The sequence below is a fragment of the Heloderma suspectum genome, chromosome 3, assembly GCF_057233095.1.
Source record: "Heloderma suspectum isolate Gila_16-S chromosome 3, 16-S_ref, whole genome shotgun sequence".
In the NCBI taxonomy this organism is placed as follows: Eukaryota; Metazoa; Chordata; class Lepidosauria; order Squamata; family Helodermatidae; genus Heloderma; species Heloderma suspectum.
Genome location: NC_139460.1, coordinates 111595709 through 112162037, shown reverse-complemented (window position 1 = coordinate 112162037; position 566329 = coordinate 111595709). Strand labels below are relative to the sequence as shown.

The window sequence follows — 566329 nt, the reverse complement described above, 5'->3', positions numbered from 1 at the left end:
AGAATGGAGAAACAATCCCAAAACAGAAAGTTGTCTTGACGGCTTGCTGATATCAACCTGGCACTCATCCATCTTGTATTGCTGTTGTAATGGTGAAGCCTCTGACACCTAGGTGAAGTGGTCCATAAAATTCCACCTATGAAGGGATCAAAGTTAATTAGAATGTTTGGTGGCCTAGCCTGAATTTTTGGCAATTTTTTGAATTGAAAAAATTCAATTTTTGTTGAATTGTATGCCGAATATACTTTTGAATCATTGTAAAAATGAAATTAATGAAAAAAAAGGAATATGGGGATTACAATATAAATGGCCTACCTGCATGTGTAAACATTAAATCTGTGTTTCTAAGGGTCTCAGTCATAATTAGATTTTAGTAGAATCTTCCGTTTCTTTCTGACTTAGTTGTAGCGTCTAGGTTTTGCTGAAACTGCATGTCTCCTTAGTGAATAAAGAACAATCGTGGAAAGCTTTCTTGATTGGGCTTGAAGTAGGTGTACAGAATTGCCTTTAACAGCTGCATGAAAGGCAGTGCTGGAAAGGTTCACCTGTTGACTTTTTAGCTCACTTCCAGCTGGTAGTCGATATACCTCTTAAGAGAACACATCATGCAAGACATTCATCACAGAGGAAGAATTGGAAGGAAGCATAGAGGAATGAGGGGAAAGTGAGGGTTAAAAATACAATCTACAAGATCTCATCCATTTCAGGGAGAAGAATTAACCATTCAGTCCTGCATTCAAACCTTTGGATACTGAATTAGCTGGGATAATTTGGGGCTTCAGAACAGACAAGCTATTTGGCTCCCTCAAGGGAAAGAGATTATCTTGTACTTCAGGTGTAATAGGAATGGGTGTCCACAGGTGGGTGGGGGGGGGGTTCCCCCCACAGAGCCTAAATGTATTTATTTTACTGTACACAGACGCACACACATCCAGCTAGTCAACAAGAGATTTAGAGTGATCTCTGAGATGACTCCTATTGAGAGTGTCTGCCAGACTCAAAATCTCAGTACTTTTCTGGAGAAAAGCCTTCCTGCCTGGCAGGCAGCTCAGATGAATGCTGCTTGTTCTGATGTAACATTTGCAGAAGCAGCGTTGTTACAAGATTTGGAAACCCTAGAAATATAATGATAATATAAACAAAGGAATTATGGTGCCTTTGTGTGATAGGGTGAGGAGGTTGGGGGTGCTGCTAAACCCAGCCCTGGTTTTTGAAGGGCGGTAGCTAAGAATAAAAGCCACCATTGTTTCTCGTTGCTTCTCTTCAGGACCATGCGATGGTGCATGCGGTTCAGTTGTATAAAGACTGCAAATAGTCAAGTCAACAACCTGTAGTTACGAGTCATAGACCTTGTTCCCCTCCAGAATTATTTCTGCAGACTTCCATGGTAAGAGGAAAGAAAGAAGAAAAAACACACCATCTTGATTGACTAAAAGCAAGGCAGAATTTTCCACGCAGTTTATCACATTGCCTGACCATGCAATGCAGAACAGGTCAGTATTCTGTTAAATATGTACTTCCACAATATTTATGTGCATGTTGTATTTCGGCTTCAATGACTCATACATCAGATATAAATTGTTAAGATGCTTCCCAATGACCTGCAATCCTGATAATTAGTATATGTGTATTCTCAGATACCCTAATTACTAGAAAAATCTAGAAGGTGGACACTTCCCCATTTCCTGCTTTTCCACTACATAATCTCTAGGTGGCACTGTGCTATGGCAGAATAACACAATTACACAAGTAGGAAATACGTTTGCTTTAGCTTTCAGAAATAACACTGTCCATTCTAAAAACAACAACAATGGGGAAAGTGCTCTTAAAAACAAATGAAACTAGAAGGTCATGATGTTGTCTAAAGGCAACATCTTTATGGGTGTACCCATAAACAACCATGAGTAAGGAATGACAAGCACATAATAAATGGGTTGTGTAGGTAAGTTTTCTGATAGGACAAGAACTTTTCCCAGCTCTATATGGCAATGCCGGAAATTAAACCTGGGTTCTTTTGCAGGCAAAGCATGTAGTCTACCACTGAGCTGTGGTAGAGCTGTGGTACCCTCCCCAAAACAAGCTTCAAAAGTGTAACCTCTCCCTCAAAGCTACCCCCACACTAGCTAAGATGTGAAATGTGGTCCACCCATAGTCAAAACATCCAGATGACTATGAAAGCCTGAAAAGGGACATTTGTATATCTCCTTCAAAACAGGTAAAAGAAGTGTGTAATCCCAATGGTAAAGTACTTCTGGCTGCCCAGAAAGCCAAAATCTAGCATATACACAATATAAGGCACTCTGATTGCAAATGTCTTCCTTGCAGACTTTTCTAGTAAATCTCTCCCAAAAAATGGTGGGGGGAGGGGAGAGAAAGGAAAAAGTGGATGCTGAATTGGTGACACGCCATCAAAAAAGCAGAAATTTGTGAACACATAGCCCATACAATGCTAGCTGTTAGGGAAGTTTGAAATTTTTTTATTTTTGGCCAAGCCACGGGACATGAAGTTAACCTCATAAGAGAAAGTGGCATTCTAGCACAAAGTAAGTCTGGCTGTATGTTGGGCAAAATATTGTTGGGTTTTCCCACTGGTTATTCACACACTTCAATCAGACTACCATTTTGGAGGAGGAGGAACTTTGAGTGGCAACTACTAACATGCACTTATACTTGAAGAATCCAAGTTTAATTTTATTAGTATTACAGGAAAGCTCAGCAGCTTGCTGGCAGCAACCAACCGCACTTCTTTTAAATATAGCTGCTGATATCTTTCGGAGACTGTAGATTCACTTCTAGTCATAGAGACTGTCAATTTGAGTAATTTCAGATACTTTGTGTGCCAATAGCTATTAATGGACTTCAAGATCGCCAGTGTGATAAATAATTCATCCATGAGTCATTTTTACTGCATCTTCATTTTTTCTGATTTTACTTCTCTTCAGTGATCATATCAAATCTAAGTATCTGCTTTAAATCTAGGGTTTCCAGTATCTTGACTTTAGCAGAGCCGCAGCCTTTCACAACATACATGGATCTTACTACACAACATAGAAGTGTAATGTATATGCTTGCTCTAAAAAATACGAGATTTTGTTTGAGATCCGCATTTTAACACAAGTTTGAAACGGTGGACCGCTGACTTGTGTGACTGTAACAGCCTCCTCAAACCTTCTGCCCTCTTGATATTTTAGACTTCATCTCCCATCAGCTCCAGGCAGCATGGCCAATGATCAGGCATGCTGGGACTTCTAGTCTGAAATATCTGGAGGACACCACGTTGGGGAAAGCTGAACCATAGGATGTTATCGTTCCAATTATATTAGCATGACTCCTCGTAGAGCCTAATCTGTTTAAGTCTGTGCCTCATCCTCCACTCCATCTTATGATTCTGACCATGCAGACTTCATGACTTCAGTGTCAATCAGGTCCTTCCACTCTTTTCTGATAGGAGATCTGAAGATCTCAAAAGCTTGCCCACAATTTTGTGCATTTTGCTTGCTCCTTGTTAAGGTATTGCCTGACCATGGATTTGGGCTTTATTCTTATGGAACAACAATACAGTTTAATGTGTTTTATGCATTAACAAAGTAGTTTGTGCTGTTGAATATGATTGTGATGGGTAGTGGGAGTGGAAAGAAAATGTCCTCAGTGTCACATGGTAGGGGAACTGATGTCAGTCACCTGTGAGCTTGAAAGTTCTTCATAAGTAATAGCTGGCAGTGACATGGCATCAATTATTAGAGATGGGTTAAAGAATATTTTCTCAAATTCTGTACCTCTTACCTTCCAGTGTCTGTTTTCAGGCATCATATTTTATTAGAGCAAACTCAGCCATGGCTGTACACTCCAAAGTTGCCAGATGTTTTTGCAGAACAGCTTTAGGCAAATATCAAAAATTAGTCTAGAGTACTGCCCCATCATGATAGGCCCAAGATGAAAAGGTGTGTGTGTGTACAGAGGTTTTCTGTTGTCAGCTTTAGATGTTCACCCTGACCAACACCACTAATGCTTTTAGAACAGGGGTGAGGAACCTTTGGCCCTCCAGAAGTTGTTGGACTACAACTCTCATCATCCCTGACCATTGACTATGCTGGCTGAGCTGGTGGGAGTTGGAGTCCAGAAACATCTGAAGGGCACCAGCTTCTCCACGCCTGTTTTAGAATGTTTGAGGGTTAAACATGTTAGAACAGGTGTTGGCAAACTTTTTGGGCTTGTTGGCACATTTAAATAAATAATTTTGTCAATTTGAAAAACTGTCATGGGCACTACCACATAGCCCTTATTGTGTGTTTGTTTAGTGTACATTAGCGTTCTTTTGCTTAAGCAGCTTGCACTTTTTAAAAAGTAAAACAAAGACCAATTATCCTCAGAAAAGGAATAAAATGCCAGATACAACTGTTCTACAGGCTGAAGCATCATGTACACATCCCCATAGAATCAGGAAAGCTTCAGAAGCATTCTACCTTTCAAGACAACACTGCATTGAAAGCAACCTTCTGCCTGGCCTTTTCATTGGCTGTAAAGTCTGTGTCAAATAGTTCAACTAGGTAGCCCTTAATACTACACAGTTTGGCCTTTGCTCTTCTAGCAGTCCAATTATGTACTTTTCGGTATCCATTTCCCATGCAGGACCAAGTGTAAGGAGGAATACGCTAGGTCAGAACATTTGTCTGAAAGGCATCCATTCACTATGGGCTTAATGGCTGCAATTAGACATTATTATTTCTAAGAATCAGCCATAGTTTGTCCTTTGAGACAACAATGTATATTAAAATCTTTTACCTTTCCTTTATTCCTCTACATGTCAAATGAAAAGAGAGAGTGGGAAAACATTTAAAAGGAAGGGAAATAAATCAAATGAGAACTGTATGATGATGATGATGATGAATAGAAAGAAGCAAGAGCAATGTTTTCTCAGCCTACAATATTCTGCTGCAACAGCTACTTTGGAAGCCTGTGAACTGTTTAAAAATTTCATAGATAGTGTAGGCACTTTTCATAAGAGTAGGGAATAGATGGGTTACATGCTTCAGTGGGGATGATATCAGGCCCTAAGGCATCAACAGCACCCCCTGTTATGCTACCTCAGCTGTGCCTAATGTTGCTGAACTCATACCTTGCCCATTTGGCCACTATAAGGGAAAAATATTCCTAAATACGAGGTAGGCTTATCTGAAAATGCTTTTCCTCTCATGTTTTTGAATTTTAGATAACAAACCATGAAACTAAAGCGAACAATTAAAATGCCTATGAATAAAATTAATACTTAATGTGTTGGATTCAGCATTTTTCTGCTGATGGGAGCATCCCTTCAATGGAGTAAAATTCAGCTTCTGCTGGCAGAAAAGACTGGTGACTTTAGCTCAGCCTTCCCTGGTGCCCTCCAGATGTTTTGGATGGCAACTTCCATAATTCCCAGCCAGCATGTCCATCAGGAATTATGGGAGTTGCTGTCCAACACCTCTGGAGGGCACCAGGTTGGGGAAGGTTGCTTTAGCTGATTCTCCTTCCCTCTGCAGACCCAGAGCCACCTTGCCCACTGTTCCAGAGGGCCCCCAAATCTCTGGAGCATTTATTTATTTTTTTGCACAGTGGGATATAGGGGACGGGGGACAGGGGGATTCAGCTAAGGTTTGGATTACTATTTAAGAGTGGTAAATTGTCAAGCACACTTTTAAATCTCCTTAATAGCTAATTCAGGTGACTGAGTGCTGACAGGATTGAAGCCAAAACAGGCTCATTGAGAAACAAGAGGGATATGTCAGCATGTTCAAATGAACTTTGAAGTATGTAGAAGTACAAAACATTTAAAAAAGAAACCGAAAAACAAACACAGGCAACCCTCCTCCTTCTCCCCAAAACAACATCAGCCCAATGAGGACTGGGTTTGCTTTGTCAATTCCAGGAGCCAATGCCATGGAATGCTGAGTGTCAGTTGGGGGCTGTCCTCACAGGGGATTTGCTGCGAATTGGGAGCATTTCGAGGTTGTTGGCAGCAGATGACATCACAGCCAATCTGCAGCCACTCTGGAGATTTCTGGTGGAAAAGCCAGATTTTCTGAGACTAATTTTACTCAATATTATTTCTTTAAATCAGGTTCTCTGCACTTCTGGTGCTGTGTGCTCCTATCCTCTGCATTTACTTCAGCATGATAGCTCTGCCCAGGGGTGTGTCTTTCACCTGGTTGTGACCTCACTGAGCCTTTCCAGCCTTCAGAATCACCCTGCACTCCCATTTCACCAGTAATTAGGCTCTGTGATGATACAGTTCTCTGATGTCTGCATTATTTCACTTCTCTGTTGTTGTGTTAAATCGCATCTCCGATATTGTGTAAAGTCTCTTCTTTGATGTTATGTAAAGTCGCTTCTCTGATCTGGCAAAGTCTTGGGAATCTGTCATTGCAAGCAGGGAGAAAGTGCCCAGAGAAGGAGAAAAGCAGGGGGGTGGGATGGAAGCAATAACTCTGTCAGGAGCGCCCTGGTGGCCTCTTTCAGTAGACTCCAGTAGCCAACTCAAGACACAGACAAAAGGATTCTTTTCAAAGCTTTAATCCTTTTACAACTTAATGACTCTTTCAGATGCTAATCACCAGCGACTAAAGCAAGGAACAGCAGAGTGGCCTATGCTTTGAGTAGGCAGTTGATCCCCGTTTGAAAGAGAGTCACTTGAAGACCCAGAACTTATGAGCTAGGGAGAGATCCTCCCTCTTTCCCTTGGGTCCATGGGAGGTGGCCGTTGCTTGTGCTCCAAATGGGTGCTAAGCTTCCTTTCCGCGCCCTCCATCACTCATCGCTCTCTGCATCTGCGTCGAGCATCTAGCAGCCTCGTTCCCGCACTTTCTCACTGCCAGGATCACTATATATCTCAGGAATGCTGGCAGGAGGAATCTCTGCCAGCTGCTGTGCCTGTGAGGGATGAGCTGGCTCCTCTCCCATGGATTGCTGTTCCTCCTCAGAATCAGAACTGCTCTGGGGCTCTATGGGCTCAGTTTCCACCCTGACAAACTCTGCAACAGTTTGCGGGAATGGGGCAAAATTGGGGGTGGGTAGTGTCAGGAGTGCCCTAGCTGCCTCTTACAGTCCCCTCCAACAGCCAACTCAAGACACAGATGAAGAGGATTCTTTCCAAGGCTTTATTCCTTTACAACTTAATGACTCTTTGAGATGCTAATCACCAGCGACTAAGCAAGGAACTGTACTGGGGTAGTTAGCAGAGTAGCCTAAGCTCCAGGTAAGGTAGTTGGTCCCTGTTTGAAGGAGAAGAGCAGGAAACCTCTGAATGTAGGGGCTATGGAGAGGTCCTCCCTCTTACCCTTGGGTCCTCGGGACGCAACCGTTGTTTTAGCGCCAAGCGGGCCGAGCGCCTCCTCTCGGCGCCCTCCATCTGGCGCCGCTCCCTGTGTCTGTGCCGAGCATCCAGCAAGACCCCATCCCCCGTTCTCTCGCTGCCAGGGTCACTATCTCAGGAATGCAGGCAGGAGGAATCTCTCCCTGCCGCTGTGCCTGTGAGCGATGAGCGAGCTTGTTGCTCTTCCTCAGAATCAGAACTGCTCTGGGGCTCTATGGGCTCAGTTTCCACCCTGACAGGTAGGATGCTCTCAGGGGGAGCCTTCAGATGCTGCACTCGAGAACCAGGGATTTTAGCTTCTCAAGGAAAAAGTGTGCACATTGGGAAAAATGCAGTGGAAGCAATAACTCTGTGGCAGATTGCTGGAATGTGGCGAAATGGGGCTTGGGGGAATGCTCTTGAGGGAACCTTCAGATGCTGCACTGGATAATTGCGGATTTTGGTTTCTTTAGGGAAATCTGCACACATGGGGGAAAATTAGTTGCTCTCCATTCATAATAATGTAGTAGCAGGGGGGAGCCTGGACCTGGGCCGGGACATACGCCTCTTTCATTGGTTGAGCAGCCCCTGCCAGTTTCATGATGTCCAGTTCTACTCCCCCCACGCCACCCAGAAGTATGTTACTTTCAAGCTCTGTGTGACACCTGAAAATCAGATCTTACACTCAGCTTATCTTGCTTCATGTGTCCCTGATGGACCAAAGCCAACTCCATGAAAATCCGGATAATACTCCAATGTGCTTCTCATTCCGTTGTCTTGAAGATCCCCCCTTGGAAAAGAAAAGAAAAATCAGAAAATCATGAGGAGGCAAGTGTGTTCAGGGGTGACCCTACTATTAGCTACAGGTGGCTGGGGGTAATGGGGAAACGGAGGAGAGAGCTGTGTGTGTCATGCTCAGCCAGTCTTCAGCCCCCAAGCTAGCCTGCTGCCCTCATGTGCGGTGGAGTGGAGATGCTTTCCTGTCGCTAGTGTTAAAATCAACAGCTGCTGCCAATCTCATTGGCTTTTGTATGTGGAACTGGGGAGGGCGGGGGCACCCCTTGACCTTCATCTCAAGCTGCAAAATATCTTGGGCTTGTCCTGGCTGCATTGGCCCGCTTGAGTCTCATACAGCTTATCATGTCCTGAAGGAGGTGTATCTAGAGCCTTCAAGTGCTTTATGCTAATGAAACAGGAGGGCATGGCTGATTGGCTGGAACATGAACTCTTGATAGCGGGAATGGGCACACTGCAACCTTCTGTTGCAGGTCCCACTTGTTATGCATATTTTTACAATTAAGTTTAAAGAGATGGTATCATGCTTGGGCCCTTTCATTCTGATTTATACAATGAAATGTTCTGGAGTTATCAAACTGATTTGTGTGTTTACTACGATAAACAGAGAGGTAGTGCAATGTAAGAAATAATAGTAGTGTGCTTTGTCACATTATGTGTCACATATGGACTTGTGGGCACCACGTGATTTGAAGAGCGCCAAGTGTGTGCCATGTTAGTGGGAGGGCTTCAGTTTTCTGCCTTGGGGCCAAAATATATTGGTCTGGCCCTGAAAATAAATTGCCATTAAAATTTCATTGACAATGGAATGGTAATAATGGGATCCGACTGGGTCAACTGGCAGATCCTGAAGTACCCATCACCCTCCATGTTTCATAGAATCATAGAATAGTAGGGTTGGAAGGGGCCTACAAGGCCATCGAGTCCAACCCCCTGCTCAATGCAGGAATCCAAGTCAGAGCATCCCAGACAGGTGGCTGTCCAGCCTCATCTTAAACGTCTCCAGTGTGGGAGAGCCCACCACCTCCCTAGGTAAATGGTTCCATTGTTGTATTGCTCTAACAGTCAGGAATTTTTCCTGATGTTCAGCCAGAATCTTGGCTTCCTGTAACTTGAGCCCATTATTCCGTGTCCTGCACTCTGGGATGATCGAGAAGAAATCCTGGCCTTCCTCTCTGTGACAACCTTTCAACTACTTGAAGAGCACTATCATATCTCCCCTCAGTCTTCTCTTCTCAAGGCTAAACATGCCCAGTTCTTTCAGTCTCTCCTCATAGGGCTTGTTTCCAGTCCCCTTCGTTGCCCTCCTCTGAACCCTCTCCAGTTTGTCTGCATCCTTCTTAAAGTGTGGTGCCCAGAACTGGACACAGTACTCCAGATGAGGCCTAACCAGTGCTGAGTAGAGGGGAACTAGTACTTCCTGGGATTTGGAAGCTATGCTTCTATCAATGCAGCCCAAAATAGCATTGGCCTTTTTTGCAGCCACATCACATTGTTGGCTCATATTCAGCTTGTGATCAACAAAAATTCCAAGATCCTTCTCGCTTATAGTGTGGTTGAGCCGCATATCCCCCATCTTGTAACTGTGCATTTGGTTTCTTTTTCCTAGGTGCAGAACTTGGCATTTATCCCTATTAAATGTCATTCTCTCCAAAACATTAAATGTTTCACTTACAGTTTGCAGGAGTATGTACCTTCCAGTAAATACAGAAGTTAAATGAAAATCTAAAAGCCCAGTTAGACGTAGGTGTTGCTAAATTTAAAGCTATAAAGACAGATGGGAGAGTCAAGACAGGAAGAAATTGATTGAAAATCAGAGCAGCCTGAGCTATTCAATAAAAGAGTAGTAAAGAATGAGAAATGCAAACCGCGTTGGGTGGAGAATAGATACGTGACGCGCACTTTGTTTCTGACCTTTAAGCCCTGTGGACAGTGGTTTTGTTATATACTTTGGAGGGATGCAGTTGTTTAATATTTTATATTAAATGTGTTTTTCTCTCTGAAGTGTTGCAATACATTTATTTCAGCAAGAACTGGGCTAGTTTAGGTGCTTGCCTCTTTGAAGCAGGCACTCTTTGGATGCAGACATACATTCTAATATATATATCTATACCCTTTCCCCAAGTGTGGTGGGATATGCTACTCACGCCTTTAATCTCCTGCATTTTATCCTCAGAACAACCATGTGAGGTAAGTTAGATTCAGAGCGAGTGACTGGCCCAAGCACATCCAGTGTTTTTAAGGGGTTGGGGGGCAAGGACTGGGTCTCTTTAGTTCTATCCAGTTATTTGGCCTAATGAAACACTTAACTGCCTCACCACAATTGCCGCAATGGTATAAAAGGAAGTCTTGTACAAAGAATCATATACACTTTTTAATCTTTCTCTCAAACCAGTTCTGATTTTATTCTGAGAACTGGAGATACTGTTGTTGTAGTTTATTCGGTCAGTCACTTCCGACTCTTCGTGACTTCATGGACCAGCCCATGCCAGAGCTTCCTGTCGGCAGTCGCCACCCCCAGCTCCCCCAAGGTCGAGCCCGTCACCTCCAGAATATCATCCATCCACCTTGCCCTTGGTCGGCCCCTCTTCCTTTTGCCTTCCACTTTCCCTAGCATCAGCATCTTCTCCAGGGTATCCTGTCTTCTCATGATGTGGCCAAAGTACTTCAGTTTTGCCCTTAATATTCCCTCAAGTGAACAGTCTGGCTTTATTTCCTGGAGTATGGACTGGTTTGATCTTCTTGCAGTCCAAGGCACTCTCAGAATTTTCCTCCAGTACCACAGTTCAAAAGCATCTATCTTCCTTCGCTTAGCCTTCCTTATGGTCCAGCTCTCGCAGCCTTAGGTTAATATGGGAAATACCATTGCTTTAACTATGCGGACCTTTGTTGTCAGTGTGATGTCTCTGCTCTTCACTATTTTATCAAGATTTGTCATTGCTCTCCTCCCAAGCAGTAAACGTCTTCTGATTTCCTGGCTGCAGTCAGCGTCTGCAGTAATCTTTGCGCCTAGAAAGACAAAGTCTGTCACTGCCTCCATGTTTTCTCCCTCTATTTGCCAGTTATCGATCAAGCTGGTTGCCATCATCTTGGTTTTTTTGAGGTTTAACTGCAACCCAACTTTTGCACTTTCTTCTTTCACCTTCGTCATAAGGTCCCTCAGCTCCTCCTCGCTTTCAGCCATCAAAGTGGTATCATCCGCATATCTGAGATTGTTAATGTTTCTTCCAGCGATTTGAACTCCAGCCTTGGCTTCATCAAGCCCAGCACGTTGCATGATATGTTCTGCGTACAGGTTGAATAGGTAGGGTGAGAGTATACAACACTGCCGTGCTCCTTTCCCAATCTTAAACCAGTCCGTTGTTCCGTGGTCTGTTCTTACTGTTGCTACTTGGTTGTTATACAGATTCCTCAGGAGGCAGACAAGATGACTTGGTATCCCCATACCACCAAGAACTTGCCACAATTTGTGATGATCCGCACAGTCAAAGGCTTTAGAATAGTCAATAAAACAGAAATAGATGTTTTTCTGAAACTCCCTGGCTTTCTCCATTATCCAGCAGATATTGGCAATTTGGTCTCTAGTTCCTCTGTCTTTTCTAAACCCAGCTTGTACACCTGGCAATTCTCGTTCCATGAATTGCTGGAGTCTACCTTGCAAGATCTTGAGCATTATCTTACTGGCATGTGAAATAAGTGCCATTGTTCGATAGTTTGAACATTCTTTGGTGCTTCCCTTTTTTGGTATGGGGATATAGGTTGATTTTTTCCAATCTGTTGGCCATTCTTGTATTTTCCAAATTTGCTGGCATATGGCATGCATCACCTTGACAGCATCATCTTGCAAGATTTTAAACAGTTCAGCTGGGATACCGTCATCTCCTGCTGCCTTGTTATTAGCAATGCTTCTTAAGGCCCATTCAACCTCACTCTTCAGGATGTCTGGCTCTAGCTCACTGACCACACCGTCAAATCTATCCCCGATATTATTATCCTTCCTATACAGATCTTCCGTATATTCTTGCCACCTTTTCTTGATCTCTTCTGCTTCTGTTAGGTCCTTGCCATCTTTGTTTTTGATCATACCCATTTTTGCCTGGAATTTACCTCCGATGTTTCTAATTTTCTGGAAGAGGTCTCTTGTCCTTCCTATTCTATTATCTTCTTCCACTTCTGCGCATTGCTTGTTTAAAAATAATTCCTGATCTCTTCTGGCTAACCTCTGGAATTTTGCATTTAATTGGGCATATCTCCCCCTATCACTGTTGCCTTTTGCTTTCCTTCTTTCTTGGGCTGCTTCCAGTGTCTCAGCAGACAGCCATCTTGCCTTCTTGGTTTTCTTTTTCTTTGGGACGTTTTTTGTTGCCGCCTCCTGAACAATGTTGCGAACTTCTGTCCATAGTTCTTCCGGGACCCTATCTACTAAATCTAGTCCCTTAAATCTATTCTTCACCTCCACTGCATATTCATGAGGAATATTAGTGAGCTCATATCTATCTGATCTGTGGGTCTTCCCTATTCTCTTTAGTCTGATTCTAAATTGTGCAATAAGAAGTTTGTGATCTGAACTACAATCAGCTCCAGGTCTTGTTTTTACCAACTGCATATATGTCCACCACCTTTGGCTACAAAGGATGTAGTCAATCTGATTTCAGTGTCGACCGTCTGATGAAGTCCATGTATAAAGTCGTCTCTTAGGTTGCTGGAAGAGAGTGTTTGTTATGCACAGTGAGTTGTCTTGGCAAAATTCTATCAGCCTATGTCCTGCTTCATTTTGTTCTCCCAGACCATGCTTGCCTGTAATTCCAGGTGTCGTTTGACTACCCACCTTAGCATTCCAGTCTCCTGTAATGAAAATAACATCTTTTTTTGGCGTACTATCCAGTAGGTGCTGCAGATCCTCATAGACCTGATCTACTTCTGCTTCTTCAGCATCTGTGGTCGGGGCGTATATTTGGATCACTGTGATGTTAAATGGCTTACCCTGAATTCGAATTGAGATCATTCTGTCATTTTTTGGATTGTATCCAAGCACTGCTTTAGCCAGTTTATTATTAATTATGAAGGCTACTCCATTTCTTCTGTGGTCCTCTTGTCCACAGTAGTAGATCTGGTGGTCATTTGATGTGAAGTGGCCCATTCCAGTCCATTTCAGTTCACTGACACCCAAAATGTCTATATTTAATCTTGACATCTCCACAATAACCACATCCAATTTGCCCTGGCTCATAGATCTTACATTCCAGGTTCCTATGGTGTGTTGATCTTTAGAACATCGGATTCGTCGTTCACCACCAGCACCATCGGCTGCTAGCCATCCTTTCGGCTTTGAGCTAGCTGCGTAATCACATCTGGGGCTAGTTGAACTTATCCTCTGTTCTTCCCCAGTAGCATTTTGACCATCTTCCGACCTGGGTGTCCCATCTTCCGATGGTATACCGACATATCTCTGGTTGTACTGATCCATTTAGTTTTCATGGCAAGAATAATGGGGTGGGTTGCCGTTTCCTTCCCCAGGGATCGTATTTAGTCTGACCTCTCTGCCATGACCTTCCCGTCTTGGGTGTCCCTTCACGGTTTAGCTCATGACATCATTGAGGTGCTCAAGCTCCAGCACCACGACAAGGTAACGATCTCCTTTGCTGAAGACTGGAGGTAATAAAAAGGACATAATAGCAATATAATATATGAGAAGACAGGATGATCACTGAATGTGTGTGGTGATAAGCCTAAGAGAGAGGATGAGGGAGCCTCTTCTGGATATGGAAATAACTAGTTACAGCACTGATCTTGATATAAGACTGGTCTTTTATTAGGTTATAGTTAGTGTAGATTAATAGCAAGGAAAATATGTCTAGAATTATTTTAAATTAGATAAAGTTCTAGCATTCATTGCCATATGTTAATAGAAATGCTCTAATTGAATGGCTTGGACTGCTTCATTTTCTGGTTGTTATAATAAATGTGCAAGAATAAAAGCTGTTGGGGCAAATGTCAAAGCACACTCATAGCTGCTGTGAGGCATATACAGAGAGTTAAAGAAGCAAAGATGACAAATATAGCTGACTAGTTCTGCTCCTGTAAACAATGAAAGATCCATTCAGCTACTCTCTAGCCTAGCATTCCCCAACCTGGTACCTTCTACATGTTGTGGACTACAAGCCACATAATCCCTGGCCACCGGTAGTCTAAAACTTCTAGAGGACACTATGTTGGGGAATGCTGCTCTAGTCAGACACACTAATCTACCTGTCTAGCAACAAATTTCTGCCCAGTGCAAGCTACCTGTGGAGAAGCTGCCTATGGAACTGTTGAAAGGCACAATGCCTAGGGCTGCCTTCTCCAACATGGTGCCCTTCAGTTGTTTTGGACTTCAACTCCCAGCAACCCCTGCCGGCATGACCAATGGGCAAGAATCCTGGGAGTTGTAGTCCAAAGCATCTTAAGCCAAAGAACAAAACAGAGTAGCAGTAAACCTAGTTAGCAGGTGTATATTTATGAGGTTGTTCATTTAGTGAAGCACTGAAAATACTCAGAACTGCGGTTGCCAGGTTATGGAAAATGGAGAATGTATTTCTTCTGCTTCTTTCTCTGTTTGTCTTTAACTGCTGGACTGTGAAATTAAACACAACTCTATCCTAGTAAGCACTTAAGGGCGCAATCCTATGTAGCATAGCTGGCTGGGGAATGCTGGGAGTTGTAGGACTTTTTTCTGCCTAAACCTGCATAGGATTGCGCCCTAAGTCAATTAAATTGTGTCTACCAAAACAAATATGTGAGAGAGCTTGTACGATAATGCTTCTGGGAACAGAGTTCAAGGTAGCAAGCAGGAAAGGAATTTCATAATTCCCTCATCACCACTATCCAGTACTCTTTCATTGCATTTAGTAGTATTGGAGAATATGCTCCAGATTAATTTCTTCATACACACAGCCACACCATGTGGCTCTATTAAAGAGAGGTCTGCCTGCAGCCAAACACTAGGGTATAATTACGCAGTCATTGTTAACATGGTAATTATGTCACAAAGCCACCACTTTAGTGGCATGGTTACCATTTTGTAAATGTTATAGCACTGGCCAATATCATGGCTTACCTCCACATGGATTTAGCCCACATCATAAAGACTTTCATATGTAGGATAGAATCTTTGTAAAATATAGACATAAAAATATGTATATAGTATATTCTTATTGTCCAAAACAAAACTAAAACCATTTGAACATATGACTCTGGTTGGTGGATGTGTGAGCTTTACCTCGTCAATGGCTTGCCCCATATTGACACGATCAGGTACAACAAACCTAATATTTCTTCAGAGATCAACCACATCCTGCAAGAGAAACATTCCCCTTTGTTGCAGGGGGGTGGGGTTGATCAGCCACAGACACTAGTATCATCTGTACTGAAGAAAGGCAAAGACATAATCCTGCTATCCACGATTATCCTGCTACTACCACAATACAGTGGGAGAGGAGAGCAGAGGAAGCCACCACTAAGGGCCTGACATGACTGAACATGACTTTATGCAAGTGGTTCAAACATTATTTAGACTGACCATGTCTCTGTCTTAACAAAAAGCAGCTGCAGGGGCACCTACCCCTGCCCCAACAAGTGTGGGAATACCATGTCCTGGAGAGGGATTAACCTTTTTCACCTGTGCTGAAAATGGCCAATACCATCCAAGCTAGTATTTGCACCATTTAAAAAAAAAGGGGGGGGGGCAAATAGAAGCTTGGGAGGATGGTGATTTTTGGGAGAAAAACATTGGGGAAGAGTACTGCCTCCTCCTGTGTTACAGCCCTGTGATGCAAATTTGGGATCCCCCAGACTGCCTTTTGTAAACAAACAGACATTTTATTTATTTATTTACATTTCTAATCCTTCTAATAACCAGTGTGATTGGTCAATCTAAGGGCCGATCTACATTGCGCCCGCCATCGCAATGAATTTGATGTCCCGTCGGGTTAAACGCTCTCGCATTAAAACGTGATTATTCACACTCACCCATTTTCCCTGTTGCAGTGCTTCATCGAATGTGCAAGCTTCAGAACTTTGAATCTTCAAAGATCATACCTGAATTAGAAAAAAAAACATCGTGGAGAAGCCCTGATTCTGCGAGGATAACGCCTTAATTTTAAAAAATTCACTTCTTCCATATAGCCGTGATAGGCTACATAAATACTTACGTAGCCTATCACGGCTAATGCAGGGATGCCATTTGCGTGCCTGTGGAAGCTGTGATAGGCTGTGTAAATATTTACAGAGCCAATCACGGCAAAAATAAGGGAATGCAAATGGCGGAGGCTACGGCGGCCACCATTTTTGTCCCCCCCCCCTTTTTTTGCCATGATATGTAGGCTACATAAATATTTACATAACCTATCACGGCAAAAAAAAAAGGGGGGGGAAAGGGAACGCAAATGGCAGCATTTTTTTTTTCCATGATAGGCTACGTAAATATTTACGTAGCCTATCATGGCAAAATACGGGGACGCAAATGGCGGCAGCTACAGCAGCCACCATTTGCATCCCTGCAGGCTGCCCAGCGGCCGGATGTCCGGCTGCGGGCGGCCCTGGCCGGCAGCTCCGCAGAATCTCTGCGGAGCGGAGCTGGCTGGAGACAATTTCGGGAGGAGGGACGGATCGCCTCCCCCCCACCGCGAATGTCACCCTTTGAAAAGGTAAGTGACTTTCATACATCCCTAAGTAAAAGTTGACCCCAGTTGGGGTACAAATCTACCCCAAGAAATAGGTAGCATTGTTTAAGCCATGACAGAAAGCAAGAGCTTTTAACACATTCTGGTTCACAATTTAATGATGTTCTCAAATACATTTGAGTTACTAAGCTGTGAAGCATTATCAAATAGTTTTTAAACAGATATGTGAAGCAAATATTTTCCAGGGCATTGCATGGCCAGTGAGAGCAATGCATGTGTTCACCCAAGACATTTTGCTGCCTGAAGTGAAACCCAAATTGTGCCACCCCTCTGTCCCATTAGGACCACTACTTTAAAGGTCTTGCTGTACAATTCAGAGACCCATCCCTGTCTTCATCTACACCCGCCCACCTACACCCTACTCTGGTGCCATGGTGTCACCTGAAGCAGGTTGCTACACCCTGATCCATGGTAGGGCTTGTTAACATGTGGTTATGTCACAAATGAAGGCATCTGCAATATTGGCCACTAAATCCAAAAAGGATTTAGAGGGTGGTTTGAGGGAGAAGGTGGGAAGGAGAGATAAGAAGGAAGGATAGGACTATATGCAAGGATAACTGTGAAATTGTTTTGCGCTTTGCATATGATTGCTTAAGAAATTGTTCAATTCAATTTTACTACGGTCGTAGACCAACAAGTTAAAAGACAGTTTCAGTTACAACATTTATATAAACTATCCAATTTTAAAATCAAAAGAAAAAAATAACTAAAAACAAGTTAAAATAGTCTCCATTGCAATGTTTAAACAAAAGGACAAAATCACATATATAAAACAGAAAATCTCATAAACTTCTGCCTGCCCCCACAGGGGTAAAAAAAAAAAGTGTAGCATTTACTCTAGATCAAAAATAAAACAAGAATAGGCTCAGCTACATACTGTGCATTTAACATAATGTGTAAGTTGGCAATGGTGCTCCAGCTTTCTTTCTGTTCCTGCTGGGGATGGCACTAGAATGACAAGTCCCAGGATCCCCAGTGGGAAATGTATGTCAGGCATGTCAGCTTCTACCAGGCAGAAGTCTCTATGTCTGGAGAGGGAATTCCACACCAGGGGACCACCCATACAAGAGGCTGTCTCTGCAGGTGAGAGCGCACCTGGAGTGGGGCCTCAAATGAGGAGCTTAATTGACAGGCATGCTAATGATCTGGCTGCTGTATTCTGGACTAGTTGAAGTTTATGAACAGTTTTCAAAGGCAGAGCAACATCTAAACATTGCAGTAAATACATCTATTATTTATTTATTTCATTGTTATACTGCCCAATAGTTGAGGCTTTCTGGGCAGTTCACAATTAAAACCATAAAATACAGTGAAAAAAGAACCATAAGATGAAACTGTTAAAAGATTAAAAAATACCAGGCTAAACCGAGGTAAAACCCAGCAGCTGTTACGGCCCAGGGAAAGTCTGTGGAAAAGTGTGTTTTCAGGAGGCATTTAAAAGATGTTAGTTTTCTGTCTCCTGAACTGCATGGGGGAGGGTTTTCCAGAGGGTGGGTGCTGCTACGGAGAAGGCCTGCTGTCGAGGTTCTCCATGGCAACAGTCTGTTCAGTTTGGAATGACTGGCAGGACATCCTCTGGAGATCTTAAGCATTGTCTGGGTATATATAAGGGAGGGCGGTCTGCTAGGTATCCTGGTCCCAAATTCTTTACGGCTTGAAATGATAATAACATAACTTCATATGTGGCTCGGTAGCTAACAGGTAGGGATGGCGGAGAATTTCTCCATGAATCTCCGGGAGGCTGAATGCCAACGCATTCGGCCCCCTGAAATTGTTGGGGAAATTCTCCGCCACCCCCCCTCCACCCCCCGGGATGGGACTTACCTCTGTCGAATGTCCCTCTCGGCGGCGGTTCGGCAGTGGTTCGGGGGCGGCGGGGGCGGCGGCCGGTCTTCCGACCAGCTGCCGCCGCCGCCATTTCCCCGTAAAGTTAAAAAACAACAACAACGTGATAGGCTACGTAATGATTTACATAGCCTATCACGGCTAGATTTTCAAAGTCAGCCGTGATAGGCTACGTAAAGATTTACGTAGCCTATCATGGCTGACTTTGAAAATCTAGCCGTGATAGGCTACGTAAATCGTTACGTAGCCTATCACGTTTTTTTTTTTCAATTTACTTTTTTTATTTCGTGGCTGGGGAGACGGGGTGCTCCCCCCCGGCCTGAATTTTGGTGGCGAGGGATGGGGCACCTCCCACCTGGCCTGAATTTCAGCCGGGAGGGGCGGGGTGCCTCCCCCCGAAAGAATTTTGGGGGGAGAAACGGAGCGCCTCCCCCCTACCGCGAAGCAAGCTGCAGGACCAGGTAAGGTACTTTCATCCATCCTTACTAACAGGTTGGCAGCCAGTGTGGTTCTTTTAACCCCAATGCTATGTGAGCGTAGCTAGGTGTCCCTGGGAGCACCCTAGCTGCTGCAGTCTGCACTAGCTGCAGCTTCCAAACCACACATGAAGGTTGCCCAACATAGCATGCATTATCCAGCATCATTATCCAGCATCAAAGCTAGTTCTAAAAGCACACACAAGTTATGAGTGTGGGCATTTATAGGGTATATGGGCAACCTAGTCCAGTACTGATCAAATACCACATTCAAGTTCTGGTAGATCACCAACCAGAAGCACCTCCAATATATTGTACTACAAGTTGGGGGGGGGGTATTTTTTTGTGGGGGGAGGGCAGCTAGAATCTGACAGATTGTAAGCTTTAAGCCTGGACTAAGCTATTGTTTAAAATGACAAAATGTGGTCCAATGGAGAAGGAAATGGCAACCCACTCCAGTATCCTTGCCAAGAAAACCCCATGGAACGTATCACAAGGCTAAAAGAGATGACACCGGAAGATGAGACCCTCAGGTCGGAAGGTGTCCAATATACTACTGGGGAAGAGCAGAGGGAATTTCCAAGTAGCGCCAGAAAGAGTGAAGCTGCTGGGCCAAAGCCGAAAGGACACTCAGCTGTGGATGTGTCTGGTGGTGAAAAGAAAGTCCGATGCTGGAAAGAACAGTATTGTTTAGGAACTGGAATGTCAGATCAATGAATCAAGGTAAGCTGGAGGTGGTCAAACATGAGATGGCAAGATTGAACATCGACATCTTGGGAATCAGCGAACTCAAATGGACAGGCATGGGTGAATTTAATTCAGGTGACCATCATATCTACTACTGTGGGCAAGAATCCCTTAGAAGAAATGGAGTAGCACTCATAGTCAACAAAAGGGTGGGAAAAGCAGTACTGGGGTACAATCTCAAAAACAATAGAATGATCTCAGTACGAATCCAAGGCAAACCATTCAACATCACAGCAATTCAAGTCTATGCCCCAACCACTGATGCCGAAGAAGCTGAGGTTGATCGGTTCTATGAAGACCTACAACACCTTCTAGAACTAACACCAAAAAAAGATGTCCTCTTCATCATAGGGGATTGGAATGCTAAAGTAGGAAGTCAAGAAATCACCGGGATAACAGGCAGGCATGGCCTTGGTGCACAAAATGAAGCAGGACAAAAGCTAATAGAGTTTTGCCAGGAGAACATGCTGATCATAGCAAACACTCTTTTCCAACAGCACAAGAGACGACTCTACACATGGACATCACCAGATGGTCAATATCAAAATCAGATTGATTATGTCCTTTGCAGTCAAAGATGGAGAAGCTCTATACAGTCAGTCAAAACAAGACCTGGAGCTGACTGTAGCTCAGATCATGAGCTTCTTGTTGCAAAATTTCAGCTTAAATTGAAGAACGTAGGGAAAACCACTCAACCATTCAGGTATGACCTAAATTATATCCCTTATGAATATACAGAGGAGGTGAGGAATAGATTTCAGGGATTAGACCTGATAGACAGAGCGCCTGAGGAACTATGGACGGAGGTCCGTAACATTGTTCAGGAGGCAGCAACTCAATCCATCCCAAAGAAAAAGAAATGCAAGAAAGCCAAGTGGCTGTCTGATGAGGCTTTACAAGTAGCTGAAGAAAGAAGGGAAGCGAAAAGCAAGGGAGAAAGGGGAAGATATACCCAACTGAATGCAGAGTTCCAGAGAATAGCAAGGAGAGACAAGAAGGCCTTCTTAAATGAACAATGCAAAGAAATCGAGGAAAACAACAGAATGGGAAAGACTAGAGATCTCTTCAAGAAAATTGGAGATCTCAAGGGAATGTTTTGTGCAAAGACGGGCATGATAAAGGACAAAGAAGGCAGGGACCTAACAGAAGCAGATGAGATTAAGAAGAGGTGGGAAGAATACACAGAAGAACTATACAGGAAAGATCTGAATGTCCCTGATAGCCATGATAGTGCGCTCACTGAACCTGAGCCGGACATCCTCGAGAGTGAAGTCAAGTGGGCCTTAGGAAGCATTAGTAACAACAAAGCTAGCGGAGATGACAGTATTCCAGCTGAGCTATTTAAAATCCTCAAAGATGATGCTGTTAAAGTTCTGCATTCAATATGCCAACAAATTTGGAACGCTCAACAATGGCCACAAGACTGGAAAAGGTCAGTTTACATTCCGATTCCAAAGAAGGACAACGCCAAAGAGTGTTCAAACTACCGCACAATTGCGCTCATTTCACATGCCAGCAAGGTTATGCTCAAAATCCTACAAGCTAGGCTTCAGCAGTATGCGAACTGAGAACTACTGGAAGTACAAACTGGGTTTCGAAGAGGCAGAGGAACTAGAGATCAAATTGCCAACGTTTGCTGGATCATGGAGAAAGCAAGAGAATTCCAGAAAAACGTCTATTTCTGCTTCATTGACTACGCTAAAGCCTTTGATTGTGTGGATCACAACAAACTGTGGCAAATTCTTAAAGTGATGGGAGTACCAGACCACCTTACCTGTCTCCTGAGAAACCTGTACGAGGGTCAAGAAGCAACAGTAAGAACCAGACATGGAACAACCGAGTGTTTCAAAACTGGGAAAGGAGTATGACAAGGCTGCATATTGTCACCCTGCTTATTTAACTTATATGCAGAGTACATCATGAGAAACGCCGGGTTGGATGAATCACAACTTGGAATTAAGATTGCTGGGAGAATTATCAACAACCTCCGATATGCAGACGATACCACCCTAATGGCAGAAAGCGAAGAGGATCTCAAGAGCCTCTTGTTGAGGGTGAAAGAGGAGTGTGCAAAAGCTGGTTTGAAATTCAACATTAAAAAAACTAAGATCATGGCATCTGGCCCCATCACTTCCTGGCATATAGAAGGGGAAGAAATGGAAGCAGTGACAGATTTTACTTTCTTGGGCTCCAAGATCACCGCAGACGGTGACTGTAGCCATGAAATTAAAAGACGCTTGCTCCTTGGGAGGAAAGCTATGGCCAACCTAGACAGCATAGTAAGAAGCAGAGACATCACCTTGCCGACAAAGGTCTGTCTAATCAAAGCTATGGTTTTCCCAGTAGTAATGTATGGCTGTGAGAGCTGGACTATAAGGAAGGCTGAGCGCCGAAGAATTGATGCTTTCGAACTGTGGTGCTGGAGAAGACTCTTACGAGTCCCCTGGACTGCAAGGAGGTCAAATCAGTCCATCCTAAAGGAAATCAACCCTGAGTGCTCATTGGAAGGACAGATACTGAAGCTGAAGCTCCAATATTTTGGCCACCTAATGCGAAGAGAAAACTCCCTGGAAAAGACCCTGATGCTGGGAAAGACTGAAGGCAAAAGGAGAAGGGGACGGCAGAGGATGAGATGGCTAGATAGCATCACCGATGCAATGAATATGAACTTGAGCACACTCCAGGAGAGAGCGCAGGACAGGAAGGCCTGGCGTGCTATGGTCCATGGGGTCACGAAGAGTCGGTCACGACTGAACGACTGAACAACAACAAGCTATTGTTCTCCTATCAATTATTTTCTTTATCAGTAGATGTAGTCTGTTTTAAGGTTTGCAGCTTAAGTGGTTGTTTTTATAGTCTCCAGATGGAACAAAACAGATTGTATAAATTAGGTTTTCAACATATGAACACTACAGTAAAAAAAGCTTAATAAATAGTCTTTCGAGTAAGCTGTAAGAAATCAATATATTCATATGAAAAGGCTGAAAATCAATGTCATAAAAAGGAAGAAAATCAGCCATAATTGCCTTCATTTCAGAAAAAGCTCATTTATCTTCTTATTTTAGCCCCAGAGCATACTAAGCTTTTGATATATTAATTAAAAAGTTGAAATGTGTTAATTATTTTCTTTTTGATGTAGATCATACTGCTCAATTTTCTCCTCTAATCATTTAGATCAATTTCGTTTTGAAATAAAGTCAATGATGAGATGAAATAACCATGTAAAACACAGAGAAGATGGAGAGATATCCTCCCCGTAATTCTATACACTTCAGATGAGGCTTTGGAGTCTAGGAAGTTGTAATCAGTTTGTTTCATCTGTTGTTTATTCACCTTCCACCACACTTGATTCCCAAATCTGGAGGCATATCTAAATAGGCCATAACGTGCTCTCCTTCTCACATTGTCCCCTGGATTTCCTCCATTATCCCTGATTAATTTCCCTGTCTACTACTGTCCCTCTTCACCTTCACCTGGACCATGTCTCCATGACAATGGAAGGAGAAGCAAAGGGAAGCTTACCCAGATTTTTTCAAGGAATAGGCTTTGGTGTGCTTTGGTCCATGCAGGGCTCCACGAGTGAGTGCACTGCTCTAGTATAAGTTGCTTCACAGAACATACTTCTGGGTGGGGTGGGGGGATTGGAGTAAACATCATCAAACTGGCAGGGGCTGCTCAACTAATAAGAAAGCCTCCCCCCACCCGTCCAGGCTCTCCTTTTTCCTTTCTCTCATACTCCCGTAAAGCGATGGATGGAAGCTTAGCCTCATTGACCACAATGAGAGTTACTTCTGAGGAGACCCCTTCCCCAAGCTATGCCCTGGTCTGCCAATTTTCCCCCTCCCCCTCTAAAACCACTATCTCACTTTGTCACTATTGTGCTGTTGCGCTAATGTACAATAGTGACATAGTGAGAGATAGGGGGCATAGCTCTTGCTAGACAAATGTATGATAGTGACCTAGTGAAATTAAAAACCCCTTTGTAGGTGTGATTTTTTTAACCTTCATTTCTGGATGCATTTGCTCACGCAGGTTCTCTATCGTGGGATAGCACAATTGCACGATAGCCAAATGTGTGATAGAGGCATAGAGACATGAAAGAAATCACCCATCCAGAAAGGAAGAAGTTAAAAAAAATCCCACCTACAAAGGGGTTTGCAATGTCACTTGGTCACTATCACACATTTGTCCAGCAATAGCTAGTGGCATAGTGAGGTAGTGAGATAGGGGATATAGGTATTGCTGGACAAATGCAAGGTAGTGACATACTGAGTTAGCGAGACGGAGGGGAGGTGTAGGTCTTGCCAACAAAAGCACTATTTCGGTTTAACACTTTAATTTTTTTAAAGAAGTTAGAGGCTGCCCTGGAGCACACCTATACTTTGTGGGGATGGCCACTGGAGTTTAGTGGTAGGCAAGGTGAAGCAAATGGCACGAGGTAGTGAAGAACTCTGATGGCCAGCGCTGAAGTGGCGGAAACAGCGGGGAAACACAGGCGGGGAAAACACTGGGGAAACACCCCTTGACTAGGGTCAGTGAGGTGAAAGACACACCCATGGGCAGTGCTATCATGCCAGAGTAAATGCAGAGGGTGATGCATACCAAAACAGAAGTGCAGGCAAACCGAATTAAGGAAAATAATCGGACTAAAAGTAATCTCAGAAGAACCATTTTTTTGGTGTAAAACTCCGGGATGGCTATGAAATGGCCACGACATCATGTATCCCTAATGACATCCAAACGCAGCCAGCTCAGAGTAAGTTGCTCATGGAGACACCCCCCTGGAGGCAGAGCCCTTCCCTACATAATTTGAACTCTCTGGCAGGCTATTACTTTCCAGCCATCACTGAGAGCGTCTCTACATGAAGCAAAAATCCCTCACCCTTACTGGGACTTCTTCCAGAGTTTTTGTGGGATTATGGTCAGGACAATACACGTGCTTCCCCCCTTCTTTTTGACCATTTCCTTTGTGGGCAAGTTCCATATGTTTCATTTATACAGCCAGTAGATGGTGCCACGATATTGTGTGATTCTGGAAACGCACAACCTCTTTGATGGTGGCTTAAATTTATAACTGCATTTTCGAAGATTTTTTTAAAAGGTGGAATAAAGCTTAAAAATGACAGAAGAGGCACCAGAGGGTAATGACATCATGAAAAGGACCCACAAACTTCTGTGAGTGACTGACCACGAGTGCATGATAAAAGCTTCTTGTGAAGAGGCCCTGAGAGATTTATTATGGACCCAGATTTCTGGTTCCAGTGGAAAAGGGAGTAGGAACAGTAGGTCACATGGGTTTCCTTTCTAAGAAATGGCATCACTTCGTACGTAGGAGAGATGCACACATGAAACCAATTTATAGGTGTGCAACTTTAGTGATGCCATCTCTTCAAAGGCTACTGCTAGTAGGGATGGGGGAGAATTCTGCCATGGACCCCAATGAGGCCGGATTCCAAGAATCCAGCCCCATTGGGGCCCATGGCAGAACACAGCACTCACCGTAGTAGATGCCATTTGCATCCCTGTTCATGTGATAGGCTACGCAAATATTTTTTTACATGATAGGCTACACAAATATATTTGCGTAGCCTATCACGTCAAAAAACAGGGACGCAAATGGCATAGTGGATGCCATGTGCGGCCGTAAAGCTGGTAAATTAGCCTAAATGCAGCCATTTGCGTCTGGAGACTTAGCACAGTGATACGGCACAGCAATGGCTGCTGGCCATCTCGCCATTCACCAGCGATGCGGAGCTGGCGGCTGGCTCTGCAGGATCAACACGGAGTGGAGCTGGCCTTGACGGATTCCGGGGGGAGGGACTGTCTTCAAGACAGTCAAGGCTGGAGTTCAAGACATCTTAATGACTGTCTTCAAGACAGGTGACTTCAAGACACCTTAATGACTGTCTTCAAGACAGGTGTCAAGGCTGGAGTTCAACAATAGGAGCATATTGCAGAAGGTTGACTGGGTAACTGACCAGATATCGCTCTTGCTATCCTGCACATTCACGTTTTGCTGAATTTTGACCCCCACCTTTGCCTTTGGGGAATGCATTTTAAGCAGTCCATTAGAAACTGAATTGCTTGATCTAGTCTTGCATGTTGCTCTCAGCCCCACTCCTGTGCCTTTCTCCCACCTTTGCTGAAGCTGGGGGTGAAGACGCCTGGCTTTGTGGCTGTGTCTCAAAATGGAGTCAGTTCTGTTCACTCAAAAGAGAGCTACTTCATAACACCTTCTTCCTTGAAGAGTTGAGAGTCTTCCTTCCACTTGATACCATGCCTCTCCAGATCTCTGGGATTGCAGGGTATAGGATGGATCACCAGCATTTCCCTTTGCCCTTCATGCCATACTGTAAATGCAAGATTGTAGTTAATTTGTGGATGCAGTGTCACCATCAAGGGTAGCCATGATTGGACACCTGTTGAGGGCCCACACCCCAGCAGGGGACCACTGAAAAGAGCCCCTGGAGTTGCTCCTCCTCTTCAATATTGCAACCTGCTTGATCACTACTTCTCTCTCTAGCTCAGACGGTGGTACTGAGGAGGAGCAGTAGATGCCCCAGCCTATTTGCTCATTGGCTCTCTGCCTGTCAAGCACATAACTCAAGCCTGTCAAGCGCACAATGATGAGGAAGTGGAGGAGGAGCAATAGCAGCTGGTGACAATGGTGGTGAGAAGGTAGAGTCACTGAGGGAGGGGCCCATTGAGGGTGTCTTGCCCAAGGGCCCTCAGAAGCCTGGAGGCAGCAATGTGTGGATGTATTTATGGCCAAGATCACTGACTTTGCTTGTACCCTGAGTGTCAAGCTGGATGAAACAGCAGCTTTACTGCTAACTCAGTTTGTCCTATTCGGATCCTTAATGCAACAGAAGATGATATTGAGCCCAGGAGGAAATCTAGCTCATTCCATTTATAGAAGATAGCTAGTTTATTTTACATGATGCGTGGATTCTATAAATAAAAGTGTATGTTCAAAATCAAATTACAGGATTCGCTCTCATGTTTTCCATATAAATATAGACTGTCGGACCCCATCAGTGTTGGGAGTTTTCTCAAATGCCTGTTACTGGAGATTTTATTTACCATGTGGACACCAGTTTGGGACGACTGCTTGGATTTCACAGCCACCTAAAGTTGGAGACAAATCCAGTAACAATTGGATAAGAAAATGGGAAAATCATTATGCTTGTTTGTCCCAACTGTCCTAGGTGTAACATGAAACCTATATGACACCTAGCAGAGCTTAATCCATTTACATCTGTTCCTCCTACTCCATTCCATCTTATGATTTTGACCCATACAGACTTCATAACTTGGTTTTCACGATCACCATAGCCCACTGTGGCCAACACCAACAACCCACCCTTACCCGGTTCACACAACATGACAAGCCATAACTCTGGTGGTGAAGTATACAGAAACTGAAAGGACAATAGGTGTGAAACAGCATCCCAGGAACATCTTTTGCTGCTTCATGGAATGTGATCATATCAGCTGGCAGCAGGGGCTGGATTTAGTTAGTAGGTATCAGTGCATTTCAATGTATCTAAAATGGATTTCTATGTCATAAAAGAGCAACCCTATTGCATATCCCAGTCTTAAGGAAAGGTCATGGTCAGTACTATAAAATCACTGTACTTTAGGGATGCTTACGTTTTACAGTCCCCAGAAAGGCATTGTCAATCTTATATTTTTATAGCTTCTTCCCATCTCAAGCTCTGTAGCCTTTCTTATTCATAGATATGGGCAGCAGCATGTTTTGGATATACAAATGTGGTTTCTTTATCATGACCTTTTTGTGGCAAAAGAGAGAAAATGTTGGAGTCACAGGCCCATAACACAAATTTGTATGTGTTTACATACATAGATAGATATGTGGTGTGCACTGACCCACGCTTCGATGCTTTGGAAAACATCCTGCTCAGATCAATTTGGAGTTGGTCCACTTTGACTTGGTACCAAATCGGAGCCAAGGTTCAGAAGGGTATCACGTTTGCCAAACTGTAGGATGTTAGCCACAGGGGGTTTTGTGCAAGACCAGCCTTGACATTTTGAGGGTCTCTAAAGGAGGACACACTTATCTCCCTATGTTCCTTGTGAACTATTGTTCTGAAAATTACAGACAGCCTAGAGATGTCACTAAGTAAGAAACCAGCACAGTTTTAGAAGGATAGGTGCAGCAGTTCATTTGGAAGGGGAGTTCTCCAGTTTGGGGCATGGAGTGATTTGCTTTCCCTTCCCTTTACCCCCCCCCCATGGTTTTTTGATAAATTTGTATGAAAACAGCACAGGTCATAGAGGCTTCCGCAGGCAAGGAACCTGCAAAGTTTCAGATGGGTAAGACCAGGGGCTACGGAATTATGATGCTTGAAATCCCATTTAAGGCTATTTTATAGTGAAGCATGGTGGCATTGAAAGGATGGCTATCTCATGATCCCATCCTTGCCCTTCCCCAAAGCGCAGTGATTGTAGCTCATGGTAAAATGTGCTCTAGGATTAGGAGGTGGATCTGTCAGTCACTCAACCACAGTTCCTCCCTCCTCCTGCAGTGTTTGGAGAAGCTAAACCAAAATATGTTATTTTGACATAAAGTCTGCCTGTCATGAGTCCTAGCTTTCTCACCGTAGGACAGGATGAAAGTGACATAGATTTAGTGACTTGGCTTTATTCAAAGGTGAATCAGGTGACACAGAGTACACTTCAGAAGTCACAGCACTAAAGTTTAGAAGTTATAAATCAGTTACCTCGCGAGCTAACGGCACATGGCTTAGATTAAGGAACAGTCCAGAAGCAGATACACAAGTCATAGTCAGACACTTAACTCTTAGAACTAACTTAGGGATTCAAAGCACTTAGATATCCAGGTTGATGATACAAGATTCAAAAACAGGCTATTGTTCACAATTCAAGAGGAATTATGGTGAGAGCCCCAGACAATAAAGACATTCCCCAAAGCAGGATCTCCATGCTCAGGAGCCCCAAGCTGACTCGGGTTTAGGGTCAAGAATAGTTGCAGCCCCGCTCCTGGAGTAGTTCCTTTGACAGGATTGCTACATGGCAGGGGTCCAAGCTGAACCAAGTGCAGGATTCATGAAATAACCAGGGCAGCGAAGCCCCAGCCAAATTGGGACATTCCTAGATGCAAGGTCCCTGCACAGAGGGGCCATTTAATTGACTCGGAGTCTGGATACAGATCAGGAATATGCTGGTTTGTGCTCCAGGTGTTGCAGATGGGAAGACCTGGGTAAAGGAGTCCTAAACATCAGATAAGGTTTCCCTTAGGGCTTCTACTGAAAAGAGCCCCTGGTAGAACCTGGTCCGGGAGACAGGCCTACAATCAGACAAGGCTAGAAATACATGTACACAGGCAGAAATCTGGCCTAACAACAGAGTCTACATAAGAACTGTATGGCTGTTGATGCAAACAACAATCCCAAAGTCATTAATAGTCCAGACCAAAAGGCATTCTGAGTCATCAAAGATGAAAGTACTTGGTTCATGGAAAATAATAATTCAGGATCTATGAAAAGACCAGCATTGTGCTTCAAAGCAGGTTTTGACAATACAAGGTTCAACAGATGAAGGTCTAGAGTGGATGATGAGTCGGAGGGAGGAAGCACTTTAGCAGCTCATTGGATGGGAAGTCCAGGCAGAATGAGTAGCAGGCAGTAAAGATGGAGCAGCTCTTCCCTGGCAGGGAACCAGACCAGTCCCAAAGTCCTTATGCAGCAATAGCTGCCGGTTTGGAGTTCTCATATTACAATATCCTCTGGAAGTACGAACAAACTAGGCAGAAAGTATTTGCCAAAGAAAGACTATTGCAGATAGGGAAGTGTTGTTGTTATTGTTCAGTCGTTCAGTCATGTCCGACTCTTCGTGACTCCATGGACCATATAGCACTCCAGGCCTTCCTGTCCTGCTCTCTCTCCCAAGGTGTGCTCAAGTCCATATTCATTGCATCAGTGATGCTATCTAGCCATCTCATCCTCTGCCGTCCCCTTCTCCTTTTGCCTTCAATCTTTCCCAGCATCAGGGTCTTTTCCAGTGACTTTTCTTTTCGCATTAGGTGGCCAAAATATTTGAGCTTCAGCTTCAGGATCTGTCCTTCCAATGAGCACTCAGGGTTGATTTCCTTTAGGATGGACTGATTTGACCTCCTTGCAGTCCAGGGGACTCGTAAGAGTCTTCTCCAGCACCACAGTTCGAAAGCATCAATTCTTCGGCGCTCAGCCTTCCTTATAGTCCAGCTCTCACAGCAATACATTGCTACTGGGAAAACCATAGCTGATTATATGAACCTTTGTCAGCAAGGTGATGTCTCTGCTTCTTACTGTGCTGTCTAGGTTTGCCATAGCTTTCCTCCCAAAGAGCAAGTGTCTTTTAATTTCATGGCTACAGTCACCGTCTGCGGTGATCTTGGAGCCCAAGAAAATAAAATCTGTCACTGCTTCCATTTCTTCCCCTTCTATATGCTAGGAAGTGATGGGGCCAGATGCCATGATCTTAGTTTTTTTAATGTTGAGTTTCAAACCAGCTTTTGCACTCTCCACTTTCACCCTCAACAAGAGGCTCTTTAGAACCTCTTCACTTTCTGCCATTAGGGTGGTATCGTCTGCGTATCTGATGTTGTTGATAATTCTCCTGGCAATCTTAATTCTGACCTCTGATTCATCCAACCCGGCGTTTCTCATGATGTACTCTGCATATAAGTTAAATAAGCAGGGCGACAATATGCAGCCTTGTTGTACTCCTTTCCCAGTTTTGAACCAATCCATTGTTCCATGTCTGGTTCTTACTTTTGCTTCTTGGCCCTCATACAGGTTTCTCAGGAGACAGGTAAGGTGGTCTGGTACTCCCATCTCTTTCAGAATTTGCCACAGTTTGTTGTGATCCACACAATCAAAGGCTTTAGCGTAGTCAATGAAGCAGAAATAGACTTTTTCTGGAATTCTCTTGCTTTCTCCATGATCCAGCGAATGTTGGCAATTTGATCTCTAGTTCCTCTGCCTCTTCGAAACCCAGCTTGTACTTCTGGTAGTTCTCGGTTCACATACTGCTGAAGCCTAGCTTGTAGGATTGTACTAGGCAATAAAAGATGTTGAAACCAGCAAAGCTGTCTCAGGTGTGCTTCAGCTTATAAACAGGTGTGGCCATTAGCTCATTATCAGTGATTCTGTCTTGACAAGGGATTTTTGCCCATCAGCAAGTATTATGTTCAAACAGGGCATTTTTGCTGTGTTCTCTTGAGTTGAGACACATCCCTTAAACTGCCCTCTTTTCTGCATGCTTGGTTCCCATAAAAGATTTCTCAGGTAATAAATCAGAACCCAGCTCAAGGCCAGATTCTGCAGCTGCTGATATGACACCTTACTCTTTTGCAATTCACCCCTCCTTTCTCCTGTAATTAGCTAAGAAGTTGGGCAGAGAAGGCTCCCATGGCTGTGCTGGGTTTTACATTATACTTACTAAATCTGTAGCAGACTTTGATTCAGAGGATGTAAAGGCCTACTGGGCCAAGGCAAATCCTGACGCTGCCTGATTGTGCTTGGGCTTTGTCTGAATTAAATACACACACACAGAGAGAGAGAGATTTAGAATTACTAGAATTTATTTACATTTCACTAAATTTAGCAGTGAAATAAGAGTGCCTCTGAGCATATGCAGATTCCTTTTCTCTCACCACTGACACAGCCTCCCCTTCCACGCAACAATCCCTCCTCATTCTTCTGTCTTGCAGCAACTCTCCTCTACCTCCTCCTCGTTATATGCAAATTCTCATTGTCTCATCCTCTCCATAACTTAATTTGTGCTGAGACTTTACCAGGATTCATCCAAGGAGTGTGCTTTCAAAACTAGGACTAAGTTATGGGGAAACTCTAAGCATGTACTAAGTACCTTTCCTTCACCACTAAAGCTAGAGTCCATGGAAAAAGGAAAAAAGCACAAATGACAAAACATGCATAGGATTGGGCTGAAAGGGTAGTCAGTTCAATGGACTAGAATTGGGTGGGCAATTTATTAAGCCTGCAGTACCACACACTCACTACTCAGGACTTATTTCTGAGTAAACATGCAGAAGATCAGGCTACAAATCTCCCTGCAAAAGTAACATGCTGGAATCCTATGTACACTTTCCTGGGATTAAGCCCCATTGAACATAATGGGACTTACTTCTGAATTATTGTATGAGTGAACAGTATTTATTTCCCCTCCACCCCCCAAAATTTAACTCCTATTTTTATTAAGGCTTTCTGTTCATAGGAACATAGAAAGCTGCCTTATATGAAGTCAGACCCTCTTCAAAATTTCATTGCAAGCAAGCTCCCAGCAATGGGCATGTAAGAGTAGAAAAGTAGGGGGAGGGGGAGAGAGAGAGAGAAACAACGAGCAGACCGTGGAAGGATCTCTCCTCTAGTTTAAAAGGCTGGTGCTTTCATGCTAAGGGAGTGAGTCCTAAGGTCTCCTGGTAACTGCAAGGCCACTGACCTCAGAGGGAAGAAGCAAATTTATTAAGGCAGACGATGGCATTGGGGCAGCTCAAAAAATCCATAGCACTGTTCATATGATCTGGGGCGCATGCCCATGTGTGACCTCTATGATAATGCCCATGGAGGGGCGGACCATTATTTTGAAAGAAAGAAATAGGCAACATGTCCCTCCACTTGGAAATCCAAACACATTACACGAACAATTTTAAATGGTTGTAAGTGCTTTAACTAAGCTTTTGAAGGCCACTTATGAAAGTGGGGGGAAATCCCTCACTAAGCCATTTGTTATCTTATGGTTCTTGAACATAATCTACAATGCTTTCTTGTGCTTTAGAAAAGTATTTCCGAAGTACCTAGTATTTCATTTTTAAAGAAAACACATAAAACTAATGGGCATTATCTATCCAAAGTTAAACACTTCCAAGTTTCACTGCTTTCACTGAGAAAGATTTAAGTGCATGCTTAACGCTCCCACTGAACTAAATGAGACTTAAAAATGCTTCACTTCAGTTGGTTCAAGGTTAATCCTTGTGGTTAATTATGATGATACTTTTCTCATACATATTCCCTTCAATACCAGATAAAGGTTTTATATTTTAATTGTAATAACTACACCGGGGGAGGGGGGATATTTTGATTCGGTATCCTCTCTCAGTGTATGGAATTTGAAATGTTGAATGTGTTGCTGGGTTGTTTGTTTCAACTGTATGATATACAAACACACTACTTCTCCATAAATGCGTATTTCTTTTCTGTCAGGGAATGGAAACAACAGACAAAGTAGATAAATTTTGAACATATACCTTCATATTTGAAAATGTCCATGTACTGGTACCAGCTTTAATTGTCTTGACATTTAAAAAAAAACCCTTTCCCTCTGTGCAGGACCTAGGTGCCTCCCGTCTGCCCACCCCCCAGCTTCAGTATTGCTGGTTTACAGTCAGTGGATGCAAAGAGGAGAGGTGCAGAGTAAACTATCTAACATTACTCCTCTCTTCCATTAAACTTCCCTGACCAGGGAAGCATAGAGAGGGACAGGAGCAAGCCTCTCTCACTGGCAGAGCAGCATCTATGAGGTTGACCACGTTCTCTTCTACTAGCAGGACTCCGCCCATCCAACCACAAAGTAAGGTGGATTAAAGTGCAGTTTGACTTGTGAAAGGCAGGTTTTAAAGCAGTGCTTATTCTGCATGTTTTGCTTTGTGTGCTTGGGACGGACCAAAAGTAATTTCATGAAAATCTGGATAATACTAGAAGCGCTTCTCATTCCATTTCCATGTAGACTCCCTCCACCCCATTTATTTAGATTGTAAACCTATAGGCAGAGTTGGGGTGTGTGTGTTGCTGTTTGTTTAATTTCCATGGTCTTTTAAATTTTAGGTTGTTTTCTAAGATATTTAATAAAAATAAAATATTATTCTAGATGCAGTTTTGAGCCCACTTCCTTTTAATATTATTCTGAGGCCTCAGAACTTAAGTCTATAGGTTGTGTGATGGGGTGGTGTATTTAAAGTGCAGCTTAATTCTCTGTACAGCTGAGCACTGATGATGCCTTCCTGGAGATGACATTCTTGAAATGAAGTACACAGACACACATGCACACACACACACACACTTCTCTTTCTTTATCCCTGTGGTAAATTACTTTTGCTCGAGAGTTTTCCTTATCTGGTAGAGGTATTAGACTCTGGTCCCAGGGTTCCCCTTATGGCTTTAGACACTTCAAGGATGCTACCGGAAGGGTAGAAATTTTTCGCTTTGCTAAGTGATCCGACAAAAAACAACCTTTATGGGTTTTTTTAAAAATCCTTTTAAATAGCTCAGCATTTCAACACTGTCCCGGATATTTTGATGGAAGTCTGCAAGCCTGAATGTCAACACTGAACATCAGTGGAAAACCATATTTCTGTTAAGGGGGGTAGGGGAGGACCTCTTCTGGTTTCTGTCACAGCCATTGCTTCTGTAAAGCACTCTAAGCACATGACCTCTTAAGCATATCTTGTTTCTGCCCAGCAGAATAATGAAATATGATTGGTCTCCAAGCACTTATTGCCTTTATTTTTCCAGTCTCAGTGTCACAGTCATGCTATTTTTGTGGCTGTCTCCTTTCACTGGTGAAGAAGTCTAGCTGTTGTTCTCCTGAAAAATATCAATAACAAGGCTGCCTCTTACTGGCCTAATGAAGAGCAGAAATACTGGCTAAATTTCTGTACATCTAAAGATCATGGAGAGAGACTTCACTGAAGAAGAAATCCAGCAGACCCTCTGTCTTCCCTGGGACATTGGCAAGGTCACAGATGAGGAAGAGAAGCAGTTTTGTCAGTGAGTGATAATATTTAATTTTGTAATGTCCTTGTTATGATTTCACTATGATTCTTCACAGGACAATCAATTTGAACTATACGGAAGAACATTCAATACACTTGGTCCCATGTGTTCGTATGTAACTGCTGATGAATGCAACTAAAGATGATGCTCTCATTGTCATGGTGTGTGTTTCCATTTGTATACATGGTGCAACTGTATAATATGTATAACAGAATGAAGAATGAAGTAAAGTTGGTTACTACTAATTTGTGCAGTAACAGTTATGTGTCATGGCAGTGTAACTTAAATATTTTCCTTCCTATCATATGTTATATGTCCACTTCTATGGTTGTTTTTTTGTGTGTGTTTTGCTTTCTATATTAATATGTACAAGATAGTCTATATGGTTTTTAATATCTGAGACAGATGCAGTTAATGCGATAGCAAAGGTGAAGCTGAAAAGGCAGCAGGTTGATATAGCAATATGATTTCAATGTCAAGTTTTCCTTATGTTTTAATTTTGTTTTAAAAAATGGAAAAGAAAAAGTGCAATGCTACTAGAAATCTCAACAGTAATTGCTGATGTCTCTTTTGATCAGCACAGAATATGGCACTGTATTTATTTACTTAACAAATGCACACATACATGCTGATGTTTGGTTTTTTTAAAATCAAAGCATCAGATGTGAATGGATGCACTTCTTAAATAAAGTGAACATTTTGAATTGAGGGGTTGTAACATATTCGCTGCCTCATGTTTTGCTAACATTGCTCTTTGAAATGATCAAGGCATCTCTCTGCTACTGGCAGAAGCACAGAAATAAGATAGATGCACTAACTGAATTTCTAAAAATTAGCTTTTAGAATTCCCACCAATCCCAAATGTATTTATCTGTTGTTATTATTTCTTACATTTTTTTTATCCCATCTTTCCAGGGCAGCATACATGGTTTCTCCCCACTCCCCACAGGACAAACCCTATTGGGTAGGGTAGGTTTAGAACAAGTGACTGGCCCAAGGTCATCCGGGGAGCTTTACGGCTGAGCAAAGATTTGAACTTGGATCTCCCCAGCAAAGCTGAATACTCTGTCCGCAACACCATCACATCCTGAGATAGCATTAAACTAGGTTTTCCTTCAGTGTCTGAACATTTACTTTGACTGCACTGCTTTCCCTTATCTCTACAATAAAGGCATTCTGTAGAATTGTGTGTGTGTGTGTGGGGTGTTAAATGAAAGCCATAAACAGGACTTCATCTTTAACCTCCACCCCCCCATGCCACCCCCCCCATCCCCTGCCACTTGTTAGGAGTTTTTTTTTACCAACCTGGGTAGAAGCCAGCCCTTCCACAATGCTGCCTAGTTCTCACTGCCTTTTGCATGCTGCTCCTGTCAAGCAGCAGATGCAGGGAGACAAAATAAATATAGTAGAGTTTGGAGCTGCCTTGTCAATAGTTTTTCAGCAGTAATAACCAACCATGCTTAGGCATGGGTAAGACAGTAAATTCTTTTTTAACTGAGTGTACAACTGCATTGGGAGCTTCCCATTTCCCATGCAGCATTTTAGTAGTGAGGCAGAAGTAGCCCTGAGAAACTCTCTAGAGATTCTTGCACAAGCCAGAGTCCTCCAGGAGGAAAGAACGTCCTTCTTGTGCTGGAATAATCTATCCGTCTTTAATGTAGATGAGCAGTGGGCTGGACTGTGACTGAGCAGGTACATCTAGCTCTGAAAAGGGTATTAAGTCTAACCTACCCTAGGTAGGTTAGAACTTTTCTACACCAGCCTAAAATCCTGAGTTTAAAACGAGGCTTTCTGCTTCCGTTTTAAATACAGGATCACAATTACTCACTTTTTCACGTGCTCCCCTTCCCCCCTCCTTCTCCCCATATCTGAGTCTTCCATTCCCTTTCATTGATCTCGCTCCTCTTCTTGCCACTTTAACTCTTTTCACAGAGGAAACTGAAGCAGAACACAAGGGGCTAATTCAATAGCTCATTATCTGCGATCTATTTAAAAACGGAACAAAGGGCATTTAGTGCAGGAGGGTCACGGCATCATGTAAAGAGCCCGCAAACTTCCGTGAAGGAGCCATCTCAATCGCAGGATAAAGCTCCGTGTGATGAAGCCCTACGTGCCTTGGGGTACATACACACAATATTTCTTCCACCATCACCTTCTCCCTCCCTGCTCTAGTTTTAACGTTGGTCACAAAAAACAGATTAGAATCCTCTGTCATCAACGTGGATTAGAACTAGCGCTGTGCTGAAACCCCACCTGCCCTTTTGCGACCTCTTCATTTCCCTGCGAAAGAGACAGTCGTTCTTCTGCCTCGTTTGTTGGGATGTTAAGAATTTCTCCAAAATTTCTCAGGGTGCAGAGCTTCAGTGCTCACCTCACTGTAAGGAGATGGCGTGTGTATGTGCGCGCGCGCGCACGCACTCTTTCTTTTACCTTCCCCGCCACCCAACCCCTTCTCTCCTGGCAGCCTCTCCAGCTGCTTGAGCTTCTTCCCCTTAGAGGCCTTAGCCAGGACTTCCTTCCATGGGGATCTCCAATGCTGCTGCCTGCTGGGTGTCTGAAAGCCAAGACGGGCATTTTTTAAAAAATTGCTTTATTGTTATTCAAAGTCTTTTTAACAACAATAACAAGAAGAAGAACAACAACAAATCCTCTCTCAGCTTTGATATATCAAGGGTGGGCAATTGCAGAAGGTTCACAGGCCATTTTTGCTCCTAGATATCACACACACACACGGACTGCACTGGGAGGCAAACTGCTCTATAGCACTCAGTATTGCTAGAAGGGTATATTTAACTTATTTTTAAGCTATATTTGACCCTTTTTGCACCCTGCAGCAGCCATACAGCACCATTTCAGCTGTAAAAAAGAAAATCATGGGACGGGGGTGGCAGGGTCTGCATGCAGCTTGTGGGGCACACGTTGCCCAGCCTGGCTTACATCTACAGATTTCAAAGTGGGATACACACAAATCATAAAAACATAAAAAACAATACATAGAATATATCACATCTACCTATCTGTAAGGCAGTAGGCTAAATGACACAAGGAAGGCTTGTATAAACTGAATCTCTTCGACATGTCCCTAAAAATAAAAAGTGTTGCTGCTCATCGAACCTTAGAGGGAAGATTCCTCCACATGGAGGGCCCCACTATGCTAAATGTCTTGCTCCAAATGTCTGTGGAATGGACCTCAGAAGATGTGTTACCGCCAGGAGGGCCTCACCGGATGACCTCAAGGATTGAATGAGTTAAATGGGAGGAGCCAGTCTTTGTGCTTCTGTTGCACTTGGTCAAGTGCCATTAAGGGAGGAACAGTTGAGCTTCACCAAGGACCCATCTACACCGGGCTTTTACTCTGGGGCGGGTGCAAGCCAAGGTACCTCATGACAGATGACGCAATCGTGGCTTCGCAGTCATCCGTGGTTTTTGCCTGGAAAATGTGGGGTTCTAAGGAGTCATTTTGCTGCGATAGTTTTCATTTGCTATGGGTTTCCCCGTGCTGGCGAGCTGTCTGTCCCTTCCCCAGACCGACTTTGCATTTTTCAGTCGGCGGCATGCTGTAGGCGTGCATAGTGCCTACGTCACTCTGTGACGCCCCTTTGCTTCCCCCATCACTTCGCAGCTGTGCAGTTATAGAGGTACAGAAGGGCGTTTTCATCTATTTAATCACACTTTTGCACAGTTTTGCATCTTCGTATCTTCGCGATAGTTGTGGACTCCGTACCCAAGGGCAGGGGCAGGGGGGTCTTAGGGAAGGACCAAAATCGATCCAGCCACCATTTCAGAGTGATGGCTAGGCACATAGTGCTCATGCTTGTGAGTGTGAATCATCGTGAGAGTCTTGGGCTGGGGAACTGACAAACTGATGGTGCAGAAATGAAGGAGCACAAAACACCCAAGAGCCCTCCAGCCCTGCCCCCTCCATTGTCACATCTGTCACCCTGTACATATGGAGGGCAACAGTCTGAAGAGGAGAGCCTCCTGCATCTGTGGGGACTCTCCATGTGATTAAGAACCCTGTTTTTCCACATGATTAAGAACCCTGGTTTTCTAGTGTGCGTAACTGCACGAAGAGCCCCCATGGATACAGGAGCCTGTCCTCTTCTGACTGTCGCCCTCCATGCCTATAGGACGATAGATGCAACGATGAGGGGAGGTAAGGCTGGAGTCATTCAACACAGAAGAAAGAGTGCCTGAAGAGGACTTCTGAGCATGCTAAAAGTATTCTTTATGAAAAGGAGTTCAGATTCTTTAGGAGATGTAAGGTTTCAGTGAGAGTAAGTGTCCTCTGTCTCCTTCATTCCTCAGTCACATATTGCCAACTATCATCTTGCCTGGATTCAGCTTCATGCTTATGTTGATTTCAAAATGCATTTCCAAAGACAACTTCCTCTGAGCCAAGTTGTGTGTTGTGGAACTGTGTGCTCATCTCTCTGGTGATGAGAACCATTCCTGGGATGAGATGAACACAAAATTGTTCTGCGTCTAAGAGCCAAATTGGATATGACCAATAGCACTCCTGCCTCTTTAAACTTTTGCAAGTAGCAGCTGTAGGAGGGGATATCCGGTCCAGGACTGCACCTTTGAAGGGGTATGTGTGTTAACCCATTTCTCCTTGTGCTTTTTACTAATGAAAATCACCCTCCTACAGCTGCTATTACCTCCATTAGTAAAACCAAACCAAACAACCTAATCTGTGCATGTGTGTTTTGCCTAAGAGGGCAAATAGCTGTGCTGGGGCATTCTCATCAGGAAAATGGTGTGCTCCCAATATCTGGCAACATTTTGTGTTCTTTTTGAAGATCAGATGAAAAGGTTCTTGGATCCTGATGCTGCAGAAACATTTTTAATAGGTATTAAAATTAAATTAAGGAACCAACTCTCTCAGCCTCTGGAGTTGGACCTTAGCCATTTTCACTGTTCTTTTGAAGTTTTGTTTGGGTTTTAGCTGATAAGCAGTTGGGCAGTAGGCTAAAGATAAATATTTGCATTTTTTTCCTTCTTTCTCCTCTTTCTTTATGTTATATTGTAATAAAGTGCATATTTGTATGTGTATGTGTGAGTACACATATAAATCTATTTTTAGATTAAAATATAGAAATGATTTGTTCCTGTTTTTGTCTTTCTCTTACACTTCTCTTTTTTCCCTTTTTCATTAGTATTATTACTATTAATATCACTACAGGATTATTATTGTTGATGTTCCTTGCCGGCTAAACCTTTAATGTTTATTAATACGTGTTAACTGAATAGTAATTTATGGCTAATGGAAATTGATTGTTTGCTTCTATTTCTGTGCTATAAGACTGTTTGGATATTTGGTTTGTTCTTACTGAAGTTTAATATAATTCTGTTTTCTTTTTTTTCTTCTCTTCCTTCTTTTGCTATCCTCCCTTTCTTTTCTTTTTTTTAGAATATGTAATGTGGGAAACTGAAGATTTTGATTATATTGTTGATATTATTCAACAATATATGTTTATTTTATGTTTATTATGTTTATTTTATTTGTAAAAACAAAATAAAAATAGATTCCAAAAAAAAGGGGGGGAAATAGTGTGCTCCCCACCCATGACTGCAATTTGCAAAAGTTTAAAGAAACTGGAGAGCTATTTGTGCATCTCTATGATCACATATAGTTTAGTCCTAAAAGGGGGGAAATATGTTTTAAATTTCCGGCTGACTTGTTGGCATGACTTCTCCTTTCTCTATGGTCTACTTTGTCCTTCTTGTTAGATATAAAGACTACAAAAAAGAGAATTACAAAACCTGGATTTTTTCAGTAAAGGACTGCAGTAAACACAGGTTCAAAGCCTATTAGTATTAAAGAGTTCTATCATTGTATTTCCCACAACTCTGACAAGCCAAAGGATTTTATGTTGTGCAATGCAGGCCTAGAAGTTGAATGCATTTAATATTGCTTTCTTCATTCAGCCAAACCTACACTAAAAAAGCCCCTTTGAAGACAGTGATTACATTTTGACCTTTTAGAGCTTGCTTCTAGAGTAAAGATTTTTATCTCACATTACAGATAATTGCTGACTGAATTTAATGCAATCCTCCCAGAGAGCAGGAACTGAAGAGCTGGGGATGTCTGAGATTTAATAGATCATTTATCTTGCCGGGGAAGGGAGCAGTAACTTAATCTCTCCCCATCCAAAGGCCTCGCAATTTCCCACCTGTGGGCTGTGTTTATTTGTTCATACTCGTTTCTCACAAACTGCAGGACAAGGTATTAATCCTGCTTGTAGTTAATTACTACAATCCAAAGAAATCTAGGCATGACTTCAGTGAGTTAAATTGATAGGGTGGCCAGTTAGGCCTCACCAAAAGGAGGGAATACATCATTTGGCAAAAAGGGACATACAATTTGTATATGTGAATGTATATGTATAGATGAAAAATGAAAAATAATTACTATAATTTAAATAGAAATACAATGCATCACACACCATAGTGGGGAAGGCTGTTACCAGGTGACTCTTGTGCCTATTCAGCCTGCTGTCCAGGTGTTGGGCAACTTCAAGGACCCTGTTCTCTCTCTTTATGTTTCTTATCTTTAAAAACTGGACTGAACGTCCCTTCAAATAGAGGGCTGTCTGCTGTAAAGTACAGCACACGGCCACTCTATTAAGGGGGCCTACCTCTGTTGGATTGTGGATAATGGCGGTAAAGCAAAGGTAGGCAGACTTCAAGCTTGCAGGATTTGATTTTTTTTTTAATGAACCCCAAGATACACCAACCTGAAGATACAAAAGAGTGAGGAGGGGAGGCAAGATCATACACTTGGAATTAAGGAACAGGAGCCTTTTTTCTTTTCAGCACCAGCACTGAGTTCACAGTTCTCTCACACAAAAATCTTCCAGTTTTCTTCATTTTAGCAGCCTAGTTTTTACTTTTGTTGCTATTGTTAAACAATTGTGAGTCAGAAACCCCTGCCGATCAACCACAAATTAGGAAGATATCTGCCCGAGCATTCTCATCAACCTTCTTCCCATCCCTACTGTGAATTATTCCAGGAGACTAATTCTCAAGGGAAGGGTTTTTTTCTTTTCATCAGTCACTCATTTAATTTAGAGTCATCTAAATTAGACTAAGCATTCCATGAGAGGAAGGGCTGCATTTGCAGAAGGTCCCTCCCCCTCATTTTTGGAGATCCCCCCCCACAATTCACCACATTCAGCAGGGTCTCCTGACCCTCTGTGTAGCACTTCAGGCGGCCGGAGGGCTGCCATGGGAAGGAAGGGGTAGGGAAGTCCAATTCTGTCAACATAGAAGTCCACCACAAATCTGGATCTAACACTAATGTGGTAGAACTCTGGATTGTACTAATTCAGTCTTCAGGGTACGTGTGTGTGTGTGTGTGTGTGTGTGAGTGAGAGAGAGAGAGAGAGAGAGAGAGACTTTAAATTCTGACTTGGAATATATATATATATATATAAAGGTAAAGGTGTCCCCAACCAGTCGTGTCCGACTCTAGGGTGTGGTGCTCATCCCCGTTTCTAAGCCGAAGAGCCAGCGCTGTCCGAAGACGCTTCCGTGGTCATGTGGCCGGCATGACTGAACACCGAGGTGCACGGAACGCTGTTACCTTTCCCGCCGAGGCGGTACCTATTTATCTACTTGCAATTTCTTGCTTTCGAACTGCTAGGTTGGCAGGAGCTGGGACTGAAGACGGGAGCTCACTCCGTCACGCAGCACTCGGGTCTTGAACAGCTGACCTGCCAACCTTCCAGTCTGCAGTTCAGCGTCTTAACCACTAAGCCACCGCGGCCTCTATATATAATTTGTTTGTTTTCATCAGCACTCACCTTTACAAAAATAAATAAAAATAATTTACCTACTTCTGCTATTGTTTGCTGAAGATGTCTCCCCTTGTGACAGCTGAAAGCAGAACAGAGCTATTGTCTGGTTTGTGCTTTGCATTCAGAGAATTTGACAAGCCAGAACAGAGTTCTTTCTCAAAGGGATTGATATGCAACAACCCAAAGCTGGAGAAACGTGCACTTCAGTCATTTTACTGGAGTATATTTCCCTGATTCTTGTGCACATAAAACAGTGCATGCTTTTTAGAGGATGAGATTAATAATCTTTCCGGTTTCTTTGCAAAAGGCTTTGCAACACTGGCATTTTACTGCTGGAAGTATTCTTACTGCTGTTTGATTTTCACTTGTTTTGCTGTGTACTTGTTCACACTAGGGTAGCTGTGTGTCCTATGTTACAGAGGACAGTCCTCTGTTTAAAGGTGTCCTCTGTTATCTGAAGGACTGTCCAGTCCAAGTCCCATCTACAGATAAATGGCCTTGAACTTGCCCATCAATAGTTAGCACCTGGACAGCAGACAGAGCAGGCATACAGTTCCAGTGGTCAGTCTTCCCCTCCATGGTGAGATGTATTGTATTGCTACTGAAATTATAGTTGTAAATTTGCATCTATTAGCTTATGTAGATGTTATGCAAATCCAGGTCTTCTTCTTTGTCCTCTTTTTTGGAGATGCATTTCCTCTTTTTTGGCAATACATAAGTGCTCACGACCCACCTCCCACCTATAGCTAGCCACAGTGGTCGCTATTCATTGTTCGGCTGGTGGGAGAGAAGTGTGGACTGAAGCCCCCTAATGATCCCTGTTATTTGTTTGGATACCAGGGAGGGGCAAACAGCACCCATATACTGAATGCATCAGATGCACTGATCAGGTATATCATGCCCCCAGGTTTTGAACTTCCATGGCAATGTCTGAAGTGGAACTTACGTGAGAGATGCCTCCCTGCCTGAGTTCTCCTTTGGGGATTTCTGTAAAAGTGCAAAAGGCAGAAGTGTGACACACACACTTGTTAGTGTTTCTAATGCCACCTGAAGCTGGTCTTGGATCCTCAGCCCAGTAGCCAGGATGGCGCAAAAGGGTGCATTGCCCGCCCCCTGACCTGTGCTTTGCCCCCCTCCCCGGATTTTTTTCTGGGGGGAACAGTGCCTTTTTAATTTGTGACATGACAGTGACAGCCTCCATTTAAAGAACAGCAGCTCGTTTTAAGAACAGAAGTGAATTAGGACCCTCTGAAAAATTCAGTGAATAAGGCTGGGCAAGCGCACAATAGCCTCATCTGGACGAGCCTCCAAAAGTCTGCTCACTAAAGCCTTTCCCTGAATGAGGGTGGATTTTTCATTATAACAGTCACTCTATGATTACTTAAGTGATCCTGAAAAATACCCTGTATAGTAAGATGACCCTTGAAGAGTTAAATATTAGAAGTTTGTATTATGGGCTAGAGTTAGACTCCACCCCTTAGACTTTCCGTCGCTCTGCTTTTCAGTTTGTTTCAGTTGTGTTCTCTACTCAGCCAGCAATAAAGAAGCGTTTTTGTTTGCCTGCAGTAAGAGTTTGTTTATTCTGCAGTTATTAGGATGAGTAGAGTAGGACTGGGGCTGTGTTTCCACCAGTGATTTACTTCAACCTGGCTGTGTGGTGGGGTCTCTGTGTCTCCATGACATCGTGGCCATTCAGCACCAATCTTGCATTTTAACGTGGAAAAAATGCTTCTTCTGAGACTGGTTATAGTCCAACTTTTCCAGCTTACTTTGGCTCCATTACTGACCTGTTTTCACAACTGCACTGGGTTCAGTATCATAGTCCTGCCCATGGTGTGTAGCCCGACCTTTGTGGGTGTGTCGCTCTGACCTCAGTGACCCAACCCTTTCCCTCCCTGTTTTCTGGAATTGTCATCACTGTTTTGGAGCAGGATGCTACAGGACCAGCTTTTAAAACATCATTGAAAATAAGCACCAGAACACAGCCCATGGCCCCAGTCAAGAGGTGTTTTCTCCCATTGTGCTGAATGAGGCTTGTCCTCTCAATGACCACAGAAATATCAGAGAAGCCCCTCAATTGACATGGCACATATCAAAGCCCAATTTCTTAAATGCGATTAAGTGTGATCTCGAGGCTTCGGTCCATTGCCTTAGGACAGAAGTCCTTTACAGCTTCCATATAGAGATTCTGTGCATTAAAATGGGGGTTGGTTTCAGTCTCTTTCCCACAGCAAACCCATTAGTGTCTCCTCAGAAGTAACTCCCATCGTGATCGATGAGGCTTGCCTTTGAATGTCCATATCGGAATTTACAGAGATTGCCCCTCAATTGAAATGGCACACTCAAAGGTGCAATTCCTTAAGTGTGATTAGGTGACCAAGTGGGATCTTGAGGCTCTGAATAATTGCCTTAGGAAGAAAGTACTTCACAGCTTCCTTATAGATATTCTGTGAGTTACAGTGGGGGCTGGTTTCTGTCTATGTGTTTACTGCTCTCTTTCCTCCAACAAACCCATTACTGTCTCGTCAGAAGTAACTCCCATTGTGGTCAATGAGGCTTGCTCCTAAAATGCAGGTGCATCTGGACTTTCAGGGGAAATGAGAAAGGGGGGGAAGGGGGGAAGCCTCTCTTCACAGCAAAGCTGATTCCTTTTTAAAAATCCCGTACTCCTCCATTAGCTTCTCCTTCCATTGTCCTGGAAACACAGCCAAGGAGGCAGGAACACTGATGAGGTAATCAGACCCAACCCAGACTCCACCCAGATGCGACCCAGCCACCAAGAAAATAATTCGATTAGAGCTCAGTGGAAATAGCATAGAGCCTCAGGCTACAGCAATGATAAGCTGGGTCTTAAGGGCTGTAGAAACAGGAAAAGGAGAAGATGCGACTGGGGAAACATTGCAACAAAGTTGCAAACAAAGTGAAGCCAATAGCATGGAAAAACGCCCTGGGTGCTTGTTGTTAAAGGGTGAAATAAAGGGATAACCTAAAGTGATCTGAAAAATATCTACCCTAAGTTATCCTCTTTTAAAGCACTCACTATACTCACAATCATACAGGCTATTTTTTCTTCTTTTTTTTCTTGAGTACTTGATGGCAAAGGATAAAAACAGCCCTAGAGGAATAGAAATATTGCTGTGCATACTGCAGTTGGCTGGCCGGCCGTCCACCTAGGCTGTAACTCAGGCCTAAATCTGATTTTCCCAATATGTGCAGCTGAGCATAAGGCCTTTTCAGGGTTTCTGGGCCAAAAAATCCACCAAGCAACCAGTAAAAACAAACTAACAATTGCTTTCCACAATTAGTTTCCAGTAACTTAGTCCTTTATATAGCAATCAGTTAAAAAGTTTTCTCTTGATTGTCCAACAGGAAGGAATATCTAAAGGTAAAGAACAAGACTAGAAGGAGGGACCCTCAAAGAGGAGTTAAGAAACACACCCTAAAGTGTTTATTTTTTTCTCTGCCCTCCCCTGAACTTGTAGTATGGACATGTTTGTTTTTCAGGTGGAATCTAAAACTGAGATACCTGATCCAGCATCAAAGCCAAACTCAGGAGCTCCCTGTCATTATCAAATTAGTTCAGTTCATGAAGAATTAGAACACAGAGACGGACCACAGGTGAAAGAGGACTGTGGCTATAGGCAAAGTCAAGCATTTGAGTTTGGTGTCCCTGGGGGTTTCTCAAAAAAGGGTGAGTCATAATATAACATAACATTTAAATCACACACACACACACAAGACAATTCAAGAGACTAAACTTAATTCATACCCAAAGAGCAACTGTGCTAAAGTATTATTTTTAGGTGCTATGCATTTTTTCTCTCTCAAAAAAAATTGTGAATCTGCCATTCTGAAAGCTTTCTTGCATGTTTATCAAGCATTTTTATAAGTTTGCAAAAAGAAGTCTAGTATGCAGTCTATTATTTCGCAAAGTTAAGGACTTAATGGGATTTTCTACATGAGGCTTTTAACTCACCACTTTACCGAAGCTTCTGCTTCTGGATTCTTTGTGGGAACAGGATCAGCTCTTTTACACATGGGTTGTTGTTTTTTTTTCCTGAGGTTTGTCTTTCTCTGTCTTTCTCTGCGTTCAATTACACAACCACTAGGTGGCACTGTGGGATAATGGAATTCCACAAATACATCAGGGTTTCATGCTGCTGTCCAGGGAAATACCAGACTTTCCTTGTTAGACAGAAAAATGCTATAATGGTTACAAAGCACGGGACAGCCCTGGAGGATGACGATGTGGTGCAAAGAATTTGCAAGCTATTGTGAATGAGGAATCACAAGGGCACAATAAATGCCTCTGGTAGAAAGTCTCAGTCTCACTGATTTCAACAACAAAGATGTGCATATTGTTCTCAGCACTACTCTCTCTAAATGCTTGACTATGGTTGCATCTTGTAATGCGCTCTTACCCTGTTTCTAAAGGTGCAATCCTATGCATGTTTAGACAGAAAAAAGTCCTACAACTCCTAGCATGCAGGCTGGGGAATGCTAGGAGTTATAGGACTTGTTTCTGTCTAAACATGAATAGGATTGCACTCTAAACCTGTTTTTTTTGTATTGGTGTTGTCGTGATACAAGATTAAAACTGAATTTTTGAGAAAACAAGCTCCACACTAATTTTAAACCTCTTAGTTATAGCATAAGCTATTTTGTTTGTTTTATACCTTTTGTCATCCCCTTGTTCACAGTATCCTTAACATCCTTTTTTAAAATGAAATGACATTCCTGACATTCATACTAAATTTTCTTGTAACTTGACCTAATTGTTTGGTTCGCTTGACCTTTACATAGTTCATTATGGACATTAACACACTCTCTGCATGGAGGAGGAGTGAGGGGGAAGACCACTGCCCTGCCCTTCCCCTGGCCTGGCCCTCATATCCTCTCCACCAGTGAGTGGGGTTGGGGATACAGCTTGGCTGGTGCTATGCACCTCCCCCCTCTCACCAAATGCTCCACCTAGAAATGTGGGTGCCCCACCTAACAAGGAAGGCTGGCTACAAGCTGGCTGTTTCTTTTCTTTCATCATTGTCTCTGAGCTTTACTTCTCGGCATCTTTTCTTCCCACATATTCTCCAAAGCACACTGTATATACGGCTGTGCTTATGAAAATGACTGGCTAAATGTTAAAAACCAAATGCTTTAACAGTACACCCCCACAGTTCTCAAATGCTGAGGTTTAGTTTCATCTGTGATGTTACATAAGTCTTATTTCCAAGCTAAACGTACAAAACATGCTTTTAAAAAATTAGGTCTGTCTAGCAAAATAACCAAAGAACATTCAGACATTATGCAATTGCCAGTTGTTGAAGACAATATTTTAAAATGTATTTTCCCCCAACTCTGTTTGGAGCTGTTTTGAATACTCCCATTTCAAGGATTCAGGTCTGATGCAGCATGGCTCTTCTTATGTTCTTGTGTTCTTAAGTAGATTCTCATTTGTAGTCCTCGTCTTCTAAACTCACTGGGTTGCATCCAATGGTGTCCTTCCATTCACTGGAGGTTTCCACTAATGGAAAGGCAGGAAGTGATTTTCATTGATCTCCCCTGCATCCCCCTATGACACCTCCCTGCCATACTGTTCCCAAGGGTCCAGCACCCCTTTGGAGTAAATTTTCAGAGGGCACAGAGGAAAGGGAGAATTGGCAAAATTGCCTCTCCACATTTGTTAGCAGAAACCTCTGCTGGATCAAAAGCCCTTACATGAATGGAACAGCTTCACTGAATGCAACTCACCGGTATTACACCTGACACGTAATCCATATCAGATTCACTATGTATGTACAGCTACACACACAGTGTATCAACTGTTCACTTTAACATTTTACTAGCCAGCATGTATCTTTCTCTTCTTTGGGAACTCCAACTGTTCCTATGGAGAGAGACATAAACATTAAAGTGTTTTTATCTTTCTTGTTTAGTCTCAGTTTCAGTATTAGAGACAATTAATGATTTTACTGTGGTGTGGTGCACCATTTCTACATGAACATTTGCTCGAGTTAAAACCATTGGTTTTATTTATTATTTAAAAAACTTATATATACTGCCCTCCATCATATCAGAGTGAATAGCCATTTCTAGGGATGTACGAAATTGACTCACGGTTTCGTCTGGGGTCATTCGCGGTGGGGGGGAGGCGCTCCTTTCCTCCCCCCGAAATTCTCCCCAGCTGGCTCCGCTCCATGGTGACTCTGTGGAGCCGCCGGCCAGGGCCGCCCACAGCCGGACATCCGGCCACTGGACTGCGCAGGGACACAAGTGGTGGCCACCGTAGCCGCCGCCATTTGCGCCCCTGTCTTTTGCCATGATAGGCTACGTAAATATATACGTAGCCTATCATGGCAAAAGACAGGGATGCAAATGGCGGTGGCTACAGCCGCTGCCAATTTGCATTCCTGCCTATTGCCGTGATAGGCTATGTATATATTTATGTAGCCTATCACATTTCCTGTTCTTTAAGTAGATAGCAGTCCATAAGAGAACCCCACCTCTCACTCTATGACTGCTACATTTACTCTGGAGCCTTTGGTGAGGGACTTTGTCAACAGCTTTTTAAAACTCTGAGTATATAATGTCAACCAGATTGCTTCTAATTACATGTTGATTACACCCTCAAATAATTCTGAAGGTTTGTAAGACAGAATTTCCTTTTTGTAGAAGCTTGATCTTCTACCTGTTCAATAATTCTGGCTTTAGTCATATTTTTTCAATCAATTTATCCAGGACAGACATTAGGTTGATGGACCATAATTTCCCTGTTTTCCCTTGGAAGACTTTTTAAAGATTGATGTTACGTTGGCTACTTTCCAACGTGCTGGTTAAGAAGCTGATTTTAGAGACTAGTTGCATATTTTTGCTGGAAGATCAACAATTCTACATTTGAGTTTTTTCAGGACTCTTGGATGTAAACCATGTAGAGGGCATGGTGTGAAGTCACTCAAATCAAGTCTGGGGCTCTTCAGTGACTGGATCAGGGCCCACCTGTATACTGCCTTGAGTTCCATTGAGTTTTTTGCTCACCTTATTATGGATTTACCTTTATTTTTACATAATTTCTACTCTTTCATATTTCCTCACGTGGGAAGTCCTTCTACTTTTTAAGGGATGCTATCTTGCTTTTTATAGCTTCTTTGACTCTGCAAATTAACCACGCTGGTATTCTGTTCAATTTTTTGGTCCCTTGAAGTTCCAAAGCTCCCATTATCATCGTTTTGAATTGACTCCAAACATCCTGAAGGGATTTGACCTTCTTAACTCTCCCCTTTAACTTTCTTTTAACTAATCCCCTCATCTCAGCAAAATTTCCTCTTTTGTCAACCTTCTGGGCAACCTACCGTGTACACAGGGCCAGTCCTATTAAGCAGAATGAAGCAGTTAACAAGGGGCAAGTGCTGGCAGGCAGTAGCAAGAGGTTGGAGGAGAGAGGTGTGTGCCACACAGCCTGCCCTGAGCCCCCTAAGTGAGCCTGCTGCCTTCAGGTGCAGTGGAGGATACTATCCCATCATCAGTGTTGAAGAAAGATTCCATTGCTAGTCCAGTCAGCTTTTGTACATTGGAGAGACAGCCATCTTGTTCTTCACCTTAGGCACCAAAATGTCTTGGGCCAGTGCTGCATGTACTTATATGTTGAATTTGATAGCACTGTGGTTACTTGTACAAATCAATTCAACAGCAGTTACATCACCACTCTAGATCCTAGAAAATACTCCGGAATAAATTGAGGGTTGCCTCCCCAGTAATTGCCTCCATAACTAACTGTACATTATTTTTATTACCCTGAAAACAGTCTAGTAATCCTAAATTGTACCTTCACCTCTTCTGAAAATGGAGTCTGATCAAATGATATGCGTTTGGTTTTCTTTGCACTTGGGTTGATGAAGTATCTTGCAAAGTACAGTTCCAATAAATATACAGCTAGCATAATTATAGCCTATTTCATTCAGTTGTAACTAGCCAAAGACAATGTTTGAAGACTCATTTCTCAGTCTATAAACTAGTCTCCCATTGACACATGGATCTATCTGAAATATACATCCTGTCCACATCTCTTTCATTGCTTTGTGATGCATACAATTGCAGAAGGTGAAATGCAGAAAATTGTCTACTTGAAAAAAAAGAATCTGATTGCTATTAAGAGATGAATATGCATTTAATGAGAACTCTTTTTGCTTTTTTGAAATAATTCATTTGCTACAAGTAACTGTATTTCTGCCCTGCTTAAAACAAAACACTTTGGATAGATTACAAATGCAGCTTTCATATCTTCTCAGGTGCCTGGTTCTTGGAATGAGACATTTGGTAATTATACCCCTGAATTTGATTGTGCTTATCTGACTATAACAATGACAGACTGAATGCAGAATTCAAGTAGTTGAAAACCTATCTACATTTGCACATGCTTTCTTGTTAATACAGGTGCACATTGTTTTGGGGCGGGGGGAAAGGTCTTATTTGAAAATGGGAATTTGCTTGGAATATATAAATCAAGATCTGTCAGGCCACAGGGAAGCTCATAAAGAGGCAGCAGCTGGGGTTCTGGTTCCAGAGCAGGCAGGCAATGATGCAAAGGGCCAAAAGCAGATGATGCAGTCAAAGATGAGCTGGGTGTCAAGTTTTGGAGCAGGCAGGCAAGGAGGGCTGGTGATGAGTTAAGTCTGTTCAGGAGCTTCTCCTGATAAGTCACTCAGACTGAGGAGCGGACTCAGTTGATAGAACTTTAGAGGACCTGAGGGGTCTTGATTGGGGATGTTGTGGAAATCCACAATGGAATCAAATGAGTTTGGATTTTTATGAATCCAACCTGAGGATTCCTCAGCAGACCAGCTTTCTCCAACTCACACAGATTCCATGGACTTGCAGATTGGTTATTTTACTTCCCAGAATTTTATGCATATTTAGTTGTAGAAAAATACATAACATTAAAAAAAACAAAAACACCACTGGTTGAAAATGTACATTTCCCCCATAGCCTAAAGCATGAAAATGTGCATTTTGGGGGAAATTTGTGCGTTTTGGGGGAGATTTGAGTATTTTTGGAAGTGTGAATTTGTGCAAATGCAAATTTGCACAAATTAAGGAAATGGGGGGAAATCCAATTTCATCAATGAGTGGAACAAAAGGCACCTGACAATCTGTGAAATGCAGATGGAACAGATTTTACAAATTCTGTACGTCCCTGTTCTTGATGTTCTCAAGGTGACTAGCAATTTTGTAAAAAAAAAACAATGAAAGGTGCAATCCCATGCATGTTCAGAAGAAAAAAGTCCTATAGTTCCCAGAATTGTCTAGCCAGGTATGCTGGCTGAGGAATGCTACAAGTTGTAGCATTCTTTTTTTCTGTCTAAACATGCATAGGACTGCAGTCAAAGTACAATTTAAAAAAAACATTGAAAATAACAAAATAAATCATACAGACTAGCACAACAAACCAAAACAGCTTCCTGTTATGTTTCCTGTTACTGAAAAACAGTATGGGGTTTTGCATGGGAAAAGGTTTCTACAAAGGCCTAAATGGCAGCTAGGAACACATTTCAAGAAAGATAATAAAATCATATATGGTACATCAGAATGCCAATATATACAATTAAGCTGACAGATATTATTGTTATTCTCAAGAAAGATTATATCCCCATGATCTATGACTATTGGGTAAAACTGAAACCTTCCCTAGCAGAAAAAATGATCTTGGTAGCATAATGTGTATACTCTCATATAGAAAACTGGGGGTGGCGGTGATCCTTCAAGTAAACATTTTCACTTATTGGAGAGATTTTGTAAGACTAGATTTCTCTTTGCTATTGCTTTGGGTGTTAAAGACCAGCTAGCGCCTTGGAACAGATAGTCAGCCAGTCGTCAGTCCCTGGAGTAGGATTTTACCTTCAGACTAAAACAAGAAGGATCAGAAACACATACATGCCCTCCGGCACTGGTACATTTAATAATTCCTCCACCAGAAAGTGCAAGCATCCCAGTGGAATCCATTAAACATTTTCTTTTTCTTTAAACCAAGTTATGACTCATCCCTATGTTGTAAATTAATATTAAAAACCTTTCAGTACCATAACCAGAAGCTATAAAGCAACAGCAACAACAAACCAATAATTCAGATAATCTTTCTGTCCTGTGGGTCTCTTGAGAAGGTGACATATGAAGTCTCTTATACTGGGTAACATTTTATACAGGGTTGCATTAAAATATTCTTCAGGTTCTATTCATGGGTATAAACCAGCAATTTCAGTGGGGTAGAATTTCCCCCTGCCCCAACCACCACTTATGTTATGCAAATACTCACTTTTTGGAGAAGTTCTGCCCAGTGCCATTTTGTTTTGCTTGACTATTACTGCTCTGTTGGTTTGTTTTGTGCAGGCATACCTGCTGTTTCTTCCTGTATTTGTAATACAGGGTGATCTCACCAAATCAGAAATCATGCCATGATCAGAATTATGTACTGTTAGTCACTCAGATTTTGGTCTATGATGATGAAGTTGTTACTGAGGAGAAATGATGTCAGGGATAATAGCAATTTAATAAGCAAGCATCGCAGCGAGTGCTGAAAATGGAAGGAATTTTTAAACTTATAAATGTATATTTTAGTTAAAAGTATAGCTATGAAGCAATTCTCTAGAGCAGCCTGCTCTAACCTGGGTCTCTCCAGTTGTTTTTGACTACAACTCCCACCATCCTCAGGAGTTGGTCATGCTGGCTGTGGCTGATGGGAGTTCTAGCCAAAAATGCTTGGAAGAACCCAGGTTGGGGAGAGCTGCTGTAGAGCTTGGTTAAAAGGGGACCAATGCAAATGAGAGCATTTAGTTATTTACATTACATCCTGCTTTTATTACAAGGAGCTCAAGGTAGCATACATGCTTCTCTCACTCCCCCCCCCCAACACACATTTTATTTTCATGACAAAGTCAGGCTGAGGATGGCCTAAAGTCACCCAGTGAATATCACGGTTGAGCAGAGATTTGAACAGGGCTGGCCCGAGATATTTTGCTGCCTGAGGTGAAGCACAAGATGGCGCCCCCTCCTCGTTTCAGGTACATAAGTCAGTCAGCTGAATCTTACTTCAACTCTGGTGACAGGATAGTGTCCTCCACCACACCTGATGCCGGCGGCTAGTTTAGGGAAGCCAGGACCGGCTGCGTAGCATACACAGCTCTGTTCTCCACCAGAGGGGAACAGCCAGGGGCTCAGGAGGAAAAGCTGAGCGGACTACTGCCCCTTCTCCCCAGCATCTGTTGTGTGCAGCAGGAACCTCACTTTAGCTGTTGTTGTTGTTGTTTGCATTTCTATACTGCCCTATAGCTCTTTGGGCAGTTTACAGAAGTTAAAAACATTAAAATACAATATACAAAGTTTAAAAGCCACATAAAAGCATACTGACAACATACACCCAAAAGAGATAACAACTTTGAACTGACAGTCATAACTAAAGACACACCCAGGACTGATGAAAACTCATCATGTGCTGCCAAAAGCCTGAGAAAAGAGATAGGTCTTAACTTGGTGCCGAAAGGATAACAGTGTTGGCACCAGGTGGACCTTATTGGGGAGCTCGTTCCACAGACACGGGTCCATCACTGAGAAGACCCTCTCCCTCATTGCCACCTTCCGAGCTTCCCTCAGAGGAGGCACCCAGAGGAGGACCTTAAATGCTGAACGTAGAGTATGGATGGGTTCTGCCCTAATGGCAGAGCTGGCTTTGGATTTGAATGTAGGTCTTTCTGTCCTAGTCCAACACTAACTCCTACAACACACTGGCTCTCTAGTGAAGGTACAACTAGTAAAGGTACAACTAGTAAAGGTACAACTTTGTACCTAGAAGAGTTACAACTTTGACTATGTTATAGTTTAGTTAGTCAGAGGACTCTCACACAATCCATAGGTATGGCACATCAAGCTACACAATAGGCTGATTTTATTTCACTTGTGCATACATGGGACATGGCTTTCTTTCCTCTACCTATCTGCAAAGGACCCAGTCCCCTCTTCTACCCTCAAGTATAGGTAGGTAGATATGATCTGCTCCTGATGTTTCTAAGAACAACTTATGTGAGACATTTATTGGTCCACTTCTGAAACCTTACCTAGGAAGGTTAAAACTGCTGGAATTGTTTGGCTTAGGAAAAGGGCAAGTAAGGGGAGACATGATAGAGGTGTACAGAATTATGCATGGTGTGGAGAATGTGGATACGAAGACATTTTTCTCCCTCTCTCATAATACTAGAACCTGAGGTCATCGCATGAAGCTGATTGGTGGGAGATTCAGGACAAATAAAAGGAAGTACTTCCTCACACAGTGCATAGTTAAACTATGGAATTCACTACCACAAGATGTCGAAATGGCCACCAATTTAGATGGCTTTAAAAGGGGGTTAGACTAATTCCTGGAGGAGAAGGCTATTGATGGCTACTAGTTCTGATGGCTACATGCTACCTCCAGTATCAGAGGCAGTGAGCCTATGTACACCAGATGCTGGAGAACATGGGTTGGAGGGTGCTGTTGCACTCTTGTCTTGCTTGTGGGTTCTTGGTTGACAGCTGGTTGGCCATTGTGTGAACAGAATGCTGGACTAGATGGACCCTTGGTCTGATCCAGCAGGGATCTTATGTTCTTAAGGTCTATTGGTTTTTAGGTTGTTGTTTTTTATTAGCCAGTACCAGGTCTTATGTTACAGGCATTGAGGGGAAGCTAAATATTTGGTCAGCACTATAAAAATGTGTAGCAAATTGATGGCAGAAAATATAGTATCACTCTGAGTCTATAGCAAATTATCTGAAGCACGTGTGTTATTTTAGTTAACTCTGTAGAGTTTGGCTTGGATCCAGATTTAGTAATGCATACAGTAGATCCATTAAAATAACTGGAACTTAAGTTATTTATGACTAACCGAAGTCCCACTACAGTAAGGGTGCAATCCTATGCATCTTTTGACAGAAAAAAGCCTTACAACTCCCAGCATGCCCCAGCCAGCCATTCTGGCTGGGGCATGCTGTGAATTGTAGGACTTCTTTTCTGTCAAAAGATACATTTCTGTCTATTTTGAAGATGTCCTCTGTTTGAAGGGCTGTCCTGTGCAATTCTAGTTTAAAGGTAAGGAACCATCAGAAGGAAGAGCTAGGCCTTGAAGGTGCCCATCAACAGCATCTGGACAGCAGATTGAGCAAGGCACACAAGTCACTTGGTCACGGTCTCCCTTGTGGTGAGATGTACTGTATTTCTATTTAAATTAGAATACTTATCTCTAAGTTTGCATTTATACAAATAAATTAGCATATGCAAAATTTGCACAAATAGATGCTCTCTTTTGTCCTCTTTTTTGGCAATTCATAAGTGGCCACCCTAGGAGAGGAGCTCCACTGGCAGGAGGGCTGCATCAATCCTAGAGGTCCCAGTAATGCCTGCAGAGCTTTCAGCAGTTGTAGAATTGCTACTGGCTGTGTTTCTGTTGGCAGAAGGGCCTGAAAAAGGGTATTCCAGGGGCAGGACAGAGGTAGCTTTGGATCCACTGGATCCAAAGCCCTACTATTCTCCTGATGGCCCCAGGATTTAGCTCCTCATCCTCACCAGCCTGGAACTGATGTAGCTAATTCCCCTCCAATGTGGGGAGGGGTTAAAAAAATCCCCTAGGCTGAAAATCCTGTTAAAGCTGTTCTCCAGCTGTTCCTCAGCTGTTAATGCTGTTCCTCAGCAGTTCCCAGCCTCTTGCCCTGGCTGGTGTGCCCCAGCAGGGCTTTGGAAGTGGCGTATGATCTTCCACGTCACTCCCACCCCATTTGGGATTGCTCTCTTAGTGTGTTATTGCATCTTTGTATTCTGTCCATATGTCCATCTATCCTGTCGACCACCTTGAACATTTTGGAAAGTTGGTCTATAAATGTTTAAATAAATAAATAAATTTATTTGCATGGCAAAGGATGACAATGGCTGTTTTGACCTTGACTCTAATGAGAATCAGAATAACGTACAGTGAAAAAGTGGCAAGAAACCAGGGTATGGCAAAGGCAACATATTGTCGCCAATGTGGTTTCACTAAGCTAGATCATCATGGCCCTGGGGTGTCTTGCATATTGCAAACCCATCAAGACTATCTAATTCTACTCAATTACTGTCATGTTATGCCTACTACATCATAGGGCATTGGGAAAACTAGTGGTCTACAATGAACCTCCTCAAAATACCTAAGAGGCTTCTCACGCTAAATTTGAGCCCCATAAAAAGTTACACGGTAATTTTTGAAGATAACAGGCTTCCATGACAAACCATATGCTTATTGGCAGTTATGATTAAAATCTAGCATTTTTTATAAATATGTATTATAAATGCTTGTTAATAGTTTGACTTAAATGATGAAAAAAATGTTGCTTCAGAAGCCAGATTTATTAAGCACAGAGATCCATAGCACATCTATAATGTTTCTCATTTAAATAATGCTCACATCCCTGCTTATGTATTTTCAATTAGTGTGAAAGAAACATCTGATCCAGTACTTCACCTTTCACTGGTTTGGCTTTTGTCCCAATTGGATAATAGGACCGCAGTGTTTTCCTCAGTGTTATCATATTGTAGCAAGCACATAAGCCTTCAAGTTCTCTTTCTCCACATTTTAGCAAACAGTCTTCTGGAAAAAGCATTTAAACCTGACAGCACACCTACCTAAATGTGAGAAAATTCACTCCTTTCTTGCATCAGGCAATTGATTGTAATGGAAAAGTTATGTCCAGGAGGTTGTAAATTCCTCCTTGAGAGAGGGAGTGGTGCCTGCCACTTTAAAAGAGGCAGTAATTAGACCACTCCTGAAAAAGCCTAACCCTGGACCCAGAGGATGTTAACAATTATAGGCCAGTGGCCAACATCCCCTTCCTGGGCAAGGTGCTTGAGCGGGTGGTTGTAGGACAGCTCTAGGCACTGTTGAATGAAACGGATTATCTAGATCCATTTCAATTGGGCTTCAGGCCTGGTTTTGGAACGGAAACTGCCTTGGTCACCCTGTGTGATGACTTCTGCTGGGACAGGGAAAGGGGGAGTGCGACCCTATTGATTCTCCTGGACCTCTCAGCGGCTTTCGATACCATCGACCATGGTAACCTTCTGGATAGGTTGTCTAGGTTGGGAGTTGGAGGCACTGCACTACAGTGGTTCTGCTCCTACTTGGATGGTCAATTCCAGAAGGTGATGCTGGTGGATTATTGCTCTGTGCCATGGTAATTGTGCCATGGGGTTCCACAGGGCTCTATTTTATTCCCCATGCTGTTTAACATCTACATGAAACCGCTGGGGGAGGTTATCCGGAGTTGTGGGCTGAGGTGCCATCAATATGCGGATGACACCCAGCTCTACCTCTCTTTCTCATCAAATCCAGGTGAGGCAGTGTCTGTTCTGAATCAGTGCCTGGGCACGGTAATGGACTGGATGAGGGCCAATAAACTGAAACTCAATCCAGACAAGACGGAGGTACTGTTAGTGGGTGGTTCTTCTGCCCGGCTAAGTGGTATTCAACCTGTTCTGGAGGGGGTTGCACTCCCCCTAAAGGATCAGGTTCGTAGTTTGGGGGTGCTCTTGGATCCAGAACTGTCACTTGAGTCACAGGTGAACTCAGTGGCATGGAGCACTTTTTATCAGCTTAGGCTGGTATACCAACTACACCCTTATCTGGACAGAGATAGCCTAGCTACAGTTATCCATGCTCTGATAACTTCTCGTCTGGATTACTGCAATGCGTTATACGTGGGGCTGCCTTTGAAAACGGTCCGGAAACTTCAGCTGGTCCAAAATAGGGCAGCAAGATTGTTAACAGGGACTGGCCTGCGAGCTCATATTACGCCAGTACTTTTCCAACTGCACTGGCTGCCAGTCCATTTCCAGGCCCGATTCAAAGTGCTGGTGTTAACATTCAGAGCCCTTAACGGCTTGGGGCCAGGTTACCTGAAGGATCGCCTCCTCCCATATGTGCCTGCCCAGACCTTAAGATCATCATCAGTGGCCCTTCTCCGTGAGCCCCCGCCAAAGGAAGTGAGGCGGGTGGCTTCTAGGGGGAGGGCTTTTTCTGCTGTGGCACCCCAGCTCTGGAATGAGCTCCCTAGTGAGGTTCGCCTGGCACCTACATTGTATTCCTTTCGGCGCCAGGTGAAGACCTTTTTATTTTCCCAGGCATTTTAGGATTTTAGCTTTCTAAATTTTTAATTTTTGTGAACCGCCCAGAGAGCTTCGGCTATTGGGCGGTATAGACATAATAAATAAATAAATGTGCGTGCTTAAATCTCTCCCACTGATGTCAGTGAGTTTTTAATGTGTTTGATTTTGGTTGGATCATGTTCAGTGATAGTACTGCAACCAACATCCACACCACCATAGAGTGATATGAAAGCATTCTACATCAGTTGTTCAGATTGTCACAGGTAAATGTTGTGGTGCTGTGAGATCAGGGAAAAACCACTGTCTTGGATCCAAAGGAATCTCTTATCTGGATTCAAATGATTGTCTAATTAAAACAGAAATGAACTCAGTTATATTGTAGAATGATGACTGAAAGGAGATAAATCTTATGCCTTGAAGTATACTAATTATTCATCTAATCATCTTTACAGTATATTTGCACATCTTACCAGCACAAGGGGGTAAAGAGGTATTAATAAAGATAGTGAATAATAAAAGTCAGTTTAAGGGTCACATGGCTTTTCATAATTTTGTGGGAAGGGGCTGAATTAAATAGCCTTCTTGCAACATTATTTTTTATACAATTAACATGCAGCTTTTTCAGGCAGCTTAGTAATACCTTTCATTACAAAGTAAGATCATTATTCCTATTAGAGGAGGAAAGGCAGGGTCCTACTGGCACATTTTACAGCTGAGTATTATGACAAATAGCATATGTTTGCCTTCATGTCAATGTATTATTATTTTATCCCAGTTAAGAATATTTCCTGCTGCTATAGCTACCCTGTGAAATGTACATCTGCTGTACTAGTTTTTCCCTACAGTGGACTACCATATGTCGCCTCAGACTGATGGCAACATTCTTAGGTCAATGAGCCATGAAATGGTAGAATTCCATGAAGACTCATATTTCAAAATAGCAAATCACAACTGGTGTTTGAATTGCTTGAAGAAATTGCAGAGGTGGGGTGGAGGCTGAGAAAATTGGCTGCTTAAAAATTCAATACATTTTTGCTACCGATTCCTATACAGCTGTAGCACATTACTAGGATTTTCAAGGGCTTGGAACAGTGGTTTTCAAATGTTCTCCCTTCAGGAAACCCTTTCCTATTGACACATCTGCCAAGGAACCTTGCACATCTTTCATAGGCCTTGTAGAGGATTCTGAGCAAATTCAATTAATACACTGATCAGACCTGCTAGAATTCACTGTGGCCTTGTTTGATTGTGAGCTAGGGTGGCGACTTGTGAAATGCCAAAAAAGAGCAAATGCATCACCAAAAAAGGTGACAAAAGAGGATAGCAATTTGCATAATATTTGCATATGCTAATTTATGTGTATAGATGGAAATTTAGAAATAATTATTATAATTTAAATTGCAATACAGTTATCTCATCATAGTGTGGAAGACTGCATCCAGGTAACTTGTGTGTGTACCTGTTCAGCCTGCTGTCCAGGTGCTAAGTGTTTATGCGCCACAGTTCTTATCTGTTCATTATCTTTAAATTGCAATTGGAGAGAGTAGCCCTTCAGATAGAGGACACCTTCAGAGGACTGTCCTCTGCAAAAGAGGACCCTTGGTCACTCTACAACCCACCAATACACCCCTACATTGCTGAGGAAGACTGGTCTTGCCTGGGAAGCTTTTAGGGAACATTGTTCATCACTACTAAGACTCTGATTGAGTCACTGCTGATAAGCTTCCAAGCAACTCCAAACTAGAAAGGAATTGAATCTGTTTTAATGGCCATGTGAAATTGTGCAGTTCCACTATAACACAGAGCCATCTAGTAGCTGTATAATGAAACATGTAGAATTTACAGACAAAGGAAGTCCTGGGGGGAAAAAAGCCTGTGTTAGCCCGTGTAAGGAGACAGTCTTAATCCAGCAAATAATCCAGATGCAGACACTCCAATAAGGTGCAGGAGAAAAAGCCTGGTGTGGAGAAGCCCTGTGTTACTGTTCCATTTTTCTCAAAAACATCAGACTATCTCAGCTGGGATAAAAGATGGAAGCAGCACTGGGGAAACATGTGGGTGGGATGGTGGGTGGTATTACAAATGGATGATGGTGATATGTGAACCTCCTGTAAAATATGAGTGAACAAATCATAGCTATTCCACATTAAATCCTTGTCTGGAAGCCGCCAGAGTTATCAGGATAGAAGGTTTTCCTCTGTGTACCCGCCAATATGTGAGGAGTTTCAGGACTTTTCCCCACAACATTTCTTTTTCTGGGGAATCAATACTTCTAAAATAACTGCTGATTTTATCTTGGAATCTTTTCTCCAGTTTCTGATGTTCCTAAAGCATCCCACTCACTAGCAATGCTTCTGGCAGAATTGCTGCAGGCAATTAAAGGACATCTGGCAACTCCTTGACAACCCAAGGAACAGGAGAGCTTTGAGTGAGAGCTGCAGTAGCATAGGAGCAGGGAGGCAATCAAAGAAGGAAGAGCCAGAACATTGAAATGGGGCCAGATTATGGGCATTTCTACACCAGACTAAAATCCTGCATTTAAAATGGGGCTTTCTGCTTCCATTTTAAATGCAGGCTCACCACTGACTCCCTTTACAAGCGCTTCCTTTCCCCCCTCCCCTTTCCCCCCCTTCTCCCCCCTATCTGAGCCTTCCATTATCTTTCATTGATGTCGCTCCTCTTCTTGCCACTTTAATACTTTTCACGGAGGAAACTGAAGTGGAACACAACAGGGTAATTTCATAGCTCATTGCGATCTATTTAAAAATGGAACAAAAGGCATTTAGTGCAGGAGACGCCCTGGAGGGTCACGGCAGGGTCACAGCGTCATGTAAAGAGCCCGCAAACTTCTGTGAAGGAGCAATCTCAATCGCAGGATAAAAGCTCTGTGTGATGAAGCCCTATGAAGGGGGTGCAAAGGCAAAAACACCACATTTGTCTGGGGAAGGGGCCATAGTTCAGTGGGAGAGCACATGCTTTGCATGCAGAAGATCCCACGTTCAATGCCTGGTATCTCCAGGCAGGGCTGGGAAAGACTCCTGTAGATAGTACTGAGCTAGACAGATCAATGGTCTCATTGCAAAGAAGGAAATAAAGAATTGCATGATATCCGTGAGCATGTGGATAATAAGAGTAGCAGGCTTTGAATGAAGTGGAGAAGGTCATGAGAAAGAGATCACAGTAACCAAGGATAGTGAAGCCCTCAGTCCCAATTTGGGCAGCAAGAATAAATGTCTCAGACTTAAACATGGCACCAAATCACAGACGTTATTTATCTGTTTGTGAGGATGCAGGCATGATTTCTGGATCAGCAAAAAACCAGCAACATAATACGCTAATTATCTCTTTGGTAAGAGCAGTAAGATAGGTTTGGTTTGAACGTGTGGCTATGATGCACAACACGGGCCACATGCTTGTCATTTTACTAGGTAGGCCGTCGTCACACTTTCTTCTGTTGCCAAATATAAAAATACATTGGTGAGAATTACAGCATACACAGATGAATGCTGGCTGGCAAAGGAGGCTGACTCCTCCTTTGCTTTGTTACTTCACACTGTGAAAATGAGACCATCGGCCTTTTAACATTCTTAACTCTATGATAACATTTTGCTCAAAGGGCGTGCTCACCTGGTGCCTGCAGTTGAGACTGTAGGCATTTATTTTAGTTGTGTCATTGTGGACAGGATCAGAAACACCAAACACCCAGGCCCCATTTCAGATGAGTCGTACAAACCTCACCACCCAGGGAAATTTTGTTATGTGGTTCATTGCTTATTTTAAGGTGTGAACGGCTGCTGAGCCAAAAACACACACTCAGTACCAGCTGCATTTTATCGTTTTTACTAACAGAAATAAATACAAGACAGTTGTAGAGAGAAAACGTATCATGGTTCTAGTTAACAGAATATTAATATCATTAGATACCAACGTTCTGAAGAGAAACCAGAGGATAACAGATTATAGAACCAAAGCCCCCCCCATTAACAACACCTAGAACTTGAGATCAAAGCATGACATACACACTTACGAGAACACAGCTCTCATACTTTAAGCATTATTGCTTTCTGCTCACAGGAGTGGCCCCGCCACCACGCAGTGTGGCTCCTGCTACCCCTGCTCTGCTACTGAATTCTATGTCAGTGAATTCTCCCCCACCCCCCCAAATGATGCTTTTAATGCTATGTAGCACCAAAAGGGTAAAACTTCATTTGCAAACAAGCTAGAATCGACCCTTTTAGCACTACAGAGCACTTTGCTGCTGAATTTTGGTGGCAAACCACCATTTTTTAAAAAAATTGGGGCACCCCATAGACTGCGTGGTGACCCCTCAGAGTGCGGATGATGGGGGCAGGTCTGGGAAGTAAAATGGACCCCTAGACCTCCCTCAGCTACCCACTTCTGGGTTAGTAGGTAACCCCCCTGGTGGTCGTGACCAGCCCCCTTCTCCTTTCATGTATTATTATAATTTTATCCCAAAAGCCAAACTTGGTTATGTTGTCCATTTCAATTATTCTTTTTTCCATACACCTCTTGTGTCCCTGCCTGTCTCCAACTGTTCATATCTCCTCCCCTACATCAATTGTTTATCCCCATGTCTCCTTGTAACTGTTCTACCAACCCCTGCAACTTTCTCTTCATTTGCTGTATCCTGGTACTTTTATCCAAACACCCTCTATCTCTGTATCTCCCAGAGTTCCTCTTTTGTAACTTTCCAGACCACTCTGCACGTATCCTAACCTAAACTCTGCTATTGTTACATTGCTGCAGGTCTTTATTTGCAAGCCTTTATTCCCTCTGACCTAGGCCCATGCTAACACCATCCCACCATCTCAATGCAAAATACATCTACGTGTAGCATATGCATGTGCACAGGTTGTACATACCATTATATTCCCACAAGATGTGTTAGAGCCTTTCTACATGAGGCTTTTATCATGCACTTGTGATTGCTCACTCACAGTAGTTTGAGGATTCTTTACACAATGTTGTCATCCTCCAGGGCCTCTCCCATGCTTTGCAACCATTATCATGGTTTTTTTTCTTAATGGGGAAAGTGTGGTATTATTTTCTGAATGGCCTCTATAATGCCATAGGAATCAATTCTGCTGAACCACAGTGCCACATAGTGGTTGTAAAATGGAACATATAGAAAGGCAGGAAAAGAAACCCCTGGAAAAAACAGGTAGAGGAGCAGATTTTAAACCCCCAAAGAAACCAGAAATAGAAGCCTTCGTAATTTGCTAGTTATTGCTAATTGGGAGCACAATCTATTGGGAAGTTCTGTTGTGCAAGCTCCATTGAAATGACGGGGAACTGCACAAGAGCACAATAATCTTATTTATTTCAGTGACATTTGCATAAGAAAAAAAAAGTATCTGTCAGTTGTGCCCTTAGATCTTATTTCTACATGTGCACACCCCAGTAGCTGCAGACATTGATGGCATTTGTCTGCAGACCCTAGGAGAAGGGAACAGCTATCTAGGCAACCAACTGTGTGCATTAGTAGACTAACCACATTAGACACACTTTCCTCAAATTCAGCATGGTTCACTTGTAATGCCCTATCCACATTTGGTAATACCCTGAGGGTGCTAAGAAAACAATCCATCTTGATTTTTTAGCTTTGTCAGAACTCACTGGAGGAGGTGAGAAGAGGAAGGGCAGCAAGAAAGAGAGTGAGGGATGGAATTTCAGAGCTGCACTTGGATGGAACCCACATATTTAAATATTATTTAATTGTGCTGTCTGCTCTGAGATGGTACGTATATGGATGTGGTATTCTGTGAAGTAGTCTGGATGTTTACTCTAAGAAAAATGGGATGCGGGCAGTTTGCACTCAGCTGTATGCTTCTGAGTAATTATAGCAGTACTGTTTGAAGTTCTAGATGTTGCTGCACATGATATATGAAAATGTATCAAGTATCTACCCCCAAGATGCTCTTCCCCCTACTCTTGTTGACTAGGCATCTTAATGCATGGATTGTCCCCATATAAGTAGGGCAGCTGATGGAGCAAACACTGTATTTATGCAATATTTGCTAAACTTTGAATGCAAAGCTGTGGCAGGGTGGAATTGGAATCATCAAGTCAAATAACTCAGCTAAGCAGGAAAAAATAAGTTGAGGGGGCAGAGTTAAGAAAGCAACAAGAATAACAGAAAGACGTGGAAATGAAGTCTTGAACTGATCATGTAGTCAGCTTCAGTGGAAGCTGGTGGCTCCAATGTCAGTGAGGCTGTGCATCCATGCTGGTATTCAGTCACAACCATTCAAAACACTGAAGGAGCTGTTCAAAGTGCTGAACCTGTTTCGAGGAGAGGGTTAAGCACCTTGGATAGCTCCTTCAGAGTTCTGATTGAAACCCAGCACGTATTCACAGCCCTACTGACATCAGAACTACCATACTCCACTGGCCAGCTTGCTGTTTAATAAAATTTGGGCAGAAGGATGGAAAAAGGCTTTTGGAAAATGAGGAAACAGCCTGGACTGCCTGGCTGGGGTCTAAGTAGGTAAGGTTGCCTAATTATCCCAAATGGTAATTATCTTGCCTAGTTAGTGCAATCCTTTGGCACTGCGCTTGTCTGTTAGAAATACCACGGCTCCAAAACACGGCCCTAGCAACTGGGATTACTGAACAGAACTACAGGCTGCATTTGTAACTTGTTCCTGCAATGTAACAAAGCTCACAGCTAAGTGATAATTGCTTACCAATGTAACAAGCCACATAACAGCTCCATTGACTTGATAATTGCACATCAACTGGCTGGAAGAAGCATTATAAGGGGGCGGGAAATCTCAAGCTGATGAAAATGGAAAAGCATTTCAGGAGAATACGAGGTTATCTGGTTAAGCAGGAGCTGTACAAGTGATATTAAAAGGTTTGCTGAAGATTTTTTAAAGAGATGAAAAAAAATTGTCTTGAGGGTATGAATGGAAGGAACTACGAATGGGCAATTTGGAGATACTGACAAGAAAATGTTGTTAAGGCTGAAGTTCAATAATAAATGGATTTGATTTTTTTTGTGGGGGGAGAAAGGTGGGGAATAAACATTTATGTGAGTGCTTTATTTTTAATTAAGAATACAGAATATCATAAATGGTTGTTGAAGGTCCCAACAAGTTTGGAACAGCAAATGGAAATTGTAGCTACAAATGAATTTTCAAAAGAAGGAATAATGAGAGGCTTTATCCTTATTACTCCTAGTTACTGTACTAACAGTGCCATCCTGTCCCTAATTAATGCCCACTGATCAGAGACTGGCTGCATCTTAAATCCTCATCTGCTAACGAAGTCCAAATATATACTGGCCTAGTGCCCGTAGTGCCTATTGCTGTTATACAGTATTTCTACCAGTATAAGGGGGTAACACTGGTCAGAGTCAGACTGTGTAAAACTTATTTATTTATTCCATTTATCTCCTGGCTTTTTCTCTAAGGAGCCCAAGGTGGTATACATGATCCTCCTCTCCATTTTATCCTCACAACAACCCTGTGAAGTAAGTTAGGCTGAGAATCAGTGACTGGCCCAAAGTCACCCAGTGAGCTTCATGGCCAAGTGGGGATTTGAACTCAGGTCTGCCCAGTCCTGGTCGAACCGTCTAAGCACTAGACCACACTGGGCTGGTTCACACGTCATGATAAACCACCCTGAAAATAAGCTATGGTGGATTAGTAGTTTGCTCTCTAATCCACATTACTCCCGAAAGATGATCAGGCCCTTTGCGGCTTGCCCTGGCTTGTTTCCCCCTTAGTCCCCCCACCCCCCGCTCCCAGCATATATCTCATGGGCCTTTGTGGCACAATCTCAGCAGCCCACTCTGCTAATGAGAGCAAATGCACTCATTAGTGGAGCAGAGTTTAGTTTGTAGAATTTTCTTTCACCTTTGGGGAGATTTGCACATATTTAACTTTAACTTTCAGGGAGATTTGTGCAAATTTGCTTAAGCACAGTAACTACTGCACTCTTAGAGCCAGTCCAGACTGTATGCTCACTCAGGTGTTGGTCCCACCCAAGATGATGGTATAACATTAACACTTGCAAAAGCAGTGGAGTAAGAAAAAGACTCTCATGCTAGAATCAATGCAGAGACTCAGATGACTGTCCTCATCTCCACCTCCCCCCACCCACCGCAATGGAAAACAGGGTTCTGACGAACTGTGTAACCATTCATGCCATGCCACCTCAGCCAGGGGATGCTGCTCCTGTGTATCAAGACCATGGCACAGGTCAGCATGGCTCTGCCTTCATATCCATAGGACTTATAACACACTCAAGTAGGAACCTGGGGATGAGGCACTTAACATAAAGGATGCATTGTTCCCAAATAACAGCCAGGGCAAACAAAATTCATAGATAAGGGGCAAGGGACTAACACTTGTCTTTTGTGAACCCTTATGGTATCATACCTCAAGAATCCAGGAATCAACACCCACCAGGAATCTCAAGTCCAAGTAGGGTGGCCACTTGCGAATCCCCCCAAAAGAAAAGACCCATCAGCAAAAAAGAGGACAACGATTTGTATAAAATTTGCATATGTATAGCTGAAAACTTAGAAATAAGTATTACAAATAGTTGGTTCCCTGCTAACACAGCTCGTGGAGAAAAATCAAATGTAACAAAAGCAGTTATCTTTATGGACATAAATAAACTCCCGACTTTGAATTATAGTGAAACTGGTTGCTATTCATGGAATCTGCATTTCAAGAGATATCCAATGACGTCTGTTTCATGAGAATTGGTCAATGAGAAGGCAGTCAAAAAGGGACAACCAATTAGCTCCCAAATTTGAATTATGTCTAAAAGATAATTTAAATAGAAACACAGTATATCTCCCCCTGCGTGGGAGACTGTGACCAAGTGACCTGTGTGCCTTGCTCAATTTGCTGTCCAGGTGCTGTTGATGGGCACCTTCAAGGCCCACCTCTCCCTTCTGATCGTTCCTTACCTCTAAAGTAGAATTGCACAGGACAGCCCTTCAAATAAAGGATGCCTTCAAAATAGAGGACATTCCTCTGTAAAAGAGGACACATGCTCACCCTAGATCACACACATAGACGCCAGGGAGGTGGCTTGAGCACCTCCTCAATCCACTCCTCACCTCCTGGATGTCCAAGAAAAATGATCTGCAATGAGAGGAAATTGTGTATTGTTTTAACAGTCTTCCCTTATTTATGTTATAGTTGCATTTCTCAAAAAGTGAACAAAGGGTAAGTTGGCTGTGAGGGGGCCACTGTTGGCAACAAACCTTCACATTTGCTCCTACCATACAACAGCAAACAGAAAGGGGAGCACAGCCACCCATGTTGGTTATACCAAAGACTCCATGCCACTTAGTGCCGCTACTCTCCAAACATTCATGACTCAGTTATCTTTGTAAGATCAGATCCAGGGCAGAACAATGGAGTGCAACTCCCTACATAGAGCAAGTGACTATCATCTTAATTTCTACATTGTCTTCTCAAACAGCTGAATCTTAAAATGTTGACATCAGGATATTACCAATGGAGGAGTGTAGAACTATGCTGCAGGATGCAGAACAGAAAAGCATATACTGTAGTTGGCCATACCAGCTACTCATCATCCCTTATGAATGCCTCGGTACAAAAACTCTTTTTGAGCTGCTACCTATTAGTGGAATGGAGCCAAACTTTCATTGGTTCTCATTCTAAAGTATAAGTAATACAAACAATGGAAAGTTTGTGGACCAGCTTGCCAACTGGCATTGGAGTCTTCAGTGCCATCATGAGAGAAATACAATATAGTATTACACTTGGACAGATGTGGGCATCTTAGGTATGGAGCAGTTGCCAAAAGATTTTCCAGTCAGAAGACAGACTTAGGACTCTTGACACACTTCAGTGTAATAAGCAGGTGTATGGGGAAAGATCTTAAAACTGAAACCAATGGGTATCATGTGTCAGCGGTGTCGTAGTGGAGCCAAGACTTGCATGATCCCAGCGCTGAAACTTTGTGATTAGCAGGGATGATGGCATCATTTGCACACACACACACCCCGCACACCTCAGGCATCCTTGTTCCCTGTGACCTTAGCTAGAACCTTGCAATAGCTGGGAAGGAAATGGGTTTTCCCAGCAACAATATATGGTTGTGAGCTATCCCTGCCATAAAGCAAAGTCTGCTGGGGTGGCTCCGGCTTGAATGGGCAATTAAGACTCATCAGCTTTGCAAAAGATCTGCTGCTGGTGGAGATGGAGACTGCTAGAACTGGACATGGAGGTATTTGTGCTTAACATTTAAGGTATGTTAGAAAGTGACATCATTGTCCTACGAACTATTATACAGTTCAAAATGAGTGTCACCAACATCATAAACAGCAGTCTGGGAACCACATGGTGATTTGATGTTTCTCACATTTGTATCCATTAAGCTCAGGGTGGTGTACATGGGTGTTATTTCCTCCCCTTCCCCCCCCCCCCCGCCTCACAGACTAAACTCAGACAGTGACTGGCCCAAAGCTGCCCTGCAGTGGTGGAATAGGATGTGAAGCCAGGTCTCTTCAGCCAAAGTCCAACATTTTTGTGAACCGTCCAGACAGCTTCAGCTATTGGGTGGTATAGAAACAAACAAACAACCAAACAAACCAACAAACCTGCTAACTGGTCCACTGTTTTTTGGCTGCTCACTATTCCCTGACTGACAGCTGATTCTAATAAATTGGTATTATGTTATGTACTGCACATTATACACAGAGAGAGACAGAGAGGTTAGAGCAACACTGCTTTCTACATTTTGGGACTCTGTTTGGGGGCAAGGCTATGGATACTGTCACGATGAGTGCCTGCACTTTAAAATGTACCACTATAACACTGGGTGTTAGGCCGTTCTGCTTATGCACAGTATGTGATAGATGGCCAACAAAGCTTGGATATGTGCACAAAGAGTTTCTAAATTACAAATGTTTCCAAATTAAAGAGCTAATTACCCTGTTGGAAATATTGCTATAAGATGTTACCGAGGCAAAGATTTTAGTGAGCTTTCAAAAATGAATTCATGCTTCTAAGCAATGTGGATCGCCTATATCTGTCGTCATTGTTCAGTCGTTAAGTCGTTTCCGACCTTTCGTGACCCCATGGACCATAGCACGCCAGGCTTTCCTGTCCTGCGCTCTCTCCCGGAGTGTGCTCAAGTTCATATTCATTGCATCAGTGATGCCATCTAGCCATCTCATCCTCTGCCGTCCCCTTCTCCGTTTGCCTTCAGTCTTTCCAAGCATCAGGGTCTTTTCCAGGGAGTTTTCTCTTCGCATTAGGTGGCCAAAATATTTGAGCTTCAGCTTCAGTATCTGTCCTTCCAGTGAGCACTCAGGGTTGATTTCCTTTAGGATGGACTGATGTGACCTCCTTGCAGTCCAGGGGACTCGTAAGAGTCTTCTCCAGCACCACAGTTCGAAAGCATCCATTCTTCGGTGCTCAGCCTTCCTTATAGTCCAGCTCTCACAGCCATACTACTGGGAAAACCATAGCTTTGATTATGCAGACCTTTGTCGGCAAGGTGATGTCTCTGCTTCTTACTATGCTGTCTAGCTTTGCCATAGCTTTCCTCCCAAGGAGCAAGCGTCTTTTAATTTCATGGCTACAGTCACCGTCTGCAGTGATCTTGGAGCCCAAGAAAATAAAATCTGTCACTGCTTCCATAGAGACATTTTCAAACGGGATTGTAAATAATTCTGCTCCAAGATAAACAAAAAACAAAACATCTTTTCCTTCAGGCAAGTTAAAAATTGATGGGAGAAAGAAGAGCATTTCATCTGTGAGCAAGTGATTCCATTTTGTGATGTCTTGAGCCAGCCTCTAAAATGTCAGTTCACCACACTTTATGAAGCATTACACTATGACCTGATTTGATGTGGCACTTCCTTTGTTTCCCCAAGTTTTATGTTCCCATATGCAAGCTAGAGGTTGATATGCTGAGGCATAATTCTCCAGTAGTGCTCAGATAGCAGGATAGGTGTGGCAAATCATAGAGCAAAAGCACAAAGACAAGCTCAGACTTGATTGAGAACTGAATGACATTTCGCTCTTTGAAAGGTTGGTTACTAGAATAACAAGAGAAACTCATACAAGCGATGACATTTTGGACTAAGGCAGGGGTGAGGAACCTGTGGCCCTGCAAATGTTGTTGTACTCCAACTTCCATCAGCCCCACCCAGCATATCTGGTGGTCTGGAGTGATGAAAATTGTTGGACAACTACGTATATCTACAGGGCCACAGGTTTCCCCACCTCTGGATTAAGGGATCAGTTGCAGCATGGCTGTCCTTATGTGGTATTACTATTCTCTGTACCTTTCTATGCTACTAGGCCAAAGAAGGCCAAGGCTCCAGCCTATATGGTCAACATCGGACTAGGGATGTCAGAGAATTCCGCCACAGATCTCGGTGAGGCCGAATGCCAGTGCATTCGGCCCCCCGAAATCTGTGGTGGAATGGCCTGCCCCCCTGCGGATCCCCACCAGGACAAGACTTACCTGGGGCAGATCTTCCGGGAGGCAGCGGCAGTGGCGGCGGCGGCTGGTCTTCTGACCGGCTGCCGCCGCCGCCGCCATTTCCAGGCTTGTGAAAGAAAAGAAAAAAAAAAGACGTGATAGGGTACGTAAAGATTTACGTAGTCTATCATGGCTAGGTTTAAAAAAAAAGAAAAAAAGACGTGATAGGCTACGTAAATCTTTACGTAGCCTATCATGATTGGGGGTGGGTTTAAAAAACAAACAAACACGTACGAAAATGGCGGCGGCTACGGCCGCCACCATTTGCGTTCCTTCTTTTTACCGTCTTAATCTACGTAAATATTTTCGTAGACTATGACGGCGAAATAAAGGGGAACGCAAATAGCGTAGCGGGCGCTATTTGCGTCCCCTTTTGATTCGCCGTTTTAGCCTACGTAAAGATTTACATAGGCTAAAACGGTGAATGAAAAAGGGACGCAAATAGCGCCCGCTACGCTATTTGTGTTCCCCTTTATTTTTGCCATCATAGTCTACGTAAATATTTACATAGATTAAGACGGCCAAAAAGAAGGAACGCAAATTTGCATACATGTTTTTTTGTTTTGTTTTGTTTTTTTTTTACCCAGAGCCCTCCGCGGCCGGAAATCTGGCTGTGGACAGCTCTGGCCTGGCCGGGCCAGGCCTGGCCGGCTGCTCCGCGGAGCAGCTGTGGAGCACAGCCGGCCATTCGAGGATTCCGGGGGCAGGAACGGAGCGCCTCCCCCCCTGGCCAGGATTCCGGGGGGAGGGACGGAACGCCTCCCCCCGCACCATCAACATAATCAGCGAAAGGTAAGTCACTTTCGTACATCCCTACATCGGACTGCACTGCAGCCACTTCTGAGAAGATGTTTTAGTTTCTGGGAGCTCATCAAATATGTAGCCAAGAATAATGCCTGAGTCGGATTTTTTCCTCCTCCTGCCCAATCCCTTTTCCTTTTTTTTCCATGCCTTTTGTTTGGTAAGCCTATTATTGAACTTTATAAGTCATTCTGGGAGCCTTTTTCAGAGGAAGAGTGGGGTAAAAATACTAATACTAATAGAAGAAGAAGAAGAAGAAGAAGAAGAAGAAGAAGAAGAAGAAGAAGAAGAAGAAATAAATAAGCCCTTCAAAATGGTTCTCTGGGAGTCTAGGTAAGTAGCATGGATTCAGATGCTATGGCACAAATTCCACTACAAGTAAAATTCTTTTGCTAGACAAGTGGAGCACAAGCAGAGTAAGATGCAGGTCAGTATGTTGGGGCACAATTGTCCAGTAGTGCTTGGATGGCGGGATAGGTGTGACAAACCACAGAGCAAAAGAACAAAGAGCTTTTCTTCCCCACCCCAATCTCTTAAATAGAATTAAGTAAGAATCACTCTCATAATATTAGAGTTTCCATTTCAGGATCAGAAATGTTTACCATACTCACCCTAAAGCAGTCTACCCCAACCTGGCGCCCCCCAGATGTGGACTACAACCCCCATCATCCAACGCTTGATGGGACTACAACTCTTATCATCCAACACATCTGTAGGGTGCCAGATAGGTGAAGGCTGCCCTGAAATGTAAGCGATGAACTATTTTAATACTAGAGAATGTGCTCATAAAATGCTGTTTCCTTAACAATAGTCGACATGCCTTGTTAACTAAGTCGGTCTCTTACACAAAGAGATATAAAAGAACATGGCTGGCACCTGGAATGCAGCACAGGGCAAAATCATCCTGCAAAGCTTTACTCATTATGACACAAAGCAACTGCTTTGAAGAAAGTCTGAGTAACTGGAAGAATAGGCTTCATGAAATGAATATAAAATTAATGGCTGGAAGGAGATTTTAAAACCTATATTGAGATGGACTGCTTGTCTTTGCATTTTCAAAGCCCTGCTGCAGATTACATTAGAAGCGTTAGTGGAGATGTAGCTTCTGCTACAGCACATTTTGGCTCATTTGTGGGAGACTTTCTGTGGTGTATTTGCTCACAGCTCGTGGCACATGAATCCATGGGCCATCTAACTGGGTCTCCAACAGTGACCAGCCAAATGTGTCTGGGAAGTTTCCCAGAAGGTAATTCCCTGTCATTTGCCTTCAGCAATCACAAGTATCGTGCTTGTGAACATGGTGTTTCTTTTTAACTGCTATATGGGTTAGGAGCACAGACATATCATCCTTCAATTTGCCTTTTTGGTTCTAAAAAGCCATCCAAACTGGTGGCCTTCACCACATCCAGTGGTAACGAATGCAATAGTTTCATCATCCACCTCATCCTGATTCACCATAGTGCTGGACAATGGCTTGGTGGGGTGGGCCAAGGGAATGTGGTGTCACATTGGATCACAGGTGTTCAGTCCATGGCCTCTCCAGTCTTTCCAGGCACTATCTTCCACTTCCCAGAACCACCTCCCCAGTAGCCATAACCGCAGCATCTATTGTCTCTAATGGTGTCATTCCTCTAGCTCAGCAGTGGGCAATTGTGGCCCTCCAGATGTTTTGGCTTACAACTCCCATCAGCCCTAGCCAGCACAGCCAACAGTGAGGGATCATGGGAGTTCTAGGCCAAACCGTCTGGAAAGCCACCCCTGCTCTAGTTGCTGCCACCGCCATCACTGCTGCTCCTCCAGCCATTCCCCCTCCCCCCATCATTACCATGAGCAGGATAAGTGTAAGCAGGAGCGAAGGGGCGCTGTAGGGAAGGCTAGATAGGGTGTGGGAATAGGAGTGGCAGGGAAGTGAAGTCTGCATAGTACTCAATGGTAGCTGAAGGCAGTGAGGCTATAAAAGCCCCCAGCTGTAAATTTAAGCAACCTGCCACTTGTAGAATCCCATCAACAACAGAGCATTCAAAATATTCAGCAAATGTTCTCAGGCATAAAGCGCTGTTTGAGTTCAGCTGCCTGTTCAGAGAGGAGTAAATGACTGAAGTAGTAAGTACCTACAAAATGCCATTTCTATGACAGTGCGTAGATTAATTTTGGAATCAGCCACATTGCTGTGATGATGTATAACCAAATATGTTGCTTAAACCTGGCAACTGAGGAGAGAATAAATGAGAGCAAATTGATAATATTTTCTGCTTGTTTGAAAGAAGCTGCATGGTATTATAAATAGCAGGATGTGGTGAGATTCCCCCCCCCCTTGCTTCTCTGAACTCATTTTTTTTATAAAGATTAATGATGAAAGATTAAACAGATTCACATTATGTGCCAAAAGGAATGGCATATACATTAACATCCCACCAGGATCTGCAGGAAATTAATTTACAATTCCTTTTCAATATGCTTGAATTTCCCGAATGCTTTGCCCTGCACTTTGTTATTCTTCCATGAGGAATATACAATCTCACAAAAGCAAACTAAAATAAATAATCAAGCTCATAGATAGTAAAATCTGCTCCTTTGCATGGTTATGCAGTGTTCATCTTGATTAAAATATATGACTCATGGTTTTGCTGACATATACACCAACTGTTGTATAAAAATGCCACCTTGGTTGTTGCTTCTAATTAAAACTTCTATTTCTGATTCATTTCTTCAACAATTTGCTGGGGTTCTTCTTGAATCATAATGGAATAAATGGTGGGGGAGCAGAAGACATCTGGATCTCTTTGCTTTATGTGAGCTTTTGCAACACAGGAAATAAGGCTCAAACTAAAAAGCAGCTCATACTGCCTGATATTAAAAGAAAATAAATTGTTGTAGACATTTCCACAATGCACTGCCATGTTTAACAGCAGTTGACATAATATTTTGTTCTGTATTGACATATATTTTGTAAGGATTGCTAGAGGCATACATTTTCTTCCTTGGTTGTTTTTGTTTGCTTTCTTTTCTTTTTTCAGTTAAGGAACATAAAAATATTGATGGCAATATGTAAGTATGTAGGAGGGGACACATCATAAAATATTATACCAGAGGTGCTAACAATTACAAGTGGGCTGGAAAGTGAATCTAACAAAGTATCGGATATATTTATTCTTGGAAATGAACTTAGATGGTGAATTAGCCTCTTTTGTATAGTGTATTCCAAAGGTATATTTTAATTGGAAAGTCCCTATGTGACTTTTGCAAAGCTCATCAGAAAGAATCAATATTTAAGAATCAGTTACGGGCGGCTCAGAGGGATCAAAGATAGCCCAGTTTAGTGTTAAATGCTTGAAACAAAGTGGAAAGTTTTAAAGTATAATAAAAGAGAGCTTAACAATCAGGCAGGCAAAATAAATTACCATCTGAGCCGGACAACACTAACCATTTTGGCTGCCACAACTGGCAATCCTGTTTAGATAGGTGTGATTATGCTTTGATCTTCAGTGGCAAACATTCATCACATTACGTGCAGGACTAAGGCATAAGGCAGGTGCCGTTCTCAGGTTTGTAGTGGTCTAGATCAGCCTTCTCCAACCTGATGCCTTCGAGATGTTTTGGACTACAATTCCCAGAATTCCTGACCATTAGCCATGATGGCTGGGGCTGATAGGAGCTGAAGCCCAAAACACCTGGAGGGCACCAGGTTGGCAAAGCAAATCTAGAGTCTTTCTACTATCTTATGTCACATATCGGACTTAAGGCTGTGGTTCCAAACCACTGAGCATAGGAATTGCATTTTCACACCCTGTAAAATTTGCCATTGATTCCCTATGGTGTTTTTTTTTTTTTAGGTGTCAGATCCCATAAGTAACAAGTGTGCAGTGTAGGCACGCATTGCCTACTAAAATATCCATGTGGTACATACCACTAAATTAGAGGTATGGTTCTGTTGACAGAACTTGCTGTCAATTAAAATGTTCTTTTTCTCTTCACTCTTTCCCCTCATCTTTCATGTTGCCCCAACATCTGGTAATGTGATATTTTCACAGGTGCTTATGTCAAAGCTGGCAGTTTGAAGGCTCAGTCAAGAAGAAAGCCAGTCATCATCCCTGAACAGACAGGCTGGGGGAAGTGAACCAGGGCAAGCAGGCAAAAGTAGTCTGAGTCTGACAGCAGCATCGTCTTTTCTCTAAAGGCAAGTGGCCAGGCTTGAGGAGCAAGATCAAAGTCTGAGTGTTCATAGGGCCAGGTGAAATCCCATTGGGTGTCTCTCCTGTCAACCACTGATTCAGAAAACTGAAGTGTCTCCTTAGGAATATAGTGACAAAGTGGCCTATTGGCCCATCTAACACAATCTTGTCCTGACCTCACCACCACCACCACCCAAACCCAGGGAACCTGGGACATTCAGCATACATAATATGTACTCTGCCACAGAACCACAGATTCTTCTTTCCTTCTGGTCAGCTGCATTCTCAGCCCTGTGATAGGGTGGCCTTGTGTTGTCTTTTACAGTCCTCCGTCCCATCCAAGTCCAGTTTCAAGATAAAGAACCATCAGAAAGAAGAGCTGGACTTTGGTGGTGCCCGTCAACAGCACCTGGAGAGCAGACTGAGCAAGGCACACAGGTTACCTGCTCACAGCCCTCCATGTGTTGAGATGTATTGTATTTCTATTTAAATTATAATATTTCTAAATTTGCATTTATACATATACGGTAGCAAATGCAAAATTTATGCATATCAGTGCCCTCTGTTGTCCTCGTTTTTTGGTGATGCATTCCCTCTCTTGCCTATTCATAAGTGGCCACCCTATGTGTGAACCCATCTGCTGGCTAATCTCTGGGGCAGCCTGGGGGTGGAGAGCCATTGGGAGAGGCCAGCATAGCCTGGCTAAGGATGTTTTCCACCCAGGGGTGGGGTGGGGGTAGAGGCTTCCTCCTCATCCTAGTTCCCTCCAGATATTCAAGTTAAGATTGTATTGTTAGTGAGGAAATGGTATCACAATTCAAAATATTATTGATTTATTATTATTCTCCTTAAGCCTATCTCAAGGAGCACCTCCAGCAACACCAGACAGGCTGCTTAACAAGATCAGCCTTGGATGGCCTTCTCTCCGTCTCATCAGCCAGGACAGCTAGACTGGTGAGGACGAGGGAGAGGGCCTTCTCTGTGGTGGCTCCCACTCTGTGGAACTCCCTCCCTAGGGAACTCCACCATGCCCCCTCTTTAATGAGCTTCCGCCACGCACTGAAAACATGGTTATTCAGGCAGGCATTTGGGGTGGGTTAGGGTATTTTTAGAAATATGTTTTTAATGCAGAATATTATTGTTTTAAACTATTTTATTGTTGTACATTGCCCAGAGTGGCTGGGCGACCAGACAGAAGGGCGAATGAATGAATGAATGAATGAATAAATAAATAAATAAATAGTATTTTTATACTGCCTATCTGCAAAATCCACCAAGACAGTGTGCAACAAATCAAAACAATAAAAACATAATAATTAAAAGCAGCAATAAAACATTTATGGAAACATTAAAAGCAACAATAAAAACCACTAAAAGCAATTTGAAAGGATAAGTTAAAAAGATGTGTCTTGACACAATGTCTAAAAGCAGAGAGACTGGGGACCGATCATAGCTCTGAGGGAGAGCATTCCGCAGTTTGGGAGTGGCACAGGAGAAAGCCCTCTCCCATGTGCATTTCAAGGAGGCCTCCATGAGTAATAGTGTCCTTACTAGGGATGTCAGAGAAATCCTCAATGGACTCAAATGAGTCTGGATTTCTTGCAGTCTGGTGTGTGAATACCATGCCAGACCAACATCTGCAGGTCAAGCAGATTCAGCAGACATGTGACTCCCCCCCACCAATTTCTGAAATTTAGTGGGGGGGCAGTACTCTGCTTACCGGAAGTAACATAGTGAGCAGTGTGTGTGTGTGTGTGTGTGTGTGTGCGTGTGCGTGTGCGTGTGTGTTTTCTTTAGAATGAAGACTGCATGAGTCTTTCTAGGCAAGAACCCTTTTCCTCCATGTTTCAAAGAGGCTCAGGCAATCTCCCAGCCAGAAAACTTAGGAGAATGCCCATGAAAGGACCCCAAGTCCTTTCATGGATGTAGGAACTGCATGAACTCGGAGACTTCATTCTAAAGAAAACACACACACACACACACGCACACTATGTTACTGCTGGTAAGCAAAATACTGTCCCGCACAACCAAATTTATATAAGAAGTTGCTTGTTCTGTAACTTTTTTCAAATTCATTTCCATATTTTTCTTGACAGGAAAAAAATAATCCAAGTCCATGGGTTTGTAGACAGTGGACTGGAAAATTTAACTCAATCAGTGGACCTCAGAGGGACCAGATTTAATATAGTCCTAATATAACTAGTCCTTACCAAGACATATCCAATTTATCTGTTCTCTCTAATACTGTTTCATAGCAGAGACAAGCCATCTAGTCTAGAATATTGCAAGGTCAGTAGGAGCTCCTGTAGACTGGAGCCATAATTTTGAACAGAAACATATGAGGACACAAGTCCACTTGGATTTTTAATTTTTTCCATGAAGCTTCCTAGACACTCGCAGCACTCAATACGGATACATCAGGTCTCAAACAGGAGGTTAGGCCAAGGCACTAAAAGAAACAGGGATAGATCACAACAAGTTATTGCAACATCGATTCAACCAGACCAGCTGGTATTTATTAAAAACAGACAGGGCTGATAACCTTAGATTAGTTGTCAGTCTGGTCACCTTAAATGCTGAAAGAACCAGCCAGGTGGCCATTGTTTCTCTGGATGCAGAAAAGGCCTTTGACAAAATTCATGGAAATTTATTTTTACTACGTTGACTAATTTTGGCTTCCCAGCAAAATTTTTGAAATGAGTTAAAATTTTAAACTCAAACCCAAGAGTTAGAGTTATGACCAACACTTTACTTTTGGCTTTTTTTCCCTACTTGGGCAGGGCACCAGACAAGGATGTCCACTTTCTCCATTGATATTCAATGTATGTTTGGAACCCCTAGCATGTGCTATTAGACAGTAGTATTCATGGTTTTGTGCATGCTGGTTTAGGATTTAAAATTATCCTCTATGCTGATGATCTTTTGTTGTTTATTTTGAAACTCCAGTCGTGGCATCTAGCTGTGATTAAACTGAGTAATACTTTTGGTGATTTGTCTAGTTATTCAGTTCTGCTCAAAGTCTGAAATGATGCTGATTGGAGATAGGATATATTCTAGTGTATTAGCTAATTGGCAGACATTTTGACGGTGCCCAGACTTTATTACCTACCTGGGAATACTTATCCCTAGAAATATATCTCAAATTATTAAGCTAAATTGAAGTAAACTGATTAATGATATTTCATGAGATATAGATAGATGGGCATCTTTAAAGCTGAGTTTGTGGGGTAAGGTAAATGCACTTAAGATGAATACTATACCTCAAACTGTTTATGCTATATATGGGATTCCTTTACTTATATCTGGCAAATATTTCAAAAACCTTAATGTTTTGTTTGGCAAATTTTGGGAGGGGGTTCCTTTCCACCAAGAATATCTTTGAAAAGGATGCCACTCCCAATTAAAGAAGGTGGGTTTGGCTTTCTGGATCTTGCTACATATCATTGGGCTTATCTGCTGATCTGCACTAAATTTTTGGTCTTTTCCACTTAGATCTGATTTTCCACCTTGGTCAGTTTTGAAAACCTCCTCTCTGGAGCTTCTCTCCTAATGGATGGCATTAGGTTCTCAGCATATTAGAGTGGATAGGGCTTTTCCCACAATTTTGGTGGTTAGACACGTGTGGCATATAGAAACATAGAATAGTAGAATCATAGAATAGTAGGGTTGGAAGGGGCCTACAAGGCCATCGAGTCCAACCCCCAATATATATAATCACGCCAATTGCAGTTTGATCCATTTAATCATGCCAAATTGACTCTATGGGGAAATTCTGATTTAAAATCTGGAAAGAACACGTTTTTATTGGGACATGGATGAATGATTTTTACTTTAAATCAATAACTGGGTGCTGGTGATGAGTTTTTGCCAGTTTTGGTTTTGCAAGATAAATGTGATTTGCCTGCTATAGCTGAATGGCAATACTTGCAACTGCAACATCTGTTAGAATCAAGATTTGGTCCTACTGCTTTTACCCACTGCCTCAGAGTCTCCCCTTTGCTATTGGAAACACTTATTGAAGCTGACCAGGTACATCGACCCACAATTCATGTTTATAAATACTTATTGTCAGTGGATAAATATGATACCCAGGGTCTTAAGCAGGAATGGAACAGGGAAGTGGATTGTCATATTTTGCCTAATCAATGGATTGCTGCTTTGGCATCTGCATCTGATGTGTCTGTGGATCTTCAGTTATGTCTTATTCAACAAAAATTATTGTTTGGGGTGTATTGGATGCTACAACATCTCTTTAATAACATTTTGTCTAACTCGGCTAATTGTTGGAGGTGTAATACAGTGCATGCTTCTTTTAATCATATTTTTGGACATGGTTAGTAGTTGCCTCCTTTTGGAAGGAAGATATGATATGGATAAACTTCGTATTGGAATATTCTTTAATATTTACTGATGTACATGTTCTTCTAAATTATTTATCTCCTCCTTGGAATTTTACACATGGTTAGCATAAATGGATTTTTCACACCCTTTTGACCACCAAAAGACTGATACTACTACACTGGAAGGATAAATGTTCAACTCCTATAATGCAGTGGATTAACAACACTAACAACACTAGTTACATTTGAAAGCATGGTATAATGGTGCCACTTGCAAATGGTCCTATACATCGATTTTTGGTCTGCTTTCATTGCAGTTTATGTATAATCAATTCTTTTTACTTTTTTACAATTCTGTAATTGAAACTGAAGGGCCGCGGTGGCTTAGTGGTTAAGACGCTGAACTGCAGACCGGAAGGTTGGCAGGTCAGCAGTTCGAGACCCGAGTGCTGCGTGATGGAGTGAGCTCCCGTCTTCAGTCCCAGCTTCTGCCAGCCTAGCAGTTCGAAAGCAAGAAATTGCAAGTAGATAAATAGATACCGCCTCGGCGGGAAAGGTAACAGCGTTCGGGCACCTCGGTGTTCACTTATGCCGGCCACATGACCACGGAAGCATCTTCGGACAGCGCTGGCTCTTCGGCTTAGAAACGGGGATGAGCACCGCACCCTAGAGTCAGACACGACTGGTTGGGGACACCTTTACTTTACCTTTAATTGAAACTGAGATCTTTAAAGTATGTCGCTATATTAGTGATTTGTAAAAAAAAAAATTCTGTTGTTGTTTTGTTTGTTTGTTTTGTTGAAACTCACAATAAAATTGATTAAAAAGAAACGAAAAGAAATGGGGTCAAAAAAGGCCGGCTTGACAGTTCAATCTCAACCGTGATACTGCTCTACCTGAGATAAATTGTGATGCCATTTGTGGATTATGAAAAGATTTTTCCTTGGGAAAAATGTAAGTAAGGAACCATGGAGTGCTACCTGTTCCCCAGCACTGACCTGATGAAGCCCAATGATGAAGTGTTACACCCATTATCTACTAGGTTAGAGCATCTTGACACAAATTAAGAATGACTGCCCTGGCTAACTGGCAGATCCCTAGAAGTAAAGCTGTGTCACACACTGAGTAGATGTATTAAATGAAATTGCTCATACTGTCAACCCACCCATGTGGATTCGGTCCTAATTTATTTCAACAGCTGAATCTGCAGAAGGAAGAAGAGAACTAATCGACTTCAGGTATAATTCAATGGGATTTCATTCAGAGGCCTTACAGAGGCTGATGTAATGTCATTGAAAGATTCGATACTGGGATTAATTGGGAAAATATTCTTTCTAAAATTGTTGTATGAAACAAGCTCCAAGACAAGATGGAATGTTTTATGAACTCTTGTAGCAGAATAGAAAATACATTGCTAAAACAAATCTGTACAATGGATTACATATTTAATTGTATGCCAATTGTACACTACTCGCAAAACCGGAAATATACTTTAAAATCAATCAGTTGGGTGATGAGAGATTATTTCTGGCTAAACTGAAGAAGTCTGATCCTTAACTTGAAAATAAACATTTTAAAATGCCGATTCCTCCCACCTGTGTTTTGAAAGGGAAAGACTCTGCAGGTTTGTTCATTTGTAAACACCTTTCAGAGGTCAATGCACTGGGAGCTAGTAGCTCCAGTCCAGTGGGGCTATGACTCCACCCTGGGTTTCAGTCAGAACTGTAAAGGAACTAGCCAAGGTGCTGCATCTAGCTTGGGGATTGGATTCAGCACCTTGGATAGCTCCATTAGAGTTCTGACTGGTTCTGACTGACACCCAGCATTGGATTTACAGCCTCACTGAAATCAGAGCCACCAGCCTCCACTGGCTAAATATCTTTGGAGTGTCGTGGATTCTGGTGGCTAGAGAGGCATGGCAACTGTGTGATGACATGAGTGGTGGCTATTGCCTGGTGACTGAGGGCAGGGTAAAATACAATTTACAAAACGTCAATTGAATGCTGACTGAGGCTCTCTCTGTCTCTGTCATTACATCCCAGCACTGAAAGATAAATAAATACATCATAATTTCCTGTCTCTTTATCTTTCAGTGTCAGAATGTAGGGAATGTAGAGCTTCAGTCAGTGCAAGTGCAGTTTCTGGCTGGATGAGTTTTTAGATATATAGATATAATTTTACCCTGCCTTTCTTCCAAAGAGCTCAAAGTACCCTCTTTTATCCTCACAACACCGCTGTGGTATGGGTTGGGCTGAAACACAGAGACTCTGCCTCTGTTGTCCCTGGGGCAAGCAAAGGTTGCTGACATCAGTAGTATGATCAGCCAGTAGGATTGACATCATCAAGATATGCACTTTCACAGTACCGCTGAAGCGCCCTGATGCCTCCATTTCTTGCCACCTGGTGCTGAAAGGCAAGGATGGGAATTCCCCTCCCCACTTGATCACCTTGCAGTGGCTGATGGCAGGTTTGCCTTGCAAACTACTTTACCAGTGCTGGCTCCAGGTTTTGGGGGGACCTTGGGCAAGACACCCTGAATGGGCCCCCTCCCTCAGTGGGTCTACCTTCTCACCGACATTGGCACCAGCTGCCATGCTCCTCCTCCTCTTTCTTATCATTGCTACCACTTGCTTGCTTGACAGGCAGAGAACCAGTAAACAAGGAGGCAGGGGCAACTTCTTTTCCTTTTCACCACTGCTGTTGTCTGGGCCAGAGCGAGAGGAAAGTGAACAAGCAGGTTGCAATGGTCAAAAGGAGGAGCATGTCCGGGGGGCTATTATCTGTGGGCCTCTGCTGGGATGTTGGCTTTCATCAAGTGCCCAACCAGGCTTACCCTTGACAGTGGCCCTTCATCTTACTGACTCATAGGAAGGAACAGAATCTTACACTAGTCATAGGTAGGAACTGAATCTTAAACTGAGTCCACTCTTTGGTTTATTTAGCTCTGAATGATGTACTGAATTGTTTTATGTCAGTAAAGGACTAAATGGGAACAAACAGATTAAAGATTATCCAGACAAGAGAGAGGTACTTATGGTCAGTTGAAAGGCAAATACAGAAATAGGGACGATTCAACTGGGAATCAATTGACTTGGATGGCGTTGCACTCCCCCAGAAGACTCAGTTTTGTAGTTTTTGTGCACTCATGGAAACAGGCCTGAACCTGGATGTCCAGGTTTCAGCAGTGGCCAGGAGTGCCTTTGAATAATTGCACCCATTCCCAGAAATGTTAAATCTGGCTACAGTGATGCATGCTCTAGTTATATCTTGTTTTGATGTTTGTAATGCGCTTTGCGTGGTGCAGCCTTTGAAGAGCGTTCAGAAACTTCAGCTGGTTCAACTTCAGAATGCTGCAGCCAGACTAGGAAGCATGTGACATCCTTGTTACAAAACCTTCACTGACTACCAGTTTGTACAATTCACAATTCAAAGTGCCTGGCTGTGACTTACAAAGCCCTATGCAACTAGGGACCAGGGTATTTGAAAGACCACATTCCCCATTATGAACCTGCTTCGGTTTTCAGATCCTTGGGAAAGGCCTTACTGTTTGTCCTGCAAATGTCTGAAGCACATATGGCAGGAACACGAGAAAAGGCCTTCTTGGTGGCTGCTCCCATGCTCTGGAGCTCCTTGTCAAGAGAAGGCCTGCCTGTGATAACATTCTGCCAGTAAGCAGCAATGTCTTTATTTAGACAGGCTGTTAGCCCACATGCTGGCTTACAAATATGTTGTAATTGGCTGTAATTGGTTATTTTTATTGATTTTATTTATGCTTGACCTGCCTTGTTTTTATGGAGTTTTATTGCCTTGTAATTTGTTGCTATTTTATTAGATTTTATTGTAACAACATTATTGCTGTTAGCTGTCTTGAACACCATTTGATGGAAAGGCAGATCACAAATTTAACGCACAATGAAAATAGCTCAGTATTGTCTACGCTAGGGATAGGCAGCCTGGTACCCTTCAGATGTTCAGGACTACAACTCCCAGAAATCCCATCCAGAGTGGCCCAATCATCAGGGATTGTGAGATGGTAATCTAAAACATCTAGTGGCCATAAGATTGCCTACCCCTGGTCTACACTGATGATCAAGGGCTCTCCAGGGTTTCAGTCAAGACTCTTTCCCAGCTCTACCTGGAGATACCAGGGATTGAACTAGGGATCTTTGGCATGCAAAGCATGTACTCTCCCACTGAGCCCATCACTCCTGATGCAAAGAGGCAAAAGAGGAAGAGCTATGGCTCAAGCAGAGTGCACGCTTTGCATGTACAAGGTCCATGGCGCAACCCCCATGGTTCAACACACACACCCATAAGGCAGGCTGAATCCCCCGCCTTAGGTGGCAGATCTGGAAGGTCGGTGGATCCTGCATGCCCTGCCTCATGGGAGGCCAGCCCTGCCACTGCCACTGCCACTCTTTGCCTCTCAGAGTGAGGCATAGGGTGAGCGGGTGCCCTGGAGAGCCCTGCTGGCCACTCTCCTGCTGTGTCAAATGTTGCAGCAGCAAAGTAGGCATTGTGGTTCTCCAGAGCAGCTGCCAATTCCATCCCTCTTACATCTCACTCTAAATAAGGTGTAGGTGGGTGGTGGTTCTGGAGTGCTGCACTAGCTGCTCACCTGCTGCAGCAAAGGTTGCAGCAAGAGACCGCCCAGCGTGGCTCTCCACAGTACCCACACAGCCCAAATGCATTGCTCTGATGACCCCTTAGGGCAAGGCATTAAGCAGGTAGTTTCTCCTGGGAACATTTCCAGCTCTCCACAGAGCCTCCCTGCCCAATTGCCACAGAGTTTTTCTACGCAAGGCCTTTATTGTGCACTCATGATTCCTTACTAATGGTTGTTTATGGGTTCTTTAGACAATGTCATGATTCTCCAGTTTCGCTTCTGTTTTTTGAGAGCGCTTTCCTAGGGGTTTTTTAGAGCAGGGGAAATGGTGTGTTATTTCTGAAAGCAAAAGAAAAGGTATTTTCCTACATGTATAATTGTGCTATTCCATGATAAAACAGTGCCATCGAGAGGTTTTGTAAATCAGAAAGGGAAAAGCTCTTTATGCAGAGCTTGGATCTCAATCCTGCAACAAAACCGAAAGTAGTGCATTAACAGCTTTGTGCAGAAGAGCTTTCACACTCAGGAAGGACCCCTCAGAACAAGGTATGGAAGGGAAGGGGGGAGAGGGGGAGGGGAGGCTCACACTCCTCCCCCCTGGCAGCCTCTCGTTGTGCTCGTCCTCACTGGCTGCAGCGGCAGCTTACGCTCCCCCTGTCCTGGCAGCACCAGTAGCAGGAGGTCTTGCACTGGCCCTGCAGGGCTAGCAACTACCCCTGTCTGGAGAGTTGCTGCCAGTCTGTGTAGGCTACATTGGGAGTTGCTGCCAGTCTGTGTAGGCTACACTGAACTAGATGGGCCAGTGGTCTGTCAGTACATTCCTAGCCTCCTAGGCTTGCCTGGCCTAACATGAGTCCACCCTTTGCTGCCCTCTTTCCGGCCAGCACTCGTGACTCATGCAAAAACACAGGAGGAGCACGCTCCACTAAAGCTAGGTACTTCTTAGGCTTTCACACTCTCCGAGGAAACCTTTTGGGATGTAAGGATAAAGCCTGCCTCCAATTTTAAATCAGGAAAAGGGTGCTACTACTATCTAATACAAGTTTGGGAATCCCTGGTCTAAAAGAGCAAGGAACTCCCAACAGAAAAGGCTGGAGATATTAAAAAGTACTTTCTGAGGGTTGAGACATACTATTTTAAAGAAAATAGGCATGGGCATGCTGGCTAGGAATTATGGGAGCTGCGGTCCAACACATCTGCTGGGCGCCAGGTTAGGGAAGGCTGCTGTAGGGAGTCACATTGGCTCTTTCCCTTTTATCAGTATGCAGTGTAAATAAAAGGCAATGAAGCAAACAAAATTATACAGAGGAACACATTCTTCTGAAAGCCTGAAAATACAAACTCAGTGCTCTCAAATTAAGTGATTAAAAATAGAAACCAGTTGGGATTCTCCTCCGTTGACAGTACACAGACACAATTTCAAGGTCTATTCGCCAGTCCCAAAGCTGCTGGAAAAGCATGCTTACTGCTTTTTATAGTCAGGATGAAAGAGAACAGAATACACACCAATCACATACATTTCTTCTCCTTTACAGGGAAGACAAAATTTACTTTTTTGTTTTTTCTTCAAAAACACTTTGGATCTGCGTAATGCCTAAAACAGCAATCCACTGTTAGCCAGGAACAATGTATTGCTTGTTGTTACCCGTTCTTTCAGTTAACTATATCATAATATTGTGGTTTACTGAGTGAAAGTCATTCTGATTTGTTTTCCGCCTCCTTTGCATGAGAAAAAGGAACTGAGTCATGGCTAGTGAAGGACTTGCGTATATCCTGTTGTGAGGATAAGTGGGATAACCCAATGTAGCTCTTCTGAGCTCTTTTAAATTATGTGGATTACATTCATATCGGTGATTCATTTCCCTGCAGTATCTCTTCTTCCACTCTGACTCAGGCCTCCTAGTCCTACGTCACAGTCATGCTGCATTCTCCTCAAGTGGCTCCATCAACTTAACATTTCCCCAGTGGCACAGGGTACTCCAATCCATCTTCTTTTTCTTTTAATTGGGCTTGGAAGACAACAATTTCCCAGATATATGATGACAGACAATGACAAAGCTCATCAGTTTGCAACTTTAAAGTTATAAATCAGGATCGATTTCAAATGGCATTTTTGTGTTTGAGTTGATAAATGTATCTATTTGCATATTATAGTTAAAATGTTGGGCAAAACAAGCCAGCTCCAGCGGGTGTTGAATTATCCATATAGGGTCTATAAAACTGATGCAGCATCTGGCTCTTTTATTATTATTATTATTATTGTTGTTGTTGTTGTTGTTGTTGTTGTTGTATTTATATCCCGCCTTTTTTCCTCTTGCAAGGTACCCAAAGCGGCTTACATTATCCTCCTCCTCTCCATTTTATCTTCACAACAACAACCCTGTGAGGTAGGTTGGGCTGAGATGTGTGACTGGCCCAAAGTCACCCAGTGAGCTTCCATGGCCAAGTGGGGACTAGAACCCGGATCTCCCAGCTCCCAGTCCAACACTCTTGCCACTACACCACACTGGCTCTATCTATCTGATATCTATCTTAGGGCCAAACTAAACATTTGAGAAAGCACACATCGTGGAGATATGCTGGATAGTTTTCCCTACTCTCCTGTACACATGCACAGCCCCAATTTGGATCAGGAATGCAGTGCTCTGTGAAAAGGAGATTAACCTTTTCCCCACCCTGTTTTTCTGTGAAATTACACACACACACACACACTCCGCAGGGAGGTTAGAGTTGGAGTCCTACAGTAAAGTCCTATAAGCACAGAGGGTGAAAGATACTCAGGCAGTGTTGCACCAATTTTGAAAAAGTACTCAGCCTCTAATTGCTCCTATTCTCGATGTGAGCAGTTGGGTGCTGACCTACTTGAATAATCAGGCTAATTATGAAGGAGCACAGTAGTGTGAATCTATATTTTGGGATGCACTGTCACTTATTTAGCAGAGGCATACATGCACTCATTGTATGGAGACGATCTCTTTCACCCTAAAATGAATTTCACACAGGGAATTGCAATTTCACACAGGGAATTGCAGAGCTGAAATATATTAAAAATTTCATGTTTATGTAGTCTGCTTTTGGGGTGAGTTTTGCTGTTGCTGTGGTTGTTGTTGTTCTCATTACAGTGGACTGATGTGGTAGCATACCCTTTTCCTACCACACTACCCATCCAATTGCTCAATAATTGTCCTATCAGCTGTATATGATCCTTCTATTGCTCATTTGGGGAGCTGTTTATCTACAAGCATGTCACATGATTTGCATGTTCAAGTTTCATTGTCCTTATTTCTTATGGAGTAAATGGTGCACACCCAGTAATTAAGTCATCAAGGGCTATGCCATAGCCAACTAGGATGGATTTGCATATAATTTATATGTAACAGAAATCAGAGATAATAGCCCAGAGGTTACTATTTTTGTCCTTCATTTATAGAATACTGAATACTTACAAACTTGCATTTTAAAAAAATCACATACTCAAAATTGCTTTAAAATTGTTTCCAATGTTCATGGAATAGAGGACTGAAAAGCAACCAAGTCAGTACAATATGCCAAGATCTCAGGAATGCCATATTCACTTGGCACCTAGCAAAAAGAACATCTACTGGAAAGGACTGGGATAGGAAATGGCAACAAGTTCCCATTCCTCCCAACAGGAGAAAGCCTCGCTTAAACTAGTTGGAACTAGAATGAGGGTGGCCACTAGTCAATCGCCAAAAAAGAGGACACACATCACCAAAAAAAGAGGACAAAAGGCAGCACCTTTTGCCTAAAAATTGTGTATAGATTTATATACATTTTGCTGATTTATATGTATAGTTGCAAATTCAGAAATAAGTATTATAATTTAAATAGAAATACAGTACATCTCACTATAGTGTGGAAGACGGTGACCAGGTAACCTGTGTGCCTTGCTCAGTCTGCTGTCCAGGTGCTGTTGGTGGGCAAGTCCAAGGCCCAGCTGTTCTTCCAGAAGGTTGTTTATATTTATACTGGACATGGACTGGGCAGCCCTTCAAACAGATGATGCCTTCAAAATAGAGGACAGTCCTCTAGCGGTCCTTCAAAAAGAGGACTGTCCTCTTTAAAAGAGGACAAATGGAGGAGGGTTGTGAAGAAGCTTAACAGTCAGTCACTTTCTAAATATTATGAGTGGAAGTAACACAAGTTATTCCTAGATCATTATAAAAAGACAAACATTCACAGAGAGTTATTTACAATCTTAAATCTAGAAGAGATAAGCAAGGCTTTCAGGGAATAAGCGTGTTGGATTAAACATTACATATTCCCTTGTTCTGTCAGAAGTGTAAATACAGCCACACTTTACTCCCATATGAGAATCAGAAACTAATTACAGCATGAAGTTGTATGAAGGCAATTAGCTTGATTTCATTGTCTGCCTGGACTGAGACACACATGGAATAACACAGCCATAACTGGTACAAGTTAATGAGCTTAGGTGGGAAAGTTCTTCCCATTGTACATTGCTATCAGTTACCTACAGCAAAGATATTTCTAATAAGGCACTTTTATCTACACAGTCTTCTTAAATGGAAAAAAAAATCATGAACATTGGTTTTAGCTCACTGATGAGAAGCAGTCTCACACAGTCCCTGAGCAGGGACTATGAGCCAGTTTAGTATTTATTTATTTGTTTGTTTATTTAAATATGTATATCCCAAGTTTCAGGGTCTCATAGGCCTCTCGGAAAGTGGCTCCCAATGTCAATTAAAATATACAGCATGACAAAACACCAAGAAAGAGGTGGCCAGTTGAGCCTCCCAGGTAGTTTGTTCCACAGCCTGGGTGCCACAACTGAAATCGCCTCATCCCATATCCCAGCCAGCCAAACCTCTGATGGCAACAGAACATAAGGCAGGGCTTCTGACGACAACTGCAGAGTATGGGTAGTCATATGCAGGAGAAGGAAGTCCTTCAAATATCATGGTCCCAAATAGATTAATCCTTTGCAGGTAATGAACAGTACAATGAATTTTACATGGAAACAAACTGGTAACCCTGAGCAAAATCGGAGTCATATGCTCTGAAAATCAGGCCCTGGACACAACCCTGGTTGCTGACTGGGCTTTGCATAGGGCTTGGGTTCAAAGTGCCTCCCCAGCTTCGTCCCTGATTTTCATGCTGTAAAAGTGGGGAAGCATTTTCCACATTTTTGTGGTAGGCTGGCAAAATTCTCACACATTTCAGGGGTAGGGGGTCTTATGTTTGTAATAGCAATCAGCACATGGTTCTCTTTCTTCATTTCCTTAAAAAACAAAACAAAAAAACTTTTCTATGCAGGAAAGTAAAGAGTACTCTTCTAGTGATGTCCGTGACCATTTTATCCCACAAAGTTTCTGCAGAAAACACTCCATCATGATGTAGCATCCTTCCAAGGGCATTGTTGGGGGGATAAAGCATGGCTGCCCCCAGCACAGCAGTGAGGGCTGCCATATTTTCCCCTCAACAATGGTGTTTCCACAGTGGGATTGTGGGCCAGAATGGTTCTGGACATCATTTTGCCTTTCCAGTGGAAGCAAAAACTGCTTAATAAGGGAGAGAGGGAAGGAGGGAGAGAGAGAGAGGGAGCGGCCTCTGTTGCTGGCTATTACAGGCATAAGTCCCTCACCCACAAAATAGGAAAAGTTTTACCAGCCCACTGAAGATTGTGGGTTTCTTTGCCTCCCCCTTTATCCTCAAGCCTATGAATGTGCTGAAAAAGTTTCATTCAGAACTTTCCACAGACCACTGTACATAGGATGCATTGCAATAATCCAGGGATGCAGAATCCTTGCCCCACCCCACAGCAGCATTTCAGGTTTTCAAAAGCCTCCATTGATACCAATGGCGGATGTTTTCAGCCTAAGTGCTGTGTGGGGAGGATGAGGAGGGAAAGTAGCTGAGGAGGGATGGGAGAAAGAGTAGTGGGGAAGACAGAAAAAAATGGGGGGAAAAGAGAGAGAGAGAGAGAGAGAGAGGCAAAGAGAGAGAAAAGCGGGAGAAGAGATATTGCATGGAAGGATGGGAATTGTGAACAGTATGTGGTTTGTGAAAGAGAAAGAGGTGTGTGGTGGTTCCAGCTCTGTCCACTTTTGCCTTGGTTATACCCACGTTTGGTTCTGTCCCTGCCAATGTTGGCTTCTGGAAGCCAACCTCTGGAAGGTTTCCCACAAGGAACTGTGGCTCTCAAGCTGGTTATGCCTGAATCAGGCCACAAACTTCAGCTGCTGCAGCAGCTTCTGTGCCCAGGGAAGGTCCCAAACTGTTGAATAATACTGGGGTTGAAATCTGTTAATTCCCAGGGTTAAACCTTCAGATCAATTCTTCACTGAAAGGGAGAGAAAATGAAATGAACTTGACGGTGTTGATGTAGAGAACGTAGAAATCAGAAAGCTTTAATTACACCTGTGTCTGACCTTGAAATAAGACTTCTGTATTTTGGACCTACCATGACATTAAATCAAATTTAGAGAATTAAATGCAACACCTATGGCCCTGATCCTGAGTTACACCTAAGGGCTCACCAGAGGGTGCCTGGGGTGACCTGGAAGTGTCCTGCTGAACTCCTATTGCCTTCCATCTGGAGAGAGAGATTAACTCTCACATGGCCAGCAGACCATGGTTCCCCAGAAACAGACAGCTGCAGTGGTAGGAATCCTCCCCACTTCCCGACCTGTGAACAATCCTTATTATCTCACTCTGAGAACTCCTCCTCTAAGTTGTGAAAATGTAGAAATCGGAAAGCTTTAATTACACCTGTGTCTGACCTTGAAATAGGACTTCTGTATTTTGGACCTACCATGACATTAAATCAAATGGGCTGCAGTGCTTTTGACAACACAAAGAATGATGACTGTACATTGATTAAAACCATGGGAGGGCAACTTGTGGCACTTCCGATATTTTAGGCTACAACTCCCATCAGTCCTAGTTAGCATACTCAATGAGGAGGCATCATGGGTATTGTAGGCCAAAATATCTGGAGGGCCACAAACTGCTCACCTGTGGGGGCGGGGTCTTCATGACAATTGAATGAGAAGCATGTTGGAGTATTATTTTCATGGATTTTCATGGATTCGGCTTTGGTCCGTCAGGGACACACGAAGCAAGATAAGCTTAGTGTAGCTTACCTTTAAAATCTGTTTTTCAGCACTTGAAAGCAACATACTTCTGGGTGGGGTGGGGTGGAGTGGGGTGGGGGGAGTAGAACTGAACATCATCAACCTGGCAGGGGCTGCTCAACCAATGGGAGAGGTTTGTTTTCTACTGCTGCCCAGGCTCCCCGCTGCTACTACATTGTGAATGGAGAGCAACTAATTTTCCCCATGTGTAATTCCCTTGAAGAAACCAAAATCCCCAGTTCTCCAGTGCAGCATCTGAAGGCTCCCAAGAGCTCCCCCCACACCCCGATTTTGATGTATCCCAGAAATCTGCTGCAGAGTTATTTCTCCTCTCCCACTTTTCCCCATGTGTGCACTTTCACCTATTGCTTCCAACCCCCCTTCCAACCCCCAACCCCCCATTTCTCCCTTTCTCCTTCTCCCTGCTCACAACGAGAAGCTCCTGTAAACCAAAAGATCATCACTGTGATAAATCAATAAAGCAGAGAAGGGACTTTACATAACAAGGGAGAAACAACTTTACAACAGAGAAACTACAGAACGTCAAAGAAGCACAACATCACAGTAACGATTTAAGACACCAGTGGAGAAGTGAAAGAGCACTTTAGGTTGAGTTACTAAAGTTAGCCTTTAACCCTTTCACTTCAGGGAAGCAAGATTTATTTCTTACTTCTGAGTAAACATGCACAGAAGGGGGGGATATGTTAAAGATTAGAAGCAGGCTACCTAAGGTGATTGAGTGTCCCCACTACTGCGGTAATGTGAGGGGTCCCTGCTGCGCTTCTGGGGATTTTCTCAGTGGGAATGGGAAAAACTACTTCCATTGGGGAAACAAGAGGGAATGGGGCATCCCGCCCCCTTGACCACATCACTGCCAGGTCACAGAGGCATGCCCAGGATTTAATGCAGGGGAAACATGGCACACTGTGGTAAAACCGCCAGGGAGCTGCTTTCAGTAAAAAAGTCAGGGTAAAAGGAGTTTCAGAAAATATGGCTTTTCAAGAGGGAAGCAGCTGGTTGGCAGCGGATTGGTGATGATATAATTTGTCACGAAGGAACTCAAACTGCTCTAACTTCACACTAAATCGCTTGTGAAAAGTATGCTTTTCTATATGCATCACTTGTTGTTTTTTGATTGAGCCATAGAACTTCAAGTTCATCTGCTTTCTCTTTTGTCTGAATCAAGCTTTGTTGGTGCCCATTCTCACTTTCTCAGTGCTTGTGCTGTAATAATTGCTATTATGACACAGCTGTGCATCATTCAATTCTGCAATAACCATGTTCAGTCATTGAGATAAAGTGTTTGACGTTCAGTCTTGTAGTTCAGCCACTTACCAACATGCATACAAGTACATTATAAAACAGCATGGCGGTAATTTCAGTTCCTGCTCCATTTTGTTCACTCATCTATTTTGGTCATTTCTTAAGAGCTTGCTTTTCATACAATCTCATTCATTGGAGGTGGTGATTGAGCAATTACAGGTGTACAGTGAAATAAGCATCTCTGTGCTAATGCAGCCACAGAGGAAATTGCTGTCCATTAAATATTTTTTCGTCACTCCTAGACAAGTGTACTGGGTCTCTCAGGCCCAAATTTGAAAACTTGATCTATCTCTGGGATTCATCCATGCTTAAACTAAGATTTACTTTAAGGGAATGAACTCAGCGCTCTCAAAGGTGTACCTGTTAAGGAAATTATGAATCCAGAATTTCCTCAAGTTTTGCAATTACTGTCACCCCATCTATATTCTGCTTCATACAAAGTGGGGGAAATGGCTTTATTTGTCATATCCTATCCTAATGTAGTTGTTTGGATTAAATTAAAGTGAATGATTCTTGTCTTTTATTAAGGCAATGGCAAACCACCCCGCTATAGTTTGCCATGAAAATGCCAGTGAAAGCGGCATCCCTCTAGGAGTCAGCAATGACTCAGGGCTTGCACAGGAGGAACCTTTCCTTTCCCCCCCTATAAAACACCTTCCAGGAACACCTTTCCTCTTCCTTTCACAGGAAGAAAGGCTCAGTTTAAACAGGGTTTTAAAATTATTATTATTATTACATTTATATCCCACCTTTTTTTGCTATTTCAGTGATCCCAAGGAGGTTTACATGGCCCTCTTCCTCTCAATATTATCCTCCCAACAACTCTGTGAGGTAGGTTAGGCTGGCTCAGAATCACACAGTGAGCTTCATGGCTGAGTGGGGACTAGAACCTGGATCTCCTGAGTCCCCATCCAGCACTCTAACCCCTGCACCACATTGGGTCTCACACGTACACGTGTATGCTCCTGTACCTTTAAGAATTCCATGGGAGGGAAAATTCCACCAGGTCTGACTTCCTGTCACCAACTGGCAGCCCTGTACTCTTAAAGGTACAAGAGCTCTCTCTGGATCTGTACTGGTAATCCAAGACAAAGTGAAATAAATGTTTGGATAAAAGGTTTGGATCTATATGGATCATATATCAATTTCTCCACACAAGGATCTACTTGGGCAAGTCTGGGCTGTTCTCTCATAGCAAACACATTGAGTGAATGCATCCTTAACCCTTTCCCAACAAGGAGGGTTAAATGTAGTTTGCTTGGAGTGTTGTTGTTGCTAGGGTATTTTACTCTATGTAGGGTGGCCATGTATGAATTGCCAAAAAAGAGGACAAAAGAGGACACCAATTTGCATAAAATGTGCATGTGCTAATTCATATGTATAAATGCACATTTAGAAATAATTATTATGATTTAAATAGAAATGCAATATATCTTACCATAGTGTGGAAAACTGTTACCAAAAGACCTGTGTGCCTTGCTCAGTTTGCTGTCCAGGCACTGTTGAAGGACAACAAGCTCTTCCTTTATCTTTAAACCAGACCTGGACTAGGCATGGCCATTTATGAGCTGCTGCCAAGCATGGCTGAAAAACCATCTCCTTGGTGCAGTGGTAAATTCTGAAGTGCAGGAGCTCATTGTGAGCTCTCATTGTCATACCTCCAAATAACATCCATAGCCAGGCCTGCAAGGAGGCAACTGTGTTGACAGGCACACACACAGGTGTGAATTATTCTGCAAATGGCAGTTCATCCTCCCAACTTCACAACAGCAGAGGTGGGTGGAGACAGGAAAGACTGAGAGCCAGGGTGGTGTAGAGGTTGGAGTGGGACTTGGGAGATCTGAGCCCTAGTTCCCACTAGGCCATGAACCTTGCTGGATGACTTTGAGCCAGTCACTGACTCTCAGCTTAATCTACCCCACAGAGTTGTTGGGAGGATAAAACCAAGAGGAGGACCACGTAAGCCACCTTTGGTTCCTTGCAAGAGCGAAAAAGGTGGGATATAAAATGTGATAATAAATAAATAAATAAAAAGCAAACATCCATGCAGTTGCATGGTGATCCCTGCCCCCTCTCCAGTTCCAAGCTCAGAAGAAAGACTGTGGGTTGTTTGTGTGGCTGAGGTTCCTGGAGAGGCTTGGCCATACGGAGTCAAACTAGAAAGAAAAACACCCACACTGATGGTCCTTACTGCTCTGGAACAGGAAAGGTGAGTGAGAAGAGGGGTGGATGCCATTGCTGAAAGGTGTGTAGAGCAACTGGCCACTGTCCTGACCACTTCTTCTCATACAGAAAGGGGTGTTGACCAGTGCTCCTACAAGGTGCTTGACACACCTTCTAGTAGCACCCTTCAACCAGACACTCTCCTTACTGGCCCTTCCCTTGGGATCAGCATTCAAACAGCTCCCTTCTTACAGAAGACTCTGGCAGATGCTCCAGTTACACATGCAGCTTTTGGGTAGCCGCCACTGGCAATTTGTAAATTCCCATTATTATTTTTAGCGTGCTTTCCATCAAGATGAGCTTGATCAAGTTTCCTAATAAAGAAATATTTCAAGCAGGGGGAAAAAACCTCCTTTCCATAGCATACATTGTTGTAACTTTTCCAGAAACATTGTTATGCATTTGTCTATGGCTTCATTTGGAAGGCAGATAATCTGATATCTCATAGCCTGCTATATTGTATAAACGTCTCAGGAAACAAGAAGTAAGTTCCATAGAAATCAGTGGAACTAATTTCTGTCTTAAACATGGTTAGTATCGGACTTAAGTTAAACATGGTTAGTGTTAAGCATGGTTAGTATGTTAAACATGGATAGTATCGGACTTATGTTAAACATGGTTAGAATCGGACTTACGTTTATGCAAAATTTTCCAGTGTGCTTTCAAATCACACCCCAACCAACATGACTAGCTGTACATTTAACAATACAAGAGCACAAAACCATCATAATTAGAGAATTAAACATTCCACTACTAAGGGCAGCAAGTAGTAGATATTTATAAAAGCAAGTTCTGACTTTATGTAGGAAACACACACACACACACATGTTCTTTATGTGCTTTTTTCAAAGTCATATAACACATTGCAGATATTTGGGTTAATCTCAAGGCAAGTTGCAAGGTTAAACTTACATTTTTTAAAATTGTCATGTAATTATTAAAGCATAGAACATTGGGCAATGGTTTTTTTGCATTGATTGCCCCTGTGTCTGCTATATTGACAGAGAGATGCAATGTGAGTGTAACACAATAGCAGCCTTCTGCCTAGGGGGCATCAGTTATATTTTACTTTTCAGCCACACATACAACACTGACAGTGTTGTGGGTGACTTCATGCAGAGAACGGAACTGGATAAACCCAGAAGATCTTGTATTCATGAGTGACATGAAACATTTTCAAGAAAGGACTCTTCTGAAGGCTGCTGCAATCTATCTGGAATACAATGGATCTTAATGATAAGCCATTGGGAATATTTACTGTGATTCAGTGAGTAAGATAATACTTTTGTACTTCAGTTTTTGAGACAATAAATATTTAAATATATGCACATATTCAAGAGCATTGTTTCAAGATACCCACTGTTCTGAGCACTGATTGATAAAGAAGCAAATGATTTATTAGACAAATAACTTGAGAATAATTTGATCTAAGAATTGTGTTAAACTGGGTCTTGCTTCACTATCTCCGTTTCTTTCTACTTGATTAACTTATGTTGGAGAGCATCACAGCAATTCTTTCTCATAGGAATCTTTTTCTGATAATATGTTATTATGGAGAGAACTTTCCTGTATCAACAAATTGTGAATTTCGGTAGCATTACAAAAGACCCAGAAAGCTTAATCAATTTCTTCCAGATTTCATTATACGCTTAGGGAAAGTATTATTTCATTAAGGTTGTGTGTCTTTTCACTATGTTCCAATATCAGCTTCCTAACTGGAGAAAATCATACATTATTATGTAATCATTGGAAATTATTTTTATAAATCTGTTTATGTGTGCTGTACTATACTCTGTATGGCCATTATGAAAGGGGAAACTTGATAATTACTGGGCAGTTGCAGGATTCTGGGGTGAGTGAAAAAATGGTGCTAATTTGTACATAATCTGCACTGTGGCACAAATCAGTATTCCAGACTATAAATTTATGAATTTATGTCTATAACTAATCCTTTATTTAGAAACAGAACTACAGGTGTAGAAGAGGGACTGTTCAAAACTATTTAGAATTAGCCTTACTTTATTCCCTTTGAAGTCAGCTGTACAGTTATTCTCTGATTTTCAGCAAAAAGAGAGCTACATAAATTACTAGTGAAAGTATAATTGTTAACTGGCCAGAGAGCCTTGGCTGTTGGGCAGTATATCAATGTAATTAAATAAATAAATATTCAGATTTTATCTGAAGCTGTTTTCCAATATATAAAATGTAAACTCCATTCTCCTAAGTGTTTTATATACAAGGCATATCCTATGGTTTCCAGCATCACAGGGTCGGAAGGTGAACGTAAATATAACTGTGCACAAGTTAGTTATCTTTCAGAGAAGAACACAGGAACAAAATAAGAAACAAAATTTTACTACTGAAAAACATTATGGTATATCGTCTGTGTGCTCACAACCTAACATGCCAGCCTGACATATTATTAGTTAAGGTCCAGATTATTTTACTGGAATTCTTAAAAAAAAAAAAAAACTTGTAGCAATAGAAGTAGCTCCAAATTTTATCCTGCACAGCAAGCAACAGCAACCAACTTTTGTTACAAAAAATCAAAATGGTGAATAATCACATCATACAACAATTCAGATACAATTTTAATGGCCAGCCTTGAGCCTAGAAATCCAAACCAAACTCAAGCCAATCCCAGTGAATCCCCACCCCCCATTAGATGGTTAAATCAGAATTGAGAATCTATGTGGCTTCTTCTGGAAGGATCCTACCACTCTTGTTCACAGAATTTAGTGCAGCTGTGCTGTAAACTCTATCTGGATTTTTTATTTTGCCCATATTTAGTGAGGGTACATGGGGATACCATACCATATGTGAACGCTTTTCTTTATTTACACTTCTGGGACAGCCCCACACTTCCTGTGTATATGCCCATTTTCACACAGAAAACTCCTGAAGTGTGGACAAATTACACACAGTTTTAATCAGCTGGGTACTTATGTTTGGGGACATAATTGGACAAGTGCTCCAAGTACACATCATCTATTTGCTGTGGAAAACACAGGTGTATCACCAACATATGCGCAGCCCATGTGCATGCTGTGTGATTTGTGGAGTTGTTGCCAGTCTGCTGTTTTCCCATATGTGTTCAACATAAACACCTACATGACGTTAAATCTTCATTCAGATCATCTGCTTTCTCTGCCGTTCTAGCCAATCCTATGCACATTAATTCAGAAGTCCAACTGAGATCAGTGGAGCTCTTTCCCAGGTCAGTTTGCATAGGACTGTACCCTTACAGTCAGGTCAGCAGCAACCCAAATTCCTCTTGCTGGGCCACACCTCTTAGAGCTGCAAGTGGAAAAAAATTCTGCTTGCAAACAGACTGAGGGAGGAGCAGGCAGGCAGGCAAACAAATGGAACAGGACTATAGCCTTAGACTCAGGTCAGCAACCCATCTTTCAGTCTTTGTATTGTGTTTGGACTTTGCATTGCCAGGTGTCTGTAAATGTAATGCAGGGAAGGTTATTTAATCCAGCTCTTGGCAAGCAAAATGAGTTCTCAAAAAATGTTCTTACCTGCCAAACAGGTATGACAAGGACTGGCCTGAGTCCTCTAATAAGTGTCATTAAACCTGATCACAGAGCCATGCATGCAGAAATGGCTGAACAATTACTACTAGTATACTACCAGAGAATTCAGCTGGTTGGTGAAACCACGTCTGCAGTCCTCTTTCTTCACCAGTTTTCAGGGCAAAGATTCTGGATTTTTCCGTTCATGAGAGCAGTTTAACTAGTTCACTTTAGTCTCTATTTGAATAAGCCACTCGTAAGAGATTTGATAGTCTTCGTTAGGATGGAGAAATCCTGATGATGATTGGTTTTGTCGCTGGATTTTCATTAGGGTTTTGGTTTTTTTTTTTTGCCAGAGGCAACATTATTGATAATCTACTCCAAAATTCAGTTTAGTCCAGTTCAGCTATGATCTTTCCTTAGAGCTGTTTGCATTGGGTTGGAACCAGACCTAGAGTGGATCCCACTGAAATTAATGGGACCTATGTTAGTCATGACTAACATGGGTCCTATTGATCTCAGTGGGTCTAGTCTAGGTATGACTACGTCTAGATCCAATCCATTTCTGTTAGCTTTTATTTTGTTACATATAATATACAACACATATGGGAAGTGTACCATATAGACACATTTGCAAAGGGGTCAGGAAGTGTGAGAGAACAGTTTTAACCATTTCCCCCTCGAAAAGAGATACATAAGGAAAGAGAAGGTTAAAAAAATCTCAATTTGCTAAGAAATTTGAATGCTTATTATACGGATGGAAAGGAGTAATGTGGTAGGGTTGACATGAATATGACATTAATTGGTTGCAATCCATAAAATAAATATTTATCATCATAACAAATATTTGAAAGTTACATTCCAATTTATATTATATTCCATTCCATTAAAAGTCCTTCCTAACTGAATTGTTAATTTTATTTGATTCATTGAATTCCTATGATAGAATAAAAACATAAATAGAATAACAATCACAGTTTTTAGTAACTTGCAGCCTTTGCTTGTAGCAGTCTCAGTAGGGTTTAATTTTCTGGGGAGAGTTATTGCCACAAGATTAAAGTTAATTTCCCTGGTTTAGAAAGCAGCAGTATTAGTGCTATGCAGTATACTTATCCTGCTATATCTAAAATCTTCTATGGCTAGAAATCTCAAGGAGCACCTAACTCATTTTTAAATGAACATGCATGATGCACACTGCAATCCTATATGTGTCTACTCAGGAGTAATCCAGTTTACTCCCTGGTTAGTGCATTTAGGTTTGCAGTGTTAAGCATATGCTTTTTCTCCACATATTCTGGTAAACGGTTGGGGAGTAAATATGCACAGAATGCTACGGAAATAGAAATATGAACGCCTCATGGAACTGGGGGCTGGGGTACAAACAGGAAAAGAGATCTGACTTCTTTTTTTCCCAAATTGGTTTGAAAGCAAGTGTAGTGAAAGTTAGGAGTTGTTGATGACTAAATTTTATTTTTATTATTAAATTTATTAATCGCCCATCTGGCTGGTCACCCAGCCACTCTGGGCGATGTACAGCATATAATAAAACAGTTTAAAACAATAAAATTCTACAATAAAAACGTTTTCTAAAATACCCTAACCCACCCCAAATGCCTGCCTGAACAACCACGATTTTAATGCACGACGGAAGCTCATTAAAGAGGGGGCATGGTGGAGTTCCCTAGGGAGGGAGTTCCACAGAGTGGGGGCCACCACAGAAAAGGCCCTCACTAAATGCAAAGTGCTTCAGTTTACTACCACTGATAAAATCCCCCTCCCCAATCCATGCATATTTCCCCTCTTGCATCTCTGTTTTATTGCAAATTTCTATTTATTCAAAGCAATCCAAATTAAAGCAGTATCTTTATCCTTAAGATTACCCCTATGTTATTCCTAAGGAATCCCAAACTGTATTAATTGCACATTAGATTACAAAGTATAATCAATATGGTTTGGGGCTCCTTAGGGATAACACAACCAGATTGGCACATCACTTCAGAAATATATGGCTGTGCTGAAATAGCCCAACCGATTTTGAGGTAGGAGTTATAGTCTGATCTGCTCCTCCCAGTTCACAACTTTCCCATCCTTGCCTTCATCCAAAAGATTGAACTTCACCTGTTATACTTCTAGTGCCTTCACTGATCACTATACATATATGATGTCCCTGGTCCAGAGTTGTGGTTCAAACACAGGCCCCAAAGGCGAAACCTTGGGCATCATGTGTATCCCAACAAAGGTAGCTCTCTCAAAAAGGAGGAGATCATGGATGTGCAGAATACTCACCCTTTAACTCTGATCCTGACCTCACGTGTGCATTCCCAGTGTGCGTGAGTGACTCGAACAGTGGAGAGCAGCAGCTCTGATCTCGGTGGTGCTGTGAATCCACTCTGGGTTTCAGTCAGAACCAGCCATAACTCTAAAGGAGCTATGTGAGTTGCTGAACCTTGGATAGGTCCTTTAGTGTTCTGGCTGGTTCTGGCTGAAACCCAAAGTGGATTTACAGCCCCACCGAAATTGGAGCCCGCAGTCTCTGCTGGACTTGAACCTTTCAGGACTCCACACATCACTTGCCTGTGACTGTCTCTGTATCCTCCATAGCTCTTTGCCTGAGTTTCCAGATATGCCTAGCAGTTACAGATAACTGTAGGAGGTTAGGAACACAAGGTTCCAGGCAGTGGAGGCTGGTGGCTCCGATTTCAGTGGGGCTGGAAATCCACTCTGGGTTTTAGTCAGGATAGCCAGAACTCTAAAGAGCTATCCAAGGTGCTGAACTCTATCCCCAAAATAGGTTCAGCATCTTGGACAGCTCCTTTAGAGTTATGGCTGGTTCTGACTGAAACCCAGAGCAGATATATAGTCCCACCAAAATCGGAGACACCAGCCTCTACAGGTTTCAGGCCAGGGAGCAGCTCAAGCCTTGTCTGTTCATTGCTGGAACAGGGCAGGAGACCGTGGGGGATGGGGCAGGGCTTGGAAAAGTCATCAAAACCTGCTCTCAGATAAAAGGCTTCAGTTGTCCTCTACCTTGTTCAAACAAATCTGCTATAGTATTATGCCAGAGTTTTGTATAGCCTGCTTACAAAGTTTCGAGGCAGTGGGGGGTGGAGGGTGAGATGGGCAGGGGCCAAAGAAAACTCCCTCACCTTAATGCATTTTTCCACACCTTTTCACAGACATTCTTTCAGTATTCAGCATTATTTTCTGCTGCTGCTACGACATCCTTATTTTTTTTTCCTTGAAATGTTTCTTCCCGGCAGGATCTCAGTCACGGATCACATATTGTCTCGCTCAGGGATGGGGAATCTGCAGCCTGTGGGGTCCCCTTGGATTCCTCTAATGGGTGGAAGGAATCCCTACCCCAATTGGGAGGGTGAGTGGTTTTGCAGGGGAATCTTTGCAGTTATTTCCAGTCACCAATTGGAGATAACTGCAGGGTGGCAGGGGACTCGGCCAGAAGAAGCTCCTTCCGGTGTCAGCCAAATCCCTTTCTCTGTGCTAAGAGTGGTGAAATGGGCAGGGCAGCAACATACTGACATACTAGTGGGTATGGCCACACCCACTGATGTCATCCAGCCCACAGAGGGCCTGGTGGGGGGGCGACTGCCCTCAGTCTGAATGAAGATGGGGGCAGAACTGTGGCATTGTCCCCCCTTTTTTTTCAAACATTCCACCAAAGATAATTATTGCATGTTAAATAAGTTGGTGTAACCAGTTTAGGCAGTGATAACATATGGTGTTCCTTGTGTCTGCTTCATAGCATAGTAATATACAGCTATTTTATTCCAGAAACACCACCTCCAGCTTTAATTTTACTTAAACAAGGATAGAAATAGGAATATTTTTTAGAAACATTTTTATTAGCCCTTTTTGCATCCTGGAAGTTGTTTACTGCTCACTTTTAGCGACTTGCATATAAGTGTAAGCACGATCTTCTGCATGGGCGGTTTTGTTTTGTTACTCTGCAAAACCTGCTGGCACGCTGACGCTAAAGGCTATAATCCTATATCCTTCCCAAGCAGAGCAGAATGCTGAGTGGCCTTTTGTAAGAAGTCCGCAGAGCCTCCCCTTCCCTACCAGAGTGACTCCACTCCACTGTCCACAGTGCATCACTGTCATTCCAAACGCATGATATCTCAGCAGGCCTATCCCTCTAAATCAAGGGTGCCAAACCTCTTTCAAGCTGAAGGCCAAATTCCATTTTGGAGATACTTTCGGGGGCTACATTCCAGTGGTGGGTGGGGCAGGGCCAAATATACCATCATGTTGTAGCTAAGTTCTTACTGCCAGTAACTAAGCCTTAGCAGAGACATCTCAACATTTTAGAATGGGGAAACATAGCCCCAAAGCCAGGAAACCATCAAATGAACTGTGGTTGGGGGGAAGGGGTGGGGCCTGAGGAAGAGGGCGTGGCCATATGGGGCAGCCCAGAGGGCTAGATTAGGACCCCAGGAGGGCCAAATCTGGCTCCTGGGGACAAGGCTCTGCAACTTTGCTATCAGTGGAGGCCCCTCCAGCTTTGTCTTAAGGCACCCAACAGCCCAGCCTTTCAACAGGTCCTGGGCATGTGGCTACTGCCCCCAAAGTAGTAAAACTCCTTGTAAAGGACTGGGCAAGAAAGGTCCGTGGAGGATTCCTGAAGGTGAGCTGTAAAAGGGTGTCCATTCTGAGGGATAATCCTGTAGCAGTAGCATACCACTTGCTCACATGTCCTGGTTGGGAACTTTTACTGGATTTTTATGTGAGGATACTCCATATCCTGCTCCACCCACACAGAGTGCAAGACTCTAACCAAAGTCACTAAGGGTTAACACTACTGATCTCTCAGCACCCTTGCTCAGTGACAGAGCACATGCTGTTCATGTAGAATGTCCCAGGTTCAACCCAAGGCATCTCCATTTAAAAGGAACAGATAGCAGACAGTGGTACCATCCGGGCAGGACTCTGGGGCAGAGGACTGGGGCCCCACTTGGCAGAATGAGCAGGATGGCACCCAAACACAGCAAAGCTAGTTTACCACATTTTGAAGGAAGTGAAGTAATACACATGACCATCTGAAGAAGGAGCCATTACATCCATTAACTCCAGAGTCTACTGCTGGCAGGTGAGGGATGTGAAAGATCTCTGCCTGAGATCCTGGAAAGCACAGCTGGTCAGAGTAGACAATACTGGGGTAGATAGACAAATAACCTGAACTGATATAAGGCAGCTTCCTATGTTTCTAAGCCCCCCCACCCCCTGGACTGCCAGTTTGTTCAGAGCAGCAGTAGGGGTGGTAGTGGTAATTTGGTGGTCTAATCTGAGTTTGAGTTTGCACCTTTGTAACACAGGGGGTTAGAAGGTAAAGCATGACTACTGGAAAAGACCACAGACTTGGGTTTTTTACTGAAACCAATCAATAGTTTTATTGATACACAATGCCTGAAAATCATATAATCTTTGTATCAAAGATGCACATTTGTATTATTGTGAATTATCGCGATATACAGTATACAACAGATATGGGAAGTCTACTGTATAGGTACACAAGGAAGCAATCAGTAGGACAACAAAACAATATAAATAACTTATGAATGGCATAATAATGGTTTTAGAATGTCATTGACAAACCAATCAATACATGACAAAGTAATCAGTTAAAGAAACTTTAGCCTTTTAATTCTAACTCAGGATCTATATCTTTTCTCCTGATTCCCTCCTGCCCATCTAGTTTTCAGAAAGTCTTTCTAAGTTTCCTAGCAAATTTGTATAAGGTTATATTTACCCAGTCAGTGTAGTAGGGCAAAGAATCCAGATGTCCCCAGGCCAACCATCCCAAAGAAGAGATGGATGGAAGAAGATGTGGCAGCAACCATAGCAGCCCAAACACCTGATGAGGACAGGACCAGGTTTTGTTCTTTAGTGTCAGTGTTATGTATAACTATGCAAGTGGGCATAAATGTATATCATAGACATCCATCATCTATTTGGTCAATGGGAGAATGCCACACGATCCTGCTGCTGACAAATTTTTTGCAGAGGTCATTTTGACATACTTCAACAATTTTGCCCAGTCTAATAATGTTTATGATTCTGCATTCTCTGTGAACCTGTTGTGGTGCCCATTAGCCTATTCCTAGTTGAAGTGAGTTCTCAGGACCTCACTATCAACCAGAATGCGAAGGCCTAACTTCAGCAGGCACTTAATATTCAGCGGAACTCCAAGCAGTTTACACACAGCTGGATTTATCCACAGTGGGCATCCATCTTAATCCATCATGGCTGCTCTAGACCCTGCAGAATCTAGTGGTCCCTTGGGTCTAGCAGGGCCAAACCAGCAGGGGGAAAGCTATTGAATCCCTTTGTTTCCCCTGCTTTTTTCCTGCTTAAAATCCCCCACACACACACACACACTTCGTTTTCCCCATGTAGGATGTCAGAGAATTCCGCCAGGGATCTTGGTAATGCTGAATGCCAGTGCATTCGGCCCCCCGAAATCTGTGGTGGAATGAAGCCCCCCACCCCCCCACCCCGCGAAATGGGCCCAGAACGGAGTACCTACCTGCTGCCATCTGTGCTGCATTGCTAATGGCGGCCGCGTCTGCAGCTGCCATTCGCTTCTTCCATATACCCATGATAGGCTATGTAAATACTTACATAGCCTATCATGGCTATCGCAGGGATGCCATTTGCGTCCCTGTGGAAACCATGATAGGCTGTATAAGTATTTATGTAGCCTATCACAGCAAAAAAAAAAGGGAATGCGAATGGCGGCTACGGCAGCTGCCATTTGCGTTCCCTTTTTTTTGCCGTTTTAGCCTACGTAAATATTTACATAGGCTATTATGGTAAAAAAAAAAGGGAACGTAAATGGTGTAGTGGCCACCATTTGCGTTCCCTCCCCTTTTTTTTGCTGTAATAGGCTACGTAAATATTTACGTAACCTATCACGGCAAAAAAAAAGGGAACGCAAATGGTGGCCGCCGTAGCCGCCGACATTTGCGTTCACTGTTTTTTATGGTTTTTTTGCCATGATAGTCTATGTAAATATTTACGTAGCCTATCATGGCAAAATACAGGGACACAAATGGCGGCGGCTACGGCAGCCGCCATTTGCATCCCTGTAGGCTGCCCAGCGGCTGAATGTCCAGCTGCAGGCGGCCCCAGCCGGCGGCTCTGCAGAATCTCCATGGAGCGGAGCCGGCTGGAGAGAATTTCGGGGGGAGGGACGGAGTGCCTCCCCCCCACTGCGAATGTCACACTTTGAAAAGGTAAGTGACTGTCGTACATCCCTATCCCCATGGGAGAAAAATGCGTGTACTGGTCCTAATCTGGAGTCTTGAGTTTAGCTAATCCCCTTTTAAAAGCATTTAAATCTAAGCCAATAAGGTTGTATACATCACGCAAAAGACAACACTTGTAAGATAAGAAAACCTGCCCAAAGTAAGGAATGAACCAGCTCCTAGTATTTAAATATTTATCTATCAAACAGATATATAATACAGGAAGATAAAAGTCCACCACATCTGTCTGCATTAGTTTTCTGGTGGATATCTCAAATCGCCATGAGATTGAATTAGCTGCTCCTTGTGCAATGACAGAAGAGGTTAAGTACTACTGTGGAAAAAGGAGATTTCTGTGACATAAATATATGGTTCAGAGTTCGGGACAGAATTAATCTCTGCCAGTTTATACCAGCTGACTAACTGATTTATGGTCTTTGAACTTAGAGCAAGGTCCTCCCTTGCTTTTCTGAGTGTTGAATATAAATAGCTTTGCAAAACAAGAAAGTAATGGCTAGATTTTTGGAATACATACTTGCCTTTCAGACATTCCTGCTTTTTTCCTGAAGGCCCACCAAGATGTTTTGAAGAAGGGTGATGCTGCCCATGTTTATTTGGAAGTGGAGGGACAGTGTGCCTCCTCGCAAATCTTTGCCAGTGTCTTCATCACAAGCCTGTGATGGACACAAAGCAAAAGGGGTTGTGGGCTTCCAACTGTTGTTTGACTTAGGTCATAAAATTAATTTTAGGAATGAAATGGTTTCCATAATCTTGTTGGAGACTGCCAAGGTCACTATTCAGTTGATCCATGAGGAGGCAAGGCAAGGTGCTCGCAAAGAAGGATAATGCCCAAAGTATTAAAACAGGAGCAGGCAGATGCAGGTGAAGAAGCCATTGCTTGCTGACTGCAGATCATAGGCCAGGACTGGGGTGGCCACATTCATAAAGGATGATCTGTTGCTGCTAGCTGACTGGATGTTTAGGTTAGTTGTCCAGTCGGTATCTGGGAGATCCTAAGGAAGGCATGAACTCCCAATACTGACTGAAATCTAGCTAAATCAACCTTCCCCAGGCTGGTGCCCTCCAGATGTGTTGGACTGCAACTCCTGCCATTTCCAGCCAGCGATCTGGACAGCACCAGGTTGGAGAAGGCTGGGTTATGTGGTTAAAGCTGACAGGCTGATTGCATGCAACTCACGTTTCACAAACATGCATCCAAATGCACGTTTGGGGACACATTCCATGTTCTAACCAGTGCTCCTAAGAATATAATAGCTTCAGCTATTCGGCAGTCTAGAAATGAAATGAATGAATGAATGAATGAATGAATGAATAAATAAATAAGAATTGCTTTGCTGGATCAGAACAATCATGAAGCCAGCAACAAAGCTGTGATTTCCTGGATTCCCCTACCGACAAAACAAAGTGCTGTGTTGGCTTCAGAGGAGGAAGGAGACCATAGCACAGTGATGGAAAATCTCCTGTCCAACCCCTGGCATCTCCAGTTAAGAAAGGTGTCAGGATGTAGTAAGGTATCTACCCAAGACCCTTGGAGAGATACCACCAGTCAGAGTAAACAGTGCTGGTGCTCAAATTATGGGGTTCTCAATTGTACCCCACCCCTCCCTGTAATTTGATCACTGGTCTAGAATGACCAATGGTAGGGTTGTGTTCCTTCTGTCATTGGTCTGGCCCTCCAGATGGCTTAACATAGAATTCCCATGATCCCTCACCATTGGCTATGCTGACTAGGGCTGATGGGGGGTTGTAGGCCAAAGCATCTGAAGGGCCACACGTTGCCCACCCCGGCTTAAGAAATGGAAATGATCTTCAGCTCATAGCTTTAGGCTTGGTGAACACTTCAACAAATATTACAGCGGTCTATTGTAAGAATGAATTCTATGCTTAACTAATAACAGCATTTTATATTTATCAATTCAAAATACTTTCTTGATAGGCTGCAATCCTGTCATTTCTGGAAGAGCATCCCAGGGGCCATAGGTGGTGTTTGTTTGTTTTTTTAAAAAAAATCTCTCTGGCTGTGTTTGCATGACAACAGAAGGGTGAAGCAAATGGAGAAATACTGGATTTTTCATAGAATTGGCATGGCTCCACACAGGACTCCACTGACGAGTTCCCCACACCATTATAAGTCGCTGATGGAAACATGCTTCTGGGTTGGTTGGGGGGCTTGGAAATGAATGTCATCAGACTGGCAGGGGCTGCTCAACCAATCAGAGATGCTCCCACCTCCAGGCTCTACTCCCCTTTCTCCTGCCCCCCTGAAGCTCCAGTTAAGTGATGATGCAAAGGATTGAAACTGTCATAAATTACTCCCCAAAAGCCTTGAACCAAACATCAGAGATGCACAGCTTACGAAATAGTGCTTCACAGCCAGTAGGGGAGTTAGTTTGCCTTTCACCCAATGAATACATGATGAACCCTGGATCTACTTAGTGCTCTACTTCCCCAACCTATGCCAGATTCTGCCAGTTTTTTTCCCCTTTTCCTCTAAATCCACACTACTGCATTAGCAGGAACCCCCGAATAAATGCACTATCACGTGGTAGTGCAAATGCATGATAGTGCAATTTCAGGAACAAGCCTCATTGAGCTCAACGGGAGTTAGTGAGAACTCCTGAACAAATGCGCTATTGTGCAATAGTGCTACTGAGCAATAGCGCAAATGTGTGCTAGCGCTATTTCACGATAGAGTGCTGGAGTGATAGCAAAATACTGAGATAGGGGGTATGCGCAAATGAGGATTCAGCAGTAACTACCTCTAGCTCTAGAACTGTGATCTGGCCATGAACTTTGATATGTACACCTCACTCCATGGCTCTTTCAGTAGTGTAAGCCTTAGCCCCTGATAGAGTAATGACTTTAAATGTGTAACATCGATACAGTTGGTGAATGGGGAGTGCTTACTTCTGGTTCACAGTGTAGCACTAAAGCACTGTTTCAGTTTAATCCTTTACTTTAAAAAAAGAGAACTCTGATGGCCAGTGGGGAAATAGCAGAAACATCAAAAAATGCAGGCAGGGAAAACATTAGGGAAACACCCCTTGACCGGACTCACAGTGAAAGGCACAACCCTGGACAGAGCTAGCATACCTGAGGTCAATGTGGGGGTTGGGGCACACAGCAACTACACTGGGGAGAACCTGTCTTGAGGAAAAGAACTGGACTTTAAGCAGTCTCAAGAAATCTGATTTTTCACTGATAAGCTCCAGGGTGGCCATGACGTCATGTATCCCTAACAACCTCCACATGCAGCCAGTTCGGAGTAAATTACTCATGGAAACAGGCCCTCTGTCTTCCCTGCTCTCAGAAAGGGGGATCTGACCTCTTAAGACTCCTTTGTGAGGCTGGGGAAAGGTCTGTAGCTAGTGTACATCTAATGTTGGAACTCTGACATCAGGGTGGGTGGAGGGAAGAGGCATTCTGAGGGCATTCCAGGAGATATCATAGATCCACAGGATCCAAAGCCCTCCTCTTCCCCCAGAGCTGGCCTAGTTTATTTCCCTCCCATTGGTATCAGTGGGAGAGGAATATCTGTAAGTGATGTGGAAAAGGGAGAGAGAAGAACATAAGAGGAGCCATGCTGGATGAGACCAAAAGTCCATCTAGTCCAGAACTCTATTCACACATGGCCAACTAGCTACCCACATGAAACCCACAAGCAGAACAAGAGTGCAACATCATCCTCCTGCTCCTGTTCCCCAGTGACTGGTGTACATAGGCATACTGCCTCTGAAGATAGATGTGGCCTACCATCAACATGTTTGTCTTGTATTGTCCCTCTCCTGCCCCATAGGATTGCTCTGTTAAATAGGGAAAATTTTGCTTGGGAAGTGCCTTGCAAAACTCCCTCTAATATGGGAAATGAGAAATGTAGATGTTAGACAATTGTACTTGCTCCAAAAATGCATGTCTTGTCTATCCTGCCTTTGATTATCTCAAAGCCAGTTATAAAGAATTCACTTCCTTGAAAGAGATTTTCAGTTTTCCTTCTTGGTGAAAGATAGAGATTCTCCATTCATTGGCCTTATTGGTGAAAGACTTTACAGGGGTACTGAGGATTGAGGGGGGCCATCTTTGGATGTCAAAGAGCAGTGAGGCCTGTTACAGTTTCTGCTGTTCTTCTAGGCAGTGGTCCAATTTGTGAAGGTACAATAAAAACCGGTTTCATTAACCTACCATCAAACATTCTAAAGGTAATCCAGTTCTAGGCTCTGTGCCATCCAGGAGTCTGTGCTCAGCAAGAAGAGGAAATCCTTTTCCCTAATCCATCATCATCATCATCTACTTTCTCTACTTTTCAGAGGCACTCTTGTATTTTTTGAAAGCACTACACATCAAACTCCCCCGCCCTCCGCCATCTCTTATGGAAGGCTTATTTTTCTTACTTATTCAATGTAAATCAGAAATCAGAGGCTGCTATCCTATATGTGCTTGATTATGATTAAGTCCCATTGGCCTCCGGAGGGTTTACTTCTGAGTAAATATGCTTGGGATTGCACTGCATGGGCTGTGCATGCTTGGAGGAGCATGTGGTCTGCTCCTAGGGGATCCTAGGATCTCTTACTGGCTGGGCTGCCTCCACTAAAGCTTCAGCAGCATCCTCAGCACAGATGGAGAGCCCATCAAAGGAATGAAAGCACCACCTAAGGGGACTTTTGCAGCTGGGGAGGGTGGGCAGAGAGGTAGGCAGGGCTACTGTTAGTCTCTTGCATGCCATCCTAAGATTCATGTCAGTCCCAATGCTCTGAACATCAACTCAGCCTTGCACTGACCAGGTGTCATAGAAAGGGATCCACTGGCTTGCAGGACTGAACCAGCTGGCTGACAGGACTGGCCCTACCATCAGACAGTCACAGAACAAGTCAGCTGCTTGAGGCAGCTGATTTAGGGTGTCATGAAAGGGCAGAAAGTTGTTAGTTTTCTAACGTATTGTTGCATATTTACTCCCAGGGAGACGTGCTTGTGACACTGTGTGTCTCAGGTGCCAAAATAACTTGGCTAGCCTTGAATACTACACACCTTGACTCGGGGAGTGTGTGTGTGTGTGTGGGGGGGGTGCCATTTGCTATTCTGCTTCAGGCAGCAACAAATCTTGGGCCAGCCCTACTGGCTGTTCAACTCTTCCCTGCTGCCTGCCTCTCACATGGTTGCATATGGTTGTTATAAAAGTTTACAACTGAATAAGGCAAACAGCAACCCATCAGGGATTTTTGCTGTAGCTGCTACCACAACACAGTGCCAAAAAGAAGGGAGGGAGCAGCTGAACTGGCATCTTGTGCCTGGCAGGTAGGCAGAGAGAGGAGACTTTGCTTTCTATCAGTTCAATGTTGTCCCCCCTCCCCCACCTTCAAAAAAGTGGAGTGGTTGCAACATGGTACCACAGGGTTTGGGACTGCATACTGTCCAGGCCATCACTAACTACACCCACTCTCTCTACACACACACACCAGCACTGGAATGTGGTATAAGTGCCCTAACGTGGAATTGCGTGGTACTGCATCTGGAGAAGGTGACAATTGTTGGCATAGTACATCAGAGGTTGGAGCAGTTTGGTTGGAGCAGTTATCCAGAACTTGTTTTTATATGCTAGTATATTATCAACGCTCAGGGCAATGGGACTGGGGCTTAAGCTGTGATCCTGTGAACCATAATGTGTGCATTGGTCATAATAAATTTCTGTTGGATCCATTTCTGTATAAATAAATGTATTCCCCTTTCTCCTATGGTCTTCACCGAGCTTGTTCAGTACTTTGGGGAAGGATAAAGGGCACATTGAGTAATGCAGGGGCTGGCAACCTGATGCCTTCCAGATGTTTTGGATTACAACTCCCATCAGCCGCACACAGCATGCTCAATGGTTGGGGGTTATGGAAGTTATAGTCCCAAACATCTGGAGGGCATTGGGTTGCCTGCACCTGGAGCAATGGGAGACAAATGGGGAAATGAATACCACGGGGATGTAGGAATAATTGTACATACAGAGTTATGTGAGTTTCCTGACTAAACCTTTGCTAAGTAGAAAAACGTAAATATATATTATGTTCCTGGAATTTAATACAATAATGGCTCCTACTGATGGCATTTCTTGGCAGTTAACGATCAGCTGACCATTGACCTCACCACTCACTAACTGGAAATGTCTGACCTTGAGGTTGTTTTTTTCTCTTGTAACTCTAAGTGAAAATGTATTATTGTATTTTTTTAGCTGCTCTTATCAATTGTATCTCATATTCTACATCCTTAGTGATGCAGTGCACTTTGTTATACTGTCCCCCTCCCTGAGAACAGAATTACTGGTATAATAGTCTGTGGAAAAGCAGAGCTTCAGTGTCAGTTTTAAATGTATCTCACTAAATGATACTTGTCCTTTGTCTGGGATTCATGTTCTTCTCACTGGCAGCTCTACTGGAGTACAGACTTCCAGGAATAAAGCCTTTGAAGGGTTTATAACTGCCAATGATATGTAGATATTATAGTCCATGTTGTGGCAAGCACGTCATTTTGTCAGTTTTTTAAAAAGTTGTTGGCCACGTTAGTTGCAATATTGTAAAAACCCAAACAAACCAGGTAATAACAACCCTGTCCAGCAGAATTCAGCATTAGTGTTCCTTGCCCTCTGTTCCCTACGCGCCTGTGAAGTGCTGATATCTTGACCCCAAAACTTTGACAGTGGGACCCAAGCATCTTACTGCCTGCACAGCCACATGGGTTGCCATAAATTAGAATTGCTTGCCTTCCTTTCTCTGTTCAGTCAGTACTTGCTTGCCCAACCTTAACACCATATTTACGGCCTTTCCTGGATCACTCAGTTATGAGTGGATGCAACAAAATGATGTTGGTGCTGCCATATTTATTAGCTTTATTTAAAGACAGCAGGAAACGTCTTAGGTACATAAACTGAGCACGGAGTTTTACAACAGCACTGTTTGGTGCACCAACTGAAAAGTTCAATATGTACTCTTAAAATGGAAAGAAGAAATGGGCAGGAGCCTTTTGCTATTCATTTGTTGAAAAATTCTTAATATTTGTTGTTTCATGACACACACTGCAGTGTCTAATACAGGGTTTAAGACAGCTGGTTAATTAAATACGTATTCCTTAGGAATGAAAACACTATATTAAATATACCAGGCCACATGAATTCATAATCGCTTCCTTGTCATCAAAATATTTCAACTTGGCCTTGGCATTTTTAAAAAGTTTTTTTTATCTTTAAAGAAATAGGTGCACAATATTTACTGAGTGGGAGAAGATGGATAACCAAGGAAACAGAACTGTGGGAGAAAGATTAAGCTTGTGATACAGTATCTAAAGAATTATAGAAAAAGGAAAATGGCAGACTACTTAAAATAGGTGCAGAAATAGCACGCACACGCACATACACACACACACTTCTCAGTTAACAATAAAAGACCAATGAAATTTTTCTCTGGAGTAAATCCAAATCTTTTCATGAATAAAGGAGATGGTACTTATTAACAATTCCCCCTTTATTTTGGTTTCTTCCATTCAAACACCTGTGTCCTCTTAGTATATATAAAAGCAGCTTTCTGAACTATATTCTCATGCTAAATTGCACATACTCTAAATAGCTCTGCTCTAGGAAAATCATGATTTCTCAAAGTCTGTAGTTGTTTTATTAAGGTTTTTGTATGATTTTTTCCCCTTTGGATCACATTCACACAACCATTTTCTCATAGTTGTTATGTGATGTAGTATTATCTTTTGGGCACAGTATCTGTTCTGTGAATGCAACCAGCCATCTTTAACAACTTGAGGATCTCAGTTCACACTTTCCAGAAAGCTTTAAAAATGGCTTGAGCCAGGACACGATGAGCTACGCTGTAGTCTCAGCATATGTTAAAGTTTTCGCTAGACTTACCATCATACCAAGCATAGTTCAGTGAAGGGTCTGGGACCTTTCAGTCTCACAAAGCCTATATTAATATTATTGGTTGAACTATATGGGTTTGGGGAGGATTTATAGTTTAAAATCTTGAAGGATAACTTAATACTACATCAATTGTGGGGTTTCTCTTTTCTTTTTTGGTGACTCAGTAGTCTGGAATCAATCACAGCAGTGCATTTTTCTATTGGCAAGCTGGAGCTTACCCATTCACACTGCAGTAAAACTTTCATTTCTGTCCCTGATGGGTTGCAGAATAAGATAATAAACCTATCATATCACTACTGCAGAAATGTATATAGCCCATTCCCAGACCTAGGTCAGTGTGACACATAGAGAAAGGAAAAAAAATATATCTGAAATTGCACTCCTAAATCTTTTTTAAACACACCTTTTGGAAAACCTGTTGACACTTATAAATTATGGCAAAGTTCAAGTAGTGGGCAAAGTTGTATTGAAATAGTCATAGGGGCACAAAAACATAATCTATCATTTCAAGATCATCAATATGTCTGTAGGTAACTGGTTTCCTTTCATTTGCCATTACCTAAGAAGGGAAGAAGGTGACCACTCGTCCTAGTTGTTGTAGCTAAATGCAGACAGTACAGAAAGAAGAGGAAATATCAGTAGAGACCAGGCATTCTTATTGGTGTCTTCTCCTAACATATGCTTCCCATAAAGCATCTCTGGAATACTTGTGGGATCAAAGAAGAACCTCATTGGATTCTCGACTGTTGTCTGTTATAGTCATGAAATTCATGACTATATGTGCACATCACATATGGACTTCTAGATTAGGGCAACATCCTCCACCAATTTACTCATAAACTAGTTTCAGAGACCACAATGGGACTCTTTCCCAAGAACATATATGCAGGAGTGTAGCCTTAGCTTTTACAAATGGCTCCATTTCCTTCCCCTACCCTGCAAAGTGCAAGATTAACTGCATTAGATTATTATATCACTAGCAACTTCTGAGTTCAGTAGTGACAGTTCAGCAGCAGGGCAACTGATCACTTGAATACTAGTGACTGAACAGGTTATTGGCTGCTGAGTCAGTCACTTCACTGAAAATCCAATGGCCCCTTCAGTTTTGTAACTGCCGGTCTGTATACTGGTTACCCCTGCTCCCTCAAAGGTGTGGTTGGAATGCTCAGGTGAACCAAAGGGTGTGTTGGTGGTGGTGCCCCAACAATGCTCCTGCTTTTCTTTGTGGAAAGACTGCCAAATGTGAAAGGCTCTGAGTCATCTATTAGGGAACACCCTGACCCATCTGCTCATCAGCACAGTGGTACTGCTAGGGCCTCAAAGATCCATCCCTTATTTTGATTCCAGATACTCTTCTCATCATATGATTGTTTTGCCTGGTGAAACAAGGATTGACCTGGTTCGCACACAATGGTGGCAAACCATGAGTAAATTTACTAACAATTTGCCATGGTGCATGCCAAGTATGTTCCATGGCCATTTTGAACATTCAGGTCCTGATAAGACTGGTCAGAAGTTTCTAAATGACATCTGAATCTGGACAGTATTGGTTAGTTGTGGGCTGATCAACCCATAGTTAACCTACAGTTAGCACTTAGGTTAACTGTGGCTTGCTTAACCCACAATTAACCTATAGTGTCCAGGTTTCGACATCATGTAGCAGCCATTAATACTGCAACATCACAAAGAATATCGAAAATGACCATGGACTGCAGCTGGCATGTGCCACTGTTACACGTGAACAGCCCCACTAACTCAGTTCACTGTTCAGTTTACCTTGTTGAAGCAGTTGCATGTTTGTTTCACCACATGCACAGGCCATGGCTACCCAGTGCCAATTCGCTGTTGGAAGGTGCTCATGCATATTTGTGTCTGAGAATCCTTCAAACATTCTGCAGGCTTCTTCAGAATGAATTTCCAGTCCAAGCCTTTGAAGGTCATCTGTCACTGTTAATAGCAATGTCAATCACTGTGGTGTAAAAGGAAAATGTGAATGTCCAATTATCTTGCTGTGAAGTACTATGACTTGAAAGATGTGATAGCACAGTACTTATGAGGCACTGAGAGGTGAGCTATCAGAGAAGTGGAAAGAGAGAAAAAGAATTTAGAGTTCAGTTCCACTTAATTATAAGATGAGTTATGTCATACTTCATGATAAAACATAGTCCCTTTTTACAACATGCCCGAAAGAAGAGGATGTCCAGGCTGAACATTTGCATGTGCCTGTTGGTCCAGTTCTCATATTACATTTCCATACAAACCAGACTCATGTATCAAAGAATAAGACTCCCGCTTTGTCTATGGCCAGCCAAGCTCAATGCTAGAACTCACATCAACTCCCTTGGCACATGCTTCTTTTAGCCTGCTTACACAACAGTTGCCCTCCTTCTGATTCAGACATAATGGAACATGAGAGGGAATGCTGTTTCCAGGAATCAATAGATTAATGTAATCTGATTGCCACTGCAATGTCAACCATCATTTAAAAAAGAAAAAGAAAAAGTGCTTAGTCATTCTGACAGGAAAAACACATTAAACAGGAAGCCATTTGCTTCAGAACAATTTCTGTTAAAAAAAAAAAATCTATATCAGAACCCACTTTTAAGAGCATGTGAAGGTCACAAGCGCCCCCTGCTCTGAACTGGGCACTACTGGTGAATGCATGTATTTCCTCCTATGATGAGTGCAGAAAGCCAGCCTTGGGGTCCGTATATTCTGCACTGATCCTATGTTGGTACCTGCCAGCAATGTGGACTGGAGAGAGATAGGTGTGAATTGAAGCATCCTGCAAGTCTAGACTTTGGAGATGAGAGGCACTTAAAGCAGTGTACCCATTCCCAACATTCAGGCTATCTGGACCTGCCTTAATATTAGCATATTTTACTGTTGCTATGACTCAAGCAACTCATATTCCAAGAATTGATTATACACAGATTGGACACGATCTGTTCAAAGTTGTATCCTTTGGATTTCAATTGGAGAGTTAAGTGTATGCTACAATTTGTCCTACTGAAATTGTGGGCCTTTTTTTTTTTCAACTCAGATTGTATCTGTTACTGCTGTTGTCACTGTCAGCAACAGCAGCAGCAACAGCAGCAGCAACAGTATCACTGCTTCCCCTCAGTACAGATCATTATTTTCTTTGCCATATCAAACCATCACTTCCTATGAGAAGCTTTTTTTTTCCTTCTAAAAATTCACCTCCCCTTCTTACATGGTCTGCTTCATTTGTGCTTTTTCTCACAATCCTTTGCCAGGCTCATTTCTTTTGAACTGCAAGTGTGCGTGCGCGTGTGTACTGCTCATATTTCGACTCCTTAAAATAAAGCTGTATCCAATCACAAATTGATGCTTAATGACATAATATTGGATCTGGAATCAAATTCTTCCAGATCTTTTTACTCATCAGCATCAATGTTTGCAGCCAGCAGCAAACATCTGCTTGACACACGACGTGCTGTCTGTTCACAGCCACAGATACTCAGATAAAACACAGGGCTTCTGCATTTGGAGGGTCAATCTCCAAAGCAGCAATCTTGTGTTTTAAGCAGTACGTTATCACCCATTCAAGCAGTACATTATCACAATAGCAACCTTTTCCTTCCTATGCAGAAAGTAAAATTTGATTTTCAGTATGTCCCTTATTATAACCAAGAACTATAACCAGCCCTAATTACAGAATTATTTATTTTCATTACAAGTCACTGCACTGCCAAAAAAAAAAGGGAGGGGGAGTGTTGTGTTTTGAGAGTGAGACTTCTCTTGAACAAAGAAAGAACAAATGCATTTTTATATATGTGTGTAGTTTTGCAGGCAATCACCAAATATGACAGATGTGTTCAGTTATGACTTAGATGCGAAAAACAACTGGGTTTTTTAAAATAAATAAATAAAACTATCCATAAACAGATGGTTTCTTGATCTTAAATGTTTGTGTGACTGTGAATTCACCTGGCAAGAGTGACAGAGGAGGAAACCTTGTGATGAATCTGACCAAACATGGATACATTTCAATATGGTAAGCGGTATATAAATTTATGAAATAATAACAACAGCAGCAACAACAACAATAACAACATGGCTAGAATTTATTTTAGAGACTATTCTTGGACAGTTGTAGCAGGGAAGAGATCATTTTCCCACCACCATTGTAGCTGCTCAGTGTCATCCAATGGAGCTTTACCAGGTGGCCAGGAGCCTATTTTATTCTGCTCTGTGTGGGAGAGATGGTGGAATCCTTGGCAGCCTGCTGTGATCAGGCTGTGGTACACTTTGCAGATAAAGTCACCCACATCTGTTTGTATTTGGACTCCTCAATTAGGGGGGTGGTTTCTGAACATGCCTATGACTCCTTCTTGTCCTGTTGTTACACATACCTTTGCGTTTGTGCAACCTGAGATGTGCTCAGGATTCTTGGAGAAGTGAGAGGGACTGCTTTTGCTCCTGTCCAGGCTGATTCAAGCTACCAGAGGGGGATTGGCATCTTGGTTAGTGGAAGTTGTAAATTCAGGTTTAGGTGCAGTGGCCACGTGTCCTCTTTTGTACAGGACAGTCCTTCATTTGAAGGGCTGCCAGATTACTGTCCTCTATTTGAAGGCATCCTCAGTTTGAAGGACTGCCCCGTCTAATTCCAGTTTACGTTTTAAGATAAAGAGCCAAAAGAACTGCTGGCCATCAAGAGTTGGCACCTGAAAAGCAGATGGAACATTTAAGCACACAGGCCTCCTCGTCACAGTCTTACATACTATGGTGAGATGTACTGTATTTTCAATTTAAATTATAAATAAGTATAACATTTGCACCTATACATATGCATTAGCATATGCAAATTTTATGTAAATCACTGTCCTTTTTGTCATGTTTTTTAGTCATACATTTCCTCTTCTGGGGTGATTCGTAAGTGGCAACCCTAGGTTTATGAGAGGGTGTGGTTCCAGCATACTTAAAGAAGACTACTGCTTCTGGCCTGGGTTTGGGACTAAAAGTGCTGTGGTGGATGATCTTTGTTGGGAGAAGTTCAGAGGGAACACAATTCTGGGTCTCTTAGCAGTTTCAGTACCGTCACATACATGTCCTAATTGACCACCTATCTGTTACGAAATATGCTTTAATTTACATGAACGTGCATATCACATACATGCCTAAGGGATCTTTTGGCACCTTGAAAACTTGATACCCCCCAAAGTTGAGAGAGTCAGAGACTACAACAAGGTCTCTGAAAGCAATTCTTTGATTTATTAAAGAAGAATTTAAAATGAATAAAAATCACACATCAGGGGAATTAGAACCATACATACATGTGGGGAACTAGAATCATACATTAGCACTCAGAAGGTTAAAGATAAGCATTTAAAGTCCATAGTGAAGCACACTGGGATGCACAGAAAATCGTGTGTGTGTGTGTGTGTGTGTGTGGCTGATCGTGGAGGAAGAGAGGGAAAATGGGACTGGGGAGAAGGAACTTTCAGCTTAAGATTTTTGAATGTGGGAGTAAAAGACTGCTTTGGGAGATGGTGAGAGAGTTTTAGAGAAAATGCAGGTTTTGGGAAGAAGGTGGATGGAGAGGAATGAAGAGCAACAGGGAGTTTTAAAGCCAAGGCATTTTGGAGTTTGGAATGGGATGGAATATTAGGAAAAAAGGAGGAAAAATTGGAGTATGAAGCACTTAGAAGGACAATAGAAGATAACGCAGCAATTTACCTCTCATCTGCTGACTTGTGTAGTGATGGAAAGCTCTGCTGAGTTCCTTCCTGGGAATGAAGGGGAGGGAGAAGGGAGGAAAGGGGGGATTACTTTTCTGAGCAGAAAGGATGAAAGGAATCCTCTTCCCTTCTCTCCCTCGCTGCTAGGGATGTATGAAACACTTACCTGGTTTCGTCCAGGGACATCCACGGTGGGGGGGAGGTGCTCCATCCCTCCCCCCGAAATCCTCGATGCAGGGGGAGGCGATCCGTTCCTCCCTCCCGGAATCCTGCCTGGCCAGGTCCGCTCCGTGGCCAGGCTGCGGAGCTGCCAGCCAGGCCAACCCACAGTGGGGCCTCCAGCCACTGCCGGGCTGCTGCGGATGCAGATGGCGTCCTGCATAGGGGCCATCTACGTAGGGGCATTTGCATCCCTATGGTAGCCCGTGATAGGCTACGTAAATATTTACATAGCCTATCACGGCTAAAGCGGGGACGCAAATGGCATCCCCTACGCCATTTGCATTCCCACTTTAGCTGTCATAGGCTATGTAAATATTTACGTAGCCTATCACGGAGGAAATGGGAACACAAATGGTGTAGGGGATGCCATTTGCATCCCCGCTTTAGCCGTGATAGGCTATATAAATATTTACGTAGCCTATCACGGGCTACCATAGGGACGCAAATGGTGTCCCGTCCTCAGGACGCTATTTGCATCCTCAGCAGCCCAGCAGTGGCTGGAGCCGCCACCGCTGGAGCCACCGCCGGAGCCAAAGCCGCAGCTGGAGCCGCTGCCATGTAGGCTCCGTTCCGGGGGGCTTTCGTGGTGTGGTGTGGTGGGTTGCTCCTTTCACTGGAATTCGGCCCCCCTGGGATCCGTGGCAGAATTCTCTAACATCCCTACTCGCTGCCCGTTTTATGAATTTGGGTTGCTGTTTTTATCCTTCTTCTCTCAGGATTTAGTAATCAAAATAAAACAAAACAAGTCTTTCAGTTAAGATTGTTCATGGATGCTAGAAAATGGATTTTTAGGTGTCAGACATTAAGAAAAGAAAGAAGACAATGCGATTCTCTTTCTTTCCTGATGTGTGGAAAAGGTGGGAGTTGATGGGTGCATATTTCTAGCTTTCACAGGCTGAGATGAGCAAGATAGCCAGGGGGATTTTGGTGATGGTCTTAAACAAAGGTGACAAAAGAATCATGTTTGCATGCTTGCTTACACAGTATTGAGTTTTCAGGGTTTTACAGCTTTAAAAGACATTGAATTATTTATTTTTCATTTTATTTGGCTTTAACAAGAAGGTTAGAAATCACCATAAAATATTGGGGGGGGGGGTTCTGTGGTTGTTGTCCTGAGGCAAGATCTGAAATCTGCAAGCATTAACACAGATGAATAACAGCAATCAGAGCACAATGGCTGGCCAGAAAGTTTATGCAAGATGTCTGCAGCTCCTCTTGGGTTGTGCAAGGCCTCAATATCCTATGGGACCTGCTTTTCTGCCCTCCTCTAAGATCAAAAAACTGTAGTCCCCATCCAGATACAGGCCACATCTTTCCAGATCAGCAGAATTTAGGGGTGTTTCATAACATACCATGCTGGACATACCATGTGGCTCTGTAGGCTTCCTGAAGGCATGGCTGCCAATTTGCTTTTGGGCCCAATTCAAAGTGTTGGTCTTGACTTTTAAGGCCCTGATTGAGGATATCTCATGTTTTTTGTATGAACTACCTTGGATGCTTCCCTCAACGTCTGAGACCCTGTTGATTGTCACATGACTGTCTAAAGTATAGTGGGTGGGGGTGTTTCTTGAAGTTGTGGAATGTCCCCTCTCTAAAGAGACAGATATGTCTACCTTGCTCCTTGGTTTTAAGTCAGGAGCCCAAATTTGGCTTTTTCAGAAAGCCTCTGATGTGAGTTAATTATCTTCCATGCTGTAAAGGTTTGGCTGTTCTCTCTCTGTCTTTCTCTCTGTCTCTGTCTCTGTCTCTCTGGCTTTTAAAAATTTATTGTTCAGTTGTTATTGATGTATTATTTTACCTTTTTGCCATTGTGAGTTGCCCTGTGGGTCATTGATGGAAAGGCAGGATATAAATGTTTCAATAAATAAATAAGTATAGCCAATTGTGTCTCCTCCACTGACAACAAGCTCTTTGAACAGAAGCTTTTGTGAGCAGGAAGGGGGAATTTGCGAAAATTCTTCGCTTTCCATTCATGGAAACTTCCACTGGAACAAAGAGTGTTCAGTTAGCAGAGAGACACAATTGGACACAACCCAGTGAGGCTCAAGTGATGACATTCCTAACATATTTTAATTTTATGCCACAATTGTATGTGCCAATAATATGTGTTGATAGTTTTGCACATTACATGGAGAAGAAAGGTAACAGAGTTTTAATTCCCCCTCCCTTTTTTGCACTGTGAAGGTAATGTTAGAAAAGGAACTTGAACAGGAGCTCTGAATGATGACATAGGTTTTATATTTGCCATTTCCACACCAGCCATGTGAAAACGCCATGCATAGCTCACACTTCTTTTCTTCTGTCTCATGGTCCTGTGGGTAGGTTGGGCTGAAAGATACTCATTTGCCCAGGATCACCCATTGAACTTCATGGCTTAATGCAGATTTGATCTCAGGCTTTCTTGATTCAAGTCCAACATTCAGTCAGTGACAACACCCTGGCTTTTCCCTCTTCAATGAGAAAGCAAAGAATTTGGCTCACATTCTTCTATAACCCTCCTCTATCCACGTAATCTGATGGATTTCTCAGTTCCCTTTATTTATTTTTATTATGCTCATTACATGTCTGTAGTGGAGTCAATATTCTCTCATTATTGTAATTCCTAACTGCTACATTCTGGGAGTATTATTATTTTTGGGTGTTTTGAAATTGCTTTGGCCTGAAACAAATCTGCAATGAAACATCTGTCTTGCCATTTTCATATAGTTTTATATGGAGGGGAAATAATAAAATCCCCATGGTTTCAATTGTTTTCCTAACAAGCTGCCACAGGAGAAAATGATAAAATAACAAGGTGTCACAAAAGGAAAATTTACAAATGAAACTTTGTAATATTTACCCCTTTCCATTGGGTAAAATGTTTGCCTTTGAAATCAAGGCCCTGAATACATTTGCTACTGTTCGGGGAGGGGAAGGGGGTTGCTTCTGTCCATTGATAATGACATGAGCTTTCACTGAAAAGAAATGAAAACATCAGCTGTGTGGTGGTGATGGGGATGGGACTCGGGAGTGCAGGTCTATTCATGTCCTATCGCTTTTATGGTGCCGGCTAGATTGTGACTCACATTCTAATATAACACACATAGCGTATCTAGTAAATGTTAGACTATTCTGGAAAATGTTCATTAAACATAATAACGTATTTCTTGCCACCAAACACCAGGCCAAATAAGCTTCAAATAAATTCAGAATCAGACTTTCATCATTCTCCAGCATTGCTTATGATGGATGGATGAACCGGGATGCTCTTTTGCTACCAGATTTGGCATTCAGAATAGTGTGCCTCCTTTGATGTCAAGAGCTCAACATTGTTTGATGAAGGATGCAGTTCCCCAGATACTGAAGTTGCAATCACCAGACCAATTACTCCAGGATAATCTTGTAGATTTCAGTGGGATTCCTCAAGCATAAGTGATTGCTAGGCCTTAAATTGCTATCCAATTTTATTGCTGCTGACTTCCTCTCTCTACCTGAACTGTTGATCTAGAATAATAGAATAGTAGGGTTGGAAGGGGCCTACAAGGCCATCGAGTCCAACCCCCTGCTCAGTGCAGGAATCCAAGCCAGAGCATCCTTGACAAATGGCTGTCCAGCCTCGTCTTGAACACATCCAGTGCAGGAGAGCTCACCACCTCCCTAGGGAATTGGTTCCATTGTCGTATTGCTCTAACAGTCAGGAAGTTTTTCTGGATGTTCAGCCGGAATCTGGCTTCCTGTAACTTGAGCCCATTACTCCGTGTCCTGCAGTCTGGGATGATCGAGAAGAGATGCTGGCCTTCCTTTCTGTGACAACCTTTCAAGTACTTGAAGAGCGCTATCCTATCTCCCCTCAGTCCTCTCTTCTCAAGGCTAAACATGCCCAGTTCTTTCAGTCTCTCTTCATAGGGCTTTGTTTCCGGTCCCCTGATCATCTTTGTTGCCCTCCTCTGAACCCTCTCCAGCTTGTCTGCATCCTTCTTAAAGTGTGGTGCCCAGAACTGGACACAGTACTCCAGATGAGGCCTAACCAGTGCTGAGTAGAGGGGAACTAGTACTTCCCGGGATTTGGAAGCTATGCTTCTATTAATGCTGCCCAAAATAGCATTGGCCTTTTTTGCAGCCACATCACATTGTTGGCTCATATTCAGCTTGTGATCAACAACAATTCCAAGATCCTTCTCGCTTGTAGTGTTGTTGAGCCACGTATCCCCCATCTTGTAACTGTGCATTTGATTTCTTTTTCCTAGGTGCAGAACTTAGCATTTATCCCTATTAAATGTCATTCTGTTGTTTTCTGCCCAGTGCTCCAGTCTATCAAGAAGATCACTTTGAATTTTGCTTCTGTCTTCCAAAGTATTAGTTATCCTGCCCAATTTTGTGTCATCTGCAAATCTGATCAGCATTCCCTGCACCTCCTCCTCCAAGTCATTCATAAAAATGTTGAAGAGCACTGGGCCCAGGACTGAGCCCTGCGGTAACCCACTAATTACCTCTCCCCAGTTTGAGAAGGTCCCATTGATAAGCACTCTTTGAGTCCGATTCTGTAGCCAACTGTGGATCCACCAGATCCTTGTTTCATCTAGCCCACACTAGTTTGCTCAACAGGATATCATGGGGCACTTTGTCAAAAGCTTTGCTGAAGTCAAGGTATATGATGTCTACAGCATTCCCACGGTCCACAAGGGAGGTGACTTGATAAAAAAAATGAGATCAGATTCATCTGGCAGGATTTGTTCTTGACAAATCCATGTTGGCTTCGAGTAATCACTGCATTGTTTTCAAGGTGCTTACAGATGGATTGTTTTATCATCGGCTCCAGAATTTTCCCAGGGATTGATGTCAGACTGACTGGTCTGTAGTTCCCAGGTTCATCCTTTTTGCCCTTTTTGAAGATAAGGACCACATTAGCCCTCCTCCAGTCATCTGGCACTTCGCCTGTCCTCCATGAATTCTCAAAGAGAATAGACAACGTTTCTGAGAGTTCTTCTGCCAGTTCCTTTATTACTCTAGGATGCAGTTCATCTGGCCCTGGAGATTTGAACTCTTTCAAGGTAATTAGGTGTTCCTTGACCATATGCCTATCGATCTCAAGCTGCAATCCTGCCCCTTCAGCCTGTACTTTGCCTTTGCCAGGGGGCTCATAGACCCTCTTCTGGGAGAAGACTGAGCCAAAGTAGGAATTGGGCACCTCTGCTTTTTCTTTGTCATCTGTTATTGTTTTGCCATCCTTATTTAATAGCTGAACAACCATTTATTTCCTCTGCCTTTTACTATGCACGTAGCTGAAGAAAGCCTTTTTGTTGTTTTTAGCATCCCTCGCTAACCTCAGCTTGTTCTCACCTTTAGCTTTCCTGACGCCATCCCTGCAATTCTGTGCTACCTGCCTGTACTCTTCTTTTGTTACTTGGCCTTCTTTCCACTTCCTATATGTGTCCTTTTTTGTGTTCAGGTCATCTCTAAGCTTTTTGTGAAGCCACATTGGCTTCTTCTGTTGTCTTTCACCTTTTCTTCTTGTTGGAATTGTTTGTAACTGTGCCTTGAGAATTTCCTTTTTTAAAAGCTCCCACCCATCTTGGACTCCTTTCCTCGTTAGCATTGCTTGCCATGGGACTTTACTGATCATGGTTCTCAGTTTATTAAAATCAGCTTTCCTAAAATCCAGGGTACACGTTTGACTACACTCGGCTTTTGCTTCCCTTAGAACCAAGAACTCAAGTACAACATGGTCGCTTTCCCCCAGAGTTCCTGTAACTGCTACTTTGTCCACTAAGTCATCTCTGTGTAACTGCTACTTTATCCACTAAGTCATCTCTCTAAGTCATCTAGGGAAACAGCTTCATGCAGGACTACTTAGCAGGCACTCGAAAAACTTATGGTGCAAGGAGGTCCAGCAGAACTTACCTGCAAAACTGATCTGGAGGAGGGCTGACAGCTGACAGCTGTTGCTGCCTAACAAAAACCCCTAGAACACTGAAAATGGTGCTGTCTCTTCCCACTTGCATGAAGGGTGTGCTTCCACCCTCAGATGTCCAGTGCCTTAGCTCCTGCCTCCAATGAGTAACCTCACTGTCAGCCTTCTCATATTCACTGCCTGATCCGCAGCACACATATCTAGCCTTTCTGTCCCCTGGACTTCGAAACACCTATAACAGAAGGCCTGTCATGCCTGCTTTTAGCATCTCATGTTGGGATTCTTGGCTCCTTCCTTCTATCCAAAGGGTAATGATGAAGTATGTACAGCCTTCTCTCTGCCCCGCCTGCATGCTATTTTGTACTTGCTGAGTTCTGAATTCACCTCTGTATAAAACATCGACCCATTTCATAGGCTACCATACTGCTTTGGTGGCTCCCTTGTCTTGGCCTATACTCTGGTAACATATGCAGTCATAAAATTACATGGGAGACAGGAGCTGTGTGGAGTGCTGGACACCAGTGGTATCACAGACAAAAGAGGTATGGCACTGTGGTACTGGCATTGTGATATCCTCTTCTTGTGATTTTGCTCTTTGCATGTTACCAGGTGGCATGGGATGAAGCCACAGGGAAACAGCAACCAGGTATAATCTAGGCTAGGGAAAAATACATATATTTTACTACTGGGGTATAGTTGCTGCTGAAAAGCTGCTCCCTTATGATCAGGCACCACAATGGCAGCTGGTAACAGCACTATATTTTCAAGTATCAGTCATGTGGTTTGCTCAGATCATTATTATAATTATTATCCTATGCCAGTGCCACACTTGATTAAAGCTACACGTGTTAGCATAAGAAGCAACCATACAATCCAGGCAATTTATAAAGGAATCCATATGGGTAATTTATACTTTACTGATGTAACGTGGAGCCCATGTAACAGAAGTAATGTGTACATAGGCTTAAATGGAATTATCAGATGATAAATAGATGCTGCATTCCAATAGGATGCAGGATTATGTGAATATATTTTGTCATTCTGGGGTACCATACTGTTTTATAAATGATGCTGGTGCTTTTTTATGTTGTGATATGCCATTTAAAAAGCACCATTACAGTTTATAAAATAATGATTGTAGATATTTTTGGAGGCTTAAACATTTATAATTGCTACTGGAATCGCCCCCCGCCCATTTTAAATTTTCTCTCAATTAAGTATTTCTACTTTGTAACCAAGGCAGCAGTTCTTGGAGGAGTGAAAGCACAAAAGTTTTCTATTTCTGGAAAATGGAGAAAAAAAGTTTCCCCCTAAATGTAGCACAATCAATTAGCCAATAGCTTGTATCATTTGTACAAAGAGATGGCCCACTTAATTTTTGTCCATGTATATTTCTTCTTCCATTATCCTGCGATTCTTCTAAGAAGCTCAGGGGAGTGCATATGGCTTTCTCCCATACATATCCTCAAGGATGAGGTAGAGAGAGAGAGAGCAACTGACCCAAGATCACCTACTGAGCTTCATGGTTTAATGCTGATTTGATCCCAGGCTGAGGTCCCCAACATGGTGCCTGTGGGCACCAATGTATCCATGGACACCTCCCTTGGTGCCCACCAGGTTCCCTCACCCTTCCGAATTGTATTTGATTTTTAATGTTTTTTTTTAAACTGGGAGGTTGCCATCTTGCAAAGCAAAGTCCTGCCCTCCATCTCCAACTTTATTTGGGCTCAAAATAGTGATGTTGTGTTTAGGAGCTCAGATCCCACCTCTGCTTTGTAGTTAGGCCCTTGGGCAAGTTACTTCTCTTTTAGTCTCACCAGTTTGCCTTCTGGGAAATGTTTCATGACTAGTCATGCCCACCATGGCAGCCATTTTATGAATAGGCAATTCCACCCCCACCCCACCCTATCCTGGCGGCGCTTTTGTAACTGTCAACACACTGTCAAAGCTCCAGATGTGCCCACCAAACCAAAAAGGTTGGGGACTCCTGCCTCCCTGATCCAAGTCCAACATTCAGTCAGTTACAACATACTGGCTCAGATAACCAGTGTACTAGTTCTCCTATTTGATAAGGTGAAAGCCAGATGTAGAGATAGGTCATGAATTGAGCCTGTCTAGTAAACATCTATTTATTGATGCAAATATCATTTTCTGTATGGTTTTTAAAATTACTTTATTTTTTCAAAGCAGATGGAGTCATGGTCTATCTCTCAGGCCACCTTTATCACACTGCATACACTATAAAGCATGTCTAGTTGGCTGTGTTTCATTCAGGCTGCCAATATGTCACGAATGACCAGCACAGATATGTGGGGGATGGCAGGCTAGTGAAAATATTTGTGAGCTAATAAACTTTGTAGCACTAGTTGCAAGGCTGAAATATGCTGAGGCTGCAATGCTATAACCATTTACCTGGGAGTAAGCCCCATTTAATTAACTCCTGAGTATAGGATTGCACTGTGAGTTCATAACAGGCTTTAGCTAATCAATTTAGCTGATAAATTTGGATAGTATATGTATACTTGTAAATGTGGGAAAAGATTATTCAGCTGAGTTATTTGGGGAAACCATAGATCATGCTTTCATATCTACAGCAATTTTAAATTAAACATTTTGCTTCATTTTGTAGAATAGCATGTAGGATGTGGCAATTCCCCACTGCCTTGCAAATGTTGTTTCTTAAGCATATAATTTTTACTGGGAAAAATTTTGTACATGACACATCACAAAGTTTCAGAGAAATAAAAACTCACACATTAAATTAACACAACATGGTTGTCTTACAAATATTTTGTATAAATTAATACCACTTTTCCAAGCACTTTATACAAACCTCGAGTCCTCTACATACCAATATTAGTTTAATTCTCCATTGTGTGGAGTTATTTGCATGTAGGCTGGCATTCTGAGCCTATTCATACATCCATACCACTATGTAGATGAAGTGATGGAGAACGCCAGTTTAAGCCATTTCTATTTAACCACTCAGCAGTTCCCGTGGTAATTTGTTTGGATACACTGAAGACACAGTGTGCTAATCTGTCTTGAAATCTAGGCTTAAAAAAAAAGAGGGTGATTGGGATTTTTTCTCTCACTCTCTTTTGGCAAAAGCAACAACTTCTTTATATTTCCAGCATGTTTGCCCACATTTAGAACTCTGGAGGGGGAGAAAACAGTAGGTGGTAATTTGAACAGCAAAATGGTTGCCATGGAAAGAGTTAAGTGTCTGTTCCTCATGCTGTTACTCTACTCCTGCTTGTCCCCTCCTGAAGCTGATTTTGGTTATTTTCCTTAAATGATATTGAGGCAAGGTTACATACATCTATATGTAATATCTAGCTTGGCCCTCAAACAAAAGAAAAATCAAGCCATCTGTCAATGCAGAAGTGAGCACATGCATAACCATATAGTGGGAATGTCAAATGCTGTTTGCGCCTAGCAAATGGAGAAAGAAAAAATAGCAGAACATTTTATGTATTGCTTTGAGTTTGCTTTCAGCTTCATTTAGCAATGCTTCATTTGACAGGCTGTGAACTCTCCTGCCATTCTTTTATGTTACACACATTGCCATTTGCACACAGAGCCTCTCAGAAGTAAATTAATGCAGGGATCGCTGCTCCATTCCATGGCTGGTATTAGCCCTCACTCGTACTCAACCTCGAGGCTGGACAAGGATATTGCTGCCATTACCAGAACTGTTCTTTGTAACCAGACTGTCCAAACATTCTTGAAACTGGAGGGTATAAACTTGTTTCTTTCAGGCTGAGGATTATCTTGCTTCATGGCTCCCTTCTGCCTTGCAAACCTAAACACTGAGCAACACATTAGCAGAGTTGTTGTTACAAAGTCATTCTCCTAGTTACAAATAAAAGCAGTGAACCACTCAAGAACCACAAAACCTATTCTGAATAATAAAAAATATATTGATTAAGACAAATTCATTGCAATCTGAATCACTTAAGAAGAATAAAATGCATATAGCTCTTGACTTGGTCTCAGCCTGCCCAAGGATGTATAGTCCAGGGTGTGAACTCAGAAGCCAAGCCTTCTGATACCTAAAACACACACACAAGCTAGGAAACAAGACAGGATTTCATGCTATGGGTAACAACAACAGCAACAATGAGGGTTTTCTTCAAGGCATTTAAATGTATACATATTTGCATTTATGACAGCTGGTTACAAAGAAGAGAGGTGTCCATCGAGACTGCTGCGGACAAAAGCTAATTTCTTATAAATTTGATGCAAGATGAGCTATCACAGCTTTTGTGTATGGTAGATTGCATTAGTTATTTTAGTTTGGTCTCAAATATTTAGGAAGTTAGCAAGTTCTGTCACTTCAGAGATACAAATCAAGACTGGGTTTTTGTTTTTCGCAGTCTTCCTTGCAAATTGTGTTAAAAAAATTATTTATTTATTTATTACATTTTTATTCTGCACAATAACAAAATGTTCTCTACTGGAACCAACCTTCAATCCTGGAGCCACCATTATTTCTTAGGTTGTGTAATGTACAGTTAATTGCAGCCTACTCCTATGAGCCATACGTCCTGATTTATTCCAGTCTGTAACACAAGCATATATTCCAACCTTTCAAAATGATATATAAAATATTTGTTTGGACTAGATTAGCTTGAATAAAACAGACAGTGTTTATTTCTATCAAGAAAGGATCTCTTGTATTCTTTATTAAAGGGTAAGGACCATTCCCACAGGGCTTTAAGCATCACACCTAGCCAGCATGGTCAATGGTGAGGCATGATGGGAGTTGTAGTCCAACAACACCTCGAGGGCCACACATTCCCCACCCCTGCTTTAAACTAACCCAACCATGGAGGAGAATATGGGATCCTTTCGAAATTATTTTAGTTGTGTGAGAGCCATATACCCCAGCAGTTTCCACATTGCTGGGGAAATAGTTCAAGGTCTCAAAGATTCTAATCAGGGTCGAGATTGACTCTGAGGATTTATTTCCATATGATTGGCCCTGTCCATGTGATTGGGACATGGACCATTTCCCCAAGCAATGCAAGTGGCCCACAGGCAAGGGTCACCCACACAGCTAAGAGAGTGTCTAAAGTGCACCTAACATTACCAATGAAAAGCTATAGCAGTGGAAAGCAGCATCCAGGAATAATGTCTTAACCTGCTATCTTACAAATGGACTCCTCAGGGGCCACCAGAAATGGAATGCCCCAATTGCCCCAGGTCTTAATTGGGGCATTCTCAATTAATGGAACAGATTCAGTTTTATGGGCTGGTATTAGGGCTAGGTGGAATTGTGTCCCTTCCTTCACTCTGCTATTCACAGAATGTGGCCACTCTTTTGTGTTTGCGGTCAGTTATGGTGATAATAAATGGGCAGAAGGCATGTGCACTCACACACACAATCCCTGGGATCCAGTCCTTCCTAGACTTGTAGCGGATATATTTACAGTAAATAGGATATTACACTATGTCTCAGTGACAAGTCCACATGGAGTGATTTAAAGTGTCTCCTATGGAGCAGTCGTGATACATGCACTGGCTGTTAGATCCCTCAACAGGTCTGAAAGCATATGATAACATTATGAAGTTAAGATGAAAGCTGTGCACAGATGGTCTCAAAATTCTCCACCTTATTTGTGGGCAGAAAAATTGGGGAGACAGTTTCACCAAATTTCTCCAGGGAGAGGAGAAATTATCTGACCGTTTCTCACAGGTGTGGCTCACCATTGGCAGGGCTTGCAGCACTGCTTCTTTCTTTATTTCTCTAAGGGTTTTTTTTGGGGGGGGGGGTTGCACAGCCACTGAAATTGGCAACAGCATTAACTGTGTTGGCAGCTTTTGCATCCTCCAGAATGCCTCATACCTAGCATTGTTCTGGGGCATTGTGGGGAGGACAGGGAAGGCAGCCACCCAAAAGGGTGAATAGAGTTTGGAAAGAATCCCGCAAAGTGACTGTTTATTTCTATGTGTATAAGAAAAGAAAAATCTCAGAATTTGTGTGAGAAAGATGTCTTCTGAGAAAATTTGGCTTATTTCTAGCTGTTATCCTTCAGGGTTCAGTACCTTCCCCAAGGGCTCACAAACATCAGATTTCTGAGAAGTGATTGTGGATACATCTGATCTCTAATGCTGCTTTCCTGGAAGCCCTGTAGCAAGTGTGAGGGAGACAGTGTTGTGTCCAGCTCCAGGGAAGAGGAGCAGCTAGTGTTGTGCCAAATCTGTCCTCCCATTTCCTGAACATTTTCTTCCATTCCATTTTTCTGCCTCATTCTCAGGGTGTGTGTGTGTGTGTGTGTGTGTGTGACAGAGAGAGAGAGAGAGAGAGAGAGAGAGAGAGAGAATTCTTGATGTTGAATTCTTGGTGAATTCAACATCAAGAATTCTTGGTGAATTCTTGGAGAATTCTTGGTGATGTTTTTGAGCTTACCTAATCACTGTGAAGTGGCTGAGGGTACTGTGTGTGTGTGTGTGTGTTTTCTTCCTACTACACATCTCTCCATTGCTCTGCAGCCAATCAGGCTGCCTACCCTCCCTGATACGGGAAAAAAACAACCCTATGGAATTATCTCATTATGTCTTCCACACTCCTTGGCCATCTTATAAGTAAGGTAAGCACAAGAACTGCAAACCCAACCCATGAGAATTTCTCCAATTTGTTTTCGAAATAACTTCTTTCTGTCAAATTGAATGAGAATGGTTGAAAATAATGTGGGAGAAATTTTTGGAACAGCATTAGTTAAGATTTCTTGTTTAATAAAGCTAGATAGAAAATATTGATACTTGTTTTCTGTGAATGTTGCTTCTCCTCCCCTCACCCCATTCACTGGTGAAACATATTTGGCATTTTAATTAGTTGGAACTTGTGTTTGTGTTTCTATCTATCTCCTCATCATCTAGATAGATATGAAGCTGAAATGCAGCCATTTGCACAACTGACAGGGAATCAAATGATTTCTTGACAGAGCCCTGTTCCCAGTGTGAGGTGGCTGAATGGCACATGAATGGTATGCTGAGTGGCACATAAAGTACAAATTCCAAGTATATCATGTATAGGAATAGCAAATTCATTCTCTGAATGGGGATCATTATGTAGTCAAAACGGTACCATCTACACCAAAGAGGGAGGTATCAGCAAGCTTAAGGAAACTGCAAGTGTTGCAGAAGTGGAAAACATTCTGTAGAAAAAGGGGACAAACCCCACCCAAATAGCCCACTGAGGAATGAGCATGCTGCAAACTTGAGTGCAAGGGGAATGGAAATAAGTGTCTTGGAAAAGGACATGGTTGGTTGGCTGGCTGGAACCCTAAACAGGAGCTCTCCACATTTCAACAATTTTGCTACATTAGTTTAAAATGTAAGGCATTTAAAAACATTTTAAGGATTGCCCGCCCACAACTGAAAGGCATATTTTTTTGCCAACATCTCTTTTTACACAATCCTTGCTTTCCTTTAGTCCTTTCTTTCTTGGACCTATCAATTAATATCATTGTGATCCCAGCTAAAAAAGGGAGAAACCAATGACTGGTGTCACTTCTTTGGAGCAGAATAACATACTTTTCGAGACTTTACTCATAAACTATTAACATTAATGTTCTTAACCTATTATGGCCATCTTGCTTATATAACTGTTAGAAAAGAAATCTTGTTCTATAGCACGAGTCTGTAATCTTTTGTATGTATGTCTTGCTTTTTACGACATGTCATTGCAAACTTAGTTGAAATGTTTCATTATTTTACACCCCAGGTAAAATACTTCTAATGCTAGTGCTTAACAGTCTGCACTGATCAAAGGTCAAATCTCTTTGCCCAAAAGATTCTTTTCTGGTATATAATAGCTAAAAGGTAAAAGGTATCCCCAACCAGTCGTGTCCGACTCTAGGGTGCGGTGCTCATCCCCGTTTCTAAGCCGAAGAGCCAGCGCTGTCCAAAGACGCTTCCGTGGTCATCTGGCCAGCATGACTGAACACCGAGGTGCACGGAGCGCTGTTACCTTTCCCGCCGAGGCAGTACCTATTTATCTACTTGCAATTTCTTGCTTTCGAACTGCTAGGTTGGCAGAAGCTGGGACTGAAGACGGGAGCTCACTCCGTCACGCGACACTCGGGTCTCGAACTGCTGACCTGCCGACCTTCCAGTCTGCAGTTCAGTGTCTTAACCACTAAGCCAATGCACAAGGTGTATTCAGAAAATGTGTTGCCCTATAGTCCATGAGCAAAGACTGTGTGCTTTAATTGTCAAAGGCATGTAGATAGTAAGAAGGTAAAGGGTTGTGTGTGTTTTTAATGTGATGATTCTAAAAATTCTGGGCTTTACAAAATGGCAGTTGCTGGGGGTGACAAACCTCTATCAGCCTGTCTTGAAAGCTGCAGTCCTTTCAGAGGAGCTGTCCAGCAGCCATGGCTGAGGTGATGTCTGCTGATGGCTTCAGGGACCTCATTAGTATGCTTATTCCCAGTAACCTGTCATTAGCTGAGGATAAATGGAGCACAACTTCCAGACCATCACCTGTCTTTCCAAAATGACACATTCCTGTTATTGGCACCCAGGTGCTTTATGTTCCTGCTAAGCCTCTCCTGTAAGTCAGGGTACCCTCACTCAGGAACAGAACCTGGTGAAGGGAGCCTCCATGCTGCCAGGTGAGCATTCCACCTTCTAATGGGAGCTTCCAGTGCTGGCTCCACATTTTTGAGACACCCTCAATGGGCCCACTCCCTCAGTGAGTCTACTTTTTCACCACTAGAGGATGAGGAGCAGCTCCACATCCTCTTTCTCATCATTGCTACCATTTCCTTGCTTGACAGGCAGAGAGCCATTGAGAAAGTAGGCAGTGTCATCAAATGCTCCTCCTTTTCACCACTACCGTTTGGGCCAGAGTGAGAGGCTTGCGAACATGCAGGTTGGAATGGTGAAGAGGAGCAGCAAGTCAAAGGGGCTCTTAACAGTGGGCCCCTGCTGGTGAGTGGGTCCTTGACAGGTGCCCAGCCATGCCTACTCGTGACACCAGTCATGGTAGCTTCTGTACAGATTCCCTGCCATCTTAATTCTTGGAGTTAAGAAGGATAATTGTGGACGAGAATAATTATGCAGCATAAGGGAACCCAGGCATTGGACAGAGGGTAAATATCCAAGTCCCTAGATTCAGCAAGGTCCAAGGTTGAAGTGCCCTTCACAGCAGCTGTAATGAGGTGGCAGAGCTGTGTGTGTGTGTGTGTGTGTGTGTGTGTGTGTGTGCGTGTGCACGTGTGTGCTCTCTCTCTCTCTCTCTCTCTTTTTCAACTTAATTCCTGCTGTGCTGTGCTTTTGCAGCCTCCCTGGCTGCTTGTGCTTTCAGAACTCCTTCCCCCCTCCCTGAGAACTTAAGCAGGACTTCCTCCCTTGGACTTTCCAGTATTGCTGCCTACTGAGTGCCTGAAAGCTGACTGTAGGCAGCAGTACCAGAAAGCTCTGAGCAAGGAAGTCCTGGCTAAGTCCTTTAGGGTGCAATCCTATGCCTGTTTAGACAGAAAAAAGTCCTACAGCTCCCAGTGTTCCCTAGGCAGCATGGCTGGCTGGGAAATGCTGGGACTTGTAGGACTTTTTTCTGTCTAAACACGCATAGGATTGTACCCTTAGAGAACTTTTCAGAAAGCACAAGCAGCTGGGGAGGCTGCAAAGCATAGGAGAACCAGACTTAAGTTGACAAAGAAAGATCACAAGCACGTATACCTTGTAGGAGAACCAGTAAGCACTGAAGCCCTGCACACTGAGAAATTTGTCCGAAATCCTCACCCTTTCCCTCAGTTTTTGGATATGATTTATTTTCACCCCTTGCCCCAATGAATGGTCAAAAATGAATAGATAGAAAACTTGGGCAGAGCGCTAGTTAATATTGGCAAATACATAAGTAATACATAAGTAATATACAATCAGCAGCCATCAATACAATTTGGCTGAACCTACATAGTTTTCATAATTAATTACATTAATTACAGCATGTATGTAACAACATCCTTCAGAAAATCCCTATCGTTAATAATATAAATATAATTATAAGAATTACCATGAACATATATTTAAGAAGATATATAGTGCCAATAATTCTGAAAATGAGACAAGGTAGTTCATTGTTTAATCACAGCACCTGATTTCATTCATCATATCCATGTCAAGAGGTTTTAAAATATTATAAAAGTTCAATAACTCACATGATAGTCTAGGGACTAGTGCATCTAATCATTATTTCTATCCAGCGTGGTTAACAAAAGTGATATAGAAAGAAGCACATGGAGTTTGCATTTGCTGTTTGGTTTCTTGTCCAACCTGAATTAAGGCTATTCAGCATTTCTCAATTAACACCGCTGTCACACACACAAAAATGAAAAACACACACAAAGGTGTACTTAATAGTAACAAAATAAAAAGCTTATTTATGAAAATGAGCTTTTAATTGCTTCTCTGGGACTAAAGCAATTTGGATGTTATGAAAAGTATTTGTGTTCAAACCAAGTTAATTAGTTTTCATCTGCTGTGGTGTCAAAAGTGTAATGAAATTATCAAATACTTTCCCTAGCTTTCTAGATGGATGCAGAACAACAACAAAAATGGCTTGTTCAATTAGAATGAAATGGAGAGACTTTTCCCCCTTTGAAAATGCATTTCTATAATGGCCTAACAACTTCTACAGCATATTACACTCTGTAGAGAGCTATGCCTAGTACTGTTGATTGCCTGGCACATTTTGAGAAAATGCCTTCTGGAATTCTGTTCTTCACTCGTCTATTTGTAGGGGTAGGGCAAGGGTAAGAAAAGTGTAGTTTGCCTAAAATTACCTTAGATATACTTACATTTGGTTTAACTTGCACATGCATACACTTTATTCATTCTCTAAAGGTAAATGAGACATTAGACTGGATCAGGATTTAGGGCTGTATCCAATGTTAGTCAGAGTAGACTAGACCACTGAACTGAATGGTACTTAAGTTAGACTAATACTGGATATGACCCATTTCATATAATCTTTAGTGTGCAGTCCTATGCCTCTTTAGACATACATAAGCCAGCATGGCTGGCTGGGGACTGCTGGGAGTTGTAGGACTTATTTCTGTCTAAACATGCATAGAATTGCACCCTTAGTCATACTTACTGTAGACCCACTGAAAACAATGGGACAAGTTAGTGATCGCTAACCTAAGTCCCATTGATTTCAATATCAATAGGTTTATTCTAAGCATGACTATCTGGCTCCAACTCTCTTCTTGATGGTAACAATTCACCTGTAGCATAAAGCACAAGTCCCTGAAAAAAACAAAGGTTATAAATAGAGCTGTGTGCAAATGGCCTCTCAAAATTTTCCAACCTATTTGTGGGCAGAGAAATTGGGGGGACAATTTCACTAAATTTATCTTGGGAGAGGAGAAATACTCCAACAGTTTCTCACAGATAGGGCACACTATTGGCAGGGGTTGTAGCACAGCTACTTTCTTTTTTCCTAGGGTTTTTGTTTTGTTTTGTTTATTGTGCCACTTCTGGAAGTGGCAACAGCATCAACTGTGTTGAGGCTTCCATTTTTTTGAGGCAGAATTTTGGATTTCTTTTGGTGGTATATTTGAGCTTACCTAGTCACTGCGAGGTGGCCAAGGGTGCCATGTGTGTTTTCTCTCTGTTACACATCTTTCCAGCGCTCTGCAGCCTCCCAGGCCACCTGCACTTCCTGAACGAGAAAAGCCCCATGGGTGGAATTGCCTCATGATGTCTTCCTCATGATGGCTTTAACTGAAGTGCAAGAAGGTGAGGAGGCTACATGTTGCCACAGAGATTACTGTACAACGAGGGACAGGACACTCATGCACACTCTTCAGCCACCGCATAAGTTAGGTAAGCCCAAGAACCCAAAACCCAACCCATGAGAATTCTCTGCGAATTCTCCTCCTTTGAATTTCTTTTCAAAAGCAATTTCTTTTCTATCAAATTGAATGAGAATGGTCAAAACAAATGTGGGAGAAATTTTCGGCACAGCAGTAGTTATAAACAACATCATATGGAACATCATCAGCAACTTGTTAAATTATTTGCTTATGCATGTGTTGGTGTGTCTTTTGTTTCCTGCACTTTTATCCTTGTTAGTTAGGCCTTGAACTTGTGGTAAGAGCCATGGGCCAGTACTGCAAATTAGGTAGCACTTCATCCTGTTGATCCACTAAGTACAAATTATCTTAGTTAAGGCAGAGGAGTCCACCTTCAAGAAAGAGCAATTTAACACCCAATACAGAAAATGCTTTCAGCTAGCATTCGGCATTACAGAATACATTTTGCAGCAGAATGAGCTGCCCAGCATATACAGCTGTGTGGGAGCCACTTCCCTGTGGTGAGCTCCCATGCCACTGGGAAATATGTGTGAATAAAGCAACCAATAGAGCACAATGGGGACTATAAGGACCAATCGTGTGAGTCCTTCCCATACAGTTTATGCTCTCCCTCCGGCTAGGGTGTTGATGGTTTGGGAAAGACCCACACAATTTGCTCCACCAGTAGTCTTGCCACTCACCAGTGGCATAGTCTTGCATCATAAGGAAGCAATTCCAGTATGTGTTGGGTGCATGTGAAGGAAGCCAGAGATGTGGCAGACTACACAGAAAAACTGTTGACAGACTGCATTACTTCAGATTCCCTTCCTCCATGACCTCTAGGTTTTGTATGTGCAGGAAGTTTTATATTTGGGATAGCATTCATTAGCGATGGGTGAACGGCATTCAGTTTGCTTAAAACTTGGGCTATAAAATCTACCCCATAAAAGCAGTCAGAAAGTGAACCAAGCTAAGAAAGAAGACAGAGGTATAAGTGTCCCTCCTTCACACATTTAGATTGTTCTCAGATTAGAGTGGAGGGGAATTTACACTGGAGGTCAGCAAAAGATAAGACATACATGCAAGATAATTGGATGGAGAGATGTGGGGATCCCCTATCACAAACTCAAACACAACTTAGAGGGGGAAGGAAGACTGTTTGTGGTGGCCAGGACATTTCTATCCTTACAGAACACAAGATGTATTTATTAGTATGATATGTACCTTAACTATGATACTGCAGTCACTTTATAGGCGAACCATGTCTGTACCTAAGCTGATGAAATTTGATTTTTTCTGGTATTTGTTTATGAATCAATCCTAAGATAAGTGACATGCTCAGATTCTGTAGTTCTAATCAAATTTGGCATAATTGTAATTATAAATTGATACGGGCAGAATTAAACGGGAAGTTTTTAGATCCTTAGCACAAACATTAAATTAAATGTTATGTTGTGTAATTGCCAGTAGTATATTTGTAAGATGAATGGGTGTTTCTTCTCTGAGCTGTTCAGTGTTGTCACAAGGTAAATAGGCAGTCAATCATTTTTTATTGCTTTAAAGAAAAGAATAGCATGAAACCAGCAGCATACTAAATGTGTGTACAAACGGTTCCTCTTTGTACTATTGTTGTTGTTGTTCAGTCATTCAGTCGTGTCTGACTCTTCATGACCCCATGGACCATAGCACGCCAGGCCTTCCTGTCCTGCGCTCTCTCCCGGAGTGTGCTCAAGTTCATATTCATCGCATCGGTAATGCTATCTAGCCATCTCATCCTCTGTTGTCCCCTTCTCCTTTTGCCTTCAGTCTTTTCCAGCATCAGGGTCTTTTCCAGAGAGTTTTCTCTTCACATTAGGTGGCCAAAATATTTGAGCTTCAGCTTCAGTATCTGTCCTTCCAATGAGCACTCAGGGTTGATTTCCTTTAGGATGGACTGATCTGACCTTCTTGCAGTCCAGGGGACTCGTAAGAGTCTTCTCCAGCACCACAGTTCGAAAGCATCAATTCTTCGGCGCTCAGCCTTCCTTATAGTCCAGCTCTCACAGCCATACGTTACTACTGGGAAAACCATAGCTTTGATTAGACGGACCTTTGTCAGCAAGGTGATGTCTCTGCTTCTTACTATGCTGTCTAGGTTGGCCATAGCTTTCCTCCCAAGGGGCAAGCGTCTTTTAATTTCATGGCTACAGTCACCGTCTGCGGTGATCTTGGAGCCCAAGAAAGTAAAATCTGTCACTGCTTCCATTTCTTCCCCTTCTATATGCCAGGAAGTGATGGGGCCAGATGTCATGATCTTCATTTTTTTAATGTTGAGTTTCAAACCAGCTTTTGCACTCTCCTCTTTCACCCTCAACAAGAGGCTCTTTAGATCCTCTTCGCTTTCTGCCATTAGGGTGGTATCGTCTGCATATCGGAGGTTGTTGATAATTCTCCCGACAATCTTAATTCCGACCTGTGATTCATCCAACCCGGCATTTCTCATGATGTACTCTGCATATAAGTTAAATAAGCAGGGCGACAATATGCAGCCTTGTCGTACTCCTTTCCCAATTTTGAACCAGTCGTCGTTCCATGTCTGGTTCTTACTGTTGCTTCTTGACCCTCGTACAGGTTTCTCAGGAGATAGGTAAGGTGGTCTGGTACTCCCATCACTTTAAGAACTTGCCACAGTTTGTTGTGATCCACACAATCAAAGGCTTTAGCGTAGTCAATGAAGCAGAAATAGACGTTTTTCTGGAATTCTCTTGCTTTCTCCATGATCCAGCAAACGTTGGCAATTTGATCTCTAGTTCCTCTGCCTCTTTGAAACCCCGCTTGTACTTCCGGTAGTTCTCGGTTCGCATACTGCTGAAGCCTAGCTTGTAGGATTTTGAGCATCACCTTGCTGGCATGTGAAATGAGTGCAATTGTGTGGTAGTTTGAACACTCTTTGGCGTTGCCCTTCTTTGGAATCGGAATGTAAACTGATCTTTTCCAGTCTTGCGGCCATTGTTGAGTGTTCCAAATTTGTTGGCATATTGAATGCAGCACTTTAACAGCATCATCTTTTAGGATTTTAAATAGCTCAGCTGGAATACTGTTATCTCCGCTAGCTTTGTTGTTACTAATGCTTCCTAAGACCCACTTGACTTCACCCTCGAGGATGTCCGGCTCAAGTTCAGTGACCGCACTATCATGGCTATCAGGGACATTAAGATCTTTCCTGTATAGTTCTTCTGTGTATTCTTCCCACCTCTTCTTAATCTCATCTGCTTCTGTTAGGTCCCTGCCTTCTTTGTCCTTTATCATGCCCGTCTTTGCACAAAACGTTCCCTTGAGATCTCCGATTTTCTTGAAGAGATCTCTAGTCTTTCCCATTCTGTTGTTTTCCTCGATTTCTTTGCATTGCTCATTTAAGAAGGCCTTCTTGTCTCTCCTTGCTATTCTCTGGAACTCTGCATTCAGTTGGATATATCTTCCCCTTTCTCCCTTGCTTTTCGCTTCCCTTCTTTCTTCAGCTACTTGTAAAGCCTCATCAGACAGCCACTTGGCTTTCTTGCATTTCTTTTTCTTTGGGATGGATTTCGTTGCTGCCTCCTGAACAATGTTACGGACCTCCGTCCATAGTTCCTCAGGCACTCTGTCTATCAGGTCTAATCCCTGAAATCTATTCCTCATCTCCACTGTATATTCATAAGGGATATGATTTAGGTCATACCTGAATGGTTGAGTGGTTTTCCCTACGTTCTTCAATTTAAGATGAAACTTTGCAACAAGAAGCTCATGATCTGAGCCACAGTCAGCTCCAGATCTTGTTTTGACTGACTGTATAGAGCTTCTCCATCTTTGGCTGCAAAGGACATAATCAATCTGATTTCGATATTGACCATCTGGTAATGTCCATGTGTAGAGTCGCCTCTTGTGCTGTTGGAAAAGAGTGTTTGCTATGATCAGCATGTTCTCTTGGCAAAACTCTATTAGCTTTTGTCCTGCTTCATTTTGTACACCAAGGCCATGCCTTCCTGTTATCTCGATGATTTCTTGACTTCCTACTTTAGCATTCCAATCCCCTATGATGAAGAGGACATCTTTGTTTGGTGTTAGTTCTAGAAGGTGTTGTAGGTCTTCATAGAACCGATCAACCCCAGCTTCTTCGGTTGGGGCAGAGACTTGAATTACTGTGATGTTGAATGGTTTGCCTTGGATTCGTACTGAGATCATTCTATCGTTTTTAAGATTGTACCCCAGTACTGCTTTTCTCACCCTTTTGTTGACTGTGAGTGCTACTCCATTTTTTCTAAGGGATTCTTGCCCACACTAGTAGATATAATGGTCACCTGAATTAAATTCGCCCATGCCTGTCCATTTTAGTTCGCTGATTCCCAAGATGTCAATGTTCAGTCTTGCCATCTCATGTTTGACCACCTCCAGCTTACCTTGATTCATTGATCTGACATTCCAGGTTCCTAAACAATATTGTTCTTTACAGCATCGGATTTTCTTTTCACCACCAGACACATCCACAGCTGAGTGTCCTTTCGGCTTTGGCCCAGCCGCTTCACTCTTTCTGGCGCTACTTGGAAATATCCTCTGCTCTTCCCCAGTAGTATATTGGACACCTTCCGACCTGAGGGGCTCATCTTCCGGTGTCATATCTTTTAGCCTTGTGATACGTTCCATGGGGTTTTCTTGGCAAGAATACTGGAGTGGGTTACCATTTCCTTCTCCAGTGGACCACATTTTATCAGAACTCTCTGCCATGACCTGTCCATCTTGGGTGGCCCTGCACGGCATAGCTTATGGCTTCACTGACTTACGCAAGCCCCTTCACCACAACAAGGCGGTGATCCATGAAGGGGCTTTGTACTATTACCTACGTATATACTAATAAGGCCCTGCCAGATTGTGTGAGGACACAATGTTTAGATTCTTACTGGGGCTGTACAGTTTTGCTTTAGGTCTTAACTACACAGATTGAAGATGAGCATGAAAATAAGACTTGGGACAACATCTGCCCCTGTGGTCCAAAAGGACTTTTTTTTTTGGTAGTGTAAGGGCACAATCCTATAGCTGCTAGACAGCAGCTAGACAGCCATAGGATCTGTTGGTTCCCAGAGAACTGCCTCCCTGCCCCCTCCCCCACCGCTCTGTGCTCATAAGAGCAGCGTGGAGCAGGGAGAAAAGGGGTGTTCCTGGAGGTGGGGAAGGGTGGGGAGTTTGTAAGTGCCAATATGACACTTCCTATGTGTTGTCCGGCTTCCCCACCCTGCACTCTGATGTTCCATGGCTAGACAGCTGAAATTGGCCATCTAACTGCGAATGCAAGGTGGCTGGAGTGTGGAGGAGATGATCCCCTCCACGCTCCTCCCACTGTGCAATGGATAGGCGGTCACCTCTGAGTTTGGAGGCAACTAACTATCCCCAAAGGATTGCTCCCTGAAAGGGCTATTTTATACTATTTTAGACTGTGCAGTTTCTGGGCTATAAAGAAAGCTGCACAACTCTGCCTTGACTTTGTTCAAATTAGCATGTCTGCATTTGAAACATGCTCATTTGAAGTAAAGTGAAATGACCAAAGGTGAAGGATGGGGGAATCTGAGCAGAATGCTAGCAGGTTAGGTGAAAGAAAGCTGGCTGAAGAGACTGCTAAACCTAAGGGGTTTAAAACAACGACAACACTCAAATGAACTTTTAGGGAGAAAAAGGACTATACCCAAGGGTGTATCTCCACAGCACAGGTGACTGGAAAGAACAGGAAGTAAAGACTCAGGCAGGATGCAAATCTGGTAGACAAGCAGAAATAATCAGTGACATTAATAAATTCAATGAACAAAAAACTTCCGGTTTACAAAAAAAAAAGAAAAAAAAGTTAAGGCTATACAGTTTTCAACCAAGTGCCAAAAAGTAGGGAAATTGTGATCCAAGGTTCACAAGCTTAAAAACAACATCTTCCCTAAGGAGGCAGAAAGTGCAAGCTTTGTTCTCCCAAAGCAGATAAACTATGTGGACGGGATGGAGAATAGGATATGCAGAAGTGACTGTGGGGTTGTGAAAAACTGATGATGAACAACTTAAGGCCATTACTTCTCTCTCTCTTTAGAGCAGCCTTCCCCAACCTGACACCCTCCAGATGCTGGACTGCAACTCCCATCATTCCCAGCCAGCATGGCCATTAGCATCCTCTTTTCCAGAATTCGGATAGAACATATGCAATTTACCAAGGAACTCCAAAAGAGGTGCAGCATTTCAAATACATTCGCCAGGAACTAGACAGGGGGAGTGTGTCCCTGTTGGTTCTGCTGGACCTCTCAGCGGCTTTCGATACCATCGACCATGGTATCCTTCTGGGCCACCTCGCTGGGATGGCACTTGGAGGCACTGTTTTACAGTTGCTCCATTCCTTCTTGGAGGGGCGGACCCAGAAGGTGGTGCTGGGGGACTCCTGTTCAACTCCCTGGCCATTGGCTTGTGGAGTTCCTCAGGGTTCTGTTTTGTCCCCCATGCTATTTAACATATACATGAAACCCTGGGAGAGGTTGTCCGGAGTTTTGGGGTTCGGTGTCACCAGTACGCCGATGACACCCAACTCTACTTTTCCTTTCCATCTAATTCCAAGGAAGCTGTTGGGGTGCTGAACGGGTGTCTGTTGGCAGTAATGGACTGGATGAGGGCAAACAAATTGAAGCTTAATCCAGGCAAGACAGAGGTGCTCCTGGTCAGTCGAAAGGTAGATCAGGCAATAGGGATTCTGCTTGTGCTGTATGGGGTTACACTCCCCCTGAAGACACAGGTTCGCAGCTTGGGTGTACTTCTGGACTCAGCCCTGAGCCCAGATGCCCAGGTTTCAGCAGTGGCCAGGAGTGCCTTTGCACAGTTAAAGCTCGTGCGCCAGCTGCGCCCGTTCCCTGAGATGTCTGACTTGGCCACAGTGACACAGGCCCTAGTTACATCCCGTTTGGATTACTGTAACACGCTCTACGTGGGGCTGCCTCAGAAGAGTGTTTGGAAACTTCAGCTGGTTCAAAGAACTGTGGCCAGAGTGCTGACTGGGGCTGGTTACAGGGGCTGGTTACAGGGAGCATGCAACTCCCCTGTTAAAACAGCTTCACTGGCTCCCAGTCTGTTTCCGGGCACAATTCAAAGTGCTGGTTATGTCCTATAAAGCCCTATACGGCTCGGGTCCAGGTTATCTGAAAGACCATATTCTCCCTTATGAGCCTACTCGTGCCCTGAGATCTTCAGGGGAAGCCCTTCTCGCCATCCCGCCATCATCACAGGCATGCCTGGTGGGAACGCGGGAGAGGGCCTTCTCGGTGGCTGCCCCAAGGCTTTGGAACTCCCTTCCCAGGGAAGCGAGAGTGGCACCCTCCTTGATATGTTTTTGCAGGCATGCAAAAACTTTTTTGTTCCAGCAGGCCTTTGGGGATAACTAGTCTGGACCTGGGAAAATGTGACGTATGGATACCATTTTTGTTGTTCTGGTTGTCTTTTAATGTTTTAATATCTTTACAATTTTAATATTGATGATTTAATTATATTTTTAACTTTGTTGTATTTATATTTCTGTAGCAGTTTTAACGTTGTAAGGCTGCCTTGAGTCCCAGTATTGGGAAAAAGGTGGGATATAAATATAATAATAATAATACATTATCTTAAACCAAATGAGGAGACAACTTATGAATTTTGAATACCTAATCAAGGTGGTTCTAAGATAGTTTATTTAAAGTGCTGCACCTGCTTGAGAGTTCCTTGGTGGATCCCATATGTTCTATCCTAATTCTAGGAAATTATCAGTTATCCATGCACTAGTGATGTCCAGGCTGGACTACTGTAATGTGCTATATGTGGGGCTGCCTTTGAAGACAGTTTGGAAACTCCAGCTCATGCAGAATGCGGCCGCCAGAGTACTGGTGGGGGCGAGGTGATTTGATCACGTAATGCCTATACTGTGCCAGCAACACTGGTTACTGGTGTGTTTCTCAGCCTAATTCAAAGTGCTGATTTTGACCTTTAAAGCCTTAAACGGTTTGGGACCAAGTTACTTGAAGGACTGCCTTCACCCATATTAGCCTGCCCACACTTTAAGATCAGAGAGGCCCTTCTCATTTGCCCACCTGTGAAAGCAGTCAGGTGGGTGATCACACATGAGAGGGACTTCTCTGCAATGGCCCCACATCTTTGGGACAAGCTGCCATCAGAGGTCCACCATGCTCCGTTACTGCAGGCTTTTAAGAAGGCCTTGAAAACATATTATTTTACCTTGGCCTTCTCTTAATATCACTGCTATTGTTGCTGTTACTGCTGTTATCATTGCTGCTGGTTTTATTGTTAGCTGTTATTGTTGTTTTATTGTTTTTATGTTTTTATCACTTTTAATATATTAACTTTTTAAATGTATTTTATTGCTGTAAGCTGCCTTGGGAGAACTTCTGCCCTGAAAGGCAGCCAAAAAATGTTTTAAATAAATATAAATAAAATGGAAAAGAGGATGCTGTAGAACAGCCTTACCCAACCTGGTGCCTTCCAGATGTGTTGGACCACATCTGGCCATGCTGGCTGACAATGATGGGAGTTGCAGTCCAACACATCTAACAGGAACTGGGGAGGGGAGGAGACTAGTGGGAAGAGAAAAACTGAATGAAATTCTGTTAGTTGCCATGGGAAGAAATGGCTTGCTGTTGATTGCCTTTTCTCAGCTACAACTGGCTCCAGGCTAGAAATTTCCTTGTGTTCCCATAGAGGCACAACTGCAAGGTTTAATATGTGATGATCTCACACACATTCTCAGAAATAACGAATGAATGAGTAGGAAAGGAGACAGATCCTCTGATTTCACTTTTGCCCCAAGCAAGATAAAATTAAAAAGTTCTGGTGAAGGAAATCAGACTTGTTGAGTTCTTTTTTACTATTCCACTAATCAGACGTTTCTGCAGATTGATGCAAAATAAAAATGGCAAAACTAATGTTACTTATCAGTAAACCCCACAGAACACAATGAATTTTTCTTTAAAGTAAACATACATGACTCTAACCACTGTACCTTACTCCCTTCAGTAGAACTCAAGGAGCCCTCCCAGTTCCTTTCAATGCAGGCAGCTGTTCACCTGCCTCATCCCAGACAACTCATACACAGATGGGGCTACCATCTTTCCCAGTTGAATTCCTGCCTGCATTTCCTAGCAGCAACTGAAGGGGTCCCCCTTTTCTGCTTCACAGGAGTCAAGGCTCATACAGCATTATGGCTCTAACCACTGAATCTTACTTTCTTCAGTAGAACTGAAGGAGTCCTCCCAGCTCTTACCAAGTTCTGTTTGGTGGGCTGTTTGTGGGGGTTTGAATCTACTGGGAAATATGGGTGTGAGGAGAGTCTTCCTCATGTGCCAGTTTCCCAGCAGAGTATGGGGGGGCCCTCATCACCACTTCACTTTTCCCAGCAGATTCAGCCTCCCCCCTCCCGCTGCCAAACAGCAACATCTTATCTTTCTTCTTCTTAGCCACTAATAATATGGGATAAATGACAACCCCCCCCCCCCATTCTACATCAGCTGTGATGGGGAGGGAGAGAGAGAATGCTCCTGCTCAGGCTTATCCTTAGTTGCATTGACTATCATCACATGTAAAAAAGCTTATTTAAACAAACAAACAAACAAACAAACTTACCAGGAAGCCAGAGTGGAACAGGCTGCTTGTATAGAGAGTCAGTACCAGTTGGGAAGTATAATACTTGCCTATTATTAGGGCCGGCTCTGCCATTAGGCATAGCAAGGCAACCTCCTCAGGTGGCAAAGGTTGAGGGACAACATCAGTGGTCCCATAGCCTTTCCTCCTGCATCCCCCCAGCCATTCTCCTCTGTTAGAGGACAGAGCTGTGTATGCCACATGACCTGCTCTGCAGCCGCTGAACTAGCCTGCTGCCCTCAGGGGAGGTAGGAGATACTGTCCCATTACCAGCGTTGAAGTAAAATTCAGTTGTCAGGGCAGTTTGCTTCTGTACATGGAGCTGGGGGTGGGGCATCTTTGCCCTTTGCCTCAGCCAGCAAAACTTCTTGGGCCCATTCTGTCTAGAATGGAGAAATGGTCTGAGATTCTGTAAGGGCACTTCATCGGACAGATAGGAGTTTTCCCATACACTGCACTGCAGAAATAGAAGAATCTGCATCTGCCAGATATTTCCTTGCCGTGCGGCCCTTAAAGACACAGACTGTCTTCTGATTATCAGGCCAATTCAAGTTACCATTGGGAGCCAGAGTGCTGAAGTGGGCAGTGTAGAATTTGAACATGGTTCTCTGCTCAGCCATAAAGCATGGCCAAATTTGCCTTAAAGAGGCGTGGGAAAGATAAAGAGATAAAGAATGGTAGAGTGGATTGCATATAGAAAAATGCTATCAAAGTGCAAGTAATTGTGACTTTGGGGGTGGGGGCACAGAAATATTTTCACATAGTAAGGCTGATAATATTGAATATTTTCTTGGACTTGTTGATCTGTAAACTCCAGCATATTGCAACACATCGGCATTCACAAATATCTAAACAGCAGCTTGTGCCGGCTTCCCCATCTCATCAAAATGGTTGTGTGCTTTAGCTCATTGTAATCACAGCATTGCCCCCCCCCCCGCTATATACATGAATGAGTAGGCCAGTGCTCCAAAGCCTGCAGCTAATGGTCATTACTCCCTACTTAAGAGTGACTCCAAAGCATTCTTCTGCATGTCCCCTAAGATAACAGTTGCCATTTTATTTCATATTAGGAACAATGTGGATCAAACTGAGGGCCATTCTAGCCCTGCACTCTCTATTTCTGACAGAGGCGAGATGTTACAAGCAGGGGACTTGCATCCACCAGAAGCTGACGCAAGTATCTGTCACCCAGGGTCAAGTTACACTTTACTTTTAAGCACAGATTTCCAGCCTCTGTTGCAAGCCAGGGGAAGGGAGGAGAGGTTGCTGTTTACCGTTTGGCAAGAGTTTCTGATCAGCTGCTTTTCCTTCGAAAGAGAAGTGGTTGTGTTAAGGCTGCTTTTGGGAAAGTGCGCTTAATGCAAGGTGCACTCATTCTTGCAGTTCCACGCACAGCTTAGTGCGAGGAAGAGCTGACTGGTGTTTATCCTCGGGGCCGGTTTGCAACGATGGAGGCGTGTTCCAGGAGGAAGGGAAGTATTATTACTGAAAGACCAGAGTGCCTCTGAGTATAAGCAAAGGACGTTGCTATCACCACTGAAGATCCACAGCCAGCTGATTAAGAGCTACTAAGACAGGGAGCAGGCCAGATGGTCCTGCCCCTTCTCATCTTAGAGCTTCAGCCCTGCATGCCTGAGGGTGGGCGTCAGTGGAGGCTGGTGACTCTGATGTCAGTGGGGCTGTGAACACGGTCTGGGTTTCAGTCAGAACTCTAACGGAGCGATCCAAGGTGCTGAGCCCTAAACCCCCAATGGGTTCAGCACCTTGGACAGCCCCCTTAGAGTTCTGAGTGAAACCCAGAGCGGGTTCACACATCCACTGACATCAGAGCCACCAGCCCCCACTGGCGGGCAGGCGACTCTAGCAGCAGCCAGGAGGCAGCCGGTGGGCCCCATGGTGCGCGGCGGTTTCTGCCGCCGCCAGTTCCTCGTCGTTCTCTGCGCAGACGCGGAGGCGCCGCGCACTTTTTCGCCCGGCTGACGCTTCAGCAGCTTAGCCCGGAGTCGGCCAGGCCAGCGGGCGCGCGCCTGCGCGCGCAGCCGAGGCGGCGGCGGCGGCAGTTCCCCATGGCGCGGGGAGATGCTGCACGCCCCGCTCCCGGCCGGAGGGGGGTAGCAGCGGCCGCGGCCGCCTCTGAGGCCAGCTTTGTCCTCGGCAGGGGCTGCTGCTGCTGAAGGAAGAGAGCGACCATGCACACACCCGTCTGCTTGCCATGGAGCTGCGGCTGGAGTGAGTGAGCGAGCGAGAGAGGCGGAGCTCCGGCGCCTGCATGGATGGATGTGTTTAGCTTTGTCAAGATCGCCAAGCTCTCCGGGTAGGTGCTTCCCCTCCTCCTTTAACCTCTTTATTAGGTTTTCTCGAATTGCCGCCGCCGCCGCCGCCTCTGTTGGTACCTTGTCAGTTCGGGCGCTTTGCTCTGTGGTGGTGGAGGGACGGAAGGGAACGAGAGGCGAGTCTGCTGCTAACCCGCTTCAACTTCCTCGCCACTCACGCGAAGGTCTTGGGCTCGCTGCCGGATGATGCCCGCCCGCCCCATGGCGTCTGCTTTGGGCTCATGTCATCAGGCCAGCAGCTTCCTCGGTGCACATCGAAATGCCGATGTGCTCCGGAATGGGGGCAGTGATGATGAAAGGTGGCCTGGGCTGCCTCAAATGGGCGAGCGGTGCCGCTTTCGCAACTCTCTTTGGCCGGAGGTTCGTACGGGCTTGCCTGAGCCCCCAGGGTAAGGTTTCTCGGGGGTGGCTCTTTGGCTTGTGGGCAATTTTCAAAGAGCTGGAAGAGCGAGCCTAGGCAGAGCAAGCGCCCCTGGCCACAGCTACCCCCGGAGCGTTAATTTTGAGGCTCAATATTTTATAGAAATTATGTAATTTTTAGAAATCATGTCTGGTCACCTCAAAATATTATCTGGACACCCCAACATGAGTACTGACCGAACTACACTCATTATCAAGCTGGCTATAGCGTGCATTCCCTACGCGCTCCCTGTGCTATATGAGATTGGAAATAGATCACACTGCACACGAAGAGTATTTTTAGAGAAGATGTGAAAGAATTCTCAGACTTTCAGTTCTGCCTTGCATTGCCACCAGGTGATCAGTGACGGGGAGTCAGTTATGTCTATCTTTGTTTAGCGTAGCATGTGCAAACTGCATATTTCCAGTGCATATGAACTTGCATGTATGACAAAGATAGTTTTTATGCAAAGAGCTCTCTTTTCTTTTCCGCCCAATACCAGATGAATGCAGATTTTTTGTTGTAGAAAGGAAACTCATTTAGAGAGAACTTAGGCCTAAGGCTACGCAGATAAATGAATCCACAAACAATTTAAGACTATTGAAAGCCATTTCACTGTGGTTAAAAACAACAGCACAAGACTTTATTGAAGGAAAGTGTTATGGAAAACCACATACATTCTCAAAGAGATGCACCAGTTGCAGGATTAAAAAAATTTTTTTGGCGGGGGGGGGGGGGGCGGTGAGAATAATCTTCCTAAAGAATCTACCTTGGATTGCATACAGTACTTAGGAGTATGTCACATTCTCGGAATGTACTGGTTAACATGCCGTATTTACCACTGGCCTTTAGCTACTTCATTTGTACTAACTAAAATGGTATGTAGTCCAAGAGGAAATAAATTGCAGTAATAAAGCAGATATGTTATTTTTGGGTCTTAACAGGTTGTGTACCTGCCAAATTGACAAATGGTTCCTTTGTAGTACAGTGTATACTAAAGTTGGAAAACGACACAGGTGTGGAAACACGTACTGCCAAGTGTTATCTTCAGTAGCCTACTACAGTAAAAAGAAGAAGCCCCTTGTCTTTATTTTCCCTGACTTCCAAATATTTCTACCCAAAGATGTCAGCATTATTTCCGCATGGGGAGAAGTGATAGGATGTAAAAACATAGTGATGAGATTAACTAGCATGTCTCAGAAACTACTTTTGTACAGTATAAATGCCTTCTGAGAGTGAGCTAATACATCAGATTTCAAGATGTACCCCTCATGCGGTGGGTGGCAGCTACTGTGCCAATTCTCAGCTCAGTTTGCAAAGTTGCTTCACATTATAAGAGAGCATGATCTGCAACAATTGATCTTTTCAGCGTGGATTATGTCCATTTTATGTTTATGGATTCTTAAGTGATAATGATTACAGTTCCCATGTATGTAATGGAATGCCCAGAGAACTTTGGCTATGGGCCGGTATAGAAATATAATAAAGAAATGAATGCCTACATGTCCCCCTCAACAGTCTCTGACAGAGGTGCTTCATTAATAGGGACATTGGAAAATATAGGGAGGGAAATACCGGCATAATTCAGGTCCAAAAATGCATCTGGTATTTCTTATTCAATATGGGAAATATTTTTGGATCATAAAATCGATGATAGTGGTTAATGTTGGAGGGAGTGATGCCATCAGCCCTCAAGGAGGCAGTGATAAGACCACTCTTAAAGAAGCCCTCCTTGGATCCCCAAGTTTTGAACAACTTTCGCCCAGTCTCGAATCTGCCGTTTGGGGGCAGGGTGATTGAGCGGGTGGTGGCAATGCAGTTGAAGGCACACTTGGAAGAAACCGATTATCTAGACCCATTTCAGTTGGGCTTCAGGCTTGGGCATGGGACAGAAACGGCCTTGGTCGCCTTGATGGATGATATGAGGAGGGCTCTGGATAGGGGTGAATGCTCCTTCTTTGTTCTCCTCGACCTCTCAGCGGCTTTTGATACCGTTGACCACAGTATCCTCCTGGACCGCCTGGAGGGGTTGGGCATTGGAGACACAATATTGCAGTGGTTCCGGTCCTTCCTCTCCGGCAGGTACCAGAGGGTAGCACTGGGAGAGGAGGTTTCGGACCCGTGGCCACTTACTTGTGGGGTGCCACAGGGTTCCATCCTCTCCCCGATGCTATTTAACATCTATGTGAAGCCACTGGGCGCTATCATCAGGAGGTTTGGGGTGTGGTGTCATCAATATGTGGATGACACACAGCTCTACCTCTCGTTCAAATCTTCACCAAGGTTGGCTGTAGAATTCCTTTCCAAATGTCTGGAGATGTAGGGATGTACGAAAGTCACTTACCTTTCGCGGATTATGTTGATGGTGGAGGGAGAGGCATTCTGTCCCTCCCCCCAGAATCCTCGCCGTGGGGGAGGTGCTCTGTTCCTCCCCCCCGGAATCCTCTGCGGCCGGCTGTGCTCCGCGGCAGCTCCGCGGAGAAGCTGGCCAGGCCCAGCCAGGCCAGAGCCGGATTTCCGGCCGTGGAGGGCTCTGGGTAAAAAACAAAACCACGTATGCAAATGGTGGCGGCTACGGCCGCCGCCATTTGCGTTCCTTATTTTTGCCCTCTTAATCTACGTAAATATTTACGTAGACTATGACAGCAAAAATAAAGGGGAATGCAAATAGCGTAGCGGGTGCTATTTGCGTACCTTTTTGAATCCCCGTTTTAGGGAAATATTTACGTAGACTAAAATGGGGAATCAAAAAGGGACGCAAATAGCGCCCGCTACGCTATTTGTGTTCCCCTTTATTTTCGCCGTCATAGTCTATGTAAATATTTACGTAGATTAAGAGGGCAAAAATAAGGAATGCAAATGGCGGTGGCCGAAGCTGCTGCCATTTGCGTATGCGGTTTTCTTTTTTTTTTTTAAACCCACCCAGCCATGATAGGTGTCTTGTTTTTCTTTTTTTTTACAAGAGTGGAAATGGTGGTGGCAGCAGCTGGTCGGAAGACCAGCCGCCACCGCTGCTGGAGCCGCCACCGCCCAGAAGATCTGCCCCAGGTGAGTCTTGTCCCGGGGGGGATCCGCGGGGGGACGGGGGGTGGCAGGCCATTCCACCACGGAGTTCGGGGGGCTGAATGCACTGGCATTCGGCCTCACCGTGATCTGTGGCGGAATTCTCTGCCATCCCTATGGAGATGGTGAATGGCTGGATGGGGAGGAATAAGCTGAATCCTGGCAAGACTGAAGTACTTTTGGTGGGAGACAAGAGGAGGCTGGGGGATGTTGACCTGGTGTTGAATGGGGTACGGCTACCCTTGAAAGACCAGGTCCGCAGCCTGGGGGTCATTTTGGACTCCCAGCTCTTCATGGAGGCTCAGGTGTCAGCTGTGAGCCAGACAGCACTGTATCAACTCCATCTGATACGGCGGCTGCGCCCCTTCCTTCCCAACCATCTGCTGCCATTGGTAGTACATGCCCTGGTCTCCTCTCATTTAGACTATTGTAATGCACTCTATGTGGGGTTACCCTTGAAGATGGTTTGGAAGCTGAAGCTGGTACAGAACCCGGAGGCTCGCCTGATTAAAGGCAGCTGCTGGCGAGATCACATCGTTCCAGTGCTGAAGGAGCTGCATTGGCTACCAGTTGTTTTCCAGGCCAAATTCAAGGTGTTGGTTTTGACCTTTAAAACCCTATATGGTTTTGGCCCAGCCTATCTCAAGGAACGCCTCCAGCAACACCATACAGGCCACTAAACAAGATCAACCTTGGATGGCCTTCTCTCTGTCCCATCAGCCAGGACAGCTAGACTGGTGGGGACGAGGAAGAGGGCCTTTTCTGTGGTGGCCCCCACTCTGTGGAACTCCCTTCCTACGGAACTCTGCCATGCCCCCTCTTTAATGAGCTTCCACCATGCATTAAAAACATGGTTGTTCAGGCAGGCATTTGAGGTGGGTTAGGGTATTTTAGAAAATGTTTTTATTGTAGAATTTTATTGTTTTAAACTGTTTTATTGTGTGCTTGTGCATCGCCCAGAGTGGCTGGGTGACCAGCCAGATGGGTGATTAATAAATTTAATAAATAAATAAATAATATTGCATTAATCTGAATTTAAATTAATGGGGAGCCACTGACTTAAAGAAATTGGGCAAAAATATGGAGAAGCTGATAGAAGGAGGAGGAAACTGGTCAGAAGAATGATGGCAAGGTCAGGGAAATGGTAGAAGGGTGGAGGCAGCAGAAGCCTAACAGACAGAGAGGAAATGAGGTAGTGGAGACAAGCAAAGAAGAATGAAGGAAGCAAGGAGTTTATGAGAGGATAGCTGGAAGCGGCAGAGGCCAAAGGAAAGGATGGAGCAAAACTAGCAGGAAACAGGAGTTGTGAACTGAGACTGGCACTTGTTCGTTGATTTAGGAATAGTTTGTTTCTATGGTCCTGGTTCCATATATATTTCCATCATTTGGTGGGCATCTTGTTAGTTACTCCTTGTTCATGCATCACAATTCTAAGCATGTTTACTCAGACATAAATCCCATTAAGATCAATGGGGAGTACTCTCCTGTAAGCGTGCATATCATTGCAGTCCTAGTTTTTCTTCAGGTTTGTACCTGGAATTCAGATGTGAGACTGATCCCACACTATGCAGTGTTATCCTTAGGCTGCTGTTGTACACACACTTACCTGGGAGTAAGTGTCACTGAACTCAATGGGACTTACTTCTCAGAGCAGACATGGATACGATTGCACTGACAGTAAGTACTATTTAGAGTTATTTGGTTTATAATTTCCTGTTTATGAAGCGCCTTAATAATAAAAAGGCTGATGTGAATTCCCTGTAATGTGTTTGTAGAAGTCTTTTAAGGACCAACTGTTTTTCAATGAAAACTCTTCCTTAGCTCACACAATCACTTTGAGTGGTAGCTTTATCTGTCCTTGTTACAGTCTTGGCAATTGAAGGTTCTGCTAATATGTCTCAGCTACCATGGACAGAGTCTGCTCCACATGCAATCTGTATTCATCAATGAGGAGCGAAGCTTTCATATGAACTGGCCGTGTGTCTCTACCTATACAAATATAGATTTAAGTCAAACTGGCCTTTTGTTTTTTTTACCTAAAAATAAAGTTTTTCGGGCAAGCAGTACAAGATGGCTTCTGACACACACCCCAATTTCAGTTACGTAGAATCAGATTAGCTGACTTTAGTGGGACACACTTCCAGGTAAGTTTGTTTAGGATTGCAGCATCAGTCCCTGAATCTGTAAGGCCTTTGACCAAAGCTGATCTGAAATCTTGTTGAGGGTAGTTTTCTACCATTTTGGCTGGAATCCTATGTGCTTACCTGGGAGTAAGTCCCACTGAATTCAGTGGAACTTACTACTGAGTGAACACATATAGCATTGCACTGTTTATGTCCATAATACAGGATGGAAATTGTCTATAGGAAGATGTGGTGATGGATCTTTATTCAATAATAGGAACATATGAAGGTGCCTTATACTGACTCAAACCATTGATCCATCTAGCTCAGAACTGCTTACATTGACTTTTAGTAGTTCTGCAGGGTTTCAGAGAGAAACCTTTCTCAGCCTGACCTAGAGATGCCAGGGATTGAGCCTGGGACTTTCTGCATGCAAAATATGTGCTCTATCACTGAGCTATAATAATTTCTTTATGTATTATTTAAAATGTGTGTATACGGTATATGTATAAGAGAGAATATTGACAACTCAATGCAATTAATGGTTCTGCCCCTATAGAAAAATTTACAATGAAGAATCTTTTATTTCTCTCTCTTTTGGAATCAATTAAATATTTTTTGTTGAGGGAAGACACTACTTTATTCTGTGAGTGAGCAATTTGATTGTGTGCAGATTTCTGTTTTATAAAGTGTGTGTGTGTGTGTGTGTGTGTAAAAGCAACCTGCTGGTGGATGGGATCTACTCTAGAGATATCCACATGGATGTTAACTGCCTTGGTTTACTCATGAATGGGGGTGCAATACTAATACAAGGAATGAAGTCAGGATCAAATGGCATGGGGTCTTCCTGGATGTAGGGTTGACTCTGCCTGAACTCCTTCATTCATTTAACTGTTTTTAATCCTTCATTCAGACATGGGTAAATGTTGGACATATACCACTTTGCAAATAACTCCACAAACTTACTATCCCATACAAATGTGCAGTTGCTCACCTCCATATACTTATGATAGTCATTAGTAGCACAGCAGTGGCTGAAAAAAGAAAAGAAAAAACCTTTCCAATTTAGAAAATTTCCCTGCCTGGCCACTTGGATGCAGTTCTTACCACTGGTGAAGACTAGGGAAGTAGCTGTTTGTAAGCCTGGTTTTGGAGTATCAGCAGTTCAGCAGCTCTCTGTAAACATAATCTATGTAAATTGTAGTGGAAGACCATTCTACTTATAAGTCAGGGATGCGGAGTCTGTGACCCTTCAGATGTTGCACTACAACTCTCATCATCTCTGACCACTGGCTGTCATGGTTAAGGCAGATGGGAGTTGGAGTCCAGTAGCATCTGGCAGGCCACTGGTTTCCCATTCCTGATACTCATTTCAAAGCTTCCTTCCCTATCAGTAGCTCTTAAAGGATTTGTCGTGGAGAAGACTCTTACGAGTCCCCTGGACTGCAAGGAGGTCAAATCAGTCCATCCTAAAGGAAATCAACCCTGAGTGCTCATTGGAAGGACAGATACTGAAGCTGAAGCTCAAATATTTTGGCCACCTAATGCGAAGAGAAAACTCTCTGGAAAAGACCCTGATGCTGGGAAAGACTGAAGGCAAAAGGAGAAGGGGACGGCAGAGGATGAGATGGCTAGATAGCATCACCGATGCAATGAATATGAACTTGAGCACGCTCCGGGAGAGAGTGCAGGACAGGGGGGCCTGGCGTACTGTTGTCCATGGGGTCACGAAGAGTCGGACGCGACTGAACGACTGAACAACAACAACAATAAAACTAACAATAAATAATGGAAAATAAGAGTGATAAAGATCCGGGTTCTAGTCCCCACTCAGCTGTGGAAGCTCACTGGGTGACTTTGGGCCAGTCACACACTGTCAGCCCAACCTACCTCACAGGGTTGTTGTTGTGAGGATAAATGGAGAGGAGGAGGATAATGTAAGCTGCCTTGAGTTCCTTGCAAGAGGAAAAAAGGCGGGATATAAATGCAATAATAAATAAAATAAATAATAAATAAATAAATAAAATGCCCTTAGCATGGTTTACAACCATAAAACCCCAAAGCACCAGTAAAATAAGAACCAACACAGCAATACAGCCAATGGAAACATCAAAAAATAAAATATTTCAAACATTAAAAATATTAAAGAGCCAACAGTAAAACTGATAACAAAGACAGCAAATTAAAGACTAAATGCCTTCCAGAAGAGGAAGGTCTTAGCCTGGTAGTTAAATGTACACAATGAAGACCTCAGGCAGATCTCCCTGGGAAGGGCATTCCATAGATGGGTGCCACTACAGAGAAGGCTGTTTCCCTGGTGGCACCCAGAGAAGAGGCTCTGAAGAGGCTCTGAAGAGGAGCATATGGGAGAAGGTAATCCTTCAGGGAGACTGGTCCTAAGCCACTTTGAATGAGGCTCAAAAACTGATTGGCAACCAGTGCAGTTGATGCAGTACTGGAGTAATATGTTCAGAATGTCCAGGCCCAGTAAGCTACTTTGCTTCTCTGTTCTGCAGTAACTGAAGTTTCTAGACCACCTTCAGAGGTAGCCCCCATGTGTAATGCATTGCAATAATCTAAGTGGGAGGTTACCAGAGCATGGATATTTGTAGCCAGGCTATCTCTGTCCAGATAGGGTTGTAGCTGGGATATCAGGCAAAGCTGATAAAAATCATTTCATGCACCGAGGCCTCTAGTAACAGAGCTGGATCTATAAACATCCCCAGAGTATGAACCTACTTCTTCCTGTCAGGGCAACCCCATTTAGAGCAAGTTGGGTGTCACTTAACTGGACAGACAGATATATCATCCTCTTTGAGTGGTATAAACTATGGGGAAGAAAAGAGGTTTCTAATTAATGCTATGTCTCTTACAGTCTTGGGCATCTGTGGAATTACTAAATAATAAGACTTCTGTCAGATGAGTAAGAAGATAAGGAAAAAGATAGAAGATTTTTCAAAGTTGTAGACAGACAAGACATGAAAGTTCAAGATTTTAAAAAAGTTCTGCTACAGAGAAGGAACATTTAAACACGTTACTCTTTCCATAGTGATAGTACCTTAGAAATATTGCTCTGTGTTCAGAAAGTTACTGATTGTGTTGGGGACACAACACTTATCCCAAACCCAATTTCAAAAAACACCATTTGCTCATCATTTTTTAAAGTGGAAGAAGAGTGCTAGAATGTTCAGCTTGAACACTGATGCTTTGCACATGCAGCATAAAATTCCATGTATTATCCTGTCAATAAGCCTGTATATATTTATCTTTGAAAGATGGTGATGATATATCCTTTCTAGAAGGACAGAGATTAATTGCATTTGCTACAGTTGCTGTGGTAGAGCTCTTGTGGGATATATTTTAACATCTATGAGCCTTCTTTAATTTCTATGTACCACTGACAACAGATATAGTCTAAAGCTGAAAGGGAACATATTATTTGACTAGCAAGTTTGAGTTGACTGTAATGTTACTGCGAACTTTGCATACTATGCAGTTCAACCATAGTGTGATTGAATTTAAATCTAGTCTGGACATTATTACATGTTTGGTAAAAAGCAAAAAGGGTTGCATGGGGTTTGCTGGATTTTATTCAGTGTAGATATGTACTAAGAAAGACTTTGGTTCTATTTAGGATAAATTTGTTCTGCGCTTATCATTGTTAAATTCCCAGGGCATAGTCTGAAGACACATGAGGCAGCCACCTTGCTGAAGCTAAGCAGGTTTAGGTCTGGTCAGTGTAGCCACCTTGAGTTCCAAAATGGAAGAAAGGTGGGATATAAATGTATAAAATAAATAAATAAATAAATAAATAAATAAAATTGACTAAGAAGATTTTAGTGCTAAGGGTGTTTTTCATGGCTTGTAACATGGGGGCACTTTGAGGGTAGGTTTTCTTACCTTATACTATTTTAGGTTATTATGGAAGCCCAGCCAGTTGTAAGTTAAGCCTCAGCCTGAAATTATAAGCGGATTGTAGATATACTCACATCTACAGGAAATAATTGATGTTCTATTGCATTCCCAACAATTTTCTCAAATATGGATTACTGTACATCACAATTTAGCATCTGAGTGATAAAAGAAATAGCAGAGTGGTTACACAGATTTGCTAGTATATCTTCTTGTAAAGATCCATTCTTTATTCTCCTAGCTAACAGTTTGTTACTATTTATAAAATAAATGAATGCAGAACTTCAAATAGGAAAGGGGAAGGAAAAAAGGAACTTGCCAAACTAATAGGGCTACTCTGAAACTTAAGTTTCTTGATATATTTATGTAGAACAAGGGACATACATGGTTACTTAAACAGCGCTCCTCCTCTTATCTGCAGTTAGTGTAACATGGTCAACTACTAAAATAGATTCTAGAGCGGTAAATATATCAGTCTATTAGGTGCCACAGCAAAAGAATCCTGTGGCTCCTAATCCAATTTGATGTGGCATAAATAATGGTGCACCAGAGCTACAAATTGATGTATGAACTGTTATCCTCTTAGGGGGGCGGGTGCGTGTGTATGTTTGCGTGTACATGGCTATAGAGAAATTCAAGTGGGAGAACAGAACACTATGAAGTTCAAGTAGTACAGTCTGGACAGATTTGCACATTGCACTTAAACCATGGTTTACAGCAACATGCATGACACAGCATGCCTCAGGCTCACACACTCCCTCTTCACCATCTTCCTTCTCCTGCACAGCTGGGAGGAGAAGTTCAGAAACTTTACCTTTTGATGTTGCTTTCCCTTAACCATGATTTGGGTCTTCTGGACTAACCAACTGTGGTTATTATTAACTATAGTTTAAAACAAGCCAACTTCAAAGCATGGTTTCAGAAGCTGGCTTGTTTAAGCTAACCATGGTTAATTTAAACCACAGTTCCTGGTTCAGATGACATGGGAAGCTGTCATACTAAAAGCAGCATACATTTCTGAACTCATCTTCCATGGCTACTTGGGGGAGAAGAGGGGAATGTGTGAGCTTGAGGCTTGGTGCAGCTAATGGATGTTGCACTAAAACAGGCTTTGGCATGGCATGCAAACGTGGTCATTGTGACATCTCTCTATATATCTGGAATGTATACAAATTAAGCACAGTGACCATAAACAAGAGCACCAGTAAGCTATAATGCAGATAATCTCTATTTCTAAGAACAACTGGGGGATGACTTGTGTTAGATCTTATACATATTTTCTTCCAAGGAAGTCCCACTAAGATGAATGGGACCGTCTTCCTAGCAAGTGTGCTTATGAGTCAGCTGAAATATAAACTTTATAAAATCTGCTGACTGTTACACAAAAAACCATTGCTAATGCTTTGGAGCTTTGTTTTCCATAACCTATCTTGTGTGTTGTCCTGGTTTAGGAAAATCTGGAATATACATGGTAAATAAATATAAATAGTAGTTGGATAAAAGATATATCCAACTTTATCTTTAACTGACAGAGCCAGAGCATTTATGAACAATAGTAGAAAAAAAAAAAAGACAGCTTAAGTCACACAATGGGCTTGTGATATCCCAGTGTAATCTGTCATATTCTTTCTTTGAACATCTAACCCATAAGTCATATCATAAACTGAGTGGAGTTTCAAAAGAAGTTTGCCAGGGGATGGAATTTTTAAAAAATCAAGAAGTGTCATGGACCAGCACCCCCAACCATCATCCTCAGAGGATTCTGACTGCTCATCCTCAGAAGAGGCTCCAGAGTCAGTAGGAGAAAACTTAGCCCTGGAAAGGCATTGGGAGGCTTCTGTTTCCCCATCACCCAGTTTTCCAGAGGAACCCCCAGGGGGCAGCTCCCCTGCATCCAGAGGAGGTTCCATTACTGTCCTCAGGCTCTTAAGACTTAGGCCATGAAGACACTAGCATGCCACCACCACTCCGATGTCACTGTAGTCTGAGGCTGCTGAAACAGACCAAGCTCCTCTGCCTCTACCTTTGCTTTATCAGTAAATGCAGAGCTGACCAGCCTAAAGGCCAGTAACTTCCTATTTAAGCCTCAGTCTTGCTATGATCTTTGCTGGAGCAGTATGCTTGGAGCTTTTCATAGTGCTGATCTCTTTTTGTTTTGCTTCCTGAGAAACCTAACCTAACCTTGCTCCAGTTCTGCTCCATAGCAGAACCCTACAACCCAAGTCACATCACAGAGCATCATCAGAACTCATGGACGGAATAGTACAATATGTAAATCTGGAAAGCAGAGATGCAGTTTCAACTATCTGCACAGGAAAACAGCAACAGCCCAAAGGCAAAACTTTAGAAGGAGGACAGAAGACATGTACAGTTCCCCTTGGGGCAGTCCTGTTCTTTTGGAGTATCCTGACTGCTTGGGTTACAGTGTGCACTTAGACTGTATTTATACATTTAGAGTATTTTTATCCTGCTCATCAGCCAAAAAGGCTCTTGGAACAGCTTACAAATACTCAGTAAGAGAATACAGTCCCTTCCCACAAGCTTATAACCTAAAAGACACGACACACAAGGAGAAAGGAATAAGAAGGGAAGAGAAGAAAAGACAACTGGATCAATGAAATCTTGCTAGTGAATTCAGTAAACAAGCTGTATACAAAATAGAACCACGTTCACTTTCACTGCAGAGCTGGGTCGAGCTTGCAAACAGTTAAAATCATAACCATCCAAAATCTGCATCTCTCAGAACATCCTATCAATATGACTCTCTACAGATACTTAGAACTGGAAGGGTATTGAGTCCACTGTATTGTGTGTATTCACAACTGGATTTAGAGTATTCAGTAACTTTACTCAGCGCAATACAATATAAAACATCAATTTGCCTTAATCCATTTGATGAATAATTTTCAGCCCTGTATAGATGCAACAGCTGAGGTTGCCCTGTCCCAAAGCCACATGTTAATGCTCTTATTGACATTCCAGGCATCATTCCAACTACAGCAGCGTTCCCCAAGCTGGTGCACTCCATATGTGTTAGACTACAACTCCCATCATCCCCAACCAGCATCTGGAGGGTATCAGATTGGGGAAGGCTGAACAAGAGCATATGCCTATCAATACATGAATGTTCAGGTCTGGGTTCTTGTAGTGCCTTTACTATGTTATGGCTGCCATCCTAAGCACACTTAACTAGAGAGTAAGCTCCCTTGAACTCTATTGGACTTACTTCCAAGGAAATATGCATTGAATTCTGCTACCTGTGACAAACAACTGAATGTTGTTATTGAATACTTACTTGTTTGAAGGAGTGAATACATTTTAATCTTTCTCCTTCCTCTTGTACATTGTTGGACATGTAGCCAAGGAAAGTGAGAATCCAACAATCCTCACCACTTCTTTCCTCATGTGTGGTTAATCTTCAGAACTGTGCTCATTTTATGGTTATCTGCTGGTATGAAAGAAATATCTACCTTCTATGAATTTCTTAACTTGGACACAATTTTTGAGACACCTTTTCAAAAAATGATATTCTCTAAAGAAATATATAAGAAAATACTATCTTTTAAGATATGTTGTTGTGAGGAATAGCTGTTTTCATTCAAAACGCTGTTGAAAATGCAAATAAGGCAAGTGTAGTAAACATACATTATGTAAAGAATAAACTGGTGATATTGACATGACTAGTCCATACATTAAACATTTCTTCATTATCTAATGATTTAAGAGAGGGAGAGTTGGATGCTTTATAAACAGGAGCTTTTCTTGTTAGGCCTTGGGGATTTATAAGTTTCTCTTTCTGAAAGAGCTAGGGAGAATCATTATTCTGTTGACTGCAAAGGAAATTGATACTAGAGAATTTTGGAGTTTCCACAACAGGCCCAAATAATGATTATGAGCAAAGGAAAAACAACTTCCAGGTAGGAAATTGTAATAAAAGCATTGTAAGTTAAGGGGTAACGTGCAGATAATTTCCATTTAGTAGCAAAGCTGTCCATTAGGACCAGCTTCTTACAGGTTTTACTGCAACTAGTGGACTTCAAAAAGATTGAGAGAGAGAGAGAAAACATGTTGTTTTAGGAAATTCAGGTAAAAAGGTGGGGCAAGAAAGCATGAGGGAGTTGTTGGAGAGTAGGACTATATGTTTAGTGGGATAGGAATATGAATCCTATTAACTCCCGCATGTCTTCAAGGAATTGTTCTTTTTAGTCCTGGTAGAAATTATTTGGAACTCTCTGCAAATTAGCCTCCAGAGATTGTTTTGAATAAATTAAGACTATTTTTCAAGGAAATGGTAGATAAAAAATTCAGTATCAGATATACAGTATGAAACTTTAATTGCAAATTTTATGAACAAATCAAAGGAGCACTAAGAAGGTATGAGTCACCATTAACTGGAAATTATTTCTGGGTTGACTTTGAATTCAGTGTGCAGCAGTTTTCATTTATGCTTGTTAAAAACAGTTTCTTTAACTTTGTGCTATAACTTGCTCCAAGCTTTGACTAATAAAATTACCAATTTAGAAATATTTCATTCACTCACAATTCAGTTAAGAATTACCTAATAAATATCTTCTGTTAATACACTCACACTGTAATGTATATCATTTGTATTTTAAAGATGGTCCTATAGAAAACACTCTTTGATATAGGAATTCTGATGAAAATATGGCAAGAGTTGATTCTGTGGGACCCTTTTATTTTCTGTGAGACATCACGTACCTGAAACATCTTCCACAGATCTCTTAATAATTATTCCTGGAAATTCTTCTTCTAATGAAAAGAGATTCCACATTTTCCCTAGGAAGCTTGTCCCATGGCTCTTTCATTTTAGTGAACGAGTGATTCTTGAAAGGTGGACTATTGTTAGACTGGATTTGTCTATTTCTACTCTCATTCTTATATTTCTCAAGTTCTTTCATAATGGTAGGTATCCTGCATTTGGAAACTTCTTGCTCCCCACTATCAGTGCCAGTGCTGGGGGTAGTTGAAAGTTGTGTTCTGCAGATCCTTATATATGTTCATTAAGCAAAGCAGATGCTCCTAAGGATAGTAGAACTCACTTATGAGGGTGGTTGGGCAGCTAACTTCTGAGATGTTATGTTCAAGCTCTTGTAGTCTTAGGCAACTTTTAAAGATGTTTACATATATATTTGTTCTCAGCTGTTACGTGTGGCTTTGCAAGGCTTGGAAGGCTTTACAAAGCTTTACAAATAAAAATGTCAATTATAACATGAACACTACAGTTATAAGGCATCACTTTTTTTTCTCTTTTTGTTCATTAGCAGTATGCCCTAGGAATGGCAGTGTGTGTGTGTGTGAGAAGACAGTCAGTGATGCTCCATTTTGTGATGGTATTTGAGAGCTTATAGTCTTTCAGCAGTATATGATGCTGAAATCATAGGGTTCTGGGTTGAGGCTAAAGGAAAACTGGGGTGGGTGGCAGAAGGCATGTAAAAGGATTCATGGGGTGGAGTTCCTAGGAACATAGCAAGAAGCCTAACCTCTTGATCACTGGAAGCATCACCCAGGCCTTGTCTGGTTTCAGATTCTAAGCAGTATTCAGAAATTGTTCCAACATACTATGTTTTTCTCTGGAAACATAGTTTCAATGGGAACTGAATATTTTAGAAGAATATAAAATATACTGGACTTGATATGGAAGCTTAGCCACTAGCTTTAACTTTGTCAGACAATGTTAATAAAGCAATGCAGGTGGCCTGACTACATAAGTCACAGTGGTAAATAATTTGAAATAATCTTCTAGCATGCTATTTTTAAATAAGAAGATTAGCCATTGTTTCTACTTCACTTTGGTTCCTGTTAGGGATGTTGGAGAAATCCGCAACAGATTCAAATGAGATCAGATTCCTGTGAATCTGACCTGCGGATTCCACAGCAGACTGGCTTTTTCCAAGTTGTGCAGATTCTGCAGACTTGTGGACCATTTTTGTTTTTACATTTGATATGCATTAGCACAAATGCGCACTTGCAAACAAACAAAATTCTCATACAAAAAATCTGATTCTGTCAATGAGCAGATTACAGAAGGAAAGGTGCCTGACAATTCGCAAAACACAGACAGAATGGATTTAACAACATCTGTACTTCCCCAGTTCCTATACAGATTTATATGTATTATACCCCTCATCCTTTTGTTTCTAGCTTCACTTCTGAACTCTTTTCTCTGGATTCCCAGTAATCATTGTGATAAATGCACAGTTAATGTAGCTTTTGTATGTGGAACATTCTTCTGTGTTGCCTGTTTGAATCTAATTCTGAAGAAAGAAAGATTTGGTGTACTATCACTTTTTTCAGTAGAAAGGATTATAATCGTCAAAACTGTACATGGACTATAGATGACTTGAGGGGAACAACTTCATAAAGCTGCATCATACTTGTGCAAGATAAGATCTCTAGCTGAAAATGGAATGGATTGACATCTCTGTCTCTCTGTCTCTGTCTCTCTCTCTCTCTCTGCTGCATCACAATATTTCTGTTATATCATTAATTTAAGGACTTCTTCAATAAGCATGTTCTGTCTCTTCTCCTGATCATGCTTCCCAGGGACAAGAGATCCTTTAAGCATCATGAGATGTGTTTCTTTGGAACGCTCTCGGCCTGTAAACTATTAAAGGGCATTACTATCATGTGATTATAAGAGTCATAATTATATGCATCTGATGATACACAAGATAAAGTTAATGGCTTGTTTTAAAGCTGTTAAATGAGTGAGGAATGAATGGACCTCTGCAGCTGCATGCATGAATATACAATTTTTTAACCTTTAAAATATATTTGTTTCCATTTATGCTGCTAATACTGCCTTGATATTTAAATGCAGTAGCTATTAATCTCAATGAATCAGCCCCCCCCCATATTAATGCTATTTCCATAATAGAAACAGTTGTTTATCTGAACTGAGCATAGTGATGATTGTGTGTGAAGGGGTAAAGATATTTACAGTGGTAGGGGTTTTAAGGGTCTCAGACGTCAAACACATGTTATAATAGGCCTAGTGTCCCAATGAGATAAATTTATCCTACCAGCCATGTATTCTGGTGACCAGAAGCATAACATTCCCCTCTTGATCTTCCAGTCCCAGAAAAGCCCCCTGGTGGGCTGCATATAATACTGAGGGTCAGATGCTGGCTGAGACATGCTGGGAGTAGTAGTCCAACACAGCTGGATGGCACCAGGTTGGGGAAGGCTGCAATAAAAGCTAAAGCCGGATATTCTAGCAAGGTATCTCCTATTTGTAACTTTGAGTTTCAGTTGTTGGACAGCCAAATACAAAAACAAATAATTAATGCTCTCCTCCCCTGTTTGGATGCTGATTTATTTCTGCAGATTCTGATGTCCTTGCATGCTGCTATTATCTGCTCTATTCTAGTTTAGCAATAATGCATGTGCATGCTCTGGTTCTGATGTTTCAGAATGCTAAGTCTGCAACCCTATACGCACTTATCTGGGAGTAAGTCCCATTTAACTAGTGGGACTTGCATCTGTGTAGATATTTATTGGATTGCACTGCTACTACTACAACAAAGTAGTCAGAAAATGGTACAGACATGGCAAGTTGCATTTAGAATATATGATATCCCCTCATCAGGAATACTCCTTTTGAAGGAAGATGCTTTGACCCTGCAGAATAAATCAGCAACTGTACATTTATTGTGAGCAATAATCTAAAAAGACTTCTATCTCATTCATAGAGTTCACAGAGCTATAAAAGTGCACACTGCTTTTATCTGTTTGCTCTCTTTCTTTTTCTTAACTACTTAACTACGTAACTACTTGATTTTCTTCCATAGTGCCCTACTTTGTTTGTCCTTCATTAGTTTTTTTTTTTAACCACTCAAGCAGCTTTATTCTGCCAAACCCTCACTTCAACCATGTTGTGTAATCAGGATAGCTTGTTAGTCCATGGTGTTTGTCATATTAGTGGGAGCTGGAATTTTCTTAGTTGACTAGCCTTAATAATCAGCTTCCCTCAAAACATGTATTCCAAGCTATATATATATATATATATATATATATATATATATATGATTTCATGTGTATACTGTTGGTGTCATTTAGAAGCATTTTTCTTGTTCTATTTGCAAGTTCCAGGTGGAAACATTCCTTCTGCTATAGAAGCTTCCTGGGAATGAGTACTATTGGCACAATCTATTCCCTGCTGAAGGGTTATTTCCAAAAAATTCTCTGCCTAACCTCTCAGGTCTGGACTTACACATGATGCTGAGTTATGTGTAAATTGTTTCAACGATTTTTTTCTGTTGTATATAATGCAGCTGTGGAGGTTGCAAACAAAAGTGAAAAAACTGGTGGGAGTGAGTGGAGTTTTTTTTAACCCTTTCTTTTCATGGTGCTTTTTTTACTAACATTGTCCCCCCCCCCCCTTGCTCCACAATTTATACAAGCAACTGAAGGGGTGACTTTCAGTAGAAAGGGTTCAGTAGAAAGGGTATGAGGGCAAGGGGTTGAGAATTCCCTTATCCACGTGTTGTTGTTTTTTCATTTGCTATTTGCAACCTTCACAGCTGCAGTTGTCAAAAAGAAAAAGAAAAAACCAAACAACAATGACGATGGGCCGATCTACATTGCGCCTGCCATCGCAATTAATTCGGTGTCCTGTTGGGTTAAACGCTCTAGCATTAAAATGTGATTATTCACACTCACCCATTTTCCACATTGCAGTGCTTCATCAAATGCGTGAGCTGGGTTCACACTCGATCGCTGTGCTGTTTCCCTGCTGTTTTCCTGCACGCGCTTGTCTGATCTCGGATGCTAAGCAGGGTCGGCCCTGGTCAGTAGTTGGATGGGCAACCGCCTGGGAATCAGACTTCCTGCACTGAGCAGGGGGTTGTTCTATCCCTTCAAATGAGACTAAGTTTTACCCCCTCCTATCCCCCACTCCGGATGATTTTTTTAAATTAAGGTGTTATCCTCGCAGAATCGGGGCTTCTCTGCGATTTTTTTTTTCCTGATTCAGGCATGATCTTCGAAAATTCGAAGTTGTGAAGTGGAAAATCAGAGCACATTAAGGGGAAATACCAGGATATTAGGATATTGAAAGCGGGAGCACGGAAGTGGGAAATTCTGGTTCCAATTTGAGGCGGCTACTGCATAGTGTGAAAGGCAGGCGGTGAAACCTCATTGGAAGCAAAAAAAGGTGGTAAGTGTAGATCCAGCCAATAAATCCCACGCAACCAAACATGATGTGCCACTTGATCCTTAGCTCAGATCCTAACACCTGCTATATAATAAACCACTGGAATCTTTTACCATTCTCTGTAGTGTAGATGATAAATTCTGTGTTGCCACCAGAATGCAGACATCAGGAATGTTGGGTAGGAACAGCGTAGCTTCTTTCAAGATGGCTCACTACAAGAAAAGCACTTTCATTCCATTTCAGATTTTTCTTCCTGTGATGGTGGCGCACTACTGAATATAGAAATATTATATATTAACATTTGCATTTCTTTGACAGATAATGTGAACTACTAAAAGATGTTAAACTAGAAATATGTCTCTGACACCTGATTGTAATCATTAGCTACATATACAGCATAATTAAGACAGCTTATTATTATTATTATTATTATTATTTGCATTTATATCCCGCCTTTTTCCCTCTTGCAAGGAACCCAAGGCGGCTTACATTATCCTCCTCCTCTCCATTTTATCCTCACAATAATAGCCCTGTGAGGTAGGTTGGGCTGAGAGTGTGTGACTGGCCCAAAGTCACCCAGTGAACTTCCATGGCCAAGTGGGGACTAGAACCCAGATCTCCCAGCTCCCAGTCCAACACTCTTTCCACTACACCACACTGGCTCTCCAATGTAGCTTCTATTGCTTCATTAAAAAAGCCCTAGAATATCTACAGAAATGTAATGTATCACCTATAGGAAATTATCACAGTACTTTTAAGAGAGGCCCTCATACAGGGTTTGCCCAAGACATTTTGCTGCCTGAGGCACAGGACAAGATGGTGCCCCACTTCCACATATAGCAGCTGGCTGGACTAGCAGCTGGCTTTAATATTGAGGGTTGTATTCCAGGGTTAGTCTAAATTAAGTCCATTTCAATGGGTCTACTCTAAGTAGGACTAACATTGGATATAACTCTGAGGATGGAATAACATCCACCACCAAACTTGAAGGTAGCAGGCTAGCTTAGGGGGCACAGAGCAGACTGTGGCATATAGACTCTATTCTCCAACAGTGGGGAATGGCCAGGGAGCTCAGGAGAAATGTCCAAGGGGGCTGCTGCAGCCACCTACCTGCATACCCCAGCATTCACTACCTGAGGAAGTCACCTTACTTTATCTAATGATATGCTTGGCCCTGTGCACACACTCATCCTTGCTTGATTTATACACAGCAGGTAAAACCTAATTCTTCTGTGTGTATTTTGTGTATTCTCCTTTGACCATGGAGGACATTCCAAACTCTTTGGGAGGTGGCTTCTCCCCTGGCAGTAGGCAGAGTCCACTTATGTCAGCTGCTCCCTCAAGGGGAGGGGCTGTTCCCCTCCCCAGCCTCCCAGATTGGCTCTGCCTAGTGGCAGCAGTGGAGAGTTCTAGTAGAGCTCCTTGGTTCTGTACGTTAAAAAAGGAAAAAGTAAGAAGGATTTCTGAGAACTCTCTCTTCATCCCATACTTCAGCAGTTAGTCAGGGTTGGACCAGGCAGGAGTTTTAGTCATCCAGCTTCCCCTCCCTCAGGGCAGGCCTGAGATTTGGGTGCGCTTTTCCCCCTCAGGCATGTTTTAGGCTAGCACTCCATTTCCATGGAGGAAGTGTGTTCTGAGAAGATGCATTTTAACAGAGGAAAACTATTTCAGTACAAACATTCTCTTCTCACACAATTTCGTATCTAGTATTTACTGCATGTTCCACCAAATAGTCCTGTTTTCTAAAACTGTTTAGCATTTTTCACACAGCAGCATACTCGTCTTTCTCTCTCCCGCCCTTTACCTGCCACAGGAGTCTAGTAGCTACAAAAAATACTTTTTCTAATAGACTGGAATAGATAAAAAACTTTCACATTTACAACAGGACAAGGCCAAACAAAATGCCTCCTATTCCAAATCTGACACACTCGAAGGAACATAGCTGTCAAAATATTTGACAGTTTTTACCAAAGGACTTGAAGACTATACTACTGGAAAACATAGCTTCCTGAAAATAGACCTCTAGTGAAGCATATCATTGTAACTGAAAAGTAAGAAGCTGAGCAACTTCCACCCTCCAGCTTTATGATGTTGGAGTCAGTGCAGATAATGAATTGGGATTCTCACTACTTGTTGAAGCCATGTTTTAAACATGATGGATAATTACTTTCAATTTATAATAGAAAATATATCAAAGTTATTTCAGGGGTTTTTTTTGGGGGGGGGGTTTGACAGAAAAGAGCACTTTTATACCAGCATTTATATCTATAGAACAATAAATTGGGAGTAGCCAATGAAACTTACAAATACTATTAGTGTGTTACCCTTTTGTCATCAGTAGGTGCTGGGACAGTCCAGAAAAGGAGCCAACGGACTGTTGCTTCCAGGTCAGGGTTGAAACAATCCTAAATTTCTGTTAGCAGAGTGCAGTTAGCAATACTTAATACTATAATTACATTTATGACAATCATAATAGGTAGTAGGTCATTGAAGATTATGGTTGATTTTACTCTTAAAGACTTAAGTTGTACAGCAACTTTCCCCAACCTGCTCCCCTCCAGATCTGTTGGACCGCCACTTCCCAGTATTCCCAGCCAGCATGGTTAGACACAAGGTTGGGGAATGCTATTGTAAAGTGTAGAAACTGAGTCTGAAAAAAGGAAGGTTTTAATATAGATATGATATGCTTGGATTTTGAAAATGTTCCCTCTCCGAAGAAGACAGGTTCACTTATGGATCAGTAACAAGTTAAAAATTAGAAAACGTTAATGACAATGCCTACAATTCTGTGAACAGCTAGGTGGCATTCTTAATACATTCTATTAAGAATTATGGGATTTGAGCAGCCAAAGAGTGTACAGGATTGCAAGCAGTATTAACATATTCTGTAAGAGCATGACAAGAAAGGCAGTTGGAAGAAATAATTTTATAGAAAATTAAATAGTTTCATGATGTACTGGAATGATAAGTACTAGGATAATGACAAACTATATTAATTATTTTTGCTGCTATAATGGTAATTGTCCTTTATATTGTACTTGAATTTCTGCTTAATTGAAAAAAATAGAGAGAACAAAATGGAAAAATATGTATATTTTTCTTATTACTAGATGCTGGTAATAGCTACAAGTCTTGACTATTGTTGCCATGCCTTGCAATGAGATTCTCAGGCATTTGCCTAGATACTATTGACTGGGCAAACGAACTGGGAATACTGGTCTTGATAGTCTTATCCAACAAGGCAATCCTTAACGTTCTTACTAATAAATGGTGTTTCATTCAACAAATGGAAATAAAGCCTTTGCAGCCAATGGAAGATCCTTCTGGCTCAATCTTAGGATTGTGGTAGGTTGAAATCTCATACCTGCATTCTGTCATCTAAAGTGCTAATGCTGCTGCTGCTACTCTAAGTGAGACTTCCTGTTGCAAGGGTTGGGTGAGTGTCATAAAGCTGTCCTTTTCTTACAATTAGAGTGTCTTTCTGCCTTGCTATGCTACAATTATTAATGTTGTTTCTATTTTTGAAGCAGTTTAACAATTCTGCTGCCCCTCTGCATGAGTCAATAGGTGAGGCCCAAGCCTTTTCTAAACGATGTTCTTAATATTCCATTAAAATACGTTGCCTGTTCATTTACTAGGGAAAGCTATTTGAACTGCTTGTCAAGTGTGGCATTAAAAGTTCATAAAGCCTTGGTTTTATCCTTCCTCTTTTATACTCTGGAAAGCCAGTTTATAAAATCTTCCTTCTTTCACTGCAATTGAACGCTTAATGGCAGCACATGAATCGATAGTTGCCCAGTGGGCTGCTGTACCCTTGCTAAGCCGACAGAGGGCGCATGAGTGAGATAAATGAGCTTGAACTGCTGTCAGGGAGCTCAACCCGGGAAGCTCAGCCTCTAAAACTGCATGCGTATATGTGGATGGAGTAGAAAACAATTAAATTAAAGCTGCTGTGACCGCCATTCTGTCTTTGATATTAGACTGTCTTAGTGAATGTCCTTGGCAAGGGGAGGGTTACATTAAAAAGAGACTTTACATGAAACTTTCTGCCGCTTTGAAATAATCATACTCATTCTCGTGCTGCAGCTGTGGGTTGTTTAAAGCAATGGTGGGAATCCTGTGGCCATCCAGATGTTGTTGGACTTCAGTTCCCATCAGCACCAGCCAACATGGGCAATGGTGAGGGATAATGGGAGTTGTAGCCCAACAACATCTGGAGTGGTACAGGTTCTACGCCCTTGGTTTAAAGCAGGGGTAGGCAAGGTGGTACTCCTGGACCCCTCCCACTTTTTAAAATTAACACATTTTCTTACTGGCAGCTGGAATTGCTGTGAAATAAGTTTCTATTGGTGCTGAAAACTGAGGTTCAAAGGAGTTGTTCAGTATGTTCGGGCTCATATCTCACCTTTGTTATGTACTCAGTCTTTTGGGCAAGTTAAGTTGTCCTGTACCATGCCTCCCATGGCAGATCTTTTGTGGCTGCCATGGGAGCCACAAAAGGCCCAGGACAGTTTCTTAAATTGTCAAATGTGCCCAAAGGCCATAAAGGTTACCTACCCATGAGCAATTCTTGCATTTCGTTTTCCTTGTTTTCATTTGACCGTTATTGTCCTGATGCTTCTGTTCTTTGCCCCTATGCTCCTCTTCGCATGTTTGTACTGCAAACACATCGAGAGAAGCAAAGGGATGAACTCTGTTCATGAACATGTGCTACAACCTGCAGCTTGCTTAAAAAAACAGTGTGTCTTGCAGTGCATGTCTACATGAGGATAAAAACCTTTCAGGAAGGTTAGTAACTCTTCAAGGAGGCAATTACTTCTCCAGTTCAAAATCTAGAATGGGAGCAATAATTGGGGGAAAGATCTGGAACCTGGTCAGACTTTGGGCAGAACCCGTCACATGAGCAGAAGTCCATTTGTGCAATGGGATGTGTGTGTCTCACCAGCTCCTTCCCTGCGCAGCCTCTGGCATCTCCTGAAAATCTGCTCCAGAAGGTACTTGACTCCTCTAGAGCAGATTTTGAGGGCATGAGGGGGCCTGGAAGAGGGAGAAGAAATCTCCCCCTCCCAGTTCTGCTGATGGAAGCAGTTCCAGAAAAACTGAATTTAATTTCGTTCTGCACCAGCTACTCCAGGATGTCCTCCTGTGACATATCCTGGCAAAAGCAGCTGGTGCAGACATACACTAAGAATGCCTCAAGGCAGGAACACTGCTCAGGAAATGATCTACTTAGGGGCAGATTGACCCAGTAAGGTGGCATCAGCAGGAAATGTCAATACTTGCTTTAAAAATGATAAATTCTGCAGAATTTAAAAAGGAAGAAAATCTTCTACATTTTAAAGAGCCTTCAGCTGAGAAATTTCAAAAAGACTGGTTGGCTGTAATCTTCTAGATCAGCCTCTAAGCTTATGAGGAAGCCCTCAGAAACCAAACATCTTTGATAGGCAAGCAGAAAAGCACATGTTAGCTGTTCAGCCTGCACTGCGCAATGAACTGTATAACTGGTCAACACCTTAGAAGAAAAGTCTTTTTCAGCCGAGCTTCCTCCCAAGTTTTCCCCTTTCCCCCTTTCCCTTATCCTCTGTCCTAGCTATCTACTGCATAAGATCCAAACATGCTACTGATACAAGAACTACTGGATTTTCAACAAGTGGGTTCTACAGCAAACAGTTGCAGAATGGAGTGCTTCTGTTCAAGGTGCCAGACAGACAGACATACTCTTTTCCAGGGTACACCAGCCCATTCTCCCCCTGTAACTGTCCGTCAGCAGTCTGTGCCCGCTGAGCATGCTTAGACCATGTTGGGTTGTGTTTGGGTGTGTCCCCCCCACCTAGATCTTTTGTAACTTTTTAAAATACTTGCACAAACCTTTGGGTACTGAAAAGTAGTGCTGCTGTTGCAACCCACCTTTGGTCAGGCTGAAAACTAGTAGTGGTCTTCAAGCTCATGACTTGAAGACCAATATACTGCATTAAGTAGAGTGCTGGAGTCATGGATTTCCAAGAATTCCAACCACATCCTCAGGCAACAGCAGTTGAAACTTACCCAGCAGAATCAGATGCAGAAGTCTTGGATGCTTCCACTTGCTGGCTGTGTAATGGGGAGAGACTTGCTCAAAACACAATATGAAATAACTGTGGCCTTTGCCTTTCCATGAGGCATTAGCTGAAGGAGAAATGCAGTGAGGTGGCAAGCAACGTTTTGTTGACACAAAGAAGCAAGAACTATCAGTGGGATGGGGGAGTGACATCTTCAGGAAGGAATGCCTATGACCCAAAGCATCCATTATCCAAACACTATATGATCTTCATAAGTCAAAAAATGTTTTATCAGTAGGGATCTATGGAGGTGACTTGGGTTAATTTCATATCCTTTGGTACCAATCTACAATGTTACTCAGCATGAAGCGTTGCTGTGGCTGAACAGGACATTGCCTCATTTCACAACTGTTTGCCTTGGAATAGATAAGATGTGGCTTTATGTGATTTGACCAGATATGCTGATACTTTTGCTACAGTAATTTGAAATTAACCATAATAAGGTCAGCAAATAAATTTAGCCTTATGAAGATTTATTGCCTTCAGGCTCAGTAGGATTAGAAGGAATGATGGATTGCCTCCTGTCTTGAGGCTAGCATTTTCAGTACCCATTACTTCACATATAAAATGTGATTAGATTATTTTAAAGCTAAAGTAAAATAAATCCCTAGCTCCATAGATTTGGCTTTGTAGGACTGCTGCAAAAAATTTTATCAGCCAAAATTTACAGTACGAGTGATGTGAAACGTAGGAATTATGGGGTGTATACTGTTATACCTTTAAACGGAACTTCCACAAGTGAATTCAGCTTCTCTCTGACTGCTTTTCAAATGGCAGCTGTACTTGTTCCAGATCAAACGCCATTTTCTTTCTCCCCTATCATATGGGGTGCCTACCTTTTTCTCAAGTGCCTTGCATGTTTATCAGATTGAAAATCCATTAAGAAAAACCGGATGGGGATTCCCCCCCCCCAAGGCCTAAATTCCCTTCCAGTTAACGTGCGGGGGCTGCATGCTGGAGGGGTCAGCCCCTGCAAAGAGGTAGGTGCGGGTCAAAGCTAAAGTGGGCAGGGACACTCAGCCATCGACCTACACACACATTCACACACATCCATTCTCACAACAACATCCTTCCTCTCACCCCCACCCACCTCTCACACTCACATGAAGAACTGCCCCCTCCTCTCAAGCTGCAATTAGACTTGGTAAACATCTTCCATTGAAGCTACCTGAAGGCTTTCCCCAAGCTTAATTGCAGCAGGGGCAGTAGAGGCTGGTGACTCTGTTTTCGGTGGGGATTGTGAATCCATTCTGGGTTCAGCCAGAACTCTAAAGGAACTATCTAAGGTGTTGAACCCTATCCCCAAAATAGGTTCAGCACCTTGGATCACTCTTTTAGAGTTCTCGCTGGTTCTGACTGAAACGCAAAATGGATTCACAGCCACCAGCCTCCACTGAGCAGGGCGGGGCGGGGTGGGGGGAGATATTTTGGGAGGCAGCAGAGTGCACCCTCCCCCAATCATTTTCCTGCACTACAATTGGTGGTGGTGGTGGGGACTTTCCATTGAAACCAATGGAAGCTTTTCCCCCAAGCCTAATTGCTGTGGTGGGGGGGCAAGGATGGAAGACCATGGGCCAGATGCGGAAACTCCATTGCCTGCATTGTCATGATCGCTTCCAACTTGGAAAGCCCTGCAGAAACAGATTTGCCTTAAATGTCTTTTAAAAATGTTAAACACCTTTAGGGAGTTCCACTGACTTAGAGCAAATGCTCTACTGTGTCCCATCACAGTTGTTACCTTCATGATGGCTAGAATTCCAAGCAGGATGTCTAGGAGATTTTAATAATGAGGTGAATACCAGTATCTTGAACTGGGCTGGTAAACTAACTGGTACCCATTGTAGATGCTGCATTATATACTTTGAGGAGTTTCATTTCCCTTGTAAAGAGCCAGGATATGACTTTCTGTTCCAGATGAAGGTTCCAATGTATCTGCAGGTAGTGCCTCCTTACAATATCGGCTGTAGGGGTTACAAAAGTATGGGTGAATTTATGTATGTTGCTATTTCTAGGCCACCTTGCTGCCCAAGGGCTTAAAAAATGACTTACAGAAGTAGTTATTCTGCCATGTTTATGTGTAAATATTTTAAATAATTAAGGGCACACTCCTATGGCTGCTAGTCAGCAGCTAGAAGGCCATAGGATAGGTCAATTCCCTGAAAACCAACCTCCACCCCCTCCTGTGCTGCCTTGTAGGTTCCGCACTCCGTGCTTCTCAGAGGGGCATGAAGCAGCAAAAACGGGGCATTCCTGGGGGCAGGGCAGGGCGGGGAGGGTGGAAATGCCATTCTGATGCTTCCTTTGCATCATCTGGCTGCCGCCCCCCCCCCCCAGCTCCAACTTCCTGCAGCTAGACAGCTGAAATCAGCTGAAGTGCGGAGGGGACGATTCCCTCTGTGCTGCTCCTGCCCTGCATTGGATAGGTGGTCACCTCCAAGTTTGGAGGCGGCCACCTATCCCTATAGGATTGCATCCTAAGCTACTGAATAAGAACAAATAAAATCAAAGGCAATAATAAAACATAGATTAAAAACAACAAATACTGAGCAGTAAGAGCATTATGGGGAAAAAACCCACCAAAAGAAAATCACTCAAGATCCAAACCTCAACAAAATAAAACATGCATTACAGATTGTTGGAAGACCTGTAGGGTGGAAGCCATTTGAACCTCTGAGGGGAAGGAGTTCTGTTACATGGGTGCCACTACTGAAAAGCCCCGGTACCATGTCACTGCCAGGTACATCTCAGATGATGGCAGGGTACAAAGCAAAGTTTCAGCAATCCTTGTTTGCCCAACCAGGTCTCCATAATATAGAGTTGCATCAAGCCTAATGATTAAAGGTTCACACTGGAGAGTTTGGAGAACATTCTCCATCAACCTCAGCCAGCTCACCAGACCTTGGCATAGCACTGCGCTAAATTACATGTTTCACTGTTCATCAGTCTTGGTCTGACATTTATTCTGTCCCTAGAAAAATGAACATTGTGATGGATAGGGGTATGTGTGGAGGAAGAAGGCATGTATATTGTAAGGAGTTGAGGGTGTGTATGCAGCCCCTGAGAGACTCTGTCAGTGATGGCTGGGCTGTAATGTTGTTCTTGAGTGCTGACAACAGGTACAAAGCAGAGTTGATATTTCCTCCTTTTACCCTTCCTCTTCCCACTCTCAGCCATGGGTCTGGAACCAGCTGTAAGGACAATACCTATATGCTCAATTTAAGGAGCATTTGGTTTGCTTTAAGGAGCTGCAGCAAATCTCTCCAGGCAGGGCTTCATGGAGCTGGCTCCACAGATGGGTGCAGCTGTGATCTTCAGGGAAAGCTGCTGCTCCATCTGGGAAGTGGAAGCTCAAGAGCAGAGGCTCAAGTGCATGCAACTCAGTTCAGAGAGACCCACAATAGCTCTTCTAGTCAAGCCAGGCATTTCAAGCTTAAGTAGAGGGGTGCAGGGGTGCTTGTACAGGAACCTTATGGGGCAAAAAGCAGCTGTTGTGTGTGTGTGTGTGTGTGTGTGTGTGTGTGTAGTGGAAAACTGTTGTACAAAAAGGATTAAGCAGCTCCTGTCCTCCCTACCCCACCACAACCATTTCTCTGTGGACAGCAGCAGCCTCAGAACCTGCCTCTGTTTTGTTTTGCTTAGTTCATTTTTAGAAAGAAAGAAAGAAAGAAAGAAAGAAAGAAAGAAAGAAAGAAAGCACAATTCCCATAAAAGATCCAAAGGGCTGTATGTAATGTCTAGTCTGGCCCCTATATGTTTCTGTGCACATGCCAAATACTGCTGATCAGGGCATAAATTTGAATTCCTTATAGCAATCGTAAAAGGTGTTTTGAGCACGCTGAAGGTCGTCTGCATAAAATAGAGCTGCTGGAAAGGATTTGTCTTGGGTGAACAGAATCCACGGTGTTGAATAAGAGCTCAGGATGCTTCCTCAACTAGGTCAGACTATTTGCCTTTATAGCTGAGTATAGTCTACTCTGGCTGGCAGAAGCTCTCTAGGATCTCTTCACATCACTTGCTAAATGATCCTTTTCTAGCTGGAGATGCCAAGGATCGAACCTAGTGTCAGGCCCAGCTCCCTCAAAACACCAGCAACCAAAGATGTTGTTAAAGAAACCCCAAACTCCTTTATTACACCAGGACACAAAAACCGCCTCCCCCCCCCCCCGAAGAGTCCACACATCAGAGTTCTTCAAATAAGCTCAGATAATCCAAACAGGAGCCAGAAACAGGGTATAATTCCAGTGGTATATTCCAAGACAGAGTCCCAGGGCATGGGCTTCAGGGCATGCATTCGTTCAGGGTTCAGGAGTAGTCCAAGCAAACGGAGTGTCTGGTACCAGTGATGCTATATGCACAAATCTCTTTTGTCTCCCTGCCTGCTTTCATGGTGGGGCAGGTTGACTAGAGTCTGTCACTTGTCAATCTAGCCCTAACAGAAATCTTAGCGTGGAGTTAAGAACTATGTCTAAGTGGGTGTCTTTCCTCTTGCCTTTTCAGCCATCTATGTTGCCTAGGCAATAACCTTGGGCATGCCATTTCCTTGGCCAAGTCTGGCTCTTGGCAGCTTGCCAAAGAATGTTCCTCAAGCTGTGATGACTTGGCCATTTTCCCCCTGGATAGCTCTGGCTGTGGTTGAGAAGGAGTCGCTGCATCCCCCTGACTGCATTCATCTGTGAAACCAGGCAGAGACAGACTCCAGCATCCTGACGTTCCATACCCTGACTAGGCCCTAAATCAGACATACCCTGACCAGGCCCTAAATCAGATGACATCTAGGGCCTTCAGCATGCAGATCATGTACATTATTACTAGCAGCAGCAGTAGTAGAATGTCTTAACCACTTTTCTCTTTAAAAAGATTCAAGGTGGCTTACAGCAAAATTGCTAAACATTCAAAATCTAAAATATATAAAAACAATTTCTATTAAAATATCAAAACATAGGACAGGTTCCTCCTGTGCAAGCACCGGGTCATTACTGACCCCTAGAGGGACGCCGCTTGCACTGGCATTTTCATGGCAGACTATAGCGGGGTGGTTTGCCATTGCCTTCCCCAGTCGTGACTACCTTTTCCCCAGCAACCCTCTGATGCATAAAATGTCTTCAGATGCCTGGGAGTAGAGGAAAGTCTTGACCTGGGCCTGAAAAGATGACAGTGTTGTTTCTATATTTCGTAGGTAGAGCTGCCACCATTCATGTGAACAATAATAACTCTTAGCCTGAGCACATGAGCATCCAGGCAAATGGCTTATACATATGGCAGGTGTGGGGAACCTCTTTCAGCCTGAGGGCCAAATTCCATTTCAGAGAAGCTCTCGGGGACCATATTCCAGTTGTGGCCTCCTGTTTCTCATCTAGCTCTGGCTGGGGCCCATTGTGCTGGCTCTCCCCCTCCTAGGGGGTTGGACTCGATGGCCTTGTAGGCCCCTTCCAACCCTACTACTATTCTATTCTATTCTTCTTCCTCGGATGACTCCTTCTCCAGGTAGGGCATGACAGGCAAAAGAGGTGGGGCTAAAACCAGCTTATTTTAGTTTAAAGCTATTACTGCCAGGAACTATGCCTTAGGAGAGGTGTTTCAACCTTTTAGATTATGGGGAAAACTGCAAAAGTGGGGAAACCACCAAATGATCAGTGGTTGGGGGGAAAGGGGTGTGGCCAAGAAAAGAGGACCTGGCCTGTGAGCCCAAGGTTGCCCACTCCTGACCTATGGAGAAGGTTAGGACCATTTTCCAGAGTTTCCTTAATCTCCTTGAAACCATGGTAGAAGGGACCAAATGGCCTAGGTAGGCTGGGTGGGGCCCATCTCAGCATAGGCAACAGAACCAAATCAACTCTAGTTTCTAACTGAGCATATTTATTCCTGAACCAAGAAGTTCAGCAATGTTCAGTTGCTTTCAAAATAAAATGAAACATAAAATTAACTAGCTAAGGCTTTACTTATCAGGAACCTAAATCATTAGAATAGCTCACTAAAGCAGTGTGAGCAGTGTGTGTGTGTGAGCAGTGTGTGTGTGTGTGTGTGTGTGTGTGTGAGAGAGAGAGAGAGAGAGAGAGAGAGAGAGAGAGAGAGAGAGAGCAGTGTGTGTGTAGGGGGGACTCTATGGCATGGAAAATATAGTCTTAACTCTTTGCCAGCTGCTCGAAGACAAAGCAAGATTTCATGATCAAAGATATCTCTGTAGAGGGCAGGAAGCCCCACAGAAAAGTTGGAAATTGAAACTGACTCATCAGTAGCCTGAAGTGACCTTGATCATGCATCCTTCAAGTGATTACTCTATGTACCTATTTAACATAAGGCTAAGTCACAGGACTGGAGTCAAGCATCAGTTGTGAAGTAATACAAAGATGGGTACCTACAGATGTCTGGCATGCCTGGGAATGTCCTTTGTTCAGAACTTGTGGTGGGGAAGGCTGAGTTTGTCTCAAAAGGTGAAATGGAGATGGTTCCTGTTTCTCCACCACTAAACTTATTGTATGAAAAGGGGAAAATTCTAAACGTTGCAATGCATAACAATGCTGATGCTTCATTTCTGTGACCTGGTGCTCAAACTTGGCATGTATCAGAAGTCCAAAGGTGAATGTACAGAAAAGCACTGGAGATGGGAAGTCTTAAAGGAGGATGTATCTAAGAAAAGAGGGAGTTTACCTATATATAAAATCTAATATTATATTTCTGTAGAACAGCCTTTCCCAAACTGGTGCTCTCCAGATGTTTTGCACTTCAACTCCCATCATCCCCACCCTGCATGGCCAATGATCAGGGATGCTGGGAGCTGTAGTCCAAAACATCTGGAGGGTACTAGGTTGGGGAAGGTTGATATAGAATATTAGAATATATCTAATTATTTATCTACAGGCACACATTTCCAGGAGTGCTTTAAAGAATGTTCTGTGCCTTGGAAATTCATGACTTAAAATGTTGTCAGCTCCATAGAAGGAGTAATTATGGCTTTGTTTCTGGATATCTAGTCATTACAATGGCACTTGCTTTTGTTTTGGAGCTAGAAAAATTGAAATTAGCTCAAGACAGCAAGACATCTTTGAGAGTGTCATGGTAATCAGACTCTTAAATTACTACTTCATGGCCGCCTTTTGTGGATGCTGAGCATAACACTAGCAAAGGGGCATTCCAGATGCCTAGAGATGTTTAAACAACTTGAAACAAAAGAAGTGGAAATTGAAGGAGGATAGGGAGCTCACAGCAGTGATGCTTGCTCAACATGTATGTTAAGCAATTGGTGATTAAATTGATACAGAGGTTGCTACCACTGTCATGTATTTTGTATTTGTGAAGAGTGGATGGGTAAGAGGATAAAGGACAGAGATATAAATGTACCAAAAGGTTTCTGTAGCTGGCTGGCTAATTTTCCTTTATAGCGCTAAAATATTGGATTCATATATATATATATATATATATATAGCATTAAGAGGTTTATTGCTGGGCTATGGAATAATCATTATACTGTGTATAATACCAATAGTGCTCTATAGAATAAGGCTGTATTGTACTGAGACTGAGTCTGTCTTGCTGCCTGTGCTGATTGTGACTACAGCAGGGAATCTACTTTGCACCAAAATGTAGTATAGTGGTAAAGGGTGCAGTCCTACGGATTATGCCCTGGGTACTTGAAAGCCCCCAAACTCGGAGGCTTACCAGTATCCTATGCAGAGAGGGAGGTGCCTTGCATCTCCCATGCTGCATTTTAGCTAGACAGGCAATTTTGCCTGCCTAGCAAATGCTTCAGGGGGAGGGAAGGAGGCTAGGGTGGCAATAGGAAACAGCATAAGCCAGCTGCCCTGGCCTCTTGCCCTCCCTGCCTGCAGAAAGCCTCCTTTCTACCATCTCTGCGCTCCATTTACAGAGCACAGGTGGGGAGCAACATGGAGCCATGAATCTGAAAATTCCTATGTCCCACAGATGCTGTCTAGGGGACATAGGATTGCTCCTTAAGTGCCTGAATAAGGTGGCACAAGGAAAATTTATCTGGGACATACATTAAATATTTGGAAGGCCTTCCAATACAAAGACTTACATTTAAATGTACAGATGGGTCATTAAGACAAGGGAAAGGGAAATGTTCTGGCTATTCAGTGGCATTTGACAGACAACCAGTATGATGATTGATGTTGAATCCAGAGCCCCTAGGTCCGTCTATCATGGCATAGAGTACATTCACAAGGAGTATGTGATTTTGCCTTGTGGACACAAAATGGTTCAAGAAAAGTATTCTCCATCACAATGAATACAAAATGTTAGGACGCACTCAGAAGTCCTGAGATCTTTTCTGCACTGGAAAAAATGCTATGTGAGGCAGTGGATTTGCTACTTTTTAGAATGTAGGTAAACCACAGACCAGTGGTTCCAAGGCAGGGATATACAAAGATAAGAGATTTAAGGGTTCTGGGTAGGGCAAACTATTACAAACCTAAGATTTTTTTGCCAATCAGATATTAACCTGGTCTGCATCTAATGCTAATCTATAGTTTATTTAACCCATAGTTAACTTATGGTTTGTTGCCTTGCCCACATTTTGTCTGGGAGATGGTCAAACAAACCATGGCACATTTTCTCAATCCCTGGGTTGTTTGTCTCCCTCTTCCTTTGTGCACTCCTTCCCTCTATCCCAAATGCATTCGCGGTGCTGTAATACTGACATGTAGAATGGCTGGGGGCGGTTTCCTTTACCGCTCTTGCTTGACACCGCTGTAACCTGGCAAAACAACCCATGTTTCTGGGTTCATACATAACAACTCATGGTTTAAACAACCCAGAGTTTTCACCCCAACAATAAAGTATGGCTTCTCTTTTTTGGTTGTTTGTGGTTAACAAACCATGGTTTGTTAGCGCAGCTGTGTTCATGTATCATGACAATTCAACAACCCATGGGTTAAATAAACCATTGGTTACCATTATGTGCTAACCAGCCTTTGTTTGAAATACTTCTTTAGTGGACAATTTCTAAATCGGAAAGAAATTCAATTTGATTCATTAAAGGTATTCTGTTAATTTTAATGTTCTATAAACCAAGTGACAAATCTATTGAAGTTGTGTTTTCATATTCATTAAAAAATGCATGCCAGTCAAAGTTCCTTCTACAGTAATGAAAGGAAACAATGTGTGTAATAGCATGTGAATCTTCAGAAAGTGTTAATAAAATAGATGTGTACAGATAAAAACAAACTCTTTTTTTACTGATGTGTTTTTGATTGATTTGCTTTTTTAATTTTATATTTTGCCTTATATTTTATTGTTGTTAGCTACTTTAACCACTATTTGTAATAGAAAGGTGAGATATAAATTTAAGAAATAAATGTCTGTGAAATGGCTCAAATGTTGATGACCTAATCAAAGATTAACTCTTAATGCTTTCTTGAACAAAATAGATACATATTCAGAAGGTCTTTTCTTAGTGCCTGCTCCAGGATTGCGAGGGCTATTGAGAAAGGTACCCCAATGATTCCCATTACTGTATAAGAAGGAAGCAGTGTAAAATGAAAATTCCTTCATGCCACCCCTGCCCTTCTTGTGTGCTACATGGAAAGTGAGAATGGTAGCACAGTTGGGATAATGGGTGCTCTGCTGATTTGGGGGCTGTAGCAAATGCCCAGCCTTAGTAGCCTTTGAACCTAGTCCTGGCCTCCATGTTGCACTTGAGAGAGAGCCACTCAAGGCATTGAGAGAACATCTGCATAGAAAACACTAAATAATTTTCGTACATGGAGACAGTGGTGTAAGTTTTCTGGAAAATTTTCGCGTATCCCAAATTGGTTGGGTTCTGTGCTGTACTGTAGCAAGTAACTGTAGTTGAATTAATTTATTAATTTCTACCTAGTTTTATTTCTTCAGCATTTGTTAGCATATACAATAAAGTGTGCAGTAATGAATACTGCAAGTGGATGTGGGCGAGCATGTGATTTTCTTACATAAGCTTTACATGTTGTGCCGTTAACTGTAGTCTCTTCTCTAAGGAGTAATGAGTTATTTATCCTGGTACTTGTCTGATGTAGCTTGCATTCTTTAATCTGTATTTGTTTAGACTCTGCCAAATTCCCTCTTCTTTTCTGTGCCAGTCTATCTTGTTTTTTCTGAGGACAATCCCTCATCCTCACTGATGTATTAAAGATTGTAAGGGGCAAGGGTGAGAAGTCTGAACCATTCTGTTTTATACAAGAGCATTTGTATCTATAGGTATACATGATATATGATCTGCAGTTTGTAAATTACAAGCAATATATTTGTGCCATTGTTTAAATAATATGTAAACATGCATATGTGATGTTGAAATGATAGTTCAACAAAGTTTTCTTTGACTTGCTAATCTGAGGCTTTAAATCCGAGTGCATGAAGAACTGACAAAACTGATTTAGGTTAACAGGATCTGATTTATTCAGTTTTCTTCCATCTGTGATCGGGAATCAGAGGAATGAAAATGATGGAGGCACATTTTGTGGTATGAAATAAAAAGCATTTGTTTCCGCTAGGAGTGCATGAAAGCCACTTACCTGGTCTCGCAGCTTTTCGCGGTGGGGGGGAGGTGCTTCGCTGTTCTCCCCCCCGAAGTTCAGGCCGGGGGGAGAGGCTTCCCGCCTCGCCCGGCTGAAATTCAGGCCGGGGGGGAGGCTTCCTGCCTCGCCCGGCCGAAATTCAGGCCGGGGAGGAGGCGCCTCGCCTCGCCCGGCCGCGAAATAAAAAGTTTTTTAAAAAAACCATGCCCCCGTGATAGGCTACGTGACGATTTACGTAGCCTATCATGGCTAGATCTGCAAAGTCAGCTGTGATAGGCTACGTAAATCGTCACGTAGCCTATCACGGGTGACTTTAAAAAAAGAAGAAGCGCGTACTCAAATGGCGGCCCCCATAGGGAGCCGCCATTCGCGTTCCTTATTTGGTCTCTGTAGTCTACGTAAATCTTTACGTAGACTACGGCGAAAATAAGGGCAACGCAAATAGCGTTGCCCTTATTTTCTCCGTAGTCTACGTAATCTTTACGTAGACTACAGCGACCAAATAAGGAACGTGAATGGCGGCTCCCTTTGGGGGCCGCCATTAGCCGTATGTGCTTTTTTTTTTTTTTTTTTTAAGTCACCCGTGATAGGCTACGTGACGATTTACGTAGCCTATCACGGCTGACTTTGCAAATCTAGCCGTGATAGGCTACGTTAATCGTCACGTAGCCTATCACGGGGGCGTTGTTTTTTTTTAACTTTTATTGGAATGGCGGCGGCGGCAGCCGGTCAAAAGACCGGCTGCTGCCCCCGCTCCTGACGAAGACCCGACGAACCGCCGCCGGGACCAGCCGCTGGGAGGGACATTCGGGAAAGGTAAGTCCCGTCCCGGGGGGCGGGGGCGGGGGGGCGGAGAATTTCTCCCCGAAACTTCTTCGGGGGGCCGAACACGTTGGCGCTCAGCCCCCCGAAGTTTCGGGGAGAAATTCTCCGCCATCCCTAGTTTCCGCTCATGCGGAAACATCAGCTGATTTACAAATAATGTATTAAAATGCCATTCATTTACAATGCAATATTGCATTATTAGGCAATTAGTCTTAACCATGCAACTCCACTACTAGGTTTATTGAACCTCCATATGTCATGGCCATTCTGCTATACTTGTGATTACATTTGTAACTGTACTTACTGCAAAGTGGTGATGAATGAGATCTGGTATCTTGATTCAGAATGAGCTGGACTTTCTGAGCCATTTCAGAGGATTATTTGAAAAAAAGATCAGGCTTTTTCTGAGCATTCTGCAAAGACACAGCTCAGGAACTCCTTGCCAGTTAGGATTTTCCCAAAATTCTCCTCATCTGAATTTCTCCCTCAGTTTTGGTGTTCTGCATTATCTCAACTTGTTACTAAAGTAGAAGTAATGCACTATGAATTCTCTGTTCTATTTTTTAATTCTGAATATTGTACAGAGCACTGTGCATGTGCAAATTTTGTGCATACACAGTTTGCGGTACCCCCGCCCCACTCTGCCCCCATTCCACGAGTATTACGATGGTTCATGTGCACATTGTGGGATTGGGGTTTTTTTGTTTGTTGGTTTGATTTTTGAAGGGTTTTTTTTTCAATCTTGAGATGATCATGTGCATGATTGCCTCAAAATTCTCTTTGGGAATACCATTAACAAGCATATTTGACTTGACTGTATGTGAGGTTTGTATCAGTATTGTGTGTGTGTGTGTGTGTGTGTGTGTATGTATGGTTTACCAATGTGTAGGTGTATTCTTTCTACCTCTTCTTAATCTCATCTGCTTCTGTTAGGTCATTCCTTCTTTGTCCTTTATCATGCCCGTCTTTGCACAAAACGTTCCCTTGAGATCTCCGATTTTCTTGAAAAGATCTCTAGTCTTTCCCATTCTATTGTTTTCCTCGATTTCTTTGCATTGTTCATTAAAGAAGACTTTCTTGTCTCTCCTTGCTATTCTCTGGAACTCTGCATTCAGTTGGCTATATCTTCCCCTTTCTCCCTTGCTTTTCGCTTCCCTTCTTTCGTGAGCTACTTGTAAAGCCTCATCAGACAACCACTTTGCTTTCTTGCATTTCTTTTTCTTTGGGATGGATTGAGTTGCTGCCTCCTGAACAATGTTATGGACCTCCATCCATAGTTGCTCAGGCACTCTGTCTATCAGGTCTCATCCCTTAAATCTGTTCCTCACCTCCACTGTATATTTATAAGGGATATGATTTAGGTCATAACTTAATGGTTTAGTAGTTTTCCCCATGCTCTTCAATTTAAACCGAAATGTTGCAATAAGAAGCGCATGATCTGAGCTACAGTCAGCTCCAGGTCTTGTTTTGATGGACTGTATAGAGCTTCTGCATCTTTGGCTGCAAAGTACATAATCAATCTGATTTCGATATTGACCATCTGGTAATGTCCATGTGTAGAGTCGCCTCTTGTGCTGTTGGAAAAGAGTGTTTGCTATGATCAGCGTGTTCTCTTGACAGAACTCTATTAGCCTTTGTCTTGCTTCATTTTGTACACCAAGGCCATGCTCGCCTGTCCCCTATGATGAAAAGGACATCTTTTTTTGGTGTTAGTTCTAGAAGGTGTTATAGGTCTTCATAGAACCGATCAACCTCAGCTTCTTCGGCCTCAGTGGTTGGGGCATAGACTTGAATTACTGTGATGTTGAATGCTTTGCCTTGGATTCGTACTGAGATCATTCTATCATTTTTGAGATTGTACCCCAGTACTGCTTTTTCCACCCTTTTGTTGACTATGAGTGCTACTCCATTTCTTCTAAGGGATTCTTGCCCACAGTAGTAGATATGATGGTCACCTGAAGTAAATTTGCCCATGCCTGTCCATTTTAGTTCGCTGATTCCCAAGATGTCGATGTTCAATCTTGCCATCTCATGTTTGACCACCTCGAGCTTACCTTGATTCATTGATCTTACATTCCAGGTTCCTAAACAATATTGTTCTTTACAGCACCAGACTTTCTTTTCACCGCCAGACACATCCACAGCTGAGTGTCCTTTCCTCTTTGGCCCAGCCGCTTCACTCTTTCTGGAGTTACATGGAAAATCCCTCTGCTCTTCCTCAGTAGTATATTGGACACCTTCCGACCTGAGGGGCTGATCTTCTGGTATCATCTCTTTTAGCCTTGTGATATGTTCCATGGGGTTTTCTTGGCAAGAATATTGGAGTGGGTTGCCATTTCCTTCTCCAGTGGACCACATTTTGTCAGAACTCTCCACCATGACCTGTCCGTCTTGGGTGGCCCTGCATGGCATAGCTTATGGCTTCACTGAGTTACTCAAGCCCCTTCGCCACAACAAGGCAGTGATCCATGAAGGGGCCTGGGAACTAGGGGTGTCAGAGAATTTCTCGCCGAAACTTCGGAGGGCCGAGTGCCAACGTATTCGGCCCCCCGAAGTAGTTTCGGGGAGAAATTCTCCCCCCCGCCCCCGCCCCCCCCCGGGATGGGACTTACCTTTCCCGAATGTCGCTCCTGGTGGCGGGTCGCAGCGGCGGTTCGGCAGGGCTTCGACAGGGGCTGGGGCGGCAGCCGGTCTTTTGACCGGCTGCTGCCGCCGCCATTCCAAGAAAAGTAAAAAAAAAAAAAAACGCCCCCGTGATAGGCTACGTGACGATTAACGTAGCCTATCACGGCTAGATTTGCAAAGTCATAGCTATTTGCGTTGCCCTTATTTTCACCGTAGTCTACGTAAATCTTTACGTAGACTACAGCGACCAAATAAGGAACGCGAATGGCGGCTCCCTATGGGGGCCGCCATTTGCGTACGTGTTTTTTTTTTTTTTAAGTCACCCGTGATAGGCTACATGATGATTAACGTAGCCTATCATGGCTGACTTTGCAGATCTAGTCATGATAGGCTACGTAAATCGTTACGTAGCCTATCACGGGGCGTTTTTTTTTTTTTTACTTTTCTGTTGAAGTTCGCGGCCGGGGAGACGGGGCGCTTCTCCCCGGCCTGAATTTCGGCCGGGGGCGAGGCGGGAAGCCTCCCCCCTGGCCTGAATTTCAGCCGGGCGAGGCGGGAAGACACCCCCCGCTCGCATGAACTTCGGGGGGAGAAGCGAAGCGCCTCCCCCCCCACCGCAAAAAAAGCTGCGGGACAAGGTAAGTCCCTTTCGTACATCCCTACTGGGAACTATAGTTTTAGACAATTGGTTTTGGTCATGAGTTGCCCAGAACTCGCATCAGCAACAAAGTGTAGCATTCTGTCTTCTTTTTAACATTCAAAGCCCTTAACAGCTTGGGGCCAGGTTATCTGAAGGATCACCTCCTCCCATATGTGCCTGCCTGGACGTTAAGGGCATCCTCAGCAGCCCTTCTCTGTGCCCCTGCCAAAGGAAATGAGGTGGGTGGCTACTAGGAGGAGAGCTTTTTCTGCTGTGGCACCCTGGCTGTGGAATGAGGTCCCTAGTGAGGTTCGCCTGGCACCTACATTGTATTCCTTCCAGTGCCAGGTGAAGACCTTTTTATTTTCCCAGGCATTTTAGCATTTTAGCTTTCTAGACTTTTAGCTTTGCTGTTTTAAATCTGTATTTTAAATCTCTACATTGCTGCTAGGTTTTATTATGGTTGTATTGTTATACTGTGGTTTTAATGTTTTATATATTTTATATTGTTTTATTGTGTGCTCTTTGGTTTTAAATTTTGTGAACCGCCTATAGAGCTTCAGCTATTGGGTGGTATAGAAATGAAATAAATAAATAAATAAATAAACTTATGTAAATTAATGCTTCCTTTGTTTCATGTTACTTTTTGTTTTGTGACTAAACGTTACTTTCTTATGCAGTGTCTGGATCAAGCTAGTTTTGCATAGATAACTCTAAAGCATACATTTCTAAAAGAAAAGGTTGGCTGCCTACTTCTAAGAACCTGAGACTACAAGTGTTGAACAGGTAGTAAATGTAATTCCATAAAATTACATTACTAGATTTCACTATGCAGCTCAAGTGAATAATGATGTTGAATTACATAATTATTTTTTTTTTCTTTTGGCATAAAGATTGAGCCATGTTTCTTTTACTTCTCAATCACAAGCTGAAACACTGAAAGGACAGTGATTGTGAACAAGAATCCAGTTTAGGTTGGTACAAATTAAGGAGTTTCAAGAAATGTTTCTCTCAATATTTTTACATTTTGATGGAGAAAAGAATCTGGTCAAACAGAACGTTTCTAGGAACCCACTAATAGGAAGAGGGAACCTTATCACTACTTATGTCATAGTTCTTTACAACAAAGATCAAAATTAGACATTATTTTTGTTATCTTGAATACAGTGAATTCCCTAGGTATCAGGCCACCTTGCAATAAAAGGAATATAATTAAAATGTTGCACATTAACAGCAAAGCAATGATAAAACAATATTAATATGATAGTGGCACATATGAAATATTCTGTTCATCCCAAATCCTTGGTGGAATACTCTAACAGGCTTTCTAATATTGCTGAGAATGCATGAGTTAACACAAATATTTTAATGGAAATTAACCATATAGTAAAACTCTCTATACCACAATAACTTTAATCTTAATTACTGACCATTGCAATTGAAGAGGAATTTTTTCTTAATGATAAGCTAGGCACTCAGATACACATGATACTATTTATTCTTCTATAATAGAATTAACACTTCGTCAACAATATTTCAGTTAAATTTGGGAGTCTGTCTGTTTTGTACCTTTTATAGTTAAGGCTTAAAAAGTACTTGCAGACATCACCAGCCATAATTTACAGTATGAATAATGTTTTTGGATGTATTTTATGGACAGTATCCAACAGGGCTGCTGTGCTTACACATCCCCATTGGATACTGTCCTATGTTTTGTTCTTCAAACTTAAGAGCCGAGTCACATCGGCAAATACTATCTCAACAAGGAAACTGATAAGTTGTATTGAGCACCACAAGATCTAATTAAAAGCTATGTTTAAACTAGTCTGAAAATCAGGGCCAGCCCTACCATGCAGCAAAATGAAGCAGTGTTTTCAGGTGGCAGAATTGAGGGGTCTAGAAGAAGTCCAAAAGTGATGTCTAAATGGTGCAGACATCACGATTTGTGAGGCTTATTTGATGCTCTGTTTCACACAACAAAATATCTTGGGCTGTTGGATGTGCCATGGAGAAACATACGCAGTCTCAACCAGTGCACATTTATATATTTGGATACTTTAGGGTGGATCTCCACAGCTATATTTTTATTGCATTGACTACTGTGTATATGCAAATCAATGCACTTTTGTTTGCACTGCTACAAACACCTTGCAAGGCTAAAAAGGTATCACCATCCCTTATGGAAAAGGGGGGATGGGACAAAGCTTTCCAATAGGGATTGATCACTTTCTGCTTTCGCTGCTAGATAATAATGGTAACTTTTGCTTGGTTTTTACATCATTCGTCAGTGCAGGAGGTAGAGACTGTTCTTCATTTCCCAAAGTGAGGTAGAACTTCGGTGTTTCTTCAACCAAATTCTTCTTTAAGGAGCCCTTCTTCCAATTTTTATAACTGTTGGGGATCATTATTATTGTTACTGTTATTAATTTCATTTCTGTACCTCCCAACAGCCGAACTTGTCTGGGCAGCTCAAAACAATTGCATTGTATTAATAAACTGTTGACATAAATCCTATTCTGACATCATATTACAAGGTGGGAGGGGTGAGATCACACGTGCTGGCTTCCATGTGTTTATTATAAGATCTGAAAAAAGCCTCCATGCAGACAGCTGTACACAGATGTGTGTCTCTGCATGCTCATAAACAGCTATACATGCAGGGACTTCTTCAGAAATGTATGATGAATGTATGCAGGTCGGGCATATGCAAGGTCATATCTGAATAGGCCTATATCTGACAAATACTTTCAGAACATCAATGCTTTGTTTTGTAAATGTGTGTGGGGGTTCCTCTCTGCCAAGATTATCTCTGAAAAGGATGCAGCTTCCAAATAAAGAAGGTATATTTGGTTTTTCAGATCTTGCTGTAGGTCATCAGGCTTATCTGCTTATTTATCTGCTAATGTTATGTCAAGTACACTTTGATCCATTTTCTTATGCTAAATTGACTTTATGGGGCAATTCAGATCTGATAATTGGTAAGAAAATGTTTTCATGACAGGCATGGACAGAGAAGGCAATTTTTACTTTGGATCAACTGGTGGGTGCAGATGATGAGTTTTTTTTATTTTCTGTCTTGCATGCCAAATGTGACTCGCCAGCTATGGCTGAATGGCAGTACTTGCAATTGCAGCATTTGTTAGTATCTGGGTTTGACCCGGCCACTTTTACAGCATCAGAGTCTCTGTCATTATTGGAAGCGCTAAAGGCTGACCAGGCAAAGTGAGCCATGACCCATGTTTATAAATACTTGCTATTGGTGAATAAATATGATATGCAGGGTTTTACACAGGAATGGAATAGGGAATTGGATTATCCCATTCTTCCTAATCAGTGGATCACTGCTTTGGCGTCTTCACCTGTTGCATCTCTGAATGTTAGGCGGCATCTTATTCAACAAAAACTTTTGTTTCATGTCTATTGGACACTGCAACATCTTTTAAATAAAGGATTGTCTAATTTGGCTAATTGCTGGGGGTACAATGCAACTAGTGTTTCTTTTAAATACATGTTTTGGCAATGTGCAGTAGTTGTTTCTTTTTGTGAGGAGGTTATTATATAGATGAATTTTGTACTGGAACAGTCTTTAACATTTGCTGATGTACACATTCTTTTAAATTATTTACCTGCTTCATGGGAATTAATGAATGGTCAGTGTAAATGGATTCTCTGCACCCTCTTGACAGCTGAAAGACTGATATTACAATATCGGAAAGATAAATGATCACCTCCTATAACGCAATGGATTGAAGACCTTATAATGCTTTCAACATTTAAATGGGTGGCATATAAACACCACCTTCAAATAGATAGTTATTTGGATATCTGCTCTGCTTCTGTTGAAGCCTAAGTATAATTGCTAGTAAGTTGTATTTTCATATAAATGCATTTCATATGTATTAATTGCTATGGATATATACAAATCTATGTATGTCTATTAAACTCAAAGAAAGAAAATGAAAAAAAAAACCTGAATAGGCCCATAGGAAGCCATGAACTAGGTGTTTTAACTAATTCTTTTGAAACATGTAGAGCATATAGACTAAAATAAATTTAGTTAAAAGCAACAGGACATTTCCCCCCTAGAAATTAGAGTAGTCTTTTATCATCATCCCTTTGGTACTTCAAGGTAGTCTACTGTGATGATGATGTTTGCTTGGCTAAGTATTTTCCATTACTCCTCCTTTGATTCATCTGAAGTATGAGTTCATCTGTTGGAGTATCTATGATGGAACTCAGCATAAAAAATCAGTTGCTTTGATATTATGGCTTCTGGACCTTTTGATCTGTGATGAGTGTTTTTAGATACCTACTACTTTGGTGAATTGCATCCATATTTATTTGAGAAGCTTTCTGAATGTATACCTCTAAATGAGCTTTTCTATTCTGGTTGTATGGACAGCGGATTCACTGGATATTCATTTTGCTATTCTTAGCATTTAATATTACTGAAGGCCTTTTGAAGTGATATTTGGAGCTCTCTGTTGGTATTTGGGGCAGATTTCTCTGACTCAGTCAGTGGGTAGATCTTCTTTAATCTGAGTACAGGGGATAAACTATTGTGGACATGACTGGGAGGATTATTCTCATGCATTCTGGGTGGCCCTTATTGGAAACACATTGAGTTTGTCTGATTTAGATGATGCCTCTCTGGTGTAGTCACTGCTTCGATTTATGGTTACATTTGAATGAGCGATCATATTTTTATATGTTGGAAAGCTGGCTTGTGAAGGTTTGATTTTAAAAGGAGGCCTAAAAATATCTTAAATACATCAATCAATAGATTTATGTTTAATTCAGTATGATAGAGCTTTGCTAATCAGTAGCCACAATGTAATCGTAGCTTCTAAATTGACAATTGATGCTCTCAGTGTGATTTTGGAGAGAGGAACTTAGGATCCATGCATTTCTACTTTGCCCCAATTTGACTCACGCCTGTAAGAAATTATTATTCCTGGTAAACTGGGGACATGTGAGCCCTTGAAGGAGTTAGTAGACCTTTTTGAAGCTTTTAGGAGTGGAGCACTGCTTGCCCCATGACTGTTGAACAACCAACCATTGTCTTGTGGAAGCTGTTCCTCAGCTTGGCAAGGTACGTCTGCAGACTTTCTTTTAAAATCCCTGGTTTGCCATTCACAACCTGGTTATACCGATCCTGAAGCAGTGGCAACAAGGAAATATAGGTGAGGTATACATCACAAGATGGGTGTTGACTTACAACGTATATCAAATGCTTACTACTGTGAGATATGTGCATTAGGATTTATGTGAACATTGCATTTTATAGACATGGGTTAACTGCCACAAGTGACCCCTGTGCCAGAAGGCATGGGATTAGAATGAAATTTGCTTCCAGAAGTGGCTGGTGCCTGCCAAAACTCAAGATGCCACAACTCCCATCCGTCTGAGCCTCTCGTATCTCACCTTCCCTAAACTCTATCCACCCAAAGGTTTTTCTGTCTGCACCCCATCTCTTCCCATTGATGCCCCTCCAATCAGCCATGGTAGCTAAATGGAACCTCCATGTTTGTATTCACATGATTTAAAATGGGCAGCTGCCAACTACCAATAAGCCTGCCTCTATCATCCCTTCTCCAGTGTGTCACAAAACAGCAAAAGTGCCTGTGTAAGGGCAGTGAGGGAGTGAATCCTCTTGGTTTGCCAGTACATGGCCCTGGCTCAGATTCAGAATGCTCCCACCCAGCAAAAAAATACTCTAAAGAAAATCATTCTGCCTATATATACTGTACAATTTATTTATGTTTCACATTGTACTTTGATTTTTCATTATTTCATTTGCCCCTTTCAAAATTGCAGGCATTGGCACGCTGCCTGCCCAAAATAAGGAGTCGCCAGTAGTCAACTCTGTCTTGTATCCACCATTATCTTCCCCTGCCTCAACTATGGCTCCTGGTTCAGTTCATTTATGCCCTCCCATAGAAATCAATGGGAGACATTAGCTTTTATGAAGTTACCATGGCCCTTTCCACTGACACTGTGCTAATTAATTTTTGTGACCCTCCCAGAGAGCTTCAGCTATTGGGTGGAACTGAAATGAAATGAAACAAAACGAAATAAATACATAAATGCTAGGAGGAATGCCCACACTCATATTCTTATTCTTTACAGCCTCTACAAGGATAAAAAATGACCTGCTGGATACATTTTAAGTAGTTTTAAATATTGTCTTCCATTGGTCAGCTTTCAAGCTGGAATTTGCTGGTAACCACAGCTGTAGAACAGACTGGTTCTGTGAAGCTCACCAGGGGAGCAAGAAGAATCAGACTTTACTTTGAGAAAAGGATTCTTCTTTACAAGGAACAACGGGGAAAAAAAAAACTGATTACCTACAGCTTTTCTTCCTGATTTAGATGGTTTCCCCAAACTATTTGTATGACTAATAAGGGATTATTTTAAAGCAAATATAAAGCATGAAGCCAAATAGAAAAAGAAACAGGGCAGGGTATGTGTGTCCATGTCAGCCTTCGCCAAGTAAAGGATTAAAGCCTTATGTAATAGTTTTCATTTCATATTTCCTATGTTTTCATGAAGATGAATAATTGGTTTCAATGTATAGTATTTCAGTTATCTCTGTACGTGTACGAAAGTGAACACGTTACAAATAAATTTATCATGCTTGATTTATTGCTATTGTATTAAATACCAGAATGATTATCTAAATAAGACTAGCAAGAAAGAATGCTTTGACAGTGAACTGACAGAACGTTCAAATGTTCTGCTGAGCTAATGTCATATTATATGACATCATTCTGACTCTGCATATCAGTGCAATTACTGAGCAGTTTTGCGAGGCTGTGTGATGTTACTAATCTCCAGTAGATTATTAGGGCACAGAGCAGTCAGGACATTAAAAAAAAAATCCTCGAAGAAGACCTAATTTCATTTTTGCAAAAGGTGTGTGTGTGTGTGTGTGTGTGTGTGTGTGTGTCCACTGAGATTAGAACATATGGTTCTCAGGATTCTTGGGCAGGTTGCGTATCCTTAACTGAGCTGTGAAAATTTAGGATGAAACTTCTGGTTCTACGAATACTTTTGGTAGCTCTTGTGGATTCAGCATAAATCATGGTATATGCAGTAGTTGAGCACTGAGCAGTGTACACTTTTGTACAGAGTATGAAATAGCTGCAGAAAATTTGAATGTTTAAGTTAGCATCTTCAGAAAGGAAAAAAGGAAAGACACTGATACAAAAATGAAGAGAAAGGAGACCTCAAAGGTGCATCAGCAAGTTCAGTGGACAGTTCTAGTTTTTTTAATGGCTTCAAAATGGATTGCCCCTGTGGAAGAGTCATAAGACTTTAAACATATTGCACTAATTAAGCATTCTTTATGTACCTTTGAGGTCTCCTCTCATCACTTTTGGCATCTTCACCAACAGGGTATACATATTTCATTCATACGGCAGATACCAAAGAGCCATTGAACAACATGCCATTGCATCGAGTTCCATAGTATGTAGTCACTTGCATGTGAAAAGCATGATTCAGTTGCCTAAAGTCAGAATATATTTGGTTTTTTTCTTACTTACTGATTCCTTACTTACCATATTTTAAAGTATTTCTTTGTAAACATGCAGTTCAGAAACATTTTTTTAGAAAAACTGAGTGCAAACTGAGATTTTGGAATGGAAGGATCTCCAGACTGCACAGGACTGTCTATGGTTACTGGCTGTATGTCTTGCCCAACTTTTAGGCTAAATTATTTTCCTAGCCCCTTTTTGAAACCAAAGCTCTAAGTTGTATATCACAATTGATGGAAAACACCTTTTTTTGGTATCTTAATTTTTAGGAACTCTGCTGAGTAAAAAATGAACTACTTGGGATCATACAAGGGATTAGTTTCATGAGCCCCTTGGCTCATGATCTTGGCCTTTATTTTTCAGATAAAGATTGTTCTTTCATTTTGGAAGGCTATGTTTATCTGAGGCTTTTCAAAATGGAAACAAATCTCAATAATTCATCTTTGATGGTTTTTTTTACTGTAAATATTCTTATTTTAAAGCAGAGAGTTGGTTTCCTGCATTGTTGTACAATAATTGTTCTGAAACACTTAACTAAAGGAACCTGTAGAAGGAATATTGTTTTTGTCCTCTGACCAGAAGCCCCATTTGTGATGCATTTGTCCTTGAATACTTGCTGACTAGTGCATAGCCAGAACCATTGGATAATTGCTTTTGTAAATATCACATATAAATGATGAATAATCAATAACTCTAGCAAAATCATATATGCCAAGATGCACAGGAGGAAGAGGCTTCTCTTTGTGTCACTAGCATGGAAGGCAACCGAGCTTCCAGTGAAGGAACAGATGACTCTGTTTCTCTCCCAGAAGCGTGCTGCATTTCTGTGCTGGGGGGAGAGAAAGGGAAGACTTTTCTCACTGCTCACAGGGAAACACAGCCAAGCAGAAGGAGAGAGGGAGAGAATGAGGGAAGGGGGTATGAGAGAGTGTGGAGGGAGAAAGAGAGTAGAGAATGTGTGTGTGGGGGGTGATGCTAAGATCACCTTTCACATTCTCTCTCTCTCTCTCTCTCTCTCTCTCACACACACACACACACACACACACACACTTCTTAAGAGAAAGAGAGTAGGTGGAGTGATCTTAAATGTGTCATGGGGGAGGGGTATAGCCTCACTTACTGCCAGATCTGCCCTTGCCCACCATTGGGCCTAGCCTTATTACCCTGAAGGGACTGTGGGACAAACGTATTCCCACCCATAGGGTAAAACGTTGCTCCAATGAAGGTCTGGAGCCTACTGAGGGCTTAGAGCTCCTTCACACATTTGTGTGTGTGTGTGATTGTCATTCTTCATTCGTGGTATTTCCCTTGTGCAATACGCAACATCATTGTCCTGCAGCAGCTATCGCATGCCTTCCCCCATTTTCCTCATGATATTTCTGTATGCGGAAAATGCGGTATTATTTGCAGCCACACAATGGATCTGCCATCAACCACCTGTGTATTGCTGACATTGCACTATGACACGCTTTGTGTAGGTGGATGTTGGGTGGCGTGGTGTTGACAGCACCTAGTGCCAATGATTGGGTGGTGGATTATTTATTTTATTTATTTAAAATATTTCTTGGCTGCCTTTCAGGGCAGAAGCCCCCTGCCCCCCCCCCCAAGGCAGCTTACAGCAATATAATACATAAAAGCAGTTAAAATATTAGAAGTGATAAAAACAATAAAAACAACAATAAAAGCCAACAATGAAACCAGCAACAATATTAACAGCAGTAACAGCAACAATAGCGGTGTCACGCTCCTGCTCCTCCCTCGATCTCCAGCCTCTTTGCCGTTCCACTCCTGGGAACAACACTGGGAACTTCGGAAGTGCAATATACCAGCGTTTCACTAGTACAGCATGGCAGAGACAGCGACTGCTCCGAACACCTGCAATGCTGCAACCCCTTTCCACTCAATCCCCTCTCCCAGTGTAGACTGAAACAAGAAAAGTGTTACTGCTTGCTTTTACAAGGACAATACTGACTTGCGCAAATGGGGTGGGGGAGAAGACTTCTGAAGTTGTGAATATACTGTGGAATGTATATAGAAGTTGCCGAGGTAGGGATTGGAGGCAGCAGAAGTGAAAAGAGGAGGCAAAGAAACTGAAACGGAAAAGTTTATGCCAAGGGTGGGGATGGGCTACCCCAGAGGGAGTGGATAGAGGGCGTACGCTGCTGCTGATATCCGATAACATCTCACCAGGGTCCACCCACCAGTGTAAATGGCAGGTAGCATTATGCAGTAAAAGATATTCTGGCTGTGTAAAAACTGATTTAAATCCTGCAAAGCATCTGGAAGCAGAAGCCCCGGTAAACTGTGGAATAAAAAGCCTGGTGTGGTGAAGCCCTTAGACTTTAGGCAAATCAGGCTTTCTGAGGAGGCTATTGGTGCTCAAAGGCTCTGACCTGGGTCATGACAAATGATCCGTAACTGCCTGTGTGAACCCTTACGCATAAGAATATCTGTAGTATGATTCCAGGTTAGTAATGGAGGAAATGAGTATGACAGCAGAGGATAGCAAAGAAACCCTGATCACTAGGAAAAAGAAATGGTAAATTATTACAATATGCTCTTTCTTTGGTAAAAAGGTAAAGGTGTCCCCAACCAGTCGTGTCCGACTCTAGGGTGCGGTGCTCATCCCCGTTTCTAAGCCGAAGAGCCAGCGCTGTCCGAAGACGCTTCCGTGGTCATGTGGCCGGCATGACTGAACACTGAGGTGCACGGAACGCTGTTACCTTTCCCGCCGAGGCGGTACCTATTTATCTACTTGCAATTTCTTGCTTTCGAACTGCTAGGTTGGCAGAAGCTGGGACTGAAGACGGGAGCTCACTCCGTCACACAGCACTTGGGTCTTGAACTGCTGTCCTGCCGACCTTCCGGTCTGCAATTCAGCGTCTTAACCACTAAGCCACCGCGGCCCTTATCTTTCTTTGGTATCTGGCACCAAATATATAATACTGACTGAACAATGTGATATGCGCCTGTGCTGAGTAGTTCATAATGTCTGGACTTAAATGATATATCTGCTGTATATCTGTGGGGAAAAGGTACGATTTGGGACCCACGTGAACTGGATTTGCAAACTACTTGAATGAGCCGTATTCTATGTGAAGTGCCTCAGTAGGCCACAGTATATTGTTTGTTTCTACAGTAAAATCTTTTAGTGAAGTAGATTATCTACTGACTGATTTCAAGTTAAGAGAGCAGTTCTTGTGTATATGGACAGATAAGTATAGCTGCTTTTAAAAATCTGTTTCCTTTTTGTAGGGACTCTTTCATGTTAAACAATCATCTTTGTAACAAAAAAAGTAGCTTTGCTCATGCCAAAGCTCACCCTCACTGCTGTAAAGTATTTAGAAAAGAATACAGTAAAGCTGTCCTGTTGGTTGTGATCTATAGTTTATTTTATGAATATATTTCAGTTTAGAGTTATACATTGCATCAAATGTATTCATATCTTATTTTCAAACAGCCAGCTGAATTGCATTGTTATAATGCTATTACTGTATTTATTTTATTTTATTTTAATTAATTAATTAAATATTTTATTGAAGCTTTTATTTCAGTTCAGGTTACTCGATTCTTGTTTCATAAAACTATAGTAGTTTAAGGCACTTGTATGAACTTGAATGATTACGTCTCTAAACTAATGGTTCCAAAGCATTGCACTGAGCTTATTCTGAATAATTTGGCTTTTATTGAATATAAATTAGCTTGATAAAACACTGTAATAGGCACACAGATAAAACTTTATACAATGAAGCACATTCCTTAGCGATCAGTTGGGACCATAGCCCTTGAAGAATGGTGTCTTGAATGTTTTTAGGGGTGTCCTATTTTTTCCAGTCTGTACTAAGTGATGATTATGAGGCACCCCTAGAGACCTGTTTGCTGTCCACCAAACATTGTTCTTGCACAGTCTCAATTCTCCAGTTTCAACTGATATAGAACAAAAGGGAACAGATTTATGAGGGTTAATTTGACAGAGAGAATGCAAATTCCTAGTTACTAAAAATGTATCTTCTCAATGAAGACAAACATGTATAATTCAGAAGCAGCATGGTTTCATGAAGATCTTGCTTACCCTGTAGCTTCTTGCTGTTGGCTTAGTGGTCCTTGGGCCTGGCACTTAGGAGGAGAGAAAGCAAAGCGAAGAGGTGAGGGTGGTGTGGATGACTACAACCTTATATTACAGAATGTAGTGCCCATTCACATGAATCTCACCAGGTGGTTGCATTGTGTGTAATCAGCATGGGGGTGGGTGGGTAAGTAGGTAGCTTTATTGGATTAGACAGATGAATGTTCCTCTGTGATGCAACACTGGGCTACATGTGGACAAAGGTGTGAAGGAAAGGCCTCAGGACATTTCACTTTTATCCAGCAAGTGGGTTGGCCACTATGACACTTTGGGTCTGCTCCCTTAATCCCAAACTGCTGGAAGTGATTAATTCAGTATAGTTAAGTCCCGTTTTTCACCTACCTCTCTACGCAGTTCCCCTCTCTCCTTGCTGCTGTGGGCACAGTTCTAGCAAAGTGATTTATCTAATACTCCCCTGGATTCAAAGGAAGCAGTTTTCAGTGTGTCTTTGGAATGGAAAGATAAAAGAGTTCTGGACTCTTCATTATTTAGATTTTTACCTTACTGGCTTCAGAATGATCATGGCAGGTGACAACCTTTTAAAAACCAAAACCAGCTTTGAATAAATAACTCATGCACACAAGATAAACCCTTCAATCATGAGGTACGTTTTCCTCAAAAGGAGTGTCTTAAAATGCTCTTGAAAGATGCTTACTCTCAAATTCAGGCACTTTAGAAGGAAATTATGTAAGTTTGGAGGAACCACCAAATATTACTGTTCTTGAGACTTTCTTATAAACCCTACTGAAATGAATGGCAGACTGTAAAACAGCAATGTCTGATAGATTGCTCCTTAGCACAACTGCTTTGTTTCACTTACCACAATCCAGCAGTTCCTTGAGTGACTGTGGAAGTTCCCACATTTATTTATTTTTATTTTTATTTTATTACCCCTTAGTAAAAACCTTAGTAAAAAGTATTTTTATTTTAAAACCCCTTAGCATAGCTGCCAAGGGACAGAGCAATAATCCCCCAGCACCACCTTCTGGAGTCGGCCATCCAAGTAGGAGCAGAACCACTGCAGTGCAGTGCCTCCAACTCCCAACCCAGACAACCTGTCCGGAAGGATACCATGGTTGATGGTATCGAAAGCCTCTGAGAGGTCCAAGAGAATCAACAGGGATACACTTCCCCTGTCCCTCTCCTGGCAAAGGCCATGCCACAGGGCGACCAAGGCAGTTTCCATTCCAAAACCAGGCCTGAAGCCCAATCAAAATGGATCTTGATAAACTGTTTCATCCAAGACTGCCTGGGGTTGTCCTGCAGCTGCCCGCTCAAGCACCTTGCCCAGGAAGGGAATGTTAGCCGCTGGCCTATAGTTGATAAGATCCTCTGGGTCCAGGTTAGGTTTTTTCAGGAGTGGCCTAATTACCAACTCTTTTAAAGAAGCCAGCACCACTCCCTCTCTCAAGGAGGAATTTACAACCTCCTGGTCCCAGCTGGATACCCCCTCCTTATTTGATGTGATGAGCTATGAAGGGCAAGGGTCAAGCACACAGGTGGTCGACCAGACTTGGCCAAGCACCTTGTCTACATCCTCAGGCCTCAGTAACTGAAACTCATCTATAGAACTGAACTGGACAGTGCTCTGGGTACCTCTACTAAAGGAACTGAATTAACTGTGGTAGCCAATTTGCGACAGATTTGAGTGACTTTATCTTTAAAGTGCCATGCAAATTTGTCACAGTGTGTTACCAAGGGTTCCAGCATTTCTCTCCCTGGCCCAGATTGTAGCAGGCCATGAACCACTTGGAAAAGCTTCATTGGATGACACTGAGAAGATACACTGTGGTGGAGAAGAATTCCCTTTTTGCCACCCTCACCACCACAGAGTGTTTGGTCAGACTTGGCATGAGTTTCCCTCCTCCTGTGTTCTAGTTGTCTTCCCTTGTCTTCATTGCCCTCAGCTCGGGTATATACCGAGGAGCTGGATGGCGATGCTAAGAGGGAGAGGGCACTTGGGCACAATTATGTCAACCAAGGCGACTTTTCATTTCACAGAGTGACCTGGGCTTTGGCAGGAAAATTCCCCAGAGCCCTATGTAATCCATTGGAATCCATTAACCTCTGTGAGTGGACCATTTTAAAAGGTCCCCCACTCTTGCAAAGGGGAAAGGCTACTGAGAGTTTAAATCTCAATAGGGAGTGATTCAACCATGCCAATGGTATAGATGTTAATTCCCCCACTTTCAGATCACCATCCTCCTGCCCAGTGGAGAAAACCAAATCAAGCATGTGCCCTTTTACATGTGTTGAGGCAATGGCATGTTGAGTCAGCCCCATGGTTGTCATGGCGGCCATGACATCCTGACCCACCCTCAGTCCAGCAGCCTTGACATAGATTCCCCAGAACCATCATTCCAGGGGTTCTCAACACCAAATCTGAGACCACCTCTGTCAGCTCAGGCAGGGAGACTGATGGATAGCAGGGTAGGTGGTACACCAGCAGAATCCCTAAAATGTCCTGAGTACCCAACACAAGGTACAAGCGCTCAAGATCAGCACTTGAATGAACAGGAAGCTGAGAGAGGGAGATAGAATTCATATAGATCACAGCAGCCCACCCTTCCTAACCCTCAAATCGGTGTTGGTGCTGCAACGAGTACACAGGAGGGCACAGCTGGGAGAGACTAACCCCTCCCAGTTCCCCCACCCAGGTCTCAGTGATATATACCAGGTCGGCCCTCTCATCCACAACTAACTCATGGATGAGGGAGATTTTGTTTTGGACCGACCTGGAATTCAGCAGCAGCACCAGACCTGAGGGCAAGCTAGTAAGGCAGCCAGGAACCCATCTGGTTGGAGGAAGAACCAGAAAAAGGGATAGATGTAAGGTTCTCCTCAACTGTCCTGTTAATCCCCAATGCCATACTTCCCCCTACCCATGAACACACTAATAGGGGCACCCCCTTCCTCCCTAGATTATCCAATGAATTTCCCAGGCACATGTGAAAATAACAGTATAAAAAAGAGAGCCCTGGACCTCAGCGCAACAGCTAAAAAGTGGCAGGTGAAGGTCCACAATTGTCCTCTTTTCTCCAAGCTGCTGCCCTCTGCTGCTACTAGTTGCTAGGGAGTATTGAGCTGAATGCTTGTGAAGTGCTGGTATCTGTGTCTTTCTTCAAGCAGGGAAACAAGGCTCCAGAGGCAAAAGATGAAAAGCGCCTCTCTGTCGGCAGTGTTCCAGTTGCCCAGCATGCTTTCCCTGTGATGCCATAGGCTTAGAACCACATGTTAAGAGTCAAAGGCCAAGAGCCCTTGGCCTTTGAGCTTAGAGCCACATGACTGAAATGAAGTAGGAAGCCATTGCTTAAAGAGGAGCAGGGATTCTAACTCCAGCAGAGGATAGGCCCCTGCAGAAAATAGGGTTCTCAATCACGGGAGAGGGTGGTATAAGTGTGTTCAGCTGAATGGACTTACAAACTGCCTTCAGACCTTAACACACAATCATAGGTGGGGAACCTCTTTTAGGTGAATTCAATTTCAGGGCAGCTCTCAAGGCTTCATTCCAGTGGTGGGTGGGCCTGAAGGCAAAGGTGCAGTGCCAAAGGCAAAAGGGGTGTGGTGAAAAATACCAGCTTAAAGCTCATACTTCCTGCACTTTACTCTATCTTATGCCTAACCTTCTGCTTGTTGTTTATTCGGTCAGTCACTTCCGACTCTTCGTGACTTCATGGACCAGCCCACGCCAGAGCTTCCTGTCAGCCGTCACCACCCCCAGCTCCCCCAAGGTCGAGTCCGTCACCTCCAGAATATCATCCATCCACCTTGCCCTTGGTTGGCCCCTCTTCCTTTTGCCTTCCACTTTCCCTAGCATCAGCATCTTCTCCAGGGTATCCTGTCTTCTCATGATGTGGCCAAAATACTTCAGTTTTGCCTTTAATATCCTATGGCCTTTTAATATGGGGGGGGGACTCCACAAAAGTTGGGAAGCCACCAAACACTCAGTGGCTGGAGGAAAGGAGTGGGGCCATGAGAAAGGGGGCCATCTGGGAAACCTTGGAGGGCCAGATTGAGACCCAAGGAGGTTTAGCCCCGAGACCTGACATTCTCCACTCCTGCACTAAATGCATTGAGTCTTTAGAGAAGCCTGCATGTTTAGCACCCCCATTGCTTACACAGACTTAGGCTTTGCATGTGGAGGCAAATGCTTGCACAGGGCTTTTATGGCATTGTCCTCTTAGTAGTTCATTTCTCTAAATGGCAGTAGCTTTTTCAATATGCCATGATGATCCTCACTGAATCTGAGAACTCTCACAATGGATGAAAGCTCTGCATCTGAATCTAGTCCATAAAATTTCATCTTACCCTGTCAAGTGAGCTCTTAGTTAACAAATCCTCTGAGAGAAAGAGACAGGATTTGTAGCAGATACTTAAACAACGTTGTCTGCTGAATGTGCAGTTACAGCAAAATGGATGCTTAGGAGCATCATTAAAGAGTCAGGTGACATTACTAAGTCATTGTGAGATCAGTAAGGTGCTCAGCTATGCATTTGTGAAGGGCAATGCAATAGCTATTGATATGAGAAAGCTTGTGCTGGATGATTTACTCTTGATAATAGAAGCCTGACTGAGATTTATGTGGGCTGTTGGAATCCATGAAGGGTATAGACCATGCTACTTTCATTGCCCCATAAATAAAATGGGAGAGATTAAGATAATGAAAGTATTGGTCCAACCACCAAGACTAAATGTTTAATAAGATACTTTCATCTTTGGAAGGTTTGAATTTAAAGCGGAAGGTTAGGCATAAGATAAAGTGCAGGTGTAAAGTACTTTTTCACTGATTTGTCCAGGTCACTATTGTGAACTTGAGTAGGGCATTTAACTTACGGGTCTTGTTTTCTGTAAAATGAGGGTGGCTTGTATGCTGATATTACAAGGCCAAGCCAGAATGAGACTCCCTGGTAGAGCTCTTTTAAAATATCCCTTCAAATGGCACACTGCTGGATTTTTGCTTAAATCTGCAAAGTATCAGGTTATTAAAACTCATACACCCCCAGATTGTGCTTGTGACTAATAGCTCTACTATTTCTCAGCCCACATTTGGAAGTGCTGTCCTGTCATGAAAGATTGATACATTCTTGCCTATGCCTATAACAAATGATCCATGAGCAACAGTTTTGCATGATACTGCAACATTTATTAAAATAAAATAAAATGGGGAAATCTATGCTTGGGGTAAAACTGATTTGTCACAGCCATGGTACAATCCAGGCAGGAAAAAAGATTGACAAGCCACAGTCAGAATGAGCATGTGAACTGGCTCTTTCTGTAGGTATTAAGGAAAACATAAAGAAACTTGTTTATTCAATTATCAGTTTGCAGAAAAATTTCTAATTCATTCTGTGCATTTATTAAATGCACTCTATGGGAGAAGCTTCTGTGCTGCAGTTCATATTAACTATACTGTTTGCTGTCCTCCTCATAGGCCATTTTTAAAGAGTATATTTTTTACTGCAAGAAACTATAGTTAAAAGTAGTAGTATAGTTAATATAATAAAGTACCTCATTGGGTTTATTTAATGTAATATTTTTAGAATAAAAATATTTGTTACACATTTAAGAATACTTGGCTTATTTTTATAATTACAGTTCATACAGTTCTGTATGAACTTCTTTTGTCAAGCATATACAGTGGGTAGTCATTATCTTTGACATTTTATCTGGTATAAGTAATGGTCAGTATTGTTTCTTTATTAATTATTAAAATATTTATATCTTGCCTTTTGCCTCAACAAAACTCCAGGTTGGCTAAAGACACAATCCTATGCAGAAAAAGTTTAGACAAAAAAATAAAAAGGCTGGCTGGGGAATGATGGGAGTTGTAGGACTTTTTTTTCTGTCTAAATGTGCATGAGATCGCGCCCTAACACATTTTCACAAATACACAAAGTACACATTAGAATATTGTGTAATGTGTATTCTAATACATATTAGAATAATAAACTAAATACAACAACAACAATATAATTATTAAAACAAACCCAGCAGAAACCCTCAGAGCCTCAATGCAACATTGGCAGCAGTAGTAAACACCTGTGATTTAACCTCAATAATAGTTGATGGAGGTGCATTTGGGGTGGGGGGAGGGGGATAAATCTTCTTCCAGGAGATTGTTGTTGTTGTTGTTGTTCAGTCGTTCAGTCGTGTCCGACTCTTCGTGACCCCATGGACCATAGCATGCCAGGCCTTCCTGTCCTGCGCTCTCTCCCGGAGTGTGCTCAAGTTCATATTCATTGCATCCGTGATGCTATCTAGCCATCTCATCCTCTGCCGTCCCCTTCTCCTTTTGCCTTCAGTCTTTCCCAGCATCAGGGTCTTTTCCAGGGAGTTTTCTCTTCGCATTAGGTGGCCAAAATATTGGAGCTTCAGCTTCATTATCTGTCCTTCCAATGAGCGGTCAGGGTTGATTTCCTTTAGGATGGACTGATTTGACCTCCTTGCAGTCCAGGGGACTCGTAAGAGTCTTCTCCAGCACCACAGTTCGAAAGCATCAATTCTTCGGCGCTCAGCCTTCCTTATAGTCCAGCTCTCACAGCCATACATTACTACTGGGAAAACCATAGCTTTGATTAGACGGACCTTTGTCGGCAAGGTGATGTCTCTGCTTCTTACTATGCTGTCTAGGTTGGCCATAGCTTTCCTCCCAAGGAGCAAGCGTCTTTTAATTTCATGGCTACAGTCACCGTCTGCGGTGATCTTGGAGCCCAAGAAAGTAAAATCTGTCACTGCTTCCATTTCTTCCCCTTCTATATGCCAGGAAGTGATGGGGCCAGATGCCATGATCTTAGTTATCCAGTAGATAGCTGGGTGCAAATGCTCTCTTGTCTTTTATCTGCAGATGGGAGTGAATTTGTTAAAGCCAACAACTTTCTAAATGCAAGGTATAAATTAAGGCACAATCCTATGCAAGTTTAGGCAGGAAAAAGTCCTACAATTCCCAGCATGCCCCAGCATAGGATTGCTGAGAGAGCAATCCTATTCTCCCCAGACAGCATCTGGGGGTGGGGAGAGATATAGGATAGTTCAGTTTCCTAGCTCAGAGCCAGGGAACTGCGCTCCCCATCCCTGTTGTAGCCGGTATGGAAAGAATTGCACTGGCTACCTCTCTATGCTCGGAAAACAGAGTGCAGAGATGGGGAAAAGGGAGTGTTTCCAGGGGAGGGGAGGAGACCAGGGAGCTGCCTTACACCATTTCCTATGGCCACCCCAGCCTCCTTCCCTCCCCCTCTGAGGCACCATTGTGAAGCGATCAAAATTGCCCTTCTAGCAGAAATGAAGGGCAGCTGGATCACAGAGCCACTGCTCTCTTCCTGCTCTGCAATGGATACTTGGCAGCCTCCAAGTTTGGAGGCTGCCAACCATTTGGATAGGATTGTGCCCTTAGAGTTTTAAATTAGGATATGTTGGGCAGAAGCCGACGGTGCATATGCCTCCACCAATTCTCTTATGGCCTGCCAATTCCCATCCGTAAACAGCACCCACTGCCTGTAGAATGAAGATTTAGCAGTTCCAGAGCAACTGGAAATGAGCAAAAACACTTGTTTCTGGAATGGGGCAGGTTGGCAGAGTTCACATAAGGGAGCTCCACCAACCTGTCCCAATCAAGAAACAAGCTTTTCTATTCATTTCAGAGCTTCCTCTGGGAAGCACTAAATCTCTGTTGTGCAAGTGGTGGGTTCCATTGGATTCTGCCCAACAGTGACTTAGGGCACAATCCTATCAGGATCGTTGGCCACCTGTGAACTCGGAGGCAGCCAATTGTCCAGTGCAGGGCAGGCAGAGTGTAGAAGGGATCCTCTCCTCTGCACTCCAGCTGCCCTGCATATGCAGCTAGACAGCCGATTTTGGCTGTCTAGCTGGAGACCTCAGAGCAGGAGGGGAGGAGGCCGCATGGCACATAGGAAGTGTCATAATGACATTTCCATGGTCTCCTCTCCTCCCCACCCCAAAGAAAAACCCCTCTTTACCTGTTCCACACTGCAGTTATGAGCACAGAGACAGGGAAGAATCATGCCACCTATGAGGTGGCGGGGGAGGGGGCGTGGAGTGCGGTTTCTGGGAACTGAGCTCGGAGCCCTAGCTCTGAGCTTGGTTCTCAGAAACCCAAAAATCCAATGGCCACCTAGACTAGAGATGTACGAAAGTCACCTTTTCGAAGGGTGACATTCGCGATGGGGGGGAGGCTCTCCGTACCTCCCCCCGAAATCCTACCCCAGCTGGCTCCACTCTGCGGTGACTCTGCGGAGCCGCTGGCTGGGTGCATCTGCACAGCAGGTCTGCAGACGCAAATGGCGGCTGGCGTAGCAGCCGCCATTTGCATCCCTTCGCTGAGCTGTGATAGGCTACATAAATACTTACATAGCCTATCACAGCAAAAGCAGGGACACAAATGGTGGCCACTATGCCATTTGCATCCCCCCTTTTGACGTGATAGGCTACGTAAATATTTACGTAGCTTATCATGGCTAAAAAAGGGAACGCAAATGGCAGCCGCCGTAGCCGCCGCCATTTGTGTTCCCTTTTTTTTTTTTGCCGTGATAGGCTATGTAAATATTTACGTAGCCTATCACTGCCTCTGCAGGGATGCAGATGGTGTCCCTGCATTAGCTGTGATAGGCTATGTAAGTATTTATGTAGCCTATCACGGCTAAAATGGTGAAGTGAATGGTGGCCGCAGATGCGGCCACCATTCGCAGAGCAGCACGAATGGCAGCAGGTGAGTGCTCCATTTCACATGCCTTTTGTGGGGGGGGGCTTTGTTCCGCCATGGGTTTTGGGGGGCTGAATGCACTGGCATTTGGCCTCACCGAGAACTGTGGTGGAATTCTCCGCCATCCCTAACCTAGACACTGTCTAGTGGCCATAGGATTGCTTTCTTGGTAAGCTGAACTTTGAATTCATAATGACATATTTGCTTGTGTTCTTTTTTCCTTATTTGTTTAGACATTTAGCCCCATCATTCATTTTAAAATATTTATTTATCTAATGGTTCATGCTATCCCTGACATACACTGAAAAGAATTTTTGAAACTCCCAACTCTTGGTTTCTTTAATATTTGGATTTCTTAAGACTTAGTCATATCCTATGATAACCCATAAATTATAAATTAAGTTATAAATTAGAAATATGTATACATACATTTTTGCAAGTAGTAAGAGAAATTGAATACAAGAGATTTCATTCTTTATAGAGATGTTCCAGCTTGTCTTGTGACTAACAGGTAGCTAATGAAAATGTATCATAAAGGTAAGGCTATGCCACCTGCAGAACAGTACTTGAGGTAGTATCTGGCGAGACCTTGAAAGAATCACCAAGGTTGATACTTCGTAGCAAAGGGTGTATAATTTAACCATGGTAATCTCAACCACTTTCCCAACACATTGATATGCCACTGATTGTTATTTACAGGTTAACTTTTTCTAATGTCTTCTTTTACAGTGAAGTTAAATCACTGCTGTCTTTCCAGATCTATACTTGTCAAAATGTGGGATAGGGCTCCCTTAAGGACATATGGGCATTTCCTAAGGAAGAAGTGCAGGGCTCCTAAATCTTCCCAGTTGTGATTGTGTCAAGGGAACAGTGCTCTGCTCCATACCTCCATACCTACCCATGATGTATAACAAGTGCCATCTGCAACAAAATGTTGCATTGAATCCTTGCCTCCTAAAAGGAGTGCTTCAATTCTGGGTGCCAGCCAACCATATCACATTACATCCACACCCCGTTCTCTCTTTTTCTTTTTGAACTGACACGCAACATCCACATACTAAGCCCTCATTGTACTGTGGGGGGGGGGTCCCTCTTAGGTGTTTTTTTAAAAATTTTGTTGTTGTTGTGGAAACCTTGGGGTTTTCCCAAGCATGTCATTCCCTCTTGTTTCTCAGTAGCCCCATTTTGGCTCCAGTCCTTCTGGCAAGCTCCACCTGAGGAGGAAGTGATGTAGGCCATTCTGTGCTCTGCTGTAGGTCTGAAGGGGATGTGGGGGTTGTCACCTCTATTTTTTCAGTCTTTTGTTTCTTTGCAGTGTCCCCTTGGGAACTATTAAACATTCCACAAGCGCATATAGCTTTACATGCTCCTTTCTTCCTAAGGCAATGGTGAGAAAGAGTATGCTGCCAGCCATGTGATCTCTCCTTTGTGTTTTCTCAATTATAACCTTAGGGATTGCAAACTATTTATAAAGCTTTAAAACTCTCTCTCTCTCTCTCTCACACACACACACACACACACACACACTATGACACATTTTGAAAGCTTCTGTCCTATATTTGGGAGAGAAAAATATGAGTGGTTCAAAGCTTGTTTTCTCAGACTAGATTTAGCTTAAAATGCCCATGGGGAGGATGCATCAAATTAGTTCCAAATCTTTGTGAAAGCTTTCATATGACCATCTGGCTTTTACACTGTGGCAATGGACTAATTAATAACTTCATTAAATGGCATGGTGAGGTTCACTCAGAGCAGTGTTTTCTGTTCTTCTGCAAACTAATGATTGGGTTCTGGAGAGCTCTCCCACTCTATCCCTTGTTCCTGTTACAGCTAAGTAGCTCTCGGGGGCTGGGGTGGAGAGGATAAAAAGTGATTCATTCTTACTGTTCTCAGAATTTCTTTGTAACATTAAAAATGGAACTGGTGTATCTCGTGCCACAAACATATACAAGTTAAAAATACTGCTAACATACAAAGGTTTATTAAAGGATTGTTTAAAAAATTATATTTCAAAAAATAGAATAATTTACAAACAGACTGGATGCTCATAATATAATTGAAACAGTACCCAAATAAAAACATTAAATTTGAACACTAAAAATGCAGTTTGCCAAATGTGTTTCAACCACCAGAATCCTGTTCAGCTGCATAAAGGAGGTAAATACTCACTCTTCCAAATATCCAGGTTTTTCCTAGAATTAATTAATGTATTTTGGTAGTCCAGGGAACAAAATAGAATGACTTAGGCAAGGCCACAAACCTTCTGCATACTCAAAGGCTTTGTACATGTGGCCTGTGGGGGAAACTGGGGAACCAGAAGGGGATGAGAACCACCCCCGCCCAATGGATGAGACTGGTGGTCAATGTATCTGAAACCACACCTTATTACTGAAAATATGTGCAAATATTCTTTGCTTATTACCAGGATATGCAAAGAATGATGAACTAGGGATGTCGGAGAAATCTGCAATGGAATCAAATGAGTTTGTATTTGTATGAATCCAACCCACAGATTCCACAGCAGGCTGGCTTGTCCCAAGTGGCATGAATTCCATTCACCTGCAGACAGTCTATTTTTTTTTTTACTTTCTGGAATTTTATGCAAACTTGGTTGTAGAAAAATACATAAAATAAAAAAAAAAACACCGGCTGAAAATGCACATTTCCTCCCATAGGCTAAAGCATGAACACATGGGGGATTTGCGCATTTTCACAAGTGTGTATTTGTGCAAATGCGGGTTTGTGCAAATATGGGGAAGTGGGAAAAATCTGATTCTGCCAGTGGGTGGACAGCAGAACGAAAGGCATCTGACAATCTGCGAAACACAGATTGCTTTCTGTGGAGCTTTCAAAATCCATACATCCTTACTGTGAGCCTCAAGCCTCTTGGACTTCCTGTTCTCCATGCATTATGTAATATTCAAAGACATTCTGAGGGACAGGGATAGGGACACTAGCTGTTCTCACATGCCTGCACAAGTTTGTGAAATGGCACTTCTGTGTCTTTCAGTGTTGCTCTCCATGGTACTGATTTTTTTACTGGTATTAGGACAGTCTTGCAGATGAGTACAAAATTACAAATGTTATTTGTGAGATCACAAAAAAGCTAAGCAGCATGCCTGGCTTTGCATGTATTTGTGTCACAAGTAGGGATGGGTGAGAAGTTTGTTCTGTTCACATTTTCAGTGCAAACTTACCAATTCACACTTCCTTAACATAAACACAAACTGGAATGCAGTTTGCAGCCAAATTTTGTACGTTTCCAGTGTTTGCTATGCACTTTGCAAAAAACAAACAAAAACTGCAAACCCATACAAAAATGGGTACATTTTTTAAAAATCCACAAAAAATGCATATTTCAAAAATGTGCGCAAAAATGCACATATTTGCAAAATTGCTCACAAAACACTTTATTCAATGGGGAAAATGTGTGCTTTTGCAAAAGTATGAACAAAAATGTATATATTGGGAAAGTATACAAAAATGTAGATTTTAAAATGTGCACAAAAATGCATACAAATGTCTATGTGGATTAAAGAAAAATGTGCAGTCTGATGCTGAATTTTGATGGAATGAACTTGGCATTGGAAAAATGAGAACCTGAGAAAAATCAAGCTTGACAGATCCTTCCTTTCCCTAGTCACAAGGTACCTGGCCTGGAAAAAGGAATTGCAGTTACCACGGGTGAGTAACTAAATGCAGGTCTTATTTAAAATATGGGCGTTTAACAAATATGTGGTCAGATTGTCTATTCTGGCACATACATTCCTTTTGAGTTGCGTAGCAAAAATTTAGCTATTTTAATACTGTATCTCCATTCTAACAATCAGAGGAATTAATTTGAAGTTATACCAAATGTCAGTATTTTCATTTTAGATTCAAAATGATAGCTATTGCAACAAAAAAGTTCTTCATATGTATGATGATATAATGTATTTGTACAAATTAGGCTGCAAACCAGAGACCTGTTTTCAGATTGACCCTATTCAGATGATCAAATTCTGACAATGAGCCAGGATATTCATGAACTTTGTGCACCAGCATGCAGCTCCTTTGCTCCCATTTTACTCCTCCCTTTGGGTTAGAAAGTGAGCCAGGAAGCCACAGCTAACCATTTTTTGTTGTTTATTCAGTCAGTCGCTTCCGACTCTTCATGACTTCATGGACCAGCCCACGCCAGAGCTTCCTGTCAGCCGTCGCCACCCCCAGCTCCCCCAAGATCGAGCCCGTCACCTCCAGAATATCATCCATCCATCTTGCCCCTGGTCGGCACCTCTTCCTTTTGCCTCCTACTTTCCCTAGCATCAGCATCTTCTCCAGGGTGTCCTGTCTTCTAATTATGTGGCCAAAGTACTTCAGTTTTGCCTTTAATATCATTCCCTAAAGTGAACAGTCTGGCTTTATTTCCTGGAGTATAGACTGGTAATTTATTTATCTAATTATAGATAACCATAGTCTCTTGTTAGTTCCTGGTTCAGATATATGGTTAATGGCTTTAAAACAAATCAGGTTTAGTAACCCAACTTTAAACTATGACTTCATATACTGGCTTGTTTGGAAGCCATTAACCATAGTTTCCTAGTTCTGACATAATGAGAAGCTAATGGCTAACTGCGGCTTCCTGACTTGTTGGTTTGCTACAGTGAAGTGGGAGCACAGGGGCTGAATTCAGGTGTATGAAGCATGTGGTTTATTAAGACAGGATTTGATTGTCTGAAATGAGCCAATATTGTTTGTTTATTACATTTATACACCTTTCTACATCTCAAACAGATTCCTGCTTTAGCTATATAGGTACACCAAAGATGTGAATTAGTAACACACAGGTCTGATCCACTAACATATCTTCCAAATCTGGGGCTATTTTCGAATTCTAGATTTCTTAATCTGTTGTTGCCAATTAACCCATTATGGCAGCCAAACCCATTATTTCAACTGTCTCTGCTGAAATGGAAATGAATCATGCATCTGCCAAAACACAGGGCAATATCCAACAGGGTGCCGCATCCCCTTCTGTTCCAGAAGCAAGACCCACTGGTTGCGCAATGGAGATTTAGCACTTCTGGCAGCAACTGGAAGTGAGCAGAAATGCTCTTTTCTGGAATGGGGCAGGTGAACAGAGCTTGCATAAGGGAGCTCTGCCAACCTATGCCAATACAGAAATGAGCATTTAGTGGCTTCCTTAAAGGAAATGTTAAATCTCTATTGTGCAAGTGGTGGGTCCCACTTACACTAAAGAATGGGTGGGAGGGGCCGCTTGCACAATGGCAGCATTAGATTTTGCCCATAATAGCTAAGAGATATGTATATGTTATCATACAGGAAAGCTTTTGACACAACTCAGGGATATTTAAGAAGTCATTTACTGGCTCCATAATAGTACTATGAGTAATAATAGCATACTGAAATGTTATACAATTCTGACCATAGGCTGGAAAAACTCTTCAAGGTATCAGGTAGTGAAATATAACCTGTGAAAGGATTCCTATGAAAATTCTGTTTGAGAACTGAGAAATATGGTTATACTTTCTAGCCTTTATTAAATTCTAAATCTTCTGCTAGGGACCTTAAGTTTTCAAGGATGTAATTGAAAACTTCCTGAGTTATGGTTGTATGATTTGATGTGCAATATAGTGCTGTAGGACTCCAATAACCACAGGTGATTCCAATACTGATATTGGAATCACCTCATCCCATTGTTTTTAGGATTGGGGTTCAACAGGTAACCAGTTGCATGGTAATCCGGCTGTTTGCTCTAAGCAAGCTTCTTTTGTCAGTGTGTGAAGATTAAGAGTATGGTGAAGATCAGTAGTATGCTGTTGGGGCTCATGAAGCAGAAGCAGCATTTAATTTCAGTGGGTCTGGGTGTTCTGTCAAAATGGAATAATACTTGAGGATTTACAGCTTATGTTCTACACATTGGGATACATTTCCAAAGAATGGCTGGTATTCTTGCCAGCTACATTCCTTTGTAGCTTTTAAAGTAATTGGAGGTGTACTCTTATGTAACATTGAATCATAACATTCTTAAAATAATCGGATATGGGTTTTTTTTCATGAAAATATTTAGATGGAAAGATGTAGACATAGCTACAGCATTTACAGTTTGATTTCCAGTTTTTAAAACAAGCTCTTTAAAGTAGTGCATAGAAATAGGTCATGATAATTAAAGCAGAGTCAAATCAGTGGGACTACTGTGGAGTAAATGGCATGCTGGTTATAGTGTGAGTCATAGCTGTTCTTTGCATCAAAATAGGAAGCAGTTGCACTAGATTCCAGGGTTGAAAAAGTACATCATGAGCAAAAGATAGCAAATTAAAAAGACTTGAAATTTGGCAGTGCATCCTGTTGTATCATTGGAAAGGAAGTGGCTTGTTTGCAGTGGGAGCGGGACATAGATACAGTAGTTTTACAAAACAGTCCTTTATTTGATGCAAGCTAATTCTGTTTGGGTGATGGGAAGTGGGTGAGTGTGCTGCCTGAAATTGGGCATGACTGGAGCAGAACGCCTATAAGCCAACTTCCTGTCTTCTTCAGTAAGCTTGTTCCAGGAAGCGTGTGGTGGTTTGACAGTCACCTCTATAATGAGGAGTTGCCAACAGTGTAATTCCAAAAATGTTAGACATGCATTCTGTGACCAGATTAAAATATTCATTTAAACTTGTCTAATTACTAAATAATGTAGAACCATACTTACCATGCTTGCTGAATATCAGAATATCTCCCATAAATTCTAATTTCATAGAAGCAAGAGATTTAGGGAAAATGTTATGACTTCAAGTAAAATCGGTTCGCCATACCTAGCTTTTTATTAACTATATGGGATGCTGCCTGAAGTGGGCAAAGTGTTTGAAACTAAAAACTGTCAGTACTATAAAGGAAGAAATGCAGATTGCTCTGTTCTTTGAAAAGATGAGTCGCTCTGCCTTAATTCATTCTCACTAGTATTTGTAGCAGGTTTCATTTGCTGTCGATGTACTGTTTGAATATCAAAAGCGCCTTTGCTTTCACTTGAAATATTTTCTTTCCCAGCAGTTTTAGCAGATGGTGTCTGTCTGGACAACACAAAAATGCAAGATTAATACTTGCTGCATCAACTCCTACTGAAATAGCATCAGCTACTGTGTGCATGTGTTGTGTGTGTGTCTATGTTTGCGTCATATATGGATAGATACAGAATATGTATATGTAAATGTCATGAGGTGGATAGGAAAGACTCTCTTGAGTTTGTCTATACCTTTCTGCTGTGCCCACAATCTCCAGAAATGTATACCCCTGAGTCCTCTTATTATAATGAGTTCTGTTGACCTTGGCCTGCAACCTCTATGGCATTTGGGCTACACATTATTCTCCCTTACATTGCCTTTCACTTAGAGATGCAACCTCTTCCACTGTCCAGTTCTGTTGCCTTCCATGGGCTAGCCTGCACTTAAGACAGCTATATTTCCATATACTAAGAGCCAATAGGCTTATAGTGGTGAAGTAGGATCAAGGAGAGCCTTAGCCATGGTCTCTCAGCCATGACACTCACTGGGTGACCTTGGGCTAATCAGTAGCTGTCAGCATAACTGACCACACAAGGTTGTTGTAAGGATAAATGGTGAGGGGAGGATACAAATAACTGTATACACTGTTCTGAGCACCTTGAAGGAGGAGTGGGATAAAAATGTAATACGTAAGTATTGGAGTCCTCACCCTGCCGTTCCTTCCACCATAAAACAGAGGTCTGCTCCAGAAACCTGACAGCATTCCTGAGCATTTACATTTTCTCTGGGAACAGAGATGAATTTATGAGGGTTCCGGTTGAGTGGCCAGTTGCCAGGTAAAAGGCTAATTGGTCACATTGGGAACCGAACTAGGTAAGATGGAGTTCTGTGATCAGATCTCCCATTTTCTTACGTTTTTGCCAAAAGCAGCCATGGTGCGTGGGTGAATGCAGTACTGGGGGAAGGGTGGTTAAAAAAAAAAATTCTGTGCTGTTCCCCCATTCCTCAGCTGCTATTTGCCCCATTAAGTAAAAAATTGTGAGTACTTGTATGGTTTCCCTAATAGAGAAAATAACAGCTTTGAGGGTGGCCAATTTGCATTGGAAAAATTATGAGGGGAGACACTTTCCCTCCAGGCTGACAGTCATGTTCTGAATTTGAGTGGCCATATAGCTGGTGTGTGTGTGTGATAAAAAATGTAAAACAGTGAGAGGTCTGATCATTTATCTCCATCATGTCATCTGTATGGTCATGAGTATAGTACTTATTCATAATATCCAAGATACATAAGATGACTGATTGCACAATTAGTTTGGGTACAGGTGAATATTTATGAAAACATAACTATTAATCATAACTGTGGGGTAGCCTTACTTTTTCTGCAATACTGCTGCACTTCACCTTCTAACACCTTCCTCCAAAATTTAGTGGTTGCTTCCTGTTTATAAGGTAATAATTTATCATGAGACATGTTGAACGGAATGTTCTCTAGGATCTCTGCTGGAATTGTCCACTATGAATAATGACAGGTGACATGGTTTAGGCACTAAGTCTGATTTAATGATTATGAAAGACAATCCTCTGCTGAGACAATCCTCTGCTACATCAGGATTTGTTGTATCCTCTAGACCAGGGGTGAGCACCAAGTAGATATCCAGATGTCTTGGATGTCAACTCCCTGCATTCCTGACCAGTGGACATGCTGGCAGGGGTTTCTGAGTGTTGAAGCCAAAAATATCTGGAGATCTACCTTCTGCCAATCCTGATCTAAACAACCATTTTGCTTTAGTCTTCCTTCTGCAAAGCATACTTCCAGATTCTTAGCATTATTCTCCTGTCCCTGACATTCCTCACTTGCCTATATCATTGATGGGCAAACAAGATTGATTGTTCTTAGACTGTTCTTCATCTGCAGTTCCTAGTTTAAGCTTATTTTCGGGTCATACTGTTGAAATTCTGTCCTGATACAGGCTGCATCTGAATCTTTGAACTGAATGAACAACTGCAAAGAAGGAACTGGGACACAGGAACTTCAGGAAAACAATATGAGAACAGCCCAGTTTTCTACTCTTACAATGGGCAATATGTGTTGGTTTCCTCTTCTGAGCAGACAGAAACATTTCTAACTTATCCCAGCCCCTAATTTCGCAAACCAGTGAAAAAAAACCTGAAAATATAGAGGAGAGTAGCATGAGAACTCTATGCTTTCCACTCATAGATGGTGTCTGCAGTTGCTTAATGGGGTTCATACTCTATTGCAAAATCCTAAAAGCACATTGATTGCTTCAGCTAGCAATGGATATACCTGATCCAAAAGCTACCAAAAGATTCTCCCAACTGAAGTGCTGTCACTAAAGACCAATGCATTAAAAAAACCCACTATTACTTAGATTTGTCAAAATAAATTATCTGCAGTTCATATTTGATTTCTAGTTTAATGCCCCCCTCCAACACACTCTTCATAGCATCAGCTTTATATTTCAAATTGGACAGTAATATAATATAACCCCTTTCTGCAAAATGGGGTGTGTTGGTGAAATATCATATTTGTTTCACTAGGAGTTGTATTGGCTCATTGCTTGGAAAGCTCAGTATAAACCATTAATAATGGTATGGAAAGAAATTCAACAGGTGCAGTGCTTTAGTACCTTGGAGATAGGGATGGGGGAGAATCTCATTTGCTCCGCATTTTTATACAAACCAACCTAATTTAAACTTCTCAGACTAATATGCATAAAAAGGTAAAGGTGTCCCCTACCAGTCATGTCCGACTCTAGGGTGCGGTGCTCATCCCCATTTCTAAGCCGAAGAGCCAGCGCTGTCCGAAGACACTTCCGTGGTCATGTGGCCGGCATGACTGAACACTGAGGTGCACGGAACGCTGTTACCTTTCCCGCTGAGGCGGTACCTATTTATCTACTTGCAATTTCTTGCTTTCGAACTGCTAGTTTGGCAGAATATTGGAACATAGTTATCCTTCAGACTGCATAGTTCTCTGAATTTTGCGATGCAGTTCTCAGTTCAAAAACTGCAATATAAAATGCTTATGTAAGACAAGGTTGGGAACAAAAATGTGTACATTAGGGGAAAATGTGTACAAAATGTATATGTTAAGAGAAATTGTGTACAAAAATAAGTTTAATGTTTGTTCCTTTAAAAAAAAAAAATACAGACTGATGAAGAATTCAAATAGAACAGACTTATGACTGAATACATACAAAACTGACAAAAGTTGACATGTCTTCCATGATTCTATGTTGGCAATTGTAGATTATAGAACTGAATCAACATTTTTATGAATTGCATTGAGTAGCAATGAAGTTATTTGTGTCCTCCCATCCCTATTAAGAAGAAAAATTACCATCTGAGATGTGGCTTTTATCTAGAGCTGTTATTTGCTGTTTGTATTGATAAAGCAGCCTGCCCTTCAGAGAATAGCAACAGCAGTAGCGTTGACAGCAAAGAAACTGAATGGGTGGGGAAAATATGGAATTGGGAAAGTCAGCAAGAATAATGTCTTTGAAGTAGAAAGGTATTTTTTTTTAAGTATTTGCAGATTATAAGGCCTGTTCAACAGGATGGATATATGCTATCAAAAGAGGCATCATCTATAGTAGCGGGAATTGGCACAGTCAAGCAATAGGCAATCATTTACTGACTATTTATTTAAAAGCCATTTCCCAAGCTTCTTCCATCACACTCTAGGGACACACAAGACAGAAACCCAGGCAGGAATAAATAGGTGAAAGTGTGGTGCCATGAAAGCAGGAATGACTCAGTTTTCAGTGGCTTCCACTGACTTCTGTAGGAGAAAGTAAGTGGGTTGCAATCTGGAACACACTTGAGAGAAGCTGATCCTTACTCGAGAGCTAGAGTCACCAGAAGCGGGTTTAGCATTCACTGTAATTATGTACTAGAATTCACCTCTTTACTGGATGTTGTTCAGTTATATGAGAGAGAAAAATAAAGCACTGCATTTGGAGAAAATGATACAGTGGAGGAAAAACTCACCCAACATTCCTAATAGTGGGTGAGCAACTCTCCACTGATGAACATTGCATAGAAATCGAGGAAAACAACAGTATGGGAAAGACTAGAGATCTCTTCAAGAAAATCGGAGATCTCAAGGGAACGTTTTGTGCAAAGACGGGCATGATAAAGGACAAAGAAGGCAGCGACCTAACATAAGCAGATGGGATTAAGAAGAGGTGGAAAGAATACACAGAAGAACTATACAGGAAAGATCTTAATGTCCCTGATAGCCATTATAGTGCAGTCACTGAACTTGAGCCGGACATCCTAGAGAGTGAAGTCAAGTGGGCCTTAGGAAGCATTATTAACAACAAAGCTAGTGGATATGACAGTATTCCAGCTGAGCTATTTAAAATCCTAAAAGATGATGCTGTTAAAGTGCTGCACTCAATATGCCAACACATTTGGAACACTCAATAGTGGCCACAAGACTGGAAAAGGTCAGTTTACATTCCAATTCCAAAGAAGGGCAACGCCAAAGAGTGTTCAAACTACCATACAATTGCGCTCATTTCACATGCCAGGAAGGTTATGCTCAAAAACCTACAAGCTAGGCTTCAGCAGTATGCGAACCGAGAACTACCGGAAGTACAAGCGGGGTTTCAAAGAGGCAGAGGAACTAGAGATCAAATCGCCAACTTTCACTGGATCATGGAGAAAGCAAGAGAATTCCAGAAAAACGTCTATTTCTGCTTCATTGACTACGCTAAAGCCTTTGATTGTGTGGATCACAACAAACTGTGGCAAATTCTGAAAGAGATGGGGGTACCAGACCACCTTACCAGTCTCCTGAGAAGCCTGTATGAGGGTCAAGAAGCAACAGTAAGAACCAGACATGGAACAACCGATTGGTTCCAAATTGGGAAAGGAGTACGACAAGGCTGCATATTGTTGCCCTGCTTATTTAACTTATATGCAGAGTACATCATGAGAAACACCGGGTTGGATGAATCAGAGGTCGGAATTAAGATTGCCGGGAGAATTATCAACAACCTCAGATACACAGATGATACAACCCTAATGGCAGAAAGCGAAGAGGATCTAAAGAGCCTCTTGTTGAGGGTGAAAGAGGAGAGTGCAAAAGCTGGTTTGAAACTCAATATTAAAAAAACGAAGATCATGGCATCACTTCCTGGCATATAGAAGGGGAAGAAATGGAAGCAGTGACAGATTTTATTTTCTTGGGCTCCAAGATCACTGCAGACGGGGACTGTAGCCATGAAATTAAAAGACGCTTGCTCCTTGGGAGGAAAGCTATGGCAAACCTAGACAGCATATTAAGAAGCAGAGACATCACCTTGCCGACAAAGGTCCGTATACTCAAAGCTATGGTTTTCCCAGTAGTAACGGATGTCTGTGAGACCTGGACTATAAGGAAGGCTGAGCGCCAAAGAATTGATGCTTTCGAACTGGTGCTGAAGAAGACTCTTACGAGTGCCCTGGACTGCAAGGAGGTCAAATCAGTCAATCGTAAAGGAAATCAACCCTGAGTGCTCATTGGAAGGATAGATACTGAAGTTGAAGCTCCAATATTTTGGCCACCTAATGCGAAGAGAAAACTCTCTGGAAAAGACCCCGATGCTGGGAAAGACTGAAGGCAAAAGGAGAAGGGGACGGCAGAAGATGAGATGGCTAGATAGCATCACTGATGCAATTAATATAGACTTGAGCATGCTCCGGGAGAGAGCGGAGGACAGGAAGGCCTGGCGTGCTATGGTCCATGGGGTCACGAAGAGTCAGCCACGACTGAACGACTGAACAACAACAACTCTCCACTGATATGGGACCCATTGGGTCCTAACATACACAGTTGTGTGGCAGTCTTCCAGGGCTTACTTTGAAATTCAGACCCTCCATTTACAACACATACACACACACACACACACTATAGTTACTGATAGAGTAGTAGAGTACTCATTAAAGTTGTTGTTTTGCATCGAAATGATATCCTAGTATGAGTCCAAAAGAGAGCATATGGTTTAATGTGAACACATCTTCTGGTCTGAATGACAACAACTGAAAGAAGTTTCAAAGCTACCTGCTCTTTATGGCATATGCTATGCCAGATAGATGACACAATGCATATTATGATTTATTGATGTAATAGGAAACTGTAAAAAGAATAAGGTGTAGAGACAGACTGGCTCAAGAGAACTCACATAACACTGACTGTTATACCTATACTAGAATGTTTTAAAGGTAGATTTGTGAGATGTTATAAAAGTTTTGGGTGGACTTAAGACAAATACCAGGCCTGATAAGTGACAGAGTACTTTAGATATACCATTGCATACCTTGGAGGGTGAGCTTGAGCTGGAGAAAGAAATCAGGTAAGCAGACAAAGGAGGAAGTGTTGTAATAATGTTGTGACTTCAGCTACCTTCACATTCACTGTACATCTAATTTACCACAAAATGAAAACATTTATAGATACCCTAAATGGCTGTGCCTTGGAACAGTTAGATATGGAATCAATCAGAAGGGAGATTACTTTGGACTCAGTCTGAAGTGGTGCCCAGGACTTGGTGCGAGATGAGTTTTCAAACCAGTTATGAACAGTGATAACTATGTTATCAGGTATAACATTTATGTAAATGGATAGCTACCCAGAAAGTCTCACACGGTCACATTTTTCCTCAAAACAGGAAAACTCTTTTTAAAACTGAAGGGATGAATTAAAAGGAAATTGAAAGAGAGGGTCGGGTCAGAACTGTTCAGGATGATGGCTTTAATTATGCCCAAAGGCAGTTGACCACAATGAAACAGAATAAACAATCAAATCAAATACAACAATATATTTAAAAAGTAGATGAAATATATAAAGTAGTAGCCAATTAAAACTAGTTAAAACATACAGCAGTAAATGAACGGATCAGCCTGAGAGGCCTCTCTAAATAAGGAGGGCCCAAAGGACCTAAATGGGCCTCACTCAGAAGTGCCTAGGAGCAGCTACTGAGAAAGCCCTTTCTGGAGTTCCCACAAAAGGCGTCTCAGATATCGGCAGAATAGAGAGAAGGGTCTCACCCACAGATCTTAAAACTCAGGTAGATTTTTATGGGAGAAGAGATCTTTCAAATAACCTCATCCCAGATCTTTTATGGGTTTTAGGTCATAACCAGTATTCTGAATTGTGTACAGAAATTGTCCAGTGACTAGTGAAGAAATGTCCAAACATTCTTCAGAGGCAGTCCCAAAAAGAGCTTTTCTACTTGAGGCATTTTTTGTGTGCTCATCATTTCCTACTCAGAGTTGTTTATGGGTTCTTTAGATGATGTCTTGACCCTCCAGTTTCACTTCTGTGTCTAACCAGCACTTTCCGTGAGTTTTTTTTATAGCAGGGGAAAAGCGGCATTTAATTGTGAAAGTGAAAGAAAACACTGTTTCTCCTTCTGTATTTGTACTATTCCAAATACCGTAGTGCCACCTAGGGATTATGTAGTGGAAAAGCAGGAAAGGAAATGCTCCTGGTGAAGTGCTCAGATCTCAATTCTGCAACAAAACTGAAAGTAGATACAGCGGATTAACAGCCTTGTGTAAGAAAGCTCATAGAGTGCATTACAATAGCCCAAACAAAATGTAACTAAGGCTTGTGTCACCCTGGCTAGATCTGACATGCCTAGGGATGGGTGCAGCTGGTGCATTAGCCACAGCTGTGCAGAAAGGCTCCTTGCTACCACTGCAACCTGGACACCCAGGCTTACAGCTGAGTCCAGGAGCACACCCAAGCTATGAACCTGAGTTTTCACAAGGGGAATGCAATCCCATCCAAGATAGATTAAACCCCTATTCTCTGAGCTGCCAAAGGTATGAGCAATGGAAGCTAACCTTCCTCTCCCAATGTGCTGTGACTTCCCCTCTGCCCAATAATCAATACATGCAGCAAAAAGGCTTGGCAGCGGGGGGTGGAGGAGATTCCATCCGTACCTAATAGGAGGGTGGGGTTTTTTTCCAAAGCCTTCTTACTTGGGGGCGGGGCTGAGGAGGTCAAACAACTGGGGAGGGAAGGAGAGAAAGAGAGTGGTGTGTGTGTGTGTGTAAGAAACACACATACTTGAAAGCGGAGAGTATGGGGTGTTCTGCCTACATCCATGTTTGGCTCTGGCACAACTCATCACTGCCATGCAGCCCCCAATAACTTTTGCCCAAGGGAATATTGCCCTTGGGGGTGGGGTGATATTCTCCTCCCATCCTTTAATAAGTTGAGCTCTTGCCTAAATGAGTGAAGCAAAAAGAGCACAAACTGCTTTGGTCAAACTTAAGTTGACAAGCAAAAGAAGAATTTGACAAGCATATTGCTGAAAGTATTAAGACCAACAATAAAATATATATTAAAAAATCATTAGAAGCAGGGGATCAGCTTGATTGTTAGATGACAGAGGACTAAAAGGAAGGCTAAAGGTGAATGGGGATTACGGAGGAGCTGTATGAGTGTTTTGCATTGGTCTTCATTGTAGAAGATGCTGAACAGAATTCACCACTTTTTTGCAGGAGAACTGAAAAACAGTAAAATATATATTTTATTTGTTACATTTATATCCTGCCTTTTCTTCCAAGGAGCCCAAGGTAGCATACATGATTCTCCTCTTCCTCCTCTCCATTTTATCATCATAACAACCCTGTATGTAGGTTAGGCTGAGAGTCTGGCCCAAAGTCACCCAATGAGCTTCATGGCCAAGTGGGGACTAGAACTTGGACCTCCCAAGTCCAGTCCTACACTCTTAACCACTACACAACACTGGCTCTGAAGGGACTTTGTATTGGGACTAATGATACTGAATACTGAGGAATAACCCGGAGTTAAAGGTGAGCCAAGTTTGCGGATATAACCAAAGTTATTCAGGATAGTAATCCTGAGGGGACTGCAAAGAACTCCAAGAAGATACCTTCAAACTGGTGAATAGACAACAAAATGACTAGTGAGGTTCTGGATAAGTAAGGGGTACATACTGGGACAAAAATAATCTTAACTTCATATGTAAATGAACATGGTCTGAGCTTTCAGGGAGTAACTAGTGTGGTGTAGTGGCTAGAGTGATGGCCTGGGAGCTGGGAGATCCAGGTTCTAGTCCCCACTTGGCCATGGAAGCTCACTGGGTGACTTTGGGCCAGTCACAGACTCTCAGCCCAACCCATCTCACAGGGTTGTTGGTGTGAGGATAAAATGGAGGAGGAGGAGGATTATGTACACCACCTGGGGTTCCTTAAGGAGGAAAAAATGCAGGATATAAATTAAACAAACAAACAAACTAGAAAAGATTTCTTAGGTTCATTCATGAATAAGCTCAATGAAAATGTCAGTTCTGCTCTCCCCATCTCAAAAAGGGTATCTGTTAAAAGCTGTTAAGGGTGTGATTGTCTTTAAACAGAAAAAGTCCTACAATTCCCAACATTGTAGGGAATTGTAGGGAATGCTGGGAATTATAGGACCTTTTTTTGTCTAAATAGGCATAGGATTCTGCCCTTAGTGCAGAAAATAGAAATTAAAATAATCAAGTACATTCCATAAAAGGAAAGGCTGAAGTGTTTAGGGATTTTAAGTTTAGACAACTGGGGGTCATAATAGAGATTTATAAAATTACACATGGTATGGAGGAAGTAGAGTTCCGTCTCTGCCTCTTCTCTCTCTCCCATTCGTAACCTAATGACATTGACTGGCTGTAGATTTAGGACAAATGAAAGTGCTTCTTCACAGAATCTTAATCAATTTGTGGAATTAACTGCCCCAAGATACAGTGGTAGCTGATGGCTAGGATGATGGTTATATGGTATCTCCAGATTTAGAATTAATATGGCTCTGAATAGTGGTTGCTAGGTGGCAACAGTTGTGGGAGGGCTTTTGTTTTATTGCACTTCTTGTGTTCCATCCTGTGCTGAACAGGATGTTGCCTGGACCTTTGGCCTGATCCAGCAGGCTTCTCATTGGCCAGAGCTTTTCCAAACATTATCAAATACATTCTTGTATTTGATAAAAAATAGATGATGCAGATAATATGCCCCAATCCATTGGTAAGCAAATCATAAAACTGTAAAATTAGAAACAGGGATCTTGTTTCCTCACATTTAAATATATGTGCTTAATTTCTGATTTGGTTTTCATCTTTCTTTTTAAGCTCTTGCGTTTTTAAGCTCTTGACTACGTTCTGATTCTAGCTAGACGTCTAAAAATGTAGTGAACTTATCCTCTTGAATGTGTCTAGATTTGATGCTGAGATGTTTGCTTTTAATGTTTCCTTTCTTTCCATCTAGCAATGCGTTCTGCTTGAGGCAACTTCCTCAGAAAATAAAAAAGAGCACATAATTGACAAAGGGTAAAGTAGAAGAACATGGCACATTTAATGTCAAACTATAGTTGCACCTGGGAAAGGGAAATCATTTGTTTGTTGCTAAATATAGTTTCAAGACCAGAAAATCATATACTTAAATAAGTCTTTCAAATACATGTTGACACTTCAATCCTAAACATATTTACTGGGGATAAGCCTCACTGAAGACAGTAGGATTATTTCTGAGTAAAAATGCATAGAATTAAATAGTTGCCTTGGGGACTTGACAACACACAGGCATTCACCTTGCAATTTGCACACTCGCTCCTATATTTTGTTAACTTACATTTGTTTATCTCTGCTATAATATGTCAACACTACTTAAACATCTGCCATTGGCAGTATACTTGTATATTACTATTATTTAATTATTGACATGATCATATTTTTATAGTTAATGTAATCATACAAATTCAATAGAAAAAGCTTTGTTTCGTATTTCAGCTTGCTCAAATTAGCCTGTCATTTCAAGTTGAGCTTCCGCTGCAAGAAAAGCATAGAATACCAGCAGTTTCTTTTGAAACTGCTTACAATTTCATACTTTCTATAGCTGTCCCAGTGTTAATGCTGTCTCTCAAGGCTCTTTTTATTTCATAGGCACAGGCAGAATCTTGATAATTTCTGGAAGAAAATGCTAACATTTTGCAAATGCTCCATTTTGAATTTTGAGTTTTGGTCTGGCTGAAGAAGATGCAAGTTGATCTTGACAAGTTGTTATCTCTTGGCCTAGTGCCAATCTCACAGAGTTGTTGTAAGGCTGAAATGCTGCTCTGAACTCCTTAGATTGAAGGAGGGTATTGAATATAATGTAATACTACTACTACTATTTAACAATTATTTGGCATCAATATGTACTAGTAGCTGAGCTCCTTAAGTAATTTGCTTCTAAATATAATTACAAATCTAGTTTAAATAATTCATTAGAGCGATTTTTACTTTAACACTGTGTGGTAACCCATGGGCATTTTGCAGTTATTTTGCAAATTATGCATATATGCACTCTTGTATAAAATTTATGAAATCCACAAGGCACACTGATTATCCAGTAGCAATTGAACAGGATGTAATACTTTACTATGTAATTTAGAATTCAAATATAACTGGCTGCCATCATACAGTGTGTATGTGTGTGTGTGTGTGTGGGGGGGAGACGTCCCAAATTCCAGGAAGGATTAACCTTGGCCACTATCCTTTTTATAAATTAAAACCTGATTTTGGCTGCAAACAAATTCAACCAACCAAAAGAACCCTGTCCCATATAAATTTGTACCACTTATACAAAAGAACATACTACTCATGTAAACACAGTTGACAAAATTAAACACACTAGGCATTGTAAATACTGATTTCTTAAATCAGAACAATTGTGATCCCGGACTGGATTCTTGCTTTAGATTTTCAGTATGTTTTACTAAATATTTGTGAGTAATGGTTGCCATGCTAAATTTCTTTAGCATTCAACATGGTGATAAATAGCTTTTTGAGACTGCTTGTTGTAATACTTTCTGTCATAAAATAAAAAAGAAAATGGACGTGGTTATGATTCCAAACATCACTTTTAACAGTGCACATATTTAATCGTTTTTACAAAAAGCTGATGGTTTTTGGTCAGGCAAACGTAAACATGAAAAACAATGAATGGAGTTTTTCTAGTATTGCATATAGAATCTTACTATAACAATGGCAGCTGGTGACCAGTCTGACAGGTAGGGCAGAGGATGGGTCAGCAGAGACAGAGTCAAGGGGTCAGCAGAGCGGAACAGTCTTTGGGATCCTCAAGTTTTCCTGGAACAACTTGCATTGCACAAAGAATCAAGTGACTTTAAACTCCTGACAACAAAACAGAGGGGGGGGGGGAATCCACACAGCTACACAAAATAAGACATTAATAATACTAATAGTGATAATGATGATGATGGCACCCTCAGAGCCTCAACACAGAAAAGCAAGCTTTAGAACCCCGCAGCAACCCACTGCAAAAGGATACACATATAGCATGACTGGCAGTGGCTCTCCAGCATTTGTCAGGAATTTTCCAGCCCTACCTGGAGCTGCCAGGAATTGAGCCTTTTGCATGCAAAGCATGCATTGCACCAGTGAGCTATAGCCCCTCTCCTTTTTAACATGCTTTAGTCATCCTGTAATCCTCAGCTTGAGAGTGGTTAAAAAAGTTTAAGCTAAGTCAATTTATTCCTCCCCACACCCATTTCATAACGGAATTGTGAGGAACAAGTCTTAATATTTATCTTTGTCGAGTCCAGTTTATAGATCGCAGTTGAGGCCAGAGACAATTATCATCATCATCATCATAGAGCTCACTCGTGACCGAGTAAGATTGTCTTCCAGAGATAGAGTCTTAGCGGTGGGTCTGCAGGTGGCTGTGAAGGCCAATTCTGGATCTACACGGCCTCCCGCAGTGAAGACATAGGTTTCCAGGTGGAAGGCAGTCACGGTGAGGGTTTGCTTGACGTGCCTTCCGCTGGGCTCATTTCTCCCTTTCGCTCTGTACTCGTGCTTCCTCAAAGTCCATAGCTCCTTTAATATAGGCTGACCTCCAGTTGGAGCGCTCATGAGTTAGAGCTTCCCAGTTCTCAATGCTTATGTTACAATTTTTGATATTAGCGTTAAGAACATCTTTAAATCTCTTTTGCTGTCCACCAATATTCCGTTTTCCATACATAAGTTGAGAATAGAGTAGCTGCTCTGGAAGACGATAATCAGACATTCGAACAACATGGCCGATCCAGCGAAGTTGATGTTGGAGAATCATTGTTTCAACGCTGGTGGTCTTTGCTTCTTCCAGTATGCTGACATTAGTCCGTCTGTCTTCCCAAGTGATTTGCAGAATTTTTCGGAGGCAGCGTTGGTGGAATCTTTTGAGAAGTTGGGAGTGGCGTTTATAGATGGTCCATGTTTCACAGGCGTACAGTAAGGTTGGTAGTACAATGGCTTTGTAAACAAGCATTTTGGTCTCCTTGCGAATGTTCCGATCCTCAAACATTCTACGCTTCATTCAGGAGAATGTTACACTCACAGAGCTCAGGCGATGCTGAATTTCAGCGTCGATGTTGGCTTTTGTGGAGAGATGGCTGCCAAGATGAGAAAAGTGATCGACATTTTCCAGCATCACACCATTAAGCTGGATTGATGGTGCTACAGAGGGATTGGTTTGTGCTTGCTGGTAAAGCACGTTGTTTTTTTTGATGTTAAGCGAGAGGCCAAGCTTTTCATATGCTTCTGCGAAGATGTTTAGGATAGTTTGGAGATCTTCCTCTGAGTGTGCGCAGATTACGTTATCATCAGCATATTGAAGTTCTATGACAGAGGATGTAATTACCTTACTTTTTGCTTTCAGCTTACTGAGATTAAAAAGTTTTCCATCTGTTCGATATATGATTTCTACACCAGTGCGAAGTTTCCCTTCAACAAGGTATAGAATCATAGCGATGAAGATAGCGAATAAAGTTGGAGCAATGACGCATCCCTGTTTAACGCCTGATCCCACTTTGAATGGATCACTTTGAAAACCATTGTTATCCAAAATTGTTGCCGTCATGGAGGAGCTGCAAGATGTTCACAAATTTATTAGGGCATCCAGCTGTCAGAAGGATGGTCCAAAGAGCAGTACGATTTACAGTGTCGAAGGGCCTAGATCAATAAATGCCATGTACAGGGGTTGGTTTTGCTCCCTGCATTTTTCTTGGAGCTGTCGTGCAGTAAAGATCATATCCACTGTCCCCCCTGGAAGGGAAGCCATTTTGGGATTCAGGGAGGATGTCTTCTGAGATAGGTAGAAGGCGGTTTGCGAGAATCCTTGCCAGGATTTTGCCTGCTGTAGCTAGAAGGGAAATGCCTCGATAGTTTCCACAATCTGTTCTATCACCCTTTTTAAAGAGAGTGATAATTATGGCATCCTTGAAGTCTGCTGGGATCTCCTCCCTCATCCAGATTTTTTCGATGAGCTTGTGAAGCTGTTGTGTAGCTTCAGGCCCACCTTCTTTAAAGACTTCAACAGGGATCCCATTGGGATCCCAACGCTCTTTGCGTTGTCCTTATTTTCGCCGTAGTCTACGTAAATCTTTACGTAGACTACAGGGACCAAATAAGGAATGCGAATGGTGGCTCCCTATGGGGGCCGCCATTAGCCGTACGCGCTTTTTTTTTTTTAAAGTCACCTGTGATAGGCTACGTGACGATTAACGTAGCCTATCACGGCTGACTTTGCAAATCTAGCCATGATAGGCTACGTTAATCGTTACGTAGCCTATCACAGGGGCATTGTTGTTGTTTTTTACTTTCCTTGTAATGGCGGCGGCGGCAGCCGGTCGAAAGACCGGCTGCCTCCCCCGCCCCTGACGAAGACCTGCCGAACCGCCGCCGGGACCCGCCGCTGGGAGGGACATTCGTGAAAGGTAAGTCCCATCCCGGGGGGGCGGAGAATTTCTCCCCGAACAACCTTCGGAGGACCGAATGCATTGGCACTCGGCCCCCCGAAGTTTCGGGGAGAAATTCTCCCCCATCCCTAAAATAGGCTCTTTATCCTTTAGAAGTTTGGCACCATCTATTGAGCGTAAGGGGTTTGTACCATAGTTTGTTGGTCCGTCGATGGCCTTTGTGGCATTAAAAAAGCCCCATGCATCATGAGCATCTACAAAATGCTGGACTTCTTGAGCTTTCTTTATCCACCAGGTGTTCTTAAGTTCTCTGGTTCTTCTTTGGACTCCAGCCTTTGCACTGGCATGGATTTTTTTCTTAGCAGCACAGTTGATGTCTTTTTGCCATATTTGGAAAGCTTTCCTTTTCTTATCAATAATATGTTCAGTCTCCCTATCATTCTCATCAAACCAGTCCTGATGTTTCTTAGTTTGGTATCCAATAGTTTGTTCACAGGCTGCGATAATGGAAGTCTTCAGTTTATTCCAGTGTTCCTCAACATTTTCATGGGTTTCCATAGGTAGATGTTCCTTGAGAGTTGTTTGAAAGCAGGCTCGCTTAATAGGGTCTTGAAGGGCTTGGGTGTTCATTTTACGCCTTAGTTTTCTTCCTTGGAGCCTACGTTGAGGGACAATCTTAATGGCCATCGTGGAACGAATTAATCGATGGTCTGTCCAGCAGTCGTCAGCACTCGTCATGGTGTAGCAGCCATATCGGGGGTCAGACTAAGTAGCCTCATGCAGTTTCATGCTTCATGTTCTTGCTGAGCTCTTTCTCCCTTGAATATATTGTTGTAAGCTGATGAGACACAGGAATTCCTTATCTTGTCAAAGGTCATACAATTGTATATCTTGTTCTCTGCTGTTCTCTTCTGTTCTCTCCTTATCATGGCTACCCTATAACCCAGTTCTTGTATGATAAACAATGGTGCTAAGAGAAGAAATGTTGAGGACTGCAACCCCACGCGGGAGGGAGAGGAGGAGCCATTTCATATGTGTCACAATGTCTATAAAACCAATGTGCCAATGTATTTCGGGGCTTCTGGCTCTTTGGAAATGATTCCAGCCTTAAGCCCGCGCGTTAAATAAAGAATCTATTTTTTCTTCACTCCGTGGTCTCTCTGACTCTGGGTTCTGCAACATAAATGGTGCCGTGACTCGGATCTGGCAGGCACTGAGCCAGACAGGTGGCAGTTGCCTGATCTTGATCGCCGCACCGGGAAGACGAGCTCGGCGCATGCCTCCCTTTCTTGGCGCCACTGACCTTTTTGTCGAGTGAATGGGAGAAAGCCTGCACCGGGATCGCCGAAACGGCAGCGAGCGGCAAGAGAACCTTGGGAAGCGGAGGAAGGAACTTGAGCCCTGCCTGTATCGCAGCTGCAATTGAGTTGAAACCCACATTGGAAGCCTTCAGGAGAAAGGCAAGTATATGGGAAAAAGAGGGCCCCGCCTTTAGGGAGAAAGGCCACTGGGCAGAAAAAAAGAGGGCCCCGCCTTATGAAGAAGGTCAGTGTTGGTGGTATACGTATACAAAAGAACCTACTCCTTGCGGGTAGAAGGGGGGCCTGATCACACCCCCGAGTGGGCGCCAGTACCTAGCACGCCAGTACACAGTAGGAAGCTGAGGAAGCTGGGGAAGCCGTTTTCCGCTCTGGTAAAAAGTGGGAAAAGTGGGTGGCAGGGACATATGGGTGCAGTGGAGAGATTGATGATTGTGTGAGTGGCTACTGCGGTTTCTGATGCATACCATTGACCGTCTGGATGCCCAGGCCAGTAGCAAAGTGCGTGGTGTGTAAAATCCTCTTGTGTTGGCCAGTGAGACCCCTTACTCACTGACCAATTCCCATTCCCTAATTGTGTCTGTCTTCAATTTAGGAGGGAGGCTATGGGTGGTGGGGGAAGCAAACCTTGCACCCCCTTGAGATGTATGTCAAACAAAGAAGGAAAAAGGTTTTTTTTTAAAGTTTCAGAATAGAGAGAGAAAACAGCAAAAAGCTCAAGGTCGAGCTGAGAGGAAAAAAAAAAAACAAGATCTGAGGCTGTTAATTAGAGAAATGTTGCAGGACAGTCTGGCTTTTAACAAAGCGTGGGAGCGTGAGAGTGTAAGGCCGAAAAAGTAGCTGTTAGCCTAGCGCGCCAAGAGAGGGGGGGCAGGAAAATTGCCCACAACGTTCTGAGTTGTGCAACATCATCACCTTGCCTAATTGAGATGAAATCCCTAAGAAATGGAAACTGAAAATGAAGACCCAGAAGATAAAGGCAAAATAGAAAATAAAGGTGAAGAATCAGCCCCCAGAGCACAAGCTAGACCCCTCTTCGAGTGAAAAGTGTGCCATAAGACTGTCCCAAAGCAGAATGAAGCGGAGAGACCACGTTGAAGATCTCTGTCAAGGTAGCCGTGTTTAGCTTTGAACTGTGTTAGAATTGCATAGAGCCTGTAGCTACTGACCATCGGCTATATGATTTCTGAAGAGCGTAACCATTAAGCTTTTGCCGTGGGATTCCCTGCAATGAAGAAATATCACTGATTTAAGTGTCCAGTGTTACACTGCCTAAGTGTGTGTGCTGAAGAGACCGAGAAACCAGACAGCATGTTTCTGGCCAAGCCAAAATCACGCTACTACCATGCTCCTGAAAGCTGCAATAAACTGTGTAAGCTGGGAGACCCAACCTGATTGAGAAGAAAAGAAGATACTGGAGCAACTGTCTTAAAAAACAATGAGATCTGTGTAGCTGGCTGGCTGACGCTGTCAGTGATGTTACAACTTTAAATTAAGACTGTTTTCCTGTTTGAGACCCCAGCGAAAAAAGCTGACCCGAGTTATTTGTTGCCCGTGCCAAAGCAAAGATTTGGCTGCCGTGTACCTCATCGTGTCCTGTTTTAAGCTTGGGATTTACAAATACAAACTGAGAAGCTTGCCTTTGAAGTCCTGCAAATCACCCCACCACCTCCCCGAAGATTAATGGCTGCCTGAAAAATGCAAGTATAAGGCGGTGCCCATCACCCCCCAGCGTCCTGAGTTTCGGCACTCAGTGTTTCAATGCTTTTGTGTACCAGGTTAAAAAAAAAAAAAAGAGTAAGTTTTTAAAATATCTGTGAGAGAACCTGACAGAAGTAAAATAAAATTTACAGAGGAGTTGCCCAGGTTAAAGCGTCACAGCTAGAGAGCTGAGCTGTGCCGCTCTGTTTAGACAGAGGCCTTGCTAAAAAGTTAAAGGCCCTTGTCTGTCAGAAGGGGTGTAGGGCCACACTTGCCCTTTTTTAAACTGATGCAAAAGTGGAGAGCCTTTGCTGGAAACATCGCATCTTCATTGCCCAGAGCCTTCTCTGTTTGCCTCCATCATCATCTGGGCTTTTAAGAGACACTCTGCACATGGACTAAAATTTTAAATTGTCAAAGACTTGCCATAGACAGTGCTGTGAAGCTTTGGATAAACTTGAACTCTCATCGCTGTGGACCGTGTGTCTGTGTTTGTAGTCAGCTCAGCGTACAGCAGGCTGAGTTTGATCTATGACTTTTAGATTTCCTTCTGCCAGAACTCATGCAGCATAAAGTTGCCGAGGCAAAAATGGTGACCTAGAACTCTTTGCATGTGTGGGTATGCCCGTCCCTTGATGTTAATGGGCCCTGAGCTTTCAGCCAGAAGAGCAGTATAATTGCTGGATCTGCTCCATCATGCCTTACCATGCAAAAAGTGCTTTCCATTCATTGTGTTAAATTGCAGAAAAAGTTTGTTGTGTATATTTTATGATTTCTTAGATATCATAAAATATATGTGATATTTGCACATTAGTGTTAGTTGCAACTCCAAATAATACTAAGTGTGGTTCCCAATGGATGATAAGGAAAGAAAGACAAAAGCAAGTAGAAAAGAAGGAAATAGAGAAAGTAGAAGACAGACAGAGAAGGGAAAAACAAAAAAAAGAAAGAAAAGGCAAGAGGCAAAGAAAAAACATTTGTAGAAAAGAAGCGTGGCCATAGTTGCCCCCAGGGTAAATTAAAAGCAGCTGATTGTGCCCGGAGCTTATTACCTGGGGTAAAGTAGCCACAATAATGTAATAGTTCTTTAAGATAAAGAAAATGTAACTAGAAGGTGAAGAAGAGCCTATCCCAAATGTGTGTCATTGAGACTAGTGTAAGGCAGAAAGGTTTAAGTAAGTGAGTTTAACTTGAAAAAGACAAATAAAGAGACAAGGCTGGTGCATGGAGCAGAAAGTTTTATGTAAAAAGTTTGAAACATGATCTGCAATACAGGCAGATCAGCAAAAAAAAAGGAAGCAAAAGAAAGAGAAAAAATTTGTCTTCCCATACTAATGAATAAAAGTGTTATCAAGCACTTTGGGAAGCGAAGTTGTTTACAGGAAGCTGTGCCTGAGAACCAAACACTTCTAGCCTATGCTAAAAATGCTTGCTAGTGTTGTGCTGCCTCATGGGTAACATGTATGGTATAAACCCCATTTAGCCCAATAGCTCGTGGTTCAGAGAAGCTGTCTGATCCAACCATTAAGTACTCCTGTGTGCTGTAAGTTACCCAATAAAGTCTCCTTGTCAGTAACCCCCCCCTCTGGAATCCCAAAACACAAGTTGGGCTAGAGCGCCTCACCCAGTATCAAACCCTGCTGTTAGAAGCCATGAAAGCAGGTATGAAGAAGTCAGTTAATATGACCAAAGTGTCTAAAGTGCTGCAAGGTGCCACCGAGGCCCCAGAGCGTACTTGGAGCGTCTTTCAGATGCCTATCGCCAGTGCATCCCCCTCGACCCAAAGGCCCAAGAAGACGTAAACGAAAAAAGAAAAGAAGAAGACCCGGCAGAGGCAGAAGATTCTTAAAAAAGAACCAGTGTGCCCAGTGTGGACAAGATGGACATTAGTGGCATGAATGCCTAAATAAAATAAATCAAATACACAAAGGAGAAAACCAAAGGGGCCAGAATGGGCGAAGAGGGAGACAGCTTGAGAGAGGCCGTGACATTGACTGTGAGGGGCCGTGACATTGACTTCATGATTGACACTGGAGCAGCATCAAAAGCAAGCAAACGTTAGCCTTAAACAAGAAGTCCAAACACTGAGCAAAGTTCTTCAAGCCCAGCGTCGCTTTGTCTTAGAAAATAAGCCATTCCCATCACAGAAGTTCATCCTTTCCAACCAAGAGTTAAAGTATGAGTTAAAGAGGGAAAAATAACCCTTTGACTCCCAGATGGAGAGGACTGAGAACTGTCATACTTTCCACCCCTGCAGCTATGAAAGCAGCTGGAGTTAAACCCTGGATACATTGGACACGAGTCAAGAAAGCGAGAGGGGGAGAGTAGACTATAAACAGAAATCCTAAAAATCCTTTAAAAATCATTCTGAAAAAGCAGTAAGAAGACTCAGGCTAGACCTTACTGTGGACACACCGGGAGACTGTCCCCCTGCGTATGGTCAGACCTGCAACTAGAGAACTGAAGAAGGGGACTAGACCCTACTACAGCTTGCCAGGTGAATAGCTGCCCAGCGTACGGTCAGATCCCAAAGAAGATCAAACATGCATGTTGTAGTGTTAGTAGTGTTGCATTGTGTCTCCTTAATAAGGTGCAAAAAGGTGGGCCAGCCCCTGAAAGGGAAAGTTTGTCCCAGCAATTTGCTGATAATTACTGGCTTCACCTGGCTAACATCACGAGAGTAAAACATTTTTGTTTGCCAAGAAGTATACCTGCAAACAGGCTTATTGGCTCTTGCCTGATACCTGTCTGTAGACATCCTGGGAAAATTCAAAAAGATACCATGTTAAGAGTTTATGGTGTAAGTTTAACTTATTCCCAAAATGCTAATTGGGGCGTGGTTGCAAAGATCCTACCCCCTACAGAGTTCACTCTACGCACCCCCATCGTTGCTGAAACAAATACTACATGTGCATGAATGCTTAATTGTCAAAAATTTTCCAGAAAATATAAAGCTATCCCTGGCCCCCTTCCACTGTAATAAAATTCAAAACATATCTTTTAATGATGTCCACATGCTTTTGCCTCATAGATGGTTTTAGACATGTAGTTCCCGCACTTGGTCATTCATTCCTACCAACTTGTCTAATAACCACCCATGTTGCCTCAGCCGCCTTTTGAACTGGTGCCAATTCTTCCCCTGTAGCCCGAGAAAATCTGTTGACGGCAGCCTCGAGCACTCCAACTAACTAAAAATTGTAATAGTCATGTGCAGTTATATTTTGACTCAGAAAAATTAGCCTTAACAATGTCACTGGTTGGGGTTCCAGGTTTAGCCTTGGCTGATGGTCTAGAGATCAACCGGTTAGCTTGCAGCTTAGCCAAAAGCATAAATGCCACCTCATGAGCATTGTCATTGTTAAATAAAGAGTTGCATGATCTAAGAGGTGCAGTTCTAGAAAATAGAGCTGGTATAGATTACCTCTTCCTTCTTCATCATTTAAGTTGTGAGACACACCAAAAGCTCTGTTGTTTTAACTTAACTGATAATGGCAATGCTGTAGATGAACAGATCAACAAGCTGCACAATATAGTAGCTAACAAAGCAATAAGACAAAACAATTAGCTAAATTAGTTAACCCCTTGGCTTCCAGATCTTAGCTGGCTTGAAGCATTGTTCATCCTAATTCTACCAGTGTTGTTCATAAAAGTTCTGTTATGTCTCTGCGTTCCTTGTCTTATGAGCTGTTTAACCAATCTGTTTTATGTCTCAGCTAGTAAAACTGCTGCCCTCTATGCTCTAATAGCCCAACAAGAGGCTAAGTAATATGTATGTCACAAAAAGCTTTGTATAGTTATCAGAAATGCTATAATTGTAATGAAATTATGCATTTAAGGGGGGAATGTAGCAGCCATATCGGGGGTCAGACTAAGTAGCCTCATGCAGTTTCATGCTTCATGTTCTTGCTGAGCTCTTTCTCCCTTCAATATATTGTTGTAAGCTGACGAGACACAGGAATTCCTTATCTTGTCAAAGGTCATACAATTGTATATCTTGTTCTCTGCTGTTCTCTTCTGTTCTCTCCTTATCATGGCTACCCTTGTATTATAAACAATGGTGCTAAGAGAAGAAATGTTGAGGACTGCAACCCCACGCGGGAGAGAGAGGAGGAGCTGTTTCATATGTGTCACAATGTCTATAAAACCAATGTGCTGATGTATTTCGGGGCTTCTGGCTCTTTGGAAATGATTCCAGCCTTAAGCCCGCGCGTTAAATAAAGAATCTCTTTTTCCTTCACTCCGTGGTCTCTCTGACTCTGGGTTCTGCAACAATGGCTCTAGTGAGGAGTACATCACAGCGATCTCTGGCATGGACAATTACATAATCTAGAATATGCCAGTGCTTCGACTGGGGGTACTCCATGATGTTTTAAATTTATTTTTCTGGTGAAAAAGTGTGTTGGTAATGACAAGATTATGCTCTGCACATTTAGTCAGAATTAGAATTCCATTCTGGTTGCTATTGCCGACTCCTTCTTTCCCAATGGTCCCCAGCCACAAATCAAAATCACGCCCAACTCTTGCACTGAAATCGCACAGGAGGATGATGTTATCCTCCTTAGGTATCTCTGATAAGATGGTGTCCAGCTGGGAGTAAACATTTTCTTTGATGTCTTCATCAGCATCTAATGTTGGTGCATAGGCACTTAGAATAGTTGCCTGCTGGTTTTTGGTGAATTTTATTTGGAGGGTTGAGAGTCGTTCATTAATGCCAGTAGGAACTTCTGACATGAGCTTCATAAGATCATTTTTAATAGCAAAGCCTATTCCGTGTATTCGTCGTTCTTGTTCAGGCAGCCCTTTCCAGAAGAAGGTGTAACCTCCTTTTTCTTCCTTCAGTTGTCCCTCTCCTGCTCTTCGAGTTTCTTGTAGTGCTGCTATGTCAATGTTAAAACATCTCAGCTCCCTTGCAATGATGGCAGTCCTCCGTTCAGGGCGTTCACTGTCTGTATTGTCCAGCAGTGTCCGTATATTCCATATAAGGACTTATACTTGCCTAAGGAATTATACTTGCCTAAGGAATGACCTCATACTTATGGAAATGAAAAGTCAATGAACAGCTGTTCAGTTGCAGTTACTAGTTCATTTTAAGCATGATGATATTTTACTCAATATTCAAACTTTTTAAACCATCGAATGCTATCACAGTATATTCCTTCACCCAGCATTATAAAGCAACAACCATGGGCTAAACTTTGCAGAATTTTTAATTTTTCCCTCTCACTACCCCCATCCTGACTTGGATTTTTCAACAACAACAACACATCTCTATTCAGAAGTAACAGAAGTGGCACAATACAAAAATGCAGCATATGAATCTCAGCTCAGAAGTACAAGTGGCTGTATTACTTGGGAACAAGCATAGCCCGCAAGTTCTGAGAGCATCCAGAAAAATTCACCGCTTTCCATGTTATGATAATGATATCCTCAGAGTCACAATAAAGAAAAACACTCTTTGGAAGCCCATAGCAACCTATTGTAGAAGGGGACACACAGAGCATGCCTGCAGATTTGGTCTCACCCATTCACACAGACAGGCACACACAAACCCCATTCTCTCTGTCACAGACACACACACACACACACACACACACACAGAAGCACTCCTTTGAAGCCACATTCTCCTGTTCCAGCAACAACTCCCATTGCACAGAGAATCAAGTGACTTTACGCTCAGGATCCAAAGCAGGTTTTTTTTTGGGGGGGCCGTCCACACAGCCACACAAAATAAGACATTGTTGTTATTGTTGATAGTGATAGTAATATTAATATTATCAGAGCCACACAGAAAAGCAGTCTTTGGAATCCAGCATCAAGTTCTGACAGCTTCCAAAATCCACCCCTTCGTATGTTATTATGATAATGATACTAATGATATCTTCAGAGCCACAACAAAGAAAAGCGGTCTTTCATTAATTTCTCCAACGCCCAACCCAGAGTAAGGAATGTTTTTAAATCCACATCTCTACTCCAAATTAGATTAAGCCAGACAACCCACAGGGGGAAAGGGTATTTAAGGCTGTAATCTTATACCAACTTACTGGAGAGTAAGCCCCACTGAACTAAATGGGACTTCCTTCTTAGAAGACACATATAGGATTGGACTGTCAATGAATTAACACAGAGGTGGAAATGGGTTACTTTCAGCTTGTGCAATTATTTCCCCCCACCTAAACGCGAATGAAAAATAATAATTTAAATGGTTAAGGCCCTTTATATTCTTCTTCCACCCACAAGAAGTAAATTATCCATGCACACACCTCTGCACACACACAAACAAATGGATGTAAAAAAAAACAAACTAATTTGTACTGGGAAATATGAAACCCACACCCACAAAGGGGAAAACAATATCCCCCCCACACACACACATACACAGAGAGAAATGAATCAAGAAGATCAACAACCAGCCAGCAGCAGCAAGAAACATTTTAAAAATAATATCATACTGGGATGATGATGATGAAATAGTCTGTCTCTCCACACACATGCGCACAAAAATGGCTGATGCTGCTCTCTGTAATGTAGCCTAGGTCAGGAGTCTAGCTTTCTGCCTCACACTGGCTCTGCCCACAAGCACTCTGATTGGCCACTGACCGCGGGCCAGGCTAGCTGAGCCCGCCTAGCTAAATTGAGCTGCAGCAACCATATGCCCCCGCTAGTGTCTTTCCAACTCCATCTGCTTGTTCACCTCTTACTCCTGCCAGCTTGCCCTGTCCCTTCAGTTACATTCAGAAATGTCTCATCCCTGAGATGGTGACAGAGGGATGCCCACTATATAATGGGAATGTCATCTTAGTTGGCCACATCCTTTCCCCTGTGGGCTGCCACTGTATTTCTCTCCATGTGCCCTGCTGCCTTATTTTTCTGTCACTTTGGACTCTTGGCTGTGTCCAGTGCCTCAACTATATCTCAGGACCATGCCCCCCCCACCCGTATCTTGTTCAGTTGTCATGGGACATTTTATATGAAAGGCACGTGCTATAGCCCTTCCCCATAAGTGGATTGTCATTTGTTTTCCTGGCAGGTTTTCCATGCTTTTGTTCACTGCTTCGGAATTGTAATTGCTTTAGCTTTAGCTTGGTAATTGGAGGTTTTTGGGCATGTAAATAACAGAGAAGACTGGAGGCAAGGATTGGTCTACTGGCTGATGTTGTAACAATCTTTAGAGCAGCATTTTTCCCCCATTACTGTTTTAAGGGAATGGGGCACTTATGGGCTCTCCCTGAGACAGAAGGTCAAACTGAATAAAGTAGATTACTTCCCATCAATCTCAGCTTTCTGAGAATAATTTTCCTGCCCATGTTGCTAAAGCAGTTCTGGAGCAATACGTGGAGAGGTAGAAGTACACGCAGGCATATGCCATTTACCATTGTTTACTGGGTGAAGTAGAATATCATATTTGGGTGATTTGTATGCAGAATTCTTGATGGGACATCTGCCATTTCAGCCTGACTGCCAAGAGTTGTGTAAGTCAGGACTAAGAACATTTCTTCTAGGAAAAAGTCACGCAAGGCCAGCCCTACCATTAGGTAGAGTGAGGCAGCCACCTCAATCAGCAGATTTCGGTTGTCATAAAAAGGCAGCAAATAGTTAGCTAGGGTAGTTTTTTCCTGCCAGGGAGGGAGTAAGGTGCTGTGGGATTTTCTGCCTTAGATGCAAAAATAATTTGGCTGCCTTGGTTACTATGCACATTGACTTGGTTGCAGGGAGATGGGGTGCCATTTGCTGGTCCACATCAGGCAGAAAAATGTCTTGGCCAGCCCTGAGGTCATAATGTGTAATAGTTCCTAAAGCACAGGCAAATCAGTTGTGATAAGAACAAAATATTGCAGAAAGGAGCTGTTTGTTTGTAGTCAAAACACATGCAAAGAAGTCCATTAAGACAGGAAACATTGAATTTTTTGTTATGAAAATACATTCCAGTAGGTTCAGTGGGTAAAGCTTCCTTTTTCTAGGGTGTTGTTGCATGTGTGATATATATGATATGAGAGAGAAAGATGCATGCTATTAATAGTAGACAAGAAATAGATATGATTCACATGCTATCATTTGCTGAAACAATTCTGTAGTTTTATTAGGTTTATCCTAAATGTGTGTGTGTGTAAGAGAGAGGGGGTTGAAGGGAGAAAGAGAGGGAGAGAATGGACTTATTGACAGTTCATTCACTTTGCATTAGGTGAGCACCGGCCTTAGACTAGAAAAAGGATTTGCAAGAGTTGCTCTGCACCTTCTCCTACTGGCACAGGCAAGGGATCGAACACTGTATCCTACTGACCATCAGGATCAGTGGCCAAGACTGTTTGTGCCACCATGGTATAAAAGCTCCCTTCTTCCCAATTTGGTCTTTATCTAGTGTTTCATGTCCATATTATATAACTCCTTGGACCATCTTCCTTCAAGGTGGAAATTGGGAAGAAAGGATCTTTGTTTTGATCAAACTTTCATTACTGGTTAATGTTTTGGATCTTCTGATCTATTCTGATGGGTTCTTGATTAGTAATGTAACCATCTTACCTGAACAAAACAACTACATGTATCTAATATGAGGAACGAAAAGGCTGAGGCTTATCCAAGGCTTCATAATGTCTGCCCAGCTATAGCCCAGATTAAAATAAAGAAATTGTATTTATTATTAAAATACCCTGCTAAAACAGGAATGGACAACATGCAGCCCATGGGCCACATGCGGCTCCCCTGCCTCTGGTATGGTCCCCACAGCACTACTGAAATTTTGTGGTGTGGCAGCAGAAAAAAAATGGTATTTTCCCACTGAAGTTCTGCAGCAAACCACCATGTAGGCTTAAAGGGTCAAATTTAGCTTGAAAACAAAGCAAAGCTAGGCTAAATTTGTCACTTTTAAGCAGGACTGGCCCTAGAATAAATAGCGCCCTGGGTTAGGAGTGCCTTTGTTGAGCCGGTCCCCCCCTGGTCAACTTTACAGGGCCACCCAGAGGGTTTATGAAGCCTGATGCTGGGGGCCTGCTGCTGCCCCCTACAAGGACCCATGCATATGTGTACAAAGCTGGAGGACACATGCAAGAAATATTGCATGCCTGGACTACAACTTAGAATTCTTGCCTGCACCTCCTCCTTGCCATGAGATCAAGCAGAATGAGAGATGTGCTTCAACTTTTCTTACATAGGGATAAGGGAATAGGGGTTGTGCCTCTCCTGAGTACTTCCTCCAAATTCCAAAACCCTTCTGGAAGAGTTTCTTTCTGCTTCCTGGGGCTCAATCTTGAAAAAAAAGATTACAGACACTTACTTTTTGCCACCCTAAGCTCACTGCAGACAGTACATGAAAAAAAATAGCCACTAAGCTCAGCTTGGCACCCCCCTCAGCTCAGTGCCCCAGGCGACTGCCCAGCTCACCCACCCCTAAGGCCAGCCCTGCTTTTAAGCCTCCATAGCAGTTTGCCACTGAAATTCTGTGACAAACCACCGTTTATTTATTTATTTTGCCATACAGCCATTTTGGAAGTACAGCAGGAGTGTGACCTTCAGAGGAGCCAGGGGATGGTAAGTGCCCCCCAGAACACACAAAGTTGCCTGCCTCTTCCCTAAACAAACCCAGTAAGAGGAAATACTGGTGATCCTAAGTTATGACCAGCAACAAAATTTCTTAGCAACCGTAATAATATGTTTTTGTTCTTCGTATGGCTAGTCTTTCCTCCATGTTTTTTGCTCATCCTCAACTATTAATTATTTTATCCTGGTGTCAGGGTTTCCCGTATGGCCTGCACCTTGTGAACAACTCCTTAAGGATTTCTTGCCTCCTTAAGAGTCCCACCTTCTTTCTTTTACCTTCCTTCTTTCCAGTAATGTGGGGTTTAGGCTGTAGGTGTGGGATGATTGACGCTGTAGACACAGGGTTTAACCACAACAGTTTATTGGTAAATTAAAGCAAGAAAATAACAACTAAAGGTATTTGAACAATAGAGCTGAGTGATACAAAAGGCATTAAGAGAAAATAAAAGTTGCAAAACGAAAGTTCCTTTACCCTAGCTATAACTGTTCTAACTTCCAGCCAAGGAATAACTTTGCCAGGGCTCTCCTTCCAATCAGTCCTTTGGGGATGGATGTGCAAGGATCTTACCAGAGGCTGTTCCTGTGTGTTTACTGCATTTTGTATTTTTGTTCTGTAGCAGCAGAGGCAGCAGCAGAAGTTCAGGGCTTCTAGGAATGGCTTGAGAGACATCACTAATTGGGAGATGCTACTCTTTAGATACATTAGTTGAAGAAGAAAGAAAACCATTGGTGGACCAGAATTTGTGGACTAGAATAGCTTGTATCCATATCCCAAACTTTGATCCTACATTATATGCCTCCAATACCACTAATAGTAATGGCCATTCTACATTATCAAATGCTTTTTCAGCATCTGAAAAACTAATGTAGCTTCATCTTTATTTTTAACAGATTTATCAGTTATCCGTTATCACATTATCCTTCTTTTTTTCTATTCCAAAGAAATCCAGATTGATCAAATAGGTATATTTATGTAAAATGCATTTAATCTATCAGCTAAAACGGATGGAAAGTTTTTATAATCCACATTTAAAAGTGATACAGTTCTATAGGATGTCACTGCTGATGCATCTTTATTTGTCTCATATATAAGTGTTATAGTAGCTTATAGCTATGATTTTGATGGTGTTGTTTTGTTATTTGTTTTGTTTTGGGTAACAATAATTTCATTCATTATTTGCACTAATGGCTTAGCTAATACTTCACTAAATGTTTTAGAATACTTAGCAGAAAATCCATTGGGGCCAGAGGCTTTATTTAACTTGAGTTTTTAAAGTTATTTTACATAATCCTCCCTCTGTAATCAGGTTATTCCACTCATTGGGTCTACTTTGTTAATTTTTGGAATATTAACAGAGGCTAAGTCAGTATTAATTGCTATTTTATCTAGATTATTATATGTGTATAGTATTTTATCATTTTAAAAATTCACCTGATATTTCTTGAGATTTTTTTTATCCTAAGTTATGCTATTTCATTATTAGTGGAATCATTCTTTTGGCTTGTTCTTCTTTTTATTTTTTTACTTGATTTGAGAATAATCTGTCTTGTTTGTATCTTTTCTCAAAAAAGAGCTGTGTAATAAAAACATTCAAATCCAAGAGGTGGGGTGAGCAATCCTATGTCCACTAGACATTACCTAGATGGCCATAGGATTTTTTGGTTTCTAAGAACTGAGGTTGGCCAACCTCGGTTCCCAGAAACTGCACTTCCCGCCTCCACCCCCTTGTAGCTACGTGCTGTAATTTTCCACGCCACCACCATCTTCATGCTCATAAATGCAGTATGGAGAAGGTGAAAATGAAGCATTTCTGGGGGTGGGAAGGGGAGAAAACTGCAAATGCTGTTTTTGACAGCTTCCTATCTAGTCTCCAGGCCCCTTCTCTCTCCCTCCCAGAAGCTACAGCTAGATACATGAAAATGTGCGTATACCCACAAATGCAGGGTAGGCAAGGCATGAAGGAAAGGATCTCCCCCATCCACCCTGCATTGGATAGTCAGTAGCCTCCAATTTCATAAGCTACCAACTATCTCAATAGGATTGCACCCCAATTCCTTTTTATAGTTCTCTAATTTTCTGTATTATTGAAGAGAAAGTTCTCTTATGTTCTTTTTCCAGTCTTCCTATTTCTATCATTATACCTTCTCTATTCTTTTGTCTTAATGTTTTATAATAGGAAGATATTACTATAAATTGGCCTCTCATATGCCTTCCTAGTATCCCAGATGGTTTCTATCAATACATCTGTTGTACTATTGTACAGAAAAAATGGTTGAAAAACCAGAAAAAATGTCTGGTTGACATTTTAATACCACACTGGATTCTGCCAATTGGCATTCATTTAATCACTGTTTCTCCTTTTGCTTTTGTATTAGTACAACTGGACTGTCAACAGCAAATGTAGCAGGTTATATTTTTTATTGCATTACCTTTTCTGCTATCACACATTTTTCTTGTGTCATATTTTGGTGGTACCTAATTGTGTAGGATGTGCAGCCATGTGTTTAGAAATGAGTGTAGGATTTGTCAAAACCAGGGTGTGGGCCCAGGCACTAAAATTTTGGTTATGTCCGCATTTTTCTTCTCCAGCATCTAGTTTTGTGTATTCTATGCTAACAGACTCACATTCTAGTAAATGGTCCCATACAAGTTCACAAAATATTAGCTCAACTGGTGTTTCACTTTAATTCCTTCTAGTGCTTGAGCAACAACAAGCATCCAAACATCTGATCCAGAGAGTATATGATATTGAAAGACAGGATCTGTGCTCTCTGGCTAACAGAACTCTGGCTAAACAGAAGCTTACTTGATCCCCAGTGGCCCATGGGATTCTGCCCAGTTATAGTATCTCACCTTATTTGACATCTCTTAGGAATATACAAGCTCGTAGAGCATTTATACCAGCAGGACTAAATGTTCCACCAACAGTAGTGCTCCAGGGAAGATTTCTGAAAATTCCACTTCAAAACAGCTTGTGTCTGTTCAGGAGTACCTGAAACTTTGACACGTGTAGTTTTATATTGTAATTTTTACTCTTGATTTGAGACACCACATAATGTATCCTCTTCTGACCAACTTCCCAGGCCATCCAGGTGAAAGATTGGTAATCAATTGTCTCTCAGATAAAATCCCACATGTCACTGAACAGGTGGCTAATTTCTTTGTAATCGCCATGCGAACAACAGCCAAGTTGTTCATATTAGTTAAGTTGAAGACATTGTAGCCCGTGTCCTGATATTGTATACTTGTCTGTATATTTTAACTTGAACATGTCTAAACGACCATAATAAAGAGTATTTGATTTGATAAGCGAAGTCAGGCAAAGCAGAGGTTGAGTTCCAATTAAGGCAGACAGGTGAAGCGGAGTCAAGGCTGAAAGTCAGACAAGGAAGGCTCGAATGTTACCAACAACCAACACGTACACAGAGACCTAAGTAGGACTGCAGCTTTGTCTGGGCAATTAGGTCCTTCCTGATGAGTGAAGCCTTTTCTCTTAAAGGGGTCCACCCTGTTTTAGGAGCCATTGATTCCAGTGGCTTGGGGGGGAGACTGGGTTTTACTGTGGACTCCAAGCTGGAGTCTGATGAGGGCAATGTGACCTGTTCAGGCTGGAGCAACTAAAAGACACCATTAGCTCCTATGTTGCTAGATCCAAGTTTGGGATTGAGGCGCACTTGACAAATTTAGAATATTGCTGATTGCTTTTTTCCTGCTGTAAGATCCAAAAGATAACTTCTGTGACTGGGTATAGATTTGTGATGGGCACATAGATGGGATAATGGAGGACAGAAAAAGGTGATGAAGAACAGTGTGAACAGTCTGTAGAAACAAAGCCACAGAAAAGGGTAGAATAGCTATTTTGATACCCCACCCCAGCCTCAGGCCAATTGAGAGCTACAGTAATATATCATTATTTGCTGTTTTCATTGTAACTGTTACATTTGGCAAGTAAACTTCGTGTTTGTAATGCTTAGCCTTTTTGGAAGGCATTTTTTTTAGCCGATGTACTATATAACTGCCTGGCAGCAATGCAAAGCTTACATGATGGGAAATATCACAGCATCTGTGATTGTGAATTTTATTTTATCAGTGTTCTGAAATAAGATGCCACTATTCAACTTTAATGATTTGCTTCAAAGTCATGTCCTTAAAAGTTTTCCCTCTCTTGGGTATAAATCCTTTTCACTGCAATCCTTGCAAGCAGCAAAAGACCAAAGTGACAAGAAAACATTGTGCCCTTCAAATTGTTTCATTGCAAATCGTCGTATTTTGGCAGGAGGGCATGGAGTTGTACAGTTGTTGCAGCTTCCTGGTATTAATAGGAAACGGGGGCAGGAGCTCAGGTATTTAGCATTCAGGTTGTTGCTGTCAGTCCTTTCTTTTCACAGCATGGTCATTTTAATGCATATAAGACAACTTGGTCAGTGGCAACATGGCTGCTATATTTAAGTCTAAATTCTATACAAATGAGTGGTAAGTATTGTCTGCAACTACTATATACATATAACAAGCTATCATAAATATAAATGTGCATAAACACAATTCAAAAAAATGCCTGTATTTATACACTACATACTGGTCAACCATAAAAAGGATACATTATGGGTTGGATCTAGCTTGAGTGATCTGTGAATGGAAGGGCTTCTTTAATTCATGGAAGATACATGGAGGAAGGAAGTGGCAGAAATTATATTCACCGATTTCTCTCTTCTCCTTGCAGCACTTAGTGATCCCTTTCATGCTGCTCCAGAGTTTACCCCAGTTCTCAAGAACAGATTTTCAGGATGCAAAGGGAGGCTGTGGGGGAAGGAAGGGTCACAAAATTCAACTCTCTGCCCCCTTCCTTCAGTTTGAGTGGAATTCTGCTAATTGCTACTCTGGATCCAACCCATTGTTCTTAAATCCAACTAACAGTAATTCAGGGCACAATTCTATGCATGTATAGACATTAAAAAAGTCCTACAATTCCCAGCATGCCCCAGCCAGCCATGCTTTTTTCTGGCTAACATGTCTAAACATGCATAGGATTGCACCCTAAATCATATAACAAGCAAGCAGTTTTGATAAGTCTGATCTTTCAAAAAGTAATGAATATGCCCCATTTTGCATCAGATCTGCCAGCGGGGTCTTCCACCCCGTAATCGAACATTTTCAGCTTCAGGTACACTATTTGCTAGGCATTTGTTATCCAATCTTTACTTTTTGTGCCTCTGTTTTTCCAATCTTTAATTATCAGTTTGGCTGTTAATAAATGTGTGATAATTTCTTTGATGTTTTAAAGGAATATTTAAATAAGTACATTCTAAAAGTATTATCTTTGGATCAAAAGCCAGTTCATAGCTTGTCACCCTATAAATATCTGTTTTCATTTGATTCCAGTTTATTTTAATCAAGGGACAATGCCACCACGTATGAAGATAATTTGCTGAAGTTAGACCGTATTCCAGCATACATCATTTTCATCTTTGATATTTTGTTTAACCTTTTTGGAGGAATAAATATTGTGCTAATTGCTTTTAAATGAATAGATAATTATGGGAAAGAACTGTACAGAACATCAAATGTGGCATATACACATACATCCAGGATGAGTCATGGATTAAATTATCTGCTGACACCGAAAGAAACAAACATGAGAAATAACTGTGATACTTAACATGCTGTACAAATCTAAAAATGTAATGATAAAAGTAATAAATCATAATAAAAAACAAATGATGTTGAGAAAAGGATTTGAATGTAAAGCATATAAAGACAGCATATAAAGACAGTTTCCTTTAGACAATTAGGAGGCCAGAAGAATGGTTGGTTGCCTTTGACAGAGTTCTGAAACTAATGAAAAGTATGCTTTTGAATTTCTTACAATCCATTTGGCTCTTCAGTGACTGTCACTTTGCAATGCAACTATTTCCTAAGTTAATTCTAGAACATAATTTAAATGCTGCCTACCCTGGAATACAGTTCACTTCCTCTGGGAGATTCCTTCAAGTAATGGAATATCACAACAAACTTCTCAATATCTTAGAGAGATATCTTGTTCATAATAAAAGGAGAAAATAGAAACATCCTATTTGACCTGGAACAACACATGATGAGTTGCTTTGAGAGCCCAGTTTAAATGTTAAATAGAACCCTCTGTGCAGTCTAGAGAATATTTAGGGCAGCCTTCTTCAACCTGATGTCCTCAAGTTGTTTTGGACTTTAACTCCCAGCATTTCTTACCATTGGTCATGCTGGCTGGAGCTGATTGGAGTTGAAGTCCAAAACATCTGGAGGATACCAGATTAGGGAAGGCTGGTTTAGGGAAATCAGTTGAACTTAACTTAAAGAACTTAACTTTAGGTACATTAACCTCAGGGCGATAAACATAACTTACTTCCTCTGGACTACGTCCCCAAATATATAAAGGTATGTTAAAATGTGAGAGAGCTTTCTATGTCCCAGTGAAGTGCCGTCAGGAAGAAAAGCAATATTTTCATTTTCTAATGTAACATACTGGGACCTTTCTTACTCAATGACCTGCTTCACACGTCACGATAATCTACCATGTCTTAATTCACCCACAGGGCTCTGAAATGCACACTAGCTGCCATTTTGAATATGCAAGCCATGGCAAGGGTGCAGTGTGGCTTCTCATGTCATGTGTTGTATGTTATTTGAAGGCTAAATAGCCACTGGATAACCCTAGATCAATGGGTTGTTCTAGGGTTATCTGAGAGTTGTTTAATCCTCAAATAACCCATGACACCCAGGTTCATATGACACGACCAACCACAGCACACCACCACTGTTGCTTGCATATTCAAAATGGCAGCTGGCACATGTCTCAGAGCCCCACAGGTGAATCAACCCATTGTGGTTTATTGTGACATGTGAACTGGCCTAATATCAACCAAGGTTTTTTTTCCCTTTAGCTCTAGTAAGATGGTGAATGTAGGACTTCTACCTCAGATTACTATAAGGATATATTTTGCCTTCTGAATTTCTGTGGGAGCCAGTTCAGATGAGACACTGACCATGCGTAGCACCCCTATAAAACCCTTACCCATTTCAGAGCTTCACACACGGAATTCATTTATTATATTTATATCCCATCTTTTTTGCTCTTGCAAGGAACCCAAGGCAGCTTACATGGTCCTCCTCTCCATTTTATCCTCACAACAACCCTGTGAGGTAGGTTAAGCTGAGAGTCAGTGATTGGCCTAAAGTCACCCAGTGAGCTTCATGTCCCAGTGGGCACTAGAACCAGATCCCCTGAGTCCCACCCCACTGCCCTAATCACTACACCCCACTGGCTTTCCTGATGTAACTTCCAAATTGCAGAGATGCGTTAGTGAGCATTACCTATCATTTCATTGAAGTTGCTTCTTAGCAAGTAGTTTTAGGATTACCACTGAAACACATATTTATTTAATGTATTATTGCGTTCTGCAAGTGACTCTTGTTGTTGATGGCAAAGGGCATTTAAATTAAACTCTGTTTTCTTACAAGTAGGCTTTGAATTTCCTACCTTGCAGATGCAGTTCTAGTGTGTCATTTTTCAAATATGTTCCATGAAAAGGTTTAACATAGATAGAAAGCTAAGGGCAAAACTCAATTTAAATATAATTTCCCTTCATCATGAAAAATATGTAGTTAAAATATTAAGATGCATGGTATTCATAATTAGCATTTTAAATTATACACAGAATCTGATTGCCATGTGTTTGAGCTTTAGCTCCTGTGTGAATACTTAAAAATGACATTATAACTTGTTGTCACAGAAGTTACTACTTGCTTCAGGGTTGAATATTTAGCATAACCATTCTTACTCTGTTAATGTTTTGCTGTAATCATTTTACATTGTTTATCCATTTAAAAACCATCTGCCAGATACTTCACTAAATTTTGCCAATGTAGGCAAAGGCATATTATGCTACTAGATCATGAAAAATACTGTATCTGACAAGAAATATAAATTGCAATGCAGCAGTTTTATTTCTTACATCATTTTACAATCATCACAGTCAGCTTCATACAAGGTGGCCTGTGATTAACATATTCAAGCCTTATGGTGAGCTGCTGCTTCTGTTTCCACATTACAGTTGTACCACAGTGTTACTGGAAAATTTGGGAAATCAATTGATAGAACTAATTACCATGAATAATTCAGTGTGTGGTGGAAGTCCCTTGCTGCTAAAAAGACTGGAGAAGAACTTGGCTTGAATGAAGAAAATTCACCTCCTGCCTCCCAGGATCCTCCCAGTGATGAAGGGATAGGCCCTACCGCTGGTACAGATGCTCTTGCACCCCATTCCCCCCCTTCCCCCTTTTAGGTTCACAAGGTGTCAACACACTGACACCCTGCTTTAACAATAGAGAGGGTGATGTCTGAACAGATTAATAAGAATAGAAGCATTGCATTTCTTTTAACATGAACATAAGAACATAAGAAGAGCCCTGCTGGATCAGACCAAGGGTCCATCTAGTCCAGCATTCTGTTCTCACAGTGGCCAACTAGCTGTCAACCAGGAACCCACAAGCAGGGCACGAGCACAACAGCACCCTCCTGCCCATGTTCTCCGGCAACTGGCGTATATAGGCACACTGCCTCTGATACTGGAGGTAGCACATGGCCATCAGGAAAATGGATTTATTAAATAGGCTAGCTGATTGTAAAGCATCCAGGCTTGCAGATGACACCAAATAATTTAGGAATGTAAACTCCCAAGCCAAATATGTGGAATTTCATAAGGCTCTCTCTAGACTAGGCAAAAGAATGGCAACAAGGATTCAGTGTAAACGAGTACAAAGAGACAAACCCCTCTGCTCTGTTTAAATACAATTCTGTGGGCCAGTACATCCCAAATACTTTCTTGAGTTTTGGGCCTTAGGATTTCTGTTCACAACTATTCTGTAGATAAATGTTTGGCTTGTTGAAATGCATGCTTTCATTAATATACATACAGGGGTAGGCAACCTAGTGCTGTCCAGATGTTCTGGACTACAAGGCCTTGAATCCCTGACCATTATCCATGCTGGTTGAGGCTTATGGAAGCTGTAGCCCAGAAAATCTGGAGGGCACCATAAGAAGTCCAAGGGTCCATCTAGTCCAGCACTCTTTTTACACCAGGTTATCTACCCCTGATTTACAGCACAACACCACCTTCTAGGAAAAGAAACCAAATGCACAGTTACAAGATGGGGGATACGTGGCTCAACCACACTACAAGCGAGAAGGATCTTGGAATTGTTGTCGATCACAAACTGAATATGAGCCAACAATGTGATGTGGCTGCAAAAAAGGCCAATGCTATTTTGGGTGGCATTAATAGAAGCATAGCTTCCAAATCCCGGGAAGTACTTGTTCCCCTCTACTCAGCACTCACTCCTCATCTGGAGTACTGTGTCCAGTTCTGGGCACCACACTTTAAGAAGGATGCTTAACAAACTTGACAAACTTGAGAGGGTTCAAAGGAGGGCAACAAAGATGATCAGGGGTCTGGAAACAACGCCGTATGAGGAGAGACTGAAAGAACTGGGCATGTTTAGCCCTGAGAAGAGAAGACTGAGGGGAGATATGATAGCGCTCTTCAAGTACTTGAAAGGTTGTCACAGAGAGGAAGGCCAGGATCTCTTCTCAATGATCCCAGAGTGTAGGACACGGAATAATGGGCTCAAGTGACAGGAAGCCAGATTCCGGCTGAACATCAGGAAAAATGTCCTGACTGTTAGAGCAATACAATGATGGAACCATTTACCTAGGGAGGTGGTAGGCTCTCGCACTCTGGAAGCGTTCAAGACGAGGCTGGACAGCCATCTGTCAGGGATGCTCTGACATGGATTCGTGCATTGAGCAGGGGGTTGGACTTGATGGCCTTGTAGGCCCCTTGCAACCCTACTATTCTATGATTCTGTGATTCAGTATGACTTGTTTGGGCTTTTCTATGGAGTTTCACTATCCAGGGTTATCTCAACTCTTATCTCATTGACTATCATTTTCAACCTGTTTCTGTTCTAACATGTCCTCAATATGTACATTTCTTTTAGCCTAAGCACTCCTGGCTTGAAGTTTCATTTGCATATAAACATCTGTCTTGATCAGCCTTCCCCCAACCTCGTGGCAGGCTATAACTTCCATCAGGGGATGATGAGAGTTGTAGTCCAACACATCTGGAGGGCACTAGTTTGGGGAAGGCTGATCTATATACGTTTTTCATTTTTAAATGACTTCCAAACTTTTCTATAGATACTTCAGTTGTTTTGGTCAACTTATTAATGTCCATGTGCTTGTTGAAATCCTATGTCTTCATTTTGCCATCATAGATCAGCCTTCCCCAACCTGGAGACAGCTGCCCTCCAGATGTTTTGGACTATAACTCCCATCAGCCTCAGCCATCATAGCCAATCAAGGATAATTGGAGTTGTAGTCCAAAACATGTGGAAAGCGCTAGATTGGGGAAGGCTGTCCTAGAGAATGAGTTGTCCTGATCCAGGTGTTCCCAAAGAACTCAGTTTAAAAGTTTGTTTGAGATCTTAAACTACCCATTTCCCAGATGCTCATGCAGATGTTCATATTGCTATTCTGATATATCTAAAACAGCTGAAATTGTTTTTGAGGACAAAGCTATGCACCTTAATAGTGGCTATATGGCAGTAACATAGGAAGGCACCAAAAAAACTATCATTTAACACTAGTGTCATAAGTTGACGTTATTGTCTGCAATACATCCAGTCTCTGGAGAATAAGGCTGTCATTTTGAGTACAGTAATAGCAATATTCTAAGACTTGTGCATGACAGCAAAGAGCAAAATACTTGATCTATGACACAACTACTAGCATCACCAATGATGCTTCAGATGTGAAATTATATAGAACTATAGCAATGAGAATCAGTACCTCAGCATCTACATGATACACCCATGGACATGCACCTGTTTCAACCGGCTGAACAACAGGTATGGTTCTTACCCAAATGGATATTTTAAAATATCAGATCTGGTATGTGAGAATATCAGCTGCCAAATATTTGGCCATTTTATTTTCGAAGTGGCAAACTGCACCAAAGGTTCAACAGCAGGTTTCAGAAAAGCATTGCATACCATGGGAAGGATCCAAGGGTGTTAGTGCACCAGCACTCTTGAAATTCCGCTGGCATAAACGAAGGCTTCTGCAGTGTCAATAGCGCTTGCTAGCATGATGGCACCAGCGAGTGCAATTGGTGGTGTGCGAGCGTTGGTTTGTGCCGGCACAATGTCAATAGCACTAGCGCACAGATACCATCGGGTCCTTCTGTATAACTCCTGGTTTTTTGTTTTCATTGTTTAAATGTCTCTTATATAAATGTTCAAGATACCAAAACACGTGCTAGCTCCTACTTGAACAGTAAAAACTGGATACTCGTGACATCCAGTTTCAGCGTTGGCTACATGATCTAATTAGAATACCCAACTTGTGTTGTTAACCAAATTATTTCCCCAAAGACAATGTATATTAGTTTTAGGCAATATAATTATTGTTAATATTTACTAAACTAACTGCATGGCTTATTAGTTATTACAGATGCATAATTAGCTTTTTAAAGATTAAATAAGGCTGTATCTGACATAAGGCTCATGTGGAGTTCTGCGGTAGCAGCTGCTTGACCTGCTCAGAGGCCAGATTGGAAGATGCCAAGTCAAGCCAATCTAGATGCCATTCAGGGATCCACAACTATGTATTCAGTCAGGGTTTGGCCTGTAATGTTGTCTGTTTATGTTGTTTGCAGTTTTGACTCTGTTACAAATACTGCTGATAAACAATTTGAATGTTACTATTGTTTCTGTTACAAAAAATATCTGTTAATCAAATACCTGTAGCCAAAATAACACAGCTATTACAATTTTTGGTAAATGCCATTGGTTCAGGTTCTCTAATGCCAATTCAGTAATTATTTCACTGAGCAATTATTTTAAGAAAGGCTTACAGTGCAATCCCAAGCCTGCTGACCCTAATTCACACTTCATGAACCAAAACATGAACCAAAACCAGTTATCCTTTAGTATTCACCTTCCTCCAAATGTTACAATACAGTTCTCTGATAAAAACAAATCCAAAATGTATATATTAGGAGAAATGTGCACAAAATGCATATTTTAGAGAAAATAATGTAAAAATGTGTGTATTGTGCATAATTGCATACAAAAATGTGTATATTAGGGGAAATGCACACAAAAATGTGCATACATTTCCATGCAGACTTTTAAAAAATCATAAAATGATGCAGAAATGGGACAAAATGACGCAGACTGGAAAAATTAGAAACAAAAAGGAACTGAAATTGGCAAATTTGTCCATCCACGAAGGACATATCATTATGAATATGTCTAATTTTATTGGTGGGGTTACATAATGAACATAAATACAATGTTGTGTTGTTCTACTGCTCATTGGTAATGTTTGTTTTTAAGGGGGGGGGGAAATGCGTAGAGGCTCATGAGTTGTATGCATTATTTGTAGATTTTCCCTGAAGAAGCACTGGGATTACAGCGGAAGGGCAAGATATTGTTGTTGTTGTTCAGTCGTTCAGTCGTGTCCGACTCTTCGTGACCCCATGGACCATAGCACGCCAGGCCTTCCTGTCCTGTGCTCTCTCCCGGAGCGTGCTCAAGTTCATATTCATTGCATCCGTGATGCTATCTAGCCATCTCATCCTCTGCCGTCCCCTTCTCCTTTTGCCTTCAGTCTTTCCCAGCATCAGGGTCTTTTCCAGGGAGTTTTCTCTTCGCATTAGGTGGCCAAAATATTGGAGCTTCAGCTTCATTATCTGTCCTTCCAATGAGCAGTCAGGGTTGATTTCCTTTAGGATTGACTGATTTGACCTCCTTGCAGTCCAGGGGACTCGTAAGAGTCTTCTCCAGCACCACAGTTCGAAAGCATCAATTCTTCAGCACTCAGCCTTCCTTATAGTCCAGCTCTCACAGCCATACATTACTACTGGGAAAACCATAGCTTTGATTAGACGAACCTTTGTCGGCAAGGTGATGTCTCTGCTTCTTACTATGCTGTCTAGGTTGGCCATCAATTCATAAATAAACCACAGTCTGTTTTTTTGATTTGCCTGGGGCCACAAACACCAACCCCCAAAATATTTCACCTTCCAAAACTTACCACTTCTGATTTAACATTTTGCTGCATGCTCTGAACTGCTCTCTTCTCTCCTTCCCCCAAGGCATAATTAAAGATAGGTGAAACTCATGCGTCTTGATTTTGGAATAGATTGGGTCTTTCAGTGGCTTTTTGGAAAACGTCTCAGAAGACGTTTGGATTCCTTCAGAGCTCAAAATGATCAGTCCCAGTGCAGTCTCCCTACTATTGCCACCGCTCCCCTTGTCCACCAGTTTCCATCCTTCCCCTTTCCCCCTTTTCCAGACTTAAAAGTTTATGGTGAAGGAAGGGATTCAGTAGCTGAAGGGTTTGCAAACCATGCTCAAAGCTTTCACTGCTGACAGGACATGTAAAATGGATCAGGCAGAATAAATAAGTACATTCCTGTTTTGAATGACAGAGATCCCCAAGCTCCTACATCCTATAAAACATATTTTGCATTTATGTGATTCAATAGGGTGAACATATGGAGAATGAGATGAATAAAAGGGGCCTTGAACATTTACATCAATAGTATAAAGAGAGATGAAAAGGCCATGGAAATAAATAGGAGGTATGTAGTAGAGGAAAACAGAGGAAAGTAGGGTAATATGTTCAGTGGTGCATCTCCAAACTAGAACTACTTTCTGCTTTACTGAAGCATAGTGCTCCAATTGTTGATAAAGCACTCTAATGGAATATAAAATGTATGCCGAGTGTAATTTGGGCTACATGATCTTGTTGTCACACAGCCCATAATAACTGAGTTGTGGTGACCTTCTGTCTGTATTCGAGCTGAGAAATCCTGCTAGCTATATTAGAAGTATTTTAATATGTTGTAAAATAGTTTAACATCCACTCATTGGGTGCCACCCATCTCTGTGTGACTGTGTAGGCCTTCTTTTCCTCAAAAATGAGAGAGCACATCATCTTTGTTAAGAACCCTCTTGGTAGGCACACCTCTGAAACAGGATTTTATCTCATAGAGGCATTTCTTTAGGTTATTGGGATAAACACTTAGCAGTGAGAGTCTTCGAGCATTTCCGAACATAATATGTTGCTGGAATGCCTAGTTTTAAGACAATCATCAAAAGAGAAGACTGCAGGTAATGAAATAGCTGTAAAAAGCTACTTGATGGTAATAGCAGCTTTGGTATTGCTCTTCTGCCTGAATTGAATGGCTCCACATAAAATTTCAGAAGGCTTATATGCATGCAGTTTGTTTTTTTAAATGGAAGTCTGCTGCCAATAAGATGTAGCACTGGAAATATAACTTTTTTTGCTAAGCACAGAAGATGCCACAGACCCAGTGGAATTACATTTTTTGCTTGCAAATAGCCACTTGCCCTAGGGGAGAAAATGACTTCTTTTCTTTACTTTTCTTTTCGCATTTAAACAATTTCTTAGTTGGAGGTACACTGGCATATTTTTTAAAAACCCTCCTGTTATCTGGGGAATGTTATAACATATTTGTAACTGTGGTGACCATTGGCTTTGAACAATGAAGTTTGCAAAGTAAAATATAATTTCAATCTCAGAGGCCCAGAGTAGGGAACAATAGCCTAAAATCCAGATACAAAATATCCTATTGACATTCCATTAACAGCAAAATTATCTCCCCACCCTCCACAAATTGCAAGAATTATGATAGGACATGGGGGGGAAAGAGGCTTTCACTTAAACTATTAAGAGTTTTAGAGTTCAAAGCTAACAATCTGGATTGTACCCAGGAGGCAATAAGCGACAACTGCAGTTATTTTGTGTGTGTGCGTGTGTGTGTGTGTGTGTGTGTGTGTGTGCAGAATGCTCTCATTCTTTCTTCATGTAGAATAGTTCCTGCCCCTTCTTGCCTATAGACCTCTTGCCCATTCTGGTGTTCTCAGGAGGCATTTTGGCTCCTGAGGAGATGAGTGCTCATCAGAATGGTGATGATTGCAGGACATATTTTCCAAGTTTCTCGGACTTCCTTTGGACTTGAATGTTCAGGCATTCATATTGGAACACTGAGTTTTGAAGTTTCAGGCAGTGCCAACTGCCCAAATACCTTGCTCTTCCCCCACTCTGTACTTTGCTTTGTTAGATTGCAGTTATGCATCATTACTGGAAAAAAGCATAAAATGGAAAGTTGCCAGTCTTACTGACAAATGTTCTTGCTGATGGAATCACTCTGAGTACTCCAAACTATTCATGTTTGTTTGACCAAAGAAAAGAACACCTAGTTCTTATGCTGTTATCCAAAGAACTCTTAAGTTGCAAGCACTGAAATCAGTGGGATGCATTTCCAAGTAAATGTATTAACCATTACAGTAGTGGTGGTAGTGCTAATAAAATAAATAAAGCAGATTAAGCATTCGTCTATCATATTCCCAACATGCATCCTGTTTTAGTGGGTTTCAAACTAACTCAAGCATACGTGAGTTTTGGGCATGCCCTGTTGGAGCAAACCTGGAAAATGTTGAAGTTGGATAATCTGAGCTGATGTTTGGAATGAGTTGGGAGAACATTAGAGAGGCAATATTCAGTGTTCACACAGCTGGGTGGAAGGAAGGACCTTTGACACACTGGAAAGAGAACAACACGCTTAAACATTTGGCACCTTGAAGAGGGCCACTGCATCTTTCCATGTCCTGACTGCCAGGATCTGACTGTCTTTTTCCCAGAACCCCCACCCCTCCTCCTCCAGAGAGCTTTGCATGATGCAACAGTATCAGCTCCCTTAGGAACCTAGAAAAGGGCCCAGAACTGTTTTCTAGGTAGCTTGATCGATTCCTACACTTCTTCCCTCCCCTGCACCCCTGAAAGGTCAGACCATGTTTCAGGACCTGTTAACAATGGTGCCCACAGCCTGCAAATGGGTGATGCAAGTCTGCTCCCTCCCACTCCCCATAACCATCCTCCCCAATATTTCGTGGTTTTCAATTTACAGTTTTCAATAATGTCTTTACTAGAAGTCAGTCAACCTTTTGTTATATGAAATCATTTATTCAACTAAATGATTGTCCTTATGTAGCCTTGTTTCATGTAAATTTAATATTTCCAAAAATGATACTCCTTTTAAATGTTTTGGATATTTCTCATTTAGATAAATCAGATTATACTGGGTTTTGACTATTATATATAATTATGTGAAAATAGTGTTATTCTGTTTTAAGGTGATATAAATCTTTCACTGCATTTGTGTTGCCAGAACTGAATACTCAGTATGATCCATAGAAGGATTTTACATTTTCAATAGCTGTAATTTTTTTGGTGCTTAGAGCTGTTCACTCATTAGTTCCTGGAGGAAAATCTCAACTAACACCTTCCCTTCAGTTAAAGAATATGAAAATCTCATTATAACCTTACAAATAATACATAGGGCTGATAATCATTTAAAGAATATTATCTGATTAATCACCTGTCTATTACCTGACTAATCAATTAATATATTAATGAAATGAAAAGTTTTTATATCACCAAGACAGCAATATAGGTGTCTTTGCTGATGTTATGCCTGACCCAGTCCCAGGCCAAAATGACTCTTCAGATGGAAACCTGGCTATATAGGCCTTCAGTTGAGGCCTACTTGTCAGGAGTGCCCTGGCGGCCTCTTTCAGTCTACTCCAATAGCTAACTCAAGACACAGACAAAAGGATTCTTTTCAAGGCTTTAATCCTTTTACAACTTAATGACTCTTTCAGATGCTAATCACCAGCATCTAAGTAAGGAACAGCAGAGTAGCCTATGCTCCAGGTTAGGCAGTTGATCCCCGTTTGAAGGAGAATCACAGGAAGACCCTGAATCTATGGGCTAGGGAGAGTCCCTCCCTCTTTCCCTTGGGTCCTCAGGACGCGACCACTGCTTGCGTGCCAAATGAGCGCTACACCTCCTTTCCGTGCCCTCCAGCTGTCGTCGCTCCTGGTGTCGGCGTCGAGCATCCAGCAAGTCCCCCTCCCGCGCTCTCTCACTGCCAGGGTCACTATCTATCTCAGGAATGCTGGCAGGAGGAATCTCTGCCAGCTGCTGTGCCTGTGAGAGATGAGTGCACTCCTCTTCCACGGATTGCTGTTCCTCCTCAGAATCAGAACTGCTCTGGGGTTCTATTGGCTCAGTTTCCATCCTGACATCACTAGATGATGGAACAACATCTTTCTACCAACTCTAGTACCTTGAACCCTCGCTTCACTGACCTTGCTTTGTGCTTGGTCCTCTGTGCTGCTGACCTTTGGAGCCCCGCTAGACTGTTCTCTTTGGTCAGTGTCTGTGTTGGACTGCTAACCTATGTTTTGACCTTGGCCACCATTCAAACCCTTCCTTTGGAACTCTCCTCCTTGACTGTGCTCTTGATCTTTATCTACTTGCTGACCTATCCTGCTTGAACTTCCCTTTTGCTGGATGGTTATAGCCATGCTTGACCTTTTCCTTGTCTGCTAACTTGCTAAATGTATTTATCCCATTAATAGGCCCCAGGGCTGAGCTTGATCCAGGTATAGCAGAACAGTTGAGATATTGAAGGAAGTACTATTTAATAAACAAAAGCTGCTATTTTTTGTCAGAAAGTCCATCTTTTGGGGGAGGGGGGTCATTCTCAATTACAACAGCACAATCAGAATCAAAACAGCCTAACAATAAATGTGTGCCTTTATATCTTGGCTCCTACTGCATGAAATTTGCCCTCATTGTAATCAACATTTTTTGTTAATCTAGTCATCTTCTCATTAAACCAATTATGTCTTGCATCCCTAATACACATGCATAAATGTGTGCTGAATTACAGCCTTGTGGTGTGAGGCAAAGTGATAATATCACATCAAAAAGCTACCCACTTGTTTATGTACCTGGGGTTTTTTTCTAATATTTTTCCTGATACTTGATCATTCTAAGATGTTATCAAGTCAACCTTCTATTCTTCCTGTACCCTTAATACTCAGCAGAAGAAATAGCAGATGCTATTACAATTATCTGTTTTCCGTTTTCTTCCTTGTGTTTTTAAAGAGAGCCTGGAATTGCCCCAAAACAAAAAAGATGAAAAGATATATTATGAATTTTATACCACACTGCTGTTTCTAAAGCAGCAGCACACAGTATACTGAGTGACTGAAAGCTTCAAGAACAACCAAAAGATTAGAGGAGTTAATTGAACTTGGTGGGCTTCAGCTGTTGGCCCTTTTCTCACCACCGCAGAAGTCCATGTCCCAGGGCAGTTGGGAAAGAAAGTCCTTCCTAAACTTGTAATGCAGGAGAAATGGCTGCTTCCAAAGTTCTACCCTAGACAGTTGGGTCATCAAGCGACAAAGCTGGTTGTATTGTCCACACGATTCTCAAATGCTACAACAACCAAACTGTGTCATGGTGTAACAATATTTCAACCACTTCGAAACTAAAGATGACTGCTAAGTACCAAGAAGAGACCATAAAAAATTATAGAACATTTATAGAAGAGGATGCTAAACTCTTGTGAATGTTTTAGCCATTACAAGCTTAAGAATAGAAAGTTCTTGCAGTTGATGTCTGAGTGCTGGAGTCATGAATCTTGATGAGATTTCCTGCTGAAGCTATTTAAAGGATGTATATTGCCTAGGTTGTGGCATAAATCAAATATTGTGACACTTATAAATCACTCTTAGGAAGTGTGCATAACAACAAATATCTAGTCTGAACTCCCTAATTTATAAGTTTCCTACAGAGAATACAAAGGAGAATATAAACTTGTTTTGCTTTGTATGATTAATAAGCATATAGGTACTCCAGCTAGTTTCTACCCAAGGCCCAACGTCTGGAGAATCATTAATCAAGGCTGCTATCTCCTATCAAGCAGAAAGCTGGTACAGATATTCTAAGTCTTTGAGTATATGACACAATGTTGCATTGCAGGCCAACTAACAAATTGTATCCTGTGATCCAAGACAAGAAGGTCATAGATTTCATCAGGCAGAAGATCTGTGACAGAACAGTTGATGTTTAAGTGGCTTGTTGGTGCAAATCAACCACATCATTTCCTTAGTCCACTCTTCACCTCTCTGATAGCTACGTGGCAAACTTAATGTCTATTTAGACTGTAATGGAAAGGAAATTACAGTGAAGGGTTGTTTATCGGTTAGTATATTTTTGAGTCTCATAGTTCACTGACCCCTACATTTTGTTTATTGAAGAGCAGTAGAAGTTAAACAAACATGTTTGCTTGGCAGGCACTCCACACAAACCTGTTGTAAGCAACACTCTCTTCTCATCCAAAAGTCGCTCTGTGACACACGAATATATGCAAGTTTTGGTTGCAGAGGCTGATACATGTTCTATATTGACTGTGAAGTTGTTGAAAGCTTTAAGTTGATAGCTATTCTTTGATCAATATAACATGATTTAGAACACTTCACAGGACTTTTGATTACTTAGGTGAAAATATTTGTTGTTGTTGTTCAGTCGTTCAGTCGTGTCCGACTCTTTGTGACCCCATGGACCATAGCACGCCAGGCCTCCCTGTCCTGCGCTCTCTCCCGGAGCGTGCTCAAGTTCATATTCATTGCATTGGTGATGCTATCTAGCCATCTCATCCTCTGCCGTCCCCTTCTCCTTTTGCCTTCAGTCTTTCCCAGCATCAGGGTCTTTTCCAGAGAGTTTTCTCTTTGCATTAGATGACCAAAATATTTCAGCTTCAGCTTCAGTATCTGTCCTTCCAATGAGCAGTCAGGGTTGATTTCCTTTAGGATTGACTGATTTGACCTCCTTGCAGTCGAGGGCACTTGTAAGAGTCTTCTCCAGCACCACAGTTCAAAAGCATCGATACTTCGGCGCTCAGCCTTCCTTATAGTCCAGCTCTCACAGCCATACGTTGCTACTGGGAAAACCATAGCTTTGCTTATGCAGACCTTTGTCAGCAAGGTGATGTCTCTGCTTCTGACTATGCTGTCTAGGTTTGCCATAGCTTTCCTCCCAAGGAGCAAGCGTCTTTTAATTTCATGGCTACAGTCACTGTCTGCGGTGATCTTGGAGCCCAAGAAAATAAAACCTGTCACTGCTTCCATTTCTTCCCCTTCTATATGCCAGGAAGTGATGGGGCCAGATGCCATGGTCTTCGTTTTTTTAATGTTGAGTTTCAAACCAGCTTTTGCACTCTCCACTTTCACCCTCAACAAGAGGCTCTTTAGATCCTCTTCACTTTCTGCCATTAGGGTGGTATCATCTGCGTATCTGAGGTTGTTGATAATTCTCCCGGCAATCTTAATTCCGACCTGTGATTCATCCAACCCGGCGTTTCTCATGATGTACTCTGCATATAAATTAAATAAGCAGGGTGACAATATACAGCCTTGTCATACTCCTTTCCCAATTTGGAACCAATCGGTTGTTCCATGTCCGGTTCTTACTGTTGCTTCTTGACCCTTGTACAGGTTTCTCAGGAGACAGGTAAGGTGGTCTGGTACTCCCATCTCTTTCAGAATTTGCCAGAGTTTGTTGTGATCCACACAATCAAAGGCTTTAGCATAGTCAATGAAGCAGAAATAGACGTTTTTCTGGAATTCTTTTGCTTTCTCCATGACCCAGCAAATGTTGGCGATTTGATCTCTAGTTCCTCTGCTTCTTCGAAACCCAACTGTTCTTCCGGTTGTTCTCGGTTCACATGCTGCTGAAGCCTAGCTTGTAGGATTTTGAGCATAACCTTGCTGGCATGTGAAATGAGCGCAAATGTACGGTAGTTTGAACACTCTTTGGCATTGCCCTTCTTTGGAATTGGAATGTAAACTGAACTTTTCCAGTCTTGTGGCCATTGTTGAGTGTTCCAAAGGTGTTGGCATATTGAGTGCAACACTTTAACAGCATCTTCTTTTAGGATTTTAAATAGCTCATCTGGAATACTGTCATCTCCACTAGCTTTGTTTTAGTAATACTTCCTAAGGCCCACTTGACTTCACTCTCTAGGATGTCCGGCTCAAGTTCAGTGACTGCACTATCATGGCTATCAGGGACATTAAGATCTTTTCTGTATAGTTGTTCTGTGTATTCTTTCCACCTCTTCTTAATCTCATCCGCTTCTGTTAAGTCCCTGCCTTCTTTGTCCTTTATCATGCTCGTCTTTGCACAAAACGTTCCCTTGAGATCTCCGATTTTCTTGAAAAGATCTCTAGTCTTTCCCATTCTATTGTTTTCCTTGATTTCTTGGCATTGTTCATTTAAGAAGGCCTTCTTGTCTCTCCTTGCTATTCTCTGGAACTCTTCATTCAGTTGGATATATCTTCCCCTTTCTCCCTTGCTTTTCACTTCCCTTCTTTCCTCAGCTACTTGTAAAGCCTCCTCAGACAGCCACTTTGCTTTCTTGCATTTCTTTTTCTTTGGGATGGATTGAGTTGCTGCCTCCTGAACAATGCTACGGACCTCCATCCATAGTTCCTCAAGTACTCTGTCTATCAGGTCTAATCCCTTAGATCTATTCCCCACCTCCACTGTATATTCATAAGAGATATGATTTAGGTCATACCTGAATGGTTTAATGGTTTTCCCTACATTCTTCAATTTAAGACAAAATGTTGCAATAAGAAGCTCATGACCTGAGCCACAGTCAGCCCCAGGTCTTGTTTTTACTGACTGTATAGAGCTTCTGCATCTTTGGCTGCAAAGGACATAATCAATCTGATTTTGATATTGACCATCTGGTGATGTCCATGTGTAGAGTCGCCTCATGTGCTGTTGGAAAAGAGTGTTTGCTATGATAACCTGTTCTCTTGGCTAAACTCTATTAGCTTTTGTCCTGCTTCATTTTGTACACCAAGGCCATGCCTGCCTGTTATCCCAGTGATTTCTTGACTTCCTACTTTAGCATTCCAATCCCCTATGATGAAGAGGACATCTTTTTTTGGTGTTAGTTCTAGAAGGTGTTGTAGGTCTTCATAGAACTGATCAACCTCAGCTTCTTCGGCCTCAGTGGTTGGGGCATAGACTTGAATTACTGTGATGTTGAATGGTTTGCCTTGGATTTGTACTGAGATCATTCTATCGTTTTTAAGATTGTACCCCAGTACTGCTCTTCCCACCCTTTTATTGACTATGAGTGCTACTCCATTTCTTCTACGGGATTCTTGCCCACAGTAGTAGATATGATGGTCACCTGAATTAAATTAGCCCATGCTTATCCATTTTAGTTCGCTGATTCCGAAGATGTCAATGTTCAATCTTGCCATCTCATGTTTGACCACCTCCAGCTTACCTTGATTCATTGATCTTACATTCCAGGTTCCTAAACAATATTGTTCTTTACAGCATCGGACTTTCTTTTCACCACCAGACACATCCACAGCTGAGTGTCCTTTCGGCTTTGGCCCAGCCGCTTCACTCTTTCTGGCACTACTTTGAAATTCCCTCTGCTCTTCCCCAGTAGTATATTGGACACCTTCCGACCTGAGGGGCTCTTCTTCCGGCGTCCTATCTTTTAACCTTGTGATACATTCCATAGGGTTTTCTTGGCAAGAATACTGGAGTGGGTTGCCATTTCCTTCTCCAGTGGACCACATTTTGTCAGAACTCTCCTTGGGTGGCCCTGCATGGCATAGCTTATGGCTTCATTGAGTTACGCAAGCCCCTTCGCCACAACAAGGCAGTGATCCATGAAGGGGTCAAAAAATATTTGTTACAGCTGGCTAAATATATGATGACAAGCCTGTAAACTAGTATAATAATAGCAATATTGCCACAGTGGAAAACCTGGTAACATCTTTCAATATTTGAATTATTTATTAGTAAATACAATTAATGAATAGTAAATTCTTTTTATTTTAAATGCTTGCTTGCCCAGACTTTTGGCTAACATACAGTTGGCTTTACTCATTTGGGTAAAGATCATGGCTGTAAATCAGACTTAAAGAGAGCAGCATATGAAGGTCATTTGACTTTTATTTTATAGCTGCTTTGGGTTCAGACCTTTGATACTTCTATTTAAATGATAAATATAAAGATGCTCACATATTACGTTAAACACATGCAGTCCATGTACATTTGCACTCAGATTGACAACCTGTACACTTCTATAATTATTCATACATAGCATTCAATGTGGGTAACAATCTATCACAGATTGCTTATCTGTACACTCATATGCACTATGCAGGGCTGCACACCAGCTCACATGTAGGACTAAAGTGGGGAGGGGGACATGGGCACACACATAAGTCCCACCACCCAGCATCCCCATGTGCTTGGCCACCATTGATACCTTCATACATTGAGCGCCAAGGTCTGAAGAAGGCTCTGTAAATGCATTCAGCTGAACATGGTTACAAACCTCTTATGATTAGGAACCTTGCCTTATCATGGTTTCTGATCATGGGCGCTTTGTAAGCACATTCAGCTAAATGTGCTTACAAAGCCCTCTTCAGATCTTCATGTTCAACATGCAATGGTCTCAATAGCAGCTGAGACATGTGGACATTTGGGCACAGGGCTTGCATATGTGCCCTTGCCTCATCCCCACTTTAGGTTTACATGTGGTGCAGGTAAATGCCTGCATAGACCTATAGAGTTATTCACATGTAATGGAGCATACATGTGTTCATACAGGGGCTTGGGGGTAATCGCCCAGTATCCTTTTGCATTGAAGGGCATTCCTTCACCTGGAACAACATGTGACAGAATATTGTAATCCTTACATTGCTGCTGCAGTATTCTAGCTCCTTGATCAACAAACAGCAGAAATAAGGACTTTGGGGATCTTGCGTAAATGGATTACTTAAAAAAAAAATCAAGCTACTGTTCATAAAAGTACTGCTGCTACACAGAAATACATCCTAGCGCATTCAGTGGGGCTTCAATAGGATTGTGCTCTCTGGAAAAGTTACTAGTTTATTAAAACCTCTGTAAAGATAAGCAGTCTGGTTGTGTATTTTAATTTGTATTTTTAAGTTGTGCTTATTTTTAATTTTATCTACCCACCAAAAGCACTATGACATTCTGAAAATTTGCTGACAATGTATTTAATAAGGAGGGGGGAGGAAGCAACAGGAACAATTTCAATAACTAAACAATTTCATATATATATATATATATATATATATATATAATCAGTTATGCACTACTGACTGATTAGGGAAGCCTCCCTCAAACTGGTGTCCTCCAGAGGTTTTGCACTACAACTTCCATCTGCCCCAGCCAGCATGGCCAGTGGCCAGGGATGATGAGACCTGTATCCCAAAACATATGTAAGACACCAAGTTGGGGGAGGCTGGAATAGGATCTGTCATCTCAGGCCTGTCTGCTGCTACACAGCACCTCTGGGCAGGAATGCAGCTGTAGGACTCGGCCTTCTACTCTCTGGCCTCAAAGCTGCTGCTGGATCAATGCTATGAGAGAGTATTAGGCTGCAGTTGTGTCCTCCACTCTAGTTGGTGCCTTTTATTCACTCTCCCTGTGATCTCATTCTCTTTCCACTCTCCTGCACAAAAAAAATGCTCCTCAGAATCTCCTATACCAAAGCGCTATGATCCAGGCATCTTGCAGGGAGGATACATTTTACATGGTTACATAAAGTGAACATGCATTCATCAACTCACACAACTATATGCATGTTCATTCAACCCAGGTACAGCTGTATGCATGATCTGTATCCTGGATCCTAGTATCTGAGTACAAATAAGGTATGAACACATGTAGACAAATTCCCACAACCATCTGGGTGAGTGTACATACTATGTGAATGTCATTCAGTATACCCCGTTACGGTTTTGAACACCCCTTACAATAAGAGCAGAGTGACTGGACTATGTGACCATGTCACTGTGCTGATACGGTGTTAATTCTGTGCTGTTGTATGAATGAAGGCTTAACAGGAGCACCATACGAAATACTGCCTTTGTCTTTGTTATCGAGCAGCAGAGTAGTAATTCAGACCTCAGAATAGCTGTTGAAACGTTTATTCTTATTAACATATTACTGAATGCTATGAATGGCTGCCAGTTTTCCTCTTAAATATCTCATTAGGAGGTCAGTGAGATTTTTCTTTTTTGCTTTGATTTCCTGTAATGGTTGAATTGTCTCAGTACGAAGCAGTACGTTTTGTACCAAGTCGATTGTAAAGTTTTAAAGAAGTAATAGCCATTAATTTTGTGGGAGGGACAAGTGAAATACAACTTCTGTATGATAAAAGAGTGCTGCCAGAATAATGTAACTTCCACATGTGTTTGAGGATTTAATAGGAATTACCATAGTTTCTAAATTGCATGTGATTATGCTGCTAACTCCAATTTTAATAAAGGGACGTTCCTTGCAAATGAAACATATCTGGATTAAATACTGTGTTTTGTATTAATGGAAGTCTGATTCATTAGCATTTCTATAATGTCATGGAATGCACCATGTTTTCTCCTCTCAAGATATAATTATCTTTGCTAACAGTTGGATGAATTTTGCTTGTGTTTCGGAATAACTAGTTAACAAATAATATTAGGAGGCACTTTGGATGCTAGTTTTCTCTATGTAAGTATTGGAGACTAACTAGAAAATGGGTGAACTCCTGGAGCTCTGGACTTCATATGGAAAGAAGCTCATATTGGGATAACTGTACTTGATGGATGGGCACACCTGGGAGTTAGGGCCAGGCAGCAAGAGACAGTGATGCCACAAGTGATCAGGGCAGTTGGAACAATCATAGGAACTCACTGTTCTTCTTGTGATTGGGTGCAGCCCTGGACAAAAGCTGGTGCCACTGCTCTGACCAGTGGCAGCAGCCCTGTTCCATACCAGCTAGGCTGTGTGGTATCCCATATGACACACATAAGGACAATAAGAGCCATGCTGGATCAGACCAAGGGTCCATCTAGTCCAGCATTCTGCTCACACAGTGTCCAACCAGCTGCCCATGGGAAACCCACAGGCAGGACATGAGTGCAACAGCACCCTCCCTCCCATGTTCCCCAGCAACTGGTGTACATAGGCATACTGCATCTGCTATTGGAGGTAGCACATAGCCCTCATGACCATAGTAGTCATTGATAGCCTTCTTCTCCAGGAATTTGACTAATCCCCTTTTAAAGTCATCCAAATTGGTGGCTATCACTACATCTTGTGGTAGCGACTTTGATAGTTTATGCACTGTGTGAAGAAGTGCTTCCTTTTATCTGTCCTGAATCTCCTACACATGCCTAAGGTTCTCTGGAGTGTGTCTGTCTTCTCCAGTAATGGGGTGTGGAAATGCATCAGGACGGTGGAGCAAGCTCATGTGCTTACTATCGTCCACTGAAGCCAGCTGTTTGATTAGTTTTGGTTTTGAGTTTTCAACAAATCTGTTGTAATTAATTCATCTGTTGAACTTGTATAGAGTCCGTGCTGCTTCCTCACAGAGTATGTCTGTTTAGAGTATCGGGAGGAATATTTTCCATTTTGGGTGCAGGTGGGGGATTATCATGATGTTGAGAGTCATAATTTCGCGATACATGGGGAAGGGGCTAAATATTTTATTGGAAATAAACGTGGTGCGAGAGTTAACATTCTGTTATGTGGTTATTTATAATAACTATACCGCGGCTGTTTTTCACAGTTCACTTGATTTTCATATCTGGGAAAGCTGAACAAAATTTGGCAGTGTTTTGTATTTCAATCCACTTCCTGTTGCGAGCAGGAGCTTGTTTGGCTCCTGAGCAGCCATTTTGTTTGCCAAGATGAAGCTTCCTTCCTTGGCTCGATTGGAAGGAAGCCCCAAGGAAAGAAATTATGTTAAGTTCTTCATGGTATTGTGTCACTGATGCGTACTAAATGTAAACGTCTGTCTTGACTGTTTTTTTAACCACCCACCGAAATGACCAACCAAGGGTTCATTTAGACTAAAAAGAATGTATTATTCATCATACAGGGTATAACTTCAGAAAATGAGTAGGTGCAAGGAGGTCAAATCAGTCCATCCTAAAGGAAATCAACCCTGACTGCTCATTGGAAGGACAGATACTGGAGCTGAATCTCAAATATTTTGGCCACCTAATGCGAAGAGAAAACTCCCTGGAAAAGACCCTGATGCTAGGAAAGATTGAAGGCAAAAGGAGAAGGGGACAGCAGAGGATGAGATGGCTAGATAGCATCACCGATGCAATGAATATGGACTTGAGCACACTCCGGGAGAGAGCGCAGGACAGGAAGGCCTGGCGTGCTATGGTCCATGGGGTCACGAAGAGTCGAACACGACTGAACAACAACAACAATGAATATGTATGGCATGTTAAAATAAAAGTCTATTTTGCTGGGGGCCGGGGGGGGGGGTATGCCTGACTAGCTATTATATAGTTTCAGTAAATAGATTACACCTGATTTCGTGTTTTGTTGTTGTTGTTGTTTTAGATTTAGGGTTGCCAACCTTCTCTCTCAAAGCAATTTAGTCAAGATGTTCAGCATTTCCAGGCCCACCTAGATGTAGTAGACAATAATAGATTATGGCCACAACCCTATGCATGTTTACTTTAGATAGAAATAAGTCCTACAACCAGCAGCATTATTGCTGTGTAAAGATACATAGGATTGTGCCCTAACAGTATTTGTTTAGGACATTTAATATTTAGGCAACAATAGTTTCTTTTTCACCCCCCCCCCACCTTTTCTGTCATTCTTCATACCAGAGCAGTGTATCAGGACCTTGTCTTGGAGATTCAAGCTGTCATCGTATCAGCTTGTATATTCCAGAGACATATACAATTGCCGGCCCATGAGGCAAACTTAATCTTGGTTAAGCTTGAAGGTAGAGGTAAATACATAGTTCAAAGAATAGGTTCCTTGCCTTCAAGATCATGCAATAAGATCTAGTGCAAGGATAGGCAACCTGGTGCCTATCAGATGTTTTGGACTATGACTCCCATAATCCCCAGATAGCATGGCCAATGGTCAAGGATTATGGGAGGAGTAGTCCAAAACATCTGGAGGGCACCAGGTTGCCTATCCCTGCCCTCGTGTATCAAACAGGTGAGGGACACGCTTGCAGGATTATGTGCAAGGTTGCTGGGACTCTGGGAATGATAGGCTGTTGGCAGAACACAAGCAGTGAGTGGAAATAATTCCTTACTGAGATTTCTTTGCCTTTGAGTTCAGAACTACAAGTTACTAAGAATGTAGGGCTGCCCTGAAAAATGGCAGCACTGTGTCTGTTTCAATGTAGCTTGTGTCATTATGAAGTGGATTTCTTTGTCTCCACCAGTGATGTGAAGCAGTAAAATGCACACAATAGTAATGTGGGGTAGTAGGCATGGGGTAGGAGATGATAGGCCCTGATTGGGGAATATCAGTTCTGGTGGCAGCCCTGTATCTTTTGTAGCATGCCCTGTGCCCCATGGGGAGGTGAACAGAAACTTAAGGATCAGTTTGTAGGATCTTGACCCTTGAGGGCTGTCCTTCATGGATCACACAGGCATTTCCTCAGAATCGGAAGTGGAGGCTAGAGCTTTACAAAGATAAGCATGCACCAGGGTGGCAGCCCTAGAGAAGCCTGGTTGTGGTGTTGAGACAGACACAGGACCCTCTGACTCCATCTATTTGACGTTTCCTTTTTTGGCTTTATCCAGTTCTGCCGCTTGCTTCCCTCCATGTTCCCAGCCCCCTGCTCCTGAAAAAAAGAGGGAACTTTTATGTCTAGGGGTCTGGAAGCGTTGTCTGGTTGCCCTGCTCTCCGTGCTGACGATCAAGCAAGCCGCCACCTGTTGCTTTGTGTTTGCTTTAAACTGCACAAAGTGGTCGTGAGAGTGCTCAGCCCTAGTCCTGTGAGATGCAGCTAGTGAGGTACTCTGCTCTAGACAGCACCACAGGCTGCCTGGTGAGTACCTGCTGTGGGGTTTCATCATTTCAGAATTGTCCTGGAACCGTGCCCTACTACATGAACTCTAGGGTTGACCGTCTCTGGGAAATCCGGTTCGTTTTTGGCCTGATGGAGTTCTGTGGTGTGTACAACTCACTTTGCATCTGCAAGCTGGGCTGCAGGCTGTTCCCTAAATGCTGGGAATTCTTTTGCACATTTTTTGAGGTGAGGAGGAAAGGTTTGTAATTTGTGCAAATTGCAGCCAAATTTGTACAAGTTCAGCTGCAGTTTGTGCAAATTCAGCAGTAATTGGGCAAATTGCTCAGACATTTGTGGAAATTGCAGAACACACTCACACACACCATACACAAATGTGCAAAATTCCCAGAAAATTCACAAACTGATTCAACTCGCTGCAGATTGAAATTGAGTCTGGGTGGCTGAGCCTAGGAAAGCTCATTGATCTCCACCCCCCAAATGGATTTCTCCAACATCCTTAACAAACTCTCCCCCATTTAGAAACATACACCTTATTATGAACTGAGTCCGAAGCTCTCCAAATTTGGGTCTAGCTTGCAATGGGTTCACGGCCTCTTGCCAGCCAACACCCTTTCCTAAGCAACATCATGAAGCGCCAGGGAGAGGAACAGTAGGCAGAGACTTGTAGGATTCTCCTTAACTGGCCTGGATCCTCCTGAGTGTGGTCAGGAGTATCTTTTTTTGCCAGGTTGCATTACAGCACTTGATGTATTGCAACCTAGCCCCAGCTAGTTTTCTATTCAGGAAGGGATGGAAGTTCTCCTATCTAAAGTTAGATGTAGATGTAAATGTTTCTCCTATAAAAGCCCTCCCCCCACATACAGACATACGTATGTTTTGAAAGTAACTTTGCAACATCATGAGAAGCTTTTATCTATTTAAATTTGGAAGAAATATAACATGTGCATAAAAGAAATTGAAAACTGAACCATCTGCTGTGAGCAGATGTGAGGTTTTGTGTTAAAAAATTTAATCTGCAAGTGCCTGCTTCTTTGATTGTGAAAGCAAACAAGAAAGATCACCTGGAATGTCATTGCTAATAGCTTTCAAATAAGATTTAAAACACATCAGTTGTATAGTGTCTGTGTTGCATTAGTTTGTGCAGCAAACCTCTGCCCTGCAGTGAGTCAAGACCTACTTATGTTTTGTTTGTTTTTTAAGTCCACAACAATTACGCTCTAAGCATATTCATTGATTGGATGGATAGATGCTGGCCTCCTGACTTTTTCCATGATGTTGAATATGTGGTTACCCAAAGGCATGCTGATGAATGGACATTGATTTGTTTAACTTTATTGTCATTTCAAAAAGTCTGCAAGAATTTTAATAGATAATGGCAAAAAAGGTAAATATTAGTACTGTGCCTTTCCAGCATTTGAGCAGAAGTTGGAAAGGGAAATATTTACAAAGGATTAATAGGCAAGTCAGTTTAGGAAATGTGGTGCAGCCATCTGGGGGATGTACACGTGGCTTGAGGGATGGAAACATCCAAACAGAAATCCAATCCAATGGAGCTGTGCAGTAAAGAACAACAATCAGGTTGTTGACTTGTTACAGAGATTGTGTCCTTGCTGTGACCTGGAACTTAGTCAGGGCCAGAAATATTGGAACAAGGATAACTGTTTTGGCAGTTGGCGTCCGTACACCACCACATTGAAGTTGAAAGGAAACACACCCTGATGGGAGAGAATGGCTGACAAGCAGCTGCATGGCCTGGTGTGGCCTGTTTCCTGGGTACCCCATGACCCATCAAGCAGATAAAAGGCCTGGAGGTGGTTCTGAGTGTTACATTTGCATTTGGTAGTTGTTCACTGGAACTCCCAACATGAGGTCCAAAGAGGTGTCCATGCGAGTGAAGGAGGCCATCATTAGGCTGAGGAAACAAAATAAACCCATCAGAGAGATAGCAAAAACAATGGGAGTGGCCAAGACAACAGTTTGGAACATCCTGCAAAAGAAGGAGTTAACTGGCAAGCTCAGCAACAGCAGAAGGCCTGGAAGACCACGGAAGACAACTAAAGTGGATGACTGCAGAATTCTGCTCATGGTGAAGAGGAACCCTTTCACAACATGTAGCCAGATCAAGAACACTCTTGTGGAGGTAGGCATGTCATTGTCAACATCTACAGTCAAGAGACAGCTTATGAATGTAAATACAGAGGCTTCACAACAAGGTGTAAACAACTGGTAACACTCAAGAACAGACAGGCCAGATTAGCCTTTGCCAGCAAACACCTAAAAAAGCCTGCCCAGTTCTGGAATAAGATTCTTTGGACTGATGAGACCAAGATTAACCTGTACCAGAATGATGGGAAGAGAAAAGTATGGAGAAGGAAAGGAACAGCTCATGATCCAAAGCATACCACATCATCTGTCAAACATGGTGGAAGCAGTGTTATGGCATGGGCATGTATGGCTGCCAATGGAACCGGGTCAGTGGTGTTTATTGATGACCTGACTGCTGATAAAAGCAGCAGGATGAATTCTGAAGTGTATAGGGCTATACTTTCTGCTCAGATTCAGCCGAATGCTGCCAAACTGATAGGACGCCGCTTCATATTGTAGATGGATAATGACCCAAAACATACAGCAAAAGCTACCCAAGAGTTTCTCAAGGCAAAGAAGTGGGATGTTCTTCAATGGCCAAATCAGTCACCTGATCTCAACCCAATAGAGCATGCTTTTCACTTACTGAAGACAATACTGAAGGCAGAAAGATCTACAAACAAGCAGCAGCTGAAGGCAGCTGCAGTAAAGGCCTGGCAAAGCATCTCGAGGGAGGAAACTCAGCATTTGGCAAACTCAGTCCATGGCTTCCAGACTTCAGGCAGTCATTGACTGCAAAGGATTTTCATCCAGGTATTAAATGCATGCCACTGGCTGTCCTTCCTGAATGGTTAGTGCCCCACTTTTGTCACACCCTTTGAATTACAGCTGAAAGTCCTGACTTCGCTCCCATCTGGGTGTTTCCTTTCGACTTCAATGTGGTGGTGTACAGAGGCCAACTGCCAAAACAGTTATCTTTGTTCCGATATTTCTGGCCCTGACTAAATAAAAGACTCTAGTGCATCAGATTATGACTTAGACTAGGCCAAATATACTTATCTGAATATGATTTCAAGTTTCAGTTATACGGACACTACTTCTACATAGTTTAATTCACAAGGAACATGTCCTGGAATTGGACAGTTTCAGTTTGAGCCTCATGGAATCAGATGCTGATAGGTTATAGAATAAAGCAAAATTATTTGGTTTGAAGGACTTGTAAAAGTGTATAAGCAAATACAGCAATCTGTCTGTTAACTCTTTTATGTGCCCCAGCTGTTATAGTGGCCCTAGTTGTCTGAAACTGGCATGAAAGTACTGGACATTTGAAAGAAAGCCAAGTCATCTTTGTTGTAGCTTAGCCTCCCATTTAATGCAAAGCAAGTTTCTTCATAAAACAGAGATGGAAAACATAGTGGTTTGAAATCATGGTTAGGAGGCAATGTGATTGGTATTAACCATGGTTATCAGCACGTTGTTGTTGTTGTTGTTCAGTCGTGTCCGACTCTTTGGTTTGTTGATAGCTATTCTTTAATAAATATAACATGATTTATAACACTTCACAGGAACTTTGATTACTTAGGTGAAAATATTTGTTGTTGTTGTTCAGTCGTTAAGCTGTGTCCGACTCTTCGTGACCCCATGGACCATAGCACGCCAGGTCTTCCTGTCCTCGCTCTCTCCTGGAGTGTGCTCAAGTTCATATTCATTGCATCGGTGATGCTATCTAGCTAGCTCATCCCCTTCTCCTTTTGCCTTCAATCTTTCCCAGCATCAGGGTCTTTCCCAGAGAATTTTCTCTTCGCATTAGGTGGCCAAAATATTTGAGCTTCAGCTTCAGTATCTGTCCTTCCAATGAGCACTCAGGGTTGATTTCCTTTAGGATGGACTGATTGGACCTCCTTGCAGTCCAGGGGACTCGTAAGAGTCTTCTCCAGTTCACAGTTCGAAAGCATCAGTTCTTTGGCGCTCAGCCTGCCTTATAGTCCAGCTCTCACAGCCATACATTACTACTGGGAAAACCATAGCTTTGATTATACAGACCTTTGTCGGCAAGGTGATGTCTCTGCTTCTTACTATGCTGTCTAGGTTTGCCACAGCTTTCCTCCCAAGGAGCAAGCGTCTTTTAATTTCATGGCTACAGTCACCATCTGTGGTGATCTTGGAGCCCCAGAAAATAAAATCTGTCACTGCTTCCATTTCTTCCCCTTCTATATGCCAGGAAGTGATGGGGCCAGATGCCATGATCTTCATTTTTTTAATGTTGAGTTTCAAACCAGCTTTTGCAGTCTCCACTTTCACCCTCAACAAGAGGCTCTTTAGATCCTCTTTGCTTTCCACCATTAGGGTAGAATTGTCTGCATATCTGAGGTTGTTGATAATTCGCCCGGCAATCTTAATTCTGACCTGTGATTCATCCAACCTTGCGTTTCTCTTGATGTATTCTGCATATAAGTAAAATAAGCAGGGCAACAATATACAGCCTTGTCGTACTCCTTTCCCAATTTGGAACCAATCGGTTGTTCCATGTCCGGTTCTTACTGTTGCTTCTTGAGTACAGGTTTCTCAGGAGACAGGTAAGGTGGTCTGGTACTCCCATCTCTTTCAGAATTTGCCAGAGTTTGTTGTGATCCACACAATCAAAGGCTTTAGCATAGTCAATGAAGCAGAAATGGACGTTTTCCTGGAATTCTCTTGCTTTCTCCATGATGCAGCGAATGTTGGCGATTTGATCTCTAGTTCCTCTGCCTCTTCGAAACCCAGCTTGTACTTCCGGTAGTTCTCGGTTCACATGCTGCTGAAGCCTAGCTTGTAGGATTTTGAGCATAACCTTGCTGGCATGTGAAATGAGCACAATTGTGTGGTAGTTTGAACACTCTTTGGCGTTGCCCTTCTTTGGAATTGGAATGTAAACTGAACTTTTCCAGTCTTGTGGCCACTGTTGAGTGTTCCAAAGGTGTTGGCATATTGAGTGCAGCACTTTAACAGCATCATCTTTTAGGATTTTAAATAGCTCAGCTGCAATACTGTCATCTCCGCTAGCTTTGTTGTTAGTAATGCTTCCTAAGGCCCACTTGACTTCACTCTCTAGGATGTCCGGCTCAAGTTCAGTGACTGCACTATCATGGCTATCAGGGACATTAAGATCTTTCCTGTAGAGTTCTTCTGTGTATTCTTTCCACCTCTTCTTAATCTCATCTGCTTCTGTTAGGTCGCTGCCTTCTTTGTCCTTTATCATGCCCATCTTTACACAAAACGTTCCCTTGATATCTCCAATTTTCTTGTAAAGATCTCTAGTCCTTCCCATTCTATTGTTTTCCTCAATTTCTTGGCATTGTTCATTTAAGAAGGCCTTCTTGTCTCTCCTTGCTATTCTTTGGAACTTTGCATTCAGTTGGATATATCTCCCCCTTTCTCCCTTGCTTTTCGCGTCCCTTCTTTCCTCAGCTACTTCTAAAGCCTCATCAGACAGCCATTTTGCTTTCTTGCATTTCTTTTTCTTTGGGATGAGCTGAGTTGCTGTGTCCTGAACAATGCTATGGACCTCCATCCATAGTTCCTCAGGCACTCTGTCTATCAGGTTTAATCTCTTAGATCTATTCCTCACCTCCACTGTATAAGGGATATGATTTAAGTCATACCTGAATGGTTTAGTGGTTTTCCCCATGTTCTTCAATTTAAGCTGAAATGTTGCAATAAGAAGCTCATGATCTGAGCCACAGTCAGCTCCAGGTCTTGTTTTGACTGACTGTTTGGAGCTTCTCCATCTTTGGCTGCAAAGGACATAATCAATCTGATTTCGATATTGACCATCTGGTGATGTCCATGTGTAGAGTCGCCTCTTGTGCTGTTGGAAAAGAGTGTTTGCTATGATCAGCGTGTTCTCTTGGCAAAACTCTATTAGCCTTTGTCCTGCTTCATTTTGTACACCAAGGCCATGCTTGCCTGTTATCCTGGTGATTTCTCGACTTCCTACTTTAGCATTCCAATCCCCTATGATGAAGAGGACATCTTTTTTTGGTGTTAGTTCTAGAAGGTGTTGTAGGTCTTCATAGAACCGATCAACCTCAGCTTCTTCGGCCTCAGTGGTTGGGGCATAGACTTGAATTACTGTGATGTTGAATGGTTTGCCTTGGATTCGTACTGAGATCATTCTATCATTTTTAAGATTGTACCCCAGTACTGCTCTTCCCACCCTTTTGTTGACTATGAGTGCTACTCCATTTCTTCTAAGGGATTCTTGCCCACAGTAGTAGATATGATGGTCACCTGAATTACATTCTCCCATGCTTGTCCATTTTAGTTTTCTGATTCCCAAGATGTCGATGTTCAGTCTTGCCATCTCATGTTTGACCACCTCCAGCTTACCTTGATTCATTGATCTGACATTCCAGGTTCCTAAACAATATTGTTCTTTACAGCATCAGACTTTCTTTTCACCACCAGACACATCCACAGCTGAGTGTCCTTCGCAATTAACACCAGAAAGGGCAGTGCTGGCTCACTGTTTTTGAGGGCCCTCGGAGAAGACGCTCTCAGTGAGCTCCCTCCCCCAGAAATTCTACCTTCTCGCCATCATTGCCACCAGCTGCTATTGCTCCTCATCCTCTTTCTCATCACTGCTACCACTTGTTTGCCTGACAGGCAAAGAACCAGTGAGCAAGCAGGCAGATATGTACTGCTCCTCCTTCTTATGACCACTGTTGTCGGTGCCAGAGCAAGAGACAGGTGAGCAAGCAGGTTGTAATGGTGAAGATGAGCAAGTCCAGGGGGCTCTTGTCAGAGCTGGGATCTGGGCCTTGGCAGGTGCCCAACCATGCCTACCCTTGATGCCAGCCCTAACGAAGGAAATAAAATGCTCTAGAGAGAGGCAAACGTCATGAGTCTGACTTCCAATTTGAAAACCATGGCCTGCAGGTAGCCAGCATTACATTTGCATCAAGCCAAAGCAGCTAAAATGCATGCGCCTTTAATAAAATGTCTGTTTTTATCCTAATATGGATTGTTTAGTTTTTTAACAAAGGGGTGGGGAGAGAGAGAGTGAATGAGTCGTATAGCTGAGAAGTAAGAGGTACATGCAACAGGTATATTCTGTATATATTATTCTATTTAATGTATTCTACATTCTGTTTATTCTGTGTACTTACAAGTAACATGATACAAGCATTTAAAGGAAAAAATAATCTGTGTCCTAGCCACCTAGAAGCAACAATAGGTATTGTATGCAATCTAGCCATGGGAAAGTTATATTTACATACTGGGCGGGAATACAAAAGAATCTTGGATGTTAGGGAGCAATAAGTTGCCTATTTGAGGGCCAAAGCACATGCTACTTTAAAGACATAGCAAGCAGTTACTTCTTTTGCTATAATAGATCACAATTTGGCAATATAAATTGCAGGTGTGGGGGCTCCAATATGGATCAGAAAGGGAAAGGGTTAAATCCCCCTACCCACCACACTAGCATCCCAGTCCAGATCGGGACACCTGCATTTACTCTAAAATTTCAAAAAATGAGAAAGCAGCTTCATCCTTTATGTAACATGAGCTTTTGGATCTAAGCTACCAGATCAGAACTGCTATATTAATGGAAACTCTAGGAAAATAACAGTAGCTTGTAATTGAAGACTTCTACTCTCTAATTAGTTGTTGCAGTGGGACAGTGGGGAAAAGTGGTAGGTTATTGAATTTCTGTTGCATATTTATTATCATATGTGCAGCTTCTGAAAAAAATATTTTCAGGTGGGGATATTGTGGCTTCAATCTGACGTCACACTAGTAGATCTTCTCCCCATGCAACACACCTGTCAGGGTGGAAACTGAGCCAATAGAACCCCAGAACAGTTCTGATTCTGAGGAGGATCAGCAATCCGTGGGAGAGGAGCCAGCTCATCCCTCACAGGCACAGCAGCTGGCAGAGATTCTTCCTGCCAGCATTCCTGAGATAGATAGTGATCCTAGCAGTGAGAAAGTGCGGGAATGGGGCTTGCTAGACACTCGACGCAGACGCAGGGAGCGACGAGCAATGTAGGACGCGGAAAGGAGGCTTAGCACCCATTTGGCGCGCAAGCAACGGCCGCCTCCCATGGACCCAAGGGAAAGAGGGAGGATCTCTCCCTAGCCCATAAGTTCAGGGTCTTCAAGTGACTCTCCTTCAAACGGGGATCAACTGCCTACTCAGAGCATAGGCTACTCTGCTGTTCCTTGCTTAGTCGCTGGTGATTAGCATCTGAAAGAGTCATTAAGTTGTAAAAGGATTAAAGCCTTTAAAAGAATCCTTTTGTCTGTGTCTTGAGTTGGCTATTGGAGTCTACTGAAAGAGGCCGCTAGGGCGCTCCTGACAACACCATGCCTCCAGAAAACCTGCTCCATAGGGTGTCCTAGACCCTCCAGAGCAGGTTTTGGGAGTGCATGAGGGGATATAGGGGGGAGGGGGAATCACCTCCTTCCCAGTTCCACTGATGGAAGCAGTTCTGTCAGCAGAATGAAAGCACTGGATGGATCCCACCCTGTGAAGTTAAAGCTGAATCTTGGTTCTCTAAGTGGGCAGAAGGTAGACCTCCAGCTGTTTGGGACTTCAACTCCTTTGCCAGCATGTAATGCTGTGAGTTTGAAGTCCAAAACATCTGGAGATCTACTTTCCGCCCACCTATGCTGAAAGTACTGAGCAAAGCCTCAGTAGAAATATTACAATATATTCTCCCCGTTGTGGCCAATCCACATATTACCAAAACATTTTTACACCTGCAGCACTACCATAAAGGGGGGGGGGGCGGTTGTCAGGCAAACTGCTTCCCCCATCACCTGATGTAACAGGGTAACAAGGATGAGGAAGGTCTGGTCTGCAGCTGTTGCTGCCCTTCCATCACTGCTATTGTCTTTTTCCTCCTACACGTGCATTCTGGTGAAGGCGAGAGTGAAACTTAGCCTGGCCCTACAGTACCCATCCTTGTATGCACGTATGAGGAGTGGGACATCAGGGACATGGGCAGATGACGCACTTCAGATGTCTTGCCCAAGGGCCTCAAACATCTGGAGATGACCCTTGTAGGAATTTAAATCAGATGTAAACCTTTTTATCCTAAGATGGTGTTGAAGAGTTAGTTGGGGCCTATAGCTATTGGAGCTCCTGGTCACACAGTGTTATCTAGGGTTCAGTTGTGGTCACAAAAACATGGAGAAAAAGGACAGAATAAGGGACACTAGGACCAGGCACTGCGCTCTAGTCACTAGGTAGCTCCTAGTGACTAGGTTCTCAGTTCCTAGCTGCTGCCTTTCCTCCAGATCAAGGCAGCTGTGTTTGGCATTCTTGGCCTAAACAGCTCATGCCCTGAAAAAGCCTGGGCAGCTGATCCCAAGCCCAGCATAGCAATCTGTGGGGCAGATCTGAGAGGGGAACATGAAGTGTGTTGCCTGTACATATCTGTTTTTCCACTAAAACCCACCTTCACTTTGTTCTCATTTCTCTTATTTATGGGGAGGATGGATGGAGCCAGTCCCTTCGTTCCTTCACTGATGGCTTTGTGGAACTTTTGCATAAAATCTCAACAGTGCCGTGGTTTTGTATTGCACCACTTGATCAACCTAGCAATGTGGAAGACTAGCCTAGGCTGTGGGGACTGTGGAAGAATTATTTTCCATGCTGGTGATTAGGAATGTGTCTCATTGGCAAAATCTCTTTTGTCAAAGGAGCATATACTGCGGTTCTGCGAAGGTTTGAGTTTGGTTTCAGTTTTCACCATGTTTACTGTGGAGCTGCAAATAAACATTTAATTGCTTCCTTGCTTGGAGTCTCCTTACTTAATATGCACTGCAGTACGTTGATAGGAGTCCTTTAAAGTCCCGCTTCCTTGTTCTACACAGTGACTAAGGTAATGAACTGCAGCACTGGACAAGCTTTTATAAACTTGGAGCCACTCCGTCAGTTCTAGGTCATTGGAGGGGAACAGCAGGAGGACAGAAAGTGTTTGTTTAAAGCAACATTGCATCCCTCCCTCCCCACATGCAACTAAGTATGGAAATCATACACCCCATTAGAGGAAGGCAAGCTGGAAAGTTTTTAAAGCAGTAAAGAGGGGTAGGAAAGGCATAGTGGGCAAATTAAATGAAAATGGTGAAGAATATGGTATATATTCTGTGAAGCATTGAAGTCAAACAATAAAGGAGTTTGTTGTTGCTATTATTGGAATAATTAGCATATATGAAGAGTTTTGTTCAGTGCACTGTAAGTTTTTGGCAAGTATGAATGAGATAAGGACTGTAAGAAACTATGCATATTAAAATTTCTATAGAAATAAGAGATAATAACAGTTTCAGAGAAAGGGTGTCTCTGTTAAAGTTATTTATATTGTGAAGTCAATGATGCTCACCCCTGGACACCCCTGCTTTTATGACTTCTAGCCCTATATTAAAAGCAAATAAAAGGGATTGGGGCTAGGAAAGGAGTCAAAGAAATGATCAGAGCCTGGTGATCTAGTTTCATTATTCCTTTTCTTTTGTAAAACCAAAAGGAAGATTTAGTTTGCAGTCTGACACATGCTTACCTGAGCGTAAGCCCCATTAAACTCAGTGGGGCTTATTTCTGAGTATACAAGTATAGGGTTGCACAGTTGCGAGTGAAGATGGGTTAAAGAAGATTCAAACAACAAGGCTTGGGTTGAAAATTGGGCCATATTTATTGAAAATGTCTGCAAAGGGGTACCTAGGATGGGCAGCTGACTGTGCCAGCTGGTACTTCTTGGGTGAAAACGCACCCAGCCTGAGGGATGGTGGTGATCTCGCCACTCCTCCAGACTGCCCTTTGTGGGGGAGGTAGACCTTCCCCTGTCACCCCCTCCCGGTGCCGCACAACACCTGGGTAGGTGAGAAGGGTTGGTCTCCCGGGCAACCCTTATCCCCCCGCCGAGCCGCACAACCTGTTCGGGGGGCCTCGGGTGTCACCTGTCACCATAAGGTGCCTCTGCATGCACACCATCCCTAATCTCTTTCTGCTTTTGCCTGTCCTAGCTGCCACAGGAGTCAGATGCCTAGTGCTTGTGAAACTCCCACCTGCGCAGAAGAACTTCCAGCAGGCCCCTTTGCAGATCAGACAGAAATATGTCATTCCCTGCATTAGACAGGCAGACACTGTCCTGCCTGTAATGCTCCCTCCTTGTCCAAAGAATTTCCTGTGAGTGGTGCATCCATCACCCCATTCACATAGGCCATAAGCCATTTCTCCATCCACTTTCCGACATGCCCTGCCAATGGCAACGTCATTCCAAGCCTCCCAATTGATCCATGGGAGCAGTGAGAACCGCAATGGCTACTTCTGGCCAGATATGCCAGACCACCTGCACATCAACCAAGGCCTATTCGATGAGGGCCTTGCCTGGCTTACAGCCCAAGTCGTTCCCTCCATCGTGCAGCACCTGGACCTGCGGAGGAAGACTGACCGAACCTTGGGGGAACAGAGTGAGGAGGGGGGACTCCCACCGCATGTCCCATCTGCCGAGCCACTGGATCATTGCGAGTTGGGGTGACAGAAGCTGAGATCCGGAAGGCCGATGTAGAAGCCCTTTGTGCAGCCAAAAAACACCATACTGTGCCCACATAAGAGCACCCGTACCAGCATGCCAAGAGTCCGACGGTCTGAGGAATAAAATTTAGGGCAAGCAAAGGGAAAAATGCATCAGGAAGAAGCAGTAAAATTGTGAAGGCCAGGCCGGAATGCCTCGAAGTGCCATCTTCCCACCGCCGTAACGTGCCTGTGGGAGGAAACCTAAAGCGGCTGCCGTGGGGACTGCTCAAATGCAAAAGAGGGTTCTGAATCAAAAATTACCTAGGCCTAGGTGCTAGAGCTGATGTGGTGACTGCCCAGATTGAAATTTTGTCAATGGTGAACCATCAGAATGACAAAACAGGGGTCCCACCAGACCCGGCATTCCAGTAAAAACCCCATGAGGAGCCTGATGGGGCATTAACCTCTGAGTGCGTAGGTGGAGTACAGCAGGACAAACCTGTACATCATAGTATCTCAAGGCCCTCCCGGACAAGCCGGATATGGAAACCTAAAACAACCCTGAAATCCCAAGGGGCCCCGAAGGAGGCCATTAAGGTTGCTGTGTAGAACAAGGAAACGTCATACTGGGAAGAGCAAATGGAGGGCCATCATCTCGGAACCCATGAAGGGTATCTAGAGAGAGAGGATGCCTAGAGGAGGCAGCATCCATGCCACACCCTACACTGCACGCCTGGCCCTGAATTCGACTTAGAGTCAGTAACTCCCCTTGTTGTGGCCAAGAAGACTTAAATAATGGCCAGCTTTCCCCTTATGGCTCTGGCAGATATCTCCCTTGTTCCTGAAAGAGACACAAAACTTGCAGCAAAGGAACTGTAGGGAAGGGCCATGAGTCATGTGTCTGAAGTTCACTCCTAAGGCACGGAACTCCCTACCTGCCCTGGAGTAGGTGGCTCCAGTACTGGGAGCTATGGAATTCGGGATGACATGTTCGGCTTCAGTATGCCGGTCCCACATAGTGCTGCAAGGATGGGATCACGCCCACAGGGCTAAGGCACAGAACCCGTCGATCTGAATCCCTGGCAAAGCATCGGCAATTGGGTTTGCCAAAACCCTGCACATGGCGGGCCGAGAACCAGATGTTATGACGCCAACACTGGAGCATGAATGCTCTGACCAAAGCCATGATCCCTGATTTCTGGGGGATAGGAATCAATAACGCACACAGTGGAAGAGGGCTTCCGGCTTGGCTATGAGGTCAGCCCAAATGTGCACAGCTAGGTAAATAGGGAAGAATTCCAGAAAGGTAAGGTCCTGACAAATTCTAGCAGTGGCCCAACTCTCAGGCCACTGCCCGGGGCACCACCAAACCTGCCGTATGATTGCGAAACTCAGGGTACCAGCAGCACCCAAGTGAATCTGTGGGTTGACTTGGAGGAGCAGCTCATGCCACCAGGAGTAGACGCCATTAAAATCCCAAAAATTGAAGCCATACCCACAGGTCCACGTGCACAGCGGAAGTGACCCTGAGCGATGGTGTGGCAGCTGCACTGAGGGCCCACTGTCTTGTGAGCGAAATGCATTCATTAAGTCAGAACATTGCCTCTGCCTTTGGACTCTATGTAGCACATGCCCACCAGGGACCAGAGGCCAGGCTCCCGGACCGAGACAACTGTCTCGTCAGAAGAGGTGTTTCGCACTGAGCGCAGATACCCAGGGATCTCATCATGAATGGACTGGCCTTTGGGGAAGAGAGGCTATGGATTAGCCTGAAGTCCCCAAAGGATTTCATGGGCACTGTTCTGAGAGGGGAAATCCGTAGATTAGATATTGGGGTTGTGGAAAGAGGGGGGGCTATAACCCGTCCTGCCGGTACTTCCGTGTTGATTCCTTCTGGAACCCGTCAATGCATGGTAAGGACAGAGTTTGATTGCGAGCTAAGTATGTCTATGTTAACCCAGGGAAGGGGTCCTGAAACCTAGCATGAAGCCATGTTCCAAGTAGAATGCGTTTTCACTGTCAGGGTACATTTGAAAAGCTGGAGGGGCGGCTCCATCCCAACCAGGCTGGGGCCCATTTGGATGGGGCTGTAGCCCGCCAACAGGCTTCCTACTGCCTTGGCTTTCCCTAGGGGGGACCCCGCCACCCCCGGTCTCTTGGACAAAAGGTGCATGGGTGCTATCCACTACAAAGGGGGGCACTCGTGACGGAAACGGAAAGGGTTCTGGGAGCATGCGCCCTTGGGGCTGTACTCCCAGCACAGCAAGCGGTGCTGAACCACTGGACCACAATAGGCAGAGGCCACTCTCAGACCTGTCGCTGCAACCCGGCAGGGAAAGAGTCATAACTTGGAGCCCAAAGGTCCCGGTCTCACAGGTCCCAGCGCATAGAAGGGTAATAGCGGCCCTTCCGTGGAAAGCCTCGTCATAGGCCAGCCACGCTGCTCCTAAGGTGAAAGCTAGGGATGTACGAAAGTCACTTACCTGGTCTCGCAGCTTGCTTTGCGGTGGGGGGGAGGCGCTTCGCTTCTCCCCCCGACGTTCAGGCCGGGGGGGGAGGCTTCCCGCCTCGCCCGGCCGAAATTCAGGCTGGGGAGAAGCACCCTGTCTCCCCGGCCGCGAACTTCAAAAGAAAAGTAAAAAAAAAAAGCCCCGTGATAGGCTACGTAACGATTTACATAGCCTATCAGGGCTAGATCTGCAAAGTCAGCCGTGATAGGCTACGTTAATCGTCACGTAGCCTATCACAGCTGACTTTAAAAAAAAAAGCGCGTACGCAAATGGCGGCCCCCATAGGGAGCTGCCATTCGTGTTCCTTATTTGGTCCCTGTAGTCTATGTAAAGATTTACGTAGACTACGGCGAAAATAAATCTTTACGTAGACTACAGGGACCAAATAACGAACGCGAATGGCGGCTCCCTATGGGGGCCGCCATTAGCGTACGGGCTTTTTTTTTTTTTTTAAAGTCACCCGTGATAGGCTACATGACGATTAACGTAGCCTATCACGGCTGACTTTGCAAATCTAGCCATGATAGGCTACGTTAATCGTTACGTAGCCTATCACAGGGGCGTTGTTGTTTTTTTACTTTTCTTGTAATGGCGGTGGCGGCAGCTGGTCGAAAGACCGGCTGCCGCCCCCACCCCTGACGAAGACCTGCCGAACCGCCGCCTGGACCCGCCGCCGGGAGCGACATTCGTGAAAGATAAATCCCATCCCGGGGGGGTGGCGGGGGGTGGCGGGGGGGTGGCGGAGAATTTCTCCCCGAACCTTCGGAGGACCGAATGCGTTGGCACTTGACCCCCCGAAGTTTCTCCCCCATCCCTAGTGAAAGCCAAGAGAAGAAGTAGCCCAGATGGGCATTGCTCCTCTCCCCGGATTAGCGAAAGGATCTAACATTGCCACCTATGTGGGCGTCTGAGCGTGCAGGGGTAGAGGCAAGGGATCCAAAGTTAATCCTGCAGGACCCCGCCAGACACTAGCAAAAGGGGAGTTAAGCGGCTAGGGCTACTGTGGAGATGCGACTAATGGAGCTGCAAGTGGCCTGGGCATCATATGAAGGAGTGTGGTCATCTCACCCATATCTGGGGCAGCCGCGCCTGGGTCCCTTGTGAGCAAGAGGAATGATGTCGCTTGCAGTGCTGCTGACAGAGATGCCCCAGGAGGGTGGACTACCTCCAGCAGTGGTGTGCCGCCGAGGCGAGTGTGCGAAGATGAGGTGTAGGCCTCAGTGGCATCCAGGTGCACTGGATCGGGGGCAGCAGCTAACAAGGTGAACGATGCTACTTGTGTCGCTGCTGGCGGAGCCACCTCCGGAGGGTGGACTGACGTTGCCTACGTCACTGCTAACAGAAACGTCACAGGAGGGTGGATGGCCTTGGGCGGTGGTGTGCCATCAAGGTTAACCTGAGAGGCTGAGGTGGATGCTTCTATGGTGTCCAGACGCGCTGGATCCAGGGCTGCTGTGCATGGATCCCCTGCCAACAAGTCAGATGATGTTGGTTGGGTTGCCACTGACAGAGATGCCTCAGGAAGGTGGACCATCTCAGGCGGTGGTGTACCGCCAAGGTGAACCCGCAGAGATGAGGTGGAGGCCGCAGTGGTGTCCAGATGAGCTGCAATGGAAAGCAATAGTGAACGTTGTGTCTGTTGTCATGTCCATTTGGGTTGGACTGCCGTAGCTTTGCTAGGCACAGCCAGGAGACGGGGAGAGATCCTGAAGTATGCTCTGCTGCTTCCAGACGCAGGAGACTAGAAGCCAAGACTGGTACCACATAATACTATGACTCAGAATCGCACCTATGTTGAGGCCATTCCGGGGTGGGGGTCACGGAGCTTTACCCTTCCGTTTACCGCCCCCCTGTCCCTTCTATGGGGGCATGATGTCAGATGGGGGGGGTCTAAAACAGCCACCCGGGGAACCCGCTCAAGCAGGGGGGGGACCCTGGACCCAAGGTGCGGGCGCTGCCCTGGTGGCTTACAGGCTGAAGGTGGAGGCCTCAGAGGCCCAGAAGCACTTAAAGGGGTGCCAGCCAAAAACAAAACAAAAACAAAAAATTGCCCACCCCCAACAACAGCAAACCTGTGGGCCGAGGGCCTGAACAAAGCTGGTGCAGGCGTCAAAGGCCCAAATGGAGGCTCTGGGGTGTTGTGTCAGGGGAAGCCCAGTGGTCGCCACACCATGGGCGGCAGCAAGCGCAGCACACCACCTGGTGGCAGACAGCGGGCACTCATGCCAGCGACAACTGGGGCGAGCTGGATCCAGCCCTGTGGCTGGATGCTGCCACAGGGCAGGCGGCAGCCACAAAAAGGAGGTACGGACACGGACATGACTTGGCAAGGCTGCCAGCACCTGACAGGTGCAGCTAGAGCCAGCCGCTGCAGAGTTGCAGCCCGCTGCCATGCAAGGGCAAGTGGCGGCACGGGGGGGATGAGATGGGGTGCGAGATGATCGCTCACACCCCTGAGGAAGCCGCATGCCAGCAGCAGCAAGGATGGACCAGCCAGCGCCGGCTGCCGTGGCCCGAGGGCAGATGGGAGGCGGAAGGCGCAGGACGCGCTCGCAGCTTGGTGCGGTCATCAACGCCCCTCAAGTGTGGCTAGCCAGCTGCCGCTGGGCCACAGCCTGGCGCCGCACCTGCCACCGCGCTCAGGAAAGTGGCGACGAGGAGGGGCGAGGAGGAAGCGCCATGCGCCCGCGGCAGCAAGGATGGGCCAGCTGGCTCTGGCTGCCGCGTCCACCGCATCCCGAGGGCAGGGCCCGGTCACCAATGCCCCTCAGGTGCAGCCAGCCAGCCACAGCCGTCGACAGGGATGGGCCACAGCCTGGCACCACACCCGCCGCCGTGCTCGGGAAAGCAGCGGCGAGGAGGGGCGAGAAGGAAGTGCCGTGCGCTGGCGGCAGCAAGGACAGGCCCCCCGCCCACTGCTTCCCTGAGGCAGGCAGTGGTGCAAAGGGAGCCAGATTGGGCGCCGCCTGAAGCTGCCCCGAGAAGGCCGCGCATGAAGTGCAGGTGGGCGAGGTCATCCCCTCGCCAAGTCCTTTCTGCCTTTGACTCTCCTTCGCCCTGGTCACAGCTGCGAGAGTGAGACAGTTGGTTTGGGAGGGGGCACAGAGCTTAAGAAGGCTCTGCCGACCCCTCCCCTGCCTGGTGGTGCCATGGGGGGGCACCCCATAGGCAGCAACCACCTCTTCTCACCCCACCCACCCACAATGTCCTCCCCCTTTTGCCAGACAAGCTGGCACCGGGGTTAGGGCATTTATCTACAGTACTGCAAAGCTTTATGTTTATTTCTATGTCCCAGAATATTTATTTTATTTTAAATTATTTTTAGACTGCCTTTAAGAGCAAAACCCTCTCAAGTAAGAAAGGAAGGAAGGAAGGGTGTATTTGTGGATATTTCAAGTTCAGAATTGATAGCTTGCACTTCAAGAAATATCATGAAAATGACTGCCGTTTTTTTCTTAATTTGCGCACATATCCAGTTTAGGCTTTAGATTAGTGTACTGTTTTGATCAGAACAGTAAGTTATAGGGTACCATCTTGTTTCTTACAATAAACATGACGTTTGCCTTTCATCATGGTGGCAAGTGGGTTGCAATGATATTAAATCTGAAATACTTTGCCTGAATTCAGCTCAATCCTAAAATTGAGCTGAATTTAGTGTGCAAATGGAAATCCCAGTGAACACAGATTTCCCCATTTTCTGCAAAGTCTGGGTCTGTTCCATATGTGTAGTATAACTTTTTCCCATCTTCCTCCTCCTCATAAAAAATGTGCCTACAATTTGTGGAATTTTACTTACTATTATCTGCTGCTGTTCAAGAAGGAAATTGTGTAGCATCAGGCCCAGTGAGGCAGCAATAATGTATCTACAATCCCTCCCCCCCCCCTATATTTTTATTGTACCCATATTGAATGTCTTTAAGGGGGCTCCTGGATACATAGAAGAGAGCAGTTGTGGGATAGGAGCCCAAATTCAAGACCAGCAAATCAATACTTAAGATGAGGTATTTCCATTGCATGGAAAATTGTGGTACTTCTCCGCCTCTGCAGAATGGTATGCTTAGAATGCTGTATAAGTGGAGCAAGTTATTGCTTGTGCCTCAGTAATTTGCTATACCCATTAAATAGATTACCATAATTTTTTTTAAACTGTGTTCTTACTTTAACTGCTATTTTACATCGCTGTCCTTGTGTTAATTGTTTGCCTCCATTTGAACACTGTGACATCCAGTCTTTTGGAAAGTAAAATTTTAGGGCTGTTGTAGTAATTTTCAGACTCTTTATCTGTTGAATGTGTGTTTATTCAGACACAAAGAATACATGCATGTGTGGGTGCAGTCCCGAGATTGAACAACTCATGTAACGGTTAGCACTTCCATTTATATACACGAGTAAACAGGACATATGAATCTTTAAGCTGATCGGTTACAGTTTGCTGCGTTGCCACGCATGCACGCAAGCATTGGCCAGAGCCCTTTTGCAGGGAGCCAGCAGCTTCCTTATAATCACATTGCAATATAGGGATCAAGGAGACAATGTACAAGTAGGACAACTTGTCTACAAAAAAGAAAAAAGGATGTGCCTAACCATAAGGCTAAGTAAGTCAGTCTGTGGCTTGAATGGTCTGGAGGCGGAAAGTTCAAGCAGAAGTAGAGGCTTGGAATGGCTTCTTATCACACTTTTAGCACAAACTTTTCCTCTCCCCTGCCCCGATATCTGTCTGTCTGTCTGTCTGTCTGTCTGTCTATCTATCTATCTATCTATCTATCTGTATGCAGGCTCCCAAGATGGAGGGACATTGACTAAGAGATTTCTTTCATGGGGCCAAGGACACTGTGTGAACAGTAACTTTCCAGGTTGCAGCTCTTAACTATACTGAGTTGTTTGTAGCCTCTGTGCACATGGTAAGCTCAGTATTGCCATGCTCCTGCAGGCAATTAGTCAGAAATCTAGAGAAAGGGTGGTGATAATACTAGGTTGTACCACATGGCCTTCGAGAAACATCTCTCCTCGTGGTTTATTGCCATCATACTTTTAAACACCTGCTGTTCGGATAGTGGTAGTATAAATCCACCTAATTATTTCCTGCACATATTGCAACTTCTGAACTCTGTATGCATGCTGTGATTTCATGCATGCTGAGTGCTTCAGAAGATCTGTAAAGCAGTATTTCTGTAAGACAATAAAATCATTCAACACTTGGTTGTTTTTTTACTACATCTAGTTGCATTTATTCTTTGGAATGAGAATAAATGACTTTAACATGAACACTCCTATAGCAAACATATAGTTTGAAATGTTACACTCTCAATATGCTGATTAAAAGTGAGTGGTATTTTTTTTCCCCATATCTACCATGATCCACATGTATTTTGTGTTGGGGCATAGGCACTAAGTACCAAACAATGACATAGGAAGCAGCCCTTAGACTCTGTACCATCTACATGAAGTCACCCCAAATCCCCATGAATTGAGCTAAGAGGTATCTTACTGTTACTTATGCTGAATATGAAAATATTTGACTTTATTCACTCAACTCATTAATTTCATTTGGTGGCTGCTAGCCAACTAGACCAAAAGATGGGGATCTGCCTAGCATAGAGTTGGGCGTGATTCTTCCAAAAAGGGTAGTTCCTGCTTCTTTATAGTCCAGTAGCATGCATGCACACATTCATCCTACCTTTCTTCCATGGAGCCCAAGGCATTGTACATAGGCTCCCAAGGCACTCATGAGACTTTGGTCTATAAACTCATTTGTAAAATTATTTGGTTTGGAAATAGCCAAATGCATTATATTGAAGCATAGCACCTCATTTAAAGCCTGAAAAGAGCCAACACCCATACAAATATACACAGATGGGGCCTCGTGTGTGTGTTTGAGAGAGACAGAGATAGAGAGGTGGATCACATAGGGCTGGCCAGTTCAGTCAAAATGTTAAACCATGGTTAATCATGATAGGAATGAGCTGCAGCAAGACTCGGGCTTGTGCCCTTCTTCCTCCCCTCTCCTCCTCCAGAGCAGCCATGAGGAGGAGATAGGAAGCTTTTTCGATTAAGTGCAGTTTAACATTTTGGCCAAATCCTAAACTGTGGTTAAACTTAACGATGGTTTGTTGAAACAAGGCAGCCTCAAATCATGGATGAAGGCAGCTTGTTTCAACAAACCCTAGTTAAGATGAACCACAGTTTAGGGTTTGGATGTAACACAGATCACCAGATCATGTAAGCCAGTTGGCTTTTGCTAGTTTTTGTTTGGGCACATAGTTCTGTATTCAGCTCTAATACACACACACATATACTTCAAATTACAATATAATTATCAGGGTTTCAGTGTCCTGAAAAAGCGAAACATTGGCAGAACATGTAGCGGGGCATGTGTGTTTATACCCATCTCATATGATCACTATTGCACCATCTTTGAAGACAGTAATTTGGTGTTGTTTACAGAGTACATACGTGCATTGCAACATATATGAAAGTTTAATTTCCCTGCCTTTAAAGTTAATGACAAAGAAAGATGTGGACTATTTGCAGGGCACCATAGTATGTGCTACTGAAATGAAAGAGAGCCTTGTAATGAAATCTCATTGAAGATGCAGAGAGTATGTTTCAGCATTAGGCATTCTCCTCATGTTTCACATAAATGCATCCTGTCCTCATGAGAGGATGAGCAGTGCATTTGCACTGGCTCATTCAATTTGAGTGTTGGTAAGAGAAGCATCTTGAGCAAACAGGGAACAGTCTGGCTATCTATCGGTCTATTTATTTATTTATTAAAAAGAAAGGTTATGCTGTCAGCTACTTACCCTGGCCATTTATTGGATGTTTATTTGCTGGTCTTTGCGCACGCTGAGGGCATTCTTCAAAGAATCGTTGGCAAGATTACAGATTGCTGCATAGCACAGGTCTGGACAAAATTAAACCAAGACTGCTTTACAGAGTTGCATTCATCTTAATGTCACCTGTTGTAGCATTCTCCAGAATAGATTGTGTTGAGTCAGGAGGCACAAAGTATACAAATGTCTTTCTAGGGTTGTCTTTCCCTTTTTATTTTGCTTTTTAAAATTGTAACAGCGCTGCAGCTGTTGTGCGCGCTCTCTCGCGCTCTCTCTGTCTCTCTTTTAGTGCTGGAATGAAATGAGACTATAAATAAGGAGGTTTGGCTTGCCTACTGCGAAGCAATATTTTTGAGCAAAAGCCTGTTTTAGAGGCATACTTTTCTGTTAAGCATTCACAACCATCAGACTTCAATGTACAGAGCAGCAGTCCGGGACTTGATCATTTCCTCCATATTGTACAGAATGCTTTGCTGAAGTGGAATCAAATGTTTCTTATTGGGGTGGTGTATTTGCATCTTTACTGGCTATTTTAGAAAGAGTATTAACTTGACAAAGCAAGCAAAGAGAATATTAGGAAGAATGAGAAGCTTATGACTAATTATCTGTGTAGCTTTCAGGCATATCTGTGTGGCAAACTTATTTGACTTTAATTTTTTTAGCGGAATTAAGAGAAAAATGAAATATCCCAAAGGGGTATTTTGACTGCACATTTGGGAAATATGTCAATAAGGCTTTGCTTTCTGATGATTTTCCTCCTTTAAACATTAGGCAGCTTGCATTACTTAAAGTGGCCTTAAGTTCCTCCAGAAGCAAAGATATATTTCACAGCACTTGAAATGCTGCTCACTGTTCATCTGGTGCAAAGGGCAAAAGGGCTGCTTCAGTGATAGAAATCTGCAGAAACTTTTGATGAGTTCCTCACTTTTGATTCACACTTAGTTGACTGATCATGAATATTCAGAGCTTGCTGTTGAACATTCATTTCCAGAGAGGAACTAAGTTTTTCACGTTAAAAATGCAAGTGCACATGAATGTCTGCCCACAAACATACTGATGAATCTGTCTGATGAGCAACTTTCCTTGCAAATAGAATGCCAAGAACTACTTGGCTAGTGTACCTGAAAATGCAGGTACATAACTGTGTAGCAAGCATCATGTCATTGCTATTTGAACATGGCTTTTTATATAGTCTTTGGATTTGAGTTCAGCCTAAGTATAATAAATAAGCCATACATCTCTCTTTTGGCTGGAGATTTCTTTTAAAATATCACAATCTAGCTGCAGTTTGCAATATATGTCATCCACACTGGGAATGGAACTTCAGAAGGGTTTGTAATGATCAAACTTTTTCCTTATGTTGCATTAATAGATTGATATTGTCATTTTAATTTAAGAATGTCTTACACCGTATGTGTAAGGTAGTCATATTAGGTATTACTGTTACATTATGGTTACAAATTCTGATCCAACAAAGCATGCTGGAATTTTCGAGTGCATTGTCAGAGTGAGCTATTTTTCTGGATGACAAAAGATGATCATCATATAGATTATTGTTTAAAAAAGATTTCTAAAGCTGGGTAGCTATCTCTGGTGCTTCAGGTTGTTGTGCACGAGCTGGCTTACATCTCAAGAAGGGCCCAATAAGAAAGGCGAAAGAGTGACAAGTTGACCACCAATAAATTACTGTGAGGGATTGCACTGGTACCTCCATTTGTCAGATGCTCTAGCTTGTGCTTTATTGTTTTCATCTGGTGCAGTGGGGACAGGCAAAGAGCTATTTAAAAACCTTACATTATGTGTGGAAAAGGAATAGAAGAGATTTCAAATTCTTCCAGCCCATTAAGGACTTCAGCGGTAAGAGGATGTTCTCTCTCTCTCTCTCTCTCTCTCTCTCTCTCTCTCTCTCTCTCTCTCATTCTATAACCTGTTGTAAGACAGATAGTAACTTTTTATTAAACTAGCAAATAGTTTTCTCAGCTTTGACTGTTTTTTAATTACATCTCATTTTTAGTAATTTAGAATGGACAGGATTGACTTAAGTCCGGTTGATTTCAACAGAAGGATTTAAGCATGTCCTCCCATTTCTCCAGCTGGAAGTGCTTATATTTGCCTGGATGATGCCCTTTGTAGTTTTCTTCTTTGGCTAGTTTTGGAAAATGTGTCAGTGAAAATAGCAATATTGATAGTACATACTGAACTAGCTCATGGCTTTGCAGGATAGAGGAGGAGGGTCATTGTGGGTTGCTAGTAGTTCAGGGGAAGAGTCATCTGAATCTGAAGACTATGCTATGTCCTCTGGAACCAGGGATAGGGACCTCATCAACTGATGGGATCCTCCTCCTCTGAATGCCTACAGAGGCCACTCTTCTGAAAACTACTTCCTAAGCCTCTTTAGGGACCCAGTCATCTCTGTCCTCAGAGCTCTCATCTAGCTCAAGGGAGGGGGTAACAGGATCCAGGGCCATGACATTGGCCTACCTTCAGAAAGACATCAGGAAGGAGGCCATGGAAACCTCTCAGGGAGAGCTTTCTAAAGCACTGGAGAATTTGGTAGCATTTTTCTCCAACAGTTGTGACAAGCTATGTTTGTGCTGCTTAAGCTAATACAGAGATGCAAGTAATTAGTGCTGGTTATTGCTCTGAATTCTAAATGGCCTTCCAGGCTAGAGTGTTGCAAGGGCCCTTGTGCAGCACAAGTACGCACAGGGGTTGGGAGGAAAGGGGTTGATTTGTCACAGTAGTGCCAGGATTCTTCAGCACAGCTCCATATGTGTATGTGAAATATGTAAAAGCATAGAAAGCAAGCAGGGAATGCCCAGATGGGAGTGCCTAAGTGAAAGACGAGTTGGCAAGGCATGTTGGACTGAAAGGATACAAGGCTGCCTCTGTGGAGCCTTGCTGTACACTGGGACAAGAGTTGGGGTGGGTAGCTTAAAATATTGTGGCTCCAGCTGCTGCTGCTGCTCATTTGGTTCCTGTCTACCAACCGTTTTTTGTTGTCCTTGGGAACAGAACTACTATTGATTGAATTGCTACACTATACATCAATGAAAGTGGGTCAGACAGTGAAAGATAGTGACTGGGTCTGCATGATCCCTGCAGCCCATTGTGGCTTATTTAAGCCACTCTGGGTTGCAGTGTGTACCAGCGGTCATTTTGAATATTCAACCCCTGGTGGAAGGTTGCCATAGTTTAGCATGTTTTCCGATAACAGGGAAACAACCCTCAAATAATCCTACAACAGGCCATGTGTTATTCAAGGGTTGTTTCCCCTTCAAACAACCCCTGCCACCCAGGTTAGGATGATACGACGAACAGAGCCAGTGTGGTGTAGTGGCAAAAGTGTTGGACTAGGAGCTGGGAGATCCGGGTTCTAGCCCCCACTCAGCCATGGAAGCTCACTGGGTGACTTTGGGCGAGTCACAGACTCTCGGCCCAACCCACCTCACAGGGTTGTTGTTGTGAGGATAAAACGGAGAGGAGGAGGATAATGTAAGCTGCCTTGGGTTCCTTGCAAGAGGAAAAAAGGCGGGGTATAAATGCAATAAATAAATAAATAAACAATGGCAACCACCTGCTGGGAGTCAAATATTCAAGAGAAACTTGGAAAGACTTGGCAGATTTGTTCACCCTTCCCACTAACTATGGGGAGAAAATTATGAGTGAACTTGCTTCTGAAGGGCGGAAAGAAATTTGTGCCTGTGCTATTTCTTTGAGCAAGGCATAAAACTTTGGGCAGGGCTGGCATCAAGGACAGACCTGCCCAGGGCCCACACCCCAGCAGGGGCCCACTGACAAGAGCTGCCATTCTGGTCTCTGAATGTCCCTCCAGATGCTGTCTAGGGGACATGGGATTGCTCTCTCCATAAATAAAATAAATATCATATGTACACTCCAGGTAGGACTTATAATGTGATTTTTGCTGAATATGTAGCTCATATCTTAGTAATACAATTTGTATGATCCCAGTCAAACCACAGCATTATGTCACCCTAGCACAAGAGCAGCCCTTGTTCTGGAATATCAGTTTACCTACTATCAGATATATATTCCAACTTTTAAATACTAAATTTACTGGAACGGATCTGTAAACTGGGAGGGTACATTTACGGGTTCATATATTACAGAGAACTGGAAAATAAGTGCAAGTGGCTTGTTCTTCTTTCTCCATTTTGCTGCTGTGTTTAAAATGGTATTTCTGGAGCTTCTGGCTGCCTTCAGATATCACAATAACACAAGAGCCTTGCCTCCCCCTCTCCAACCTTGTATGCTCCCCTCTCCTCCTCTGGTGGAGCCCTGAAGAGTTCAGAAACATTTGATTCTCTTTTTGATTAATAACAGCTTATTATGTTGTCTGAACCCAACAAAGTCTGGTTGATCTTAACTACAGTTTGTTTGAAACAAGCCAACTTCAAACCGTAAGTTTATCATCATGTACAAACACAGCCAACTGTGGCAAGATCTATTAACTTTGCAATTCATCTGGAGGGTAAGCTATTGAGATATACAAGTCCCATGGAGAAGACCCTTCAGTAGTGCAAGTAGTAGCCCTGTGGTTTTAGCCCCATGGTAAATTGTGCTTATTCTGAAGCCTCCATTTCGAACATGTGACTTTCTCTTGGTGAACTATGAATTACATTTGATGAATGGAAAAAGTTCTTCCATTACAATGTTTTGATGAGAACTTCTGGTTGGAACCAATGTCGCTCAGGCAGCTTCCCACGGGTTCTCCCATGGGAGCTTTCTCAAACAGCTTTTTAAAAGGTTGAAAAACCTTTTCATCTCCCCCCTGGAATTAAAGGGGGGCAAGGTGGAATCTGGACAACATCTTGGAGAAAAGTACCCCCCTCGAGATAGTGGGGGTGGATGGGCTGGATTCCAGGATTATCTCCCCAGAGCTTTACCAACGCAAAAAGCTGTGATGAGACTCCTATTTCATAGGAGCAAACAGGGCTGACGTATTCCATAATAATATATGCTTCAAGAAATATCAACAACTCCTGTGGGATGATTTAAGAAATATTAACAACATCTGAGAACATCTGAGGACCTGTAAGATCTGTTTGAGAGAACATGAATGCACCGAGAAGAAGAAAGGAGATGGCTTCATCGCCAATTCCCTCCATACCTCCTGTGTCAAACATTTCGAAAACAGAAGATATAGGGGAATTAGTTACTCTGATAAAGACTTTATCTTCGCAATTTACAGAGCAAGCCAAAAGGTTGGATTTAATCCAAAATTCCATCATCGCCTGGCAGGGAGCTGTCAATTTAATTAATGCGTCATGGCAAAAGATGGAGATGAGAATTAACAAGCTAGAAGATGGAGTAGCAGGGAATGAAACTTTGACACAAATTTGTTTTAAAAATACCTCTGACAGAATTTCTCAACTGGAGGCCTTCACAAGAAGATCCAATGTACAGATTAGTGGGATTAAAAATCTGTCTGATGTAAAATTGCCTATTTTTGTGGATAAACTTTTGCATGAGATACTCCCTATCCCATCTGATTATTTACTTGATATTGAGCAGGCATTTCATGTGCCAAATGTGAAAGGGACTGACTATACCATCATAGTCCAATTTGCAAAAGTCTCCACAAAGAATTATATCCTGCGTTTGGCAAGAGAAGCTGGAAGCCTTTCCTGGAAACAAGATAAAGTTATGTTATTTCCAGATTACATCAAAGAGGTGGCAAATAAAAGAAGGCAATTTATCAAAGCAAAAAATATGGCAAAACAAATGAACTTACAATATTACTTAAAATATCCTGTTACACTTTGTATCGGGTAAGGTCAGATAAAGAATTTTACAAATCATGAAATGGCAGAGGCATGGCTGAACGTAAAAATGTGTGAGATTCCTGTTACAACCTCATGAACTGGAATCTTTAAACAACTTTGTTAACTGTTTGTGTTTAGTCTACATGATCCAGGCTAGGTCAGAAGATAAATGATAATATATATATTAGTTTATCTCTTTCATCTTTTGTTTTTTCTTTTCTTTATATTTTTATTTCAAAATAGATGTGGTATGCTGTAATTAAATTAATTGTTTGAGGGTATAGTTTGTAAAATAGAATGGCATCGGAGGCTGGGGGGTATTGGAGTTTAAATTTAATTCTTTAAGGGGGAGGGAGAGGGGGGAGGGGAAAGAATCTTCTTCCTTTTTCTTCACCTCCTTTCCTCCTCCCTTTGCCTTTTTTCCTTTTTTCCTTTTCTTTCTTTTTCCTTTTCTTTTTGTTATTATGGTGTCCTCATCAGAATATTGTATTGTTGGGAAATTCTAGTATTGATCAGGTTGTTGGTATGCTTGGTATTGTATATTTCATTTATAAAGATAAAATAAATAAAATATATTTTTAAAAAGACAATGTTTTGATGAAATGGATGATGTAAAATGTTTCTTTCAGAGTAACTGGAGAGAGGTTGGATTTTATTTTATTGACAGATTTTATTTTATTTTTATTTTATTGATGCACCATTAGATTCTGTTGAGCTGTAAGTTTCTTCCATGCTTTATATGGATGCTGGGAGGCTGATACCAGACCAATAAAATACCAAAGGCCCTATTGTGAATTTCACAGTGGGGAATGGTGTGCATCTCCATGGTAACTAAAGAGATCCAGAGACCATGAGAAAATAAATCTCTTTTTTGTGGATAAATTAAAAGACTTAGATGAAATAATGAACATACAACATACTATGAATTTATCCAATGAATGTGTTAGAACTATCTTAAAATTATATTTGTTTTAAAAATAAGATTTGTAGCATTGAAATAGCCATCTTATGATGCATAGCATTTACAATCATAAAAGTACTTTATTAAGAAATAAGTTGGAAGAGTCTTTATGCAGTCAAATGGAGCTGGCAGTACTTTGTGTTCAAAATTGTCCTTGAATCTCTTAACTTTTGCATAGACAACTCTGCCTTTGCCTCATCTAAAGGATAGAATGAGGATGAGATGATGATATTGCTATGAAAACAACAATTAATCACTGTGTTCTCTTCCATTTCCCAAGGACTCAATGACAGATTAAATTTCAGAAGATTGTAATAATGGATCATAGTAACAGGGGTGGGCGACTATTTGCTGAAGCAAAGAAGGTTACAAAGGGTAGCTATAAAATGCCACAGGACAATGAATTATATGAGAGGTTCCTTTCCAGAGCAAGTAGTTAGCTATGGGAAGCCAGTATTGTCTACACAGAGATACTCTGTACATTTGCTGAAGTAACCCTGTAAGACTGTCGCCTTTTTACCCTGGTGCACTATAGATGATATAGCATTTACCACTACTGGCAAAATAGGACATCAAAGGGTTGATTGAAACCGTCTGTCTAGTTTCATTGTTCCCATTATTGACTGATGCAGCAGCAATGTCAGGTTTTTATAATATAAATAATGTTTACACTTGAATTTAGCCAAAAGAGGTTGACCTATATGTTACAAACTATGCATTATATTTATATGAAACAACCTACCTTTATTAGTTATTTTATTTTTGAAGCATAGTTATTACTGGTCTTTGTTTCCTCCAAGAGACCCCCACCTGTAATACAGTTTTGAAACAGAATGCAGGGTTAATCTGATCATACTTCCTTCAGACACTGAATCCTCCCTTCACACAAAAAAGAGAAAACTCCATCCATAATTATTATTCTAGCTATGCAGGACTATTTACATTTCTGAAGCTCTGTTAATTTCTCCACTTAATATGGACAGAGCTCTCTCTCAAACAACAATCCGTAGTCATTCTACTTGCCCACATACATACCCTGCAGGCATTGCATACCTGGAATATGTTTTTAGCTTTCTTGATGTCTGAATATTTAATACTGGTGGAATGTTTTGTGTGCAGCTCTGTTGTTTGTTATATTGATTAGGTGATATTGATTAGCCACCTTGAATGCCATTTTTTGTTACAAAGGTGGGGTATAAATCAAATAAATAAATAATAGGTATATCTCCTTAATGTCTTGAAGACCTAAAGTGCAGATTTACAGTTTAGATTTCAATCTTACTTGGAGTCAAATATGCTCTACTCTGTGTGTGTGTGTGTGTGTGTGTGTGTGTGTGTAGATCTCTGTCTGTCTTTCTATCTATCTATCTATCTATCTGTCATCTATCTATCTATCTATCTATCTATCTATCTATCTCAAACACACACAAACATACAACCCTTCACTGAAACTGGTGCTAGGTTGGTGTGTAAATAACAGTTCTTTATAAGGATTAAACACGGTAATTTTGCAAACTAGCATAGTGCTTATATAACAAAGTGTCTGGAGCACTATGTTTCCATCCTGCTACATGATGACACTTCTAAAGACAGAACAGCCATGATTCTAGCAGTCCAGAGCAACCATTGTTCCAGCATTGTTGTTGTTGTTCAGTTGTTCAGTTGTGTCCGACTCTTCGTGACCCCATGTACCATAGCACGCCAGGCCTGCCTGTCCTGCGCTCTCTCCCGGAGCATGCTCAAGTCCATATTCATTGCATTGGTGATGCTGTCTAGCCATCTCATCCTCTGCCGTCCCCTTCTCCTTTTGCCTTCAGTCTTTCCCAGCATCAGGGTCTTTTCCAGTGACTTTTCTCTTTGCATTAGGTGGCCAAAATATTTGAGCTTCAGCTTCAGTATCTGTCCTTCCAATGAGCACTCAGGATTGATTTTCTTTAGGATTGACTGATCTGACCTCCTTGCAGTACAGGGGACTCGTAAGAGTCTTCTCCAGCACTACAGTTCGAAAGCATCAATTCTTCGGCGCTCAGCCTTCCTTATAGTCCAGCTCTCACAGCCATACGGTACTACTGGGAAAACCATAGCTTTGATTAGACAGTCCTTTGTCGGCAAGGTGATGTCTCTGCTTCTTACTATGCTGTCTAGGTTTGCCATAGCTTTCCTCCCAAGGAGCAAGCGTCTTTTAATTTCATGGCTACAGTCACCATCTGTGGTGATCTTGGAGCCCAAGAAAGTAAAATCTGTCACTGCTTCCATTTCTTCCCCTTCCATATGCCAGGAAGTGATGGGGCCAGATGCCATGATCTTCGTTTTTTTAATGTTGAGTTTCAAACCAGCTTTTGCACTCTCCTCTTTCACCCTCAACAAGAGGCTCTTGAGATCCTGTTCACTTTCTGCCATTAGGGTGGTATCATCTGCGTATCTGAGGTTGTTGATAATTCTCCTGGCAATCTTAATTCCGACCTGTGATTCATGCAACCCGGCATTTCTCATGATGTACTCTGCATATAAGTTAAATAAGCAGGGCGACAATATGCAGCCTTGTCGTACTCCTTTCCCAATTTTGAACCAATCGGTTGTTCCATGTCTGGTTCTTACTGTTGCTTCTTGACCCTCGTACAGGTTTCTCAGGAGACAGAGAACTTCCGTCCATAGTTCCTCATGTACTCTGTCTATCAGGTCTAATCCCTTAGATCTATTCCTCACCTCCACTGTATATTCATAAGGGATATGATTTAGGTCATACCTGAATGGTTTAGTGGTTTTCCCTATGTTCTTCAATTTAAGACGAAATGTTGCAACAAGGAGCTCATGATCTGAGTCACAGTCAGCTCCAGGTCTTGTTTTTACTGACTGTATAGAGCTTCTGCATCTTTGGCTGCAAAGGACATAATCAATCTGATTTCGATATTGACCACCTGGTGATGTCCATGTGTAGAGTCGCCTCTTGTGCTGTTGGAAAAGAGTGTTTGCTATGATCAGCGTGTTCTCTTGGCAAAACTCTATTAGCCTTTGTCCTGCTTCATTTTGTACACCAAGGCCATGCTTGCCTGTTATCCCAGTGATTTCTTGACTTCCTACTTTAGCATTCCAATCCCCTATGATGAAGAGGACATCTTTTTTTGGTGTTAGTTCTAGAAGGTGTTGTAGGTCTTCATAGAACCGATCAACCTCAGCTTCTTCGGCCTCAGTGGTTGGGGCATAGACTTGAATTAATGTGATGTTGAATGGTTTGCCTTGGATTCATACTGAGATCATTCTATCATTTTTGAGATTGTACCCCAGTACTGCTTTTCCCACCCTTTTGTTGACTATGAGTGCTACTCCATTTCTTCTAAGGGATTCTTGCCCACAGTAGTAGATATGATGGTCACCTGAATTAAATTAGCCCATGCTTGTCCATTTTAGTTCGCTGATTCCCAAGATGTCGATGTTCAATCTTGCCATCTCATGTTTGACCACCTCCAGCTTACCTTGATTCATTGATCTCACATTCCAGGTTCCTAAACAATATTGTTCTTTACAGCATTGGATTTTCTTTTCACCATCAGACACATCCGCAGCTGAGTGTCCTTTCGGCTTTGGCCCAGCCGCTTCACTCTTTCTGGTGCTACTTGGAAATTCCCTCTGCTCTTCCCCAGTAGTATATTGGACACCTTCCGACCTGAGGGTCTCATCTTCCAGCGGGTTCCAGCATAACATCTAACATTTATTAGGACTGGGAATTAACCAGTGAAGTTGAACAGGTATAGGTTATTATAAGTTGCTATCAAAGCCCAGAGAGAAATTGTCATGGGTTATTATTACTGTTCGGTAACTATACTGTGTAGTATATACAGTTTTTAAAGCATTTACAAACACCTTAAGATAATTTTGTAGTGGGACTCTCTAGAGGGCATATTCTTGTGGGGAAGTAAAGCAGAGTTTAGTTTTATATTTGTTGTGGTACTAGTGACTCGAACTATCCTGTGGAATGAAACTTCGGGCTTATTTGATTTTTGATTACTGCTAGAATTATCTCAATTATTGTCTGAATTAGCTGACCTTCCATATAAGGACTGCAGCTGGACATGTGAAGAAGACCAGGGCAAAAAAAAGATTTAAAAAACAACAACACAAAAAATAATTTTTCTGCCGGGTTCATTTTTTCAATGATGGGAAACACTGAAAAAAATCTTCTATGAAATATTTTCTCTGAAATGCTTTTTAAGACAAGGTTTATTCACTCAAGTTGTGTAGTATGAAGATTTTTATGTAAGACTATCTGTACCATTAGAAAATGATAAATCCTGTGTATACCGTAAACATATGCAACAGTCAAATCCAAGATGCATTTTTGCATCAAGGAGCTGCTTCCATCTTCATGAGAAAAACATACAGGGTTTGGGTGGGGGTTGTTTTTGGTTTTGGTGAATTTCTGTTTGCCTTTTCGGTGGTGACTTTTGATCTAATTTGGAGGTACTAGAAGAGAGTAAGTATCCTGTGCCTGCTGTCCTTTTACTTGTACAAAGCTAAGAGATTTATGCTTTTGAGGCTGCAACCCTCTATGTATAGTTAAATTGAGAATAAGCTCCATTAACAGAGTGGGTCTTATTTCCGTGTAAACATGCATAGGATTGCTCTGTAAATTTCATAAATATGCTAAATAGTACAATTTTACATGCAAAGCTACAAGTGATCCATTTTATGTAGTTAAACTGGTAAAATAAATTTAGGTTTCATAAGAAAACAAGTATTGCATATATTTCAATTCTTCCCCAAACTTTTCTGGAAGGAAAAACCTGGTGGAAACTACACACACACACACACCTGTCTTGAAAAATTCCATAAATTTTATATGTCTACTTTTAAAGGAGGCAAATCCCCCCTCCTCCCTGCTAACCGGAGCCTGTATGCTTTTCACAGCCAAACTAACCTTTCAGTTTCCTCAAAGATGTGTTGTTTCTCAGCATTCCATTGCTGCCACCTTCCTCCTCTTCACAGAATATTTATGAACATTTGGGCTGCAATTCTGTACCCACTTACCTGGCAGCAAGCCCCATTGAACACAATGACACTTACTTCTGAGAAGTCATTTATAAGATTGCACACTTAGTGGCAGTTTATATAATGAATATTAGCAAGATAACTAGACATGGTTTTAAAAGGTTTTTCTAATGGGGAAAAACTTGATGGCATTATCTCTGGCTGCTGACATGACATAAGAACTTGGCCAAAGTGATAGAATATTGCAGAGTAGGCTATACTGGAAATAATGGCATCCACCTCAATTTTTATTTAAGAAAAACTATATATGACTAAGCATGATTAATGTGATGTTCAGTAACCTTAAGGCAACTCCAAAGGTTATTTACAGGCTGACCTGGTTTGCATGACATGACAGCCCACTGTGGGTTAATTTACCCATGAGGGCTGTTGAGTCATGCCAGGTACCAGGCACCATGTTTGCATGGTGCCCATGGGCACATGGTTTGTCATGTCATGTGAACCCAGGCTGCAGGGGTTGTTTGAGGGTTAGACAACCCTCAAGTAACCCATGGCTTGTTTTATGGTTATTTGAGGGTTGTCTGACCATCAAGCAACCCCTGCCACCTGGTTCACATGATGCGGCAAGCCAGGTGCCCACAGGTGCTATGCAAAAAATGATGCCCATGGATGCCCAGCATGACATGACAACCCATGGTGGGCTGTCATGTCATGCAAACTAGGTCAGTGTCACACCTGCCCTCCAGATTTGATAGAAGAGGTTGGGCAACTGGCAGGGAAGCATTAGAGTTAGGGTGCCCAAGGAAAGAGCTGGAACTACATAAGATCTCTTGAGTCCCTTTCAGCTATAACATTCTGTAGTTCTATAAATTCAACTTTTTGATTTATGGCAGATTGTGGTAAAAAGCACCATCTATTTCTGTGAGTCTTCCATTTCTATAATATCTGAAATGTATTTTCCCTTAGAACAAATTCCATCAGCTATTCTGTTCAGCATTTCCTTTGTCATGCCATATTTTCCAAAATGACTAACTCTCCATCTGACGTACTGGTTATTAAACATTTTATTACTTCAGAGCAGTAGATACTGAATCATAACTGTATTTTTACATGCCTATGATGTTTTAAACACATTCTGAAGTTCTAAAATGGGAATTTTTCTTTTTTGCAAACATGAGTTGGGCATTCCTCACAAGAAACTCATGTCTTCAATTAAAATACAACCCCTGCATAGGCACTATGGTCATTACCTGTTGTTTATGGTAAATGCAATTCTGGTTTGCATCATCATATTTCCTACCTTCACTTTAGCCATTAGACAGCACAAACTTCACAAATAGGATATGATTTCTGAATTGTAATTGGTTCACCCAGCAGCAACGCCATGTGGAACAGAGGTCTCCTGTCCAAGCTTGGTGACTTATAGCTTATTGGTGATCACGGAATTAAAACATTTTTTCCCACAGACATGCTAGAGAGAACAAATGTCATGCAGTGTCCCTGCTGCTTCCTCCTCTCCCCTTAAGTAATTGAATATTTGTATAACCGTGTTTTCTTGCCCATCTAAACTGGGCAAAGCAGTCCTATTGTTCTGCCATGTCAGTGTCTAGTGTTCACTGGTGTTACACTGGTGTATCTGTCATCTTAGGCCATCATTGGTTCGTGTTATCATCCAGGGGTCTGACTGTTCATCCTCAGGGCATGAGGCTATAGATTCAGAGTGAGAGAAGGATTTATCCTCAGAGCCAGCCCAGGATGTCCTACGACATCAAGGAGAGCTATTGTGTCAACATCTCTCCAACCCGAGGAGGTTATGTTACCTTCCTTTGACTTCATGGAGTCCAGAAGCCCCAGCAGAACCATGTTCTCTCCTTCCCCATCAGAATTTATTTATTTATTTATTACGTTTATATCCCACCTTTCTTCCATCATGGAATTCAAGGTGGCTACATGTGCTTCCCAGGTGATCTCCCCTCAGAGGACTGACCAGACCCAGACCTGCTTAGCTTCAGAAAGGTGGCTGCCTCATATGCCTTCAGACTGAAGAGTTGACAGCTCTTAAAGCAGGGTAGGCCCCTCTAACTGAAGAGGCCATTCCCACTGAAGAAGGAGCTTCAGTGGTGTTTAAGGTTCAGTCTGGGTTTCCCTGGTGCTGAAGCAACATTTACGCTCTGCCCTTCATGGATCACTGCCTTGTTGTGGCGAAGGGGCTTGCGTAACTCAGTGAAGCCATAAGCTATGCCGTGCAGGGCCACCCAAGACGGACAGGTCATGGCAGAGAGTTCTGACAAAATGTCCACTGGAGAAGGAAATGGCAACCCACTCCAGTATTCTTGCCAAGAAAACCCCATGGAACGTATCACAAGGTTAAAAGATAGGATGCCGGAAGATGAGCCCCTCAGGTCAGAAGGTGTCCAATATACTACTGGGGAAGAGCAGAGGGAATTTCAAAGTAGTGCCAGAAAGAGTGAAGCGGCTGGGCCAAAGCCGAAAGGACACTCAGCTGTGGATGTGTCTGGTGGTGAAAAGAAAGTCTGATGCTGTAAAGAACAATATTGTTTAGGAACCTGGAATGTAAGATCAGTGAATCAAGGTAAGCTGGAGGTAGTCAAACATGAGATGGCAAGATTGAACATCGACATCTTGGGAATCAGCGAACTAAAATGGACAGGCATGGGCAAATTTAATTCAGGTGACCATCATATCTACTACTGTGGGCAAGAATCCAGTAGAAGAAATGGAGTAGCACTCATAGTCAACAAAAGGGTGGGAAAAGCAGTACTGGGGTACAATCTTAAAAATGATAGAATGATCTCAGTACAAATCCAAGGCAAACCATTCAACATCACAGTAATTCAAGTCTATGCCCCAACCACTGATGCCAAAGAAGCTGAGGTTGATCGGTTCTATGAAGACCTACAACACCTTCTAGAACTAACACCAAACAAAGATGTCCTCTTCATCATAGGGGATTGGAATGCTAAAGTAGGAAGTCAAGAAATCACCGGGATAACAGGCAGGCATGGCCTTGGTGTACAAAATGAAGCAGGACAAAAGCTAATAGAGTTTTGCCAAGAGAACACGCTGATCATAGCAAACACTCTTTTCCAACAGCACAAGAGGCGACTCTACACATGGACATCACCAGATGGTCAATATCGAAATCAGATTGATTATGTCCTTTGCAGCCAAAGATGGAGAAGCTCTATACAGTCAGTCAAAACAAGACCTGGAGCTGACTGTGGCTCAGATCATGAGCTTCTTGTTGCAAAATTTCGTCTTAAATTGAAGAACGTCGGGAAAACCACTAAACCATTCAGGTATGACCTAAATCATATTCCTTATGAATATACAGTGGAGGTGAGGAATAGATTTCAGGGATTAGACCTGATAGACAGAGTGCCTGAGGAAGTATGGACGGAGGTCCGTCACATTGTTCAGGAGGCAGCAACTCAATCCATCCCAAAGAAAAAGAAATGCAAGAAAGCTAAGTGGCTTTCTGATGCGGCTTTACAAGTAGCTGAGGAAAGAAGGGACGCGAAAAGCAAGGGAGAAAAGGGAAGATATATCCAACTGAATGCAGAGTTCCAGAGAATAGCAAGGAGAGACAAGAAGGCCTTCTTAAATGAACAATGCAAAGAAATCAAGGAAAACAACAGAATGGGAAAAACTAGAGATCTTTTCAAGAAAATTGGAGATCTCAAGGGAACGTTTTGTGCAAAGACGGGCATGATAAAGGACAAGGGACCTAACAGAAGCAGATGAGATTAAGAAGAGGTGGGAAGAATACACAGAAGAACTCTACAGGAAAGATCTTAATGTCCCTGATAGCCATGATAGTGCAGTCACTGAACTTGAGCCGGACATCCTAGAGAGTGAAGTCAAGTGGGCCTTAGGAAGCATTAGTAACAACAAAGCTAGCGGAGATGACAGTATTCCAGCTGAGCTATTTAAAATCCTAAAAGGTGATGCTGTTAAAGTGCTGCACTCAATATGCCAACAAATTTGGAACACACAACAATGGCCTCAAGACTGGAAAAGATCAGTTTACATTCCATTTCCAAAGAAGGGCAACGCCAAAGAGTGTTCAAACTATCGCACAATTGCGCTCATTTCACATGCCAGCAAGGTGATGCTTAAAATTCTACAAGCTAGGCTTCAGCAGTATGCGAACCGAGAACTACCGGAAGTACAAGCTGGGTTTCGAAGAGGCAGAGGAACTAGAGATCAAATCGCCAACATTCGCTGCATCATGGAGAAAGCAAGAGAATTCCAGAAAAACGTCTATTTCTGCTTCATTGACTACGCTAAAGCCTTTGATTGTGTGGATCACAACAAACTGTGGCAAATTCTTAAAGTGATGGGAGTACCAGACCACCTTACCTGTCTCCTGAGAAACCTGTACGAGGGTCAAGAAGCAACAGTAAGAACCAGACATGGAACAACCGAGTGGTTCAAACTTGGGAAAGGAGTACAACAAGGCTGCATATTGTCACCCTGCTTATTTAACTTATATGCAGAGTACATCATGAGAAATGCCGGGTTGGATGAATCACAGCTTGGAATTAAGATTGCTGGGAGAATTATCAACAAACTCCGATATGCAGACAATACCACCCTAATGGCAGAAAGCGAAGAGGATCTCAAGAGCCTCTTGTTGAGGGTGAAAGTGGAGAGTGCAAAAACTGGTTTGATACTCAACATTAAAAAAACGAAGATCATGGCATCTGGCCCCATCACTTCCTGGCATATAGAAGGGGAAGAAATGGAAGCAGTGACAGATTTTACTTTCTTGGGCTCCAAGATCACCGCAGACGGTGACCGTAGCCATGAAATTAAAAGACGCTTGCTCCTTGGGAGGAAAGCTATGGCAAACCTAGACAGCATAGTAAGAAGCAGAGACATCACCTTGCCGACAAAGGTCCGTCTAATCAAAGCTATGGTTTTCCCAGTAGTAATGTATGGCTGTGAGAGCTGGACTATAAGGAAGGCTGAGCGCCGAAGAATTGATGCTTTTGAACTGTGGTGCTGGAGTCCCCTGGACTGCAAGGAGGTCAAATCAGTCAATCCTAAAGGAAATCAACCCTGAGTGCTCATTGGAAGGACAGATCCTGTAGCTGAAGCTCCAATATTTTGGCCACCTAATGCGAAGAGAAAACTCTCTGGAAAACACCCTGATGCTGGGAAAGACTGAAGGCAAAAGGAGAAGGGAATGGCAGAGGATGAGATGGCTAGATAGCATCACCGATGCAATGAATATGAACTTGAGCACACTCCGGGAGAGAGCGCAGGACAGGAAGGCCTGGCATGCTATGGTCCATGGGGTCACGAAGAGTCGGACACAACTGAACGACTGGAGAACAACAACAACTTATGAAGTCACTAGCCTGAACTCCACATGGAGCTGTCCAGGGTACTCAATGAATCATGAACTCACCTTGCCTGAACCTAGATTTTTCCCAATGTTATTTGTCCATTAAAAGTCTTGTGAGTTGGTTTTTTTTTCTTTTTTGCAAACATGAGTTGGGCATTCCTCACAAGAAACTCATGTCTTCAATGAAAATACAACGCCTGCATAGGCACTATGTTGGGAACTGCCCAGACAGCTTTAGCTATTGAGCAGTATAGAAATGAAATTAATTAATAAATCTGCTGCTGATTTTTTGTGTGTGTGTTTTTTAATTGGGTTGTTTTATTGCTGTTTTAAAATTTGCTTAAAGTTTTTATTTTTTTTTTAAAGCTGCCTTGGGATGGCTTTGCCCTGAAATCAGCATATAAGTACTTCAAATACAGATACGGGTGCAATCCTATGGGGGTAGTCGGCTGCCTATGAACTCAGAGGCGACCAACTATCCAATGCAGGGCAGGCAGAGTGCAGAGGGGATCATTTCCTCTGGACTCTGACTGCCCTGTATTTGTGGCTAGATGGCTGATTTTGGCTGCCTACCTGGAGCAGCTTGGAATTGGGGCTGGAGAGGCTGGACGGGATGGTGCATAGGAAGAATTTTCCAGGGCTTCCACTATCCCTGCCCCTCCCCACCTGCAGGAACACCCTGCACACTGTGCTGCCCTTCTGAGCATGGAGGCAGGGATGAACCGTGCCTCCTATGAGGGGGAAGGGGCAGGGAGGGTGCCTTCTGGGAGCCAATCTCGGAGTGCTAGCTCTGAGGTCGATTCCCCCAAACCAAAAAATCTTATGGCTGTTTAGTCACTGTCCAGCAGCCATAGGACTGTGCCATAAATAAATACAAATAAAGAAAACATGGCTCTTCTAAGGTAATGTGATTAAGGAACCTGCAGAGTCAAAAACAGTAGCTCTGCTTCTGTTGAGGGGTGGGGGCTGGGGAGTCGATCCTTTGCATCAAGGTGACAATTATAGGAACTACTGTTTCATTATTAATTATTTTCTGTTTTTCTTTCTTCTTCTTGGTAATAGACACATGTGCTGAATATGTCCAGTATTATGTGCAGACAAGACATTCAGTTCAATAACCAATTTCTATCAGTTTAAGGCTTGGTTTTGTGATCAAAAGTTTTAGTGGTTGCTACCTTACACCTGATTCAAACATGTATGTACATCACACATGACTTAGAATGCAGTCACTCACTATCTCACAGCTGAATATTGCATCTGCCTCCACTGGAAAACATTGACTTGGCTTTAAAGAGCATGTTGTATGAGCAGAAAGTACTCCTGATATCTGCCAGTTCTCTCCTTTCCACTCCTCCATGCCACATTCCCTACTCTTAGACCCAAACCACACATTACTTCAAAACAAATGCATCAGTCCTTGGCAATACAAATTGCAGATGTGGAGGCCCCAATGCAGAATGGGACTTCAAATGTGTGTGCTTGGGTGGGGGGATTAAAGCCCTCCTCCCCCATACTTAGGTTCTAATCTGCATTGGGACCCTTGGGTTTACTTTAAAGTAAAAAACAAAAAACACCCTTACTCTGTGATTTGGCTAATGTGGGTAATGTGTGGTTTGGCACTTAGCAACAGCCTTTTGGGGGGTGGGGGAAGATAAGGAGCTGATGGGAAGCAGGGCAAGAAATTGTTTGAGCAGAACTCCAGCTGCAGTTCTTTGCATCCTAGCCTTCGTGTTTTGAAGTGCTGCAGTATGAAAGCTCCTTCTGTCTGTGGTGCTTGATCAGTTACAGCTGTTTCACACATTCCAGACCTCATTTGATATTACATCAGATAAATCTGAGTTGTTATCCTGAAATAACAGAACCTGTCCTTGTGGGCAAAGAATCCCTTATACTACTGCTTCTTCGCTGATTTTTATGGGCCATTCACACAGGTTGCCATGTTTCTACACACATCTAGGGATAATAAAACCTTTGTTACTTTGCTATTAGCAATCTGAGATTGACAAGAAGGCCCTGGTTCAGCTCAGTAAAGCTTTGGATTTAAATGTGTAAATGAATCAGAGATTGGATTGTTTTGAAGAGTTCTTCACTGGTTAACTGATGGTGTAAAAAAAAAGAAAACAAGAACCTCTAGAGTGAAGGAGAGTCATGCAAAGGGATGTGAGATGACATTTCATTTCAATTTATTTAAACACTGCAGCCAATATATCATCACTAGTTCTCCACTACCCTAGTTCAATTCATGTGCAGGTCACAACACTATTCTGCTAATTGCTGTTGCCTACTATTACCTCTGCTGCAGACAAAATAGTTGATCTTTCTGCTGACATTCCCTACATGGAGCTGAGCAAAGATGTCATTTTTGTTTTGTTTTTAGTTTTGTGTTATTGTGGTATTCATGTTCCATGTGAAACCAGTTATTTGAGCAAATAAGTCATTTACGTAACTCACACATTAATCTCATTCAAAATGAAAACAATCTTATGAATTTTCCATCCTAATATACTTCCACGTAGGTCAACTACCACTCTGTTCTGCTTCTACGTCATATATTTTATTGAGTTAACCATTATTCATTTTTGCTAATGGAAAAATCTTTCTCCCTAATATGAAGATCCACAACCAATTTTATGCAGTGCTGCTGTTTGCCTCACCTGCTGTTATAGTTGCATCTCTGTGTTATTTTCTAACTGAATGGCTTATAGCTATTTTAAATGCAAGAACAAAATGTGTCGCTTCATCACTGCATATTGAACATAGACAACTCAGGTTAGAATATATTGGTTTGCAAATTCTTTTCTCTTTCAACTGTGAACCAATAAAAGCAAATATATTTCAGAATGACAGATCTTTGGTTTGAGGCATTATATAAGAGTAGCAGCTACATAAATATTTCAGATGCCTAAATACATAAATACCACAAATAAAAGGACAGAGTATAAGTTAACTGCATTGTTTTATTTTACAACACACACAGGTAATAAGAAGCAAAGGACAAAAACAGCTGCATAGGTAAATACAGTTCCCAGTGTGTTTTAAGAAAATTCTGTATCACGGGGACATTTTTATAAAAAAATAAAAATAAAATGATTTGTTGTTGTTCAGTCGTTCAGTCGTGTCCGACTCTTCGTGACCCCATGGACCATAGCACGCCAGGCCTTCCTGTCCTGTGCTCTCTTCCGGAGCGTGGTCAAGTCCATATTCATTTCATCGGTGATGCTATCTAGCCATCTCATCCTCTGCCGTCCCCTTCTCCTTTTGCCTTCAGTCTTTCCCACCATCAGGGTCTTTTCCAGAGAGTTTTTTCTTCGCATTAGGTGGCCAAAATATTTGAGCTTCAGCTTCAGTATCTGTCCTTCCAATGAGCACTCAGGGTTGATTTCCTTTAGGATGGACTGATCTGACCTCCTTGCAGTCCAGGGGACTCCTAAGAGTCTTCTCCAGCACCACAGTTGGAAAGCATCAATTCTTCAGTGCTCAGCCTTCCTTAAAGTCCAGCTCTCACAGCCATACGTTACTACTGGGAAAACCATAGCTTTGATTATGTGGACCTTACAAACACCCTGTATTATGAACCATGTTAAACAAATACTACAATATCTAGTCACAGTATACACAGCTTTAACTCTAAACATTTAAACAACACTGAACACTTGTTACAGTAAGTTACATACAAAAATATAAAACTAGTTAACCTCCTCAATACTCAAAGAATCAGGCATGAAAAAATCACTTATAAAAAAGGAAGGAAGTAGCTCCAAGAAATCAATATTGCTTTGACATGAGAAGTTCTATAGTTATCCTTATGTAATAATAAAATACATGTGTATATATGAATATGCAAATAGGCCATATTTATTTATTGGTTTCATGGTTATTCCCATCCCACCCCTAGTAACATCTGCAGGTTTCAGCCATGTAGAGCCCATATAGATGACCATTTTATCTTACATTTGCAGCTTCTGAGTGGTAAAATTCTCTTCATCACTTGTCAGAATGATACAGACTTCTCTCCAGGGCAGTTTGGTTGTCTGTACAGCAGGTATCCTGTAAACCACAGATTCTAAATTTGTGGAAATGGTTGTGTGGAGGATCTAGTGCACTATTCATTGTGCTGTCCTCTGTATGCCTGTCCCAGAGAGCGTTTTCTGTCACATTTCATGTAGCAATGTGGCAGGTGGCTAGTTTAGAATATAATAACCCACTTGCTATCTGATGAGCAGGAGTATGTTTCTTATCAAGTTGCATTGTATGCGATTGCAGCAAAGAAAATTAGAGCGAGAACCTTGAACAAGGTGTCAATAAACTGCAAGGTGGATTCAGTGATTTGAAAGGGTTAGCTCTGAGTAACTTTAGCAAGTTTCCGGGTTCTTTTTAAACTTGAGTGTTTTTTAATTGAATGTGTAATCTTATCTTATTTCTATTTCAGTGGTTATACTGGCGGTAATTTCACTGTCAGATTCTGTGAGTAATTTTATTAAGATTTAAGATGTATTTTAAATGCGAATGTTCCATGTTGTATTCCTAAATGTGAATACTTTTAAATGGAATGTGTAATTTCTCCCCCTTGTTTATATTTGCTTTTGTCCCGATGGGTGTTCTTGTGCTTTGTTGTTTGCAATGGCCTATGGTTAAAAGCAATAAACATATGATGATGTTGATGATGATGATTGTCTATATGGGCAGACCACAGGGGCAGATGTCATCCTACATATCACATCAATGGCACACTTCCTGCTCTACAACCTAGCCTAACCACATGGGCAAAAATGGCAGAAGTTATAGCAAGTGGCATGGCGGTGAGCATGGGAGAGCAGCAAACATGTCACTCAGGGCAAGATATGAACAGGATCTATGATATACATAAAAAGGGGTGCTGCCTCACAGTTTGCTTTTAGCAAACAGAGACATACTGTTCTGTACAAAAATATAGAACATGATGTACAATGGTGAATTCCAAAACTATTTTGAATTCTGGTCAAACCTACTAAGAGAAATTAGCTTTGCATGCTCTTCTACTCTCTGCATTGAGGTAAGTTCAATAGTAAATAAATTAGTAAGTACTAATTTGATTTTCACAAATCTCACCTTCAATAGAAGTGTGTTGGGCCTAGCCCAAGCAGTTCTGTGGGCCTTACTCTGGGCCTTTGGAGCCAGAGTCTGATTCTAAGTTAGAGCTGGGTGATTTAGAACCCAGTGCAGTTGTGGGAAGCTCAGGGCCTGGGAGCCCAGCACTAGTTAGCTTTCCATCTGATTGCAGGCCTGAGGAGGAGGATACTCCCTATCAGCTACAGCTGTAAAGTGTGGGCTTGAGGGAGGTCTCTGATTTACAGCCTGGGATTGTGAAAACCAAGGAGGAGGAAGATTCCACATGGAGGGGGCTCCAGGGGTGTCACCCAGGTTCAGGTGCCAGCTCAAGAAGGCAGAACAGAGATGCCCTCTTAGACATTACTGCTCCCTTACGAGCCAGACTCCCCTGTCAGGACAGATCATCAGAAGGGAAACTTTAGCAGCCCCTCCCCTGTATTTAAGCTAGTGCTTAGACCAAAAAGCCGAGAACATTGCTTTTATTTTATTTTTCCTTGCTAATCAGCTTGAGCTTTGGGAAGAAGTAGATAGAAACTGAAATAAATAACTATAAAAATGCAATGTAGGTTCACTAGATAAGAAGTGAAGTTGCCCTTCCTCTGTGGCATGGTTCCTATAGCATCCTGTACCCATCGCAAGAGAGACTTACTATACTGGTACAAGAAGAAAGCCCTGGAAAGGTAGAGTACACATAATTTAAATAAATGTGGGAACCATGCTGTGTGGAAATAGAAAGAGGAATCATGCTGGGGAAGGAACCAGAGAGAGGCTATTGAGAGGATGTGTCACAGAATCAAGTGATGATGCACACTCAGTACTATAGAGTGCATTCAGATAACACAGTGCTACGTAGTGGCTGCTTTTCAGCGTATTGCGTGGGAGCAGCATGATGCATGTGCCGTATGGGGAGGATAGTCACTGGTCTGTAGTAACTGGCCTTGTACTTCCCAGAATATCCCACCACCACCAGGGGTCAAATTCACTTTGATTTCTCAGATAGATTCCTGACCTGTAAATAGCACATGACAGTGGCAGGTTTGGTGGGATGGGGAGAGGGATTGCAGTCTCCCAGCTGTGGGAAACGTAGTGTAGCTGGAACTGATTTTGCAGCTCGTGGTATAGGAAGAATGATAGTTTGAAAAATGAAACTGCAATTTAAAAGCTCTCATTATGCTTAATAAAAACATATTTTGGTAGGGGTGTATCTAAGAGAAGATTATTTAAGAATCATCAGCATACTGTTTGCCATGTTGGGCCTTACTGCTATATAATTTAAAAGAGATTATCACAATACAAAGTTGAATGTACAGAAAAAAACATATTTGGAAGAAAAACAGACAAACCCCCTCTAAAACAGTTCCCTAAAACATATATATGTAAACAAATTCTGTTTTGGAATTCTTTAAAACTACCTGTCATAAATATTGCAAAAAACAAACTGCTGAACACAGTGGGGTGCTGATCTCCAATTTCCTTCTTAATTTTCAAAAACTGGCTCCTAGCAGAACTGGCTCTAGGATAAGGGAGAGGTGGGGGCAGAAAATGGAAGGGGAGCATGAAAAATAAGAGCCAGAGATGGACAGACAGGCACCTGCAAGGTGGTGGAGTGTGGGCTGAAGCAATGAGCAAGAACACAGGAAAAAACAGAAACCTAGAAGGAGGAAAAGGAGAGACATGTTGGTTTCATATGTTAGTACTAGTTATATATTTTCATTTCCTATTCAGAGGGGAAAGTAATAACAAAAGTGATGGGTGGGCCCAGGCCTACTCTGGAAAAGGGGTGGACCGGCTCTGAACCTATCTGGCAGGGCTGGCATCAGAGGGAGGCATCGTTGGGTACCTGCAGGGGGTCCACTGACCACCTTTAGAGTCTCTGGGCCCTGCTGCTGCTGCTACTCCTCCTCTTCCTGGCTGCCTTTTATAGCGATGCATTCCCATCTTGCACCTTGCTGAAGTGGAAGCAATTTAGGTAACTGATGAATAGTCAATAATTCTACTCCTTAGTTCTTGCTTGCAAAGAGGATGAAGTGTAATATGTGCATACTTTTGTTTACACTTTTTTGTCTTTCTGCGGCAAGCTCATCTCGATAGCACTCTGTGTGCAGTCCAGGCTGGTTATATAGTATCTGGTTGTCTTTCACTTTGCCTCTGTGCTGAGTTGTGATTTTTGTGCAATAAAGTGAATTTGCATGTATAAAAGCACAATGCAGAGGCTGTAGAAGAAATCTTCACACTTTCTGGAAATGGCTAACAAACCTAAATTACAGAAACCTTGTTAATTACCAAACATCCCCCAAACTTGCCTCATCTTGCAACAACACAGGGTATTTAGGCTGCAATCCTACAAGCTTACCAGGATGTAAGTTTCATTGAACTCAGTGGAGCTTACTTCTGAGTAGACATATCGAGGTTTAGTCAGATACTGCCTTCACATTAACTTGTTCAGTGGATTCTGTATTTCTTCTCTAAAACTTGGCACTTAAAACAAAAACAATGGTGCCATAAAAAGTAATTTAGGATGCAGCCCTATAGTTGCACTCCCAATAGACAGAGGGCTCCAGTTCTGGAGCCATTTGCCTATCCTCTGCCTTGTCAGCAAGAATCAGGCAGAGCGAGAGGAGGATGGAGGCCTCTAAGCTCATCTAGCCGACTTACCTTTCGGTGGATGGGGAGGGGGCAGGGGAAGCCATAGGATATTGCACAACTGGACCCCTCCCCTCAGCATACCCCCTTTTTCTCCCTCTCCAACTTCTCTTACAAGGTCCCAGTTGCACCCTCGTAAGAGAAGCTTTCTGTGGTGTCGGGCAGGGGGGAGCGGGGAGAGAAGGAAGGTCCATGGTAGGATCTCCTCCTCTGTGCTCGTAGCTTTGTCTTCAGCATCAAATGCTGCCTAGGGGCCACAGGATTGCCTTCTTAAGCAATTTGTCTTTCTTAAATTATTAGGCACATTAATGTCAACCTCTCACTTTATATAAAAGAATGGCATGTTGTCTGCATAGCTCTGATTATAAGTATCTGGCAATTTCAAAACAGCTGCTTCAGAAATGCCTTACATTTCTCAGGATTTTATTTCCTTGGAATGACATCACTGGAGACTTATGGTTTATTATTTACACATATATAAAAGTTGAGCATAGATAGGGATTCACAACATTAACACTGCAACAGATTTCTGCTCCTCTATTAGGTTTCTAATGGGAGGGCCTGGCACACTAAAGATGCTTCCAGAACTTCAACTCAGCTTTCTGACTCCTAGCCTGATCTTGTCTGAGTCTTTTCCAGCCATAGCTTAATCTCTCCTGACCTGAATCTACCCAGACACTACGATCAATGTCAGTGGCCTTCTTCTGAGTGCCTTCTCTGAGGGAGACTAGGAAGGTGGCAACAAAGGAGGGGGCCTTCTCAGTGGTGGCCCCCTTATTATGAAATGCTCTTCCCAATGAGCCAGTGTAGTGTAGTGGTGAGAGTGACAGACTGGGAACCGGGAGATCCAGGTTCTAGTCCCCACTTGGCCATGGAAGCTTACTGGGTGACTTTGAGCCAGTCACAGACTCTCAGCCCAACTTACCTCACAGGGTTGTTGTTGTGAGGATAAAACGGAGAGGATGATAATGTAAGCCACCTTGGGTTCCTTGCAAGAGGAAAAAAGGCGGGATATAAATGCAATAAATAAATAAATAAATAAATGAGGTCTGCCTGGCACCAACACTGTCATCTTTTCAGTGCCACCTTAAGATTGTCCTCTACCCTAGGCATTTGATGGCATTTGATGGGACATTTATGTCAGTTGTTTCTACCAGGTCCAGTATCTTATTGTAACTGTTTTAGCTGTTTAAATTGTTTTAGATTTTGTATGGAAGAGATTTTATATCATGTTTTTATTATCTTGTATTGTGATGTGTATTTCTGTGAACTGCCCAGAGAGCTTCAGCTATTGGGTGGCATAGAAATAAATTAATAATAGCAGAAGCAGTGGTGAAGTGTGCACATAGTCAGAGGTATTCTGAGCATTTTCCTTACAGGTGCTCACCTGGCTGAATATGCAAGAGTTTTAAGGGACTGCCTTGACTGATTTACTGGATGTTGAGCTGTAGTAAAACATTCAAGACACCTCTTGCTGTGCACAAGCTTCCCCCCAGTACTATAGCCGTCTACTATTGCAGCCATTACTGGTAGTATACTATTAGGAAAGCTTTTGGCAGTCTAACTTGAAGGTGTAAGATGACACTGTTTAAAGAATAAAACATATAGGGGCTTTTATCATGCACTTAGAAATAATCTTGGTTCAGTTTCGAATGAAATTGCTGTTAGTATTTACAGAGAGAAAACGTCCCCTTGCACGTTTGATTGATAATGTTAGTTTGAGGCTAATAGCTTCATGGCATTAAGTTTCTAGCCAAGTCATTTATATTCAGAATGTAGGAAACAACATAGTCCATCTTGACTTCACAAGCCAAATTACATTTTGCATAAGCACGGGGTCTGTTGCATGAGTCTGAAATATGAGCACTTATTATAAATGCACAAACAGTGCTGTGCAACTGTGAGTAATCATTTTCTAGATGAACATCCTGGTCATCCTGTTGTGCTCAGTATGGTAATGTGAGCCGGGATTCCTAAAGGCTCTGTTTAATGCACCTGTATCAAAACTCAAAGGCATGACATCCTGGCAGAACATAGAGAAGGTATGTTATGCAGAGGCTTACAAAATCTAAGCTTTGTATACCACATCATAAATTGATGGGGATCACTGGCAATGGGCAGAGCCAAATTCTTTTAGAGCTGAATAATCTTTAGCCTTGCGAAGAGAAAACTCCCTGGAAAAGACCCTGATGCTGGGAAAGACTGAAGGCAAAAGGAGAAGGGGACGGCAGAGGATGAGATGGCTAGATAGCATCACCGATGCAATGAATATGAACTTGAGCACGCTCCGGGAGAGAGCGCAGGACAGGAAGGCCTGGCGTGCTATGGTCCATGGGGTCACGAAGAGTCGGACACGACTGAACAACTGAACAACAACAAATCTTTAGCCTTAAGGTAGCTGAAAGCTCCTGCAGTCCTCCTCTGCCTTTTTCAAGTATTATTTCTCAGTACTCAAGCAAGCTCAAGGGATGGTAGTTGTTTTGTTTTTGTTTTAGCTTTGGGGAAAGGATGAATGAGCTACAGCTGGATTAACCTGAAAGTAGAAATCGGATAATATCTGTGAGAGTAACATGCACTATTGAAAGATGCCTTTTACAAGGGGTACTAGAATGTTGTGACTGAACTATGGCTATTGTGGGGAAGGCTGACACAAAGACTCAAGCCAGTGAGCCTCAGTCCAGGCTCAGTTCATGGTGTTTGCAACTAGGATCAGTCTCAGGGTACTCCCTACTATGTGTGAACCTCCTATAGCCAGACTCTTTCTGTCCACCCACTTTATTGCGGTAGTGAAGGTATGAGACAAGCATTCACATTAGGTGCCCTCTAGCAAGACTGCTAGGGCAAGACAAGGGGCCTGAGGCTTCTCACAGGGTTTGACCCTGGGCTACAGAGCATGTCCCTGGCTCAGAGGTGGAGCACATGCTTTGGATGCAGAAGGTCACAGGTTCAAGCCCTGGCATTTCCAAGTAGGGCTAGGAAAGACTCCTTCAAACCCTGGAGAGCCACTCCCAGTCAGGGTAGACAATACTGAATTAGATGGACTGATGGCCTTAATTGGTTTAATGCAGCATCCTCTGTTCCTCTCTTGTGACGCGCCCCCCCCCCCACATATTTAGCATTATAGCTCTACTCTAGCCATGTTTACTTCTGGTTGAGTAGGAGAAGATGCATAATGAATGCAAGATGTTCAGAGCATTCCCCATCACAAAACTTTGTGAAGTTTAATTTTCTATTCCTTCTATATTGTGTCTCTGTTCTGCAGCTATGTCTCTATCCTATTATTAGTGCTTCAAATGTAAACCTAAATAGATCCAATTCCAGCTTTAATGCTTCCACACCATGTCTGTCTATGACCTAGATTTATGTATGTTCGTCATCCGTCTGTCATGTTTTTAGCCAACAGGCATTCACTACTTTTCCTGAGATCTTTGTGAGAACCTGCTGTTCAAGATGTATATGAGGCTTTTAGATTCGACTATAATAGAAGTACATTATTAGGTATCATTAGCATGGTCATGATTCCGTACCTTTTCATCATATCAGGTCCTGCAGCTTCAGTTGGACTCCTTTGTAGACTTTTCCTGTAAGCTAGCCAGTTGAAGCTAAAAATATGGGCAAGGATGAGGTAAAGATAATTAGCAGATTCGTGCAGGAAGCCTTCAGGTTTCTGTGCGGCTGCCCCATGTGGTGAAGCACAGAACTGTAGGCTGTACGTGGGGGGTGAGCAATATTTTTTTCTGTCGAGAGATGCATTACCTTGTGGGTAATCTGATGGGGGCTGCATGTTGGCAATGGGTGGGGCCAAAGCCCACAGTGAAAAGGTACAGTATCACTGCCATACTTATGGCCCCTAATGATGTACTTCAGCCTAAAAGCCTCATATACATATTGCACAGCAGGACCAAGGGCCAAAGTGGATGGAACTCCCTTTTCCCCTTTCTGCCACTCCCCTTTCCCTCTCTTCTTCTTCCTTCCCATGCAATGGGCTTCCAGGGGAGGGCCAGATCACTTTTGCCAGCAGTCTCAACCGATCGGATGCAGACACCTTTTGTAATTAGGCTGATGGCAGCAGGTTGCCCACCCCTAGCCTAGGCAGTTAGCACTCTCAGGCACTGGACTGGCCTTGCCCGCACAGGCTGGCCCCTGGAAGAGGGCTCCCTATTTCAGATAAGCCTTGCTTTGAGCAACAAAGCCTCCTTGAGCTCTGGTGAACTGGTTGTCCTTTGATTAGTTGTTCCCTGGTCTTGACTTGTGTCTTTCTCCTTAGTCCTGCCTCCTGGCTTGTCCTTCAGTCCTAACTGGATCCTTGGTCCTGACTTCTGGTGTATTCCTCAGTTCCAACTCCCTGGCACAATTCCTGGTCCCCACCTTATCTTGGATTGCTGCCAGAGCTCAGACCTCACAGTTAGAGGGGACAGAGGTAGTGGTATGTTTCATCGATGGTTTAGCATCCCTCCGTTTGCAGCCTTAGGAGTGCTCCTAGACTTGCAACAGTGGCATTTCACTACTTCCACTGGTGAGATGGCTGCAGCCCATTGGGGGCAATAACTGGCCTGAACTACATTCACACCTTTCTAACCTTGAGATTATACTCCTTCTTGTTGACTGTTCAACAGCTTCAGCTGCTATGATATATGGTAACTACTTCCTGAAAGGGGTGGACACCCACTGCTCCAGTATTTACATTGGCTTTGATTTGTCTTCTGAACACAATACAGGGTGCTGCTTTTGAGATATAAAGTCCTGCATGGCCCAAGCCAGCATACCTAGAGAGAAACTAGGTGTTTGATCTGGAAACCCAGGACTCTGCCAGACAGCTGCAAAGTCTTGCAGGGAAAGGCACAGTCTGAAGCAGGGAGCTGGTGAGGAAGGCAGCTGCCAGAGAAAAACAGGGGTGAGAGTAAGGTAAGCACCCCTCCTTCCTGCTTGCTACTTGTCTACCTCAAATCATGCAGCTGGTGGTGGGAATCCACGTTCTCAGACCTGATCCTCCCCAAAAATTTAGTTCTGCCCACAAAGATCACTGCCTCACCTTTGTCCCTGTATGATCTTTCAAATCATTTGAGAGCATTGATTTGATAGTGCTGTCAGTATGCCATGTTTACAGTAACTAGCACATGTAGAAAGATAGTATCAGTGGCTGCCCTACATCTCTGGAATACTATTCCCTCCCCTCAGAGACTTCAAGAGTATAGGTATATTTTGAAGACATTATAATGCATAATGTATTTGCTTGTTAGCATTTTATTCCATTAAAAATATCCAATATATTCTTTAATGAAATGTTTTCCTTGAAAAATGGATTGCTGGCTGGGTTCATGGCCCATTCATGTGGTGCAAAATAGCCTGCAAAACTACTGATGTGATACATTAACTAATCCTATTAAGGGATGGCAGGAAAATACATGTATCATGGATTCTTTTATAGGCATTTGGCATCTACTTGAACTCTGCTTGAACTCGAACCAAGTATATTATTTAAGAACTGAAAATTTCCTCAAACAAGGCAATAGAATAGTTTTAGATGAATTATTATCCCAAATGAGTTGTATAAGTCAATGAAAAAAGCGATTCTTGCTCCTTTTTTGAATGTGTAGTTGTTCTAATTTAGCAGAGGTTGTAGCAATAAAATATATTATATTTCGGTGAGTCTTATGTCCTTGGGGACTCTGTAAGTGTTTCCTTCTCTTGTCTTCCTCTGGCAACAGTTTACATATGCCTAGGATATAATCTAGCCAAAGTTGAGCATGTTAAAGTTCCATTGATTGTATTAGGAGAGCTGAAGCATATGTTTAACTCTTCCTTTGAAATGAATGGGGCTTAGTTAAAAGTCCGTAATGTTGAATAGTTCATGAATCATATTTTCCCATTACAATGCATCTGGAACTTTATGAATCCACTGAAAAATGGTTTGGTGTTTGGAGATTTTCAGTTCTGTGTCATACATAAATTAGCTGTGATTAAGAAGCTTATGAGGTTCCACTCTCATGTTAGTTCCCTTATCATACACTCTTTCAGTTACTAAATCCTCTCAATTAAGCATTGGTTCTTTTTCATATGATTATATTGTGTTTCACCTCTTTTTCTCTTCCATTTAATAAGGATTTTCCCATAAATAACTATAAGAGAGGGAGAGAGAGAGAGCTCAAACAGTATTGTGCAGATATGTGTGTTTATAATCTTTTCTTTACCCAGTAAAACTTGTTGCTGTAGATCAGCATCAAACTTGTGGCAAGGCACTCTTTTCTTCTGAGCTGAAAGTGGAGGAACAAATGACCAGAAATATTATTTTGAAAAAGTGTTGCTTTGTTTGAATTGAATACAAGTGTTTTAAAATTAAACACACATTCTTCACTTTTACATGATTTACAAAAGATTTACTTTTGTAGTATGTAAAGGCCAAAACAGACATTTCTTTAAATAAGTGTCTAGCCGCTACATCTTTTTCATTTTTACTCTAGAATAGGAGCTGGGGGTCTGGTCCAGATCTTAAAGCCCTCCTACCCCCCACACTAGACTCCTGATCCAAATCATCCTCCCTGACCTTACTGTAGACTAAAAATGGTGGTGGGTGGGTGGGGGGAGGCATAGCTGGTTGTGAAGAAATTCACCTTTTATAAGGCGAGTGTTTAATATGTTCAAGGACTGAATGGCTTAACAGTAAAAGGGGGAAATGTATGCCTTTTACTAGAAGCTTGTGCCTGAGGAGTGATATATCAGGAGGGCTTTAAACTGAATCCTACGGGGAAGGGAGATGTAATGTTGGGGGTAACAATGGACGTAGGCACATGTACTGCAATGGAGAGAACAGCTCTGATAGTGCCCAATAATAGTCTTCAGACACATGTAGGAAGAAAGCCAGACTATGAAGCACATGGTCTTCGATGTCTATATACTAATGCCCAGAGTATGGGAAACAAACAGAACAAACTTGAACTCTTAATACAAGAGGGAAATTATGACCTGATAGGTATAACTGAGACTTGGTGGGATGACTCTCATGACTGGAATACAGCAATTGAAGGATATAACTTGTTCAAAAAGAACAGGAGGAACAGAAAGGGAGGTGGGGTTGCACTGTATGTGAAAAATACATATCTCTGCACAGAAATACAGGAGGAGGAGCTTGGTAGCCCCATCGAGAGCATCTGGGTTGAAATAAATGGAGCAAAGAATAAAAGGAACCTGGTGGTCGGAGTCTACTACCGGCCACCCAATCAAGGAGAAGACAAGGATGAAACTTTTGAAAAGCAAATAGCCAATGTTTTAAGGAAGCATGATGTAGTAGTAATGGGGGACTTCAATTTCCCCGATATTTGTTGGGAGACAAATTCTGCAAAACATGGCCCCTCCAGGAAATTCCTGACTTGTGTGGTGGATAACTTCCTCCTACAGAAAGTAGAGGAAGGAACTAGAGGATCGGCTATCCTTGACTTGATCCTAACCAACAGAGATGACTTAGTGGATAAAGTAGCAGTTACAGGAACTCTGGGGGAAAGCGACCATGTTGTACTTGAGTTCTTGGTTCTAAGGGAAGCAAAAGCCGAGTGTAGTCAAACGCGTACCCTGGATTTTAGGAAAGCTGATTTTAATAAACTCAGAACAATGATCAGTAAGGTCCCATGGCAAGCGACGCTAACGAGAAAAGGAGTCCAAGATGGGTGGGAGCTTTTAAAAAGGAAATTCTCAAGGCACAATCACAAACAATTGCAACAAGAAGAAAAGGTGGAAGACAACAGAAGAAGCCAATGTGGCTTCACAAAAAGCTTAGGGATGACCTGAAAACAAAAAAGGACACATATAGAAAGTGGAAAGAAGGCCAAGTAACAAAGGAAGAGTACAGGCAGATAGCACAGAATTGCAGGGATGGCGTCAGGGAGGCTAAAGCTGAGAATGAGCTGAGGTTAGCAAGGGATGCTAAAAACAACAAAAAGGCTTTCTTCAGCTACGTGCATAGTAAAAGGCAGAGGAAAGAAATGGTGGTTCAGCTATTAAATAAGGACAGCAAAACAATAACAGATGACAAAGAAAAGGCAGAGGTGCTCAATTCCTACTTTGGCTCAGTCTTCTCCCAAAAGAGGGTCTATGACCCCCCTGGCAAAGGCGAAGTACAGGCTGAAGGGGCAGGATTGCAGCTTATGGTCAAGGAACACCTAATTACTTTGAATGAGTTCAAATCTCCAGGGCCAGATGAACTTCATCCTAGAGTAATAAAGGAACTGGCAGAAGAACTCTCAGAACCGCTGTCTATTCTCTTTGAGAAATCATGGAGGACGGGGGAAATGCCAGATGTCTGGAGGAGGGCTAACATTGTCCCTATCTTCAAAAAGGGTAAAAAGGAGGAACCTGGGAACTACAGACCAGTCAGTCTGACATCAGTCCCTGGGAAAATTCTGGAGCAGATGATAAAGGAATCCATCCGGAAGCACCTTGACAACAATGCTGTGATTACTCGAAGCCAACATGGATTTGTCAAAAACAAGTCCTGCCAGACAAATCTGATCTCATTTTTTGATCAAGTAACCTCCCTTGTAGACCATGGGAATGCTGTAGACATCATATACCTCGACTTCAGCAAAGCTTTCGACAAAGTGCCCCATGATATCCTGATGAGCAAACTAGCTCAAAGTGGGCTAGATGAAACAACGATCCGGTGGATCCACAGTTGGCTACAGAATCGGACTCAAAGAGTGCTTATCAATGGGACCTTCTCAAACTGGGGAGAGGTAACGAGTGGGGTACCGCAGGGCTCAGTCCTGGGCCCAGTGCTCTTCAACATTTTTATGAATGACTTGGAGGAGGAGGTGCAGGGAATGCTGATCAAATTTGCAGATGACACAAAATTGGGCGGGATAGCTAATACTTTGGAAGACAGAAACAAAATTCAAAGTGATCTGGATAGACTGCAGCGCTGGGCAGAAAACAACAGAATGACATTTAATAGGGATAAATGCCAAGTTCTGCACCTAGGAAAAAAAAACCAAATGCACAGTTACAAGATGGGGGATATGTGGCTCAACCACACTACAAGCGAGAAGGATCTTGGAATTGTTGTCGATCACAAGCTGAATATGAGCCAACAATGTGATGTGGCTGCAAAAAAGGCCAATGCTATTTTGGGTGGCATTAATAGAAGCATAGCTTCCAAATCCCGGGAAGTACTAGTTCCCCTCTACTCAGCACTGGTTAGGCCTCATCTGGAGTACTGTGTCCAGTTCTGGGCACCACACTTTAAGAAGGATGCAGACAAACTGGAGAGGGTTCAGAGGAGGGCAACAAAGATGATCAGGGGACTGGAAACAAAGCCCTATGAAGAGAGACTGAAAGAACTGGGCATGTTTAGCCTTGAGAAGAGAAGACTGAGGGGAGATATGATAGCACTCTTCAAGTACTTGAAAGGTTGTCACAGAGAAGAAGAAGGCCAGGATCTCTTCTTGATCATCCCAGAGTGCAGGACATGGAATAATGGGCTCAAGTTACAGGAAGCCAGATTCCGGCTGAACATCAGGAAAAACTTCCTGACTGTAAGAACAATATGACAATGGAACCAATTACCTGGGGAGGTGGTGGGCTCTCCCACACTGGAGGCCTTCAAGACGAGGCTGGACAGCCATTTGTCAGGGATGCTCTGACTTGGATTCCTGCACTGAGCAGGGGGTTGGACTCGATGGCCTTGTAGGCCCCTTCCAACCCTACTATTCTATGATTCTATGATTCTATGATTGTTAATATGGTGTCCTAGTGGAATAGCAGTTGCTGTTACCGTTGAGAGGGAATATGAGGCCAGATTTTTGTCTTGTATATAGTAAGGTTGGATCAAAATTGGTAACATTTGATTGGAGGATAGTTAAATAATCTCAAGATGCCTGTTGGTCCTGAGTTTGAACAAAGATGGTGTGATGGAATGTTGGCCACACTAAAGCTTTTTGGTTGGAGGGTTCTGCGAGGAGCAAATATAAGGTGGTGTTGAGAGGCATCTGGGGCAGTTATGTCTGGAGAGATCTTCAGGAGGCATCTTTGTGAGAGACTGAGGCCTGAGGAAGATGTCAGCCAGGAAGAAGAGCAGCCACAAGACTGGGAATCCAAGCTGAAAGCTGAAAGCACATGAGGCAGAAGCTGAAGGAGGTCCTCAAGTGAGTAGAGGAAGACTTCTGGAGCAGCCTTCAGATGAAAGAGCTAAGGCCTGAGTGTCAGCTGGTGGTAGTGGTCTGAAGACAGAGCAGCTGCTGGACCAAACTGAAGACTTATGGGGAAGCCTGGTGAATAACCTATCTGTAGTCAAACCCTACCAGAGGGAAGACTACTTTACAAGCCCTCATTGCTAGGTCTGTAAGTTGACTGGGGTGGAACATGATCGGGGCATTGGCTTAAGTCTGGTATGGATTAGGAACTGTAGCTTCCATAACCTGATTGGTGGTAATGGTATCAGTATAGAAGCCCTGTTTTTAAAGTAGCAATATAGAAACCTTCTTATTAAAGTAATAGCAATCATAAATAATAATCCTTCTTGTTTTATTCCTTTCTAATAAAATATTCTCTATCTTTGTTTATTATACCTGTACATCTGATCTATTTGTCTCATGCCTAATGACCAGCTACCTTAGGAAAAAGGGGTATATGAAATAAAGGGATGTAGATTTATGATGGCAGCAGAATTGAATAGTGGGATAACGTACGTATGTAGGCTTTGTGGTATTAGTAGCAGTGGATTGCGCTAGTGAAGGAGCAAATTCTCCACACTACTAGACACTGTTTTAAAGTAATGTCTGTTTTGGCCCTATGTATTACAGCTAGGGTTTAGTAGAACAGCACAGTTTTGTTCTGTAATTTTTCCAGAATTCTGATATCCTGCCAGTTCTGCTCCAGTTTAGTTCCAGTAGGAAATCCAGATATGAGAACATAGGAAATGCACAATTGTGATAATGTTACCATTAAAATTAAAAGGGAGATGAAATAGGCTGCAGTCTCCTGGTGGAGAGCAAAAGTAACTTGCTGCTTAAGACCATTGTGGCAAGAGGGTCTTCAACAGTGGGTGGACTACATTTTGCTCCCTTCTGGGGCTATGGCCTCTTTCAGTATGCCTATTTCAATTGAGTTATTAAGCATTGCATAATTATATCATTGTATAATTACTGGAATTCTTTAAAAAGTATGGGTGATGTGGGGGACTATGACACACAAACCTTTCTCTTAAAATTTTAGCAGATCACTTGTTCCCAGAAAAAAATCCTGCAGAATCCACAGCTGGATTCTGCCCCACCAGGTTCTGATTTGAAAACTATGCCAGAAATATGGACCTGCAAAATCTAGGGCAGAATCCCCTCAAGGTAGGCTCTGTTAGAATGACAGGTTTTAGAGCTACTTGTCCTCAGAGGAAGCTCCCCCCATGCCTGCACATTGTTTTGCATGAGTCACTGTTCTGGGCAAGCTTCTTGATTGGAAGGAGGCAAGCCCAGACCCCTGACTCATGCAGAAATGAAAGCATGCTGCATCTCTACCCTGGGAATGATTGAATGATCCAATCATACCTTCATACAGAGATGTGGCAGAATTCCCTGCCAACAGCAGAGACAAGGATACAGCAATAAATGCTGGAGAGATGCAACAGGAGGCTTCTTTTGTGGGTGAGTAGCTTGGGCTTATAGGAGCCTTTAAATTATTGAATAATAATATTCTTGTGCCACACACTGACAGTATTCTTGTGGCACACCAGTGTGCAAATTATTGTTCGAGATACATTTCCTATTTAATTATTGAGAACTGCTTTTTGGTTCTCTGTGAATATAAATTGGGCCCTGCAGGGTCAGACGAACAGTTCATCTAGTCCAGCATCCTGTTGCCTACAGTAGCCAACCAGGTGCCACAGGGAAGCCCACAAGTAGGGTACGAACGCAAGAGCCTTCCCTGTTGTTGCTTCCTATCAACAGGGACTCAGTGGCATACTGCCTCTGATACTGGGGGTTGCATATTGCCATCATGACTAGTAATCATTGATAGCCTTCTCCTCCATGAATTTGTCTAATCCTCCTTTAAAGCCATCCAAATTGGTGGCCATCACTACATCTTGTGGTGGCAAATTCGATAGTTTACCTATGTGGTGTGTGAACAAGAACTTTCTTTAGTCTGTTGTGAATCTGCTGCTGATCAATTTAATTGGATAACACCAAGTTCTAGCATTATGAGAGAGAAACCCTTGCTTTATTCAATTGCTTCAAACCATTAATAATTTCATAACCTCTGTCATGTCTCCCCTCTTGTGTTTCCCCTCTGAATTTGCATTAAATATTTGCTCCAATGAGTAAAAATAGCAACAAAGTGCCGTAATTTCAAAATGCTGTAAAGGAAAATAAAAGTCAAATATTGTACTCTGTCACAGGCATTAGCCAGCCTCTACCATGACAACTGGCATGAATCTGTTGCTAAATATAAAATGCCCTGTCATAAATCCAGTTTAAAATGTATTGTACTCTCATTCATAAAATATTTATATCTTTGGCCAATGTATCTTGACATTTGTCATTGAAGAGTAGTTAATACCTGCCTGCTATATTTTTGACCTCTGCTTCAACACATCAAATCCTTTTGAAGGAAGGTATAAATTGTTCAACTTTTGCCATCTATTTAAGGGAAATAATATGTTCCAGAAGAAGAGAGATCTCCTCAAATGAGTCATGGATTCCTTAGAATGTATCAGTATTCCAGTGGCAAGAGTTGGCAAGTCTCAGGATCTGACCCAAACATTCATAGTTTAGGGTCTCAGAGGAGGTGTTAAAGTGTCAGGAGTTAGGACCCATAAGCAGAAGGCAACCTTTTCTCCCCCACAGAACCCATTCCTAGCCATCCCTTTTTCCCACCATGTTTTTCCAGACTTAGGGTTGGATCCAGACTTGCCTTTCTAGGAACACAAGGGCAAGTCTAGTTCCAGCATCTAGACTGGATCCAGGAGAGAGTCATGCTGGAGAAAGGGAGGAGGTAATTTTTAGTGATTCCCCTTTCCCTTGGGCCCACCTACGCCATCTAGCATGCTGTTCTGGCAGGTCCCTTGATCCTCCAGATCAGGTTTTGGGGTATAGGGAACTATGGGGGTGGGGGGAGAAGAAGAAAGCAGTGAAAATGGTCTGACTATCCAGCCACCGCGATCTTCCAGAGAAGAGTACCATGAATTTGTGAATTCTACACACAGATAGTCTGGATCTCAGCCTTAGTGTGGCTTTATTTCTGAGTGACTAGCAAGCAGACACAAAGAGAGGCGTAATTCTACACTGAGGACCAATTCAGCTTGAGACCACTTAAAAACACACACACACCAGGTCATCTGCTGTCAGACACTGTCCTCTGCTGTGCCAGCTCCCATGCTTGATCTCTCAGGCTTCACCCATACAATCTCAGGGTTTGAGCATGGGGAGATCTGCCACCCTAATGGATGCAAAGGAAAGGGACTGATCTACTGGTTCACAGATCCACTCAACACTGTTGGTGGTTTTCCACATTGCAGCTCCTGGAGAAAGGAACATTTGAGGAGCTCTCTCCCAGCTGAAAGAATGCACGTTTCCCCTTTATAGTATTCTATGTCACTGGAAACACAACAAGACTGGGAAGCCTCCTCACCCCAATCTGTTTGTGAGCTCTTTTCCCCACCATGCTGAATCTTATCGTTTCACAAAAAGGTGGTGGTGGCACCAAATGAGAAAGGTTACTGATGCTATCTTTTTTTGGCCTTCGATGCAGTAGCAGCAGCGGCATGCCAGGTGGCAGGGTGCCTGAAAATGTCATTTCCCAGAGCTCCTGATACCTTATTACAGGCCCAGGATTCTTGGGGAACTATATTTCCCAATGATCATGGTGCCCAGGATGCAGCTGAGATCCTGTCAGAAGCATCATGAGTGCTATGATCCCTGGGAATTGTAATTTCCCAGAAATCCTGCTCCCTCCCTTACTAAGGCACCGGAAGATGAGGGAAATTTTATTTCTCGGTGGTCTCAGTAGCCACAGTGTTGCTGCTTCCTCAAGCAGCTGCTCATCTACCCATCTGATTGGCTGCTTGGATGGGGAACAGGCTTTATGTCTGCCTGCTTACTGCCTCTTGCTCACTCACACGAGATCCTAGGCAAATGTAGCCCAGTTTCTTGCCTGTTGCAAGATCACCTCCTTCTCCAAACCAGCATCCATCCCCCACCCCACAGTCTTTGCTGTGGCAATGACGGGGCCTTTTCTAGGCTGAGGGTTAATCTATAAAGGATTAGGCACAAACACGTGGTCTGATCTTAAATATTCACTGGCTACTGTTGCTGAATTATGATAGCAGAGATCAGCGTGCATAACTATCAGCTGGCCAAATGGATCTGTGCCATTCTTCAGTCAACCTCAATTTGATGATTTATGGCTCAGCTGAAAGCTTTCATGGTGTCTCATTTCTAGAAACTAGCTCTTTTGGCTCCTTAACAGCAATTTATATGCCTTTTTCTGATGCTGAATCACCTACCTCCTACAACATTTTATGGCTAGCCATAAAAGTTATGACGATTGCACATCACAAAATTAATAATGTTCATAATAAAAACAGGCTGCTCTTTTAAATGTTTGTAAAAGGTCAGAGTTAAGTCATTAGCCAGATATTGATTGGTATAATATAAACCCTCTTTAAAATGATTGTCCTTAGGCTGAAAAGTTCTAATAATTTTCAAGCGGAATAAAAAAGGGAGTATATATGGTTCAAATTAATAAAAGGTATAATAAAAATACTACGAAGTGAATATCACAACATCTTGGAAACATTATTCGATAAGGAGAAGGCTATTTAAATGCAATATACATATGGCATTCACCCTATGATATATAAAATGGAATACATATATTGTTTTTCTTCCTGTAATAAATATGGTTCTTAGCCATTCAGCCCTTCTGTAGTTTTTCCTCTGTTTGAGGTTAAAAGAAATGTGAAAATAACCCTAAAAACATAGCATCTATTTTGATGTATGGGGTCACATCAGTATAAATAAAAGCTGAGGGTTATTTCATATTCAGTAGGGAGCTGTTGTCAATCTTGGCTCCCTCTCAATTGTACCTGTATGGTATAAGCATTCACATTTTTAGGCACACTTAACACATCTGATGTGAACACATACAAATGTGATGTGTGAAGTGGCTCTTCCTTTACCCTTAGGAAAAGAGCTGCAAAAGGAGAAGGGAAAAGAACACTCAGATAAATTTATTTTAAATGACAGCATCAAAATCGCTGTATACCCAGCGCAGACTCTAGTCTTTGGTTTCATTAAAGGGTAAAGTAAATGGACCTGGCACTGAACACATGAAGCTGCCTTATCCAGAGTTGGGCCACTGGTCTGTCTGGCTTAATACTCCATCTTCTGATTGGCGCCTGTTCTCCAAGGTTTCAGGTATAGGTCCTTCCCAGTCCTGCTACCTGAGACCCTGTTAACTGGAGATGCCATCATGCCCAAGTGGTCCAGCATGCAAAGCATGTCATCTGAGCTGTTGTCCCAAACTGGTGCTATTCGCATTATGGTGGAGTTGCCTTACTCTAGCGCATCATAATTTTTGTTAACGGAATGTCATTGTTGGATATTGCCCAATATCTGATAGAAAGAAAAGTATCTTAACTAGGACTACATTACATGTTCATTCATTTCATGGGGGGAGGGGTGCTTTTGTGGAACTAAAATATTTCTACAGCCCTTCTTCATTTTGTTTTGCTGTCTGTCCCCTAGATTACTGCTGCATTTGTGCCATTTTTAAAAACTGGATTGTCTTCCTGAGAATAGTGATCCCAGCCAATCAGGGGTCTCATTGTGAAAATGATAATGTCATAATGTTACATATCCAGTAAGATTTGGCTGTGTAGTGACATCATTTAGGAAAGAGAAAAACATTCAGAGTGAGGCCACGCTTCCTGAATGAATGAGGACAATGCAGTGAGTGGGTGAACCTTCCCCCCTTTCAAAAATTCTCTAAAGAGAGAGTACTTCTTGCCATTTCTGAAGGTATTCAGAAAAAGCACTCTTTCCATTTCAGTCCCAGACCTTATCTTAACGCAATTTTATAACATCACCAAATAGATGTAATTGATAAGTTTAGACAATAGAGTAGATATAAACTCTTAATTCAAAGGATGAGTAATAGGCAGTAGAGTGACCTTGCTTAGCACTCTCTTTGAATTTCTGCAGTACTCACAAGAACTCAAGACTGGGGTTGTTTATGGAACTAGAACTCAATTATATATAAAGGTTTGATTACATTAATTTCATATTATTTCCTCTGGCTTTCAGATCTGTGAACTACCTATCCTCTTCTCTATTTCCAGAAATATATGTGTGTTTTAACTTTTTACAGCAAAGCATACAAAATATGTTAGTTCATTGTGGAAACCAAGGCCCAATTCTGTGATCTTCACTTGGTTCCTTATGGCTCCCAATTCCTGTGGGACAGTATAACAATTTTTAATCCCTTTTGAAATAGCCCCTTATGGTTCAGTATCATTATATTATAAAAAGATGATGGCTTGCCAACATAACAAATGCTTTAGCATTTTTCTGTATTTATCTAAAAGATTAATGTACCACTCTTTAGCAGAGCTTCCAGGGCAGTTTACTAAAACAAAGTCAGACACACAAATAAAACAGAACAAGAACGTGTCTTTAAAAAACTACAACAAAATACATCAAAGTATATTTAGAAGCCTGGTAGAATAACATCATATTTGCGGGATAACAATAACAAGATGACAGTGTTGGTGGCAGGCAGGCACTATGTAATATAATCAATAAAAATACATATAGAATCAATTTCTAAAACAAATATGTCAATTTCTTATGTCAGTTTCTTAACCTACCTTTGCCTTGGAGGGAAGAAATGGAGAGATGCAAAGGAGAAGGGGGAAGAGGTAAGGAAAATGAAAGAGGCCTTATATTTTCCCCAAAATACTCCCTAGCCTGCCTCAAATTCATGAACAATGAGTCAACGTATATTGATCACTATTCACATGTTTACACCATGATCCAACAAGAGCAATTGACACCCAGTAATCTGTTCAATCATCATCATAATTTATTTATAGCCCCCTCTTTTACTAAAAGTACCCTGAGGGACATGCAACATAATAATAAAACTATACAATATAATCAATAAAAATATAAATAAAACAACCAATTTCTAAAACAAACAGCAAATAACTTAATACCACAAACATTTAAAAAACCTAATAGCAAGGGGGAAAGATGTTACACAGCGGTCACATTCACATGTCACTTCAGCCAGGAATCCTGTCTTAATAAACCATGAGCAAGAGCAGAGCGCTGGTGAATGCAGCTCCTCCCTCCCTTCACGCAAGTGGATAAACAAGCCAGAAAGAGTTTGTTCACGTGATGCCTGAATCTGGGATTATAGTCAAGTACACACAATTAAATCAGGATGAATCCAACAAAAGAACCTGGCTTAAGGCTGGTTTATGATACTGTCTTATGTGGGCACACTTAATTATAATCCTTGGTTGGACATCACACAAAGCTATCCCTTCCTGGTTTCTTTACACACTTATGTGTGTAAGAGGAGCAAAGCAATAAAACTAGATCTCATACATTAAAAGCCCATCATAATAAAAATGCCCTCAAGTTCTGGTAAAAGAGACACAAAGAGACAGCCCAATAAATTTCAGTTGGGACAACATCCTAGTGTCATGGCACTACCACAGAAAAGCTCTGTCACTCATACTCACTTCCCAAATCACCCAAGATGGCAAGAGCTAGTCCTCTGACACTGATCTTAATTCTTGGGCAGGCCTATATGGGAACAGGCTGTCCTTAAGGTTTTCATGTACTGATCTACCTAACGAGCACAGCAGGCGTCTGCACAAAGCAAGAAGATCATGACTGGCAACCTTGTACTGTGCAAAGCATGCAGAGGGTCGCAAGTCTTTCTCTCTTCCACCAATAATAATATTGCTCCCCCCCCATCCCAGAATCAAATTGGCTTCACAAACTGCTTCTGAAGCCCCTCAAAGTTTTTATCAGACATTAGGTGGCGCAGGGATAAAGTGAAGTTGGCATCTGTAATTGAGACTATGAGGTGCTTCTGGGCGGAATACAACGGGGGGCACATATGCCTCCGCCAATTTCCTTATGGTCCACCAATTCCCATCTGCAAGTGGGACCCACCCTTTGTGGAAGGAAGATTTAATGCTTCCAGGGCAACCAGAAATGAGCAAAAATGCTCGGTTCTGGAATGGGACAAGTTGACAGAGTTCACATAGGTGAGCTCCGCCAACCTGTTCCAGTCGAGAAATGATCATCTCCATTTATTTCAGGCTTCCTCTGGAAAGTGCTAAATCTCTGTTGCACAAGCAGCGGGTCCCAGTCACCCAACGAAATTGGTGGGACAAACTTCTTGAGCAATGGAATCGGCAGGGCACAAGAGAATCAGTGGAGGGTAAATGCCCCATTGGATTCTGCCCTCTGATATGGGAGCTGAAGGAAGAAAGAGTATATTTAGATGTGAGTTCAGGAACGTGTTCCCCCAACTCCATAATTCCTCTGAATTCTTTGAAAATGAAAAAGCCTTCTTGTCTCCAAAGCCAACAGCTCTTTGATAGCTGTGAGTACAGCAAGAGATACACAGCTTTCTAAAATATTTGTGGTTCTCTGGATTTGGGCTTCAGCCTTTTCCCTCAGTTTGCAACACACACTTGCGGAATATTGATCAGTCCACTAAATGTCATTATGGATGGAGATTAGATTATAGCTGCATTTCCCCCTGCTTTTCAGCTAGTGTGCATCTGATGCAATGACCTACATTCATATTAAAATAAAGCAGACAAACTCTGGTAAAAATCTCTGCTTTCACGGGTTGGTTTCCAGTTCATTTTTTCTTGAAGCACTAAAGTGTAACAAAAATGGCATCCAATTGCATAGTGGGGATAATCTTTACCTCTGTTCCACCCGACTTCTGAACCTAAAATGGACAGAAAGTACAGTCAATAGTAACCATTAAATCTGAAAATATGCCAATCAAGAGGTAGGCCAATTAAAAAAAAATTAACAGCCAAAAATGTTGGACACACAGAAGAAACAAAACTATAGATTTCCTTTTAAAATGCAAAACAAGTTGTGTGAGGGCAAAGCAGCCAATTTCATTAAAAATATGTGATGCATAATCACCAGTAGAACATACACTCATAGCATGCTTTTGACGGAAATTGGGATGTGCATCAAACATTTTGTATATCAAGGAGAAGTAACCCACAGTATGGTGTTCCAGCTAGAGGATATTCCTCTGCTTCTTAAGCATCTGATGGTGGCATTTACTACAAAAGAAACTTTTGAAAACCATTATTGAAAGGCAAGTTATTTCTTCTGGATCTGGTTACAGTTGAACTTTTGAGATCTATGGTAAATGGTGCTAAGTAAAGAAGAGTTAGGCAGCATAAAAATGTGACATACTAATTTGCACTATAACCCATCACAAGCCCCCAGATTCCAATACATAAGCAAGTAAGTATGAAATCTCTAATTAAACTCCTGTTAATTCAAATGGTAAGAATTCCTTGGTCAGGGGAGTGAAATGCTACAATGTATCTCAGCAGAGGATTAAAGAAAGCTTGAGTAAAAGAAACAAACATAAAAATGCCTCAGAGACTGCCTGTTGTCCTAGTATTTCATTAATACAAAATCAAACTGAGGCTTTACAATGCCTACAATAGTGTATTTATGCAGAGTCAAATTAAGTAATACACTGCAGTTCTGGTGTTGCACACACATTGAATCAGAGGGGGGGAAAGAGGAGGGGAACAGAGGGAAACCAATCTTTGGCTGATAAGAACATGGCACCACACTCTTGGCTCTCTACTGTTCATTCATTTTTAAAACCCTGTATGCCATGCAATGTACAAGGAGGCTAACGCTCTAAAAACCAACAGAAAAATATAAAAGCACTAAAACAACTCAGTCATAAAAGAGTAGTGAAGGTGTCTTATCATAGAAGTTTTTTTGTGATATACCATCCCTAAAATATTTCTGTGTTTTATGAGTTTCTGTTTTGCAGAACTATTCAAAGCCTTGAATCACACAGTTTACAAGATGAATATTAGCAACGTATATTTAGTGTTGCCAAACAGTTACTTCCCACTTGCTACTAGATAGCTTTTGAAGCAGATTATGGAGTTGTCTCTCTAATTTATGAAAAATATAGTACATGACCTGAGTACTATGCAAGCACATAAGGGATTGCTGCTTGAATGGCCAAATATATGTTGCCATTTTAATTTCCCCAATCTCTTCCATATTTTGTTTTAAAACTTTCTATTTCACCTTTTGTATTTTGTGAGTTTTCAAAGTAGCTTGTGATTTAACTACAAAAATTAAAATAATATTAAAGTACAAACTATAGTGAAACAGTGGAACAGTTATAGATTAAATAAATTATCACTAGGGATATCAGAAAAATCTGCAATGGAATCAAATTCATTTGGATTTCTCTGAATCCAACCCACAGGTTCTTCATCAGACCAGCTTATCCTGAGTCACATGGATTCTGCGGACTTACCAATGAGTTTGTGTGGGTTTTTTTACTTTCCAGAATTGTATGCAATTCAGTCATAGAAAAGTATGTTTTTTAAAAAAACAGCTGAAAATGCACATTTCCCCCATAGGCTAAAGCATGAATATGCACATTGGAGGGGGGATTTGCACATTTTTGGGGGGGTTTGCACCATTTTCACAAGTGTGAATTTGTGAAAATTCAAATTTGTGCAAGTGCAAATTTGCACAAATTTGGGAAATTGGAAAAAATCCAATTCCAGCAATCAGCTGACGATGGAACAAAAGGCACCTGACAATCCACGAAAACCATACATCCATATCGATTGCATTTATATCCCACAATTCTGACGAATGTGAATGAAGCTGGACTGGTCTCCCCACCGAGGGCCATTTACCACCAGCTGTCCTGCAGAAAGGATTCCAGGAGAGAAGGGGAGGCAGGGAAAGGTCACCTCAGAGCCCATCTCAGCTGGACTGCTCCAATCCCCGCTGGGTCATCTACCATTAACTACCCTATGGGATGGAGAAAGAGAGAGGGGGGCAAAGACCACCTCAAAGCTTGCTCCAGCTGGACTGTCCCCTCCCCACAACAGAGCCATTTACCACTAGCTGGCCTGTGGAAAGCCCTGATGACTTGTCATACATTGGTACTGGTTTTGCTTTTTAATGTATTGTGTTGTGACTTGGAAGGATTTGTATGGAAGGATTTGTATCCTGAAAGGTGGGGTAGAAATAACTGTAATAAATAAATATATATATATATATATTTCAAGCATTTATACCCTGCTTTTCTGTTGGAAAGCACCCAGAGCAGCTTACAAATTATTAGAAACAAGACAGACCCTGTCCTCAGCTTACAATCTAAAAGGCATGACCTGGGCTGAATCTACACATAGCAGTTTTACCATTATACTGCAGTGATAACTGTTGGTGCACATGACACCAGAGGGCACCAATAATTATCACTGCAGTACGATAACGGTAAATCTGCTATGTGTAGATTCAGCCACAAAAAGGAAAAAAAAAAAAGAGATAAGGTGGGAAAAGGAAAAGGAAAAAAAAAAAAACTTGGGGACCAATTCTTAATGTTACACAGTTTTTATAATTGACCAGCTGTGATAGAAATGGGTTGCTCACAGTTCACAAATAGACCTTGGTGGGCTTCCAAGAAATGGCCTGATGGCTCAGCCCATACGATATGGCAGCCCCACAAAGAGCAGATGGTCCTGCTGCTCTTCCTCACAGGGCAGTTGGCTCTAATGCCCTCTGTCTGCAGGAGTGGCGCTGCCTAGCCCAATTGGTAGAAGCAGAAGCAATGGAGATAGCAGTTCCTCACGGTCATAGTGTTGGATCCAGACTTAGTCATGCTTACAGATGTGACAGCCCAGAAAAAAGCTAGGAAATTTCAGAGGAAGGATGGTTGTCTTTCCCTGTTCCCTCCCTATTTTCCCCCATGGACTTTTTGTTTGTTTGTTTTTTCCTGATTTTTAAAAAATCAATTATGAAACATTTTCTTTAAGAATCGTGAACACAATCTTCATTTGTTTGTTTGTTTGTTGCTATTACTTTTCTATGCCACCAAATAGCCGAAGCTGTCTGGGTGGTTCATGACAATTAAAGCCATAAAATACAGCATGATAAAAAACAATATAAAAGTTTAAAACTACAATATAAAATAAAATAAAAACCAAAATCAAACCTAGCAGTAGTGCAAAGATTTAAAATACAGTAACAAATTTAAAACAAGAGAAACTGAAAGACTAAAATGCCTGGGGAAAGAAGGTCTTCATCTGGTGTAGGTGCCATAAAAAGAGCATAATGTAGGCACCAGGTGAGCCTCTCTGGGATGCTCATTCCACAACTGGGGTGCCACAGCAGAAGAGGCCCTCTTCTTAGTAGCCACCCACCTCACTGCCTTTGGCAGGGGCTCCCAGAGAAGGACCACTGAGGATGATCACTGGGCAGGTATATATGGGAGGAGACGATCCTTCAGGTAACCTGGCCCCAAGCTGTTTAGGGCCTTGAATGTTAATACCAGCACTTTAATCAGGCCCAGACATGGACTGGGAGCCAGTGCAGCTGGAAAAGTACCTGCATAATATGATCATGTCGGCCAATCCCCATTAATAATCTCACTGCCCTATTTTGGAACATCACTGGAAGGACCATTGAAGACAATCTTAGGGTCTGAGCAATATATATGGGAAATTATCCTTTAAGACAATCTGTTCATATATTGTTTCTCAGACTTTACTTCTCCAGAACAATTTCTAAAAAATATGTAATAGGAAAACTTAACTGATCCCATTTTATTCTCACAAAATGTGGTGGCATAGACTGGGGCTGACAGAAAGTAAATTGTCAAAGGCCAACCAGTGAAAAAAGAGTTCAACGTGCAGTTCTCTAGTCCAACACACTTTCCCTTACTTGGTGAACTTTCAGACAGTGTCAAAATGTTAATATCTCCACTTGTATTCAGCAAGTTTCTTCTTCACAACTTTTTCTAATCTGACTACTGTGGAAGTAATATAAAGTACTAGAAAAAATTATTAAGCAAGGCACAGCTACTCATACTTTTATAAACTATGTCTATTCTTTAATTGTATTAGAAATGTGATTGTATTTTACATCAAAGGGAAATATGAAGTCACTTTTCAGTAACTTGGTAAAGCTGAAAAATAGTTCTCTAATGAGAAATGTATTTGACTATTCTTTTAGCAGCAGATTTTTTAAAAAATATTTAAGATCAGAATCCATTGTTCTATTCTTATTACAGTGAGAGCATAGAAAGAAGAAAGTTAAAAACATTTGCTAGAACTTTGAACTCCACAAATTAATCTTGTGCCAGTTTGTAAAACTCATTAAAGCTTGCAGAACCTTCATCTATGATCAAATATATTTTAAAATATCATATATATATATATATATATATATGTATGTATGTATGTATATGTATATAAAATTTAGTTGCATGGTTTAGTTTTGTGTGTTTAATCCTCAATTACTTGTTAGGTTTTTTTTTCTCAACCAACATTTTCAGAAGATTCAATTTTGTATTTGTAATTGGAATACAAAACTTTATTGAGTTTTTTTCCCCCAGTGATACGTCATATAGGAAGCAATCAGTTCTGAATGTGCGGTATTTCAAAGAGTAATTTGGGATTTTAGAGGAAGGGACACTTCTGCAAAGTTAGCTCTAAAACTAGGGCTGGCTTCAGGTTTTTGAGGGCCCTTGGGCAAGACACCCTCAGCAACAGACCCCATCCTTCAGTGGGTCTGCCTTTGTCACCAGCTGCTATTGCTTCTCATCTTCTTTGTCATTATTGCTACCACTTGGTTGCTTGACAGGCAGAGAACCAGTGAGTAAGTAGACAGTGACATCTACTGTTCCACCCTCTCACCACCATTGTTATCTGGGCCAGTGCACAAGGCACCTGAACAAGCAGGTTGCCATGGTGAAGAGGAGGAACAACTCCAGGGGGCTCTTACCAGTGAGCCCCTGCTGGGGTGTGGGCCCTCACAGGTGCCTGACCATGCCTACCTTGGTGCCAGCCCTGTCTGAAACTATTGGGTATCTTGTAGATCATATGTACACTCTCCCTGTCCTTTTGGATCCTGGTCTAAAACATTTTCTTTCAAACTGTGCCTTTCCTTAAATGTTAATTTTTGCTTAAATATTGAAAAAACAAATCATATTTTGTCTAGGTTTTTACAACTCTTTTTACAAGGGAATTTTAGATTTTCAGTAAACCTGTATTAAACGTTTCTCAGTCAAAGTGTGTGTGTTTGTGTTTGTCAACAAGTTGGCATATTTTCCTATTTTCAAGTAGGGTTGCTCAAGTGACCCTCTGTATCCTCCCCACCCCATCACACTCATGCTACTTCAGTCCATACACAGGTGTTTTCTTCTACCAATGTCTCTCCCCTCCCCTCCCTGCACCTGAGGCACCCCCCCACACACACATACACACACAAGCAGAGAGTTTTCCTTGTAAGAGAGCTGCGTGTATCTAATTGCTGTGTGTAAGGACCCAAGAGGTTTAGCCTCCTAATGTCATATAATGAAACACTGCCTATCCATAAACCATAAACATTATGTGTTTCACAAAGAAACTCCTTTGTATTCTTTGGGGATTGTGATGATACTGTGGTGTAGTTCCAGATCTTTAAGTAGATTCCCTGGAATTCTAGACTGGCTATTAATGTTTCATTTTTGTATAGTAATGCATTATTGATGCTGGCTTCTGCCACCATAGTCTAAGATCATTAAGGTGAGTGCAGCAGGAAAGAGAAAACACAGCATGATGCAGTCCATGAAAATGTTTCTCACACAGAACACTGGAAAGGGAAACCGGGCTGAAAGAGAAGTGGTAATTAAAAATAAAATGTATCTATCATAATTTTCTATGAGAAAACATATATAGTTCTGCCAGAATAATCAGCCTCTGTCTAATGCTGCTGTATAAATATATAAATTCTAGCAGCAATAAGTATTGATGATTTCGTTTTATATTAAATATTGAGATTTTGGATTGGATTGTAAATTAGCATTGTGCTGTGGATAACTCTCACAATACCTTGTGAAGTTTTTAAAATCAGTAACTTTATTTGTACTCAGAAACTTAGGCTTATAGGTTTTTTTCCAGTTGCAGAGTTGACCTTCCAAAAGGGGCTTCAAAACCATCCTTGGCAAATTGTTTCAGTGACAGACTATTCTTACAGTGGTGGGAGATGGACTTGAACAGTTAACAACAGTTAACACCCCCTCATCATACCCCCAACTACCTTTTGAGAATAAGAGACCACTCTTCTCTGTATAATGTCGATAAATATTTTAGTCCCTCCAAACCATGTTTTGCCAAGCATTCCTGTGGAAAGCTGTTTCAGCATTTCTAGAATTGGTAGATATGCACAATTGTGTCATTTCACTAGTGCAAAGCTTTTACTGCTTCCTGAAACCCCATTTTCATCCATGTGCAAGTGTCACATCCAATACTTTGATTCTGCTTGTGCAAGCCATTGTGCAAGTCATTGCACTAGTGCTTTCATGGCTCATTACAACTTCACTATGCTAGCTGTTGCTTGTTTTCATTAGTGGAACAATGGCACCTTTTGTATTTTTTCCACTTTGTTACATTGGGTACAACCTTCACTGTTTAAACCCCCAAAAAAGTTTATGCTAAGGTTCTTATACATTTATCTGATAATTAGGACCCCATTGCCTTGTATATCCAGTGCTCATCTGCAGGCTATTATAATTTGTAACCATGCATGTCAGCTGTTGCGTCTTGTTTCTTTTTCTTTTGCAATGTGCATAAGAACTCCATTTTCCATGTTTCTGGTGTAGCCTTCAGAAGTTGGTGTGTATGTGTGTCTATAATAGGATTAAGTCAATGGAATTATGAGATGAATGATATTCAGAGTGCACGTATTTTATTATTTCCTGCCTTCCTTGTGCACTTACTATGACTCTTCATATTGACCTAGTTCGCATGACATGACAACCCACAGAGGGCTGTCAACCTTGTTTGTTTCAGGGTGGCTTGTCATGATGTCTGAACCCAGAGTGGTTTCCTCAGCATGGTTTGTTAACCACACACAAGCCACTCTGAGAACCCTTGGCTTGTTATTGCATTGGCTTGTTATTGCATTGTTCAGGGTGGTTTATTTTCAGGGTGCCTTGTTCTGATGTCTGAAACCAGCAGAATGGTTTGTGTATGGCTTGTTGGAAAGGGCTACAGAGCCAACAGACAAAAGCAGTGAAAAACCTGGCCACTCCCTGTGATCCCACTAATGATATTCTCTCTCTATGATGTCTTGAAATGACACTGTCAATTTACTCCTCCACTTCCTCACCTACCTAGACAGCACAACCCTTTTTTTTTCTCACCTTCAAGGAGATTTTGTGCAAATGTAACAGTATTTTTTTCACCCTCGGTTCAAATTTAACTTTTAAAAAAAAATCAAAGACAGTTGTGCAAATTCGCTAAAGCATTTACCCCTTTTGTGCAATACTGCATGAAACAAATGCCATGCAAGGCCACCCAAGACGGACAGGTCATGGCGGAGAGTTCTGACAAAATGTGGTCCACTGGAGAAGGAAATGGCAACCCACTCCAATATTCCTGCCAAGAAAACCCTATGGAACGTATCACAAGGCTAAAAGATATGACGCCGGAAGATGAACCCCTCAGGTCGGAAGGTGTCCAATATACTACTGGGGAAGAGCAGAGGGAATTTCCAAGTAGCGCCAGAAAGAGTGAAGTGGCTGGGCCAAAGCCGAAAGGACACTCAGCTGTGGATGTGTCTGGTGGTGAAAAGAAAGTCTGATGCTGTAAAGAACAATATTGTTTAGGAACCTGGAATGTCAGATCAATGAATCAAGGTAAGCTGGAGGTGGTCAAACATGAGATGGCAAGACTGAACATCGACATCTTGGGAATCAGTGAACTAAAATGGACAAGCATGGGCAAATTTAATTCAGGTGACCATCATATCTACTACTGTGGGCAAGAATCCCGTAGAAGAAATGGAGTAGCACTCATAGTCAACAAAAGGGCAGGAAAAGCAGTACTGAAGTACAATCTCAAAAACAACAGAATGATCTCAGTACGAATCCAAGGCAAACCATTCAACATCACAGTAATTGTACAAGGGCCAAGAAGCAACAGTAAGAACCAGACATGGAACAACAGATTGGTTCCAAATTGGGAAAGGAGTACGACAAGGCTGTATATTGTCACCCTGCTTATTTAATTTATATGCAGAGTACATCATGAGAAATGCCAGGTTGGATGAATCACAGGTTGGAATTAAGATTGCCAGGAGAATTATCAACAACCTCCAATATGCAGACGATTCCACCCTAATGGCAGAAAGCAAAGAGGATCTAAAGAGCCTCTTGTTGAGGGTGAAAGTGGAGAGTGTAAAAGCTGGTTTGAAACACAACATTAAAAAAACGAAGATCATGGCATCTGGCCCCATCACTTCCTGGCATATCGAAGGGGAAGAAATGGAAGCAGTGACAGATTTTATTTTCTTGGGCTCCAAGATCACCCCAGACGGTGACTGTAGCCATGAAATTAAAAGACGCTGCTCCTTGGGAGGAAAGCTATGGCAAACCTAGACAGCATAGTAAGAAGCAGAGACATCACCTTGCCAACAAAGGTCCGTCTAATCAAAGCTATGGTTTTCCCAGTAGTAATGTATGGCTGTGAGAGCTGGACTATAAGGAAGGCTGAGCGCCGAAGAACTGATGCCTTCAAACTGTTGTGCGGGAGAAGACTCCTACGAGTCTCCTGGACTGCAAGGAGGTCAAATCAGTCAATCGTAAAGGAAATCAACCCTGACTGCTCATTGGAAGGACAGATACTGAAGCTGAAGCTCAAATATTTTGGCAACCTAATGCAAAGAGAAAACTCCCTGGAAAAGACCCTGATGCTGGGAAAGATTGAAGGCAAAAGGAGAAGGGGACAGCAGAGGATGAGATAGCTAGATAGCATCACCAATGCAATGAATATGAATTTGAGCACACTCCGGGAAAAAGCGGAGGACAGGAAGGCCTGGCATGCTATGGTCCATGGGGTCACGAAGAGTCAGACATGACTTAACGACTGAACAACAACAACAAATCTGTCAAACAAATTGGCATGTTAGATATACAGAGGACATACATTGATGGAGAGCTAAATTTTTGTGCTGCAACTGAATTTCTTATTTTGCAAGTCTTGTAATGTGCATGTTTGCCATTTATAGTCCTGAACTGGCAGGTTCTGTGGCCAATATCTTCATAGTTTATATAGTTTTTGCTATGAACAATAATGTTGCATTAGTATCTGATATAGAGAATGCTATAAGTGGTAGGCGGCAGTATTGCAACCGAAACTCTCCCCACGACCTGAGTTTGATCCCAGTGGAAGCTGGGTCCCAGGTAGCCGGCTCAGGTCAACTCAGCCTTCCATCCTTCTGAGGTCGGTAAAATGAGTACCCAGCTTGCTGGGGGGAAAGGTAGTCATGACTGGGGAAGGCAATGGCAAACCACCCCGCTATAGTCTGCCGTGAAAACGCCAGAGCAAACGTCATCCCTCTAGGAGTCAGTAATGACCTGGTGCTTGTACAGGAGGAACCTTTCCTTTCCATAAGTGTCATTTGTGGACTCCAAAGGTGATCAGTGAAGCAGTTCTCTAGTAGAGACTGCTGGCTTCCACTGAAAAGCTCCCTATTTAAAACTGGTGAAAGTCTAGGCTAAAACTATTTTGTTTTCCCTGGGAAATATGTGGTGTGGAATTTGCATAAGAAAAAAATACAGCTATAGTGTGGTGCCCAAAACTATGAGCTAAGAAGTTGCCAGTTCAAATCACTCCTCAGTCATGGCAGCCTTCCATGTACAGTATGGGAATAATAATACAGTCTGTACAGTCCTTCCATCCATCTACAGTCTGGGAATACTAATAAAGACCTACATGTCAGGTTCAATCACTGTGGTTCAATGTATATTAACCATTTTGGACACTCAAAAAGTGTGATATAAGTGCTAAATAGATTAATAATGCTTCACAGTTATATAATACTCTTCAATGTCTGAAGAATTTCATGTACAATAAATTAGCAAGTAAATAAACAACGTAGGTTTTCAGCAGGAATCAGAAGCAATCATCAGCAACTCCTTGCTTCACAGTGGTGATTCATTTAACAAGCACAATTATTTTGTTTAAATCAAAGTCGCTACAGGAGAGCCCATCTGAGATGGCAGCCAATTCAGAAGCCTTCTGCATTTCATTTTTCTCAGAATATACTATCAGGTCCCTTTTTATTGGTTTTGACTCTTTCTTCTTAATCTGCCCTGCCTTATGCATTCTCCACCTTGTGTTGATTGACAGGAGTGGTGTAGTGGTGAGAGTGTTGGACTGGGAGCTAGGAGATCTGGGTTCTAGTCCCCACTCAGCCATGGAAGCTCATTGGGTGACTTTGGGCCAGTCACAGACTCTCAGCCCAACCCACCTCACAGGGTTGCTGTTGTGAGGACGAAATGGAGAGGAGGAGGATAATGTAAGCCGCCTTGGGTTTCTTGCAAGAGGGGGGGAAATGGTGGGGAGCTTCCATTTCTTTCCTACTACTCCTGTATTCTTTCAGTATTGGAGAAGTGAGCAGAATAAACCTATTCACACCTTTGTACAGTAAATCATTCTGTTAGGTAAAAATGAAATGACTAGTGTGGTGCCCGAAGGAATATTTTAGCTTGTCATTCTTCTTCCAAAGGTGAAAACAGTCTGCTAAGTTTACTGTTCCTCAGAAGGGGAAGAGAATGAACTGCTTAAAATTAATGTTCTCTTATGGTACATCATTCAAAGCTTTTGCCTTCAGTTCACTTGCTGCAGTGTTCATGTGTCTCATACTAATTCTTCCCCCATGCCCATTTCTGCAATTTTTCTACACTCTTGATATGCCGTTCCATAAAACAGTCAATAGTTTGGCTCAGAAGTGAACTATGAACTTGTGCCATTTTTAAAAGGTATCAATTGGATGTCTTAGCTCTGTAAATAATAATAATCAATTCCTTTACCAGCACTCCTGAATATAGGTTACAAAGTGCTCCAACTATCAGAGGGATTAACTACATCACTTGTTCCATTTCTCCAGGGAACCCTAAGAACAGTAGTGCTGAGAGGGGATCTTGGAATCTATTAGAGATTGAAACTTGGGGACTGTAGGTTTTGTGATGGTACTGAGAGTTGTCTATTAAACTAGTAATACCATCACAAGAACTACAATTCCCAGAATTCTTTGTGGAAAGCCATGACCAAGTATTCTAAACTAGTAAACATTTATAGTTTAAATCTCCCCTTAGAAGCTAACTAGTTAATTATGACATTAGCTTTTGTAGGTTTCATGAGATGAATGCCCTTCAAGCATACATATCAATTAATAACAAACACTGTTGTCCAATCAATAAGCTACCAAGAATATATCTAGACAGTCTTTTGCTATCACTGGGGTGGGTGGGGGTGGGGTGTTCTTTCTGAAATTCTCCAAGTGGAAGTAAAAATAAAATCCACGCCTGGAGCACACACATCTCCCTGCATGAGACATGTTCAAGCCTGCATTTCAGAAGAAGTGAAAAACAAGAATCTACTCTTCATAGGAATGCTGGTCTTATTGATCCATGGTACTTTCAGTACATTAAGTGGGAGTACCCAGTACTGATTGGAGAAGGCAAGTCAGTGCAAAGGATTCATGAGATGCAATTTCGTTTTTGGATGTGTATAATTTGAAAAACCTATCCTCTCCTTTATTTATTTACTTTACTAGCATACCTGCCATAGTATTGAAAAATGAGCTGGGGATGGAGGAGAGAGATCTATAATAGAACATACATTGGTGTGTTTTGAAAAGGAAAAAAAAATTTACTTGACTCCAGATCTTTTGACATTGTCCCCCACCCCTTTCAAACCATGTACTAACTTGCTTAATAATAATTCAGTAAAGAAAATTATAGCATCACAGATGCAATGAATATGAACTTGAGCACGCTCCGGGAGAGAGCGCAGGACAGGAAGGCCTGGCGTGCTATGGTCCATGGGGTCACGAAGAGTCGGACACGACTGAACGACTGAACAACAACAACAACAAAGAAAATTAACTTTAATTGAAATCAACATTGGCATATTTACATCAGCTATATATCCAGTCTACAGCTATATATCCAGTCTACAGCTATATATCCAGTCTACTCACAGCTCAGACAGTCCCTAAACATTGACTATCTAAATAACCATTTGCCATTTCCAAGTGCTGTCACTAGCTGTGAAAAAGGTGCAAAAAACAAATCTCCAACTTGTGCATCATTAGGCACATGTAGTGGTTATCGCTTTAAGCACAGGATCCAAAGTTCCTCTCCTGTATGGTAGACAGTGAGCACCACTGAAACAGAAACAGAGTAAATACTGGGAAGCTTTGTTTTCATATATTTTACCAAATCTCTTAAACTGAGCAAATTCAGGGGCTAACTAGACATTGATCAAATAAGACTAAGAGAACCTGATACTAGGCTTTCATTTTATTTTTTAAAGATGCTTTGAGAAAGAATTTTCAACGGCAAGCCTGCAGGGAGAGAGGGAATGGCTTGTCTTTGCAAGAGCAAAGATTTGGAATGCTGCTTGCCCCACAGAAGCCTTTTCTCTTCAAATTTCTCCTTCAAAAGCTGCGTTTCTTTCCCTTAAAAATGGCATAGGGCATCTCAATACAGGTTTGCCCATAGCATGTAACAAGTAGGGATGTACGAAAGTTCCACCACGGATCTCGGGGAGGCCGAATGCCAGCGCATTCGGCCCCCTGAAATCGGTGGCGGAACGGTCCCCCACCCCTCCGCCCCCCCCGGGACGGGACTCACCTAGGGCGGATCTTCTTGGTGGCGGCGGCGGCGGCAGCGGCTCCGGCGGCTCCGGCGGTGGGTCCGGTGGTGGTTTGGCAGCGGCGGCTGTGGCGGCCAGTCTTCCGACCGGCTGCCGCCGCCACCATTTCCAAGTTTAAAAAAAAACACACAAAACGTGATAGGCTACGTAAAGATTTACGTAGCCTATCACGGCTAAATTTTAAAAACACCGTGATAGGTTACGTAAACATTTACATAGCCTATCATGGCTGACTAAAAAAACCCCCCAAAAAACGTGCGTACACAAATGGCGGCGCCCATGGGTGCTGCCATTTGCGTTCCTTATTTTGGCATGTCTTAGTCTACGTAAACATTTACATAGACTACGGCGAAAATAAGGGGAACGCAAATAGCGTAGCGTCTACTAGAATCCTGGCTGGTGGCTCCGCGGAATCCCTGCGGAGCGGAGCCAGCTGGCCAGGATTCGGGGGGGGGGAGGGACGGAGCGCCTCCCCCCCAGCATCAGCTTAATCCGCGAACAGGTAAGTGACTTTCGTACATCCCTAGTAACAAGGCCCTCAGAGATATTGTACTTGTAGGCTAAAGCAGTAGTCTTTAACCTTTTCAGATGTGGGGCCCATCATTACACTAAATGTGCATTTGGGGACCCAGCCACTTCTTATTCCTCTATATTTGCATGGTGATAGTGCTGCTCTCACAACTCACATTAGGTCAGGCCACAGGCCAGAAGTGGGAACTGATTGGCCTGTTGAAGACCAATGGACTAGAGGATTTGTCATACTTTGTGTTTGTTTTTATGTAACCATAATGCAAAAAAATAAAATTAAAATTAAAATAAAAAATTAAAATTTTATTTTAAAATTTAAAATTTTATTTTAAAAAATAAAATTAAAAAATTAAAATTTTATTTTTAAAAAATTAAATTAAATTAAAAAATAAGGGGCCACGGTGGCTTAGTGGTTAAGACGCTGAACTGCAGACCGGAAGGTCAGCAGGACAGCAGGACAGCAGTTTGAGACCCGAGTGCCGCGTGACGGAGTGAGCTCCTGTCTTCAGTCCTAGCTCCTGCCAACCTAGCAGTTCGAAAGCAAGAAATTGCAAGTAGATAAATAGGTACCGCCTCGGCAGGAAAGGTAACAGCGTTCCGTGCACCTCGGTGTTCAGTCATGCCGGCCACATGACCACGGAAGCGTCTTCGGACAGTGCTGACTCTTCGGCTTAGAAACGGGGATGAGCACCGCACCCTAGAGTCGGACACGACTGGTTGGGGACACCTTTAGCTTTTTTAATGCAAAAATCCATTTCCTAGACAATTTTTGCCTTTAAAGTCACCTGCAAATCTTTTTTATGAATGGATGCAATAAAATAAAAAAATACATTCCAAACAATGAATTAACCCCTTTTTCTTTTAACATGAATTTCCTTTTAAAAGATTACTCAATTGCCATGTTTACTTTATAATGGCCTACATTTGCCCTATGGAGGCTGCAATCCAATATCCACCTACCTCAGAATAAGCCCCGTTGAACTCAGTAGGGCTTACTTCTGAATAGACATGTATAGGATTACATTGTGAATGGCTTTTCCTACTTTAATTAGAGCCTGCAGTTTTGATGTTTTTGATGGTTTTAAGCTGTCCTTCAGCTCTTCCTTTTCCTGACACTAACCTAGAAACAGAACACAATGTGATACAACGCACATATGCACACACTGCTTAGTTTATGTTCAAATGCCACCAGAAGTTTATAGAGGAATAAATAAGAAGTGGCTGGGTCTCCAAGTCCTTTTGGCATGGTTGTGGTACAGTGACTTGTATTGCTGGGTGGTTTCAACCATGATTAGGCATAAGCAGAATTTGGAGGAAGTCAAAAACAGGGAGAGGTGCACTTAAGTAGGCCTGGGCTTAGAGGGGAACAAGGCAGGCTTACCTCCAGACTTGCTAGAAGGATGTATGGATCTGAGGGAAGCTTGTCATAAAGAGTTTATACTTTTGTGCAGATATCTAAGTGCAAAATAGGCAGCCACTGGGCCAAGTGAGATGGAGGAGAGGTCTGTCAACAGTTATTAGCCTTGATTAGTGCTGTGCTGAAAATTTCTCCCACATTTTTTTCAACCATTCTCATTCAATCTGATAGAAAAGAAATTGCTTTTGAAAAGAAATTCAAAGGAGGAGAAATTTCTGAGAAATTCTCATGGGTTGGGTTTGGCATTCTTGGGCTTACCTAATTTATGAGGTGGCTGAGGAGTGTGCATGCGTGCCCTGTCTGTCACTGTACAGTAATCTCTGTGGCAGCATGTAGCCTCCTCGCCTTCCCGTGCTTCAGTTAAAGCCATCATGAGGAAGACATCATGAGGCAATTCCACCCATGGGGCTTTTTCAGTTCAGGAAGTGCAGGTGGCTGTATAAGAAATAGAGAAAAATGATATCTATGTATGTGGATTTTGAACTTTGAGATGGTTGATTCTCTTTTTTCTGTTGTTAAAGTTAGGAGAAAGGAGATAATGTCTGTGAACTCAATGTATGATATACAACTAAGACAAGAACTAGAGAATATTAATAATAATAAGCATCTGTTGTGTAAAGGGAGCCAAAGGTAGATATCTTACAATCTTAAGATATATTTTAGCATATGTGTATTGTTGTTGTGTTTCTGTTGTTGTTGTGTTTTGTTTTCCTTTTAAAAAATCAAACAAACAAACACAAATGAAAGTGCAGGTGGCCTGGGAGGCTGCAGAGCACTGGAAAGATGTGTAACAGAGAGAGAAAACACTCACGGCACCCTCGGCCACCTCGCACTGATTAGGTAAGCTCAAAAATACCACCAAAAGAAATTCAAAATTCTGCCTCAGAAAATTGGAAGCTTCAACACAGTTAATGCTGTTGCCACCTACAGAAACAGTGCAATAAACCAAAAACCCCTAGGAAAAAAGAAAGTACCTGTGCTACGACCCCTGCCAATAGTGCGCCCTATCTGTGAGAAACTGTTGGAGAATTTCTCCTCCCCAACAGAAATTTAGTGATCCCCTTCATTGATCACTGCCTTGTTGTGGCGAAGGGGCTTGCGTAACTCAATGAAGCCATAAGCTATGCCGTGCAGGGCCACCCAAGCCAGACAGGTCATGGTGGAGAGTTCTGACAAAATGTGGTCTACTGGAGAAGAAAATGGCAACCCACTCCAGTATTCTTGCCAAGAAAAGCCCATGGAATGTATCACAAGGCTAAAAGATATGACGCTGGAAGATGAGCCCCTCAGGTCGGAAGGTGTCCAATATACTACTGGGGAAGAGCAGAGGGAATTTCCAAGTAGCGCCAGAAAGAGTGAAGCAGCTGGGACAAAGCCGAAAGGACACTCAGCTGTGGATGTGTCTGGTGGTGAAAAGAAAATCCGATGCTGTAAAGAACAATATTGTTTAGGAACCTGGAATGTAAGATTAATGAATCAAGGTAAGCTGGAGGTGGTCAAACATGAGATGGCAAGATTGAACATCGACATCTTGGGAATCAGCGAACTAAAATGGACAAGCATAGGCGAATTTAATTCAGGTGACCATTATATCTACTACTGTGGGCAAGAATCCCTTAGAAGAAATGGAGTAGCACTCATAGTCAATAAAAAGGTGGGGAAAGCGCTACCGGGGTACAATCTCAAAAATGGTAGAATGATCTCAGTATAAATCCAAGGTAAACCATTCAACATCACAGTAATTCAAGTCTATGCCCCAACCACTGAGGCCGAAGAAGCTGAGGTTGATCGGTTCTGTGAAGACCTACAACACCTTCTAGAACTAACACCAAAAAAAGATGTCCTCTTCATCATAGGGGATTGGAATGTTAGAGTAGGAAGTCCAGAAATCACCAAGATAACAGGCAAGCATGGCCTTGGTGTACAAAATGAAGCAGGACAAAGGCTAATAGAGTTTTGCCAAGAGAACACGCTGATCATAGCAAACACTCTTTTCCAACAGCACATGAGGCGACTCTACACATCACCAGATGGTCAATACTGAAATCAGATTGATTATGTACTTTGCAGCCAAAGATGCAGAAGCTCTATACAGTCAGTCAAAACAAGACCTGGAGCTGACTGTGGCTCAGATCATGAGCTTCTTGTTGCAAAGTTTCGGCTTAAATTGAAGAACTTAGGGGAAATCACTAATCCATTCAGGTATGACCTAAATCATATCTCTTATGAATATACAGTGGAGGTGAGGAATAGATTTCAGGGATTAGACCTGATAGACAGAGTGCCTGAGGAAGTATGGACGGAGGTCCGTAGCATTGTTCAGAAGGCAGCAACTCAATCCATCCCAAAGAAAAAGAAATGCAAGAAAGCAAAGTGGCTGTCTGAGGAGGCTTTACAAGTAGCTGAGGAAAGAAGGGACGGGAAAAGCAAGGGAGAAAGGGGAAGATATATCCAACTGAATGCAGAGTTCCAGAGAATAGCAAGGAGAGACAAGAAGGCCTTCTTAAATGAACAATGCAAAGAAATCGAGGAAAACGGTAGAATGGGAAAGACTAGAGATTTTTTCAAGAAAATTGGAGATCTCAAGGGAACGTTTTGTGCAAAGACGGGCATGATAAAGGACAAAGAAGGCAGCGACCTAACAGAAACAGATGAGATTAAGAAGAGGTGGCAAGAATACACAGAAGAACTATACAGGAAAGATCTGAATGTCCCTGATAGCCATGATAGTGTGGTCACTGAACTTGAGCTGGACATCTTCGAGAGTGAAGTCAAGTGGGCCTTAGGAAGCATTACTAACAACAAAGCTAGCGGAGATGACAGTATTGCAGCTGAGCTATTTAAAATCCTAAAAGATGATGCTGTTAAAGTGCTGCACTCAATATGCCAACACATTTGGAACACTCAACAGTGGCCACAAGACTGGAAAAGTTCAGTTTACATTCCAGTCCCAAACAAGGGCAACGCCAAAGAGTATTCAAACTACCGCACAATTGTGCTCATTTCACATGCCAGCAAGGTTATGCTCAAAATCCTACAAGCTAGGCTTCAGCAGTATGTGAACCGAGAACTACCGAAAGTACAAGCTGGGTTTCGAAGAGGCAGAGGAACTAGAGATCAAATCGCCAACATTTGCTGGATCATGGAGAAAGCAAGAGAATTCCAGAAAAACATCTATTTCTGCTGCATTGACTACGCTAAAGCCTTTGATTGTGTGGATCACAACAAACTGTGGCAAATTCTGAAAGAGATGGGAGTACCAGACCACCTTACCTGTCTCCTGAGAAACCTGTACAAGGGCCAAGAAGCAACAGTAAGAACCAGACATGGAACAACGGATTGGTTCAAAACTGGGAAAGGAGTACGACAAGGCTGCATATTGTCACCCTGCTTATTTAACTTATATGCAGAGTACATCATGAGAAACACCAGGTTGGATAAATCACAGGTCAGAATTAAGATTGCCAGGAGAATTATCAACAACCTCAGATACGCAGACGATACCACCCTAATGGTGGAAAGCGAAGAAGTTCTAAAGAGCCTCTTGTTGAGGGTGAAAGTGGAGAGTGCAAAAGCTGGTTTGAAATTCAACATTAAAAAAACGAAGATCATGGCATCTGGCCCCATCACTTCCTGGCATATAGAAGGGGAAGAAATGGAATCAGTGACAGATTTCATTTTCTTGGGCTCCAAGATCATTGCAGACGGTGACTGTAGCCATGAAATTAAAAGATGCTTGCTCCTTTGGAGGAAAGCTATGGCAAATGTAGACAGCATAGTAAGAAGCAGAGACATCACCATGCCAACAAAGGTCCGCATAATCAAAGCTATGGTTTTCCCAGTAGTAATGTATGGTTGTGAGAGCTGGACTATAAGGAAGGCTGAGCGCCGAAGAATTGATGTTTTTGAACTGTGGTGCTGAAGAAGACTCTTACGAGTCTCCTGGACTGCAAGGAGGTCAAATCAGTCAATCCTAAAGGAAATCAACCCTGACTGCTCATTGGAAAGACAGATCCTGAAGCTGAAGCTCAAATATTTTGGCAACCTAATGTGAAGAGAAAACTCTCTGGAAAAGACCCTGATGCTGGGAAAGTTTGAAGGCAAAAGGAGAAGAGGGCGGCAGAGGATGAGATGGCTAGATAGCATCACCGATGCAATGAATATGAACTTGAGCATACTCTGGGAGAGAGCGGAGGACAGGAAGGTCTGACGTGCTATGGTCCATGGGGTCATGAAGAGTCAGACACAACTTAATGACTGAACAACAACAACAGAAATTTGGTGAAATTGTTCCCCCAATTTCTCTGCCTACAAATAGGCTGGAGAATTTGAGAGGCCATTTGCGCCCACCTCTAGCCATGATAGCTGACTGGAACTAGTTGCTGTGGGGAGGAGCACGTAATGACAGCTCTTCATGCCCTGCCTGTAGGCTTCCCATAAGCTCCTGACTGGCCACCACTGGACTGGATGGATCCCTGGTCTGACAAGGTTCTTTTTACGTGTTTATGAGACATGCATACTTGGACAAATGTGCAGGGACAGAGCCTGGTTACTAAGGTTTGTCATGGAAGTCACATAGTCCTTCCTACCAAATTGTGCCCTTGGTATTTTCATAAAAACAAAACATTTGATTTAGAGAGGTTTTCTCCATTGTCATGGAACTGAAGACACAAAGCCATAAACAGAAGCATTCTAGTCATGGATTTTCATTGAAATTGATAGGATTAATAGGTCCCTGTTACAGTACCATCATGACTAGCTTCCTAGCATGCAGGTGCCTTGTTTTTCCTCCTAAGGCTTTGACATATACGTTTTCAATGGAAATCAATCTTTTGTTCCTCAGGGGAGATCTCTAAATGCTGAGGGACAAACAAAGTCTGCTAAAATGTGAGGAACTCTGAAGTACAGCACTTTGCACCCTGCTGTGTATGATGCTGGATTGAACACTGCAAATGTTGTCATGCTGCTTGTTGTTCTTTCTTTACAAAGTGAGTTGTGTGTCCACGTTAAAGCCATCTATATTTGAAACAAAGTTCTAGTACTTTATGCTAAGCAAGAAGGGGAGGGGAAAACCTTTTAAATTTTGTCGTTATTCCTCTGCAATATAGTTTTCATTCTATCTCTTATTTCTTCCTCCATGCAGAAACGCTTGTGACAGCATCTGCAATAACTACTTCTCTCATAGGTTTGAACGGCTGAATTACTTCATGTTTTATATGTCTGTAAATATCAAAGGCTTGACCAAACCTGAAGATTACAATGAGAGAATATAACACACCAAAGGTTGAAATCTCTGTGTTTTTGATTGGCACAATGATATATTCAAACTTTTCTGTCTTTGCCCCTTTCTCTGCCTTGCCTCTTTGCATCTCACAGAGCTGTTTCATTTTCTTCTTTTGCTTTTAATACCGGTATTTTTTGTTACTAAGTACCCTTAATTTTCAATTTGCTTTCTGAGTACAGTGTGTAGTAAAACGGCTGGGGTATTTTTATATCAGATGGGTCATAAACTCCTTCACCACAAGTTATAGCTGCTTAGGCTACCATTCTAAACATGTGTAGTCCCCTTGGACACCGTTAAATTTGCTTTTGAATAAATATGGATAGGATTGTGGTATTATATTATCTGGCTTACCAAGGGTGTGAATTTTAGGTTCAGAAATGGGAGTTCTTGGCTACTCTGCTTTACCATCATGGCCAAAATAAAGGGGTGTGATACACTGTCACAAACAGTGTCCAATGAACTGATTCCCAGTGGCAAAGCACCGTCCACCTTTGACCCAAAAGGTTAACACGCACGCATGCACACATTCAAGAGGAATGATCTATGAGCTGTGGGCTGAAGTAAGCTTGTGACAATGCTGTCATGACAATCGTGATATTATAAAAACCAGAATTGATACTTGCAGCTAATTTACCTCATAAAAGTGCCAGATTCCACTACTACAGATAGCTAGAAAAACCAGCACTAGCTTAAAGATCTGAGAAGAGTAGATTTTTATGTACTACTATGATCTGTAGTGAGCCACTTTGGAAGGGGTAACCTTGAAAGGCAACTTATAAATAATAAGTAGTGGGCTAAATTAGGCTGTAGACAAGTAGGCAGTGTACTAAAACCTCCCAATCCTGCAAAGGTTTTGGAAGAATTGTTTAGCTGGACAGTTCCTTGATTATCCACATGGCCCTAAAACATGCCCTGAAGACAAAAAAAAACACAACCCTGTTAACATCATCATTATATAGAAAATTCCAAGACAGCCTTAAGTGAGGGCAAGATAACTCCTTGGAGAAAACAGCCAGTCCTGCAGGATTGTGTTTTAGCTGATTGGCTTGATCTCACAAATATATTTAGCTTCTGACCATTAGGCCCACTTTGAATAAAATATGCTAGGACTCCCCCCCCCCCCAGTCTGGAAACACCTATAATCATCCAGTTGTAACCTTCCCAGATTTTCCCACTGCCTCTTCCATCTTTTTTCTTACTGCAAAAAATCCACGAAGGAGGAAAATATCAGAATACCAGCACAATCCCTGTGCAGGGTTGGATAGGAAGATGCAGGACTGAGGCACAGGGGGAGAAACTGTCCCTGAAGAAGGAGGTGGATTATGTTTTAGGGATGTCTATCTTTTGTCTATTGCTTGGCTTGCATTTCTGGTTGCAGAGCCATTTCATAGGTTTGAACCTATTCTACATGGCAGGGCCTCTAAAGAGCTTTTGCCTCCTTTCCTGGGATTTGCCTCTTTTTGCTTGTTTTTCCTCCTAAACTGTTTCTTTTTAAAAAATGTAAATGAAATTTTTTGTGTGTCATCTAAAATCAGCTGCCTCTCTGTGTATGGTTCATAGCAACCCCTTCATTAACTGCTTCCTGAACCTTTGTTCTCTACTGGAACCAACAAGTTGTCCTAGCCACTTTCACACTGCAATTAGTTGCTTAATTTGTGAATGTTACTATGCCATTTTCTTTCATTTAAAAAAAAATGTATACTTTTATACAATTTGATCTAAGGAAATAAAAATATTGGAAGAAAAATTAGAAATGGGGCTGCTCAATGCCCTGAGTGTGAGGGAGGAGCACCGAGGCTTTCTGTTAAAATACAATTTTCAGAAGCAACTAACAACCAGGGAAAATGAAGCTGGCAACTTTTCTAGCATTGTGAAACTGATTGCTTGGGTTGTGAAACTGACTAGATAAATTATCCCATAAAATCTAAATGTGAAATTGGCTAGACTAGAAATACTGAACCCAAGGCTGATTATTGTGAACCTGCAGACCCCAAGCCAAGACGATTTAGAGTCACCTTCCCCTGAGCCCAATTCACCCAAGGAGCCCAGCACCTCCTGCTGCACAATGCCTGTCCAACAATTCAGGGAGCATCCCAGCAATAAGCCAGTGAGAGAAGAAGTGTTCACCTTCAGGTTAGGGATTTGTGCACTCAGAGCTACTGGGGAAACTGGGAGAGCCTAAGTAAAACAGTCCATGAGAACAGAAAAGAAACATCTCTGTGAGCCAACAAGCCATCCAACACACTTTTCTGGATCTCAGTGAGGAGGGAAAGGAGAGCAAGTCTGATGGAAGTCTACAGGATCCCTCTCCCTGATGTCCAAGTAAGGAGCCATGCCCAGGCAGAAGCCTAGTGACTCTGCAGGAGAGTTGTCTCCACTCTGGTTGTTTTGGGATGAGAAGGCAGAGCCCGGGGAAGAGAATGGAAGGGGGAAGCCAGCAACTGAAGGTAGAAATAGGGACACTAGAGGAGGAGCTGATCACTACTGCTGCTTGTCTATCCCCTGAGGAACCAGCTGCCCTTAACAAGGAAGAACCTTCTAACCTGCCTTCTATAGCAGCTGGTGTTTGCCTCTCCCAGCAAAAGACTATTATTGTTTTCTTCTGGGGCCTTGGCCTGAACAAGCTGGGTTGGGCTGTTTTTCAACTTGGACTTCCTGAGAACTGAAGATGTTGTCTAGCATGACCCAGAAACTATACCTGGACAGTGGGGCAGGAAACAAAGAGAAGAGCTTTGTAGAAGGGGGAATACCATCCCTCTAGGTAAAATGGAGAATATTAAATTGCCTACATATTACTTTCAACTCACGGTCTCTCCCTTGAGGGGCCTGCCCAGGGGGAAACATGGATCCAACTAACCCCAACCATCCCAATTTCACTTTTATTTCAAATATTTCATGTCATAATTTTAAAAAAAGACTTAGAGTACTGTCAAGGAAGAGGCCTCACAGGGCCAAAGAAGTGGTGGGAAAGAGCTAATTTTACTTTGCATAGTTTTAGATTGTGTTTTAGTGTTTTAGGATAGGAGGGGGGGGGATCCTGCAAGAGGATTTACAAGTCAGGCAACCTGAAAGGAGGAAGAATTGAGGGCCATGCCAGGATCAAAGGTGCCAGGACAAAGGCCTTATCAGGAACTCAAGGTCGTAAACCAGCTTGACCTGCCAAGGGGCCAGCACAGCTGGAGAGATGTGAAAAATCCAACTCATCCTCCCTGAGGGAAGGGCGGGAGATGAAAGAGCTAAAAGCTGGGTAAGGAATAGGATAAGAAGTAGGGATGGACGAAAGGGACTTACCTTGTCCCGCAGCTTGCTTCGCGGTGGGGGGGAGGTGCTTCAGTTCTCCCCCCGAAGTTCAGGCGAGGGGGGAGGCGCCTCGCCTCGCCCAGCCGAAATTCAGGCCAGGGAGGGGAGGCGCCCCATCCCTCGTCGGCGAAATTCAGGCCGGGGAGGAGCGCCCCATCTCCCCGGCCGAGAAAAAAAAAGTAAAGAAAACACACACACACACACACGTGATAGGCTACGTGATGATTTGCGTAGCCTATCACGGCTAGATTTCCAAAGTCAGCCGTGATAGGCTACGTAAATCGTCATGTAGCCTATCACGGTGACTTTGGGGGGGGGGAAGCGCGTACGCAAATTTCCGTTTCTTATTTTGGCACATCTAGTCTACATAAAGATTTACGTAGGCTACAGCGAAAATAAGGGCAACGCAAATAGCGTTCCCTTATTTTCGCCGTAGTCTACGTAAATCTTTACGTAGACTACCCCTGTCCAAATAAGGAACGCAAATGGTGGCGCCCATGGGGCACCGCCATTTGGGTACGTGCTTTTTTTTTTCCAAAGTCACCCGTGATAGGCTACGTGATGATTTACGTAGCCTATCATGGCTGACTTTGGAAATCTAGCCGTGATAGGCTACGTAAATCGTCACGTAGCCTATCACGGGTGTGTGTTTTTTTTTTACTGTACTTTTTATTTTGTAATGGCGGCGGCAGCAGCCACCCCCGCCTCCACCGAACCGCCGCCGAACCGCCACCGGGACCCACCGCCGAGAGGGCCATTCACCGAAGGTAAGTCCCATCCCGGGGAAGGGGCGGGGGGCCGACGGAGAATTTCCCCAACACTTTCGGGGGCCCGAATGCGTCGGCACTCAGCCTCCCGAAGATTCGTGGAGAAATTCTCCGCCATCCCTAATAAGAAGAGACAAGCAACCATCCTTCTTTGTCCTTGGTTTCTATCTGGTCCAGGTGGAAGGTGTTGGAACACTTTGCATTAACAAAGGATTCTACTCAGAGGTCTGTGACTAGGGTTATGTAGTCTTTTATTGTTTTAGTCTGTGTTGGGTTCCCAAATGGGGAACTGGTACCTGTGGGAATTATAAATTGTATTTTTGCCTTGTTTCTCTTCCCTCACCCCTTATTTGTAAATAAATATCTACCTCAAACTATTGCTGCTATTTCTTTCCTGGGTCAGTGCTAAATTCAGTGGCTACTGTCTCCTCCACCAAGTGGGGAGGAGGTTGGGGAGTCCTCTTGGGTCTGGCAGGGCCAGCTTAGAGAGGTGGTGGCAGGGGACCAGAGGGGGCTACTAGAGCCTGGAGGTCCCACCTTCCTTTACAAGTGCATCATTTTAAATTGGGAAAAATGCAGGTCCTCTAGATCACACAAGAGGGTTAAAGAAGAATTGGTTGTTGTTTATTCGGTCAGTCACTTCCGACTCTTCGTGACTTCATGGATCAGCCCACGCCAGAGCTTCCTGTCGGCCATCGCCACCCCCAGCTCCCCCAAGGTCGAGTCCATCACCTCCAGAATATCATCCATCCATCTTGCCCTTGGTAAGCCCCTCTTCCTTTGGCCTTCCACTTTCTCTAGCATCAGCGTCTTCTCCAGGGTATCCTGTCTTCTCATTATGTGGCCAAAGTACTTCAGTTTTGCCTTTAATATCCTTCCCTCAAGTGAGCAGTCTGGCTTTATTTCCTGGAGTATGGACTGGTTGGATCTTCTGGCAGTCCAAGGCACTCTCAGAATTTTCCTCCAACACCACAGTTCAAAAGCATCTATCTTCCTTCGCTCAGCCTTCCTTATGGTCCAGCTCTCGCAGAGATAGGTTACTATGGGGAATACCATTGGTTTAACTATGCGGACCTTTGTTGTCAGTGTGATGTCTCTGCTCTTAACTATTTTATCAAGATTTGTCATTGCTGTCCTCCCAAGAAGTAACCATATTCTGATTTCCTGGCTGAAGTCAGCGTCTGCAGTAATCTTTGCGCCTAGAAAAACAAAGTCTGTCACTGCCTCCACGTTTTCTCCCTCTATTTGCCAGTTATCATTGTTCTCTACTGCAGGCATTAGCTATTAGTTGATCTTCTCCCAAGCATTTCAGTAAGGCATTTTTGCTGCATACATGCTTCCTACCCAATCCTGTCTCTCCCTCTTTTCCACCCACCTAAAAAAACAAGTAGCAATGGTAAGAACAGACCATGGAACAACGGACTGGTTTAAGATTGGGAAAGGAGTACAGCGGGGTTGTATACTCTCACCCTACCTATTCAACCTGAACGCAGAACACATCATGCAATGTGCTGGACTTGATGAAGCCAAGGCTGGAGTTCAAATCGCTGGAAGAAACATTAACAATCTCAGATATGCAGATGATACCACTTTGATGGCTGAAAGCAAGGAGGAGCTGAGGAACCTCATGACAAAGGTGAAAGAAGAAAGTGCAAAAGCTGGGTTGCAGTTCAACCTCAAAAAAACCAAGATGATGGCAACCAGCTTGACTGATAACTGGCAAATAGAGGGAGAAAACGTGGAGGCAGTGACGGACTTTGTCTTTCTAGGTGCAAAGATTACTGCAGATGCTGACTGCAGCCAGGAAATCAGAGGACATTTACTTCTTGGGAGGACAGCAATGACAAATCTTGATAAAATAGTGAAGAGCAGAGACATCACACTGACAACAAAGGTCCGCATAGTTAAAGCAATGGTATTCCCCGTAGTAACCTATGGCTGCAAGAGCTGGACCATAAGGAAGGCTGAGCGAAGGAAGATAGATGCTTTTGAACTGTGGTGCTGGAGGAAAATTCTGAGAGTGCCTTGGACTGCAAGAAGATCAAACCAGTCCATCCTCCAGGAAATAAAGCCAGACTGCTCACTTGAGGGAAGGATATTAAAGGCAAAACTGAAGTACTTTGGCCACATAATGAGAAGACAGGATACCCTGGAGAAGATGCTGATGCTAGGGAAAGTGGAAGGCCAAAGGAAGAGGGGCTGACCAAGGGCAAGATGGATGGATGATATTCTGGAGGTGACGGACTCGACCTTGGGGGAGCTGGGGGTGGCGATGGCTGACAGGAAGCTCTGGTGTGGGCTGGTCCATGAGGTCATGAAGAGTCGGAAGTGACTGACCAAATAAACAACAACAAAAACACAACTGTCCTTTTCTTTCAAAAGAATTGAAACACAGTAATTATGTAAGGACAGTGACTACTAATAGCACTGTGACCTTTTCACTCTGTGGACTCTCCCAGACCTTAGCTTCTCTAGTGATAGGAATGTCAAAAACAAGGAGTATCTTGAAAAGAGTCCCTTTCGATTAGGACCAGTCAAGATAGGTATGAGCTCAGCCCTCATATGTATTGTGTATGTGGGGCAGACTACTTCAGTATGGCTACAATTTGCAAAGGCAATACCGGGGGAACAGGCATATGGAAACTGGAACAGTACAAGTATCCATAGAACACCATCCTCCCTCTTGCTAGAAACATGAATAGAGAGATGGGAATAGAGAGAAAAGCATGTGGCATCTTCTCTTGAGGGAGGGGAGTCGATTTGGCCTGAAGATGGCTAGTTTCTAGTTTAAGGCATTTTAGTATGTCAGATTTTAAAAATTCTTCTTGTTGTTGTTATTATTGAATAGACTCATAGAGTCATAGGGTTGGAGGGGGCCTACAAAGCCATTGAGTCCAACCCCTTGCTCAGTGCAGGAAGACTGATTCCCAGGTAGTCTCCCATCCAAGTACTAACCAGGGCTGACCCTACTTAGCTTCCAAGATCAGATGAGATCAGGCACATCCAGCCCTTTGCTCATATAATAATAAAGGTAAAAGACTATTATTCAACTGTAAAACCTGACAGCTTCCTATGTGTTCCATGTGCACAGAATCCCAGAACTAAAAATAGCATTGCATAGGATCCATGCTGCATTTGTTACATCTCAACTAAATTTAAGAATTGCTACTCTATGGGGGCATGTGTCAATACCATAAACTAGAAAGACTGAGTTTTGGACTGACTTATGCATATGTCTAGATTTTTAGAAATGTGTACATTTTCCTGGGCATATCCAGACATAACAAAGGTTCTGGATTCCCCCCCCCCCAAAAAAAGACATTTCATGGTTGCTATTTGTTTTGTTTGTAAGCATCTAAAGTAGCTAAATGCTGGAGAAAGGTAAAATTATAAGGCCCAGTCAATGAGATTACAATTTAATAACATTAAACAGATAGAAGAAAATAATATGAAGATAAAATAGGTAAAAAAGGTAAAGGTGTCCACAGCCAGTCGTGTCCAACTCGAGGGGGTGGAGCTCATCTCCATTTCTAAGCCGAAGAGCTAGCGCTGTCCGAAGACGCTTCCGTGGTCATGTGACCGGCATGGCTGAACACTGAGGTGCACGGAACACTGTTACCTTTCCTGCCAAAGCGGTACCTATTTATCTACTTGCAATTTCTTGCTTTTGAACTGCTAGGTTGGCAGGAGCTGGGACTGAAGACGGGAGCTCAGTTCATCACATGGCACTCAGGTCTCGAACTGCTGTCCTGCCGACCTTCCAGTCTGTAGTTCCGCATCTTAACCACTAAGCCACCGTGGCCCTCTCCTCTAAAATAGGAGGACACCACAAACTTTGGGACAAAGTTATCAAGTATAACCTAACTGAAATAACTGAGTTTTTAAATTATACACACACACACACACAACATACACACACATACACCCCAATATAATATAAGTTGTATATAAAACAATCAGTGCACAATTAGAGGTAGCGGCCAAGAATGAGCTGTGTTGGGACTTGAGACTGAAGATATGAAGCAGTAGCTTTATCTATGAAATATGCCCTATACTTGTGACAGTGCCACCTTATGTGATAAAGCATCCTTAAAATGGAGAGCTGGATGGGGAATAGCAGGTGTGCACTGACCATCGTGCTGTGGGTGTACATCCATAGACGTGCATAGATTCGGGGGGGGGGGGGGCGAGAGAGAAACAGGTGTCTTTTGTGGCTCTGGGGATTCCTGCCCACAGTGCATTGAATCACGTCCCATGGATTTAATGTAGGTTGTTAACATATACTAAGCCTCCTATGGTATTACTTGAGTAATGTTACTGCTTTGTTTAGTTTGAGGTTCATAAGAGCATTCTAAACATTAGCGTATAATATGAAAAATTGTTGTACGCATCCTGTAGCATCCCAGTACTGCACTGTGGTGTTCAAAGGGTTGTTTTTAAAAGCAATTACAACATAGTCCTGTTACTGTTTGTATTTAGCAAGGGAAAATACAAAGCAAATGCCTGTAAAGTAACTAATAATGATGAATGTGAAGAATGGAGACAAATATATTTGTTGTTGTTGTTGAGTCATTAAGTCATGTCTGACCTTCGTGACCCCATGGACCATAGCACGCCAGGCCTTCCTGTCCTCTGCTCTCTCCCAGAGTGTGCTCAAGTTCACATTCATTGCATCGGTGATGCTATCTAGCCATCTCATCCTCTGCCGACCCCTTCTCCTTTTGCCTTCAATCTTTCTCAGCATCAGGGTCTTTTCCAGTGACTTTTCTCCTCTCATTAGGTGGCCAGATATTTGAGCTTCAGCTTCAGTATCTGTCCTTCCAATGAGCACTCAGGGTTGATTTCCTTTAGGACTGACTGATTTGACCTCCTTGCAGTCCAGGGGACTCGTAAGAGTCTTCTCCAGCACCACAGTCCGAAAGGCTCAGCTCTCACAGCCATACGTTGCTACTGGGAAAACCATAGCTTTGATTATACGAACCTTTGTCGGCAAGGTGATGTCTCTGCTTCTTACTATGCTGTCTAGGTTTGCCATAGCTTTCCTCCCAAGGAGCAAGCGTCTTTCAATAATTTGTGTCAATGTTCTTTTAGCTCAGTAAATTATGTATCTCTCTGCTTTTTTTCTCCAATGAGCACATTCAGATTAAATTGACAGTGCAGTTTACATTTTGCCAAATCTTTTTGAGCAGTTCCCTAGAAATGGGTCAATACCAGTGTCACCTTGCAAAAACAAAATAAACAAAATGGCTGTTCTGTGGAATTCTGTGCATATGATGGGTGTGGACTGAGCTAACATGATGAATCTCTTCATTAATTATTCATCAATTTATTCTTCAGGAAGTGGTCTAAAATGACTAATACTTGGAAAGCATAAGGACATTGAGTAAGACATAGACTAGGGAAGAAGCTAGGTAGCTACTGACGTCTTTACATCTCTGCAAACCAAATTTAGGGCTATTTGTCATGATATGGCTACAACGTAAAGGGGCTTCACACAACCTCCTTGAAAGTGCATGTGAGGAGGTTGCAGGGTTGCATCAGCTAGCCCTGCTTCCAATGACAATGCATGTGCCAGCCATGGCAGTCGTGTGTACAACCCTGCATATAAGGGGGACTCCTGAGCCAATCAGGGGAGATGTACATTGATACGTGTGTGTATGACTCCTCATATCCACCAAATATTCAATGTGGGTGTGTTGGTGGTGGACTGGGGGTTTAAAAGACTTCTTGAAACTTGAATTCCTAAGTTCACAGGTGAAAAGCTGGTTGAAGTATTCAGTTTAATCTACCCAAAGCAGGAAATATGGCTAGAATTGAAAATCAAGGCACCTGATTATTATACAATCAAGTGCATTTTTAATGTGCATATTCTAGAGTGTATTAAGGTTACTGTTGGTTTGTGTACAAAATGCTGGGTTGGTTCACAAAATCTATTATTGTATTGAATTGATGACGCTCATTTTATTATACTAATGAGTTTCCTTTCTTTCTTTTCTTTTCTTTTTAGCCACAGGACCAAATCTTCAGGCTGGCCTCCTCCTTCAGGAACCTGGACCTTGAACCAGGGATCTTCCTATGGATGGGAGATGACGGCAAACAGAGATGGGAGAGACTATTTCATCAAGTAGGTTGTCTAGCTATGTGATGAGTTATGTAAAGAGACTGCGGTGTAGAGTTCAAACCCAAACATAAATGTGTGCTGGTTTCAAGTTTGTTCACCAATACGCTTAAGCCACTGGGGCAAAGGTGGTATATACATTTGTTTGTAAACCCTTTGAGATGAAAGATAATTGGCAAATTTAAAAATAAATATGTAAACATTACAGATAAGATGCTAGAGTAATTCCAGTAATATCGCTACTATAGTTTTCGACTTTTCTGGTTTTCTCTCTATAGCCTATCTAACACATGCAATTCACATAGTGCTACTATTATTTCCTGCCATAGTAATAAGAAAGAGGATAGCCTTTATTTGCAGTGGCTTTCCCCCCTGAAGCAGCTCCAGCCTCCATTAAAGAATAACATAAAGGTCTTTGGCTGTTCTCCTAAAGATTAACCATAGTTTATCATGACAAGTCTGAGCCTAGCCTGCCCCCAGGTTCACACACTCCCCCCCCTGCCCTTCCAGCACAGCTGCAATTTTTATAAAATGTGGCTTGTTCCCCCCTTCTGACAAACTGTGGTTAATCTTAACTATGGTTTCTTTGAAACAAACCAACTCCAAAGCATGTTTGATGAGGCTGGCTTGTTTCAACAAACCATAGATAAGATTATCCACAATTTAGGGTTTGGAGAACATGCCAAACTATGGTTAATCTCAAACTGAAGCAGATGCTTATTAACTCCTCTTCGTGACTGTGCCAGAGGAGGAGAGAGGAAGGATGAGCTTGTGAACCCAGGGGGAGGATAGGCTCATTCCTGTCATGATAAACCATGGTTTATCATGAAGGCTGAATGCAGCCAGTGTCTGTTCAGAGGTGTGGTGAGGTTAGAATGCAGGCTTCCAATGCAGGGGTCAGACTGGTCTGAAGCTTTCAGTAGGAAATGTGGTCAAAATGGCTTGACGTTCAGATTATTCTTTACTATTTCCTATAGAACACAAAATCCACTAACTCCAAAAGATCTGTCTAAAAGAAAACAATTTCCAGGTTTGTAACTGTGCTAGTCTGTTGCATCAGAAACAACTACCAGTCTTGTGACAGTTTAAAGATTAAAAAAATTATTCTGGCATACGCTTTTGTGGACACTTACACGCCATCAGACAAAAATGTATGCCAGAATAAATGTGTTCCTAAGGTGCCACAAGACTCTTTGTTGTTTTTAAAAGAAAACAGTTGTGTTCTTGTGTAAAGTTTTAAGCCGTTGGCCTAGTTGGAATTTGTGTATTTTGCAACAGCCGTGTAAGACTGTCATGTGGTGGTGACTGTCCGTATACAATTAATGTTAACCTAGAATGTATTTATTCATATATTACCATGGGAAGCTCAAAGGTAATTGTAATGGAAGCTTTTTTCACTTCTTTCCATCAATGTATGATGTAGAGGTGCTCGTCAGGATAGAATGCTCTTTGTTTTTTCTTCAGTGGCAACAGCCACCATGATCATCAGCAGGCACACCTCTGAGGGGAAAGAGAATGTTTGGAAACTCAGCTCTCCTTGTCCGTCTGCATCCATTCTCACCAAAATTACATTACCACTTTTCTTCCTATGCCCTTCATGCTGGTTATTTGTTCCTGAATATCCCTGAATGGCTTCAAACAAGCTATAGGCTTGGTGAATGCCTTGTTGTATACAAAGGATGTGTAAGGCTGCAAGTTTTGTTGTCCCTTATTATGTGCTTGAACGCTCCTCATTCTCAAAGAAGTGTCTCTGATTTGAAAGTCTGGGGGTATAGAGGTATTGGCTGAAATACAGTAAATTGCTTAAGGGCATTTTTTCTGCAGCACCAAGGCTGAATATAAACAGATCTCCACTCCAAGCATAACGCTAAAAGAAAAAAGAAAGCCTAAACAGAGTGAATAGTTGGATGGAAAATACAAAGGGAGAAATATGAGTTGCATCATCTCCTTTTCAAGGCTTCTGGCCCTGCTCTTCGTCTGACCAATCAGGTTGATCAAAAGCCAAAGTATGCTGTGTCTTAATCCTAAAATCTCAACTGTTCCACGGTTAAGGCTCAGGCTCCTAATCCCCTGGGAGTGAGCTCTTAGTCCTGGGGCAAGATGAACAGAAAGATCAGGATACATCAACATCAAATATCAAAGCATTCCAAGCATACTGGGCAGTGAAGAGCCAGGTCTCTGTCTCCAGTACCCCCTTCCCCCCATTTAAAAAAACAGAAACAAAAGTGTAATGGCAGCAGGGTTGTTGTTTTGGTAAGGATGAGGGAGACATGTCATTTGCCTTTAGCTTTACAGTTGAAGAGTGAAGTGTGCTATGGATCTTAATAATTCAATTCAATTAGTAATTATTATTATGGGTTGGCTTCAAAGATCCCATGAATGGATTTCTGCTTATGGAAATAGTGCTACCAGGAAGGAAGGACAGTTTCACTAATTTTCCTGCTTCCCTCCTGCAGTTCTCCAAAACCTGCTCTGCAGAGTTGGGGGTTCTTACAGAATACCATAGGAGGTGACATGAAGAAGAGCTGGAGGGAAGAGAGTGAATGAATGAAAATTGCCTCGCCTCCACTGTTCATTAGTGGGAGCCTGTAGTGCAGGGGTGGGCAAATTGTGGCCCTCCAGATGTTTGGCCCTCAACTCCCATCAGCCCTAACTAGCATAGCCGATGGTGAGGGGTGATGGCAGTCGAGGCCAAAGCATCTGGAGGGCCACATGTTGCCCACCCCTGCTCTAGTGGATCAAAAGCTCTGGCTTTGAGTGGGAGGACCCCTGGAAAAGCACCAGTCGCTTGTTATCAGTATTGTTAGTTCATGTTAGCACCATGCCAAATTTTTGTGTATGTTTACTTTTGACCATCTGTTGGGGAGAGGGATGAAAAGCAACCGCAACTGAAAATTGTGGGAAGCGGTGAGAATTTTGGAGAAATTTCTCTGGGTGCAAGGCTTCAGTGCTCACCTTACTGTAAGGAGGTGGCCAAGGGGTTCATGTGCACTTTCTTTTACCACTTTTTGTCCAGTTCTGTCCTCTCTGGCTGCTCGAGCTCTCTGAAAGGCCCCCTAGACGACTTGACCAGGACTTTCTCCCTTGGGGCTTTCCAGTGCTGCTGAGTGCCTGAAAGCTGAGTGGGGAGTTGTTGTTGTTGTCGTTGTTAAAAGGACTTAGCAACAACAAAACAAAACAAAAAATGCCCTGCTCAGCTTTCAGGCACTCAGCAGGCAGCTGTGCTGGAAAGCCTCAAGGGAGCCGAAGTCCTCTAGGGGGCCTTTCAGAAAGCTCAAGCAGCCAGAGAGGACAGAAGTGGACAAAAAGTGTAAAAGAAAGAGCACACATGAACCCCTCAGCCACCTCCTTACAGCAAGGTGACAAATAACAGTAAGACCCTCCTTACAGTACGGTCTCCAAAATTCTCAACATCCCTGCGAAAGAGGCAGAAAAACAACTGCCTCTTTTGCAGGGAAACAAAGAGGTTGTAAAAGGGCAGGTGGGGTTTCAGCACAGCACTAGTTCATATGAATCTGAAAGGGGTGAAATTCCCTAGCATTGCCACCTGCCGCCTGTGGAAGTGTGGCCAAAAGCTTTCGCATTAGCCATTATAATTCTCAGACACAGCAGCCATGTGTTGCTTCCTCAATTCTCTGCACTCAAATGCCCAGTGATGGGGTTTAGTTTCACAGTATAGCCCAAAGGACCGATTTGTAATAAGGTAGTGCATTTGTTATAATGGCTTCCTTTACCTCTTTAGTTGTTTCTGAAAGTTGTGTTCCCTTGAGCATCTTGAAGGAACCCTTAAGCATCTTGAAGATCCAAGCCTCATCTGAATGAGTTTAGTTTTTCTTTATTGCAAATGAATCTTTCATAGCTGCTTCCTTGTGGCTCCAAGAGCGCCAAACCCCATCATTTATATTATTAATGACATGTCACCGGCAGGTTCTGCTCCCTAACAGCTAATAACACCAGCAGTATTCAACGCTGAGGTTCACAAACATACTCATCAGTTTATGCTTCAAAATCAATAATGAACAAATGTGAAGGTCATCTCTGACTCCCATTTACTCATAGTTTCCAGCATTGCGCCTGCTTGTTGTTTCATACCAGCTTTTCCCAATGTAGTGCCCTCCAGATGTGTTGGACTACAACTCTCATCATTCCCAGTTAACATTGTCATTGGTACCATTGGGGGTGTAGTACCAGGTTGTGGAAGCCTGTTTCAAATGTTCTATGGGTGTATACATCTGTCCTTTTTCCTAGTATCCATTGAAAGGGTTGGGGCAGGGTGGGGGTTGCTGCTTTGGGGATTGTTCATAGAGTCAGGGGTTCCTTCAGTTGCTAATTAAGGATTGTGATCCTGAATCAACAACTATCCCTGAGACCTGTTTACAAAGACAGGGAAGGCTAGGAGTTTTTGTCCACTACATTGTCGGGTTTTTTGAGGAACAGATGATGCCCAGCATGTTTTCCCTTGCAGATACTTCCATGAAGTCTGAATTGTAAAGAGAATGCATGGTCAGGGATTCCCACAATTGCTAATTAAGGATTGTAATCCTGAACCAACAGATATCCCTGAGGCCCGTTTACATAGGCAGGGAATGCTAAGGTTTTTTATCCTCTACTTTTTGGAGGAATCGTTTTTTGAGAAACAGATGACATCTGGCATGTTATTTGGAGTGAGCGTGTTTTCCTTGCAGATACTTCCATAAAGTCTGGATTGTAAAGAAAATGCATGGTCAATAAGACATGAATGTTCTGTTTAGTCATTCTTTTGGAATAATTCAATGTATTTTCAATGCCATTTAGAGATTGCTAAAGTGTTCATGTCCAAGTGAATCTTTAACAATTTGCAGACTACAAAAAAATTAAACAAAAGCCACAAGGATGCTTTTGAAGGTGTCTTTGACTTGTCGGGATCAGGGCAAAATGCCATATTAAAAAATCTGGAAACTTTCCATCTCATGTTATGGCAGATTCCTCATATCAGTTCAAGCAATATCTTTCAGTGGATATTGGCATGCCATTGTTAATCATCAACTGATACAGATGCGTGAACATAATTTGACAGTGAATATGGAGACTTACAACACTTAGGGCACCATCCTATGGGGATAAGCAGCTGCCTCCAAACTTGGAGGTGACTGCCTATCCAATGCAGGGGAGGAGAAACACAGAGGGGATCATTCCCTCTGTGCTTCTCCTGCCCTGCATTTGCGGATAGACAGCTGATTTTGGCTGTCTAGCCGCGGGAAGGCAGAGCGGGGGAGGAGGCTGCTGGACGACACATAGGATGTGTTGTACCGGCATTTCCACCTTCCCCACCCCGGAATGCCCCCCAAAATGCCCCATTTTGGCCACTCCACACTCCTCTTCTGAGCGCAGAGCACAGAAGCAGAGAAAGTCAGTTCTCTAGGAACTGGCCTATCCTATAGCCATCTAGCCATTGACTAGCGGACATAGGATTGCTCCCTTGTTGTTGTTGTTGTTGTTCAGTCGTTCAGTCGTGTCCGACTCTTCGTGACCCCATGGACCATAGCATGCCAGGCCTTCCTATCCTGCGCTCTCTTCCGGAGCGTGCTCAAGTTCATATTCATTGCATATTGCTCCCTTAAATGATATTAAAGAAATAGGAGTGTAACACAGAAAACATGAACATAGAAGATCCTAGTAAATGAAGCTGAAGATATAAACTTCCTGTTGTCTTTGTGCTGAATGGGTCCTAGTTGCCTTAGTAGTTTTGAAATGGATTGGGATTGGAGTAAAGTATGTTCTGAAACCACCTAGGGCAGCCAGCTGATCTGCTGAACAAATATGGTGTTGCCTATGCTAAGGCTTCTATAGGCCAGTGCTGCAGCTCTTCATTGAGTTACGATTGATTTGCTTGCAGAGTCAGAGTCAGCAGAAAGCAATTTGCTCTCTGACTGCATTTGAGCAAGTTATGTTGATCCACTCAAGCATTTGAGGGTGCCTTTCAAAAAGCAGTTCTGTGCTTGTGAAGTCATTATATATATGGAGGGTTTCGGAAGTGTTTTCCCACCCATTTCTCTTTAAGAAAAGGAAATTTAGCTGTAGTTGCAGCCAGTTGAACTAAAAATGTGATTTAGGTAAAGATCCTCCCCATATTGTTCAATGTACTGCTAGAACTCTGATCTCAGGTCTGCCATTGATATACTTCATGGCTTTGATAGCCAATTATTACTTGTGGTTGCCTCCAACGCCTCCCCCATACTAAATTTATTTAATTTAACAAAAATTATTAGCAGTATTTATATACCGCTTCTCATTTGAACCAAATCCTGAAGCAGTTTACAAAGGAATAAACAAAGAAAGAAACAAAAACTATACACACACATGCATGCACACAAAATAATATCATTAGGCTGGTGCAAAGGTGGCTCACGGCTGGGGAAAAGCCAAAGCAAACAAGTATGTTTTCAGTAAACACCTAAAACATGCCCGTGTTTAGGCCTGACACACCTCAGAGGGGAGATAATTCCACAGGGCAGGCGCCAAAGGAGAGAGGGACAGTTTCCGTGTTGTTGCCAAACAAAAAATATGTTGGCCATGGCAAGGAAGACAACAGGGCCTCCCCTGAAGATCGTAGTAGCCTGGAGGCTGGTATAGAGGAAGATGTCCATTGAGGTAACCTGATCCTCAGTTGTATAGGGCTTTGTATACTAATGCCAACGCCTTAAACCTAGCTCGGTAGCAGACTAGCAGCCCGTGTAGATCCTTTACCACAGGTGTAATACACGCATGGTAAGGCAGCCAGGCAGTAACCTAGCACTGCATTCTGTGCTAGCTGCAGCTTCTGAACCAACCTTAAGGGCAGATCCACATAGAGCACATCACAGTAATCCAGTCTCAAGGTTACCAACGTGTAATTCACAGTAGCCAAGCTATCCCTGTCCAGGAACAGGTGCATCTGGCATACCAGCCTATGCCATGGAGGTCACTTGGGCCTCCATTGACATCAATAGATCCAGGAGCATGCAGAAGGCACCCATAAGCAGTGAAATGGATTCTGAGTGTCTGAAATGCCCCATGTAAAGAAAGAGGATGATCCCTCCATCCCCCCATTTATGCCAGTAACTAAGGGGAAGACTGAGGTCTGCCTGTCCCACCCTGTATTAAGCAAAAGACCCCTCCTTCATGCAAGTTCAGTGCAATGAATTGAGAAATTGGGAGGGAAAGGACAATTACATCATGTGCAGGATTGATAGGTAATCACCAGGAAGAGATTTATGATCACCTTTGGAGACCTGGTAGTTGCATTAGTAGATTCCTGTCATTGCCCCTCCATCAGTGTGGCATTGGCAAGTTGGTAAAACCTACTGTTATCTAGGACAGCTTTCCCCAGTCGGGTGCCCTCCAGATATGTTGGTTATTGGCTGTGCTGGCTGGGAATGATGGGAGTTGTAGTCCAGCACAACTGGAGGACACCAGGATGGGGAAGGCTCATTTGTGACAATCCTGTATTGTCCAACAAAAAGGGAGTGGGCCTTCTCGGTGATGGGCCCGCATTTGTGGAATGATCTCCCCAATGAGGCCTTCCTGACACCAACATTGTTATCTTTTCAGCACCAGGTCAAGACTATTCTCTTTTCCCAGGAATTTGGCAGAGTTTTAAATTGATCCTGGATTTGTTTTATGGTTTGGCCGATCGCTCAAAGTTGTTTTTAGATATATGTTGTCTCTGTGTACACTGTCTCTGTGTTTTTTCTATGTTTTTACATTTTGTATAGTCTATTTTTAATGTTTTTAACCTTTATAAACCGCTCAGACAGCTTCAGCTATGGGGCGGTATAGAAATGTAATAAATAGTAGTAATCATCATCATCCTACCAGAATATCATGGGCATCAGTCCTCCCTCATCAGCTATAGCTGTGACAAAACTAGTGAACACAGTTTGTGTCTTTAGTCGAACACCATGAGATATATTTTTTTCCCCCAAAATCCATATACTATCTATGCTTGTACTGACTAGTATTTGTTATTAGTGATGCCACTGAAGTTCATCCAAGCAAAGTTTTCAGTCTCAAACCCAAACCGTCTCTGGCTGGAATCAAAATCTGGGTCAGAGAAAGGTTTGCTATGCCAACATGTCTCCTATTTATTTCTCCTGGTGCAGGTGGATTTAGTGGTGATCCAATCCCACCCAGCAAGTGTCACGTTTGGATAAGATTGTGCTGTTAGGTACTTTTCTCATGCTGCTTTTTAGTAACTTTTTTGGGAGGACCTTTCTGTTTAATTTGTATTTGATACAAATTTTGCACAAGTCTGAATTATGAATAATAAGATTTTGTATGTAGATGGGGGTATGCATGTGTCAAGGGCTCCTTGGAGGGCTCTCTCTCTGTCTAATCCAGTAGCCAAGTCCAGACGCAGACAAAGGGATTCTTTTCAAAGCTTTATTCTTCTTTTACAACTTACAACCCTACAGGTAGCAACTAGATCTGAGCAGCAGCATCCCTATGCCCTAAGTTGGAACAGTTGGTCCTCGTTTGAAAGGCAATTACTGGCAGACCCCTGAATATAAGGACTAGGTAGAATCCCTCCCCTTTTCCCTTGGATCCTCTGGGCGCAACCGTTCTTTGAGCGCCAACCAGGTTCTACGCCTCCTTTCCGCGCTCTCCATTTGGCGCCGCTCTCTGCGTCTGCGCCGCACATCCAACCAGTCTGCTATCGGTGCTGGGTCACTCCCTGGACTGCTTTCTAATCTAGGAATGTTGGTGGGAGGAATCTCTGTCAGCTGCGGGCCCTGGGAAAAAGGGGCGCGCTCCTCTCCCAGGAGTGACTGCTCTTCCTCCGAATTAGAACTACTCTGGGATTCTATGGGCTCAGTGTCCACCCTGGCAGCATGTATATACTTTTATAGACACATTCAAATCCTGAGGCACTTATTCATACAAAACAAAACTGGTGTACTGGTTGTTGAGGAACTGTTTTGTGTATGTGATTGTGCCTGTACATAATATACAGAAAAAGATGAGCATCCCCAAAATTGTTTTTACACAAATAATATATAGTGTCTGTCTTCAGAGTAAATTGTTCATTTAAAGATCTTATTGAAAGGTGATTTAAAGTGGTTATAAATACTGCGATGTATGGCTTTTCCATTCAGTTTTACCATAGCAACAGAAATTAAGCATGTAGGACAAGAAACCAGCTGAATGTGAAAAGAGTATTTCAAATTCCTTGTGTTTTTAGCAGCAGTTTGAACTGAACAGTTTTATGCAAAATGGAAGGGACTGAAGTGTTCCTCCTCTGTCTTTGGACATCACAGAATATTTTTCTGATAGAGGAAGTAATTAGCTGGGATTACAAATGAGAACAAGGCAGACAGGTATGTAGATACGCTTCCTCAGGGGACTTAATCAGTTTCCTGTAATTAAAGTCCCAAGTATGTGTTGCATTTCAGGCTATGGATAGCACGAGCAGTAACAATGTTTGCACCTTAATATTGCTTATAGGAACAACTATACCACCGAGCAAAAATAATTAAATATATTTTAAATATGATAAGGTATTTGGAGATGTATTATGTTAAATATAACGTTGTTTGGCCTATAGCGTGGGGTGCGGTCCTTTGCCGTGTGAGGTGTGGTTGAAACTATGGTCTTCATTGTTCTTAAGCATATCTGTACGTAGTTGCAGCCTTGCATCTGTTTTAGAGTTTGTGCTCAGACAATTGAAAGCTGATTTAAATGTGAGAGAATCCTCGTGGACTCAGCCAAATAGTATTAGCTGTGTAAATGATCTACCCATATGGCATAACATTTCAGTGGTTCTTCCCCCATATGCATGCAGCTTCAGCATGCTGATGCAGCTCTCCGTTAGACCATACCTCACTGGTGCAGAAACACCACACACCTGAGGGCATAACGTAGGCTTAAGAGCCTTTAAAGTTACACCACCAATATAGATCAGCCTTAAATTCAGGGTTTTGTGGCTTTGAGGTCAGAGCTTTGAGGGCAGGCCAGGGCACTGCTTCTCCACTGAATGTTCCCGGATGGCTAGGGCAACTTTCCTGCTGCCACCACTGTTTCTCCTGCTCTGATGTTTCTGGAGATAATGCAGATGTGTACAGATATAAAAAATGGAAGCCATGAATAAGTAACCAAGGTGTGAGTGTGTGTGTGTGTGTGTGTGTGTGTGTGTGTAGAATGAAAGTGTGGCAATGACTGGCAGAAGGCAGGGACTGTAGCAGCAGCTGTAGCAGCGGGCGGCTCTGAATTTCCAAACTTGCCTTGATTCAAGACGTGAAGCATCTCAATCTGGTGAGAGCAGCTGGGCACTGAGAGTCTAGGGGAGGATCCCTCTGTTGGAGTGATGCATGGAAGAGTCTCCATGTAAAGTAACCAGCTTGCCAAGATACAGCATGTATAGCCAAGCATTAGCACACCAAGCCTGGAAATAACATGTTTAGGGAAGAGGAGAAGAAACAGGGTCATTATTAAATGCCTACTCTGCTTTTGTGCCCTCTGCTCATCCAGATTTTACTTGACTAAACTGTCCTGAGATTCTCCCTCCTGCATCTTATTTGCTATTATACTTATTTATTGCATTTACATCACACCCTTTTTCCTCTTGCAAGGAACCCAAGGCGGCTTACATTGTCCTCCTCCTCTCCATTCTATCCTCACGACAACAACCCCGTGAGGTGGGTTGGGCTGAGTGTCTGTGACTGGCCCAAAGTCACCCACTGAGCTTCCATGGCTGAGTGGGGACTAGAACCTGGATCTCCCGACTCCCAGTCCAACACTGTCACCACTACACCGCATTGGCTCTTCTGAGATTTGATACCACATTGCCATTGTGAATAATTTGTCAGGGCTGTTGGGCGGGGGCTTCTTTTTAAGCAATCATTTCTTCTTCACAGAAAGCTACTATGCATTCTGCAAAAAGCAAGTCATATTTAAAAATGGCTGATGTGGGAGTTACGTAGTATTTATGTCACAATTTTAACTATGTTCTGTTTTGTTACCTTAGAATCTTAGTGATCTGCCATGAGGTCTCTTAGAAAATGTAACTATGAAGGGAGGTCATTATTTTACATAAGGTAATTGCCAATGTACATTTGAACCAATGGATTTGTGCAGTAACATTGCTCAAGTCAGTGCATATGCTGAAAAATTGCTTTGGCATCAGACACACTATAAATAGTAGTTGCTAAACGCAGTGTGTTACAATATGATGGATGACAGCTCTGCCAAAAAGCCATTTTCCTACTATCGGAAGGCAGCTGCAGAAATGTAGTTTCTCATTTATTTATGGGAAGAAATGGTCAAGAAAAACCTCCAACAATTCTCTTTAAAGAAAAAAAAGCATACCTGCAATCTTATTAAAGTAAAAGCACTAAAATGGGCTATAAATGTATGGGCAAGATGTTCAGTGCATCAGCAATATTTTATTGGCATTTGGGAAGTTTACACAAATGCACAAATAAGGGCGGAAATGACAAGTCAGTTAACTTATTCAGGTTTGCATACTGCCATCTTCTGCCTGTCCAGATTAAAGAATTGCTGACACATGGATCCTTGCCTACATAATTAAACATTATTTGAACCACTATGAATACATTACATGCTCTTTGGAGTCTGTTATGCTTTCTTGTCCAAGTTGAGCCTGCTGGGGCTGATGCCCCTGTTACCCCATCATAGTTATGCTGCATGGAACAGGTGATACATGTAATAGAAAGCCATATAGAAAGGAAGGAAGCAAAAAGGAGTGTTAAAAGAGCGCTGAAGCAGATGTATTCTAACCATGGTCGTTTGTTTTGTTTTGATACTGAGAAACAAATGAATACAAATTTCAGTTTTGAGAGTACTTCATGTATCCCCTTTGAGAAGCAAAAGGTGTCAAAGCTGAAAGCCATCTGAACCTTTTAAACAAAAGTCTATACAATCTCATTTCATCTTTTTCACCAAATAAAATTCTTGTTTGCTTTGATTTAGCTCAGGGACTTCACTTTCTGCAATGCATAGTTCAAAACGGTCAGTTAAATGAGATATTGCCTCATATACATACCAGACTCTGAGAGCAGAAACAAGTGATCGGAGCAGATGCATGGCACATCTTCTGCTGAGGTGTACCATTTCAGACTGCAGAAGGCTAGGTTAGAATCCTTTCCCCCTAGTTTTGGAAATTCTAGGGCAGGGGTCCAGAGTGCTACTGTAGGCTCGTGCAAGGACTTTGCCATGCCCAGTGGAATCCCTGATATGTGTGGTTCTTTCCCTGAATCCCTGATACGTGTGGTTCTCTCAGCAGAACATCCATGTCATTTCTTTGGACCTCAGGCCACATCCAGATAATACATTTTATATGGAGGAGGGGGTATTCAAAATACAATCTCCCACCTGCAGTCTGAAATGGTGTGGCCTAGTAAGAGACACAGCATGTGTCTGCTCTGATTGTTTCTGCCACAACAGCAATACTCCACACATGATAGCACTTTCGTCTGAAGAGTGTGATGCATTTCTTCAAACTAATAAATACAAGCTACTTTCCAAGGAATCAAGAAGTTGAGTTCTTGGTTCTAAGGGAAGCAAAAGCCGAGTGTAGTCAAATGCCTACCCTGAATTTTAGGAAAGCTGATTTTAATAAACTCAGAACAATGCTAAGTAAGATCCCATGGCAAGCGACTCTAATGAGAAAAGGAGTCCAAGATGGGTGGGAGCTTTTAAAAAAGGAAATTCTCAAGGCACAATTACAAACTATTCCAACAAGAAGAAAAGGTGGAAGACAACAGAAGAAGTCAATGTGGCTTCACAAAAGCTTAGAGATGACCTGAAAACAAAAAAGAACACATATAGAAATGGAAAGGAGGCCAAGCAACAAAGAAAGAGTACAGGCAGGTAGCACAGAATTGCAGGGATGGCATCAGGAAGGCTAAAGCTGAGAATGAGCTGAGGTTAGCGAGGGATGCTAAAAGCAACAAAAAGGCTTTCTTCAGCTACGTGCATAGTAAAAGGTAGAAGAAAGAAATGATGGTTCAGCTATTAAATAAGGATGGCAAAACGATAACAGATGACAAAGAAAAGGCAGAGGTGCTCAATTCCTACTGTGGCTCAGTCTTCTCCCAAAGGAGGGTCTATGACCCCCCTGGCAAGGGCAAAGTACAGGCTGAAGGGGCAGGATTGCAGCTTGAGATCGATAGGCATATGGTCAAGGAACACCTAATTACTTTGAATGAGTTCAAATCTCCAGGGCCAGATGAACTGCAACCTAGAGTAATAAAGGAACTGGCAGAAGAACTCTCAGAACCACTGTCTATTCTCTAATGTCTCTAAATCATGGAGGATGGGTGAAGTGCCAGATGACTGGAGGAGGGCTAATGTTGTCCCTGTCTTCAAAAAGGGCAAAAAGGAGGAACCTGGGAACTACAGACCAGTCAGTCTGACATCAATCCCTGGGAAAATTCTGGAGCAGATGATAAAGCAATCCATCTGGAAGCACCTTGAAAACAATGCAGTGATTACTCGAAGCCAACATGGATTTGTCAAGAACAAATCCTGCCAGATGAATCTGATCTCATTTTTTGATCAAGTAACCTCCCTTGTGGACTGTGGGAATGCTGTAGACATAATATACCTCGACTTCAGCAAAGCTTTCGGCAAAGTGCCCCATGATATCCTGATGAGCAAACTAGCTCAAAGTGGGCTAGATGAAACAACGATCCGGTGGATCCACAGTTGGCTACAGAATCGGACTTGAAGAGTGCTTATCAATGGGACCTTCTCAAACTGGGGAGAAGTAACGAGTGGGGTACCACAGGGCTCAGTCCTGGGCCCAGTGCTCTTCAACATTTTTATGAATGACTTGGAGGAGGAGGTGCAGGGAATGCTGATCAAAGTTGCAGATGACACAAAATTGGGCAGGATAGCTAATACTTTGGAAGACAGAAACAAAATTCAAAGTGATCTTGATGGGCTGGAGCACTGTGCAGAAAACAACAGAATGAAATTTAATAGGGATAAATGCCAAGTTCTGCACCTAGGAAAATGAAACCAAATGCACAGTTACAAGATGGGGGATACGTGGCTCAACCACACTACAAGCAAGAAGGATCTTGGAATTGTTGTCGATCACAAGCTGAATATGAGCCAACAATGTGATGTGGCTGCAAAAAGGCAAATGCTCTTTGGGGCTGCATTAATAGAAGCATAGCTTCCAAATCCCAGGAAGTACTAGTTCCCCTCTACTCAGCACTGGTTAGGCCTCACCTGGAGTACTGTGTCCAGTTCTGGGCACCACACTTTAAGAAGGATGCAGACAAACTGGAGAGGGTTCAGAGGAGGGCAACAAAGATGATCAGGGGACTGGAAACAAAGCCCTATGAGGAAAGACTGAAAGAACTGGGCATGTTTAGCCTTGGGAAGAGAAGACTGAGGGGAGATATGATAGCGCTCTTCAAGTACTTGAAAGGTCGTTACAGAGAGGAAGGCCAGGATCTCTTCTCGATCATCCCAGAGTGCAGGACACGGAATAATGGGCTCAAGTTACAGGAAGACAGATTCCGGCTGAACATCAGGAAAAACGTCCTGACTGTTAGAGCAATACGACGATGGAACCAATTCCCTAGGGAGGTGGTGGGCTCTCCCACACTGGAAGCATTCAAGACGAGGCTGGACAGCCACCTGTCAGGGATGCTCTGACTTGGATTCCTGCACTGAGCAGGGGGTTGGACTCGATGGCCTTGTAGGCCCCTTCCAACCCTCCTATTCTATGATTCTATGATTCTATAAGTGGCAGCAGCGATAGCGGGTGCTTCCAGATGAAGCTTTTATTGTACTATCACCGTCCTCATTCACAGAATTTTATGGAGAGTCCAAATGACATTGTCACCTTGCATTTGTAGCCCTCCTGGCCCTGGGGTTTCCCACCCCCTTCCCCATCCTTTTTCCTTACCTGCCTCCCCCCCACAAATCTGTTTGGGGGGGGGAGGTGGAATAGCTGCACAGTGCCTTTCAGCTGGTTGCGCTAGGAGCCCTTCATCTGGAAACACCCCAAATGTCAATTGCATCCTTGTATTGTGGGTTGGGATAGAACAGGATAGTCTGGATAGAACTGCATTAAGAATTCTTAGGGAGCTCTATGGCTGCCTTGGCTTTGAAGGGCCTTCTGAGCCCCATGATTTATTCTATAAACAAATAACTCTTCAAAATGCAGTCATAAACATAACCACCAATCTTTGCTTCTGATGTGAAGGTGGTTCTTTTATCTAGCATTTATAATGGAATCCTTCCTTTCTTTGAATACTCAGCCATGGTGAATACTGGCAACCAGGGTGGATGCTGCTTTAGTTCTGGGTGCCTGTTCTCAGTGCAGCCCAGGATTCAGAATGATTTAATTTAACAGACTGTAGGGGCACACAGTTCAGCTATAACCTGTTTGCTCCTTTTTATATAGAAGAATGGAGATGAATAGCTAATTTTGCTGCAGAGAATTTGCCTGCTATGAATCACAAATACTCCTTTACTTTGTGACTCTAAGAGTCTGATCAAAACATCGTTGCACACTCTTATGCTGACAGAAAGGATTAATTGTTCTTCTTCCTTCTGCTTTTCTCCTTGCCCTACTTCTCCAACCCCCAGGCAGGGGAAAGAAGCATTTGCATCATGATTTAGAAAAGAAATTAAGTGCTTCCAGCATGGCTAGCGCAGTTTTCATTTCACCTGAAGATTACATTGACATTGCTGAAATGGCCTGAAGGATTAGGGAGGAAAGATCTTGGTGAGCAAAAGGAAGGGAATCAACCTGGGAGCACCAGCTGTGAATGTGCATGACACTCCAGTCCATCCTAAAGAACACACATAACTAGGAATAAAATGCATATTGGACTGTGTCTGAACTGCACAAGCAACTTCTGGTTTTAATGTGCATCTCCAGTCTGCACTCGCATACCTGCGAGGAGCTGTGGCATGGGCCACCATTATGAATATGGAAGCCCCGCCCAGGGGCTCTTGTGGCTTGTCGTGTCATCCAAACTCAGGCAGCAGAAGTTATTTGAGGGTCAAATAACCCTCGCATAACCCACAGTCTGTTTTAGGGTTATGCAAGAGTTGCTTAACTCTCAAATAACCCGGTTACCCAGGTTCGGATGACACAACGAGCCACGGCAACCTCCAGCCAGAGCTTGCATATTCAAAATGGTGGCCAGCAAGTGCTGCAGCCCCTCACGGGTAGATTAACCCATGATGGACTGTTGTGTCATGTGAACTGGCCCTATGTGTCTACCTTACACTGACTGAAGTGAAGTAGGTGCTTCCAGAAAAGGCTGTTGTCATGCATTTGCACTGCCTCATTCCCAGAATTTTACAGGGAGTCTTGACGTCCCCATTTTCCATTTGCAGCCTTCCCATGTTTTCTTACCACTTCTTCCGTCCTATTTGTTACCAGAAAAAAATCTGTTAAGGAGGAAAAGACAGAATAGCTGCACAATGCTTTTTGATGTTTAGCACTAGGAGCCCTCTGTCTGGAAATACCCAGAGGAAGATCTGAGTCCTTCTTTGAGGTTTTTTAATACCATGGTGTTTAGAGGCTTTTCAACTAGCCTCTGTAGCTATGCCTTAAAGAGCAGCTTGATGTGCTGACATTAGCAGGTAAAGCACAGAGACAGGTTTGCATGTTGATTTCTCCACATCAAGCTGCTGTTAAAGTAAAGGGACAAGAGCAAGCCAGATGGGGGTTTCTGGTAAGCTGGCAACTCTGTTTGTGCCATGCATATGGACTTTAAAAAAAGCAACTTCAATTACTGGGCTACACAGCAAGGGTAAGAACATTTAGCCTGCTGCCAAGTCTGCCACTGTAGCTGGTCTGGTAAGTGTTTTGCCTCCGATTGTATTTTACACAAAAGAAGAAAAAGTGAATTGCAGCTTCATAACATGACATCAGCTTTTTAACAGAATTTTCTGAATTCTGTTGAGGGGAAAACTTTGAGCTGTCATACTGGTTTTCCTGTAATATTCATTTTTTAATTTGATTTGTTTGGTTTAAAAACTAGCCTTCCCCTAACCTCTCACCCTCCAGATATGCTAGACTACAACCCCCATCATGCTCAGACAGCACATCCTAGAGCTGGCTGGCTGGGGATGATAGGGGTTGTAGTCTAACATATTGGGGGGGTTCAGGTTGAGGAAGGCTTTTCCAGACTATGTGACAAAAATTAGTTGCTGAAAGCAATGTAATCCATGTATTAATGTAATTGTTCTGACTGTTTGATGCAAGTAGTATTAACGAGTGTTTGTTATTCCATCCTCAAGAAGGTCAATCATATTTATGTATTGAGGTTATGTCAACTGAAAACATGTTAGGTTTGTTGTCTGACAGCTAAAGCCCAATTTTCAATAGATGCGTACAGGTGCAACAGTCATATGGTGGTGGTGTGTGTAAGAGAGTTTAAGTCAAAACTTCAAAATACAGCACCAAACCTCAAAGTACTTTAGTTATGCTATATCCTTAAATGGACTTACTTTAAACATTTTGTCAGTATACAGACAATTATGAAAGCCCTACTTTTGCGGAGAATGCTTTTAAGGGTACAATCCTATGCATGCTTAGACAGAAAACAGCCTACAATTCCCAGCATGCCAGAGCATGCTAGGAGTTGTAAGCCTTTTTCTGTCTGAACATGCATAGGATTATGTTTTAAGTGACAAGCAATGTTGCATAGGATCAAAATTCTTTGCTGATGTGATTTAGCTAATCATAGTGATAGGCACCATTCATAAGTGATGAAGTTTGCAAGAGTTTATCAGTGAGATAGGCCTAAGTTCCTAATGGTTAAGAGATTCCTTGGCTAACACCAGATTATGAAGATATATGACTTTTTCTATGCAAATTAGGCTAATTTGCATAGGATCATTTGCATCAGAAAATGTCCAGTTTGCATTGGAAAATCACTAGAGAGTAATCTAATTTAGCATGTTTAGTAAATACAATAAACTAAACAACAAAGGTAAAAAAAGTATCCGATGTTAATTTTTTGTCCTGAAATATTTGAGGGTAAGATTAAAGAAATGTGCATGATATGCTGACAACCACTCCTCTTCCACTAGGGTTGTTGGAGCACCTTCAGGTTTGCTGTCACGGCTTGTTAGTTCCATTTCATACTATACACATGTATATTCTTTCAGTGACATATGTATCTTCTTACATACTTGCTAGGGATAATCACCTGAAAAACATGAATGACAACTTTGACATTGCAAAGCTTGCCTAAAATTGTATTTGCATTTGGCATCCATTCATTGTTACTATATTTTCTGACCCACACTGCTGAGGAGAGGTGGGCAATGCGCAGCCCACATGCAACTGCAAGCTCTTCCAGTGCATCCCCCAGGGTCCCCTTTGGCCACCACAGGTACTGCCCACCTGCCAGTTCTGTGCTTTCAAAGGATGCCCTGGCCCAGGCATCCTTTGAAATGAGGGGCTGCCCCCTCAGCATCTGACCAGGGAGTATAGAGCTCTCCCTTCCCTGGTCTGTGTGTGTGTGTGGGGGGGGAGTTCCCAGTGGATTTCCTGTGTATGTGTGTGTGTAGTGGGGGGCCCTGATGGATTTCCACTGAGGAAATGACATGCAAATAGCGGTAAAAAGTTGCCCATTTCTGATTATCCAGTACTACACGTGTGGTTGCAAATGTAATTTACTGTAGCACCACAGTAAATTTCCCATGTAGATTGGGCCCTGGTCTTCGTTCTTCGTTAGAAAGTAACCCATTTTTTTTACAGAGTTATGACTTCCCAAAATGTAAACATCAATATCCAAATATGACATTACTTCCAGTACAACTAACTGCTATGAAAAAGACTGGTAAAAAAGTAGTTTTAATGGCTTGAAGGGGTAATAATTTCTACACAGGTAGCAGTTGGAGTCCTAAACAGCAGCATTAGCCATAAGTGTTTCCTGGTATGTCACAGGGTAGTATATGCAGATTATCTATACAGGGTGCTTCCAGATGAGGCTCTTATTGTGAAATTACACGGCGTGATTCACAGAAGGGGGGGGGGTCCAGAATTTTATGGGCAGTCATTTTCAATGTGTAACCTCCCCTTATTTTCCCTCAGCTTCTCCAACCTTTTTCTTACTCCAAAAAATAAAAGTCTGCTAAGGATAGAAAGATGGAATAGCTGTACTCCACAGTTACTTTCTAATGCAGTGGCAGATCCTTGCTGTGCCACATCACAAACTGGAAACAGGTTGCATAGAGGATAAAAACATCAATTGAGCATGTGGGCACAAACACACACACACACACACACGGTTTGAGTCTTATCTTACCCATGAATACACTAATCTTAGGAAGGCCATGCGACATTGGCCTATTTTACAGGTTTTGTTGAAGTAATGTGTGTGAAGCTCTTTGAGCATATACTTTTAAAATATACAAGATCTTTATTATTTGGCTGTATCTCTGTCTCTGCATTTAATATATAAGTGAATGGAAGCTAAGGGAGCACACAAGCAAGAGGTTGTTGGTTTTATTACAACAGTTTGTTTACAGGTTTTCTGTTGATTGAAGTCTCTGAATTAGAACCTTTCTTTCTTTTACCGCTAAGGATCCCTATTCTAAAGAACAAATCTTGAATTGATTAGTGAGTAAACATGCCTCTGGGAGATAGCGGAGGACAGGAAGGCCTGGCATGCTATGGTCCATGGGGTCACGAAGAGTCGGACACAACTTAACGACTGAACAACAACAACAACATGCCTGAGATTGTGGCCACATTCCATTTGCATTGCCACAAAACTGTTGGAGAACATATGGTTTCATGCTAATGATTTAGGAACTTCCATTTAAATTCAAGCTGGATTTCAGAAAAACTTTATTTAAGCAGCGTTTTTGTAAATCTACTAAAGTCTTGGCTTTTGATATGCTTATTTATTTAGTTATTTATTTATTGCTTCCCTGTTTTTGCTGTGCTGGTTACTAACTGTGTTTTTGTGATGCACATCACTGTCCTGTTCCTTATGATGGATAAATGCTCAAGGGCTTCTCTTGAAGACACTTTGGGATTCTATATGTAGATCTAGACTCGGATGTAAGCAGATGGAGGATTACTGTTATTCCCTTTAGAATTAAACCTGTCACAGAGCAACTAACAAGAATTGTTCATTCCACTTTAGTACAGACCCCTTTGATCTCAATTAATTTGCCATGTATTTTCAGTCCTCTGGCTCACTTTACCGTGTTTTATCTTGCAAGCTGCATTTCACTAGACTCAGCAACAGGGCTTACTGATGCATTTTTATGAGATAAGAAACCTTCTCTCCCTGCTTTTTAAATTGTAACTTTGTTGAGTAACAGTTGGCTGATATTAGCACATAAGGGGTATGTCCATAGGGGTGAATGCCCCTTCCTTGTTCTCCTCGACCTCTCAGCGGCTTTTGATACCGCTGACTACAGTATCCTCCTGGACCTCCTGGAGGGGTTGGGCATTGGAGACACCGTTTCGCGGTGGTTCCGGTCCTTCCTCTCCGGCAGGTACCAGAGGGTAGCACTGAGAGAGGAGGTTTCAGACCCGTGGCCACTCACTTGTGGGGTGCCACAGGGTTCCATCCTCTCCCCGATGCTATTTAACATCTGTGTGAAGCCGCTGGGGGCTCTCATCCGGAGGTTTGGGGTGCGGTGTCATCAATATGCGGATGACACACAGCTCTACCTCTTGTTCAAATCTTCACCAAGGTTAGCTGTAGAATCCCTGTCCAAATGTCTGGAGATGGTGAGTGGCTGGATGGTGAGGAATAAGCTGAAGCTGAGCCCTGACAAGACTGAGGTACTTTTGGTGGGAGACAAGAGGAGGCTGGAGGATATTGACCTGGCGTTGAATGAGGTACAGCTACCCTTGAAAGACCAGATCCGCAGCCTGGGGGTCATTTTGGACTCCCAGCTGTCCATGGAGGCTCAGGTGTCAGCTGTGAGCTGGACAGCGTTGTATCAACTCCATCTGATATGGCGGCTGTGCCCCTTCCTTCCCGACCATCTGCTCCCATCAGTAGTACATGCCCTGATCTCCTCTCGTTTAGACTACTGTAATGCGCTCTATACGGGGTTACCCTTGAAAACAGTTCGGAAGCTGCAGCTGTTACAGAACGCAGCAGCTCACCTGATTAAAGGCAGCCGCCGGCGAGATCACATCACTCCAGTGCTGAAGGAGTTGCACTGGTTACAAGCTGTTTTACGGGCCAAATTCAAGGTGTTGGTTTTGATCTTTAAAACCCTATATGGCTCCAGCCCAGCCTATCTTAAGGAGCACCTCCAGCAACACCAGACAGGCCGCTTAACAAGATCAGCCTTGGATTGCCTTCTCTCTGTCCCATCAGCCAGGACAGCTAGACTGGTGGGGACGAGGGAGTGGGCCTTTTCTGTGGTGGCCCCCACTCTGTGGAACTCCCTCCCTCGGGAACTCCGCCATGCCCCCTCTTTAATGAGCTTCCGCCATGCATTAAAAACGTGGTTGTTCAGGCAGGCATTTGGGGTAGGATAGGGTATTTTAGAAAATGTTTTTATTGTAGAATTTTGTTGTTTTAAAGTGTTTTATTATATGCTTGTACATCGCCCAGAGTGGCTGCGTGACCAGCTAGATGGGCGATTAATAAATTTAATAAATAATAAATAAATAAGTGAATGGGGTGATAGTGTTAGATCTTGGGCCAGAATGTTAGACCATGGCCCAGTTCACACAATCTCAAATCTAGACATACTGTACATGAGATGTGGCACTGAGTCCACACTGTGTATACAAGATGTGAATTGAGCATACTCATGTACATCTGTACAACCTTGTAAGCGATGTGTTCCCCTGATGTCCTTTCAGAGTGCTAAAGTGATTGCCTGTTATAAGTCCTTGCCCAGCCTAAGAAATGGATGTTCTTTGCTAGGAACATCCTGTTGTGGGCCTGGTATTTCAGGCACACACTCTGGCATTCTGACATTGCCAGTCCTTCCAACTCCTAAATGTGTTGTCTCCAGAACACTATGGAATGTGATGAATGGAAGTTTTGAGTTTTAATAGGCCTTTATCCTACCCTTCAAATAAAATGTATCAGAGTGGCTTCCATACAACAAAAATATAATACTATACTATACAAGTGATATAATGGACTCCTTCCACTCATAGAAGAGTTCTTCCATCTTCTGCCAACCTTTGGCACCCTACAATAGCTTTGCAAGAGTGTAAAAGGGAGAAAAAGCCCTGCCTGTGTGAAGTTCAGAAATTTCTGTGACATTGTAATATAAAAAAAAAAAAATACCAAAGCCAAATGAGGTATCTGTCAGTGGGGACAGGTTAAACAAGAAAAAGAAAAGCTCCAATAGTGAAGCAGAAAGGGCAGGGCATCAGCCGGAATGAGGAACATTACAGAACGTCTGTCTGAAGCAGGAACCTGGCTTATGCTAAGTCAGACTATTTGTCTATCTTGCCTAGAACTGTCTACTCTGAGTGGCGGTGGCTCTCTGGGGTTTTGGGCAGAAGCCTTTCATATCATCTGCTACCTAATCCTTGTAACTGGAAATGCCAGGGATTGAACCTGGGACCTTCTGCTTACAAAGTGTGTGTTTTATCCTGGAGCGATTTTTCCTCAGGATGATGCTGTCCACATCACAAAAGTCATTTTTGTTGTTGTTCAGTCGTTCAGTCGTGTCCGACTCTTCGTGACCCCATGGACCATAGCACGCCAGGCCTTCCTGTCCTGCACTCTCTCCCGGAGCGTGCTCAAGTCCAGTCATAACACATAGTAAATAAAGGGATGGGAAGGGGGAAGCAAAATGAATTTACAATCCAAATGCAGGTTCCATGGCTTCAACGTCAGCCACTTCTCTCACCCCCCCTTTTTTTCTTTCTTTTTTGCTTTGTTTTCCATCTTGATAAAGAGTTCTGGAGAAGTTGTAAATTATTTTGTGACCTTTGAGTTGGCCTAAAATGGTATTACAGTGATATGAATTTTGGATTTTTTCTTTTGGCCAACATTTGGCTTTTTGTGTTCTTCTCAGACTGGAATTTCAGAAAGGAAATTTCATCATGCTTGAATTTCAAAAAGTCCAATTTGAATTCTGAAATTTCACAGATTTCAGTTGTCTGAATTGCATTGCATTTGCAGGAACAGACAGGCACTCATGGCTACCATGCTAGTCAGCATTTAGACTAAACCTCAAAAATGAGTATTAGAAAGAGGTGATTAGTGTTGGGTGAGTAATTATCATTAGCAGGTCTGCATGATAGATCCCACTTCAGAATAGAGTTAGCCTTCAATTCTGGTGTTTTTTTTTAATATCCTATAACCTAAAATACAAGTCCCCTGTGAACAGGCAATGCACCATTTAGATGTTCAGGCTTGCAGATGTGTTTCTGGTTTTCTTTACCTAGGTTTAGGTGTTCATACGTGTTATATGAAGAAGACAGGTAGCCTTTGGCGTGTGTGTGTGTATGATTGATTTGAACGAGATGTACAGCTTTTTACAAAAAAGCTGTACATTACTTTTATCAAAAACCAGCAGAACCATTTTTTTTCTTTCTAATTACATTTCTACCATATGCTCACCCAGATGGCTTCTACTTATAGGCTGCTATAAAATGACCTTACTTTAGAGGATTTAATAACTGAAGAAGCTTATGAACAAATAGAATTGACACTTTTGTCAGGAGAAAAAAGATCAACCCCCACCCTGCCTGGTGCCTTTATGGGAAAAGTGCTGTTACTCGATGTGACTGTGGAATTGCTGTTCATCTCGTATATACAAATGTATTCGTTATGAGAATGAAAATGGAGGGCTCAGGGCATCAGCTGAAGGCACATGATGCTGCAGCCTTGTTGAATGTAAGCATGTCTGTGTTTAGTTATTGCCTGCATAGGAGACCATCTGGGAATTCCATATATACAACTTTGTGTTCCCTGGAGAAATGGCAGAATATAATGTAATAAACAATAAAAAAAATGCAACATTGTTGAAAGGGGAATCAGAAGTTTAGATATCAAACTCTTTTTGAGCTGATTGAACTTACAGAGTTTAATGTATTCATAAAGGATTCCTTAATCATGTTGACCTTTGGTGTTTTCCTTTATACACAGTAGGCTTTTCCCTGAAATGACTAGAGGCTGTTAAATGTACTTACTTGACTGTCAACCACCAGCTTTGTTGTGCTGTTTGATCTGTTGGTAGAGTGATAAACACATGGCAAATACTTTTCTCCAGCTTTCCTGTTTTTACCCTTCCAGTTATAACTATTTAGCAGGAAAATCTAAGCTGACTTTGGAAAGAGATAGAGAAATACTATTTATATGGTAAGAACTTAATTTTTATATCACAGGCTGCAGTCCTAAGCATACCTACCACAAGCTGAAACTGATTCAATACATTGGCACTTGCTTCTGAGTAGTAAGCATGTATAATGGCAAGTGCACTTGTGTGGATCCCATTAATTCCAGTGGAGTTGGCACCAAAGAACTTCTCAATGGATACTAATACCCCAAATTAGTATATGCTTATTAAAATATTTATTTCTTTATTTAATTTATATCTTGCCTTTCCATCAAAAATACTACTCAAAGCCATTTATAATAACAACAATAACCAAAATTATTATTTGTTTAGTGTGAAAGGTAATGGCACTTCCAGTGGTTTTGACTCAATTTACATGTATTGTGATTTTTTAAAAAATTAAACTTTGAATGTTACATTCATTGCGTGTTGCATCATATATACTTTTAACTTCAAGACACGTACGCTATATCACGCTAGATTTCATTGGCAAATGATGGACTTCCTTGAGCTAGATCATCTCCTTAACAATTAACAAAACACCATAACAATTACAATAGCAGTTACGTATTCTATGCAGAGGGACACACTTTATTCTACTGTTGGTATAATTGGCTAGCTCTTCTTTTTACAAGCAACACAGATTCTCATGCATGTAGTGGCCAATGGCCATCAGTAAAAGTCTGCCCCTAAAAACCTCCAGCCATTCCCAGTCCGTTACTCAGAAAAACTGATGCTTTCCATGTGTGCTGGAAGTTGCAGCCAGCACATGGAAGCTATGCACAAGGCAAGTTGCCATGATCATGGCCTGCCCATGAAGCAGTTGTGAGAAGAGTTGTGCTGTCAGAGGGCAGAGCAGTCCTTGGCTTCAGAGGGCAGAGCAGCAAGTTTGGGCACATATTTTATCACTTAGTTCAGGTGTCACCTCCCCTCCCCACTAAATCAATCCTAAAACCATTTATTCAGCTGAATAACTGGTTTGAAAGTAATAGGTTAATTGTCCAACACATCCAGTAAATCAATAGGATCTCAATGTTTAATTTCTCATTAAAAGTATGACTCCAGTTATCAAAGCATAATCCTGATCTAAATTGTTTCCAAAACCAATGCAAGGTGCTGGTTCTTACATATAAAATCCTAAACAGTTTGGGGCCAGGATATCTGAAAGACCACCTCCTCCCATATGAGCCTGTCTGTAAGTTGCCATCATTTATGTTCATCATCAAAGACCCTCCTCCAGGTGCCACCTCAGAGGGAGGACCAGAATGTGACAACAAAGGAGAGGGCTTTCTCAGTAATGGCCCCCCAATTATGGAATGATTTCCCCAACGAGGGTCTTCTAGTACCAACATTTTTATCTTTTCAGTACCAGGTTAAGACCTTCCTCTTCTGTCACACATAGGAAACATATGATGAGGTTTTAATCAGGTCCTGGATTTTTCTTATTGTTGATTGTTTAAAATTGTTTAGATATATGTCTGTCTCTGTGTCTGTTATCAGTTTATATGTTTGCATGTAAATGGTTTTTATACTGTGTATAATGTATTTTTAAGGTTTTTAATCTTTGTAAATCACTCAGAGAGCTTTGGATACTGGGCAGTATAGAAATGTAATGAATGAATGCATACATCATTGGAGGCCATTATATGCTCCACCATCTAAAGAAGTTAGGTTAGGTGGCACTCTAGACAGCGTCTTTTATGTAGCCACACTGCAGTTATAGAACTCCCACCCACCGCAGTTATAGAACTCTCACATAATAAAGAGGTCAGACTAACTCCCTCTTTATTATGCTTTATATGGGCAGTGAGTACTATATTGTCCTGCTGGTTTTTAGTTTAATTTTCTGACGTTATTGCGATGAATGCTCCAGCTTTATTTTATTGTTGTTATGATCTTATTCTTTAATCTGAATTTTGTATATCGCCTTGAGTACCCAGTTGCGGGGGGAGGGATTTATCATTTGTCAAATAAAATAAAATGATACAATTTGATGGTTTCTGTAATTGAGGCCACAAATCTAAATCCAACAGAGGAAAGCACATTTGCAGGAAATTGTGCTAATGTGCGTGTTAACATTCCTCATCATTTACCTAGCAGACATTTTGTATCACCAGACTTTAAAAGATAGTTACTGAAAGTATTTTCTCTCCAGTGTCTTTTATATACTATTCTGAGACAGGATGTGTGATGCAAATGAGACAGTGTAAATAGATTAGGGGTGTGGAACTTTATTTCTTTCTAGGGCCACATTACCTTGGGGATAATCTGTCAGCTGGGGGGGGGGGCTGCATGCTGGTGGTGGGTGGAGACCTGTTCTCTCTCTCTCTCTCTCTCTCTCTCTCTCTCTCTTTCTCTCTTTCTTTCAATCTCTGCCACCACCTTTCCCCCCCTCCCTTCCTTCCTGCCAGCAGGCTGCCAGGGGAGGGACAGATCGCTCTTGCCAGAGGTCAACTGATCATTTGCAGAGGACTTTTGAAATTAAGCTGAGGGCTGCAAGAAATTTGGGCGAGGAATGCATACGGCTAGAAAGATAAAATCATAAAACTAAACATCAAACTATACAAATAGCCCAAAAGCTTTTAAATCAAACAGATGTCTGCCAAAATTTGATGATGATCATGATCATGATGGTAGTGATAATTTTGCAGCTCTTACAGAAAAATAGCCCAACATATCAGGGTCCTATTCATATCTAAGGGGTTATTCTAGAGCCTAGGGGTCACCATGGTGAAAGCACTACTTCTACCTCCCATAGAAAGGGCACGTGAAGCAGCAATTGATCAGCTGACTACAACTGGTGCATGGGCTGAAATAGGGAGGGAATGTCCTCTGGTATGCTGATCCCAGGCTGTGAAGGGCTTTATAGGTCAAAGCCAGCATCCACAATTGGGCCCAGAAGCACACCATTAGCAATGACATTGGCCCAATATTGGTTAGATACGGTCACATATCCCCATGTCTATTTTTAAAAGGGTAATATTTTTCATCAGCTGTAGGTACCAATTTTGTCATTGATATCTGTTGCAGAAGGTCCCAGGTTCGATCCGCAGCATCTCCAGCTAGGGCTAGGAAATATCACTGCCTGAAACCCTGGAGAGCTGCTGCCAGTCAGTGTTGACAGTACTGGGCTAGATGGCGCAACGGTCTGACTCAGTATAAGGCAGCTTCCTCTGTTCCTACGTTCTGTGACAAAATGTATTCACAGCTGTCACTTGCTTTCAAAAAGCCGAGCTTGGTCGAGGAACATTCTGACTCCCTCACCTGGTTTCATGGAGATGCCACCTCTCTGTCTATCATAAGTAAGTTAATCTTGAAGAAGACCTGAGTATTCCCCACCACCAACTCCTTCATCTTGCCTGAATTCAGTTTTCATTTGTTCACCCTCATCAACTCAGCCACAGCCTCCAAACCCTGTTTTAGGTGGCAAAATTTGAATTTAAACTCAGATTTACCAATACCCTGTCTAATGGTCCAGTTGTGTGTTATAAGTCAGGTAGGAAGTGTTCATGCTGATATATGTAGATACATGATTTTTAGATATATGTTGTCTGTTCGTGTGCTGTCTGTTTATATGTTTTTATGTAAATGGTTTTGCACTTTGTATAATGTATTTTAGTGGTTTTTAATCTTTGTCAACCACCCAGAGAGCTTTGGCTATGAGGCAGAATAGAAATATAATAAATGAATGAATCTACCTCTAATTGTAATGTCACTTTACTACAATAACAGCATAACATCAATGGAGTTCATTGACTGGGCTTGCATTTACTGTGTAAACAGCAGGGTAAACTGACTCATACTGTATCAAATATGAGTTTTCTCCAATGTACGTTGATGAATTCAAGCAAAATACGTCTTTCCTCCATTTATCATCATGTCACGCTGTAGCCAATTTTGATTACCTTTAACAGATACAACAATCTCATACCTTTAATGTTTCTTTTCCCTTAGCCACATAACACAATCTGCCCCTTTTGATGACCCGCGATTAGACAGCTGCCAAATCACACCTCCAGCCCCTCGGAAAGTGGAAATGAGGAGAGATCCAGTGCTGGGATTTGGTTTTGTGGCTGGGAGTGAAAAACCTGTGGTGGTGCGCTCTGTAACACCAGGTATGATTCCGCATTTGAGTTACAGCTTTATGGTCTAACAGGAGAATTAAAGAGATCCTTGCTTATAATGGAGTGCATTAGCTTTGTATACATTTCTGTCATTCCAAGACTTCTGCTTTATACTCTAAATACTGATAATGTAAAGCCATAATAGATATTACTGGTGTCATGTCTAGTCTATCTTCATGGGAAATTTGCTCTTACCTTCCTTCTAAATGAATTACCAGATGGCAAATTCCCATATACCAGGGCTGAGTAAATTATGGCCCTCCAGATATTCTGGCCTATAAGAAGCTGCCTTAAACTGAGCCAGACCATCGCTCCATCTACAACTCCCATCAACCTACCCAGCAAAAAGGATGGCAAATGATGATGGGAGTTGTAGGCCAAAACATTAGGAGGGCCACAAATTGCGCACCCTTGCCATAGATCATTCCCTCTGGATGTGCCAGACACTAGTAGCAATGCTACAGAGCACTCTCTCACAGAGCTAACAAACTGGCCTTACCTTCTATTCCAACTCCCATGGTCTGAGTTACACTTGTGGCTGCATTACCAGCTGTTGCTCCAGCCATGAGGAAGCTACCCCTCTCAAGCTTAGTTGTTGTTAGTATCTTACCAATGAATCTGTAGTTTATTTGGCTTCAGCTTATCTGAGTTTCTTCTTGCACTGCTGTGCTATAGTACAGAGGGCCCTTGTGACTGTCCCCTGCACTGGCCAATGAGTGTTTCTAAAGACTGAAGGCCCATGGTCCTTGCACACAAGCACCACTTCTGAGAGGAAGCGGGGGTAGATGGCTTATTACAGTTAGGCAGGGTCTTTATATAGCTGGACTTCAGTTATGTGCCACGAGGAGTCTGAAATAGGAAGCAGAAACTGCTAGAACCCGGGGTCATCCCATGATTGGTGGGAGATTCAGGACAGATAAAAGGAAGTACTTCTTCACACAGCGCATAGTTAAACTATGGAATTTGCTACCACAAGATAAAGTGATGGCCACCAATTTGGATGGCTTTGAAAGGATGTTAGACACATTCATGGAGGAGAAGGTTATCAATGGCTACTAGTCCTGATGGCTATATGCTACCTCCAGTATTGAACGCAGTATACCTATGTACACCAGTTGCTGGGGAACATGGGCAGGAGGGTGCTGTTGCACTCATATCCTGCTTGTAGGCTTCTTGTGGGCAGCTGGTTGTCCACTGTGTGAACAGAATGCTGGACAAGATGGACCCTTAGTCTGATCCAGCATGGTTCTTCTTACGTTCTTATGTACTAAAATCACTATTGATGGCATTCCTTCATCTGTCAGCAAGACTTGCTTGTGCATATACAACTCAGTAGGGGGGAAATACCATTGCTATTCCTTACCCATTGATATTGCCGAATTCTTATGTGCTAACTTTCACCAGTTAAGATCCAGCTGTAAAATGTACTTCACATCTCCATGCATAATAATATATAATGAATATCTCCTATCTGCATAACAGAGATCATTATACGCAATGATGAATACCCTGTGCTTGAATGTCATGTATTTACAGGGGGTCCCTCTGAAGGAAAACTTATACCAGGAGATCAAATCATCATGATTAATGATGAGCCTGTCAACACTGCTCCAAGGGAGAGAGTCATCGACCTTGTCAGGTAGTTGGTTTTATTTGCTTTTTATTTTATTTAGACTCCTAGCCTACCCCAGCCTTCCCCAAACTAGTGCCCTCCAGATGTTGTGCACTACACCTCACATCAGCCATGGCCAGTATGATTGACGGTCATGGCGTATAGGAATTGAAGTCCAAAAGAACTGAAGGGCACCAGGTTGGGGATGTCAAAGCTGGTACAGCTTTGGTACAGGCGCTGGTAACCTCAAGACTGGATTACTGTAGGGCATGCTGTGTGGGGCTGCCCTTAAGGCTGCTCCAGAAGCTGGAGCTAGTGCAGAATACAGCAGCTCAGCTCTTGTCAGGAGCTGCCCCTTTTCAGCATGTAACTCCTTTGCTGAGGGAACTGCACTGGCTGCCCATTTGCTACCAGGCCAGGTTTAAGGTTTTGTGTACAACCCCTTCACGGATCACTGCCTTGTTGTGGCGAAGGGGCTTGCGTAACTCAGTGAAGCCATAAGCTATGTCGTGCAGGGCCACCCAAGACAGACAGGTCATGGCGGAGAGTTCGGACAAAATGTGGTCCAGTGGAGAAGGAAATGGCAACCCACTCCAGTATTCTTGCCAAGAAAACCCCATGGAACGTATCACAAGGCTAAAAGATAGGATGCTAGAAGATGAGCCCCTCAGGTCGGAAGGTGTCCAATATACTACTGGGGAAGAGCAGAGGGAATTTCCAAGTAGCGCCAGAAAGAGTGAAGCAGCTGGGACAAAGCCGAAAGGACACTCAGCTGTGGATGTGTCTGGTGGTGAAAAGAAAATCTGATACTGTAAAGAACAATATTGTTTAGGAACCTGGAATGTCAGATCAATGAATCAAGGTAAGCTGGAGGTGGTCAGACATGAGATGGCAAGATTGAACATCGACATCTTGGGAATCAGCGAACTAAAATGGACAGGCATGGACGAATTTAATTCAGGTGACCATCATATCTACTACTGTGGGCAAGAATCCCTTAGAAGAAATGGAGTAGCACTCATAGTCAACAAAAGGATGGGAAAAGCAGTACTGGGGTACAATCTCAAAAACTATAGAATGATCTCAGTACGAATCCAAGGCAAACCATTCAACATCACAGTAATTCAAGTCAATGCCCCAACCACTGAGGCCGAAGAAGCTGAGGTTGATCAGTTCTATGAAGTCCTACAACACCTTCTAGAACTAACACCAAACAAAGATGTCCTCTTCATCATAGGTGATTGGAATGCTCAAATAGGAAGTCCAGAAGTCACCGGCATAACAGGCAAGCATGGCCTTGGTGTACAAAATGAAGCAGGACAAAGGCTAATAGAGTTTTGCCAAGAGAACACGCTGATCATAGCGAACACTCTTTTCCAACAGCACAAGAGGCGACTCTACACATGGACATCACCAGATAGTCAGTATCGAAATCAGATTGATTATGTCCTTTGCAGCCAAAGATGGAGAAGCTCTATACAGTCAGTCAAAACAAGACCTGGAGCTGACTATGGCTCAGATCATGAGCTTCTTATTGCAACATTTCGGCTTCAATTGAAGAACGTAGGGAAAACCACTAAACCATTTAGGTATGACCTAAATCATATCCCTTATGAATATACAGTGGAGGTGAGGAATAGATTTCAGGGATTAGACCTGATAGACAGAGTGCCTGAGGAACTATGGACGGAGGTCCGTAACATTGATCAGAGGCAGCAAGCAACTCAATCCATCCCAAAGAAAAAGAAATGCAAAATGGCTGTCTGAGGAGGCTTTACAAGTAGCTGAGGAAACAAGGGAAGCGAAAAACAGGGGAGAAGGGGGAAGATATATCCAAGTGAATACAGAGTTCCAGAGAATAGCAAGGAGAGACAGGAAGGCCTTCTTAAATGAACAGTGCCAAGGAATCGAGGAAAACAACTGAATGGGAAAGACTAGAGATCTCTTCAAGAAAATTGGAGATATCAAGGAAACATTTTGTGCAAAGACAGGCATGATAAAGGACAAAGAAGGCAGGGACCTAACAGAAGCAGATGAAATTAAGAAGAGGTGGAAAGAATACACAGAAGAACTATACAGGAAAGATCTGAATGTCCTCGATAACCATGATAGTGCAGTCACTGAACTTGAGCCCGACATCCCAGAGAGTGAAGTCAAGTGGGCCTTAGGAAGCATTACTAACAACAAAGCTAGCAGAGATGACAGTCTTCCAGCTGAGCTATTTAAAATTCTAAAAGATGATGCTGTTAAAGTGCTGCACTCAATATGACAACAAATTTGGAACACTCAACAGTGGCCACAAGACTGGAAAAGGTCAGTTTACATTCCAGTTCCAAAGAAGGGCAACGCCAAAGAGTGTTCAAACTACCGCACAATTGTGCTCATTTCACATGCCAGCAAGGTGATGCTCAAAATCCTACAAGCTAGGCTTCAGCAGTATGTGAACCGAGAACTGCCAGAAGTACAAGCTGGGTTTCAAAGATGCAAAGGAACTAGAGATCAAATTGCCAACATTCGCTGGATCATGGAGAAAGCAAGAGAATTCCAGAAAAACGTCTATTTCTGCTTCATTGACTACGCTAAAGCCTTTGATTGTGTGGATCACAACGAACTGTGGCAAAGTCTTAAAGAGATGGGAGTACCAGACCACCTTACCTGTCTCCTGAGAAACCTGCACGAGGGCCAAGAAGCAACAGTAAGAACCAGACACGGAATAACCGATTGGTTCAAAATTGGGAAAGGAGTACGACAAGGCTGCATATTGTCGCCCTGCTTATTTAACTTATATGCAGAGTACATCATGAGAAACGCTGGGTTGGATGAATCACAGGTCGGAATTAAGATTGCCGGGAGAATTATCAACAACCTCAGATACGCAAACGATACCACCCTAATGGCAGAAAGTGAAGAGGATCTAAAGAGCCTCTTGTTGAGGGTGAAAGTGGAGAGTGCAAAAGCTGGTTTGAAACTCAACATTAAAAAAATGAAGATCATGGCATCTGGCCTCATCACTTCCTGGCATATAGAAGGGGAAGAAATGGAAGCAGTGACAGATTTTATTTTCTTGGGCCCCAAGATCACCGCAGACGGTGACTGTAGCCATGAAATTAAAAGACGCTTGCTCCTTGGGAGAAAAGCTATGGCAAACCTAGACAGCATAGTAAGAAGCAGAGACATCACCTTGCCGACAAAGGTCCGTCTAATCAAAGCTAGGGTTTTCCCAGTAGTAATGTATGGCTGTGAGAGCTGGACTATAAGGAAGGCTGAGCGCCGAGGAATTGATGCTTTTGAACTGTGGTGCTGGAGAAGACTCTTACGAGTCCCCTGGACTGCAAGGAGGTCAAATCAGTCCATCCTAAAGGAAATCAACCCTGAGTGCTCATTCGAAGGACAGATACTGAAGCTGAAGCTCAAATATTTTGGCCACCTAATGCAAAGAGAAAAGTCACTGGAAAAGACCCTGAAGGCAAAAGGAGAAGGGGATGGCAGAGGATGAGATGGCTAGATAGCATCACCGATGCAATGAATATGAACCTGAGCACACTCCAGGAGAGAGCGGAGGACAGGAGGGCCTGGCGTGCTGTGGACCATGGGATCACGAAGAGTCGGACATGACATAACGACTGAACAACAACAACATTTGAGTACAAAGCCCTACACAACTTGGGACCAGGATACCTGAGAGAGCACTTTCTCCCTTACCAACCTGCCCAGTCACTGAAGTCATTGGAGGGCTTGCTCCTGGTGGTTCCACATGGACCTTTGGCCCAGTTGGAGTCCACCAGAAGAAGATCCTTCAGAGTTGTGGCCCCCTTTCTTTGGAACTCCCTGCCCCTGGAGGTCAGGCAGACACCAACAGTGTGCTGTTTCCGGCGGCTCCTGAAAACAGCACTGTTCCAGGAGGCATTCCTTAATTGACCAGTCATGGTTTTTTATTGGTATTCTGTTTTTAAAAATAGCATAATTTTAATCTGGTATTTTAATCTTTTTATCCCTTTACTGTTTATCTCTTGTGTTCACCATTCTGAAATCTGTTGTAGATAGAGTGGTATATAAATATTGTAAATGAATAAACAAACAAACTGTGGTTTCATTTAATTTTTGTTGTTGCATTCAGCATTATATTACATATTTATTGTGCTTGTTCTGTATATATTGGAATTAGGCTGCCCAAGGATGAGGATGATTACTAATATTACTACTAGTACTGTATACTACTACATACTACTATATTATTATATACTACTACTATTATTATTACTGTTGTTGTTACTACTGCTGCTGCTACTTCTATAGGGTGCAAAACTATGTTGGATGAAAAGAACCATGCTTGATGTTTGAGGAGAGCAATTCACAGGTATGGTGAAATGGCAACAACAAAAAATTATGTAGGTGCAGTCAAGGGAAGCAAGAAATACTGTCATCCACAGCTTAAAAAATGTATTTCTTCCCTCCCACTGTACCCTTTGTGACAAGTGGGAATTTTATATAGGTTAACAGGCTGACACTGGCAGACCTGAAAAGCTGAATGCTGTCAACTTGAACAAATTACTGGAGAAAAATCTGACAGGTGACAAGTATGAAATTAATAACTAGTTATATGTGCTCCTGTATCAGAATCATCTTGGCAAAGACTGAAGGCATGGCAATTGGGAACTTACAGAGGCAGCTTCAAGGAATTTCCACTCTTGTTGTTGTTGTGTTGTTCAGTCGTTCAGTCGTGTCCGACTCTTCGTGACCCCATGGACCATAGCACGCCAGGCCTTCCTGTCCTGCGCTCTCTCCCGGAGCGTGCTCAAGTTCATATTCATTGCATCTATCTAGCCATCTCATCCTCTGCCGTCCCCTTCTCCTTTTGCCTTCAGTCTTTCCCTGCATCAGGGTCTTTTCCAGAGAGTTTTCTCTTCACATTAGGTGGCCAAAATATTGGAGCTTCAGCTTCAGGATCTGTCCTTCCAATGAGCACTCAGGGTTGATTTCCTTTAGGATTGACTGATTTGACCTCCTTGCAGTCCAGGGGACTCGTAAGAGTCTTCTCCAGCACCACAGTTCGAAAGCATCAATTCTTTGGCGCTCAGCCTTCCTTATAGTCCAGCTCTGTCCATTTTTAGTTTTTTATAGTCCATTTTAGTAGCTCCAGTGGAACACATTTTGTCAGAACTCTCCGCCATGACCTGTCCAACTTGGGTGGCCCTGCACGGCATAGCTTATGGCTTCACTGAGTTACGCAAGCCCCTTCACCACAACAAGGCAGTGATCCATGAAGGGGATTTCCACTCTGCTTTACCCCGTTATGACTTCCACACTTTTCTCTGTATCCATAAGAACTAGAACCATGTGTTTTTAACATGAAAGCAGTGATTCTCAGAGAAGTCTGAATTCTCTCTTACGCACCAGATTCTTCTTATGTCATCCAAGTTTCCTACAGGGTAATTCAGAGGTTGATTGTAGCTCTTTTAAGCAAACCTCCATCTTCCTAGACTCATGAATTAGCCATGCACTTTCAAGACTAATTCTATATGTACTCCTTTGGTGCCAATTTAGTCAGGCAATTGTAAACAGATCCTGTAAGTGGTATTGAATTATTGGGAGAATACTCTGATGAAGATGTACTTATTGTTGACTCCTACTCTTTCTTTTTCATGTATGTCTGCCACAGGGACTTTGACAGCAGTTGTCTTTTCTTTAATGAGTTTCAGTGAGCTGTATTAGAGATACATAATGCTTCATTCTGCATAAAGAGCTTACTATCATCTCAAGGGGAACATCTGGAATGATTAGAAAAAGTACTGTACAAGCATCACATCATGGGAAAAAGTAATTCACTTTGCCAACGTGGCAAGTCATCCCTCCTATGCAGCAACTTCACCCAGGATTATATATGGTTCAGGTGTTTTATATATTATCTCCTCTCAGTCTTCTCTTCTCAAGGCTAAACATGCCCAGTTCTTTCAGTCTGTGTTCATAGGGCTTTGTTTCCAGTCCCCTGATCATCTTTGTTGCCCTCCTCTGAACCCTCTCCAGCTTGTCTGCATCCTTCTTAAAGTGTGGTGCCCAGAACTGGATGCACTACTCCAGATGAGGCCTAACCAGTGCTGAGTAGAGGGGAGCTAGTACTTCCTGGGATTTGGAAGCTATGCTTCTATTAATGCAGCCCAAAAGAGCATTTGCCTTTTTTGCAGCCACATCACATTGTTGGCTCATATTCAGCTTGTGATCGACAACAATTCCAAGATCCTTCTCGCTTGTAGTGTTGTTGAGCCAAGTATCGCCCATCTTTTCACTGTGCATTTGGTTTCTTTTTCCTAGGTGCTGAACTAGGCATTTATCCCTATTAAAGTATTTCATTATTATGTCCACAGCATTCCCACAGTCCACAAGGGACATGACCTGATCAAAACATGAGATCAGATTCGTCTGGCAGGATTTGTTCTTGACAAATCCATGTTGGCTTCGAGTAATCACTGCATTGTTTTCAAGGTGCTTACAGACTGATTGCTTTATCATCTGCTCCAGAATTTTCCCAGGGATTGATGTCAGACTGACTGGTCCGTAGTTCCCAGGTTCCTCCTTTTTACCCTTTTTGAAGACAGGGACAACATTAGCCCTCCTCCAGTCATCTGGCACTTCACCCGTCCTCCATGATTTCTGAAAGAGAATAGACAGTGGTTCTGAGAGTTCTTCTGCCAGTTCCTTTATTACTCTAGGATGCAGTTCATCTGGCCCTGGAGATTTGAACTCATTCAAAGTAATTAGGTGTTCCATGACCACATGCCTATCAGTCTCAAGCTGAAATCCTGCCACTTCAGCCTGTACTTCGCCTTTGCCATGGGAGTCATAGACCCTCTTTTGGGAGAAGACTGAGCCACAGTAGGAATTGAGCACCTCTGCCTTTTCTTTGTCATCTGTTATCATTTTGCCGTCCTTATTTAATAGTTGAACCACCATTTCTTTCCTCTGTCTTTTACTATGCATATATCTGAAGAAAGCTTTTTTGTTGCTTTTAGCATCCCTTGCTAACCTCAGCTCGTTCTCAGCTTTAGCCTTCCTGACGCCTTCCCTGCAATTCTGTGCTACCTGCCTGTACTCTTCCTTTGTTGCTTAGCCTTCCTTCCACTTCCTATATGTGTGCTTTTTTGTTTTCAGGTCATCTCTAAGTTTTTTGTGAAGCTGCATTGGCTTCTTCTGTTGTCTTCCACCTTTTTTTCTTGTTGGAATTGTTTGTAATTGTGCCTTGAGAATTTCCTTTTTTTTTATAGACCCACCCATCTTGGACTCCTTTTCTTGTTAGAGTTGTTTGCCATGGGACCTTACTTATAATTGTTCTGAGTTTATTAAAATCGGCTTTCCTAAAATCCAGGGTATGGGTTTGGCTACACTTGGCTTTTGCTTCCTTTAGAAACATGAACTCAAGTATAACATGGTCGCTTTCCCCCAGAGTTCCTGTAACTGCTACTTTATCCACTAAGTCATCTCTGTTGGTTAGGATCAAGTCAAGGATAGCCGATCCTCTAGTTCCTTCCTCTACTTTCTGTAGGAGGAAGTTATCTGCCACACAAGTCAGGAATTTCCTGGAGAGGCCATGTTTTGCAGGATTTGTCTCCCAACAAATATCGGGGAAATTGAAGTCCCCAATTACTACTACATCATGCTTCCTTGAAACATTGGCTATTTGCTTTTCGAAAGTTTCATCCTCGTCTTCTCCTTGATTGGGTGGCCAGTAGTAGAATCCGACCACCAGGTTCCTTTTATTCTTTGCTCCATTTATTTCAACCCAGATGCTCTCGATTGGGCTATCAAGCTCATCCTCCTGTATTTCTGTGCAGAAATATGTATTTTTATCATATAGTGCAACCCCACCTCCCTTTCTGGTCCTCCTTTTCTTTTTGAACAAGTTATATCCTTCAATTGCTGTATTCCAGTCATGAGAGTCATCCCACCAAGTCTCAGTTACACCTATCAAGTCATAATTTCCCTCCTGTATCAAGAGTTCAAGTTCGTTCTTTTTGTTTCCCATACTCTGAGCATTAGTATATAGACATCGAAGACCAAGTGCTTCATAGTCTGGCTTTCTTCCTACATGTTTGTGAAGACTGTTACTGGGTGCTATTAGAGCTGTTCTCTCCATTGCGGTGTTACCCCCAACTTTACGTCTCCCTCCCCCATAGGATTCAGTTTAAAACCCTCCTGATAAAGTTCTTCATGCTGTGGCCAAACACATTCTTCCCAGCCTTTGTGAGGTGCAACCCGTCCCTTGCCAACAGTCCATCTTCCAGGAAGTATAGTCTGTGGTCCCAGAATCCAAATCTCTCTCGTCGGCACCACCTTCATAGCCAGTCATTCACCCAGAGTATTTTTCTTTGTCTTCTAACTAGTGGAAGGATGGATGAGAAAACCATCTGAGCCCCAAAGTTCTTGAGTTTCCTTCCCAAAGAAAAATTTCCTGACTGTTAGAGCAATACGAGAATGGAACCAATTACCTTGGGAGGTAGTGGGTTTTCCCACACTGGAGGCATTCGAGATGAGCCATCTGTCAGGGATGCTCTGACTTGGATTACTGCACTGAACAGGGGGTTGGACTCAATGGTCTTATAGGCCCCTTCCAACCCTACTATTCTATGATTCTATGATATTCATAAATCATGCTTTTTTCCTATCCTGCATAAGTTGCGAACTCCCTATCGTACTCTTTTAACATTTTTTAACTTCCAATTTTGAATGATACATTGATCCAAGGCATGCGGTTTTTCTGTACCAAAACATATCTTTAGCACGTTGGGACAGTAGCATAAATGCTCTTGTCTAATTCTTCATTCCATAGATATCCATTTCACATATATTTCATAACACCTTTTAAAATATAACACCGAAGTAAATATAGACACTGATGTTCACCCATGTCACTGACCTGCATAGTGTTGCAAAAGAGAGGAGTCCTCCCCAACTTCTCCCTCCTGCATCTTACTCCTTTGCAGTCTGTTGCCCCAAGAGCCTTTATGCCCAGCTACAGTTAAATAGAAGAAATGTAACTAGCTAGAAGAAAGGTTTGGGCAATGACTGCAGGACAATAAAGTGGGGCTGGGCATGCACATTTTTGCAGCTGCATGCCTCTTTTGGGTATGAAAATCAAACCCATATGGGCATGTGCATATGTAAGTGGGGCACACCTCAGTTTAAAGATATGGATCTACCATAATCACATTGAGTTTGGTCCTAAATCTACTTAGTGGCTAAGATGAGATTTGAACCAAGCTTTCCCATCGCATATTCTTAGCAACTACATTACACCTGCACTTAAATCTTTTGAAAGCACACAGGAAAGATTGCCACTCCCTGTCCAGTTACCTGTTTCTTGTCTGTGTCCTTCGGTTATGTCCAGTACTTACACTGCTTACACACTATCCCTTGCTTACCCCACTTCTTTTGCTGCCCTGTTGTTCCATGTGCATGTGTGCGCATACACAGAGAGAGAGAGAGAGAGAGAGAGAGAGAGAGAAAGCAGGCTCTGCACAAATGCACATGTAAAACAAAGCTGGCAAATTGAGAAAGTTTGCATCCAATAAACAGATGGGCTTATTGTTTTTCATAAGTTATTTGGAAGCAAATCCCATTGTGTTCGATGAGGCCTACTCCCAGGTAAGTGTGCATAGGATTGTAGTCTTATTTGGAGTGCTCTGCAGATAGAATTTAGGCTTTTGGTGCAGTTAGGCACCTTCCATCATGCCTACATACAGCTCCTGCTGAGAGCCCTCCTCTCTCCGACTGCCATCGCTGGGGCCAAGAGAGGGAGAGAGGGCAAAAGTCAGGCAGCCTCCATTGTGCCTAGACACAGCTCCAACTGAGATCCCCTTCCCTCCAGCTACCTGGCCATCAGAGGGAAAGGAAGTAGCAGTCAGGCCCCCTCCATCAGGCCTTGATACTGCTTCAGCTTGTTGAACAGCCCTCTTGTAGGAACTGTACTGCTGCCAGAATGTGAAGTTAAAGGTCTGCAGACTACCAAGTACGTTCATTATAAAATAATGAACTGTGCTTCATTCACATCTCTCATTTTACTGGGCTCCTGCTATGCTGACCATGCTTAATTAGACCTTTTGAAGCCCAGTTGCTCAGGTAGTATTATAGTTTGCATCAGCGATGCATAAACACTCATTATTTCTGGTATTCTGTAATGCTTTTTCCCATGTTCTCTGCTGAGATTTTTTTCAGGCAAAGAAAATAACTCTGAAGTCATTTTGCAAAAAAGAAAACGCTTGGTTGTGTAAGTAGTCATAAAAGATGCTTGTGCTTAGAGGGGGAAAACATTCTCCTTTATGAGCAAAGTTATTGAAACTGGGAAGAACTCGCTTATTAAAAAAAATGAGCTTAATTTTTACCAAATAATTAAAATACTGAAGAAGAGTGAGTAACATGCATGCCAAACAGCTGAGGTCTATTTAAAGTAGGGCTGTGTGGTGAAGCAGCAGCTGCCGCTGATCATTTTATTATGCTGGTGGTGCATGTTCTGCTACCTTAAAGTCAATCATGGAATACTTTGGAATTAGTGCCCATGCAGGGCTATTTTTTTTATTTATTTATCACCACACACCAGAGCAGACTTCTGTATGCATTCAAATAGTCCATCTCTTCCATGCTGAACGTGCTATAAAGCACACAATACAAAATAGTGACCATATGGTAGGGCTTTTTAGGTCACCTAGTTCAGTCCTCAGAATGAAGTACGATTCTCTGTTTAAAAATAGTAGTAGTAGTAGTAGTAATAGTAGTAGTAGTAATACGAAGAAGACTCAGAAGAAGATGAGCTGTTTTCCCATTATATTTTTGTTGTTGTTCAGTCGTTCAGTCGTGTCCGACTCTTCGTGACCCCATGGACCATAGCACGCCAGGCCTTCCTGTCCTGCGCTCTCTCCCGGAGCGTGCTCAAGTTCATATTCATTGCATCCGTGATGCTATCTAGCCATCTCATCCTCTGCCGCCCCCTTCTCCTTTTGCCTTCAGTCTTTCCCAGCATCAGGGTCTTTTCCAGGGAGTTTTCTCTTCGCATTAGGTGGCCAAAATATTGGAGCTTCAGCTTCATTATCTGTCCTTCCAATGAGCACTCAGGGTTGATTTCCTTTAGGATGGACTGATTTGACCTCCTTGCAGTCCAGGGCACTCGTAAGAGTCTTCTCCAGCACCACAGTTCGAAAGCATCAATTCTTCGGCGCTCAGCCTTCCTTATAGTCCAGCTCTCACAGCCATACATTACTACTGGGAAAACCATAGCTTTGATTAGACGGACCTTTGTCGGCAAGGTGATGTCTCTGCTTCTTACTATGCTGTCTAGGTTGGCCATAGCTTTCCTCCCAAGGAGCAAGCGTCTTTTAATTTCATGGCTACAGTCACCGTCTGCGGTGATCTTGGAGCCCAAGAAAGTAAAATCTGTCACTGCTTCCATTTCTTCCCCTTCTATATGCCAGGAAGTGATGGGGCCAGATGCCATGATCTTAGTTTTTTTAATGTTGAGTTTCAAACCAGCTTTTGCACTCTCCTCTTTCACCCTCAACAAGAGGCTCTTGAGATCCTCTTCGCTTTCTGCCATTAGGGTGGTATCGTCTGCATATCGGAGGTTGTTGATAATTCTCCCAGCAATCTTAATTCCGACCTCTGATTCATCCAACCCGGCATTTCTCATGATGTACTCTGCATATAAGTTAAATAAGCAGGGTGACAATATGCAGCCTTGTCATACTCCTTTCCCAATTTTGAACCAATCGGTTGTTCCATGTCTGGTTCTTACTGTTGCTTCTTGACCTTCGTACAGGTTTCTCAGGAGACAGGTAAGGTGGTCTGGTACTCCCATCACTTTAAGAATTTGCCACAGTTTGTTGTGATCCACACAATCAAAGGCTTTAGCGTAGTCAATGAAGCAGAAATAGACGTTTTTCTGGAATTCTCTTGCTTTCTCCATGATGCAGCGAATGTTGGCGATTTGATCTCTAGTTCCTCTGCCTCTTCAAAACCCAGCTTGTACTTCCGGTAGTTCTCGGTTCGCATACTGCTGAAGCCTAGCTTGTAGGATTTTGAGCATCACCTTGCTGGCATGTGAAATGAGCGCAATTGTGCGGTAGTTTGAACACTCTTTGGCATTGCCCTTCTTTGGAATTGGAATGTAAACTGACCTTTTCCAGTCTTGTGGCCACTGTTGAGTGTTCCAGATTTGTTGGCATATTGAATGCAGCACTTTAACAGCATCATCTTTTAGGATTTTAAATAGCTCGGCTGGAATACTGTCATCTCCACTAGCTTTGTTGTTACTAATGCTTCCTAAGGCCCACTTGACTTCACTCTGTAGGATGTCCGGCTCAAGTTCAGTGACCGCACTATCATGGCTATCAGGGACATTCAGATCTTTCCTGTATAGTTCTTCTGTGTATTCTTGCCACCTCTCCATGAAGGGGATTATATTTTTAACTCAAAGGAATTGTTTCCCCATGCTCTTCAAGCATGCCCCTTACTGGGGCCGATTCCCAGTCCTGGAAAGGAAGGATATCTCTGACTTGCCTTCAGCCTGCCCACTGCCAATCCCATCATGTAATCATTTTGACTTCTTTTATCTGCTTTTCTCCTCCTCTCCTTACTTAAGAAACATGGAGCTGGAGATGTGGCTTTAAATGCTGCTGAAAACAGCATTCTGTGGAGAGTTTCCCAAATACAACGTTTAGAGAGCAATCCTATGGGGATCGACAGCCGTCTCCGAACCCGGGGGCGACCGCCTATCCACTGCAGAGCGGGAGGAGTGGTGAGGAGCGCATCTCCTCCATGCTTCTGCTGCCCTGCTTTTGCGGCTAGACAGCCGATTTTGGCTGTCTAGCCGCGGGACCTCAGAGCGCAGGGTGGGGAGGCCAGATGACACATAGTTGGTGTTGTACCGGCACTTCCAACCTCCCTGCCCCCAGGAACACCCCATTTGCCCTGCTCCGCACTGCTGTTCTGAGCACAGAGCACGGGACTGATCCGCACTGCCTACAAGGTGGCGTGGGAGGGGGTGCAGGTTGGTTCTCTGGGAACTGACCAATCCTATGGCTGTCTAGCTGCTGACTAGCAACCATAGGGTTGCACACTTAGAAGCTCTTTTCCTGTAGAATGTACCCACTACACAGTGCATATATACCTGGTCCAGGTCCATTTTTAAAAACTATTCATTCTAAAAAATTTTACCCATTTTTCAATTCAAATAATTTACAAAGTGGCTTCTAACAATAAATCACACAACAAAACAAAATATAATTGTAAAAACATAATTACACAATACACAGTCACTGAAACAGCACATTAAAAACTGGGCCCACTTCAAATTTTGGGTTTTTAGATTATAAAACCTTGTACATCCTGGCCTTAAGGATCTCTCTCTCTGTATGAGCCCACTCACCAATTGAACAAGTTGTGGTGTCCATTTCATCTTTATAGCTGGTTAGGATGGTAGCAGCTCTAGGAGTTGAGATGTCTATGCCCAGAGATTTATTCATTTACTTATTTACTTATACTGTCCTTCCACAGAAGTCACCAAGGCTATGTTGTTGTTGTTCAGTCATTGAGTCGTGTCCGACTCTCCGTGACCCCATGGACCATAGCACGCCAGGCCATCCTGTCCTGTGCTGTCTCCCAAAGTGTGCTCAAGTCCATATTCATTGCATCGGTGATGCTATCTAGCCATCTCATCCTCTGCCGTCACCTTCTCCTTTTGCCTTCAATCTTTCCCAGCATCAGGGTCTTTTCCAGTGACTTTTCTCTTTGCATTAGGTGGCCAAAATATTTGAGCTTCAGCTTCAGTATCTGTCCTTCGAATGAGCACTCAGGGTTGATTTCCTTTAGGATGGACTGATTTGACCTCCTTGCAGTCCAGGGGGCTCGTAAGAGTCTTCTCCAGCACCACAGTTTGAAAGCATCAATTCTTTGGCGCTCAGCCTTCCTTATAGTCCAGCTCTCACAGCCATACATTGCTACTGGGAAAACCATAGCTTTGATTATATGAACCTTTGTCGGCAAGGTGATGTCTCTGCTTCTTACTATGCTTTCTAGGTTTGCCATAGCTTTCCTTCCAAGGAGCAAGCGTCTTTTAATTTCATGGCTACAGTCACTGTCTGCGGTTATCTTGGGGCCCAAGAAAATAAAATCTATCACTGCTTCCATTTCTTCCCCTTCTATATGCCAGGAAGTGATGGGGCCAGATGCCATGATCTTCGTTTTTTTAATGTTGAGTTTCAAACCAGCTTTTGCACTCTCCACTTTCACCCTCAACAAGAGGCTCTTGAGATCCTCTTCACTTTCTGCCATTAGGGTGGTATCATCTGCATATCTGAGGTTGTTGATAATTCTCCTGGCAGTCTTAATTCTGACTTGTGATTCATCCAACCCGGCGTTTCTCATGATGTACTGTGCATATAAATTAAATAAGCAGGGCGACAATATACAGCCTTGTCGTACTCCTTTCCCAATTTTGAACCAATCGGTTGTTCCATGTCCGCTTCCTACTGTTGCTTCTTGACCCTCGTACAGGTTTCTCAGGAGACAGGTAAGGTGGTCTGGTACTCCCATCTCTTTCAGAATTTGCCACAGTTTGTTGTGATCCACACAATCAAAGGCTTTAGCGTAGTCAATGAAGCAGAAATAGACGTTTTTCTGGAATTCTCTTGCTTTCTTCATGATCCAGCGAATGTTGACGATTTGATCTCTAGTTCCTCTGCCTCTTCGAAAACCCAGCTTGTACTTCCGGTAGTTCTCGGTTCACATACTGCTGAAGCCTAGCTTGTAGGATTTTGAGTATCACCTTGCTGGCATGTGAAATGAGCGCAATTGTACGGTAGTTTGAACACTCTTTGGCATTGCCCTTCTTTGGAATTGGAATGTAAACTGAACTTTTCCAGTCTTGTGGCCATTGTTGAGTGTTCCAAATTTGTTGGCATATTGAGTGCAGCACTTGAACAGCATCATCTTTTAGGATTTTAAATAGCTCAGCTGGAATACTGTCATCTTCGCTAGCTTTGTTGTTAGTAATGCTTCCTAAGGCCCACTTGACTTCACTCTTTAGGATGTCTGGCTCAAATTCAGTGACCACACTATCATGTCTATCAGGGACATTAAGAACTTTCCTGTATAGTTCTTCTGTATATTCTTTCCACCTCTTCTTAATCTCCTCTGCTTCTGTTAGGTCCCTTCTTTCTTTGTCCTTTATCACACCCGTCTTTGCACAAAATGTTCCCTGGAGATCTCCGATTTTCTTGAAGAGATCTCTAGTCTTTCCCATTCTATTGTTTTCTTTGATTTCTTTGCATTGTTCATTTAAGAAGGCCTTCTTGTCTCTCCTTGCTATTCTCTGGAAATCTGCATTCAGTTGGGTATATCTTTCCCTTTCTCCCTTGCTTTTCGCTTCCCTTCTTTCCTCAGCTACTTGTAAAACCTCATCAGACAGCCACTTTGCTTTCTTGCATTTCTTTTTCTTTGGGATGGATTGAGTTGCTGCCTCCTGAACAATGTTACGGACCTCCGTCCATAGTTCCTCAGGCACTCCGTCTATCAGATCTAATCCCTTAAATCTATTCCTCATCTCCACTGTATATTCATAAAGGATATGATTTAGGTCATACCTGAATGGTTTAGTGGTTTTCCCTACATTCTTCAATTTAAGCCGAAATTTTGCAACAAGAAGTTCATGATCTGAGCCACAGTCAGCTCCAGGTCTTGTTTTTACTGACTGTATAGAGCTTCTGCATCTTTGGCTGCAAAGGACATAATCAATCTGATTTCGATATTGACCATCTGGTGATGTCCATGTGTAGAGTCGCCTCTTGTGCTGTTGGAAAAGAGTGTTTGCTATGATCAGCATGTTCTCCTGGCAAAACTCTATTAGCCTTTGTCCTGCTTCATTTTGTACACCAAGGCCATGCTTGCCTGTTATGCCGGTGATTTCTGGACTTCCTACTTTAGCATTCCAATCCCCTATGATGAAGAGGACATCTTTTTTTGGTGTTAGTTCTAGAAGGTGTTGTAGGTCTTCATAGAACTGATCAACCTCAGCTTCTTCAGCATCAGTGGTTGGGGCAGAGACTTGAATTACTGTGATGTTGAATGGTTTGCCTTGGATTCGTACTGAGATCATTCTATAGTTTTTGAGATTGTACCCCAGTACTGCTTTTCCCACCTTTTTATTGACTATGAGTGCTACTCCATTTCTTCTAAGGGATTCTTGCTCACAGTAGTAGATATAATGGTCACCTGAATTAAATTCGTCCATGCTTGTCCATTTTAGTTCGCTGATTCCCAAGATGTCGATGTTCAATCTTGCCATCTCATGTCTGACCACCTCCAGCTTACCTTGATTCATTGATCGTACATTCCAGGTTCCTAAACAATATTGTTCTTTACAGCATCGGATTTTCTTTTCACCACCAGACACATCCACAGCTGAGTGTCCTTTCGGCTTTGTCCCAGCCGCTTCACTCTTTCTGATGCTACTTGGAAATTCCCTCTACTCTTCCCCAGTAGTATATTGGACCCCTTCCGACCTGAGGGGCTCATCTTCCGGCGTCATATCTTTTAGCCTTATGATACGTTCCATGGGGTTTTCTTGGCAAGAATACTGGAGTGGATTGGCATTTCCTTCTCCAGACATCACCAAGGCTATGTACAACAAATTAAAAAACAATAACATAAAAACATTAAAAAATAGAGTCATGCTAAATAATTAAGAAATTATTCTTAATTATTTAGAAGATCTTTATAGGAAGGATAATAATATCGGGGATAGATTTGCTGGTGTGGTCAGTGAGTTAGAGCCAGTCATCCTGAAGAGTGAGGTTGAATGGGCCTTAAGAAGCATTGCTAATAACAAGGCAGCAGGAGATGATGGTATCCCAGCTGAACTGTTTAAAATCTTGCAAGATGATGCTGTCAAGGTGATGCATGCCATATGCCAACAAATTTGGAAAACACAAGAATGTCCACCAGATTGGGAAAAGATCAACTTATATCCCCATACCAAAAAAGGGAAACACTAAGGAATGTTCAAACTATCGAACAGTGGCAATTATTTCACATGCCAATAAGGTAATGCTCAAGATCTTGCAAGGTAGACTCCAGCAACGAGAATTGTCAGATGTATAAGCTGGGTTTAGAAAAGGCAGAGGAAATAGAGACCAAATTGCCAATATCTGCTGGATAATGGAGAAAGCCAGGGAGTTTCAGAAAAACATCTATTTCTGTTTTATTGACTGTTCTAAAGCCTTTGTCTGTGTGGATCATAACAAATCATGGCAAGTTCTTGGTGGTATGGGGATACCAAGTCATCTTGTCTGCCTCCTGAGGAATCTGTATAACGACCAAGTAGCAACGGTAAGAACAGACCATGGAACAACGGACTGGTTTAAGATTGGGAAAGGAGTACACCAGGGTTGTATACTCTCACCCTACCTATTCAACCTGTATGCAGAACACATCATGCAACGTGCTGACCTTGATGAATCCAAGGCTGGAGTTAAAATCGCTGGAAGAAACATTAGCCATCTCAAATATGCAGATGATATCACTTTGATAGCTGAAAGCGAGGAGGAGCTAAGGAACCTTATGACGAAGGTGAAAGAAGAAAGTGCAAAAGCTGGGTTGCAGTTCAACCTCAAAAAAACCAAGATGATGGCAACCAGCCTGATTGATAACTGGCAAATAGAGGGAGAAAACATGTAGGCAGTGACAGACTTTGTCTTTCTAGGCGCAAAGATTACTGCAGATGCTGACTACAGCCAGGAAATCAGAAGACATTTACTTCTTGGGAGGAGAGCAATGACAAATCTTGATAAAATAGTTAAGAGCAGAGACATCACACTGACAACAAAGGTCCGCATAGTTAAAGCAATGTTATTCCCATTGGTAACATATGGCTGCAAGAGCTGGACCATAAGGAAGGTTGAACAAAGGAAGATAGATTCTTTTGAACCGTGGTGTTGGAGGAAAATTCTGAGAGTGCCTTGGACTGCAAGAAGATCCAACCAGTTCATACTCCAGGAAATAAAGCCAGACTGTTCACTTGAGGGAATGATATCCTGCATTGAGCAGGGGGTTGTTCTATCCATTCAAATGAGACTAAGTTTTACCCCTCCTATCCCCCGCTCTGGATTTTTTTTTTTTTTAAATTAAGGCGTTATCCTCACAGAATCGGGACTTCTCCGCGATGTTTTTTTTTTTTCTAATTCAGGCATGATCTTTGAAGATTCGAAATTGTGAAGCTGTGCACGCACATTCATCCCTTTGCTTGTTGCTGAGGAAATGGGGGCTGCTGAGGAAGCTATGCGATCAGTAGCTGGAAGAAGACATGGGGCCGTCGAGAGCTGTGACTGGACAGGATGGAAATACAAACACTGTCATATATGGACAGGCGGGGTAGGGGACTACGACTGGATATGGTAGCAAAGGCGGAAAATCAGAGCACGTTATGGGGAAATACCAGGATATTAGGGTATTGAAAGCGGGAGCATGGAAGTGGGAAATTCCAGTTCCAATTCGAGGCGGCTACTGCGTAGTGTGAAAGGTGGACGGTGAAACCTCATTGTAAGCGAAAAAAGGCAGTAAGTGTAGATCCAGCCCAAGACATGGATAACTGCTGCCAAATCAAATTGTCTTGGGAGAGGTTGCAGCTGGCACACTAAAAATAATTCTGCAAATACACTCCTTCCCACCATCACCAACTATACAGGGACAGCACAGGATCAAGAAGCACTCCCAAGCTACAAACCTGATCTTTCACAGGGAGTGCAATCCTTTCCCAAACAGGCTGAATCTCAATTCCTGAGCCAGACTTTCTACTGACGAACAGCACCTCCTTTGTCTGGATTTAATCTCAGCTTGTTCACTTGCATCCAGCGCATTATGGAACCAGGCAATGTTCAAGAGTATCTACCACTTCCTTGGTTTTAGGTGACAAAGATAATAGAGCTGAGTGTCATCAATATCTTGGTGGCACATCATTCCAAAGCTCTGGATAACTTCTTCCATTGTCTTCATATGGATATTAAATACATAGGGGACAAGATACACTCTTGTGAAACACCATAGGCCAAAAGTCATGGGATCAAGCAGTAGTCCCTCAGAACCACATTCTGGACACAACCCAACATAATGGATTAGAACTACTGCGGTATGGTTCCCCCAAGGCCCAGCTCTGGCAGGTAGTCTAGAAGGATACCATGGTCAATGATATCAAAAGCCATCAAGAGTCCATGAGAACTAATAGAGCTACACTCCCTGTCTCCAGTTCCTGACATAGGTCATCCACCAAGGTGACCAAACTGGTCTCAGTCCCCTATCTTGGCTGAAAGCCTAATTGCAATGTATCATCCAGATGTATCTGGAGTAGTTATGCTACCACCTTCTCAATCACCTTGGTCAGTCTCAGTCTCCTTGAGACTGACTTATAGTTAACTAACTCTACTGGTTCAGGGGAAAGTTTCTTTAATAAAGGTCTTATTGCTGCCTCCTCTTACGCAAGCAGGAGCAACACCCTCCCACAAGGAGGTATTAATAATTTCATTTAACCATGGCATTACGACTGCATTGGTTATTTTAATCAGCCAGGAGAAATGGTTGGGGAGTACTGGGAGTTGTGGGCCTTTTCTCTGTCTAAACATGCATAGGATTGCGCCCTTGAGGTAGTGGCTTTTTGTGTGCAGGCTCTTTGACTAAGATATGGCTTGCAAGTTTATAAGTATTCATGAACAGGCAAAGGAGCATATCTGGTTGAGGCAATAAACTGGCATAAATGCCACCCTTTTTCCTTCTTCTTTTTTTGGAATGCTGGTGAGGTTTTCTTAATCAGACACCAAAGTATTTAAAAAGTCAAGTGTATTTAGATGTAAATGATAGCAGGCAAGAGGTTGCAAATTAATGCTAGTTATACACTACACATAATAGATATGATCAAAAGTGCCTCTTCAGTGGGGATTATGTTTACATGGGGTGTATGCCAAGATATCATACACCATGTCGGCTTCTTGACTCTCTGTTGCCATCTTGCATAACCTCTATATAGCATGTAGCAGTCTCACCAAACAGCTGGAGCTTCTCTAGCAGTGTAAGTATTCATATCCTGTTTCAAAACTAAGCATACTTCCAGGAAGCCAGTTCTACTGGACTCCGTCCTTGTGCATATCAACAGCAGATGATGTGGACTGCTTAGAAGCATGTTAAAGCCTTGTCCTCAAAAGATGTATTTCATAGCATATTAGATAGAAATGCATATATAGACGTATTTAAAAACCAAAACCTCAGATCATTTTTATCTTCCTGTTAGGAATTCCTTATACTTATTATGTTTCTACACCGATTATTCATAGTGTGTTACCAAAATAAGGAGTAATCCTCTGACTACTTAGACTAATAATCTAATTGTGCAATAAGCTTCAGAACTCTACTTCATCAGATGCATGAAGTGTTATCCTTAGTGGACAGATCTTTATGAACATATATGGGTACTGTCTGTAAATACTGGGGCCAAAAGGCCATGAAATGCAAGAGGTATGAGTATGTCTGTGACATTTCCCCTTGTCCTTCATGGCATTGTGATGCCACTGTTTACAAACGTTTATCCCGTGCAGCTGTGTATGGACTACAGTATGCCTCAGCCATGTTTGAATGCAATGCTAAACCATGGTATTGTCATGGGAACAATCCACAGTGAACATTGTGCTTGTGTACTTACCCCTCCTCCTCCTAGGCCACAAGGTGTAGTTGAGAAGCTTTCACTTCCACTTTTAATTAACCACAGTTTAGCATTACATCCGAATCCTACAAGCTGGTTAATCTTCACTATAGCTTATTGAAACAAGCCATAAACTCATGATTAAGTATTGGCTTGTTTCAGTAAACTAAGCTATGGTTTACATTTTGACTGAACTGGGCCTTTGTCAAATGGATGTAGGCATTCATATGCCCCTGTGTAATTCTGAGCATGCAGATATTTTAGAGGATATGTTCCCTACTTTTGACCATGATTTTTAGGTGTGACCTATAACCTGTGTGAGGGTTTAATATCCAGGGTAAATGGAGATCCTGCATTCAATCATTATCTTCTGCATGTAGTGAAGGGAGCAGGATGGAGCAGAGGACCAGGGAGCACAAAATCCCACAACCCACTTTGAATCTTATCATGCAAGTAGTGAGGTCCTTTTTTGTAAATTTTTATCAAATGTATAAAAAAGCTTCTTTAATAGCAAACTAAATATATGATTATCTTTTCTTTTTAGAGGAGAAATCCAGCAATCTAAGGTTAGAACAGTTTGCCAAAAGAACCCGCTTTTAATTAATACAGAAAAATGAAAAGGAAATGGGTTAATTAATGCAAATGAGAGAGGAAAGAGAAGAGCTGTGCACTATTTGGCTCAAGGCAAGCACCATGTGTCCCCTGCATCTGTCAGATTCTAACAGGAATAGCTGGATTTAACCATGGGAGGGATAAAGACATGCTTGAGACAAGCTGGTGGTCCGGTTCCACAGCAGGCAGACAAGGCGGTGGGGGTGAAGTAGGACAGGGCAAAGGAAGAGGAACCTGTTCAGCACCTTCTGTCTGTTGGAATAGCAATGGCAGGAGATCACAACAAGATAAAGCTTCATCAAAGGGTTAATTTGTTCTTAGAGAGTTAAAGATGAAATAGCAGGGGTCACCCAAGGCGCAGAGCTAATCGGCTCCCTTGGATACATGCAGAGAATATCGCCTACTAGCAAGGTAGGGCCAAAGGAGTTTTGCTACTTTAACCGGGGCTTCTTCTTGTACAGGAAAAAGTTCATTTCTTGTATCAGTGTGTTTATGTGTGCCTTTCTACAACAAAGTGAATTTTGCTTTGCCAAGCCTTTACTTTGTGGACTCAGTCGTTCAGCCACTCTTGCCAACACTCTTTGGGGGATTTCCTCTCTTCATTGCCACCACCGATGGGGAAACTGCTCCTTCACTGGGCAATCCCACTTATGGGGTTTCTTATTTTTTACTTATATTTCTGGGCCTAAGGAACTCTCTGCCACTATAACTCAGAGTTTCACAAACTGACCCCTTTCTACTGCCACCACTTCTGATAAAACACTTTAAAATGTCCTAGTATGGCTGAATCTACACATAGCAGTCATATCGTTATCATAACTACTGGTGCCCATTGGTGTCATGTGTTCCAATAGTTATGATAACGGTATAACTGCTATGTGTAGATTCAGCCATAGCTTGGTATAAGAGGCTTAGGTTGTGAGATGGGCACCAACACTAGAGACAAGATGAACTATTCAACTAGTTAATTTATTAAAGGGATATTTTGTACATAAAAGATTACTAATATTTACTTCGGGGTTTTCAAAAGACTGCTTAGTGACAATTCTTAAAGGCTCAAGAGACTCTGTTGCTACTACAAGCCTCTTAATTACTTCTTTTATCTCAGGCCAATTCCCTAAACCTCAATCCCAACCAAATACACTCACATCCAGGTCCACCTCTTGGGTACAGCCTTCCTCTGACTCCCAAAGCTCCTCCTATTGTATTTCTGGCTGCCTGGACAGTTTATCTGGGTTTTTACTGCCTGCTTGTGTAACCTTCTTCTTAGGGCAGCATCCTGGCATAACACAGCCACCTGCTCCCTACCCCTGATCTTCACCACCCACGTATGACTCTGACACAGAAAAGGAATAGCTTAATATTCAGGCCTTAGTTATTCACTTTCTCCTCAGCTTTTTCCTTGTCCTTCTGTAACACCACACACCAAACAGCAGACCTTCTTCCTCTGACTACTCACAGACAGATCCCTTGTCAATGTCAACTCCTTAACTGTCCTTTCCCAACTGCTCTTTTCCACCTACCTAGATTCCTCAGCCAATCAAAATTGAATTCAGCTGATCCAGGCCCTATCTATAACTATTCAGAGCGATTGTTTCTCTCTCTGTCCCCCTTCAGAACATCACTAAGCAACTACTACACAGGCCTTTGACAGTAACAAAACAAGGCCTCAGGTCTGCTCAGATACATTATAACATCTCAGTGACCACACACATTACAGAAAAAGAATGGTTATATACATGGCATTTCTTCACACCTCCCTCCCCACACACATACTTTATAATCAAGCAGAACGTAGTCTTCCACACTAGGCTGCTGTATGCAACATTCCAATAGTCTTAAGGGTGAGAAGACTCTTTCCTAGACAGTGCATCTGCTATTACATTCTGCTTACTGCTATATGTTCTACCTTAAAATCAGATCATCTCTGCAATTTTGTTTTTGTGTTACTCATGGCCTGTTACCATTTGAATGCATAACCTGTTAGTACCACCAACTCTTGTCCCCGCACATAGGATTTTAATTTTCTTATAATACACAGGATCCCACTGAAGAAGTTTAGTCACACCCTTTTTTAACTACATAAAAGATAAACAGTTTTCTTTTAGCACACTTTTGTACACTGTGCATGTCTGGAAATAGACTTGTGTATGGTGTGCCATACCTGACCAGTGCAGAGACTAAAGCACGAGGGCTCTGCTACCAAGCTCATTGGCTTAAGCTTGCTAGCCCCGCACATGCACTGTCTTTAATGGGACTAATTCTTTTATCTTTTATAATTTAATAATTTAAGCATCCTCACTTAATCTAAGGCTCTAACTAAACATGATATGGGATTTATGGCCCATTCCAGTTCTCACATCTCCTCAGTAATATTTACCAAAAGAAATATGTGACTTGATTGATGGCATCATGTCCAGCATTTCCCCACCCCTTAAAAACAGCTCTCCATTTCACTGAGTGTGGGGCGGGAGACAAGGAAATGCTGGATGCCATCATGCCATGGCAGGCATGTATTTTTCTGGATGCTACTGAGATGATGCGGTCAGGGGAAATGTGAGGCAGTGGCAGCCACTTGTTAGCTATACCAATAGTTAGGGTCTAAGCACTCTGGCTCAGCTGGCTTGTGGATTGGGGGCAGTATCCAACTCAACACTAGTGGTACGTTGTGCTAACATAACCTCTAGTGCAACACCAATAGTAATTTACATTGGCGCTAGTGTCGACTTGGATAATTGGCCAAAGTTGGCTTTCTCTTCCAAATAAAATGAGCAACCAAAACATTTTCTAGTTTGAATGGAGTTCTCTCTGTAGTTGTGTAGATAGTTGAAATGCTGAGTTTCTGAGAGTTCCCCCTCCCTTCAGTTAACCTTTGAGTCATTGGAGAACTGATCCTACCTTCCCTTATCCTGACCTCCATTCTTCGAAGGAGCTGCAGGGAAACAAAAAACTTTGAAAAATCCCTGGCAAACCATGAGAGGATTTTCAAAGGATTTGACAGCTGAAAAGCTTGCTCATTCTTTCTTAAATGGGCACCTTCTTTCCTAACTTTGCAGCTCTCTCTGCCCTTATGTAATTATGTGGATATCAATAAAGCTATAAAATGGAATCTCATATGGTGAACTATAACTGTAGGACAGACATTTATGAAAAGGTCCTGATTGGAAAAGGTTTCCAGAGTGACAGAATGGAAGGTTAAGTTGGTGGCTCCAATGCAGTGGGGCGGTGAAGCTTCTCCAGGTTGTAGTCTGAACTCTAAAGAAGCCATCCAAGGTGCTGCCAAAGTACTGAACCTATTTGGGGATAGGGTTCAGCACCTTGGATAGCTCTTTTAAAGTCCAGACTACAACCTGGAGAGGCTTCACCACCCCAAGCATCGGAGCCACCAGCCTCCATGTATTGATAAAGGATATGGTCTACTGATCCATAAATTTGTACCTACACAGCTAAGATGATTTCTACCTGTTTTGCTACAGCAACAGCCTTCCTCCTCTCCAGGGCAACATCACAAACTGACCCATTCCGTCCAATCAAAACAGCCCACCATGGGTTATTTAAGCCATGGTGGGCTGAGGTGCATGCCGAGCAGGATTTGCCTATTCAACATCTGGCTGCAACTTGTTGTGTCATGCAAACCCAGGTGGCGGGGGTTGTGTGAGGGTTAAACAATCCTCACATAACTCATGGTCTGTTGTTGGGTTATGCAAGGGTTGTTTATCCCTCATACAGCCCCCGCCACCCAGGTTCACACAACACAACAAGTCACAGCAAAACGTTGACTATTCAAAATGGCCTCTGGCACACACCTACCATGGCTTAAATAAGCTACAGTGGGCTGTTCAATCGTGGGCAGTGGCCCATTGTGTCCTGTAACTTCCCCCTGAATAGCCCAGGGAGGAGAGGGCAGACTGCTGTACTGAATAGTTACATGAAAGAAGAACCGAAAGTTCAGCTGCAGACCCAGATTCAGATGGAGATTCTTACTACCTTGTGCAACATTTCCTCCATACTTCAGGATCTTGAACAACCCACTTTGTTCCCCAAAACTGGTATATAAGCCCTGTTATGTCTCTCTGTGTTCAGCCTCTTTGTGGCAAGGAGATGGCCTCTTGGGCTACTACCAGCTCTGCCTCAGCTTCTCCAGGTTAGACAGCAAGCCATCCTTAACCACTTGTTCAGTCTTTTTTGCTTTCTAAGTTATATATTATTAACTGATGTGGTGAGACATCTGGGGGAGTGGGATGTGAGGTGCCAAAAGGCATGATTGTAAATATTTTAATTAGCAAATAAATAAAACACTTAAAACTCATTGAAAATAGTTAGGACTTGTTTACTCTGTGTACAGCAGTCAGTTGGTTCATCTCAGTTCAGCACCCTTACCACTTAGAATCCGGTTTATAATGAAACAAGAAATGTATGACCAATAAAGGATACCATAGTGCTATGATAAAAGTGTAGAGGTTTTGTTATGTTAACTGTGATCTGACCATGGTTTAACATCTATTTTAGTCTACACACTTTAAACCAGCATATGTCCTTGGCAGGCAAAATCATCTGATTTGTTTCATCAGACAATGAGTTGCAATGCTCAGTTCTAAAATGAAGCATTTTCTTTCCTTGCACATCATTGTTTGGGCATCAGAATCAACAGCTTGGGCTCTCAAAGTCACTGGTCTTGGACATAATTTGAATGGACTTGCAGGATAGCTGTTGTGCCAAAATTATTCCATCAACTACATTTAGGAGAAGCATTTTATTAAAATAATGCAGTGGTCAGTGTAGAGTGCAAAGGTGAGAAAGAAGGTAATCTCTTCACATTCCATGACAAAGTAGTATCTTCCATGGTGGACTATAATAGACTTCATGGACTAATAGGATCCTAAGAGTTGTTGTTGTTGTTTGTTTGTTTGTTACATTTTTATACTGCCCCATATCTGAAGCTCTCTGGGAAGTTTACACAGTTTTAAAAACATTAAAAATACAATATGCAAAGTTTAAAAACATAAAAGACATGCAACAGACACAATACACACAAAGACAACATATATCTAAAAACAACTGAGCAATCAGTGAAACCATAAAGCGAATCCAGGATTGATTAAGTTTGCACACCAAGTCACACAGAAAGGCCCACTTGGCCATCCACAATGGCCACCTAGATGTCCCAGGAGACCTTAGAAGCAGGAAAGATGGCAATAGTGCCTTTAGAAGAAAAAAGGCAGAAGCAGGGAAGATGGCAATAGTGCCTTTAGAAGAAAAAAGGCAGAAGCAGGGAAGATGGCAATAGTGCCTTTAGAAGAAAAAAGGCAGAAGCGGGGAAGATGGCAATAGTGCCTTTAGAAGAAAAAAGGCAGAAGCGGGGAAGATGGCAATAGTGCCTTTAGAAGAAAAAAGGCAGCAGCGGGGAAGATGGCAATAGTGCCTTTAGAAGAAAAAAGGCAGCAGCGGGGAAGATGGCAATAGTGCCTTTAGAAGAAAAAAGGTAAATGGATAGGCAAAGAGTGGATTTACCAGTCCTTGTTTTTCTATGCTTGCACATGCATATATATATATATATATATATATATACACACACACACACACACATACATACATACATACATATAAATACCTTTAACTGTGAGCTATACATCTTCTATGGGTATATGGGTACCTTTGACACCCAACCAAATTAAGCAGAAGTCATACTCTGTCCAGTGCCTACCGATGCTTTAACCTTAGAGACAGAATAAAATACAGCAGTCAGTATCTGTTGAAAGTTCCTTTAATGAAAGTTCCTTAAAATAGGTCCCTTACCATTGGAAACTTGTTCTTGTAATTTCCTCCTTCCCAAACCAGATTGTCCCACACTGTACCAAAGCAATTGATTTCCACACAGTAGCAGTTCTAACAAGATGGAACAAAGAAAACAAAACTGCTGTTTGTTTAAAAATATGTTTATGTTTGGGGCAGATGGTGAATTTCTGGGTTTCTTAATGATACTGATTGAATGACAACAAATAAAATATAGTTTTTGCAAATGCGCTGCAGCTTGATACCAAAGCAAAAGTTGTTTCCTGGTTGAAAGTGTGTAACTTCTTTTGTACATTTTTGCCTGGGTCTTTAATGTGCAGTCCAATGGGTTGCGCCCTGGGTATTCGTAAGCTGCCAAACTCGGAGGCTTACTAGTATCATATACAGAGAGGGAGGCGCCTCGTGCCTCCTGCTCTGCATCTTAGCTAGATTGGCAATTTTGCCCATCTAGCAGAGACTTCAGGGAGGGGGAGGGAAGGAGGATGGGGCAGCCATAGGAAAGATTGTAGGAATGCCACCCTGGTCTCTTCCCCTCCCCTCCCTCGGGAACACCCCTTCTCCCTGTCTTCACATAGAGACGGCCATTGCAGTTCTCTCCACACTGGCTATGTGGGGGGGAGGGGGAGAGCTGGGGAGCATGTTTTCCTGGCTTAGAGCTCAGAGTCCTATCTCTGAACTCAAAGCCAGGAAACCGAAAAATCCTATGTTCCCCAGACACTGTCTAGGGGACATAGGATTGCTCCCTCCGATGTCTAATTCTGGGATAATCAACATGCTCAACATATTAGCAGTGATGGCAGATGCAAGAATCACTCATGCTTCTGAATTGCTAATAAAAATGTAACACACTCAGTACTGATATATGGATCCAACCCATGGTCAGACCCATGTGCTCCAAAATTAGTTTCAGTAGATAAAACTGACCTTGAGTAGGATCTGAGTATCAGTGTTTACAATGTTCACTTTTTTAACAGAGATTCAGAAAAGTGATTCTTCCTTTTTTTTTTCTATCCCTGTTAATATATAATTTCAAAGTTAACATTGAAGGTCACATATAGGAAATACAACACAACTCAAAAAGAGTGGAAGCAGGGAAATCAATCAAGGTAGATAGAGAGAGTAGCAAATTGTGGCCATTTGTAGCAAGGGAAGGAAGAGGTATATGTGATGTCGGACTGGTTCTTGAGCACCATCACTTAGGGCAGGCTTCTCCAACCTGGTTCCCTCCAGATGTTTTGGGCTTCAACTCCTTTCAACCCAGCTAGCATGGCCAATGATTACGAATACTGGGAGTTGTCATCCAAAAACGTCTGGAGGGCGCCAGGTTGTGGATGGCTGATTTAGTACAGTGTTATTTTGTCGCCGATAGATACATCGCATTACTTGCTCTTGACCCTTCTGGTTTTTCCTTATGTACATGCAAGCACATACACACACCAGCAGCACTCTGCTTTCTGTGTATAATATGAAACTGATTAACCATGTGCAAGTGTCAGGGACAGCCAATTGTTGCCCCATGTGGTGCGCTGCATAACTGCAGCTTCTCAGTGGATAATTGGTTTGCACACAGTAGCAGTTGCCCTGTGATTACAGTGAATGGCAGACCTTACTTGGATAGGGAGATTGCTTAATAGCCCAGTGTGGCTGGTTGGTATTTACTTAATGGAAACTAATGGCAGACCTTACTTGGATAGGGAGATTGCTTAATAGTCCAGTGTGGCTGGTTGGTATTTACTTAATGGGAACTGATGATTGAGAGAGAACTGGCAATCTCCCCCCCCCCCGCCGCCCTTTGGAATGAAGAAGACATCTTAGAGAAGGTGATCTCTGACCCCCAACTAAGGGACTGACATAAGCATATGTGAGGGAAAACAGCAGTTTTGCAGTTTGGGACAGTCAGAGGTGCTGAAAGAGAGCTGAAGGGATGGAAGCGTGTTAGCAGTACACGGCCCCTCTCTGGGGATCTGATTTGGAGTAGCAGGCCTGCCGCTTTGTAAGAGTGCTTGCCTCCATCATGCTTTATTTGCATATGTTTAAATAAAGCAAATATTACAAACATGCCTTATGTCTCCAGTGCTCTCTCGTCCAAAGGAAAACAAACCTGAAGTAGCATTACCCCCTGGAACCTCTCATGTCCTGGGGGAATAGGAAATGCATGACAATATCATGTATGTATGTATGCATTTTATTAACAAACAAATGTTCTCTGGGCAGATTACAAAAGCTAAGAGAATAAAATGGGATAGAACAGCTAAAAGGACAGAATATAATACAAAACTCATTCATGTCAATAGCTTTAAACTTCAAACTGATAAAGCCCGGTTAGATCATTTCTATTGCTTATAGAATTTAGGAATTCCAGCAGGAGAGAGAGAGAGAGAAAAAAAAATCAGAAGAGTGGTTGCCCGTGTACCGCAGCAGTAATTGATCTAACACAGGATTGCTGTTACGCAGGCCTGGCACCAGCATGTAGCTTTCCTGGGCTGCTGCTGGGGTGCAGGACCCACTGCTAATGTCTGAGCGGGGGGAGGGGGGGCTTTAAAAAAGCAGCTTTTAAGCTTCCCATAATGGTCCCCAGTCACTGTGGGGCAGCCTTTCCCACCCGGATGCCCTCCAGATGTTTGGGACTTCAGCTCCCATCCCCTCCAGGCAGCCTGGCCAATGGTAGTTGTAGTCCAAAATATCTTGAAAGCACCAGGTTGGGGAAGGCATTGTGGGGAATTTAAATGGTGGTGCCTAGCACTAATTCAGAACTCTGCTGAGGCTGCTTGCTGTTGCCACTGCCATTGCCAGGGAAGCCCAGCAGGGCCCACTAGAGGGCACTTTGCTGGGACGCTTTCAAACCTGTAGCCAGCCCTTTCTGTTAGGAATACATATGCAAATCAGTTTCCTTGCTCTATATAGAGCCATGGTGTTATGGTGTCTATTGCACACAGTTCAATTGCGTTAAATTGCATTGCAGGTACAGATATGAGTCTATAGTTCAGAACTGTAGAGCTGTCATTTTTCATGCCAAGTAGTCAGAGCCCAGAACAGGATGCCCTTTTTTCAGCCTCAGTATAAGCCTTGTTGGTCCCACAGCAGCTAGAGCAGCTCTATACAATCTAGTTATTTCAGGACGGATACATGCTAAGTTAACTTGAAAGCAGTGGGCTTTATTATTCCTTCTGGTTTCACTAGGAAATACATTATTTGGTATTACAGTGGGTGAAATTTTAACATTTGAAAATTATTTTCTTTGTACAAGGAATCACTGTTAAATATGTCTTAGCCTCTAGGTTTTTAAAGGATTTCACCTTTTATCCAATGTGTGTTCGTGTGCATGCGCTGTGCAGAGATTACTGAGGAACATGGGGTTCAAGATAACTAGGTTAGTGAATGAATAGCATGGAATAGAATGAGGTTCATTCCAGGCTTTTACCATAATCTCTAGAAACATAATTTCTTGCCTTGCCCTTAACTTTTCATCTAATGCCTGAAAGCATTGGTTAGTTTTCCTTAGTGTTATTGAAGGGACATGTGTAAGTTGTGGGTGCATTTAAATGGAGGATTTATAAAATAATTGGGATTTTTCTCATACAAATAATTTTTCTCTTTGTGGCCTTGGTTCTCTATTGATTTAAGTTTACTTGTAGATTTCAAGGTGTTTGGAGAAAGATGTTTCCTAGACAATGCATCATACTGTGTTTGTATTATGAAGTCATCCCTGAAATCTGACTCTCACCCCCTTACAGTTTCCATTGTTGTCCCTTGCAGTATCTATCTTCCACATTTTTTTGTCCCTTAAACACTGAATTCTTGTCTCATGTGCAGGACACTCACGAGATCATCACATTCTCTAGTGTAGGTGTGGGTAGAAGATCTCCAGATGTTTAGGACTTCAACTTCCAGCATTCCTGACCATTGGCCATGCTGGTCATTGGCAGGGGCTTCTGGGAGTTCAAAACCAAACATCTGGAGATCTACCTTCTGCCCATCCCTGCAGTAGTGTATCTCAGCAGTGCCCATTGGGTCGGGTTATCTTACCCCACTGATGTCTCAGGTCTTCAGTCAGAATATGATTCAGGGCCACTATTTCATGGTTCATCTCCTTGCAAGGACATTCTCCTCAAAACCTCCTTCCTTCTACACTAAATAAACAGAAATTAGGAGGCCTGCAGCTACAAGTTCACAGACAAAGTCAATGACAAATTCCATATTAAAATGTCCATGCTTCATGTAGCCTGAGACAGTTAATACTTGGTAATACTGGCTTGACCTTTGTAATGTTCTGTAATTTGATCTTTCTGTCCACCTTTTTGTTCCACATTTCTTGCATGTTAATTACCTATATGAAATGCACAGGACTGCCAAATACAGTCACAGTGGAATGCATTGCAAATGTCAAGTAGGTGACAGTGAAAGTCCCACAATCCTTTTACAATTCTTATCCAGTTTCTTGTAAACCCAGTGTTAATTCTTGGGAAATAAAGAAAATCTGGTTATTGATGTCTGAACTCTTTGTTAGCTAGGCAAAGAATGAATTAACTAAAGATATTATTGGACATGCTAGATATGTTTCTTTTGTTGAACCTCAAACCTGCCTTTGAATATATCAAGTGTATGAATACATGTCTATATCTAGGGAGGTCATGAAAATATAAACAAAGGGAGATTTGGCTTCTTGGGTTCTGGTGGTGAAATAAATAACACTTGTAGTTATTATCATTTGTTAATAATGCTTGTTAAAAGGCTCACCATCTTGACTGATTGGGGGATGAAATATATTTCTCAGCAGTCAGTCAAGGACCTGTAATAGTTTTTAAAAGAGGAGAATGCAGCTGTTGCAACTAATCATGTCATGGTTCGTTGTGAGTTTGAAAAATGCCAACTATAAGATTGGTTGCCTAAGTATAAACTGTGGTGGTGCCTCTTGAGCAGATATCTGAGTCTGTGCCACTCAGCCCTGCAACAGTCTGTTTTTGAGACCAGTTGACTATCCATGAGCAGCTGATGGAAACCTGTCACAATTGCTATATTTTGAGCACTTTTGCTTGCCCCAGCCAGCATACGGTTTGACAGAGTGCTGTCAGATCAAATTCTGTGGGCCTCTACAGAAAAGGTGTCCTACAACCCACAAGGAAATAAGATGCTCCACAGCACTAAAGAAGTGGGGTTATTCTCCATTTATGCAAAGAACCACATAAAGCTACATAGCAACAAAATTATGTCATCCTTTCATGCATATGATCTCCACTGTACCATCACCATAACCTTGAAGTCCATATGTTTCATCCTGACTGTGTCACACTGCAAATCTCCCAGTGCATGATTGCACTGTTTGCAATCATGCTTCCTCTGGATGTTGTTGATTCTTTCTACACCCATGGAGGAGCACGTGTGTCCCTCCTTTTCCCCTTCCACTAGAGCTGAAAAGGAGTGGGAGAGACAAGAGTCTTCCTGCACAGAGTCTGTGGGATAGGAACAAAGAGAGAGAGAGAGAGAGAGAGATGTTCCTTAAGGAACAGCTGCCACTGGAATATTTTCCTGACATACCATCGATTTTCCCAAAGTTGTAACAGGCTGAATGGAATGCAGATATCAATAGAGTTTTAAGACCACTAACATAAGTGGCAAACGTGGAACTACTTACCAGATATCCCTGGTTGCTTCAGCTGGATTATTCATGAATAAATTCTTGGGGGCTTTGTGATCATTCATGCTAATGTTGTGATGGTGATTTATTTTGTTTTTCCAACTCAGCAGCACTGGCGTTCAAATTAGTTGCACTTCACTCAACCAGGCAATAAATCTCAGAAACCAACAATGAATTGCACTGGAAATAGGGGAGCCAACAGAAAATCAAGTTCATCACAATCAAGTGGCGACTAACCTTTCCTCAACTGATGAAAAGAAAAAACAGCCCATCAGTGTAATAAAACAAATATTGGCTTTGAGGGGGGTTACATGGCAAACAAACATGCATTTATCTGTGTGTTTTTGAGACACTTGATAATATAAAACACTTTTGAACAGTTCCTTGGCAAAAGCCTTGATTGCTCCAGCACAGTTTGTGAGGTTTTTTGCAATCAATGACTGGGTTCACAAGACCAGCCACAGCTCATCATGGCTTATTTAAGCCATGCCCACAGGCACTATCCCAAATATTCAGCCCCCAACCATGGTTGTCATGTTATTGAAACCTGGCTTGTCAGAGGTACTTTATTTATTTGATTTGTTCCCCACCTTTCTACCAAGAATGGCACTCAGCGCAGCTAAGCAGCCCTTGCATAACCCATGCCCTATCGTGAGAACAGCCCCTCTGTGTCCTATTGTGCTGTTTGTATGTTACCAATTTACTGTTTCAATGTTTCAGAAAGCTATCAATTAATACCTTTACAGTAATTATAAGTAGATATTAATGACTGTGCTATTCCAAAAATATTCTTCTTATTCTAAGGAGAATTCTAAAGGATATGAAGGGCTGAGTCTATCCTTGTGTGACCCAAAACTGGAAAGTTAAATTGGGCATGTAAACAGATTTTCTTAGGGCAGCTCCACATCTGATGTGGCAAACATGCTCTGTGTACGTTTCCCGTAGCAAATATACAAAGTATGGAAGACCTACATGCATCTTTAAACATCTGGGTACATATATCTGAGAATCTTGACTGGACCACACATGTATGTCTTCCACACTTTAACATGCAATCCTACACATGTTTACCCACAGGTAAGTTTCACTGTGTTCAATTGGGCTTCCTCCAAGGAATGTACACATAGGTCTGAAGACTTAAGTGTTGACTTCAGAAACACAGGATAACATCACTTTGGAGCTATTGGTTCTCTGTAGAAAGCTCTGCATAGTAAGATTCAAGTCATTTAGTTCTGATGCATTAATTTTGATGTTATTTTTGGCTTTGATATTAATGTCTTTCCCAGCCAAGCCTACACAAGATTTTCATGCATTTCAGTTTGAAAGATGTGCAAAGGGTATCTGAAATGATACCTGAAATCACCTCTAAAATACAGAAATGTTTACCTTTTAGTTGTTGTTGTTTGTGGCTATGTTTTTTCTCTCTGCTGTTGCTGCTTTGCCGCTATATTTTTTCTCATGTATATTCTGCCTGGGTTTATTACATAGGTGGTCCCCAGCCAATGTGGGATCACATAATCACTACTGCCATACTGCATGGGATGATGTCACAGCACTATTTTCCTGATCAGATTTGGGCCTTGATAATATTCACTGAGAACCAAGAAAGCCAACTCGGAGTGAAGGCAGTGCTTCCTGGATCCGCATTGCCCTCATTCTCAGTGGGCAGACTTCAGAGCAGTCCCTGAAAAATGTGCACTTTTCACTATGGCCAAAAAAGTGCCACTCTTTTTTTTGCTTGAGCTCTGCTCTGAACACTCTTGTGTTGTAATAAATGTGCTGTTAAAAGATCCTGATTCTCTTCATTTAAAAGAAAACCTTGTTATCTCTGGAGCAAGAAAATTTATTTATTTATTTCATGTGAATCGTCACTCTCATGTCCTTTCTTTGCAGGAGCTGCAAAGAATCGATCCTCCTTACTGTTATTCAGCCTTACCCTGTAAGTAGTTATGTTTTTTAGAATTGGTTTCCTAGCAACGTTTACTGCCTTTGTCTGCCTATTTTCTCCCTGTGTCTTCTCTATTATCTGCATAACCAATAGCACAAGTACGAGCTGTGTCTCTGAAGATAAATGTGATGATTATATACTACTCTTGACAGAAGTGGAACGATATATGGGTAATTTAAATAAATATGGATATTTTTCATCGTGTATGAAGAGTATTTCTTGGAGACAGAACAAGGATATTGAGTTCTGTTCCACGGCATTTCACTAACTTACGAAGCAATGTTTGCTTTGTCTTTTTGTTTGTTTGTTTGTTTGTATGTTCCCATCATTATATCTTGTATACCAATACCTCCATTATATCCCTTTTCAATGCGTTTTTAATTTTTAGATTTTTGTAGTGAGGGAGTTGCTGGTATTGCCTCTGAGCTAGTCTCTACCAAATTAAGGTCCTATCTAGTTTAGATAAGTTACGGAGCAAAAGTGATATGGCAATTCAGATGTTTTTCAAGAGCATCATACAAGAGTAGTATTTGCCTACTTTTATGTACAGGCAAGAGGTCCACAGAGGTGTGGCAGACAGTTAAAAGATAGCTCCATTCACACAAAAGAGTGCAAAATGCAGGCCTGTCTGAGAGAGGCGGAAGGACTTGTCCATAAGTTTCTGGATACATATCAAGTCCATTTGCTGAACAACTCAGTTCTCTAAGATGAGGGGAGGCTTTGAGTGACCTGATCAAGCAACAAACATTGAATGTGAACAATGATATTCTGCCCAAGCAACTGGTTGCCAGACTGAAATACAGGTACATGTTAAGATGCTGTGTTGCTACTTATTATGGAACAAGACACTGGGTTTTCTCCCTTTCCCTTTAGCTTTATTTACCCAATTAATTCTATTAGCATTTTATTTATATGCATACTTATGTACATAGAATTTTATCTATACTCTGTGACAACATTTTAGCTTTCAGTGCAAAAGCAAATGATGAAAAGAAATCTGGCACATCGATCCCAGAAGAGATTATACAGAATTCTCCTAAGTGGGCCGTGTCCGTCATGCTTGGCCAGCCCCCCATTTAAATGGCAATGACATATTCCCCACTCTTTATCCTGTACCTTTTCCAGGTAGCTAAGGCCAGCTGCAGGAAGTAAATCATGTATGCATCAAATTATTGTGTAAGCATAGATCTACTGGGGGCTTGTAGTCTGCATCTTTTGATGTATCTTGTTCCTTTTGTTTCTATTTAACACAAACAATTGATTGAATACCTAAGATGGAAAGCAGGGAGGCCCACTGGAGGTGTGTAAGTTAATATAAGATGGCATCAGATGTAATCTCACAGTATGTTCGATACCATCATTTCATGAAGCTCATTCTACATTTTATTATTAGGGAAACTGCTGCTTGTTCCATTACTGGATTTAATAATATATAGCCTGCAGTTAAGTTGTATGCAGCTTGGAGACCTGCTTATGATGCTATATGCCATCAGAGGGGTGACTGTTATAAACATTATTCTTGGCCTACGGCCGTACTACCTCTGATTGGGTAGCAATCTCTTTTTCATACACATTTATGCTCCTGAGAACTAGAATGCTGAAGAAGTAACTGGCTGTGTATTCAAAATAAACTGTTACTTGGGGTAGTATCCAGTGTTAGTCCTACATAGAGTAGACCCATTAAAATTAATGAGACTTAAGTTAGGTTCAGTGGATCTACTCTACATAGGACTAACATTGGATATTAGCCTTGGTTTAGAAACTAGAAGTATATCAAGTCTACTGCAAGAATAAACAAACCAAACTAGCTACTCGGGCTTTCAGATGTAGCCTCTAGGCATTTTAGTATCCATGCTATTCAACTGTACTGGAAGACCTGATACATTACCAAACCCCAGATATTTGGTGCATGCATGTTTAAAATCTTCCTATTTTTTGTACTGAATTTGCTGAAGCAAGTTGGCTGAAACAAGTCAACAGCAACTCTTCTTCCAAGCAATAATGGGTCCTCCCATTCTTTCAGTATCTTGGCCATTGGTAGCCAGGCGGGATGAGAAATCCAAATTAAGTTGTGCCAGGAAGAGGAAAAATCAAATCATTTTCACACTCTGATCCCTCAGTACCACATATCAAGTAATCAAAAGAGTGGATTGGCAGGCCTTGCTGGCAGCCTGCAATAATAAAAAGAGGCCACTCAAAGTGGCAAATAGCTGTCAATTGAGACATAGCCAGTGGGTTGCACCAGATGGCTTTTTGATCTCTCCTGACTCTAATGCTGTATGTGTTAGAGCCAAAGATAACCATGGGGTCATTTTTTTTCCTTCAAAGCAGAATCAATTTTAACTAATGTATAATTCCCCCAATTTGTTTTGTCACATAATCTCCTGAGGAAGTGTTGTATATCCAGTAATATGAAAGGAACCGTTTTTTTCCCCTGTTAGAAAAAAGGTGTACTCTGCTTTGAATAAACCTAATAGTATATGTATGCTTGCTATTAACCCATTGCTAAAACAATTAGGTGAAACTAACACTATTATAGAATTACAGTACTCTCATTTTCTGCCGAACGTTATTCACTCAGCGTCTTCCAGATTAGTTTTGTTTAAGCTCATTCATTTTCAGTTTAATTACAACTGAAGCCAAACATTCTTCTTTTATGCTTCCTGTCAATCTACTAAATCTTTCCCAGGTTAATTTGAATGTCATCTGTACTGATAAGAAAAGGATTTAAGAGCTTAATCACTTGAAGCAGTTTGAAGTTTTACTTATCTGGAAGTTTATTTGATTATCTGTTAAAAACACTCTGTTTTGTAAATGGGTTATCATTGCAATGGGTCCTTTATTAGGTTTAAGCTTATTTCCAATTAGATTATTTATCTATATGCATTCAGGCTCTGGGAATGAGTTTCAGTTGCTGACCTCATAAGTTGTCATTCTGAATAGCTATTAAATTCTCACAAGATCTCTTGCTGTGAGGGAGCAGCATACACATAAGTCTTTGCTCCCTTTTAAGTTGCTGGCAATGGAGCCCCTTTAATCATTCACAGGAAGCCTTTTATTCTAAAACTCAACACTTTTATAAAGATATAAACTGCAGACAATAAATGATACACGATTATACAAACCACTCTTATCATGTGATTTGTTCAGTGGTAGGGATGGATGAACCAGGCTATTTCTGGTCCACAGCAGTTTTGCATGTGTTGATTCATAAGTCCATTCTGTCACATTTCCATATCAATGTGCAGTTTTTTTAAACAAAGAAAAACTGCATGAAAAGTTGCAATTCTAAGTATTTTACCCTAAAATACATATTTTTGTATACGTTTTATCCTAAAATACACATTTATATGCATCTGAACCTAAACCACACATTTTATATGCATTTCAATATGGGGTTTTTTTTAGTGGGGAGGTGTAAAAACTAACAGATCTGATCTATGTATTAGTTTGGGAAGTGTAAATCAGGTCTGTTCACTTAAAAATCTGGACCAAATGATATCCTTTATGATTCCTATTCAGTTGTTGTAGGATTATTGGGTGCTTTGTTATTATTGATGGAACATGTTTTGATGCACCCCTAAGCAACCTTCAGGAATACAGTCTTGATCTGACTCCAAAGCCCCAAGATATACAAAGACCTTTGCTATGAAAAGAAGCATTCTCCTCCATATGAGCACTGCAGTCTCCATTTGTTCTAGCTTACTGTTATGAAATGAAGTCGAAGATCTACCAGCAAACATCACAGTAGGAAAGGGGTGTTTGCTCAGGATGGCAGGTCAAAGAGTCAGAAGGGGACCAAAGGGGTGGCTTGATCTGTTTCTTCCCGGTTACTGCTTTCTGCTTCCCTGCTGGTTCTACCTGCAACTTTGCCTTACCTCTTATGTTGTTCTTTTATTTTCTGTCTGTTCCTTTTTATGGTGGCGTTTGCAGTGTGTGCAGATGCACAGCTGTGTGACATGACACTGACTGTAGCAGCAAAAAAGGAAAATTCCAGGAAACATGCTAATCTGTTGCAGAAAAAACAATAAAGAGTTTTGTGCTGCCTTAAAGATAACAAGTTTATTCCGGCATCAGCTTTTGTGGCAAAAGGCAAAGAATGCAGTGCAACATTAGGAGAGCCAGTGTAGTGTAGTGGTTACAGTGTTGGACTGGGACTCCAGAGATCCAGGTTCTAATCCCCACTCAGCCAAGAAGCTGGTGACTTTGGGCCAGTCACTGACTCTCAGCCTGACCTACCTCACACATGGTTGTTGTGAGGACAACAAGGAGAAGAGGAGGAGGCCCTTGTAAGTTGCCTTGGGCTTCTTGCAAGAGGAAAAAAGGCAGGATAGAAGTGCAATTATAAACAAACAAACAAACATTAGAGACCAGATTTTACATTATGGTATGAGCTTTAACAAGGTAATTGATCACATACAGACATTCAGCCAAATACATTATGTTGGGGCCATATTTTATTAAACATTGTAAGATCCAGTGTGAACTAGAAAGTTTCCAGTTCAAATCTCATCGTGGCCATGACCTCACTGGATATCTCATTTCTACCAACTCCAATATGTAATATGGCTATAATATCACTGGCCCACCTTACACTTTTGTTGTAGGGATTACTACTGCTACATAACTAAATTATGTGAAATGCTTCGAGCGCTAAGAGAAATCACTATATCACTATTAAATATGTATTATTAAATATTATACTGCACATATTTCCACATCAAATAGTGTAGATTATACTAGACCTGTGCTTTGTGATTTTAACATTACAGTACAGGTCCATCTGAATGTGTGGACTCAACACATCCTTTGTTTCCATGTGATTCTGAGGCCTACTGCAGTAAAGCCTGTGTACTGGCCATATATCCTTGTTTACTAGGAGATGGTTAACTGCCTCCAAGATGCTTTCATTAAAATAAATACTGGCAGTTGTGACAACCTTGGAGCCCTACTGGTGGCAAGAAACTAAAGCTAATTATTGGTCTAGAAAAAAGTTACTCTGATGGATAGTATTACGAAGAGGAAGAAAGCGGGGAGGGATGATGATGATATGGGAGAATGCAGTCTTTCAAATAACTTGCTCTCAAGTCATATAGCGCTTTTATCGGTCATAACTAGCACTTTGAATTCTTCCCGGAAACATAGTCATCCCTGAAGCAGTTGTAACAAGGGAGTCACATGCTCCCTGTAACCAGCCGTGGTCAACGGTCTGGCTGCAGCATTCTGGACCAGCTGAAGTTTCCAAACACTTTTCAGAAGCAGCCCCACATTGAGCATTATCACAGAAGTCCAAATGCTTGTCCATGGCCAGATCAGACAACTCTAGGAACAGGTGCAGTTGGCACACTAGCCTCAGCTGTGCAAACACATTCCTAGCCACTGGATAAAAATTTGTTACAGAAATCTAAGCAAGCTTTAAAAACAAATATGTATCAACCTAGAGGTTACAAACATGCGATTTCTCAATTCTTATTGTTTTAATTTTGTTATTTTCCAGTGTACTGATATTTGTTCCTGTTAACTAGCTGAATTGTAGCTTATGGCTATTAATTAGTAATTAATAGCTATAAGCTACTTTACTATAGTTAATGTGTTTTTTAATGTAACAATGAAGTTCATTTAATAACATATTTAATGTGATTATTGAAGGAGGTGTTTTATTTCCATGCCCATCTTTTATTATTGCTGATTTCAGTGTCTCAGTCTCAGTGAATGTTAAGAGTAAGAAATTCCACAATGCCTTCTTCCATCGAAAATTTTTCTGTGCCATCTAAAACATGCAATACAATTCATTTCATTATTAAATTAAACACCAATTGCATTTCTAACGTGTAATCATGTTTGTATACTTATAAGTTCAGGATTCTACCAATAACTGTAGTGGTAAATAAAGGGACAGTGTTAGCCACAAAGACTGTACCAACATGATGTGATGAGATGTGGGGTTATATAGGGCAGTCAGTCAACATAGGCTAGGATGTTGTTGATAGGTGATCCATTTATGTGCTATCAGGATCTTTGGCACATTAAGGACCCAGCTACCTATTCTAATGGAATTTCATTTGATAGTATTGAATGATGGACTTTACCCACATCTGCCTTATCTGCCTGGGGAAAGGGCTGTAGCTCAGTGGTAGAGCACATGCTTTGCATGCAAAAAGTCCCAGGTTCATTCCTTGGTAGCTTCAGATAAGGTTGGGAAAGACTTCGGTCTGAATCCCTCTATAGCTGCTGCCAGTCAGTGTAGGCAATACTGAGCTAGATGGACCAATGGGCTGACTCAGTGACTATTTAGCCCATGACAAACCGTGGCGCTCACAGGTGCCAACTTGCATATCCAATCCGTGCTCAAGGGTTGTCGTGTCATGCAAACTTGGGGAGCGTGGGTTATGCGAGAGTTTAACAACCTTCACATAACCCTAAAACAGACCATGGGTTATACGAGGGTTGCTGAACCCTCATATAACCCACACTAGCCAGGTTTGCACAACATGACAACTTTCGAGTGGGGACTGCATATTCAAAATGGCTGCTGCACACAGCATAGCCTCACCGTGGGTTAAATAATCCATGGTAGGTTCTTGTGTCATGCAAACAGCCCCAGTATAAGGCAGCTGCCCATATTTCTTATAAGGCTACCGTAACTAGGGATGGCTGAGAATTTGGTCTGGTTTGTTATAAGAATTCACCAAAACTCACACATTTCTTCCTAAATGGATGGGAAAGAACTTGAGATTTTAAAAAAAAAAATGTGGGAGAAAGCAAAACAGATTTGTCCATCCAGGCAGAGGGCTTTGAATGCTTAGCTTTAAAAGTCTGAGTTTGGATCCCTCTGTATTCAACCATGCTTGCAGTTCTGAATTAGAGTTGCCACCTCTTTTTTCTGACAAGCTTCTCATCCATAGCTGCTACATGGCATGCAGGTCCAACATGGTCATATCTATGCTGGGAGTAGCTGGGAGTAGCTGTACCTGTTGAATTTAACCAGTGCAGGGGCATGAGCATTTTGACTGATTGCATTTTTAATAAGAACTTAACAAAATTTGCAAATCTCTTCATAAATAGCATGGAACAAACTTGGTATTTTAAAAAAATCAAATGTGGGAGAAAGCCAAACTGACAGTTTTGTCCACCCCTAACTGTAATTGAGTTGTGTATCGATCAGTTATGCAAATTCATAGTAGGTTAAAATGTTTTTGGGTACTATATGATTTATAAGGCAGACAAATGCAGTGTGTGTTCTACCAGGGGATGGTTTAGAATAGTGGCTTTTCACTCTTTTTGTGGTTTCGCTTGACTTTTCATGGTCATGCAATCATCAGCAATTTGCCTCCAAACTTGGGATCATAGAAGATATTACTGGTCAACACAGAAGTGCACTTGCTGGCATTGGTTAGGGTAGGCTATTAATACTTTCTACTATTATAAGCAGAAAGAAGGAGAAAGAATAATGCTAATTGTTGTTGTTTATTCGGTCAGTCGCTTCTGACTCTTCTTGACTTCATGGATCAGCCCACGCCAGAGCTTCCTGTCGGCCGTTACCACCCCCAGCTCCCCCAAGGCCAAATCCGTCACCTCCAGGATATCATCCATCCACCATGCCCTTGGTCGGCCCCTCTTCCTTTTGCCTTCCACTTCCCCTAGCATCAGCATCTTCTCCAGGGTATCCTGTCTTCTCATGATATGGCCAAAGTACTTCAGTTTTGCCTTTAATATCCTTCCCTCAAGTGAGCAGTCTGGCTTGATTTCCTGGAGGATGGACTGGTTTGATCTTCTTGCAGTCCAAGGCACTCTCAGAATTTTCCTCCAGCACCACAGTTCAAAAGCATCTATCTTCCTTCGCTCAGCCTTCCTTATGGTCCAGCTCTCGCAGCCATAGGTTACTATGGGGAAGACCATTGCTTTAACTATGCAGACCTTTGTTGTCAGTGTGATGTCTCTGCTCTTCACTATTTTATCAAGATTTGTCATTGCTCTCCTCCCAAGAGGTAAACATCTTCTGATTTCCTGGCTGCAGTCAGCGTCTGCAGTAATCTTTGCACCTAGAAAGACAAAGTCTGTCACTGCCTCCACGTTTTCTCCCTCTATTTGCCAGTTATCAATCAAGCTGGTTGCCATCATCTTGGTTTTTTGAGGTTGAACTGCAACCCAGCTTTTGCACTTTCTTCTTGCACCTTCGTCAGAAGGTTCCTCAGCTCCTCCTCGCTTTCAGCCATCAAAGTGGTATCATCCGCATATCTGAGATTGTTAATGTTTCTTCCAGCGATTTGAACTCCAGCCTTGGTTTCATCAAGCCCAGCATGTTGCATGATGTGTTCTGAGTACAGGTTGAGTAGGTAGGGTGAGCGTATACAACCCTGCCGTACTCCTTTCCCAATCTTAAACCAGTCCTTTGTTCCATGGTCTGTTCTTACCGTTGCTACTTGGTCGTTATACAGATTCCTCAGGAGGCCGACAAGATGACTTGGTATCCCCATACCACCAAGAACTTGCCACAGTTTGTTACGATCCACACAGTCAAAGGCTTTAGAATAGTCAATAAAACAGAAATAGATGTTTTTCTGAAACTCCCTGGCTTTCTCCATTATCCAGCAGATATTGGCAATTTGGTCTCTAGTTCCTCTGCATTTTCTAAACCCAGCTTGTACACCTGGCAATTCTCGTTCCATGAATTGCTGGAGTCTACCTTGCAAGATCTTGAGCATTACCTTACTGGCATGTGAAATAAGTGAAATAAATAAGAGATAGTTTGAACATTCTTTGGTGCTTCCCTTTTTTGGTAGTGGATACAAGTTGATTTTTTCCAATCTGGTGGCCATTTTTGTGTTTTCCAAATTTGCTGGCATATGGCATGCATCACCTTGACAGCATCATCTTGCAAGATTTTAAACAGTTCAGCTGGGATACTGTCGTCTCCTGCTGCCTTGTTATTAGCAATGCTTCTTAAGGCCCATTCAACCTCACTCTTCAGGATGTCTGGCTCTAGCTCACTGACCACACTGTCAAATCTATCCCCGATATTATTATCCTTCCTATACAGATCTTCCGTATATTCTTGCCACCTTTTCTTGATCTCTTCTGCTTCTGTTAGGTCCTTGCCATCTTTGTTTTTGATCATACCCATTTTTGCCTGGAATTTACCTCTGATGTTTCTAATTTTCTGGAAGAGGTCTCTTGTCCTTCCTATTCTATTATCTTCTTCCTCTTCCATACATTGCTTGTTTAAAAATAATTCCTTATCTCTTCTGGCTAACCTCTGGAATTTTGCATTTAATTGGGCATATCTCCCCCTATCACGGTTGCCTTTTGCTTTCCTTCTTTCTTGGGCTACTTCCAGTGTCTCAGCAGACAGCCATCTTGCCTTCTTGGGTTTTCTTTTTCTTTGGGATGTTTTTTGTTGCTGCCTCCTGAACAATGTTGCGAACTTCTGTCCATAGTTCTTCGGGGACCCTATCTACTAAATTTAGTCCCTTAAATCTATTCTTCACCTCCACTGCATATTCATTAGGAATATTAGTGAGCTCATATCTAACTGCTCTGTGGGTCTTCTCTATTCTCTTTAGTCTGATTCTAAATTGTGCAATAAGAAGTTCATGATCTGAACTACAATCAGCTCCAGGTCTTGTTTTTACCGACTGCATAGATGTCCGCCACCTTTGGCTACAAAGGATGTAGTCAATCTGATTTCGGTATATCTTAGACTATATAAATATTCTACATTCTGTGACAAATGCATTGCAAAAGTATAAATACCTCCTGCTTATGACCATTAACTGAGAATAATGTGTTCTGTTCGGTTAAGAAAATGCTTTTGTTACAAATGAGCTGGTTAGTCCATGAACAATTGATCAGTTTCATACTCACACTACAAACATGAAGGCATTAAAATGGAAATCTTTTCCAAAACGCTTTTATGGCTGGCCTTATTTTGTTTAGACTTGTGAAATGTAACAATATTTTTAAATGTTGTTTTAGTGAGACAGAACACATCTCCTTTAAAACAAAAAACAAACTCTAAAAAGCCCAAGCATCAACATTCAGATTATGCTGGAGCCCAGTTTCTGTGACAGCATTCAAACATTTCACCCTAAATCAATGGAAAAGTTTGAGTAGCTAATTTCATCTTTAGCATGACTTCCCAGATGGGATGACTCCAGTGAGTACAATGAACCTGAATAATCTCTAATGTGATCACTAACTAGTCATCATCAGGAGAAGCCAAGACTCTAATGACAACATTCTTCAATGGGATAAGACTAGAGTAAAAGAATTATAACCTAGGAGGAAAAACCTAGGGGAGGTACACACCAGTCTATACAATATCTTCACAAGAGGGTTTTCTTAGACTCCATAGGATCACGTTGGTTCATTGGAAAGGCCAAAAGCAAGTATGTAGGTTAAACTGAAGTCGGGGGCCCTCTAGATCAGCAAGTGAAAATCAGAAGGCTGCATAGCCAGGTCAGGCAAAAGTCAAGAAATGGCTGCATAGGCAGGTCAGGCAAAAGTCAAGTTCTAGAGCAAACAGAGATCAGAGATAGGTAATTGTCACTGTCAGGCAGTTGGTTGGGTTCCAAAAGGTACAGTCTAAGGGAGGGAAGGCATGACATAGGAGCCAGTATTGAGTTGCTCAGACTGAGGAACCAGGCCTGTGTTCTGTCCCTGACAGTGATTTCAGTCGGATGCAGTTCTTGCCTGAGGAGGAGGGTGTTTCTAGGCATGAGTTCAGGAAGGGAAGGGAAGGGAAGGGAAGCAAAGTCAAGCAAGTCCAATTTCAGGTTCTGGTAAGGCAAAGTCAAGTAAAGCAGAGGTCAGGTTCAAGTAAGGCAACATCCAAGCAAAGCAGGTAGCACCCTGGAGTGGTCTGCATGAAACTGAAGAGTCATGCATGCAGGCTTAAATGTTGTTTCAGCAACAAGTAAATCCAGACTGAGCCTTAAATAAAGCTGCAGCTCCATCTGGGTGGCTAGCTCAACCTCCAGTGAGCAAAGATGCTTCAGTTAAAGGGCCCTAGCCTTCTTCAGTCACCACTAACTCTGGTCCAGGGGGAGACCATGTTTCTGTTGGTTCTTGTGTAACACATTGATTTTCCTACCTCATGTCAAATTGTTCATCAGAAAGAGATTGGATGCTTCACTTTATTCCAAATGCAAGGCTGCAACAAAATTGGAGATGGGGCAGACTGTAGAAACAAGTGTTGTCGGACCAGTATTTAAAAGTATTCCCTGAAACAAAGTAAATTTGTTGCCTATGTATTTCCATTTCCATGTGCAAAGCCTTTATTTTTCTGTGCCCAGTTACTACAAATTATTTTACACATTTTTTTATGGCTACAGTGCCTAATAGATATCTAGGCCATGTTTATATGTTGCCCAAAGTTCCACCAACCAAAGTAATTACTTACTGAGCGAGGAGATGGCTATATGGCAAATACTCCATATTCTCTAAGGTATTTTGTTTACATGCTGAAAACTTGAGCTTTTGTATATTTTGTTACAAGGGACTGTTTGAATCTGCAAGAACGAGATGGCAGGAATGTTGTTTCCTGTTTCCCCAAATAGGAACTAAAGGCTAGGACCATAGAGACTTGTAAATGTCCTAATTGTAGAGACTGAATATAGTAAGGGAAAAGAAAGGAAAGAGCCAGTGTGGTGTAGTGGCTAGAGTGTTGGAGCGGGACTCAGGAGATCCAGGTTCTAGTCCCCAGTCGGCCATGGAAGCTCACTGGGTGACTTTGGGCCAGTCACAGACGCTGAGCCCAACCTACCTCTCAGGGTTGTTGTTGTGAGGATAACATGGAGAGGAGGAGGATTATATATGCCGCCTTGGGTTCCTTAAGGAGCGGAAAAGGCAGGATATAAATGTAATAAATAAAGACGGACAGATAGACAGACAGACAGGAAACTGCCAGTTTGCACATTTTAAATGGATCAGGTAATCTATAAGAAGTAAATGTGTAATTAAAAGCTGTTAGTTGTTATTTAAGCATTTTCTATGGCAACAGGCGTGCATGGGGGGGGTCTATATTGCAACACTATATACTGCAAGGGGTTTCCATTCTGGCATGTTACTTGACAGTTCCCTGACTCATTGGTCACTATCAAGAGTCATTCATGGAAAAACACCTTTGACAACATTAATTGAACCCAGGGATACAGAACCTCAGGCCTGTGGGCCAAATCCAGCCTGCCTGGTGCCCCAATCTGGCCCCAGATGGCCATGCCCCTTTCCCTAATAGCCAGTTGTTTGGTGGTTTTCCTGGCTTTTGTGTGCTTTTGTTTCATTCTAAACTGTTGAGATGCCTCTCCTAAGGCTTAGTTAGTGGCAGTAAGAGCTTTAAGCTACAATATGCTGATATCCTTGGTATTTTGGCCTCACCCTGTTCGCCTTTGGCCCATCCTTTTTTGCCTTCGACCATGCCCACCATTGAAATGTGGCCCCCGAGGGCTTCTCCAAAATTGAATGTGGCCCTCAGGCTGAAAGAGGTTCAACATCCCTGATTTAAAGGGTGCTACAAGGACATCTGGAGCACTTGACTTTGCTCCAGTCTGATACCTGAATAAATGTCAGTCCAACCCTGCCGTATCTGACCAGCTGTTTTTACATGCTATACCTCTACAAGAGAACTGTGGTTTGCTTTTATTTTCCTTACTCAGTTAATGGCACACACTGCAGAGCAGTAAGGTTTGTGGCAGATGCGAACAAATGATTATTGATCAGAAGAACTATAAAAGAGGTTGACAGTTAAATGTCAGTCATGTAACCTGTTTCCCCCTCCCCTTTCTTCTTCCTAGTCTCCTAAGTCAGCATTTATCAGTGCTGCAAAAAAGGCCAGATTGAAGTCCAATCCTGTCAAAGTGCGATTCTCAGAAGAGGTTATTATTAATGGCCAGGTTTCCGTGAGTGCAAAGATTTTATTTTTTAAGATTTTTTAAAGATTTTATTAATATTTATTTACCAGTAGAAAAACTGAATTCTTTCAAAGTTGCTCTGTAAAGCTTTAGATGGATAAAATGATATGATTGCATTACTTAGGGCACAATCCTATGGCCGCTAGACAGCATTCAGATGGCCATAGGATTTTTTGTTTCCTGGGAACTGAGTGCTCCGAGCTCAGTTCCCAGAAATCCGACTCCCTGCCCCTTCCCCCACCACCTCGTAGGAGGTGTGGTTCATCCCTGACTCTGCGCTCATAAGAGCAGAGCCAAAAGGGGGGCGTTCCTGGGGGAGGGGGGGGACAGCGGAAGTGCCGTTATGATGCTGGCCTCCCCACTCCCACTCCAAGGCACCCTCACTAGACAGCCGAAATCGGCCATCTAACCACAAATGCAGGGCAGGCAGAGCGCGGAGGAGAGGATCCCCTCCATGCTCTGCCCGCCTTGCGTTGGCTAGTCCACCTCTGAGTTCCGAGGAGGCCGACTATTCCCATAGGATTGCGCCCTTAGTTATATGTGAACAATGTATTCATTATTGACACAATAGCCAAACCATGGAACACCAAAATACCTTTAAAAAAAGAAAAAGAGAGCTGAGATATCCAGGATTCTAAGGACTGGTTCAGACATACAATCAATAACATGGTATAGCCCTCCTACTCATCTGTGCCATCATGGATTTTATGGAAGGCTGCTTGCTTGAAAGTATTCCTGTGTTAAAATTACACCCTGTGTGAAAACGTTACATGTCAGAGAGTGAACCTCCAAGTAAATTCTTCATATGGTGTCAGATTTTTAAAAGAGTTCTCTCTGATATGCATGTTTTTCACAGGGACCTTGAATTTGACAAGAATATTTTTGAAGAAGCAAATCTGAGATGTGAGAGGACTCTACCATGTAATCGACTGAATGGCTGGATCAGCCCTAAGCCATGTCTATTGGCTGTTCAGCCTCTGGGGGACAGGAAAGCACTGCATGCACACACACTCACGACGTGGCCTCCCTTGAGTAAGAAGGTGTCGCAGAAAGTACAGCAGTATGGTTTTTGTTCCCTGAGATGTTGTAATAATTTTAAAAAATCTGTCACAAAACCAAGGGCACAATGAAATCTTTGGTTCTTGGTGAAGTAAACAGCAACTCAGTATGAATATTTCATAGGAATCATCTCCTAATACAGGAGCTATAAATGCTTTGCTTTAAAAGAGCTCAGTGTTGCTTGGTTTGTATCGGATTTCTTCGGATTTCTGCTTCCAAATTCTGCCTTTGCTCATTCCAGGCAAACAATAAATTAGCCAGTTCTATATTATGTATTTTCTTCCTTCTTTGTCCATTCCATAAACTAATCACAGCAACATTTACTTTTAGTTGTTGGTTTGTATTTATAATTTTCTAAAAGAAGTGGGCCATAATGATTGCCATCCTGAGCCATCCCAGTGGTCCATTCAGCTTAGCATTCTGTCTATTGGCAGAGACAAACCAGGAGTGCACACAAAAGAAGATCAGCATGCACGGATTCTGCCCCCCGCCCTTCTCAGTCATTTGTATTTTGCAAAGACATTGTTTATATTCTTACAAAAATGTTTCTTACAGTGTCACATTGCATAGAAGATACTGTTGGTGAAGGAAACCGAGCAGCTAGTAAAATAAACTGCATCAAATCAGATACAAATCTTTGTAGCTGAATGAGAAATTAGTTTTAGGATTTTAATATCAAAGGCTGAAGGACACTTCAAACATCATCTCTCCATGGAAAGACCACTAGAAAACAGCTCAGCACTGGGATTAAAATAAAATGAATTATTTTGCTTTGTGGGATCCAGTATACTTGATTTCAGATGTCAGTAGACTTCCGTTGTCCCATGTAGCTCTTTCCCATGAATCAGAGATTTAGGCTAATGTTTAAGACTTGTGATATGGGAACTCTAATCACAATGCTTACACTTTAACAGGAAACGGTGAAAGATAATTCACTTCTTTTCATGCCAAATGTCCTGAAGGTGTATCTGGAAAATGGGCAAACCAAATCTTTTCGCTTTGATTGCAGTACTTCAATAAAGGTAGGCTCACTGCTTAGAGATTTTAATATGTGTTACTTCTTAAGACTGTTAAAAAAAATCAAGACCACTTGAAGCCTCCATAACAACACTCCATAGAGTGACAATAATATTATTGGAAAGACCATTTAAAATGTTCATAATAAAACTCTCATTTTACAGGACCCCAACCTGTACTGCAAAGTTCCCTCATGGCCAATTTTGTAGAGTGTGAATTGAGGACCTGATAAGATTTGAACCGTTGTTATGCTCCTAAAGTCTAATGTGGTATCGGTGATTCAAAAGTGGGGGCAATCGTTTTAATGACTGCAGGTTAATTAAATTTACATGGACCTCACTAAAGAAGTTCTGCTATGCTGCCCAAAGTCAGCATGGTTTGCCAGCAGAATACAAAGCTAAACTTAAGATATTGATTGTTAACTGAATAACTTGAAATAGAATGAGCAATATGTATGTTAGGGTTATGCCAATGGTACATCTTTATTACTAGTTCATTGCGTCCTTCAGTTCCGTGAACTATATCACAGGCTAAATAACAAGGTGAAATTGCAAAATATATTTCATAACGTGAGAAGACAGCAGAGACAGAATGGCTGTTCAGATGTATCCAGACAGCAATTTCCCACATTATCTACCACTACACAAAATTGCACAAGGAAGTAGTGCAATCCACACTGCATTTGGTGAACACACTGGACTAGCAAACCAAAGATCTATCATTGTTTAATGCACAACTCCTGCATCTTATCTCAAAAAAGCTTATACCTCACTATAGTGGTATCCTGTGCAAAGTATGTGGGGCAGAGCTGAAGAGCTGCACTCTCTTTGCCACTAAATGCAAAAGGAAGCCCTACTGCTATAATTCCTGGACTCCATGAATCTGCAATACTATTAGCAGTTAGGCTGCGAGGAGCCAGAACTTGCATAGGATTTGGGCTACATGACCCATTGAAACCATGGAAGATGTTAGATGGAACTAACTTAATTCCATTGTTTTCAATGTGGCATGAAGCACAATCCTATGCATGCATTCTCAGACGTAAGCAAGTCCCACTAAGTTCAGTGGGACTTACTCCCCAGTAAGTGTGCATAGGATTATAGCCCACTGGAGAGGAAGCTGAACTCAATGAGAATTAATAGACTTATAGAGGATTGGCCTGCCAGTGACAAGCTAAATGGGGGCCATTCTCTGAAAGAGAGTTCCAAGAATAGGAGATAACAAGAGAGAAAGTGTTGCAGGGGTCGAGAGACAAAGAATTGAACGTATGGCTATCCTATGAAAACTTGACAATTCACATGTAGCATTTTACCTTGCAGTAGACTAACATGGTTGCAAAGTGATCTCTCTGAAGTCTGGATTTTTACCTCTCCTGTATTTTTAATCTTCGGTTTTAAAGGATGTCATCTTAACACTTCAAGAAAAACTGTCAATTAAGTGTATTGAACACTTTTCCCTGATGCTGGAGCAAAAGACTGATGGGTCTGGAACAAAACTTCTCTTGCTTCATGAACAGGAGACTCTAACTCAGGTTTGTGTAATCATGCAACTATATATAGAACAGGGAACTGTGTTTTACCTTCCAATAAATGTGTATTTTTAGAGCCAATCCTGAAATTAAAAGAATCACCTTGGTTGAATGTCTTTAAATGGTTCTCAGGAATGCAGTATTGTTACTGATGTTATTCTAGAGCATTTTCTGCTAAGGGCTTTTCAAAAGTATAATCAACGGTATGCCATCTATTGGGCTTGCAAAAGGTGTTCCTGTGAGCAGAAAATGAATTTTAAAAATAGACTAAGTGCAATTTTATACTGAAAAGACCCACAGCATGAGGGCCTGTGGGGTTTCGCAAAATCCCTGCTATGCCAACAGAATGCCAAATACATTGTCGCTATGACTGATGACTCAGCAGAACACCTCAGGTACACTGACAGAACAATCCACTAGTGGAGTCTTTTCATCAGCAAAGATATGTCAGCATATCAACTGAAAGGGGGTGGAGTCATGGGTGAGACATGGGTGGCTCAGAGGAGGAGCAAATACATCCTGTATCCTATAAGCTTTCAGTCCCAAACATGCGTCCATCCATGACACAACTTTACACCAGCCCTGGTCCTGGTGCGGGAAATTTCCTTCCCATTAACTTGACTGGGAGGGGGAAATTAATAAATAGCCATGCACATATCAGTGCCATTACCATGACAGAACATAGGATATGGTGAAATGTGGCCCCTAATCACAGCATGTCACCACCAGCAGGCCCAGCATCAGCAGGCTGGCATGGTGGGGCAGCTGCCAAAGGCCCAAGGGCTCAGAATGGCTCATTCCTGACCATGCCACCCTCTGAGATGGCAGGCAGCAGATGCAAAGTGGACCTGCAAATGCCAACTTGGCTCCTGATCCAAAGTGCTGCACCTGCTCCAAATGCCACTCCTCCCCCTCACCCCCACGATGTGTCCCAGGGAGCGGTGGCACTTCTGAATGGGAGTGGTGCCAGCGAGTGGTGCCCTGCACCTCTGCCACCCACTTTCTTAGATTACCCCAAATGAAATGCCTGATGTTGACATGCCAGGCATCCCAGTTACTAGAACAATTTGAGAATGGGACCGTTGGGATACATAGTTCCCAAAGCAGGGCCATCCAAATGTACTTCCAAATGAGAAAATTACTTCCAGGCTATCTAAAAAGCTAAAATTTGGCATAAGCAAAGCCCAAGACACACCCATTTCTAGAAAAGCTTGAAAGGAGTAGATAGTTGCACCTCTCTCATGCAAAACTGGGGGCAAGAAGTATAACACAAAATGAATGGGGTAAGTTCCTGATCACCCAGAAAGCTGGGATTTGGTACACCCATATCTCAAGACACACTGATTATTTGGGAAGTGTAAAAGGGAGAAATACATAAATTTCTGCCTAGCAATGGGAGCAAGAAATGTGCCCCCAGATAGTTAAGATACATGCAGGTTACCTGGAAAGATGACATTCGTTACATACATAGTTACAACATTCTGATAAATCTTTGCTTCACTGTTTGGGAATGCATTTTGATGGCCCTGTTTTGGGAATGTTGATTACTAGGAAAGACTGAAGACAGAAGATTTTCTTTCACTACATATTAGTGGGGGCAGGGGCAAGGAGGAGAGGTGCAGTGTGAGTGCTTTTCATGCATCCCATATAATATGCATCTCCTGTGATGTGTAGTTCTGGTAAAAGCTATTACTTTATCTTAGATTACACCATTGCAAGTGATCTGTGAGCTGCCTCCTATCTTCCTCATTTGATGTGTTCCCAGTAGTACTGAATAGGTTCCCTTGAACCTGTTCAAACAAAAACTGTTGCCTGATTGTTTCAGTAATTCCACAATCCATCCACTTCTACTGTGATGAATGGCGATGCAGAAAACACTGCTGGGTGACTTTATTTATTAGATCATTAAGGAAGATTAAGCTTATTCTAGAAGCGGCACTGTGGGATTCTTAGAGGTACTTGGTTCAGACCTAATTCTGCTGTAACTGGAATCAGTGGTTATTTCCTTTGTTATTTGTTTTGGAAAGGACTACCTCTTAAAAAGCTCACCAGTAGCTTGTTGGTGCTTCTCTCTTTGTGTGATTGCTTATATTTTGGTGATTAAAAATAGCTTGTCAAAAGGAAGGTATAGAACACTATTATGACTTGGGAAACTGTATAATGAACATTGATGAGAAGAAGCAAGGCTTTTGTTTCATTACATTCAATGACAATGCTGCCAATTTTCTGTCAATCAAAGCAAACAAAGTTGGGAACAGTTCAGCCAAAGTTAAGCATCTTTAGGTCCCACTAGTTTCAGTAGGAGAGATTTAAACATAAGCGCTTGCTGTTTGATCACCTCCTTGTCACCCAGACAGCCTATTGGTACTTTTGACAGTACCAACACAGCAGGACAGTTTGCTTGTGTAGCATCTCCTGCTCTATTCCTTCCTCGCTACTGCAGCACTGATCTGTGTCTCCTGGACTCTGAAGCAAGTGGGATCTGAATGTTGCTCCACAACTGACAGGAAACAGAGTGAGTGACAGGATTAAGGAAGGCATATGGTGCACCGTGGAAGCATCACTACTGTTAAAAGTATAGGTAGGCTTCTGGGTTGCAAGCATTAATCTATATTTATACACACTCCTGATATTTTGGTATATATTACATAAACGTCAGTAGTAATTATACTTAGTTATGTGAACATTTCTCTCTTTCTCCCTTTTTTTATATTTTCTTGCTCTTTACATTATTCCATGTGATGCCTTATAATATGTCCATCCATTCATGTGGCTTTCTTCTTCTTTTATTGGGTCCTTACTGGCAAATAGAAAGGTTAATTATTTGGACAGGTAGATTACTGTACCTTTTCTAACTCACTCTTGCTCTTAATGTAATCTCTTGACTGGAGACAGCAAGGCTTAACCAAAGACTGATCAAATTGACTGAATCACAGGGTTTTTCTTCAAACTGCTGTCCAATGTTGACATTTACAAGCACATTTCCCCTCCTTCCATCATTACAAAATCACATTCCACAAAAATACCTTGATCAAAAAGGTATCACATTTTACAGTTTCCAAGGGGGGATCTTCACAACAACAGAATGAGGAGTATGATCTGGATTTCATGGAATCAGCTTTGGGCTATCAGGGGCACACAAAGCAAGAAAAGCCTTTAAAATCCGGTTTTCACGAATCACACAGCACTTCAAAGAACCATACTTCCGGGTTTGGTGCAGGGAGTAGAATGGAATGTTACCACCTGGCAAGGGCTGCTCAACCAATGAGAGAGGCTTGTTTCCTGCCTCTGTCCAGGCTTGACCCCCTTTTGCATGAAGAAGCCAAAATCCTCTATTCTCCAGTACAGCACCTGAAGGCTCCCTATGAGAGCATCCCCCCCCCCATTTTGCCCCATTCCAGCAAATGGTCATGGAGTTATTGCTCCCATCCCATTTTTCCCAATATGCGCAGATTTTCCTGAAGAAGCCAAAATCCCCAATTCTCCAGCACAGTATCTGAAGGTTCCTATGAGAGCATCCCCCCACCCCAATCAGCAAACTGTTGTGGAGTTACTGCTCCCACTCCCTTTCCCCAATGTGTGCACTTTTCAGTGAAGAAGCCAAAATCCCTGATTCTTGAGTGTAGTATCTGAAGGTCCTTATGAGGGCATCCCCCCCCCCAATTTCACCCTATTCCAGCAAACTGTTGTGGAGTTATTGTTCCCACCCCCATTCCCCAGTATGCACACTTTTCACTGAAGAAGCCCAAATCCCAAATCATGCTGAAATAAATGCAGAGGATAGGGGCACACAGCGCCAGAAGCGCAGAGAACCTGAATTAAAGAAGTAAAATGGAGTAAATTAGTCTCAGAAAATCCAGCTTTTCCACTGGAAAATCTACGGGGTGGTTGCAGATTGGCCACAACGTCATCTGCTGCGAACAACCTCAAAATGCTCCCAATTTGCAGCAAATTCCCTGTGAGGACAGCCCCCAAATGGTTGAGACAAAATATTTCTTAAAATGAGTTGAGACAAAATATTTCTTAAAATGAGTTGAGACAAAATATTTCTTAAAATGAGTTGAGACAAAATATTTCTTAAAATGAGTTGAGACAAAATATTTCTTAAAATGAAATTACTATTAATGATAACTATATACTCGTGTAAAGAAATGCAATCTTTACATTGCATTGAAAGGATCTAAGATTTTCTGTTTCGTAATTAATGGATTCTTCTTTTCTGTATTTTCTATTTGAGATTATTTCCTGATAAATTTCTACCTGTTACATATACGACTTCTAGAGTATGGGAAATGGCGTCCCATATACCCACACTTCAATGGGAAGTGTTATGTGTCCCATATAAGTCCAGGTCAACTCCAGGAAGATTTTGGGTGAGGCACTGGGGTGATGGATTGGTGACAGGTGACAGGTTGCAGAGAAGGGTCAGGAGAACTAGTCTTTTTTATTGTGTTTTATTGGTGTTTATCCATTTTGTGTTTTTTTATCATGTAGTTTAACTTTCCACGTTAGCCAGCTGGTTGTTCTTGTTGAAAGTTGGAGTACAAATCTTTCAGTGAATAAATAAAACTCAGTTGAACATAGACACTGAGTCAGGTTGCATCATCCAAGGCTGGCTGTGAGTTGAAAGGGAAGATCCCTGGCTTGGGACTTTGCTCTTTAATGCATATGGGTCTCCACATGCACCTTGTGCTGTCTCAGGGCCAATCTAGATGTGATGTTATTCACAAGCTGGATCAGGACCATCACCAATCAGGATTCTCCCCCTCCTGCTATTCACAGTGGGATGAATGGTAACTTTCCTCCCATTGAAAATAGCAGCAGTGGCGGAGAGGGGAGATTTTGAATGGGATTGCAGCAGGAGCAAAGTGTTAAAACCCCCTCCCCACATGCAATGCTCCTGATCTGGCTCAGGTGCCTTGCACCATTTGCTTATTTTTAAAAACCAGCCAGGCAAGGACCAAAGGCACGAATAATGTCACATCTAGTTTGGCACTCAAGCAACAGTGTAAAGGGCAATTGTGAGAAGCTTTGGGTTTTGGTGGGCTCAGATTCTACATGTGAAATGTACACGTTGGTAACAGAGTCAGGCTCGTCGAATGCTGAGCCTTCTTGCTGAGGATGGCTATGGAGGGGGCAGGAGGGGGGGAGAGACAGGGATCTGGTTTTTCAAATTGTGCCTTAGACAGGCCTCTCTCTCATAAAAACACGGAATAAGACATCTGGGTGTTTGAGGACTAGGGGGAATGCCAGTATATTCAAAAGCATAAGAAGTCATAGAAGCATATGTAATACTGAGAGGAGCACTGAGGCAATAATAATTTCGGATGCCTCCCTTTCTGAGATCAAAGTACCCTTATTTCAGTTCCTTTGGAACCCCCCATCAACACCCCTTTCTCTAAGAATTGGCTGATCATTGCAAAAATGCACTCGGACTGAAAGACCAGCAGCCCTGCTGGGGGCCAATAAAATATTGAAGTGAAGAAGGAAGGGTTCTGCATGGCCAGTTTTCCCTTTTGTATTCTGTGGTTAATCCCTTCATTAGAATTTCCCTGCAATCAGCTCAAGGTTTGTGTGCTGTGTTAGAAAGGATGCACTGTCAGGAATTCTGTGCCCTAACATAAGTGTTCTATTGTTCTAGGTGACCCAGAGGCCAAGCTCCCATAAGATGAGATGCCTCTTCAGAATCAGTTTTGTCCCAAAGGATCCCATTGACCTTTTACGAAGGGATGCAGTTGCCTTTGAATATCTGTATGTACAGGTAAGTTACAGAGGTTTAATATAGATTGAGGAGCAGGCTCCTTTAAGGGAATGCCTTTTTCTTAAAGTATCCTCATAGCTGACATGAGACTGCCTTTCAAACAATTTGGTTTGATGGCAATGACAGTAAAAATAGCAAATTAATTTATAGGATCACTAGTGATAATCTCGAAATACAGGCACAGCTGAGATGACTCATTTCCTTGTTGTTTGTTTATTTTGATTTATTACATTTTTTAAATTCCACCCTTCCTACAAATAACTCAGAGTGGTGTGTGTGTCCCCTCCCCAGTCTCATCCTCCTAGTATAGCAACCGATGGCTGGTCAAGGTCAGTCAGTGGGCTTTGGGGTGGGTTAGGGTGTTTTTAGATGATGTTTTAATGTGTAATTTTGCTGTTTTAAATTGTATTGTTGTACATCACCCAGAGTGGCTGGGTGACCAGCCAGATGGGTGATTAAGAAATTTAATAAATGAATTAATTAATTAATTTGGACTTGGGTCTCCCCAGTCCAAGTCTGTTCACTACACCAAAGTAATGCTATAAAGCATCCAACTGTTATATATAATAATTGCAAATGAGCATTTTATTATACATCAGGTAAAATTCAACTGTGCGTGATATAGCACAATAAGCCCATATACACACAAAAACGGGGAGGATACAATTAAATCAGGACTCAGCTTACAAAATGCACAGAGGGAGTTACAGACACAAATCTAAGAATACACAGGGATGGGCATCCAGTAGTGTACCCATGTCATGGATCTTCATCAGAAGTTATCCAATAGTGAATTCTTCCTCCATTGAACTGTGAAAATCATAGCCAATCCAGAAGTTTCAGTTCTCTCAAGGCCAAACACATTCAGTTGTTTTAACAAGAAAAAAACTTCCTATGCTGATGCATTGGTCGTTTCCTTTTTTCATTCCGAAAGGCTGCTTTTAACAGTAATAAGAACAGTAATAAATGAGGACTGCTGCCTACCGTTTGGTCAAACCAGGTGTGTAAATTTTCCCCAGAGTCATACTACTGGGTGCTCGTCCCTGTTCATTCTTCGATTCGCAAAATTGAATTTTACTGGTTGTATAATAAAGTGCTCATTTGGAATTGTTATATATAACAGCTGGGTGCTTCATGGCATTATTTTGGTGCTGTTTAACAACAGTTGCCCTTTTCCTTGCTCTGTTCATTACACCACAGTCTCCAGCCCCCCAACAGCTCCTATAAAAGGAAGAGGGGGAAAGCTGCAAATACACTATTGGTCAGGTCATGCCTGTGGTTCTCTACTTATGCTTATTCTGGACTCGACATCCCTGAACCTGCCTGTTTTGTTTCTTCTTCTTGCCTCACCCCTTCTGCTAGCAGCTGCTCCCTTAGCTGTGGAACTGAGGAAACTGAAAGGGGTTGTGCGAACTCCCAAGCCATCTCATTTAGGCAGCAATAGGCTTAGGTCCCTGGCTTATTAACTGGCTAAAGCCTAGGGAGAGATTGGCTAAAAAGCACCATTCTCGGCAGACAAAGGGCAACACAGACATTTCGATTCCTGTTCTCTTGTCTTGGAGTATGACTGGGTTTTAACCTGTCATGCCTGAGACACCAGCTAAAACACTTGGTACATGGAAAGAGAAGGCAATATTTGATAACTCCATCATAAAAAGCTCCATGTTGTATAGCAACATTTTCATGTGGCTTTATAGGTATTTCTCACTTCATGATCTTCAGGGACTTCTGGACAGCTCATCTGGCAGTCACAGTTCTTGTTAATTATAGGCTTACCTTTTAGAGAAGAATTAGTCATAATGCGGTGTTTACGTTTAGAATCATAGATTTTTGAGCTTGATACTCCCTCTGCTGGTTCTTTGACAGAGCTGTAATGATGTGGTTCAGGAAAGGTTTGGACCTGAGCTCAAATATGATATTGCACTGAGACTGGCTGCATTACAAATGTATATTGCAACTGTGACCACGAAACATACTCAGAAAATCTCTCTCAAGTACATTGAGTAAGTATAGAATGCACATTTCATTATATATGGGGTGGTTAGAATAGTATAAGTCTATTGATATGCAAGCCAAAATTATGTCTGAAATTGATCGAGCTGTGAATGACCAGAAAAATGTGATGCCTTTAATGGCTTATTCAGGAAAACCTCCTAAGGACCTTAACTTTAATGAGCAAATTTGAGTAGTTAAAAGTTAAGTTATATGATTACGTAGTTGTGGATGGTTGCTAAGCATCTTACCACTAGAACTGCTCCACCAGCATCACTTCCTATTTACTGTTTAATTTACCTTTGCTGTTAAAACAACACCACTGCCCTCTACTCACAAGATCACTCAAAATCTAACAGTTAAAGGAATCTGTTCCCTGTTAAAAACAGCATCCACGTTATTGTAGCAAGTATCTGTTTTATTTTTACATTTATACACAGCACACCAAAGAGGATTACAGAACAATGTACATAAAAAATCAACCATTCAATACAATAAAACCAACATAAAATCTAAACTTCAGTACAATAAAATTGAGAGGCGTAAAAGCTATTTCAACCAGCTAAAAATACACACTGAAATTAAAAATGTCTGGGTGAATAAAAAGATCTTGGCACGGCACCAAAAAGAGTGCAACACTGGCATCAGGTGAACTTCCCACAGAGTGCAATCCAAAGTCAGGGCACCAACACAGAAAAGGCTCTCCCTTTTGTAGCTGATAAACATACTTATCTTATAGAAGGAATATGTAGAAAGGCCTCCTCTGATTATCTGATTGCATGGGCTGGTTCTTATGGGAGGAGGCATACCTTCATATTAACATGTATACTGTCATGCACAAAGTGGAGATTTACAAGGATTCCTATTAGGCAGCTGTTCCCATCAAACTAATCCTTAAATCCTCAAAAAGAGAAGTATCTCTCTCCAGTCATCATGCGGTACATGTCTAACCCCATCCCATGCAGTCTTTCAGTATTCCTCTTGACAAAATACTCAGTGGTTTGATGTAATATGTCAATAGGGCTGCCACTGAGATTCCAATAGCTGATAAGGCAGAAGCATCACTTGCACACCCAATGCTGCCTTATTTACGTTATTACTAGCAAACGGACCTGCCGTCCCATGGGTAGGAATAGCCGTTATATTGATATGGTGAAGGCTACAAGCAAATCTAGTTTCGTTTTTAGGTCAGTAAGTTTAGTTTTTAATGATATTAATTGGCAATCTCTGTTTTTATGGATTTTATTGAAAAATGTTCTTATGGTTTTTTTATTGTACCCACTTTGTGTGGTTTTTATTTTCTATGCCACCTTGAGAGGGTTCCACCCTTAAGGAAGGCCTAGAAATAGTTTGAGAGAGAGAGAGAGAGAGAGAGATTTACTCATCTGTCTGTGTTGGACACATTGTGCCTGCCCTGTCTGAGTGAAGTCATGTTTGCTGGCATCCCTATCATGGCCCTACTGTGGTGCACCCTGATAGCTCCCTGAGAAAGGGGTCTGTCCATTCCATTCTGGGGACTGCTCTGCAGCAGGGGAGAAGGAGCAGGCATAGAGCTCTGTCCCTCAGCCTACTAAATAGTTCGATACAGTGAATCTTTCAAGCAAACCAACAGAGCTGTTGGCGAGCTGGATGTATTGTGCCTGCCATGTCTGAATGAAACCATGCCCACTGTCAACTCTAGGCACAGTCCCTGCCATGGTACATCCCTGTAGCCCCTAAAGGGAGGGCTCTGTCCACTACATCCCCCTGAGGGGGGGGGCTGCCCTGGGGGGGGGGATCTTCATGACAACAGAATGAGAAGCATGTTGGAATATTACCCAGATTTTCATGGAATCAGCTTTGGTCCATCAGGGACACACAAAGCAAGATAAGCCTAGCATACTGTACCTTTAAAATCTGGTTTTCAGGGATCACACAGTGCTTGAAAGGAACATACTTCTGGGTGGGATGGGGGGAGTAGAACTGAAAGTCATCAAACTGGCAGGGGCTGCTCAACCAATGAGAGAGGCTTCTTTCCCACCCCTGTCCAGGCTCCCCCCTGCTCTTATGAATGGAGAGCAGGTAAATTTCCATGTGTGCAGATTTCCCTGAAGAAGCCAAAATCCCCAGTTCTCGAGTATAGCATCTGAAGGCTCCCCCTGAGAGCTTCCCCCCACCCCAATTTTACCCCATTCCAGCACATTTCTGTGGCGTTATTGCTCCCACCCGATTTTTCCCCATGTGTGCACTTTTGCCTTGAGAAGTCAAAATCCCCAATTCTCGATAACAGCTTCCGTAATAGTGTCCATATGCACCCAAGGGGCTTCACCATGTAACCTTGCTTGCTCAGCCTTGTGGATACCAGTTTGTATAGGTAATTGTCAGAGAAATGTGAAATTAAAGGTATGCCTTATATTGCAGAAAAGAATGGGGACTGGAGACTTTTCTTCCATCTGCTGTACTGCAGAGCATGAAAGAAAAGAACATAAAGAAAGCACTTTCGCACCTTGTCAAAGCAAATCAAAACCTAGTTCCTCCGGGTAAAAAGGTAATGCATTTGCATCTTAATAGGAATATATTTTCATAATCAGTACAGCTGCATCCAGAAGAGAGAATTTAAAGTCAGTGCTTTAGACAAGTAAGTGGTAAATCTATTTTTCAGAGATTTGCCAGGCTATACAGTGTACAGTGCATATTGCCATATTTCAAGAACAATTAAAATAATTAATTTAACAAAACCATTATTTTATCTTGAGAATGATGGGAATTGCTATTTAACCACAAAAGCAAGGCTTTTTCCCTCTTGCTGCATTCGTTTTGCTTCTACATCTCATAACAAAATTGCTGTAAAATTGCTTTCTCTTTTCTGAATTGTATTAACTTTGGAGTCTTCCATACCACATATCTTTCTCATCATGCAATCCATTGATTTCTGTGATACCGTTCAGTGCGGTATCCCAATACAATGATTCACCTTTGACATTAGTGTACATGGGATTCTGGCTTCTTGAGACTCATTTCGAATTGGATATATTTGAAATTTTCTTCGTACGTTAAGACACAGTTTTAAGTTCCATTAATTCAATTGCAGTGTGAGATATAAGCATCTATTTAGCTCTCTCCCACTGAAATTATTGGGGCTTCAAATGCATGAATTAGGCTGGATCATATCTTACGTTTTTAGGCCCCACTGAAGACCCAGTTTGTCAAAAGGTGGATATAAGTGTAGAAGATAAAAGAAGTTAATTTTTCACATCAGCAGGCCTGGTGTTAGCACTTGGCAGGGTTGGGCAAATGCTGGGGCCCCATAGCGCTCACTGGGGCTGATGTCACCAACATCCCTTTAAAAAGACATTTTACAAGGGCAGTGGTGCTTACCCTAGCACTGTGGAGAGAAGCCCTGGGTGAGAGGCTGCAGCCACCATCATCTTTGTGTCCTCAGAATGCCTCTGGGCCCTGCAGTGCTGGGGCCCAGAGGCATGCTGGGAGAAAGGAAGATGGTGGTGGCTGCTGCAGCCACCTCACCTGGCACTTCTCTCCGAGCACCAGACTGAATGCTGCTGCTTGGCCGAGTAAGATTCCCAGGGGAGCGGGCTGAGGGCAGTGGCAGCGACAGGTGGTGGTGTTGAGAAGAAAAGCACCAGGTGAAATGCCTGCAGCAAGTTCTGCCATCTTCGTTTCCCTTCAGTGAACAATGGTTGATCTGAGGAGTTCAGACCCATTTTCTACTAGAGCAGCTGTAGTGTTGAAGCACTGCTGCTTGATACAGATTGGACTACATCTGACGGAAACCAATAAGACTTTAATTTGAAAATCTCAAAATAATTACTGCCTTCAGGAAGTTTTCTAAGGAATGACTTACCTATGGACTCTGACCTCTTATTGCCAGTCTTCTTAGGCTGTGTAGTCAAATTCTAATCAGTCTAGTTAATGATATTCACCACAGCATCTTACCTTCATAATCATTTTGGGTTCCCCCTGCTTAACTTCAGCTATCTGCTCTGCAAGCCAAGGTGCACTATCTCAAGTTTCTCAGTGATCTACGACTATATGGGGGCCGTGTATTCAAAGCAACGTTAATGGTAGGCTCTTTTTTTGTTGTTTCTTTTATTTTGCCAAATATTCTGCAACTGGCTAATTAATGGGATAATTAATTAATTAATTGCACCACAACTAATATTGAACTGAATTATGCAGTGGCTCTAATACTGCTTCAAGGAGACTCATTTTAATCACCTGCATTATTATTATAGTTATCATCCTTTAGTACCAAGTCTATAAGATTATGAAAATCTTAAAGACTTCTGTTCTTTAAGACGTGTAGTTATGTGATGTACAACTTGGTTAAGATGGATAATATGGATTTAATACAATGTATTTAGTGGAAGCAAACTGATTTAACCCCATACGCATTTCCGTGCTGTGTGAAAAATTCTTCTTTTTTGCCTCCTTGTTGCAGCAGGGAGAAAAGCGTTCTGAGGTGACATTGTTAGTGGGACCACGATATGGCATCAGCCATGTAATAAACACCAAAACAAATCTGGTAGCCCTACTGGCAGATTTCAGTCATGTGAACAGAATCGAGATGTTTACAGAGGATGAAACTATTGTTAGAGTTGAGCTTCATGTGCTAGATGTAAAAGTAAGTTGAATGTTGATTTGTCTGAATTGTTTCAATAAGGTTCTCACTCTATATTGTAAGAATCCAAAAGGAGTTCAATAAACTCTTCAGTTTTGGTGGTTCATCAGGTTCAGTATCAGGTCTAATTTAATTAGCCCTTGTTCTCATTTTCTCAGTTTGTACACTGGAGTAATAGTAATGAAAAGCACACTATGAGATTGTAAAGATGCTTAGTTTGACTTTTACCCTCTGATAAAAAATTCACCACCAAAATTACATTACTGCTTTGAAGAATATTTGTTTATTACTTAATATTGATTTTCAGTTTCAGTCCTTATAGATATTTTGTGAAAGAAGTGGCCAATAATGGTTTATTTGTGCAAGACTCCAAAAATAATAAATAGTTATTACCTTGTGATTTTGAAACTATCTTGAAAACATTCTTCTCTGCATGTCTTTCAGAAAATTCAGTATCAACAAACCTTTTCCAGATATTTCAAAATAAAATGCACCCTGCAATTTCTAAACAGTCAAGCTAACTAGGATTAATTTACCTCATTTTGTCAACTAATACTAATGTTTTCCTTGACTGCTTTGAAGAAACTGACTGGCAGTATGCCAAAGCTGTTATAAATTCTTCACAAAGTGAAGGATTGCTTTGAAGCAAAACACTTTGACCAAAAGTGAAGAGAAAATGTGTTTTTCACCTGATCTAATATAGTACATGCTTTACTATTGCATGAATGACACAGAGCCAAGAATAATTGAAGCTTTTTTCACTTCATATCAGCATGATATCTAACCTTGGGAGATTTCAAAAAGGCAGCTAATCCCATATACCTTATTGGGTCATTAGGTGTGCTCTTCTCATTTAAGGGATGCCCAGTGTCGGTACCCATGTCATATACCTATTCCTTGTGTCATGCGCCTACTAGTCTCTCACAGATTCTGATGAAATGTAGTGATGACCAATTAACGCGGAGTTGGTGAACACAGAGATACTTTGCTCAGCAACCATTCCGAAAGTTGTTCCCCCTCTCCTTTCACAATTGGGTCAGAACAAACCTGAGCCATATATGAGTGAGATACATGATAGCGCTCTTCCAAGTCTGGGGGATTCTTTTAAGAATAGACCCTATTTGCCTCAATGGGCAATTCTCCCTAGGAAAATGAATAACCATAATTTCAGCTGTTCATTGTAGAATATATTAATTGGAACACCTCTGGATTTGTTTTAAGACTATGTCTGTATGTTCCAAGTGGAAGTCAGAAGATCTGTTGTACCCAGAAAACAAGAGAAAGTGAGGCATATCAGGGTCTAACACAGACAAACACCTCCCCAGACTCCTGAGGGATCCCACAATGCAGCTGTGTATCAGCCTGGAGCCTGTTTTTAACTGGTCTATGAAACTGCATCAGGGGCAGAGCACAGCAAGCCTTAAAGTAGGACACACATACACCCAGAAGATGAGGTAGGGTTTCCATCTGCTGGAATCTCTGAAGCTATTGGTAGTCCCTTCAGGAGCTGATGGCATAAGATCTCCACCTCGGCTTCCACAATCCTACTTAGTCATGAACTCATGAAGATCTTAAAAGGAGGGAGTGTCCTAACTCAGTTTTCTCAGAATGTTGGTGGTTCTTACCTTCCAAATAAATTTCCCAACTGGTAATATCAAAACAGTACAGTCTAGAATCCAGATCCAGTGCTTGTCAAAGTGAAGACTTTGCAGTTCCTACCCCTCCGGTAACAGTGTGGGACTTTATTAGCAACCAACGGAGGAAAATGATTTCTCTTATTCTATACAGCAGCAGTAATGAAACAAAGCAATAAATCGTCCCTGTAGCTTACATTGTTAATCTTGAAAATGCATTTGAGTCCCCCTCATTTGTGAAAAGGGTATGATGAATACACCACTGTTTTATTATAGCTCTCATTGTGTGTTTTTAGAACATGGCTTTCTTTGGTAATGTGCATTACTGAATTGTTTTTCACAAAAACAGCACAAAGTGCAAAATAAAGTATTAGCTCCCATCAAGGAAAAAGTAATAGTCTCCATATTTGGCAGCAGTAGTCTCAAAGTGTATTACTTTTATCAATATATTACATATATTAGCGAAGATATGCAAATACCATTTTTTTAAACCTATCATTTACCCTATACGTGTCTCTCAAATTCATAGAAATCCTATGGAACCTAATGTGACTTCCTTCTGAATAAATATGTTTAGGTTTATGCTGTCCATTTAATTACATTTAGGAGATTTGCTTACTGCAAGTAGAATTTTTTCCTAAATGTCCTAAATCTGGTGTATTTTATTCTCTCCAAGTTAACAGACTTGTCTTCGTGATGTAATGACTTTGTTGTCTTTTTTGCTTAGCCAATCATTTTGTTAATGGAATCATCAGATGCCATGAATCTTGCCTGTTTAACAGCTGGATACTATAGACTTCTAGTTGATTCCAGGCGCTCAATATTTAACATGGCCAGCAAGAAAAATGGTGGAAGCCATGAAGCAGGTAATGAATACTTATAATGCAATCAACATTCAAATATGCAAAATAATGTACCAGTTTACTTTTTAGGTAAGCTTTTCTTCCTGTCAGTTGAGAGCACTCTGAAATTAAAAGCATGTACTTCTATAAATCTGATTTGCAAAATCAAGATTTTAAAGGTGGCATGTTGAACTGGAGAATGTCCTCAGATTCATATCAATTCCCTTCTTTGACTCTGTGTCAGCCCAAGCAGAATTCTACATTTCAGTTATTATGCTGCAAATGGGTTTAGTTTTTTATTTGTTCTCGCTATAAATCACTATAGGAATTCACTATGTGAGGTATAAAGAATAGATAAGGAGCAGCGAAGGACAGACATCTGTTAGAAAGTTATCCCAAGGTTATATGAAGAGGATGAACCTAAAAATATGGATGTTTAAGAATAACAGATAATTTAATCTGAAGTATCCCAATGGCATAAACTGATTTGACAATTCCCTTTTCCCCCCCATGTATAAATTTTTAGGGATTGAAACTAAGGGGAAGCAAAACCTCCATGGATCGGAGTGGAACTGTGTAGCGAAAACTTCTACATTCCCAGCAGAAGGAGAGCAGGAGACCCACATGTTTGTAGATTCAAAACAGAAAACTGCAGAAGCCTGTGACAGCACCTTATGTCCAAAAGAACACAGGCACCTATACATAGAGAATGTTTATAGTTCAAGTGGGATTGATCAGCAGCTGGCCAAACAAAGTGACTCTGTAGAGACAGAAGAAAACCGAAATTTAAACCAGCAAACTGTGCTATCATACTCAGGAGGATTGGAATCAAGCAAGAAAATACAAGGATCTCCAAGAGCTGCAAAAGTATCCTTTATATTTGGAGATCACAATTTGGATGGTATTAATCCCCAAACTCTTGGCTATGAAAGACTATTGGATGAAAGTCCAGAAGCATTAGAAAAGCAAAGAGCTCTTTATATAAGCCATGCCAATGACATTAAGGGTTTGGAGCTCTCTCCAGATGCTGACAGCATCCAGTTTGCTGCTAATTCTGTTTATGCAGGCTTAAATGATGGGAAAATATTTGGAGCTGCAGAGGGAATAGAAGAGCCTTTGCTGCATGATATTTGCTATGCAGAGAACACAGATGATGCTGAAGATGAAGATGAAGCAAGCTGTGAGGAGGACATTATGGTAGGAGAAATCAATAGGCCTGCTCTTCTCAGCCTTTCAGGTTCTAGTGATGACATCATAGACTTGACATCACTCCCACCTCCAGAAGGCGATGATAATGAAGATGACTTCCTGTTGCATTCTCTAAACATGGCCATTGCTGCTCCTCCACCTGGATTCAGAGATAGCTCTGATGAAGAAGACTCACAGAATCACACAATACAGTATAGAGAAGACAAGGAGGAAGCCAATGACATAGGGAGTGGTGATATTCCAGTGTCACTTATTGATGCTGTCCCTGCTAATACTGAAGGCAAATGTGAAAGGGGACTAGATGATGCTGTGGTTTCTACTCTTCAAGCACTGGAGGCCTTGGCTGCTTCTGAGGACCAACAGACGAATGACAATTCAGGTTCTTTCACCACTGTTACATTTATTCATTGAAACAAATCATACCATTTCATCCATTTTTACCATTTAGCCTTTTCACCATTAGCCTTTTTGGAAACATTTCATTGTTGTTGTTATTATTTTTTGCCATCACCTATACATACCGTATGATAGAACTCCCATTATGTTAAGTTGCCTTTCTTGGAAACTATGCAATATGTGAATCAGTATTCTAGAATCATTTTTAAGCTTACTAAACCCATTTTCTTATCAGTATGTTGACGTGCCTGACATGGTTTCATTAATTGGCTCTTATTCTTTGTGGCATACAGGTGTAGCCATCTTGAGAGCATATAGCCCTGAATCTTCATCAGATTCTGGCAATGAGACTAACTCTTCCGAAATGACTGAAAGTTCTGAATTGGCCACAGCACAGAAACTGACTGAAAATGCCACACGCATGTTTTTGCCCGCTAATGAAGGTCACCAACCACTTTCGGAACCACAGGCCGAATTCTCCATCACCAAGAATCAGGCTGGAGGGCTGCTAATGAAATCCTTACAGTCCTCAGCTAAGCAGCAAGTTACAGAACTACAGTCAAAAGCTGTGCCTTCAAAGCAGATTCTCCATTCAGATAACATGGAGATGGAACCAGAAACCATGGAAACAAAATCTGTTACTGAATATTTTAGCAAGCTGCACATGGGGTCTGCGGTATATTCTTGCACTACTAAACGGAAAAGTAAGGTGACTGATGCGGGAGGGAAAATGACTCCGGATGCAAATGCTGTTATGAAAAAACAGCCGGGGGCTAAGAAATCAGAAACTGATGAGCAAAGGGGTAAAATCAGTACTCTTTCCTCGAGAGAGGGTCAACGCATAAGCACTTTTAATGTGGAGAGAACTGCCTTTCGCAAGGATGGCCAAAGATGGTATGTTGCTTCAGAAGAGGGAGCAGTGGAGAAACCAAATTTGGAGGCAGTGAATGGAAAGACAATTCCAAGAGTTTCCAGTCTTGGGAAAACAGAGATGGACTGTAAAGATGACATGTATCCAGAGATTGATCACAGTGGTGTTTTAGGACATGAGCCAGATGAACATTTTGTGTCAGATGTGACTACTCTGTCTTCACCCAAAGACCGAAATGACTCTGAAGATGCTGATTTGTCTGTGGACGATCGCCTCTCAAAGCTTCCAGAAGCAGAGCAGAGTGTGACTAGATTATGCGAGTATCACTTAGCTAAGCGCATGTCATCCTTGCAGAGCGAAGGCCATTTTTCCCTGCAAAGTTCACAGTGCTCTTCGGTGGATGCAGGATGCAGTACAGGCAGCAGCACATGTGGAACCCCGGTCGAATCTCCTCTTTGTACCTCTGACACTAAGCACATTATGCCTGACTTAACAGGGAAAAGCATCAGCTATCTTCCAGCAGATGAAAGAGCGGCCATGCTTCCCAACCACGGAGCAACATACAAGGAGCTGCACCAGCAGCCGGAAACTGTGTGCCACAGAATGGCTGTTCCCGTTATGCATTCTGCAGGGAATTCTGCTGACCCGCTGTTTGGCAGTTTGAGAGACGGATGTCACAGGATTCCCAAGATTAAAGAAACTACAGGTACGGCAGCATCACAGCAATGATCTGAATATGTATGAAAATCATGGGTGCCATCTAAAACCATTAAAGTAAGCTGGAGCGCCCCAAGCGTTAAGGTGTTGACCTTTGGACTATTTCACACACTCACTAATATAGAAATCCCATCTGTACAGTGGAGCACAGACCTTTGTGCAAACCCACAATACATACGTTATCTGCATTCAGTCACACATTCGTATCTCTGATTTCTAATCTCCTTGCATCTTGGATGTGAGGAAGCAAGTGGTACATATGTATGCCTGAAACAAAATTTCCAGGGCAATACTTTGATTCGAAAATACTGCAACAGCAAGCTGGAATGTGTGTGCTCTGTATCACTATTGGTAGCCACGAGAGAGGGAGAGTGGAAGCGAGAGAGCACTTTGTGGCAAGGCTGTCCCTGAAGCCAGAAAGCCATTGAGGGGGATATTAAGGTAACTGTCAGAGCTGGCTTTATGTGGGTGGAGAGAAGCAAATGCAGAGAAGTAAGTAAGGCAAAAGTGAGTCTGCAGACAGTATTACTAGGTCTCTCACAGCACAATCCTATGCGTGTCTATTCAGTATCAAACCGCATTGATATTCCTAGGTAAGTGTGTCTAGGATTGCAGCCTAACTTGCTCAGACTGGGAGGGGGGATAACTTTTCCTCCTGGTGGACCCCTTTAGGTGGGTTCTCCTGGAAAAGAATTTATGATAGGCTGCCACCACTCAGGATGAACTTCCTGACACACTCGAGTCTGTGCAGCTGCTTGGGGAGTTTCTGAGCCCTAGGAAAAAAGGAAAAGAAGGTGCTTTGGACTTCCCTTCCCAAAGCCCAGAAACAGAGAGCTCACCAAAACCCTTTACAAAATCTTAGACCACCAGTGAGAGATTTGTAACCATGCGGTTTTTCACATGGGGAAGAGTTCAGTGATAAATCCCTTTTAAAACAACACCGCCAAATGTCCAAAGGTAAGGAGGAGTTTATTTAGCGGGGGAAGAGAAACAAGGCGCATGTGCCGAAGTGGGTGGGTGGACCAGGGGAGAGGAATCGGGGAAGGCAACAATCACACATTTGTTGTTGTTCAGTCGTTCAGTCGTGTCCGACTCTTCGTGACCCCATGGACCATAGCACGCCAGGCCTTCCTGTCCTCCGCTCTCTCCCGGAATGTGCTCAAGTCCATATTCATTGCATCCGTGATGCTATCTAGCCATCTCATCCTGTGCCGTCCCCTTCTCCTTTACCTTCAGTCTTTCCCAGCATCAGGGTCTTTTCCAGAGAGTTTTCTCTTCACATTAGGTGGCCAAAATATTTGAGCTTCAGCTTCAGGATCTGTCCTTCCAATGAGCACTCAGGGTTGATTTCCTTTAGGACTGACTGATTTGACCTCTTTGCAGTCCAGGGGACTTGTAAGAGTCTTCTCCAGCACCACAGTTCGAAAACATCAATTCTTCGGTGCTCAGCCTTCCTTATAGTCCACCTCTCACAGCCATACGTTACTACTGGGAAAATCATAGCTTTGATTATGCGGACTTTTGTCGGCAAAGTGATGTCTCTGCTTCTTACTATGCTGCCTAGGTTTGCCATAGCTTTCCTCCCAAGGAGCAAGCGTCTTTTAATTTCATGGCTACAGTCACCGTCTGCGGTGATCTTGGAGCCCAAGAAAATAAAATCTGTCACTGCTTCCATTTCTTCCCCTTCTATATGCCAAGAAGTGATGGGGCCAGATGCCATGATCTTAGTTTTTTTTAATGTTGAGTTTCAAACCAGCTTTTGCACTCTCCTCTTTCACCCTCAACAAGAGGCTCTTTAGATCCTCTTTGCTTTCTGCCATTAGGGTGGTATCATCTGCGTATCTGAGGTTGTTGATAATTCTCCCAGCAATCTTAATTCCGACCTCTGATTCATCCAACCCGGCATTTCTCATGATGTACTCTGCATATAAGTTAAATAAGCAGGGTGACAATATGCAGCTTTGTCGTACTCCTTCCCCAATTTTGAACCACTCGGTTGTTCCATGTCTAGTTCTTACTGTTGCTTCTTGACCCTCATACAGGTTTCTCAGGAGACAGGTAAGGTGGTCTGGTACCCCCATCTCTTTCAGAATTTGCCACAGTTTGTTGTGATCCACACAATCAAAGACTTTAGCGTAGTCAATGAAGCAGAAGTAGACATTTTTCTGGAATTCTCTTGCTTTCTCCATGATTCAGTGAAAGTTGGCGATTTGATCTCTAGTTCCTCTGCCTCTTCAAAACCCAGCTTGTACTTCCGGTAGTTCTCGGTTCGATTTTGAGCATCACCTTGCTGGCATGTGAAATGAGCGCAATTGTACGGTAGTTTGAACAGTCTTTGGTGTTGCCCTTCTTTGGAATTGGAATGTAAACTGACCTTTTCCAGTCTTGTGGCCATTGTTGAGTGTTCCAAATTTGTTGGCATATCGAGTGCAGCACTTTAACAGCATCATCATTTAGGATTTTAAATAGCTCAGCTGGAATACTGTCATCTCCGCTAGCTTTGTTGTTACTAATGCTTCCTAAGGCCCACTTGACTTCACTCTCGAGGATGTCTGGCTCAAGTTCAGTGACCGCACTACCATGGCTATCAGGGACATTCAGATCTTTCCTGTATAGTTCTTCTGTGTATTCTTGCCACCTCTTCTTAATCTCATCTGCTTCTGTTAGGTCCCTGCCTTCTTTGTCCTTTATAATGCCCGTCTTTGCACAAAACGTTCCCTTGAGATCTCCAATTTTCTTGAAGAGATCTCTAGTCTTTCCCATTCTGTTGTTTTCCTCGATTTCTTTGCATTGTTCATTTAAGAAGGCCTTCTTGTCTCTCCTTGCTATTCTCTGGAACTCTGCATTCAGTTGGATATATCTTCCCCTTTCTCCCTTGCTTTTCACTTCCCTTCTTTCCTCAGCTACTTGTAAAGCCTCATCAGACAACCACTTTGCTTTCTTGCATTTCTTTTTCTTTGGGATGGATTGAGTTGCTGCCTCCTGAACAATGTTTCGGACCTCCGTCCATAGTTCCTCAGGCACTCTGTCTATCAGGTCTAATCCCTGAAATCTATTCCTCACCTCCACTGTATATTCATAAGGGATATGATTTAGGTCATACCTGAATGGTTTAGTGGTTTTCCCTACGTTCTTCAATTTAAGCCGAAACTTTGCAACAAGAAGCTCATGACCTGAGCCACAGTCAGCTCCAGGTCTTGTTTTGACTGACTGTATAGAGCTTCTCCATCTTTGGCTGCAAAGGACATAATCAATCTGATTTCAATATTGACCATCTGGTGATGTCCATGTGTAGAGTCGCCTGTTGTGCTGTTGGAAAAGAGTGTTTGCTATGATAACCTGTTCTCTTGGCAAAACTCTATTAGCCTTTGTCCTGCTTCATTTTGTACACCAAGGCCATGCTTGCCTGTTACCCCAGTGATTTCTGGACTTCCTACTTTAGCATTCCAATCCCCTATGATGAAGAGGACATCTTTGTTTGGTGTTAGTTCTAGAAGGTGTTGTAGGTCTTCATAGAACCGATCAACCTCAGCTTCTTTGGCATCAGTGGTTGGGGCAGAGACTTGAATTACTGTGATGTTGAATGGTTTGCCTTGGATTCGTACTGAGATCATTCTATCCTTTCTGAGATTGTACCCCAGTACTGCTTTTCCCACCCTTTTGTTGACTATGAGTGCTACTCCATTTCTTCTAAGGGATTCTTGCCCACAGTAGTAGATACGATGGTCACCTGAATTAAATTCACCCATGCTTGTCCATTTTAGTTCGCTGATTCCCAAGGTGTCGATGTTCAATCTTGCCATCTCATGTTTGACCACCTCCAGCTTACCTTGATTCATTGATCTGACATTCCAGGTTCCTAAACAATATTGTTCTTTACAGCATCGGATTTTCTTTTCACCACCAGACACATCCACAGCTGAGTGTCCTTTCGGGTTTGGCCCAGCCGCTTTACTCTTTCTGGCGCTACTTGGAAATACCCTCTGCTCTTCCCCAGTAGTATATTGGACACCTTCCAATCTGAGGGGCTCATCTTCCAGCATCATCTCTTTTAGCCTTGTGATACGTTCCATGGGGTTTTCTTGGCAAGAATACTGGAGTGGGTTGCCATTTCCTTCTCCAGTGGACCACATTTTGTCAGAACTCTCTGCCATGACCTGTCCGCCTTGAGTGGCCCTGCACGGCATAGCTTATGGCTTCACTGAGTTACGCAAGCCCCTTCGCCAGAACAAGGCAGTGATCCGTGAAGGGGAACAATCACACATACAGAATTCCAAATAGATTTTTTAAAAAGTCATTCTAGCTTATCTAGTCACTTTACCTTTAAAGGGTCATTCTAACTTATCTACTCACTTTACCTATTTAACTAGAGTCTTGGGTCCCAGAGGATATGCCGAATTTATTGCAGAGATGATGGTCTGAGAGACAGAGAGAGAGAGAGAGCATCTGGCTTCCAGTTAGATGTATATAGGAAAACTAGAAGGACTGAGGGAATCTTTTTTATGAGGATCTCTGCTCAGTGAAAGTCAGCCCCTTTGCAAAGACTGATGGTTGGTTCGTCCAATAATGGGATAGCCTCCATTTCAGATTTCTGTGGTCAAATCAGAAAATTACCTAGTGGCTGGACCCACCTTCTTAATGACTGTAACTTACATCTCCAAAAGCCCAAGCTGGTTGGAACCAGTCAGCCTGTTCAACAAAAGGGATTAAGGTTTTGTTTGCATTTTGAAGGACAAAGAAGCGAGATAAGTCTCAAAACTATTGAGGTTGTCCAGCAGGATGCCAACTGACAGGATGCTCTAGGGGCACTGTGGATCTATATCAGAAGTAGGGATTTGCTTTTGCCACACTTGTGAAAAAAACCTGACCCAGAAGTTCTCACTCAGGCCCCGAAGGCCTTTTTCTTGCAGTTTTCTCATTTGGACAGAGCTATGTATTGATTAAAATATTTATAAATTGCCTTTCATTCCTATAAAGTGCCCCCCACCTGCCCTGGTGGAATACAAAACAAAAACAAATTTAACAGTGAACTGGAGCTATTTTAATACTAAGAGAACCAGAGCCAAAACCTTTAAAGTTCCATTGAACTCAGTGAGACTTACTTCTGAGTAGACATGTATAGGATTGCACTGCCCATCTCCTTTTAAGTCCCTGCCTGAAGGCCAAACTACACGATGAATACAGTTCCATGTTTTTTCTCCTATAAGATTGTTTTTTTCTCCAACTGAAAAGCAGCCTCAGAATCTTGGTGCAGAAGAGCAGCCTGTAGAGAGGCTATTTAATGCTTTTCCTTTTCTTCACAAACTTGGTCATATCTTTTCCACACAGGGAGAAAAACATTTTGGGGAGTGTGATTTTGAGTGGAAAAATGGCAGAGAGTGAAAGGATTAAGCGGGACGGGGGGATGCACACACCCTTTCACACCTTGTTGCAGCCTCTGAGGCTGCTTGTTATTGGTTTATTGGTTTGTTCATTTCTTTATTTTAAAAGCAGAATTTTGGGAGAAGTCTATTTAAAATTATTTCTAGGCCAACCTTTAATGGTGGAATCCTCTCACGCTGGCAAAAGAAGAACCCAAATGAATGTGTTGTGTAGTCTTGCCACGATAGCCCACAAGTCCCCAATTCAAGACTCGCTCCAGACTCAGTTCTTGACAGAAAGTACTGAGAGAGACAGAGATTTCTGAAACTTGAGGGCCTATATATGCGATGGGTGTTACTCTGGAGACGTGGGCTGTGCTAACAACAACAGATAGGAAATGATCCTGGGGGTATCCAGTTTACCCCTGACACATGTTCAGTGAACACATAAGGGGAGAGTAGAATTGTCCAGACTAGCCATGTGCAGACTATCTCCCCCCATGCTAATACACATGCTGGCCAAACCCCCTGACAGCCACTTGTTCAGCATCGCTGCAAAGGGGGCTTACCTGAAGTACACATGTGGAGCTCCTCCAGGTGACCCAGAACCCTGGCCAATAAGGGATCTCATTTACATGGAGGAGCCCTACACAAGCACATCCGGACAAGCATAGTGTCTCTTCATGCACTGATGCCACACACGCAGCTGCTGAAGGTGGCTGGCCAGGGTCTATGAGTATGTGGCTAGCCCACATGGTCCCACTGTCTCCCTCACACATGCATTGAGCATGTGGGTTGTGTCTTCTGAGCACCCCTCTTGTATCCCTTTGTGTGTGCTAGATACAGGTGCCGTGCGTGTGTGTGTGCGGGGGCATCACCCACAAATACACCTGCTGGCTCTCCCTAAGTTACTAATAACACCCTCAGCCACAAAGCCTGACTTGCTCAGCCATGTGGCTAGCATTTTCTGTAACAAACTGGTAACAATGGGCAGGATCCAACCGTGCCCTTGTATGGGTGGCCAGGCCTGCTGATCCTGCTGTGCCCGCTGCCCTGCTGCTGGCGGCTGCAATGTAGCGCTTCCGGGGGTAAGCCTTGAAATGAGCTGAAACGCTCATTTCTGGAAGGGGTAGGTTGCTCATTTGGAGGCTTGCCACTGGAAGTGCCAGTGGTAGGGGCACGTGTGCACCGGGACTGGCAGGCCTGACTGCCCATGCAAGGACACGTTTGGATCCTGCCCAATATCAGCTAAAATTCTGGAGAAAATAAGGGTGAAAAAAAACACAATATTTTTAGAGCAGTGGGGAAAGTGCTTTCATTGTACTTATTCCTCTTCATGTTCAAAGTCTGAGAAAAAGCAGTAGCTGCCTGTGATTAGCACTGATTGGCTGGCACCTGTGATGTCATCAAGAAATCATATGACCACCACCCAAACCCTGGAGTAGTTTCTTGATTTTTTTCTTTTAATTAATAAGACAGTGGATGAACAGAGGAACATACATATATAAAACTGATATAAATTGATACTTAAAGGGGGACACCCTCAGACAGGATGTCCCCCTTTAATTTTTTAAGGGGGACATCCTGTCTGAGGCAGAGGGGAAGGTCAAGCCTGGGAACCGAAGTAGTATTTGATTAAATACTATTTATGTGTGCCGTTCAAACTGCAAAGCCAAAAGGAAGCCAGGTTCACACCACAGCTGAAGGACTAGTTGTGAGTGTTCCGTTTTTACACTATGTCAGCCTTTGTCCTGATTGACAAACAACATGTCTGATTTAAAGGTTTGTTTGTTTGCACGGTCTGCGTGTCTCCTGAAAAGACCTATGATTATATCCTGATATATCAACCATGCCTGAAGGTCTAAAAATGAGTATTCATAATAATGTTAAGGATTTATTTTTCAAAAAGTGAATGCTGTGAGACCGAAGTGCTCAGTCACTAAAGGGCTTTCTGAGATGCTTAATTATTCTCTCTGTTCTTCTACTACCCCTAGTGTAGCTTTCACAGAGCCTGTGACTGGAAGACGAGGAGGCTTGCCTTCAGCTTTTCCTAAACAGCCCAGAGCTGATTCCATCATGCTATCATCCCACATTCACTCCGAATCAAAGGTGCCAAGTCAAAATCAAGACTCTTTTGATGTTCCCAAAGTCAGCCAGTCGGGTGGGGTAGCGGTTAGTTTATGGCCATATGATGTGATGGGGGGAAGCCTCAGAACGCCACACAAGAGGACAGTTTTGCGACGTAGCAGCAGTGTCACTGCAGAAACAACAGGCATTGAGATGTTTCTTGAGAAGGAGAAAGCCACAGCCGGTATGTTATGTACAGATGCCACTGAAGCAGATGACTCAAAATCAGAAAAAAGGGGAGAACTTCCTCTGAGCAAAAAGTTATCAAAACGTTATTCTCAAAGCTCTGTGAACATCAGCGTGAGCAGCAGAAGATCTTCCATCTTGAACACCATCCAGAAGGAGCCCAAGCAGTTCAGAACATTGCCCTTACGAAAGCTAGATGCTAGCTACTGGAAATGCCGCAGCCCCTTTAGCTATTGTTTCCTGAAGAGAGGAAATGCTGAAGATGATGAAGATGACGTTGAGCACATGGACAGCACCCGGCTCTCATGCCTCTATCGTCCCGAGATACAGTGCACGGTAGCAGAACTATCTACTCAGCCTTTCTCCCCTGAAAATGAGGAAAAGGAGCAAGAAGGTGTAGAGGCCCCCAGAGATGCAGAAAACAGTCCAAACAGCAACAGCAGTCTTGAAGACGAGGATGGCAAAACTGATACGGATCTCAGCAACATGTCCTTTGATGCACAGATTTCAAGACTTGGTGTCATGAAGGAAAAGAATTATGCGGTGCCTGACGGGTTTCTTGCAGCACAAAAGGATGCCAATGAGCTACTCTGTTTGGTCCGGTCGAGTGTGGGGAAGAGGGAGGATCATCCAGAAACATATGACCTTAAACTTTCTCAGTACAAACAACTGTTATCTGTAGAATCGAGACAGTTGGGAAGTGCCTGCAGGAAAATGGCCATGGCTGAAAAAAGCCCCGAGGAAATGCTTGTAGCTATGACTTCTAGCTTTCAAGTACTCTGTTGCTTAACAGAAGCCTGCATGCGTTTAGTTAAAATCATGAACTCTGAAACACAGCAGGAGGAAATTGTCGCTAAAATAGATGAGGTTGTAATAAACTACATTTGTCTTCTAAAGGCTGCAGAAGCAGTGTCTGGCAAGACCTCCAGTGACTCTAGCATTAAGCTCTTGGCTCGTCACTCGACTACCATGGCCACTATTGTAAGCACACTAACACGTTCTCTTAAAATGCTTTTAAATAAATAAACAGAAGTCACTTCATACTCTACCTTTGCAAAGCCATACATTAAAAGAAAAACCTTTTATTTACTTGTATGTGTATGAACTAATGTTAACAAACACGGCCCTCTGTGTGTATATTTTGTTATTTTATATAAAATAGGTATGAGACTTTGAAATATATATATAAAACTGACAAACTTCTGGCCAGTTCTATCCTCCTGTTTCCTTTATTAAAAAAGATACTGTACAAAAGCATTTGGACATTTGGCTTTTTCATAGTCAACTCTACAGGTGTATGATCTTAACTTCTAAAGACTGCAATGCTAGAGGAATTGCTTCCTTTTCCTCTCCAGGTTTATACTTCGTAACCATACCATTCATGGTTAGAACTAAGAAATGGAATCATAATGTATATAACAGTATTTAATGTTTGAATTATAATTTTTAATAGCAAAAATACATTTTAAATCCCAGAGACTATTATGACAATAGAGATTATATATATAAATATATATATACACACACACACATAATAAATTACTCTTTTGTTCATATTGCTTGCTTGATGCATCTGTTATGTTATTTCTGTGCTGCCATTTGGCCCAAAAAGAACCCCTACAAGGCGGCTCACACAGGTTAATACAAATTCAAAAGTCAAACGATAAAATACAACTTACAAAAGTTTAAGACAGCAATATCTCAGTAACATCTGTAAAAAAAAAAAAAAAAAAAAACCTCACCAAAAACTCAAATCCAAATACATTCCTCCCCTGCCTAAAAGCAAAAGCAGTCTCTGAAATCTGTCAGAAGGGAGCAGGGGTACAAACCTACCCTGGAGGGTGGCTCCCCCATAGGCAGCAGCTTCTTATAAGGGTCCCAGTCAGTGGAGGTGTGGTAGTATGGATGGAAGAATTCACTCCTGATGGTTTCAAACACTTTCTCCCCAGTCCTTTTCTGGGTAGCAAGTCCCCTCATGAAAATAAAGGGAAGTCTGGCTTTCCACCCACATTTACACACTGCTTTTCACTGGGTCTTTTCACCATGCTGTAACTTGAAGCACTAGCCCAGAAATATTTTGGTTAGTGTGTTATGTTCGATCAGGAGTGAGCAGCTTGTGGCCCTCCAGATGTTTTGGCCTGCAACGTCCATGAGCCTTAGCCGGCATAGCCGATGATGAGGGATCCTGGGTGTGGTAGGCCAAAGTGGCCACAAGTTGCCTGCCCCTGTGTTAGATGGTAGGCCATGAGAGCTTGATGTAAGAACACTGTTTCATTTGAGGCAAAAGAATGCAAGACACCCCACCCTTGGTAAACGAAAGCAAAAGCAATGTTACTATGAACAGCAATGTGCATTATATGCAATTGGTCTCTTGAACAATTTGAACAGAATGACTCTTAATTTAATGGTAGGTTTTTCTGGCCACTCCTGATTTTATTACTCCTTTACATTATATTCTGCTATTTTATACTCTTTGATTTGTGCTCCATGCATTTCTGCTCTGCTCTCTTCCAAAATGGGTCAACATAGAGCTTTAACAGGAAGCCAAATAACAATTGCCTAGCAAGTCAGTTTTCCAGTGAAACTGTGGGACTGATAGTAATCAGTGATTTACAGATAAAGCTTGAGAACATGATTACAGAACATGTGCAAAACAATTAGACAAAATAGTCACAACCTTTCATCCAGCTCATGATCAACAAGATCAGGAATGCTGTCGCAGCAGATGTTCTGCACCACAAGGGAGTTAAACTAGATAACATTTGAGATCCGTTCCAACTCCATGATTGTAACTACCTTAATAAAGCATTAGTCAGCCACAGAATACTTGCAGTCTGCATGTACCTTACACTTTTTATCCCAACTTAGTAAGTCTGGATTATTTGTAGCATTAACAAATGTGCCTTCCAAGTTTGGTTCTGACATGCTAGAGGCCATTTTTCTCTTCACATGATGCAGGTATACTACTGAGTAGAAAAATGTGGCTGGGAGCGGTGGAAGAGGGCCCAGTACTCCAGCTATTTCGGTTGATCGACCTGAACTTGTAATAGCCAGCAGAGACTGTGTCAGCACAGATTGTATCAACAAAGATGTTTGAGGATCAGATTAGTTATTTATATGCAAGACTTTTTTGTTGTCTAAAAGCTACCTTATGGTACATGCTTTTCAAGCATTTCTTGACAGCTGGAATCTGTCTTCAAGGTTTTTGGCTTCTCAGGCTATTGCCTAAAGCAGGGCTGCTCAACCTTTAGTTACCAACTATCCACATCAAACTTGCTTGTGTTTTTACTTTCAGGAGGTTACCAAAGACGTAGCTGCTGCATTTCAATGAACTTTTGTGACTAAACAAAAGTATTAGTACTATAAAATATTGCTTTAAAATAAAATGGAGGACTTTAATGACTTCTGTCTTGTGAACACTCATATTTTCAAAATTCTTTGCATCCAAGAAGCAAGAAAGCCAACATAATTTTTTTTTTTTTTTTGAGAGGGGGGCGTATGTATATTGTTCCATTGGGACTTGACGATTGCAGGGCAAGTGGACATGGGCAGGCCAAGTTAGGTCAGGTCAAGTCTCTTAAGCAGGGAATTTAGGGCTCTGGACAGCTCCCAGTGGGTCCTGCTGGCTGGAGTTTTCTCTTCTATTGCAAGCAGCTATAGAGGAATGTTGTCTCTGGAGAGCTGAAACCATCTGAAGCCTTATGTAGGCTGACAAGGCCTGTACTATAGCTGGCCCTGACTTTCGGGAGGAGCCAGCTGTGTTTTTTAAAGGGTCTCACTTGATTTTGTATCGGTTGACTTCTATGAGGTTGGGAAGATGGAGGTACTGTTGGGGATTCATGTCCTGAGTGAGAAGATGATGGTAGGGCCACATTCTTCAGCCCAAAGAACATGGGAGAAGGTACTGGAGGTTCTCCCTGGATGGAGCAGCCTGTATTCATCTTCTCCTGTGTCTTTTTCAGAGTATTGCAGAATTGTGGAGAGACCATGACTGTGTATGTGAGTATGTGTGTAGTTGCAGGGTCAGGTTTGAGTATTATGAGAATGTTGATTAGATTAAATATAATGCCATATTCATGGTGAAATTAATGGATGACCAACTGGTATTTATGGGCCAGAGCAGGATCTATCTATCTATCTATCTATCTATCTATCTATCTATCTACCTACTTACCTATCTATCATTTTTGTGTTTATTGATATCCTGTCTTTCTTCCTCAAGAGCTCAAGGCAGCACACATGGTTTCCCTCTTTCATCCGCACAACAACCTTGTAAGGTAGGTTAGGCTGAGAGTGAGTGATTGGCCCAAAATCACCCAGTAGGCTTTACAGCTGAGTGGGGCAATGAATTGGCTAATAGCTGTTCTTACAGTATTATAAAACCTGATTACGTATGACAATATTGGAATATGCCACAAAATACACTTTCTAGCTCTCTAGACTCATATGGAGGGTCAAGTGGCTCCTGAGATGCTGTCCATCTCTGAGGCAGCCTAACTCTTGAGCCTAATAATCTGTAATCTACATAGTTCGATGTGGAACCAATGCAGATACAAACAGTGTAATATGTTTTTCTGTCACCATTCAAAGCACAGCAATGTCTGTATCATTAATTTGCATCTTTTTCTACTTCCAAGACTAACCACATTGGTTGTGATCCAACGGTGTGCATATATCACCCAACCAGATCAGCTGAAATTGTTTCAGTCACTAGTTTGTCAGGAAATGGGATGTGTGGGGACAAAATCCAGCTATTCTTCCTCCAAAACAGCTGTTCAGCACTATTTATATAGTAGGGCTGCTTGAGCACAGCTCCAGCATCTGGATCGGTCTGGAAAACACACACAGCACATATTTGTATGTGCAGTTCCCTCTCCTCCTAGGGATAAATGTGCAGAAACCTGCTTCCATGCAGATGCCTCCTAATGGGATCAGGTCAGTTGTATGGAACAAGTCTCATTGACTTGTTTGTGCATAAGTTTAGTAAAGTTGGCAACCCAAGAATGTAAGAGTTTAACAAGGCTGTGTTTTAGTTAAAAGCTATAAATTACCATATATTATGATCAGAGTGGAAGGAAGATGGGATATAGTTAACACTGTATTTCAGGGAATTGAAACGAGCTAGACTCGCAGGGTTAACATTGCACGTGGAAAAATTACAAGAGTTGATGATCTGCTAGTGGCTGCACAAATTCTAGCAGAACAACTAGCACAGGCAACACCTAGCCTAATGAAGTCATAATGAGTTGTGGAACGCCTTGCAGAACACCTTGTTTCTGTACAACATTGGTGTTTCCCTGTGGGCAATAAGGATGCCCTGACAGAGCACTCCGCAACACTGAATTAATGGAGTTACGCTCTGCTTATGGAGATCACAGGGTGTGCTTTGGAGCCCATTAAATCTTTGGTTTGGGAAAGGCACCCACAATCCTGTAGATTAGGGGTGGAGAATGTGTGGCCCTCCAGATGTTGTTGGAGTGCAATTCCCATCAGCCCTAGCCAGCATAGTCCAATGTCAGAGGCAGTATGCCTATGTACATCAGTTGCTGGGGAACATGGGTGGGAGGGTGCTGTTGCACTCGTGTCCTCTTTGTGGGTTTCCTGTTGACAACTGGTTGGCCACTGTGTGAACAGAATGCTGGACTAGATGGACCCTTGGTCTGATCCAGCATGGCTCTTACGTTCGTTTAGTCAACAGTGAGGGATCATGGGAGTTACAATCCAGCAACACCTAGAGGGCCACACATTTCAGTGATGGCACTCCTAGATAGATATGTTCAAGCTTTACTTTAAGAACCTCCAGCAAGTCTATCTCATTGACAATTACAACATGGGGAGAGTTAATTCATGCTATGCAGGTGTGCTGATTCACTATTCCAAACTCATGAAACCCCAAACATTTACATTTCATGATATAGCCTTATTCTGAAACATTAATACATTTTGAAGTTTCAGTACATCTATAGATGATGGGGGGGGGGAAATAATATTTGCATTATACAAATGTGGCAGTTGCCACAAATAATGCACACAAGATCTTATTTTCCTAGTCATGTATAACATTTAGATAAACATAAAAGCGAGATCAATAACTCCTCGTGGAAACATTTTTATTATAGATTTCACTTCTCCAATGAATAAGAAAGAACTCTTATGTGAATTCATCCTTGCACAGAAGTTTGGATATTGACTGCCATTTTCCTTGTTGCTGTTTTATTATTACCTCTAAACAACAAGAAGAATTAAATGGGGTTATAGGAAAGGTTTATGAAAGTAATAATGTGTAACCTGAAGCATAAAATGAAAAACAAATAGTGTAAGAACTCAATTACCTTGAGGTCTGTGTTGACTGATTGTTTGAAATCTTCTATCAGGATAGCACGTTGCTTTTTGTTTGAATGTATTTGTATTTGTACATAGATGATGTTTTTAAACTGAAATGGAAGTATGCCCAGGCTGCAATTTCTTTAACATGGATTATACCCAGTCCTGATTTATTAAACATTATTTAATGTCTTTAAAAGTCTTTAAAAGTGTCTGAGGCTCACACTTGCTTGGAAGCTGTGTGTTGTGAGGTGACAGAAGGGCCCCCTCATCCCATATGGAAAGGATGTGTTGTGATTAGGGGTGCACGAAAGTCACTTACCTGGTCTCGCAGCTTTTTAAAGTCACCCTATCACGGGTGACTTAAAAAAAAAAAAAGCGCGTACGGCTAATGGCGGCCCCCATAGGGAGCCACCATTCACGTTCCTTATTTGGTCGCTGTAATCTACGTAAAGATTACGTAGACTACGGCGAAAATAAGGGCAACGCTATTTGCGTTGCCCTTATTTTTGCCGTAGTCTACGTAAAGATTTACGTAGACTACAGAGACCAAATAAGGAACGTGAATGGCGGCTCCCTATGGGGGCCGCCATTAGCCGTACGGGTTTTTTTTTTTTTTAAAGTCACCCGTGATAGGCTACGTGACGATTTACGTAGCCTATCACGGCTGACTTTGCAAATCTAGCCGTGATAGGCTACGTTAATCGTCACGTAGCCTATCACGGGGGTGTTGGGTTTTTTTTAGTTTTATTGGAATGGCGGCGGCGGCGGCAGCCGGTCAAAACATCGGCTGCTGCCCCCCGCCCCTGATGAAGACCCGACAAACCGCCGCCGGGATCCGCCGCCGGGAGGGACATTCGGGAAAGGTAAGTCCCGTCCCGGGGGGGGGGGGGCGGGGGCGGAGAATTTCTCCCCGAAACTTCTTCGGGGGGCCGAACATGTTGGCGCTCGGCCCCCTGAAGTTTCGGGGAGAAATTCTCCGCCAACCCTAGTTGTGATTGCTCACTGGTGAGGGAGAGGCATTGAAAAGGAACTTTCCAGTATTGGCAATGCCCTTATACACATCTATGATTCGGGTGTATTTGGAATACTGCACACAGTTCTGGTCACCCCATCTCAAAAAGGATACCGTAGAGCTGGAAAAGATGCCAAAAAAGACAAATTGATTAGTGGGGTTAAGCACTTTCTGTATGAGGAGCAATTACAGTGTTTAGAGGGAAAAAGTGATAAGGGGGAGACATGATAGAGTTTTATGAAAGAATTATGCGTGGTGTGGAGAAAGTGGACAGAAAGACATTTTTCTTCCTTCTCCCATAATATTAGAACTCTGGGCTACCCAATGAAATTGATCAGCATCGGATTTAGGACAGACAAAAGGAACTACTTCACACAGTGCATAATTAGCTTATGGCGTTCCATACGCTGGTGGTGATGGTCATTAATAGAGATGGGTTTAAAAGGGGATTTGACAAATTCATGGATGATAAGGCTATCAGTGACTATTAGCAGTGGAGGCTGGTAGCTCCAGTTTCAGAGGGGTGGTGATTCCATTCTGGGCTTTAGTTAGAACCAGCCAGAACTCTAAAGGTGCCATCCAAGATGCTGGACCCATTTTGGGGATAGGGTGCAGCACCTTGGATAGCACCTTTAGAGTTCTGACAGGTTCTAACTGAAACCCAAAATGGAATCATTACCTCCCCGAAACTGGAGCCACCAGCCTCCACTGGCTATTAGCCATAATAGACAAATGGAACCTTCATATTCGGAGGACACTGAATACCTGTTGCTGGGGAGTGACTGTAGGACAACGCTATTGTTTTCAAGTCCTGTCTGTGGGCTTCCCTGAGGCATCTGATTGGACACAGTGAAGATGAGGATGCTCAGGCAGATGGACCTGTGGTCTAATCCTGTAGGGCTCTTCTTATGTTCTCAGCCATGCTGCATATGCATAAAGATATTTACTTCACATTGTGTGCAGGGAGAGGCTGAAAACACGTTCCAGGACTCACATAATTGTCTCAGGGGTCACATGCCCAGTGTGAGGAAGAGCAGACTTCTCCAATGGCCATACTGGCTGGGGATGATGGGAGTTGCAGCCCAACACATCTGGGGGACACCAGGTTGGGGAAGGCTGAGGAACAGTATGGATCAGCCAGTTCAAAGTTTTCATTGGTAAATGATTTTTCCCCTTACCAGTCATTGGCTGAAGGTGGATTCCAACCTTCAGGAGCTTAACATCTTACATAGTGCTTGTAACCCCATGGAGAGATGGCAATGAGTAATCTTCAATCAGAGTGTTACTACCCCTTCACAAACACTTGGATATCCAGGAAAACACACTTGGATATCCAGGAAAACAGATGGGACAACATAAATATTAGGAGTAACCATGTGGTTACAGGCTACAAGCAACTAACTTGTACAGGTTATACAAGGTGTACAGGTTATACAACATGGTTACAGGTGCCACGTGGAAGCTACCTCATGAGTTCTGGTTGTCTGAATCCCTCCTGAGTCTATATCAGACAGCTGTTAATCAGGCACCTGTTAATCTAGATCATGCTTTTGAGATGATAGCTGGGTCAGTAACAGCATTTGTTCTTTTTCAAATCTTAATCATTAAGGTTTAAGGATTACTCTGCTGGACTATTGCAGCATGTTGCTGCTGAACTCCATATGCCATTCTTGGATGACAATGAAGGTTTTTGGGGCCACACATAAAGATCCTCGGTGCTTTATTCAGGCTCCTTCATGCTGAAGCAAGACAAGTGACAACCATTTCTCAGAACCACTGGGTTCATAATGACCACTCAGAATTGTTGCGTGAAGCAGCTCCTTGCCAGCTGATCTGTGCATTCACTATATACGGGACTGTCCTTTTTACATCATCACTAACCTAAAGGTTTATGCCGGAATGCTGCAGTCTCAACTCTGCATGTGGCTGAAAACCTAAGCATACTTATAAAGAAATAAGTCCTATTGAACTCAGTAGGACTTACATTTGAGTAAACAAGTATTAGCATTGAACTGTTAGAAAAAGTGGTATATACATGTTATTGATAAATAAATATATCTTACAGTTTAGCTTTTGCTAAAATATGACACGAGATGAGCTTATGGCCACTTATCAAGTTCTCTGCACATATGCTAGCCTCTTAACAGTTACTGTGAATGTTGGATCTCTACCTGCAGCAATCTTGCACTTCATGTGCATTAACAGTTTTTCACCAAGTGGTTTGTTTGTTTATTACATTGCTATATGGCCCAATGGCCAAAGGTCTCCTGGTTCACAATAAAATTAAAGTAAAGTATTAAACATTAAAAATACAACTAAAAATCATCCATATAAAATTAAACTGAAACCACCACCACCCCCGCAATGAACAGAAAACAGTAGCAGAAAATTCAACATAAGAACTAGCAACCAAAAAGTCAGTGAAACAAAACTGCCTTAGAGCGCAATCCTATGCATGCTTAGACAAAAAAAGCTCTACAACTCCCAGCATCCCCCAGGCAGCATGGGAGGCTTGAAAGAGAGTGTGCAGATGATGCAACAAGTGGTCTGTCCCAGCAGAAATAGTTTGGTAGCACACCTGTTTTCAAAAATGAAGGGCCTCCCTCATGAAAGCTCCTCCTTTGTCAACTGTCAGCACCAGCAGCCATTCCAGTAGGCTAACAGAGGGCGATGAGAAGGTGGAAGCAGGGCTATTCCACCAAGCCTGCTGAAAGACTATTTCACTTTTTCCTCTTCCTTACCCATCCCTTTTCCTTTTGTGTCGGAGTTTTTTTTAGATTGTAATCCTGCAGGCAGGAACTGGCCTATTTAACTGACTGTAAGCTGCTCCAGGAGCCTTTTAGGCCAAGGAGAAGGATAGGATGGATGGATAGGATGGATGGATAGAATCCCCATATTCCCTTAATGCATGGGTATATGGTATAGGGGAAGAAATTGGTCCAGAAATCGATTTGGGCTTTTAAAATGTCCTCGTTAGAACAGGTCCCTACAACCCTGCTTATTATGGGGGAATAATATGATTCACACTTGGACTCAAATAGCACTGTTATTTCATAAATGGATGCACATATACTTAGGTTGTATTTTAAAACATATATTAACAAGCAAATATATTCAAGACAATTATAGAAAGAAAATGGTACCATGGTACTAGTTAACTAAGCTCAGAGCAGGAAGAGAAAGCAAGACATTCTTTACCCAGTTACAGCTTTCTGCTAGCAGAGGTGACTTCCTACTGGGAGTGAACCCCACCTAGTGTTTTCTTTTTACTTTTAAATGATATGTGATGTGATTGGTTACTGTATTATTTTATTTCCACCTCAGCACATCTATCCATACTTCCCCTTTATGTCACTTGTTGCTCCTTTCTCACAGTGACTTTTCAGTGTCCACTAAAAAACTCCTCTAAAACTCCACCAAGGGAATTGCATTTTGGTTATATTCATGTACCCTAACCTTAACCACAAGATGACTCATCTTTGTACTGCCTGGCAAAGACTGCTTGCAAACCACAATATTTCCTAATTCTTTGCTGTTTACTAATTTCATGTAACCATATGCTACCTGCTAATTTCCCTTTGTCTCTTGTCCTCAGAGTCACTACTTTCTCCTAATCAACCAGATTTTACTTAAGGTGTGAGGCTTTTCATTTATAAATGTGCCTAACTTTGGTCAGTCTAAATTTATATACGCTAACCTGTATTCTAATTTTATTTTATGGGTATTAAATCCCCATAGCGGGAGCACCACTGCATTGCATCAGGGAGGTAAGACCAACAGGAAACAGTAGTTTAACCCCACTGAATGGATGGTGTAAACAGTACATGCATCAAGCACTTTATTACTACAATACTTTATTTCTTCTTTATTTTCAGGATCATTTTCATTTGACCTATTTATTGATCAATATATTTGTCAAGTAAGAGGGAAGTAAGAATTGAGCCCAATTCTGGTGCACATGTGTGTGCGTGCACGTACAGCCCAGAAATAATACATTTTTATTCACAACAGAATTTGCTAATTTATAATTGAAATATTTATCAGTTGTCAGAGTTGGCTTTTGATTTTGCATGTTCATTATTTCTGCCTGTGTCTCTGTATCTTCTGAGCCTCCTTTCAGTCTTTACTAGAAAGAATATAGCCATAAGGTGGCTTCTGACAAAACATTTTAAGGGAAGAATACCAGAAGTCCAAATGTAGATCAACTGTCAAATAAAATGAAATATGCACGTGTTGTGATCTCCGAAAAGACCAGTGCTTTGTGGGATATTTTGGAGATTCGCCCAATTTCCTACCTGAAGATTGAACCACATGTTATATCAAAAAAAAACTACCAAAGATGTGCGTGCTGGTTAATGTGAATGTCAAGGTGGGGCTTTTGTAAGGGACAATCAGTTGGCAGGTGGTGGCCCTTTACTGCCAATTCCCCTTGCACATGTCTCCCAGGCCATTTCCCCCCACTGTGTAGCTTTTAATAGAGCCCAGCTCAGTCTTCAGGCAGTACAAGTTCTCAGACCAGTCTTTGCTCTAAACCATTCTAGGAAAATAATACAACCTGCTGGGTTCCCCTTATGGCCTGGACCCCCTGAGCTACTCCTTAAGGATCTCTTCCCTCCTTAAGAGTCCCACCTTCCTTCTTTTACCTTCCCCTTTCCAATAATGTGGGGTTTAGGCTGTAAGCATGGGTGATTAACACTCTAGACACAGGGTTGTATCACAACAATTTACTGGTAAATTAAAGCAAGCCGATCACAACTAAGGGTATTTACACAATAGAGTGGAGTGATACAAAAGGCATTAAGAGAAAATAAAAGCTGCAAAACCCAAGTGAAGTTCCTTTACCCTGGCTGTACTTAGACTTTTTCTAGGTGGCTTCTTCCTGCTCCCTTTTCAGGCTCTGAGCTCCCCAACTCTGCTCTTACTGGCTCTCTTATATACCCTCCCCCCTCAAAACCAAAAGTATTGTTTCAAACCTGAAGAAATGAGACTTAACTGGGGAAATGGAACTGACCCTTAATCAGGGAAATGAAACTACTCCTCTCAGAGATACACCCCCCGCCAACAAAAACAAAACAAAACCCAAACCTCTAAGCTTGACCTTTTCCCCTTTTGCCTCTGTAGGCCTCAAACCTTCACACCTGCCAACAGCCACACATTTTTGGCTTTCTTTTAAGATTTTAAACCAGTGATGTTCATTATTTTTCAAGCAAGAGCCACTTTGGCTCCAGACACTGCCACTGAGCCCACTTGAGAGCCTTTCCTGTGCCATGGGGTGGCTCTCCTCTCCCCGCTGTTCCCTGGCGATGCTGTGCACTGAACTCAGCTGGAGGCCTTTGGGGGCCTCTCTTCCCCATCCCCCTCCACCTTATCCAAGCAAGGACTCATCAGCAAGCCACCAAGCAGGCAAATTCCGACAGGCTCGCTTGGTCCTTGGATTGGGATAGATCTTTTTCTCATTACTGAGAGAGTGCTTCGCGCTGCTCAGTCTGGCAACATCTTCCAGGCAAGGTCCATGCTGCTTGTTCTCTCGGCCGTGCATTCAATTTCATTTCCAGTGCCTGCACAGTGCACCACTGCCAATAGCCAATCATGTTGCTCTGTGCCTCTTGGGCTCTTCTCCCACCACAGCTAATTGGCTGATTGCCCCTGGGTTCTCTTCTCCCCACCCACTGCCATCTTGCAGCTGATGATGGCAGGACTTCTGACTCCTCAGTCCCAGTGCCTTGTCCAGTAGCCCAGATCCCAGCAGCTGGCCCACTGCTAAAGCAAACAACAAGGCAAAGCTAGAGAGGCCCTGCTGAGAGCAAGCAGCTACTGCACGGAAAGGGGAGAGAGGTGCGCTGGAAGTGAACGGAACCTGCAGTGGCCCTCAGGCCTTGCAGGAAAGAACACTGTTTTAAACAACTTTGAATTGAAAAAGTAGACAATATTTCCCCAAAGGTTTGCATTTTATTAAATTCACTTACACCAAACTTGTTTGAGGAATAGCGATCTTTTCAAACCCACATATTGAAATTGTAAATGAATTCATCCACTAGTTAGTTTACAAGCACAAGGTTCTCTTTTACAATACTGGTTTTGAAACTTTGTAGAACAGAATTCACATGAGAAGCATAAGACTGCGCAGGCATTCAGCGGATGGCAGGAAGGCAAAGCCCAGCCAAGGACCATTACATTCCTGACGTGCATGGATCTAATTGCGTGTTTCTTTTTGTTTGAGGCTCAACGTGCAGCTAGTCATTTTTTCTGTAACATGGCGAAATGTGCAGTTGGTGTGGTGTAGTGGTTAGTGTTGGATTAGGACTCAGGAGATCCAGATTCTAGTCCCCACTTGGCCATGAAGCTCACTGGGTGAGTCAGTCACGGACTCTCAGCCTAACCTACCTCACAGGGTTGTTGTGTGGATAAAATGGAGAGAGGGAGGACCATGCAAGCCACCTTGCATTCCTTGGAAGAGCTGGGATATAAATGTAATAATTAATTTAAAAAATACTTTTTTCGGAGCAATGAGGATGAGCATCAGACCATGCTTGAGGCAGATTTTTAAAAATGCAGTTTGAGATAATACTTTATTCATTAAAGTTTTCCTCTTGTAAAATATAGAGGAATACCTGCCTACGGCATTTGTTAAGGAGCAAAATGTCTTCATTACAAAATTAAGAAGTGATGATACTGTACTGTAAATTCATTCAAATGCTGCATATTTGGTGAACATTATTATGTAATATGCATAACTGAAATCACTGTCTATCATGGCAGTCCTGGCTTCCTTTCACATTTTATATTTTAATTTTCTCAGATTAAAAAAAATGTTTCATTTTCCGTAACAGTTTTTCTAGTTACATGGAATGTGACCATATTCTGGGTTAAAGCTATAATCCTATCTACACTAATTTGGAAGTAAACCCATTCGATCTCAGTGGGGCTTCCTTTCAGAAAAATATGCATAGGATTGGGCTGCATGGCTGCAGTATGGTTACAATGGAAGATATATTGCAGAAGAATGGTCATAAGCCCTGCCCAGGTTTGGTGCATACTTTGCTTCATAATGTAACACTGGGGAAGAGAGACCATAGCTCAGTAGTACAGCACAGTCTTTTCATGCAGAAAGTCCCAAGTTCGAACCCCACCTATCCATTAAAAAGGTACAGGTAGAGACCTCAGCCTGAGGCCCTAGAGAGCTGCTGCCAGTCAGAAGGGACAGCACAGGGCTATAAGGACCAACAGTCTGACCTGGTATAAGGCAGCTTTGCATATAGGTTGCCTATAACTAGCTACTTTATTTATTTACAGCATATATATATATATATATATATATATACACACACACACCACTCCACATCTAAACAGATTCCGGAGCAGTGAACAATAAAAGATAAAATGATAAAATGACAAAAGAAATAAAACTCTGTAGTGAAAGTTGTTATTTTTAAAAACAGAGTACCAATAAAAACTGTGGCTGGTCAGTCAAGGAAGGCTTCCTCAAATAAAGATGTTTCAGGAGGTGCCAGAAATAACACAATGTTGGTGCCTGCCTGACCTCCAGAGGCAGAGCGTTCCATAGAAAGAGGGCTCCCACACTGAAGGCTCTTCTCTGGATGGACTCCAAGCAGGTGATAGGTCCATGCAGAAACACCAGGAGCATGCCCTCTGATGACCTCAGACTAGGGATGTGCGAAAGTCACTATTTGCGTTGCCCTTATTTTCGCCGTAGTCTACGTAAATCTTTACGTAGACTACCCGGGCCCAAATAAGGAACACAAATGGCGGCGCCCATGGACGCCGCCATTTGCGTACACGCTTTTTTTTTCCAAAGTCACCCGTGATAGGCTACGTAACGATTTACGTAGCCTATCACGGCTAACTTTGGAAATCTAGCCGTGATAGGCTATGTAAATCGTTACATAGCCTATCACGTGTGTGTGTGGTATTTTTTTTATATTCACTTTGTAATGGCGGCGGTGGCAGCTGGTGGGAAGACCGGCCACCGCCCCCGCCGAAACGCCGCTGGGACCTGCCGCCGAGAGGGACATTCGAGGGAGGTAAGTCCCATCCCGTGGGGGGGGCGGGGGCGGAGAATTTCACCGCCAATTTCGGGGGGCTGAATGCATTGGCATTCGGCCTCCCCGAGATTCGTGGAGAAATTCTCCGCCATCCCTACCTCAGACCAGGCAGGTTGATGGGGGTGCATTTTTTTGCAGGCTTTGCAATACTATTTGACAGATACATATCTCCACAGTGTGTAGCTTGTATAAGGACTGCACCACATATTGCCTTCCCTTTTGGAGCCAATTCATACTCAAATTATGTATGGTTTGATATGACAGACAAATGAATAAACAAAATAAACTCTGCTCCATCAAACACCGAGGCATTTTTCAAAGTTACTCTAATTTTGCCTTGCTGATAAAGAATAAATCAATGTATTAGAACCTGATTGTGATGGTTTGCTCTTTATGTGAGGGGTCAAATTTATTTGAGACTCACAGCAACAAGGAACCATTCATACCGAATTTGCAAGCAACACTTGCATTCCCTGCAAAGTGTTTCACTTCACAATGCTTTAAGAATAAGAAAGAAAACAAACCAAAATTGAACAATAAAATAGATGGGGCATGCTTGAAGTCACTAATATACTTAAGCAAATGATAAAGCATGACATACAAAGAGCCACGATGCCAGGTGTACCCTAAAGTTGTAAGTTGGCACGGTCACAGGAGGCTGAACTCCAATAACTGGACTCCTTAGTTCAGCCACAGCCCTACCATAACATTAAAAGGGATCTGATAGCTAGTACACCCTAGAGCCATTACTTATAAATGGACATTTCACTGCTACCTAGGAAGCATAATTTTTACATTTAATGTCTACAAATCTGTGTATTTTCCGGCATGTCATACAAAGCTAGTTTCCAATAGAATTATTTATGCAGTCCAAATCTATGTATGTCTGTGTTAAGTGGGGCTTACTCCCACATAAGTGTGCATGAAGTTGCAGCCTGAAATATCCTTATTATTCCATCTACCTCAGTAAAGTTGTTCAGACCCTACAGCATAGTACAAGATTCTGTATTTCACTAGTCAAATGTCAACATCTGGATTATGCAAGTAGGATCTGCAGCTGTTGCCATGTATATTCACTTCCTACCAAGAGTCCTCCTGTTCAGAGTGCCAGCCTGTCAGTCGTACCCTCCTCCAAGATACTCAGTGAACGCTGTAAAGGACTCCAGCAGGCTATTCCATTTCTCCAACCCATTCTTCTGTTCCTGTTGATGCTAAACATTCTGTGGCTACTGCGCATGCCCAGTCCTCATTGAGCTGTTTTGTTATTGCTTGTTCCCTCAGGTTTTTTAAAGTTAAAAAAAAAAAAAAAACATGTAAAGCTTGGGACTGATCATGCTGTTATCTCCATTTTTGGCTCCATTTCTGCTGTTTTGGCTTAGTTTCTGCTGGCAATCACCAAAGTGATACCACAAGGCAGTACAAACTAGAATAGAATTTGCCGCGCGGCTGCTGTGCCAACTGGGATCCAGCCTGTCTTGACCAGCTAGAATCAGAGCGTGGACTGGTACAATCTCAGTTTGTGGCTTGCGTTGGTATTACGTGTGTTGAATTTGCATGCATCCCGCTCCAAAAACTGTCCTAGGTATATTGGGCATGCAGAGGTCTACTTATTGCCATGCCACTAAACTGTTGCCATTGCCAACCTGGAACAGAGTTCTGACGAACTGGAAAGGTTGCTCACCGCTTGGTGCCATCTTGGTTGGTCCTGACAAAGGTTTCTCACAATGTTCCTGAAACAGGAACAGCCCATCAACATGAGTTAGGATGAGATCCCAGCTCTCACGTGAGCTTTCCCTAACCTGGCACCCTGCAGGTGTGGTGCGGCTGTAACTCCAGCACCACCACACCCACACAGTTGTGAACAAACTCCCTGTAATTCGGGGGGCTGCCTTCCGCCTGAGCGTGGTGCAGACTGGCGTGCACCCTTTCCCTCGCCCCCTCTGCCCTCGCTGACCACCCGACGCGCCTCTCTCTCCCTCTCGTTTGCAGAGGAGGCTGGTGGCTCCGATTTCGCCGGGCGGTCAATGCATTCTGGGTTTCAGTCAGAACCAGCCAGAACTGTAAAGGAGCGATCCAAGGAGCCGAACCCTCGCCGCAAAATGGCTTCAGCACCTTGGATAGCTCCTTCAGAGCTTTGGCTGGTTCTGACAGAGCCCAGAAGGGAATCACCGCCCCACCGAAATCGGAGCCACCGCCCTCCACTGCTTCTCTCCCCGCCCCCACCATTCCTTGCCCCCTCTGGTCGCCGAACCAGTCTCTTCCGTCCCTTCTTCCCATCCTCCTTTGCCACACTAAATGCCCTTCTACCCACAATGCCCTGCTCCCCACCACAGAGATAGAAGGTTTTAAAATGATCCTCCGCCATTTCAGCATCGTTCTGCGCGTCTTCCGGTCCAAGGTTCCACTAGCGTTCCTGTCTCACGTCCAGTGTAAATCATACCATATCCCTTCCGCGCAGTGCAGGGCGGGACGTCGCTTCGCGGGCGTAGAGGTGTCTGACCACGCAGCGGCGGATTTCACCCCTTTGCCGAGGGTTTGGCCGCGTCGCTCTTCCTCTTTTTTTTATCTCTATGCTTCGCTCCCGCAGCCTCTCCCGTCCTCCGTCTCACGGCAACCGCGTCCCGCCCCTACCTAACGTCACTATCCTCTAGCTCCGCCCACTTCGCCCTCTGAGTCTGCGACCCCTGAACGCAGAGAGGAGCGGGCGCAGGGGGGCCGCGGGCCTACGGCGCGCTCGGCTGGAGGGGGCGGGGCCTCGGGGGAGGGCGCGCGACCGCGGTTATTTGACCTGCCCGCGGCGCGTGCCCGCTCTCTCTCCTTCCTTCCTTCCCTCCTGCCCTCTCTCTCGGTCTCTCTCCCCAGCTCCAGCTCGACCCGGGCTTCCTCCGCCGCCGTCATCATCATCGCCCTTGCTGAGGTCCGCGCGTGCCCAGCCATGCCTAACATCGTGCTCTTCAGCGGCAGCTCGCATCAGGATCTGTCCCAGCGCGTGGCCGATCGGCTGGGGCTGGACCTGGGGAAAGTGGTGACGAAGAAATTCAGCAACCAGGAGACCAGGTGAGGGGTGCTTGCAAGCAAGCAAGCAAGCAGATTTTAGGGCGCCCCGTGGAGGGTGGCCTCCACTGCAAGGCATTCCCCGTATTTTCCAAAGACGCCCCCCTCAAAACAGCATCCACAACAGAGTTCCCCAAAAAACAACAGATCGTGCAGCGGGTGTGGGGGAGAGATCTGTCTGTCTTGGGAAGGCAGGGGATGAAGCTGTGGTTACGGTTGTGTTAAAACTCATGGGCGCGCGCCTCTCCAGCGGGCTTAAGCTGCTCTTGCCTTTAAGTCTGAAATAGCTATTTCTGCCTCTGCACGCACTAATGCAGGCTTGCTCCTAAGCATGCGGGGAAAGGGTGGGGGGAGGTACAGAGAGGGGAAAGTTGCCCTTCGTGTCACAATATCATCGTTCCTATTGTGAGTGTGACCTGGGGGTTAAAAAGCTCTCAAGGCGTAACTTCTGCTTGGATGTATGTTCAAGGGGCCCTGTTTTCATAAAATACGCAAGAAAAAGTAGGATCTCTGGTCTTCTAGCATTGTTTCTGGACGTTTAGTCTGATGGCTGTTATGTATATTACTGAACAGCAAACCTGGGTGGCAGCTGTAGACTGTCCCATCTCCTGAAAAGTGTGCCTGTATGATATATACCTTTTTAAAGTTGTAGATTTTTTGCTTTACTTTATTATTAATTTAAATATAATATATATCTTTTAAAATATAGGCTTTTTTTGTTTCCTAAGTTATATTTTTAAATGTACACATCCATGGGATGGATCCAAATAAAGGTGCATGCAAGTGGACTTCTCCCCCTCCTTCCCATTGGCATCCCCTCCAGCCCCCTGACAATGCTATGCAGAGGGTCAGAGCATCCTGCTGAAGGGTGAGCTGTGGTGTGGGCCAGAAGGGGCCCTCAAAAATTGGGCAGAGGCACCTTCTGTGTTAACAGAAGGCAGATGGATCCAACCCAAAATGTATTTATAGGTACATCTAAAAACATGGCATATGAATTAGTCCTAGGTTTAGAATAATTGACCTCAGTATGCCTTGGGTAACTATTGTGCCCTGGTAGTCACTAGTCTGATTGTGAGCCCCTACTTGACCACAATCTTTGCCTATAAGCTTTCATCAGAAACATAGTGCTGCCCTTTCCCTCCTCTCTAGTTCATGAGTAGGACAGACGAGTGTTTAAAAGACACTGAAGATGTTAAGATGTCACCAAAAACAATCCTACAGCTGTTTTTCAGTGACATGGTCTCCTCATGGATGGCACTAGAAATAAACTTTCAGAGCATAGAATCATAGGGTTGGAAGGGGCCTACAAGGAGTGCAACCCCCTGCCCAGTGCAGGAAGCCTGATTCCCAGGTGGCCTCCTATCCAAGTCCTAACCAGGGCTGACCCTGCTTAGCTTCCGAGATGGGAGTTTATTATTTTATAAATATATTTCTGCCCTTTTTTTCTTCTCGTTTATGAATCCTAAGATCAGGGTTATCAACCAAAACTATGTATTTAGAGTGAACAGACTGCAAAGCTTGGTGGTCTGTGCACAGAGCCTATTTCATGGGAATCACATCACATTCCTTCTTTTGTTTCTTTCTCTCATACCCCTCTGTTTCCTCTAATCCTGCTCTGAAATACAACTGAATCTTCTTGTGATTTGCTTCTGAGAAGGCATGGGCATCTGACTGTTCTACTTGAGATGGAAATAGTTAATCTTTATCTCTCCTCTCTTTCCTGATAGTCTTTCATTGTGGAGCATCCAAGCATCTTTGTCCAAGTAGCCCTTCAGTAAAAGAGCTGTCTCACTTTCCCAGCACTCAAACCATAATATTTAGTGCCTGAAGTAAATGTAATTCTTCCATCAGATCTGCTATTTCAAGTGCAAGTGCCATGTTATTGCAGCTGGGAGACTGTCACAGGCACCCATTGAATAGTGCTTGTGACATATGAACTGCTGACAGGTAACACAGCTTTCTTGCCATACATGCCTGCACTATTTTTGTAAAGGGTTTGAAAGCCTTAAAAATGTGGAATGTGTGTTGCCTTGCTTTAGAACACCATCATAAGAATACTTCTCACAACCTAATTTTCAAGGGGAGGAAGAGGGACATTGTGTAGCTGCTTAGATCCTCCATGTTGGCTTTAGACAAGCCTTTGGCAGTTTTACCTTTGGAGCAAGTCCAGCTAAAGGGTTTCTCCAAACATATGCTGAGGCTTGAGTTGGACACAGTAGAGATGAAGACCAGCTTTTTCAAGTTCCCTTGTCTGCTGTTGACTGCATAAGTGAAATTGACAGCACTCCCTTTAACACAGGGCAGCAAGCTATGCATATGCATGGTTGCCTTCTCTGTAGCAAGGCATTCTCTGCCCCAGATCATATATACCTTCTTTTATAGAGACTTTGCAGAAGGTCCTCGGTTTGTTCCTGGCAACTCCAGGTAAGCGGGTCAGGTAGCAGGTGATGGGAAAGACCTCGACCTGAAACCCTGAGGAGCCACTTCTGGTCAGAGTAAGCAAAACTGGGCAAGATGATCCAAGGATCTGGCGCATATGCAGCTTCTTGTGATTGGATGTAGTGCTATGGGGGACTTGCAGGAGGAAAATGCACTTTTTTGAATCATTTGGATGAGACCAAATATGTGTGTGTTTCCAGGGTGGCCAGAATATTAACACCCTAGTTCTTTACACTGTATTAAGAAGTAATCCAAACTGTTTTCAGTGATGCTTAGCGCTAAGTCATCCCTCAGAAGTGGGATGCTGGCCGGTGTTAAACCAGCAGTGGGTGGGCTGCGTTCGAAATAGACCCTGTCAAAATTGCATACTGCTCTTTAGCGTTAATGCGTATTAGATACTTGAGTAAGTCTTTGTATAAGGGTCAGTATGGCACCCTGCTCATGCATTAAGGCAAATATACATTTACAAGTAGTCAAAGGTACCAAGAGAAGTATGAATCCCTGTGATCATGTAACTAGAAAGGAGAAGTGAACTCGGTTGAGGAGTTTAGCCTACAAAGTTGCTGAGAAAGTTTGAGTGTTTATTTCCTCCCAAACTGGTTCACTTGGAAATGTCTTGCTTATTTTCCAAGACTGAAGGGACTAATGCAGAGGCTAACATATGGAATATTAACTAAAAAAGAATAGTCCTGAATTTTCTGGACTTATAAAATGGATGCTAGGAACCCTTGCACTCTCGATTCTAAGCACACCTAAGGCTCGTTGATTTCAAGTATATATGTTCTTAGCATTTCAGCCTTAAGCTGTCCTAAAATGACTTAGAGGGCAACAACACTGTTACTTGCTCCCCCCTCCCTTGATTTTCCAGCATGTGACCTAGCCTGGGGCTTAGAACATGCACTAATCACTTTTGCTTCAGATGTGTAAACAAAAGAAGCTTTTTGCTTGTGTTTCTTTAAAAATAAAAATCACCAGTGGGAGTGATGGCTCCAAATTGTAGGATGATGGTTGTGAAAACCAAGAAGAAGATAATAGAAAGTTGCAATAATTTGAGCTAATGTGTGTATGCCCTAATGGGCTTTTTCTGATTTAAATTTGTGTGGACACTTCCTGTGTTTTCATTCACTTTTAAGTTCATGTGACTGTTTATTATTTTACTGTTCACTGCAGTTTCTTGCAGTGCTGCAAGAAACATGCCTCAAACTTGGGCTGGATGTGCCTGATCTCATCAGATCTCAGAAGCTAAGCAGGGTCAGCCCTGGTTAGTACTTGGATGGGAGTCCGATTGGGAATCAGGCTTCCTGCACTGAGCAGCGGGTTGGACTTCTGATGGTCTTGTAGGCCCCTTACAACCCTATGATGCTATGACTCTATGCTTTACTGTTTATTGCAATTTATTTATTTCTGATGGCCTGTGCCTCTAACCCTTCTGGCATACAGAAATAGTTACTGTGCTTCAGTTAATGCATGCATGTGGCCCTATTGTTGCACATGCCATGCAAATGAATAGTTTCTGATTATTCTGAGTCAAAGTGATAGTTTGTGTGAACAAGATACCCGTATCTTAGCTCTGTTGCAAAGGATGCATGTAGTCAAAGGATACTTAATAGAAAGAACTTCATGAGAACAGAATTGCATTTGACATCTTTTCTAGCTGTACTTGTTGGTCAGAGAAAGCAATGTATTGATAGTTCATTCTTTTCTCTATTATTTGGAATATCTTTGATCTCTTGGTGCTGCAGTGCCACTTTCAGTCTTTCCTTGTGACTCTTACTTTTTCTGCCACCAAAACATTTTAGCACTTTAGGGCTATACCCATTTAGTAGAGTAGACATGCTTAGGGTTGCAATGTTGCTTACCAAGATTTTTCTTCCTCCAATAGTTATCTGTCTTTAGGAATTTCTTTAGTCGGACTCCACATTTGTATTTTATATTGAATCGCTCTTTACTTTGGGTTCATGCTCGTAATGTTTTCTTTGCTTTTACTACAAATTCATATTTTATATGCTCTTTTCATCCTTCATCAGTTCATTTATTAGTGATAATATTTTCAGTCAGAATTAAACTTAAGATTTAAGGGAATAATCAAACCGTTATTTTAGGAAAGGACATAATTTCAGTATTTGTGTCCAACTGTTCCCTGAGGGTACTCGAGGTGATATTTTAGCCTCAGAACAGTCCTGTGATGTGGATTAGTCTGAGAGATAGTAACTTACCTAGTCAACTATGAACTACCCTGAGTATTTGAACCTCGGTTTCCCACATGCAAGCACATCATTACTATCACAGATTTAACTTCAGATATTTGAGCAGTCCAGAGCAAAGACTTGACTGTTTAATAAGAAAAGAAATGTTGCTGGTGGGTTAATGTGGTAGTTTCCGTTGTACCTTAGTGTGTCTTGCAAACATATGTTTTACTACCACATATTCATATGGCATGGGGTTGCAGCCAGACTTTACTAGTTAGCATGTGTATCTGGATGACACATGGAATGGTACACATGCTTTTCATTTTTCCACATTGCATTTAAATTTAAATGTCATGTGTATGTTTATGTGAATGTATGTATGAAGCAGTCCATATTTTCTATTAAAATTGGTGAGGGTTGCAGCCATAGAATGTGGATTGAAAAATGATTTTTTTTTAGTTCAAATGAAATTATGTTCCTTCCTGTGATTAGCAAAATATGAATTTGACCATCTGGATTCATATCTCCAGAGGCCTCACTGACTGCATTTGTTCAGCTCTTATTGCAACACTGTTAGAGTTTGTAAGTGTGTGTTCAGCATTACGCATTAATAGAAGTGAACAATTAACCAATTGGCTCAGTATTAAAATACTGGTAATCTTCCCGGAGAAAAATTCTGGTCCCTTCCACATAAGCCCTGAGGCAAATGCCTGTGTACATTGATAAGCCTTGCCCTGAGGGTCAACAAACCCTTGTTTGGTTGGACCAGCTTAGGGGATGAGTTCCAGTCAATAGCCTGCCAGTGTGTCCACCCCTCTTAAGTTAGCCTCTTTGAAAATTGCATATGTGTGCAGGCATGCTAATACAGTATGTACACACCAGGTTGTGTGACGTACATACATGGTCCTAACTGCATGGTAGTTGGATAGCAGTTGCATTTCACTGAAAAGTCGTACTTGATCTAGTACAACATGAAAAAAAATGTGTACACTAGAGTCCTTATAAAATTCAGTGGAAATATTAATCAAGTAAGCGATATTGTCTTCCATATGTGAAAGCTGATACTTTCAGTTGTGCATTGAAGCAGGCTTATTTAGTATACATGCTCTCTTCTAATAACTCATTCGGACATTATCTTTTCCAGTGAGGAACTTCCAGGTTATTCAGCTGTGATCTAGGCACTTTCTGTAAGTTGGTCAGCCACGATAGGTAACAAGGGGGAGAGAGTTGGTGGAAGTAAGGGGAGATTATAGCTTTAGTACTGTCTTTGGCCTTTTTCTGGTTTCACTAGGTTAGATCCAGATTTAGCCAGACTTAGAGTAGACTTATTGAAATCAGTAGGTCTGCTCTAAACATGACTAAACCTGGATCCAAACTATTGTTTGGTTATCCCTTAACTTGGCCATCCCCAGTCTGATGCCTTTTAGATGTTTGGGGCTATAACTCCCATCAGTTATCAGTTAACTTCTCGTCTGGATTACTGCAATGCGTTATACGTGGGGCTGCCTTTGAAAACGGTCCGGAAACTTCAGCTGGTCCAAAATAGGGCAGCAAGATTGTTAACAGGGACTGGCCTGCGAGCTCATATTACGCCAGTACTTTTCCAGCTGCACTGGCTGCCAGTCCATTTCCGGGCCCGATTCAAAGTGCTGGTGTTAACATTCAAAGCCCTTAACGGCTTGGGGCCAGGTTACCTGAAGGATCGCCTCCTCCCATATATGCCTGCCCGGACCTTAAGATCATCATCAGCGGCCCTTCTCCGTGAGCCCCTGCCAAAGGAAGTGAGGCGGGTGGCTACTAGGAGGAGGGCTTTTTCTGCTGTGGCACCCCGGCTCTGGAATGAGCTCCCTAGTGAGGTTCGCCTGGCGCCTACATTGTATTCCTTTTGGCGCCAGGTGAAGACCTTTTTATTTTCCCAGGCATTTTAGCTTTCTAAATTTTTATCTTTGCTGTTTTAAATCTGTATTTTAAACTCCTGTACTGCTGCTAGGTTTTATTGTGGTTGTATTGTTATATTGTGGTTTTAATGTTCTATATATTTTAAATTGTTTTATTGTGTGTTGTTTGGTTTTAGTTTTTGTGAACCGCCCAGAGAGCTTCGGCTATTGGGCGGTATAGAAATGAAATAAATAAAATAAATAAAAATAAAATAAAATCAGTCACACTCAGAGTGGCTCATGATCAGGGATGATGAGAGCTGTAGTCCAAAATATCTAAAAAGCACCAGGTTGGGGAAGGCTACCTGAACTTATGGTAACTCAGGCCTGTGATATTTTGATTCATCATCATGATTTACATTTTTATACCACCCCATAGCTGAAACTCTCTGGGATGTTTACAAAGATTACAAACATTAAAAATACAATATGCAAAATTTATAATAAAGGTATTATAATATTGTGGCTTTTGAATTGTAATTAAGTTATTGTTTTTTCAGGGCAGGGATGCACAACCTTTTCAGCTCCAGTGGCCATGTCTGCTGGCGTGATGGAGGCTACGTATAGACACACGCACACCACTCATTCTCATGCACACTCACTGCAGCAGCAACAGATCCTGGTCTTGCAGCAATAGCATCTGTTGCATGTTGCAACATCAAAGTATTGATGCTCCCCAGCCCCCCCAACCTTATTGCCAAACAGAGAGGAAAAAACTCTGTATGGTTCCTGCAATAGAAGCTTCATTCCTAGAGCATCTTAGGAAGCTGGCAGGAACCTTCAGGCACTCTTTTCTAGGACACTCTAGGAACAAGGCTTCTATGGCAGGAATAATAAAGTTTGTTCCTAAAGCTTTTTTCTTCTTATTTTTTCCCCTTCCCCCTTTCTTTCAGCAGCCCAGATGCTGGGGGTTTCAGGGCCACAGACAAGTCTTGGGGGCCACACTATTTGCATCTCTGGTTTAGTGGTAGACAATGATGTGTTTTTTCCAGAAAATCTTTAACTGGAAAATGTGCTGATGCAAATTAGACTAGTTTGCTTAAGGTCATTTGCACTGGAAATTTTTCTCTTTGCATTGGAAAATCACTAGAGAGTAATCCAATTTAACATGTTTACTAAATGCAAGTAAAATAAACAACAGTGCTTAAAAAAAAGTGCTCCATGTTAATTTTTTTGTCTCAAATATGTGACCTGAAATATTTGAGGGGGGAAATTAGAGCACACTTAATGTGATTTAAATGTTGTATCATGTAGACATTTTTATTGTAATATTTTTACATTTTTATTGTAAAAGTTTAAAGACAATAGCATTTACTTCTCTTATTGTTTAAATGTAGGAAAGAAACAAAGGTACTGAAAACTTGACACTAATTCAGCCTTCCCCAATCTTCTACCCTCCAGATATGTTTGACTACAACTCCCAGCATCCTTCAGTCAGCAGCATGGAGGGCACCAGGTTGGGGAAGACCACAGTAATTAATTTTAGCAACCAAAAAAATTGTGCATGATATGTTGACAACAACTCCTCTGTTTCAACAGAGTTCAGCTGTCTTCCACTGAGGTTGTTGGGGCACCTTCAGTTTTGCTGTCACTACTTCTTAGTTCCATTTCACACCAAGGCATATATGTATTTCAATCACATACATGTATTCTCTCACATACTTGCTAGGGATAATCACCTGAAAAACATTAATTATGACTTTGAAACTACCGTGCTTGTCTAATATTGTATTTGCAATTGGTATCCATTTATTGTTCTTAATGAACTTTGGAAACATATTTTTTTCTGCAGAAAAATTAAGTGCCCCCATCACTGGTCGGAGGAAGGCTATTAACAATGCCTCCTTCTGATAGGTTCTGGCATTGGCAGGATGTTAAAGAAATTGGGAAGTAGTGGTGGATGAGTTTCTTGGCTAGCAGTTGGAATCTGGCAATGTGTTAAAAATGCGGATGATAACTCCAAAAAGGCTCACCTGGTGACTTCAGAAAAGCTCACCTGGTGTTGTCTTTGATGTCCTTTCAGCACCAAAGACCTCCATATTCTCTCAGGCCCTTTAGAATGCAATCGTATACACACTTACATGGGAGTAGGTTCTACTGAAGTTAGTAGGACTTATGTCTGAGCAGACATGCATAGAATTGCACTGTCATGTTTTATTGCTCAGCTTTAATCTGTTTTATCTCTGCTGTGGGATTTTACACTGCTCTCATATTTTTATGGATTTATATTGTTCTTTTGTGTTTTGCATTTTATACATTTTGTATTTTAATCTGTGTACTTGACTGTGTCAGCTGCCATGGGAGTTTTGTTGAAAGGTGAAATGTAAGTACCCATAAACAAGGGGCTACGTCTTCCTTTTGTGACATCTGAATTAAGACTTCATGTAGCAATCTTGCCATGTACCTAACACAAATGTTAAGTAGTTCCTCAGGTTAACTTCTAAAATTGTATGGTCGTTGGTGTTCCTCAAAATATGACTCTGTAAGGTAGCTGGTTTGGGACATGTCTCCTGTATGTAATATGGATTTTAGACAGTACTACAGTGCAAAATTCAGAGGTTCTTGGATGAAATTGATTATTTAGACCCATTTCAGTCTGGCATCTGGCCTGGTTTGGGACAGAAACTGTTTGGTCATCCTGGTTGGCAAACTACATCAGGAGCTGGACAGAGGAGCTAATTCCTCTTGGTTCTGCTGGGTCTCTCAGCTGCTTTAAATATTTTTGATCGTGCTGTCCTTCTGGATTGCCTGGCAGGGATGGGTTTTGAGGGCATTGTTTTATGATGGTTTTGATTCTTTCTGGGAGGTCATTGTCAAGTGATGTTGGAGGACTTCTGAGTCAATGACAGCCCCCCCCAACCTGGTGCTCTCCAGATGTTTTGGACTACAACTCTCAGAATCTCCGACCATTGACCATGTTGGCTGGGGCTGATGGGTATTGTAGTCTAAAACATCTGGGAGAGCGCCAGGTTGGGGAAGCCTGGCTTATGATGCCATATGTTGTTCCATCTTGTCCCTATATTGTTTTAACATCTACAGTGGTTGTACTGGTAACACATAGATTGGGCAAAAGTGTTCCTTGGCACTGCATATTTCAGCTCATCAAATGAAAAATAAAACAGAAAAATCTATTCTGAATGTTTGGAGGCCCCAGGCTTGAAGCAAAATCATGGAAACGGACCATCAGTTTTCCCTTACTCCTTCAGCAAATGTTTTTGTTACCTTTAATTGGAAATAATGAGCAACTAGCAGTACAGTGAGCAATTTAGACTGCTGCCCTGCCAGTGGAAGAGCAAAACAACTACAAAGCTCAAAGCAGTAAGCACTGGTGTACACAAGATGATTTGGGGCAGCTTTGTTTAAGCAGGCTGGATGCGCAGCAACTTCAAACAACTTTCTCATGAACTTTAACAACCAGGGTTCTACATGACACCCCTGGCAGAGAACATCTGGAGATCTGGGGTGCATTGTTATCAGTATGTGGATGACACAGAGCTCTATCTCGTTTCCATCTGTTTTCAGGGATGTCCTGACCTGTTGCCTGAAGGCAGTAATGGGCCGAATTAGGGCTAGCAAGCTCGGTGTGGGATGAAATATTCTTGTGATGCAGGGTGTCAGTCTGTTAATGGTAGGTAGCACGCCCCTTGAGAGGCAGGATTCATAATCTGGGAGTCTCAGATAGTGGCTGTGACCAGGGTGGTCCTGTCCCTAACTTAAGCTGGTACACCATTTGTGTTTATTTCTAGGGAAGCTGGACCAAGCCACAGTGACATATGCCTTTTTTTACATCAAGATGGAACTCCTGTAATGCACTGTACATCTGGCTGCTGTCGAAGAATCTTCAGAAGTTTCAGTTGGTCCAGAATGCAGTAGCTAGAATGCTTATGGGAACAGCTATATGAGCATGTTACACCCATTTAGAACATATGCACTGATTACCAGTGTGCTTCTCCTCCCGTGTCCTGTCCACACTCTAAAATCTGATGGAGAGGTCCTTTTTGCATCCTGTCATGGGTGGATGTTAAGTTAGTCAGGATACATGAGAGGGTTTTATGGAAAACCAGCAAGAATAATTTTAGATTTAAATATTACTATATTTAATAATATTTAAATATTATTTATACTGTTATCAGGACCTGGAAGAGATAAAATTGTACAGTGAAGAAGATGAAGTGGGGTTTGCTCTTAAACCGTATAGCTCAGTGAGCTGTCTGTTGTGTTGAGTTCACAATTTTATCTCTGTAACCTGAGCCATCTAACAGAGAGCAAGGTAACCTGTACAAGGCCACATGTAAACAGTGACATGCTGGATTTACTACTTTACTAAGGATAAGTGAGAACTCCATTCTGTGATGGCTTCATCCTTACATTACATAATTTTACACTATATTAAATATGAAAGCTGACTGCCCCAATTACAGAGAAGGACTCTGCCCTTCCCTTTCCATTTCCTCTCTACAAATAGGTGATGGGTGCTTTTGCAGACAAACTTCAGGCTTTGGGGATCTACTTTGTTTTTTGTTAGACCCTGCGATCAACCAGAACCTGGTGCAAAAGACAGAGTTAAAGAATTTCAGAACCAGACATTTGTCTTGAATAACAACTAAATAGAGGTCACAGACCTTTTCTCTCTGCTGAACTTAATCACTGTGTGACCCCAGGTTCTAATGTTATGAGAGGGGGAAAGAACTAGCAGGGGGGAATGACATTCTAGTCCATTTGTCAAAGAAGGGAAGTCCTGTGAGCTGAAAAGAGGTTTATATGTGTGAATTGTGTCTAAATTGTTTTATAATGATTGAGAGCCTCTGCCCTTTAGAAAAATATGAATGCTGCTGACTTTGAGCTACAGTGTATGGTGTTTGATCTGTTTTACAGAGAGAGAAGTGTAAGTGAAGCATGCTAGTAGGTCTTAAGAGGAATTCCTTCTTTTGGATAACATACATTAAAGGGTAAGACCATTTTCACAAGGGAAACTTGCATTGGCTGTTGGGTTTACTATGCATGTAAATCAAACTAAAATGGCTGCATTACCTAGAATATAAATTCAGTTGAAAAGTGTTTTTCACCTTTCTGTCACATGAGCCATATTTATAGGCAATATGTTCCAGTCAAAGGCATTGAGAGAAGAACGGTCTAGCTGAAATAGTGACTTGGCTAGGTTTGGCCCCATTATCTCTCTCTTTATTGAGGGGGTGGGGGTCTTTGATTTTTAATCAATTGAAGCAGCTTTTGTCATAAAGTTTATAAAATGGTGCAAACTTAAAAGCAAAAAAAGAAAATTTAAAGCTGTACCATAAGTATCTGTTGTGTGTTTAAGGTCATCTCCTTTGTTATTTACTTGTTTGGGCACTTTTTAACTGAGAACTTGAAGTGAACTGAAAGTTCCAAATGGCTGAATTTGATAAATTGCACAAAACAAACATATATGTTCTGCTCGGAGATGTTCTGGCTTGATTGCCCATTTATCTGTATGTCACTGCAGAAGATTGTTTAAACTTGGGGGATGGGGGAAACACTAATGGTTAATTAGTAATTTTGTCCTTGATACATCTGGAATACAGTGAATTTTTGTAACCATCTAAGTGATGCAAACTGTTGGCATGATCAAGCGAAGGTTAAGCCCTTTTAAGTTCCACTGAAGAGTAGGGATGTATGGATTGTGTAAAATCCGTTCCATCTGTTTTTTGCAGATTGTCGGGTGCCTTTTATTCTTTGTCTGCCCATCACTGGAATCAGGTTGTTTTTTTTTTTTCCGAATTTGCACAAATGTGCATTTACAGAATTTTGAATGTGCAAAAATGTGCAGATTCCCCCCAAATGCACATTTTCATGCTTTAGTCTATTGTGTAAATGTGCAGTTTTGGCCATTTAAAAATTTTGGCATAGTTTTCTATGACAAAATTTGCTCCAAATTCCCGAGGGTTAGAAAAAGTGGTCCGCAAGTCTGTAGAATCGACCTGACAGGAGAAAAGCTGCAGGTTGAATTCATGAAAATCCAAATTCATTTGGTTCCGTTGCGGATTTCTCTGGCATCCCTATTGAAGAGTAAAGCATGTGTTTAAGGCCTTCATCTTGAAATTAGTGGGACTTGCACCCTTAACTCAGGATCAATCCTGGCTTGTGTATTCTGCCAGTTTACTTTTATCTTGGGGCCATTGCATATGACATTAAAAAAATTGTGGCAACTGTCAATATGACAAATAAGTTTATCTTACTAGTACATATGACAAGTTGCTGCAGCTTACTGTTAAGTGTCTGCTTCATGACAAACCCATTATTTGTCTCACAATAATGTGTGAAAAGGGCCTCAAGTGGACTATGCCCTGGGGATAAAGAACCTCAAAATTGCATTAATTGCATTAGTTGGTCTGCTATCCATTGTGGAAAAATAACTAATACCTCATTTGAGCATAAGCTAAAACGGCAGAGAAATGTACTATCGTGACATCGTTTTCCAATAATGTAAAATTCAGATAAGCTGCCCATTGTGGGGTGACAGCTGAAGATGTGCTATGACCTTTACATTGAGTTTGCCTGAAAACCTCACACTTTATATGTCTGTTCTGTGACATCTTTTTAATTAGACAACCTATGCTTAATTAGATAACTTATACTGCATAGGAATGCATTTAGACCTTATTCTTCCTGAAACATTTGCATACTTCAAAGGAGAGGTGCATATAGCTTGTAATTACAATGAAATTGCAATTTCATTGAAATAAATAAATAAATAATTCAGGACTAGCCCCAAACCTTCCAGGTGTGTCATTACAATGAGCAATGATAATATCTGTTACCTTTTGCTGTGTTTCTTATACCCCCTGAATGTAAATTTTCTTTTATGGACAGTAGAGTAGCAGGATGGAATCCTATAATTCTGTAGAACACTGCAACTGTCTGGACATGCAAAGCGGTGTACTCATGGTGCTATCAAACATTACACATCAAACTGTATATGTTACATCAGCGTTGGCTTTCAACAATATGTGCTAAGGAATTGTGTTCATGGCGATGACAGCTTGCAGGGTAATAGTTAAAAGTTGGAAAACTGCAGAACGTCTAACACTGAAGTCTTGGTACATGGAGCTGTGGCAAATAACCATGGCAGAAAAATGGACATACCAACTGAAATTAGCTTAAAGGCAAAGCTAAAATACCTGGTTTTAATAAAATATGGCATTATTTTATTTCATATACAAACGAGGGACATACACAACAATATTTGTCAAAGCCTTTCTTCAGATTATGGGAAATTGACTAAATATAATTTGTTATTATGAAGGACCATAAAGAAAACCTCCAAGCAGTCAATGGATTCCACCAATATTTTTGTCTGTAAAGTAAAGGGCGGCGTGGGGGGAATGGCCTCTACCACTCCCTCCCACCCTCCAGCAGGACACTGGATACTTGGAAGCCTCCGAGATCAAGGGCTTCCATGTAATAAGGGCACAACCTATAGGACTGCACCCTTAATGAATCAATATCATGTATTTGATATTGGTTAATTTGCCTTGGTTTATTTTAAATTTTTCTCTGTCTACCATACAGCTTCATTTTGCTTCAGGAACACCATCAACCATGAGAACCTGCAAGCACTCTCTCAAAGTCAAACAAATGAACAAAAATGTATTGACTTAAGTCATTGACAGAGGGTATCTGAGGACACTATTTTCAACACTGACTGGCAGCAGCTCTCCAGGTTTCAGGCAGGAGTTTTTTCAGCCCTACTTGGAGATACTGGGGATCAAACCTGGGATCTGCTGCAGGCAAAGCATGTGCTCTACCACTGAGCTACAGCCCCTCCCCATGCAGCAGAATTACTTCCCCTTGGGGGCATGCCCAGAAGGGTGATTCACATCAGGGGAGGAGTGGGGGGGGTCTTCTGAGGCCAGTTATTTTTTACTTTTACACACACCAAAAATAAACCTTGGGTGTTAAAAGTGAAATGGCCCAGCTGTAGTTTGGTGGTTGAGTGTGTGCTTGGGCTTTTACAAACTTGGAAAACTAGACTAAGGCCTGCTATATATGCTTGTCTTCTCCAACACAGTGATTGAACCCTTTTGGAGGAATAGGAGGGGGACTCAGAAGTATGACGTTTTGTACGTCGGAGACCAAAGGCTGGGGAAAAACAGTCCTCTCCAAGCCTAAAAACCGATGTCTTTTTATGTGGATTTAGTTAAGATTATGATATACCAAGTAGTACAATGATATAAAATAATTGGGGTTCCTGAAAATGGGCACCAATCCCATAAACAGAAAGAAAAATTTGTTTGGTCAGTCTATACTACAGGTGGAGCCTCTGCTCATGTTCTACAAGTTGACAATGATCTTTAGAGCACCATCTTGCATGAAAAGACATACTCTTGGCTTTTGGAGTATTCAATATTTTCCTACAGAGAGCTAAGCAAAAACTTGGTAGCCCATTATTATTAAGGCACAGTATATAAGTGCTAACTGTCTGCTCTATAAGTTTAGCATGCCTAATATCATTGTTATGTCTCCATCTTTCTTTCAGTGTAGAGATTGGTGAAAGTGTAAGAGGGGAAGATGTGTACATCATTCAGAGTGGCTGTGGCGAAATAAATGACAACTTGATGGAGCTTCTCATCATGATCAATGCCTGCAAGATTGCATCATCCTCCCGCGTTACTGCAGTAATCCCATGTTTTCCTTATGCTAGGCAGGATAAGAAAGATAAGGTAGGTCAGGAGTGGTTACTTTATGAAGATTCTTATGAAAAATTCTCCTGCATTTTCCAAATTATGAAATGAGTTTAAACTATTATAAACAAACTAGAGTTGTTAAAGCTGCACTCCTAAGAATTCTTCATTGGAAGCAAGTTCCCCTGAAATAGATATAACTTGCTTCCAAGTAAACCTTTTTCTTCTATAACCGGTTTACTCTTTTTGGTGCAACAAGTTGTGAATATAGCTACATCCCTAAACCTGTCATCCCATCCCACCCCACCCTGAATCCTTGGTGGAGAGATTCCGTGTTGTTGTTTAATGAAGTACAGTAATGGCTACCTTGATTACCAAGATGGTGGACCTTGACTTCAAAGAGTTATTGCCCAGCAAAGTTTTTAGGTTTATCAATCTGCTCTTGCTGTTGTGTTGTAATAACAAATTAAAATGTGAGAGCATTTTTATGTGAATAGGTTATATTCCATAGAAATAGAAATATGGAATAACAGTGGCATAATTATTTGGCCAGATTGGCTATGCAAACATACTAAATGTAAAGCATGGGAACAATGAAAATTTGTTCCTTAAAGATGCTGAGAAAAGTTTTGAAGTTGCTGAGCATCCAGCCTGCTAAAACAAAGCTGCCAGTAGTCATCTTGTGTTTACCAGACTTCATTGCTTTCTAGTTGTTTTGCCCTTCTGTTGCCAGGTCAGCAGTCTAAATTGCTCATTGTACTGCTAGTTGCATAATACATCCAATTAAAGTAACTAAGGAGTTTGCTGAAGTATTAAGGGAAACTGACTCTACATTTCTGTGATTTTTCTTCAGGCTTGGGGCCTCAAACATTTAAAATAGGTTTTCTTCTCCCATTCTATAAACTGAAGTACGTAGCATGAAGAAACACATAGGCCCAATCTGTGGGTTAGCAGTGCAACCAGTGTAACATAGCTATTACCGATGGCGCACTCACACTTCACAGCATCTGCCATGTGGAAAGCAGGTTTGCATTATCTTAACCATGCCTGCAAACCTAGGACTTGTTTATGACCTAGTTTGTCTTCTTAATGACAGCGATGCTACAGAGGTAGCATAGGAACTTAGACCTTAGTCACTTGAACATTATTGTAGTGTTAAAATGGTCCCTGCCTGTCCAACTGCCCCCCAACCCGTTCCACCATGGGTGACATGCTGCCTAGGAATATCTCTTCCATTAAAGGGAAGCAATGCAGGCTCTAGCCCTGACTAAGGAAAATTGTGTTAATTGTTGGCTAAGGGATGTGAGCACAGATTGCTTCCTTTAGGCAACGCAAGAAGTGGCAAATTCCTCTCCACAGTGGTTACCCAGGTGGAGGAAGGTTGAGTCTTCCTTTAGCCTCTGAAGCAGCTACAGAAGAAGAAGGGGTATCGAGCTCAGAGGCAATGCTGGTTTTGGCTTTCTATCTGAGCCACAGTTTCCTCCCCCCAACGTTGCTTTGGTGTGAAGGAAGCCTTGTTCCCTTCCGAAGCCACCATGAGGAGGAGGAGGAGGAACGCACAACCTTTAGTTGTTGTTTTTTTAATGTGCAGGTACATTCATTCATTCATTCATTACATTTCTTATCCGCCCAATAACTAGGTGTGTTTCTGTATAGGTGGAGAAAAGTGCAATATTGCTGTGAAAGAAGTGAAAGAATAGAAGTGTATTCTTATTTGCCCACTCAGTTTTTTAATAATGCTTGCTGCATAGTGCCAGTGAGATGGCCAGAGTGATAGGTGTCCCTGAGAAATAATCAGATGTGATCTGAAATGAGAGGTGGAGTCTTCCTCTACACCCACGCACCCCAACCCCTCTGGTAGTCCTAGGATCTACATTATATGGCATAGTGTTTGGCATGACAATTAATGTGGCAAGACAAGAGCTGAGAAAGCAGAAGGAGGTGAGCATACAAAGTAGATCACAAAGAAGAGAAACGGGTTCCCAGGATGCAAAAATAGTTTTTTTGTAGGAAGCCCAATGCGTTTGGGCCTTTTTCTTATTTTCAGGCCTTCTTCAGGGGGTAGAGAAAAAAGCTTGCAGGATTTTTTCAGCAAAAGATGGTCTCCTGTGTCAATCTACTGGCGACTCCAGTAGATTGACACAGGAGACAATCTTTTGCTGAAAAAATCTGCAAACTTTTTTCTCTAGCCCCTGAAGAAGGCCTGAAAATAAGAAAAAGGCCGAAACATGTTGGGCTTCCTAAAATACATTCATTTTTGCATCCCGAAGACAAGACCTGAGCAAGTAATACCACAAACGCAGTGGAAAAATCCAAATGTAAGTATATATGTGTGTGATTCTTTTCATGCAGATGTAACACAGAATGCAATAAAAAGCATATTTATATATGCAAAATAGATAATGTTATTTCTAATATTAAAGTAATGGAAAACAATAGTATACATTCATGCCAATGTTAAACTTTGCTTCAGAAAAAAACAGTAAAAGGATGCCAACTTCCAGCAAATCTCTCTGTGCTATATCTTCTGTCTCATTTTAATTATTAGATTCAATTCTGTTAATTGTGCTGATTGCCATACTTAAGTAATTTTTTCTTTAATTATAAGCATTCTTGGGGTGCATTTTTGGCTACCACAATTTTTGCATCCATGAACAAATCAGTTAAGGCCTAACAGTCTCTCAAAAACGTTGTGCTTAGGCAAACAAGTAAGATAGTCTTGGGACTTAGTGATATATCATAATTAGTCATTCTGTTCTTAACGAAATACTTCAGAAAATAGGGCAGGTCCATCACTTATGTAAACAATCGCATGACAAATTACATTTCCAACAGTACTACCATTACAAATTTTACTCAACTTATTTGGAGTCCAATAGCCACAATATAATACCGCGTAGATATTTTTGTGTGTGTGTTAAATTTTACCAATAGATTTCACTGTTCCGTTTACGAATATTTTATTTCATTCAGATTCTAAAATTGGAGAGCCATTAATATTTCCAAAATTGATTTTGAAATTATTTCCACTTAAAAGATCTCTTATAATAAAATAACATTTTGACAATATTCCTTTTGTTCCCTTAAAAGTAAAAATCTCTTCTTTTTTTCAGATTCATATACACATGTTCTTAAAGTCCCATTTCTGACTTACATAGTTTCTTAATTGAAAATATTGGAACGACGGAGGATATTCTGAATGCAATCTCCTCTTTAGTTCTTCAAATCTTATGCTACATCCATCTTCCAATAAGTCAATAAATCTCATTACTTAATATTTAATCCCTATACATGTGTTGTTTCCAATACTAAATTTTTCATTGTACATGAAACAAGTCAGTGAGGATTTTGATTAATTGAATTTTAAAAAAATTATCCTATTCTTGCAGATGAGAGAAGGATTTGCACATTTCATTAATTTACTTTTGTTGTGTTTTCCTATATAGGACCAAGGTAGATGGGTAAGTGGTACCTTGTACCTATTTTGATCTAAAATGTACCATGGATTATTAGCATCCAAGCTGACCCATTTTGATCTCAACTTCAGTTTCATTGTGTGATATTTAACTACATTTGGGCAAGCTATACCTTTTTTATCGATAGGCCTTTGTAAAAGAGCCTGGGATTTTTGCCATTTCAGATAAGTTGGTAGTCTTTGCCAACAGGACAAAGTTCATATTGAAATTGGTATCAGGCCTTTTCCAGTATAAACACAAACTTAAGTAAGAGTATCCTTTGAATACCTGCAACTCTACCAAACTAAGAAAGCTTTAAATCTAATAAACTGTTAAAATATTTTGCTTGTGTTTGTGGTGTATCTACCACATATGCAGAGACCATTCCTGTATTATCGGAGAAGTAGAAGAAATTAAAGTCATCACCACTTTTGAGGGATAAAACTGAATACTTCAGTTGTGTAGGCCTGAGGGGCAAAATCACACTGTCCTCATAGCACGCTAGAAAAGTACAAGTCAAAAAGTGTGGTAGACAAATTCACCTGGCTGAGCCCAAAGGTTATGTGGGATGCTTGAAATTGAAAACTTTTCACATTTCAGATTTTGTAAATCTTAAATGTAGTTCTAAAACATGTATTGCTCATGTTATGTAATGGAGTTGCAATTAATAGCTTTGATGCTTGCTCTTTAGATAATTCTCATTCAGAATATGTAGCTGTAATCCTAAAGTATCATTTGCTAGTAGAGAAAAAACTGTCTAGTTAAATATTTATGCATTCCTAATATTGGATCTGAATTCTTGGGTTTAAGATGTGATGGTTTTAGAGTTTTTAAGTTGGAAAGTTCACTGCTTTCCAGATGTTTGTTACAAAATCTACACGTGTAGGAAGGATAATTTATAGTAGTTCATCAGTTGGTTCATGAGTCAGAAGACTTCTGTTTGAGGCATTGGTCTGCCCCACCCAGTACATTTTCTTAATAAAATGTTCCTGCAGACACATTTTGGCATGGTGCATCTTGTCCTCTCTAAGGCGAAATTGTACTCTGGAAGATGTGGACTATTTGCAGGGTTTAAGGTCCCGAGGATCCTTTTTAAGTCTGGGCAACTCCCTTCCTGCCCAGTGTTTGTACTAGGTGGTTAATGTTCAGGGTTTCAACAAACTATTCTCCAAAGTAAATCTTACAAAAGTGTTTGGTGGCTTTTTAAATATGTAACTTTAAATGCCAAAAATGTCAGCATATGAATAGGCCCTGAATGGAGAGATCTTGGCTTGCAGAAAGTTTTAAGGACTAGTTTTTCCTCCTTGGCAATGAAGGTCAGATAAGACCTTTAGATGTGATCTGCTGAAATAATATTCTAGCCTGCCCTTTATTGGGGCTGTGAGGTTCCAGAGCATTGCACAAGCCAGAATAACTACTTAAACCATACTAATTCTTAGAGCTGTCCTCTCTGTAGTTATCATACTGGAGCCTAATAAACATAGCTTTTAAGTGGTGATAGTTGGCTCTGTTTTCTACTGTTGCTGCTTTTGCAGTTTATAGGCATTTTTAGTCCTGAGATCAATAGAGTAAGCTGTATGTTGAACTTTGCTTCATAACTGCTGATGTAATGGCATTCCTAGCGAGCAGTATTAATTCTGCTCTTCTTTGACTGTCATGTTTATTGTCAGAATGAAATTCAGTTTTTTTTGTATTCAACTATATTTTGAAAATTAAACATATTTCTGTGTCTTGTGCTTCAGTGTTGCGACTTCTCAGCTGTGTGAATTTTTGCTTGAAAGACTGTGCTATTGTGCTGTGTGTACAGTCCAAGCCTTATTGCTATGCAGGCACTGTTCATTCACTGACTGGGTTCACACAGCACAACAACCCATACTCAAGGCTGAGTATGGGCTGAGTGTGGGTTGTTGAACCGTGGGTTGTTGTGTGAACCCAGCCACACTAACAAACCATGGTTAGTTAACCACAAACAACTCACAGTTCACAACCCAACAACAAACCATAAGTTGTTCATGGTTAACAAACCATGGTTAACAAACACACAACACAACAAGCTGCGTTTCAACAACAACCTACGGCTCAGCAACAACCCACACTCAACCTTGAGTATGTGTTGTTGTGTTGTATGAACCAAGCCACTGAGATTTGTAGGATGTCTGCACAAGCTATATTGAAATGAATGAAAGACGTATAGCAGCAATGCCAGGTGGATTGTGCAGTCCTCACAATTCTGTTACGGATAAGGCAGGCAGATTGCCTATCGCTTCTAAATTTAATGACTATGAGCAATAATTCTTTATCTTACATATTAAAAGCAGTTCACAGTGTGCTAAATAATAATGATAACAAATAAATAAATCCCCCTTAAGTGAACTCAACCAAAAAACATCAGTGCTTATGTGGCAACGGTGTCCATTAACTGCTGCTAGCTGAATAGTGGTTTCTATCACAGTTCTGTATCAGTCTCAGGTCTGTTGTTCTGCAACCACTTTCCTGTGTCTTGCTGGTGTTTTGCCTGCCTGCTTTCTTCTCTTACTTCTTTCCCTCCCTCAGGCCTCTTTTCAGCCTTTTATCTGCCCTTCCCCGTCCAGCTAACTGACCTTTTATCCTCCTGCTCTTTCCGAACATTCTGTTACTTCATAGGAGCAGGCATTGCAAGTGCCTTGCAGGTTATGTACGTCCAGTCTCAAAGGTTAAATAACTAGGACAAGCTTCTTAAAATCAAATTTAAAAGTACGCATAAAAAAGGGCCTTACTGCAGCAGATGCATTTCAAGGATTTTTAAGTGTAACTTTTTAGTAAGAGTCCAAACTGCAAGAATAAGTTCTACAGTAACAATATTTATTGCTCTGCCAAAACATGCATTGACTTGAATGTGAAGTAAAGGCAACCTTGTAGCTAATTTCAAATTAATACCAGGTTGGAGAGAACACTTTTGCACTTACTGAGAAATCCACGCTTAGTGCTGCCATTCTGTTTTGCATCAAATAACACTCATTTGAATTATCTGGAATGGATTTGACTTCTCTGATACTTTCAAAGCAGCTAACTGTCACTTTGAAAGGCGTACTTGCTAGTAAAATCTGGTTCTTCATACCTGTGAGCTAAATTTCATCACATTGGAGAACCTTGTCAATTTTTACTACTTAAAGTGCTGACTTGTTCACCCTCCATTCCCAGGAAGCAAGTAATTCTATACTCACATTTGCTGAGCTAATGCTTATGTGGGGGATAGAGGACCATTTGTAAGGGAGAAATGGTTGGAGGATGGCTATCCTTTCCACACCCACCAATACCCCCTGAAAAACCTCCTCCCTGCTGATTGTTGGCTGTATTTCATGTCTCTGAACCCAGACTAGTGGGGAAGGGATAGTTTAAAAATTGTCAGAATATGTTTGCAGAGCACAGTTGATGGGTGAGGGAACTGAGCACTCCCCTGCCCAAACTTACCCTTCCAAGGCAAACAGGGTTTGATCTCCATGGGGGTGGGGGAAGTAGTTTGGGAGAGCGTGAGTTGCTGCACAAAAACAGCAGGCAAAGGAAAAGGATTAATTCATACTACTTCTCCATTGGGATTTTGTTACATGAATTTGTGTATAAAGTGTAGTTGAGTCCTCAGTGCTGATCGTAGTTGACTATCTCTCGTTTGCTACTGAAGAGATAGCAAGTGGCTTACAAAATTCAAATCAGTCTAAAATAGAGTCCCCTGCTTTCCTAAAAGCCAAATTACTTTGCCTAAACCCCTGAATTGGCAGTCAAATTGAGAGTGGAAACTGATGTAACATTCTAATAAATGTGGGGGAAACAAATTGAACACACTTGCATTATTATTCTGATAGTTCTTTGATTATGGAACTCCTTTCTACCCTTAACCAACTGCTGGGTGCCAGTTTTGTCAGCTTTTAGGTTGGAATCCGTCGCCCACTTTCCTAAGAGTAATCCCCACTGAACTCGATAGATTCACTTCTGAGTAGACATGTACAGGATTGTTATGTAAGGCAGCAGGTTAAAGGATTTTTGTTTTCCCAGACCTTCAGTGGGTTTTAGTTGGTATTCAGCAACTCTCAGAGAAATTGCCATTGCTATCAATATGCTGACATAATCATTAATCTATTTTTATTGTTTTTAATTGCATATTGTAAACTGCCTTGAGAATATTTTCTTGAAAGGTGGAATAAAAATATTTGTTTTCGGGGATATGTGTGTTCATATCACTTCCACTGTCCTTTGAATGTTATGTCTGTTTTCACCCTTAATTTTTCATTACTAAAGTGCTGTAGCAGACTTGCATTTCTCCGTTATGTAGAAATATGAATTTTGGTTAGTTGCAGCTTTAAGGAAATGTGTTCCAGTTTGGGATCATAACTTGTAACAGTAAGAACAAGAAATGTTGAAGGAAGAGCTTTCAGAGTCAGAAAATAACTTATTCACACCACCTTCTGTCAGCTTTTATATATGACAAGTGGGACCTGCAACAAAATGTTGCAGCCCAGGAATACTCCTGTTCAGGTTCTAGCCAGCTACCCAAGCTGGCTAGAATGAAGTATCTTCCAGCAACTTCCTCCCTTCCCTCCCAGTTTTCAGTCTTCCGCCTCCCAAAATGCCCAGTAAGCATTGGTCTGACTTCATTGAGTGTGTTTGAATTCTCCCACCCTTGGGGTTTTTGTTTTATTTTTTATAAAATTGTACTTTTACAAACTATGCTTTCCTCAAGCCTGCTGATGTTTGTTTGTTTGTTTTTATTTCTTAAATTTCTTAATCGCCCATCTGGCTGGTCACCCAGGCACTCTGGGCAATGTACAACAGTACAAACAGTTTCAAAGAATAAAATTCCACATTAAAACATTGCATTTCTAAAAAATACCCCAACTCACCCCAAATGCCTGTCTGAACAACCACGTTTTCAATGCGTGGTGGAAGCTAATTAAAGAGGGGGCACGGCAGAGTTCCCTAGGGAGAGAGTTCCACAAAGTGGGGGCCACCACAGAGAAGGCCCTCTCCCTCATCCTCACCAGCCTAGCTGTCCTGGCTAATGGGACAGGGAGAAGGCCATCCAGGGCTGATCTTGTCGAGCGGCCTGTCTGGTGTTGCTGGAGGCGCTTCTTGAGATAGCCTGGGCCAGAACTGTATAGGGTTTTAAAGGTCGAAAAGAACACCTTGAATTTGGCCCGGAAAACAACTGGTAGCCAGTGCAGCTCCTTCAACACTGGAGTGATGTGATCATGCCGGAGGCAGCCTTTAATTAGGTGAGACGCCGCGTTCTGCACCAGCTGCAGCTTCCGAACTGTCTTCAAGGGTAACCCCTCATAGAGCACCTTACATTAGTCTTGACGAGAGGAGACCAGGGCATGTACTACCGATGGGAGCAGATGGTCGGGAAGGTAGGGGCGCAGCCGCAGTATCAGATGGAGTTGGTACAGTGCTGTCCATCTCACAGCTGACACCTGAGCCTCCATGGACAGCTGGGAGTCTAAAATGACATAATGGGGCCACAGAGAACCAAGAGGGGAAGTTTAAAAAAAAACCCAAAGGGGACACCCCACCCCCCCAAAAAACCAGCTCAATGAGGGCTGAGCATCCTCAATGGACACCAGGAACCATAGAAAGCCAAGGGTCCATTGGAAAAGAAAAACAGGAGGTGGAGGAGGGGAGTGAATTGGCTTCCTAGAGCCCCTGATAGCATATAGTATCCTAGAGGAAGGCATTGCTGGTGAGTTGTAGCCCTCCTGTTAGGAGATGAGGATGCAGCGCGACATGTGGTCGCAAGTCCCATTTGTAATATATACACGCTACAGTGAGCATGGTGGAGTTGATCTTTCTGTATCACTTGAACTAAGCGATGTAATGACTTCTTTTCAAAGTTCATAAAATCCATGTTTTGTTTCCTCAGAGCCGTGCTCCCATTTCCGCAAAACTTGTTGCCAATATGTTATCAGTTGCTGGAGCAGACCACATCATCACCATGGATTTGCATGCTTCCCAGATACAGGTAATTATGAGCCCTTTTTCTTCGTGTGCACTAGCTCACTTTCCATGTGTGCATTACTGCCATGAAAAAAAAATTAATGGTTGTATTTATAAAAAAATGCATATTCTGCCTTTCTAAGCAAAAGCCAAGTTATGGAAAACAGTGCAACAAAGCAGTAAGATCACAGAAGCAGTAAACAAATAATTCAACTGCTCTTAGGTTTTAAAAAAAAGCCTGCTGGAATAATATCATCTTCAGAGCAAGCAGTATGGATCAGATGCACCTCTTTAGGGAGGTTATTCCGTAATCTGGGGTACACAACAGAATAGGTCATTTCCCTCATCCCAACCAACCAAACATCCGTCATCAGGTGGATGATAAAAAGGGCAACAGAAGCTGTGTAAGGTTCTCGAGCAAGCTCATAATCCTGGTCCCAGGCTGTTTTAGGGCTTTAAAAGCTAAAGCCAGCAACCTGAATTGAACCTAGAAACAAATCGGCAGAGAAGATGATATATGTCATGGTATGATCCACCCTGCTAGCCCCTGATAACAATCTGGCAGTAACATTGTTGAGCATCTGGAGTTTCCAGACTGTGTTCAATGGTAGCCCCGTGCAGAGTGTATTATGATAATCATAGAATCATAGAATAGAATAGTAGGGTTGGAAGGGGCCTACAAGGCCATCGAGTCCAACCCCCTGCTCAATGCAGGAATCCAAGTCAGAGCATCCCTGACAAATGGCTGTCCAGCCTCGTCTTAAAGGCCTCCAGTGTGGGAGAGCCCACCACCTCCCCAGGTAATTGGTTCCATTGCCGTATTGCTCTGACACTCAGGAAGTTTTTCCTGATGTTCAGCCGGAATCTGGCTTCCTGTAACTTGAGCCCATTATTCCGTGTCCTGCACTCTGGGATGATCAAGAAGAGATCCTGGCCTTCTTCTCTGTGACAACCTTTCAAGTACTTGAAGAGTGCTATCATATCTCCCCTCAGTCTTCTCTTCTCAAGGCTAAACATGCCCAGTTCTTTCAGTCTCTCTTCATAGGGCTTTGTTTCCAGTCCCCTGATCATCTTTGTTGCCCTCCTTTGAACCCTCTCCAGCTTGTCTGCATCCTTCTTAAAGTGTGGTGCCCAGAACTGGACACAGTACTCCAGATGAGGCCTAACCAGTGCTGAGTAGAGGGGAACTAGTACTTCCCGGGATTTGGAAGCGATGCTTCTATTAATGCAGCCCAAAATAGCATTTGCCTTTTTTGCAGCCACATCACATTGTTGGCTCATATTCAGCTTGTGATCGACGACAATTCCAAGATCCTTCTCGCTCGTAGTGTGGTTGAGCCACGTATCCCCCATCTTGTAACTGTGCATTTGGTTTCTTTTTCCTAGGTGCAGAACTTGGCATTTGTCCCTATTAAATGCCATTCTGTTGTTTTCTGCCCAGCACTCCAGTCTATCAAGATCACTTTGAATTTTGTTTCTGTCTTCCAAAGTATTAGCTATCCCTCCCAATTTTGTGTCATCTGCAAATTTGATCAGCATTCCCTGCACCTCCTCCTCCAAGTCATTAATAAAAATGTTGAAGAGCACTGGGCCCAGGACTGAGCCCTGCGGTACCCCGCTCGTTACCTCTCCCCAGCTTGAGAAGGTCCCATTGATAAGCACTCTTTGAGTCCGATTCTGTAGCCAACTGTGGATCCACATGATCGTTGTTTCATCTAGCCCACTTCGAGCAAGTTTGCTCATCAGGATATCATGGGGCACTTTGTCGAAAGCTTTGCTGAAGTCGAGGTATATGATGTCTACAGCATTCCCACGGTCTACAAGGGAGGTGACTTGATCAAAAAATGAGATCAGATTTGTCTGGCAGGACTTGTTTTTGACAAATCCATGTTGGCTTCGAGTAATCACGGCATTGTTGTCAAGGTGCTTCCAGATGGATTGCTTTATGATCTGCTCCAGAATTTTCCCAGGGATTGATGTCAGACTGACTGGTCTGTAGTTCCCAGGTTCCTCCTTTTTACCCTTTTTGAAGATAGGGACAACGTTAGCCCTCCTCCAAATCCAAATCCAAATGTTGCATTTGTCTTAACTGCTAAAATTGCAGCTATGTGCAGTGATATCTTTGGGAAATCATGTGGTCTCCAGGGCTTCTTTAAGCATCACAAGTTCTGTTACAGCAGTGCTATCTTTTTAAATTCAAAATTGGGGCCTTTAAAATAAGTAACAAACAATTTTGCTATCTCCCAAGCTCTCATAAATCCTCAGGTTGTTGACTGTGAGTCAGAGACAACAGTCTTGGAGGTTCTGTCAAGGCCAAGTAAAACATCTGCCTTTCACTCCCACGGGCTCCACAGTCTTGGAGTTCACAGCACATGTGGCAGGGGCCAACTAAAGCAGGGAAATCCAAGATAGCAGTATCATTCCAACATGTTCACAAGTGTTTTCAGTGTGAAGGAAGAATGAAGGGCAGCAACGATAAGTAACAAAAACAAGATTGCAGTGGACCCTAACAGATATTAGGAAACAGTTTCTAAAAATGAACTACTGATGGCCAACACATTCTGGGTAAGCAACTCCCCTTCTGGAACCACTCATCCTCTCATAAAGCAGGGCCTCTTATGTGATCTAGTTGATCCAGGCTGAAGTGTATTGTACTTCAGCAGTGAATGTTAATAAGGGTTTTCCTAGCACCTTTTTGGAGCTCTTTCCCTCTCTCGTTTCAACCATTTCAATGAAATGTTTATTGATGGAGGATTAGGTACTACACTCTCATAGAATGCCCTGTGTCTTGCTTCTGTTTCCAAAATGGTAAGGCACAGCAAGTTAGACATTTAACCTCAACCTTCATTGGCGCAAGGGTTTCACATACTTGTTCGCATGTGTTGAGCAGGTGCTTTTCAAGAGCTGCCATGCTTTTCTTTTTTTAGATGTTACCCTCTATGTAATAAAACAGTGGGCATGGTAGGAAGTTCTATTTTTTAATGTGCTTCTTCTGCCTGACTTTTTGGCAGTAAGTGGTCTACGCTGCAACTTTTTAATTATGTGAAAATCCCTGTCTATATTATTTAATGTATGACTATTTCTCTTCTTGCAATCTCCAGGGCTTCTTTGATATCCCAGTGGACAACCTGTATGCAGAACCAGCTGTGTTGCAATGGATCAAAGAAAACATTGTGGACTGGAGAAACTGTGTCATTGTCTCACCTGATGCAGGTGGAGCTAAAAGGTAGAACACACCCTTCAGCTAACCTATCAGCATTCATTTTACAAAGCAGAAACTGCTTTGGCACATGATGTTTGCCTAAGTGATAGGAAGCTTAAATTGTACATAGGGAATACTTCTCATCTGTCTTGAATTTTAAAAAGCAATCAGTCTCAAACAGTACAGTGGCAACCTTGGAAAAGTCTGTGCTCTAAAGAAAATTAACTCTTTCCCCCTACTTTTGGTCTAATTAGCCAAGTCCCTATGCAGAAAGGGGGAGAGGTGCCCCCCCCCCCGCTGCTTGCTTCTTATAGCCTAGTTGCTGCTTTTCTTCCTGTGTCTCTCTGAAGTTGTCTTAAGTTTTCCTTCTGCAGTAAAGTATGAAAACTGCCTCACTCTGCTTTCTGACTTTTCTACAAAAGGAATCCATTGAGGTTTAGCTCTGTATAGTTTGTGTGAATAATTTAGGTTACAGAATATGTATTACTTTGGATGTGTGCATGTTATACTTTTGCAGATACTTTATTTTGGTTGATAAAGTATATGTTGATTAAAACAAATCTTGCCCTTCTTTGGAATTGGAATGTAAACTGACCTTTTCCAGTCTTGTGGCCACTGTTGAGTGTTCCAAATTTGTTGGCATATTGAGTACAGCACTTTAACAGCATCATCTTTTAGGATTTTAAATAGCTCAGCTGCAATACTGTCATCTCCGCTAGCTTTGTTGTTACTAATGCTTCCTAAGGCCCACTTGACTTCTCTCTCTAGGATGTCCGGCTCAAGTTCAGTGACCGCATTATCATGGCTATCAGGGACATTAAGATCTTTCCTGTATAGTTCTTCTGTGTATTCTTGCCACCTCTTCTTAATCCCATCTGCTTCTGTTAGGTCCCTGCCTTCTTTGTCCTTTATCATGCCCGTCTTTGCACAAAACGTTCCCTTGAGATCTCCGATTTTCTTGAAGAGATCTCTAGTCTTTCCCATTCTATTGTTTTCTTCGATTTCTTGGCATTGTTCATTTAAGAAGGCCTTCTTGTCTCTCCTTGCAATTCTCTGGAAATCTGCATTCAGTTGGATATATCTTCCCCTTTCTCCCTTGCTTTTCGCTTCCCTTCTTTCCTCAGCTACTTGTAAAGCCTCATCAGACAGCCACTTTGCTTTCTTGCATTTCTTTTTCTTTGGGATGGGCTGAGTTGCTTGCTGCCTCCTGAACAATGTTACGGACCTCCGTCCATAGTTCCTCAGGCACTCTGTCTATCAGGTCTAATCCCTGAAATCTATTCCTCACCTCCCCTGTATATTCATAAGGGATATGATTTAGGTCATACCTGAATGGTTTAGTGGTTTTTCCACAATTTAAGCCGAAATTTTGCGATAAGAAGCTCATGATCTGAGCCACAGTCAGCTCCAGGTCTTGTTTTTACTGACTGTATAGAGCTTCTCCATCTTTGGCTGCAAAGGACATAATCAATCTGATTTCAATATTGACCATCTGGTGATGTCCATGTGTAGAGTCACCTCTTGTGCTGTTGGAAAAGAGTGTTTGCTATGATCAGCATGTTCTCTTGGCAAAACTCTTATTAGCCTTTGTCCTGCCTCATTTTGTACACCAAGGCCATGCTTGCCTGTTATCCTGGTGATTTCTTGACTTCCTACTTTAGCATTCCAATCCCCTATGATGAAAAGGACATCTTTTTTTGGTGTTCATTCTAGAAGGTGTTGTAGGTCTTCATAGAACCGATCAACCTCAGCTTCTTCAGCATCAGTGGTTGGGGCATAGACTTGAATTACTGTGATGTTGAATGGTTTGCCTTGGATTCGTACTGAGATCATTCTATCGTTTTTGAGATTGTACCCCAGTACTGTTTTTCCCACCCTTTTGTTGACTATGAGTGCTACTCCATTTCTTCTAAGGGATTCTTGCCCACAGTAGTAGATATAATGGTCACCTGAATTAAATTCGCCCATGTGTGACCATTTTAAGATAAACCAGGCTTGGTCCAAAATCCACAATTGGGCAATACCTTTATTAGGACCAACCAAAATATCACTAAAGAGTGTGCAATCTAACTCTTAATCAGACTAGAGGGTTCAAAAATGGGGGCGGGGTGGGGACACACAACAACAAGTTCAAAAATTAGGCCAGATGTTGTGCTATGAGGTCTGCAGTTCAGACCCAGTCTCAAAATGGGGATTGTAGTCTGAATGAAGTAGTAATTGGTAGGTTTCACAGGTATCAGATTACACCTAGCATTCTGGAACAAAGAAGCAATGGCTGACCCTCATTTCAGAAAACATAAACTGGGGAGTTTTCAGAAATCTAAACTAATGCTCCAGCTTTAAGTACGTAGCAGCTATAGATGCTGAATAGTCTCCTCTTTCTAGTTTAGGAAGAATTGCTCCTTTCCAGTATGTACAGTAATAGGGAGGTGGATGAATGAAAACAAAGTACATTTTCCATGTGTCAGTGACCATTACCTAAAGATCTTAAACTTTTTTGTCCAAACACAGATCTGTCAAGTCGTGGCTCTGGTGGGGTGGGTGGAGGGACAGGCGAATGATAGTCATGGCCTTGAGTTCATAATGACTGGGTTCATACAACACGCTAACCTACACTCAACATGTTTGTTGGGTTGTTTGCTGAACCATGGGTTAGCGTGTTGTCTGAACCCAGGACATTTTCTGCAAGGTAGCTTGTTAAACATGCAGTGTAGCTTATTTTTCTTGAACAAGCCACCTTGGGAACCCATGGTTTGTTGTTGGGCTGTTTAGGATGGTTAACAAGCCACACTGCATGGTTAACAAGCCACCCTGCAGAAAATGCCCTGGGCTCGGACAACACGCTAACCCATGGTTCAACAACAACCCACACTCATGCACTGAGTGTGGGTTAACATGTTGTTTGAACAGTCCCAATGTGTGAGAACTAGTGTAGGCTAAATGTAATCTCATATAAAGATGCAGATTGGCTGTGGCCCTCTGTATATTTCGACAATAGCCTTGGTACTAAACAGGTTGATCACCTCTGGTCTATACAATATTAAATATAGCTTCTAATGAGGACTAGAATTCATCTACTATGTTTGCCCAGCTTTTTAAACATCTACTGAGTAGTTCCTTTTGTTGTCTAGTTCAACTTTGCCCAAAGTCCATATTACAATAAATCACTAGAGGTCGCTCTTTGTTGTTTTTAAAATTATTTTTAAACAAATAATTCTACTAATAATCATAACTTACAGGTGAAATAGCTTATTAAAATAATCACTCATTTTAATACAGTTTTTTTCAGTTATTGAATAAATAAAACTATAAGCTGTCTTCATATTTGTTCAGCATCTTAAAAGGGCTGAACTGATATGTGGAATTTGAGCATCCTATGCACATTCCAGGCATGCCAGTTAGAACCTGACAAACCTCAGCTTTGGTGTGTCTGTCCAACATTCTATACAATGTTATTATAAACCATCTCTGACACCACAATTCAGCATTTCATAGAAACATCTAGCATTGAGACACGAATACTTCTGCTGATGCCATGGCTTGAATTTACGCCCAATTTATACATTATTTGGATGATTTGATAATTGCTGATAAACATCTGTGTAGCCAGGGTCTACATCTCAGCAGTAACAAATGTGCATGCTAATGCAGGGTTTGGATGGGTCATGTGACTATCTCCCATACTAGCAATCCTAGAAGAGGTTTGGTGCTGCCCTGGGAATTGATCGTGTAGTATAATCAGTCTGTGAGACTGACACTTGTGTATGTTGCCTTTGTGACATGGAGTCTGACTATGCAGGAACTGTTTTTGGTTGTCACCATTACCAAGCTCTGATTTGAATGTTATACCTGCCACATAGAGGTTGCTGGAAATGCTTCCATGTAGCAACAGTTACACAGAGCTGTTCACCACATGAAGCATGTTGCTGGAATGCTGAGTGATGTAAAGGATTCAAGGACTAAAGATTGTATCTTATTTCATGTCATACATAAGGTCATAGTAAATTGAAACAGGTAATATAATCAAATGCAGCTACATTTAGAAGCCTATCAAGTAATTAGTAAATTCAGACCACCAGTCTCATATTTTTAAAAACTTTTTTTTAAATGGTGGGGTGGCTGGAATTGAATTTCAAAGGCTACATTTTACAAGGACAGCAAACTTTTAAGCCCTTCACATGACTCATCTCATGTTATCGAACTATGAACCTGTTAATGTTTGTATAAAATATGGCTCTGATGGATGCAAGTTCCTTTTCTTCTTTTTTTAATAGATCTATTCACTACCTTTTGCTTCTACACAATATAGGGTCACTTCAATTGCTGACAGACTTAATGTTGAATTTGCCCTGATTCACAAAGAAAGGAAGAAAGCCAATGAGGTGGATCGCATGGTCTTGGTTGGGGATGTGACTGATCGTGTTGCAATTCTGGTGGATGATATGGCGGACACATGTGGCACAATATGTCATGCAGCAGACAAGTGAGTAAATCCTAAGAATTTAGACCGATTTTTTTGATGGGAGGGAGGATGATAAGCAAAACAAAGCAAATCAAGTAACAGAGATGCCTCATATATGGGAAATGGGTTGCATTTTGATTTAGAAAAACTTTGCCTTGAAATGTGAGTTTCTCTGTATGAGTTATTGGGGGTTTGGGGGGGCAGAGGATCTCTTCACAATTAAAACATGTCAAGTCACCATTTTACATGCTTAAGTTTACAGCTGTGTAGGATAATTACACATTATGATCCATACACAGGAATCTTGAAATGCCCTATATGGGAACTACGTCTTTGTCGCAATTAGGTAACATCTAGTGTTTCTGAGACTGCCTCACTGCATGGCACTGCTCTTTGGAGAAGGTGTTCTCAGTTGCCTCCAGGGTCTGATATAGAATGTAGAGAAAACGGTATCTTTAAGGATTTGAGGGGGGGTTCTTCATTTCCCAGCTGCTGTATTAATGCGTGCTTGCTGGAACACACATGGCATGACACTGAAGTTTAGGAAGGTTTATATAGGCTGCCTGTAGGTACTTCTATGTCCCCAAAGGGCACATGGACCTCAAAACTGTTCCATCTGCCTGGCTCGTTATCTGCTGAAGCCACTGTATACACTTTTTTATTATCCTGACCAAGGTTATCTCTGTTGTGATAGAAGCTTGAGGATAATTAGTTTTGCCATTTCCTAAAACTTGCTATCTAGAATTGTGCTGGTCTTCATAGAAGTGTTTCCTGCTATCCTGTGTTTTATAGGCTAGTGTCTGCAGGAGCAACTAAAGTTTATGCCATTCTCACTCATGGGATCTTCTCTGGCCCAGCTATTTCTCGGATCAATAATGCTGCATTTGAAGCGGTAGTTGTAACTAACACAATCCCACAGGAAGAAAAAATGAAACATTGTCCCAAGATTCAGGTACTGTGCTCTCTTATTGTGGTACCTTGTCTTGACATGCTGTATATTGGAACTTCAGTTTTATTGGAGCTTCACAGGCTGAAGTACTAAGCAACTATTTGGGTACATTCTTCTACTTATGCCTGTTGGACCATATTGGTCTCTTAAAGGAGTAAAAAGGAGAGAATGGCCTGGTCACATATAACACTAGCCCGTGGTATGGTTTGTTGAATTTTGGGTTGTTGTGATGTGTGAATGTAGCTGCATTAACAAACCATGTTTGTTAACCACAAACAACCTAGAAAAGTTACCCATTATTTGGTTTTCAGTTGTGAACTCTGGGTTGTGTAAACCATGGGTTGTTTTACCAGGCTAGAGGCAGCAGGTAAAAGCAGTAAAAAAAAAAAACCCACCTCCATAGCGGTTCTGCATGCCAGTACTACACCACGCAAAAGTATTTAGGATACAGGGAAGGGGCAGCCAAAAAAAGATGAAAATGAAGAACCCAGGGTTTGAAAAAAACAAACCACAGTTTGTTGGATCGTCTGCCAGACAAACTCTGGAAAGGGCAACAAACCATGGGTTAAATAAACCACGGGTTAAATAAATCATGGGTTAGCTTATGTAAGAACCAGGCCAATGTGAAATGTGCATTCTTGTGCCACAAAACCCCACCTGTCCCTTGCAACTGAAAGATAGGTTGGTAACCACTAGACTTAGAATATGATATGATGAGCAGCTGTGATGGCACAGTGGCAGAAGGACTGGGCATAAAGCTTCCTCCACTGGTGTATTATAACAATTCGTAATATTGTATTACTGGCCAAATCCAGCCCTGTTTGAACTATTGGGAAGAAATAGGAAATGATTATATCATAAAAAGACATTGCTTTCCCATATAAGCTTAGAAGCCTTTCAGGCATGTCAGAACTCTTGTGGCCATTGAAGTGGGGGGTGGGGGTGGATTTTCTATGAAATGTTCTGCTTCTAAAAATGCATTTCAAAAAAATAATTAGTAATATAATAAATGGATACAAAATGTTGTATCCAGACTTAGTCATAGTCAGAGTAGGAAATCTGTGAGACTAAATTAGTCTTAGGTCTCACTGATTTCATTGGGTCTACTCTAAGTATGACCAGGCCTGGCTTCAACCAGCCAAACTGGGCATCCAAATTGGACAGTTTCAGAGTTGTAATTAACTTTTTTAGAGGTGGCCATCCCTAGGAATCCTGTGTGCATATTTAATAACTATAAATGCATTGCTCTTTGGGCATGCTAAAATTAATTAATGCCTTAATGTCTTTTTAAAATTTTCAACAATGTAAGGGTATGCCATTGAGTTATCATGTCTTAAAATATTTACAAACATTCTAATGAAATAATTCCCAAATAAAGCTTTGAACTTGGTTTGAAACATTTAAAGTAGATTAAGGGCACAATCCTATGGCCAATAGTCAGCTGCTAGACAGCCATAGGATTGTTTGGTTCTCGGAAAACCAACCTCTACCCCCTCCCCCAGATCGGCCCCGCACTCCATGCTCAGAAGAGCTGCGCCGAGTGGGGGAAACGGGGCACTCCAAGGTCCCGCAGCTAGAGAGCCGAAATGAGCTGTCTAGCCACAAAAGCAGGGCGGCTGGAGCACAGAGGAGATGCGCTCCTCACCACTCCTCCCACCCTGCAGTGGATAGGCAATCGCCCCCGGGTTCGGAGGCAACCGTCAATCCCCATAGGTTTGCTCCCTAAGCTGACTTCTTTAAGAAAATCTCTAATACTTTTGACTATTACAGAAAAAATGAAATAGTTATACAGAGATAAAATAAACATAGCTTATGTTTAAAGCATATTTTCTAAATATAAGTCAAACATGCTAAATCTGTTTATTTAAGGTATAGGAAACATTTTCCAGAAACTATTCTGGAAAATGTTCTGATTCAACATTTCCGGAAAACCCACACTAGTGATTGTGGCTGACCCAGCCTCAAAAGTAAGAAGCCACTGCAGTACCTTACCTGGAAAATATTGGTTGGGGCACACCATGCAGTTATGTGCTCTACTCCTCTGCAATCTTTAGATATAGGAACTTGTTTTTTACACTTAGAAATCAGGAGAGAATAGTAAATATTCTAGAGATCTAAATAAAGAGGAACCTGCTAACTGGATGCTTGGCTACTTAAAGGGAGTGGTGACAGCTACTACACAAAATTAATGTCATAGGGCGGCCAGTTCAATGAAATGACAGAACTTGGGAAATGGTTAGTGTTGGAAAAATGGATTTTCCCTGCCCTCTAGTGGCTAGAGCTGGATCCTTGCATTTATGTACTGTTTCTGCCTCTTATTTAGACAGATAATTCACACTCTTTAATAATGGGTTGGATCCAAAGTGTCTTCTTTTCACAGAATGGCTGTTTTATACCTCCACCTTATAGAGACATGCATGAGACATGTGAAACTAAATGCATGAGACATGTGAAACTTAATCAAGATGGTTTTACATGTCTGCAAGATCTTCTGGAAGAGCTTGCTCAGCCATTTGCACAACAACTGTGAATGACCATATTCCTCCCATTCATGGTTCTTTGGCCACAGCCCAATGTTAACTTCTCACATGAGGCTCAGTTCTTTCTTTTATTGTTTAATAAAGTATTGAAGTTTTGAATGAGACTCGCTTTGGTATGTATGTATAGTAAGCTGCTGTCTTTTCATATCTTCTAGGTTATAGATATTTCTATGATTCTGGCTGAGGCTATCCGAAGAACACACAATGGCGAATCTGTGTCCTACCTGTTCAGCCATGTCCCATTATAACTTCAAACCAGCTCTGGAGTGCTGCATTCAGCATTACACCAATGACACTCAATATTAAAATAATGAATGTCTATGAAAGCTTCAGATTGACTATATGCACAGTTCTTCTCATATGGACAATAACTAAAATGGACAATGTCATTTTTTTAGTTGCAACTTTTTATAAATTCTCTTTGTGCTTTAAAAGAGAAAACTATAATATTTGCCTGTGATTTTTTTAAGATAGGCAAATATTATATGAAAAATTGTGAGACAATAATATTTTTCAAAGGCCAAAGTTAGCTCAGGGGTTTGTATGTAATAGTTCACTTGCTGAGAATTATTGAGCCTCATTTAGAACAGAACCTTATACTCATTTACAGACTTTAAAGATTTAGATAAATGGCCTATGCTGTGTCCCCTTCTGAAGAAATCAGTGTCTATCTTAAATTAGCAGATGTTTTGTGGTAGGGTAGATTTTTTTTTACTCCTCTTAAAAGTGACCCTGGAATAAACTGCCTTTCCCTCTCATCCTGAGAAATGTTTGCTTCAAATGCTTGTTCTAAATAGGGAAGATCTGGATCCACAATATAGTTTTTCATAGATTGCTGAATTATGGCTATAATTGCAAGTCTTTGTGTCTTAGCTAAATGTAGCAGTCCAACCTGGAGCATCATTTGTTTTTTCTACGTGACGTGGTTTTGTTAGGATTAAAGCATATGCGATTCTTTCAAACTGCCCCCCACCACCAATCTCTAAATTTCTGATAACTTTATTTTCAGTTTAGTCTATGCTACAGAAGGGACCAATCTTAAATCTTCATAATAATCCACTCTTAATGGTGCCTATACATTAGGAAAGTCTGATTATTAAAATACATTAATGTCGGCATCTCTTGTAGCAGTGAGCTGGATGTGCTTTTTACCCAGAAGGCAAAAGGAAACACATTAAAAGCATCTTTCTTACTGTATTTTCCTTGTATAGAATATCAGCCTTTCTTTTTTTCAAAACCAAAATTTCCTCAAGACCACGTGTGTTCTCATAATCTCCATCTGTAGGAGAACTGAAACAGTCCTATAAATAATTCTGTTGTATACATTTTGAACAGTCAACAGGTTTTGAAACAGATCGCTCAACATTTGCCAAGACAGCTGCCTAACGTTATTTCTCACAAAAAGACTGAAATCCATGTAAGTGAAGTTGGTGGCAAAAAGGTGCTTTCAATAGATGTAAGTTGCATCCCTGGATAGCACTACAAAAATATTTTTAAACATGATTAGTATTCTTATTTCATAGCCAAAATAACTATAGAGATCAGAATCTGCATAGAACTTTAAAATGGCTTCCACTTCAATATACAAATACATTTCTTCAACTGTACCGCATTTAGTAATAAGAGGACAGAGAGGACTTTGAAAGCACATGAAGTTTAAACCAAAAGGCATGTCCGTTCTAGATGTCTGCTTACCAAAACTCATATGCTTTAAATTCCAAGTCTTAGTAACATTTGTCACTTAACCTTCCAAAGAATGTTTAATACAGCATTTCTTAATTCTCTGTATTGTTTCTGCAATCTGTCTTCTTAGCCATCATCATACCAAAGCTAGACCAACTGAAAACATTCCGCTAACATGTGATAAGTTATAGATCAGGTCTCTATTTCAGATGACATAATGAAAGGTTTGCTCACTATTGTGTTAAAGTTTCTCAATAAACCTTAAAACAGCATTATCCTTACAGACTAGTTGTGGTGTTTTGCTCTTTTATTTTATGCAAGAACATAAAATAGTTCCACAGCACGTTTATCTGTTAATACGAACCTAAAGAGATATAAATAGGTACTTTTACATTTACAGTAGCTCAGGTCATAAAACCCATTTGATACAGCAAAACAATTAAAATCTGGGAAACTAGGTACTGGGAACTTGTGATATCTTAGCCATAAACCTTGTTTTGTATATCTTAGATGCCATTATAAATTGCTGCTCAAGTAGACTGTGCAAACCACACCAACCTTCCTATATTTGCAAACTGTCTAAAACAGTTTGAATTATCCTTGGGCATCTGAAAATTGGTTGTCTATCAAATGAGTGCTCTGGGAAATTTTCATGACCAAACTAGGGGGTTTTGCATGTGGTGTAATTTTCCTATCCTTATTTTGAGATTTAATTAAGTTTAAATATTTTAAACTTGTTTTGAAACTGTATATTCTCATCCTGGTTGCCTGATGGAAGATGGATCAAGCAGCCTGTTAGCATATACATCTCAGCACACTTATGATGTTGCATATGATGTGGGTTTGCGTGTATGTGAGTGCGATTGCCCCTGACTTTTGCAACTCGGTGTACTTGTATACACTTGACTTACATGCTACATTGTACATGTGGTAGGGTGCGTACACAATCCTGTTAGTCTCCAAAATTCATACAGTATTTCTGGATTTAAAATATATGAAGTAGCCCTGAGTTGTCATCCATGCATTATAAGAAGTCTGTATAACATGTCTTCATGCAAGAATTGACATGCATTTCTTAGCTAGCTATCCCATGCTACTCCATCAGTGCCAATCCTTTGACTTCCTAATAGGCATAGGTCTAAGGGTGCAGAAAATTTAACCATGTTACAAGGCTCACTCATTTCCCAAGGAACAAAACAAGGATGAAAATGGAGTTTAGAAAAATATAGGGGCTCAAAAGACTTTTGCTTAGTTTGCATTACAAGATAGCCTCCATCCGTAAAATATTTTATTAAAGCAGGTAAAATGTAAGTTGGAAGAAAAACTAAACAGAAGCCCTTAAATTATGTTAAATCACTTGGAGTTATTCAGCTCCATTCCCAGAAACCATTTTCATGCCTGCAAATTTTCCTGCCCACCCACAAGTTATGTGTTTATATGTGCAAAACATAATGTATCAACCATGACCATGGTCATAGGCTGGCAGCAGCATCTGGGAGGGTTCATTTCCCAGCCCTGAGATCATAATAGCTTCCGTTTACCAAATAACCGTGACAGCCCAGTTCCCCATACGGTGCTCACATAAGCGGACAGTGAGGATAGTTAATTTCTGAAGCTGCTATGGGATACACTTGTTCTGTGTGCTTCTGGCCTTCACAATGAAATGAGTTGGGCATTCTTTCTGGGACACAATGCATTGGAAGGAAATTTATGAGCTGAAGTGCTAATGGGAAGAGCTTCTCACAAGGAACTTTAGCCTGCTGTATAGGCTGGACATAGAAGAGAACCAGCATTAATAAAGAGAAGTTGTGAAAAGAACAAGTGTGTTTATCTCTATCCTAAAAAGGAAGTAGCTTGCTTTCATACTAGGCATACAGGGGGCCTATGATGTGGGAGTGTACAAGTGTACATTTGTTTTGACGGGCTAAGCCAAAATGGCTTGCCTCACTTCATGTTCACTTTGGTGAGTAACAAAAAGTGCCCCTCTTCAAATTCGTTCTGATTGCTATTTGACCCAATCAGCTGTGTCTCTCCACATGGCAAGTTTTACTTTATGGGAACATTTCCTCAAAAACAGAATTTTGGTTCCATAGAGCGCAATCCTATGCATGTTTAGGCAGAAAAAAAGCCCTACAACTCCCAGCATGCCCCAGCCAGAATTATAGGCCATTTTTCTGTCTAAACATGCATAGGATTGCACCATTAAGGGGGGAATTCACGGAACCCCTAGGCTAGCCTTCCTCAACCTGTTGCCCTCCAGATGTTTTGGACTATAACCCTCAGGGTTCTTGACGATTGGCCATGCTGGCTGGAGCTGATGGGAGTTGAAGTCTGAAAGTTCTGGAGGGTACCAGGCCTGGGAAGGCTGCCCTAAACCACTGTAATCCTTCTGAAGCCAAGCCATCGTTCTTATTTAGGAAACATAATTTATACGCTGGTGTACAAGACGTCACACCTGGATTATTGTATGAAAAGGAAGTTGCCCTCACTTGTGAATGTCTCCACAAGTAAGTTTCGTTTCACTCTGAACTGCAACAAAAGTGCTGGTTGGTCATTGATAGCCTCCCCCAGACTTAGGCGGAAGGAGGGAAATAAAATCTTGGTAAGCATAGTTTCTAAGAGGAAGGAACATTCTGGCTGCTTGGAGCTTAGTGCTCCCTCGTTTTCAGTGTTATTTTGGCTTCCAGCAATGTTGAAGACAAGCCAAACATCAGAAGAATCAGCGAACTAACTCCCCACGCCCCTGCAAGTGTCAAAAGGTTGCTTTGATTCATGATTCAAAGCCAGCTCAAACTCGGGAAGGATAGTGGGCAAGACTTATGAAGTATTTGCAAACTATTGGATTAATCAAATTAACCAAAGGGTGCAAGATGCCAGAATTCAAAGGTTTATATAATCACATTAAACAGTGGAGAGAATTAACACCTTAACTTGCATTTTTCTGTTGTGTATCACTTATGCTATGACAGAATGCAAGCCTAATCAATATGATTGAGAATATTAGTGATCAGCAATTGGTAGGCCCATAGCCAAATCTGCTCCCGGATCAATACTAGCTGGCTTCCCAGTTGCCAACTTAGAGGCAAGAGTGTGGAGCACACACAAATTGTAGGTAGCCATATTGGTTCATTAAAAAAAAACAGAAGTCTCACTAGGGCAATACATTTATTAGGACCAATCATAATGTCATAAAGTTACCGGCAAGTTTTCAAGTTTGTCAGAATGCTTCAGCTGGATATTAAACATTCAGTGGAGAAGAAGAGGCTGCAGAAGGGGTGGGGGGTACCAGAAGCTCATTTTGAAGAATGTGTGAACTCAAGCCCACTACCCACCAGTCCCTCAAAGTGGCTGTCCAATAAAATTAGCTGCTAACCAGGGATGTACATGAGTCAACAAAGAAGGATAAATGTGGTCTGCTTAAAAGCAAATTCTAAGGCCATGTCAAATGAGATGACATTCTGCATTTTTATTACTCAAATATTTTGAACTGAACAGTGATATAGAAATGTTTTAAATAAGTAAATAGGATATTCAAGGACAATGTTCGAATAGATGCCCTTTCACTTAATTACAAAATCAGCCAAATTACTTTATCTTCATTGCATTGTTTCAGATCCTTGACATCTAAGGCCTTCATTCTACACTCCCGGCCCCAGATATTTTAAACTTTTGATATTAAGTTTCTCAAAGAAATCTATGTTGAGCTTTGAAGCTTCCTTGATGGTCTTAGGCAAGTTACTATTTCTATGAGCACAGATTCCCTTGCTGGCTTAGGGAAATGGTGGTTGGCCTTCATCAATGAACATAAGCATGTGTTCCAGTTTCATAGCTCTTGTCATCAGAAGATTCCTGGTAAGTCTTATAATCAGCTGAACACATTCTGAAATGTGTCACAGATGGAAAAGGGATTAAATGTATTTCTGCACGTTGTGACAGTACTAAAAGTGGCACCAATATATCCTTTACAGCTGGCAGGTGCTTCTGCAAGTTAAACTACAAAACATCTGGAGATCTACCTTCTGTCCACCCCTGCTTTACAAGCATGCAAAACCATGGCTAAGCTCTCACTGAAGTGGCAAACCTGTGTCTAAGCTGTACCACCTCAGAGGACACATGGGTGTTCACATCACTGAATGTTCCTCTACACAAAACAAGTATGATCTAGATATGAGAGAGAGGAGTTCTTGGCTATCCATTTCCTTGCCGTGCAAGGGATTTTTATTTTTTTAATTGATATTTGTGTGAGGGAGCATCCTGCAGTCTGAAGTGGTACAACCCAGACACAGATTTATGAACGTGATGAAAACTAGCATATGACAGCTGTATTAGGCTGGCAGGCTCTTGGCTTTGAGGACAAATTATTATTAATATTAATATTATTTTAACTCAATGGCCCAAGCTATTTTTAACTGGGGAAGAATAGGAGGTGCCAACACCATGCTTCAAATACAACCTTTTGAGGAAGTGGGTAGTGACTGCAGCTGTTTCATGTGCTATTAATTTCGTAAGTTGTTTCTTTGCTAGAAAAGGGGAGGAAAGTGCCCAATAAATTGACAGAAACATTCACCTTGGTGAACTATCCGACTTTGTCCTCTCTCTTGTACTTGAGCTGAAGTTGTAAAGTTTCTTTCACTGTTATCTACCTTCTAATACAATGCCCCCCAAGGACAAGACATCCTTCTGCCTTAAAGGAACACACAGAATGGTAGGTTCAACTTTTAGTTGTATTCTTGAAAGCCTTTGTATTTGACCCTCCTGTGCAAGAAGTATTTTTTGAGAATTCATCATTCTCTTCTATGTTTTACTCTGTTCTGTGTAAGCCAATTTTCTAAATATTGAATTAACATGTTTTATCTGCAGAACAAGAGCTTAATACATGGGTTTGTTAGCCTAGAAAATTGCCTTTCATTACTATATCCATATACTTGGGAACCACACAACTGCAGAAGATGAGCTTCACATTCATCATGGGAAAAAAGAAGTCCCATTAAGCTCCATAGTAACAGCCTTTAGTTCCACATAAACAGCAAAAGGGGAGAGAATTTATACAAACATTGAAAGAAATTGGGCCTGAAGAGATGGTTTCAAAGCCCAAGACTTTGCTGATTTGACTATATACAAAATGTGTTTCTGGCTTCATCTTACTGACATAGCTGCTTGCAAGGAAGGGAGTAACTTTGGCTTAAGGAGAAACTATCCAGATATGAAAATAAATAGATATTTTAGCTGCTTTTATAGGGTTTCACAACTTTGTGGGCAAAAGAAAGGGAAGGGAGTAAGGTTGCCTTAAGAAGAAATAATGCATGGTTATATGAAAATGTCCTTGTTGAAATGAAATATAATTCTGGGGTAATACAGAAAAATAGACATGTGGCAAATTGATTGGGGCCTGCTTGCTTGTATTCGTATCAGAGAGAGATGGGGGATATTTTTTTAAATAGGGACTTTTTTGCGTTATTCCCCGTCTTCTTTACACACACTCTCAATGAGAAACAGCATGATATAGTGGTTAGAGCAGCCTTCCCCAACCTGGAGCCCTCCAGATGTGTTAGTCTACAACTCCCAGCACCCTCACAGATGGCTGGGGATGCTGGGAGTTGTAATCCAACATACCTAGAGGGTGCCAGGTTGGAGAAGTCTGGGTTAATGCATTGAACTGGAAAGACCCAGATTCAAATCCCCACTCCTTCATGGTGCTCATGGGGTTATCTTGGGTCAGTCACTAGCTCTCAGCCTAATCTGCCTCATAGGTTTATTGTATGGATAACATGGGGGAAGAGGGCCATGCACAAATCCAAGTTCCATGGAGGAAAAAAGGCATTCAGATGAAATAAACTTCCACAGATCCTATTTGTGCCTCTCATTCACCTTCCTTTCCACCCTTGCTCTTGCATCCCTACCTTGGAGCTGTGTGACCTTTTCTCTCTCTTAAAGAGCCTTCTTTCCAGTAATAAAGCTTTGGTGGTATCAGGCTCTACAGCAGAAGTGGGGAACCTGTGGTCCTCCAGATGTGGCCCCTCATCCCATGATGGGAGCTATAGTCCAACATCTGGACAACCACCGGTGCCCCATTCCTGCTTTATAGCTTATGCCCAACACTTTTTTTCTGTGTTCCCCTCTTCCTGCCACACTGATCCACTTGTCCTGTATGGCCCCATCTAAACTGAAGTCACTTCATTCATGTACATCAAGTGTAATTCGGAATCATTTCTTGTTTTTCAAACTCTCAAAATGTTTTCAAAGACAAAAGTTTAGACAATACAATTATATAAATTATAATAGTTTTATAAAATTAAACAGAGAGACAGATTTCCAGGTAGGTTATTCCTACTATTAGTTTTATTTATTGTTTAAGCATAGCTGTTAGCAGAGTGAAGTGCCTCATGCGGCGCAGAGTGGTAGGTGGCAGTATTGCAACTGAAACTCTCCCCACGACCTGAGTTCCATCCCAGGCATTCCCAGCAGAAGCTGGGTCCCAGGTAGCCGGCTCAGGTCGACTCAGCCTTCCATCCTTCCGAGGTCGGTAAAATGAGTACCCAGCTTGCTGGGGGAAAGGTAGTCACGACTGGGGAAGGCAATGGCAAACCACCCTGCTACAGTCTGCCATGAAAACGCCAGCGAAAGCGGCGTCCCTCTAGGAGTCAGCAGTGACTCGGTGCTTGCACAGGAGGAACCTTTCCTTAGCAGAGTGAAGTGATGCAGCTGGGTTTGATTCCTAAAGAGGGGCTTTAAGTGTTCAAGTACAGGTCATCTGGGCTTTTTTTTCAAAAGATGATTTAGATTTAATGTAGCAATAAATAAACCACAATAAACAATGTACTTGTACCAGTGATAAATTAAAATATAGCACATGTAACACAGGCCTAACTACTCAAGATCCATATTTTGCCTAAATTACAGAACTAAGGCTTATGTTACATTGGATTGATTTTCTCTCTCATGGGGGTCACCCATTTTGTGTGAGCAATTTAATCAGTAATCTTATGAGTCTCTGAAGCAGAAATATCCATGAACCCTGAGGCACATTTTAGAAGTTTTGAAGTTGTGGTACATGATAAAATTACTTATTAATTCAAACACCACACTTCTACACCACCTTGAGCCAGGATTACTGGTTTATTAAACCACACGGTGCATGTAGCCTATTCATTCCTGCTTTGTTCTTCCTGATCATGCAAGCAAATAAACAGACCAGGCCTGCATAACTTAGCTTTACATGTAAAACCAGGATTATGGTTTATTATATAAAGTTGGCTTATTCATAAGCCAGCTTTAACCAGGGTATATTGTTGGCTTATGATTCCTGGCTTGTTTGGGCACAATAAACTATAACCGCAGGTTCAGACCTAACACTAAGCTATCCATGCCTGGTTCGTTTACCTGCTCACACAAGTGTGAGGAACAAAGCAGGCACAAACGGGCTGTGCGCAGCATCATGAAGCTCGAACACATAATGATTTAATAAACCAGGAATCCTGGGTTAAAGTGACATTAGAATGTGGCCAATGATCCCCACAAGTAAGGTAAGGGTATCCACAAGTATCCTCATTCAACATACCACACTAACTAGTTCCACATTTGTCTAAATCAGTGTAAAATAGCTCCATCGCCTTTACACTTTCCTCCCTCTGTTTAAGACGTTGTTAACTGCAAAAACTTGTCTGCATTCCTGTACCATGGAGAGAGAAAAATGCCTGTGCACGCCTTTGGCAATCAAGGTATGCATCTGCCTTTCAACATAATTAGCTGCTTAACTGAGCATTCAGTTACGAAAACACATTTATTTATGCAGCTAATTTTGTTCCAATTAAAACCAGTTGGCATGGAGTGTTGTTCTTGGATCTTTGTAAATCCAATTAGTTAAGGGGCAGGATCACATTTTTATTATCATTTAGTTATTAATATTCACTTACTTTATAAAATATCCAAATCAAATGGCTGTCCCCCAAATAAATGAGGGTGCTTAAATCAAATGCAAATCATCTAAGTGTTGGCTCATTAAAAATAGGGATGTAAAGAGAAAACAAAATGATTTGGTGTCTATGGAACTTTGCCATAAACACAGGGTCACCTTTTATGAAGGGCAAGAGCTGCCCCTGCCATGTTTTAGAGCAGAGGTGGCCAGAGGGTAGATCATTTCTCACTGGTAGATTACTGGCCAATTTCTGGTGGACTACATAATGCCTATTGGCTACTAGAGATCCTGCAAAGAATGTTGGACTAAATGGGTCTTTGTCTGATTCATCTGAAGTACTTCTTATATTCTTAAGGTAGCGTGTCTATTTAGGATCGCTTAACAGTGGTGGCTGGTCTTCACTGGGATGGGTAGGGTGGCTAACAATAGGCAGAGCCAACTAATTCTGGTTTGTCCCCATCCTCCTCCCTTGTGCTAACACTAAGAACGTGTAGTGTCCGCACAATTCCTTAGCATCTACCTGAATTTAAAAACAATCTCTTACCTTGGTTCCGTTAGCCTGCTGTCATATTTGATTCTCCACTGGGAAAAGGGTGTGGCCTCCACCACCCCTTCCGGCCACCCCTATGCTCCAGTTAGGTCTCCATTCCAGAGGGAAAAAAGGCAGACTTACGAACAGAGTGCTGCTATGGGCATGTGTTCAGATCACATAGCTGCAAGCCCCATTCTACAAATGAATACAGAAAGATTGATGCCTCAAGATATAACATGGGCCTGCTCTGTCCTCAGTCTTACGGAATGCGGACTGACAGCTTCCCATGTCTGCACTGAGCTTCCTCTCAGTTCTCCTTAGTAGGGAGAGAGGCCCAGAGCCAGAACAGCCTGAGCAGGGGAGGTCTTTTGGCTGGGCCCAGGGGATGGGTACATTTGACCAGGGTCCAGGAGACCCAGAAACTGGGCTGTTATAAGCCCATGAGGGGAAAATTGGAACTAAATGGTAGAAGATCACGGTTGAGGATATTTATGCAAACTTCCCTGTATCTATCGGGTGTCCAGATCTTGTGAAGCAGTACTAGAGCGCGCTGAACAAGCAGCACTGAGAACACAGCTGCTATTGCTGGCCCAGGTCCTCTTCCAGAACAGAAACTCTAGGCCAGCCTTCCTCAACTTGGTGCTCTCCAGATATTTTCTAATACAATTCCCAGAATTCCTGTTAGCTATGCTGGCTAGGCCTGATGAGAACTGAATTCCAAAACATCTAGAGACCAGATCGGAGAAGGCTACTCTAGGCCTAGGAGCTTCTAGGCCTAGGGGGATTTTTAGCCTGGAAACCAGCTACTATTCTCTTGCTAGAAATGGTCTTGGAGATCTTTTTAGGTTCTCTGCTGACTAGCAGGGGTGCTAGAATTCCCTAATTGCCGTTACTAATTGGCATACACGTGCTGAAAGTGTCTCTGAACATGGAAGAATTGCCTTTCTCTTTCCACACAGCCAGTGCAACCTTTCCCCTCCCCAGTCTCTCTGTCTCTGTCTCTGTCTCACTCTCTCTCACACACACCTCAACATGAAAGGGCTTACAAGACAGATGGCAAGCCTTCCTCCCCAGCACCACATTCTCTGAACTTCCCTTTTTTTAGCAATTAAACACTGTCCCCAACTATTGGGTACACAAGTAAGAAATACAATCTCTCACTAAAAAAAAACAAAAACACTGTCCTTCACCTGTTAAATGCTTTTTCCTCCCCCGCCCCCAAATGTAAGTGTGGAGTTGCCCTTCAAGGCAGCTTCCCCGCTGCCTGCACCCCTGAATTCCACAAATACCATGTTTCTTCTCCCCTCTTCCCCAGAGTGGGAGCAGCAGAAGGATTCTTCCAAGCAGAAAGAAACTCCTCCTCCTGCAGGAATCAAGTGAAAGGAAAGCAGCAGCCAGCTAGCCTAAGCCAAACTGCACCTATTCACCCCATCCTGTTGCCCTTCTGAATCCCTTAATTGGTTAATGGATTCCCTAAGAATCCACTGACAAGGCCTATCATCAATCTTTCCTTCTGTACCCCTGTTGCTGTGCCCACCCCCTTGATTCTTCATGGGTGAAGCCACCCCAGGCAACGAAAAGCCTCCTGTACCTGTAAGAGAGGAAAACAACAGCTATGCCTATGAGTCTTTGTAGAGAGGGACTTGCCTGCTGTGTTCCACAAGGCCAAGACTGAGAGTGACTAAGGAGGAGGGTGAAAGGCCCTGACCCCATGGGCTGTTCTAGGGTTGCGGATGGCTTGTTAACCAGCCCAACAAACCCTTGCTGGGTTTGCACGTAATGACAAGCTATGGCGCACCCACCACAGCTCAAATATTCAAAATGGCAGGGGCTGCTGCAACAAAGAACCTTGTGGGGAAATTCACCCATGGTGGCTTCTCATTATGTGCTAACCAGGCCAGTGCCACCTCCTGGACTGGTGGTAAGTCAGGAGGCAGGCAACAGAGGGCTAACTAGGGACAGCCTGAACTTGATGGGGCTGTGTCCCATTTGCCTAAAGAATCACCTACCCTGAACAGCTGTGTTTGGACATAACACTGAACTATGGTTTAATGCAGGGATGGGCAGAAGGTAGATCTCCAGATGTTTTGGACTTCAACTCCCAGAAGCCCCCGCTAGCATGATAATGAGACAAGAATGCTGAGAGTTGAATTCCAAAATATTTGGAGGTGTACTTTCTGCCCACCCCAGGTTCAGTACTATGTGAACAAGCATCGGGCTCATGCATTCCTCCTTCCACTCTCTTCTCACACAGCTGCAAAGAGGCCAGTCAGAACCGTTTGCTTCTGCCCTCAACTAACATTGTTATGTTCAAACTAGTACAAACTGTGGTTAATTTTAATAATGGATTACCCAAATCAAGCCAACTTCAAGCCATAGTTTATTGCCCTGGCTTGTTTGGATAAACCAGAGTTAATAACCACAAACCTAGTTTACTTGAAACATAACCAAATTCTTCTGATCTGTTCCCATGCCCCACCAGAGGAATAGAGAGGTGTGGGAGGGAGCCAGGTTTGTGCATATAACTCCAAACTATGCTTTAGGTTTTCATATGAACACAATCAGTTCATTATGTCTTAATTGTTATGAGATCCTGAATATTCTATCTTGCTTTTAAAAATCTAACACATATCAGTGGAACACTAGGATTCTAGTTAGAAAAGATAGACTGGTCAGCCTACTCCTACTTTTGACTATATGTAATTGTTCTCCAGGAGCACCTATATTTCCTTTAAACCATTAACTAAAAAAAACCTAAATTAGTTCTATAACAGACATGTATGTTTTAGTGTGACTGTCATGATGAGTGCCAATCGGATAATGCCCATAAGGACCAGTACACTCTAATGTTTCAGAGTTGACTTTGAGATTTTTTAATTTTCTTATTTTAGAAAAAAGAAAGAACATTTATCCACATGTCCTCAGAAAAACAAGGAATACTTATCCACACATCTACACAGGTAATATACTACCACTGAATACATTTCGTTTCTTGCCCAGGAATAAAAGTGACGTGATTGGTCGATTGTATCATTCTATTCACTTCTGTGGGAAATAGGGAAGCAGTTGCAATTAGAAATTCAGAAAAAGAAAACTTGAGTGAAGATGCTTTTTTCTCTGCAGCCATACTCCCCTCTCCCCTATTATGTTTGCAGTATTAGAGGAGTCAAACTAGATGTAGTTTGACTCCTCTGATACATGTATTTGTATGTTAAGCACACATGTGTTCTATTCACAGACAGTGTGTGTGTATGTGTGTGGGTGTGTGGATGGTCTGTATGTTGTGGGCCTATACTTTACGCAAAAAGGAGTGTGCAGGGGAGAGGGGTGAAACTGGGTCCCCTTCCCAACTTAGTTTGCTGTGCTCCATAGCTCCAAGCTTCTCCTACCAGGCTGCAGAAAACTGCTTAATAGCAGTGGAGCACAGTGACATAAGGCAAGGAGGACGGGCTGGTTTTACTTCTCTCCCCTTTGCGCTGCTTTTTAGGCAAAGTCCTCCCAATACTGCTTTATATGTGAAACAGAGTAAAAAAAAAAAAAGTTCTTGATATACATATGGTTGTGATGCACATCTAGTTTGGCCCTCTGTTGCAGTTATGGTACTGGATTGCAACTAGTGCCATAGTAGGAAGTCCTTCAGAAATTATATATACTCTATAGCAGGGGTGCACTGAGAGGTGCAGCACACGTCTGCTGGATTGGCGTGGGCCACACATGTGCATGCATACACCTCTCACACGCAGCCCCCCCACACACACACCATTCTCCCACACACACACCACTCACACACACACCATTCGCCTCCCCACACACCACTCATCCCAGCAGCAACTTATTTTTCTTGCAGCTACAGCATCTGTTCCAATCTGCTAAAAAGAGGAAAAATGCTGTAGGAATGGACTCTGTAGTTTCTTCCATTAAAAACTTCATTCCTAGAGCGTCCCCAGACCACCGTAGGAAGTAGGCAGAACTCTTCAAGCTCTAGGAACAAGTATTCTATGGCAGGAACCATAGAGTCTGTTCTTAGAGCATTTGTTGCCAGTTCCCCCCCCACACTTTTTTTTCTGGTAGTGAGAGATGCTGGGGTCTGGAGGCCACCAGGCAGGCCCATGGATCACATTTTTTACATCCCTGCTGTATAGTATAGACATGCATGCAACTGAACTGTGCTTTGCATGCCTGAAAGCTGTTGCCCTGGGGCTTATCTCTGAGTAGACATGCAAAGAATTGAGCTGGGCTTTGTATGTTTGATGCAAAAATGTCCAATTCCCATAAGAATTACATTGCTGGGTTGTGCACGCATGTGCAGCCCCAGCCAACCAGCACATCCCAGATGCTGTTCCCAGGGCCAAAAAGTTTGTGCATCTATGCTCTATACACAGTCTCAAGCACCTTACATACAGCAGGAGCCCTCAATTTACAATTATTTAAGGATTTGCAATATTGAAATCTAAGTTTAGTTTGTTGTGACTTTGCATTTTTCCTTCCATCTAGGCAATTCATCCTTGGCACACAAGCGGCTGGCTTTTCTTCATGATCTCATTGTTTCCAAAGGTGATTCCAGCCATTCAGTTCCCTAAAACCTTGCCCTGTGATGTGAATGATACTTCAAAAACTTTTCTGACTGTGGACTGCAGTGACCGGCGCCTCATAACATTCCCAAATGGAATTCCTACCAATGTTACCAACCTGACACTTTCCATTAATCACATCCCAGAGATTACCCAAAGTTACTTTGAGAACCTTAAAAACCTTCTGGAGATTGATTTCAGGTGCAACTGTGTGCCTGCTATGCTGGGGCCTAAGGATCATGTGTGTATCAAGAGTCTGAAAATCCATAACCAAAGTTTTGCCAAACTCCCCAGATTGAAATCTCTCTACTTGGATGGAAATCAGCTCTCGGCAATCCCTCAGGGTCTACCTCATACTTTACGTCTTCTGAGTCTTGAAGCGAATGCCATTTTTTCTATCAAAAAAGAAAATTTGTCAGAACTGGGGCATCTACAAAGTCTCTTCTTAGGGCAGAACTGCTATTACCGCAATCCTTGCAGCATTTCATATGACATTAGCGAAACAGCCTTTCAGGCTCTTAGATCTTTAAGAGTGTTGTCCTTGAAAGCTAATAACTTATCGTCAGTCCCACAGAATCTGCCATCCACTTTAACAGAGCTGTATCTTTATAATAACATAATTCGCAATATCAGTGAGCATGATCTAATCAACCTTCATAATTTGGAAATTCTTGACTTAAGTGGCAACTGCCCTCGCTGTCACAATGCCCCATATCATTGTACTGAATGTCCCAATAAGGCGAGTATTTTAATCCATCCCAGAGCCTTTGACTCCTTAAAGCAATTAAAAACCCTACGGCTGCACAGCACCTCTCTTCGTACTGTGGACAGTAGCTGGTTTAAAAATACTGGGAAACTTGAAGTGCTTGATCTTTCACAAAATTACTTGGCTGAAGAAATTGAGGATGCCCATTTTCTAACATTTCTTCCTAACCTTGTGGACCTGGACTTGTCTTTCAATTTTGCACTGGGATCATACAGTTCATATTTGACTTTGCCAGATACATTTTCTAAACTTTCCAGTTTGAAATACTTAAGGATCAGGGGTTTTGTTTTCAAGGAACTAGATCAACGTACTATAGACAATTTGATTCCTCTTAAAAATCTGAGTATGCTGGATTTGGGAACGAATTTTATAAGGAATGCTAACATTGCTATGTTTAAAAAATTCCATGCTCTTAAAATTGTACACCTTTCCTTCAATAAAATCTCTCTCTTTTCAAATGAATCTAATGATCAGCTTTATTCTGTTCCTGAGCCTTTAGCAGATAGATATGATAGCACTGTGCTGCAAGATATGCATTATTTCAGATATGATGAATATGGTCGAAGTTGCAAATCTAAAGATAAAGAGGCTGCTTATTCATTGCCTTTTGCCATTGAACCTTCTTGTAGCAAGTATGGGAAAACACTGGATTTAAGCAGAAACAATGTATTTTTTATCAACCCCTTGGATTTCAAGCAACTCACTGATCTTAAGTGCCTTAACTTGTCTGGTAATGCTATGAGCCAAACATTGAATGGAACTGAATTCCAGTATCTGTCCGGCTTGAAATACTTGGATTTTTCTAACAACCGGATAGATTTGCTATATTCAACTGCCTTTCAAGAGCTGAAAGAACTGGAAGTTCTAAACCTTAGTGATAACAGCTTTTTTTTCAAGGCAGAAGGTATCACTCACATGTTGGGTTTTACCAGAAATTTGGTCAACTTGACAACGTTGTTCATGAATGGGAATGAGATTTCTACATCCACTGATAAGGGGATGGAAAGCCGTTCACTCAAAACACTGGAATTTAGAAAGAATCGCTTAGATATTTTATGGAAGGCTGGGACTACTGAATATTTATCATTCTTCAAGAACCTGAGCAGCCTGGAGAATCTGGACATTTCTGACAACTCTCTGATTTTTTTACCTCCTCTTCTGTTTGATGGCCTGCCTCAAAACCTCAAGGTGCTCAAGCTGGCCAGTAACCAACTTAAGTCTTTTACTTGGAATAACCTTCACATTCTGAAGAACCTATTAGTCTTGGATCTTAGCAACAACCTGTTGAGTACAGTTCCCCGTGAGCTGTTCAACTGTTCTAGGACCCTTCAAAAGCTCATACTACAAAACAACAGGATCAAAAAGCTGACAAATAATTTTCTCCAACATGCTGTCCATCTGACATATTTAGATCTCAGTTTTAATAAGATCAAAACACTCAGGAATTCTAGCTTCCCAAAGAATGTTATTAACAAAATGGATATGTTACTTTTGCGTGGTAATCCTTTCAAATGTAATTGTGATCTTGTGTGGTTTGTCTCGTGGATCAACCAAACAAATGTGACTATTCCTTTCCTGGCAACAGATGTGACTTGTATGGGTCCAGGTTCATGGAAAGGCAAAAGCGTAGTTTTCTTAGATCTGAATACCTGTGAGCTGGACTACTCCCAGATCCTGTACTTATTGACTGTCTCAGTCATCATGTTTCTGATGACAATCCCAGTTATAAGCCACCGATACTTCTGGGATGTGTGGTATATCTACCATTTCTGCATTGCAAAGTTTCAAAGTTTAAAAGGATATCAACGTCTGTTTTCATCTGAAGTTGTGTATGATGCCTTTGTGGCTTATGATAAGAAAGACCCAGATGTAACCGAATGGGTCCTGAAAGAATTAGTTGAAAAACTGGAAGATCAGAGAGAGAAACAATTCAACTTATGCCTGGAAGAAAGGGACTGGCTACCAGGGCAGCCAGTTCTGACTAACCTTTCTGAGAGTATACAAGTGAGCAGAAAAACTATATTTGTGCTAACAAACAGGTACATTTCAAGTGGCAACTTCAAAATAGCCTTTTACATGGCACACCAGCGCCTCATGGATGAAAAAGTTGATGTAATCATCCTGATATTCCTTGAAAATGTTTTGCAAATGTCAAAGTATCTCCGTCTCCGGAAGAGACTGTGTAGTAGATCTGTCCTCAATTGGCCAACCAATCCTCAGTCGCAGAGTTATTTCTGGCATTGTCTGAGAAATTCACTAGCAGCAAACCATGACTTGAGCTATAACAAGCTTTTTAAAGAAATGGTATAGCTTGGTCACATGCTACGGAAAGGCTTTGTAAGTTAAAGCCACACCGAGGGAATGGGATGAGGCTGAATTTCAGCTTCTGCACCAGAGAGGTTTTAAAGCACTGGAGGTAGAACTGGATAGCAGCAGCTCTTAAGCCACCAAACACATCTTCTGGAGCACAGAAAACTTGGCTTATTTGAGGAAAGGGTTGCAAAGGGATTCCAGTTAGTCCATTGAACTTTTCACATATTAGGGTATGCAAAGGGGTTATGGCAGATTTTTATGAACTCTTAAAAATCTGAGCTGAAAAAGAGAAACAGAGGGAAAGATTTGCTGCTTTAAGCTTCTTTCACCATGTTTGATAAGGCTTTATTGTATATAGATGTCTCCCTCTTGCCCCTATATGCCTTTTAGAAAGAAAAACAAAATAAAAAAACAATATAAGTTTGGGTCTTTGCTGGTGGTATCCTTGAGAAAACAGAAGATGTTTTGTACTGGCTGGACAGAGTTGATTTACTAATATTGTGTGGTAGGAACTAGCTATTTCCTTGAAATAGTATAATATAGTGACTAGGTGATGAGAGTTATGTAGTCACTGATTCAAATGTCATCTCATCTATGAACTCAGTGGCATTAGGACAAATCAGTGCATATTAGCCCTGGCTCCTACCCATCTATAAGTAATTTGGGATTCATAATACTGGCCTACCTTACAAGGCTGTTGAGATAATTTATGTAAAGTGCTTGTACCTGAGTGTTATTATTAAAACATTGTCGGACTCATCATCTGTGGATTACTAAAATTATGTAAAATAAATATCAATTTTAGCTGGAGCTGAGAGAAGCTACACCAGAAACTAGAAGAACTCAATCCAGAATAAGCAGCATTTTTTCAGTTATGGTGAGTTTCTACAGGATCTGTCCAATAACCAAAAGCAGTATATATTTATTTTTCTCTATTTAATGGAGTTCAGTGGCATAAAAAACTGGTACAATTTTCTCCAATGTTGGATTAAATTCTGCTTCCAGAATAGCATCTATTTGTGTTTAAGAATATGTGCATTCTTTAGAATAGAAAAGGTATTTCTTAACACTGTTAAGAGTTTTATTTAACTATGTTGTGAATATTGTTGTGTTAGTTTTTCTTAATAAACTTTATCAGAATGCTGGACCTCATTTTTCCTGATGGCAAAACAATAAACATGTTGATTTCCAAGCACCTGTGGGTATGCAGGATGAAAAAAATAGCCACAGCGTAATTTCCTTCGGTCTGTTTCTTTCTGCTCTGTTTCCGCATGATGAATTGCTCTCCTTCAGGATTCTGTCTCCTGTTGTTGGTGTTGCTTCCTGAACTTTCTCCAGCTAGCCTGCTTTTTCTGTCTCAGTCCAGAACTGGCACAAGTGTTTTGTCACCTGAGATGGATGTTTTGAATGGTGGCTGCTTAGCAGTGAAAAATTAAATTTGCTACCTCGGAGTGCCACCTCACTCTACCTAGGGTGGCAGCATTGGCATCACCAAAACAGAGGACGTGCATTATGACAACAAAAAAGAGGACACAGATTTGTGTAGTATTTGCATATTCTAATGTATATGTATAGATGCAAATTTAGAAATAATTACTATAATTTAAATAGAAATACAATACATGTGATCATAGTAGGGAAGGCTGACCAGGTGACTTATGTGCCTGTTCATTCAGCTGCGGGCAACTTCAAGGCCCCCACGCTCCCTCCCTTCTTATGCTGCTTTTATCTTCAAACAGGCTTTGGACTGGACAGCTCTTCAAATATACGACATCTTGAAAGAGAAGATTGTCCTCTGACATGCTTTCAAAAAGAGGACTATCCTCTGTAAAGTAGAACCCATGGCCAGTCAGACTCTACTTCATTGTAAGACTGGCATGTCACACAAAAGAAGTGACTAAAGTTATTTTATACTCTAAGGCCGAGATTTCCAGGACGTTCATAACCTAGGCCCTTGGACTCAACTGGAGCTGTGTCTAGAATTGCTCTGCTTCTTTGAAAATCCTGGGTTTCATGTAGCTTTCATTCTTAGCCCATCTACAAAGAGGAGTTCTTTGAATGTTCACATACTCTTGTCATAATAAAATTTCTCCTCATAAACTTCTCCTTTAAATGGGCCTTTGCACAGCAAACTCTGTATCACACCCTGTCTATATCCCTGTTAAACTTACTCAGTGATGTACTCTGAGGAAAAATTAAAATTGCTTGACATTATGTGGTGGTCTGTGACTAAACTTCTTAATGTTACTGAAGGAAAGGTAAGAAGAATGTGTGCAGGCTGCAGACAGAACAAACTGTTAGAAAGAGGACATCCCAAATAGACAGAGCTGCCTATTGTCTCTGCCTTGTATCTCATCACACATCCTGAAAAACACTGGCCTTTGTGGGAGAAGTATGTTTTTGTAGATATTACAGAGGCCTACAGATTTTCTTCCTTAAAGGAAGCTAGCCAGTAGGGCTGTGCCTGGACCCTCTAATCCGACTCAGAAGCCGCTTTGTGGCTTCCTAGGCGGGCCCGATTCAGCTCAAGCTGGTTCGGGGACCCACCTTGGCCCTGAACCCGAAGTGGGATTCAGATGGCCAAATCCCTCTTCCCCCCCAGTGCCCTCACACAACCCCCCAGCTCCTTCCTGGGCTGCCACTGCTACTGCCTCCACCGCCGCCGCTGCCACCACCAGCTCCTGAGCTGCCATTAAAAATGGCAACTCCCTGCAACAAGAGCCAGCGCGCATCCAGGGCTCAGGAGGTGGTGGCGACAGAAGCAGCTGCAATGGCGATGGCAGCAACAGCGATGTTGAAGGCTCAGGTAAGGAACTGGAGGTGCCGGTGTGGCTGGGCCAAAGTGCCGAAGCTCCAAAGTGCTTCAGAGAGCCCCTGACCCGCTTTGTGCCCTCTCCGCTTCGCCTCAGAAGGGGCACGAAGCGGCCTGCTTCGACTCAGGCCTTGGGCCTCTGTGGTGCACAGCCCTACTAGCCAGAAACAATCACTCTGGTCCTGTTGCCACAAACTGAGCTCTTTTAAAGGATTTTCTTGTGTTGCCTTATGTATGTGATTGAAATATGTGTATCTGTGTAATGTTGAGCCTCTCACATATCAACATTTTAAAAACAATTTTGCAATAAAATAGAATGTGTAATATTTGCCAATAGGGAAAAACCTGGGAGAGCAATGACTTGAGCTACACCACTTCAGATAAATGGGATGTTGTACTGGATCGTGCTGAGGATGTCAGCAGATGAGGAGCTTGGGAAGCCTATGCTGCGTTGCACACCTGTGTTACACAGCACTGTCAAAAATCTGAAGCCCATCTAGTGCAGGTATAGGAACCTCTGCTTTGTGCAACTGAGACAGAGACAGCAGACCAGTTGGAGAATCCTTATGAAATAATATCACTACCCAGAGGAACTCTGAAACAAAAATCTGAAGGAGCATAAGCTATCACAGCTGCCGGGAGGAGAGGTTTTAGCATTTGCCTGCATGGCAACTTCACTTTATGCTCTCCAGTACCAAGTTAAAACCTCCTTGTTCTGCTGGGCTTCCAATTTATTTTCTTTGTTCTCCAGCTTTCAGTCTGATTAAATACATCCTGTTTCTTTTTATTTGGGGAGAGACACAGTTTTGTCCGTCTCTCCCATGGCCATGATGTGCTTTAATACATTTCTGACTGTTCAACGTAACCTGCCTTGGATATTTCCTTAACATATGGGAAAGGCCGGAGAATAGTAAGCCCACCATTCCACACATACACTATCATCGACATCCCTTCTTCATCTCACATACTGCTGCCATCCAGTATGCGATGCATCGCCCACCCTCAGTAATTCCTGCTGCTGCTACTGCCACTTATAGGCTTATTCATCAGTAGACCAAGGGCTTTTTCACATGGAGCTTTTATCCTGCTATTGAGATTGGTTATTCAAAGAAGTTTGGGGGCCCTTTAGATGACATCATTAACCTCCAGGGCGTCTCCTACACTAAATGACCTTTTTCCCCATTGTTAAAAAGATTGGAGATAATGAGCTATCGAATTACAGCATTTCAGTTCCACTTGAGTTCTCTCATGAAAAAGCAAAAGGCGCAATAAGAGGAGCTAAACCACAGCTCCATCTAGCGGCTATATAATGAAACATATAGAAGGCTCAGATAAGGGGGAAAAGGTGGGGGGAAAGGAGGGGGGACGGACACGCGTGTAAAGGGAGTCCATCGCGATCCTGCATTTAAAGCGGAAGCATAAACCTCCATTTTAAATGCAGGATTTTAGGTTGGTGTAGAGATGCTGCAAAATTCAGGCAGCATAGTGCAGTTTTCAAGGCCACTGGAGTCCTCCAAGTACCGGACAATCAGCACAGCTGCTTTGAAAGGATGCTGTTTTGACCCTGTGCTCAATCGCTGCCTGTCCCTTTAAATATTCACTGAGCATAGGAGGGGAGCATAATGAGGCTGTTATGTATGGAAGTGCAAAGGTATACAGTGCCTTATTGATTTTAAAAGCTTCACTGAGGGTGGGGTGGTGGTGGAGAGCAAGCCTCCTCACTTCCCCGCATCTACCCATTTGATGACATTCTCCTTGTATTTGCATTTCTTCCTCTCTCTGTAATTTTCTTCCTATCTCTGTCTGCCTTAAAAAAAAAAAAATCTGTAACAACAACAAGAGAAAATGGTGGTGGTGATGCAGGTGGAACCCACCTTTGGTTTGGTATGAACCAGCTGTGGCTCAGAATAACCCACTAGCTGAAGATCAATATTCTAGATAGTAAGTTAATTCTGATCATTTCTGTTCTCTAATCTGTGCTTTCTCTGCTTTTTTTAAAAAAAACCTTTGCTGTTTCTGTTATTTTTCATGGCAACTTACCTGGGGTACATTTTTTCCTGGGTGTTTCCAAATCCACTAACCAAGGCGATATAACTTCTTTTCTTTCTCTCCATCACACCACAAGCTGGCCGCTTCCTGTTGTTAGTATAATGGCCAACTTAAGGAATTTGGTCAGCGTATATTAGTGCATCTGTATTCTGTTTGTTAACAATAGCCACTACTTCTGTTTTGTACTAATTCCTATGGTCTTGCTATTCCAACATTCCATTAATATTGGTGTAACATCAGCCTGACATTCCTGGGATCCAGCAAATCTGAGAAGAAAACAGCAGCGCTCCAAATATAGCAACTTGCCACTCCCACTAGTTTTGAGACAGTTCTGTTTAAATACAAATAGCAGTCAGTAATGCGGTGTATACATTTAAAAAAAATCTGCATGGGACAAACAAGTAGAACTGAACGTCATCTTTTCAAAAATGTCTTTAGACAATCCATGTAGTCTGCTGTCATCTCACTTTTGTTTTGCTTACAATTGATTTTTTTTTTTTAGCCTAATCAGTTTTCTGCAGCTTCTGATGCACACTTGGTCTAAAGTATTAAGATCAGCTGGTTCTTGATTTGGCCAGTTTGCGTGTTCCTTTAATCTAGTGCACAGTTCTTGGGGCAAAATAACTCGCATGAGATGGTTCATGCTAGCACAATTAGAATTTTAACAAGTGATCGCTGTTTTTCTCTTTTCTGATGTTTCAAAATTTCACTTGGTCTTTCAGTTTTTCTTGGGAGTCCTTAAGACTCCACTCCCAGGGACTTAGGTGACTTTTTTTTTTTTTTTGATGTCTCAACATACCAATCAAAGAATGCATTCTCATTGACCCCGTGCCTCTTTGGACCTCGAGATTCCAAGGCTCCCTTTAAATGCACAATTCTGCCCAAATCAAAGGTCCCAACCAAGGGAAATTGTTTGGATGGGTCCAGTTCCATTTGTCCAAAACTTGCAAGTCTTAGGTCCGTAATTCCTGTACATGTACATTGAAGGCATCCCTTTTGGGGCTACGGAATTTCTTTGGAAGAATCCGACCCCATCCTCAATTCACACAGGAGCACATAGAGAAACAATCAGGAGGTCTCCACAGGTTCCGAGAAACGAAAGCCACTGCCAAATTCCGAGGTACAGTCAGAGACCAACTCTCACCGAATTGGAAGCATGATCAGTAACTCACGGTCTAAGGAGCTCATACCAGGGCAGGGAGTGAAGGAAAGGTCGGGTCACTCACTGCAATCTCCGTTCATTCAGGAATGATTTATTCAGGAGGTCCGTGCCTTGTTGGCCTGCTCATACCATGGAGGGAAGAAGGAAAACTCACTCACACAAGGTTCCAGCAACGATCATTTGCCCTGCTCCTTTTTACTTCAGTTCGTACCAGGCAACTCTCGTTCTATTCTTTTCCTCAATCACACAAGGCAACTCTCATTCACCTGATGCCATATCCCATGGACCTCTGTACCCCTAAAAACAAAAAACAAAAACTTACCAAGTGCTTAAATTACTGACTGTCTCTTTAAAGGCGGTATCCTGTCAGCCAAGGCAGAATCTTCCCACAGGCAGCCTCACACTGAGTCCCAGACTTAAGAGATTTCAAAAGGTCTCTTACCTTTGTGCGCTTCTGGGATGTTCAGTGAATGGCGGTCCAAATTGGTTCGATTCTCCTCAGCGTTTGGGAACTGAGTCACGGCACCAAATTTTTAAGGAAATATCCAAGGCAGGTTAGGTTGAACCATCAGAAATTTATTAAAGCACATCATGGCTGTGGGAAAGACAGACGAAGCTGTGTCTCTCCCCAGATAAAAAGAAACAGGATTATGTATTCAGAATGAAAATTGAAGAACAAAGAAAATGCACTACGCATGCTCAGAAACCAATTAGTACTCAGCAATAGTTTATCAGCACAGCGGCCTTCTTATATTTAGGGATGAGTTACTTTGGTGGATAAGAATTTCTTGCTTATGAGCAGGTTACAATTACCTTCTCATGGTCCCACACACACACATACTCCGTCCCATCAGGCACCTTGCCTGAACCAAACTACTTACAAAGCCTAGTCAGGCCTACTTTCACACATAGTACAGATCCCAGTGATGGGAGTTTTAATCTCACCTTCTGATTTTATGATTATTCCTGGCTTTATTCTGCTTTTTCTGGGTGGAAGGGCAGTGCACAGGGCAGGATAATTACTGTGAGGGTGGGCTCGGCAGGCTGGCTCAGTCTGCCCAGCTTTGAAGGGAAAAGCAATGTATGTATGCAAGTCCCAGCCTACAGCTGAAGGAATGCAAACAGTCCAGGAAATTGGGGACACACACACATCTGCAGTCCTCAGCAAACATGGGGGGGGGGATTTCTTCTTTTGGAGGCCTAATTTTCATGTTCATATACTTCCGCATAACTTGAAGCTCCTGTGGGTATGTGAAAAACTCTGTTTTGTTTGTGGGTGGCCCAATTTGCTTCCAAAGCAATTAGCATATGACAGTAGACCACAATCCACCACAAAATTAAGTGCACCTATTCCACTGATTCTAATTAAGCAAACTTAATTCTGTGTTGGACTGTGGCCTGTGTTTAAATAATAGATACACATGTCCATTAAGTCGCAATGCTCATTTTTAACTTTAGGAAAATACATTCATGTTAACCTGTCAAAATTATGGGGAAACCAGTAATATTTTACAACAAATAATAGGTGATGTAATTTTTACACCACCTATTATTTGTTGCACTGGGTAGGAAAGCAAAACAGCATAAAATTGAACCTGCTCCTATAGCTGTTTATGTTAGATTATGATAATTTAAGAAACAGTAAGCAGGTAAAGTGAAGAACGATAGAAATTCTCTCTTTGTGGGTTGAGTTTAGGAGAGTGTCCAGCCCAGGATACTGAAAGAGGCCAGCATAACCAAAATCAGGCACTTTGTGGGAAGATCTGTCTTCAGCCATGAATTCACTAGCTGGTCTTAGGAACAACACCCTCTCTTGACCTCAGCTTCCTGTTTGTTTTTAAATGGGAATAATAATAGTGATTCCCCTACTCATCCCCACAAATTGGTTGTAAGGATGAATGAGAATTATTAAGCAATTAGCATATTCAATATATTTAGGGCTAGTAGATAGTATTAACACTGCAAAAAAAAAGCAAAAAAATTATGCTAACATTGTAAGCAGTGTGGTATAGTTTGTTTTTTTTTGTTCAGTTGTTTTTTCTCTCAGGTCTTTGGAGACAGAGGAATCATCTAATCAATTTCATTCTCAAAGGGGCAAACACATGAGCCTAGTCATGGGGCATCCCTACACAGGCCTAAAATCCTGCATTTAAAACGGGGCTTTCTGCTTCTGTTTTAAATGCAGGATCACGACGACTCCCTTTTTCACGTGATTCCTTTCCCCTTCCTTTCCCCCCACCCCCTTCCCCACCTTCTCCCCATATCTGAGTCTTCCATTCCCTTTCATTGATCTCACTCCTCTTCTTGCCCCCTTTCCTCTTCTCATGGAGGGAACTCAAGCAGAACACAATGGGGTAATCTGATAGCTCATTATCTGTGATCTATTTAACAATGGAACAAAGGGCATTTAGTGCAGGAGATGTCCTGGAGGTAGGGATGTACGAAAGTCACTTACCTTTTCGCAGCTTGGCTTCGCGGTAGGGGGGAGGCGCTTTGCTTTTCCCCCCGAAGTTCAGGCGAGGGGGGGGAGGCGTCCCGCCTCGCCTGGCCGAAATTCAGGCCGGGGGGGGGGAGGCGCCCCGCCTCGCCTGGCCGAAATTCAGGCCGGGGAGAAGCGTCCCGTCTCCTCAGCCGCGAAACAAAAAGTAAAAACAAAAGAAAGACCCCGTGATAGGCTACGTGACGATTTACGTAGCCTATCACGGCTAGATTTCCAAAGTCAGCCGTGATAGGCTACATAAATCGTCACGTAGCCTATCATGGGTGACTTTAGAAAAAAAAAAAAGCGCGTATGTAAATGGCGGCGCCCATGGGGCGCCGCCATTTGCATTCCTTATTTTGGCACGTCTAGTCTTCGTAAAGATTTACGTAGACTACGGCGAAAATAAGGGCAACGCAAATAGCGTGCCCTTATTTTCGCCGTAGTCTACATAAATCTTTACATAGACTAGACGTGCCAAAATAAGGAATGCAAATGGCGGCGCCCCATGGGCGCCGCCATTTGCGTACGCGCTTTTTTTTTTTTCCAAAGTCACCCGTGATAGGCTACGTGACGATTTATTTAGCCTATCACGGCTGACTGGAAATCTAGCATTCATAGGCTACGTAAATCGTTATGTAGCCTATCACGGGTGTGTTGTTTTTTTTTTACTTTAGTTTTTTTTTGCAATGGCGGTGGTGGCAGCTGGTCGGGAGACCGGCCGCCGCCCCCGCCCGCGACGAAACACCGCCGGGACCCGCCACCGAGAGGGACATTCGCAGGAGGTAAGTCCCGTCCCGGGGGGGGGGCGGGGGGCCGGCGGAGAATTTCCCAACCAACTTCGGGGGGCCGAATGCGTCAGCGCTCGGCCTCCTGAAGATTCGGGGAGAAATTCTCCGCCATCCCTACCTGGAGGGTCATGGCATCATGTAAAGAGCCCGCAAACATCCGTGAAGGAGCCATCTCAATCGCAGGATAAAAGCTCCATGTGAAGAAAGCCATGCATTTCCGCTCACATGATTCCACTTAGGCAAGGGGGGTGAGTGAGACCATTCTTGCTGGCCCCGCCCCCTCTGATGTATCCCTGTCAACCTCCACAAATTGGAACGCTGAAGGTCTGTATGTCTGAACTTGTGTAGGCTCCCTGTGCAACTTAGAAGCCTGATCATGCAAGGTTCTAAATTATGCAGGGAACCTACACAAGTACAACAAACTCCCTGTTGCAGCTATTCAATGCATGGGAGGTGACAGGCTTGCAACAGAGGGTCCAGCGCTAGCAAGCACACCCCAACTCTCCCCCATCACACAGTGAAGGGAAACAGATGAATAGGGCTATGGACTTCTTAATATCCAGATGTATTTCTGTTAACTTCAGTGGGATGAAACTAGCATGCAGCTACACAAACACATGCCCATGAATGCATTTGCACACCCATGAGTAAAGAGCACAAGCCTCAATACTACAGGATGCTGACCCAGTGGTGCCAACTCGAGGGATTGTTATCCAGATAAAGTGTTAGAGCAGCGTTCCCCAACCGGGTGCCCACCAGATGTTTTGGACTACAACGGACCATTGGCCATGCTGGCTGGGTCAGATGGGAGTTGAAGGTGAAATCACCTGGAGGGCACCAGGTTGGGGGAAGGTTGTGTTAGACCACTGACACTGCTGGCACTGTAATAGGGGATTTCAGTGGATGTTAGTTATAGTATATGGATAAACCAGTGGGGCTACTGACAACATAACCCACAGCTTTGCATTTTTCCCAGGGCAGAAATTAAACCTGCCGCATAGGATGGAGGCCACACACAATTGTAAAATGTCCTTCCTGACATGGTCTCTTTTTAAAAGATGTATAACCTGACATTTTTGCTTTGTCATGAAATTGTCACTTCTTACTCTATCAAATAAATCCAGGAACACCCACATTTGTACTTGCATGAGGATGTCACAGGATTGCAAGTTCAGTTCTTAATGTTTGTCACTTACAAAGGGGGGTGGGGGCAATTTAAACCATAAATGAAACTAACTTCTTTTTTTAGCTTTGGGGAATTCCACTGATATTTTCACATTCTGTTAATATTTCAGCTGTTCAGTGAATTTAAAGCATCATTGAACTTTCAAATGTGTTTTGGAACACATGAGAGATCAAAGGTATAGTGGTAGTAACTGGTGGAGACAAGCCTAAAGAAGAATTGTTTATCTATGTAGGGGTTAGCTCCAGTCAACACACATTTACCATATCATGTACATACTAGTAATACTGTATGAAAATATCTACATATTGGACAGCTAACTTGTGTAAAATAATAGAAACCCTAGAGCAGGGGTGAAGAACCTGTGGCCCTCCGGATGTTTATTTTATTTAGAATACTTTTACATCAATGAGCACTTGAGGCAATGTATAAATAAAAACAATAAAAATAACAAAATACATAAACAACAAAAAGCTTAATACCCTTTGGTATGATAAAACCAGTGATTAATAATAAATTTAGAGAGTGGGACTACAACCTCCATCATCCCTGACCATTGGCCATGCTGGCTAGGGCTGATAGAAGTGGTTCTACAACATCTGGAGGGCCACAGGTGGAGAGAAGGGGGAAGACAGAGAGAAGGAGAGGAGACTGAAGTGGGAGAGAGAGGAGGGGAGAGAAGGGCAAGGGAGAGAAGGGGGGAGAGAGAGAGAATGGGAGAGAGAGAAGAGGGAGGGGTCAGAGAAGGGGAGAGAGAAATGAAGAAGGGTGGAAAGAGAAGGGGAAAGAAATAAAAGGGGGACGTAGAGAAGGGGAGAGAAGAGAGAGAAGGGGGAGAGAGAACAGGGAAAAGAGAGAAGAGAGAAGGGGAGAGAAAGAAGAGAAAGAAAGGTGTCAGAGATAGAAGGGAGAGGGAAAAAGAAAAGAGGGAGAGGAGGGGAGAGAGAGAAGGACGATGGGGGAGAGAGTGAGAAGAGGGAGGGGAGAAAGAAAAGAGGTAGCCTTACTGTTACTAGGAGGCCTTAGGACTCCTAAGGGACTCTAGTGTGATTGCACCAGACTTTTAAACTAGAGGGGAGACCCTCTAGTTTGTTACCTTTCCTTCTACAGTCTGCTCATTGTTTTTTCTCTCTCCCTCTACTTTTCTGTTCTTACACTGTTGGGAGCTTGCCTGCAATGAAATTTTGAAGAGGGAGAAGGAAAGGAAGAAAGGGATCCATGTGAAATACTAGTATTTCACACAGCGTCTGATTTTACTGCCCCAAACTGGAAACTTTCGCTTCTGAAAAAGTTAGTAGCTTCAGTACAGCAAAGGATCCAATCAGCCTCCACAAACTTCTTTCTTCCCCTCCAATTTAATTTCTCCTAAATAGCTGTAGGACTCAAATAATCCCAAAGGGAGGGTTAGGACTATGTGGCGTCATGATCGAGGAACTGCTGGGGCTTTGAAGTAGGTTCTACAGTTTTAAAAAAGCTAGAAAAAGTCCTCAGCCACCTCACCTCATAAAGTTCATTTAAGTATGTGTAATCCTTACAAACTCTCCACAGCCTCCTAAATTCCTCTGAAGTACTACCTCTCTGAAAGGAGCCACTTGGCTTAGGGAATTCTCTCAACGCCCCCCCCCCCATTCTTCTTCCCTCCCCTAACTTTCTCTTCTTTATTCCACCCAGAGCATACCTTGGGGAATCCTTAAAGAGAATTCTCTTCAATGAGCAAGAGAAGTTCTGAACTGTATTTGACTTTATACAAATAGTCAAGAGGGTTTGTTTTTCTCCTTCTCCTCACTCAAGTCTTTGAGAAAAGTGGGTTCACATGGTTGCAGAGAAACAAATCTGGGGCTGTTTTGTTTGTCAGGTGTCATTATCAAGCAATAGGAAGGACTGTAGCTCAGTGGTAGAGCACATGCTTAGCCTGAAGAAGGTCTCAGGTTCGATCCCTGGCATCTCCAGATAGGGCTAGGAAAGAATCCTGCCTGAAACCCTGGACAGCCACTGCTCCCAGTCAGTGTCAACAATACTGGGCTATATGAACCCGGGGTCTGATAAAGCAGCTTCCTATTTTCCTTTGAACAGAAAGATTGATTGATTGATTGATTGATTGATTGCATTTATATCCCACATTTTTTCCACTTGCAAGGAAGCCAAGGCAGCGTACATTATCCTCTCCATTTTATCCTCACAACAACAACCTTGTGAGGTAGGTCGGGCTGAAAGTCTGTGACAGGCCCTAAGTCACCCAGTGAGCTTCCATGGCCGAGTGGGGACTAGAACCCAGATCTCCTGGCTCCCAGTCCAACACTCTCACAACTACACCACCCTGGCTCTCTGAGTTTTTGGTTTGTTTTTTAAGTGGAGGGGAGATAAATACTGGTCATTTATGCAGTCCTATGTATGCCTACTTGGAAGCCCCATTATGTTTAATGAGGCTTACCCTCAGGAAAGTGTGCATAGGATTCCAGCACAAGTTAATTTTGCAGGGGAGTTGCACCCTAACGTTCTGCATGTTTACTCAGAAATAAGTCCTGAGTTGTGAGCATGATACTGCAGGCTTAATACAATGCCTACCTAATTCCAGTCTAATGAATTGACTACCCTTTCGGCTCAGTCCTATGCATATTTTGTCATTTGCGTTTTGTTTTCATTTTGCATCAACTCTAGCTTCAGTGGTGAGGGAAAGGCACTTAGTACATGCTCAGAGTTTCTCCATAACTTAGCCCTAGTTTTGAAAACAGACTCATTGACTGAATCCTGGTGAAGTCTTGGCACAATTGAAGGTATGAGGAGGAAGATACAATGAGAGCTTGTGCATAACAAGGAAGAGATAGAGGAGAGTTGCACAAAACAAAACATCTGTTTTTATGAAGAGTTGCTGGCGGATGGTAGGATAAGGAGGGATGGTTGCACAGAGGAGAATAGAATTGTTAGGGAATGTAAGTGCTCAGTGGTGAAAGAAAAGCATTCTGCATATGCTCAGAGGCACTCCATATTTAAGAACATAAGAAGAGCTGTGCTACATCAGACCAAGATCCATCTAGTCCAGCATTCTGTTCACACAGTGGCCAACCAGATGCCCACAGGAAACCCACAAGTAGGACATGAGTGCAATAGCACCTCCCCACCCATGTTCCCCTGCTGCTAACAATGGTGTAAATACATTCTGGTAAGTCTAAATTTTCATTCATGTATATCCTTCTGAAACTTTGCAGGTTTCTTTCCTGGGGGACACCTCTAATGACCTGTGCATTTTCATACAAATTTACCCAAAAACTATTGGGGGGGGTGAAGGGAAGGGAAAGCAGATAACTCCCTCCCCCAAGTTGGAGAACTCCCCTTCCACATGAATTGCTGCACCTAACCCTCTGAAACTTTGCTGGTTTCTTACTTAGGGACAACTCTAGGCTGTCTGTAATTTTCAGAACAATGGTCCACAAGAAAGACAGGGTAATAAGTATGTCCTGTTTTGGAGACCTCAAAATATCAAGGCCACCCTTGCACAAAACCCTCTGTGGTTATCATTCTGAAATTTGGCAGACATGATCTCCTCTGATGGAGCAATGAATCCTGAAATTTTTATCCAATTTTTCCAAGGAATAAAAATGTTATTGGCAGTTCCCTTTAAAAGAAAATCAAAATATAAACCTTGCACCTATTTTTCTGACATTGGGCAGGTGTAATTCCCTTCTAGGGGGCTACTATGCCTGGAATTATCATCCAGTTCTGACTACGCATGGCGGAGAATTCCGCCACGGATCTCGGTGAGGCCGAATGCCAATGCATTCGGCCCCCCGAAATCCGTGGCGGAACGAAGCCCCCTCCCCCCAGCCCACGAAAGGCGCGCGGACTGGAGCCCCCAACCCACCAAAGGCATGCGAAATGGAGCACTTACCTGCTGCCGTCTGCACTGACTTGCGAATGGCGGCCGCCCTGCGGCTGCCATTCGCTTCTTCTTCATAGCCATGATAGGCTACATAAATACTTACGTAGCCTATCACGGCAAGCAAAACAAAAAACAAAAAAACAACAGTGTATGCAAATGGCGGCGGTTACGGCGGCCGCCATTTGAGTTCCCTATTTTTCGTTGTTTTATCCTACGTGAATATTTACGTAGGCTATTACGCCGAAAAAAAAGGGGAATGCAAATAGCGTAGTGGGCGCCATTTGCGTTCCTTTTTTTCCGATTTTATCTTACGTAAATATTTACGTAACCTATTACGGCGGGGGGAACTGTGGCCTGTCTAAAAAATAAACACAGGACTTTTCACTAAAGCTGGCCTAAATACCAGCCAATCAGATAACTCCAGCATAATGGATAGAAGGCTATAAATAGAAATTTTGAAGAGCAAAAACTTGGTCTCATATCCTAAGCTGACTCTTTATGAATTAAAGTATCAGAGTTCTTGTTGCTCAAACTTTCAAAGTGTTGCAGATACCAGGATGTTTATCTGTATTCAAATATATGCCCATTCATGTTCCCCCCTGTAGGTGGCAGCAGTTCATTGCTACCGAAATGAGATTTTCATTTCTTCTGATTCAAACTACCTAGATATAACATTCAGTATAGATTTTGTCTCTCTTTTTCTAACGTGTGTCTGTGTGTGCGCACGTGCGCATGCACATTTTTAATCAGGTCCACAATATTAACAGATACTGAAGCATTTGCGACTGAAAGGAAATTAACTTGCTTGAAATCTGAAGTCATAAATATTTGAAATAAGTGCCTTAGGCCTTTGATAATAAAATATAATCAGATGCGTTCAGCAACAGGAAATGATTGGGCCCTGTCTTGTTATTAGAGTAACAAAAGCTTTCTTTATTCCAATGGGGGAAAGGTCATGGTCTACCTTGCCCATAAACATAAATACGATGCGGGGGGGAGGGGGCATTATCCTCAGATAAACAATTGCAAGCATTTTTCACCGATTAACAGTGCAATCCTATAGGGGGGTGGGAGAGTCCATTGTGGAGAAACCATTGTGGAGGCTTGCACCAGTCAGGGCAGAAGGTGTGTGTGTGTGGGGGGGGATTTGCTTTGGAAAAACCCCTTTTTCCCTTTAGCATGGAACAACAGCAGCGGTGGAGCGTTCAGCCTCCACTCAAAGGGAGGACTGTTGCAGAAGACCTCCCTCCCCCCCCCCCCGTGGAGAGGGCAGGGTATACTATATCCTATGACCCCTGGGACAGCCTGCCAGGCACAATAGCAGTGCACCCTAAATATGATATAATGATTATAAATATGATTATAAATATGATTATAAATATGATATAATTAGCATCTATTCCCAAAATAAAAATGTGTACATTTGGTCCAATGCCACTAGAGAAATACCAAGCAAGAATAGCCACACCATTCATTTACTGAGGCCACCGAAAAATCCCAGAGCTTTTAAACTCAGGCTCAATTTTAAAACAAAAAAGGAGGGGGAAGAACAGATGTTGGTCATGATTCTGGCTGAATCCCAGTTTGCAATATATTACAGGATTAAATGGTAATTCAGGAAGCTCTTTGCAGACCACACAGCTTATACCAAGGTACAGTGGAGCAAAGAAGCGACGGCAGTTCTTCCTTTGAAAAGTATAAATGCCAGCAGTTACCTAAATGTGGGCTAGATTGTTAGCCAGGGGTGGTGATACGTTCATTTCTTATAGCTTTTCTACACAAGGCTGTTAATCTGCTATATCTACTTTCAGTTTTGTGGCAGAATTGATATCTGAGCACTGCACAAGAGCATTTCCTTTCCTGCTTTTCTGCTACATATCCTCTAGGTGGCACTGTGGTATAGCGGAATAGCATAAATGCACGAATGAAAAAGTGGTTCCTTTCACTTTCACAATTAAATGCTGCATTTTCCCTGCGCTAAACAAACTCGCAAAAAGTGCTCCTTAGACACAGAAGTGAAACTGGAGGGTCATGACATCATCTAAAGAGTGTGTGTGAGGAGCACACGATAAATGCCTCATGTAGAAAAGCCCTTAAAGGCCTCTGGATTCTACAGGAAATGGATTTTGGACGTATTCTTAACTTATGAGATGTTCAAACTCAGAGTTTTCTTTACTCCTTTGTACTGTAGCCCACTGTGACCAAGGCTACTCCCAGACAGAGGGCTTCTAGCAAGACCAATTAGAAGGCACTGTGCAGCTTTTCTGTCTTTTTCTCCTTAACATGGTCTGTGGCAAGAAATAAGATAGGAGAAGCAGTGGGAAAACACAGCAAGGTTATGAGTGGAAGTTGATGTTGTCTTGACCCCTCATACAATTCTGTGAATGAGGTAGGATGATGGCACCATAAAAGCCTTGTCCAGAAGCACCCCAGTGCAGGAGATAGCCACCATGGGCAGTATCCAACACTGTCTCTGCACTAGTGGGAACAGCTGCTAGCGCTACAGGAAGCTGGCACTGACTAGCGCAATTGAAAACTGCCACTTCTGGAATGGAACACATCAGCAGGGCCAGCGGAAGGGAGCTGCCCTGACTTTCCCCATTCTGGAAGCAATAGTTCAGGCTAGTTTCCGGGGTTGTGCTAGCTTCCTGTTGCACTAGCAGTTGTTCCCACTAGCACATGCTAAGCACTGGTGGATGGCCAGCAGTGGATACTACTCCAAGAAATGAACTGTCTCTTCACTGCCCTTAAAATTCAGCCTGATAGTGATCAACTGCTCAGATGAATGATAAAGAGAGAAGAGCCCATGTTCACAGCAGCCTGAATTGTTAGCAGCAAACTCTGGGATAGCTTCCTGTCATCATGCATAGGAATCAGGGGCAGGACCTACTGTCACAATCAGAAAGAGCAGTGGGGTGGGGAAAGGGTAGCCCAGATTGACTTCCAGATACTTCATCCCTGTGTGTACATTGCTATGTTTGCAGATCTTTTGGCATGCCACCACAAAACTTGAGTTAGGAGTGGTGGCATGACAAACAAAATACAATATGCTGTATCAGCTCTTCCCCAGCCTAGTGTCCTCCAGATGTGTGGTCCAACACATCTGGAGGGCACCACGTTGGGGAAGGCTGCACTACATAATAGTATGTGGCATTACAGGCTTGGCATAGGTGGATGTGTAACAAGCTCTGTCAACAATTGTCGCATGCAACAACGGTCATCTGTGCAGGTCCTCAGTCTGCTCCTGTGTCTAGAGTGCTTAGCTTAGATTTGGGAGACTCAGCTTCAAGGAACAGCCTGTGTGGCTAGAGTGCCAAGAGCACCTCTATATGCTAATGATCTGCTCAAATATAGGAAGTGCAACTCACTTCCTACTTTTGCACATATTATTGACCCAGCAAGCACAATTCTTTCCCCCATGGGGAGAAGTATCTCCCTGCGGGAGAGATGTGTGGCAGCTCCCGAATTTGGAGATGGAGGACATTTGTGGTTGCAGGAAGCACGACTCACTCACACTGCCTGTGTTCAGGCATATAATTAACAGCCAAAGCTGCTCACATTGTGTGGCCTTGCAAGTCACCGAGTGACTCAGCCTAGTTCCCTACAGATAAAATGGGAACAACAGAGGCCTTTTGTTCTTTTGTAGAAACAACCTCAAAAACGGGTAGCATACCTATGATAAATTCCATTTGCTTTCAGGGCCCACGTTCCCATGCCTGTTAACGTAATCCATGACAAATCAAGCATGTTGTATAAAACGATGAAGAGGAGGACAAGGGGTTCACACAAGACCATGGAGATAATGGGCATACATAAATGAGAGAGAGAGAGAGAGAGAGAGAGAGAGAGAGAGAGAGAGACCCACTGTATAAGAAAGAGTGTATTCTTTCTTTTTTACATTTACATGAATGTCTAATAATAATACTTTACAATGACCCTGTAAGGTAGATCACTAGCATTATCATCCCCATATTGCAACTGAGGGGCTGAAGCAGAAAAATAGTGAGTTGCCTAAGGTCTTCTGGCAAATTTGTGGCTGAGATGAGATTTTGGACCAAACATCCTCACTCCGTAGTCACATTCTTGGCCACCATATTATTCTAGTTCTCATCTTCACGCTAACGGTGAAGTTTCAAGTATGTGAATAACTTGTAGTAATTATATATCTGTCACAGGGGCCTTGTCACTCTGCCTGAAGAAAGCAAACAGCATGGGAATATGTGCTCTGAAAACAAACCTACACAGTCCATTTCTGAAATAGTTATGTGACGAAGAATGTGATGTGTAGGCCTTCATCAGAGGCAAATGCCATAGCTGTGTGGTCAGGCAAGGGGCAGCCTTGTGACAGAATGTGTGGAGTTGCTTTGTCAGCATTGCTGCATGACAGCTCCAGTGTAATGAGCAACAGCCTGCATTACTTCCTAGAGTCCTCCTCCCCCACCCCATTTTATGAATTCAAAATTGTAGTCATGCACACTGAAGATAGACCAAGTCGAGTTCTATTCTCCACATTCTTTTTCCAAAGGAGGTTTTCCTCATCACTTTGGTCAAAGCTCTCCTTCCTATGATTTGTGTGTGAATTGTATACTGAAACTACGGCAAAGTCAGCTTTATCTTTTGAAAGATACTGGGCTAAATATAGTGATGACAATGGTCTATTCTTTTCCTCCATTGTCCTTGCTCCATAAACTGAATATTTACATTGGATTTGCCTTTGAAATCTAATTAGCTCTGTTTGCAAGCAAGGTTGCAGGAGGAGATATTCTATTCAGTTCTCATATGGAGACTCAGACCCTTGCACACAGTGCCCCAAGACATGTGTGACAATGCAGGATTTGTATTTGCAGCAGAAACACGAAGGGAGGTCTTGTGGTTTCTGCTTCTCAGGTGACCATTTTTAGTCACAGGAGGGCTTTTGCAAGCCATTCATCCCTGGTAAGACAAA

General features: G+C 42.4%; 3 protein-coding genes across 7 annotated transcripts; all 3 read left to right on the top strand.

The window, feature by feature from the left end:
• Window positions 1-149907: 149907 nt before the first annotated feature.
• FRMPD4 (FERM and PDZ domain containing 4) lies at window positions 149908-476707 on the top strand. Its single transcript, XM_084841758.1, has 17 exons — window positions 149908-150055; window positions 367968-368084; window positions 396282-396442; window positions 397988-398090; window positions 432719-432764; window positions 445565-445669; window positions 447655-447762; window positions 449157-449288; window positions 454927-455046; window positions 456913-457049; window positions 459439-459565; window positions 461010-461099; window positions 461477-461659; window positions 464018-464156; window positions 464659-465720; window positions 466031-467314; window positions 474685-476707. The coding sequence occupies exons 1-17, from the start codon at window positions 150015-150017 to the stop codon at window positions 476022-476024; spliced, it is 5295 nt and encodes a 1764-aa protein (XP_084697884.1). The 5' UTR covers window positions 149908-150014; the 3' UTR covers window positions 476025-476707.
• A 16364-nt stretch (window positions 476708-493071) lies between these two features.
• PRPS2 (phosphoribosyl pyrophosphate synthetase 2) lies at window positions 493072-531215 on the top strand. Of its 5 annotated transcripts, XM_084844201.1 has the most exons (10): window positions 493380-493457; window positions 503542-503647; window positions 503766-503872; window positions 504895-504968; window positions 508535-508718; window positions 518025-518123; window positions 521200-521324; window positions 525610-525783; window positions 526555-526714; window positions 529407-531215. In XM_084844201.1, exons 4-10 carry the CDS (start codon window positions 504916-504918, stop codon window positions 529497-529499), a joined length of 888 nt encoding a protein of 295 aa, XP_084700327.1. In that variant the 5' UTR covers window positions 493380-493457; window positions 503542-503647; window positions 503766-503872; window positions 504895-504915; the 3' UTR covers window positions 529500-531215. The 5 variants fall into 5 exon arrangements, with proteins under 5 accessions (XP_084700325.1, XP_084700324.1, XP_084700327.1 ...); XM_084844200.1 differs by having other exon boundaries at window positions 503542-503872; XM_084844199.1 differs by lacking the exons at window positions 503542-503647; window positions 503766-503872 and having other exon boundaries at window positions 493072-493457.
• Window positions 531216-532738: 1523 nt separating this feature from the next.
• On the top strand, window positions 532739-549238 carry TLR7 (toll like receptor 7). The gene is made up of 3 exons (XM_084844197.1): window positions 532739-535639; window positions 542273-542341; window positions 543876-549238. The coding sequence occupies exons 1-3, from the start codon at window positions 535589-535591 to the stop codon at window positions 547026-547028; spliced, it is 3273 nt and encodes a 1090-aa protein (XP_084700323.1). The 5' UTR covers window positions 532739-535588; the 3' UTR covers window positions 547029-549238.
• The last annotated feature ends 17091 nt before the right edge of the window (window positions 549239-566329 follow it).

Coding starts and splice junctions, on each gene's coding strand:
- PRPS2 (XM_084844198.1), top strand. CDS start 493,336: ATGCCTAACATCGTGCTCTTCAGCGGCAGCTCGCATCAGGATCTGTCC. Junction 493,458..508,534: donor TTCAGCAACCAGGAGACCAG/GTGAGGGGTGCT, acceptor TCTTTCTTTCAG/TGTAGAGATTGGTGAAAGTG. Junction 508,719..518,024: donor GGCAGGATAAGAAAGATAAG/GTAGGTCAGGAG, acceptor TTGTTTCCTCAG/AGCCGTGCTCCCATTTCCGC.
- TLR7 (XM_084844197.1), top strand. CDS start 535,589: ATGCCCCCCAAGGACAAGACATCCTTCTGCCTTAAAGGAACACACAGA. Junction 535,640..542,272: donor TTAAAGGAACACACAGAATG/GTAGGTTCAACT, acceptor TTCTTATTTTAG/AAAAAAGAAAGAACATTTAT. Junction 542,342..543,875: donor TTATCCACACATCTACACAG/GTAATATACTAC, acceptor CCTTCCATCTAG/GCAATTCATCCTTGGCACAC.
- FRMPD4 (XM_084841758.1), top strand. CDS start 150,015: ATGGATGTGTTTAGCTTTGTCAAGATCGCCAAGCTCTCCGG. Junction 432,765..445,564: donor CTGTTATTCAGCCTTACCCT/GTAAGTAGTTAT, acceptor TCTTCTTCCTAG/TCTCCTAAGTCAGCATTTAT. Junction 465,721..466,030: donor ACAGACGAATGACAATTCAG/GTTCTTTCACCA, acceptor TGTGGCATACAG/GTGTAGCCATCTTGAGAGCA.